The sequence below is a fragment of the Canis lupus genome, chromosome 4 (assembly GCF_003254725.2).
Source record: "Canis lupus dingo isolate Sandy chromosome 4, ASM325472v2, whole genome shotgun sequence".
Lineage (NCBI taxonomy): Eukaryota > Metazoa > Chordata > Mammalia > Carnivora > Canidae > Canis > Canis lupus.
The window spans coordinates 87,042,104-87,594,877 of NC_064246.1; the positions used below are offsets into that span (position 1 = coordinate 87,042,104).

Below are 552,774 nucleotides of genomic sequence, written 5' to 3' on the forward strand. Positions count from 1 at the left end.
GCAGGAACAACCAAAGGTCCGTTGACATATGAATGGAGAAACAGCCGTGTATGTCCGTACAATGAAATATTATTCAGTCATAAAAAGGAATAAAGTTCTGATATATAATATAGCACAGATAAAGCCTTGATAGCATTAACCTAAATGGAAAAAATAAAGGATAGAGATAGAAAGAGACAAACCAAGAAATGGACTCTTAACCATAGAGAACAAACTGTAGGTTTTCAGAGGGAAGAAGGGGCGGGCACGGGGACGGGGGTGAAACAGGTGATGGGGATGAAGGGGGCACATGTTGTGATGAGCACCGGGTGATGTAGAGGAGTGTGCAGTCACTATATTGTGCACCTGAAACACGTATTACACTGTATGTTAACTAACTAGAACTTGAATAAACACCAAAAGGAAAAAAAAATACCTTAGGACAAATAACAAGTGATTTCATTCACGTAAAATATCCAAAACAGGCAAATTCACGGAGACAGAACAGAGCAGAGGTGGCCAGGGGCCGGGGGATGGTGAACGGAGTTCCTGCACAGTGGTTACCTTCTTTCTGTTCGGGGGGATGAAAATATTTTGGAAGCAGATAATGGTGATGATTGTACAATGTTGGGAATGCACTTAACGGCACTGAATTATACACTTGAAATGGTTAAAATGGCAAATGTGTGATGTGTATATTATCAAATGAACTTTTCAAAAATGAATAGGAACCAAAAAAAATCTGATTTTTAAAATGGGCAAAGCGGGGGGACCTGAATGGTTCCGTTGGTTAGTGGCCAACTTCTGATCTCGGCTCACGTCTTGATCTCGGGGTGGTAGGTTTGGGGCTTGTGTCGGGCTCAGCGCTGAGCGTGGAGCCTACTTCAAGAGGCAGGGAAACTGAAGAGATCGTTTTCCAAAGAAGACCTAGAAATGGCCAACGGATATATGAAAAGGTGCTAACATCACTGATCACCAGGGAAATGCAAATCAAACCTCAAGACCTTCCCTTAAGCTCGTCAGAAAGGCTATTATCAAAAAGACAAGAGATGACAAGTGTGGGCGAGGATGCGGAGAAAGGGGAGCCCTCGTGCACTGTGGGTGGGAGCGTGGTGGTGCAGCGCTCTGCAGGACGCTGTGGAGGGTCCTCAAGAAGCTGACGATAGAGCCGTCCTACGACCCGGTCATCCCACTGCTGCGTACTTACCCAAAGGAAACGAAAACACTGTGACAAAGGGACATCTGCACCCCCGTGTTCATTGTCCCAATTATACCTAACTGTCCTTCAGCAGGTGGCTGGATGGAGAAGATGTCACACGCACACCCGGGGATGCCATTCAGTCACAAGAAAGAAGGAAATCCTGCCATTAGCAACAGCCTGGGCAGGCCTTGAGGGCATGATGCTAAGTGAAATAGGATGGACAAGACAAGTACCGCGTGCTACCACTTATATGTGGAATCTTTAAAAAAAAAAAAAAAAAAAGGAAACTTCTAGAAACACAGAGTAGAAAAGTGGTTGCCAGGGACTGGTGGCAGGGAGGAAGGAGGGAGGGAAATAAAGAGAGGTTGGTAAAAGGGCACAAACTTTCAGCTACAAGATGAATAAGGCCCGAGGATCTAAAAGAAAACATGACGGCTCTAGTGGAGAAGACTGTACTGTATAACTGAAATTTGCTTAAAAGGGTAGAACTTAAATGTCTCACCAAAAAAAAAAAAAAAAAAAAAAAAAGATAAATATGTGAGGTGATGGAAATATTAAATAACCAAATGATGGGGACCCTTTCACGGTGTATTGAGTAGACTACCGTCTCTCTCTAATATATAGGTGGGCCGTATCTAATCAGTCGAAGGCCTTAATAGAACAAGCCCTCATCTCCCTGAGAAAGAAGGAATTCTGACAGCAGACAGCCTTTAAATTCAGACTGCAACTCTTCCCTGGGCCCCAGGATATCAGCCCGCCCTGCAGATCCTGGGCTTGCCCAAATCACGTGAGCCAATTAAAAAAAAATGTCTGTGTGGGGCGCCTGGGTGGCTCCATCGGCTAAGCGTCCGACTCTTGATTTCAGTTCAAGTCATGATCTCAGGGTTGTGAGATCGAGCCCCGGGTCGGGGTCCGTGCTCCCAGGGGAGTCTACCTGAGAGAGTCTCTCTCCCTCTCCCTCTGCCCCTCCCCGCCCCATGTGCTCGCTCCCTCTCTCTCTCATATAAACACATCTTTAAAAATCAATTAATAAAAATTACACTTGCATGTCTGCCTATGTGAGTGCGTGCGTGCATCCCGCTGGTTCCAGTTCTCCCCCAGCGCCCTGGACGTACAGAAGAGTGACGCAGTAGACGGGGAGTGGAACGATGCGGCGGGCTGCAGGTGACCCCGCTACCGTGGAAACATCTCGTGAAGGATTCACACGGCCCCGGACCGTAGGAATACATTGTCTCAGTCCCTCTGGGCCCCAGGAGGCGCCGCGGCAGGGAGAGGCCTCAAGCTTACGTCAGTGGGCCCCTTGCTCAGTTCCTATGTGGTCCCCACCCCAAAGCTGGGGGCCCTTTGCTCCCTGAGGCCGTCCTTCCCGGGCAGCGCCCCGTAGGGTCCGGGCCTACCCCCCTCCCCTCTCACCAACGCAAGGACATCTCTCCAGCGACGCTCCCGCCCCTCCCCTCCTCTGCCCTCTCCTCCTCTCCACTGCGCCTCTTCTCCAACCTCAGATAAAACCCATCCTTCGTCTTCGCTTCCCTTCCCACGGTCCCCCGCAGGTGGCTGCTTCCCTTCACACGGAGCCCGCAGCAAGCCTGTCCTCGCCGCCGTCCTGCCCTCTCCCTCCGAGCCCCCCACACCCCCTGCCATCGCCACGGTGGGACCCCAGGGTCTGGAGGCACCTGCGCCGCCAAGCCCCACACCAGCCCCGACGGCCAGCGCCCTGCTGTGACGAGAGGGCAACATCTGGGGCTTCCGTGGGCTCCCCTGCGGCGGCCCCTCAGCCCCGGGCAGCCGAGGACGTGGCGACGAGCGGGAATTCTCACTCGGGTCTGCCTGCACAGGGCTTCACCTGTGCGTGCGCTTAAAAGGAGGGTCCTCCGTGGGTTCTCCCGGCCGCTGGCTGGGGCCGCCACCACGGGCTCCACGAGTGGGGCGGCTCGAACAACGGAAACTCGTTTCTCACGATTCTGGAGGCTCCACGTCCAAGATCGAGGGCCTCTGGGCCTCTGGGCCTCTGGCCCGGCCTTGTGGACGGCCACCTTCCGGCCGTGGCCTCACGCGGATTCATCGGAGGGCACGCACGCTCCCGTGTGCAAATCTCTTCGTCCATAGAGAACACGGTCGTGCTGCATCCGGGCCCGCCCTGACGGCCCCCCAGGTAACCCCCTTCAGAGCCCTGACTCCAGGCACGGTCGTACCCCAAGGTGCTGGAGCTCAGCACTGCAACCTCCCCTGGTAGCACAAGCTGAGAGTCCAAACTAGAGTACGAGTCGCTCGTGTTCGAGTCCTCGGGAGCCTTTCCCCCACCCCCCGCACCAAGGCCTACATGGACACGCTTTCTTGTCAGCATCTCTGACAGCAGCTGCGACTTCTCAGACCCGAGGATCCCCGCGTGACACAAGAGCCTCTGCTGCCACTCAGGGAGGTTGAGGCCTGGCTCCATCCTCCGCCCGGGGAGTCGCCTGCCGTCGCGGTTTTGCCTTCTCTTCCTTCGGGCCTTTGTGGATTCCCCTCACTTTCTGGTGGGCAGACTTATGGATCTTTAAGAAAATACACTTTGGGGAGGGGGGGAATGATTTTAGGTTTACAGGAAGGTTGCAAAGGTAGATGGAGGACCCCTTTCACCTCGTTGGCACCTGAACCGTGGCACTTTGGGAACGAACCAACCAACGCCGGCCCGTTTCCCCTGACTAAACCTCAGACTTTACTCAGATTCCACTAGCTTTTCCCCGAGGGTCCTTCTTCTGTTCCAGGATCCCACAGGACGTGCAGCCATTGTGCCTCCCTCGCCCCCCACTTCCATTTGTGACACTTTCTCAGTCTTCCCTTGTTTTTGAGGATTTTGGCAGTTTGGGGAGCACTAGTCAAGCATTTTTGTAGAGTGTCCCTCACTTGCAATAGACGTGACTTGTACACACTCGGTGTGACCAAAGCGTTTGTGGAGGTACGTGCCACTATTTTTTTTTTTTTAAAGATTTTATTTATTTATTTGAGAGAGAGAGAGGGAGCGCAAGCAGGGTGGGAGGGGCAGGGGGAGAGGCAGAGGCAGCCTCCCCGCTGAGCAGGGAGCACCAAGTGGAGCTGGATCCCGGGGCCCTGAGATCATGACCCCAGTTGAAGGCAGGCGCTCAACTGAGGAGTCCCCCCCACCGCCCGGCGCCCCTTACCTGCTACTACTCAACATGGTGCTGGAAGAGGAAGCCTCGACCCCTCGACTCTACGATCTGTCCAATCTACTGCAAGCAACGTTCTCCTCCTCGAGCCTGGCAGGGTTGGTTTTTATTATTATTAATTCAGCGAGTCCCTTGACTAGCTCATGACCCTGCCACTTGTCCCACCTCCCCCCCACCCCCAAAAGGCTCTCTTCGGGCAACACTAAATTTATTACAGTCTTAATATACTCAGATTCCTGCAAAGCTTCCCCGTTTGCACCATTCCCTGCATTCACTCAGACCCAGGCGCTGCAACCACAGATACTTTTACTTCTTGCCGGGTATTGTTTTCTGTCCCAATTTCTCCTTGTCCTGGGCAGTGATCAGGGCAGGAGGCTGGATATGCAGAGGTGGATGTAGAAGGAGTCGAAACAGGACTCTGTGCCCCAAAAGGGAAGGAGTCAAAGAGGCAGGGAGCGGCCAGGGCCACACAGGAGAAAACTGTGGCCGGTGTCCCAGCGGGTGGGTGCTGTCCCTGCTGTGGAAACACGCACACCAGTGGCTCGCCAGGCGGGAAGGCCGGCCCTACACAGTCCGCCCACTCCCCGCCAGGGGTAAGGGAAACCACACTGCGAAGGAAACCTGTCCTTTCGAGAAGGAAGCTCACCTTTTTGAGTACTCTCTAGGTCTCAGGGGCCACATTATGTGTTTCTCCTTCTTGTTCGATCCTAAACTTTCCTGATAAATAGGTGCGATTTCCCGGCTTCAGACCACCCGCGTTGCCCAGGAAGAAGTCGTAAAGCTCGTAACGTCCAAGGCTGAGCCAAGGTGTTTCCCTGAAGCTCATGGTCTTTCTAGGGGAGGACCGAAGAGAGAGCAGAAGTTGGGGAGACCTCAGGTTACCGTGTGCGGCGGACGACACCGAGAAGATGGGCAAGTGCTGGCGTTCGGAGGCCTCGGTTTCCTTCCACATACAACCCGGAGAAGGAATCGGTGGTGGCCGGGCTGGTGAAGGCGTCGAGCAAGATGCAGGCAAGGTGTTTAGGGCAGCAGCGCCCAGCTCACGGGGCCTCGCTGGGGCCTCGCGCCTTGCTCCCGTCATGGAGCACGTGGCCCTGGGCCTAAGGTGCCAGGATGACCTTGGCCCTTGCTCCCCCCGTGGGGTGCATGGCCAACCTCTGGCCTTGTGCCTGTTGTGGAGCACATGGCCGACCTCAGGCCTTGCCCCCATCGTGGGACACGTGGTGGACCTCGGGCCTTGCTCCCGTCGTGGGGCACGTGGCCGACCGTTTATATGGCCCCGACCCGAGTGGCGACAGGAAAGAGCCGCAGCCCTGCTGTCGGGAGCCTGGCCTCCTCGTAGGGGAAGGGACGCCATAGCCCAGGCCCTCGGGGACCGCGCATCCTCCTGAAGGGGACATGCAGAGGACACGTCAGGCCCCGGGATGTGGCTGCATCTGCCCCGGAGGCCCTCGCGGATCGTCTGAGCAGCCCGGGTGGCTGGTGTCACAGGCCTGCACCTGTACGTTGGGCACCGTGGGGCCTCGGCCCGGGGGCTGCAGCTGGCACCGAGTGCGCACCCGACACACGGCAGGGGGTGGGGGGTGCAGCACCCAGGGGCCGGGTGGCGGGGGCAGGCCCCAGGGACACGGTGCCTCGATGCTGTCTGGGGTGCGCTTTGCTGTGCAGACCCCGGGGGGGCTGTCACTGGAGGATGTGCCTTCCTTGAGAGATTCAAAGGTGGCACTACCAGGGCAGCTGGTCTGCTGGCCAGAAAGTTCTGGAAGGGAAGAAGATGGTGCTGGTGGGGGAGCATGGTGAGGGGAAGGAGAGAGGGAGCTCGGAGAGGACCGGGGTGCCATGGCCTGGTGGGAGCAGGCCGGAATCGTGACGTCAGTGGGTGGAGGTCCGTTGCCTGGTGGCTCCGTATCTCCTCTGTGTGACGCCTTGCCTCTGGTCCCCAAGCATGCCCTGGCCCTGCACCCGCACCCCGAGCACCCACTGCCCTTCCATGCCCCGGCCCCACACCCGCACCCCGAGCACCCACTGCCCTTCCACGCCCCGGCCCTGCACCCGCACCCCGAGCACCCACTGCCCTTCCTCGCCCCATCCCTCCCGCCTGCTGGCTTGCAGTTGCCAGAACCCCTTCATCTCTTAAAGCTGCAGCACTCTGGCCTCCCGATGACAGTTACCTGGTACAGGTATCAGAGCAGGTGCGCACCTCACTGGGTCTCCTGCGGGAGCTCAGCCTGCAGAGGCATCGCATTTGAAATTGCCCTCGTGCGTCCTCCTCCCCAGCTCACCATCTCTTCTCTCCCTGACATCTTCCTTTCTCCTCCTCCTGCCTTCCGGACATGACCCACCGCCTCAGCTAACCCCACCTCCTGTGGGCGGCGTGACGCCTTACTGGGGCCACCGAGATTCTTCCCCCTGCTTCCCACGTTCTCAGCACGTCCCTCAGGTTCACCTGCTCAGGTACATCTACCTGAGTTGCGGCGTTTCACCTACGGAGACCTGACCCCCCACCGCACCCCAGGGGAAGGGCTGTAATCCATGAAATAGCAGCCGTAAACAGGGGCGCGCTCAGCCTGGCTCATGACACCACGGGGCTTCGGACCCGGCTGTGGAACACGGCCATCACTCGACACCACGTTACCTAACCTTGCAATTAAATTGCACGAAAGCCAGACGTAGTAAATACTCGTTACGCGTTTACAGATCATTCTAGTACATGTTTGCTACAACCTAGGCACGGAGGTAGTTCTATCGATTGGGTCTGTGTGGTTGAAACGCTGACGAATGATGTGCCTCTTCTCAGCTCCGTGTTCAGTGAACCGTGCTGAGAGCCTGCAGTCAGCCACGGGGAGAGCGACCGCACCCCAGAAACTGGCAAACGCTGTGCTGTAACTCAGGGCCGCCCGCACCCCCCGACCGCACAAACATTTACCGGCACACTGCCCAGTGTAAAACGACGTAATAGAAGCTCACGGCACCCCCCGCGGATGTGTCTCCCAGAAGCACACGCAGGCACCCACTCCCCGCCCTATAACCCTTGCCCCCATAGGGGCTCCCTTGGCTGAAAATGCTTTTCACACCTCCGGCTGCTTGCACGTGCCCTTTTCCTGGGATATGCTGTCTTCTCTTCTTCACCCAGTAGACTCCTACGCATCCACCGAGCCCCAGGGCAGGTGCAGCTCCCTGGGGATATTTCCTGACTCCCCGTATTCATTGGTTAACACTGACATCACAAAATACCACCGACCGAGTGGCTTAAACAACACAATTTAATTTTTTCCTAATTCTAGGGGCTGGAAGTTCAAGATCAAGGGGTTGGCAGGTTTGGTTTTTCCTGAGGCCTCTGTCCTTGGCTTGCTGTGTCCTCTCCTGGTCTTCCCCTGTGTCTCCTCGCGCATCCAGATTTTCTCCTCTTTTTTCATTTATTTATTCCTGAGACACACAGAGAGAGGCAGAGACACAGGCAGAGGGAGAAGCAGGCTCCCTGCGGGGAACCTGATGGGAGACTCGATCCCAGGACCCGGGGATCACGCCCTGAGCCGAGGGCAGACGCCCAACCGCCGAGCCTCCCAGGCGCCAACCCCACTTTACTTTTCACCGTAATCCTTCCCTTAAAATGTTGTGTGTGCTTCTTCCTACATAAATTTCCACAGTCATTTCAAAATTGTCTTTTAGTGTCTCTCCGCAACTGGGCTATTGATTTCTTTAGAGATCCTGTCCTACTCATCTTTATATCTCCTAATACCCAACATCACAGATACACGCCAATTTTTTTTTTTAATAATCAAAGAAAAAGAAGAGGAAATAAAGTTCTGCTCTTAGGAAATGTGCGTTTTATTTTTGAAAGTAAGAATAACTTTATGATCCCCTGGGTATCGCCAAAACGTCAGGAAATACAGAATAGGGTCAAGAATAATTTGTAAATTGTCCGTGTCCTTGTTATCTAGGGATAACATCTGTTCAGCAATTTGCTTTTTCTTTCGAAGCTCTCCGCACAATTAATTTTATCAGATGAGAAGAGCCAGCAGCTGTTCCCTGGCATCTAGTCTTCCCTGCTTCCAAGTAGCAGTGTTTCGCTGGGTAAATACAAACTCAGAATCAATATTGGGTTTCTCGGTATTCCTTGCAGCTGGCGACTAAGTTCTGGTCGACCCGACACGCCCGGGTGCGCGTGCGACGGTGCCAAGGCACCTGCGCGAGGAAGGGCCGGCGCCGTGTCCCCCTGCAGGCCATCGCCCCTCGGCTCCTGCTGCCCGGGAGCGGGGGTGGCGGGGGTGGCGGGGTGGCGGGGGTGGCTGGCCGCCGGCTCGGAGCCGCGGGGCGCTGGTGCTGCAGAGCGAGCCGCGAGGAGTCGGTGGCCCGGAGACTCCACGGAACATCCCGGCCTCCGGCTCTGTTTACCCGAGGAAGGTAAGCTAGTCCGCCTTCAGCCACGGTCTGTTTTAAATCGTAACATGCACGTGGGACATGTCATTTTGTTACTCGCTCATACTTCCACATCTAGAAATAGGGATGGGACGGGAGACGGGAGACGGCCCCGGAGGACAGCCGGGCCGGGCCTCGCGCCGCTCAACGTGGGATCACCGGGTGAGCCAGCAAGTCCACTCCTGGGCGAGTGGGCTTCTCCAAAAGAATTGCGGACAGGTGCGTGAGCCATCACAGCGGCACGGTTCACTGAGCAAGAAGGAAAATACCCATCCCCTGACACACGGGCCCGCGACATGTGGCTCATCTGAACCACGGATGTCACCCAGTCGGCAAACGGGAATGAGGCAGTGATACTGGTGTCAGCACGGACCAACGCTGCAAACAGTACTCCGGGTGCTACTCCCTGGGCCCGGGTCCCACGGCCCGCTGGCCGGCAGGATGGTCCCGGTGGCCCCCTCCCTGGGCCCGGGGTCTGGCCGTGGTTCCCTCCGGCTTGGACTTCTGGAGGACCCCTGTGCATGGCAGACAGGCCCTGAAAAGGGACAGTGAGGACAAACCCACATGCGGCCGGTTGGGGGCCTTGGTGGCTCCTCTGGATGGACTCCTGGCACCAAATGAGCTCTTCGACCCCTTTGAGAAAGGCGCCCCAAGCACGGGGCCCCACTGGCCTGGGTCTAAGCGCCACACCCCCTCCGGAGGCATCGGCGCCCGGCAGACGGCAAAGCCCACGTCTGTGAATTCAAGCAAGAGATTGATTCAAGGGCTTTGTGAAACTTGCTGTACTGGAGGGGCGGGAGGAGCGGGTTGGGGATTTGTGGAGACAGGTGTCCGAGCCGCAGCTGGGGGGCCTGGTCACCCACCCACCCCCTCGGAACCCTGCGGCCACCCGCTGCCCGACAGCTGACCGCCCGTGCACCCCGCCTCCGCCACCGGTGCCACCTCCTCGACAGGCCGAGCCCCCTGCTTCCCCGGGGGACCTCGAGGGGTGCCCCCAACTGGTAGAAGGGAAGTCACGTGTCCGGAGCAGGAGAAGCCTGCAGATGCTCCGCTGGGTTCAAGGGATTCACGGTGGGAGGCGTTGGCAGCAGGCCGCAGCATCCTGGGCAGGTACGGGGCAGCCCAGAGGGCCCTCGACCCGACACTCGGCCCGGGCATCGAGGCAGGTGGGGGTGACAGGGAGTGAGGGAGGTGAGTCTGGGTGTAGGAAGGAGGAGCAGCAACCTGCCCGCACGGGCCGACGGCTGTGGAAATACACGGCTGGGCTCCCCAGAGCCCGAGTCACGGTCACTTCTGAAGAGACTAGGGACGGGGGCAGCGTGGGGGCCAGCGTCCCGGGGGCGGGGGCGGGGGCGAGAGGAGGAGCCTGTGAAAGTGGCCCCGAAGGAGGCCAGAGCAAGGGAACCGGCAGGGAACTGCCGTCCAAGCTGCAGTGGACGGCGCCCCGCGTGTCGCATCCATCCTAGGGCCCTCCTGGGCTTAGGGCCCCGTGGGGACGCTCTCTGGGGAAGCTGGCCCCAGAGCCAGAGTTCAAGGGCTCCAGGGGAGGCGCCATGTCAACGGGAGGGGGTGAGAACATTCGAGAACAAGCTGTTGGATTTGATCATTTCAGGGCCACGGTGATCTCGAAGACAGCGGAAGTGCGGGCAGATATCTGATGGCAGGGGCCTGAGGCGGGGATGGCTGAGACGCAGGGTAGAGTGTGAGGCGTTAGGGGTTTGAGGAGATGGCCGGGTGCTTCAGGCGGGCACACAGCCCTGGAGGGCACCCAGTGAGCACCCACCCGGAGGGCACCGGGCCCCGGTGAGCACCTACCCAGGTGGGCACCTGGCAACGGGCGGGCACCCAGTCTCGGGGGGCAAACAGCCCTGGGGGGCACCCGGCCCCGGCGAGGACCCACCCTAGCAGGCACCTGGCAACCAGTGGGCACCCAGTCTCGGGGGGCATACAGCCCCAGAGGGCACCTGGTGAGCACCCACCCAGAGGGCACCCAGCCCCAGTGAGCACCCACCCGGGGGGCACCCACCCCAGCGAGCACCCAGTCCCGGTGAGCACCCGGCCGTTCTCAAGCAGGAGACACCCAGCCCCGGCTCGCGGCGTGAATCCCGTGAGCAGGAAAACCGAAGATGCAGGAGGTAAGTAGGGCGCAGCTCGGAGGGGCCGGGCGGGCGGGGGGGAGTCCAGGAGGGCCCGAGAGGTCAGGAGGGACCCGAGCTGCGACTAGGCCCGCCTGGAGGGGTTCAGGGATCGCGGGACATCGATCACGTTCACAGAACCGGGACCAAGCGCTTTAAAAGGAAATGGGTTAATTCCTGAAAACCACCCATGTGTGTGCGTGTGTGCGCGTGTGCGTGTGTGACATCAACCGAGAAAGCATCCCTGCTCTACTTGGAAGTGACGGGACTTAGAATCCACGGTCCCGTCGGAGTGGCCTGCTCCCGGGAGGTCCACTCCATCTGCGCCCTGCGTCAGGGCCGTCAGGAGAAACAAAACAAAAAATGAGCGCCGGCCACTGAGTTTTCGGAGCGTCTTCCCCCTTGCGCCTTATTTCTGTTTATTCTCTTGGACTCGTTCAATTCTATGACAATGGAAAACATTTATCTCCCCCTCCCCCACCCCCGCCATCTTCTTCTTCTTACTATAGAGATTTTGCACAATCATTTTCAATTTCACATGAAAAAAAAATTCCCTTCAGGGTTTTAGAACTGCAAGTTATCAGAAGTAAACAGGCAAACAGAACATTTGTCTAAACGTTTAAAGAACATTCGTAAAAAATTCCCTTCCTTTTTTGTTTGTTCAAAAAGGCAAACACATCTGAATTTTTTTTTTTAAGATTTTATTTATTTACTCATGAGAGACACAGAGAAAGGCAGAGACACAGGAGGAGGGAGAAGCAGGCCCACGCAGGGAGCCCGACGCGGGACTCGATCCCAGGACCCCGGGGTCACGCCCTGGGCCGATGGCACACGCTCAACCTCGGAGCCCCCCCGGGATCCCCTGCATCTGAATTTTTAAACACCCAACCCTGCAAGTCAACCGGAAGGACCACTGCTGTTGGGTGAGCACGGAAAACAGGATTTTAGACTTGGGTCATTTCTTCACTTCTAATTTGTGTGAAAGAACCTTCCTGAACTTTCCCTTTCCATACCTAGTAATTAAACCATTACTCTGACTGGAGCAATTAGAGGTGAGTATTTTGTAAAAACAAAAGTAATGGGAGAGACTTTACACTGGAAGACACAGCAGATTAGGGACTGCCGGCAGCAACCCGTCACCCACAACACAGGACTCCGTGTGAAATCACAAAGGAATTTAAGACAACACACTTCAACTAAAAAGAAACAAACACACGATGGAAAACAAAAGCAGAGGGAGGTTGGATTACTTCTCTCACACATAGTCCCACACAACTCTCCCTTAAACTGGAGAAATGGTCCCATCTGCACCAGAATTAAGTTTTGTCCATCATGGGTTAGACTTGGCAGCTACGTACGAGAAGGTAACCTGAGCTCTTTTGGTGTTTCATCCCGAAAATGAAAAATTAGCATGGCGTCTTTGAGAAATCAGGATAATTTGCCCCAGAGAAGTGTGCCCCTTCTGGCACGAGCATCCTTTGGAGCCTCGACCTGTCACTTCTTAGAGGGCAGGGTTCAACCGCCTCCGCCCAACGAGCTCTGACCAGGGGGGGAGGCACCTTGTTGGAAGGAAGCACGTCACTTCAAACATGGCAACATGAATAGATATTCTTGGAAATCTATTGATTTAAAATGCTTCCCCTTGGGCAGCCCGGGGGGCTCGGCGGTTTAGCCCTGCCTTCAGCCCAGGGCCTGATCCTGGAGACCGAGGATCGAGTCCCACGTCGGGCTCCCTGCATGGAGCCTGCTTCTCCCTCTGCCTGGGTCTCTGCCTCTCTGTCTCTCTGTTTCTCGTGAGCAAATAAATAAAATCTTAAAAAAAAAAAAAATGCTTCCCCTTCTCTGTCCGACTTCGTCTAAGCCCTTGTAAAGTCAACATTGTCCTTTGAAACAACCAATTCAACGGCAAAGACTTGCAAGTTAGATGATACCCTGGGCAGAAGGTTACCTGCATGCAGATACGTATGCAGAGCGTTACCTGTGCAGAAACGCTCATGATTCCAGGCACCTGGCAGGTCAGCAGAGTCTCACTGAGGCTACAGCTCCGCTTCACACCTGTCGGAGAACATGTATTTATACAGAAAATCCGATGAACTGTGACTAAGGAGAGTAGTGATTCTCGAACTCCCAGCTGCCCACTGGGGTGCTTACTAAAATGTCGATGTATTTAGGCACCCAGCCCACCCCTGGGATTGAGCCATATTTTTTCTGCTGTTGTTTTCTTTTTAACAACTGTTTCAGGAGATTTTTGATAAGGTGGTGTAAACTTTTTAAAAGAAATATAATTCAGTAAAACTCAACTTTTATGTATTGGATCTGGCTCACAGTTCTTTATATGAGTCAAGTAGGGGGTAATCATTAACCATATCTTCTTAATCAACAAGGAAGTGACTTTCAAAAAAAAATTAATAGGCTTTGTTTTTGAGCAGTTTTAGGATTACAGGAGGATTGTAGGGGAAGTGTCCCCTCACTGTCTCCCTCTCCCCAGTGTCCTTGAACACCAACCTGCTGTATTAGTGCGGCAGGTTCGTTACAGTTGATGAGCCAGTACTGGAAAGTGACTTTGAAATGACACGGCCGGCCCAGGCCGCACAGAACATTAGTGGCCGGGTTGTGCTGGGAACCAAGCCACACCCACACACTCGCTTGAACAAGCGGCCTGGTGATTTCTCTGGAGAGATGTTCCCTACAGATTAACACCGTAATGACTGTAATTGTTTTTTGCGCCAGTATCTGAGCACCGGTGGCAGCCAGGGCTCAATTGACTAAGCACTTTGGTTGGTGCCAGGGATTGCTGGTCTTTATCCTGGCTCCATCTTAATTTTCCTTGCAACCCTGGGACGCAAGCTTCCACGGCTGAAGCATGTAAACCTGTGAAACCGGGGCCCTGGGATAGCCCACAATCACTAATTTATACTTTGACTCTTTCCAAAGGCAAGTGGGGGTGGGTGTGAGGATATTTATGCTGAAGCACTGCTCTAGATTCAGGTTTTCACATCAGGAATAGCAGAGGACGCTTCATCCATTCATCCTCGGAGACAGGCTGGGGATACAAATTTCAAAGCCCAGTTCAGGGGTGGGACAGCAATAAAAAGACCCTTAAAACATACAGTTTCAACAGTCTTAGGAAGAAGGCACACCCAGTGGTTAGGTGGGGCTGGAAGCTGGATGAGTGGCCTGGCATTTCCGGGAAGGCTTCCCCTGGAAGATGGGCCTTTCTGACTTGAGCTTTAAAGGAGGAGGAGCAGTTGGTAAACCCCCTGGAGAGGGCCTCTCACACCCCTGTGGTGAAGAACCAGTCCTTTCTGTTTCCAATTCTCCAGGTACTGATAGGAGAACCCCGCTGTGCCGGGCATGAGTCACCAGCAAGTCTGACAAACGCCAAGACTGGTTTATACTCGGCTCAGAGTCCACCGATCATTTGCAGGGCTCCCGTGGCATTTTTCAAATTGCTGCAAAAGTTCCTAAACCTTTGCTCTCAGTTTTTTCTACCTGCTGCAGACAGGCTGCGGTTCTCGGGCCGGCACAGGGCCAGGCGCCCTGGAAGCTCGCTGGAAATGCCCGCGCCGAATGCCAGGCCGCACTTTAAGGAGCTTCCCAGGTGATGCCCGGGCGCGCTCAGGTTTGAGCACCTGCCCTAGAGGAAACAGTATCAGGCGGATCTGATCCTTCATCCATCTCACTTGCCTTCGCCTGTTCCATTTGGGTCTGGGGAGAGGCTTACTGCGGAGCATTGGCCTGGCCTCTTCCAGGTTACGAAACCGCATTCCTCCGCCCGCCCCCCGGGGTGCCAGGAAAACGTCCTTTAACGCGACTGCAAGGGAGAAACTCGAGACGGGAAGGCAGCTCCGGGGCCCGGGGCAGCCTCGCTCCTCCGCTTTGATCCCGCGCAGCAGCCGCGCAGCCCCCGCCGCCCGCGCTCCCTCCCCGGGCTCGCGCCTCCGCCCGCCGCGTTCATGGGCTCCGCGCGCAGCCCCCGCCGGGGTCCCGCGAAGATCAAAGGCCCGAAAGGATCCGCAGCCCCCCTCCCCGGCCCCGGCGACTCCTGGGTCTCTACCCCCCGAGGGGAGAGTCCGCCGCCCCGCCCACTGCCGCGCCCGGGAGGAGGCCGGAGGGGGTGCAGCGCGGGCCTCGCCTTCCCCTCCCGCCGCCCGGCCCGAGTCGGCCCCGCGCGGAGTGGGCGGGGCCCCGCGCGGAGTGGGCGGGGCCTGCGGGGCTGCGCTCCTGGAGGGGCGGGGCCAGCGCTCCGGGGGGCGGGGCGAGCCGGGCGGGCGGCCGCTCGGCGGGGAGGGGGCGGGGCCAGTGCTCCTGGAGGGGCGGGGCGAGGCGGACGCGCTGGGAAGGCGGCTGGGTGGTCGGGACTAGACCCTGGGTGGGGCGGGGCGAGGGGCGGGGCGAGGGGCGGAGCGAAGGCGGGGCCAGCGCTCCTGGAGGGGCGGGACGAGGAGGTTGAGCCGGGAAGGGCCCGGGGTGGGCGTGGCGAGGGGCGTGGTCAACGCTCCTGGAGGGGCGTGGCGAGCCGGGACGGCGGCCTGGTGGGCGTGGCCAGGGGCGTGGCCAGGGGCGTGGCCAGCGCTGCGCTCTGCAGGGCTGGGAGCCGCGGAGAGCCGGCCGAGCCCAGGCGCCCGAACCCTCGCGGCGGCCGCGCTCGCGCCGGGAGATCCGCTCCGTCTCGCCTGGCGGCCCCGGTCCCTGTCCCGGCGGCGGGCGCCTCGGGCCGGAGCGCAGACGCGGGGCGCGCCCCCAGACCCCCGGCGCCGCAGCCCCAGCCCCCGCCCCGGCCCCGGCCCCGGCCCCGGCCCCCGCCCCGGCCCGGGAAGCATGTGTCCCGAGCCGCTCCCCGCCGGCGAGCGCTGCGCCCAGGAGTAGGGCACTTGGCGGCCGGGAGACAAAGGCTGCGGCCGGGACGGAGGAGTTAGAGACTCGGGTTCGGGCGAACAAAAGGTGCGGACGCAGGAGGCAGCGGCGATGGCGGCGGGGGCGCCCCGCGGGCTCGGGGCCCTGGGGCGCGCGGCGTGACCGCTCGGGGGCCCGGGGCCGAGCGCCGGCCGCTGGGCGGGCTTCGGCGGGCGGGACGCGGCCCCGCGGGTCGGGAGCGCCCGGAACAATGGACAGCTTCTTCCCCGAGGTGAGTGCGGCCGCGCCGGCCCGCGGGGACCCTGCGCTCGCCCGGGGGCCGCCCCTTCGCCGGGGCGCGGAGGGGGCGCGGGGGGCGCGGGGGGCGCGGGGGGACGTGCCTCCCCGGGGAAGCCCTGGCCCGGCGCTTCCTCTGCGGGACGAGCCGGCTTCCTGCGGGCGGGGCGCGGGCCGACCCCCCAGGCGGGCTCCGTGCGCCCCGGGTCGCCGCCCGGGCCTCGTGCCCTCCGCGGGTTTCCAGCCTGGAGCGCGCGGACGGTGCCCTTTGGGGCCAACGGACGCTTCCTAAAGGTCGGGACCCCCTCCCCTCCCCTCCCCTCCCCTCCCCGGGGACCTGAGGCCCCCGCCCCCACCCTCCGGGACCCGGTCCGGTCCCACTGCTCTCCCGGCCCCCTTCCCTTTCTCGCTTGTGTTTATTTAATGAATTCTGTTTACGCTCGAGGCCTGAAGTGGCCCAGAGCGAACTTGGTTGACTCAGGGGCGCCTGGTGTGACTTTCGTTGAAAGCCCAGGGGAGGGCTCGGGAGCCCAGGCACAGTTTTGGGGAAGGTTCCGGCCAAGTGCGTGGAGAGGGCTGGCCTGGCCCGCGCCCCAGCTCGCGTTATCAGGCTCGAGTGGATGTGCTACCTGCAGCCTGGCTCACCTGCCCGACGCTCCCTTACTGCGCTCAGACCCCTGGTTTTAGTGGCCAAAGTGGTAAGTCTTGAGTCCTAGCAACGTCCCCCCTTTCTCAAAGGGGCATCTCCTCTGTGACACCCACACTTGCGGCCACAGGCAGGCTGGAAAGGAATCCGTCCTCCATGGACTGCTATGTTTTCAAGAAATCTGTGGTTGAGCCTGCCTTCCTTGTTATTTTTCTATTTTATTATTATTATTATTATTATTATTATTATTATTATTATTATTATTATTATTATTGTTTTGCTCCATAGGCCTTTGTCGTCATCAAGGGGAGAAAGCAACCAAAACTTTTTATAGGAGTTGCAGGTTAACCAAGCATGCGGGACCAGTGGGCTGTGTTTTAATTGCTTTCCTCTGGAAGAAGACCTAGGCTCTCCTAATTCGTTTAATTTTCTTTTTTTCACTTTTTTTAGTTCTGTGTCATGGGACCCTTGGGAAAGCTCTTGAGACACAGGATTTGTGTCCAGTTAGTTGGGGTTTCCAGGCCGCCCCCCCCCTCCCCGTGGGCCTGGGGGGGCAGGAAGGGGAGGGCCCCCACCTTGGGGCGAGCTCTGCCCTCTAGTGCAAGTGGGGAAAACTGTAGGGGAGCGTGCTCAGCCACCACCTGCCCTCCCCTCCTCTCCTTGAAATTCCCTCCTTTTCTTGGGGACGCGGGATCTTAGCTCCTTAGCTCGGGGTAAGGAGGCGCGGTGCTTCATTTCTGTGATCGGTATATGATATTGAAGTCGGCCTTTGGTGACCCTCACCCCCTCCCCTATTTCCTAGATGCTTGACTCTTAACCTAAAGATGTTAAGTCACTTGCCCAACCTTGAGCTTTTTTTTCTTTTATAGAATCCGGAGTCTTTTTTCTCTCTTGCTGGCGACTTGAGGTTTTTTTTTTTTTTTTGGGTGGGAGGATGTTCATTTCTTTAAAGTCATACTTTTCATCTTGTGGGGTATTTGCATCCTAATGTTTCTAATCAACCTTCCAAGTTCCATCCCTGACTGTGATCACTTTGAGTGGGAGGCTGTAAGGGCGGAGAGGCCGTACGGTGCTGTTTTAATCGGAGACCAACTCCTAACAAAGATCCCGTCTCCCTCTGTTGATGTCTTGTAACAGACCGTCCTTTTGTTAAGGTTTCATAAATTATCCCAGTGAGGTCAATCATGTGGGAGTAGCCACAGCCAGGGGGGCAGTGCTAGGTTTCCAAGGACCACAAAACTATGGGGATTCAGCCCCAAGTCATGTCCTGGTAACCGGTGTCTTTGCTCACTTTTTCCGTCCTGATTTAGGCATAATGACTTGTTGCTTGTTGGGCAACAGTTTGAAGCTAACACTGGCAACTGGAGCATAAAAAAAAAAAAAAAGTGAACAAGATGTTGCATGATTAGCTTTCTGGTGACTATAGCCAGATAATAACAAAGTGGGAGCTACCTCTGAGTAGCAGCTGCTGTTTAGAGCCAGGCCAGGGTTTCTCAAACTGGGTGCCATTGACATTTTGGGCCAGTTCATTCTTTGGTGTTGGGAGGCCGTCCTGTGCCCGGTAGGATGTTGAGCACCTTCCCTGGCCCCCACCCACTCGGTGCGAGTAGCGCCCCCAACTTGTGACAACTGAAATGTGTGCGGACGTTGCCAAATGAGCCACGGGGAGCAAAATCACTCCCAGTCGAGGACCCTGAGCTAGCCCACCGAGCCTGGCTCGTGGCATTAATTCCTGTGCGTGCTGGAAGCGCCGCGTTCTTGCCTGCGCTTGCCTGCCCTAAATAGCACCAGGCCTTTTACCGCTGGCCACTGAGATGCTTGGGCGGCTTGTTCCATCCGCCCGTGCCCGTTGACTTCCAGACGTTCCCCGGGACTGCAGAGCAGAGGCTGAGGCCCCCCCACCCCCAACTAGAGTTGCAGTTCCTTCATGACCTTACATTTTTATGGCTGCTCTCAATTAAGTTGTGTGCACGCTTCTGGGAACACTTGTGTTTTCGGCATTAGGAGGTAGGTTGTTAAAAAGTTTACTTAGGTGGAAACTAAGTTGAGGTAGGTCCATAACCGGAAGCGATTTTTTTTTTTTTTAAGCAAACAGAAAAGGCTCAACCAAGTGGCAAGACTGTTTTGCAAACATGTTGATATTTTGAAGTGGATGCCCAAGCACAGCACCTAGGGTGCTAGAGGGGCCGGTAAGCACCCGTTGATCACATAAATGAGCTGGACTTTTCTGTCTTCTATTTTAGGAATCGGTGTGGCCTACTGGCTGTTCAGACAAAAGCCCTTTTGAGGATGATTAATGGAACTTACATGAATGCTTCGAGTTTTCAGAATATGCAAAACATACACCAGTACGATCACAAATACAAATATAGAAAGCAGGTCATAACGCTCTTAAGACTGGACTTGCTCCTGAAGACATGCCAGCTGCGCCTGTTTCTTAACGACCTGGTTCACGCTCAGGATGTTAAGTGGAATCACCTTCCTTGCTTCCCCTCCATTTGCGAAAGTGTCTTGGTTTTGGTTGTTAATGAGGAGTTCAAATAGCTTTTAAAGCTGGAAAGGGTTCTTTGAGCCCAATTTTCTCCTCTTTTCATAGTATTTCTGTTTCGTTTTAGATCTTGGTGATAGGTATTGTCTTGTTCTAAAAACAAACAAACAAAAAGATTTAAGACTGTTACTTTTGGGAGCTCCTTCCCTTCTCCCCAAATCCTCTCTCGAGGGCAGGAGGGACGTGCCGAGGAGGACTTCCTTGTTCCATCAGATCCTGAAAGTGATCCCTTGGACAACTGTCAAACACAATCAGACCATTTGCTGGTATCTTCTTTTCTCCCAGGGGAGTTCGAGTGTCTCGCCTTTTCTGCACACTCTATAAAGATTCCTATTGTCAAATACTCATTTTTCGGCCCCTGCCAATTTGGGGACAGCACAGCCCCCCTCCCACCCCCACCCCACCCCGCCCCGGAGCAGCTGCAAGCAGGCCAGTTGTTGTGGGCAGGGAGCCCTGATCTCCGTGGCCTGGCAGGCAAGGGCTGCTCCCTGCTGTCCTCACCTCTCACATCAGGCACAGCCCCGCGTGGGAGGCGGGGCCCTCGGTCTCTAACCAGGGTGGTGGCAGGAGAGAGCCATGTTTGCTTTTCCAGCTCTGCTGGCTTTCCATGGGGTCACCTTGAAGGACAAGACCCTTGAACATGCTCTTCTGTTGAAACTGGCAGGAAATGGGACACTTCTTTTTTTTTTTTTAATTTTTAAGATTTTTTTTATTGAAGTTAAGGTACAGTGTTGTTAGTGTCAGGCATACGATATGATTCAACACTCCTTTGTGTTAGTGCTCATCATGATTAAGTGGGCTCTTAACCCTACTGCTCTCTGTTAAGGATGCCTTATCAGTGGGTTTCAAGGTTGGCATGCAGGGTAACTGCGGCACGAGCTTTTCAAGCCACCTGCGGGGAACATTCAGGAACGAGCAACCGGTGACTCCACGTTCGCTCAGCCGTACTTCCCCACCCCAAAGTGCCCCTGCTGGAATGAAAAGTGCCTCATCCTTAAAAGTAGAGAAGATGTGGCTTTTGGAAACCCGGCTACCCACCCCCCTCGCCTGTGGGATCTTGGGTTTTCTGACCTTGCTGGGCTTTATTTCTGTGGGCACAGGGGTGTCCACCTTGCGTGACTCTTAGAATTTGAGAGATTTCCAGAGCGGTTGGCACGTGGCAGGTGGGTAGTGGCTCAGAGTGAGAGGATGGAACCCCAGGGTTCAGTGGTGAGGGAGGCCGTGGCCTCAGAGCTGGGCCCCAAATCATCCCTTGTGCTACATTGCACGTATGTTTCTCTCCCTTTCGACCTGTAGCCTTCTGGCAGATTTTGCCTTTCCAGAATTTTGTCTGGAGCATGTCCGTATCGCTAGTAAAATCAGGCTCACATTCCTCAGTTGGATTTTCCAGGCCCTCTGATCTGACATCTCTTCACTCCTTTTCTCTCGTGACTTCTTCTCCGGGGAACCCCCAGGCTTCTGTGCCGTCCCCTCTGCGCATCGGGTGCCCTCCCTGGTAGCTGCCTGTTGAGACCAGAGCTGGTGGCTCCAGTTGACCGTGACCCCTACCTCTCCTCCTTCCCTCTGAACGTGGCTCCTCCTCTTTCTATCCTGGTCTGGTTAGGATTTTATCCTGGTTGGATGTCCCCCGCCCTCCCCAAATGAGTAAACAGAGTCCTGGGACCGTAACTATCCCATGTGTAAGTTTTATCACCTCATTTGCACAGAGAGGTCTTACAGGATGGATGGGACTCTCTCCTGGTACAGCCTTCATTTTCTCCTCAAGTACAGATCGTTTCATGGTGGGAGGGGTGATGCCTATGATATTTTTTTTTTCTTGATTGTGAAGCATTTCACAATTCTTCGAGGTCAGCAATCAAAATAGCTCATGTTTATTGGGGGCTCTACGTGCCAGGCATGTTCCTGAGTACCGGGCGTTCAGTAGCAACTTTAATTCATTTCACGGCTCTTGGGTTAAGTCCCCATGGATGAAGAAAGTGAGACGCAGAGAGGTGAAGTAAGTGGCCCAGCATCACCCAGTCAGAGTGGTCGTCGGGATTCGAATGCACACCCGCGTGCAGATCCTCTGTAGTCTTCACTGCCATTCTTCTCTGTCCCGTTGGTGTCCTTTGCCTTATGCTTTTATCATTGTTTCTGGGCTCTTTGAAGCTAGTAGGTAGTTCGTAAATGATTTTTGAGCTAAGCTGTGTGGGAGTTTGGGGAAACATCTACGCTCCAGAGACTTTGAAACCCAGTAGGAAAATATTAACCCTGCTGTTAATTGTTTCTCTGGTTTGCTTTTTATACTTAAGAAAGACATAGCTTCTATTGCCTTGTGAAATGTGGTTTCTAGAGCTGCCGGCCCGACCTCATGACCATGGTAGGACAACGGGTCTAATAAGACGCTTGGGAAACTCGCCTTTTGGGATGTGTTTATTAGGACTCATTTGTCCCCCAGAGCTAGCCATCCCTGATCGTGGGGTTTCTCTTTGGGGTCATCTGACGGCGTCTCCTTTCCCTCAAGATCCTGGCAGCTTTCCCGGAGTTTTTCCACATCGGTTGTGTTTTCGTTGTTAGCGTCTTAGTACCTGTGGCGCGATCACCGGCAGCGGAGCCGAACGTTCCTCCAAGAGCATGGCCTTGATTAAAACATCTTACTGCCTGGCGAAGGGCTTTTTTGGAGAATGTGCCCGCCGGGGGTGACGGAGGAAACCTGAGCCTCAGTTTAAATGTAGCATCTCCTGTCACGTGACCTCCGATCGCCTGACTCTGCCAATCAAGGGGCAGGTGCTGGCGTTGGGTGTCAGAGCCACAGCCCCAGCGAGGGGGGTGACACCGCGGGGCCGTCCATGCAATGCCTCTGCTTTCACCCGAGCGTCGGTATCTGTTCTTCAGGATTAAAAGCTTCTCTGTGTAATGGCATTTTATATGTGAATTTTTTTTTAAGTGAGTTATTAGCAAAGAAAAGGTAGGCAAGGTTGAAATTTTGCACTTTGGGGTAGTCTTGCTTGTCTTTACGACTTGCTGGACCTTGAGAGGTGAAGATAAAAGGTTTGGGGGCTGTTGGAGTAGAATGTAAGCTTTTGTACATGGCCCCACATTGAGTCCACAAAGAATTCCTTAATTGTTTTAAATCTCTCTCTCTCTCCTTTATTTTTTGTCCGTTAATAGCACGTGACTAGTGCCCACTGATGATGATATACATTATGGAGAGAGGTGGACTCATCTCTTTCAGAGTGTGTGTTCGAGAGGCCTACTTTTTCGGTGTTAAAATTCTCTTTGAAAGAAATTTACTGTAGACCACCCGCTCATGTGCGCAGCTACCATTAATAAAATTTTGGTTTTACTCGCTTCATAGATATTTAAATTATGTATAAGGGGATATGTTTAGGATCAGGAATGTTGGTGCTCTAAGACACCTGACGCACATAGGTTTACTCTGGGGCCGGTAATCGACATTACTATGTCAAAGGTCATGTGCTGTTCCCTGTATCATTCTTAAATTCATTTCTCCTTTCTCTTTAATCCTACAAAGAATATGTACTAAATTTACAAAATGCCATAAGCAAGAGACAAAAACAGCCTTGGCACTACTTTCCATGTTTTAGAACTTGTGCTTTCCATGCCTCTGTATCTATGTTTCTATAAAAGCACACCTATCATGTTTTCCATTTAAGAGTTGATTGCAAAAAGCTTTAAATGTCAAGAAGCTCGCATGTGTCATTTTCAAAGTCAGGGACAAGACTACAAATGCAGACCCTGTATCTCATATCTGCATACTTAAAAGTTATAAATCAAGCCTACAAACTGGTAAATAAAATGTCTTTGCCTACCTTGACACATCTACCTTCATTAGGACGCAGTAAAAAAAAAAATGTGTAAAGCTATGGTTTTTATTGCTGAAAGTCAGCAGACTATCAAAGGGAAATGGAGATAATTACAGTTGCACATGCCGGGACATTCTTTGATAGGCCAGTGATGTTTGCATGAGTAATAGATGTGTAGTCCATAATATATTTTCCATAAATCTATTTCTCTTGCCCGTGTTTCTGCAAAATCAATAAATTATATGGTTATAGTCAAGATTTTCACAGTATGTTTTATTGGCAGTAACACCAAAGTCAAAGACCTTTCTTGAGTCCCGGTGGTTCTTTGATTATTTTTTAATCAAGGTCAGTTGGGAGAAGGCCTGCTTCGTAAGGCAGGACAGTCGTTACGGGCATTGCCAACGCCATTCATACGGTGGCATTTACTTATTTCTCTTTTTTGAATGAAGCATAAGTAACCTAGTGTTATTAGTTTTAGGGTTTACAGTGTGATGAATCCCCAACTGTACTGCATTGCGCACTGCTCATCAGGATAAGTGTCCTCTTAATCCCCTCCCTGTCACTCAGACAGCGATATTCAGATTAAGGAAAGAATAGGGTTGCGTGGGTCATTGAATTTACTGAAAGTACTAAATATTTAAGTTCATTATATAAACCATATAATTAGTACTGTGAATTTTCTCTATTGTTCGTTAAACTTTTCAATGCCGCGTATGTTATGAAGAAAACAGCTTCATTGATTAAAGATCTGTTTTCAGAGGAATAAAGTATAATGCATCTTGGCCACAAAATAATCTGCATAAAGATGTGTTTGGTGGTTGTGTGTGTGTGTGTGTGTGTGTGTGTGTGTGACTCTTTTCCTTCCCTATAAGTCGGTCTTATAAGTGTTTTTATTTCCTTATTCTGCTTTACATGTTTTCCTAAAATCTCAGTTTTTTGTATGCTTTGCCTGTTGTTTCTGTTTGAAATTCTTCTCTAAAATTTTAGAACAGAGTTTTTGAATTTTTGGAAGCTTTTTTAAAATTTTTATTTATTATGAGAGAGAGCAAGAGAAAGAAGAACAAGCATGCGGGAGGAGGAGCAGAGGGAGATGGACGAGCGGACTCTGTGGGGCTGCATCTCATGGCCCGTGGGATCATGATTTGAGCCCAAACCAAGAGTCAGATGCTTAACCCACAGAGCCACCCAGGCACCCCTTGTTTTTGGAAATTTTTGCTAAGTATTAATAGTAAAGCAATAGTTTATATCAAATAACAGCCATGACTTCATGTTCAAAATAATATTTTCCACCAAAGACGATGATTCCTTCTTTAAGGAACTTCTGTTTATTTACTGCCCTCCTCCCCCCCGGCCCCGGTCCTTGTGACGTGCAGGGCACACTCTAGAGCCTGCAGCCCAAGGTGGAGTCCTAGGTGTCCGGGTCTAAGAGTGAACATTCCCATTCCTCCTGGGCACGTATCATCATTTATAGGACCACTCTCGGTTGTCTGTAGCTGTTTGCTTTTGTGAAAAACCACCCACGAACGTTCGTATGCCCACATCATTGTGTGCTCGTCTGGTTCCTTCTTGAGGATGAAGTTTCTTGGGAGTGGAGAGATTTGATCAAAGAATTTGCACATCTTAGATGACTTGGCAGTGAAAGTTTTATGAGAGGCGTCCGCACAGCTTACGTACAGCAGGCACAGCCGAGGCGCCCGGTCAGGATGTGTCCCTGACGGCAGGGATCTTGTGACTTCTAGTTAGAGTCTTAATGACGTGCGCTGCTTCACAAAGGACGTTACGGCGGGGTGCTGGACCTGTGTCCCCCGTCGGGGTCTCCTCAGAGCGCAGTGCACAGGGACGGTCTCAGGTGATCACGAGCAGCGGCTGGGGACTCCTGTGGGGCCCTCACAAGATCCCTGTGTGCGTGCTGATGCTCATTTAGGGGTCAGAGTGCACCCAGGAGGCCCGGCCACTGGCCAGGTTTGGGGAACTGTTTATGGGATTTTCTTGTAATTCTCATCCTCCTGTGCTGTGAGAATCCTGGAGTGGGAAGCCTGCCCAGCAGTTACTTGGTGGCGGTGGCCCTAACTGTAGAGATGTAGGTGGCCTCCAGCGCTCGGTGTGTGTTTACTCCAAAGCTTACTTCCCAGCCCCATGGAATCCCTCCCCGGACTTTGAACTAAGTGTCAAGGGCTAGGCGACAATTAACACCGCGCCTTCTGGAGTGCAGACCGTTGTCATTGCTACAGGTCTGCACCTGCTCATGCCCCCGCCGCGTGTGCCCTGATGATGTGAGCTGAGCCCCCTGGGCACGCCGAGGGGCGCCCCGGGGTGTTCCCGCCACCCCGGCATCTCCGCAGGCCTGGGTGGAGGGGCATGTGTCTGGGTGGAGCCGAGGAGAGGGTGCTCGCTGCAGCCCCGGGCTGGGCGGTGAGGGTCTGTCCCCGGGGAGGGAGAGGCGGAGGAGCAGCCCCCAGGCAGGTGCCCCCGGGGAGCCTCGGGGGCCCTGGGACCCTGGATGCGGGCGGGACGCTGGTGCTGAGGTGCCTGTGTGCGGAGCCCAGGCCCCGGGGCTACGGCTGCCCCAGTGGTCCTCCCCGGGCAGGGGCTCCTGGTCCCCTGCTTTGACGACACAATGGCCCGTGGGCGCGGGGACGGGCGAAGGGAGCCCGGTCCTGTGACGAGGGCTGCTCGTGGGCCCAGTAACTCCCCAGGGCCCGGCCTCCACGCCGCCCGCCGCACCCTGGCTCCCCCGGGTGCCCCTTCCCTTGTGGAGCTAGAACCCGAGCGCGGGGCTTCCTGCGTCCCCAAGGCGCCGTGTCCTCCTCGCCCCCGGCTTCTGCAGCAAACGGTTTTGCCACGTACAAAAATTTTTTTTTCTTTATACCTCCTGGGTCTTTTTCTTTTTCTTTTTCTTCTTTTTCTTTTTCTTTTTCTTTTTCCTTTCTTTTTCTTTTTCTTTTTCTTTTTCTTTTTCTTTTTCTTTTTCTTTTTCTTTCCCTCCCTCCCTCCCTCCCTCCTTCTTTCTTTCTTTCTTTCTTTCTTTCTTTCTTTCTTTCTTTCTTTCTTTCTTTCTCTTTCTTTCTTTTTCTTTCTTTTTCTTTCTTTTTACAAAAAATGCTCTTGTTTTCTGCACCAAGAACGTGTAGAGCGTGCGACGGGTGTTGGGGCCGCCAGCGGGTGAGCTGTGGGCCTGAGTGCCAGAGGTGTCTGGCCGAACTGCGTCATAGAGAGGGGCTGGGCCTGTGCACACGGGTGCACCAGTGCTTGCATGTCATGGGCACGCCCGCTGCGCAGGCCTCCATGTAACACGCATGTGCACACGTGTGCACCTATGGCCGTGTTGGGCTTCGCCGGTGGCCCCAGCGGGGGGCAGGCACGCGCTGGGCAGGGCGGGGAGCCACCCGTGGCCTCCAGCGGGCATGTATGTCTGAGCTGTGGCCAGTTTTCCAAGAAGATGAAGATGAGGTCGGGAAAGCAGCCTCCCGCCTCCTGGCACCCCCGCCCTTGGGCCGGCGCCCACCTCCGCCCTGCCCGCCGCGCTCCCCTCCCGGAGCCTTGGGATTTTCACGGTTGGGCATTCCCGTGGGTGCAAGGCCGGGAAGCCTGCCGTGCACGGTCCTGCCGCTCTTTCCCAGACCCCGAGAAGCCCCCGGAGCTCGGCTGTTTGCCCGGGTGCCGTCGCTTCTCGGCTGTGACGGTTTCCTTCCTGCCCTCGGGCAGGCCCGTCGGGTCACGTTGGGTGCGAAAGTCATGTTTGCGGAGCATTGAGCCCGGTGCGTCCCTTCGCTAAATGTCGGTGGAATACAAATAACGTACACGCAAAACAGGTGGAACGTCCTGCCGGTGGCCAGAGTCCAGCAGGGGAGAGCAGCAGATGGAGCGAGCTCCGGCTGCGTGACCCGATGCTGCCGTCCGGTGTCTTGGGCACTAAGCGGGCGAGGCGGGCCTCCTGGTGCGGGGGGCGGTGGGGGGGGAACCCGTGCATCTGGCTTTTCACCACAGTTCTTATGTTCCCGTATTTTACCATCATAAAACATTAAAGCACCAGTCGTCAGCCCTAAAAGTGAAAACAGGGGGCAAAAATAGTTGTAGGTGGGGCTCCCTCGGTGGCCCGTGCGCAGCGTTAGGAAAATGTGCCTCTGAAATTGCAAAACCTCTGGGAGCTCCGAGGGCGGGCACAGTCACTTTGTCCTGCCTCGCCTGGTGTCTCTGTGACAGCAGGTACCTTCCTTCTCCCCCGAGGCAGGAGAGCTGGGTAACTTGACCCAAGGCCTAAACCACCCAACGACGGCGTCAAGCAGGACTCGGGTGTAACACGCGTGTGCACACGTGTGCACCTATGGCCGTGTTGGGCTCTGTCTCGCGGGGCTCTGTCTCGCGACCCTGAGATCACGGCCTGAGCCAAAGTCAGGAGTCCTGCGCTTTTTGCCGCGACGAGAGCAGGCGTCCAGCTCTCCGGAAGCAAAGCAGAAGCGCAGCCTGGCCGTTTTCTGCCGCGGGGCCCCCGGCCGTGGGGCCGCGAGAGCCTTGGGGCCTGCGGTGGGGGAGCGTGTCTGACCCCCGCGTCTGTGCTGCGGCCTGTAGGTTCCTGGGGGTCCGCCCTCTGGGGACAGAGGTCACGCCGACTTTCCGAAATCGGTTTCCTGGGCTTCGGCGCACCCCTGCCCGGCCCCAGGCCTGCGGGGTGCTGCTGTGAGAAGGCGGGTGTGCTGCGGGGTCCTCTGCGGGCTGCGGGTGCGCGTCGGGAGCTCCTTTGGGCACGGGCGTCGCCGGGGCTTCTGCGCCCTGAGCGGCCCGGGCTGTCCAGGGGTGCGGGCCTGCCGTCTCCCTAAGCGTGGGGCCAACTCTTCTTGTCTAGAGACTTTTTTTTTTTTTTTTTTTTTTAGAGCAGCTTTAGGTTCACCGCAAGAGGTAAAATTGTAAGAGACCACGATTTTGGACATTGGCCCTCCTCCTGCCGGGGGATCTCTCCTAGACCATTAAGGGTTTGCATTTAAGTGAACCCTGTAGGGTCGCCCTGGGGCTCAGGGGTGGAGCATCTGCCTTTGCCCCAGGGCATGACCCGGGGGTCCCCGGGATTGAGTCCCGAGTCGGGGTCCCTGCATGGAGCCTGCTTCTCCCTCTGCCTGTGTCTCTGCCTCTCTCTCTGGGTCTCTCATGAATAAATAACTAAAATCTTAAAAAAAAAAATAAGTGAACTTTGTAGAGCCGGAATTCAGGTAAGGTGGTGGTATGTTGGTTGCTCCTGTTTTCTATTCCTCCTGAATACAGATTTTGTAGCTTAAACGTGCTGGCGCGAGAAGGGAAGAGCTAGCACGGCTATGGCGGCAGCTGAGTCCTTGGTCACAGTGCGTAGTCGTGACCGGTGGGGTTTGAATTTTGTATGGAAGAGCGGTTCTGCGCTGGACAGTGTGCCCCCTGCGAGCCCTTAGCGAGGCCTGGTGGTTGCCGGTGATGTAGAGGGTCCCGCTGCGCCGGCGGGTGGAGGGTGACGGAGACCGCTGGGCCTCGGGCCGCGCAGGACAGCTGCTCACGGCGCAGACTGCTTCAGCCCCAGCGACGGTAGTGCCGGGACCGAGAAACCCTCGTAGCGAAGATTGACCTGATTCTGTAAAAGTCTACCCTTTTGTATTTTAGCTTTCTGTTTTCTAAGTGGGATGCTCACTGCTAACGTAATTTCCTGTAACGTAGTTTCAGGGGCTGTGAATGATGCCTTCGTGTGATTTTTTTTTTAATTTTCACATCCAAATTATACTAATTATGGCTTGGTTATGTTATGCATCTAGATTTATAGTTATGTTTATTCCAAAATTGGTTTCTGCGGCATCTGTGAAAAAATAAATAGAATATATCTGTCTGCACATTTGTACAGTGGGCCATGGAGTTGTGTTTTTTTCTGGGCCTTCTTAACTCTGAGCCTCCATTTGTCTTAAAAGGCAAAGGAACGGACAGTAGGACACTTTCCTTCACACGACACCAGGAGACCGACGTGTCGACCTGAGACGGCGGGAAGCTGGAGGGGCCAGCGTTACAGCTCTGCCCTCTGGACCTTCCCACCGCCCGGTGATTTTCGTGCGTGGCCAAGCCCTTGGGCCCTGACCCCGGTGCGGGGGGCAGCCTCGTGCAAGGGCTGAGTGACCCGTCACCAACCAAACTCCACACCTTCCTTTCTTTTCTGCTTCTCTCCCTTTTGATGAGTAAGTGGTGTGTGATCTTTTTTTTTTTCCCCCTTTCGGCTTAGTGTTCACCCAGCCCCAGCTCAGTGTGTTTTGCAAGCCACCGCGATGACTCACTCCGCGCTCGGTACGGGCGGTCGCACCAGCAGGCCAGGCCGTACGGCAAATGGAGGCTCACACCGGGCCTCGAGGCGGCGGGGAGACTAAGTCGGGTTCTGGGTTTCGGGGCCCCTGGCTGGCGCAGGAGAGCATGTGACTTGTGAGCTCAGGGTCATGAGCTCCAGCCCCACGTTGGATGCAGAGCCTAATTAAAAAAAAAAAAAGTTCCTGGATTTAATCTGTGGTTTAGGATGAGTTTTCTTCTTTCTTGCTTTCTTTTTTGTTTTTAATTTCTGCTTTATTGAGGTATAATTGGCATATGATACTATAAGACATTTGGAGGGTGCATCAGGGTAGGACTTCTTCCCGTCTTCCTTCTCACCTTTTCTCCCTCGACTCGCAGGAGGACCAGAGAAATAATCTGATTTTCTCTTGACCTTCTTGCTTTTTCACATGGAAGGCGCCATCAGCAAGACCTCTGTCTAGATGAGCTTATAGTGTCCTCCTACATGTTTTTGTTTGTTGATTGGGAACCATCTGAGTAGAAAGGCTCTCAGGACTCCCAGGGGGGTAGTTGTCTTGCTAGGACAAGAGTCCATACCACTGTCCGTTGACGCAGAGTTCCCTTCCTACGTGGGTAGTTTGTTGGGGCCTCCGCAGACCGTGATGTGGGGTTAAGGACTCTGGACATACAGTTCATGATAGCACCTGGGCCCAAGAGGTCGGTGATGAGGCTTCAGGGATGCCGTTGTCACCGAGCCTTGGACCTACTCCTCAGAGGACCGAGCCATTCGGCTGGGGGTGGGGGGGATCTGTGCCAAGTACTTACTCACCAGCTGGGTTAATTCAGATTAATGATAAGAAACTTGAGTATGGTGGGGATTTCTTTGCCTCCGAGATTACAGCCTGTTAAGGATCAATGTTGATGGAGTTCAGCATGACTCAGCTGTGAGGCTGGGGCAGCTGCAGCTGGCGTCCCGCGGCCAGTGGGAGTCCCACCGCTGCCCTCCTGAGGCCGTGACGCCGGTGGGGGGATGCCCCAGGGGACACCCCAGGGGACACCAGCCAAGTGCAGCTGAGTAGCTGGTGCACCTTGAAAGGTACCGTGGATTCATCTGGAAGCTATAAACCTCTACGACAATGACAGTAATAGGACCTTTATGAGATGCTTCTTGGGTGCCCTGTGCTGTGCTCATCCCTTCATGTCCATCATCTCATCGAATTTTCCACTTGCTGGGAGCTGCGTGAATCCCGTCTAGAGGCGAAGAGCCTGTTGTTCAGAGAAGTGAGAGAACGAGCCAAGTCCTGCAGCTAAGACACGGCGTTCCAGGTCTAGCCTGACTCCGGAGGCCGTGCTCACTTCCCAGTCTCTCAGGAGTTCATCCGTGCTCTCCCGACCCGCTGGGAGGCTGACTGGATCTACCAGATGTCTGGACTATTCCTGGCACCGCGGGATCCCCCACTAGGCAGCCTCTCTCTCTCTCTCTCTCTCTCTCTTTATGTCTACCATGAATAAATAAATAAATCTTAAAAAAAAAAAAGAAATTTTATGTATTTATTCCTGAGAGACCCAGGGAGAGGCAGAGACACAGGCAAAGGGGGAAGCAGGCTCCCTGAAGAGTAGGGAGCCCGACGTGGGACTGGAAACCGACGTCACACCCTGGGCCCAAGGCAGACGCTAACCTGCTGAGCCCCCGGCGCCCCCGCCTGTGTCTTCCCTGCGCTCCTTCCCTGCCCAGGCCCTGCTCCCAGGTGCCTGCTGCTGCTGGGGGGGAGCCAGGCCAGCTGAGTCCGGTGTTGGTCTCTTGCCTGAACCCAACAAGCTAACAGCCCCCCCGCCCCCGCCCTGTGAGCTGCAGAGGGCCAGCCGGGTCCTCTGGCTCTCCCCCTGGTCCTTCACCCTGGTCCTTCAGGCCTCTGCCAGGTCCCACAGCTCCCGCCCCGCACCCCTCCCCCAATGCAGGTCAGGGCTTCGCTTTGCCTGTTGAATTTGGAGCTCTGATCTCGGCCGGGCCTCCTCCCTGAACTTCCAAGTGGTCCCTCGAGTTCTGATCCCAGACCCTGTGGCCCACTGGCCACACCCAAAGCCTGCGTCGCACACCTGCTGCTGCTTTGGCCACCGGCCGCTGCCCAGGGCTGCTCGTGCTTCTGTGCAGAGCTGTCCCCGCGCCGGCCGCCTCCCCAGTCTCGGGCCTGTCCCTCTCCTGGGGCCTCAGTGACGACAGGTCTCGTTTTCCTCCTCCAGCTGGAGGACCCACCCTACACGTGCAGTTTCTTAAGAGGGAACTTCATGCACAGACGTGCGGAGAGGACACTGCGATGCCAGGGGTGAAACTTGCAGTTAACCGTTCAGTCTTGAGTTTCAGCCGGACGTGCCAGGAGAAGCACACGTCACGCTTTGAAATGTTCTCGAGCAATTCATGGCGCAAAGGCCTGGATTCCTTTCCCAGTTACCAAGTGTCAGCTCCCCGCTTCATTGCCAGTCAAAGGACACTTGGTTCTTCCTCAAGGTCTGGGTTTTTAAAATTAGCGCGTTTTGAGAGCCTGTTGATAGCTGCTTGATGCTGCTCTGAGTTTTTAGCACCTTTCGATCCTGAGTATGGAAATTCTTTTACAACTAGAGAAAAGATTTTTGATATTTGTATTAGGATATCAAAAAAAAAAAAAAAGAATGGAAGCACCCTCAGAAATGTAGGCTCCTTTTTGCTAGACTTTATGGAAACCAAAGAGAAGATAGAATCGTTTTTTTTTTATTTTTATTTTATTTTTTTGAGAGAGAAACGATTCCGCGTCCGGGTGTTCCGTGGGCGGTCGGCCAGGAAGCGTGCCTATAGCTCAGGAATCATCCCAAACCAAACTAATGGAAAAAGTCTGACTTGCTGGCAGCTGAAATCCAATATGGGGGCGGTGCCATGGGTGTGTGTGCGTGCTTGTGCATGCACGCTCACTAGTGCTGGAGCGGGATGGCCGTGAAGGCGTTGGAAGCCCTGATCCCCGGCAGCTATAAATAGAACACGGACTTGGGTGGCTAACGTCCATGCTTTTAAAAAAAGGGCTTCATTCTGCCATTTGGTCAGAATTAAGATGTGATTCCCTACGTCATGCCCAGGACGGGCCTGCAAACATACGCATTTTCCTTTTGATTTGAGCCAAGTTTAATTAAAGAACCCTGCTTGACAGGCTCATTCAAGAATCGAAGCCCTTCCCTTCCAAAGCGTACTCTGAATGGAGGCATTATGCACAAAGCGGTGCATTTTTGGAGACCTGCGTGGAGGCCCCGGCTGCGTGACCCCCGGCTTGACAGCGGTGCAGGTAGCGTCCTGTGGGGATCCGCAGGTGAGCAGGATGCGTGGATGAGCCGGGGCGTGTGCCGTCGGGAGTGGAGGGGACCGCGGTGGACCAGGGCTCACGAACCTGGGACAGTGTAAGACTCGCTGCTGCCAGGCTCCCTGGTTTTTTAAAGAGAGGCCACGCGTGTAGATTTCTGTGAATCGTCCTGATCGTAGAATGTGGACAGGTAATGCAGAGCGGTTTGGTTTCTACTGGCCGGGGGAGGTGGGGGGAGGCAAACGAGACCTGACCACGGCTTACGCTCTCTAAGTGGTGAAGAGGCAACGCTTCTTGACTTTGGAGCGGAGGAACGGAACAGAACGGGCTCTTTTCCTTTGGGTGGGTTTTAGCTTCCAAAAAATTGACTTACTAGGTTGTAAAACTGTTTTTTGCGAGGGTGGCGTCTAGGTTAAACTTCCGCGTTTCCAGGACGGGTCCCCATTTTATTCTGTCTCTTTGGCCCCTTCTTTATGTTTTCCTTGGCGAATCCAGGGACAGAAGCTGGATAATTTTGTGTTTTCAAGGGGGGAGAAAAGTCTTATATTCCAATTATATAGGTTTACGTGTTTCTCCGCCCCCGGCCCCGGCCTGTGGGGCGTGGAGGGTCGGATGCCCTACCGGGAGTCCGCCCTCGTTCTCTTGGGCAGGTGGTGTTCGCTCGCCAAGACCGACGCCTCCCTGCGGAGTGTGGGTGCGAGGGCAAGGTCCTGGCGGGCCCGGGGAGGGGGCGGCCTGGGGCCCGTTGCCACGCTCGCTCTTCTGTGTCTCCTGCATCGCATGTGGACAGTGAGTTGGGTCAGTTGAGTCTCCGCTTGGGCTGCACCGCCGGACCCCACAGACTGGGGCGGGTGGGCGGGCGTCCTTAAATAACAGCCATGTGCTTCCTCGGCGTCCCGGGAGCTCGCAGTTGGAGGGTGAGGCGCTGGCAGGCTCGGTTTCCGGTGGGGACTCCTCCCCTGTCCTGCAGAGGGCTGCCCTCCGGTTGCATCCTCACCTGGAAGGCGCTCTGGTGTCCCGGAGTCATAGAGGGACGCTGCTTCTGTGGGAGCAAAGCTTCACTCCTGGGACCTGATATAACCCTGGAATAAAGCCTGAACATTCTCTGTTCACCCCTTGCCCACCCCCTGGCGATCACCAGTAGCTTCACCCCTTCTGGATATTTCATGCGCGTGGAATCGCACAGTCTGAGACCTTTTGAGTCTGGCTCGTGCCACTTGACCTGTTTTTGAGTTTCGTCCGCTTGGTCACGTATGTCAGCCTGACTCCCTCTTTATGGCTGCGTGATGTTCCAGCGCTGGCCCTGATTTTGTAGAAACGTGTATGAAGTAGGTGGTATAAAAATGTCTCTGGATGACTTTTACGAATACAGTGTATGTCTTCCCCTACGTCGATGTGTCCATCAAGAGGCTCACGTTTAGAGGCACTGGAAGGGATGTATCGTGTGTGTCTGTGTGTGTTGGAAGATTTTATTTATCTGAGAGACAGAGGAAGAGAGGGAGGGAGAGGGAAGCTCCCCGATGGACAGGGAGCCCGACATGGGGCTCGACCGCAGGACCCCAGGATCTCGACCTGAGCCCAAGGCAGACATTTCATTGACTGAGCTACCCAGTGCCCTGGGTATATTGTGTTATTTATTTTTTTATTTTTTTAAAGATTTATTTATTTATTTGTTTGTTTATTTATGATAGAGAGAAAGGCAGAGACACAGGCAGAGGGAGAAGCAGGCTCCATGCAGGGAGCCTGACGTGGGACTCGATCCCAGGACCCCAGGATCACACCCTGGGCTGAAGGCGGCGCTAAACCACTGAGCCACCCAGGGATCCCCATATCGTGTTCTTAAATACCATGTCACTGTAGCTTTACCAACCGGTCCTGCTTTGTGCCATGATTTTCAGTTTGTTGAACTAGTGAATTTAAGTGTTTTATCCACACCTCACAAGCCAGAGCTTGAAGCGTCTCCAGAAAACGTAGCTGTTGTTTCGTTCACAGGAGCGTGTGGCTCGTCTCCCATGAGCTCACGTGTGTGATTCAACACACCTGAATACCTGGTTTTAGATGGGTGGCCCAGGGTGTGACCCGCCCTGCAGGGAGCCTGCTTCTCCCTCTGCCTGTGTCTCTGCCTCTCTCTGGGTCTCTCATGAATAAATAAATAAAATCTTTAAAAAAATTAAGTTCTATACATTGCCTTTTTTTTTTTTTTTAAAGACCTAATGGAATCACACATTTAAGGGATCATAGTGTAGTGCAAACGACCCTTCTGTGCACCGGGAAGCAAAGTCCCTTGACTTGCTCGCTTCAGCACAATCCTTAGTTGCGGTGGCCCGGAACCACACCGCGGGATGTCCGTGTGTGCTGCGCCCGTGCTGAGTGGACAGATGTGCAGCGTGCAGATGGGGCCGGCCTGGGGAGGTGGCCAGGCCCTTCCCGAGTGGGCCATTTCGAGGCCCAGGGACCAGGGTGCCCGGGTGGGCTTGGCGCAGGAGCCGGGAGAGGCCCGGGACAGGCTGGGTGCGAATGCGCTCGGGCTGGCTGGGGCCTGAGGAGCGTCCTGGGGAGGCTGGAGGGGAAGCAGGGAGCAGGGCGTGCGTGGCCCGTAGGCCTCGGGAGCGATTCCGTTCAACTGAAGAAGGCTTTGCGTCGGTCGGCAGGGCCACTCTCGCTTCTTGGTGCACATAGATTGGCTGTGGGGACCAGGATGGGGATGGGCCCGGGACGCGGGTGAGAACAGGTGCCCGGTGGCCCTCGGTCCCCACGTTTTGAAAAGCCAACTTGCCTCTCAGCGCTGCTCACCGCCCTGCCGGGTCTTGGGGCGAGTTTTCAAGTTTCTCTGCAGTCTGTCTTCAGATCCCTACACACCAGGCTCCGGGGCGGCCTTTACTGTTGCTCAAGTTCATTACGCTCCACCCCGTAGCTCATGGAAACACCAGTTAACCACATTTGTCTTACACGGCGCTCATGACGTCTGCGGGACGCTCTTGTCCTTTTGTTATCATATTAAAAATATCTGCCCCCAGAGGGCAGCTGGGGGTAAAGGCACATACTTTCTTCTGCTACATGTAGAATTAATTGTCCAGCTTTATTTATTTGGAACTCTAAACCACCAATAACTCAGATAACGCGTTGACGTGTGCAACTAAGAGTTCGAGAGTCTAGAAAACATTGCTGTTGAAATTGCAAGTTTTGTGTTACAGTAAACAGATACATTTTTCTTCCTTTGGTTCAAAAAAAAAGAAAAAAAGAAGTCACAGGGCAATTTATGTACCAAGTTCTCCAGAACTATTTTAATCATACGCTGGGCGTGTAGACTTTACATTCTTAGAGCCGTTTTAATGCATTACACTCTTATTGCAGAAGTAAGGAAAAAGACGGTTTGGCCTCTCTCCAGGTAGCGTTGCACTGCGGTGGGTTCGGGGGGATGGTGGGGGCTGGTGACGGGCCGGTGAGTCACACACACCTTTGTGGGCCGTCGCTGGGGGACATCTGCGTGTTTGCTCCCTAAAAGGAGAAGAAGCAAACGGAAAGAAGACCTGGCTTCCCTGTCTTCGTGTACACAGCACCATCTGAGCTCCAGGATGACGTCTCCAGATTCCAGATCCGTGTTGTCCGGCACTTTGTTGCTTCTAAATATTTTTTAACATTTTATTTATTCGAGAGAGAGCGAGTGAGCATGTGCATGCACAAGCAAGAGGAGGGGAGGGGCAGAGCAAGAAGCAGGGTCCTGGCTGAGCAGGAGCCCGACGTGGGGCTCGATCCCGGGACCCGAGATCATGACCTGAGCCCAAGGTGGACACTTAGCCATCTCCACCCCCACCCCCACCCCCGGGCGCCCCTGTGCTGTCCGGCGCTTGAGCCACTTGCTATAGTCGCCTCGTGAATCGAGATGTGCAGGGAGTGTCAGATACCCACGAGGGTTTGAGAATCAGTATGGAGAAAAGAATGTAAAATACCTTAATACTTTTTTTTATACATATATACTGATTACATGCCAAGGTGATACACTGTTTGCATCTATGGGGTCAAACAACATTATTAAAATTAGTCTTACCTGTCCCTTTTTCACTTAAAAAAAAAAAAAAAAGAACTGTGGTTGTTAGAAAGCGTAAGATTCCACACGTGGCTTGTTGCTGGTTCGGTCGGGGAGCAGCGGTCCGACGTTGCTGTCGCCCAGGAGGCAGGACAGGCTCTTGGAGAGCTGCTAACGTCCCCTCAGAGCCCTTCCCGCCGCCGGTGCCAGTTCCTGCGGCCCTGAGCCCGGGGAGCGCTGCAGGGGACCCCAGGCCGCCTGCTTCTCTCCCGGCCTGGGACGGATGACAGCAAGAGGCATGCATGCTTGTGGGTCAGCTCGCTCTAGCACAAAGGAGCTCCGGGGCCCTTGAGGTGAGGGGCGCCCGCAGGGTGTCAGCGGCAGCCCTCAAGTGCCCGATAGCATTTGGTGGGCTGCCCGTGACTGTTCGGGTTCCTGTGTCAGCCGCCTTGGCACTTTGGTCCCTGCTAGTTTTCTGTGATCCACTGGGATCGTTACTTTATTTTTCTTTATTTAATTTTTTAAAATATTTTATTTATTCATGAGAGAGAGAGAGAGGCAGAGACACAGGCTCCATGCAGGGAGCCCGATGTGGGACTCGAGCCCAGTTCTCCAGGATCACACCCTGGGCTGAAGGCGGCGCTAAACCACTGAGCCCCCCGGGCTGCCCCTTATTTTATTTTTAAAGATTTTATTTACTTTTTGAGAGAGTTCATGGGCAGGGGGAGGGGCTGAAGGAGAGCACAGGCGACAAGCGGCCTCCCTGCTCACTGGGGAGCCCGACCAGGGGCTCAGTCCCGGGATCATGGGACCCAGGTCCCAGGACCCTGAGCCCAAGGCAGACACTTCACCGACGGAGCCACCTGACGCCCTCCACCAGGATTTTAAAACTAAACGTCCTTTGGGAGCTTTTTTTCTGTCGAGGAGGGGGCTTTGGGCCCGTTTGTGTCTCCCTTCTGATGTTGCTGGGTCTTGCAGCTAATGGCAGGATGGCCCCAGGACTCCAGAGGCGCTAAGTTGGGGCATCGGAGCCGAGAGGTGGTTTCTCTAGACTTCCAGGGTCTGCTGACCGACCAGCGCGGCGTCTGTAAGGACAGCAGAGGAGTCTATGCCCCCTGAGCCGCCTTCCAGTTTGCCGGCGTCGGCAGCAGTGACCGTGCCTGGGCACCTGCACGAGTCTCTCAGCGACATCTCCTGCCGTTTGCAAAGCCGAGTTGTGGGCTTAGACACAGATTCACAGGCCTTATCTGGGGAGGCTGGCTTGGTGCACCAGCGGGGCACTTGGCACGCGTTAGGTGTCGGGGCGTCCGTGGGCCGCGGGCTCCCTCCCTCCGTGATGCTCCGAAGGGCGTCTCTCCAGGTGGTGCTCAGCAAGCCAGCCCTGTGGGAGGTAGTTTTGTGGGGGCTTCTAAAATAGCTTGTAAATGATGTGTTTTAAAAAAATAACTGTCCACTCATTTGAAAACAAACCACTTGGGTTGCAGTGAGCATTAATGGTTGAATAAGCGGCTACTGCCGGGGTGTGCGTGGCACCGTGTAGGGAATTATTCAGGAGCGTTGCACTCGATTTGGGGACAGGTTATTCATGTCAACGAACTTCCTCCTTCCCTCCGCCTTTCCTTCCGTCTCTTCTCCTGGTGTGGCTCGGCCCGCATGCTTCCCCTCCAGGGGCAGCTCTTTGGATCCGTGGTTCGAAACCCGGCGCTCTTCTCAGCTGCTTTACTTCGCGCGGGGTGCCGCAGAGCACCAAGCCGTTGGGGCCAGCTTCGAGAATCGCTGAATTGGTGGCCCTGGGAGAGGGGAGGTGAGGGAAGGAGCCCCGTTCGTGTGGACAGGCAGCTGGAAGGCCCCATCCTGCGGAGGACGGGGACGGGGTCGGGCACGGCGCGGGAGCACTTCCCCTCCCCGACGACCCAGAATCCCGGTGGGGCCGCGGAGTGTGCAGGTTGCACGTCTGGAGCTGGTCCCCGGGAGGCGTCCAGGTTTACAAGCTCCCCTGGTGTTTGATCCAGCTGTAGAGTCAGAGAGGAGAACTTCCCGTCTGCACCGTCCCCTGTCTCGTGGGGGTTGGGTGGAGGTTGGCTTGGCCCCCGGGGTCGGCGGCCTCCGACCCGCAAGCTGCCTGTGGCGTGAGCCGGGGCCCGGACACTGGGCTCCGTTCTGCAGGCCCGGAGCACTGCGGGAGGGAGGGGAGGAGAGGGGAGGGCCGGGGGGTCTTGCCCACCTTCCTTTCCCTCTGTTCCACCCGCCCTGTGTGCCCGGAGGAGCCCGTGGCTGAGAGCTCGCGTGGACGGCTCTTGCGGGCGTGCCTTTGCTTGCAGCCAGAGTCCGGCTTTCTGCTGAGCGCGCTCACTGGCCGTGGGGGCTTCCCTCGTGGCCGCAGAGGTTCGGGAAGGACGGAGCGGGATGGGTTTGCCCGACTCCACTCCCAGGAGATGTCCTCTGGCCTCGGGCCGGGAAGCAGCTCCTTTGCTGGGCTGGGCCTGTGCTCACGACGGGTCCCAGGTGGCTGTGGCCGCCGGGGAGTGGGAAGGGCCGCTTAGGGCCTTCGTTCTGGACCAGGGCCGCTTGGGTCTAGACGGGGCCTGGCATCCAGGAGCGGCGGAGAAGCCGGCTGTGGGGAGCTCTCCTTCAGCTTCGGGACTGAGGGCTTTGTGACTCCTGCCCCGACGGCCCCCGGCCAGGTTTGCAGGGCAGGCCCCAGACTTTAGCCCGCCCGGGCCCGGCTCCTTCTCCGCATCCCCCCAGTGGGGTCTTCACGGCAGCCCCTGCTTCTGCCTGCCCGTTGATCCCTCTCAGGGAGGCCCCGAGTGTTTCCAAGGTCCGAGTGGCCACGTCTTTTGAACTGAGAGGGGATTCAGAGTTGATACTTCGAAACGACTTGGCTGCAGGATTGTTTTGTTCCTTGTTTTTATAAGAATGCAGTCGGAAAAAAGTCCGTTGCATTGTAAAACAATGTCATGTGGCCTCCGTTTTATGGGTAAGCGGGGAGGCGGCTTTAGCCCTCGGTGGTTTCTAGAAGCTCGGTGGGGAGAGTCTGAGACTTGTTTCTTCTCGGACTGGACAAAGGTGAATGCCTTCTTTGTTCAGCTGTGTGGGGCTGTTAATAGTTTATGGACGGCGATTACGTAGAGCGGCTGAGCCACTTTCCATTGTGTCCTGGCCTACGCTGGCGCTTGGCTAATTTGCAGAGGACTGACCTTTCGACCCGGTTTCCACCTGCCCTCGGGGAGTCCGTCCACTTCATCCCTCAGGACTGCGCTGGTGGGAGCCCTGCTTCCTCTGTGCACGCCCGCCCGGGTGCAGGCTCTGTGCGGATGCCCCCGAGGGGCCCTTGCGGCTTGGGGCTGACGTTACCTATTTCAACTTTGCACCCCCCGCCCCGGGGGCCGCAGACTTCTTGGAAGTAAGGTCTGCGGTGAATCTTCAGGCTGCGTGTCGGGCACAGCGTCCGTGTGGCCACGTGCGCTCTTCGGGGGTATTCCTGACGCTGCACTCGCCTGTGCTGTCGGCCCGTCTGATCCTCACAGAAACCTGGGGGCGTAGGTGGTATCTGTGTCTCCTCTCTGGATGGTGAAACGGGGACCCGCGGATTCTGGGACAGCAAAAAGGACATAAAGGAAAAACTGGTGGACTCCAAAGGAGGTGTGGAGCCTGATGTAAAGTACCTTTGTCAGTTCCTTAGTTGTGACAGGTGCGTCCCGGCCATGCAAGATGAGGGCAACTGGGGGAACCTGTATGACGGACGTACGGGGACTCTATTTTTAAAACATTTTGATTTAAGTTCAATTAAGTAACATAGAATGTATTATTGGTTTCAGAGGTCGAGGTCAGCGATCATCAGTCTTACGTAGCTCCCAGTGCTCGGCACCTCCCGCGCCCTCCTTGGTGCCCGTCACCCAGTGCCCCTGTCCCTCCTCCCCTCCCCTCTGGAGACCCTCAGTCTATTTCCCGTGATGAAGAGTCTCTCACGGTTTGTCTCCCTCTATGATTTCATCTTGTTTTATTTTTTCCTCTCCTCCCCTATGAGCCTGTTTTGTTTTCTTAAATTCCACGTTTGGGTGAGATCGTATAATAATTACATTTCTCCGATTGACTTATTTCACTCAGCATCATTCCCTCTAGTTCCATCCACATCATTGCAAATGGCAAGATTTCATATTTTTGATGGCTCTGTAATATCCCACTGTATACATAGACCACATCTTCTTTGTCCATCCATCCGTCGGAGGACAGATGCTCCTCCCACAGTGTGGCTGCTGTGGGCACTGCTGCTGTGAACATTGGGGTGCAGGTGTCCCTTCAGGTGGCCACATCGGTATCTTGGGGGTGAATTCCCAGCAGTGCAATTGCTGGGTTGTAGGGTGACCCTGTTTTTAACTTCTTAGGGACCCTCCACACAGTTGTCCAGAGCGGCTGCCCCAGCTTGCGTTCCCACCCACAGTGCAGGACGGTTCATACGGGGATGCTATTATCTTTGCAACTTCTCTGTAAAATCTAAAACGCTCCTGAAATTAAAAGTCTATTTAAAACAACAATAAAAAACCGCCGGCCTCACTCACAGCCCTCCAGAGCCTGTCTGGTAGTCACACTGCCGGTGCTCCTGTGTCCTCGAGTCTGACCGTCTTGTACTCACTGCCGCTGCACGGCCTCACATCCTTGGAAAAGCATCTCCTCCGACTCCCCCTGCGTTTGCAGTAGCATTGCCGTTGGGCTTTTGGACATGCTGCCTTTCTATGGAAAAAAAAAAAAACAAAAACCAAGAGTGTCCTGTTCCTACTCTGTGGCCACCCAAGAGGAGATGGAATATGGAAAGAACTGGAAATGGATTTTGGCGTAGGAGAGAAATAATTCTATTTAGATGAAATCTCAGTAGATAGAACAAACCCAGGGCCTTGGGTGATTTAGAAATGTTTCCATCCTCCTCACCCCTCCACCCCCGCCCCACATCACTTCCCTGGTGGGTGTAGCCTGTAGTTATAAGTCATTCTTAAATCCCTCCCAACTGAAAAGCATCCAGCGCTGTAGTTTCAGAGAAGAGCTTGTTCCCGTGCTGCACTGGGGTTGGCCTGTGCGTTCTCCGATTCCCCGGCGAGGCGTTCAGAGGAGAGTGGTTGAAGCGGCGGGTGCCCGAGGGCCCCCGGGTGCGCCCCGAGGTGCGTGCGGCGGGTGTGCCGAGAGCCCCGGCCCTGGAGCCCTTGGCTGGGCCAGCTCCCATCATCTCTTCGTGCTTGCACGACACACAGGCCACGCGACCCCTCATTTTGTGCAGAGATCTCAGCTCATCCAGTGTGAGCGCGTCCCTTCCAGGGGAGTGGCCCGGGCGGTTCCTAGGACACCTGCCGACACCCGCAGTGGCACTGGTCCCTGCGAGCAGCTCGGTTCTCATCTCTTGCCCGTTGAGCAGGGGTTTGGGATGGAGGTGGGGCTTGAGATTGAGAGAGATTAATTAATTTTTGGCCTTCATCTAGGCCGTCTGGCCTTGTTCCGGGTGCTGGAGGTTCAACGGCATGAAACCAAGCCGTCCCGGCCTCCTGTCATACAGAGGGTGCAGATCCAAGCCTGCGTCAAACAGTCAGAGCACGGAGGGGACTGTGGTTTCGGGGCCCTACGGGAAGCACCTGCAACAGTTTCTGGAGGAGTGAATTGCCTCCTGGTGTCTCCCGAATGTTATGACCTTTGGGTGTTACAAACTACTAACGGACACATCTTTGCTCGTGAATCCTGGAGAGCCCATCAGAAGCAGCGTGACCTGAGAAGGGGACTTTCTGGGTGTATGGAGGAAGGGGGGTCAGGGCGACGGTGGCCCCTGGGATGGCGGGATCCAGCAGGCAACGGGGTCGGGGGTGAGTTTGTCTGTGTGAATGTTGGTCTCTCTTCCTCTCCTCTTTGTTATTTGCAGAGTAATTCGCACAACTGAAAATCCACCCCTTTGACACACACAGTTGGGTGGGTTTCGGAATATTCACTAATTACTAGGACTAGTGTATTAGTACCTGTGAATACTGCTGGAGAGAGACAGTCGTGCAACCATCACCATCTGATTCCAGCAGGTTTTCATCACTCAAAAAAAAAAAAAAAAAAACCCAAAAAAAGCAATGGCAAGAAAGCCCTCCACCGATTAGCAGTCAGTGCCTCCACCCAGCCCCGGGTGCATTTACCTTCTCGACGCGTCGTAGAAACGGAATCAGACCACACGTGGTCCTGTGTGGCGTCTTCCGCTGAGCATAATGTTTTCAGGTCTTACCCACGGTGTCACGTGCGCCGGTTCTTCATCCTTCTTATCACTGAGCGATATGCCGTCGTGTGAACGTGTCACATTCTAGAAGAACCTGTTCATCAGTGGATGGACTGTTGGGGTGATTTCCACTTTTGGGCTTTTGCGAATAACGCTGCTGTGAAGGTTCGTATCCAGGTTTCGATGTGTGGACATGGACTTCCATTTCTCTGGGGTATATCTACCTAAGAAGGGAATTTCTGGGTCGTAGGTGACGCTATGCTTACCCTGTAGAGGAACTGCTGGGCAGCTCCCAGAGCAGCGGTGCCGTGGTACCTCCTGGCAGCGGGGCATACGGGTCCTAGTTTCTCCACATTCTCGCCAACCTGCGGTCTGTCTCTTTGATTGGACTAGATTACTTTTTAAGCTCTTTTTAGTTCAAAAAAGTATAATTTTACGGAACACAACAACTGTTCTTGAAATTTAATAAATAACAATTTTTTAAAAAGATTTTATTTATTTATTCATGAGAGACAGAGAAAGAGGCAGAGACACAGGCAGAGGGAGAAGCAGGCTCCATGCAGGGAGCCCGATGTGGGACTCGATCCCGGGTCTCCAGGATCAGGCCCTGGGCCGAAGGCAGGCGCTAAACCGCTGAGCCACCCGGGGTGCCCAATAATAACAATTTTAATAAAATTCTGCAAAGGAATTCGTAGAGATGCCACAGAAGTGAGAAGTAGCTGAGTTAAGTTTATTTACTGTGTTCTTGGTTCATTTTTAGGGAGTAATGGATGACAAACTCCTGTTCCAAGTAAGTTTATGGGTTTTTTTTTCCCCCTAAAAACATACAGTAGCCGGAACAGGATTTCATTGAGATCATCCTATCAGTTTTTATTTGTAGGGTTGTTTTTTTTATATATATATACAAATTATTCAGATCAAGAATAGGAAAGAACAATAAACTCTAGGAAGTAAGAGGTAAAGAATATCTGGTATTCTCTTCATGAAGAGGGCAAACATCTCATGCTGGTCTTTTACTGCCCCTTCTGTTCCATACCCACTGTTTCCTCTCAAAGGAAGAAAGGGGTACAGTTTTAAGTCGCTTAGGGAGGATTTCTCACTGGTTTTCGAGAGTTGTTAGCATCACAAGAGTTTCATTCATTTTATAAAATCTGCGTGTCCTTTCTTCCATTTACCTACTTGTCTGTCTTGACTTGGTCTCCTCATGGTGCATAATTATTTCCTTGGGAAGAGAGTGGATGGGGAAGGTATCAGGAAAGGCAAACTTTATCTTGGGTATAATGTAAGCTCTTTAAAGCAGCAGCAGTTTTGTGTCCTGCTGAATCTTTCACAGCGTCTGGTACGAAATAGGGAGCTCGAAAGATATTTGTAGGAGGAGTGGGCCGGGGGTGGGTGGATGCCCGGCCTCACCGGGAGTGACTTACAGACGGTGGATGAATTTCAGGTGTGTTGACGGATTCTTTAGCCTCATTTGTTTTCTTTTCAACACATATGTGTTGGCTTGCATGACGATTGGTTGACTAATGGACTCGTCTGATTTTGGTTCCTTGGATTCTCCCTGCTTGAGATTATCTCAGCAGCTTGGGGATGTCTCCTTTCTTTCAGTATTCTTTCTGGGATTATTTCTAGTCAGTAGTTTACAAGAGTAACTAAAAAGCTGTTTTAAGGAATTGTGAGGATGGTAGAAAAAAATTAGAATATGAAATCAGGACTGAATCAGTTGGCAAGTTGGAAGCCCGTAGCAGCCGCGGAGTAAACTCTTTACAGCATCACGGGGTCATAACTGAGGCATCTCGCCATCTAATATAGTTTGTTTGGTTTTGATTTTTGGATCCGGGATCGGGGATGCCGGTGAGTCTTTGTATCTTTATCTGGGGAACAGTGAGCCAAAGGTTAGTTTCTGGTTGGTGATGCTTTTTCTCCTTTTCTTCTTCTTCTTCCCCCTTTATCTCCTACCATTCCTATACTTTTCACGTCCTCTGCATGGAAGCTGCCCTTCCAGGTAGCTTCTAGCGGTACAGAGTTTGACCCTCTGTACAAGAGGACGAGAGGCAAAGATGTGAGTGCTCATGATCCTTCCTGGTGGGGTGGGGGCTGCGGGATCTTTTTTTTTTTTTTAATTTTATTTATTTATGATAGTCACAGAGAGAGAGAGAGAGAGAGAGAGAGAGAGGCAGAGACACAGGCAGAGGGAGAAGCAGGCTCCATGCACCAGGAGCCTGACGTGGGATTCGATCCCGGGTCTCCAGGCTCGCGCCCTGGGCCAAAGGCAGGCGCTAAAGCGCTGCGCCACCCAGGGATCCCGGGGCTGCGGGATCTTAAGGAGCTATGCAAAGACATGGGCAGATTGTCCTGACTATATGATGAGTGCAGCCAGGCCTCCCTTTGCAGCCGTACTGTGTTTTCGGTGTGTTTGAGCTAGTTGTGGGGGACACTACACGTCTACCTGTGGAGATAGTACAACAGATGGTCTGTAGGCCCATAGGCCAGACCAGGAAATGACGTTAATGAAGCTGAGGGTGACCTAGCTGCAAATAGCTGGAATGCATTTCTTCTAAAAATATGCAGCATTTCAACAATACCATCAAGGACTTCTCTAGAGGCCTATCTGGGGAGTTACCTAATGCTGCTGGCATCGTCTTAGGGTGGGGGCAGTTACTCCTGAGAGTCTGCAGCAGAATGTCAGCAACACGTTTTCCTCTGGAATCTAGTGGTGGCGTCCGCTCCGATGGGCATAGGACGGTTGTTGGGGTTGCCTATACAGAAGACCAGGGCTACCCTGTTCCACAGCCAGCAGTAAAATGGGACCAACGGGGGATCCTCAAGCCACACGGTTCTGTCCTCACGGGCTGTCTGTTCATGGCTTTCTCTTGAACCTTCCCTTTCTTAGCTTTCCCTCCTCGGCAGCTGAGGGTGAAGCTCTGGCCTCAGCACCCGGTTGAACTCTGCATCCTCTGAGGCTGGAGCCGCAAGCCACCCAGGGTCCCCTGGGAGTCTAAGGAGCCGTGGGGCTGGGTGAAGCGTTCCACTTTGGCATCTGATACAGTCGTTGAGAAACGATGGGCAGCCTGAGGCCTAGCTCCCTGCAGTCACGAGGTGAGGACATGAGTCTGGGCTCACTCAGCCTTGTGGGCCCCACACCCGGTGCGCTGTGTGGTTGGGGGATGGAAAGACCACCCACGGGTGTGGGGATGCAGGGAGACGGTGGTCCCCGCCCCTTCGCCGCGTTTCCAGGGCCCCTCGAGAGGGGGGTCCGTCTCTCTAGGGGAGAAGTCACGTTTCACCTTCCCTGTTCATTTCTGGGGGAAAAAAATCTGCTGGGTCTGCCCCCAGCCAGCGTCTCTCCTTTGTCCCCCCTGCTCCTGAGCCTGCTGTATTTTTCACACTCATTTTGTGCATGTGCTTCCGCCCCCTCTTCGTTCTCGTGGGCACCATTTCCAGGCTCTCTGATGAGTTTTGTGTTGGGGTTTGTGAGCAGTGGGAGGTTGAAATAGCTCCTGGGGGTGAAGAGCGTAAAGGATAGTTTTTGTCCTTACAGTTCAGTCATCTGTGTAAAAACATTAAAAGTCTGTTCTAATTAACATGAAAAAGAAAACAGACTGGACACAGGAGAAGAGCATCCCTCCCGCACCCTCAAACCATCTGCCTCCTTGACCTTTTTCCCTGTTCGTCAAGCACTTTGAATCCTGTCGCCACCCCCTCCCTTCTGTTTGCACCTGGTTTAATGCCCCCAGAAATTAGATCTGCCCCAGGTAGGCTGCATGTGACTGATCCTACTCTGGGAGGTTGTGGAAATGGAGTCTGCTTTCAGTTAATGAGGTCACTGGCCGTGAGGGGTTTTGAACACCCTGATCTGGCTGTGGCTCTAGAACGTCAAGCTCCGTGGTTCTCAACTAGGACCGTCCCCGCACCCCCAATCAGTAATTACCTCGACCCAAATGTCACTGATACCAGGTTGAGAAACCAGCACGAGAAGTCTGTGTGTTGTAAAAGCCATGTGCCTTTTAAAATGGATTTGAATAAAGATCAGGAAAAAAAAATCAGTTCAGTTGAAAAGATGTTCCTACTCCCAACAGGAAAAAAAAAATGACTATGAAACAGGGGAGATTTCACTTATATGTGGAAGCTAACCCCCACCCTTGGGGAAAAAAAACAAAAACAGCCTTAGATCAGTGTTTGGGGCAGGGGAACGGGCGAAGTAGGTAAAGGGTGTCAACAGGTACAAACGTCCAGTTATAAAGGAGTCCTGGGATGTGATGTACAGCGCGGTGAGCGTAGGTAATAATGCTGTATTGTATCTTTGAAGGTTGCTAAGAAGGTAGATCTTAAAAGTTCCCATCACAAGAAAACCCATTGTTAGTGTGAGTGCTGACGGGTGTTCATTAGACTTACTGTGGTGATCGTCTCAATATATGCAAATGTTAAATCACGTGCACCTGACACTAATATAACGTCATCTATCAGTTGTATCTCAACTTTTAAAAGTGGAGGAAAAAGTGCTATTTAAATCCTTGGTGGTATAATATCCACGTCTCGTTTCTGGATTTCAGTGTGGTCGGAGGCAGGGGCCCGGCCTTCTCCAGTAGAGGTCTCAGAAGATGCCAGGTTAGAAGCCCTTGCAGGCAAGAGAGGAGAACTTTCCTTTGGTGGCTGAATTTACTACAAATTTAATGCATTGTAACTTTTTTTTTTTCATTTTTTTTAACGGATTTTTATACCCCACATGGGGCTTGAACTCACAAACCTGAGATTCAAGAGTCGTGTGCTTTTCCAGCTGCCCCTGCAGATCTGAAGAGTCCTATTAATTTAGCCATTACAAAATTATCTGACCCCTCTGTCTTAAAAAAAAAAGAAAAAAAATTACATTTCCTAACGCGCTGTGACTTTACCGTGTAGGCCGTTAGAGACTCGGGAACGGTGGGACCTAACCCAGGCCGCAGAAGCACTTCAGGGAGGAAAGCAGGTGCGGCGCCAGTTCGGGGTCGAGGCGGAGTTTGTGTCTGGGTGGGAGGAGTGCTCTCTTTTCTGTGAATCCCTAACGACAACATGCTGTCCTCGTTATCTCTCTTTAGGTTCGTTTCCCTGCCGCCTTTTTCAACTTTTTTTGTTTTTTTCCTCCAAAGTTTGGGAGAGACCATCCTTTTTAGAACCAAAGAGAACTACAGTAGTCCTTAGAAGTAGGCTGCCGTCTATGCTGGTGGTTTTATCCTCTTCACCTCCAGTAGGATCAGCGAACCCTGTGTCGAGGGCTGGGGGTGAGCCTTGCAGGCCACTTCACAGTGCGGGGTGCAGGGGGCTGGGGAAGCGCCAGATGCGGTTCTCTACCCCGGAGGAGCCACCGCAAGTCCGCCTTGGCCGGGGTTGTGCTCCTTCTCCAGGGGGAGACCAGGAGACACTGAGTCAGGGGCCACGGCCTCCTCTTTGGATCCTTTGGGCAAGGGTCCCTCGTTGGCACGAGCGGAGAGCAGCGACTTGAATTCAGCCCGGGTCCTCAGAGCTCCCGCTCCGCCCTCACCTGCCCTTTGGGGGTGCAGGCATGTGCGTGCGTGCGGGTGTCTGGGTACGTTTCTTGACCTCTCACCACCCGGTGATAGAGACACATTTGGATGTTTCACATTACGGAATGGGTAAGGGTGTGCAGGTGCAGTTGGGAAGTATGTAGGTTTGGACATCAATTTTTTTTCCCATGATTTGGAAGAGTTCCATTGTGTGGACTTACTACATTTTATTTGTCTCTATGGCAGTGAGCGGTCATTCAAATGATTTTTGGTATTTTGCTATTAATACTCCAAATATTCACATGCAATATATATTTTTAAAGCTTTTACTTATTAGAGAGAGACACACACAGCATGAGCTGGGGTGGGGGGTGTGAAGGGGCAAAGGGAGAAGCAGACGCCCTGCTGATCTGGGACCCCAGGGGGCGATCCCAGGACCCCAGGATTTTGGCCTGAGAGGAAGGCAACGGAGCCTCCCCGGCGCCCCTGCATGCAAGACTTTTTGAGACATTTGAGGACATAGAGCCAATAGTAAGATTGTGTTTAGCTTTTTAAGAAACTGCCAAACTGTTTTCTAACGTGGGTATACCACTTTACATCCTCACCCACAGTTGGTACAGGCTTTTTTTTTTTTTTTTTTCTAATGATATCCAGGAAATCATTTGCTGGTGACGGAAAGTCGAACCCCTGTGAACCTCGCTTCCGGAGAAGGGATGGTATCACTTGCCTCCCTGTCTTACGGGCTTGTTCCTGATCAAAGGAGATGGGAACTTTTGTGCAAGTGCTTTGTGTCGTAAAAATGTTGCTGGCGATTATGCGCAGGAAAGTTTTTGGCTGTTAAATTTAACATCTGTCCGTTTCATAGATTACGATGAAAACTTGCCCAACTTTTTAATACAACGTGTAGGTTCTGAGCAATCTTGTAAGGACGTTTTTAAACTCAAATTGTGCGCGCTCTCCGTAGGCTAGGCTCCCTGAAGTGTGCATTAAATTATCGGCCTTAGTTGACAAGCACAGAACCTAACGGCTTGCGTACGGCGGGCCGCTCTTCCTGCCCACGCAAACTCGGATGGTCTGCTCAGTGTCCGCGTGTGACCTCATGCCCAAATGCCTGCGGGTGGCCTCTCTTCCCGACCTGGGCATGTGCCTTCTATTCGCATAGAATGGACGCAGAACATCTGCGGGGCTCAGAGAAACCACCGGGAAAAACCCATGTACAAATACCCACTTTGGTTTGTGCAGTTCCGATTTCATGGCAATCGCCAGTTTCAACTTTTTCAAGGAACAGAGGAGGGTTTCGAATGCGTCTCCCTGCCTGCCTTGGAGGCCAGCGGCTGTCGGTCTAGTGGGAACCGGCCAATGGGCTTTAGAGCTGCGGCTGGGGCATTTCCTAGGACTCGCTTGTCCGCAGCTCTTCACACCTGATAAAAGACCTTTGGACTGAGGAGGTTGAGCCCTGTGTGCCTTTGATCCTGTAGGACTGTGTCAGCAAAGGGCTTTATGGAACCTTCACAGGAGAAGGTAAAAAGTCACACAACAAAACTCCAGTGAAAGAAACCACATCCCGAGTGGCTTCTGGAAGTCAGGTTGGTGTTAATCCTCGTGACAATTTATACCAATTCAGCAATGTTTCACAATAAAAATATTTGATTCTTACTAAGTAGACGATTTAAAAACATTTTTTAAAGATTTTATTTATTTATGCATGAGGGAAACAGAGGCAGGGACACAGGCAGAGGGAGAAGCCGCCTCCATGCAGGGAGCCTGATGCTGGACTTGATCCCAGAACCCTGGGGTCACGACCTGAGCCAAAGGCAGACACTCAATCCCTGAGTCACCCGGGTGTCCCAGTAGATGATTTTAATAATTGGGAAATACATGAAATCCATTTTGATAATAAAAACTTTTTTTACAAAGAATAGTACAGGTCCAAGTGAACAGTGCTTCAGATTTAGGATTTGGAGGATGGAGGAGCACTGTGGATTATGGTTTCATGATTTTACCTGATGAGTAAAAGTTCTCACCGTGTAGAACTTTGAAAGTTTCCATTTGAGAGAGAAAGAGAGAGAGTGAGCGTGTGCAAGTATCTCAGAGCTTTAAAATGCGCAGTCTCTAATGTGTAAACTAAAAAGAGGATAGAAACGGGGCGCCTGGCGGGCTCAGTCAGTCGATCATGTCACTCTCGATCCCAGAGAGTGGGATCCAGCCCCACGTTGGGTGTAGAGATTACTTAAGTAGATAAAAGTAGTTCAGGCGCTTGGAAGTCGTCTTCTAGGTGATCCGACGATGTGGTCGTGGTGTGGAGTGACGCGTGCGAGAAGAGCCTTAGAGGGTGACGGAAGCCCGTCGTCTTCTTGGAAGCAGCTGTCCGCCGCTCGGTCAGGACGGACAGGCGGTCGCAGGGGGGATTCTGGGGGGTCCCCGAGTCTCAGTCCGAGCTGCCGCCCGGAGGTCCAGGACTCACCTCTGCGGAGACGGGAACTCACCGTCTTGATGTTCTGCGTTCTGTACGTAAGGCGGGCTCCTGGGCTCCTGGACTCCTGGACTCCTGGACTCCTGGGCTCCTGGGCTCCTGGACTCCTGGACTCCTGGGCTCCTGGGCTCCTGGGCTCCTGGGCTCCTGGGCTCCTGGACGAAGGCTTCACACTCCGTCTCTGCCTGTGCCTGTGGAGGATTTCCACCCCTCTTTGGAGGGAAGGTTGAAGAAGTGCGGACCCCCCCCCCCCCCCCGCGTGCGGAGAGAGGGAATGCTGTGGGAGGGCGTCGAGCTCCCCAAGGGAAGTTGGGAGGGATGCTAGGAGAGCCTTGGCACCCCAAGGGAACTCCGGGAGCCGGTCACGTGGACCGGGAGGCTCGCCCCGAGCACGTCAACCAGACTCGGGGTGGACTTGGGATCCCGCGTCCCTGGCTAGTTCTGGTTCTGCTCCAAACAAGGTGGTTAATGGCAACAAGGGAGTCATTTTAAGTCAGTTATTTTTTTTAGGATTTTTTTTTCAGATTTTATTTATTTATTCATGAGAGAGGCAGAGACACAGGCAGAGGGAGAAGCAGGCTCCATGCAGAGAGCCCGATGCGGGACTCGATCCCAGGACCCCAGGATCACGCCCTGGGCCAAAGGCAGGCGCTAAACCCCTGAGCCACCCAGGGATCCCCTTTTTTAAAGATTTTTAAAGAAATTTGTGAATAATCTCTACACCCAGTGTGGGGCAGGAACTCACAGCCCCAACATCAAGTGTCGCCTGCTGCACTGACTGAGCCCTCCGGGGGCCCCAAGTCAGATTTCTGTATCTTCTTTAATTTTCCCTCCGGACAGGTAGGAGGTAACACATGGCTGGGAGTGTGATAGCTGGCCATTACAGTGACCTCTGTGTTGTTATATTTTAGTTGTGCATTGATTTTATTTTTTAAAAAAAGATTTTATATATTTATGTGACAACACAAACAGGGGGAATGGCAGGCAGAGGGAGAAGCAGGCTCCCTGCGGGGAGCCCGGTGCGAGACTCGATCTCAGGACCCTGGGGTCACGCCCTGAAGGCAGATGCTCAGCCACTGAGCCCCCCGGGCGCCCCTAATTCATTTATTTAATTAATGAATTACTCTAAGGGGACAAATAGTACGATGCGTGGGGAGAGCATGGAGGGAATGGAGGGGGTTTGAGACGTGGTCCGTCATGGGCTGTGTGGCGGTGCAGGCAGGGCTGGCTGTTTGCGTCGCCCTGGAGGGGGACAGTGGCCCACTGGGTGAGTGGGGGTAGACCAGGCGTCCTGACGCCCAGCCCCGGCCGTGCCCATCACGGCCCCCGTACTGGAAGTCAGCTACTGGTTTTGCTCTCCATAAACACAGTTCGTCGTAGCGGAAGGTGGGGGCGCCCGAGCGGCTCAGGGCGAAAGCGTCGACTCTTATCAGGGCCCAGGTCACGGTCTCGGGGTTGGGAGCCCCTGTGTTGGGCTCCGCACCGGGCGCGGAACGTCTTACCATTCTCATAAACGACTCCTTCAGAAAATCAGCATAAAGTGATGAATTCCTTCTATATTATTTATCTCCCGCCAACTCTGTGTCAAGAGACTAGTAGCAGCCCCTTCCGTGAGAAGTTGAAGACCCTCTGATCAATAGATTTTAAATATTTCGCATAATATCTGAAATCCAAACACATGAAGTACACCGATAAAATGAGGTTGAAATTCCTGGAGAAAGTTGTCCCGTGTGTCGTTTGAAGTGCTCACTCAGGGGTAGTATTTCCACGTTAATGCACTTGCGACGTGAGGATGCGCTTGTTGGGGGTGATTTTTGTTGGGATTGGTGACACTGAGCAAAGTAGAAATGACTTCATGAGAACTTAAAGCTCAGTGTCCCGCGTATGTCACACGGAGGGATTCTCTGTCATTAGACCCGCGAACACCCGGTCGTCGCTTCAAACCTTTATCACTTGTTCTTGGAAGCAAGTGGTTTTCATTGTTGTGAAATCAAGTAGGAGGCAGCTGATCGCCGAAAAGGCGGATACTGTGCGAGTTTCATTCGCCCGGGGCGGGGGGAGGGGACGCGGATAAAACAGGGAAATAAACCCGACGCCAAAGGTCAGGCGGCAGGTGAAACCCGAGGGGTCTGGAGAGTGCGGCCTCCGGCCACCGTCCTGAGAGCCGGGCGCGGGATGGCGGGACAGGAGGCTGGCGCGCCTCCCAGCTGGGTGCTGGCTGCGACCTGTGCTGAAACTTGTGCCCGCCCGGAGCGCGACCTTGCCGCCCGGGCTCGGGGCCAGCAGGCAGGCGGCACGGGGCGTGCACGGGGCGGGCGGTGGGGCCCGCAGCCGCAGAGCCAGAGGCTCTCCGAGGCCTGCTGCGCCCCAGGGACCTGGTTCATCTGGTTTCGGGAACCCCACTGCCGGGGGGCGTGTTCCTTCCATCTTGTGATGCTCGGCCGGTTGCGGTGCCCCCACGTCCGCCCGGAAGGCCGGGGCAGCGCCGGGCACTGGTGAGCCACCGGAGGTCGTCCGCGACCCCGCTCTGGGGGGGGGTGTCACAGGTTCGCCTCCCCCAGGGCCCTCGGTCGGCCTTCCCCGAGTGGCTCCTGTCGGAGCAAATTACTGGCTTTTTAAAAAGTGTGGTGTTTGGGGGGTTTTTCCCCTTAAAGGAATGGAGCGGCCCGTAATTTGGAGGCGGTGATTGGCCACGGAACGCAATGCAAACTCCCCGTTAAAACGTCTTCTTTCTGTTCGCAGGGGGCGCGGGTCTGGCTGAGAGAAAACGGGCAGCATTTCCCGAGTACCGTGAGCTCCTGCGCCGAGGGCGTCGTGGTCTTCCGGACGGACTACGGCCAGGTGAGCCTGCAGCCCCGCGCACCTGCGCCCGGGCATCTGCTCCGGGGCATCTACGTCCCCCCGCCTCCCCCAGCGCCTTAGCATTTTTTCCTGGGCGGGGAACCAGATCCGGAGAAGACTGTGTCACGTACACCTCCGGGGGTGGAGACGCCATGAGATTCTCCAAATGGATCAGACCAAGTGTTCTGAGCAGCGCGGGGCAGAGGGGCCACGAGGGGCCGCTTCCCTCCTGGGGATCTCGGCAAACACACCCCAATGTGTGGGGCGCGCGCGTGTCCAGGAGGACCTCACAATCGCTGCTCTTTGTGAATTGGGCTCCGTACCGCTTAACATCTGCAGTCTCCCGGTGCGGGGACAGTGTGGGTGGGGGTCCCTGTGAGAGCCAGGTCCGCGGGCCCCCTAGCCGGGCTGTGTGTCCGCCCAGTTGGTCAACTGAGGAGGCTCCTTTGGTAGGGGGATAATCCCCTGGTTCTGGATCCCAGTTCTTTTTTTTTTTTTTTAAGACCTTATTCATGAGGCAGAGATGCAGGCAGAGGGAGAAGCAGTTCCCTGTGGGGACCCGATGCGGGACTCGATCCCAGGACCCCGGGGTCACGCCCTGGGCCGAAGGCGGACGCTCCACCGCGGAGCCACCCAGGTGCCCCCTGGCTCCCGGTTCCTTAATGTACCATAAAAGCTGTGTCACTGAAAATCAAAAAGGTGGATCCAGAAACTAGCTCACTGGTTACATCTGGGCGCTTGTCAAAGGAGGCGGCGTCTCCCTTTGATTAAGGCACCTGATTTTAATGTCACAAACGGGTCCGTTTTTCAGAGGCACGTAGCAACACTTAAGACCCAAAGAGAGGCGATGTCACATGCCCGGATTCAAAGCTCAGGGTCTCCGAACCTGCAGGTTTTGCTGAGAACAGAACCTCCTGGGCGGGTGTCGCGCAGCGTAAGGCACAGGTGCTCCCTGGCTATCAGGCCTCAGCACAGCTCGCCCACTGGGCACCTTTCTCGTTTCTGGGCTCAGGAAACAGCGACGCTCCTGGGCTGTCTGGCCCATGCGGTAATCGTCTTTCTCGGGCCTCGCGCAGCATCACAACCTCTGGTTCCGTCCACGTTGCAAATGGCAAGATCGCTCCTCTCTGGCGGCCGGGCCGAGCTCATGGTGCGCACAGCGCGGCATCTTTCTCCGTCTGCCTGCAGAGAGCGCGGCTCCTGCCCCCGTCTGGCTCTCGTGGGCACTGCCGCTGCGAACACTGGGGTGCAGGTGCCCCTTCGGGTCACTGCTTCTGTATCTTTGGGGTAAATCCCTAGTAGTGCAGTTGCTGGGTCCTGTAGTTGCAGGAAAATAGTATTTAAACAATGGACCCGACTTGTTATGACTTCTGTTCCTGAAAATGTTGTGCCATAGATTTTCAGTGGACTTTTCTTTTTTTTTATTGACTTGTTTTTTAATCCCAAAGATAATTCTTTTTAACTTTCCCTCCACCTCTTTTTAAAAACTACGGTAAAAACGCATGACTTCAAACTTAACCCTTTGTAAGTGTCTATGTAAGTAGCCTTAAGTATCTTCGTACTGCTGTCCCAGGGACCCCTAGACATTTTTCTTTTTCTTTTTTTTTTTTTCTTTTTTTTAGTTTTTTATCTTGTGATCCTGAGACTCTCAACCTACCAAACAGTTCCCCATATCTCCTCCCACCAGTTCTTGGTAACCATTTTTCTACGCTCTGATTTTGATTACTTTAGATACTTTGTGTGCAAGGGAGGGATCACTCACACAGTAGCTGTCCTTTTTTAGTGGTTGGCTTATTTCACTTGACGTATTGTCCTTAAGGGGTTTTTTTTTTTTTCATTTTTATCTTCTTTAAGAATTTATTTATCCATGAGAGACACACAGAGAGAGGCAGAGACCCAGGCAGAGGGAGAAGCAGGCTCCACGCAGGGAGCCCAATGCAGGACTCGATCCCAGGACCCTGGGGTCACGCCCTGGGCCCAAGGCAGATGCTCAACCGCTGAGCCACCCCGGGGCCCCTGTCCTTGAGGTTCTAAGATGCTTTCCATTCTGATCTCACGACGCTTTGCCCGGCAGAGGCTAACGTGGCAGCGCCAGCCCTTGGGTGCTACCGTGTAGGACACGGGGTCTGGACCCTATGCCACGTGAAGCCATTTCCGGCCCCAGCTAACCAACAGCTCCGTGCGCAGAGGTGGAGCGGGGTGGCCAGGGCGGCAGTTGTGCTCGCTGTTGACAGCACGTAGGGATTGCGGGCTGACAGTCAACCGACCCAGAATGACCTGCACTTGAACGTGAAGGCAGGCCCCACTGTGACATCTCCCCTTCCAGCGGTCACCGAATACTTGGTCTTGGGTTGTCCACGCTGTCATCCGGCGTATGATGAGCTTGGAGATTTGTATGGGAATTATAGGGCTGACGGTACAGGAGGAGTGAGACAAGACGGAAAGACTTGGAGTCAGATTTGGCTCAAGAACTGATGGTGGCCGGGGGACTCGAGTGTCCTTCCTCCTTGACCTTCCTCATCTTCTCACATCACAAGCTCACTGCGGAGCCGTGGGGGGCGTTCACAGAGGAGTAGGGGAAGCTCTGGTGCTGGTCCGCAGGACAGGAGCAGCCACTCTGTAATAGGGCAGCAGCAGATTGTAGAAGGAATCGGGGTCAAAGATACCGGAGCATGGCCTTGTCCTCATTAAGCCTCTCTATGGCGACTCTTCAAGGTCTCCTTTGAACTCAGTTTATTAAAGAGCATAAAGAAATCCGTGTGGGAAAGGAGGGGGGAGTGAAGAGGTATTGTTTAATGGGTACAGCTTGGGGACATTTCTGGAGGTGGACGGTGGTAATGGTTGCAGGACAGTGTCCATGTGCTTTAATGCCACTGAACTATATGCTTAAAGTGGCACATTTTTTTTTACCTTTTGTACATTTTACTATGATTAAAAAAAATCAGTGTTTGAGGTCACATGATAACTGGTAAAAGCTGTCAAACGGGTATTTTTTTTGCATTTAAAAAAATAATTCAAGGGACACCCTGGGGGGTTCAGTCATGATCTATGGGGTCCTGGGTTCGAGCCCACGTCGGGCTCTATGCTCAGTGCGGGGCCTGCATCTCCCTCTCCCTCTGCCTGCCGCTCCCCCTGCTTGTGCGCACAGGCTCGCTCTCTGTGTCACATAAAATCTAAAAATAAAAAAAAATTCTGGTGACATTTTTGTTAGGAAAAAGTGACCTCTCAAAGAAACAGAAAAGCTCATGAAACTGTTAGTTTGCCCCCATTTGAGAGCTGCGTGCCCCTAACGTCACATGAGGCCCTGGGGGTCTCGTTCAGGTGCGGATTCGGATTGGCGGGTCTGGGGTGGGGCCTGCGAGTCTGCATTTCCCACGCGCTCCCCGAGAGGTCACAGCCACATCTGGGGCGCGAGGGTGGAGAGGATGCCTGGGAAGCGCCTCGGGTGGTGGTGCCCACAGTAAGAGCCGAGGCCCCCCCGGGACCCCCAGGACCCCCGGTCGCAGGGCTGTGGAGGACGCAGAAGTGGGAGGAGGGCCGGCGGTGACGCTACAGCCTTCCCCGGCCCTCCGAAGCCCTCCGGCCTCCTGCCCTGTGCCCCCCCTTCCTGCACCCACCTCGCGAGTGCGCCTGGGGGCCGCCGCCTGCAGCCGAAGGACGCCCCGTGAGCAGAAAGCAGCATCGATGTCCCGTTTCGGGCTGGAAGCCAAGCAGGGCCGTGTGTAACTCAAATCCTAACGCGGGACCTCAGGGACGCCGGGTGGGCAGGACACAAGTGTGTGTTTTTTGTGAGAGCACCGAAGGGCGCGTTCTCTGATTTCACTCCGGCTCTGAGAATTTTGCGTGTGCACTCAGCTGGGTTGGGGCCTTTTTTTTTTTCTTTCTTTTTTTTTTCTTTGCCAGGGAGATAGTTTTACTGTGAACTTAAAATTCTATTCCGCACTAAAATTCAAACTACCGTAGTTTGGTCCGGGGAATAGAGGACCGAAACGTTCCCATTTGATTTACAACTTGTGCTCTGCTCGCCGTGGAGTATTTGCAGATGGAAAAAGAAGTGTGCAAGAGACACACTAACACAGTTCGTTGAAGACTTGGCGGCCTGCGGAGGACACAGCTCCTGGGCGGGTCCGCGCTTGCCCTGAAAGTTAGTAGGAGACACGTGTTGTTTTATTGCGCTTCATTTTACGGAGCTTTGCAGACACTGCCTTTTGTTTGGTTGGTTTTTGCTTTTTTTTTTTTTTTTTTTTTTTTTTTTAAACAAGAGTTGAAGGTTTGTGACGGGCCTGCTGGAACAAGATGCCGGTGACGTTGTTCCAACAGCATTTGCTCACTTTGTGTCTCTGTGTCACGTGTTGGTAATTCTTGCAGTATTTTCAACTTTTTCATTTTATTTGTTAGGGTGATCGGTGATTATGATTCCTTTGAAAGCTCAGATGGCTGTTAGCCTTTTTTAGCAGTATTTGTTAATCAAGGTACTTGCATTGATTTTTTTTTTTTTAAGTATTATTGTTGCACATTTAATAGATGACAGTGTAAATGTGACTTTTAGATGCACTGGGAAACCCGAAAAAATTGATCTGAGTTGCTTGATTGCGAGGGTGTGCAACAGAAGCTGCAGCTTTTCCGAGGTGCGCCGCCTGTGCATGGGCGTCTCTTGGACACTAAGCTGCAGACCCACGTTGGAGGAGCACCACCGCTCTGCAGGGCACGGTGTGGCTAGGAGAGCGAGCCCTGGGAGTGGAAGACGGGTCCCACGCGAGAACAGAAGTGCAAGATTGGTCTTTTCCAGAACATTCCTGAGGTGCTCGGGCAGTCACGATGGCCCCCGTTGGGAGCCTTGTAAATTGAGTCGTAAGTTCTAAATCAGATTTTTCACGTTGAGAGTGAGCTCTTCTCTTTTCTGAGAGGAGCTTCATTGGATTGCTTGGAGACAGCTTACAGTGGTATCGACTCACCTGTGTTTTAGGGGGTAGTTGGTCAACTTGGCCCAGTAAACTTTTTTTTTAATGTTTTATTTATTTATTCATGAGAGACACACAGAGAGAGGCAGAGATACAGGCGGAGGGAGAAGCAGGCTCCATGCAGGGAGCCTGACATGGGACTTGATCCGGGGACCCCGGGACCAAGTCCTGGGCCAAAGGCAGGCACCAAACCACTGAGCCACCCAGGGATCCCCGGCCCAGTAAACTTAAGTCAGTTACCCTCTGCAGGGATTCTGTAGGGTTTTGCTTGTTTGTTTGCGTGATCTCTCTACGGGGTCTTGAGAAATATTCTCGTGGCTGGGGATTTAATCACCCCAGTTACAAGTACATGCCCTCCTCCTCGCCCTTCTCTGTTTATTTGCTTGCAAAACAAGTGTGATTAGATTTGGGTTTAAAAGTTACTGTTAAAAAAAAGTTAAAAAAAAAAAAGTTACTGTTCTCATTTGGTCGATTCACGAGGAGGCCACTGATTGCTGCTACGGTCAGGCGTCCCCACGCGGCGGGCGAGGCAGGCGCCCTCCAGCCCGGCAGGGGACACGCGGCTTCCTGACAGCCACCCCTCCCGGCTCCAACCTTTATGGTTTGACCTTCCGGTGCTGACTTGTTGGGATTAATAACGTGGGTCCAATTTTGTAAAACTTGAGAATGGATTAGTAGTGATTTGTTGTTGTTGTTGTTGCATTTTGGGGTCATTTTCTCACACTTTCTATGCTGCCCGGCTGTATTTCTTCGTGGCTTTGCCTTCCCTTTGTGCCCGCCCCCCGCCCCCCGCCCCCATGCCGTTCTGTGTCCCTGGCATGTCGTGGGCCGGTCACCGCCACGTGTGTGTCCCCGGGGCTGCCGTGGGCGGCGGGCGCTCTGTGGGCTCGCTCCGGGGCATCGGCTTGGCCCCGCCGTTAGCGGGAAGTGGTGGCTCCGAGCTACTTGATCAGACTTAAAGTTTTTGTCTGAAAGGAAGCTGGGGCGCAGCGGGGTGCAGCGGGCCCCGTGGGCTCGGGAGTGGGCCGTGTCGGGGTTCCATGCCTGCACGCCGGGTCCTGGCGAGACGGGTGTCCCCGCCAGTGCTCCAGGTACGCGGGTCCCCGGGCCGTCGCGGCGTGGGAGGGCGGGGGGAGACCAGCAGGGAGAGATCTTCAGTTTAGGAAGGTGGGGACAGCATTCCCGGTGCCCAGCAGCGTCCCCAAGGCGCCGAGTCTCGGGGCCAGGCTCCAGGACGACAGGACACCTGCTCTCACACAGCTGGCCTGGACGTAATTCCCTGGCCTTTGGGGTTGTTTTTTTTTTCTTTTTTTTCTTTATTTATTCATGAGAAACAGAGAGAGAGAGAGAGAGAGAGAGAGAGAGGGGCAGAGGCATAGGCAGAGGGAGAAGCAGGCTCCATGCTGGGAGCCCGACATGGGACTCGATCCTGGGGCCCCGGGTCACGCCCTGGGCCGAAGGCGGTGCTAAACCGCTGAGCCCCCGGGCTGCCCTGTGTTGTTTATTCTAGCGCATTCTCAGTTTTTTAATTTCCTTTTTTGTAAAGGTGAACATTCTCATTAATGCACACGCATGGGGGCAAATCTTAGTCGTTTAGTCTTCAGAACAAAACAGCCACGGAGCATGTATACTTTCGCCCCCCCAGCGCCTCGGGCCGCAGGCGTCCCTCCAACGGCAACGCTGCCCCAGCCGAGTGACTGCGGGCCTGCGTGCACCTGCCACCTGCGCGACTGCCACCTCTCTAGGCGTCCAGCGCTCGGTCCCACAGTTCCAGATGGTTCCGCCCACGAACGTGCCCCAGCCCCCCGCGGGGCTGTGTTAGTTTACTGATGCGTCTAGGACTTCAAGATAGAGTGAAAGATTGCGTTTTCCACGCGGCTGGGAGGAGCCACCTGGCAGTTTTCCGCGGCCACTGGAGAGGCCGGGCCTGCCCCGAGCCCACCTGGCTCCCCCCGGGCCGGGGCCCTTGTGTGTGCGCGTCTGCCCACAGCTGTGACGGGTCGTGACATTTGCATCCTTTTCGGGGTTTCCGTTTTCTCTGGGTGTCTGGACGATTTGCTGTGCTGGGTCTCTGCGGCGAACGTCCAGGTCTGAGTCGAAAGAGAAATGAATGGATGTACAGGGTTTTGTTGTTGTTGTTTTGTTTTGCTTTTGTTTTTGTGGAACTGGAGTTTGGGTTTTCCTATATCATCCTGTGTGTGTGTGTGTGTGTGTGTGTGTGTTGTAAATACACATAACATGAAATTGACCATTTTAACTATTTTTAAGTCTGTAGTTTAGTGGCATCATTCACTACGTTAACTACGTGTGAGGTTACCACACGTGGATGGTGCTGCCCGGCTCCTCCCCTTCTCAAACGGCAGGTGTGCACACACTCATCCAAAAGTAAGGGGACAGAGCGTCACACTGGGGACAAGTGACAGAGGATTTTGAAAAATCAGACACGTTGGCTTGTTTGGTGGAAGCGCCAGCTCGGGTCCATCTGTGCTTCCTGGAAGCCCCTGTAATCACAGCACAGCAGCTGTATTAGTCAGCCCTGAGCTGGGAAACTCGGCTTTTCCCACATTTTGCTGTTTTATCCTGGAAATACCCCTCTCTGAGTTCCTGAACACCCGTCCACAGGGTTTCTTAGAATTCTGTATCCCGGAGACTGAACACCACTGGGATTTCCATTCCAGGCTTGCTTTGGAGACCAGTTTGTCCAAAGTGCTTGGTTTTGAGTTAGAGGATGTTTTCATGCTCTGAAAGCCACGTGGGTCTTACTCTCTAGACCTCTTCCAGGAATTTGGTTTGGCATCGTGTGGCTCAAAGATGGAAAGTCAGATGTTTCCATTAATTTTCACTCTGAGACTACGGGGGAAGAAAAAATTTAAAAAGTCTGCTTGTCCCTTAGTGTACCTCGCTCCAGAAAGACAACGTGCGTCTCTGCAGCACGGGCGCGTGGTAGATTTTGCTCGCTAGTGTACATTTTCGCGTTTTGGAACCTGAGATGGTCACCCGGCCACTCGGACGTGTACCCGGGGCCGGGAGACGCGTTCTGAGGGCCGTGGGCCGTGTCGGGTGTTGCCGACCTCAGCCTGCAGAGAGTGCGCGCCGCTCCCGGGCACCCACCAGTAAGACGGAGGACCTGCTCCCTGGGGCCCGGCCCCCTGCACCCGGACAGGGCCTGCTCCCTGGGGCCCGCCCCCCTGCACCCGGACAGGACCTGCTCCCTGGGGCCCACCCCCCTGCACCCGGACAGGGCCTGCTCCCTGGGGCCCGCCCCCCTGCACCCGGACAGGGCCTGCTCCCTGGGGCCCGCCCCCCTGCACCCGGACAGGGCCTGCTCCCTGGGGCCCGCCCCCCTGCACCCGGACAGGGCCTGCTCCCTGGGGCCCGCCCCCCTGCACCCGGACAGGACCTGCTCCCTGGGGCCCGGCCCCCTGCACCCGGACAGGACCTGCTCCCTGGGGCCCGGCCCCCTGCACCTGGAGGCGAATCCAGCTGAGGTGGACCTAGAATCCAGTTTACTTCTGACTCTTTGAGACCGCGGCTTCTTCCATAGCCCCTTTGGACTGAACAGCGGGGCCGCACCTCGGCCGGGCCCACCCCTGGCCCAGTAGACAGCTGGCCAGGGGACTGGGTGCTGTTGGCCCCGATTTATTTACCAGCCCCAGCGAGGCTCCAGCTCAACACACTCTCCGCCTGTGAACACTTCTGCAGGAGAAAACACGGAGCTGCGCCGTGGGTCCTGACCTTCTGGCCTGTCCTCCTGTGGGGGCCACATTGTTGGCCTTTGCCTGTCCTCCCCGTGGGCATCCCTCAACTGTGGCCCCTTGGTCCTCGGCATTGAGCCGCCTCTTCCCGCCTGTGGGCTTCGTCTCTGTACCCCCGCCCACCTCTGTGGGCCCGCGGCTCACTCATCCTCAGTAGACTCGGGGATTCCAGGCTCCGCTTCCAGGTGGCACCCTGAGCCTGCGCCGTGCCGTCCCCAGGGCGGGTGTACCGTCCTCCACAGCTGGTGTGCAGGCGGGAGGAGAAGGCTTGCGATTTAGTGCCTTCGATCCCGTCGTTACGTCCGGTCTTGAGGTTAGCTTAGCAAATGGAGCCGTGCATACTCCGAGGTAAGCAGGTGCGATCTTGCATTCTTGCTTCCCGTGAATGCTGCAAATCGTCAACTGATTAATCTTGTGTGCGGAGCTCAGACGAGGTCGCAATTTATGACTGGGAGACGTAAATAGAAAACAGGAAGTCAAAGCTAGATTTTTTTTTTTGAATTTTGGAGGCTTAAATCAATCCTGTGTATCATGATATCGTTTTATGAAAAATGTATGTAAAGATCTTGTTTGGGAACAAAACGATTCGCAAATTATCTACAGGAATTAGACATGACACCACGTAGTGCCGGGTGTAATTTCAGTAGAAAAAGCAGAGGCGGTTTGTTAAAACGAAGCCAGGTGGTTGTCTGTTTGGGACTGAGTTGCATTCCATTCCCAAAATCCATTTACAGGCCTGTTACTTGGAACCAGTTTTCCCAAAGACTCCGTGATCGACGTGGGGGTTGAGTGCCCGATGGTGCATGGAGCCCGGTGCCTGCAGTGCACCGAGATGGGGGCCACACGGAAGCCTGCCGTGGCCCGATCCCCACGGAAGCGTGTTTGCAGCTTTCCAGCCCAGGGTGCTGTGTGCGGGGGTCAGGGCCTCACGTTCTTTCCGTGATCAGCTCCCTGGCGAGTGGTGGAAAGGAGGCACCCGATGTCTGGGCCGTGTCCGCAGTGGGGTTGGCATGAGGGACGGGCAGGCTGCTTCTGACGCATCCTTGTCGACCCTGGCTGCCTCCCCTGACTCCCGGGAAGCCCTCGGCCCTGCCCCTCGGCCACGGCGTCCGGATCCTGGATGGGACTCGGGCCCAGCTACGTTTCTAAAAAGCTGCCCGGGCGCCTTGGCTAACGTGCCGCCGGGGTCAGAGCTGCTTCGTAGAGTCAATGAGCGTCTCTCAAAATATTAAAAATTGTTTAAAAAGGGGGTACCTCGGGGACTCAGGTGGTGATGTGGCCGCCTCTTGATTTTGGCTCAGGTCGTGGTCTTGGGGTCCTGGGATCGAGCCCCGAGTTGGGCTCCACAGTCAGCGGGGATCTGCCTGAGATCCTCGCCCTCTGCTTTTCATCAGTGGTTCTCTGAAACGTCTCTCGTGTCCGTGTTACACCTGCTTAAAGCTCCCTTGCTCGTGGGTGCACACTCTCTCAAATAAACCTTTTTAAACATTTGTTTAAAAAAGCACACCTTTTGCTGGGCGCCTGGGTGGCTCAGTCGGTTAAGAGTCAGACTCTTGATTTCCGCTCAGGTGTGATCTCAGGCCCTGGGATCGAGCCCCGTGTTGGGTTCGTGCAGGGCGTGCAGTCTGCCCCTCCTTGATCGCACATGCTCTCTCTCTAGAAAATAAAAATACCAAAAAAGCCACAGCCTTTTGAAAATGCTAGTAAAAAAAAAAAAAAGAGAGAGAAAATGCTAGTAACCTGTGATTGCTCAGCTTTGGTTTTTCCCACATGCAACTTGGTTCCTGAGCTTCTTTTCCTCGGCGATTCTCTGAAACGTCTGTCGTGTCCGCGTTATATTTGCTTACAGCCCCTTCTGTTTGTCCACCTTTTCTCCCTGTGGGGAGAACCCACCGGCCCTTGCTCTTCCCACCTCTCTCGGCCTCTCACGTTGGACCCTCCATTAGGGTGGGGCTTTCAACGTCCCAAACTCATGAGCAGTGTTCCTCCGTGTGCGGGTCTCTGACGAGCTACTTCACGGTCTTTAGGGCCCTTGTTAACCACGTGGGCTCCCTTCTGTGAAGATGGCCCTGGGATCTGTGGCTCAGTAAGGTTCCCACCTGATTTGATTGGCCTCGACATGAGAGCACCATTGACTCGTGGGCCCGTCGATGTGAGATAAATTGGAGAGGCCTTGTCCTCGCCCTTCTGACCTGGTCTCACTTGCTGTTTGCAAGTGCCCTGTGGGGTCGGGGGCTCCGGGGAGGGGCCGGCCCTCCTGATGGCGTGAACCTCATCTTCCCCTTCTCCCTCACACTCGGTCCCCCCTGCCTTCTGCTTCTGTGTCTGGAACGGAGCCCAGTGTTTGCCGTCCTCTCCCTCCAGCTGCAGATACTGGGAAGGTACTTCTAATTTGTTAGTGGAGAAATCCCAGTGGTAAAGCAGCTTCCTGAAATCCCCTAATCAAGTTTGTGCACAGAGACCCTCAGCAATGGTCTTTGAGTTCAAACAATTCAATTAGGTTGTATTGGTTTTGTTTTTTGTTTTTATTTATTTATTTTTATTTTGTTTGGTTTGGTTGTATTGGTTTCTGAGGAAAACCATACCTGTTCCTCTTTCAAGAGAGAGAGGGCGGTGGGTGAAGGCGGTCTCCCCTGGAAGGGGCTCCTTCCCCCATTTCTCCAGCAGTGCACCTGCCGTCATGCCCGGAAAGACCCCACCTGGGCTGGATGGGGTGGGGGAACAAGGAAAGAAGGGATGGGGAGATCCCAAGCGGCGGCTGCCCCACATTCAGGGGAAGGGGGGCTTTTGCCCAGTGGAGACCTATTCTAGTAACTTCCACGTAAGGAGGGGCTGTTTCCTAAAACAGCAGTGAAAGTGTGAGCTTCCAGCTTCCGCTTCAGGCCGATCGTGCTGCCTCCAGAGGTGAGAAGGCCGACTCCGTGCGCTCCTGAGGGGTCTTGCTGGTGGGGGGACAGCCGTGCCCTTTCTCAGGTACTGGGAATGTTCGGTATGTCCTTGTGGTTCGCCGAGCTGTGTATTTTACTTCGTGCCAAGTAAACCTGAGTTTTTAAAAATAACCCCCAGCCTGTGCGAAGGCAGCTGTTTGTGTTGAAATCCAGCTGTCAACACACGGCGGACCTCAGAGCTGATGGTGTGACTGCAGCGGTGAGCGGCACGGCCCGTGTCTCCCGCCTGGGTGCGTACGGCCTACAAGCTAAGAGGGGCTTTGACATTTTTTTAATGTTTGGAAACCCCAAAGGAAGAGTATTTTATGGCACGTGAAAATGGCGTGAAATTCAAATACGATGGAGCTGTATGGACTGCGTTGACCCACCAGGTAGGACTGCCTCCCCAGGACGCTGCCACGGGACGGGGCGAGAAGCCGGTCGTATTCGCCCTCTGGTCCTTTACAGAAGACATTTGTCGGCCCCCATCTAAGGGACCGTTTTCCCCAGTGACTCCTGCTGGGGGTATTGAGTGCCAAGGGGCTCTCTTGGTTCCCAGCCCCGGCTGGTGGGGTGTGCATGGGACTCACTTGAGGGGCTGCCCGCTGAGATTCCAGGGCCCCCACCCATGCCCGGGGAGGGGGCGGGCTCTCTGGGACGGGGCCCGGGAACCCGGATTTGCAACCAGCCAGCAGGAGGCTGTGTGCTGTGAGCCCCGAGATCCATTAGTGATCAAGCCTCGTGGGGTGGAAACTCCTTGCCCAAGGGGATAGAGGGCATCGTGACAAAACCCGTATTTGCTGCTGCCTGTCGGGCGGGGGCTCTGGGACCTGAACAGCCCCGGAACATCAGACTGTACCCGCCCCCCTCCCCACCGGGGGCTCGTGAAGCCACCGGGTCCTGCCTCCCCGCAGGGCTTCTGGCTCAGCGAGCCTCGAGGGGGGCCTGGGAATCGGCGTTTCTGACGAGCTCCCAGCTGCTGCTGGCGCTGCTCGTCCGGGGCCCCACTTAGAGAACTGGTCTGTAGGGCGTCGGGGCTCTGTGTACACGCTGTTGGGTTTTTTTTAATCCGTGTTCTAAATAAAAGCATCTAATACACAGTCTTCTCCCCAAAACATGTTGTTTAAAAGCACAGATGGTCACTCACACTGCCCAAGTACCTTTTCCGACTGCGGCCTCCATAAAGGAATCCGTGAAAGGTGTCTTGTCAAAAAAACAAGACGAGCTTAGTTTTAAATACCGACACCTGTCAATGGTTCAGTCTGTTCGCGGCTATTTTGGGGTAGAAGGGGGAGCGGTCCCTGGAGAGCCGCCCCCGGGCACGGCATAAATAAGAAAGGCCGAGTGTCGTGGGTTAATTATACCCCAGCACGTGTCCACGGAAGGTACACTCCTGGCAGTTCTGCAGAAAATGAGGGGCTTGTGCTCAGAGGCGACTTTCGGGAGTTACTCTGCAAGTTTTGACACCTGATGCCTGTTTTAATTTTGAAGAACAGTTCACTTGTCAGCTTGCCCTCGGCTGTGCCGGGCAAAGCGGAGCCTGTGTTTGCTACGTGAGGGGCCAGGGCAGGAGGGACAGTGATTCTGTGTTTGGAAGCTGTGGTTAGAACCAAGCTTTTGATAGTCGGCTCTATTTAACGTCCTAATAATCCCACTGTCCACGGCGCCCTGGCCTAGGGAACACGGGGCCGGGGACCAGGGGGGGACCGGGACTAGGATAAGTCCAGCCGGGTGTGTAGGGTGCAAAACGTAAAGAAGGGCTCGGTCGGGCCATGCTGCAGGTGCATGCCCGCCCCACCGGGGTTGGTCTCTAAACGGTTTTGCCCTGGCCCTCGCCCAGCCCTGGCCAGAAGCCGGGCTCCCTAGGACCAGAGGCCCCCTGTAGACCCAGGCTCCCCTCTCCCCTTTCCTTTGCTGGCGTGACTCCGTCTGAACGGTCCTACTTTGATGTGTTTCACTCTCCGTTTCCGTCCGTCCGTCTTAGGGAATGGGTTTAAAATCAAATGACTTGGGCAGCCCCGGTGGTGCAGCGGTTTAGCGCCGCCTGCAGCCCGCGGCGTGATCCTGGAGTCCTGGGATCGAGTCCCACATCAGGCTCCCTGCATGGAGCCTGCTTCTCCCTCTGCCTGTGTCTCTGCCTCTCTCTCTAGCTGTGTCTCTACGAATAAATAAATAAAATCTTTAAAAAAAAATTCTACTCTGCTCTAAAAAAAAAAAAAAATCAAATGACTTCAGCACCCACTGCAGTTGTGTAATAGGATGATAGGATGGATATTTATGAATTTTTGAAAGGGGGAAAAAAACCCACCCCCAAAGGATTTCCTAGATGAAGACTGTATAGCAGGCGTGTGCGGTCTCCCCTAAGACTACAACGTGGCCGTCGCACACGCAGCAGCACGTGGGCTCTATCAAAGCTCCAAGTGCATGGCTTCATCTCAGAGGCTCAAGCTGGTCTTTGATCTGGCTCCTCTTCAGGTATTTGAATAGTTCTCGTAATGATTTTTAAGTGACTTAATGGTATTTTTAAGCCTCGCACGGACGGTGAGTCGCCGGCCCTTGAGGTCTCTAGTGTTTCTGTCTTCTGGAATGCCCTTCTGTTCTGAAATGCATCCACCTTCCTGCCGTGCCGGAGGTCTCAGGGCCGTTTGAGCATCTGTTTTCGTTCTTGCAAAGGCAGCTGATGACAGATGTTTGTGGGGTGACGCTGAGAAACCTCCGCTCTGTGACAAAGGGCTGGAGCATATGCTGTCCCGATCCGGAAGCTTTTGTGACAAAGGACTCCGAAGGGATCAGGCCTCTGGGGAATGTTGCCCGCAGGCCTTTGTAAAGGGCAGAGCCGGTCCCATTAACTAATTTCCCTCCCTGAGCAGTGATAAACCAGGGAGGTGAAGATAGCAGGTTCTTCAACTTTAGCATTTTTTTTTCTGATTTTTAAAAAATGCTCATGATTAAAATTTGAAGGTGGTTCATTTTTAACAGGCTTTATGTGTCGCCCCTACCCCCATCCACACCCCCTTCCTCAAAAGGACTTGCCTTGGCAAACAGTACGGGGGCCTCGTGAACATTAGATGGCAGCACCCGGATCCCCAAACCTGCTTTGGGGGGCTCCTATTTAGGACCTTCTCTGCACCCGTGTAGAGACGTACATAGGCTGGAGAAAAGAATCCCCGCGTGTTGAGGAAAGTCATATACTCCGAAGGATCGTTACTGGCTCGCTTGCTGTCCTCCACGGAGATTTTGCACATGTTCCTTTTAGCTAAAGGAGCAAGAGCGACTGTAGCCGCAGGTTAGCACCTAGGGCAAGGGATGGTTAGTTAATGACCCCCATCCTGCTTTTCCTCCCAGCAGCTGAGTTGCGGTATGAGTCGCCCCCCAAACCATCCACCCGTTTGGAGGGTACTGTTCGGTGGCTTCCGTTACACCCGCAGAGCTGTGCAGCCATCGCCACGGCCCGCTGTGGAACGTTCCGGTTACCCCCCCAAAAGCGGCTGTGCGCCCCCTCCCCAAGGCCCCACCCCTAGGCGGCTGCCTGCTGTCCCGGGGGATCCCTGGAAGCGGAATCACACAACAGGGAATCCTCGGTGACGACTCCGTGCGCTCGGCGTGTGTTCAGCGCCGAGGCGCGTGCCAGCCTCCGCTCGTCTTCACTGCGGGGTAACACCCCACGGTACGCGTGTGCCACGTTTCACGGAACAGGAATAGCCCTTGAAAACTAAGCAGAAGAGACCAACGCAAAAGAGAAAGGACGGCCAGCCTTGTAAAGCCACCTTTCATATGGTTTATAATGGGTCACGCTTGAGATGTTTCCGTGAGTAAGGACGACGTGTGGGCCCGTAAGCTTGGGGTCAGAATATGTAAAAGCAGTGACATAAGTCTTCTAGGCATTAAAAAAAAAAAAAGTTGAGACTTCCTGTCTGATGCTATTTGTAGTAACAGTCTCCTATCTGAAAATAGGTGGTGTTTTTCCAAAGTTGTGGGTGGGATTGAAAGCTCCCTAAGGCCTCGAGGAACGGGTTCTACAGGAGCAGCCCGGGAAGTGGGTTAGGAGCTGGGAGGAGGTCATGGGTTCCTTGAGGCGGATGGGATGCTTGCGTAGATGGTGCGACTAGCTGTCCTTCCCCACGGGGGGAGCCGGTGGCCCAGGGAGGCCACACTGACCTCAGAGCTCCAACGACAGCAGAGCAGCTGACGACTCCGCCTCCGGGAGGAATAGTTGGCCTCCCACCACCTGGAAAAGGAGTAACGCTGTGGATTCTAGAGCCGAGGATTGCCGGGGTCTTCCCCCCCTTCGGTCTAAGCAGGCAATGATGGTCACGAATATTTCCTTGTACGGGTGCGGCGGTTGGCCTCCCTGAGGCACAGGTGAGAGTCACTCCGGACTGCGCGGACATCTGGCGATGCCACAGAAGCGGGGCAGCTTTTAAAGAGACAAGATGTACCCTTAAGAGGTCACCGTTGGCGCTGAGTGTTCTCTAGTGGAAGGCCGAGATTCCCTAAGTGGGGTCCACAGCCCTCGCCCCCCGCGGGGGCAGGTTACCGCCGATCCTTGGCTCTTCTCGACAACTGTGCGGCGGAGGCTTTGGAGGAATTCCTGGAGGAGATGCCAGGGAGGCCCACCGGGGCCTGGTGGGGAGCAGGGCTGCGTGCGTCTCCTCGTTTTGTCGGGTCATTTTGTGTGTGAGTGGCTTGGCCTAGAGGCTTCCATCCAAGTCACGTGAGGGCAAAAGCAGAAGCACCGGGGCCTCATTTGGTCCTGCGCGGCCGCCTCCTGTGGGTGGGCGACCGGCCTGCAGCCTGATAGGAAGGACCCGGAGCAGGTGAGGCCGGGCGGCGAGCGACTCATGGCCAGACTCCCAAAACCTGCTAAGAGATCCCATCAAGGTCAAAAGCCAGGGGCAAAATGGCGAGTTATTTTTGGGTACCTGCTGTCCACCCTCGTGGACCCACACACTTAAGATAAAACTGAAAAGGAGACCCAATGAAGGAGTTGATTTCAGGTCCAAGGAGAGGGAAGCTGTCTCTCTACACCCAGGATTAAGCCCCCGTACGTGATCGTTCACAGCACGTGTGTGACCAGAGGCTGCACTTTCTGTTACTTCGTGACTTTAACTTACGCCTTTTGAACGTGGTTGGTTGTTTAAGACTCGGTTGTGATAGGGCCCGCTCACCCGTCTGTAAGTCCTGCGCCCTCCACCCACCCTAAGCAATGATGACCGAGTCTTCTCTGATTTCATCAACCTGATGAACCAGTAATATCATGTGTTTTGTCTGTTGGTACTTCTATTTTTTTTTCTACGTTTACATTATTTGGTTGGATCTTCCCAATGCACCCAATTCAGCAAATAAGAGAGAAATTGCACTCACTAGTTGTGCAAATCTGAAGAGTCTCCGAGGGTCCCTGCCTCTCGTCCCTGTGAGCGCTGAAACGCGCTGCGGATGTGCTGCATGAGCCTGGCATTTATAGAATTCCCAGTGGTGTGTATTTTCAATGGATTGATCCCATTTTGATCCTATAACAAATGGGACTTCAAATCTCCAATTTCTGAAAAGTCCTTTGTAAAGATCTGCTTGTTACAACTTCTCTGTCGCATAGATGGAAGGGATCTGGGGAGGCTGGCAGTCCCTGGGATCTGACTTCCCGGGGGTAAAACAAAGCTAGGCGGCGGGGGGTGAGATTCTTGGCCTAGAGGCTTCCATCCTTTATGTACAACTTTTTCTTAAAAAGTGTGAAACCGCACAGGGCGGAGAAAAAGGTCCCGGAAAGTAACAGCTGCTTTCTCATTCTCCTCTTGCAAGACTTCCGGTTGGGAAACGTAAAATCGACCCCAAGGCAGATGAAAGCTTTCATACTGGCTACTATTTTAGTTAATTAAAAGCCATTCTGGGGCCCCTGAGTGGCTCAATGGTTGAGCATCTGCCTTTGGCCCTGCATGGAGCCTGCTTCTCCCTCTGCCTGGGTCTCTGCCTCCCTCTCTCTCTCTGTGTGTCTCTCATGAATAAATAAATAAAAATCTTAAAAAAAAAATTCTTACTCGCCTAAAAGCATTCCTCTTCATCTTACAGAAATTCCAGGCTCGAATTTGCCGTGAGGATCAGACTTAGTACGCAGTCCAGAGGGTCCTCCTCTCGGTCACTTTGTGAGAAGAGGGTGTAAGCCACGGGGCGCTGGGTGCCTTCGTCTTGCTGCTCCGCGAGACCGCAGACACGGCTTTTGTGTTTAGGTGAAGGCAGATGTGCGAGCCTGCCGTCTTAATTTCTCCTGCGTGCTTGGCGTATATTTTTTTTAGCTGCTTGGGGATGTTGGGAAGATTTCAGACCACGTTGTGGGAGAACAAAGTAAGTTGGTGGCGTGTTCTTTTTCACCGCTAAGTTGACTAACCCGAGTATTTTGTGAACGAGTGTCCTCTGAAATAAGTACATTTGTTTCACAACATTTGGATGTTTCTCTAAATTTGTTGTTGATCTGGGTTTTTGGAGTGTTTTGTTTTTACTTAGCCAGATGTTTACCTTATGTCTGAATCCTGCAACTGTGATTTGGCTTCAGCACACATAGGAAGAGAATGTCAGACCCTGAAATATTTTGGTGTTAATGTATTATGGAATGGTTTCCCCTCCCAACCATAAAACCGTGCAGTAATCTCTAAATGGGGGACACATGGGTGGCTCCGTGGTTCAGCATCTGCCTTTGGCTCAGGGTGTGATCCTGGAGTCCTGGGATCGAGTGCCGCATCGGGCTCCCTGCATGGAGCCTGCTCCTCCCACTGCCTGGGTCTCTGCCTCTCTGCATCTCTCATGAATAAGTAAATGAAATTTATGTTTCAAAACAAAACAAAACAAAATTTCTAAATGTATCTTCCTAACTAATGTGACTTTTTTTTTTTTTTTTTTTTTTGGTGCTGTGCTTTTATAGCCTACCTTTTATATTCTAGTGGCAGAAAGACCATGGTTAATACAGATTTAGTCATACCTGACTTTTATGTGAATCTATCACTCAAGACGATGCCTAGAAGCTGTCTTTTGAGTGTATTTTTAGTTACCTTTGGAAAAGCCATTACGTTTAAAAAAAACAAAAAACAAAAAAACCACACACACCAGGTGGGGCAGGGGATGAGATGACTGATGGCCGGCAGCAGATTAGGCTGTAGCAATCCATAGATGCGTACAGCAGGCAGATTATGGGCTGCGGCTATTTCTCACTTATCCAAATGACAGGAGAAAAATGCTTTAAACATAATTCAGATAAGACTGTCAGGACTGCTTTTCTAGTTCCTATTATTTTAATCTTTCTGAGTGATACTTGTTTTTCCAAATGTAGCTGAAAATACCCCTAAGGAATGCTGACGCCCTAGGCACAGCTCAAGGGGAGGCGTCGTCCATACCCTCTAGGACTTCTATTTAAGCACCGTGGCCTCCTATGGCAGTTGGCTCCAGTAACGGTGGTGATGCTGCCCGTGTAGACACCAGCCTCTCGGGTTGTGTGGCAGAGGGACCGGCCCTTCTCTCGGTGGCTGGTGGGTGTCAGCCCCAGGTGTGTCACTGGTGGTAGTGTCAGCTACGAGGGCTTCCCAAAGGCTTGACGCCTTCTAAATGATGTTGGGAGCAGCAGGCGGGGGCTTTGGCCGAGTCCAGTTTGGGAAAAGCTCTGTTATTTCTCAGAAATTAAGAGCACACATTGAATCTTAATTTCTACAGTAAAGAAATGTCTCTTTGCTTAATAATATTCCCCAGCAGCAAGAGAAGCCATGGGGCAAATTAATGCCCATTAACAGGCCTTCATTTTAAGAAATGCTGACTCAGATGTTGTGTGTGTGTGTGTGTGTGTGTTTCTTTTGTTTTGTTTTGTTTTTTGTGGTTACCACTTTCATTTGGGTGCTTATCTGCATGAATCACCTAATAGCAGTCTTGTCTTTAGGATAGGAGTCCTCTACAAGTACCGTTTGAGTGTTTTCCTATTTAAAAAAAAAACTTTAGAAGTGTGTTTGATTATTGTCTTTTTCTTGGCCTCTGCGTTCCGTGAGGGTGGAGGCCGTGTTAACTTTGTTCGTCTGTGTCCCCCCAGTACCTCCCAGCATATCACCACCTAACAGGTGTTCAGTAAATATTGAGTGGCTGAGGGAATGAAGATGGGCTGTGTTCTAGGCTGCGTGCATTTCCTATCCTATCACAGCAGAAGGGACTCAGCCGTGTGGAGGGCGGTGATTTATCTTAAGTGGCCTGAAGAGGTGCATCTCAGAGATTAAATAGGACTCTGGTGACCAAGACAGCAGGACCCCAGCTCTCACCGCCGCCGACGGAGTAACTTTGGACAGTTACATAACGTGAACCATCCGTTGTCTCACCTGTGACGTGGCGATGGCGATACTCACCGTTCAGGGTTTGAAGAGGGGGGCACTCGTGGTTAGTGATCTGTCGGCATCGTGTCTATTAGCACCTGTCATGCATTAGGAAGTGTCATCCCAAGGCTGGCCCTGTTGCATAAGCATCTTCCCCACCTCTCAGCCCCAGCTGGCAGGTTACCAAGCTGTCTGGCCATCCAGCTTCTTGTCCTGTTTTAGCTACTCTGACAGCAAAGAAGTGAGATGATGGTTGGCGCTGGCAGGTGGGGGTGAGACCTCTGCTCTTTCAGCATGACCAAAATCCAGAAGAATTTTCTACGGTCATGGATTCTCTGGAGCCCGGTGTTCGCCTTCGTGCTTGGGTGTGGGAAGGGAGGAAGAAAAGGGATCTGGGAGGTTCTAGAACAAACCGTCTCACACCCAGCAGTGACTGTCGCCCTTCAGCGCTTTCGTGCTGGTTTTCGGTGTTGCGAAAAGCTTGGTGTGAACAAACCACCCAAATCCTCTTTGGTTTCATGACACTTAAAGATAGTAATGTTATAATTAGTTCTCCAGGAGCTTGTGTTTCTGTTTGGCCTTGTTTTACTTTGAAAACAAATCACCAGTCCAGTCCACACACGGTTTGCCACAGTCCGTCTGTTTCTGGTGTTTCTCATCAACCTGGCTGCCGTGGCGACGGGATGGTGGTTCCCAGGCCTTGGGACGCCGGCATCCAGAGATTCTAGACCAGCACCGTTATCCCGTCTCTTATATGGTCAGGTAAGGGCATTGGGATAACTCTTGCCATTATTTTAAATCTAAAAGACATTTTTTTTTTTTAAGTGGGCTCTTGGTGTGGACCTGAACACAGGGCTTGAACTCACGACGCTAAGATCGACTCCTGAGCTGAAGTCAGGAGTCAGGCCCCACAATTTTAACACATCGAGAGTGGGGAAGATGTAATCTCAGAATAAAGGACAATTGTTTAAAGGGAAGAAACTAAGCTTTATGAAAACCTGGTTCCATTGTCTTCAATTTCTCACTTGGCTACTGAAAATCTGCAGCCCCAGGTATGAATTTGGAAGTCCCGGGGCACCTGGGTGGTGGCTCATTGGGTTGAACGTCTGCCTTTTGATCTCAGAATCTAAATTCAAGCCCCGTGTTGGGCTCCATGCTGGGCACGGAGCCTACTTTAAAAAATATTAAGAAAATTTAAAAAAAAAATTGGAAGTTCCTACTACAGTTGAATTCAACAATGGGAATCTTTTCCTAACAGAAAATGCAGTCCCTGCTTCCGGCTTATACCTCCTGGACCTGGTCTTCGGGAGAAAGCTGGGTCTGGAGTTGGCATTTTAAATTACTCTCGTTCCTGTTGTTTAAAGATGAGGTTTGATTATTTTTATATGTCTAGTTAAGGCTTCAGTTATATGTTTTGGTGGGATCATTAACACAGTTATATTCCAAAAAAATACATATCTGGAATCCCTCTGCTTCAGACAAGATCTTACTGGAAAGCCTACGGGTTGTACAGACTGTATAAGGAGGGGTGCGCCCAAGTGGCCCCTCCAGTTCTTAGCTGGGGTTTCCCTGAACCTCGGAGTTTTGCAGACCTTGATTTGAGGGCCCTTGAGAAGGAGCGGGTCGACGTAGCGCGTGTTCTTGATGTTGCCGTGATCTTCACCTAACCTCACAGTCGCATGGACCCAGTTGGAAGGACAAAAATTAGAATACACAGAACTTAAATTAGTGGTCGGCTATAGGTTCTTTTCCTTCTCAAAAAAACACCGAGACATTCGGTTCTCGTGGATTAACCTAATGAAAAGATCAACTGAGGTTTTTTTTTTTTTTTTTAATTAAAGATTTTATTTATTCATGAGAGACACAGAGAGGCAGAGACACAGGCAGAGGGAGAAGCAGGCTCCCCGCATGGAGGTTGGTGTGGGACTCGATCCTGGGACCCTGGGGTCACACTGTGGGCCAAAGGCAAACCACTGAGCCTCCAGAGACCCCTGGGCTTGGTCTTTAAACAGTCCCCTTATCATAATTCTTTTTATAACTGTGTATTTGTCCTTTTTGATTGTGGTTATAGAGAGAGTGAAGAGCCCATTAGGCCAGTTTCTGGAGAAAGTGTAGCGGGTCCGTCGTGGCCCCTTGGACATCCCCTTTATTTTCAGGCATCACTGTTGTCTGCTCCCCTCACCTCACCTAGGGGTGCCCTGGAGATGAGAACAGACCGCACGGAAGGGAAAGGTCTGTGTGAAGGTGTGACGTGGGCCCGACCGCATGGAATGCCGCTCCTCTGAGGTTTGTGAGGAGCTCAGAGCCCAGCTGGTCGACCTTGAGTCCGAGCAGGCATTCTCTCATCAAAAAGAAGTGGCTAAAATTGTTTGGAAGCCAATTGCTTCCGGGTAGTAGGATTTGAAGGAGATGCGGGGGAAAATAAGACAGAGAAAGGCCCAGAGCTCCCCAGGCCAGCTGAGGGGAGGGGGCGGTGGGGAGGAAGGGAGTGGGCTCGGCCAGGTGTCCAGGGCTGGCTTAGGAGGGCCCACTTTCCCCCTCTTGTGCGTCTGTCATTCTTGTGTGTTGGGATAGAGTGCTGCAGAGCACCGTGGGTTTGTATTTGAAGCTCTTATGTAACCCTGTAATTATTATTTATTGGTGTCCTCGCTCAGCCTGCCCAGCCTAACCTGTGCAAACCAGTTTTGAGGCTATTAACGAATTCAGGAGACCTACCAGCTTTTTGGTTGAGCATTAACATCCTGGTTTTCGTGTCGGCACTTTTCACCTCCTTTAAAAAACAAAATCTGCCTGTGATTTTACCCATCGCCGTGTGTCTGGTGCGTCAGACGAGAGTCCAGGTGCTTAGCATGGAGGCAGGTTGAAAACACTGCTCATTTTAATTTGATGTGTGGCGATGGGCCGGCAAGGGTGACTTTCCAAAATACCTAAAAAGCCAAAAAATATTTAAAAAGTTAGATAAGGGAGTTTTTAGGACCTTATGCAAACGGATGAGACACCAGGTCTTGAGCCCCGGGAGCATCACACGCACCAGCGGCGCCCAGGCCTGCGCTTCCACCACAGCCCGGCGTGTCCGCGGCAGGCCCTTTGGCAAGGACTGTGTGGCCCTGGTTTTCTCATTATGCATTTAGGATTAGAAGAGCCCCCCGCCCGAGCCCAGGGGCAGGCAGGCCGCGCAGATCCGGATCGCCGCTCGCTGGTTAGCAGTGCTCGGAACAGCAGGCCTGGGGTCTGCTCGTATCACCGAAGTATCGGGGCTGCCGTGGGAGGTGGCTTCCCTGGTGGCCGTGGCCTCCCGCCGCCTGGGGCCCTGCGCCTCTCGTAGGGCATCTCCTGAGGGTGGCCTCAGGGTCACGGCCCGGGTGCCCCGTCCCTCCCTGGGGTGTCTCTGCTCCTTGTCTCCGGTCTCCCTCTGCCCGGGCCCTGGCACCTGCCAGGTGTGGAGTCAGCGCGTGCTGAGCAGGGGGGCTTCAGGCGACAGGCGGCCCGTCTCCGTCACACCTCGGAACAGGCCGCAGTCATCGAAGCGGCGACAGGTGTGCCGACAGGTTGCCTCGAAGTGGCGACAGGTGTGCGGACAGGTTTCCCAAGGCGCGTTACGGGTGAGGGGCTCCGTGCTGGGCGGCGGATGCTGAGGGCCTGGTCCCTCGGAAACCCGGGACATGCTCGCCCGCCGCGAACAGCAGCCACCCCCCCCCAAGAAAAGACGAGGCTCATGGCTTCCGAGATGGGGGGCTCTTCGTGTCCGTACAGATCCCGCGCTGACATGTGCCCGAGCAGCTAAAGCAAAACCACCACCGAGGCCTCTGAGGAGCCCGAGCCTGGAACAATGAGACGGGGACGGAGAGAGCGCGGGCCTTGTTATTAGACACACGGGGAGGCTGGTTAGTGGAAACCAGGCGGGCATGGAAGTCACGCCTAGTGCTGGAGGGTTCCAGGGGGACGTGCTTTGTGGGCGCCCGGGGTCCTCCTGGCGGTCCCCAGCCGCAGCGGCTCCTCCGCTCGGAGGGCTGTGCAGCTCCCCTGACGTAGCCGTAGATCCACACTCTTCAAATGGGAACTGGCCTCCGGCTCTGCTGTTCCAGGCTCGCCCAGGCATAATTTAGAAGGTATTTGGAGGGGGCACCCTCCCCCTGGGGGGCTCAGCAGGTGAGCGTCTGCCTTCAGCCCAGGGCATGACCCCGGGGTCCCAGGATCGAGTCCCGCGTCGGGCTCCCTGCAGGGACCCTGCTTCTCCCTCTGCCTGTGTCTCTGCCTCTCTCTTTGTCTCTCATGAATAAATAAATAAAATCTTAAAAAAAAAAAAAAAGGGACCTGGAGAGAGGCAAAGTTCGGTGTTAGTACAAGGTAAAGACATTTTAAGCTGTTTTTCTAAAATCCGGAAAACCCATCTGACTACTGGGTCCTAGCCTGCTTCCCAGAATTGTTTGCATTGTTAATAAATTTGTCCTGACCTTTTGTACAGAAATACTGTCTCCATTTTAATAGGCTTAGCTCGACCCACACAATGATCACCTGTAATATCTCAGTGCCTCTGACACACGGTGAAAAGACTTCCAGCTGAATTCGCTTGAAAACGGGCATTGATTCTGAATAGACTTTTCTCTGAGTCTGTCTTCGGGGTTATGTGAGCAGCTTCTACACCTTTTAAGTCTCTTTTATTTTCTCAGATACCCTTCCCTGTGTTGAATCTTGTTTTCTGCCCCCATACATTCTTTTTAATTCTATTTGTAGCAGCAGGCATTTTTTTTTAACAGAATAAAAATCTTTATTTTTATTTTTTTACATTTGTTTCTATTTAAATTCGACTTGTCACCATATAGTATAACCCCCAGGGCTCATCCCGTCAAGTGCCCCCCTCAGTGCCTGTCGCCCAGTCACCCCAGCCCCCCGCCCACCTCCCCTTCTGCAGCCCTTTGTGTGTTTCCCAGAGTTAGGAGTCGCTCATGGTTTGTCTCCCTAATTTTTCTCAGTTTCCCTCCTTTCCCCTATAATCCCTTTCACTATTTCTTATATCCCCGTATGAGTGAGACCATGTGATTGTCCTTCTCCGATGGACTGACTTCACTCAGCATCATCCCCTCCAGTTCCATCCACGTCGAAGCACATGGTGGGGATCCGTCCTTTCCGATGGCTGAGTCATATTCCATCGTATACACAGACCACATTTCTTTATCGTTTCTTCTTTCAATGGACCCCGAGGCTCCTTCCACAGTTGGCAGCCAGACACTTCAAATAAGGCCTTGTATGCAACTTTGGCCTCAATAGCACCTTCTCTGAAGACAGGTAAACATTTTCAGCATTTGATTTCGATCCCAGCGTGCGGGTAGCCGCTCGGTTCCTGGGGGTGGTCGGTACTAAATCATTTTTCATGAGGGCTCGAAAGAACAGAAGGAAGGTCACATGTTGCTGGTGAGCCGTGACTCCGAGTCTCGGGGGGCAGGTGTGCGGGAGCCCTTCTGCGTGAGGCTGTCACGCGGCGATGAGAGCGGAAAACCGTCGGCAGGAACCTGGCCAGGGGCGCCCAGGCCTTGCTGCGCTGTGTCCACTCCGTTCCTCTCTTACCTGGCTGCCTCCCTCCCGCGCTCATCCTCCCTTGTGCACTGGCCTTGCAGGTAAAACACGCAGAGAGCCTCTGAGGACCCTGAGGAAGGGGCTTGCGGAGGAGGGGGCGCGGCGGTAGAGGGGGCCTGAGTGCAGGTCCTCCGGAAGGTGTGGGAGGTGAGGGGCTTGCTCAAGCACTGAAGCTGGTGCCGGCCCTCCGGACCCCCTCGTAGCTTTTCTGCGGCCCGACAGGGACTCCTAAGCCAGCCCAGCACACGTCCCGAAGCGGGCGGTGGTTCCCCGGGTGTGCGGGTAGCGTGCTGGGCTGTCGCCGGCCAGGGCTGAGGGTCTCCGGTGCCCTGAGCCGGCCCCCCTCGTGCCCCACGCCACTGCCCTCGCCGATCGCCCCAACCCGGTTTACTGACCCCACCCCACACCTCCACCCAGTCACAGCCACCGCGAGGGGCCCCGGGGCTCGTCCATGGTTCTGCTGGTGGCTCCTCACCCTCGGGCTGGAGGTTGAGTGCCCCCAGCTCTAGCCTCAGCCTGGCACTCGTCCTGGGTCCTCCACGCTGGCCCGGCCCCTCCTTTGGGTGCTGCATGGGGCTCTGCACTCTAACACGAGGTGTTTGGGGAAACTCGGTTCAAAAAGCAAGGTAACGGGGCACCTGGTGGCGTCAGTCCATGGAGCATGTGGCTCTTGACCACAGGGTTGAGTTCAAGGAACCATGTTGGGTGTCGAGATGACTTGAGAGTCTCTATAAAAAGTGGGGACGCCTGGGTGGCTCCCTGGTTGAGTGCCTGCCTTCAGCCCAGGGCGTGACCCCGGGGTCCCGGGATTGAGTCCCACATCGGGCTCCCTGCAGGGAGCCTGCTTCTCCCTCTGCCTGTGTCCCTGCCTCTCTCTCTGTCTCTCATGGATAAATAAATAAAATATTTAAAAAAAAAAAAAAGGTAATTCAGAATTCTGTAATTCTCTGCAAAGTGTAGGAGTTTCTGGAAGCTCTGCTTTTGCCCCGTTTCTGCCTGCGTCAATGCCGTATTTGAGGGATCAGTTGAACAAAGCGCCCCACTGCTTGGTTCATCAGCATTCACGGCCTTCACAGACCCACCGGAGATCCCGCGCAGTCGGAAGTTGTATGGAACGATCTCTCGACCTATTTCTTAAACGCTCAGTTAACTCTATTTAATGACTTTTGGGGGCTTTATCTATTAAGTATTTATCAGTAGTGTGTCTACTAGTTACAGACAGATCTCTCTCAGTCTTAAAATATTCCCATGGATTAAAGAAAATCTCCTGTTCTCGGGTATCTCGCGGGCAGAGAAATTGGAGCTCTTGCGTGGCCCCCTCCGCCGGTCTTCCCGTGGCAGGTGCGTGGAGAGTAAGGCCGTTGGGGAGATTAGAAGGGAGGCCCACAGCAGTGGGCATCGCCCCGTGGTTATGAATACCCACCGTTCTCTGCCACCTGTCCCTTGCTGGCAGGGACCGCGCGTTCAGAATGGGAAGTGGTCGGTGATGCCGTGGCCTCGTGCCCGGGCAACATCAGGGCAGCAGCACCTTGTGCAGATTCGCCCTCGGAGGAGATGCCGGCCTCGATTATTATGAAACCTGATGCTCATGGCAGTTTCCCTCCACTAACCTGGCCCTGTCTTTGGGTTGTGGTTAACCGCTTAGGGTGCGGTGTTTTGAGATGTCTCATCATCTGGAATAACGGTGAACACACCGATGTCAAGAACAGGCCTCTTGTGTCCGCTCTTTAGCGGAGAACATGCACCTGCAGTGGAAGGAGCCCCGCACCCACTGTTGCAGAGGCCGGTTGACCTTGTCCCCGAGCGCGTCAGGTGCTTCTGAGCGTTTATTCTGAGACGGGGCTGTACTCAGTGCCTTACGTGGCTTCGCTCCTAGCGATGGCAGGAGGCAAGCCTCTTGCTTTCTCATTTCTAGTTCTGGAAACTGAGGCATGGGGTGGGAGGGCCTCGTTCTCAAGGCTGCGCAGCCCTGATCGGATGTGCCAGGGATATGAGCGGGCATTAGAGCCGGGATCCCTGGGATGCCAGAGATGGTGATCCCGGTCGTGCTGACTTGTCACAGGGGCCGGATGTTCTACTGATGACGTGCGTGATTACCTGTGACTTCATAAGCTTCTTTTTTTTTTTTTTTTTTTTTTTTTTTTTTTAAATTTTTTTTTATTTATGATAGTCACACACAGAGAGAGAGAGAGAGAGAGGCAGAGACACAGGCAGAGGGAGAAGCAGGCTCCATGCACCGGGAGCCTGACGTGGGATTCGATCCCGGGTCTTCAGGATCGCGCCCTGGGCCAAAGGCAGGCGCCAAACCGCTGCGCCACCCAGGGATCCCACTTCATAAGCTTCTAAGTCTTCGGCCTAAACCCCTGGTGCAGCTGTGGGTGCCTGTATCGGCGTGCTTGGACCACACGGCGGATGCCCGTGCTTGGTGCAGCCCAGTGTCTTCCAGCCAGAGGCGTGAGGGTATTTGAAAACGTGTGGGGTCCTGTCCTGTGGTCACTAAAACAGCCCGGATGCACTGAGGGCCCTAAATACCCACCCGTGAAGAATGGTGGAGCCCTCTCCCGTCCGAATGCCACGAGTGCACTTTGCCTTGGACTGGGCACTCGGGAGAGGCCCCCGGGTAGTGTGGCAGGGTTTTTACACAAGTAGCGTAAGGCGGGAAGGGTTGTGTTGGTGGCAAGATGGTGGACACGTCCCAAGGGAAGAGCCTCTTGTCGACAGGGGCATGAGAAGGGCACACCCAGAGTACAAGTAACGCAGGGGCAGCCACCCGGCTGGCTCGACGTGAGGGGCCATGGGCACCCTCAGCCCGATCCTCTTAGCTCCCCCGTCACCCTCTCCCTGCTCCCGGCCTCTCCTCCCCAGGCTGCCTGGGGTCTGCGTCGTGTCTGTGGTCAGCCCTGGGCTTCTGGGCTTTACAGGGCGGGTCCGCTGGTCGTGGGCAGGCTGACCTTCCTCCTTCTAAAAGTGCTGGTTTTGCCCCATTTCTGCTCATGGCTTCATCATGCCCCTCTGGTCCCTGCCTTGTAATCAGCGGAGCAGCAATCAGCAGGGTGTGGGGGGGCTCCAGGGTGGGAGGTGGGCTCGGCGTGCAGCCAGGGGGAGGCCCGTGCTGTGCCTGCCTGTGCCCCTTCTGGGCCAAGTACCTTATTCAAGTATTTGATAAAAACAAACAAAAACCCCACCATCAGCTTTACTGAGATATAATTCACACCCCATAGATTTACCCATTTAAGGTGCACAGCTCAGTTTTTAGTATATTTGCCGAGTTGTGCAGTCATCACCATGGTCCGTTTTAGAACATTTTTATCACCTCGCATGGATGCCTCGGAGCTGTGGGCAGCCACCCCAGCCGCCCCACCACGGGCCCTGGCAACCACCCATCTGCTGTCTTTGACTTGCTGCTCTGGACGTCTGGTATAAAAGGCGTCCTAGAACACGGGCCCCTTCACCCCTTCACTTGCTCTCGAGGTTCCGCGTGTTGTAGCGTGCCTCGGGACTCCGGCCCCTTGTTCTGGGTGCTCTCCCACCGCGAGTCATACATGTATGCCGCGTGACGTTCATCCCGTCCTCTGTCGGTGGGCATTTGGGTTGCTCCCCCTTTCGGACTAAGAGAAGTCATGCTGCTGTGAACATTTGTGTTCAGCCTTTTGCATGGACACGGTGTGGTCTCACTTGGGTATATACCTAGGAGCGGAATTGCTGGCATCTGTGCTAACTTGGGGGACCTCAGACTCTTCTCCAGAGCAGGTGCGTCATTTGAGTTCCCTCTGGCAGGGGATTCACTCCCATCCTCCTAATGGCAGCGTCTGTAGCCAGCTGTCAAGACGGTAAGATAGCGTTACGTTATTTTAAAATATGGACAGTGATAAAAATAAGGTGGATTGATTCATTCTTAATGCACATCTTGAGAGGGAGTTGACTGCTCTGGGTTTGACGCAGCTTCTCTGGGCGTTCAGAGGTCCACAGGTAGGAGGCCGTCCCTTGGTGCACGTCCATCATTGCGTTCTTCATCGGTTTCCGTCAGCTCAGTCATGTGCGTGGGGTTGCGCGGTTTCTGGTTTCGGCCTTCTCCACGACCTTTGCCCCTGGAAAGCCGTTGGTGGCTGACGCCTGAGAGCCTGTGGGTGTGAGAGTTTGAGTGGAGGTAGGAGGGGGACGTGAGGCTTTCGTGTGTCCGGTCTGCGTCCGGGAGGAGCTGCTGCTCTCTGGTGGGAATAGTGACCATCTGGTGGTGATGGTGACAGTGTAGGGACCCCTTTGTCTTTATGGTTTTTTTAAATATTTTATTTACTCATGAGAGACACAGAGAGAGGCAGAGACCCAGGCAGAGGGAGATAAGCAGGCTCCATGTGGGGAGCCCGATGCGGGACTCGATCCCAGGGCCTTGGGGTCACGCCCTGGGCCGAAGGCAGGCGCTCAACCGCTGAGCCCCCCGGGCGTCCCGACTTTATGTTTTGACTCTGTCACATTCTGAGGGATTTGCAGAGATGCAAGCTTCTGATAAGGATTTCGCTCAGCAGGAAGGAAGGCCCTCCTGATGCCCTCTGGGAACGCTGCGGGGAGGATGATGCTGCTGACAACAGCGCGGCCGCGGTTACCCTCATGCCCGTGGCCCTCAGGATTCAGATTTCAACCCGATTCCCATAAGTTTCTAAACCTCAGGTGGTCTGGCTCTTAGGGCCAGATTTCCCACAGAGGGTGTACAGGGCTTTTATATCCTTCGGGTTCGTAGACCTTGGCGGAGAAACAAGTCCTTGTTGGCACTTTTTGGGGAAAGACACAGGAGCGGGAGAAGCGGGCTCCCTGCAGGGAGCCCGATGCGGGACTGGATCCCGGGACCCCGGGGTCACTCCATGAGCCCAAGGCAGACGCTCCACCCCTGAGCCCCCAGGCGTCCCCTAAATACGCTTCTTTTGAAGAGACCTTTGCCCCATTCACCTAGTGATCTCTTAGTTTTTCCAGTCAACAATCTTTCAGGCCTTCTGCCTCCTTTTCATCTTTCCAGTATTTCCAGTAGTTTGCTGCTGTTTCTAGAGATCTCCCTGGCAGGGCCGTGGGGTTGGCATGCAGGGGAGGTGTGGGAGCTCGTTACTCCGCGCGGGCCTGTGGTGCTTTGTCTCTGGCTTTTCCTTATCTGGGGGCGTGTCTTCTCCTAGTTCTTTTACCCCCAGTTTGAGCCCCGCGGCTCTCGTGCGCCTGTGTAGACGTTCAGCCACAGTCTGAACTTCTGGCTTCGATCCGGAATCATCCCGGTTCTGCTTCCTCACTGGACTACATGCTTTGAGTTGTGTGTCCTCTCACTTGACACTGGGACGTGAGCGGCTGCAAGAAACCTGGAGCTTAAAGCTGGGACTCATAAGATTGTTTCCGCTGTTTCTCGACTCGGGGGCGGACGCGTGCTTGGCTCAAATAGGGCTTTTTCATTTCACTTAAGAGCAGCCAAGGACTTGCTGTCATTCGGCCGAGGCTGTGGCAGAGCAGCCAGTAAAGGACAGGTGTGGATTTCCGGCTCAGGCTTCGGGGCTGGGCTGGGGTGACCGAGGGGCGCCCGCCCAGTGATCTCAGCTCCGTGGCGGGGCGGCTGGCGTGTAAGCAGCCACCCGCGCCGGGCATTTGGCGAGGCAGCGAAGGCTCGGGGTTCCCGGGACGTGCCACCCGGGTCCTCACGACGGCCGCCGTTCGAGGACGGCCACACAGCCCCCCGACGGCGGTGGCATCGCAATTTGGTGCGGCCCCCCTTCCGGCCCCGTGCGGCTCCCCTTCCCGGCAGCGGTGCCCAGGACGTCGGCACTTCCAGCGTCCTCGCGGCGCGGCGCGGGACAGGAGAGGTTCTGGCCGAGGGGCTGCACGAAGAAGGGCACCCGGGCCGAGCTGGGCCAGGCGGGATGGGGGGAGGCCTGGGCGAGGGCGACCTGCAGGAGCCCAGGGCGGGTGACCGGGCAAGGGACACAGGACGGGTGGGCGGGAGGAACACCTCAGCCGGCGTGCTGGGACAGGTGGCAGGAGCCCCTCGGGAAACACGCTGCAGGGAAGCCACACTGAGATGATTCCTCACCTGGAGGTGACCGGGAGCAGAGAGCTGCCATCTGTGCGCGGCCAGTGAGGCCGCTGGTAGCAGCACGGCCACCAGCCCAACGCCGGGGTCCTTGCTGCGCACCAGGACCTGCGCCGAGCCCTTCCCGTGCGTCGTCTCGTTGCCATCTCCCTGCCCCGCGAGTGCAGGTGTGATGACCCTAACCCCACAGTGGGGAGCTGAGGGCGACACGCGCAGCAGCTAGAGGCTAGCGTTGCTTGGCCACTGGGCAGCACGGGGGCTTCAGAGCCACCACCGTCCACGCTGTTCAGACTTGAGCGGCATTTCCCTAAAAGGATCCTAGTTGATCCCATTTGGGGAAACCCCAGCCCAAGGAACCAGAATCTCACCTCTGAAAATTTCTTCCAGTTCGAAGTTACCAGTGCCAAGGAAATTTGAACCAGTGGGGGAAAATACTTTTTTAATCATTAAACTCAAAATTCAGCATCAAAAAACATTCCTCGGACTCTGATTTGAGAATGATCAGGTTCGTGCCATGGGACACGGGGGGCAGAAGCACTAACCAGAGCGCAGTGGTGGGGGTCGGATGAAGACTGCGAGGTGCCGGGGGAGGAAGGCGAGAGCAGATGGAGTCCGGGCGATGTTGGCCATCCAGGGTAGGGCTTGGGAAGGAGACGCGGCCGGCAGCGGGCGGGGGCTTTAGACCGACTCAGACTTCAAGCTTGGGAGCTGGTGATGAGGGTGTCATCCCTGAGAGAGGGGGAGGATGGGGGGAGGCACGGGGTAGGATGTGGAGGTCCAGTGTGTGGGGGGCGGGGGATAAAGATGCTTCTGAAACGTCAAGTTGGTTTGCAGTTACGGGCATGGAGGTCGTACACCGGAGTTCAGGTTCATGCGTCAGGGTCCAGGCTTCCGACTCAGAAGAGACGGATCAGAAAGGAGCCCTTGAACTTAGGACGAGGGCCAGGGCCTTAGGACCGGGAATGAGCAACCTCCGAAGTGAAGACTGGTGAACCAGTTGTCCCAGGCGCAGGGAGCCCGGAATCGGGGCCGTTGGGCTGTTACCCACCCGTGCCTCTTGCTTTGTGCTTTCTCTGGACTGAAGCTTAGCCCGCTCAGTACCAGTAGGTGGGAGGAGAAGCTCTTACTCCTTCCAAAGGCCAGTGACTCTGGGGGCGGGGGCACTATGTCATTTGTTAGTTTGCACAAGTAGCTCTACGACATTTTTTAAAATTAATTGAATCAGTTATTCATAGCCAGGTATGTTCAGTGATAGTGATTTTGATTGGACTGGATTTTTTTTTTTTTTTTAAGGCTAGAAATGTTTTGAAACTTGAGAAAATGGGAAAGGTAGAAAAGTATAAACAAAGAAACCTCTACAAGCATGTGGTCCGTTATTGGAGTTCTGGTATATTTTCTTCCAGACTTTTTTAAAAAATTATTTATTATTTATTTTTTAAAAGATTTTATTTATTTATTCCTGAGAGACGCAGAGAGAGGCAGAGACCCAGGCAGAGGGAGAAGCAGGCTCCCTGCGGGGAGCCCGATGTGGGACTCGATCCCAGGACCCCGGGGTCACCACCTGAGCCGAGGCAGACACTCAACCACTGAGCCACCCAGGCGTCCCAGGGTTTTGTGTGTGTGTGTTTAAGATTTTTATTTATTTACTCCTGACAAAACACACAGAGAGAGGCCTTCCAGGCTTTTCACATGCATTTTTAAAACTTTTGTAATTAAACTTTTTGTCTTGAGATCGTTGTAGTTCTACATGCATTTGAGCAATAATACAGAAGGATTCCATATACCGTTTACCTGCTTTTTCTCAGTGATGACATCTCGCACATCTCAAGCACAATATCACAGCCAGGGTCTTGACACAGAATGGAGACACAGAGCCTTTCCATTATCCCTGGGATCCAGCATGTGGCCCCTTGAAAGCACCTCCATTACCCTCTCACCCCCACGAGCTTCTCAACTTCTGGAAAAACCACCAACCTGCCCTCCATTCTCTATAATTTTGTCATTTCAAGAATCTTATATACATGGGATCATACCCCGTGTAACCTTCTGGGAGTGGCTTTTTCAGCTTTTGCTTTTTACACACAGCGCCGCTATAAATGCGTGTGTGTACATTTTTGTGCGAACGTAAGTTTTCATCTAGGTAGAATGAGTGCTCAAGAGTATAGTTGCTGGTGTGTATCTGTGTGCACACAGTTACTGGGGTGCGTATCTGTGTGCGTGCATTTGAAAAATTAAACATGGGATTATACTATGTGCATAGTATAATGTTACCATGATTTAGCATAACTGTGATGAAAAAATACTTGCATCGTGCTTTTCCTTGACCCTAGATTCTTCAAGGTGCAAAGACGGCCTTAACGCCTTGTGATGTACACGAGAGAGCTTTGCAAGGTGCTTCCTAACGCAGCTGGAGCAATGAGATTTTCTTCGTGCAGATTTTCCTAAAATCTTCTTTTTTTGAATAAAACAGTAGAATAGTCTAACATTTCTCTGCTCCGTCTTCTTTCTGTGGTCTCCTGAGGGAGCAGCAGAAACAGGCCAAGGCAGATATCAGCAAAGTAGGCCGCGTCCTCTTAGACAGCTTGTGCCGGGGACATAGGTCGGCACGGAGAGCCTCGAGTCAGTGGGGCTGGCCGTGGGGAGGCCCGTCTTTGGTTCCCATGACTGCTCATCTCAGCCGTGTGGGGGGACGCAGAAGCCTGAACCTCTGTCTTGGCTCATACTTGCAGTCATGAATTCGTGAGCCAATAAACGAACGAAAGAAGGAAATTAAATTAAGAGAGGCACCCGCCAGGAGCAATGAAAACCTGACGTTTTCGATCCCTTTGCACAGATCCGGCTGGCCTTGTCTGGGTTTTCTCTGGATTCAACACCGCTCCTCAATGTACAGGTTCCAGTGGTCCTAAAAAAACGTAGAACCAACCATCTGCTGATTCCCCCCCTTTGCTGACTCCCGGCATGCAGCTAGTCTCCGGGCTCGTGCCCGGGCTCCTGTGTGTGCAAAGACAATTGGTGTATTTCCTTTTAGAACCTTCTTCATTCTTCCTTGTGTTTTGCCCCTCCTCGTGGGATTAGGCACCTTTTGTTCAGCCCCCATTGGTGCCAATCACTGTGGCTCTTCCCACCATCATTTTCTTTAGCCTCAGTGATAATTCTGAGTTCTTGTTCTTCCCATTCCTATTTTGTAGGTGGAAGAAAAGCGTGGGCCAGAGCAGGTGTAAGTACCGTGCTCATTTTTCCTAAGCTCTCGGAAGCGTAGATCTAGGAGAAATGAACCCAGCCAGATCTGCTTCCGGTACTCTGAGGCCGTGCTGTGGTCATCACCACCGCCCCCCCCACTACCTCTCCATATACATTATGCCCACTTGGAGAGCCAGGACCGTTTGTTCCATGTTTGTTGAGTCTGTATCGTGGGCCAAGACTGGCCCCGGAGAACCGGGTAGGCATGCCTCTTGCCCTTGCAGAACTTTCGAACCACGGTTGGCAACACGTAATGGGTGTGAAATCAGTTCGGAGGCTCACAGCCAGCATTTAAAAGAAGCCGGAGAGAAAATATTGAGATGCGTCAAACGTCGTGACAGGTGTTTTCTGAAACTCTGTGCATAGTGGTTTACGGTATAAAACATTCCTAATGTTTTATATGGTCAAATGAGTTGGTTCCTATGGTTAAAACCATTCCTATGGTTTTATTTTATTTTATTTTTTTAAATTTTTATTTATTTATGATAGTCACACAGAGAGAGGAGAGAGGCTGAGACACAGGTAGAGGGAGAAGCAGGCTCCATGCACCGGGAGCCCGATGTGGGATTCGATCCCAGGTCTCCAGGATTGAGCCCTGGGCCAAAGGCAGGCGCCAAACCGCTGCGCCACCCAGGGATCCCAAAACCATTCCTATGGTTTTAATGGTCAAATGAGTTGAAAGAGACTGGCCTGGGGTCCCAGAGTGGCGGACCTGGACGTGATTTTCACACAAGATGACAGATTAGATGAGCGATTACAGGCTGTCCTGGGAGCTGGGAAGACCGTACACACAACAGAATGAGGAGGAGGAGGAGGCCGGCACCGTGTCCTTCGCCACATTGGCATCTCCTGAGAGGACAACCTCGGGGCCGAGACCTCAAGGGGAGTCGCAGGATGCGTGTGGCCTGGAAGGAGCTGGGCCTTCGCATCCGACCGTAATTCCAGGACGGTGGAAAATAGTAAGGCAGCTATGAGCAAACCCCAATGCCTAGACATCATCCTGGTCCTCGCCACCGTCACCCCCTTAACTTAGGTCAAATAAGGAAGAACCAGAAACCAAATTGCAGAGTATTGTCATGCCAATCTTTGGTTAACCTCTCTTCTATGTTTTTATTTCTTTGTTTCTAAAATATTTTTATACTTCATGAAAGGTCCTGTTTATAGACCTCAGCTTGTCCACATCATTTCTTCCCCTAGTGTCGACGCAGACCTCTGGTTGGTTGGCCTTTCTAGACCACGGCATCTCAACATGACACTCTTGACATTTAAACTGAACGATTCAGTGCTGTTTTGCCGCATTTCTGGCCTTTGGTGACCTGATGCCAGTAGCACCTGTCTCCTTCCCCCGGTTCTGACGACCAGAAATGTTTACAGACGTTGCCACGTGTCCCGGGGGCGGAGGAGGCAGGTGCTGAGTTGAGAACTACTCTCGCAGGAATTCTAGGATACAGTGAGAGGAGGTGGCCCAGACCGAGGATACCCTCCATCGCATCCGTCCATCAAGGGAGGACGTGCCAGGGTTCCTTTCTTTTTCTTTTCTCTTTAATTGGAAAAGTCAAATATTATGACTGGGGCTTCCAATGACTTGTAATAAGAGAAATCATGTGTATAGATTATAGAACCCTGTGTCACAGAGCCTCTTGCCCCCACGTGGTGGGAGCGTCCTTGCAGTGTAGGTGCTGTCCTAAGCTTAAAAGTAAAAGTGGGTTGACAGTGGCTCAGCTATTTTTTTTTAATCTAATTAATTGGCTCCTTTCCTTTAGATTTTTCCTGCAGAAGTGAACCCAGCGTTAGACAAGCCTTCCGAGTAGTTTTTCCGACACTCTTGGTTTCCTTGGTTCTGCTCCCGTGCCTAATCCGGTCTGGTCTTGTGACCGGTGGCGTGTATTTCTGTAACAGGAGCTATTTGTTCTGAGGCTGCATTTTCTCTAAATTGATTTCCTGTCTATTAATCTTCCATATTTTCCCCCACTTCTCAACCTTACCGCCTTTCTCCTAGTACATGCTCCGTTCAGGGAACTCCACGTACTCTGAGTTGGGTTTTTACGGAATACGTTTTGTTACTGTATTTTGGCTGCTGCTCCCCCCAAAAAAATTCCTGTAAAAAGAATTCCGTTCTTTAAACCTAGCGTTTTCCTGCTATTTGGGAATAATCTCCTGTAAGTAATACCCTGTTAATTGTTGCACATACCAATGACTTTTTTTTTTTACATACCAATGACTTTTGACGCTTCAAGGGACTCGCCTGAAAAATTCTTGAATAAGACCGTGGGTCTCATTAATCCTTTGAAATCTTTCTAAATTAAATCAGGTGCTCATTCAGCCAGCCCGCATCAACACGCTGCTGCAGGGGGCTGGATCCACGCCTTCCTCCGTAGGGTCTCTACTGCGTTGTTACCCTGACGGCGAGGCTGGCCTCATTCCTCCTAGAAAGTAACGTCTCTCGGCACTTAGTCCGTTTACCCACATTTATGTTCACAAACATTCATCACCATCTGTGATCGGTGTTTACTTGTGTATTTGGTTTTGTTTCCTTCCCCTCGTTGGAATGTAAGCTCTATTCCCAGTGCGCAGGCCACGCCAGTAAATACTTGGTTGAATGAATGGGTTTCCTTAATTTATGAGACCCTTCCTTCCTTAGCACCTGCCGTGTGCCACGTACCATTCGGAAGATCCTCACCCGTGTCAGCCCGGCTCTGAAGGGCTGGTCACCCCGGCCTTGCCTTCGCCAACACATTCTCTCTACTCTTCTCCTTCTCTGGAGATAATTAGTGTTTTGAGCAGCTGCTGGCCTCCGTCTTGGCATCGTGTTTTTATTGTTTCTGTTCACAGTCTCTTGTTTACGTGACCCTTATCTTCCGTCATGGTTCTGAGTCCTTGAGGGTATGGGAAGGATGGGTTCCAGTTCTCTGGGTTTCCCCCCCCTAGGATGGGCACGTGCCCACGTTTGGCACACCATGTGCCCCTGCAGACCTGAGGCCAGGTGTGCGAAGGTGGGGAGCTGTGTGGTGTGTAGCCGTTTCCTCCAGTGCCCTTGTGCCCCGCTCTGGACTTGAGTCCACATGTGGTCTTGCTATTCCCAGGGCTTTAAAAAAGACACACGTTTATATACAACATCGATATTTCCTTGTGTATGTTATAGGTAGGGGTGTACATAAATAATCTCTTAATGTCTAAGTGTTGTCGTTGTGGACTATCTATGATCATTTCCAAAAGGCACATTCAGGATGAATACAGAAGACCGTCTGCAGAATCTGAATTCTTTCTATCCTCAAATTTGGAATTCTCCATATACTCAGAGACAGTTAGCAGGAGGAGTTGTTTCCACGTGGGGAAGGACTTGCTGATGACGAGTCTTGGGAGGGCTTGGGCAGGAGACAGGGTGCTGGCTTTGCTGCCCTCCTCTTTCCTGCAAGAAGCTTTCCCTGGGAATCGGAGCAACCATTCTGCCCCGGGGTTGGCGGGAGCTCTGAGCAAGCGCGGGGAGATGACGAGCCTCCCGAGTGTGCCAGGAGCAGAGAGGCGGCACGGGATTCTCTGCACTGCTCGGCTGGCCACCCTCACAGCCCCTGCAGGTGTGAGACCCAAGTACCAGCCCAGTTGTTGGTGTTTCCAGGAAGCCTGCTTGGGGCGCCCGGGTAGCTCAGTCGGTTGGGCGTCTGCCTTGGGTTCGGGTCAGGGTCTTGGGGTCCCCGGATCGACCGCCACGTTGGGCCCTCTGCTCAGCGGGGAGTCTGCTTGTCGCTCTGCCTGTCACCCCACTCATGTGCACTCGCACGCGCACTCTCTCAAATAAATAAAGTCTTAAAAAAATAAAGAAAAGAAAACCTGCCTGGATTAGCATTGTTGGCATGTAGCAAGCTGGGGAAGAGTAGAGAATTTTAGCTGTTCCCTTCTGGGCCTTTCCAGATGCCCCAGGACAACTCCGAGCCTTGGTCTGAATCCCTCCCTTTAATTTTCTTCCATGGGGTCTGAGTTAGAGTGGAGGGTCAGTGTCCTAAACGTGCGTCCACACTCTTGAATGTTCCCGAGGGTTGTTTTCTTGAATACTGGTCCTTGGCCATGGCCTGCCCCTCCGTGCACTCCCTGGGCAGCGCCCCGGCCTGTCCTGCCCTCCGGGTGCCTACGTGGCGGGGCTGGCTGGCAGGAGGTGGGCCACTGCGGCCGGCGCGTGTCCTGCGGGAGGTCTGGGCCCCAGGATGCAGCTGGGGACAGCGGCCGGCCTTGACAGGACATGGTCAGGTGTCCGCCCTCGCCTGGAGCAGTTTCTCAGGACTGGTTTCTACCAACTCTTGTGGTTACTGTGGCAGAGATGCCACGGCTGAAGTCTTATTTTTTTCCTCTAGAAACATAAAACATGCCATTTCTCATGGCTTCTGAAAACCATTGGATTGGTACTTTTGCTTTTCTTAGTGGGTCATTCTCGTCTGCAATAACATGCTATTTGTTGCCACGTAGGCAACCGGTCAACGTGTAAAAATAGAATTCCCCAGTCAGGAAGTCCTGCAGATAGTCTCCCAAAGTCATTCTGCGTCTGCGGCGCGAGTGAAGTGTGTGCGCATGCGAACGCGGTACATCTTTCACGTCGTTTAGGCCCCTGCTTTTTCTACCTTCGTGTTTTTTAGGGATGAATGTCACAAAAGTATAAAATGAATAACTGTGGAGTAGACGCCGCCAGATGATTGTTACGTACACGTGTTTGTAGGTGAAGCTGGCCAACTTTTGATCAATAGGTGGAGCTGACTTAATACGGTTAATCCTACACCAAGTCAGCGGTGGTCGAGAAGCGTGGAGTAGATTATGGAAATGCGTGTGAATTCAGGGCTCAGTCTTCTCCCATCCGAGCTCTGGCTTGTGCGTGCCACCGCACGTGTGCAGCACGCATCCGTGATGCTCGGAATTTTAAGGAAGACAGCTGTCAAGGACACCAACCGATTTTAAGTCCAAGAAGGGATTTAAGGACATTTTTAAAATATTCCTGTGATGATGTGTTCCAGCCTCTAAGCAAATACGTGTTTGAACAAATCCGACTGCGTGGTGAATTTATGTGACACTTGCATTGAAGAGCGGTTATCATGAAGTCTTGAAATATATCGTGTGATCCCATGTGAGATGTTACACAGTGAAGCCAAAGTACTTTCAAAAAACTTTGGTTAGGCGGGTTCTCCACCGTTACAGATTGATAGCGCTTGGAGAAACATGCAGAGCAGTGAAGCGTGAGTTTATGATTTGTGCGATTCCCAAGGGGTGGCTGCTGCGGGAACTGCTGTCGTTTAGGAACGTCTATTAGCGCTTGTCCTATGATAGCTTCCTTTAGAAGTAGATGGTGGCACAGAGAATGCAGAGGTTGTCTGCGGTGCGCTTTCTCTTGGCCAACTCAGGGTCTTGTCGCGGAAACTGTACTGAGATTGTACTTCAAAGTGGGGAAATGTCCGGGGACACTGTTCGTTGCTGACCACTAAACAGTGGGATTCCTTCTGCCCGCCAGGTATTCACTTACAAGCAGAGCACGATTACGCAGCAGAAGGTGACCGCTATGCACCCCACGACTGAGGAGGGCGTAGATGACATGGCCACTTTGACGGAACTCCACGGGGGCTCCATCATGCATAACTTACACCAGCGATACAAGAGGGATCAAATATACGTAAGTTCTGCTTTGATTCTCTCTAAAAATCCCTCGTGTGATTGTGAAGTTTTGTTTTCAACGAGTGTTTCCTGCCCTTTGAGACCGTCCACTTAATCTAAGTAAAACTGTGTTTTCAGGTGTTCAGCCCAATTAGAAACGTGGTCCAGGTCCAGTGAATCGTGTTCTTGTGTGTGTTGCCCTGATTTTATTAGAAGGAATTGCTTTATGCGTGGAAGGGTGATTTGACCCCCTGTGAGTGCATTCTGTCTTGGAAGGGTTCTCTTTTACGAAGAAGTCACCAGAGTGCTTGTCTTTCTCAGCTAAGGGCCAGGTGGAAAATGTGGATTTGCAAATAATAGCACCTCAAGCTCCAACTTTTCTCTCCTTTTCTTGATGTTTCTCCTTTTATGGATTTCTCACATTTTTTTTTTTTCTGGCCCTGGAGCCCCTCCAGGGGAATATTTGGATTCAGGGAACCCATCTTTCTTACTTGCAGGGTTGCTGTTTTGAAGGGAGACATGTCCATAAAAAAAAGCAGGCATGCACATGTTTCAACTTTTGTGAAATGTGACTATATCTGTATTATACATGTAATATTTAGAAATCATTAAAAAATCATTTCTATAATATGTCATTACTTTTTGGCACTAAAGTACATACTTGAATTTATCTGTCAAGATTGCCCGGCGGATTTTATCTCTTTCATCTGCCTGCTTCCAAGTCCTCATAGTAAAGGGGTGAACTGCTTACCTATATTTTTTTCTTGTCAGGTTCAAACATATAGGTTTTAAAAAAAAAACCAAAATTTTGATATTGTGAAAACTCTTGATCTTTCAGTAATTTTTGTCCTTCAGCAGTTATGCTGAATTTTGCCAATGCACTGGTGATCCTGATGGGTCATGTCCGCCTTCATGGCAAGCTAGTAGATGCTCATGGAAACTCAAGGCCTGCTTGGTATTCTTGTGTCTCCAGTATATTGACCTTAGACCGGAAGAGGAGAGCTGGGCAATGAGAAATCAGTTGTTTGTGGGTTTACTGCTTAATTTTCCTCTGCTTTTTACACTGTGAAAGTGTCATTTTTGCCAGCTTGACCTAATGCTCGCCACATGTTCTCAAGCAGCCCTATGGAGAGAAACGCAGAGGGATTCCAGTCCTCTGCCGGCTGAGCTTCCTTACAGGGTCTTTAGATTACAGGATTTCCCATATGTTCTTCAGGGGAGGCAGCCTCTGTATGTATTTAGGAAGAAGCGGCCGTCTCTTGTGGGTTGTGCGTGTACTGGCAAAGCTCTGCTGTCTTCCCCTGTCAGAAACACCAGGGTGACCCGGGAACTCCCTGCTTCCCGCGGGGGGGCCAGCAGCGGGTCCCAGTTACTGTACCTGTGTGTGCGGTGTTGTTCGACGCTGCCTTGGTTTACATAGCAGTTTCCTCGCTCAGTTTGCCAAGGACTTATTTTGTCTTTCTTGAGCCAAGGACATTCCCAGGGCCCCTGGCGGCTGTGTAAGAAATGTCTGTAAAACAAAGCCCGTGCATATCAGAAATACCGTTCTAGTTGATGATAAAATGTGAAGCTGGGTTTAAAATTTCTTCATCGGTAGGTGTCTTGTTGGTGAGGATTTCAGGACTCGCCCTCTTCCCTCTTTAGGTGCAAGTTCTTACTCTACATTTATTAGTCAGGGAAATGTCAGTCCATTAAAGGGAAAAAATGACCCAAGCACAGCCTTTTAAAAGTTTTTTTTCAAAAAAATAAAAGTAAAAGTTCTCTCCCGGAGCACCTGGGTGGCCCAGCGGTTGAGCATATGCCTTGGGCCCAGGGCGTGATCCCGAGGTCCCGGGATCGAGTCCCACGTCGGGCTCCCTGCAGGGAGCCTGCTTCTCCCTCTGCCTGGGTCTCTGCCTCTCTCTCTGTGTCTCTCATGAATAAATAGATAAAATCTTTAAAAAAAAAAAAAGTTTTTCTCTCCCTCCTTTTGTGATGACGTTAAACCTGAGAGCTAAGCTGCCCAGTAGAGCCTGTGAATACCGTCTTGTTTCTTCCCCTGGAATGAAGGTCTTTTTCCTCCCCTTTGAGGGAAGAACATAGGATCCTGCACCTCCGGTTGCAGGTCGGCTCAGTACGAGGCCCTTCGCCCCTCTGAGGCGTGGGCGAGGTGTCCCGCGGCCGCCCCTTGGTCGTCCGTCCCCGCGTCGGGCGCGGCCCCTGCGGACAGAGGCCCCGCTGTGGGCAGAGCCGCGGCCGCGCTGCCCTCCCGCTCCGAGCCCGCCTGCCCAGATCTGTGAAGGGGGACACGACGCCGCTTGCTCGGAAGGTGCCGGGTCCGGTTTCCGCCGCGGGCACCGGTCATCGCCGCGGGCTGTGACCGTAGCAGCTTAAGAGGCCCGCTGCCCCCCGGCTCCGTGGAAGCACCGTCTGGGGGCGGGGGCCCACCCGCGCCCTCGGAGGCCGGAGGTCCCGTCGTCTGGCGGGCGGGCCACCGGCTGTTGGCAGGTCCCCACCTTCGGCCCTCAGAGCCAGCAGCGGGGACCGGGGCTCTCGCCGTGGGTCTCTCCTCCCGCCCCGTCGTCCCCTCTGCCGCCAGGACATCCCCCCGCGGTCGGATGGGGCCCGCCGGGCGGGGTACGGGTGCATCCGGCACCTCCGGCCGCGGTCACATCCCCAGAGCTCCCGGCGGCCCGGTCTCGGCGTCTGCGGACTGGCCACGGGGGTCCGGGGGCGCCCTGTCCGCCCCCCGCCCCTGAGGCGGCCCCCGCGGGTCTCCCCCGACGCCCCGGGTCTCGCAGCATTGGGTTTGTGGGCGGGAAACAGGTTGCTGTGAGAAGGCCCGGCCCGGCAGAAGGCCTGCTGGCCTGTGTGAGGGCCCTGGCGCTCTTCCCCTTGGGGACCGGCCTTCCCGGACCCCACGAGCCGTCCCCCGCCATCCCCAGCCGTGAACGGGGGACACAGCCAGGAAGCGCTAAAGCGCTCCGAGGAGACCGGTCCGAGTTGAGCAGGTTTCTCCACTCGCCCGCTCCTGGGCTCGGCGTCAGGAGCCTGTCGGTTTTTTAAGGTTTGTTTTCTAAGAGGGACGGGGCGTCCCTGACTGGGCTGTTCTCGAAGCAGGTGGCGGGCGAAGGCTTCTGGGACCTTTGCAGCTCTCCCCGCGTCCTCCTCGTCTGCACCCAGGTCTGTAGGAAGCTCCGCCGGACACTTGTCCTGAGTCCTCGAGGGCAGAACTGGGCGGCCTTCTCTGTCCGAGTGAGGGCCTGCGTGGCCCCGGCCCCGCTGCAGGTCCTTCTGGGATCGGACCCTGGTGAGAGCAGCTCCGCTCGAGCCACAGCCTCACCCCCTGATGCTGGGGTCCTTTCCTGGGATTTCAGGTTCCTGGCGCCTGAGGCCCCACCTGTCTTTCCCTCTTTGGCGACTCCCCCAGTCGCACCACAGCCCCCAGCCTGGGCCTCACCCCAGACCCCACCCGGAGCCCCCTTTCTCTGGGCTTCCCGCCACAGAGGCCGCTCCCTGGTTGCCTCTCCCTGGGAGAGGGTCTGATGAGGGCCCAGCGATCCCCTCTCCTCCTACCCGTCATGGGACCAGGAGGACAAGTACCCACCCCCGTTAGGTTCCTAGAGACTCAGGGAAGGAGCCCGGCACGTGTTTGTGGGACGACAAGGGGAGACAGAGGGCGAGGTAACCTGCGGGTGGACGAGGCCTGCGCTGCCGTGGGAAGCCCTATGTGGGGGGTGGGGTGGGTACGGCGGTGACGGGAGGGGCAGCAATGACACTTCAGAGGAGTGTACGAGCTGGCTCGGAGAGGCTGGTGGACACTGCACGTGAAGATGGAGCGATGGGAGCGGACTCGGGGTGATGGTCTCCCTGGGTTGAGGGAGTTCCTTTGCTCGTGGATTGTGGTGTGTGTTAGGGTTGAGCCCTCCGACAGGGCGGCCGGCTGTGGTCAGGACAGCCTAAGGCAGCGGTCCTCCACCGGGGGACTGTGCCAGGGGACGGTCGGCACCGCCCGGGGACACTCCTGGTTGCAGGGCCCAGGCTGGGGATGCTGACGTGTCCAGCGGGTGGGGCCAGGGGTGCCCGGGACCACGCAGCAGAGCGGGACCTGGGCTGAACTGTCAGCGGTGGCGAGCTGAGAGGCCAACTGGCTGGACACATGCCCGCACCCCGCACCCCGAGGCCAGACTGGGTTCGCAGCGGCACCGGGCTGGGCGGGAAAGAGCACAGCACCTTTGTTAAGGGTTTTGGGGAGAGGATTTCCCAGAGGTAGAACTTAGATGTTGGTAGGGGTGGAGTGCATGGACCGCAGAGGGCAAGTGGCGCAGAGCGCATGGGGTCTAGCCTGGGCACAGGGGTCGGGAGGAAAGGGGGAGGATGCTGGGGGAGGGCGGGCAGCTCTGGTGGCCACCAGTCTCGGGAAGCCCTAATGGCCGTGAGGACCCGGGCCACGGTCCAGGCAGCTCCTCTGGGAGGGGATGCTGGGGCCGGAGCTGCTTCGGGATGCCCATCTTGCTGTACCCTCAGAGCCTGGGGGGTTCCACGTTATTGGGGGCCCTGCACGTGCACACAGTGGGGACAGGAAAGCGGGGCTTCCACTGTGGAGAGCGCAGGCCCCGTGTCCGCCCCGCAGCCCATGCTGTGGCAGGGTGTCGTCCTCCTCTGGGGGACACGCAGGGTCTCCGTCCTGGGCTGTCACGCACTGAGGCAGGTGCGTGGAGGGCTGTGGACTGGACCCCGGGAGGCCGTGCTCTGGCTGTGGGGTCGGGTCCCAGGGAGGCCGTACTCTGGCCGTGGGGTCAGGTCCCAGGGAGGCCGCGCTGTGGCTGTAGGGTTGGGTCCCAGGGAGGCCGCGCTCTGCTGCGCCGGGACCCTGGCTCTTTTGCTGGTCCTGCCGAACAGTGTGGAGATGAGCAGCTAACGACCCACTTGGAGAAGCGGCCCGACTAAAGACACACGCTGATATCAGCGCCCACAATTCTTCACAGCTAGCGTATTTTTTTTTTTAAGATTTTATTTATTTATTCATGAGAGACGCAGAGAGAGGCAGAGACACAGGCAGAGGGAGCAGCAGGCTCCATGCAGGGAGCCAACGTGGGGCTCGATCCCGGGTCTCCAGGATTAGGCCCTGGGCCGAAGGCAGACGCCAAAGCACTGAGCCACCCAGGGCTTCCCCGCAGCTAGTGTATTTTTAGGTTGTTTCAAAAACCTCCTCCCTGGGCTGGGTGGCCTTGCACCCTGAGTCTGTAAGCGTGCGGGACGATGTTCCCGAGTGACCTGGGAAGCCTCCTCCTTCCTGCGGAGTGATGTGTTGCCAGCAGCCAGCAAGAGACCTGCTCGCGGAGCAGACAGGTGAGCCGCGTTCACCCGCGGGTCCTGGGCCGCCAGCCGGGGAGGCCTGGCCTAGATGGCCGTGACTGCTCCCACGTGCAAATCTAACTCTGAGGGGAGTTTTCCCAGAGTAGACTGTCTCTGGATTCCTTTCCGGCCCCTTCGGAAGCCCATGTCAGGTAGCCGCGTGCCTCTCGGATGCCGGGATGGCCCGGGCGCCGGCGGTTAGCAGCCTCCGCGTGCGCCTCGTGTGGGGAACAGCTGAAGGCTGTGTGGTTTGTCGGGGCCTTTTTTTCACATGAAATCAAGACTGGTGTTGCCAAAAGATGATTGTAACCATCTGTCTGACTATATGTATTTTTAAACTTCACCAAACATTCATACTCTTGAGTGGCCACTTCCACATCAGCACATGATGGTGGCAATTAGGGACGTTATTTTTATGATTTTTTTCTTCCATTCCTGTCTCTTTTGGGTCTTTTTTTGGGTCAGATTCCTTTCAACAAGGAGGAAATTTTAGACAGAAGTTTACTCAAATTAAATGGAAACGTCACTTGTAAGTTTAAGAGCTTGTCTTCAGCAACAACTTGACTTACCTGTTGTAATCTAGTTTTCATCAAACTTGAATGCTTAACAGTCTTGTTCATTGTTCAAAAATGTTTTAAATTTTTAAATTGGATAACAACAGCAGTTTCTCTTATATAGAAGGTACTGGACACAGAGCACTAGAACACAGTGGAAATGTGAATTTATCTGGTAGATTTGTGGTCAAATCATGTGCTCCCAGTATATCTACGTTGATACAGCCCCACCTGTGTGCCAGGCTGGGCGCTAAGCTCTAAGGCTGCAAAATTACTCTTGTTCAGAGTAGTTATTTCTTGGAAGATTGGATAAATGAAAGACTTTGCGCCTCCAAGACCTCATAGTTCACTGGTGAAGACACACAGGCCAACCGTTGACAACTGCCCAGGGTGACACTGAATGTGATAAAAGTACTTGGAACATAATGAATGGGCATCCAAAGGAGGAAAAAAAGGAAGAGGTCAGACCACGATTACCAGCAGAAGCACGAGTCCTGCTGAGTTTTGAAGTATTCATAGGGGACTTTGGCCACGAGGGAGGCTGGCCTATTTCTAGCAGAAGATCAGCGTATTTAAAGACATGAACTAGTACGGCACATTCGTCCAGCTGTAGGACATTCCAGATGCTGAAATGTCGCATGCAGTCATCTGGCAAGGTGGTCAAGAGCAGGTGAGGAAGGGCTCTGTGTACAAGTGAACAAGTTCGAATATATTTGTGAAGGCTGCGTGCGACAGCTTGCACCTGAGTTCCCGGAAAACTCGCTCTGGCTGCAGGGTGACGGATGAGTTCAGCAGACATCCAGTCTAGGACCAACGAGCAGAATGGGAAATGATGGGGTTCCAAACCAGATGGGGGGAGTTTGAGTATGGAGGACACTGAGAGGAAGATTGTAGGGTTTGTGGGGGCAAGTAGGCTGAATTTCTATAGGATGACTCCCAGATTTCTGGATTAACCCTTTGGGTTGACCATGGTGCATTTATCAAGATGCCGCTAAGTGAAGGGAGCCTGGATGGCTCGGTTGGTTAAGTGTCTGATTCTTGACTTTGGCTCAGGTCACAACTTCAGGGTTGTGAGATGGAGCCCCGTGTCAGGCTTCACGCTCAACGTGCAGTTGGCTTGAGATTCTCTCTCCCTCTTCCCTTCCCCTGACTCACGTGTGTGTGCTTGCTTGCACTCTCCCTCTCAGTAAATAGATAACAACTTTTTTAAAAGGTGTCACTAAGTAAAAAGAAACAGGTGTGTTGGGGAGCTCAGCCTTGTCCATGTGAGTCAGAGCTAAGGGTCATCCAGGTGGAGATGTCCAGTGGGCCATTGGGCGTATGGACCTGTGATTTAAAACTGAAGCTGCGTTCAAGATAAAGATAACTGCTGTTGGTAGTTCAGGTGATCAAGACGGAAGGAAAGTAGAGAATGGTGGATGGGAGATGTATTCACGATCGCATGGGGAGAAGCAGTTGTGGTTTTCATTTTCCCTAACGAAAACAATACACAGCTCTGGGTTATGTAGTATTTGCACGTAGCAATCATGTGGGTGGACAGAGGGCGTGTGTTTATGACTGATCACAATCTTAGGCCCAGAGGGGGTTAAGTCATGTTCCAGGGAAGGTGGCTCTGGGCTGAGGAGCCCTTGGGTTCCGATGACCAAACCTTGTTGTATAGACTGTTGGTTCCCATGGTTGAATAGTGTCTTCCTAATGGTAGCACGGATCCCTCGGTGTCTCGGAACAGAGTACGTCTGAGGCCACTGGGTCACCTTTCTTTTTCTGAGTTCTACCTGTTTTTGAAAATCTTGAATTGGTAGACTTTGGGTTGAAGAAATGCAGCGAGTGAGTTTCTTCCAACATTTTTAAGCAATATGTACTGCAGCTGTTCCAGATTATTAAAATGGGCAAGGAAATGTATTTTTTGGTGAGTTATGTGGAACTTTTCTGACTAGGAAGATTTGTTATGTGCTTTCTATTTCTGAAAAGCCATGAAAATGACCAAGCTATTTATCCTGGTGGAAGTTGGAATCCAGTATGAGGAGACCAGTACCTGGTCCCACCCTATGTTTCAGAGCTTCACGTGTCCGGAGTCTGAAGAGGCATAGCATCGTCCTGGCCATTTCTGGAGCCGTAGTCATACCTTTTTATAGAGGGATAAATGGTGAGACGTAACAAATGTGTCTCACAGCTCTTGGGATTTCTTACCACATGTGATCTGTGTTTCACCGGGTAGTTAAGAGGGTCAAAGAAGAGCCTGGTTGTAGATTAACTGGCCAGTCACCATTTTTATTTCTATTTCTATTTGAACTTCACTTACCCAATGCTCTCTTATCCGTGCAGCCTTTGTTTTGGTGATAAAATAACCCATGCAGAGCGGGATGTGTACAGTAGTGGGGGAAAGATAAGATGCCCTTGGCCGTAATTATTTATATTGCTGATAGACCTCTAAGACTTCACCTAATTTGTCGTCCTTTGAATAAGCTCTTAAGAACTACTGCTCTTTTTATTTTTTTTAAGATTTTATTATTTATTCATGAGAGACACAGAGAGAGAGGTAGAGACACAGGCAGAGGGAGAAGCAGGCTTCCCCCAGGGAACCTGATGTGGGACTCGATCCCGGGTCTCCAGGATCACACCCTGGGCTGAAGGCAGGCACTAAACCGCTGAGCCACCTGGGGATCCCAAGAACTACTGCTCTTGTTGCCACGTTGTCTTGTGCTTCTGTTTCGTGGAGGTTCAGAAGGGCCACTTGGCACGAACACGGGCAGGAACAACAAAAACTCAGTAACCGAAGCCCTCGCGCCCCCGCCCGCACAGCTTCTGTAGCTGTAGAGAGAATTCATTAGGAGTCAGGCGACTGTCTCCCCTTTTGGGAGCCACTCAGACTCTCTTCTCTCATATCCCAGGTGGGGGGACCCCGAAGGTGGGGGACTCTGTTGGAGGGTCAGGAGTTCGTGTGTCACGCAGGAGCTTGGATTGAACATGCCAGTCTACGTTGGGAAATCTGAGTGAAGCCAGGGCAGGAGACGGACGGGAAGGAGATGGACCCTGGGGTTTGTTGAAAGACTTACACACGAGGTGTGGAGGCATTGGGCCTGGGTAGAGAGCTGGACGCAGTCTGCAGGGGTTCCCGTCCTGTACGTGGGCAAGCAGCAGAGGCGGCCACCACACACCCGCAGTAGGGCATGCCGGGGACCCGGTTCCTGCCCTTGATCTCACACCCGGGCTCTGCGACTGCAGGGGCAGCATGTAGCCGTCCCTTCCTGTGTCAGAGGAGACCCAGCCGTGGCCTGTGGCCTGCCCACATCTCAAGGATGTGTTGGAGCAAATGAGGGCTGTGAAGACGTGTCTACGTGGGTGGGGCTGTCCTCCGTGTCCCACAACCATGAAATTGTTGCTTTGGAAACATGTAGGCTTGTCATTTAAAATCTGGTGACAAGGGCAGCCCAGGTGGCTCAGCGGTTTAGCGCTGCCTTGGCCCCAGGGCATGATCCTGGAGACCCAGGATCGGGTCCCACGTCAGGCTCCCTACATGGAGCCTGCTTCTCCCTCTGCCTGTGTCTCTGCCTCTCTCTGTCTCTCATGAATAAATAAATAAAATCTTTAAAAATAAATAAATAAATAAAATCTGGTGACAAGACTTTTAAGAAATGTCTGAGGCCGTTAGTGAGAAGGTGAAGTAGTAAAACTTGGGCATGCATGTTGGACGAGCCTGGTTAACCTCCGGTACTAAATGGAGGTACTTAGATTGGACAGGCGTTTTTAAAAATTATTTTTTTTAAGTTTTCACTTAAATTCAAGGTATGCAAGAGGCATTTTTAACTCTGAATGGCACAAAATTGCCCGTAATCTTAAAAAATAAAAATAAGGACACCTGGCTGGTGCAGTCGGGTTAAGCATCTGACTCTTGGTGTTGGCTTCGGTCATGATGTCAGGGTCCGGAGATCCAGCCCTGTGTCGAGCTCTGGCTTCAGTGTGTGGAGTCTGCTTCTCTCTCCAGTGTTCTGCTTCTCCCCCTTGTGTTCTCTCTCTAAAATAAATAAATCTTAAAAAAGAATAATGAAAGAACTTTAAGAAATAAAAGATTGGCTTCTCTATGCATGCCAGCCAGACACACATTTTTATATATTTCTTCTTCTTCTTCTTCTTTCTTCTTTCTTCTTTCTTCCGCCTTCTTCTTCCTTCTTCTTTTTTCTTCTTTCTTCCTCTTCTTCTTTTCAGATTGAGTTTGATTCAAATTAGGCCTAGTCGTTTGCTGGTATGTGGGAGTCCAGCTATTGAATTCACTATCAGCCACAACCTATGTACTTATTAATATTTGAGCTCTGATGAGATTACTTCATCCCTGAAAGTCTAAATGCCTTTTGTCCTCTCCCTTAGTAAACAGTCTGTAATTTGTTGCCAGGATATTTTTGTTTCTCAATTTGGGTTAAAATTGTCTGAAAATGGAGTATGAAGCTTCTTGTTATTTACCCTTAATTCTGTGCTTGTTTTCAGATCTTTCCTTGATCTTACAAAAAAAGAGATTTATGTATTCTATCAGTACCAAAATTCTCAATATATTTTTTAAATATTTTATTTATTCCTGAGAGACTCAGAGAGAGGCAGAGACACAGGCAGAGGGAGAAGCAGGCTCCCTGTGGGGAGCCCGATGCAGGATTCGATCCTGGAACCAGGGATCACTCACTTGGCTGAAGGCCGATGCTCAACCACTGAGCCACCTGAGTGTTCCACAATATTAATCTTTTAAACTTTTAAAATGTTTGTCATCAAACACACACAAACTTTTGTCATCCTAACCATTTTAAAGCATACACTTTGGTAGCGTAGTGTACATTCACACTGTTGTGGATCTTTTAGAATGCTTAAATCTTCAGAACTAGAACTCTGTGCCTGTTAAGCAACTCCCCAGGGCGACTGGACGGCTCATTCAGTTGAGCGTCTTGGTCTTGGTTTTGGCTCATGGGTCGTGGGATCGAGCCCCGTGTCCGCTCTGTGTTCAGCCAGGAGTCTGCTTGAGGATTCTCTGCTTCTGCCCCTCCTCTCATTTACGTGTGCACTTTCTCTCTCTCTCTCTAAAAATTAATCTTTCAGAAGAAAAAAAATTAAAAACAAGTGCCCCATCCCCACTCATGCCAGCCCGCGGCAACTGCCATTCCACTTTTCTTCTATGACTTTGACTGCTGTTGGTCCATCATTTCAGCAGAATCATACACTGTTGTCCCTTGGGGCTGGTTTCTTTCACTTAGCATAATGTCCTTAGGGCTCAGCCACGTTGTGTATGTCAGAATTTCCTTCCTTTTTAAGGCTGAACAACACGCCACTGTATGTGCATTTACTACAGTTTGCTTATCCATTCTTCCATTGGTGGACACGTGGGTTGCTAACGCCTTTTAGCTATTGTGTGATATTCTTTTATAGGCCCCAGAGAATGTCAAGTTTGAAAAGCCATTCTTCACTCAGTAGGAATACAGCGAAGAAAATAAAGTGCTTGGAGAACATTGATTTAAGGAAAACCTTGAACAGATTCAAGACCTGTTATAGGGCACCTGGGTGGTTTAGTCGGTTAGGCGTCTGCCTTCGGCCTGGGTCGTGATCCCACAGTCCTGGGATGGTCTCGCATCAGGCTCCCTGATCCTCGGGCGTCTGTTTCTCCCTCTGCCCCTCACTCGTGCTCTGCTCTCTCACTCTCTCTCATTCTCTGTGTGTCTCTCAAATAAATAAAATATTTAAAATTAAAAAAAAAACAAGACCTGTTAATCTGCTTAGTGTATTTAATATGGTTTAAACTGTAGGGATTTTCTTTCTTTCTTTCTTTCTTTCTTTCTTTCTTTCTTTCTTTCTTTCTTTCTTTCTTTCTTTCTTTCTTCTTCTTTCTTTCTTTCTTCTTTCTTTCTTTCTTTCTTTCTTTCTTTCTTCTTTTTCTTTCTCTCTCTCTCTTTCTTTCCTCCTTTCCTTTCCTTTCCTTTCCTTTCCTTTCCTTTCCTTTCCTTCCTTCTTTTCTTTCTTTCTTTTCTTTCTTTCTCTTCTTTCTTTCTTTTCTTTCTATTTTAGAAAACTCTACCTCTACAGAGTGGAAAGGACCCCAACAGGAGTACCTGCCTTCTTAGAGTCACATCAGAATATAGCCATATACCACTGAATGCCCCGTCTCTCAAAATCCGGTGCAGCTCTTTTATACTTCAGTGCTCTCTCTGCACCCAGCAAGGGTCCTGAGCATTGTGTACACAGAGGACTTCAGCTCGTCGTCTGGCGTAGAGATGCAGACGTGCTCAGGGGGTGCAAAGAGCTGTCCCGTGGCTGACGACAGGCAGCTCCTACCTTCCTATAATGGTGAAGGTGTGAAGCAGTTGAAATGCAGATCACTTGCAACATAGGTCTTCATCTCATGTGTTATGTGGAGTGGGCAACGCAAAGTAAAGTAGAAGCCTGGCTTGGTATCTCCCATTAACCCCACAGCAAAGCGGCCTCTTATCCGCAGGTTCTTCTGGCACCTTCAGCCATTCCTCCAACACAGCAGTCTCAGAAGGAGAAGCCTTCGTCCTTTTATTCCACAGGTCAAAGCCACCGCAAATGTCGCCACTGGGGTGCCTGGCAAGGTGGACAAGCTGCATTTGGAGGAGCATTCGGGAGCTCAGGGTCTGGGGTAGGTGTTAGTGGAGAGGAGAAGACTGTGTCCACCCCCTTCAGGGTGGGCATCATTGTCATAGGCTGAGAGACTGAAGAAGACCAAAAATTGAGCCCCTGGGTAGCTCAGGGGGTGACCCCGGGGTCATGGGATCAAGTCCCGCACTGGGCTCCCTGCAGGGAGCCTGCTTCTCCCTCTGCCTTTGTCTCCATCTCTCTCTCTCTCTGGGTCTCTCATAAGTTAATAAATAACATCTTTAAAAAAAAAAAAAGACCAAATATCGTTGAAAGAGTAAATTTAGGTACACTACCCTGGGTTTGACAGGCTCGTGTTGTCCATTTCCCGTTTTCCATCAAAATGGGGAAAGTCAGGCTTTCTTGCATAAAGTGGGGAAGGTCTGTTTTTAGTGATATTTATATGAAACCGTCCTCTCGACAACGTACGAGGGACCACGCGTTCGTCACGGCAGCCGGCTAGACTGAAAGTCGAGGAATGTATTCTCAGCCTCCTGCTGTGGAGCCACGCGAAGGTCACTGTTGCTGTAGGAAGAGCGGCGACCGCCAGAGCCGTGGCGGTCATTGGGCATGAAGAGTGTCGTCCAGCTGCCCCCGCGTGGCATGCTGGCTTCCCCTCGAATTCTGGGCCTCTCAGGGCTCTTGCTGGGAGTGTCGTGCTTGGCAGCGCGCCTGCTTCTCTTCCCTGCTGAGGTCAGGGTGGTGACTCGCCCGCGGAGGCACGCGGACAGGTGTTGGGAAGGCTCCTCGGAGCCGCCGGTGCCGTGGGACCTCCGTGTGGGGCCAGCTGCGCGGGCACGACTGTTGCGCGGCCTCGGGGGGCCCGGCAGGTGCCACGGGCGGTGCTGCAGCTGCCCCCGAGCTGGACGCCCGCTGTTGGGCATCTGGCTGCCGCCTCCCCAGGCCTGCTGGCAGCGAGCGGGGCCCCTGCGCGCCCCGCCACACTGTCGTCCTGACACCTCGTCCGCCGCTTCCCCGGCCACTGAGCTTCACTTCAGGCAGGCCGAAGATCCGTTTTGGATGCTGGGGCCTCGACTTTGCCAACAGGCTTTTAATGCCCTCGGATTTCCCACCCCCGTGTAGATAGCGTGTCATCGCATGCAAGACACATGACCCCCTGAGCCACGCGGGGTGACCAGTGGGGTTGCCCAGCCCGGCCGGGGGTAGCCTGCCTATGCGGTTTTCACCGAAATCATCGCTTTCAAAGTCAAGGTTTGTGGAAAGGCTGATACTGTTTATGAGTCAATCGATACTTTTTTTTTTTTTTAATTTTTTTTTTATTTATTTATGATAGTCACACAGAGAGAAAGAGAGACGCAGAGACACAGGCAGAGGGAGAAGCAGGCTCCATGCACAGGGAGCCTGACGTGGGATTCGATCCCGGGTCTCCAGGATCGTGCCCTGGGCCAAAGGCAGAGGCCAAACCGCTGCGCCACCCAGGGATCCCCAATCGATACTTTTTTAAAAGAAAGGCTCATCTCCCAAAATTTTATTTTATTTTATTTTTATTTTTTCTCTCCCCAAATTTTATAACAATGACACAAATGTGTTATGACAAGGTGCTCAAAATTGTCAAGACATGCACTGGGCATGTCATTTCTTAATTTTGTTTTTTTGGTTTTTTGGTGTTTTTTTTCTTCTTGACTTTAAGTAGGGTCCACACCTAACCGAGGGCTTGAACTCACAGCCCTGAGGTCAAGAGTTGCATGCTCTCCTGAGCCAGCCAGCCAGGTGCTCTGGGACATATCCTTTTTTTTTTTAAGTGCATTAATCATGGGTTAATATCCTAATATTAATTAAATCTGATACTCAGCTTGATACCGTGTGGCTCTTACATTTTATTTGTAACCGAGAAAGAGGATTGCTGTGTGCCTACCTGGCAGTTTTAAGAGAGAAGGCATTGTCTTAATTTCTGCCAAAGTAGGAAGAAAGTAAGAACCCATTTCAACAGAAAATGACCAGCTTTGGTATTTCTAGAATAAAAATAAAAATCAGGGCAGCTAGCTGGCTCAGTCAGAAGAGCAGGCAGTTCTTGGTCTTGGGGTCATGAGTTCGAGTCCCATGATGGGTATGGAAATCACTTAAACTTTTTAAAAAATCCTTAAAAAAATAATCATACGGCTACCAATCCTCTGCCAAAAGGTAGAAACAGGTCTGAGAGTTTAGACAAAGTTGTGGCAGGTGCAGCCCCCGTGCCCCAGCAATGCCCGCCTGCCTCGCCCCTGCAAACAGCTGACATAAAGGAAGGCCGGGCACCCAAGGTCATAGCGTGGGTGGGGGACGCCCCGGGAGTTGGGTGGCTCTCGGTGGTCCTTCAGAAGTAGGACCGATTCCTTCCGCAGAGGATGAGCAGTTTCCATCTTCCTTCATGGCCACAGCTCTGCCACGGTGCCTGGCTGGGGGAGTGGGGCTTCTGAGGGTTGAGCTTTCCCAGGACCTGCATGGTCACCCAGTAACCCGCTGGATCTTTTCCTGTCGTTTCTTCAAACTGAGCTGAAATGATTGCAACAGAGAGCCCCCTACAGGAAAGGGTCGAATCGGTGTGTGTGGTACACCCACGTGGGGTGCAGCCGGCACCCGGGTCCAGATCCAGAGTGTCTCCATCACCCTGCGTGGAAACCCTGTCAGCCCCCAGCAGCCCCCTGTCCTCTCCCCCTGCCCAGAGTCCCTGCCCCCGTCCGTGTGTCTGTGCGTATTTCTCTTTTCAGACACATGGACTTTGGTGTCTGGCTTCCTGACCTCAGGGTCGTGTCCTCAGAGTCCCCCCCCCCCCCCCCCCCCCCCCCCCCCCCCCCCCCCCCCCCGGCAGCAGTGTGGGCGCCACATTCCTCCGGCGGCTCAGGAGTGCCCCCCTGTGTGGACGCACCCCGTCTCATCTACCCCTGCCCGTCGGATACTCGGTGTTTGGGTTGTTTCCCCCCAGGCTCGTGTGATACGCTGTCCTGGGGGCGCTGCTTGAACTCTTTTGGTTACAGACCTGGGACTGGAACCGTTGGTCATACGGTGATAACTCGTTTACGTTTTTAACCTTTTTGGTTCAAACTTTTTTTTTTAAAGATGTTATTTATTTATTCATGAGACACACAGAAAGAGAGGCAGAGACACAGGCAGAGGGAGATGCAGCTCCCCACCGGGGGCCGATGTGGGACTCGATCCTGGGACACCGGGTCACGCCCTGGGCCAAGGCAGGTGCCCCACCGCTGGGCCCCCGGGCGTCCCGGTGCAGACTGTTTCTCAAGGGCACCACAAAGCGCCCTACCTTTGACGACGGGTCCATGCAGCACATGGCCCTGGCGGGCACGGCTGCGGGAAGCTCGGCTGCCAGCGGCACATTTGACCTTTCTGGCGCTGCCCACTTCCCTCACCCCGTGTGGCCCTGTGGTGCCAAGGAAGCTGGAAGCCTGTAGCCGGGCTGCCCTGCCCACATCCCGCCTCCACCCCTGCCCAGCTCCAGCGGCCCTGTGCCCGCTGCCCAGCCTGGACATCGGGGCCGTGGTCCCGTGAGGCTCCCCGGGCTCTCGTGGGTGTTAAGGGGTCAGGCCGCCTGTGGTGGTCAGCTCGGGACGTCAGGACAGGCTGCGGCTGTTGGGAGGGGACAGAGAGGGGCTTTCGCCCGGGCCCGAGGCCGAGTGTCGGCGGGGATGGCCGCCCCGGAGGCTCCTGGCCTGGCTGTGTCCTCAGGCGGCCTTCACCTGTGCACACACCTGTCCTGCATTTCTTGGAGCGTCCGCCTCTTCTAAATGGATCCTCACCAGCTTGGGTCCGGGCCCACCCGAGCAGACTGATTCTAATGTATTCATATCCTGGGCGCCTGGGTGCTCAGTTGGTGAAGCGTCTGTCTTTGGCCCAGGTCATGGTCTCGGGGTCCCAGGATCAAGCCCCACATCGGGCTCCCAGCTCAGCGAGGAGCCTGTTTCTCCCTCTCCCTCTGCTACTCCCCCTACTTGTGCATGCACTGTCTCTCTCTCTCAAATAAATAAAATCCTTAAAAAAGATGCTAAGGTTAAATAAACACGATCTAACATGTGCCATTTGACTGTTTCCACGTGTACAATCCGGTGCACTCAGTACGTTTGCAGTGCTGCGTAGCTGTGACCACGGTGCATCTCTAGAGCCTTCTGACCGTCCAAGCAGAAACTCCCGATCTGTCCGACAGGGACTGTCCGTCCCTCTCCCACCCCACCCCCCCAGCCCCTGGTGTTGCGCCAATTCTTCCTTTAATCCTGCCGTTTCCTGAGCCACCTGGCGGGGAGCGGACAGTCCTCGGTGCTTGGCGTGGGCTGAGGTCACCGGGGTGGGGACTGGGGCCTGGGCTGCTTCCCCGTCCGTCTCTGGCTTAGCTTTCCCCGCGAGTCCTCTTTGAAATGACTCCATTGCTTGGTGCAGGATGACAAGATTTTGTACCAAAACGGCCCAGGTAAAATGTCTGCGGAGGGCGGCGGCGTCCCTCCCGTGCACCCAGGTGGATGCTGTCAAAACTCCAGGCGGGCGGCTCTGGGGGTGGGCGGGCCCTCCACCTTCTGGAGCCCCTTCCAGACTCTTCTGTCCGGGGTGAGTGCCCCGCCCCCGCTGCCTGCCGGTGCCGCGCATGTGTGACCCGCTCTCCTTCTTCTCCCCGCCCCGTGTGCTCGCAGACCTACATCGGCTCCATCCTTGCCTCCGTGAACCCCTACAAGACCGTCGCCGGCCTGTACGAGCCTGCCACCGTGGAGCGCTACAGCAGGTGCCACCTGGGGGAGCTCCCCCCCCACGTCTTCGCCGTCGCCAACGAGTGTTACCGATGCCTGTGGAAGCGGCACGACAACCAGTGCGTCCTCATCAGGTAACCGGTCCGCGCTGAGGCTGGCAGAGGGCTGGGAGGGGGCCACGCGGGGCGCGGGCGTGCACAACCCGGCCGCGTGGGGCCCCAACCGGCCAGCCCCCAGGACACGACACCTGCCGAGAAGGAAATGAGAACGGTCGGGGTTTTTTGTTTTTTTTTTAATTGGAGTTCAATTTGCCAGCTTACAGCATATCACCCAGTGCTCATCCCGTCAAGAGAACGGTCTTTAATAAGCACCTGGATTTCTCAGGTGGAGTTTTACAGTTTGAATAGCCTGATACCCACAGCTTTCAAAGACCCAAGCTCACTGAGAAAAAAGCAGGATGTACCACATTTGTTGACTCTTGGCCTCACGGAATAATTACTCCATTTTTCTTATTTGTCTTGATTATTCTTTGGTTTATTCCGTTGTGGCGTTGGTCCTTCCGGGGATTAAGGAAAACGTGTAGTTCCTTCAAATTTGAAGTGTCACGTATATTCTAGAGCGAGAATGCTCGTATCTTTGAGCAAGAGATTTTTCTCTCATTCAATAAGGTCACATAGAATTTCCCAAACTGAAGCATTCTAATGATTTTGACTGACTTGGGCGTTCCTGACGTTAGCTACAGAATCAGCGACAGAAAAGGGACGCTCACCACGTGGGCGCCCAGGGAACGCTGGAAGCATGTGTTTATTTCGATCTTTCTGGCAAAAGACGAGGGTCTTGACATCTCTGTTCCAGTGAACTTGTACTTTTATCAAATTAAACTACCAAGGGGGGCGCCTGGGTGGCTGGGTCGGCGAAGCGTCTGCCTTCAGCTCAGGTCATGATCTCAGGGTCCTGGGATTGAGTTCCGCGTCGGGCTCCCTGCTCAGCGGGGCTCTGCTTGTCCTTCTCCCTCTCTGTTCCCTCTGCCTCTTACCCTGCTCATGTTCTCTCTCCCTCTTTCAAATAAATAAACAAATTCTTTAAAATAAAGTACCAGAAGGGGCATCTGGGTGGCTCAGCCGATTGAGCATCTGACTCTTGATTTCAGCTCAGGGTCCTGGGATGGAGGCCGTCATCGGGCTCTGTGGTCAGCGGGGAGGCTGCTTGGGATTCTCTTCTGCTGCTTCTCCCCCAACTTGTGTGTGCTCTCGCTCACGCGCTCGCTCTCACTCTCATTGTCTCTCTAAATAAATTTTTAAAAGCAAAATACCAGGAAACCCACTGTCAAAACCCATCCCTAGGAACCATCTAAAACAAGCAATGGCGTATATTTCTCTAAGAAAAACTTTTAATGGGGTGGCTGGGTGGCTCAGTGGTTAAGCATCAGACTGGATTTTGGCTTAGGTCACGGCCTCAGGGGTGTGAGAAGGAGCCCCGTGTCGGGCTCCACACTGGGTGCAGAGTCTTCTGGAGACGTTCCCCCTCTGCCCTTCTCCCAGCTCATGCTGTCTCTTAAAAAAAAAAATCCTTTTATGAACTACTTTGAATTGGCCTCATCGCTTACCTTCTAGTGACACCCAGCTGGATCTTCTTAATTCTTTATACCAGAACTGTGTTCTGGGGACATTCAGAACACCCCCGGTTAGTACCCAGAGCGAAGTGCAGAGCCTGACCTTCAGCCGGGTTTCCTTGGAATCTGTGGCAAAGGTTTGGACTTCCCTCAGGCGACTTTCAAATCCCAACTTGTGGCAAAATAATTGCATTATTTAAGAGGCAAGGACGAGGCATTTTGGCTTTGGGTGAGATGAGAGGAAGACCCTCCTTTCCCACCCTCCGGATTCCTGATCCAATGAAAAGGAGACAGATGGAGAGCCATATGTTCGCTCCAGACTTCGAGCCAATTGGCCTTGCGAACATCCGAGCCCCAAATTAGACCAAACCACCTGATCCGGATGCAGGCAGGTACGTGGTGGCCACGCTCACCGTGGGGAAACCTATTTCCAGTCCTTCGCCCAGGTCACCTGTCAGGGAAAGGTCCCCCCAGCTCCTGCGGGGAGGCAGGGGCCAGCAGACCGCGGAATCCCAGGGAGGGGATGGCGGGGACGAGACCCCCCGCCCACATGGCACCTGCGTGAAGACGAGCTCGCCAACAGCTCCTGAGGGGTTAGTGGGTTTCGGGCACGGTGCCAGGAGCCTTCAGGCATCAGCTCACTGACATCTTCCAATGGCCCTGCGATGGCCGGGGCTACCACCGAGCGTGCAGGTGCCCCGCGCAGAAAACCATGTCGGGGCCCGTATCCTCCTCCCCGGGGTCTGCGCCCGTTACTTCTCTGCATGGGTCTTGCCTTTGCAACAAACCGGAATGTGATGAACAGCACAGCAGAACCCTGCCTTTCTCCCCCTGCCTGCCTCTGCCACGTTTAGGGGACGCAGGCATCTGAGCAGATGCACCCTCTTTCTTAACCATTTTGCTGGTGCTAATGTCCGGGGCTGTGGAAAGAACTCGGGGCGGGGGGGAGCTACCCACTGGTCTAATCAGGTGACCGTGAATCATGATGACTTGCAGCTCATCAAAATGAAGCTCTTATTTAGTAGCTTTTAAAGCGGGGGTAGCTTTGAAGCGCCCCGTTCCCAAGAGAGAAACTTGCCTTATGACTGGCAGCCCTGTTCGTAGGCTCTTGCAGGCGACCTCCCCAAAGCTCAGAAGTCAGAATATCAGATCCCCGTTGCAGCGTAATACGGAATAGGATGCATTAAGACCAGCGGGAAGAAAGCAAACATAGTCATTTTTAAGAAGATCAAATTGTACCTGAATATTTGCCATTGATCATTGCTTGTGTTCCTTCCCTTCAATGGGAGAAACGAGAGGATGACTCACGTATCACTCGCTAGACAGAGCGGCTGGGGAAGAACGCGGTAAATCAAGTGAGGTCATCGTGCGTAAGTGTGAGGGTGTCTAATAAAACGGGAGGGGGTCAGCATTTTCATGCCAATGAGACCGCAGTATTTAAAAATAAGGTGGGAGGCAGAGGCGGAGGGGGAGTGGATCCCAAATAGAAAGCTCCCATTGTGTGACTCCGGCGTGAACGGAGTAACTGTATTTATCTCAATTAACCCAGGAAACGGCGTCTTTAAGAATAGAGTGCTCAGTAACGTATCTTGTTTCATAGACAGCTTTTTTTTTTTTTTTTTTTAAGTGGAGGCTGGGGCTGCGGGAATCAGAGACCTTGAGTAGAGAAATAGACCTTCCGTCACCGTGTCCCTGTAGCCGGAGCCCGTTTCCTCAGGCGGGACCCGCCCCCTGCTGGATACAACATGTTTCTCTACTTTGAGAACATTTTCTTATGCAAAGACCCTTAGGGCCAGAACCTAGGCCTGCTTGGAATCAGGACTTCAGAGAGCAGTTTCCCCCTGGCTTCACGAGCCTCGGCTCCTTGGCCCAGGTCCCCAGCGTCCTGTGGGCAATGCCAGGTGTCTAGGCTTCCGGTCCAAGCCCCTCGTGTTGGGCTCGCTTTCATGGCTGTCCTCCCTCCTCAGCTCTAATTCTATCTTTTTCTGCACATTTAAGCAAATGCTTACGCTATTATGGTCTTTATATATTTAAGGGTCGCCCGGGTGGCTCAGTGGGTGAGCATCTGCCTTCAGCTCAGGGCGCGACCCCGGGGTCCCGGGATTGAGTCCCACATTGGGCTCCCCACAGGGAGCCTGCTTCTCCCTCTGTCTGTGTTTCTGCCTCTCTCTCTCTCTCTCTCTCTCTCTGTCTCTCATGAATAAATAAGTAAAATCTAAAAAAAAAATGTTTAAAACTCGAGGTGTTTTTCCATCTAACTGGCAAGAGCAGCATTTGATTTTGTTTGATCTGGGACATTTCACATTGACTTGTGCCCCTTGTATGTTGATGGGGCCCACGGGGCTTAGCGTGTTGTGGCCTATCGGTATATGCGGCCTTTTGAGATCCGCAGCGTAGGGCAGGCCTGTGCCTCAGTCCCCGTGGGACCAGGGCAGTGTCGGGGGCCAGCGTTCCCGCCGTCAGTCTCCGCAGAGATACGCGCGGCAGCTGTGCCATCAGGACCTTTGCATGTTTCGGTTTTCCAACACGGGGTGGATTAGGTACCTAATGGATAATCAGGTGTCCAGTCTCTTTTCTGTTTCTAGTAATATGTTCATAAATGGTCGAATTGGCACAATGAACACAGCCTGTGTCCGGGGTCAGCAGGGTGCCAGCCTGAATAAGACGCCGCGGGCTCTGGCTCACGTGACCCAGCAGCTCACGGTGCTAGACTTTAGCGGTCAAAACAGTCACGATGGTAATAAAATCCAGTCGCTGCCTTTAGGACCACCTTGTCCGACGGGAAGAAACCGATGTGACTGATCTCGATAGCACCTGCCAGATGCTGTCACGGAAACATGTACGTGGCTGCTCCGAGAAGGTGGCAGTCGGTCCTCAGGAGGGAATGCAGACAGTACTTAGAGGACGTGAGGTGTGACCAGGAGGCAAAGGCCGTGTGGGGACCTGGCGGGTGTGGAGGGGAGGGGCGGCCACGGAAGCATCTGCAGAAACAGATACTTGGAGAAACAAGGGTAATCCGGGGATGGAAGGTAGCCTGTGGGGCTGTGGGACATGAAGGGGCTAAGGGACATGAAGGGGCTAAGGGACATGAAGGGGAGAGGCAGATTCCCCTGTTAGCAGGGAGCCTGATCCAGGCTTGGATCCCTACACTGTGGGATCATGACCTGAGCTGAAGGCAGGTGCTTAATTGACTGAGCCACCCATGAGCCCCTGCTTTTTGTTTTTTTAAAAAAATATTTTATTTATTTATTTGAGAGAGCATGAGCAGTGGGGACATGAAGGGGTTGGAGAGCAAAGAGAGGGAAGTGACGTCCGTCCACAGAGACTGTGGCGTCCTATGCTCGGACGAGCCCAGGAGGCACTGTCCACGGGGAGCCGAGGCTCGGAGTCGTGTGCGGGGCCCAGGCCTGGGCTCCAGTCCCACTAGGCCCTTTCGGAGTGGCAGCCTCCTTCCGGGGGCCGGCTCACATTTCAGGGCTCTGTCCTGCTGGCTGAGACCCGACGGCCAAATCCCAGGGACTCAAAGCCTTGCCCACGTCTTCAGGCCGCCCAGCAAGTGGCCGATGGAGGTCCCGAGAGTGTCCTGGGAGTTGGGGATTTGACTCCCGTGGGATGACGGAGGCTGGTCCTGGTCAGCAAGCTCGTCTGTGAAGGGCGGGGAGGACGTGTCACGGCCACGCACCTCTGCCCTTGAGCATGGAAACACTCCCAAGCAGTGAGCCAAGCAAAGTCTGGGCCGTGTCCTGATAAAACTTTATAGAAACAGGCGGCAGAGCCGACTTGGGGGTGTGGTCTGTGGACAGCGGCGCAGGCCTGTGGGTGTGCATGAGGGGCCCTGGTCACGTCCGGGCCGTCGTTGACCCTCCTGCCCCTGACTCCTCAGTGTCTTCCTCTCTACTGATCACTGGCATTTCTAGCACGTTCCATCCTTTGAAGAAGATGTGCAGCTGTTCTGCATCCTGATAGACCACGCAGCCCCCCACTGCTGTCCACAGGGCGCCATGCCTCTGGGCGTCCCTCGCTCATCCTCGCCTGCTCGTGCTCCTCCCGGCCTCCCCCTCCACCCCCCACCCGGTCGGGCTCTCCTCTGAGGTCCAGGCGGTGGCCTAGGTGCCCCTGGGGGACCACCGTGGGCATCTCAAGGTGCATCCTGAGCGTCTCCCAGAAATGTGTCCATCTCCTCACATCCCGTTGTCAACAGCGGGCGCTGCATCCTACTAGGTGGCACGCCGAGACCTAGCCATGCCCCTGGGACTGTGAGGCCTTTTCTGTGTGCCCCCCACCCCGGCCTCCATTCAGGAGGAATTCCACACGGTAAAGCACGTGGCCCACGTACGCAGCTCGATGGGCTTGGCGTCATGTGCACCTGTGCACTCGCCCCGGTCAGCCCGCACCCTGCTGGCAGGCCATCGGCGGTCCGTGCCTGTCTCTCCCCTGTCTTTCCCGGGGCCTCTCCCCAAGTCGCTGCTGCCCTGCTCGCTACCCTTCTGCCCTCCCCTCTCCCACCATCCCCCACCTTCAGTCCCCTGCGGACCCCCGCAGACCCCTACCGCGTGTAGCCTTGAACCTAATCCCCACGCTCTCCTGCGGGACAAGGCCTGGTGGTGGATTCGGCCTCCGGAGAGGCCTCAAAGCTCTTAGCAAGGCCTGTGAGGCCGCCGCTCGGTGCTCTGGCTTACGTTCTCTCTCTTTCGTGGTTGTGTTGGTTTGTTTCACCAGTGGACGCCCGCTTGGGTTCATCAAGACGACCCTGGGTGCATGTCTGTGATCACGCCAGCGCCCGGGTGAGGCCTGTGGTTGCCTGGTCTGCTGAGACCAATGTAGGACTGGACACGAGTGGGGCTTGCTGGGGTGATGGCTGTGGGGCCACCGTCCCGCCGCGGCCATGGGGAGGGCACATGGGGAAGGGCGGGCGCAGCCTGCTGGGTGGGCCGGGTGGGAGTGGCGGCCCCTGGACCTGAGCCCAGCACCGGGAACCAGTGGGTAGAAGTCAGCCTGGCCGGCGAGCATTCGGGGGCTGCCCTGTCGTGTTTGCGCTCCCGCGCTTGGCCCTGTGGTTCCATGGGGGTGGCTGCTGTCGTTGTGAGGCCGTCCCCTTGGCACCGGCCCGGAAGTCAACCTGACGCTGTCTGCCCTGGGCTGGTGGGCTCCCTGAGGTGAAGGGCCCGGCTCCAACACCGCTGTCTGCACGCCCCCCTCCTTGGGCGCCTGCTGACGCCCCCACCCCCACCTGCGCATGATGGATGTGCTAAAGGGGCTCATGAGCCCAGGAACCCCTGTGCTTACCAGGCGATTCATGCTATTTAGAAGGTTTACCAGGAAAGGATGTTGCAGGAGGACACAACCACGCAGGGGCCTACCCTGGGAGGGGGCCGTGGGCCCTGCGTCCCTCTGTGTGCCTGACACCAAGCATGGGCCTCCCCATGCCCCTGGAATTGCTGTGCGGGCTTCGCTCCGTAGGCACCGCTGATGAAGTCCCTGGCTCTCGGCCTCGAGTTCAGGTCCCGGCGCTTCCTGACCCAGAGGCCAGCTGCGGGAAGCGACCGAAGCCCCTGCTTCCGACCCTGTGGGTGGTCCCCCTGGAAGCAGCCCCCAGCTTGGGCGCCCTAGCCGCTTTCCAAAAGTCGCCTCCCTACCGTGATGTCTCGGGTCCGATTACTGTCACCGTGGAGCAGCGATGGGGGTGTGAGCCCCTCTGCATCAGAGGGGACTCTGACAAGGCCGAGAGTGTCTTGCTGTAAGCGATCCCACCAGCACATGTGCGTGGCACGTGCATCATGTTCACGGAGCCCCACGGATGGCTCACCTGAGAACGCCGTGACTCCTGGTCCTTGCCACCCTACTGCCCTGTTGGAGAGCACCCGGTCCGGGGCGCGGCCAACTGCCGGTTCCCAGCTCAGGCCGGGGTCTCTGCCGTGCCCTCTGAGGCACTGGGCCCAAGCCCTGCAGGAAGCCCTGTGCTCAGGGGGCGCGGGGCTGCGGGGATCCTCCCACCCCCCTCTGCCCCTCCACACATGCTCTCAGCAATAAACCCTACAAAGAGGTGAAAGCGGATGGCGTCCTGGGCTAGGGGACTGTGCTGAGCCCGTGACCCCCACCGCATCCCCCCTCCTGCCCGGTGCACGTTGCCCCTGTGCGGGTCAGCCCGCCCTCCCCCAGAACCGCCGGGGCCTTCACCTCCACCGGTTTGTGAGCTCTCTGCCCCTGGCATCTGTGTTGCTCTGCTGTGCAGTCCTGTGCTTCTGGATCACAGACACGGAGTCGGTGGTGCAGCCTGACGCGGGCGCCTGCAGACGCTCTGGGAGTGCAGGAATCCCCAGGCACATGCTCCTCCTTCATGGCCTCCAAGACCAGACGGCCTTGACCGTCCGTGGGAGTGTCCGTGCCACAGTGGGCTGGAAGACCAGGGTCACGCGGAAGTGCTGCCTGTAGAGCGCCCGCCGTCACCTTGGCACCTGGGGACACGCGTGTGCTCTGGGTCTTAGCGGCTGTGAGCTGTGTGCTCGTCCTCATCCTGTGCCCTGTCGCTGCAGCATGTCCTGGCCCGTCGGGCCCGATCACCGCTGCTGTGTGGCCTGGGGAAGCTGCTCTCAGCTGCAGTGGTTCCTGCACTGGCCCGTGGGGGGGCCCCTGGGAAACTCCTCGGGGTCCTGACCACTCGGCCCCAGCCCTGTCGGTGCAGCTTAGGGGCAGATTAGGGACCCGCGTGGGCAGATTAGGGGATCCACATGGGCAGCCAAGTGTGAGAACCCTGGCACATCTCCGTTCCAAGTTTTAATTCTGTACCCCCCCCCCCAAATAAATATGTACTTAAAGAAGAGGCTTGGGCAGGGGTTGCTCTGCCTTTGGCTCAGGTCATGACCCCGGGTCCTGGGATCGTCCCAGGGCGGCTCCTTGGAGAGCCTGCTGCTCCCCTGCTTCTTCCTCTGCTGCTCCCCCTGCTTGTGTCTCTTTCTCAAATAAAAAAACATTTTTTTAAGATTCTTTTATTATTTATTTGCTCATGATAGAGAGAGAGGCAGAGACCCAGGCAGAGGGGGAAGCAGGCCCCGTGCAGGGAGCCCGGTGAGGGACTGGATCCGGGACCCCAGGACCGCGCCCGGCCGAAGGGGGGCAGAAGCCGCCGCGCTCCCCGCCTCCCCGGCTCCCCGGCTCCCCGGCTCCCGTCTCTCAAATAAAATCTTTAAAAGCTCCACAGCAAGGGCCTCGGAGGCGATATGGCGGGAGACGAGGCTGCGGGTGGCTCCAGTGGGTGCCCAGGCTGGTGGGTGCGCGGGCCCCGGCTCGCTGGGCCCTGGGCGGGGACGTGCTGGGCGACGGCGTGGGCCGCTGCTCCCCGCTGTGCGGGCCCGACCGCCCCGCCGCCCCCGGCCCCGCCCGCCCCGCCCTGCGGCCTCTGCGGCCTCTGCCCCCCGCGGCGTCTCCGTGCACCCGCAGGGGGGGGGGGGGTCAGGCTGCGGGTCCCGCTTCCGCTTCCGGTGCGGGCGGGTGCGGGCGGCGGGCGGGCGGCCCCCCTCTGTGGGCCGCGGGGGAGCCTGAGCGGCGCCTTGTGTTCCAGCGGCGAGAGCGGCGCGGGCAAGACGGAGAGCACCAAGCTGATCCTCCGGTTCCTGTCGGCCGTCAGCCGGCAGTCGTCGGAGCTGCCCTCCCGGGAGCGGACGTCGAGCGTGGAGCAGGCCATCCTGGGGAGCAGGTACCCGCCGGCCCGCCCCCGCCCCCCCCGCCCCCCCCACCCCCCACCCCCGGCCGGTGACTGACCCCGGGAGTGCCCCGGAGCCCGGGCCGCGGGGCGCCCACTCGCCCTGGAGGCCGCGTCCCGAGCAGAAGCGCCCGCACCGCCGCGTGTCGGACGGAGCGCGGCCCCTCAGGCCCCTCAGGCCCCTCAGGCCCCGGAGGCGGCGGGCGGCGCGGCCCCTCAGGCCCTGACCGGAGGCGCAGCCGCCCGCCCGCCCGCAGCCCGCCCGCAGCCCGCCCGCCGCCGCCAGCCCCGGGACCCGCGGGGAACCGCAGCCCGTTTCTCTCCTGGGCGTTCGCGCTTCCTCCCCCGTGGCCGTCGTCGAACACACGGGACGTGAGACCCGGGCCCGAGCGTGTGGGCCGGTGTCCAGGACCGGCGCCCGTGGAGACGCGGAGACGTGGAGGCGGCCCTCGAGGACTCGGCGCCCGGACGCCGCGGGCCGACTGCAGGCCTCGGGGCGCAGAGCCCGAAATCTCTCTTGGGTCCTTTATAGAAAATGTTGCCGCCCTGGGCCTGCCCGTCCCCGGCTTACATTTGGGGAAGGTCGGCGGAGCTGCCTCCTGAGGGAGCCCCCGGACAGCGCGCCCACGGTGCAGTGCCCCGGACGGGGACTTTGTCGTCCCGAAACCCGGGTGGGATCCTGTGCCGCAGCCCCGGGCTCCAGCGTGGGCCGCAGCCCATTGGCTCGGGGACAAGCGTCCCGGCCCCGGAATCCCCCGCATCCTGCGCTTGCTCCGTGACCTGCCCCAGCTCGGGTCAAAATGCACGTGCCTTGTGACCCCGCGGCAGCAAGTGCGCTGAGATCTGGCTCTTCAGTAAACAAATGCGGTCACCGTGGGCCTTTCCGCTTTCAGATTTTTCCCACAGTGGCGGATTTTGACATTTGTGAGGCCCGCTCCTGCTGTTTTCACCTCTCTCCTAATGAACACTCCACCGTCCTCACTTTTTTTTTGATTATTGATTGAACTACAATGACAAACGGTTTGGTAGGAGCTTCAGGTGTCCGTCCTAGGGATGAGATTTTTGTGCCTTATGAACTGATCCCCCGGTAACTCTGGTTACCATCGGTCACCCCGTGCACAGTGATGACAGTGTTCTTGATAGGTCGCCTATGCTGAAATTACATCTCATGACCTGTGTGTTGTATAACTGGAGGTTGTCCTTACGTCTCTCACAGCCCCATCATGGAAGCTTTCGGCAACGCAAAGACGGTGTACAACAACAACTCCAGTCGCTTTGGGAAGTTCGTTCAGCTGAACATCTGCCAGAAGGGAAATATTCAGGGCGGGAGAATTGTAGATTGTATCCTGTTTCATTTAGGTCCTGTCGTTAGTATTTGACCCTATTAAGTACAAACTTGGTTATCATTAAGGACAGATACCGTGAAACATCACGGTTATTGCTTAATATTCTGTGTGTGACCTATTAATTATTCTTTTGGAAACTTCGGATATCATGTTCATAATCTGGAAACGTGGAGTCATCATGAAGCATCAGGTGTTTGCTGTTTGAAATCGATTCTGTTAGATAGTTTGGCACCTCCTAGGAGGCCCATGTGTCCTGTCAGAAAATGGGTTTATGTGAACTAGTCTGTGCTTTGTTGGCTCATGTTTGGCACTGGAAGTCTCAATGCCAAAGGAGCAGGGATTTGTGATGATTTGGGTGACAAAGGATAGAAAATTAAGGACCAATTGAGCATGCCCTATCCTTGTTTTGTTCCTTGACTGGCCATTGCTTTTCACATGAAGATTTATTAGAAAAAGTAAGTAAACATGATTTAATTCACATTTTCTTCTATTGATAATAATTTCTGGAAATTACTGGTTTGTGTTCATGAAATGGAGGAATCGTCTCTGAGAAGAAATCTGATTTATCCCACAGAACCGAGTAGTAAGACAAAACCCCGGGGAAAGGAATTATCACATATTCTATGCACTGCTGGCAGGGCTACAACATGAACAGAGAGGTAAGTGAGTGTGCGACCGGCAGAGAAATACGGACTAGCAACTTGTTTTCCCTGAAAAGCCATCAGTAAGACATCTACTTGGGCTTTGTTGGTATTCTATCCATTGAAATAAGGTGTACGAGAATACTGAAGATGCTGAGGCCATCTCGTTTTATATTATTTTTTAGAGATTTTATTTATTTTATTTGACAGAGGGAGAGCACAAGTAGGCAGAGCAGCAGAGGGCGGGGAACGTGGGACACCCCCGTGAGCAGGGAGCTGGTGGACTAAGTGGGGCTCCATCCCAAGACCCTGGGATCATGACCTGAGGCCAAGGCTCAACCAACTGAGCCACACAGGTGCCCCACGGAGTCCATTTTACAGCCAAATAATGTAGAGGGAAAATCACCAATAGAGAAATGTTAAATTTTTGTTTTTGGATTCTTGGCACTTTTCTAATTTATAGAATATTAATAAAAAATATATAGTGCATATTTTATCTGGTTTACTCTTAAACCATACTCAAATACAGTTAATTTTTAAAAGTGTGATTTTTAAGAGAAAATAATCAAAACAGGATTCTTATTAGTTTTTCAAGAATATTTGCTATACTTATTTTCTTTCTTTAGAGAGCAAAATCAAACCGACTGAGCCACCCAGGCTCTCTTAATTTAAATCCTTTTTATTTTCTCTAAATGATGACTAAGAACTTTTTTTATGTTAACGGGACTGTTAGCATAGAACTATTTACATACTTTATTTTTTTAAAGTTACAAAGTGAGAATTCTTGGATTGTGTCTTATCCTGGCCAAGTACTGATTTTATGTTTTTCTTTGTCTTTTGTAGAAGAATTTTATTTATCTGTACCAGAAAACTACCACTACTTGAGTCAGTCTGGATGTATAGGAGACAAGACAATCAGTGACCAGGAATCTTTCAGGGAAGTGATTGTAAGTTATTTTCTTATTTTCCCCTTATTAAGAGTGACAACCTCAAAAAAGAAAAGTGGAATTTCATTCCTGTTTCAAAAAAAAATTTTTTTAATGAAAATAGAAGTAATTAAATTTGCACCACTGTATGAGAAAAGGTACTTTCTTCTTGTTCCAAATCATGGTAAAGAATGTTCCAAAAAAAAAAAAAAACAAAAAAGAATGTTCCAGACTGGAAGAGGATCCTCTTTCTCTGGAAGGTAGATGAATATCCGTGGCATTCGGGATAGGTACATGGTGGGTTAACTTGGAACAGTGTATTAAAATATGTGTGTGTGTGTGTGTGTGTGTGTGTATAGATATGTCTATATAGATATATAGATATATCTATATAGACATATCTATATCTATATAGATATATCTTAGGCTTGGCAGTGGAACCTACCAATCTTTCTTTTTTGAACTTTTATGTATATATATATGTACATATGTTTTTATAACAGTTTCTACAGCTAAAAACCTGTCAACCATTAGACCCGGTGACTGTTAGGATCATTCTGACATCCGATTCTGACGACAACAGTAACAGTAGTCACCTTGCAGCTCTGAGCTGTGGATACCTGTGGTCTCTTACAGTTTTCTGATATCACAGGTGTTTGTTCTAAGGAACATTTAGGAAGCCTGGTCATTGAGCGTAACTAACATCCCCCCCATTGGAGGATGGCCAGTAGATTTTGCCAGTGCAATCTCCATTCCTTTGCCAGGATCATTGCTCCAGCATTGGATACGGTGGATCTAGGCTTGATTTCATCATCATACATGACATCGAGCACTTGTTTTATGGACTCAAGTGAGCCACATCTCTTGTTGCTCTTAACCCTGTGAGGGTAAGAACTGTGGCTGTCTTACATTCTACACCTGGAGAGGCTGGTGCCCAGTCTGACCGTACACAGTACCAGACAGAGCCAGTCTAACTCCAGATCCCAGGCTCTAATCCACAAGGCAGGGAGACTGTACCTGCTTCCGGTACAACATCCCAGATTGTCTGTCGAGTTCTTGTCTTCAGAGTTGTCAACAGTTCTGTACTCCACATCCCCATCCATTCTTCTAGATTGTTCAAAAAATGCCTTGTGGAATGATATCAGGGTCTTTTTTTTTTTTTAAGTGAGTATATATCATACATCCTTTTTCCAGGTCTTAAATTGAAAATGAAATTAAGAACAGCATTGGCTAGAACATCCTCTTCCCCTCTGTCTCCCGTTTATCCTGCATTTATAATGCAGAGCAGTTTCTCTTGCCACATCTCTTTTCTTGAAACCGTCAACAAAACAGCCCCCTGCTGACAGCACCTTTTGCCGAGCACCCTGGACTGCATGGGAATTGGCCCCGAGAATTGGATTTTATGAAATGTTTTTTAAGCATTTTAAGTTTTATTTCCCAATTTTATTTTGCCCCTGGATTTCTATCACTACTCAGACTTTCTCTCTTCTCAATTCATTCATTATTGTCTTTACTGTGTGTTAGAATAAATATGAAACTCATTTTTGATGAAAAGGGTAAAGAAAGACAGGAATTTTTTTTTCTTCTTTCTTGAAGCTGGAGAACAATGCTTCATGATAGAAGGAACTTGTTGCAGGAGACAGACTCCTAACTGTCCAAGAAGTAGCAGGTCTCCTACCGATTACCTCACTGGCCACTAGGGTGCACTGGGCATCGGGTCCTCTGCTTACCCTGAAAGCGCCGGAGAAGCGACTCTCTTGGCTTTCCTCCGCTTTCCTCTTGGGACTTCGTTTTCTGATTCAGAATTGTTTATTCCTTTTGTTAGCCTTTGGGTAGACTTTTGGGGTGCACCCTGCTTTCATCGTTTGCTAGCTTTTATTATTGAGTTGAAAGAGTAGGTTTTGGCATTTAAAATCTGATCTTACGATGAAAAGATATCCTCTACAAAGGAAGAAAATTGTGCATGACATTGATATAGATGTACACAACAAGCTTACATGTATTCCATTTATAGATTCTTAACTATTTACCTTCTGATTACTTTTTAGTGTCAACCTATTAGAAATGTCAACAAAAAACTAGTGGCTATTTTTTTAAAATCAGGAACATGTAATTATTATTTAACCTTCTGGAAGGTCTAAGCAGTGCAGTCAGAAAAGAAAAAAGAAATGTGTACCTTTTCAGAAAAGAGGAAAATACTCTTTTCTCTAAAAAGTAGGATTTTTCTGTCTTTATTATTATTTTTTTCCTCCCTTTACTTTAACATGCAAGAATCACAGATTGGGGGAATGGCTTCAATAATTTGTCATATCCAGGGCAGCCCGGGTGGCTCAGCAGTTTAGCACCACCTTCAGCCCAGGGCGTGGTCCTGGAGACCCGCGATCAAGTCCCACATTGGGCTCCCTGCATGGAGCCTGCTTCTCCCTCTGCCTGTCTCTCTCTCTCTCATGAATAAATAAAACCTTTAAAAAATAATGATAATATCCATAAAATAAGGTCCATTACGGCAAGCAAAACATACGCTCCAGTATATTTAATGACATGGAAAAACTTATTTTATAATTGAGGGAGATAAGTTGCAATACTAAATAATCTTTTTATTTAAAAAAGCATTTTATGTATAATTTAGGATATGTGATAAATAGCAAGAATATTCTCTCACGAGGCAGAACTCTAGGATTTTATCATTTTGTGTTATATATTTACAGTGAATATATCAGCTTTAAGGATTACATAACTTTGATTACATTCCTAAAATTGCAATTTCTGTAAAATAAATTTCTAGAATCCTGAATATCCTATCAGTACCAGCCAGCCCATTGTTCTGCCTTGTGCAGTACTCCATAACAGGAGTGACACAGGAATGGCGAAAAAGAAACCCTGAAGTCTTCAGGCTGAGGTTGGTTTTATATAGCAACATGTTTGAGCACCTGCTGTGTGCCCGGCACTGTTCTAGGCAGCAAGGAGACTGCAGTAAATAAGCCACAGATCATCCCGGTATTCTGCTAAAGAAGGAAACATGATTGGACTGTATTGTACTGCTGTTTTTAATGTACTTTGTCTCTCAGTATTTTGGTTCTTTAAAAAAGATTTTATTTATTCATGAGAGAAAGAGAGAGAAAGGCAGTGGGAGAAGCAGGCTCTCCATGGAGCAGGACTCTGGGATCATGACCTGAGTCCAAGGCAGATGCTCAACCAACTGAGCCACCCAGGCACCCCTCTCAGTATTTTCTTCCAAAAGCAAATACCACTTAAATCTGCATCTTCGTATTTCAATTGTGTAAAGCTGCTTTTCCCAGTGGTTTGGAGATCAGAGGAAAGGAGCTATATTCCATTAAGACTGAAGGACATTTGTTTGCAGAATATGTTGAAATATTCATAGAAATTCTTTTTTTTTTAAGATTTTATTTATTTGAGAGAGAGAGAGAGGCAGAGAGAGCACAAGTAGGGTGAGGGGCAGAAGGAAAAGCAGACTCCCTGCTGAGCAGGGGCTCGATTCCAGGCCCCCAGGATCATGACCTGAGCCAAAGGCAGATGCTTAACCGATGGAGCCCCCCAGGTACCCCTCTTGTATACTTCTTTTAAAATTTTTGCTTATTTAATTGAGAATCTGCTTTATGTATTTTTAGAGTTCATCATTGCCACCACTTGGCAGGAATATAAATAAATGCCTGTAAAGTAGCCTGGGTGGCTTTAGGGGACCTGGTTCTTCCTGGTGAATGTATGCTGAGTTTCATAGCCATGTTTTTATGCAGCTATTTCAAGTCAATAGGAGCAACTAATTTATTTTATTGCCTGTATTTGACCCACTAGAATGGTGGCTGATAATATGTGTGTGAAGTAACAGGTGTCTTTGGGTGATAATCTTTTCAGATCTCTTACTCCACAAATGTTGAATGTTTATAGCATGCACGGCTGTGGACCAGGACTGGGGTTTCCGGACGGTATCGGCTTTCCTGGGTATATCGATGGGTTTTTTTTTTTTTTAATTTTTATTTATTTATGATAGTCACAGAGAGAGAAAGAGAGAGAGGCAGAGACATAGGCAGAGGGAGAAGCAGGCTCCATGCACCGGGAGCCCGACGTGGGATTCGATCCCGGGTCTCCAGGATCGCACCCTGGGCCAAAGGCAGGCGCCAAACCGCTGCACCACCCAGGGATCCCTATCGATGGGTTTTTAATGGTGTCAGCCCATGTATATGAATGCAGAAATTCATTCCACATGAGTCAGATTTTATTAAGATTTAAATGGCCATCTTTATACCTCAATTTTGCCAAGATGAAAACATCAATCTTTTTCAGTGGTGGAGAACTTGGGAGCATAAGCAAATCTTATAAAACAACATGCTGTTGCCTAATATAACATTACATGATAAATTATTATCGGTTTGTTTACTTGCAGTTTGCTATGCCCAGAATAGCCTCTTTCCCCCCCATTTCAGTGGCACCATTTGTTCAAGATTCATCTGTGGTTCCTTTGCCTTGAATGGCACCTCCACACCTTACAGCCAACTGCCCAAGACCCTAGATGTACCTTTTGGCAGTAAAGCTCCTGAAATTTATCTCACTTTTCTATTCATTTCTAGTATGATGAGCCTGGCTTCCTTTGATTCTTCATGGCTGAGACCAGATCACATATTGTCACCCCTCCCCTTCTCCCCACCCACTTCCCACGTTCCCAGACACCTATCATTTTTTATGTTGCCTAATGAGTGTATTGAATATATTTTATTTTGTTACAGTTTTATTATAACTGAATTTCTGTTTAGTGCTTCTGAACTATACTGAGAACTTCCCAGCATGCTTTTTAAGTCTTGGAGCCGTATTGTTGAGAAAATAAGACCATGATAATAAGCTTTAAAGTGGTTACTCTTGCCCAAGGGACGGAGATTGCTATTGGAGAGATTGTAAGCAGGACAGTAGGACACAAAAGTAGAGGCTCTTGTTGGCAGTTCCGGCGTGCGTGCCCAGGCTGCTGGTAACCGGGGCGGCCGTTAAATGACCCCGTGGTCTGATGAATGCGATTGCTACTTATCAGCACACTCCTAATTCACTTAGAGCTGAGTTGAAAGTAGTTGTATTTATTAACACAGTAAGCACAGTTCGTTTGCTTTCATATCTCTGTATGTAACTTCGGAATGTGTTTTAAGAACTTAACCAAGAATATTTTCATCAGGCATCTCTTGATATTTTTCATTTGATGGCTTGACGTCTTCTGCTACTGCAAACTTATTTTTTTATCTTACTTCCTTTTAGTGTTCTATAAAGTCCAGGTGGTTGACAAACAGTGAAGACTTTCATTTCTATGCTCATCCTATGATGAGCTAAGAATGTTTATAAGTTAATGTTGAGTATTAGGCTTATAGGAGGACTCTCATCACGGAGAGGGAAAATACTAACTTTTGCACAGTGTTGGTTCTTTACAGTTATTTCACTGTTTCATTTGGTCCTTACCACTGTTTTAAGTCTTGAGAATAAGAAGTTATTCTGTACTTCCTAACCATCTTCCTTTACTTTTAACTTTTGGAATAAGTAAATTTCAGCAGTTTTTCCATATATTGTTTTAATAAGCACTAGACTGTAGTTCTTATTCTTGTGTCTGTTTCTCTTTGCGCCTGTAAAATGAGTCTTCTCACCCCTGATTCAATAATTCATGGTGTTTTTATTATTTGTAATCAGATTTATTGAAATGTAATGTATATATAATAAAATGCTACCATTTGTTTTTTTTTTTTTTTTTTTTTTTTTTTTTTTTAAATTTTTATTTATTCATGATAGTCACAGAGAGAGAAAGAGAGAGAGAGAGGCAGAGACATAGGCAGAGGGAGAAGCAGGCTCCATGCACCGGGAGCCCGACGTGGGATTCGATCCCGGGTCTCCAGGATCGCGCCCTGAGCCAAAGGCAGGCGCCAAACCGCTGCGCCACCCAGGGATCCCAAATGCTACCATTTGAAGTATACATTTGAATGGATTTTGAATTTATTCACCCATGTACCAACAAGCACAATCAAAATAAATAAAATTCAAAAACTTCCTTTGACCCTTCCAAGCCACCCTTCTCCTAGGAAACCACTGATCTGTTTTCAGGCACAAATCAGTAGATTTGTCTTTTCTAGAAGTTCTTGTAAGTGAAATGATACAGAGTGTATTCTCACGTCTAGCTCCCTTACTCATCTACATCATACATGACTCAGTTCATTCCTTTTTCTAATGAGTAGTATTCCATTGAATAGGCAGCAGTTTGTTTATCCATTCACCCATTAGTATCATAAAAATATTGTCGAAATGTTAAAAGACTTGATGGAACATAATGTTTGTGAGCTTGCTAAAACTAACATCGCAGCTATTTCCAGTACAGTATGTTTATTTCCCAGCCTGGTTTTCTTAATGCAGTTCCTGGCTGGCTCCTTTGGTAGAGCATCCGACTGTTAATCTCCAGGTTGTGAGTACGAGTCTCACATTGGGTATAGGGGTTACTTTTTTAAAAAAAAGTCACAAAAATTTTTTAAAAATTTACTGACTTTTTTCTTTTATAGCAATCACTACATCCAACATGGGGTTTGAACCCATGACCTGGAGATTGCTTCCTTGCATTAGCAACCAAACCAGCCAGGCACTCCACAAAAATACAATTTTAAACTTTTATATAAAGCTATCTCATAAGTCATGTTTCTGTATGATCATAATTTCCTTTAAAAAGTATATACTATTCCAAACTATAGAACTGTTTTAAACTATTGCTATATTCGACTTGTCTGATGATAGGTAGAATTTTTTTCTCTGTGAACATGTTGATATAACACTGCAGTGAATATATTATAGAACTTTATTTCCTATTGAGATTTTCCTTAGAATGAATTTCCAGCATTGAAATTATGGAAGATTATACAGGAGATTGCTTTTTTCTTTTTATGTCTTTAGAGAGTAATAGCATTGGCTGGATAAGAAGTTGGTGAAGTTTGGGTTCATTGAGCCTGATTTTGAGTCTTAGCTGTACAACCCCGTGAAAGTTATTTAACGTTTCTGAACATTATACATTTATGTACATATGTGGCCAGCACAATACTGTCATGTCATCTTGTTTTCCGGAAAGATTATATTAATCCATGACACCAATGACCAGTGCATAAATGTCCCAGTTTACCAACTTCAGGTTTATCATTCATGAGGGGTTTTTTGTTTTGTTTTGTTTTGTTTTGTTTTTTGCTAATTTGGTAGAAACGATCTCATATTTTCTTTGATTTGTACACATTTGATTTTTAGGAAGGATTTGCATTTGCTACTATAAGAAATGCCTATTTTATTTTTGATGTTCATGTATCTTTTATTATGGCTAAGCAATTGCTCCTTGCTTCTAATTTTTAAATTGTTTCCCTGCCTATTGTTTTTGCCCTTTGTTTCAACTTTGTTTTTTCCTTGTAAAGAAGTTAAACTTTTCACGTTTTAAATCTCCAGTTGTTTCCTTTTACAATTTCTACGGCTTCAGAGTGTCACATGGTTTCCTTCCTAGTCTCCTAACGTGATTGTCATTGTCACAATTATTACATTGTGGTCCACGTGCTCTTGGTGGGTCATTTTCATCAGTATTGCCAACAATTCTGTCCTTAGTTGGGGGAGAAGGAGGCTTTTTTCTTGACAAGAATGTGGCTTCTAAATCACAATAGAGTGGCACCTGGTGGCTCAAGTTGGTTGAAGTGTAAGCATCCAAGTCTTGATCTTGGCTCTGGTCATGATCTCTCAGGGTCCTGGGATCCAGTCTCCTGTCGGGCTCCATGCTAGGCATGGAGTCTGCTTATGATTCTCTCTTTCCCTCCCCTCCTGACCTCACCCCCCAATCTCTGAAATCAATCAATCAGTCACCATGGAAAATGATCTTAGATGTGATTCAGAAGATCCCTGGCTTCAGTTGTTTAGAGACTTGTATTTGGGAACAAACTTGCTCTCATATAGGTACTTGTTTACTTTTATTTTGCCCTAAACAGCACTTTGGTAACTTCCATTTACTATGGAGAGGAAAAAACAAGATCTTTAAAAATTCTTTGAAGAAATTAAAAGTAGAGATGTGATGCATGTTTAGGGAAGACCGATCTAAATCAATTCATAGATTTTATCAGTATCTATTATAAAAGGAATAGCTCCCATCTACAGAGTTCCTCATGGAGAATCCTTATTCCTCCCACTTGGGTCCCCACTGCATTTAGCCCTTAGGAAGGGCCCTGGAATGTGCACTGGAGCAGTCCCATGAGGCCTTCCCCTTCTCCACCAGCTTATGTGCAAGAAAATAAAGGTTTCTGTTATGCTTCAGTATCTACAGAAAGGGCATTTCTTTACCACCATCCTTACTGTGACTCTCTGACGCAGTTCTCTGGGGGCATAACTGGGAGGCTGGTATGTAATAAGGCAGATATCTCATTTTATTTCATCAACTGGGTGATCTCTCCACATTCGACAGTTCTTTCTGAATATCACCTTCTCTTATGTGTGCCTGTGCCGAGTCTTTATCATTTAAAAGCAAGAGGTCGTGAATCTGTTTTTTGTTTTCTTGCCTTTAGAATAATACCTGACAATTTTATTGAGTAACGGGTTTTTCATTTTCTCTAATATGGAAGGAAAACAACAAAAAATTAAACATAACTTGTTTTCTTTCAGACGGCAATGGAGGTCATGGAGTTCAGCAAGGAAGAAGTCCGGGAGGTCTTGAGGTTGCTTGCTGGTGTCTTACATCTTGGGAACATAGAATTTATCACTGCTGGTGGGGCCCAAGTGTCCTTCAAAACAGGTAAGATGGCTCTCCCCTTTTTCCCTCCTGTGGCTTTGTCCTCATAAGGAACTTAGACCTAAAATGTTTACTCTCTGGCCTCCTATAGAAAGAGCTTTCTGAGTCCTGTATAGAGAAGTATGGAGCTTTGTATTTGATGGGAACTGTCAGATAAGAAAGGATCCGAGCATATGAGGAGTGATTGCTGATTGGGATGGTGGCTGTGTTCTCATTCTCAACCAGGAAAGAGGAGAATAGACCCAATAAAGAAATATGAGCTACAAAGATTAGATGTAGGGAAATGTTGCAGCAGGGAGTTGTGGTGGCGTTGGTGTCCTTTCCCATAGTTCTTGAGTGGTGACCTGGTGTGCTGGGGATGCCCACTGGTTCTCAAGTACAAATGCTTGGTCCATAGTCCAGCTCTGCCACAGGCCGTTGCCTTGAGGTACTGACGATGCCCTACATGAGTGATTTCATATCTATAAAGTCCCTCGGTGATGTGTTGTCAAGATTAAATGAATTAATAATGCACATCGCTATGTCAGTTGTCATTTTCCTGGAATGATTTATGTATTTACTTTTGAAACTTTCTTGATGGAAGCAACATGTGAGGGCATGGAGCCTAGGGTTTGGATATGTTAAAGTTTGAAATGGCTGTAGGTGTGAAGCCAGTGCTGTAGGTCAGTGGTTCTCACATTGGTCCCAGTGCCTCTTAATCATCATAAGACCGTAGAGAACTCCAAAGAGCTTTTGTTTACGGGAGTCATGTCTGTTCATGTTACTGCCTTAGAAATGAAAACTGATTTTGGGGTGCTCGGTGGCTCTGTGGGTTAAGCGACTGCCTTTGGCTCAGGGCATGATCCCAGGGTCCTGGGATGGAGCCCTGGGTCAGGCTCCCCCCTGAGCAGGGCGTCTGCTCCTCCCTCTCCCTCTTCCTGCTCCTCCTCCTGCTTTGTGCTATCACCTAAATAAAATCTTTAAAATCTTTTAAAAAATTTACTAATTAATTTTGAAATGATTATAAAAAACCCATTGTGTGTTTACATAAATATCATATTTTTATTTAAAAGACTGCCCAAATAAAAGAAAATTTGCCAGAAGATTGACAGTTGTCTTACATTTTTGCCAACTTTAAAAATACCTGATGTCAGGGAGGACAGCTGGATTCTCTTATCGCCTTCTGCATTTGGTTTGTTGAGATGCCTCATATCACGTAACCACAGGATAAACTCGTCTGTATCATGATGAGGGGATGAGAGTAAAACAGCAAATAGCATCTTAATGTCATTGGAAATAGTTATGACCTTGCAGAGCTGTGGCAGGGTCTCAGGGACACTCTGCCTTGGAGTCTCAGGACCACACGTGGTCCAAGCATCAGGGTCTCTGCTAATTTTACCTAAGGGTAAGTTTAGGAATGTTTTCTGCTTTAACAAGGCACAGTGTGGAGTAGCTCCGGGTCCCCTGGCCCCTCCCTTCTTGGGTCAGTGTATCTACTATTGCCTTGTTCTTCATTTCCAGCCTTGGGCAGGTCTGCAGAGCTACTTGGGCTGGACTCAGCACAGCTCACTGATGCTCTGACGCAGAGATCCATGTTCCTCAGGGGGGAAGAGATCCTCACTCCTCTCACTGTTCAGCAGGTACGTGCACTTTGCCATCAAAGCTTGTTTTAAAAGACACTCCTGGGGAGGTGCCTGGGGGGCTCAGTCGGGTGTCTCAGTTGGTTAAATATCTGCCTTGGGCTCAGGGCGTGACCCTGGGGTCTGGGATCGAGTCCCACATCCACGTCCCCACAGGGAGCCTGCTTCTCCCTGTGCCTCTGCCTCTGCCTCTGTGTGTGTGTGTGTCTCAGGAATAAATAAATATTTAAAAAAAAAACAACAACAAAAGGACGGGTCTGATGGAGATTTCCTGAGTTTGGGGTCCTGACATACTATTTTCTGTTCTTGGAGGATGCATTCATTTGTGTGTGTTTCCTCCTCTGTAAGACAGGGATGATTATCCTACCTAATTCATAGGATACTTGTGAGGATGATAAATACATGCCGGTGACCTAAGTACTAAAGAAACATGAGATTTAATAATTTATTGTCATTACTATGTATCAGGACTTAGTTTTGCTCCTGCAACTGCCTTGAGCTAATCCTATGTGCCGGCCCACCCAATATCCGTTTCTTGATTCATAAGTAAAAATGCTGACCATGCCACGGGGAAAACTTTTCTGTGTACAAAGTAGATTAAGAGAAGATGATCATGGGAGAACTCAGGCCTTAATTATGGTCTTAAGCCCGACAAAATCGAAGTTGTATGTGTTGGTTCAGATCCTTTCCTGTAACTCAACATAAACACTTGAGTTTGAGAGCTTGATAGTTAAGGGAGCCTTCAGCGCATCCCACCGTGAAGTGAGTGAGCAAGCTCCAGGATACCCGTTCCTGGGACATCTGGGTTTTCTTTTTTTTTTTTTTTTTTTTTTCATCTGGGTTTTCCTAGATGGTCCTGATTAGCTTGATATTGGGTGCACAGGTGTTACTCCTGTTGAGTACCTGGGGGTGGGGGGCAGGGATGGACGTGGCTGCCTGGGTCTGTGGTCAGCGGGACACGGTGGTGGCATCTCCTCTCCCCCAGGCAGAGGACAGCAGAGACTCCCTGGCCATGGCACTTTATGCACGCTGCTTTGAGTGGGTGATTAAGAAGATCAACAGCAGGATCAAAGGCAAAGATGACTTTAAATCTATTGGCATTCTTGACATCTTTGGATTTGAGAACTTCGAGGTATGCTTCTGAGGAGTGGGGTGCATGAGTTCTTTTCTATCCGCTTAACTGGCTCAGCTGAAATCTATTCAAATAAATGTTGATATTTTTCTCCACAGATTTTTTTCTTTTCCTTTTCTTCATCTTCATATGTAGTAGGAAGAGCACTAAAGATACTTGTTGAATGGTTCCCTCCTCCCCCCCTTAGGTTAATCACTTCGAACAGTTCAATATAAACTATGCAAATGAGAAACTTCAGGAATATTTCAACAAACATATTTTTTCTCTGGAGCAACTAGAATATAGCAGGTAAGTGCTCATAGAGTTTCGCCTCTAAATATTTTTTTTTTAATCAGCCACTAAATTAGATAGTTTTAAAGCTCTATTTTATTATAACTCAGACCTTTTAAATCTTGCTACAGGGAGGGATTGGTGTGGGAAGACATTGACTGGATAGACAATGGTGAATGCTTGGACCTGATTGAGAAGGTAACCTTGCTGATGCATCGTGGCCCTGTCCCGAGGCTGTCCCGCTGGGCTGATTCATATTTATGGGAACAAACTAGCTTGTGCAAACATGCACATCAAAGATGTGAATGCGGGGAACACAATGGACCATTTGCAAACATACATGCAAATATGCAAAGTTGAATTTAGATACTTGGCTGCTTCAACTTATTGTTTCATCGGACTCCATATTTTAGAATCAAGTGTGTAAACTGGCTCCACTTAGACTTTAGTCAGCCCTCAGAGCTTTGCCAGCATCACTGGTACACTGGCCGCTTGTGGTTTCGTCCACAAAATTGTGGTGGGTTCCATGTTTCCATGTTTATATGGAGTTTAAATGCGTTGGATGTGTTTATGGTGTCATTCTGAATTTAAACCAAGAAATTGCTATGTCTTTCCCTTTGATGCTTACTTGAGAGAGAGGGAAGGGGGAAGGAGCTCTGAACTATTTTGAGGCATGTGGTCAACTTTTAATTCATTTAACCTCTTTTCTGTCTTTTAGAAACTTGGTCTCCTCGCCCTTATCAATGAAGAAAGCCATTTCCCCCAAGCCACAGACAGCACATTATTGGAGAAGTTGCATAGTCAACATGCTGTACGTCCAAACAGGCCAATTCTTAATGGTGTCTGAGTAGCACATCTGTGGCATCAGATACACCTAAGATCTTTCAGTGCTGATGGCTCTGCTGTGCCTCCCATGTGTAACTTTTTTCTCAAACCAGAGTGCTCTCTTCCAGTTGCTAGAACAAAATTGAAATTAGTGAAAGGCATAGACTTGGGGCTGCTTGTCAGAAGGTGCCCAAGTTTAGTTTATGAGTATAGAGTTCAGCTCACTACTGAGGTGACAAGACAAGACCTACTTGGTTTTGATCAAGCGTATCACGGGCTCTGCCCTAACCCTCTGATGTGTGGCGGGTTTTGAGATTGTTTTCACTATGTGTTGTGGTGAATTCTCTCAGCAAGTCCGTGCAAATCATTAAGTGAAATTAGGTGTTTGTATTTGTTTCTTTATTAGAATAACCACTTTTACGTGAAACCCAGAGTTGCGGTCAACAATTTTGGAGTGAAACACTATGCTGGAGAGGTAACTTCCTAATTAAGATCCTTCCTGGGTGCCCGGGGAGCTCAGTAGTTGAGCGTCTGCCTTCGGCTCAGGGCATGACCCCAGGGTCCTGGGATCGAGTCCCACATCAGGCTCCCTGCATGGAGCCTGCTTCTCCCTCTGCCTATGTCTGTGCCTCTCTCTCTGTGTCTCTCATGAATAAATAAAATCTTTAGAAAAAAATTCCTACTGCTATTTCCCATGTGGTATTTAGAAAAATAGTAATTTCAGAAACCATCCATAAATGTATCAAAATGACTCCTTTTCATGGGTCTGGCTTTTAAAGGAGGTGCTTATGACTAGAACCTATTCTTTTGATCAATTGTACCATTTATCATTTGTCTTTTTTTTTTAAAAAACCAGGTGCAGTATGATGTCCGGGGCATCTTGGAGAAGAACAGAGATACCTTCAGAGATGATCTTCTCAACTTGTTAAGAGAAAGCCGGTATGTCAATCTCCTTTCCAAGATGTCATCAGCAAGCAAAGTGTCATTTGTGCAAATGCTTTTAATTTACAAACATAGAAGAAAATAATACTTTTCATGGGCAATATTTCCTTAATAAAATGACCAAAGTATGGGAAGTAATAAGAGTAGCAGTGACTACCATTTAATGTGGTGCCATAAGAACAGTGTATCCGTGTGTCAGGTATGACTTAGCCTGATGCGCAGATGGAGAGACTCATTTTTGGGGCAGTGACAAGCCTTGGCCAAGGACCCACAGCTAGTTTGGATTTGCTCTGCCTGGCTCCAGAACCCAAGATCTTAACCAGGATGACCTCTTTTCTTCACAACAAGCTTAGAGCTCTGTGTTAGATTGGTTTCAGCCTTGTGTGTGTAGGACGCGTGTGTCTCTAAAGTATGTCAGAAAAAATGAACAGGTGTCAGTTCAGCTAAGATTACAACCTTACATGTTAGTTCATCCATTCGTGAATCATAAATTCACACGGTTAGCTCAGTAGTTGGTCGGTGTCGCTGTTTGCGGGACAGCCCTATTATAAGGTGGGAGACTGACTGTGAGAGAAAGGGAGGGAATAGCCCTTGGGGTAGAACTTTCCATCCATACTTGTTTCAGAACCACTGTGAATCTGTAACAGAAACAAATGTTTATTATCCAGGGAAGGAAAGCAGCACAATGATGAAAAACCCTAAGATTTTTAGGAATGTAAGTGTCTTGTGACCACCTGGTCACACAGCTCTGAATCGGGGTGAAGGAAGCCCACCTACACATCAGCTTAGGACCTTAAAACTGGAAGATATTTAGATTTGTTTTGACTTTCCTGTGTGGAGATTCCCTATTTTACAGCACTGTCAGCTGTTTTTATCTTTAGATGAGTTTTCAGATCTTAAAAACAGGGACGTTCAGGGGCAGCGGGCTGACTCAGTAGAGCATGTGACTCCTGATCTCGGGGTCCTGAGTTCAAGTCCTATGTTGAGGGTAGAGCTTACTTTTAAAAAAAAAAAAGTTCAGAAAATGATAATGGTGATGCTTTAAAAATACCATAGCATGCTCTCTATCAGCAAGTTCTTGGTGGTTAGATTTTAAAGGATAACATTTACAAATGACCTTGATGTTACATGGATGCCTTTCGCAGTGAAGAGAGGACAGGTATGGAGGTCAGCAAGGCGGTCACCTCTGTCATAACATGGGGTGATTTTGTGACTGGAGTGGAGAAGTTTCTGTTTCGGTCCGGGTTTCTCTCTGCAAAAATGTGAGGGGCCTGGGCTGTCGCTTGCTCTGCTCTTTGACCTTTGACATCTGTGACATGTTAATGGAAACAGAGTTTTTCTCCAAAGTGCTCAAAGCACAGTTAGAGAACTTCAGAGGGTGAGCCCGAAACAGCAACCTACAAGGGAAATGGAGGAGGGATGGGGACAGCGAGCGGTAGTGGGGCACCTTGATGGTGCCGCCTCTGGAGGGGCCGATGCCCAGAACTTGTCCCCTCCCTGCCTCACCTGCTCTGGGGCTGGGGGAGCCAGCTGCCCCCTACTTCCCAGCCCATGGCTGTAGCATCTTCCATGCAAGAAACACAGGAAGTTATTGAGAAACTTTTTACTTTTTATTAGTAGTGGCAATTTTTAAAAAAGATTTTATGTATTTGACAGAAGGCACAAGCAGGAAGAGCAGGAGAGGGAGAAGCAGGCTCCCCCTGAGCAGGGAGCCTGATGTGGGGCTCCACCCTAGGACCCCAGGGTCATGACCTGAGCCCAAGGCAGAAGCTTAACTGACTGAGCCTCCCAGGTGCCCCCGTAATCGCAATTTTTTTTTTAAGATTTTATTTATTCATTCATGACAGACACACAGAGAGAGAGGCAGAGACAGACAAAGGGAGAAGCAGGCTCCATGCAGGGAGCCTGATGTGGGACTTGATCCCGGGTCTCCAGGATCACACCCCGGGCTGAAGGCGGCACTAAACCACTGGGCCACTGGGGCTGCCCCGTAATCACAATTTTATAGAACTTTTTAGTAATAACATAAATTCTAAAATTTGAGAAATGAGGCTAAGTCCAGCATCTACCCAAGTCACATAGCTCAGAAGGGATGGAGGCAAGATGAAGCCTAGTGTGCTCTACTGCAGAGGAGCCCCTTTCCCTGTTAACTGGTTGGATCTTTGAGACACTGTGAGGTGTGCAGAACACCCCTGTCCTTCAGGCAAACGTCAAGGCTGCAGGAGCATAGGTGCACTCTGCAAACACTGTGCTCCCAAGGGGCACGTCACCCCAGGGTACACTCACCCCAAGCCACTTCCCTTCTGCGAGACTCCAGTGCTCAGAAGGTGGCCACAGCTTGCTTTTCAGTGCCTAAAGCTCCTTGGCCATGGTGGCTCTGAAATCTTCGGAAGGCGTCTTTGCTCCTCCTGGACTCAGGGTGTTACCTTCAGTGGGAAAATGCTTTCTAATTACAGTAATCCGGCGCCTGGTAATTGGGTGTGCGCCCCTCACGGCCCTCCTGCTCTTTGCTCACACAGATTCGACTTCATCTATGACCTGTTTGAACACGTTTCAAGCCGCAATAACCAGGATACCTTGAAATGTGGCAGCAAACATCGACGGCCCACAGTCAGCTCACAGTTCAAGGTTAGTCTGCGTGGCTGGCGCTCTCATGAATCTACGGTTGCTGTGACTTTAGGAATTGAAAACAGGAACTGGGGGTATGTGAGGTCTGTGAAGGTGTTTATTTTTTTCTCTTTTATGTTACCAGGCAGTGCTTTTATTTTTTTATTTTTTTTTAATTTATTTTTTATTGGTGTTCAATTTACTAACATACAGAATAACCCCCAGTGCCCGTCACCCATTCACTCCCACCCCCCGCCCTCCTCCCCTTCTACCACCCCTAGTTCGTTTCCCAGAGTTAGCAGTCTTTACGTTCTGTCTCCCTTTCTGATATTTCCTACTCATTTCTTCCCCCTTCCCTTATATTCCCTTTCACTATTATTTATATTCCCCAAATGAATGAGAACGTATAATGTTTGTCCTTCTCCGACTGCCTTACTTCACTCAGCATAATACCCTCCAGTTCCATCCACGTTGAAGCAAATGGTGGGTATTTGTCATTTCTAATAGCTGAGTAATATTCCATTGTATACATAAACCACATCTTCTTTATCCATTCATCTTTCGTTGGACACCGAGGCTCCTTCCACAGTTTGGCTATCGTGGCCATTGCTGCTATAAACATCGGGGTGCAGGTGTCCCGGCGTTTCACTGTATCTGAATCTTTGGGGTAAATCCCCAGCAGTGCAATTGCTGGGTCGTAGGGCAGGGCTATTTTTAACTCTTTGAGGAACCTCCACACAGTTTTCCAGAGTGGCTGCACCAGTTCACATTCCCACCAACAGTGTATGAGGGTTCCCTTTTCTCCGCATCCTCTCCAACATTGGTTGTTTCCTGTCTTGTTAATTTTCCCCATTCTCACTGGTGTGAGGTGGTATCTCATTGTGGTTTTGATTTGTATTTCCCTGATGGCAAGTGATGCAGAGCATTTTCTCATGTGCATGTTGGCCATGTCTAGGTCTTCCTCTGTGAGATTTCTGTTCATGTCTTTTGCCCTTTTCATGATTGGATTGTTTGTTTCTTTGGTCCAGGCAGTGCTTTTAAAATACACTTTTTCTGGGTCAGATGAAAATGTGTAGATTTTTTTTTTTTTTTTTTGGTCTTGTTAAAAATAAATAGCTACTTATCTAAGTCGAAGGACTCGTGGGCCATTTGGGATCACTTTGATGTGTATGGTGAGGCTTGTATGAATAGAAGTATATCTCTTCTCATGTTTGGATTTTTGTGTTTTTCCCAGGTATGTTTACAGTATCATAACTGGGAATAATGACTGAATAAGTGCCTATTTAAATAAGAACAGAGTCACTTACCTTGTCCAGATACCTAGAATTCAGGGTAAATCAGGACCCTTTTTATTTGCATTTTAAATATGTAATCATTTTAGAATAGAGGTGGAGCACACAAAAACCATTTTCTGAACCTAATTGTTTTACCCCAAAGTAACAAATGCTAATAGGAAGAGAACTAGAAGCATGTCACTCATAGACATTTATTAAATCTGCCTCCAAGGGGTCTCTGATTTAGTTATTCAGAGCAGGATGCATCTGGCGGGGTGGTGAGGGCCGTCGGTCGTACAGCGTAGCTGGCGATGCACCGGGTATGCGGTGCTGGATCGTGCGACGGGAAGGACAGGTTTGACCCAGAGAGGCTGTAATAAAAATCGCTGCCACTTACTGTGTACTTATTCTGTGCCAGGCATTGGGCTAATCGCTTCACGTACGCTGTCTTGTTCCTTTCTCCCGGAATCTTAGAAGTGCTTATTACGCCCATTATACAGGCGAGGAAACTAAAGTTTAGAGAGATGAAGATTCACGACTGAAGCTAGGACTTGAACGAGCCTGTCTGACTCTAAAGCCTAGATACGGAGTCTTCCAGTTGTTACATTACCTTTTTCTAGGATGGCGGTGCCTGGAATTGCCCCGGAAGGCTTTGTGGATGCTTGAGGATTAAATTGCACTAAGAATCAAGGGAATGGCAGAGAGTGGGCAGGCCTTCCAGGTCGAGAGACCAGGCAGGAGAAGGAGTCCTGAGACAGGAATGTCGGGCCCTGTCTCTGGACGGCTGTGGCCAGGGGGCCCACTGACGGGATGCCTCGTATGGAGTTAGTACCACGATATGTGAAGAGCCTTGCAGACCAGGCCATTCTGTCATCGCTGAGAAGTCCCCAGGCTTCCAAAGCACAGAAGGAACTCATCAGTGCTGTGCTGTAGGCAACCTGGTCCTATGGTGGTTTACAGGAGACTTACAGGCACATCAACTGCAACACGAGAACTTTATTTACATTCTGATTTCCAAGAACAGATCATTTTTTTAATAAAGAGATTTATGTATTAGAGAGAGAGAGAGATTGCGCTCACAGGACGGGGCAGAGGGGAGGGAGGGGGTCCTGCTGAGCGCGGACCCTGTGATCATGACCTGATCCCAAACTGAGAGTTGGACCCTTAGCCCACTGAGCCACCCAGGTGGGCCACTTGAAAAATGATGAAAGAGCACACCACTTGAAAGAGCACGCCACTTGAAAAATGATGAAATTTGAGACACTTGATTTAATTCGAAATCTGAGACAGTTGCTTCTTTTAATATTGGGATTAAGGAATTCCTGTTTAAGCTTTTTGGGGTAATGCTGTAGCGGTGGTCCACACGTCTGAAAGTATAGAGCCTTTAATAACACACTGAAATCTTGAGGGAGGAACTAATACGCTGTCTGGGATTTGCTTTCCTATGAGGGACGGGTGTAGTATGTACACAGACGGGGATGGGATAAGATGAGATTAGCAATGAGCCCAAGCTGGTGATGAGTGCTCCTCATACGCTCTGTCTGCCTGGGGAGATGTTACAAATTCTTCACAACCACCACGACAGCAAATCTTAAAAAATTAAAAAAAAAAAAAAAGCAAGCAGTATCTTAGAAGATTGATCTGCCTGGTGAGGTGAGGGTGAGAGACTGGGGAATACGTTCCATCAAAATGACGGAAATAATGAATTAGAAAAAACTCGCAAGGGGGAGAGTGCAGGTTTTGTGTATGTAACATCAAAATAACCTTGGTTTGTTCTTTTGCTGGTTAACACATGTTTTTGTTTTTAATGACCCTATTTCAAGGAAGTGACAAATGAGCTTCGCATTCTGTGAAATGATTTCAGTGACTACGAATTGTTATGTCTTGGCTTTATTTTATATTAGAACGATGACGGTAAAGATTAAAAAGTCTTACTACTCCTGTAGATTTATATTGGTCTTTATTCCTGTTTCTGATCAGTGCCTAGAATGCTGAGAAATCTAAAGAAGGACACATGGTAAGAGACTAAATCAACATATACTTTTTCCTTTCTAACAGGACTCACTGCATTCCTTAATGGCCACGCTAAGCTCCTCTAATCCTTTCTTTGTTCGCTGTATCAAGCCAAACACGCAGAAGGTAAGATTTGCAGCAGTGTCAGACTGAGGCTGGGTCTTTAGGGATACCACCTCCTGGGGCACTTTCTCTAAAGTCCTTTCATCATAGAGGGTTCGAAGTATATAGGACATTATTATAACCTAACATTAAATGAAAAAAAAATTGCCATTGTCTCTTGGGCCTATTTGTCTGCTTCTGAATGATGCCATTCAGCTTTAGAGAAATCTAATTTAAGAGGAAGTGCTGTGTTTTTTTTTTGTTTGTTTGTTTGTTTTTTTTTTTTAAGGATTTGGTTTGAAGTTCTTGGGCAGGCTTCTATTATGGAAGACATACTTGGTGTATGTTTTGTGGTTGACTTCTTTCTTCATTTTGTTAAACACGACAGAGAGTCTGTACTCTGAATAGCAGTGCTGACGTTTAAGTGCTCTGACCAGGTGGTCATGCCTGATTTGAGAACCCCCGAAAGGCCTTCGTCGTAGTCGTCGTCGTCGTCGTCGTTGTCGTAGGGTAGGCTCTGCGAGTTTAGCTCCTTCATGCCATGGCCCAACTGGAAACAATAGGACTGTTGCAAGACGCTATCTAAACAAAGAATTCAGTACTGAGTGTATGTAGTTGCTGAACCCAAGACTAAATGGGCAGCCTGCCCTCAAATGTTGTTGAGAAATGGAAATTATCTTGATTTGGGACATAGCAGCTCTTAGGAACCTCCCTGAGAATGTCCCTGGCCTCTCATGTCAAAAAACTGCTATCCTCCTAAGCCTTGAGAGGAGGAAACTGTCAGAACCGTTTGCTGTGAGACTTGTGTCGCATTCTGGTAACTTTGCTGAGGCTACATCTTTTATCTTGTTTACTAGTTGCTCGTGACTTTAATACTAGCGATTTCCCATTTTTAGTTTAAACATGCTTCTAAGAAGTGCAATATTGGACTCTGTCTTCTAGCAGGAGGCAAAAGTGGGTGCTTTCTCAAACCAAGGGTAACCTGTGAAGTTTGCTAGCTTACCCTGAGCTCTGATGGTGGGAATTTGGTATTTGTATGGCATAGAGCGGCCGGGATTGGTCCTGTGGAGAAGATCGACGCCTCTGTTCTGGTAGCTTAAAAGAGTAGCTCATCGTTCCATTTCCCAAATTTCCATCCAGATGTCTTAGATTATCACACAAAAAAAAAATGGCAGCATAAACAGTATGTAGTTTTTGGACATAATGTAGGAAAGTACTGGTTAAAGCATGATGATATACCATGTCAGCTGGTTTATGTTTCACGTTATAATCTCAGTGGGCAGTATTTACAGCACAAGTGGGCTTCAAGCTTTGGGTCTACACTCAGAGGAGCTGTTTGGTTACTTTCTCTCAATGGTGTTAATAATATCATATTTCATTCTTCAGACATGCCATTTTTCCCCCCCACATTTTAAGGACTTGGGTATTGGAGGGCATTTTACAGCTTTTGGTGAGCCAGAGTTAACTGAGAGATCTCCTGTCTTAGGGGTGTGTAACCCGATCCTGCAGGTGTAGAGGCACTGGTATCTTAGATTTGGTGAACCGGGGACCTGCCATGCCAGTACTGTTATGGGGATAGGAATCTAAAACTCAGTGCCTCGTGTATTTTTCTTTCTCAGGTGGCATAAGAGTTTTCCCTTTATTTATTTTTAAAAGATTTTATTTATTCATAAGAGACACAGAGAGGCAGAGATACAGGCAGAGGAAGGAGGAGCAGGCTCCCTGCAGGGAGGCTGATGTGGGACTTGATCCCAGGACCCTGGGGTCACGCCCTGAGCCAAAGGCAGGCGCTCAACCACTGAGCCACCCAGGGATCCAAGAGTTTTCCCTTTAAATTGTAATAGCTTCTGAAATTAGGCCTGCTGCAAAGCTCTTCAGCAGGCAGCAGAATCTTGAAGAAATCACCTCTTTTGATGTTTATTTTTTTCCTTACTGGGATGTGACTGGGCCTAATTGCTCTGGTTTTTCCATTTAAAGAAATGAGACAGCCCAACCTCCTAGTTCATATGTACGGCTTACAGTCTCCCCGTGGCCTGACCTATGGCAGACACTAATTACTGATCACCAAGAGAGGGGCCGGCCGTAGGAGACTCTGGAGAAACATCTTGGTACCATTTTAAATGCAGCCAGAAAGTAAAGGCACAGACACGTGAACCCAGTCATCTGAGGCTCAAGATGTGGGTGTGATTTGAAGTGTGAAGATGCTAATTAGAATATGGAAATAGTTAATTATGACTTGCTTAGCATTCATTTGGTTCCACAGAAAACATCAGATGTTACTGGTGATGACGTTCTCTGAAATGTATGTAAACAACACTCCTTTGGAGTTTATTGCAAGTTTTCTTTTGTCCAGCGATCAGTGCTTCTAGAAATTTCACAGGGAAAATCTTACCTGCAGTCACCCCATGGATGAGGAGTGTATACTTCTGGCTCAAAGGGATGACACTGTCTCTCTCTCTCATATCCTTTTCCAGTCATTTGCTCATCAGGGGACCCTGAGAGGTGGTATTCAAACTTGCATGTACATGGGTATTTTGTGCATCGTTCAGGAAGATGGATTGTGGGTTTGGGCAAGTTCTAGAGGTTTTTTGTTTTTTTTGGTTTTTGGTTTTTGTTTTTTTTGACGGTTCTATGACCAGAGGGATAGAAATAGTGGCTTAAAAGCCTGTGGCTTAAAGAAGTGTGGCCTTGGAGAAAGTGAAAAACCAGCTTTGAGCTTTTAGGAGCATGTCCAGCACATCCAAGGCTCCCATGGTGGCTTTGTGAGTGTGAGCACAGCTCAGTGGGCCTCAGCGTGTAGGACAGGCTGCCTCCCTCCTTGGTAAGTGTGTGAAGCTCAGAGCTGGGTGCTTGGGCCTAAAGCATCTAGAAGTCCTTTGTTGGGAATATCACGGGATTTTTGTGTTTTGCTTTGAAAAGCAAGTGCAAGCAGGGAGAATAGAGTGGAAATGCTAGAACCTTCTGGCAACCCAGCTGTAACAATAATGGACTTTTTTTTAGGAACAGCAGGTTGTGGTTTAAAAGGCATTTCACCTGCGTTAAGAAGTTCTGGTGCTAAGTTATGAGGCAAATTTTATTTATTTATTTTTTATTTTTTATTGGTGTTCAATTTGCCAACATTATAGCATAACCCCCAGTGCTCATCCCATCAAGTGCCCCCCTCATGCCCATCACCCAGTCCCCCCCAACCCCCGCCCACATCCCTTTCCACCACCCCTTGTTCATTTCCCAGAGTTAGGAGTCTCTCATGTTCTGTCTCCCTTTCTGATATTTCTCACTCATTTTTTCTATGAGGCAAATTTTAAAGAGCCTGCCTGTCAACACAATGGAATACTACTCAGCCATAAAAAAGATTGAAACCTTGCCATCTGCAAAGACAGGAATGGAGCTGGAAGGTATTAGGCTAAGCGAAGTAAGTCAGTTGGAGAAAGACGAGCACCATGCGATTTCACTCGTGTGTGGAGTCTCATAAGCAAAACCTATGAGCAAAGGTAAGAAAGTGAGAGAGAGGCAAACCAAGAAACAGGCTCTTAGCTTGTGGACAACAGACCGAATGTCGACAGAGGGGAGGGGGGCTGCGCAGGCGGATGTGCCGGGGATGTGCGAAATGCTCCATCACTACACTAGACGCCTGCGGCTAATGCCATGCTGGATGTTAACTAGGCTGGAATTAAAATAAAGGCTTAATAATAGAAAAAGAAATAAAAAAGCCTACGTCTCCATAGGGGCTAGCGTGCGGTCACTTCTTCCCCTTACATGGCACCGCAAGATGGCCTCTTCCTCACCTGAGACTGTTGGAGTTGACAGAGGGCAGACTTCTCCACAAGGTGTAGCCTGTTGGCTTTGTTCTGTCCTGATTTGTTTGGCGGTACTAGCTTGTGGCCTGAAGTGCCTGAGGTGCGGAACCCACCCCAGGAGATGTCCCCAACAAAGGAAACCTGCTTTGCTTCATCAGAATGTCTCCCCAAGGGTGTCCCATGGCCTGTGATCTCTCCCCACCTGGTGTTTTAGCAAATGAGTTCTAGTCAGAAAAGTCTGTCATTAACATTCCTCAGGAACACCCTGAGGATGCTGAGGATGCGCAGGAGGAGGAAACACACTGCTAAACATTGGGAAGGCCTTGGGGCTGTGAGCGCTGGCTGCCTGCAGTTCCCAGCCTCCAGTTCCCAGCCTCCGTGTGGGGAGGGCCAGGCTGCACTCCCCGGACAGGAGCTGGGCCTGGCCGAACCCTCCTCTCTGTCCCTCCCCTCCAGGAGGTTTGATGTGAGGAGCCCTTGGGTGGTGGGGGGGAGGGACACATCCTCAATTCCCACAGCATCCTCTTCAAGCTTTCAGCTCAACCCTACGGTGTCGTGGAAGATTCCTCCTGGAAGATTCCATGGGTCTCCTCCAAGGAGGCAGGCCCTGGGTCACCTGGATCACGCTGAGGCTTTGGGCTGCTGCAGGAGGGCTTCTGGCAGAGGTGCTGCGTGGAGTGACATTTATTGGGGTGGGGTGGGGTGAGGACAGGGATGTCCCGAGGGGGATCCCCCTCCAAGTCTCTGAGCGCCCCTCCCAACCCCCCTCCCCGCCGCACTCATGCTGGCTGGAAACCGGCATACAAAGCAGGAGCCTGGAGCTGGAGCAGGGGTTGGCCCATCTGTGGTGGCCTTGTCCCAAAGCCCCATCTGTGGTCCAGGGACACATCAGCCTTCTCACACGGCGGCCTTTGAAAGACCTGCGCGGATGCCCGGCCTGCCCACCTGTGCCCCCTCCGCCAAGTGTTCACGGTCCACTCACCGTATGATGGACATTTTCTCAAGTCAGATCTCGTCAGAACAGGACTGTTGCTGCTGCGCCCAGCGGCACAGTGCTGACCATGAGGTCTCTGTGGCCCAGGACCCCACGCAAACGATCCCGTTCTCTGTGGGAGAAACACGGAAGGTGTGTGGGAGATGCGAAAGCGAAAGGGTCATAAGCATCAGGGAGCCAAGGATGTCTAGGGCTCTGCGGACTGGCAACCCCTGGCCACCTGCCTGCGTTGGGCTGGTCTCAGTGCCTGGGGAGGTGACCCGTGTGCCCCCCGCTGCTGGAGCGTGCCCAAGGGGCGCCAGGACCTTGTGTGTCGCTTCTTGTCTCATTCATGGCCACCACGCTTCCCTCCTGCGGCGGGAGTGCCCACTGCCTGCACCCTTGACTTCTGAGAGCATCTCACACAGACGCCACAGCCAGGCAGCTTCACCTTTTCAGGAAATCTCAGCCAAGGAAGCATTCCAGCGACCATTCTTCTCCCCAACAACACAATCCCGAAAGAGCCCTCCTGGTCACTTGAAGCCTGTTTACCACGTTGCCACGGCAGCGGCTCTGGATAAAGGGCCCGGAGGGGCCCAGGCAGTGGAGGGGCGCGGTTCCCAGGGCCTGCTTTCCAAGGTCGCAGCTGGTTGCCCCATTCTGTCCCTTGGCTTTTTCATTGTTTAAAGTACTAGGCCATCTTTGAAAGGTGTGTGTGGGGGGGTGCCTGGAGAGGTCTTCACACCCCGGTCGGGGCCGGAGGTGCGTGTGGGCTCCGCCCGTGGGGCTGCCCTCAGCGAGTGCCCCGCCGCCAGGCGTGCGGGGCCGGCCTCCGCTCTGTAGAATGAGTGGGACTCAGGCGGGCAGAGCCCAGGCCCCACGCAGGAGCCCGGGAAGGCCGGCAAGCTGAACAAAGCCCGCGTGGGCACCGTAGCCTTGGACGCCAGACACCAGCAGGCGCGGGCTGCCAGAGAGGCAGCGGCCCGGCGGCGGCAAGCCCAAGGTAGGAGCCTGTCCCCTCGTCGGCAGGTGGCATGGCCTTGGCAGGTCGTTTGGGCAAGCTGTGTGGGGGAAGCGCTGCCAGCCGGCTGCTGCCTCCACCCCCCTGGGCGACAGGGCCCTTCGGGTCCCAGCGGGTGGCGGAGTGCTGCTCGCCTCCACGCCTCCATGGAGGACCTGGTTGGATGCGAGCTTTGGCAGCCACAGGTGGTTTTCATTGGGAATTTGCCTTTTATAGGAAAACTCCTGTTTGGGGTCGGGTGGGCGGGGGCGCGGCTCACGGTGGCCCCTTGAGGCCTTTCCCTTTAGAAGTTGGTGCCGGCCTGCAGCGCTCCCTTGCTCTGCGCTCCGCGTGCGCCTGTGAAGGACCTCTGCCTGACTAGAAGCCCTTCTTTTTAAAAACGTATCATAAACTGGTTCGTCGACCGAGGTGGAGTCGGAGGAGGCCTGGAGCCGCCTGGGCGCCTGTGGCTGGTCACACAGGCGGCCACAGCTCTGCAAGCTGCCGGGAGACCCGACGGCCACGCTTCCTCCAGCTTCTCTCCGCCCCGCCCCGTAGGTGTCCCCACGGGAGGGACGCAGCGACTGAAATGCTAATCTCCGCCTCCACCGCCCCTTGACTGTGTTCCTGATTCCCATTCACTTGCTAAAAGTGCCCTTGAAGGGGGCAGGCTTGCGGGAAGGCGGGCTTTCATATTAAATCGAGCTAGTTTAAAAGAAACGAATAATAATGCGGCTGTCGTCCACTCAGCTCCATCTGCTGTCTGGGACCACGGCTCCCAGTGCTGGGTGGAAGGAAACCCGACGTGAGGGGATGTTTTACCCTCGGGAGGGCAGGTCGGGAGGGCAGCCGCCTGCCGCGGGAAGGAGCCGCCTGTGCCTGCCTCTCTCACAGGTGTCCGCACCCACTCCCCGTGCTGCGGGGTACGCAGGTGCCGGGTGCGCAGCCCCTCGGTGTTGCGAGGTGGCTTGGTGACAGCACCCTAGCCCCGGTGAGTGCTGCTCACCCTCCCGTGGAGGATGTGGATCCGGAGAGGGTCCCCGGAGACCCGCCCGCCCCCTGGCTTCCTGCCGGGAGGCTCCACCTGCTGGACGGGGTAAAGCTGCTCCCGGTGCCCCCCAGCCCCCCAGCTGTGCGTGTTTACAGTGGCTCTTGCTGGTGAACTTCTGGAAATCGCGACCAATCAGAAGAGCAGCCCCGCTCAGCACATGAGCCAATCCCTGGCTCAGGCCTTTTGTCTACCCGATGGTGACTGTGGGGTGATTTCTTTCTTTTGTTTCTGGTCGTTAGCTGAAGTGGCTTGCATCAGCCTTCTCACAGCAGCCCCCGTGACTTTGTTCTGAGAACTCACCCGCTGCCTGCCCAGCAACTTTACGGAGAACCAGCTCCCCGGATAGTGGTTCCCCTTGGATGAGTGTGGGGCAGAGGGCGCAGGTGTGAGCCTGGATGGGGGTGGAGCTGGGGTGGACGGTGGGGCCAGGGCTCCGGACCGGAGGAGGCGACCGCTGCACCCCTAGCTCTGCGGCTCCTGCCCGGCCGGCCTCCGACACACAAACGCTCCAGTGCAGACCAACAGTAAAAACAGCACGATGCTTAGTAACTGGGTTTTGCCTCTCACCCCCCAACATGAGGGCAGTAGTTATTGATCATAAAATCATTGGAAAATATGCAAAACATCAATTTAAGGTAAATTCTTTACACTTTTATTTAGAGTCTGCTCGGGATCCTAGAAGTCCCTTCTTCCTGGCTTACTGTACCTGGAGACCTCCCTGAGCTTTTTCTCGAGGCCACTATGCTTTTCGAATAGGTTCTATTATAGGACTCTTTCCTTTTCCTGTGGTAAACAGTGCTTCGAGGATTCGTGTGTGTTCATACCTGTGCACACTCAGGATTGTTTTTTAAAGGTGAATCATCAGTTTGTTTGCTGAGTCCTAGCATGCACACGGCCAGATTGTTCTTCACTACGGCCCAAAGATATTTTGCAATGTGTGTGACAGTGGATGTGTTGCCCTAAAAAACAGCCAATGTTTTAGTGGAAAAATGAGTAAGACACGTGAGTGAGAAATTCCCAAAAAGTGACACACAAGTGGGAAGTGACCTGACAACTCCAGTAGCGTGATCAAAGAAATAAAACTGAGAATAGCGGGATAAGCTTGCCAGTGGAAGATGGAGTTTGTTGGTCTCACGTTGCTCTGCAGTCACACTCAGGGGCAGTCATGGAAGCGGCTCCCAGTACTGTACTCCGTATTGTGGCGGCCTTTCCCAAAGACAGGCTCCTCCTTTCCTCTTGATTTAATGTCTTCTGGGTGCCCCCGGACTGGATGCCATCGGTTTTTCTCTCCAGATTCCACTCCCTGGCCCACACTCTCCTTTTATTAAATACGTGTAAATATTATTTGATAGAGAAATACCCGCACGAAGGGAGGGAGGTGGGGGTGAGTAGGGGATGCTCCCCTGAGCGGTCTTTTTGCAGCTAAAAGCCTCCAAAGAGAGGCCAGGCGCGTTTCTTCTTCCTAATGCTGTGCCATCAGAGCTGCCCTGCCTCCCCTCCGGCGGGTACCCGGTTCTCTGCCCCGCCCTCACCCCCCACCCTCGCCCCCAAGGCTGTGACCGGCGCCACCGCCTTCCTGGCACCTGTCCGGGCCTCCTCCCCTCCCCCCTCCTCCTGACTGGTTCCCGGCAGGTAGGCCTGGCCGCGGCTCTGCCCTCCTCCTCACCTGCCCGCTCCCGCAGCAGTGCTCACTCCTGTCCTCTGGCCCTCGGTGAGGTGAGTACCTCTGCGCTCTTTCCCCAGCCCGAAACCTTCTAGGCCTCACAGGCTAATTTTGTAACCTAATTTCTTTTTTCTCCCCCCGGGGTTTCCAAAGTTTCTGGCTCTGTGCTGGTCTGCATCACCCGCCTCCCATTTCAGATTAGAGGGTGTGCATCATTAAATTTCACATTCTTTACTCTCCACCTCCTTGTTTATCAGGTTTTTCTTATTCATCGGGTCATTTATCAAGCAGAGCATCCCAGCCTTGGCGCCCTCGACATTCTGCACGGGGCGATCCTTTGCTGTGGGGGCACGTCCTGTGCAGCGTGGGACTCGTCGCGGCCACCCTGCCTTCTACCCATCAGATGCCACTAGCAGCCCCCGTGGGTCTGCTGACATTTCCAACCCCCCCCTCCTCCCCCCCCCCCTCCCCCCCCCCCCCCCCCCGCCCCGGAGGCAGAGTTGCTCTGTTTGGCAACTGGTGGGTTAGGCTGTCCATGCTGGTTTGGGTTTTTATCCTATTTCTTGCTGATTTTTGGTTTTTCTATTTTTCCTTTGCTTTTGGTAAAAATGGCATTTGTGTACAAGTTAATTTTTAAGATGCCAGTTGTTAGAGCTGTGAACTTTGGAGTTTTGCTATTGGATATTTGGTGAAATTGGAAAACAGCTTATGGTTTAACATTTTTCCAGATGTGTCGAGTCACTTGTTAACATGTATTGTTTCCTAGTAAGTAATAGTAGAAAATTTTAAATGGGGGGTGTGTGTGCCCTGAATATCCGTGTGTCTTGCAGGATTACGTAATTGCTCTGTGCTACCCGCTTTCTCAGATGAATGGGTGGCCTAGTTTCAGCCTCTCTGAAAGGATAAAGCAGCTCATTAAAGTGCGCCAGATGCTTCATTTGTCACTGTTTCGCTCAAAAGGGAATACTGTTTAGCTTCAGAATTACACTGTGATGTATACAAAGTATGCCTCTATGAAATGCAAGACAAGAGTCCCCGTGAAAAATATTGCAGCATCCCCCGCTCTATTCTCTCCACGTTTATGACGAAAACGTCACTACCAAACCAATGTCTTTCAAACTGTTAAGTAAAGCTTTAAAAAAAAAAAAAGTCTCTTAGGTGCTACAAGAAAGCGAAGTCTGCAAACGTGTCCTGAGGTTGGATAGCAGATTTCTGCTTTTGAGCCACAAAGAGTTGAAATGGAAGAGGGTTGGGATATGAAGTCATCTTAGTGCTCCTTGCTCTGGACCCCACGGGACAGGTTAATTAAGGTCGTCGCCATACAGAAGGAGAGAACTAAAACTTGGTGGAGTCAGATGAATCTCGCAAGACGGTGAGGGCCGGCTTGGGGCATCATTAATATGTTAATTGTGGCTTGGGAAGTTGCAGAAAGAATTCGTCTGGCTTCTTTTCATTTCTTTCTCTCTTTTTGGGGGTTGGTTGGTTTTCTTATTAACTCTGAAGCGTTGGCCTATATATTTGATTCATCAAAGTCAGCTCCTCCATTCCAATAAAGCTTGGACTATTCGATTATATCGGCCACACTTGCAGCTCCTTGGGGCTTCTGCTCCCAGGTACCGTGTAAATCGGGACCTAAGTCCTCGTGGAGGTGGAAGGGCATTTTGGACTGGCTAGGACGTCGTTTGATTTGGATTTCCAGGATTCCGACACACTTGTGCATACTCAGAGCCAGGTGTGTCCAAGGTGCAGAAAGGTCACAAAACCCCTGCAGAGCGAGGCGTGCCTTGGACCATCATTGCCTGCAGCCCGGGGGCTTCAGCAGGTGGGCCCCCCCTTGGAGGGAGCGCCTGCGGTCTGGAGCTGTGCTGGAGGCCTTCCTGGTCTGCGCAAACTCGGAGCTGTGCCAGCGTCCAGAGTGCGGGCCTCTCTCTTCTCATGCTCCATTAGAAAAGATTAACTACAATACAATCGCCGCTTGTTCTCCATTACTCACCTTGCCGGGTCCCAGCCCGTCCGTGCTCCTTGTTACAACATGTTGACGTATCTGAATGATCGAGGAGGTGGTTTGCGGCTCCTGGGAGGCCGTCAGCCACAGGCTGGATGCACACGGGTTTACTGTCCTCTGTCCCGGTCATTCTGGCAATGAGCCTGGCTCGCAGATGGCATGGGTGCCGTGGGGGCTGGCAAGCGCCAGGGGGCTCTGCTGTAAGGCCAGAAAGGAGGGGACAGTCTCCAGCTGCAGGTCACCTCCACTGAGGACTGGCGCTAAAATCGAGGAAGCGGGGAAGGCATGGACAGGTCGTGGTGCATCATTTCTGTGTCTGTTCGTTATCCCTGAGCAGTCTCAGCAGGGCAGACGGGGAGGCCGACCCAGGAGCAGGTGTCGCGTGCTCCCCATGTCGTCGTCGTGCTTGCGTCTCACGGGTTCCTGCCTGTCTCACAGCTGTAGTGCAGCCCCGGCCGGCCCGGCCCGCTGACTCGCAGCCAGCTGACCTGCACCTGTTTCCTCAGCGTCCTGGGGCGAACGCCACAAGCCTCCCGTGATGTTCTCAGACAACAGGTTGGCTTTGCCTCTGCTTGCTAGCGAAGGGTCTGCCCTTTAGACAGTGGGCGACAGGATGGTAAGACGGGCCACTCCTTACACGTTTTGGGGTTAAAATAATGAATGCAGGTGTATCATGATGGACAGAGCGATGTTTGGAGAGCGTGCTGCTCTCACTGTGTCACCAGCCATGTGTCACTGGTCTCTTAAGTCCTCCATATCCTCGCTGGTGGAGTGAGGACGAAAGTTACCCCTTTTTGGGGGTGGTCATGAGGACTGACTGTGATCACATCTGTAGAGCTCCCAGCTTGGACTGGCGCCCAGTGACCTCTGGTGATAAGGATCCTGTTGAGGGGCACCTGGGGGCTCAGAGGTTGAGCACCTGCCTTGGGCCCAGGGAGTGACCCCAGGGTCCCGGGATTGAGTCCCCTATCAGGCTCCCTGCATGGAGTCTGCTTCTCCCTCTGCCTGTGTCTCTGCCTCTCTCTAGTAAAATCTTTTAAAAAACACTCATGCTCCTGTTGGTCATCATGGAGGGGGTGTAGTCTCGGCAGGGGCCACCGATGGGAAGGGCATGGCTGTCCCCGCAGCAGCGTCCGTTTCCCCTCCTGACCAGTCACTTGTATGTATTCACCACTCACCTGAGGTTGACCCTGTGCCTGCCACCAGCACTTACTAAGGACATATATTCATTTTGCGGTAAATGTAGAAAAGACCAGGTTTGTGGGAAAGGTATCAGCAGAGCCCTGCAGACCATTCTTTACTTCCAGGGACGGGGAATGCGCTCCCAGGAAGGTAGGTGAGTAGAGGAAGTGGATTGGAAGTGTTCCTCTGAGGCCTGGTGAACAGGAGAGAACATTCGCCTGTCACACGTGTCTTCCATCGCTCTGTGTGTCCCGACGGCGGAATGTGTGCGCTCCGCCCCACACGTGGCTCTTGTGTTTTCTTACCACCTTTTGCCTCATCAGTGGAATTGTCTTCAACTACCAGCTCCTGTGTGCTGATTCCCAGGCGTCGTGCCGTGAAGGGAAGCGCCAGGCTGCAGACGTTGGGCCCTGTCCCACGTGGGGGGGCGGGAGGGGCGTCCCCCTGAAGCATCCTGAGTGGAACAGGCCTGAAGCCTGTACCCACTGGCTGCCGAGGCGCCGGGAGCCCCATAGAGGCCCCAGGGATGGGAAGAGCCTGGCCTCTGAGCGCTGCTTGACCTCCTGTTTCCTAGCAACTCCCAAGTGCTCGATGGAATATTTCGTGCTGTTCCTAATTTATACTTAACAGATATTGGCTGCGGTTAAGGCTGGCTAATTTCCCATTATGACTTGCAGACAAGCACTCTGAGACACGAATAAGCAAGAGAAAGGAGCCCTGGGAGGCTGGGCGCCCCGCACCCCCTTCTCTCCAGGCCTTCGTTTTCCTTCCAGAAAGTAGACCTAGCTGAGGCCTTGCATACGCGTGGACGTGTCCCCCTGCACAGGCGGCACCCAGCGCTTCTCAAGTGAAATCCTTGTCTTGCGCATTGGTTTTCTCCTGCTCCCCCAGTGCATATTCATGAGTATTCACAAGTCCGGGCCACCGGTTATCAGGGGCAGCTGCTCCTGGGGCCCCTTGTAAGCAGACACACAGTGGCCCCTCGGCCTCCGTTTCTTCCCGCGGGGATGAGGCAATGGGGTGGAGTGACTCTCAGCCCCTGTGTGTCACGGAGATCCTGTCCTTCCTGATAATCGACATCTCTACTTCGGGGCTCGGATTTTTCCCAGTCGCTGGTTTGATCTTCATCCTTTTCAGAGCAGCTCAGCTCCCAGGTCCTGATCGGCCCTTGTAGCAGTGTCTCTGGACCCCTCTGCCCCGTGTCCTGGCCTCAGCCCCTCGTGGTGAGTGGGCTCACAAGTTTGTCTCTGAAGCTCAACTACCTGAAAGCAAGAAGCCACCAGTCTTTTTTATTTTTTATTTTTTTAGGATTTTATTTATTTATTCCTGAGAGACACAGAGAAAGAGGCAGAGACACAAGCAGAGAGAGAAGTAGCTCCCTGCAGGGAACCCGATGTGGGACTTGATCCCAGGACCTTGGGGTCACTCCCTGAGCCAAGGCAGCCGCTTGGCTGCTGCGCCTCCAGGCGCCCCAGGAAGCCACCAGTGTCTCCGGTCTCCTGACCATCTCTGTGGACTAATGCGGCTCCCACGGTGGATACCCTGGTACCAACACTGTGGAGACACTAACCCACCTGCCAGGTTTCTGGGCTCTGGACACAGAGCATCCGGGGCCCCTGGGCGCACGTCGTTCTCATTTCCCACCGTGTCCCCGGCTTCGCGTGTTGTAGCTCAGCCTCCCTTGGCATCGGCCTCACCTCGCCAGTTGTGTGAGTCGGGCAGGTCCACGGCAATGTTGGCAGTTCGGTGCCCGGCGGGCGCCTCGTTGGCAGCACCTGCAGAGACACAGCTGCTGCCCCCTAACGTGTGTTTCTCAGCGTGAGTGTGAATAAAGGGGCCCCTGATGGGTTCGACATGGTGGCCTGAGGGTTTTGACTAGAACCGTGATGCACAGGAGATGGAGGTTCAGTCTAGCAGGATAAAGGTTTTAGTGACACGCATTCCATGAAGTGGCAACAGATGATACCCAAGAGGGAGGCTGCGTTATGGGGACGTCCCGATGGGGTTTATGCTGAGGATCGGGCCTTCTGTCATCTTCACTGGGGTCTGTGGCCGATTTAGACCGAATCTCTGGTCTTGCACCTGCCCCCCAACCCCCTTTCTCTGGTTTTCCTGAGTCTCTTTCAACACACATTAATTGACCCCAAGATCGATTTATGGATACAGATGTATCGGGAAGTCCCAATGTCTTGATTTCAAATTTACGTGACCTATTCGGGATTCGCATTTCTCCCACTGGCCCACCCTGTGATCCGTCCATTGTTTGAGGGAAACTTACTTTCTTTGCCCAGACAGCCCCGTGGCTTCTAATCTCCCCGTGGACTCACTCTGGAATTTCATATTTTTGCCCCAGTTGGATTCATGGATGGGCCTTACATTTCTCTTTCTTTCCTTTTGGTTTTTGTTTTTTGTTTTTTGATTGGAACGCAACGAACATGTTTTCTCAAGTGCTTGGGTCCTAAGGAACCTGCTTTGATCACTGCGTGAGCCCAGACGTAAAAACGGCAGCCACGGCAGGGAGGGAATTCAGTTAGGACCCTGGGCTCCCTGGCCTCCCTGTGGATGGCCAGCCTCGTCTCGGGTGATGCCCCGTTCTCCTCCCTGATCCCCCTGGGTGGCCGGGGGCCATGGAGAAATGTGCTCTGGTGGCTCCTAGGACGCGCTCGTGCCCACCCTGGAGGAAGAGACCTCCGTCCCACACTCCAGGCCTGATGTCAGCCTTCCTGCTCCAGCAGCTGACGTGGGCTCGTGACCCCTCAGGGGAGGACATCTGTGACCAGCAGGCTCACCGGCCCTCCCACATGATGGCCCGTTTCTCTCTCTGCGACGACCCCCCCCCCACCCCCATGCTGGGTTCCCACTGTGTTTTGTGTATCCTGTTCCTGGAACGACCCTGCCCCAGGCCCTTGTCTGTGTGGCTGCTCCAGATGAGGCCACCCGCTCGAAGTTGTCCCCGTGGCCGCAGGGCGCTCGCTCGGTCCATGTGCTGCGTCTTCCATCCTGACTTCCTGACCTAGATTGGACCTTGTCTGCAGCCTGGCTTTGGCATCCCCAGGTCGTGCTGCCAGTGATGATGACCTCTGCTCCGCTGTGCCTCCGGGGTGTCTTTGGACCTCACCGCGTTAACCTCAACGCGTCTTAAGCTATCCAGCGGCCTTGCATTTCCACTGGGATCTTGGTGTTTCCGGAGCCCGAGCCCAGGCCCCGCTGGAGCCCCTTCCTCCCCAGCACCACGTCCACCTAACCGTAGACGGAGCAGGTGTGTACACACACTGACCCCTCGGTCTCCCTTTGGAAAACCAAAGCCAGACAGAGTAACTCACAGGCGGGGACTGTACGACTTATGAGGGTCCCATTTCATAAGCATTTGTTTAGAGGCTCCACATTGGGCTTCACACGGGGGTGTCTGCGGGTCTCTCGGTCCTTCCTCAAGGCTCCCAAGTGGCAGCCACGGGGCAGCCATCACGTCACCACAGAATACCCTCATTCAGCTAACAGCTCCTGTTTTTTGAGCGTCTGTTGGCCCTTTGGGATGGCCCTGAATCAAGCCAACAAAGACTTTGTCTCTTGGAGTAAAGGCTGATCCGTGCGAGGGGCAGGGCCGGAAGAGCCGCTCTCCTTGTGTTAGGAAGGAAGCGGGATCCCGACCTCTCTGCGTGGCTCGGGGGCCAGACTGGGGGCCTGGGGCTGAGCGCTGTGCGCCGGAAGCTGGGGGGTGAGCAGTTTTGGCAGGTTGGCTCGTGATGGTCGTCATCCAGGATGGCTGCCCCCAGGACAGCGGGTGTCCCCTCGCAAGGGTGGGACTATGGGCCCCGCCAGTGAACAACACTTGAGATGAGGAGACAGGATGAAGCTGGGAAGATGGAAATAACCAGAGTATTTGGAACATACGTATACTTCTGAGAAGTTTCAGGGATGTGATCCTGGATTTTCTGGATGGACGTTTTATACTTGTAACAGTTCTGAGGAAGGAGTTACATAAATGCACTGACCTTTTTTTTTTTTTAATATTTTTATTTATTTGAGCAGGAGAGAGAGCATGAGCAGGGGAAGGGTGGAGGGCAGTGCCGGCTCCCTGCAGAGCCGGGGCCCTGTGATCGGACCTCAGCCCCAGGCAGACACTTGACTGAATGAACCACCCAGGCACCCCTTATTTTTTCAGCTGGATTCGATGTTAAACAATAGAAAGGGAAATAATTCTAGTATTTGATGCAAAATTAATACCGTAATAACAGATTTGTGGAAACATGAGTATCAAGAAATTTCTTAAAAGCATCCCCCAGTGCTGACATTGGTCCCTTGTAGGACAGCACTCATGCTGTATGTGCCGAAAGAGCAGATCTTTTTTGTTTTTGTTTTTGTTTTTTTGTGGTTTTTTTTTGGTAAGGTTTTATTTACTTATGAGAGAGAGAAACACAGGCAGAGGGAGAAGCAGGCTGAAGTGCGGGACTCGATCCCGGGACCCCGGGGTCATGCCCTGAGCCACAGGCAGATGCTCCACCACGGAGCCCCAGGTGTCCTATATCGTGGGCCCTGATGGGTGTCCGTGTTGTGTTCTATTGAAGCTCCTGAGGGCTTGCTCTCCCTTGTGGAGTTTGTCTCCTCACGGACTGGTACCTGCTGCCACCAGCCTGCACCGACTGGCACCCTTCTGGTTTGTGAGGATTCGATAGTGGCTTGACTTTGATTGCGCCGGGTTCCCTTCTAGCAGGAACACGTTGCTTTCCTGGCTTCATGTGAGTGGCACAGGGAGTCCCCAGGAAAGCCCCAGGTTCTCGTGTGCCTCGTCCCCCGAGAGGGTGGGGTGTCCCCTGAGAGGGCCGGGCATCCCCCCAGAGGGCTGGGTGTTCCCTGAGAAGGCCAGGCATCCCCCCGAGAGGGTTGGGCATCCCCCCAAGAGGGCTGGGCATCCCCCGAGAGGGCCAGGCGTCCCCCTAGAGTGCCGGGCGTCCCCCCAGAGGGCCAGGCGTCCCCTGAGAGGGTCAAGTGTCCCCCCCAGAGGGCCGGGCATCCCCCGAGAGGGGTCAGGTGTCCCCCCAGAGGGTCAGGCATGCAGGCATGTCAACTGGGAACTTCCTGCAGGGGTTTCCTGGGGATTCATGGCTTAGAGGGAGGCGGCATTGGGGGTGTCTGTGTCCGGTGTGTGCAGGAAAGGAGGGGAGGAGATGTAGCCGTGTGCAGTACTCTGCACGCATGGCCGTGAGGAGGCATAGAAGTCCGAGCAGCAGGTGCAAGGGCTGTTGTTAAAAGCAGGAAACCGGAAAGGAGTAAGAATAGGAGAAAGAGGCTGTGGAGGAGGAGGGGAGGCCTGCATTCTTGGAGGGCAGGGAAGCATTGGAGCAAACGCTAAATACGTGTGGCTTTCAGGCCTTGGTGGGGCTTGGAAACGAGCCTGTGATGTGAGCACAATGGTAGCTGGGATTCAAACGGGGAAATGTCCCACGGACACAGTTAAAGAGCTTGTTCTGAACCCCGGGAGCTGGCCGTTAGCCATAACCTTTCCAAGCCGTTATTTGCCAGGTGGGGGGAACAAATCGATTGGGGTGCCCCCTTTGTGGCCCGTTCAGGCTAGCTTTATTACAGATTTCCCTGCTGGTGTGCTTTGTCTTGTCACTCCAGATGCTGAAGATGCTGGGCTCCGAGGCCTGTTAAAAACATGGCCAACTGAATGCCCTAGGAAGCTTCTGGAGTCACATCAGAAGCTACATATCAATTTTTCAGGAAAAATGAAACCCACGTGTTTTGTTTGAGAACTGTGTCGATATTTCCCATGTTGTTTGAAATTCATGGAAATTCTTCATGTCTCATTTCTTTAGAATCATCAGCCTCCTGAAACTACTCATGGGGCATCTTTCACATTATTCGCGTGCTTTTCATGTTTGAATAATGGACAGTGTTTTTGTTTGAATCAACATTATTTCATGTTTGAATAATGGACAGTGTTTTTGTTAGAATCAACGTTATTTCATATTTGAATAAAGGACAATGTTTTTGGAGAAAAGTAATATATTTTAGTTTGGTCTTTATATAAGCTTCGTATTAAAATAGTCTGACAGTTCATTTGTATAAAGATGTGCTCCAAGCACCAAAGGCAAATAGAATTATGTGAAGCCTTGCTGTTTCACTCCATGTCCTCCCCGAGCCAGGGGCTCAGCCTAATTTATCAGAGCAGCACAGATTGTCCAGTGGAAATCAAGTGTGAGTCTTATACGTCCTTTAAAATTTTCCCACTCGTCACGTTGGCGTGTAAACAGAAAAATAGTTTTTGCGAAGTTGATTTTAATAATACACATTAGCCCAATATATCCAAAATGTCATTTCAACATGTACTGAATTTCAGAATTATTAATGAGGTCGTCTGCATTCCTTTTCATATTGATTTTTTTTTTTTTATCTGACCTAGACCTGATTCCCTGCTGACTGCGCCAAAGTTTGCACTATTTGATTGCACTATTTACCTGGCTTTTCCACCCTCCAGGGCCGGTCGCATGCTTTTTCTGCAACTAGCAAAATGGTAAATAGTGTAGGCTGTGCCATTGTCCTATGAAAGTGTTCACGGACAATGCAGGGCTGTGTTCCAAGAAGACTGTATTTACAGAAGCAGGTGGGAAGCCGGATGTGGCTCACAGGCTGTAGTTGGCCAAGCCCTGTCCTAACGAAATGTATTGTTTCCTCTGAGTTTTAATCCTCAGAAGCTGACTTCTGTTTTGGTGTAAAGTCTGCTACAACACAGCTATTGTGCTGAATTTCATTCAAGAAAAATATACCAGGAAACAAAGCCCATCGTTAAGTAATGAAAACTTTGGAAGCGCAGGAGCTCCCCATCCCACACCCCCAAACGTGCACCTCAGAGGGCAGACAGGCCAAGCTAGTGGCTCCCAGTGCTGGCTCAGCCCTCCCCGGGCCTGGCTCCGACTTGGACGAGCTCTGTGACCCTTATAAGTTACCCTCTCCGTGCCTCGGATGATGCATCTTTAAAATGGGGGTGATGAGGATCCTTGCCTTACGCAGTTGCTAGAATTTAAGCAGGCATGTGGCTGACTCCATCCATAGGGCGTGCGATGCTTGAGGTCGGGGAGGTAAGTTCGGGTCCTGCTCTGGGTGTAGAGATTACTTAAAAAATAAAACCTCGCAGAGTCCAATAAAAGCGAGCCTTAGCAGGTTGGTGTGCTGCCTGGCACGTGGTGAGCCCCTGGTACGTTAGCCTCTCTTGCGGCTGTTCTTACTGGTGCTGTTGCTGTAGATGGTACTAGTACTACGTGGCCGCACGGATTCCTGGAAACAGAGCAGCACAGAAGCGCCTGAGCTTGCTCAGCCACCCGCAGGGATCAGAGCAGGACGTCATTGCAGAGGCGTGGGCTTGTGGGCGAGGAGAGGACCCACGGTACCCCAGGGACATTTTGGGAGAATCTGCAGGGATTCTGGTCTCAGAAGTGGCACCTGTCCTGCTCCCCGGGGATGTGGCTTCTGTCACTCGTTCTTGGAGCGGGCTGACGGGGACACTGCCAGCCGCCGGCTGCCTCCCAGGGAGGTAGAGGTGAGCGCGTGCAGGCGGCTACGGGAGGGCCTGGCGCGCTGCAAAGTGCTGAGCAGATGTTGGCTCCTCTGCCTTCTATCACACAGGCCACTGGGTCACCGCGGGCTGATGTGATGCACAGGGCGGCTGGAAGGGCGAAGAGCTGTCTGTTGAGCTCGTACTGCGTTGGCGTTCAATGCGCAGTGGCTGCTACTTCTGTTACATTGGTTTAAGTCCCAGCCCTTTATCCTGACCCATCCCTGTGGATTTCTATGCATCGTTTGGACTAGACATACTATCAGATGACCTCGTTATGTGGTGTGACCTACAAACCCCCAAATGTCCACGGTCTGATGCTCTAGAAAATCGGGACACACACAGAATTATGACACACGTCATAGACCATTGACGGAAGGACGTCATCGAGTCTTATCAGTAGTTCGTTCTGCTTGGTTAACACGTGGAACTGACAGGACACTGGGCGAGGGGGAGCCGCGGGGCGCAGGGTGATCTTGGCCTGGAGCAGAGCCCCTCTCGCCCAGGGCGTCTCCAGAATCCCGCTTCCTGGGGCAGGCGGCATTGGGCAGAGACGCGGAGGTTCTGAAGCTTAACCTTCCAGGGGACCGGGGGGCCAGGCTGGAGCTGGGGACCCTGCCCTTCCGCCATTTTAAGTGTCCTTCCATCGGGTAAGATCTGCATGGGATACAGCAAAGAGTAGAAGCAGCGGAAGGGCCTCTGCTGGGAGCTGAGCAAGTCCTCCCAGTGGTGATGCTGCCTGGTGATGCTGCCGTGCAGCCGAGGACGGGAGGTGGGAGCCACCTGTGTGTCCTGACGGGGATTTTGTTAGGGGAGGAGAACAAAAGGTAGGGCATGTTTGCATTCGCTTTTTTTTTTTTTTTAAACAAAGTATGTGTGTCTCCGTGCATGTGCTTGCAGGTGCATACACGATGCACACGCAGATGTATGTTTACACGGGCATAGACTGTGTCCAGCCTGAGACGCGGGAAACTGGCAAGAGCGCTTTTCTCCAGGAGAGCTGTGGGACTTTTTGCTGTTTACATTCTCCATGTTTCTGATTTTATTGTATATTTTAATATTTTATTTTATTTTTTGTATTTATAAAGATTGATCTGTTGATTAGAGAAAGTGCACCTGCACATGAGCAGGGGGAGGGGGAGGGAGAGAAGCAGACTCCACACTGAGTGCAGACATAGGACTCGATTCCAGGACCCGAGATCATGACCTGAACCCAAGGCAGATACTTAACCGACTGAGCCCCCCAGGTGCTCTGATGTTTCTAATTTTTAAAAAACACATAACCTTTGGACGCATTAATCTGTCATTTAATGATACTTTAATGGGGAAAACGAGACTGCTTTTATTTCTCAATTTCTTTTACATTTGTCCTCACACTGTACCCTGAAGAGTTGCTTCCGTGTATTTTGCAGCCAAGCCATTTCCTCTAGAAACAGATCCTGATTAGTCATATAAGTACTTGAAAAGAATAATGGGACATGGAGCCAAGCTTTGGGCGTGTTCTCTGGAAACACGCTTTGGGGACCGCTTGGACCTTGCGGCCGGCATCCTTAGGGTGCCAGGTAAGCTAGCACCAGAACGGAGTCTTTCTGCTCCCGTTTTCGTAAAAGTCAAATCTACTTGGATAGAGTTCATTTTATTAAGGTTTTCTTGCAAAATCCGCACTCCAACAGTGAGAAACCTGGCTCCCACCACATGTCATCATCTGCTTACCATAGAGCCGTGGCAGCGCTGTGAATGGGTCCTTCCCAGGGAAGAGCTCCACCAGCCACAGTGCGGTGCGTACGTCTTCCAGACCTCGTGTCAAAGTTAGGATGGCCCGGCCCCCAGTCCTTCAGTGCAGTGGCTTCATGCCTCTGTGATACTCTGAGATGCTCTTGGGACGATCTACTTCCTGGGATCCTCCAGGGTTCACTCTTGGGCTTTAAAATTCTCTGGATTTGGGCAAATGGATCCATTACAGTATCAGATGAATAGTTCACCTAAAATTTGCCTGTGCTTTACCTGTTCAGCCCTCCGCTCTGCGTCCTGGGAACCGCTGATGTTTATAGCTCTATAAACTGTCTCTATAGCTTCACCTTGTTCAGAGTGCCATATAATTGGGACCAACTAGCAGATACATATGCTCACCTCAGACTGCTTTCGTGTAATGCTATGTATTTAAGGTCCCTCCGTGTTTCAGGGAACATGATAGCTGTTCTTTAAAAATCTCTGAATAGGGGCACCTGGGGGGCTCAGTGGTCGAGCATCTGCCTTCAGCCCAGGGTGTGACCCCAGAGTCCTGGGATCGAGTCCCACATCGGGCTCCCTGCAGGGAGCCAGCTTCTCCCTCTGCCTGTGTCTCTGCCTCTCTGTGTCTCTCGTGAATAAATAAAATCTTTTTTAAAAATTATCTGAGTACTATTCCGTAGTATGGATATACCACAGTCTCTGGCCATTCACCAACTGGACGACCTCTTGATTGCTTCTAGACTTTGACAGCTATGAATGAAGATGTTATGAACATTCACCTGCAGGTTACCGTGTGTTCCGTTCAGTTGGCTAAATCTGGAAACGCGTGCTTGCTGGAACCTATAAAACTGCTGAGCTTTATGAGAAACTGTCTTCCAACTTAGCTGTGTCATTCTGCATCCAACTAGCTGTGAATGAGCCTTCCGTTGCTCCACATCTTCGCCATCATGGAGTATTCTCAGTTTCTGGATTTCCTTGTTCTCACAGGTGCATGGTGGTATCACTGTTTTAACTAGCAATTTCCCAAACCAACTGCTGCCGAGTATCTTCCCACAGGCTTAGTAGCCATCCCTAAATCTTCTTTGATGATGTGTCTAGATCTTTTCCCTGTTTTCTAAATTGGGCGATTATTTTCTTATCGTGGAGTAGTAAGTCTTCTTCTGTATGTTGGATAGTGTTTTTTTGGTTAAGTGTTTTTAAAATATTTTCCCAATGTCTTGTCTTATCATCGTCCTACGAGTGTTCTTCACAGAGACATTAATCCATTTTTCCTTTCATGAACTGTCTTGTGACATTGTTTCTAAGTCCTTGCCGTAGAAGTGCATTGGAAAAGGCTGTGAACAGAACCACAGTTTTGTTTAGGCAGCCCCGGAGTGTACGTGTGTCTGTATCTAGTGTGTCAGGGCCAATGGTAGGCATTTTAGGGACAAATGCATAAAATTCAGACCCTCCTCGAGAGCAGGCATCATTAATGGGGACCTCACACGGATATGCCTAATGGACATGCAATAACACACGACAGGAGAAAGTATGGTCACGGTCACATCCTAGGGCAAGTACAGGTGCGCTACTCTAGGCAGGGGAGGTGACACGTGTGCCCGTCAGAGGCTTCAGGAACACATCTATTTATCGGGAAGGGCGTGTTTGAGACACCCCCGAAGAGACCCGCAAAGCTCAACAGTTTGAGGCGATGGAGAACCTCCGGGTGGTGAGGCTTAGCTCCAGCTGAGGAAGACGGGAAGCCATGGCTTTAGTGCAGACGCACCTGGGGTTCTCGTAACGTTAATGAAACGTAGGGTTCACCTCGCCGTGTGTTGGCTGGAGGGCGGACTGGAGCCGCATTGTGGGGCCTGAATGTGCCACGGAAGCCTCTGTGCTTCAGTGTATGCCGCAGATGTGGGAACGGGGGCGTGGCATGGCCCAAGCCGTGGGCGATTCCGTGGGGCGTGGGGGGCTATGTGGGGCCCGTGTTCCTTGTTCCCGTTCTCTCTCCTGTTGAGTCATCGGGGTTTGCGTGGCTCCGAGGTGAGGACAGCAGCTTGCAGCTGTAGTAGTGCACCGTGCCCCTCCCAGGTAGGGACGGCGCTTGGCCGGGACGGGTAGCGCGCTGTGCCTGGGGAGCCAGAAATCTCTGGGCTCTGCAGTCTGCCTGCCCGACTGCCCCGCAGCTTTTGTCCATCCTGTCACCACGGTGCTCCCCAGTCCTCCCCTGGGAGGAAGGGGCTTGCCTGTCCCTCAGGGGCGCTGAGCTCCTGTCTCCTGGCACAAAATGTGAAGCTTGCAAGTGGCGACAACTGTGTAACGTGTACCAGCCCGGGAGTGAAATGACCGTTCTAAGTGCAAAGAACTTTTGTCGCTCATTTAATCGGCTTCTGTTAAGTGTTCAAGGTCATGAAAGTTATACTGCTGCTTTAGTGACCGTGCTTCAGGAAACTCTTCAAAGCACGATAAACTTCTATTCAATATTTATCACTATTTATGAACTGCTTTTGAGAGTCCGATGTAGCAAATGCAGCAAATAGAGATGGAGAGGCCTTGCATCTTTTTTTAAATGAATTTTTTTGTGAATTAGTCAGGTGAGGACAGAGGTCCCACTGCAAGACTTTGTCAGTCATTACAGGGTGGGATAGTTTATTAGTGTGACATAGCTGATTTGGATAGACTTTGCTGGGACCTTCAATTTTCTAATGTCGAAGAAGGGTTATCAGAGGTGAGATTTCTGGTTGAAGGTGAATACAGCAAAGGAATATCTGATAATGGTAATACAAATACAAATACAGCTAAGATATTAAATCCTCTCTGTAAGGTCAGTCACAGTGCTTTTCCCCACGCCATAGTATCTACTAGCCAAGATAAAGAATCAGATAATCAGCTTGTTTTTATATGTTTTAGGATGCCAGGGACTCATCCAACATAATATGGACTATGACATAAGTCTCTCAGGTGCAGACATAATATCTATATAAATAAAGTTGACTGCATTTCATGTAGAGAAAGTAGGTCAGGATCCACTGCAAAATATGAGGAAAAAGTACAACTCTTTCAGGATGTCCTACTACTCACTCATTCAGAGAAACAGTCTACCAAAGGGGGATGGGTGGGAGATTGAGTCTTTTAAGATAGAAAGTTAAAAATTTTTTTTACTTATTTTTTTTTTAAAGATCTTATTTATTTATTTCTGAGAGACACAGAGAGAGGCAGAGATACAGGCAGAGGGAGAAGCAGGCTCCCTGCAGGGAGCCCGATGTGGGACTCTATCCTGGGACCCCGGGATCACGCTGTGAGCCGAAGGTGTAGACCCTCAACCACTGAGCCACCCAGGCATCCCCCAAAATGCTATTTTTCTATGAAGCCACTAAGGGCAGTAAGGAAGGCAGTTGTCGGTATAACGCTCAGACCTCACGTTTGGTTGTTCTGTGCTCTGAGGACCTGGGCTGTCAGGTGTAGGGCTTGCTGGCACAGTGCCGTCTAAGCAGGTTGGAGCCAGAGAGAAGCCTGCCTTTGTTGAGTCCCCACAGGGACAGGTGCATTTTGTGCTGTTACCCAGAAGGTTGTGCCCCTGCCAAGGACAGAACTTCGGGTTTCCTCATCTACAGAGTGGGATCACCTGCCCTTCCAACCCACCCAGAGTAGAGAAATGCCTTCTCCCTGAAACCCTGGCTGGCGCCCGGCGAGCCCCAGGGGCCTCTGTCTGGCAAGCCCGGTTCCCACTCGTCCCGAGTTCTCAGGGCCCCTCGGCTGGTTCGTAAAGATCTCTCAGATGCTAAGCAGTACTAGAACGTTGAGGGTCCAGAGATAATCAACCAACTGTATTTTTTCCGTAAGCACAGAGTGAATGTCCTTGTACTGTAGACAGGTGGCTGTTCCCAAGTCCGCTGACATACTTCCTGTTATCTCTGTGCAATATGTATGAAATTATGAAAGGCTAGGCAGTGTGCGGGGTCCTCAGACCATTCATGCATAAATGCATTTACTTCCGACCCTTGTTGTGAAGCGCCTCTGCTGTCCTGGTTTCTGTGTGTCAGCATCTCCCTTGCCCTTTAGGTTTGAAGCTGCAGGAGGCAGGGCTTCCTCGTAACTGGATTTTTGTGAGAGGTCTTAGCATGTTCTGTTATCAGTCATTTCTTTTGTCTAGGCATTTTGAAATCTTACTTTTTAAGATTGTAGGGGAAAAGTTTTTCCAATTTTTTTTTTTTTTAAGACTTGAACTACCTGAAACTAAACACATTCACTCCAGTCTCCAAGATCAAGATGGTCTCTCACATCCATTGCTGCTTGTCCATTTTGGTTTTTTAACTTTTATTTATTTATTTTTTAAGATTTGTGTATTTTAGAGAGTATGAGCAGGAGGGGCAGAGGGAGAGGAAAAGAGACTGTGAGGCAGACTGTTGAGCACGGAGCAGAATGTAGGGATCGTGGATCTAGGACCCTGGGATTGTGACCTGAGCCGAAACCAAGAGTCAGGTGCTTAACCAACTGGGCCACCCAGGTGCCCCACTCCTTGTCCATTTTATTTTTATTTTTATTTTTTTAAAATATTTTTATTTATTCATGAGAGACCCAGAGAGAGGCAGAGAGATACAGGCAGAGGGAGAAGCAGGCTCTGTGCAGGGAGTGGGATGTGGGACTTGATCCCGGGGCCCGGGGTCACGCCCTGAGGCACCCACACGACCCTCCTTGTGCATTTTAAATGCCTCCATGTCCATATGGGTTTTAAAATACTTTAAAAAACCAGCTTTATGGAGATAGAATTTGTATGCCATACAGTCAGCTCACTGGAAGTGTACAGTTTGGTGGGGTTTTGTGTGTTCACAGGTGCAACCACCACCACTGTCAGTTTTAGGACTTCATCACCTTGCCAAGGATCCCCCTGCCATTGGCTATCCATCCCCCCTACACACACACACACACACACACACACCCCTGCTTCCCCCAGCCCCAGGCAGCCACGACTCCGTGTCTGCACAGTTCCCTTTCTGGACGTTTCGTATGAGTAGGATCATATAATACGCACATGTGTTTGTGTGTGTTGGGGGGGTGACGGGCTTCCTTCACGTAGTATCTAAGGGTTCACATAGCATAAGTGCCTCATTTCCTTTTTATGACTGATTAATACTCCCAAGGAGTGACTGGATAATCTGTATTTTGTTCATCTATTCATTTGGGGGTTTTGTTTTGTTTTTTTGTTTTGTTTTAATAAGTAATCTACGCCTAGTGTGGGGCTCGAATTCATGACCCCGAGATCAAGAGTTGCATGCTCTACCAACTGAGCCAGCCAGGCACCCCCATCCATTCATTTGTTGATGGACATTTAGGTTGTTTGTACTTGGAAGTATCCTTCCAGGAGCTTCATATTTGGTCTCCATGCTTTTCTTACCCTTCTTTGCTTTCTTCCTTGGAGGACCTCTAGAATCCACTCAATATCCAGGTTTTTACCTTGTAAAAAATGTCATTTATTACACATCTTCAGAGACCTATAGCCATGTAGAGAAACAGTGGGGTTGGATATATGTGATTATCTCCGTCCAGTGCAACCTCTATTTTCATTCCCTTTTCCCCTAGCAGCCTTTCTTCCCGGCATCCGTAACAGCCCCTGCTCAGTAGATACCAAGCATGAGTCTCTCCCTGTGGCCTTCTGCACATGCGGACGGAGACTAAGACAGCACTACCTCAGAGATACTGTGGGTCTGGTTGCAGACCACTGCAATACAGTGAATATCACAAAGAGCAAGTCACATGAATTTTTTGGTTTCCCGGTGCATGTAAAGGTTATTTTTATGCTGTTCTGTAGTCTGTTGCTGTGTAGTAGCATTATATCTTTAAAAAAGTGTACATATCTTAGTTTGAAAATGCCTGTTGCTAAAAAATGCTCAGCATCATCTGAGCTTACGGTGAGTCATTGTCACTGATCACCATGAAAAAACCTGAAATACTGCAAGAATTGCCAAAACGTGACACAGAGACAAAGCTGTTGGAAAAACAGTGCCGACAGATTTGACACGGATTTTCAAATTGTGAAAAACACAATTACCGTGAAGTGTGATAAAGCGAGGAATATTCATGCCCATACCATATATCAGGCAGGGTTTTTTTGTTTTTTAGGGGGGAGTTTTTTTTTTTTGGTGAGGTCATTGTCTTACAAAAATGAGATTGTTATACATACTTTCCTGCGTCCGTTCTCTCCTTGCCAAAGGCCCGAGAGCCAACTGGTGCATCTTTCATTTGGTCTTGTCTTTTTAACGGCTGCATAATATTTTGTGATGTGCATGGTATCAAAACATCCCCGGGTTTTGTTTCCAGTTTGGCGCTGCCAGCAAAGGGATCCTGGCACACGGCAGGTCTGAGCGCCTTCAGCTCTCACTCTAAAGCCTCGTTGGCTGCTTCTCTTGAAAACAGTTGGCATCAGAGTTAGACGCAGAAAGCACAGCAGCCTGGGTCCACTGGACCCCTTCTGTCCCGGAGTGACTCCTGGGCCGTGTTCGCTGACACCCTTCCCTGGAGGCAGTGGATACAGGTTGGAAGAGCGCAAACTTTCAGTCAGACCTGGGTTCAAACATGTGTCACCTGTACCCCCTCATACTCTTCTTACTCCTACATTCTTAAGCAATTTCATTTTAATCTTTGATACGGTTTTGTTTTAGGCTTTCTGCAGGATAAGGAGTGGGGATTGGGACACCTGCCGGCCTTCTAAGTGTGAGGGTCCTGGGAACAGAATGTAGCCCCTGTGATGAGGCTACACACCTGGGGGCAGGGGCCCTAAGTGGAGATTTCTCTACCATCCTCTCTGCCTTGCTGTGAGCCTTACACTGCTTTTTAAAAAATTAAATGTTTAAAAGAAAAAAAAAAAAGCAATAGCAATATGGAGACTGTGGAAAGATTAGTGCTTGGCATGGATTGGGGGAGGAGGAAATGGGTGGGTGGAGCGCAGGGGTCTTCAGGGCCGCAGAACTACTCCGTGGGACTCTCGCACGGTGGGTGTATGTCGTTCTGCATCAAAACCCTTCAGGTGCACAAGCCCGAGCCCTCCAAGCTGGCATCTAGGTGTTTTGGACGCGTGCGTGTGGCTTTGCCAGGTGTAACACATGTGGTGCTCTGGTGGGGGGTGTTGAGTAAACAGAAAAAGAAATCTAGCCCCACTTTTTTTTTAATCCTCCTGGAGCAAGAACCGTGACACCTTGCACGCAGTAAACAGGTGTGTAAGGCCCAGACTCCCCATGCCTAGCTGTGACTTCCAAAGTCCTCAGGTTCGTCGCCATCGGGCTTGGCTGTCCCGACGGTGCAGGTGGGCTCTGTGTGAGTGAGCTCCGTGCAGCCCTGGAAATGGTTCCGGTGGAGACCCGTGCGCCGGGCAAGTGTTGGGGGCAGTTCCTGTAGGCTGCGGCGTGTCCGCCCCGATCCCGGGCATCACTGAACGTCACAGGCACCAGAGGGGGGAGCTGAAGCGAAACAGAGACCCACTGATGGACATACAGCCCCCTGCCCCGTGACTGCTGCGTGGGTTGCCCGTGGCGACAATCTGCCGGTGGGTCCCCCTTCCTGCTTCAATTACTGGAAGGGCCAGAAACACAATGGGGTTGGGAGCCTGGAAGGAGCCTCTGCGCCTGGTGCCCCCCTCCCGGCTGTAGGAAATCCTACAACCACACCACACTAATTAGCCCAAGAAGGGAAGGGGTTGTCATGGCGACCGAGCACTTTTTAAAGCACAGGAATGGTGTTCATTATTGTTCAGTGTCTTTAGCTGTGGCGGAAAGGTCAGCGTGGCAGGCGTTTTCCATATGAATTTTGGCCCAAGAGCCAAGCCGAAGGTGGAATGTTCCACGGAGGGGCCGGAGATGGTGAGTGGGGCTGAACGTTTTTTGGATGGAGCGTCCCTTTTGTAACATTTTTTAGGACATCCTGGGAGCCGGTGCCAAATCCAGAGAACATCGCGCGGACTTTGTTAAGGGAGGATTGGGAGAAAAGACGCCCAGCAGAGCAGCGTGGCTCGGGGAGGGGGCCGGCCCGGGAGAGCTTGAGGAAGGGCTTTTTGGGCATCTGGTGGTGGGATACTCAGTCACCAGCTCTCTGATGACGAACTGAACAGGGTCGAGTGAGTCTGGTGCGTTACTCCGCGTTTGTTCTACGTTAGCTCCCTTTTGCGTTAGTTCTTGGGGTTGCCTCTGCTCGGCTTATAGTCCAGATGATGGATCGGGAGCACGCTAACCAAGTGCCTCTGCAGCTGCTGCCTCGCTTCACTCTTTATAAGGCGGAAACATAACCAAGGGTAATTTTCACCTACTTTTATGTTTGTTTTTTTTTCCTTATTTTTCTAGGGATATTTAAACAGTCAAGGCTAAAAATCAGGGAGCCACAACGTTTTGGACGTTTGCGCTAACTTACTGGCCGTACTCGGGTAGCCTACTGCTGAGTAAAGACAAGTTGACCAGGCTGTTTGCAGAAGAAATTAGATTAAATATAAGAGCAGTCAGCCTGCAGGAGAGGGTGGCAGGCTGTTGCTCCAGCGGAAGCTGTAGGGGAGACGTGCAGAGCATTCTTCAGGTTTCTTCTCTCCGAGTTTGGGAAACTTGTGGGATAACGGCTTTAAGCCCAAATTTGTGTTAATGACTGTGTTTATAAGGACTGCAGATGTAAGACACCGTCTTTGTTTTGGTCTGGTCTGGTTTCCTTGCACTTCTTAACAGCGTCCTTCCATCCTCTCGTACCCCTTTTCAGTCCCCTTATTCACAGTTGTGCAGGATAAAATACAAAGTAGTTCAAGGGAACGGCTATTTGGTGAGAAACAAGTCATTGCCCCAAAAGCTGTAAGTGGGAAACAGCCTACTTTTGAGTTTTACCCTGAAAGACTATTGTCCTGTCAGCAATGCCAGTTTGTTTGGCCACGGCGTGCATGAGAGAATACATTTCAGGACGTGAGTTTTGGTTTGATTTTTGCCTGTCTTTGGTTTGGATTTTCTGGGTGTACTTTGTGATCACGGTAGAAAGCTCTCAATAAATGGAGGATTTGACTGGGTATTGAGAGAACTAAAATTCTTTATTTTCGTTTTTTTTTTTCTCTGCTGGTGTGTTCTCTTCCTCCCCGCTCTCCACGCCAACCTCGCCTACCCCTCCCTGTGTCCCTCGCTGGGTTGCTGTATTCTTTGGCTAAAATTTAAAAATGCCTTCAAATTCCTCGAAATGGAAATTTAAAAAGTAAAGAAAGTGATACCTGGATGACACTTTTTAGGTTCTTTGAAAAACAGCATTAAAAATGGTGGTAGGTTGATGATTGTTCAAACCGTTGGAAATTTGTTTGAACATGGATATAAGTACTAGGGAATCATTGGTATCTTTGAAGATATGCTGATGGTGCCATGTTTGTATTGAGAAATGGTGTTGATCATATTTATGAATGAGATGATGTGACTTCAAAAATTGAAGGGCAGGGAGTAAGAGCTCGTGGATGGCGCAGGATTCATGGGGTGATGGTGGTGCTGTGAAGCCAAGTGATGGGTCCCTGGGGGTGGGGTTCACTTTTTCTTCTGTATTTTTGTGTCGGGTATGCGTGAGAGAGAGAGCGAGAGAGAGAACGAGAATGAGAGGGAGGCCTTGTTAACTTTATCTTCTCACGGTTTCGCGTGTTTTAGATGCCAGACCAGTTTGACCAGGCGGTTGTGCTAAACCAGCTGCGGTACTCCGGGATGCTGGAGACGGTGCGGATCCGAAAGGCTGGGTATGCAGTCCGAAGACCCTTTCAGGATTTTTACAAAAGGCAAGGCGGGGCTGAATAGATGGTCTTTCTTCTCCGAGGGTCTGGCAGAAGAGGAATTGTTAGCAGGTGACGCGGGCGTCTTTATGCTGCAGGTATAAGGTGCTGATGAGGAACGCGGCGGTGCCTGACGACATCAGGGGCAAGTGCACAGCCCTGCTGCAGCTCTATGACTCCTCCAACAGCGAGTGGCAGCTGGGGAAGACCAAGGTAAAACCGCAGGGGAGGAGCGGTCATCCCGTCCAGCTCCTAGAGGTGTTAGGGCCGGTGTCCTGTGCTAGGGCTGATGGATTGTTTTTTGTTTTTGTTTTTTTACCTTGGAAGATAATGGTGTCGTGCCCACCTTAGTCTTTTGTCCTCCAGAAAGTTGATGTTTTATTTGAAGTCCTTGACTTGTCAGGAACTCTGTTTCTGGAAACACCAGACCCTGGGTGTGTATGTGTGTGGTTCCTTGCAGGCTGTCCACCCCTCTTGGCTGGTGGGCAGTTTGGTGCCATGAAGTGCAGGGCGGCCTCTGGCTTCAGAGAAGTGAGAGCCTAGACCCTTCCATCTATTTGTAATTCAAATGCCGAATGCCGGGCAGCCCTGGTGCCTCAGCGGTTTGGCGCTGGCTGCAGCCTAGGGTGTGATCCTGGAGACCCGGGATCGAGTCACACGTCGGCTCCCTGCTTGGAGCCTGCTTCTCCCTCTGCCTGTGTCTCTGCCTTTCAGTCTCTCTCTCTCTCTGAATAAAATAAATACATCTTTAAAAAAAAAAATGCCGAATGCCGTCCCTGCACCACAGGAGCTGTTGTGCGAGAGACCAGCCAACAGCCTGGAATCTCGTAGGTTGACAAAAATCCAGTCGAGAAAACCAAGTGAAGGTCACTTTCGGAACGTGCTGGTGTGGCTGCGATGAGACCTTTACCCTCGATTCCAGACAGTTTGGCCTCAACAGCCAAAATTAGCCAAAAAAAATTGGTTGTGCGACCTTTTCTCCTTGTTATCAGGGAGCGGCCCAAATCCTCCTCTGCCTCTCGCTCTGTCTCTTCCCTCCACTCCCGGGCCTCGTCGCACAGGAACGACCGAAATGTGACTTGGCACAGAAAGCAGGCAGCTGCGGGGGATGTGGGCTGACCTTTGAGTGTGTGGACGTCCTCGAAAGTCAAGTCAGACCTGGGCCTCACGGCTGAACCTCCTGACCCTACAGGTAGCAGTGCAGCTTCAGAAGAGTATTTTGAAGTTTGTACTCATGTTACATTCTTTTTAACCAAAGAGTTTCTTCAAAAAAAAAAAAAGAGAGAGAGAGAGAAAGGGGACACCTGAGTGGCTCAGTCGGTTGAGCATCTCTTGATTTCCACTCCAGTCAGGCTCTCAGGGTCATGATGGAGCCCTGCATTGGGCTCAGCCCCGAGTGTGCAGCCTGATAAGATTCTCTCCCTTTCCCTCAGCCCCTCGCAACTTGAGCTCTCTGTCTTTCAGATAAAAGAAAGGCGTGGGGGAGAAAGGAGAGTGGTTGAGTGTCTCAGTCCATTTGGGCCGCTGCAACAAAATACCACCAACTGAGTGACTTCAAGGACAGACCTATGTTTGTCACAGTCTGGGGGCTGGAGGTGCAGGGTGGGTCCTCTTCTAAGTTCAAGGGTTGAGAGAGTTCTGGGTTCCCTTCCTCCTCTTAGAGGGCACTGATCTCATTGTAGGCCCCCACCCACCTGACCTCATCCAAACCTCCGGACTCTGGAGGTCCTTCATCCAACCATCACCCCGGGGGATGGAGAGGGTGCACAGACATTCAGTCCAGAACCTCAGGGACGAGTATTGAGGCATCATGTGGGGACACTCAGCGAGGGAAATTGGATAATGGACATATTCTCTTAATTATTTTTAAAAATTGATTTATTTTAGAGAAAGAGAGGGGGAGAGGCAGTGGAGGGGCAGGGTTGGGGGAGAGGTGAAGGGGCAGGGGGCTGGGGGGAGGCAGTGGAGGAGCAGGGGAGGGTGGAGGTGGTGGAGGGGGCGAGGGGAGGTGGGGCAGGGGCAGTGGGGAGAGAGAATCTCAACCATTCCCCACTGAGCTCGGGGCTGCATCTTGAGGTCACGACCTGAGCCAAAATCAAGAGTTAGGTGCTCCCAGACTGAGCCTGCGCCCACGCCTGCGCCCTTGCCCCTGAGCGGTCTCACCAGGGATGTAGGGTTCAGCCCTCTGCAGGATGCAGGTGGCCCGCAGAGGTGACAGGTCGCTTACCTGTGCCATGGAACGAGCTACCTGTAGCGTAGCTGCGGCAGTGACACACATTGAGGTGCCCCACCGAGTCCCAGGCGGGGACCCAGGCGTGGCATGGCCGACCCTTCCTCTGCCGGGGTCTCAGGCCTCCTTCCCGCTGGAGCTCGGGGGCCTCTTCAGGCTTCCGCGGTGCCAGAACCTGGGTCTTCACAGTGGGGCCTCAGGTCCCAGTTCTGTTGGCGGCTGCCCCCCAGGGCCATGCTCAGCACCTGCCCCCCGCGTGACGTGTCCGCGACCTGGAGGCTGCAGGAGAGTCCAGCTGTGGTCTCCCCACGTGGGGGCTTTATGATCAGTGCAGTCTCAGAGGTCACAGCCCCTCACGGTTCCACACTGTTGGCTAGAAGTGAGCCAGATCGCACCCACACTTGGGCATGGCTGCTTGTGGGGCCACCTCAGGATGCTCTCCCCCACCCCATCCCCGTTTACCTGACTCACCCTTCCAGTCTCAGCTCAGACAGACTAGGACAGGAATCCTTCCTGACATTCCCCATTGTACCCCACACAACAAATCCCCCCCCCAAGTGAGCCAGGCCCCCTCTGTCGTCTCCATCCGTCCGCCTGTGACACCTAACCCAGCCATCGCCTGTAGACTTTTCTGTCATGCGGGGGCAAGTGTAGACTTAATTGTTCATTCTTGTACATGGTGCACAGAGTTAGGAGCTCACTCCATGTCTGGTAAGCGCTAGAAACCCTACGGAACAGGACCGAGATGTCACCCATTCAGTCCCCAGAGGGAAGCTGCCTAAACACGGGAGCTCTTGACAATACAGCATCGCCTGCTCTGACTTTGTTTTTTAAAGATTTATTTATTTATTCATGAGAGACACGCAGAGAGAGGCAGAGACACAGGCAGAGGGAGAAGCAGGCTCCAGGCAAGGAGCCCGATGCGGGACTTGATCCCAGGACCCTGGGATCACGCCCTGAGCTGAAGGCATGTGCTCACCTGCTGAGCCCCCCAGGTGTCCCCTACTCTGATTTTTTAATCAAAAAGATACTGCATTCTGTGCCAACGGATACGCTCCTGGCACCCGCCACCTCGTCCGTGGAGTGACAGCACAGGTCATGATCTCAGATGACACTCGTGCTCCCTCGAGGCCCTCGAGCACCTGTCCACCTTCACTTACAGTTACGTTATGGAGACGAACCCCAGGCGAGGCTTGGGCCCGGGCATAGCACAGGGGCCACAGACACAGGATGACGCTGCCCTTCAGGCCACCGGGCTCTGGGAGAGAAGACGCCACGCTGCCCATCAATCATTGGGCGCTGTGTCCTCTGGGAGTAAGGACCCCGCCTCCCCAGGAGAGGCCTCACCGTGGATCGAGATGAGATCGTTAGACAGGAGTTAAACCTCAGCTGGTGACAAGTTGGAGGTAGGAGGAGGAAGGACGCTTGGCGGTCCACAGAAACACGGGGAAGAAAATGAACCGTGTCTGCGAAGTAGCTTTGACCCCAACCAGCATTGGACTTTATTACGTCCTGGTGTGTGTTTTGGTCAGTGCTGCTGCCAGCAGGTTCTTTGTATTCGAAACCCTGAAATCTAATGGAGATCTGGATCTCCTGGTGAAGAAATTCCCGTCACGCGTGACGAAGGCCAACGTGGACAGTGTCACGGTCAGCAAGGGTAGCACGGCGCCAGGCCCAAGGGAGTTGGCTCACATACAAACACGTTTTGTGCTTGGAAGGCAGGAGTTCGTGAGCGCTAGGGAACGTTCCTAGGGAAGGCAGGAGTCCTGCCGGGACCTCCGATGAGCGGCCCGTCCAGAAGGTTCCCACGTGTGTCCACCCCGAGAGGTTGGGTGGCCGGTGACCTGCTTCGACTCTTGCGCGGGCTTGTGACGCCAGCGCTTTGGTTTCTTGGAGCACCTGGACTGTGCAGCCGGGCTTGTACCCGCCATTCTGGGGCAGTAAAGACGTTGAACTAGAGCCGCCCTTAGGCCTTGATGAGGCAAAGGCAAGTGAGGTGCTCGCCTCATATGCCGAGCGGGGTTCGGGGGGCGGCCCTTCGAGCGGACACAGCCCTCTCAGCCTGGGCGGCGCCCTTCCCAGCGGCTGGGCCACGCTGACTGCACCATGGCCACGTCCCGGCACCATGGGCACGTGCTCACCGCCGCCAGGCTGGCGGGACAGCGGGTGGCGTTGCGTAAAGTCACGGTTGGGTATCGTTAGGCTGAGTCGGTCCTTGAGAGTGTTTTGCTGTTTCCTGGCCTTCGGGCTGGCGAGAGAGCCCCTAGAGGAAGGGGGGGTACGCTCACCAGGCGGCGCAGGGTGCCTTCGCCCGGCCTGAACCCGGCGCTCACACAGGTGCTCTTGGGTTTCTGGCGCCAGCCAGGTGCCAGCCAGGACTTCCCATAGACTTCCATCGGGGGAGGCCCTCCTCCCTTCATAAAGCTTTCTGTTTGCTCATGGACTAGGTGGATGGTCACTGGAACTGCGATCTGTTTCATTAGAGCCTCGCCACCACCGTGCTTCCCCCAGGGTTTGACCTTCGCACCCATAAATACTCCCCACGGCACCGGCATCAGAGTGGGATCTTTAGGGCTGAAGAAAGTCACAAAGAAGTTTAAAGACTTCTTCAAAGCCCAGCCTTGACGAAAACTGCCTTGAACAGAAATCCATATTACTGAAAACTTGTGATTATCATCAAGTAACAAAGTTTTGTACTTGTAGCTTTGTCCTTTGTTTTTCTCCCCTCCAACCCCCACCTCCCCCCCCCCCCGCAAGAAGCAGTTTTTTCAGGCATCAGGAGGGTATATAATTGCAATTATAGGAAGACAGTTGTATGGAAAACTTTCCTGAGAGGATGATCTGTGGTCGAGTTTTACCAGTGCTCGGGAACCCAGAGCGGGAGCAGGTAAAGCTTCTGTGAGTCACATGGTGGTAGGATTCTTTATGTGCTTTTTCTGCCCAAATGTCTTGGAAGAGACGGAGCAGAGTGTCTGGGAAAATGTGCTATTAAGAAAACATCCTGCATCATTATGGGCCAGAATGAGTCAGAGGCACATAAATCAAAACATCATGAGTGGGAAAGAGTGTCGTTTAGCCTCCCGCCCACCACCAGCAGGATGCTTCCAGGCTGCCCTGAACGTTAACAGAAAAGCATACAAATGTTTGGCACTAGTTCTTCTAGGGAATAGTTCGGAATTTCTTATGCGTGCAGTAAATCCAAAATTATGAAATTAAAAGCTACCGTGGTTGAGGGAGGGTCTTAATGTCTTCACATCTTTTCAAGTATTGGGAATGCTGATACAGAATGCCAATTACCAGATACACTTCACAAACTTAACACGCACAGGATTGAGGTGCCTGTTCCCAGAAACAGGCCAGCAAATTGCTGGGATCGGTTTTGTACCAGTTCTGGTATTCTTGTGAGGATCAGACTGAAATGGAACGGAAACGGTTCAGTTCTAACTTCAGAATTACTTTTTTTTTTTTTAAGGTTTTATTTATTCATGAGAGGCAGAGACACAGGCACAGGGAGAAGCAGGCTCCCTGAGGGGAGCTTGATGCAGGACTCGATCCCAGGACCCCCAGGGTCACACCCTGAGCCCCCTAGGCACCCTTCAGAATTACATTCTTAATGTCAATTTTTTAAATGTGCATTAAAATTTTTTGAGGCCTAGACACTGTGACTGTTGTCACTTGACAGTCCTGCAGAGAGAGTTTCCATGTACTACCAAAGTAAGTTGTGCAAAGTTGTTGGATTTTTTTTCCCTCCCTCCCTTTCTTTCTTTTCTTTTTTTAGCATAGAGCATCTCTGCGTTTCTTGTGATTTACACTTCATGCAGGACTGGTGCTGTTCACGAGCTCGTAGTCCCGCTGAAGGGAGTGTGAGCTTTGATGTCAACCTCACAGTCCTCTAACCAACAAAACGGCCTGGGGGGACTTTATTTGCTGCTTCTTCCTGGTCATATATTTTGACTGTATTTTTCACATGTCTTAGTGCATCACAAGTAGAAAGTTTAAAAAACAAAGCAGCGTTTCCCCACAGGAAGTTGGAGAAGCACCGTTCAGAGCAGACTGTGTGTTTGGAGCACATTTCCCGAGAGTGAAGAAAGCCTTCCCTCCAAAACAGCTGACTCGGCAAGAACCTGCGTTCACCAGCCCTGTTCTTTACTTCTGATGCGTCACTTTGCCTTGGCAGGTCTTCCTCCGAGAATCCCTGGAGCAGAAGCTGGAGAAGCAACGGGAGGAGGAAGTAACGAGGGCGGCCATGGTGATCCGGGCCCACGTCTTGGGCTACTTGGCACGGTAAGAAGCCCAGAGAGGGACGGCGTGGCACGCCAAGGGGAGGCCTCCCCCGGCGCGCATCACCGGGCGGGGGTGGCCCTTGCGTGCTTTTACTTACGAGACACCTGGATGGAGGTCAGCGCCAGGCCATGGGGAGTCTCCGGGTCGCGCTTCCAACTAGCGATGCCCAGTTGGCTTGCCCCGCGCGGAAAGCTGGCCGGGGGCCTTCCGGTGTCTCCATTAGAGCAGTGACAGGAGGGGACGGTGCTGAGACATTTAAATTGTTTACCCCGTCCCTCTGTGCCTCGTACTGGAGGCAGGCCGCCTTGCTGTGGACTCCACTGTTAGCCCATCGGGTCCACGGGCGCCGCTCCCGTGTTTGCCCAGGGGGGCAGCTGCTTGCCTCACGCCCTGAAGTCCTGTCCCCCATGCGGACCTGCAGGCCCCGTGGAACCCCATGTCGCTCCATGCTCTCGGGTGCAGGACCATCGCGCTAGGGCCCTCGCCCTGCCGTGAGAACAGGGACCGCATCAAGTCTCTTCGGGGCTGTTTAGGGCCCAGCGCTATGGGGCTGGGCTGTCACTGCCGGGATGCTTCCAAGTCAGCGTTAGGGGTCATGGGTTTATTTAGCCAAGATAATGATAAGGTCCTTGCTCTTGTTTTGTTTGTTATTATTCTTTTGTTTTTCTTCCGTTTTGTTTGGTCCGAAGGGGCCTCCTGGTCGCTACGGTTCCATAATGAGACTTTCCAGACTCGGCCCTCTTCTTTTGTCTCGTAGCATTAACGCAAACCCATTTGAAGAGCTCAGAGCCTCGTTACCTCAACAGCTCTTCTGTTGTGTGGCTTTTGTCTTCATTTTCAGAAAGCAATACCGAAAGGTCCTTTATTGTGTGGTGATCATACAGAAGAATTACAGAGCGTTCCTTCTGAGGAGGAGATTCTTGCACCTGAGGAAAGCCGCCATAGTTTTCCAGAAGCGACTCAGAGGCCAGATCGCCCGGAGAATTTACAGGCAGCTGCTGGAAGAGAAGCGGGCGGAGGAAGAAAAGAGGAAATGGGAGGAAGAGGAGAGGTATAGTAGCTTTCTTGCTCCGATGAAGCAGAAGGACACTTTCTGAGTTTTAAGGTCAATATGCATTCCTGCAGCAAGAATTCCCAGGGGATGCTGCTGTTTAAAACTACCTCTTGGAGGCCTGGATATAGAATTCCTTGGCAGCATCGAAGACCGAGTTATGTGCATGTTTATTCATGTACAGAATGAGTCATTTACCAAAGGAAGAGGGTTCATCCTTCATCCTTTTTAAGTTGTCTCTAGCAAAGCTGTCTTTAAAAAGGGAGCTCTCTCTGAAAAGTGCTTCTGGGACTTTTTCCCATTGCTTTTGGTTATTATCACCGTCTTTTTTTTTTATTTACTGGTTTTTAGAGAAAGAGAGAGGGCACGAAGAGAGGCTGAGCTCCGCACCCAACAGGTAAAGAATGCCGTGCCCGTGCGTCAGCTTGCTAACCCCTTTCCTTCCCACCTCAAACACTTTGAAAATTCAAGGATTCTAAACTAAAATGAAGTATAAAGATGACAGAGGAATCTGAGAGGAGATGTTTATGATGCAACCTATTGCAACCGAGTACAACTCTGTTGATGTCTAAGGTTTTAAGTGTGGACACTGCGTAATTTCTCTAACGCAGAGTCGCCGCTGTCTTAGTTTGCTAGCGGTGCCGTAGCAAAGTACCACAGCCTGCGTGGATTAAGCAACAGAAATAGTGCTGCAGCTCTGGAGGCCAGACCCCCAAGGTGAAGGTGTCCCGGGTTTCATTTCTCTCAAGGCGCCTCTTCCTTAGCTTGCACATGGCCACCTCCTCGCTGTGTCCTCCTGTGGTCTTGCATGTGAGTGTGTGCATCCCTGGTGTGTGCATGTGTGTGTTCCAATCTCCTGGACCTTCAGGGACACCAGTCAGATGGGGTTACGGCCCACCTCCTGGACTTATTCTAACTTTTTTTTTTTTTGTCCTTATTCTAACTTAATCACATCTTTAAAGCCCCATATCCAGGGGCACCTGGGTGGCTCAGCGGTTGAGATTAGGGTGTAACCCTGGGGTCCTGGGATCGAGTCCCACGTCAGGCTCCCTGCATGGAGCCTGCTTCTCCCTCTGCCTGTGTCTCTGCCTCCCTCTGTGTCTCTCATGAATAAGTAAATGAAATCTTTAAGAAATAACAAAAGCCCCATCTCCAAATACCCATTCCATGGTGCAGGAGATTAGGGCTTCTGCGTACCAATTTGGAGCAGAGGGCATCAGCCCCCAGAAGGCACATCCAGGTGTCCTGGGGCTATCTATGGCCGTGCTCGCCCTGGTTGCAGGGGCCCTCTCTGACCTCTTCCGTCCTCCGCCCAGGAGGAAGCCGCCAGGAGGCAGCAGGAGCTGGAAGCCCTGCAGAAGAGCCAGAGGGCAGCCGAGCTGCACTGCGACCTAGAGAAGCAGAAGGAGAACAAGCAGGTGGAGGAGATCCTCCGCCTGGAAAAGGAGATCGAGGACCTGCAGCGCATGAAGGAGCGGCAGGAGCTGTCCTTGACCGAGGCCTCCCTGCAGAAGCTGCAGCAGCTGCGCGACGAGGAGCTCCGGCGGCTGGAGGACGAGGCGTGCCGCGCTGCGCAGGAGTTCCTGGAGTCGCTCAACTTCGACGAGATCGACGAGTGCGTCCGCCACATCGAGCGCTCCCTGTCGGCGGGCGGCGAGGCCCTGGGCGCAGAGGCCCCAGGCGCAGAGGGTGCAGAGGGCGCGGTCGCCCAGAGGCCCAGCTTCAACTTCAGCCAGCCGTACCCCGAGGAGGAGGTGGACGAGGGCTTCGAGGCCGACGACGACGCCTTCAAGGACTCGCCCAACCCCAGTGAGCACGGCCACTCGGACCAGAGGACCAGTGGCATCCGCACGAGCGACGAATCGTCAGAGGAGGACCCGTACATGAATGACACGGTGGTGCCTGTGAGCCCCAGTGCGGACGGCTCCCTCCTGCTCGGCCCGTCAGAGCCCATCTCGGTGGCTGGGGAGCCCGCCTACTGCATGCCCCAGGGCGGGGGGGCCCTGCCGTCAGCAGACGGCCACTACGACTACGACCGGGACGACTATGAGGACGGCGCCGCCACCTCCGGCAGCAGCGTGACTTTCTCCACCTCCTACGGCAGCCAGTGGTCCCCAGACTACCGCTGCTCCGTGGGCACCTACAATAGCTCTGGGGCCTACCGCTTCAGCTCGGAGGGGGCGCAGTCTTCGGTGAGCCCCCCGGGGGGGTGGGGGTGGACGACAGGGAGGGGGCCTACCACTTCAGCTCTGAGGGGGCACAGTCCTCGTGAGGCCCCCCCCCGCCAGGGGTGCAGGGTGGCGGTGAACGATGGCTCGGGCCAATCACTCCAGCTCCAATGGGGTACAGTCCTTAGTGAGCCCCCCCCCGGGGGGTGGGGGTGCAGGGTGGTGGTGGATGACGGCTCAGGGGCCTACTGCTCCAGCTCCAACAGGGCTCAGTCCTCGGTGAGCTCTGAGGGGGGCGCAGTCCTTGGTGAGCCCCCCCCAGGGGTGCAGGGTGGGGGTGGACGACAGCTTGGGGGCCTACTGCTCCAGCTCCGAGGGGCGCAGTCCTCTGCGCCTTCTCCCAGGGGCGTGGGGTTGGTGCCGTCGTTGTCTGTGTGACCCTCACCCGTGCCCACCCCCCGGGGGTGGACCAGCCTATCTTTCCAAGTCGAGCTCTTGAGGATGGTTGTCCGCCGCTTTCTCCGGCCACCAGCCGTCACTGGTAAATGAACTTTGAGGCAGGTGGTAGGTCGGACACGGAGCCAAGGTATGCGCCCCCCCCCCCCCCAACCCAAGCAAGCTGGCATTTCCCGCGGACACTGGGGTGTGTGTGCGCTGTCCCAGCAGCCCAGCAGGTAGGGAAGGCAGGCCTGCCCTGAATCAGCTGGAATGGCCCTGGGCTTACTGCACAACCAGACTCCCTGGCTCCACGTCCCCTCCCGGGATGTGCTGCCTGGTTCTGGACTCTTCTGTGGCTTACCCATGCCCTTTCCAGCTTATGGGCTTACGTCTGGGGGCGTGCATTAAGTATCCCCTTGATTTTCTAAGACTTGAAGGTATTTTTATCATAGTAATTTAAAGGGAGCTCGCTCTTGTATGGTTTGATGAAAATTATACCCTTGAACAGGGTTTCTAGAAAAGCCTTTGGATCAAGGTATGTCTCACAATGTGTCAATTCCACAGATCATTTGACCTTAATGGTCCCTATTTTGTGATGGATTGATTGATTGGTTGGTTGATTTGATGGCCACCCTGTGTGGTAATGGTACGAGTCCACAGGTTGCTTCTCTTGGGTTTTTATTTTTTTCGGTGATGACAGATGCTGGGCCTTCTTGTGGCTTTTTCTGTTTCTGTTTGGCTCACCACTGGCTCTTTCCTTCTCGTACAGTTTGAAGACAGTGAGGAAGACTTTGACTCTAGATTTGATACAGACGATGAACTTTCCTACCGGCGCGACTCCGTGTACAGCTGCGTCACGCTGCCTTACTTCCACAGCTTCCTGTACATGAAAGGTATGACCTGTCAGGGGCGCTTGGGTTGGGGGTAGTGTGGTGGAAAACTGAGGTTTTGTTTCCATGGAGGCTGATTGTGGGCAGGACCAGGAAGACTCCATTGCCCTCACCTGGTGTCGGGTCCTCTTAGATGCATGGGGGATGCGTGGCTGTCGCGGTCACACCTCCCGGAGGGCTGCCTGGACTGCGCACCGCTGGTGCCTGCTGTAGGGTAGAGTGTGGCCACCATCCCGTCCTCAGCCCCTGGCTCCTCCCTCTTGCCACCCCATCTCATTTCTGTGCTCTGCCCCTCTCTTGCTACATCTCCTCCCCAACAACCCCTCCCCCCACTGTTCCTTTCCCTTTTCCCTTTTCCCTTTTCCCTTTTCCCTTTTCCCTTTTCCCTTTTCCCTTTTTCCTTTTTCCTTTCCTTCCTTTCTCTCTCACACACTCTTGCTGGCATCGGTGTGGCCCCTTCTGTGGCAAACCACACCTTCTCCTGCCACGGGAGTGTTGGAGGACCCCCAGGGTTTCCTCTACAAGAGAAGTAAAGGTCTGAGCCAGGGGTACCCCTCACCTTACTGCTCACCTGCCGTCTACCCCGCACTGCATGAGGAGGATTTGGGTTGTATGCTGTGGCTGCCACTGGACCTAGTGGCCCCTGACCCTGGAAGACTTCAGAGCATGTTCCTTTTGGAAAGGAACTTAATTAGGACCTTGTAGTCCTAATTCATGGTCTCTACTCTGACTTCTATTTTATTTTTTTTAATTTATTTTTTTTTTAATTTGCTTGGGTGGGGGTGGAGAGGAGCAGAGGGAGAGGCAGAGAGCGAGAATCTTCAGCAGGCTCCCCGCCCAGCGCAGAGCCCCATGTGGGACTCCACCTCATGACCCTGAAATCCTGACCTGCCTGAGCCGAAATCAGGAGTTGGACACATTAGCCTACTGAGCCTCCAGGCACCCCTCAACCCTGACCTCTGGGTGGTGGCGGGGCCCAGAGGAGACGCAGTCCTCACCAGGTTTTGGCTGGGCTTTCACACGGGTCCCTGAAAGAAGGGTCAATCCGGCTCCAGGCTAGATGAGAGAACAGGTCCAAACCTGGGGATGGGCAGGGATGACAAGAACCATCACCCCGCTGATGATGCCCCCCTCCTCCCCTCCCCTCCTCATTCTGTCGACAAGTTTGCCTAACTCTTCACTTTTCATTAGCCTTCCTTCTGTTTCCCTCCATGAAGCAGTGTTGACTTCTGTACTCCCTTTCCCTGTTTCTTCTGTTCTTTGCTTTTCTCTCCTAGTGGCATGTTTATCTTTTTTTCATATCACTCTCCTCCTCAGTAGTTTTCCTGTTCTTCTTCACCTAGTTTTTTTGTTTCTATCTTTCTTTCTCTCTCTTTCTTTCTTTCTTTCTTTCTTTCTTTCTTTCTTTCTTTCTTTCTTTCTTTCTTTCTTTCTTTCTTTCTTTCTTTTTCTTCTTCCTCCTTCCTTCCTTCCTTCCTTCCTTCCTTCCTTCCTTCCTTCCTTCCTTCCTTCCCTTCTTTCTTCCCTTCCCTCCCCTCCCCTCCCCTTCCCCTTCTCCTTCCCCTTCCCCTCCCCTTCCCCTCCCCTCCCCTTCTGCCTCCCTCAGTCTTCAACACCAGTCTAGCTCCTAATATCGCTCACGTGCTTTTCAAAGCCCTACTGTTCTCAACCCCAGATCCCAAAATGCTCATGGAAACCCCACCAGGTTTAATTTAGGGGAGATGGGCCTATTGCCTGAAGTCCTTGGTGGGTGGAAATTTTTACAGGAGCAGTGGAATAAAAAAGATTGGAAAATTCTGTGTAATCAAGTGTTCACTGGAATAGTCAAGAAAAGATTCACAGAACAGAGTCTGATATGTATCTAATAGCATTTTAAGATTGTGTTATGCAAAAAAAAAAAAAAGATTGTGTTATGCATTTCTCAGAATAAATATAAGCTTTTTGTTAATAGTATATATTTCCCCTGTCTCTATTTAATTCTAATTCCCTTAAGTTAGCTTTAGAATTCCTTATAAATCACTCTTTATAGGGATATGGCATTGATTATATATGGATATATATAGAATATATGGCATTACCATAAAATTGATTAAAACAAAATAAGTTGAGGAAAAAGTAAAGGTATATTCAGAGCATCAAAATCTTAAGATTAAAGCACAAAGAGTTCAAGAAAGTAAGCAAGTGAATTTTTGGTAAACTTTTAACTAAAACAAGTTGTATAAATGCATCACCTTCTAACCTTTGATACGTTATCGTTTAATTTTTAATAAAGTACTTATGAAGTTGTGACCAAACATTGCAGAGAAACCAATCATAAAATATAATATAACCTGGTGGTTAGATTTTCTTTATGAGTGTAAATGCGTTCTCACCAGCCTCGTGGTCTGCTTAAGGAGTTTGCCGTTAGGAAATTAATAGCACCGATCAAAATCTGTGAAGGACAAAGCATGGAGAGAGCACCCAGGATTGGAGGGGGGCAGCTGGGATGAGTCTCACATGCCGCTTCAGAGCAGCAGAGCCAGTAAACTTGTGCTGATGGCTCTGCTGATGGCTGGTATACTCTGTGTCTTCAGAACAACTGCGGATAACCTTTATCACTTAAAAACATTTTTTTGATCTAAGTACAATTAGCAGTGTCCTCTGCTTCAGCGGTACGGCGCAGTGGGTTAGCGCTTCCGCAGGTTGCTGGTGCCCACCACCAGAAGTCTAGTTCCCATCTGTTCTCCTACGAGAACAGTCATTACCCATTGCCAGTCATTACCCTTTGTCGCCTAAAGACGATAAGATCATAGAATGACTTTGTGCTACAGGTTCCTCTGGGCTTGCTTTGGGAACCCCAGATTAAAGCCACAAATCGGAAAGAAAAAGTTTTATCCTGGTGGCCCCCAGCAGGTTTGTAGCTTGCTGGGAAACCGCTCTGGAGTGTGGCCGCGTGGTCACGGACTTCTCAGCCGGGCGAGCAGGCAAGGGGCTTAAGAAGGGGCAGCAGTGGGTTCAGTGAGAGCAAGTGTCTTTGCGCGCCAGCCAGCATGTCGCGTGGGCCCTGCCTCACCTGTTTCAGTGTGAGGTTTACGTCGCTAGTCACTGAAGAAGTTAATCTGCAGAGGTCTGTCTTCACGCCATCTCCGATCTGTACAAGAAAGCATTTTCTTTATTCGTTCAGTATCCCTGTTCATGTGTGCCTTACTTTTATTACTGGCTGATCGAAAAAAAGTAACTTGTCGCTTTATAATTAACTGCTGAGGTAGATTCCATGTTCTTCAGTGGATTCATTAAGAGATTTTTGATTGATGGTGGTTAAGATGTCATCCTGGAATGTCCTTGGGAAATCGAGAATACCAAGATAAAATGATTCTGCTAGAAAAGCATTAGGAATTTTTAAAAAGATTTTATTTATAAGTAGTCTGTACACCCGGTGTCGGGCTCAGAATCTCGGGATCAAGAGTTGCATGCTCTACTGACAGGGCCAGCCAGGTGCCCCTAGAAATACATATATTTTTTTTAATAGGTGAATACTGAGTTTGTTTTAAGATTTTATTTATTCACGAGACACAGAGAGGGAGGCAGAGACATAGGCAGAGGGAGAAGCAGGCTCCCTGCGGGGAGCCCAATGCGGGACTCAATCCCAAGACTCCAGGGTCACGCCCTGGGCCCAAAGCAGACGCTCCACCGCTGAGCCACCCAGATGTCACAAAATATTTGTTATCTTGTTAAAAGATAAATTAGACTAATTTCTCCTGTCTGGGGCCTTTGGAGACCCACGCGGCCCCTTGGGGAAATGGCCCTCGCCCGCGGCCTGCACCCAGTCCGGGTCGGAGCGTGAGCTGGTGATCTGTGCCTGTGTGGGCATCTTACCAAGACCTCTCAGCTGGGGGGTGGGGGGGCTGCTGTGAGCTGGAAGGCAGGGCAGCATTGGCGTCCTCAGGCCAGCCGGCGTGACACGGTGGGGGCGGCCGAGCCTCGAGGCCTGCTACTGCCACGTGGTCCAGCGGGACTGACCGTGTCCATCCCCTCTGTCCCCGCTCCTGGGGCTGCAGGTGGCTTGATGAACTCCTGGAAGCGCCGCTGGTGCGTCCTCAAGGATGAAACCTTCCTGTGGTTCCGCTCCAAGCAGGAGGCCCTGAAGCAGGGCTGGCTGCATAAGAAGGGCGGCGGCTCATCCACGCTGTCCCGGAGAAACTGGAAAAAGCGCTGGTTTGTCCTCCGCCAGTCAAAGCTGATGTACTTCGAGAACGACAGCGAGGAGAAGCTCAAGGGCACCTTGGAGGTCCGGGCAGCCAGGTATGCAGACAGACCCTGTCAGGGGCGCGGTTGGGGGTGCTCAGGGTTCATGTCTGTGTGCCCCAGTCACTCTATCCAGCTCATGATTCACCGGGGGCTGGGGTCGGCCGGGCGCTGTGGTCCCAGACCTCATCCCGCGTGGGTCAGCGTACATGTGCTGAGAGGACGCCCCGTGCGGCCAGACTGCCGGCCTGCAGGCTCTGCTCCCTGGCCCTGGGGCTGTCACCATGCAGCCTGCGGCCCCGGGGGCTCCACATTCTGGTTCCTGGTTGCAAACCAATGTCCCCGGTGGGTCTGCTTATGCCCGTTGCCACACACGCTTATGCGGTTCTTTTCCGGTGGCAAGGACTCAGGTCTGTTCAGTCCGCAGCTTCCAAGTATGCAGTGCTGTGTCCTTCACTAATTCTCCCGCGTTGTGCGGGGCACCCCCAGGATGGCGTTTGTAACTGGAAGATTGTGACTTTTGACGACCTTCATTTTGGTTTTTTGGTTTTAACGTTTTGGGAGATGTTTCTGGAATGAATCCCTGATCTTTTACTGACGTGGGCTGTGCCGGCCACCTCTGTTCCCAGCAACGAGAGGAACAGAACCAGGCCCGGAATCCCACACAGCCCCTTTCTCTGCTACCCACTTGTAGAACCAAAGCACTGGACTATTGAGGACCCATTAGTTGGGTTAAAAATTAAAGTTTGCAGGAAATTGTTGGGCTTAGCAGCAGCCAGGCACCTCAATGCTACATGTGAAGTGTTTTGGGATAACCCACGGCCACTGCTTCACTTAAAACCAAGCAGTCACCGTAGTTAGAAAATGAGTACAATAAGCTCTGAGAGTGATTCACTCCTGAAGCCTCGAGACCCGAGGACAGCACATTGTTCGTGACCAGCATCGGCAAAGTTAGAGGATTATTTATTGAAAAGCAGGGAGTCAAATGACTATTTATTGAAAAGCGGGGAGTCTACACATTTATTTGATTTTGAGGGCGAATAGTGAAGTGCAGAGAGCAGAGTACTGACTCCTCCATGCTGCCCCCTGGGGTTTGTGAGGAGCCGAGGCTGGGGAATGGAGTCCGTGTGGGGCTGGGATTTTCACAGCTCTGCCTGGGCCTCGGCCCTGCCTGCCTGATGCTCTCACCGACCCCCCAGAAGGTCAGCAAAGCCAGGAGGCTCAGAGGAGGGCGGAAGGGATCTCACAGTGGGGATCCTGGATGAGCCCCTGAACCTCACCCCATGGCCCCTAATAACGCCCTGGTCCCGGGTGCTCTGTGAGTGTCAGGGTCAAGGACACAGCTGTCATTGGGCTGCCTCCGCCCTGTTCGGAGGGAGGGTGTGGAGCTGTCAGGGTTTTACCACATTAAGATTATTTTAATTGACCTGAATTAAAATCATCCCCTTTGTATTTTAAAATGTTTGGTTACAGAAAGTATCTGTGCCCCGCAGAAGTAGGCAGATATAATGAAGTCCCCGTGCTCGCCCCGCACCCCCCCCAGCCATGGCCTCTGTGCCCACCAGGAACCCCAGCCTCCCTACGCCCCTACGCCCTCCGTGTTCTGCACAGCAAGTTCCCGGCAGCAGAGTTCTAGTCCTGAATATTTTACTCTGCACTTAGAATGTAGGAGTCTTAATACGTAATGACATTGTGGCGACAACATTTAAAGAAATAACATTAACTTCTTAGTCCAAACTCTAGTCATGGTTCAAAATTCCTCCCTGGTCTTGCAAACGGAGGCGGTAACACTCTTGTTGGTTCCAGTTGGTTTATTCCAATCAGCATCCAAATAAGGCCTATAATTTTTAATCCATTCATAGATCTCTTGAATCTCTTATAATTTCCACCACCACAACCACCACCACCCCACCCCCGCCATTGTTTTCTTCATCACTTGCTGTCATTGGAGAAGCCGCGGCATGTGTTTCCAGGTGATGTGACGATAGCATCACTCCCCTTCCAGGGAAGGTTTTTACAAGCGCAGGTCCCTGGGCCCTATCCCGAGGGTCCCCGCGCCCCCAGCTGTGTTTTCGGAACATTTCCCAGGATCCACTGGGCCACCGTGGTTCCGAGCCACAGCCTTCCAGCTACATCAGAGCCTCACCGCTCACTTTACATGCGAGGTCGTGGCTGTCCAGGATGACATGGTCTGGACGGTTTCGCTGGGGCCTCGACGCTCAAGAGACTCTGTGACCCGATGCATGGCTGATGATTCCTGGCCCGTCCGTCACCTCTTGCTTCCTGCTCAGACCAGGTGTCACAGGCTGCTCCAGGAATGTGCATCATCTTGATTTTTAAAAACACTCTATCTTGTTTCAGTGATTTTCGCTGTAAGATATTTATTTTTCCCAACTAGTTAGACTGTTTGGTTTGGTAGATGTAAATGTTTTACTAACTCCTGAAAAGTTAGGCAACATCACTTGGCAAAGCAAGCTGGCTTTATCCCCAAGACCCTTCTTCATCAACTGTCTGGTCCTATCCCAACACCCGCTTGTGTTTACCCCGATCTTGTTGACCTGGTCCACTGGTTCTAAACTTCCAGTGTTGTGGATGATGAGAGCAAGGTGGTATGGAGCTCCAGAAACACCCAAGCCCTGCTCTTGCGGTGGAAATAAGGTGCCCCCACCAGGCAGTCTCAGTCCGAGTTGCCAGCCAAGGCCTTAAGCTGTCATGGGAAGCTGCGAGGATGGGGGGGGGGTGCGCAAAGGCAGCCTCATCACCTGGGGGGGCCCTTCCATAGGGCAGTGAGAGGAGCAGGAAGGTGCGGGCCAGAGGGGGGCAGCCGTCCCGAGCCTCGGGGAGGCCGAGTGAGGCGCGAGACTAGAGAAGTCAAGGACCCACCTGCCCTTGCTTCCAGCCCGAGCCTCCCCATCTCGGGAAGGGGGAGGAGCCCAGCTCCCCCGGACACCACAGGCATCTGCATCATTTCTCAAAAAAACAAGGCTGAAGCAGGTGTTTGGCTTTTCGGTTACAGTTTCCAATCCAGTCATTAGTGTGGTGAAGTTGCTTTTCCACTCAGTGTTGAGGACTCTGGTCCTGATGTGGCCTTGGTGCTCTTGCTTTGCAGAGAGATCATAGATAACACCAGCAAGGAGAACGGGATAGACATCATCATGGCCGACAGGACCTTCCACCTCATCGCTGAATCCCCGGAGGATGCCAGGTGAGATGCCGCCAGCGCCCGCCACACTCACTCCTGCTCGGGCCTGGGCGCCTCCCTGCTGGCTCTGGATAGACTGTGCGTGATTTTCTCATTGGGCTTTTCTGTTAGGACGGCTGAAGCATCACGAACTTGACAGACTGGTCCCGGGGGGTGGGGGTGGTATGAGGACCGCACGCCGACCAGGACTTCCAGCCTTGGGTGCTGCTGCATGGGACCCTGTGTTCCCGCGGCTCCGGCTTCGGTTGTCCCGGGCAGCGTGTGCAAACCATGCAACCACCCAGAGCTCAAAGCCCACCTTCTGGAAGTTTGTGAGCTTTGCAAGGGAGGGAACAGCCTGTGTTGGCTGAAAGGTTGGGAGGGCAGGAGCATCAGCCACTAGTTGTTTAAGTAGACGATAGCGCTGCAGCGACAACCAGCACTTAGGTGTTTGTGAAGTCGGTAGGACAGGAGATGGTTGATGCCTAGAGAATTACCGCATTTCAGGCAAAATTCTGAGACGCTTCACGTATATCACCTCATTTAATTCTCACGGCTGCCTACGAGGTAGTAGCACTATTACCACTGTTACCACGCACCGCATCTCACAGAGTAGAGACCCAGGTACGAGGAAGGGTGAAGTCACAGCAGCTCAGTCCTGCTGAACCGAGGCATCACGTTTCTCATGGTTCTTCAAGAACTTAGATTGGTGACCGCACTCAAAGGACAGTGTGCTTGGTGTCCATTGGCCGAACCAAGTAGTCTCATGTTCCTAGTTTCCATTCTAGGGGGGACGTGGAATGAAGTACGAGCGAACTGGTATCAGCTCCCCAGTGTGATAGATCACAGGGTCATGTAGGGGAGGAGACACAGGAGAGCGTCTCTTGGTCTGCTCCTGCTGCTTTGTGAGCCCCAGGGTTGTGTTGGAGGTACCTGTCGTCTCTGAGCAACGCCAGAGAGCATCTTCAGCCTAAAACCCTTACTTTTGACCTTGGGAATCATTAGAATTTTGTCACGAATTCTTGGTGCCTCACTACCCCTCTCTCTGCCCTTTGAACGTTTGAGTTGATACAACACCATGGTAACAGCGTTAAGGGCAAAGAGTAATTCTTCCCATGGGAATGCATGAAAACCCTGCTTAGATCCATAATTGATGACACAGACTGGAAAAACAAGCAAACCTGGAATTATAGCCCATCTGGGCCTCCTGGAGACCACTTGGGGTTGGTTGGGGTCCAGGGAAAGCCCATAGCTTTTCAGTTGAATTATAGGACCAGCGCTTGGTAGCCATCCTCTCTGTTTGATGCCATAATCAACCTGCTAAATTTAACATTTGGGACTTTTTTCAAGCGGGCTCCATACTGGGTGTGGAGTCCAGGCAGGGCCTGAACTCATGACCCCGAGATTAAGATCTGAGCTGAGCTGAGATCAAGAGTTGGACATTTCACTGAGCCACCCAGGTGCCCCCACATCTGGGATGTTTTAGCAGGGGACTTCTTCCCTTCACCAGGAGGACACATTTTTTTAAGACTTCTTCTCAGATGAAGTTAAATTTGACTCAAGAGGAGAAATGTGCAAATTTGAGTGTGCATGCATATGAGAGGGGGAGATCCCATGTGGCCTACCTGCATCTTGAACTCGTGTGCTTTTCAGTGATTTGGGGAATTGTTGAGCTTCATGAAGCAGTGACTCAGGTCTTGCTTTTGAGTTCATCAGAATTGATGAAGCAAATTTACATTGAGACGTCTCCCTTGGGTTCCCAAAGAATCTGTATATGTTGCCTATTTTCAAGCCCCTGGGTCACATTTTTCTCCTTCGGGATCATAGGAGATAGATTTTAGTGCCTTGTTGTGGATACCTGGCATGACTGACATTTCTGTAAAGGCAGGCGCGCATGTTTTGCTCACATCTCCTGCCCTATACCAAGTGCTGTACACGCTGTACCTACTGGTCTTCTTAGCCCCTGCGGGAGAAGGATGTCGTAGCGTCTCACATCTGGTACCTCTCACATTTTAGAGTTGCTTGATAGATGCTGGATGGACAGATGGACGGACGAGTGGATATTTGTGGTCCTTCTCCTCAAGCCTGTATTGTGTTTCTAGTTGCATCACAGCTTTTGTTCAGCTTGACTTTTCTGGGGTGGGCCTGTTTTCCTTTATTGTCTGACTCTAATGGGGCTGCAAGTGAGAAAGCTCATTTCAGGTTAAGATAGAGGAGTTCTCAGGTCAAGATAACTTTGCACTTTCTGCTTCAAGCAATTGTTTCCTGTTTCCAGCTCTCCTCTGTTTTTATTCATACTTACGTAGAAATTGTATCAGGTTAAAAAAAAAAAAAAAGAAAGAAAGAAAGAAAAGAAAAAGAAAACCTGGGGCTCCTGGGTGGCTCGGGTCATGATCCCGGGGTCCTGGGGTCGAGCCCTGCATTGGGCTCCCTGCTTAGCGGGGAGTCTGCTTCTCCCCCTCCCTCTGCCCCTCCCCCTGCTTGTGCTCTCTCTCACTCTGTCAAACAAGTTAAAACATTTAAAAGAAAGAGAAAGAAAGAAGGGAGGGAAGGAAGGATGCATCTATCCTCATCTATCTATCAGGTGGTTGGAAACTGCATCCTGGAGTGAGCGGGGCACGTACCTCAGGGGCCACCTTGAGGAGGTACCCGGACATCACTGGCCTTCTTACCCTGCAATTCACTTTTAAAAAAATGGAAGGCACTTGAATATTCCCGAGGTTATAGGTCACATCTTCAGTAAGGATCCTTGATGTAACTGAGGATCTCCTCCCCGTGCTCATCACCTGCGCAAGGTCTGGGGGTGGCTGGAGGAGAGGGTGTCTCATGGGTCCCAGCCTGCAGCAGGTGGCAGCTACAGGCCCTTGGGCGTTGCCCGCTGCAGGCCGCGTGAAGCCCCCCTTCACCCGTGAGTAGTGTAGGCACGTGAAAAACCAAGTCGCCCAGAGGAAATGTCGTTTTCACAGAGAAGGTGGCAAGAAGGGTGCCAGGTGCTGGTTGCCAGCAGCAGTCAGCCCCCTGACCCACGCTTTCTTCCCTGCAGCCAGTGGTTCAGCGTGCTGAGCCAGGTGCACGCGTCCACCGACCAGGAGATCCGGGAGATGCACGATGAGCAGGCCAACCCGCAAAATGCCGTGGTGCGTGGGCGTTGCGGGGAAGGGGGGTAGGGGAGGGGCGTCCCCGCAGGCGTGGGAGGGCGCTGGGGGTTCTGGGCACTCAACCACAAGAGTAACAATTAAAGAGAAAACCAGGACTATCTTGTTTAAAGATCCTGCAGAAAAGAGAGTAAGTGAAAGAAGATGGTAGTAGTCCTAGGTTCCAGCCCTCCCACTTTAAACATTCCAAGAACCGCCCCCCCAAAAATTCCTGAGTTTTATGAAACCGTGGAAGTACAGCATACATTCCTTCAAGGGACTCAGCGAATTCTGACTCGCATTCTTTCCGTCTTCACTGCATGCTAGATGCACACAGACCGGATGGTCCTATTTTAGAGCAAGGCTGTAATTTCTCCTGAGGGCAACGTACAGAGTTTCTTAGAGTCTGTCTAGAGTTTGGTGACGGACCGTACTGTGAGCCAGAAAACCTGTACGGTTGAAAGAAGTTTATAAACCCTTCTCACCAAAAGTGTTTTAAGCACAAAGATAGATTAATTAAAGTGTTTTAAGTGCTTAAAACACTTAAGCACAAAGATAGATTAATTAATCGACTTTTTTCTCTTAAGCGACTGACCCGCAGACCGTGCCCTGCGTAGGGGCTGGCTGGGCTCAGCAGCAGGATGGGGGCCTCGCTTGTGCAGGGGACTCTCCGCTTGTGCAGTTCACACAGACAGGACGGGGGTTTTCTTGCGTGCCTGTGGACATCGTAGTCTGGGGAGGGACATCATGGCCGCGTGCGCGGAGCTCACACGGGTCTCTTGCCCCGGCTTTGCTCCCTTTCAGGGCACGCTGGACGTGGGGCTGATTGATTCTGTGTGCGCCTCCGACAGCCCCGAGAGGTAAGTTTGGATGTGACTCTAACGAGCAGCCCCCCTGCCCCCATAGGGCTCAGGCTCCTGGGCCGTGAGCCAATTCTGAGCTGCAGGTGGCCTGCTCCATCCCAGGCTGCGTTCCCTGTGGCCAGTTTTGTGTCCTCGGGAAGTTCTCCTCTCTGGGTACCTTCGGGATGTTGGGGAAGGGGACAGTGAGAAACACTCACACCGGAGGAATATTCTCCATCTGGGTACAGGGGTAAACCCAGACTGCCTAGAGGAAGACCACGCCTGCGCAGGAAAACAGTATTCAACATGGGGAGGGTGCCCTTCCCCTTCTAGACTCAGTGATGAACTTGAAGAGGGCTCTGGTGGCAACGTCGACATAGGACACTGATGAACCCACAGACGCTCTTCCCTGACGTCCCCACCTTATCCGTGCCCTTGCACCAGCGTGTTTCGAAGGCAGATGGCCTCAGGAGTCTGTACCACTGACCTTTGTCTTCATCGTCTCTATTTTCCTTTGCTGCTGTTTGAATTCTGAGTAAGAATGAAAATTGGCTGCTGCCTTCAGGAACGCAGCTTTAGAAAGCCAGTGGAGACGTATTCCTACTCACAACGAAAACAGCGCCTAGCAGGCAGAATGACCTGGAGTCTCCATCGGGCCACTGACCAAGGCCCCTCGGAACCCCAGACCCATCGCCTGGTGTCACCCCGCCCCACCCCGCACCTGGTTCGGGGGCCTTGACAAGTGTGTGTTGTCAGTAGTCGTGCAGATGTCATTCTGACAGTCAGGTTCTAGCCATATCGACCTGTGTCTCCCTCAGTCTCCTCTGCTCCGGCAGGCTGGGCACATGAGGATCCACGTGTAGGACCTTCCATCCCCGCCTCGGCCCCTCTCTCCCTCCAGTGGCCGTCCTTCTCCCGTCAGCTTTAGAAAAGTCTCTTACTTCTAAGGAGCACCTGTCTGCCTACTCCAGTCCTGGGAATCTTGCTTTTTCTCGACCTTCTGCAGCACTTAGCTACAGTCAGCAGTCGAGCACCTGCAAGAAATCGTTCACCGTCATTAGTTTGAGTGGTTTGATGCAGGACCGCCCAGGAGCAGGAGCCCAGGACCGATGCAGGGCATTGCCAGGCCAAAGGGAGGAGGGAGAAAGTGCATTTCCATCATTCCCTGATCCCCGACTGGGAAATGAGCCTCTGTGAGACCGCTGTGCAAACACGGCCCAGGGTGGCTTTGGTAGCAGGCGTCAGCCATCGTGTCAGATGTTCCATGCTCCCCCACTGCCAATGTCCTCTTACTGCTGCCCGACGTTGCACGCCCGCCCCTCGGCAGCACCATCCCAGGCAGGACCCAGGGGCAGGAAGAAAGTTACTTTGGAGAGGCGCCCAAAAGGATTTCCCTGCACCGTCTCCTTATTTAGCAACCCCGGCCCTCTCCACCCCCCAAACCCAGTGTCATCCGGAAAGTTTTGCATGAGGCAGTGTTTCCCCTTGGAGGGCCTCCAGAGTGTGTTGCTCCAAGTGTAAGGGTCAGTGATGCATAAAGCAGCTCCTGCGGGAGTGGGCGACATCTGCCTGGGCCTGAGCCGCGAGCGGCACCGCGGTTTTTAACCCCTGTGACCCTTGAGCCAGGAGACCGGCGTCTGGGTCTCAGTTCGAACGGCTGGTGCCGCCAGTCGAGTTAAGGCTGTTTGCTTCCTTCTCGCCCCGTTGCGCAGACCCAACTCGTTTGTGATCATCACGGCCAACCGGGTGCTCCACTGCAACGCTGACACGCCAGAGGAGATGCATCACTGGATAACCCTGCTGCAGAGATCCAAGGGCGACACCAGAGTGGAAGGCCAGGAGTTTATCGTGAGAGGTGACTGCTGCCATGCCTGGCTCAGTCCTGAAGCTCGGTTTCCCTTGGCAGGGACCCTGTGGCGTCTCCCATGGGAGCAGTGTTTGTGAGAATTCGAGACTCCTGAAGTCGCTTTAAAAGAAAAAAAAATCACATGAGACGTGGCGGTGGCCCTTTCTAGCAAATATGTGGCAGCAGGACCCGCCTGTCAGTATCCTGCGGGCTACCTGCTGTTGGGTGTTTCCCTTCGTGGTTCTTATCGGACGCTTGAATCTTTGCAGGCTGGTTACACAAAGAAGGCAAGAACAGCCCGAAGATGTCTTCGCTGAAGCTCAAGAAGCGGTGGTTTGTGCTGACCCACAATTCCCTGGATTACTACAAGAGCTCCGAGAAGAATGCTCTGAAACTGGGCACGTTGGTCCTTAACAGCCTCTGCTCGGTGGTACCCCCGGACGAGAAGATCTTCAAGGAGACAGGTGAGGAGAGCGAGGGAATGAGCGTGCCCCCGCATGCCCCCGCGTGCCCCCCCAGCAGCTCACGTCTCGCCAATGCGCCCTCTGGAGCCCCGCGGGGTAGCTCAGTGCACACGGGCGGACAGCGGGGAACGGAGGGCCTGCCTCCCTGCGCTGCCTGGATGCTCCCAGGACCGTGTCGGCTCTGGGCTCAGGGTTCCCAGCCTGGCACTGGGAGAGCCCTAACGCGGCCCCCAGAAGCTAAACCCTGGGTCCCCGGGGGCTCATGAACCTCGAGCAATGAAGAGCAGTCATGTTAGCGTAGTTTTTTCTTGTCTGAATCATGAAAATATTTCTGGATTGTTTTAGTTTTGTTGCTAGTTGTGATTTTGTGCTTTTTCTTTTTTATTTTTTTTTTAAATATCGCTCCTCTGTTCCAAATGCCCGCTTGTTTGTGGGCACACAGACTGCTTGCTTAGCAAGAGGGCTTCTCACAGGGGCGCTAAGGAAAGGAAATGTGACGGGAAGACAGAGGAACGAACGTCAGGGGCTGAGGCGCTCTCGCTCTGGTTCCAGAGCCGTGAAAGCGACTCTGTCTATGCCTGTTTTTCTTTCAGAGCAAATGGTAGCATTTCATATGTATACATATATGCAGTATATACAGCCACATATAGTTCAGAGCAAAGCAGACCGTTTTCTATGTATAATAAGATTTTATTCATTTATTTGATGAAGAGAGAGAGAGCACAAGCAGGGGGAGCGGCAGGCAGAGCGGGAGGCACGGGGCCTGACGTGGGGGTTCGACCCCAGGACCCGGGGACCCCGGGACCGTGACCTGAGCGGAAAGCAGACGGCTAACCCGGCAAGCCCCCGGCGCCCCCATTTATAGCTCTAAGCCTGGGTTTGCTGTTGGACCTGGTCCCCTCTGAGCTGTGAGCCCTCATGCGGTCGGGCATGTGGGTGCCTGGTGTGCTCAGGGATTGGGCGTGTACTCGTCGCAGAGGGCATGGGGTCCGAGGGTGCTGGGTGCTGGGTTCCTGGGCCGTGAGTGCCGGCCGTCCCCGGGGTTCACACGGCCGTCACACTGTGCCGCAGGCTACTGGAACATCACTGTGTACGGCCGCAAGCACTGCTACCGCCTGTACACCAAGCTGCTCAACGAGGCCACCAGGTGGTCCAGCGCCATCCAGAACGTGACGGACACCAAGGCCCCGATCGACACTCCCACCCAGCAGCTGATTCAGGACATCAAGGTAGGGGCCTGAGTCCCACCCTGGGAATCCAGACGTTGGCCAAGCTCCATTTTTATTCTATAATCAAAACTAACTTTAGATGACGTTCGTGTTGGAACGTCGCTGCTTTTAGAAATCTCATGCTGCAGTTTAGGTGAAGTTTTACAGTAAAGAAACCTCTTTGGGATCCCGGGGTGGCTCAGTGGTTTAGTGCCTGCCTTCGGCTCAGGATGTGACCCTGGGGTCCCGGGATCAAGTCCCACGTTGGGCTCCCTGCATGGAGCCTGCTTCTCCCTCTGCCTGGGTCTCTGCCTCTCTCTCTGTCTCTCAGAATAAATGAAATCTTTAAAAACAAACCTCGCCTCCGTGGGGCATCAAATATTGCTGCCGAGGCAAACCCGAGTGATGGGCCCTGTGGACAGAGGGAAGATGGCCTGAGGTGTGGGGCGTAGGCTCCTCACCTCAGGGTCAGGGTGTGATCTGTGCAGGCCACGACCTGCTGCGTCACACGTTCCCCTTCAGCCCTGGGTCGGGGACCTTCTGGGAACACCAGCAATTCTCTTACTGTACGGCTACTAGAGCACGTAAGTGGATTCGCAGCCTAGACTGTCTAGAGAACTCAACGCCTTTATCAGACACCTCCAAGCTCACAGGAAGCGTCCAAGTCTCTGGACCACCGTCGACCTGAAACTGTGATTTAAACTGTAATTTCCTTTTCATAAACATGAATCGCCCGGTGAGTCTACATTCAAGGAATAACTACACAGCAGCCATGCACGGGGAAGACCGCGCTTATTTTTCAGGAATGGAAACAGAATGCGGAGTATTGTGTTGCGCTGTTCACGCAGCTGGTCAGTCCCTGATGCAGAACCAGGTCATGGGGATCATCTTTACTGCCGTTCCTCTAAGTTACCCATCAGAGATTTTCCCAATACAAGGGAAAGGGCTGGAGCAGTGACAGAAAGGATCTGGGAATGATAGCAAGGCGGCGTTGACTGGTCCTCATCGGGGGCGTTAGCTCATCAGATCCAGGGGAGAGGCCCGACGCTGCTACGGGGGGCAGGCCTCGTAGGTCATTTCTCTCGAATCCGGGTCTGCCCCTTGATTCCAAGGTGGGCTGTGTCCTGGGTGTTTGGAGCTGTTCTACTAGGTCATTTATTCTCCCAAGACTCCGCAGAGCTTTGCACAAGACCCAGGGTGCCGAATGCCAGCAACTTCCTGTCTAGCTCTAAAAAAATTTTTTTGAAGCTTTCTTTTGAGAAAGGAGTGAAAACACATCAGCTGAACTTTCTCTTCAAAGCTACATCTTACCTCTTCTTAGAGTCTCTAATTTGAAATCTGTCGTTAAAAGAGTGATAATATTTTCCAAATATGAAACAATCCTTTTTAAAAAATCAGGTTGCCCTAATTTAGTCCATATAAAATCATTGAAATAATTAAAGTTGAGGGGTTTCCCCCCCCCTTTGGCTTTCAATCAGGTGTTATTAAAGAAGTTTCATAGTGGAAATTACCAGGATAGAATGATTCACTGCCCCTCCTTCAACTTTCCTGTTTATTTAACGTTCTAAAAGGAACTTTGCCTTCCTTGAATCCCAATTTAACATTTTAGGAGCATAAATACATGATGAATTTCCATGAAAGGAGCTCTTAAATTTCCAAAAAGAGAAGGCAGGCATGTTGAACAGTCTCAATAATAACCTATCACCAAGTATAATTTTCAGGTATACAGAGAATACACCTAAAGGACGAAAGCAGAATATATATTTTTATATGAATTACAGATAAAAAAAATACATGGTTTGGTTAAATGTTTGATGGCTAAATAGCAAAAAAAATCTTTAATTTTTTGAAATATATATAATCTCAGGGGGGTATTTTTTTTAATGTGGGAAAATATACGTGAAATGAAGAGGAAGGGTCGTGTGTAAGAAAAATGTGTGATTTGTCTTCAAACGCAGACTGTGGGTATCTTCATGCATGAATTTTTTTTTTTTAGAGAGATTTAAGAGAGGGAGAGAGCAAGAGGGACAGGGGAAGCAGACTCTCTGCTGAGCACAGAGCCCACAACCCTGAGCTCATGACCGGAGATCCAGAGTTGGACACTTCCCTAACCAGCCAGTGCCTGTGCTCACCACAGTCCTGAGGCTTCTGGATGCTTTGGACTCCGGGGAGTGCTCCTGCGTGGGGCGTCTGGGTAGCTCAGGTCACGGTCTCAGGGCTGTGAGCCCCAGCCCCACGGGGGCTCCGTGCGTGGAGCCAGCCTGACCTGCTCTCCCTCTCCCTCTGCCCCTCCCACCCGCTCATGCTCACTCACCTTCTGTCTAAAAAAAAAAAAAGTTTAATTTTAAAAAACTAAAAAAACAAACAAACAAACAAAAAAACCACAAAAAAGAATACAGATGCTTCTGTGCTTGTACACACACGTTTCGGATGAGCTTGCATGCTCATTTGACTGGGTCCTCTGCTTCCAAGGAGAACTGCCTGAACTCCGACGTGGTGGAGCAGATTTACAAGCGGAACCCCATCCTCCGCCACACACACCACCCGCTGCACTCGCCGCTGCTGCCCCTTCCCTACGGAGACATAAACCTGAACCGTGAGTCCCCCGACCCCGTGCTCCCAGCGACGCTCTTCCGTCCTCCTGGTCACTCCTTAGCCGTGTCCCGTTGGCACTTGCTGTGTGCGCTGGTACAGGGATGGTCGAGCGAACAGAGCAATTCTAAAGGGAGTCAGGAAGCACCAGCCCTCCCTGTGAACTCAGAGCCACCTGAACGTACAGAGAGCCAGATGCTGAACACCTGACATTACAGATCTGGAACCTGCTTGGCCACAGACCAGCGCTCGGGTGGTCTGTGGGGTAAAATGGTTCAGTGGTGTACGCTGCCCACCTCTGTGTCCTGATGGTGTTGTTCCCCTGACGCAAAGGTTCGGGGAACGTCACTGTCCCCAGCCCTCCCTTTGTGTGCTGCTTAGTGTCCCCCTTGTGCAGACTTGGGTGTAAACACTTCTGTGTTCTGTCTCTACCCAGTGCTCAAGGACAAGGGCTACACGACCCTTCAGGATGAAGCCATCAAGATATTCAATTCCCTCCAGCAACTGGAATCCATGTCTGACCCCATTCCCATAATCCAAGGCATCCTGCAGACCGGGCATGACCTCCGACCTCTGCGAGACGAGCTGTATTGCCAGCTCATCAAGCAGACCAACAAAGTGCCCCATCCAGGCAGTGTGGGCAACCTGTGCAGCTGGCAGATCCTGACATGTCTCAGCTGCACCTTCCTGCCGAGCCGGGGGATCCTCAAGTACCTCCGCTTCCACCTGAGAAGGTAGGAGGTGGCCCAGGCAGCGCAGTCCCACAGGTGCCGTGGTGGGTCGTGGCTCAGAGGAGAGGCTGTGAGACAGAAGGCACCTGGTGTGGTCAGGGGCTCCAGGTCAGGCTGGTGGGTCCCTGGCACGGGTTACACAGGGGAGGCGTCCTCGTCCCCACGCCGAGCCACATGCAAGGCTGGCACTGGCACTGGGCCCCTGTCAGTGTGGTGTCCTGATGTTGATGACGTTGAGTACACGTAGTTACCGCTGCCTGTATGAGTGGACTGGGGGGACGCCTGGGTATTTTGATTCAGACCAAAACGGGTAGAAACACTGTGATTCAGACTCTGGTGAACTATGGAAAAACTGTTTTCGTCCGACGGAATGAGACGTGACTCCCAGCAGCACTGCGGCGGGGAGCTAGCTGGCATCAAGAGCTGCTCCCTGTTATGGCACTGGCTCTTTGGGAATTTTTTTTTTTGCTTTTAAACAAAACCTGCACAGGAGGGTCAGGCCCACTGGAGAGTGAGTGGTGTTTGCTCCGCGCCACAGGGGGCCTGGGCGGCTGAGGCTGGCAGCTGCCTGAAGCAGCCCAGCTCCCAGACGCCAGCCAGCCACAGTCTAGCAATTAACAGTGAAGTGTTTGTCTCCTAGGATACGGGAACAGTTTCCAGGAACTGAGATGGAAAAATACTCCCTCTTCATTTATGAATCGCTCAAGAAAACCAAATGCAGAGAGTTTGTGCCTTCCCGAGATGAAATAGAAGCCCTGATCCACAGGCAGGAGATGACGTCCACGGTGTACTGCCATGGTGGAGGCTCGTGCAAGATCACCATCAACTCCCACACAACAGCCGGCGAGGTGAGGGACGAGCCCCTGCGTTGCTGGTGCCGTCTGGTACCTAACTGCCAGAGCCTGTAAGTCCCGGAGGTGGCGCGTGGTCGGATGGCGACCGGGCAGCTCTGGGCTGCGTAGTGCAGCCACTCGGTAAACAAGGTGTGACCCACAACCAAACTCAGGTACAAAGAGGTAAAGATATGTATCAAAGATGAGTCGAGGCACAAAAATAAAGCTGGCGCTGAAACATCGGAGACCTAATCCTGCTGATGTGAGGAGCGGCCTTGTGGAGCTCACGTGCACGACACAGGTTTGCTGTAGCATCTCCGTGTTAAGGGGCCTCTGATTGCCATACAAATATCTAGAAGGATGGGCTGGAGGTACACATTTCCTTTTTTTTTTTTTTTTTAAACCTACGTTTAGCATTATAAAACAAATTGGGTAAAAGAAGGACTAAAACCCAGAAAAGCTTCCAGTGCGAAAAGAGGAAACATTGGTTGAAGCCATTGTTTCTTGGAAGTGGATGAATGTACCAGATGAAAGACAGGGCTGCAGTTTCTGTGCACTTTTCCGACTGGTGTGGGTTTGCAAGAAATTTGCCCGGCATCTGTCTCTCCTCCGGTGGGCAAGACGCTCTGTGTTCTTTTTCACAAAGACCAGAGAAATCTGATTTCTCGAGAACACTGAAGAAACAGCCCCTTTGAGGTTCTAGGTGGCCACACAGTTCAAGGGGGCGTTGTGCGCTGTGCCCGCAGCCCTTGGGGTCTGGTGAAGGCACCCAGGACAGCGTGCTGGAAGCTCAAGGCCTCGGGGTGTCTTGCAGGTGGTGGAGAAGCTGATCAGAGGCCTCGCCATGGAGGACAGCAGGAACATGTTCTCCTTGTTTGAGTACAATGGGAGCGTCGATAAAGCCATCGAAAGCAGAACCATCGTAGCCGATGTGTTAGCAAAGTTTGAAAAGTAAGTTCCTTCTCCCTAAAGTGTCAGCAGATAAAATAAGAGCAAGAGTTGAGGATCTGAATTTGCCATCTGTTTTAGCTTCAGTAGGCATTTGAGTTCCTTTAAAAAAAAAAAAAAGAAAAAAGATTTTATTTATTTGAGAGACAGAGAACATGGCAGGGAGCCCCATGTGGGGCTCAATCCCAGGACCCCAGGCCCCTGCCTGACCGTGCCCCCCAGACGTCCTGAGTTCCTGTTAATTTGTCATTGCTCCCTGCTGCTTTTCTTGATTCCTAAGTAAAGCCACGGTCTCAAATAGGCTCTAGCGCCCCATTGTGCTTCCCCACCCCCATTCCGAGGTCCCCGTTGTACACAGTGTCTTGGAATCTCCTGGTTCCAGGCTGCTTACGTGTCATTGGCTTCGAAACAGGGCTAGCCACAAGCAAACTCATACCCTCTTCAAGCTGCAGTTTATAGCTCTCGGACCTGTAATACATGATCCAGGACGTTCCCCTAAGTTCCCCTAAGAACACGAAAGGTATTTCTGTTCCACGTGAGCGCAGCCTCCATACCGATCGTGTCAATTTTTGTAAGTATTTATTTGAGGGCTAGTAGAGGGAAGGAGGACGGAGCCCGTTTGTTCTACTTGGAGGGACTCCGCACGCGCTTCGCCGGGCCCCTCTGGCTGCGCACTTTGCAAATACGCGGTCAGCACAGTTTACCTGAGGGGGCCTGTGTGTTGCCTTAAAGTGGGGCCAGAGTGGAAGCGTGACTTTCATTCTGGCCAAGTGCCCTAGTGAGGAACTCTGGTAGCCAGCTGCACCTTGCTCTGCACCCGCAGCCCCGGGACCTGGGCTCGCACAGACTGCGTCCTTGGAGCGAGCCCCCGGGGTCAGCGCCTCGTGGCACCGAAGGGCCATCCCTCCTCCTGCTTTCTGAGCCCCTCTTGCCTTCCGTCTTAGGCTGGCGGCCACATCGGAGGTGGGGGACCTGCCCTGGAAGTTCTACTTCAAGCTTTACTGCTTCCTGGACACGGACAACGTGCCAAAAGATAGCGTGGAATTTGCCTTTATGTTTGAACAGGTAGGAGGAGCTTTCCAAACGGATTCCTCGGCAGGGGAGCAGGGACAAATGCGCTCATAGGCCTCCTGAGTTGGTGGTTGGTGCCGAGGAGTGGGGCGCGCATGCAGGGGGCGGCTGCACCCAGAACTGCCCTAGCGGGGGTTGGGGAAGAGATTGGGGGGTAACACGTGTGCCAGATGCTCTCTGTGCTGTGGGGAGGTGAAGTCAGGTGAAGGGGGTGAGGGCACAGCAAGTGGGGCTGGGGCGAGTGCGCCCTGACCCTGCGGCCTACCCCATTCAGGCACATGAGGCCGTCATCCGCGGCCACTACCCGGCCCCCGAGGAGAACCTCCAGGTCCTGGCGGCCCTGCGGCTGCAGTACCTGCAGGGCGACTACTCGCCGCACGCCTCGCTGCCGCCCCTCGAGGACGTTTACTCCCTGCAGAGGCTCAAGGCCCGCATCAGCCAGGCCACCAAGACCTTCACCCCCTGTGAGCGGCTGGAGAAGAGGCGGACGAGCTTCCTGGAGGGGACGCTGAGGCGGAGCTTCCGCACGGGCTCCGTCGTCCGGCAGAAGGTAGAGGAGGAGCAGATGCTGGACATGTGGATTAAGGAGGAGGTGTCCTCGGCCCGGGCCAGCATCGTGGACAAATGGAAGAAGCTGCAGGGGGTGGGCCAGGAGCAGGCCATGGCCAAGTACATGGCCTTGATCAAGGAGTGGCCGGGCTACGGGTCAACGCTCTTCGACGTGGAGGTGAGGACCAACCGCCCCTCGCTCCTCCGGTGCACTGGGCTGACTGCGCATGTGCGCGGGGGGGCGGCCCAGGGTGTAGGGCTGGGGGTGGGAGGGCGGCCCAGGGCAGGGAGCAAGGCGGGGCCTAGGTGCTCTTGCCCCTGTGGTCAGAGCCCCCCCCCCCCCCCACCCAGTTTTCCTCCCCCGCAGTGGAGGATTTCATGGTATCAGGAGTGCACGGAAAGTTCAGGGCTCACGGTAACTTCCTTCTTTGGAAGCAACAGGTAGACCCAATCAGAAAGTGCTGGTGAAAATCAGCTTTTAAAATCTAAAAAAATATTTTTGAGCCATGTACATGAAATCAGTGACTCTGGATACCGTTGACCCTTGAACACTGTGAGGGCTGGAAATCTGCGAGTCGGCCGCGACTGCCTGCGGGGTGACTTAGGCCTGCACCGCCCTGCCAGCGACCCATTTAGCCTGTTGCGTGTTCCGTGCTTACTGTAAAGCTGGAGAAGAGAAAATACTGAGAGTCCCAAGGAAGAGGAAATACAGCCTCTACTGTATTTCTAAAAAAAAGACCAACCCGCACGTAAGGGACCCACGGAGTTCGGCCCCAGGGTGTTCACGGGTCCACTGTACCTGGAGTTTACATTTGGTTGTCCCCGTGAATCTCTGTCCGAGGAAGGATTTGTGTCACAAACGGGATTTGGCCACGAGCAGGACCTGCTGTGATGACTCCTCCCCGGGTGTTAAGCAGCCCCTTTACTGACAGCAGGTCCTCCAGCGCTCCTGCCTCTAGATGGAGGCCTGGCAGCGTGCGCCCCGACCCCTGCCGCCTTCACCAGGACGACTTGCTGGAACGCGGCGGCCTTCCTTCCTTCCTTCCTCTGGCTGCTTTCACACAAGAACGGCAGCATTGAGTAGACGGGACAGGGACCACGTGGCCCCCAAAACCTAAACTATGATTCCCTGTCCCTTGACGGGTAGGCTTGCCGGCCCGGCCAGAGGAGCTTCCGGCTGTCTTAGCACAATCCCCTTCAGCATGTTCGGTTCCGATGGCTTTTAGCTGAGCCTCTGTAGAAACCTAACCACTGATGATCACGTATCCCGAGACCCCGTCGTGGCTTCTCATCGGACACTGGTTGCTTGGCGGGTTCAGTGTGGTTTGTTTTGAGGTATAAATGAGACGCTTTGTGCAACACGTCCTGTGTGGTGTCCCTGCCCCTGTCCCTGCCGCCGTACGGGGTGCTCCTCCCCACGTCGGGGCCTTGTTTCCTTTCCAACACCAATCCACACAGGGAAGCCTGTCGCTCCTCCAGGGACTTTCCTCTCCCCTCTGCTCGAGGGAGGTCTCCACGGCCTCTTGTCAAGGAGCCAAACGGCTCAGCATGGAGGGATTTGGAGGATTTTCCTCTGATCCTACCTACATTTTTGTGTTTGGAAAGGATCGGAGGCCGAGCTAGGGAGGGGACGTGGGCTCGGGCTGCCGGGTTTGCTGGGGAGCCGTGGTCACCCTCCCTAGCCCGGCATCTCCGGGAGCTCCCTGGATGATGGGTAGAGGAAGGTCTCCACAGGTGCGATGTTAGGAGTCACCTGCTGGTCGACCCACCTTGGGCGTTAGGGAAACCTAGTCAGAAACCCGCCAGCACATCCCGGGAGGGAGCCCACGCCCTCTATCCGTCCCCGGCACAGGACACACGTGGGTGTGCCTGGCCTTCCGCACAGAGGGCCTGACTCCGCCTCCCTGTTCTCTGCTTCTTGCTGCCCCTGGTGTCCCGCTCATCCCCAGTGCAGGGAAGGCGGCTTCCCCCAGGACCTCTGGCTGGGCGTCAGCGCCGACGCAGTCTCCGTGTACAAGCGTGGGGAGGGCAGGCCGTTAGAGGTCTTCCAGTACGAGCACATCCTGTCTTTCGGGGCGCCGCTGGCAAACACGTACAAGATCGTGGTCGACGAGAGGGAGCTGCTCTTTGAAACCAGTGAGGTAAGGAGCGACCCGAGGGAACCCCCTGTGGCCCTGACAAGGGACCGGAGCGATGCCCCGTTTCTGGGCACCTGTTCTGCTTTAACACACGTGAAAGCTCAGCACGGCGGTCCCTCCCCGCTGAGCCTCCCGAGGCCCAAGCGGGATCACCCCAAGGGTCTTCTCTACTCTTGGGGCCAAGAAGCCTGATTCTCCTTTACCAGCGGGTCTCACTCGTTGGAGGAAGGGAACCGAGGCACACGTGGAAGATGTGTGCAGTGGGGCGAGACAGCCTTGTGCCAGTGAGGGCGCCAGCTGGCAGGAACAGGGGCAGCCACCCTGGGCGCTGCTGACTCTGGCTCACGGAATCACAGCCTCTGGAGGTGTAGGGTGTCCTCGTGATGGCCCATTGGGAAGCCAATTGAGGGCTCCACTCAGGGAGCTGCTGGCAGGCACAGGTGGATGCTGCTGTCATCACGGAGTAGGGCCGCGGCCACTATGCAGGAGGGGTGAGGCTGGCGGGCTGAGCAGTGACAGGCGTCCGGGCCTTGACCGGAGGGTCCCAGGCGCCAGCTGCCAGACTCGGTAGGCACCCGGCGACACGAGGGAGCCACCCTGGGGGTCTTTGGTTGTGCCTGACGGAATGACCGTGACTTTGCCAACAGACGTGGGGTGAGGTCAGGAGGGAGGAGGGACATGGAAGGCAGGGTCCCTGAAGGGGCAGGGGTGCAGGCCCCAGGGAGGGGCAGCGCCGGCGTCCCAGGAGCAGCTGCCCCCGGCGTGTGGACGGTGGGGACCCCGTGTGCACCAGCCAGTATTAAGTGGGGCTGGTGATGGCAGCGCCCGCGATAGGCTGGAGCCCTCGGTCGGGTGCAAGAGCCACCGGGCGTGCACACTGTATTCAGAAAAGCCACGCTTGGAGCAACAGGTGAGGGCCGCCAAGCTCTCGGTCCTGGACTCGGGCAGGCAGGTGGCCCTGGCACGGGGCCCTGGCGGGGACTCCGACCGCGTGCTGACTCTGCTTCCCCGGGCAGGTGGTGGACGTGGCCAAGCTCATGAAAGCCTATATCAGCATGATCGTGAAGAAACGCTACAGCACGTCGCGCTCCGTGAGCAGCCAGGGCAGCTCCAGGTGAAGGCCGCCTCAGCCGCCGTGTCTTCGTGTCTGGATGCGCCGCTCCTGGCTGCCGCCACCGCTGCCTCAGAGCCGGGGCACCTGGAAGCCCCTTGCCCGGGCAGGGGTCTCCGAGGGTCCTTCCGCCCCGTCCGTTTCCATGATCCCGTATTAAGCTGTCAACCTTAACAGCCCAGTTTCGAAAGCTTTACTACTCTTAGATGACACATGCCTTAAAATAGAGAGGACCCCCCCCCACCCCCGCTGCCGCCAAAGCAGCCAGAAGTGCCTTAGCTGTGCTACTGAAGGGAAGCACCCCCGGATGACTCAGGGGACACGTAGCCTGGGAGGGGGGTGTCGACCCCTCGATTCTGCACTAACCTCCCACCCGATTTCCCCGCTTTGAGGAAGGTGAGGGGGCGGCGAGGGGGGGAACAGAGGGAGCACAAGGGGACAGGACAGTTTAGTTGGAGCGCTGCTGGCAGCCTTCCTCGTGGACATATATTAACTTTTTTCTCTGTTTCCTCTTTCACGTCTGTGTGCTTGCCCCGCATGCATGTGTTCAAACTCATCACTTTAATCGTCTCATGAGCATTAAAAGCAAAGGGAAGAGGATGTGCAATGGTGTAAACAGTCTGTCTGTATATTTTAATAGTTGAGAGTTTTGCTCTTTGGTTGTGACTTTGTGAGGGGGTTTATTAACAGACCAGAGTCCTGGCTTTCCCTGTCTTTGCTGTACTTCGGGAACCACAGTTGACCCTGTTTTGTTTTACATGTAGCAAGGTCTGTGCCCTGTGTCTGCTGTATTGTGGACAGACAGGTGGCCCACGCAAGGAATTGTATTTATAACCACTCTGACTCCAACGCCGTCTTTAGAACCATTGGAAGTCATTTTGGAAGCTTTAGTTCCTAAAAGATTTAAGTTAAAAACCGTTTCTTTGAAGGTCAGTTTGTGTCGCTCCAGGTGGCTAATGACCACGTAGCCGTGCTGGGTCGGGTGGGGAAAGCTGCCTTCTCCAGGCGTGTAACGCGCGAGCAAATCTCAACCCTGACCGTATGAATGCCGAGACTTTAAGAAAATACATTTTATCCCAAGGTTATGATGGTAATCTGACGCAGTGCCTGTAAATAAATCGGCGTTTATGACCAGAAGAAAAATAATCTGGTCTTGGACTTTTATTTTTATATGGAAAAGTTGTAAAGACTCAGGCCAACTAAGTCCGCCCACAAAGAAAAAACAATTGCCTTATCTCTCCGGGATCGCCATGAGAAGTCCTTGTTCGCTGGCTCCAGCACAGTCTGACAATAAAGGATCTCAGCCGTCGTGCAGTGTGTTTTCTTGATCGGGGTGATTCGAACACCTCGTGGGGTTTGGGTTTTGTGGTCGGTTTGGTTTTAATGCGTCTACGCTGCGTGTTCCCTAAGCTGACCACCGGGTCTCAGGCGCGCAGACACCTCAACTGCTCGTTCAGACACACAGCAGGACGCCAGGGACGGAGAAGGTGACAGGATCCCGTGGAATCCGGAACGAAGGCCTTGCTGTGTTCAGGTCACATGGTCTCACCCCCAAAATGTCTCCTTGTGGAGTCGGGCCCTACGCGTGCCTGCCCCGTGCTCCCCGTGGAGGATACCCAGGTCGGCGGTGTGGACGGACCGAAGAGCCCGCTGGGCTCGGGCAGGGGTCGCAGCTGGTCCCCGCAGCCCTGGACGGTCGCCCCACTGAGGCCCACGCACCCCTGCCCCTCGGGTCGGAAGGTCCCTGAAGGCAGGTGCCGCCGACCGGGTGTGGCCGCAGGTGAGGCGAGCAGGAAGGCGAGCTGCAGCCCAGGGCCCAGCTGGCGGAGGCCTGCGACCCGCTTGGAGGCCGAGAGGCGCACGCACAGCGTCTCCGCGGCGTCTCCGTGGGTCTGCACACCTGGGCCTTCAGCCGAGGCTTACGCCCTGTTCGAAGGTTTCATGTAGAAATAACCGGGTCAGAGGGGGCGCAGCGGGCGCCGAGAGGAGACCACGTGCCCACCCGGCGCACTGGCCGCAAGTCGCAAGCCGAGCCACCGTCTCCGCTGTCCCTTGTCCTCAGGGCTCTGCGTCCACCTGTTCCACAGGGACCACAGCCCCCACTGCCCTCTGTCCGCGCGGACTGGCCCCGCGCCACCCGTCCCTCCGTCCCTCCCTCCGTCCCTCCCCCGTCCTTCCCTCCGTCCCTCCCTCCGTCCCTCCCTCCGTCCCTCCCTCCGTCCCTCCCCCGTCCTTCCCTCCGTCCTTCCCTCCGTCCCTCCCTCCGTCCCTCCCTCCGTCCCTCCCCCGTCCTTCCCTCCGTCCCTCCCTCCGTCCTTCCCTCCGTCCCTCCCTCCGTCCCTCCCTCCGTCCCTCCCTCCGTCCCTCCCCCGTCCTTCCCTCCGTCCCTCCCTCCGTCCCTCCCTCCGTCCCTCCCTCCGTCCCTCCCTCCGTCCCTCCCCCGTCCTTCCCTCCGTCCTTCCCTCCGTCCCTCCCTCCGTCCCTCCCTCCGTCCCTCCCTCCGTCCCTCCCTCCGTCCCTCCCTCCGTCCCGGACCCAAGGCCGCGCCGGGGCAGACCCCGCCCTCCCGCCGCCGGCGCCAGGACCCCCGCCTCCTGCATCTCCGGCCGGAGCAGGGGCCTGGAGCTGCTCTCGCGGTGTGGCCGGGGCGCGGATCTCCCTGGGCGGGGGGGACAGAAGCGCCGCGTGCACGGGGTGGGGGGGGGACGGTGCTGAGCCGCAGGTGGGGCGCAGGTCAGAGGCCGTGCGGGCCCCGCCCCCCCGCGCTCCCCGCCCGCACCCCTGTGGGTCGGCGCCTCCCGCCGGGTGTCCGCGCTCCCGCCAGGCCGACGTGAAGCCCCCGGTGGCCCCCGGGAGGCCGCAGCCGTGAAGGGCTTCCCAGTGGCGGGCGCGCCGGTGCCCCGCGAGGGCCTGTGCAGGAGGGAGGTCGCCCTGGGGTCGCGGCGCGGCCGGGCCCTGCAGGTGGAGCGGCTCCCCCGGGAGCGTCTGCGGGGCGGGGGCTGGGCTGCAGGGGGCGCCCGACGCCCGCGGGACACGCGGGGAGCCCAGGGCCTGCGGCCGCTCTGGGGCTCGGACGGCGGCCGTCCGGGAGTCCGTGGGTCCGTCAGTCCGTCCGAGAGTCCGTGGGTCCGAGGCTCCATGAGTCCGCGAGTCCGTCCGAGAGTCCAAGAGTCCGTGGGCCCGTGGGTGCCTTTGATGCCGCTGAGGGAACCGAGCAGGCGTCTGCACCCGGGCGAGGTGGCCGCAGCGACCTGCCCAACCCCGAGCGGCCCCGTCGACTTCTTCACTGAACTGTCTGGGTCGGGAGGCCGCGCCCCGGCTCCGCGGGGTTCCAAAGGGACCAGGACCGTGTCGCGCGGCTTGGGGCCTGGCTGGGGGCGCGGTGAGCGGTGGGGCCCCGGGCCTGGGCCCCGCATAGGCGCTGGGGGCGGGGGCCGCGGCGGCGCAGCTGGCGAGCCCGGGCCACAGGCCACAGCCCTGCGCGCTCTTTCTCTGCGACACGTGCCTCTGGAGCCGAAGGACCCCAGCAGCCTGCGCCACCGGCGGGGCCACGTCGGGGGCCACGGGGGGCGGTGGGCGCCGGCACCGTCCCCGGACCGGGACCGTCGGTCCGTCTCGGCCTCGAGATGCGAGATGCGAGATGCGGGCGCCTCCGGAGCACCGGCCCCAGCCCTCTGCAAGCGGCGCCCCCGCCCCAGCCCCCCCGAGTGTCCCGGGGGCCTGGGCCGGGAACTAGTCGTGCAAACCCGCCCGGGTGTCCGTGAGCCTGTTGCGGTGGCTCCGCAAGTCCAGCTCGTTCCTCTGCCTGCGACACGGGCTCCCCGTCCTCCTTGGACGGTCGTGGGGACCGTCGCGCGAAGGGGAACCAGGGCGGGGGGCAGGGGCAGTCCCAGGCCAGCGGCACTTACGGCTCAGGAGGGGGTCCCGGTCGCAGCTCTGCGTCCCGGCTTGGCTGGACTTGAGGAACGGGCGGGGAGGGACGTGGGTCCTCGGGGCCAGGGGTCCCTGTGGTGCCCTCGCCGACCTGCGGATTCCTCGGACACCGTCCCCCGGAGGTGGGGTCCGACGGTGGGGCCCGGGCTGCCGCGGCTCCCCAGGCTTAGTCAGGCACGGGAGGCCCCGGCACCTCTGGGGACCGCAGAGCCACCGCCTCGGAGGCCGGGAGCCACAGGCAGAGGAGCGCCCCAGGGGCCCGGCTGTGCCCCAGACCCGGGGGGAGCCTGCAGGCCGCTCCAGCCCCCAGCCTGCGAGGGGCCCCGCCGGCTGCCACCGACTCACAACGGCCCCTCGGGCGAGGGCACGAGCCGCTGTCGGCGGCCGTGGCCAGCGCTGGGTCAGCGCCGCTCCTGGGCCACCTTCCTGCAGAGCCAGGAGCCGAGGCCGCGGGTCGCCAGCGGGCAGATGCCCTGAGCACCGGCCACAGCCCCGTCCGGCAGCAGCCACCGCGCACAGCGTGAAGACCCGGAAACACGGAGCACCTAAGAGAAAACCTGGAGGCCACTGCAGCGCCCGGGCCAGCTCAGGAGGGTCCCCACGCTGGGTCCCGCTAAGGGGCGGGTGGGCCGCAAAGCCTCGGACTCTAAGCATCGCTCTCGCAGCGGAAAACAGGCTGGGCGGGGGGGGGGGGGGGGGGGGGGGGGGGGGCAGACCTAGGACGCACTAGAGACGCGGGGCTGCGCTCGCTCGGGCCTCTCCTGCGGGAGGCTGGACTCCGAGGACACCGACGTCTAAACTAGAACCCGCCGGTTCACGAGAAAGAGCAAGTCCCACCTGCTGGCCACTGGCCGCAGGCTCGGGAACTTTCTAGCAGTGAATTTCCATGGAGCTGGCACCACAGGGACCCCGCGGGAAGCGCAGCCGCGAACCCAGGCCTCCCTTGGGGTCTGCACGGAGGGGGAGGGGGAGGAGGAGGAGGAGAAGCCCTCGTCACCGCGGCTCAGGCTCACGGTCCGGTCCAGAAAGGCCTCCCCCCAGCATACACGGCACAGCCGCCTCCACCGTCACTTGTCCTGAGCGGCGCTGAGCAGAGCCTGGCTTGTAGGTCGCCGTCAGCGGGGCACCGGGGGCACCTGCGGCTCGCGGTTACGCGTCTGCGCTTGATTCTGGCTCAGGTCCTGCTCTCCCCGGTGGGCTCCACGCTCCGCGCGGCTGCGATCGTCTCTCCCTCTGCCTTCCCCTGCTCCCCTGCTCCCGGCCGTCCATCAATCACTAACACAAAATAAAATCTCTAAAAAAAACTGAAAAAGGTGATCTCTGTGGGAGCAGACGTCGTTTTGTGTTTGTTGTTGTCACTCTACGGCGGAATGTGTCTGAACGCGGTGGATACTCAGGGCAGCCCTCCGGGAGGAGGAGGGACAGATGGCTCCGGCGGCCCTGCGTCCTGTGTCCCCGGTGGACCCGCAGCACGTGGGGACCCGCCGCCCCCGCTGCCGTCTGGCACCTGGGAGCCACCTGGGAGCCACCTGGGAGCCCGTGGGGTGAAGGCTGTGCACATCCTGGGCCCTGGGCCTGTGTCGCCTTGTAGGGCAAAAGAGGCTTTGCAGGTGTGACCCCCCTCTGGTGGCCTTCCGGGGCCTAAGGCCACTATCTCAAAAGTCCTCTCCTTTTATTTTTTATTATTTCTAAGAAGATGTTATTTATTTATTCCTGAGAGATGCAGAGAGAGGCAGAGACACAGGCAGAGGGAGAAGCAGGCTCCCTGCGGGGAGCCCGATGTGGGACTCGATTCCGGGACCCCGGGGTCACGCCCTGAGCCCAAGGCAGGCGCCAAACCGCTGAGCCCCCGGGCGCCCCAAGTCCCCTCTTTTAAACTTCACATCACGATCCCTCCCAGTCCCCCAACTCCTTACCTCCTTGTGAAAATCCAAGGAGCAGCGTTCCTCACATCTTCCACTGTATCCCGTGGGCTCCCCCGGGTCTGTGTCCCTTAGGGGCCTCTGTCCCCAGAGTGTATGGTCCCCGTGGCTGGTTTCCTGCGTGTGTGGGGACCTGCCTCGGGTCCGGCAGAGGATCCCCCAGAGCCCACTCGGCAGCTGTGAGGCGTCGTCGGTCCGGGCATCTGAGCCGTGGCCGCTCCTGCCGGCTGCGCCCCGGGACTTCCAGACCCGCTTGTCCTCCCAGGCCGGCACCCCGGTGCCCGGGGACGAGGCCGCCACCCCTCGTCGGCCTGCTCCCGCCCCGTCTGCGTCGGCATCGGCGCCCAGAAGCGTCTTTTAGCTGAGCCCTGGTGTGGACCTGCCCGGGGTCCACAGCGAGGCCTGCAGCCGCGGGCTCTGCCGCCAGTCCCCGGCCTGCCCGCTCCGGCCCTGAACCGTGGGCGCCGCCGGCTGCCTCGGCTCGGTGACCCCGCTGGGGCTGCCGCCGTGCGGGCCGTGCCCTGGCCTCCGGGGCCTCACCTGGCGGGCGGCCTCCCTGCACCTGCTCTGTGCGGGCCACGCGTCCCCCGGCCTCCGAGCCCGGCCCTCCGTGTGGGTTCGGCTCCTCTGCCCGCCCCGGTAGGTCCCCGCCGGGCGTGGGCACAGGCCCCCAGGGCCGGGGAAACGGCTCGGCAGAGGCCCGCAGTCCGCGTGTGCACCTGCCGGCGGGCCATGGGCCACCCAGGGAGCTGGTGCGCAGCCCGCGGCCTGGACAGCGACCGCCCGACCGGTGGCCGGTGCCGAGCGAGCCCGGCGGCACACGGGGCCCTGACACGGGCCATCCCGGCCTCTCCCCATCGGCCCATGAGCCGCCGGGCTGCCGAGGCTGGGACCGCACGTCCTGCACAGCGGGACATGGGAGGCGGCCGGCCCGAAACTTTGGGTGTGGTTGCCCATCGCTCGCGGTCTGCCGAGCCCTGTAAACGGGAGCTGTGTGACGACGGCATGGTCACCCCGAGCACACTGCGCCCCGGCGCCCCGGCCCGCAGAGGCACCCAGCCCACAGCGGCTGCGTCCCCTGGAACAGCTTTGTCTGGTCCCACGGCGTCCACCCAACTCCCGACGTGTGGCCCGTTGGAGGGCTCCGTCTCCACGGGGTGCCGGGCTGGCCCAGCCCACGGAGCATGTGACTCCTGATCTGAGGATTTTAAGTCCACACCTCACGTTGGGAATAGAGATTACCTAAAAAGAAAATCTTAAAAAAAAAAAAAAAAAAAATTGGTCTCCCGTCTTCCAGTTGACCACTCGATGTGACCAACTGGCATCCAACACCATCTAAATTGATGGGGTCTTTTCCTCTAAATTTGTCCCCAGCTTTTCTCCTCTGTTTCATATTTTAGCAATGACACAATGGGTTGTGATGACACTGAATTTTATGTGTCACTCTGGCTAGGTTAAGGTGCCCATTTTCGGGTTTTTTTTGGGGGGGGCGGGTGGGTCAAATACTCACCTAGATGTTGCCGTGAAGTTATTTTTTAGATGTGATTAACATTTAAATCAGGAGACTGAGCAAAGCACGTTACCCTCCATAGTATGGGTGGGCCTCATCCAATCAGTTGAAGGCTTCTGAAGCCCCTTGAGCGGGGGCAGGAATTGTGTCTCCAGACTCCAAACTTCAACATCAGCTCCTGCCTGGATTTCCAGCCCCTGAGCCAACCCAGGAGGCCTTGGGCTTGCCTGTGTGCACGACGGCAGGAGCCGATTGTTGGAATCAATCCTCCCCAGCTTTAGACAACACACACGCACACATGCACACACACACACGCACAGACACAAGCACACCCCATTGGCTCTGTGTCTCTGGACAGCCCCGATACGGGGTTATCTTTGACGATCCCCCGTCCCCCTTTCCCCAGCATCCATCCAGTCACCAAACGCTGCTGGGGCAGGACATGAAATGCCTGCTGTGCCCCCCCTTTCTCTGCCTCCATGTCCCTTGTGTTGGTGTAGACCTAGCATCTCCCGCCCGGACTATCACAAGGTCTGTGAACCAGTCTCCTGCCGCGTCTCCTCCCACCGCGTGCTCCCGGCCGCCCGGGGGTCCTTTCCAGGAGTCTGACCATGACACCACCCGCCCCCCATCTCCAATCAGCGCAAAAGCCTCAGCATAGCAGGGCAGCTGCTCTCGACAAGCTCCGTCTTCCCAGCTCCAGCTCTCACGCTGCAGCTCCCAGGTTCAGCTCCCCCGAGCACCTGTGCGGCTCCACACACGCTCATTTTGTGCCTTCATGCTTTTGCACGTTTTAAGATCCGTTTTTTTTTTTTTTTTTTTTTTAATTTAAAGCGTGCACGAGCACGAGAGAGCTGGGGGAGTGGGAGTGGGCAGAGGCGGAGGCAGAGGAGAGAATCTTCAGCAGGTTCCATGCTCAGCGCGGCGCCCGACGCGGGGCTCGATCCCACGACCCCGAGATCATGGCCTGAGCCGAAATCAAGAGTCAGAAGCTTCCCTGCCCGAGCCGCCCAGGCGCCTGCTTTTGCACACCGTGTGCTGGTTACTTGGAGTGCCTCTCGGTTTGTCTTGAGAATATTCCAGCCTTTTCTGCAAGCTCGAGGTCAGACAAGCCCCTTGTTCTTCAGCTGTCCCAGGATGTCTGGTCGTAATAGACAATGCTCGAGATCCTTCCATTAGTCTTATTGTCTTGGAACTAATGTGCGTGTGTGTACGTCTCAAAGACAGGCTCTTCGACAGCAGCGACTGTGAACAACAAGGGACACTAGTACACACTGATGACAGTAACTGCAGCCCGAACCCCGGCTTCTGCTTAGCTCATTACCATCACTTAAAAACGTGTGTCTCCTGAGTCGACCTGAGCGTGTCAGAGTTTAAGCCCTTCGAAGGCAGAAATCATACCGCTGTTCATTGTCGTGTCACTCACGGTGCCTCTCCTAGGACGCTGCGCGCAGGACAAGGACCCAGGGCCCAGAATGGGGACCTGGCACCTCGGCTCTTGCTCGACAGGAGAAGACCGAATTAAAGAAGAGCTCAAAAAAAAACAAAAACAAAAACAAAAAATAAAATAAAATAAAATATAAAAATAAATAAATAAATAAATAAATAAATAAATAAATAAATAAATAAATAAATAAAAATAGAATAGAAGAGCTCCGGTTCTCTGGAGGAAACAGGCAGTGCCATCCCGCCGCTGCACCACGCCAGCCGTCCCTGCATTCCCACACTCGGGGTTGCCCCAGTGATTTTAAGTCCGGCAGGACTTGATGGAAGGAACGAATCACTGAAGGTCACAGTCTTGAGGGAAAGGAGGAAGAGGGGATGCTCTTCTTAAAAACAAAAACTATAAGAACTTTCTCGATTTCTTATTTTCTCGGTCTTCTAAAACAGATTTGTTTTTTCTTTTGACAATTTTCAAACCCACAAGAAAGTTGAAAAGTGCAAGGAAAAAAAATTAAAAAAATCAAAGTGCAAGGGACGGCGCCACCGCCCCACTGACGCCCGCCACCTGCCACCTTGCCGCGCGGCTCCCTCCCCGTTTGCCTCTATATGTGCCGACACTTCCTCTTGCTGAGGGCACACGGCTGCGTCGCGGCGTGTCGCCCTCCATACCGCACGTCCCATCGCTCACAAGGAGGGCGTCCTCTTACGTTGTCAGAGCGCCCTGGGCCCCCGATGATGTGAGCGACTGGGCGGCTTGTCCTGCCCACAGGGCTGATGGGGAATCGGGCGTCCCTCTGTCGCCTCCGTCCCCTCCGGGCCAAGAGCCGGGCCAGCCTCCTCCGCGGAGCGCGCTGCCTCTAGGTGCTGGAGGCCAGCAGGGGCCGGGGCCTCCCGGGGAACCCGCCGCAGCAGGGCCACCGCCCCGGCGCGGGGTACACGTGCCTCACGGTTCCTCTGCTGCTTCACGGAACACGCGTCCGAGCAGCTTCCGGTCCCCACGAACACCCCCTGGTGCGCGCTGAACGCCCAGCTGGGCCCACTCGCGCGCGGGCCACAGGGTCCCCATGACCCGGGCCACCTCGCCCACCAGCCTGGCCACGGGGTCGCCAGCGTTCGTGCCTGATTCCTAATGGACTGAAGGTGGTCACAGGTGACGAGCGGAGCACACGTCTTGAAGGCGCATCTGTGGACGTGTCACAGCGTCCCACGGGTCTGGTTCTAGCCCAGAGGACACCCAGGCTGGAGCTCGAGCTCCTACACCCCCCCCCCACGTCCTGGGTCGCTTGCAGGCCACCGCTCGGGCCAGTGCTGGGAACCCACCCCGGCCTCTCGGGTCCCGCCCTCCGCCCAGAATCCGGCTCGCCGGGACCCCACAGACCTGTGCATGGGCAGCCTCCCCGCCCCCCTCAGCTCGCCTCAGTGAACAAGAAGGTGCTGCCCGAGGCCCTGCCCGGCGCTGTCACCCACGGTCCACACAGCTTTCTAAAACCCCCTCGTGCTGCAAGCCCCCCACGGACCCCCAAGCTCAAAGTCCTTAGCAGCACATGGAGGGGGCCCTTCTGAGGGCTGGCCCCACTCTGTCCTCAAGCTTTGGGCCTGTCCCCATTCCCCTCGCCTCCCGCCTCCCCTGGGCCTGCTCCCCTCCCCAGGCCGGGCCTGTCCCCGCTCCCCTCTCTGGGCCGGGCCTGTCCCCAATCCCCTCTCTGGTCCAGGCTGGCTTTCGTCCTCCTCCAGGCTAACCCCAGTCCCCCCACCTCACTTCCTTCGGCTCCCTGCCCGTGACCTGGGCGCCTAGCCCACCTTACTGGGAGCCCACGAGCGGCCTCTAATGAGTGTGTAATGGCCCGTAAACAAAGAAACGAGGAATGAGTGATACAAAATTGCAAAGGGATGGAACCAGGACCAAGGGGCTTGGGGGTGCCAAGTGGGAGGCTGCAGGCCAGGGTGGTGGTTCCCAGCTCTGGGAGCTTCCCAGGTGAACCCTGAACACCCCCGCCCCACAGGGACGGCAAGGACGGGGGAGGAGGCAGGCCGCCCGGTGGCAGGTGGCAGGTGGCAGGTGGCAGGCCGAACACGCAGGAACCTAACCGACGAGGCTTGTCTTGGGCAAGATCCCCACACCTGTCCGCAGAACCTTAAAGGTCATACAGAGGCCGTAAGCAACAGCACCCTTTGGGGCCACGTCCTTGAGACGGCTCCTACCATGGGAAGGCGTGACAAAACCTACCCTCCGAGGACAGGCGGGGGCGGGGGGAGCCCGCATTTGCCCAGGTCTCGCTGTGGGTGCACCTGCAGTCACGTCCTCTGGGTGACCTCCCCCAAGGTAGCACCAGGGCACAGGCTGCCCCACTCAGGTGGCTGCAGGTGCTGGCCCAGTGGGGACGGATGGAGCTTAGGGACCTGGGGCCCCTGCCTGCGGCCCAGGGTGTGACCCCGGGTCCTGGGCTCGAGTCCCTGCGGGGAGCCTGCTTCTCCCTCTGCCTGTGTCTCTGCTTCTCTCTGTGTCTCATGAGTAAATAAAATATTAAAAAAAAAAAAAAGTTAACGCCCCGAGCTGTCCTTGCTGTGCATGCGTGCACGAGGGGACTAGTCCCTTTCCGGGAGACCCTCCAGGTGCAGTAGGACCTCAGGTCACCATCACCACCCTGAGGCCTTAACCACCCCTGTTGTGTGATATCAGCTGAGGTGCACGGTTGCTCGTCGGTGCTGAGCACCCCTGACCCCACGCTCGGCAGGCGCAGGCGACTGTGGGTGGGACGTTCCGACCCTGGGCGCCCACCGCGGACCCAGGGCAGACGCGCCCCTCCCCTCCGGCGAGGCTCGGGGCCCTCCAGGCGTCGCCAACGTTCCTGCTTCTCCGGGCCGCAGTCCGCTCTCCAGTGCTCCTGCCCAGTGGCGGGGAGATGAAGGAAGATGAGGAATAAGGAGTAGAGGCGATGGTGAGAACAGAAGGTGAAACCGTCAGCCCCAAACCTCTATGCGCGCCACTCGACTCGGGTCACGGCCCTACTGCAGGATTAAGACAAAACAGACGCACTGTTGGGGCGCCTCCATGCCATCCAGGGCCGGCCTGACGTCTGTGTGGCCCTCTGGACTGAGAGCCAATCAGTCGTTCCCTTCCCTCCCCTTGCACGCTGCCCAGCTCCTTTAGAAGAGAAGAGCGAGCGGCCCCGCGCGGGCCACCTGCTACGGGTGGGTAGGACGGAGGAGACCACGTCCCCTACAGAGACAAAACCTACTGCACAAAACATGCGCAGTGACAAGTTTAGCCTTTACGTGGCTTCTTGTCCACACCGTCTACCACTTCCACAGACCCCGACGACGGCAATTAGAACTCGGGGAGACGAAGGAATTCGGAGAGTCTTGCAGCCGTGTTTCCAGCAGCACGTCCACGTCCACGTCCACGCTGTTTGGTCGATGGGGATGACCGGGTCCCTGGTCTCTGGTGCCCTCCGGCTGCAGTGTAGGGGAGATGGCAGGATGTCACCACCCGGCCGCGCCCAACCCCCCCAAGGCCAGCTGACACGGGAGCTTGTGCGGCAGGGCCTACATCCCCGCAAAGGCGAGTCTATTTTCTGGAAAAAAATACCTGAATTGTTTCCACGATGCTTTTTCAGGGCGTCCCTGGCCACTTGACTCGGTGGTCAGATTCTCCTCAAGGGCTAGTGGGGCCTGCGGAGCCCCCCCGTGCTTGCAGGAAAGCACCCAGACTGCCCCCCACTAGTGGATCGTCCTTCAAGGCCCCGGTGGGCTGCAACGCCCCCCAGGAACTCTGTACCCGCGGTGCACCTCCTCCTCCTCGTCTCCCGGCAGAAACCACCACCTCGCCTCCCTCCTCCTCGCGATTCAGCTGATGCCATTGTCCCGAATCGGCCCGAAACCCGGCTCTGCCTCTCCTTCCCTAACCTGGGTGATGGGAGTTAAGGCTCTCAGGCCCGGCAGTGGGGGGCACCTGAGCCCCCGCGGCCTGGGGCTTCCTGAGGGCGGAAGCCTTTCCCCGGGGCTCAGCACACCCCAAGTTCCCAAGGGAACTCGAACAGGTCCCCTAAGCCACCAGCGTGGCCGAGGGAGCACCCCCGCAGCGGGCATGCTGGTGCCCTGGGGCGTGTGCGCCGCGAGGTGTGGACAGGCCGTGCAGGCGAGCATCCCCGCGGCCCCCGGGCAGAAGGCGGTCCCCGCCCCGCAGCCAGCCCTGGGCCGCGACACGGGCTCCCGGCGGGTGGACGGGGTGGACACACGGCGCCACGGACGCCCTCGGGGTCAAGGCCGAGGCTGCGCAAAACGCAGTGACGGGGTCAGTGCAGTCCCCGTGGCTCCCCCCGCACTCGCGCAAACTCGGGGCCACGGAGGCCCTGCGCCAGCGGCTTCCCCGTCGCCCCCTCCTCGCTGCTGAGCTTCGGGCCGTGTATGGGCTCCCACGTCCAGGCTCCCAGTGCAGGCCTCCGTCCGGGTCCGGGCCTCCGCATGGGGACCTCCCCATCCAGGCTCCCGTGTCTGGGCCTCCAGGTCCGGGCTCCCAGTCCGGGCCTGCGCATCCGGGTGTGGGCCTCAGCGTCGGGGCCTCCCCGTCCAGCCTCCCGCGTTCGGGCCTCCACATCGGGGTCGGGGCCTCCGGGTCCAGGCTCCGGGGTCCAGGTGCGGGCCTCCGCGTCGGGGCCTCCCCTGCGGGGCCTCGGGCCAGGGCTTCCGCGTCCGGGCGCCACATGCGAGCCGGCCGCCTGACCCCGCCCCCCGCCCAGGGCCCAGGGCCGCCTGTGGCCGCCGCCCCTTGCTCTCCGGACCTCGGCTCTTCCCCCCGGTGCCGGTGCTGGTGCCGGTGCCGGTGCCGCGCCCCCCTCTGCGCTCCCCTGGCTGCGCGGCCCCCCCAGGCAGGACCGCAGGCCCCGCCCCCTCCGCCGACGCCCCGCCTTGGCCACACCCACGTCTCCGGGAGCCCCGCCCCCTTCACCGCCCCGCCCCGGCTTGGCCACACCCACTTCTCCGGGAGCCCCGCCCCATTCGCCGACGCCCCGGCTTGGCCACACCCACGTCTCCGGGAGCCCCGCCCCCCTCGCCGCCCCGCCCCGGCTTGGCCACACCCACTTCTCCGGGAGCCCCGCCCCATTCGTCGCCGCCCCGCCTTGGCCACACCCACGTCTCCGGGAGCCCCGCCCCACGCGGGCTTGGCCACACCCACTTCCCCGGGAGCCCCGCCCCATTCGCCGACGCTCCGGCTTGGCCACACCCACTTCCCGGGAGCGCCCCGCCCGCCCCTCCGCCGCCGCGGGGCTGACGTCACCAGGGCCCCGGCCGCCGGCGCCCCACGGTGCGCGCCCCGCGCGGGGACCCGCCGCCCTCCCGGCGCCGACCGCAGCGCGCGTGCCCGAGCCCGAGCCCGAGCCCGAGCCCGGCCGCCCGCGAAGATGGCGAGCCCGGCGCCCGCGGAGCTCGGCGCGGAGGGATGCCCGGCTCCCGCGGCCGCAGAGCAGGCGCCGCGGGCCCCGCCGCCGCCCCGGGCCGCCCCCGAGGAGCGCGCGGCGGGCGCGGGGCTGCAGGTGCCGGAGGCGGCGGGCGGGGTGGCGGCCGCGGTGAGCTGGCTGCTCGGGGAGCCGGGGCTGTGGCTGGGCGGCCGCGCCGACGAGCTCCTGAGCTGGAAGAGGCCGCGGCGCAGCCTGCTCGGCTTCCTGGCGGCCAACCTGCTGTTCTGGTGAGCGCGGCGGGCGGGCGGGCGGGCGGGCGGTGACCTTGGGGCGCGCGGGGGGCGGCCCCGAGCCCGCGGGCGGCGTCCGCCCGGCCCCGCCTTGGGCCTCCGGGTGCACGGTGGCCCCGTCCCCCCCCGCGCACGGTAGCCCTGTCCCCCCCCCACGGTGCACGGTTGCCCTGTCCCCCCCCCACGGTGCACGGTTGCCCCGTCCCCCCCCCCCCTCGTGCACGGTTGCCCCGTCCCCCCCCCCCGTGCACGGTTGCCGTCCTCCGTGCCCCCCCCCCAGGCCCGCGGGCCCAGGCGCCTGACCTGCAGGTGTGGCCGGCGCGCTCGGGAGCCGGGACGCCGCCCGCTTGCCCACACCGCGCCCGCGAGCCCCGCCGGCCCCTGCACCCCGCTCGCTCCCCGACCCGCTCGCCACACGCTCCGGGGCGCCGCCGTCGTGGGCCGCGGCGTGGGCGCCGCACGGTGCCTTGGCATCCCCCGAGGGCTGGGTTGACGGCTCCTGCGGGCAAACCGAGGCAGACAGGTGGCTTAGGTACAGCGCCCGCGGCCCCCTGCCCCCAGGTGTGTGCTCCGGGCGGAAAGCAGCCTCGCTCGCAGGTGAGGCACGAGATGGGATCCACAGGAACGTGTTCGGAAAAGCCCCTTGATCCACAGGTTTGCCCCTGCACAAAGCGCCCTTCCCCGCGGAGGGCCCGGGAGGGCCGCGGCCTGTCATCAGCTCGAGCCCGCGGGGTGCAGCGAGGCCGCCTTTGTCTGCAGCCGCGGCCTCCGGATGAGCATCAGCCGCCGGCAGGACCTGCGGGGGTTGGCAGGGGACCCCTCGGTCGGTACAGGGCGCAGCTTTATTGACCTTACAGTGAGGAGGTGAAGTGCACAGAACCCGCACGGCTCGCCGTCTTCCAGGGGAACTGGAGCAGCTCGAGATTTTTTTCTGCCGATCTGGGTTAGCCTGGGCCTCCTCTTCAAGTGAGCTGTGTCTTACCACGGTCCCGGAATGGGAGTTCACTTTGGACACCTTAGCTGTGCTTCGAGTGTCTATTCCAGATTTCTTTATCCTGTTCTGAAGTTCTGGGAGCCCCCAAACAGGGAGGACATACCGCATTAGGCGAGCACAGTCCAGTCATCCGACGGCTGTGCTCCCCTCATTTTACCAGCGAGGAACATGTTTTTGAATTCTCTTCTTTTTAAATTGCATTTATATCCTTAACAAACAGTGTAGCCTCAAGAATTCAAACATTTAAAGCTACACAATGATGCACACTTTGAAGATCTCTTTCCCGGGCCGGTCTCCGGCCACCCAGTTTTCTCCCAAAGGCAACCAATGTTACTACTTTCCTCTGTATCTTTCCAGCTTGTGTCTGTTTTCAAAAATAGGCAATATTCTACACACGTTGTGGGATACTCTTTGGGCTATTCCGGTTCTTGTATGTCTTGGCAATTACTTCCTTGTTCTTTTTCAGCTGCATAGAATTCCATCATAAGGATGTCACAAATTAGTGAGCCTTCCTCCTACTGATGCACTAAGATATTTTCCGAACTTCTGCTATTTCAGTGTTACAGTTAATGGCCTTGGACATACATTATCTTGCATATATTAAGCATTTCTGTAGGATAGATTCCCAGAAGTGGGGTTTTTGGGTCCAAGAGAATGTGCACGTGTGATTTTTTTTTTTTTTTTGTGCAATTTATTTATTTGAGAGAGAGAGAGAGAGCATGTGAGCAGGGGAAAGGGCAGAGGGAGAGCGAGACTCCCTGCAGGGAGGCCTCTCCAGCTGGATCCCGGGACCCTGAGACCATGACCTGAGCTGAAATCCAGAGTCGGGTGCTTACCCGACCGAGCCCCCCATGTGCCCCTGTTCATGTGTAATTTTGATGGTTGTCATTATAGGATTTCCTTAGAGTTCCACACACCTGTATTCCAGCCAGCAATGTGTGTGACTGCCTGTTTCTAGACCCCTTGCTAACAGTGTTTTACCAAACTTTCTGATCTTGCATATCAGGTGAAGAAGGGTATCCAAATTTGGTTTTAATTTGCATTTCTCTGGCATTGGACAATTTTTTCTTAGGTTCAAGAGCTGTTATAATTATCTTTTCTTTGGATTATTGTCTATTTATAAATAACTTTGTCCATATTTTTAGTTGTGCCATTGAGCTTTTTTTCCTATTGATTTGTGGGAGCTCTTTTTATATTAACAACTGAAATACTTATTAATTGTCATTTCTGATCCATTAGTTCCATTAAAATGTTAGTTTTTTTTACACCTCCCCCCCCCCCCCGCTTTTGGGATTAAAACAATTTTCAAGGTCATCATTTTCTTTAAATAGTGTGCTTCTTATCAAGTGATCTTAACTTACGTGAAGCTCTAGCATTCTGTGTCCCAGAGACTTTAAAACTCTACCTTTTTTATGAGAATAAAAGATTGTGTTAGAAATATGAGGAACCCAAATCTTGTCTTAGGTAAAAGTGATGATTTTTTTTTTTCTTTAGTTGGTGTGATTGCATTTTTGTGGAAAGTAACTTTTTAAATGTTTTTGAATGATTTAGTGCCTGATACAAGCAGTAGCTTTCAAGATCTTGAGTTGGGGCTCAAAAGCTCTAACGTTTTTTACCTGCCCTTTATCTGTAAGATGTTAGTGCTGTATACTAGCACAAAATCTGAGACGCAGCCGTAGCAAATGGGTATAACAAGGCTGCATGAAGTAAGTGTGGGGGCGGAAACAGAAAGCATCATTCATTTGGTGAGGTTTTGGGGGATTGACAGCATAGTCAATGGAGAAATTGTGGGGCCTTCATAGGGCAATTATGCTTGAACGAGACCCTGATGGACAGGAATGAGTTGGAAAGGTCTGATGGAAGGCCAGCAGCATTCCAGGCATAAGAAATTGTTCATAATATTTTGACCAATATACTTAACAGGTACAATCGGGTAGTGGTTGGTAGAGAAAAGTAGGGAGATGGCACTGGCCGGGTCTCATATTTGAGGGTAGTATGGTCACCTTGAATGTCAGACTGTGTGTTTGGACTTGTTTTTTTTTTTTTAAATAGGCAATGGACCAAAAAAAAGTCCAAGTGTCCATGAATCTTTTAATGGGTGAGTAAATTGTAGTACCTGCATTCCTACCATAAAATTACTATATCACAGTGAAAATAAACTGCAGCTATAGGCAACACCATAGGGGAATTTTACAGACGTAGCTTTGGGCAAAAGAAGCATGCGACATGTGTAGAATGATCCAGTCTTTTAAAAGTTTTAGAATGCGTAAAACTAAACAGTCTTGATTAGGGGTATACACATAGGAGATTAGAAAGACATTTATTTTTTAAGAGACGGAAGGAAAGGTGGGGGAGGGGGCGGAGGGGGAGAGAGAGAGAGAGAATCGTAAGCAGGCTCCACGCTCAGTGCAGAGCCCAACATGGGCCTCGATCCCAAAACCCCGAGATCATGACCTGAGCAGAAATCCAGAGTTGGATGCTTGACTGACTGAGCCACCCAGGTGCCCCTAGAAAGAGATTCTTATCCCTAAAATCAAGAGACTGTTTATCCCTGGAAGGAGTGGGAAAGTATGACCGTAGAGGGGCACGTGGAAAGTTCTGGGGTGCAGTCAGTGTTCTATGTTTTGACTCAGGTGGTAGTTACATGACATTCAAGTTCTGTTTATTATTTTTTAAAGACTTTATTTATTCCTGAAAGACAGATAGAGAGAGGGAGGCAGAGAGAGAGGGAGAAGCAGGCTCCCCGTGGAGCAGGGAGCCCGATGTGACGCTCGATCCCAGGCCCCGGGGGTCAAGACCTGAGCCGGAGGCAGACGCTTAACCGACTGACCCATCCAGGCGTCCTGAGTTCTGATTACTTTAAAACTCTGTGTGCCTGTGTTCTTATCTATGATATATTTTATGAAAAATGCTAGAATACTAAATAATGCTAAAAAAAAAATGGCATCCACGCACAGCTCCAAGGAGTTTGATAAAACACAGACCGCATCTAGTGCTGTCTCAAGAAGCAGGATTTCTACAACCTGAAATAGAATGAGTAATGGCCCGAGAGCCTTAGGGCTGTGTCCTCCTCATCCTAACCAACAAAGTACATGTTTCTAAAATTCTTTTTTCTTATTTTTAAATTTTACTTATTTTAAGAAAACGCTAATGCAGCCTCGCAGTTCAAAAGTTTAAAAGTACAGAATGGTAAACACTTGAAGATCTCTTTCCCACGCCTGTCCCTGGCCACCCAGTCTCCTCTCAGAGGCCGTCAGGGACACCACTTTTAAGCCCAGTATAAAACAGGATGAACCCAGAGAGGCAGACAACGCCCATTTAGTTTTGTTTTTAAGGGATCAGCTTTGTGCAGTATACCTGAGATGCGCACAGTTCCAGTGTACGGCCGAGTGTATATGCCCGGGGAACCGTGCGGCAATCAGGATCTAGAACGCTCCATCACTCCAGAAGATTGGAGTCAGGACCACGTCTGGGGATTGATCCGCTTTACGTCACTATAGATCAGATCTGTCTTCCCCAAGGTTTCATATCAACGACACCATATAATACGCTGTCTTCTGTGTCTGGCTTGGTGCACTGAGCGCCGGGTTTTGAGATCCATCCCTCTTGTGTCCATCCATTACTCCTTTTTGTCGTTATCCAGTACGCCCCTTGGGGGATGTGCCACGACTTGTTTATCCACTTGCGAGGTGACGTTCATCTGGGTTCTTTTCAGGGTTGGCTATGATGAATCAAACTATCAAAAACTCCAGGCACAGGTCTTTGGGTGCAGGGTCTGTTTTTGCCGAGGGTAGGGGCAAGCTGTGACCTGTGTTTCGTCCGGCCACGTGGCAGTCGCCTTGCATAGGCAAGCGATGGAAGCCCCTCCTCTTAGTCTCCTTGCTGGCCAGAACACTGAAATTGGGTGCCACCCTCTTGGGTCAGGCTGCCCTTGCCACCCAGAAAGCGCCTCTCTGGTGATTTGGTTTTGAGCCGGCCACGGGAGACTGTGGCAACAGAACGTCTTTGCACAGGCTGGTCCCTTCAGGGCACGCGGCGTTGCCAGATGGCTATACTCGTCGTTTGTGTAAATAGCAAAAGTGCAAGAAAGTGGTTTGCTCGAGGTGGCTACACAGGGTGTACCTGCCAGGAGACCTGTGGGACTCTGCCTTCTGTGTTTCGTCGGGTTAGACGTCCGTGCGGTCCACGATGCCCGACACACTGGGCGTCCTTGCAGCGCCGCCCTGAAGGCTTGGTTCCGAGAGTAGCAAAGTCCAACTCCCACTTGGTTCCAAGAGCCCCCGCTCCACGGTCACCGATGGGTTGCATTGTAGTCGGGGCCCCCAAAGAGTGGTCTCAGACGGGCACCGTCAAGGGCATCACCCGGACGCTAGTTAGAGGCCAAGACCGTGGGCTCCCCTCCACGCCTACTGGACCAGGAGCCCTGGAGGTGGGACCAAAGCAGCTCAATTTCCTCCAGTTCCCTAGGTGACCTGATGCACAAATATGAGAACCACTGCCTTGGATCCCGCTTTCTGGGAGCACGGGCCCTCTTCTCCATAAGGCGGCATTGCCGTTGGCGACAACTGAATAGTAAATATTTTCCTTAGCATGAATTCAGCCCCCCTCTTGATCATCTCTGCAGCTGCCCAAGATCCACACCCCCTTTCTAAGACAATCCTTTGTTTCAAGATGAATTCTCCTCTTGCTCCTGCTGAGTCCTTTCGCCCCAGCTGAGGAATCCCGGGCTCCTTCCCCCACTGTTTTCCAGACTCCTCTGGACCTGCTTCACCTGATCTGTCTTCCTCCTGAATGCAGCATTCCTGAGATGGCCTGACCCACCCCCACCCTCCTGGGCAGCATTCACCCAGCCTGAGATAGAATTTCTTTATTCTGATTGATAGTAACTCCCTTTGCCCCCATTATTGACGGTTGTTGGACTCTTATTCTGTATTACACGTATGTATAGATGACTACACAATCACAGTGTGTAGAGCTGTACTAAACTAAGGACATTCAGATTTCTCACCTTATCTAAATCTTACAGCAACTTGGAAAGGCAGGTATCGTTCCCGTTTAACACAAGAAGAAACTGAGGCTTGTAGGATAATTGAACGATCAAAGAGTGGCTTTGACCTGCACCGTTCAGTAGAGTATTTGCAGTGATGGAAACATGCTACATTTGTACCGTCTGGTGTAGCCTCTTGTGGCTGTTGAGCATATGAAATGTGGCTAGTTTGACTCAGGAACTGTATTTTAAAATATATTTGAAGTTTAAATAGCCACATGCGGCCAGTGGCTACCGTATTGGGTAGCACAGTGTTAGGCCATGGTCACAGGGCTGGGTCATGAAGCCATGCCCTCTCTCAACGAATTTAGTGGTTTTTGTTTGTTTGCTTTTGCTCTATTGTATCACTCTAAGGAGAAGACAGATTATGAAAGCCAACAACTAGGGGTTACATTTTGCAATATCACGGAATCATGCTTGGTGATTTCAGCCTAGGGCGAAAATAATTATGTTGGAAGAATGTTGCTTCTGTATTGGGAGGGATTTTTTCTTTTCTTTTCTTTTCTTTTTTCTTTTTTTTTTAGCCTGACAGTCTAGGCCACGGTCCTCCGTTATCTCCGCTCCGGCTGGCGCTGGGCAGCTGTGGCGGGGTGCCTGCTCCGGGCCCGCTAGCTGCCGGCCGGGGTGTACCAGAAGCCGGGCTCGGCGCTTGTCCCGGAGGGCGGAGGGCTCTGGGAGGCCGGGCGGGTGCAGTGAACTGCTTGAAACAGGGCGGCACGATTCTGAGTCGCATGCCGCATGCCGCGGTCTCCAGGGCCTTACAGTTTAGGACTAGCGGAGCTCGGGAGGGTGGGAATAGTTACCGAAAGCTCCGTGGCTTACCCTGTAGACCAAGAAGAGAAGATAGACTTGTAAAAGCAAGGTGAACAGTGAGGGACAAGCCCCGGGGTAGATGGGGGGTAAGCACCAGATGTGGTCAGCCCGGGGGGACTCCCCTGCCTACGCTAAGGTACATTCTGGGGAGCGTGGATTTAAAGGATTATTCTTGGATGCCCGGAACCAGCGTGGGCCCCGAAACATTGTTAGATGGCCCACGGGTTCGGTGAACGGAGCTGGACGAGAGGGTATTTCCCCCGCCTGACTCGGTGGGGCCCGCGAAGACCAGTCTTGCAAAACAGAGAGGCAACGGTCACGGGACACGGCGGCTTCCTGAGCTCCCGTGAGGCTCTTGAGCACCTGGTCGTGCACCCAAGGAACACGGCTGTTTTTTTACCCGATTAATACTCATTCTAGAAACCCATCAGGTTTTCTCTCTGATAACCATAAAGCGCATCTTTAGCGATTTTGCACAATCTTATGATGATGCTATTTGAGTAATAACCGTACCTCAGCTTCTTTCCTGTTCTTTTTCTCCCCCTTTATCCCCTGCTGTGCATGACTGTTTTTCAGTCGCTGGACGGATTCAAATGAGTACACGTGAATGAGGTGTACCACGATCACTCGCTGCTGGGAATGCAGTGGTGGACACATCGGACCCCTGGTGGGAGACAGATTCGCAAGCAGATAATCCTGAGGCAAGGCTGCGCCGTGCACACTAAATCGTCACGCACGGGCCAGGAAGAAGCCATAGGATTTCCCCTCGTTGGCAAATAAGGGCTGTGTGGGGACAGGGTGGGCCGCAGGTGAGGTCAGAGGGCGTCCGCAGGCGCTGGGCAGCTGTTAGCAGCTGGGGCCTCTGCTAATTCAGGGGCGCTGGACCCGTGGCGCTCATCGTGCCCCTTCTGCAGGTGGGGGAAGGGAAAGGAAGGAGGCGGAGGAGTTGTTTTATGTGCTCCGGGGTGCAGAGGTGACCCTGGGAGGAGAGACGTTGGGCCAGCTGATGAAGGGGTTACTGTGGGCCGTGCCGGGGAACTCGGACTACGTCGGCAAGAGCGGTTGCCATCTCTTGCTCGGGTATAAATACCATCATGTTAGACCCTTTCTTCCGACACTTCCATTGAAACGAGCGACATTACCGGGTGTCTGCTCTACCGACAGTGCTTTAGGTGCCAGATGTGCAGCAGCGGACACAAAACGTGTGCGTGGAGTCCCCATATTCTCGTGGCACCGGCATTCCGGGGTGGAAATGGCAGAGGGAAGAAGTGAGTGTGCAAGACGCTGGAAGCGGCTGGGCCTACAGAGGAAGCTGAGGCAGGGACAAGGGACAGGAGGGACAGGCCGGTGCTGGCACCTCGGGAAGGACCGGGGTGATCCGGGCAGCTCCCTCGGGGGGGCGGTGTTCCAGAGGAGGTGGTGTGTGCAGAGGCCCCGGGTCGGGTTGGGTGGGCTGGGCTGGGGGCCCAGTGCGCTGCCACTGGGTGACAAGGGGGAGACGCCATCAGTTTAGCCCAGAACTCCACTTTTTGAACTCGGCAGTTGTGCCAGATTCTGCGTTTTAGGCTTTTATGGGTCCCCCTGGATGAAGTAGGGGAGCGAGGGCCTGGGACCACAGCCCAGCGTGGTCCCAGAGGAGGGGGAGCAGGTGGTGGTGGGGAGGAGGAGATGGACTCAGGGGGGCCTCTGCAGGTGATGTCGGGGTGGGGAGAACGAGGTGCAGGACCTAGGAGGAGTGGCTGGCGTGAACCAGCGTGAAGGTCCCTGAGCCTCAGCAGGGTGGGGCCGCGGGGAAGGAGGGGCACCTCCCCAATTTTGGGATGTGGAATTTGATGTGCTTGTGGACACCAAGTGGAGTTGTGCAAGTGAGTCCCTACGGGGTTAGCTCCATGGGCGGATGCTCCAGGGACACATGGTTGCAGTCCAGCTTTGGGGATAACTAGGGGTGCAGGTGGCCTGGGGTTCCCGCAGGAGCACTTCCTGGGGTGCAAGGGTGCTGCGGGGGTCCTGCGGGAGCACTTCCTGGGGTGCAGGGGGTCTGGGGGTTCCCACGGGAGCATTTCCTGGGGTGCAGGGGAGTGGGGGTTCCTGCAGAAGCACTCCCTGGGGTACAGGGAAGCTGTGGGGGTCCTGCGGGAGCACTTCCTGGGGTGCAGGGGGCTGGGATTCCTGCGGGAGCACTTCCTGGGGTGCAGGGGGCTGGGGGGTCCCATGGGAGCATTTCCTGGGGTGCAGGGGAGCTGCGGAGGTCCTTTGGGAGCACTTCCTGGGGTGCAGGGGGCTGCGGGGGTCCCACGGGAGCACTTCCTGGGTAGCTGGAGGAGGGCCTGTCCTCGCCCAGGGGGGTGCCCAGAGGCAGCCCCGGAGCGCTGGGGCGGGGGTCCCGGGGGTGCCGGGCAGCAGGGAGGTCAGGTGCTCTCTCAGGGTGCGGGAGCGCTCCAGGGGCAGGTGCTCCCCGCGCCTCGGGTGCACGCAGCAGGGGCGGATTCTCACCCCGTCCTCCTGGCCCCTCCTGGCTGTGTCCTTTGGGGCGCGGTGTCGACGTGACAGAGAAGGTGACCGGCCTGAGCGGCCCAGCCTGTGGGCATAACCTGAAGGTGGCAGATGCATCCCGGGTCTGCCCGTCCCCTCCGAGCTGTTCTCCGGCTGCCGTGACACCGCGGCGGGGCTCTGAGCGACCCTGGGGCTGGTGGGGCTACAGGCACCAGAGACGGAGGGTGAGGACGTGGGGCAGGAGGGGCCACAGGGACTCTGGGGGAGGCCCCTCCTCCTCAGATACCTGAGGATGTTGGGGAAGGATGGAGTGCCCGGAGGTGGCCGGGAGGTGCCCCGAAGTGGCCGGGAGGTGGCTGGGAGGTGCCCAGGAGGTGGCCCAGAGGTGACCCAGAGGTGGCCTGGAGGTGCCCGAGAGGTGGCCCAGAGGTGGCTGGGAGGTGCCCGGAGGTGGCCGGGGGGTGGCCAGAGGTGGCCGGGAGCCGCGTGTAGTGGCAGCTAGTCTCCGTTTGAAGGAGGAGGAGCAGCCGTGGAAGGCGTTGCGGGACAGAGGGGGTGCAGCTGTCGTGGGGAAGGCTTGCAGGAAACCCCGAATCTTGGGGGCGTCTCGGGCACATTGTTTTCTTGGCTTTATTCACGCGTAGCCGTTTCTTCCGTGGATCCACTTGCGCCAGGCTCCTTCCTGTATTTTCGTCTCTGGCTCCTAAACCAATTTCCGCCGAGGTGTACCCTAGTCTTGGTCCCCCCCCCCACCCATGCTTGTCAGTTTGACAGCGAATGTTTCGAGGGACGGTTCCCATTTGCTTACAGAGGCGAGATCAGATGCGCCCGCGGTGTCCACGGGTCATCACAGGCTTCTAGAAGCTGAACCGCTTCGCTCTTCTCAGAGACGCTTCGGAAATCTCCTCCGTGCTGCTCTGTCCCCTGCAGAGCTCCACTTACGTGCGGGGGATCTTTCCGTGTCCAGAAGGAAGGGGGCGGTGCCGGGGGATCCCGGTGGCGCCCCTTGCCCGGTCCAGACGGGAGGTAGGGGGGCAGGTGCCACCCGAGGGCAGCGGCTGGGCCAGCCCGTCACTGGGAAGGTGCGCGATGAAGCAGGGGGAGCCCCTGGGCTGGTTCACACCGGGCCTCTGGATAACCCGTTTGGCTCCTGTGCAACCAGACGGCTTTCGTGGGACACATGTGGGCGCCCCGTGCCGTAGCCTCGCAGGGTGTCGCTTCACGCTGCCTGCGGTGGCCGCTGGTGTTGACGACGGCCGCGCGCCGCGCTCTGCTGGGTGCAGGCCGCACTTGCCCCCTCCCCCAAGTCTCGTGCCACCCAGCCCGGTGCCGTTGCCCCGGTTCTCAGCGCCGCCGGTGACGGGGCCCCGAGGGCCCTTGCCCCAAGGTGACAGGTTGTCCGGCCAGGCTCCTTGCGTCGTCTTCCCCAAGAAGGGGGCGATGGCCACGTAAAGGGGGCGCGACTGCGTGTGGCTCAGCCTCGGCCTGGCGGGGAAAGCACTTGTCGCAGTACCGGCTGCCGCCCCACAGCCGGATGTGGCCGCGTGAGCCAAGGAAGTCCGTTCATTTTTCCCAGGAAAGTTCCAGCACCACCGGCGGCCTTCACCTGCTGCGCCTCTCTGCGCCCGGGTATCTCAGCTTCGGCGTTGATCGTGCAAACTGCATGTGCGTTTGTCCGAGACGTCACACGGCCCAGCTTCGGGTCCCCTTGGCGCGGCCCTCTGGGCTCGGGGGAGGCTCTGGGTCTGCAGGTGAGATGTCAAGTGGACTCGTGCGTCCGCTCAGGAGGCCACGCCGTGGGGGACGGGGCGACTTGTAACTGCCTGGGAGATGACCTCCTGTGGCCGGGGAGCCCGGTGTCCCGCCCCAGGTGAGGCTGGGCTGACGTGGGGCGCCGCTGCTGGGGCCGGAGGCGGTCAGGAGGGCCCAGGCGCCCCAGCCTCTCCCGCTTCTCCCGCGGCTCGTGTGCGCGGCCCCGAGCTCTGGGGTGGCCCCGGCCCCAGGTGCCCCCGGAGGCTCCAGGCCGCACGGGGACCTCCCGTTGATTCCAGTTGCCGCCCTGCCGGGGGCTTCCGTGCCCCTGTGCACAGTTTGAAAGTATTTTATTTTACTGTGTATTTTTTCTGATTCTTAGCAACGTATTAGAACTTTGTGGAGTTGTACCTGGGTCGAAGAAAAACCCTACAATTACCGAATACGTAGTAAATGATGAGAATCCCACACGTGGAAGTCGACCACTGTGTTGTGTACACACCCAAACGCCCTTCTCTGTCTGATCAATGAATTCCACCAGACTTTTAATAAAACACAGCCGTGTCTCGTCCCGCCTCTCCCCGGGTCCCCGTCCTGTTTCTCAAAGCAACGATTGTTATTTTTTCTGCTTTTTCGGTCTGGTTAGGCTTTTCTAAATAATATCCTTAAAATGCCTTTCCTATTTTATTTTATTTTTTTTTACAATCATAAGCAATTTCTTGAATTTTTTTGAGATATAATTGACATATAATGTATTAGTTTCAGGTAATCCACCTAAAGATTGGATATTTGTGTTTGTTGCAAAGTGATCACTGCTGCACGTCTAGTTAACATCTGTCACCAGACGTATTACAAGGTCTTTTGTTTTTTTGCTTTTTTTTAGATGCCATTTCTTGACTTAGCTACGTTGTTTTTTCCCTCCCAGCCCCCACACAGACACCCTTCCCTCCTCCGTCTGCCGCAGTGATGCCGTAACTTGGGGTTCAGTCGCGGGCCGTGTGAGCCTTATCCATGCGTGAGCTACAGAGAGTGGCCCGGTCACCGTTCCTTTCTAGAATGACTTTATTTTGCTGTTACTCTTAGCGTGTTTGTTCTATTTGATCCTTTTGACTCTCCAACATTTCTAGGAGGCTCCCTCCGGTAGAGGGCAAACCTATCAGGCCGACACCCGAGCCTCCCTCCTTTGTACCTCTCCCTGCAGCCGTCCCTGCCGGAGCGCCCACACTCCTGTTCCAGTCCCGTCTCGTCGTCCCCCGGGCCTCCTGTCCCCGTGGGACATCCACACCGTCGTCACCCGCTGCTCCTCCCATGTGCCGGGGCCTCTGTTACAGGATCCAGGCGGAAAATGGGGTCACGGGAAAGCTAGCGGCCTGCACCGGGGAGCTCCCGTTCCTTCTCCTTGAGAATATTCATGGTGGCTTAAGAGTTTCTCATGTTGATTTGAGTTCTTCTTTTGATTTTTTTTCCTCTGTCGCTAGACTCTTTCTCGGTGAGCTCTTCGTCACGGAGATGGCACCTTCCCTGGCTTTGAGAGAGTCCAAAGCAACCCCGTGTTTTGAGGACTTGTGTGCGGAAAACACCTGGATCCCACTCTTCCCGCTGATTGCTGGGAAGTTGGGCTTGGTCGAGGGTTCTGGGCCGGGGAATGACTCCGCCTCAGAGGTTTTTTTTTTTTTTTAAATTTTTTTTTTTCCGCCTCAGAGTTTTGAAGCATTGCCCTCCGTGTCTGCTTGACTGCTTCCGTGCTTCTCCAGGGCCTGATCTCTCCCAGGTGATCTCCAGTGGCTGCGGCCGCCGGCCATGCCTTCTCGGTATGCAGGGGAGCAGGGCCTGGACCACGTGCTTGAGATCTTCAGGGCACACTCAGAGCGGTCCCTTCTGGCTTTCATGCCGTGTCCCGAAAGGCCTTTCCATGCCTTCATCCCAGTACCTGCGTGCGACATAAAAGCTGCGTCTGGCGCTTGTGGTCTGCTTGCTAGCTGGGGGAGTTGCCACAGGGCGTCTGTGAGCATCCCAAGGGTACTCGCTCGGAAAACAGCAGGCGTGGGGCCCAGGGCTGCCCAGGGAGGCTGTAGGCTGGGCTGAGTGGTGCCCTGGGGGCCCGGGGGCCAGGTCCCACAGCTGGCCTGGCTTTGCGTGAACACAGCAGATCCTAGAAGAGGCTGCGCCTCAACCAGTCCAAAGGCAGAGAGAATTGGTGCCTTGACCTTGTCAGCACAGCACTCAGCTAATACCTTGGCCTGGCCGGACAGGAGGCTGGGAGTTGAGACAGCGTCGGGCCGGTTGACGGTTTAGATTCGGACTGGAGCCTAGGAGTGCTCCGGCTCCGCTGGGCCGTGTGGCCTGAGAGCAGTGCGCGCCCGGAGTAGCGGATTGCAGCCAAGGGCTGAGAGAGCGGATCCACTGAGACCGCCTGGGACCCTGAGTTCCGTGGCCTCTGAAGGCACTAACCGGTTTCGGCCTCCAGAAGATACTTGTGCCTGTGACCAAGCTGAGCTGGCTCTGACCTAGTAAACCGAGGCTAAAGCCTTTCCAAAGAAGGCACCTGTATGATGAACTAGGAAATGGGGAGATCTTTGCTCCGCTTTAACCACCTCATTGACAGATGAAGAAACCGGGTCCCCAGGCTCCGCAGGTTGCTGGCGGCAGCACGACCCACATCCGAGCCTCCTGACCCCTTTTTCTCGAAACCGCATGCCATTCGGTGTTGAAAGAGTGAGCATGACAAACCTAGGAGGCGAAATCCTAACGCTCCCAAGGGCCGGTATCGCCGATGGTGGTTTGCAGGTCGGTGTGCAGATTTTGCTCTGTGGGTCCCACCGTGCCCTGGGGGAGCCCGAGAATCTGGAGCCAGCCTACTGACCGGCCTCCCCACGACTTGCCGACCCTCCAAGCTCCCCGCGGTGGCCTCGGGCATTCGCTGCACGTGTTCACGCTCCCTTTTGTGCCACCATCAAATGAGCCAGTTTGTTAAGCCCCTTCTGCCCTCAGTAGGGAGGGCTCGCATCTGCCTACTTCTGCTCAGGACGAGGTGCTTAACACCCAGCGAAGGGTAACACAACCTTCTTTCAAATGACGACTTGAAGTCCGTCCCAGAAAACCTTTTGTAAGAAGAATTCTTGGCACGGGGCCCCCGGGGGGCTCAGCAGTTGAGAGTCTACACCTTGGGCTCAGGGCATGATTCCGGGGTCCTGGGATCGAGTCCCGCATCAGGCTCCCCGCAGGGAGTCCGCTTCTCCCTCTGCCTGGGTCTCTTCCTCCCTCTCTGGGTGTCTCAGGAATAAATAAATAAGATCTTAAAAAATGTATTTACCATTCAAGGCAGAAACACTTTCAAATGCGCCTGAATTACACATGGTACCCGTGTTTGCTGAAACAACCCCAAGACCTGTCGAGGCGGCCGTGATCTCTTCCGTGCATCTGCGGGTTGTCACAGCTCAAGGCTTCGGTTGTTACCAGGACGATCTCTAACAGAGCTGCTGACCTCTCTCAAGCTCTCCTGGGTGTTCACAGAAAACATGCATGTGCCCAGCGTTTTAAAAAGCTGATGTTTTCGTGGGTAATAAAAGCCAAACATAGAAGTGAAGACAGAGGCTGTCCTTTGGAGGCATGTTGCAGGCAGTGTCTGGGCCTCGGTGGCTCCCAGCGCATGGACCCCAGATCCAGCTTTGGACACGGGGGAGACGGCCGTGAGCTGGAGGGGGACATGCACGAGCTCCTCGCACACTTACGTTCCTGCGCCTCCCGTGCCCGTGTCGCGGGCTCTGCTTCGGCAGGGGAACCGCATTTCATCTACACATGCATCTCTGTGGGAATCTGGTTCCTTGGTCTGCCTTTCGAATTTAGCTCCCAAAAACCTTCTTGTAAATTCAGAACAAAAGCTGCATTGATGTCGTGTGTATGACATCAGAAAGTTTTAGTGAGAGACTTTCAACAGTTCATGAGAAAATGGTGTAGTGAGACTTCCAACTTTTTCTTAAAAATGATATCTAAGTAGTTGAAGATATTTAACAACAAAGTTTCATCTTCAGCTCGAGTTTTATTTATTAGGATAGATTTTAAAATAGACTCCAATGGAAATGGAAAATATGATCTAAAAATTGCTTTCTTTTTTTTTTTCATTCACTGGTGGACACTAGTGAACAGTATTATTGAACAACGGGTTTCCTTTATCAAAATGGATCATTTCTATTGAGTTTTTTACTTTTAATATCACAATATAGCTGAAAAGCTGACGCGTTTGTATATTTTTTAAAGATTTATTTTAGGGAGAGAGAGAGTGTGTGCAAGCACTAGTGGGGGCAGGGGGAGACAGAGAGGGAGAGAATGTCAAGCTGACTCCGTGCTGAACACAGACTCTGATGTGGGGCTCCATCCCCGGACCCTGAGCTCATGACCTGGGCTGAAATCAAGAGTCGGATGCTTAAGGGACTCAGCCACGCAGGCGCCCCCGTGTTTGCATATTAATGCCGTGTACGAGGTGCTGTACGTGTGCCAGCTCTCAGCTCCTTGCTGCCCATAAACCTCTGCTGTATGCAGGGTTACCTGGTGCAGACAGGTGCATGTCCTGAGGCCTGTGGGCCCATGGCTGCCGCGCGCCTATGGCTCAAGAGCATGACTGTTGGCAAAAGAACCATTCCTGGGCTGTAGTCCCTAGATTGTCAATGCCGATCTTCGGCTTCTAGTTAAAACTCCCAGATGCCGGGGCGGCCGGGTGGCTCAGTCAGTTAAGCGTCTGCCTTTGGCTCAGGTCATGACCTCGGGTCCTGGGATCGAGCCTCTCAGTTGGGCTCCCTGCTCAGCAGGGGTCTACTTCTCCTCCCCGCTGCTTGTGCTCTGTCTCAACTACATGAATTCAATCTTTAAAAAACGTTGCAGATGCCTCATAAGAAGCCGGGACCGCTCCTGGGTGTTGGTATGGCTTTCCTCACAAGTGTGTCCGCTGAGGCTTGAGGGAGGTACACGTGCTGCCACTCCTCTGGAGATGAGGATGCAGGAGTTGGCCAGGGCACCATTCTCTTTGTCCTCTTTGACCTGAACAAACACATCATCCCAACAGGCCTTTTGTACAGTGGCATTAGGATGGATTACATTCATCGTGTGCCTAATAACTTAATTATGTTAACTGACTTATTTATTAAATAAATATTGAACGAACAACAATGCAAAAAAGTATTAATTGAGCACCGGCTATCACCAGGTGGTGATCTAGTGCTGGAGCATCACCAGCGAGCCGGAGAGAGTGAGCCCTCCCCTCACGTAACCTGCAGTTTGGTGTCGGGAAGTGCAGGCTGTAAACAAAGGCACCAGCGGATCAGTACACAGGTAGAAAGCGAGATGAGAACCACGAAGAGAAAAGACAACCTGGAAGAGCCTCAGAGTAGACTCTGATTGCAGGCCGCCAAGGAGATGACGTTTCAGCCCCATATTGACTGTGACCACCGTCCACAGGGTGATACCTTGATTCATTCTTGTGCTTTGCCAGGCTTCTGGAAGCAAACACCTTTTGCTAAAGGACGTGTGTTCTCCTTGATGAGCACAGCCAGGCCCTTGTGGGTGTGGCAGGTTGGAGGTTCTGATGTAGCTGACTGCACGGTTGGGGTTGTTTCTAGAAGATGGGTTATTTTATTTTTTTAAGATTTTATTTATTCAATCATGAGACACAGAGAGAGGTAGAGACACAGGAGGAGGGAGAAGCAGGCTCCATGCAGGGAGCCCGACGTGGGACTTAATCCCAGGACTCCAAGATCACGCCCTGGGCCGAAGGCAGACGCTCAACCCCTGGGCCCCCCAGGGATCCCTAGAAGATGGGCTATTGACCAACCAACAGAGGGCATCTCCGCCATTTGTGGGCCTGGGTTACCTGCCATCCAGGGGTCACCTGATTGAAATGCAAGCTCATGACTGAGATGTCGACCATATTCCCCAGGCTCACGGTGCTTGCTGACTCTGTGGTCGAACGAGGTGTTTCCTGTCATTGCTCATGTGTAACGCCAGATGCTATAAACACCGACGCTGCATCGCTCATTGGGGGAGCCTCATGAGAGACTGTCCCCTCTCCCTATTACACATTATTCTGTTCTCCTCCCCTGCGTTGTTTTTCATGGCCACCGTCTATCTTGTTTGGAGAGTTAATAGGGCCCTGGGAATCTCAGGTGGAATTATCAGGAGAGACTTCTGTTTTCCATTAGAGCTTGGTGAGGGCTGCGCTAAGGGTTTGTCTCCCTTGTTTAATTAGAGAAGGTTGTTAAGGTTGTTTCCACCTCCGTGTACCGCCCAGTGTACACGGAGTGGGGAAAGGGAGTGGGCAGGCCTGTAAAGGTAGCACCTTCTAGGTCACTGGTGTGAGGTTGTAAACCGAGTGTGTTGGGGAGGTGGCTCCTGTAATACCACCCATCACTGTTTCTCTTGTCCTTCCTCTTTTATGGCTTCCTTTTGGCAAAGAGTGAAAAGCATTAAAAACAAACAGACGTACCCAGAGACTCACTTTTAATTAGTTGGGATGGTTCAGTTCATTATCGTAGCACGTGGGCTCCCAAAGTGAGCTTGGGGGGTCGTCTGTGATGTTCACTTACTTTACTTACTCACTTGCTGTGTCTTATTGATGGACTCTTTCTGCATTGAGACCTCACCGTGTAGGTCTTCTCTTACTGGGGTAAGAAGAGGGTGCCCTAAGGATGAGGTATTAAGTTCTTACAGTAGGTGATTAGGGTCTGATCAAGGTGCATTCACCCAAAAAGGGATTGGTTGGAACCAGGGAGGGCTTCCCGTGAGGAAGGGGAGGAGAGGGTGCAGGGTAACGATGGGCTGGAGAACGGGGCCAACCCACAGAACAGAACCGAGGCTGGGTGGGTGCCACACGGAGGCATGCAGCTCAAGTCCAGCTATTTGCACCCTTGAGTTTTTGGAGCAAAGGGGATGGAGAAACAAACGGGTCATTTGCAGCTGTGGTAATGTCCTCGGTCTTAGAACTGCTGCAGAATGGCTGGGTTCCTCTTGGGGTGTGGATGGGTGCAGGTACATTGGGGTGGGCTCTTGAGCAGAACGTGGACGTCAGCTGTTGAGTGGTTGACCACGACTGAATGGGCATTTTTTTAAAAGTGTAGGTATATATGTGTGTATGTATGTGATCTCTACACCCAACATGGAGTTCGAGCTCAGGATCGAGAGTCCTGTTCTTCCAGCTGAGCCCGCCAGGGCCCCCTGAATGGGCATTTAAAGGGCAGGAGCCAAAATGACAGTTATTCTTTCAGATCTACTCTCTAGAACATTCTGGAGCTTTAGATCAGTTGGTTAAAGTGAGATGCCGAGGGACTATGAATGGCATGTAAGTAGAACGTTTGAATAGGAGTCAGTAAGACCCAGGTCTTTCACTTACAGGCTGCGTGGTTTTAAACACGTTGCTCCAGCTCCTCTATTTGTGAAGATCTTGTCATATGTCTCACTTCATCGGGTTGTTTCGGAACATTAAATGATCCGGGGAAGTGAAAATATCCAGCACGTGGTAGGTTCTCATGACACATCTCATCTCACCCAGTAGTGTGTGTCCCACTCACTTAGAGCCTTCTTCTAGAAGCAGCTTCAGCACCTGCTCAATGCCTGTATACGGTACATGCATTTATTTATTTATTTATGAAGAAGCCCCAAACTTCACCTTGATGTTTGGGTCAATTACGTGCACAGCCTCTAGGTTTAGAGTGTATGGATTCGGAGAGTGTTGGAATGGATAACACCTTGAGAGATCTTCCCTTCTTCCCTCTTAACCCTCCTGGGCTACACTGCAGTGTGTGATTTTGATCAGCTCTCCCCCTTCTTCTCATAGCTCCTTTCTGTGGCTGAATCTGGTAGTCCGTGCTTAGCCTGTGGCAACCTAGCTGGAGTGGCCTGCAGAAGTTGGCTCACCCACCCTCCTTGAGAGTCTGCTTCTGCTGAGCTGCACTGGGCACCTGGGTAGGTGCAAGGCCCTCTGGATTGGCAGGTACATACACCAGGTAGAGCTAAGGAACCCATTGCATGCCCTCCCCCCACCCCCCACGGTGCACCCTGTTGGATTTGCTCCTGGCTTTTTTCATAATTCCAAAGCAGGAGGAGAGAGGGCAGGCCTGATTTCACTTTGCCTTGAGCTCACATGAATTTGGTTCCACTCCAGCCGTACCCTTGGCCTCTCCCGTTCTCTGGGCTCAAGAACACAAACTCCCTGCTGCTCCACACTGCTGCCCTTGTGTTTCATCACCGTGCCTTGCTGACCTGTGCACATTCCTGGAATTCATTGGATTATCACCACCCTTTTCTACTAGAGACAGCCTGTCTCCCTCCTCCACTGCAGGATGCTCTTTCCGATGGCTATGAACCAATGTTGCCCTGCCTATGGGTGCCTTCCAAAATGTCTCATCTCCCTGTAGAAAGTCTCTCATCCCTTTATTTTCTTTCTTCGTTTTTCTCTTCTCTCTTGCTTCTAATTCACTTTTTTGGTCATCACAACTAAAGAAATACCTTCCTAGAAGAAAAAGTCTTCTGAGTTTTATTCAGTCTTCAATTTGTAATTAATAATCGTGACTTACCTTACTTCACCTTCAAAGAGGGTGATTACCCTCTTTCTTTCCAAATTATTTAAAACTATATATTTTATTGACTTTTAAGAAAATGTATCTCCCTCTCCCCAACCTACAGGCGTGTTTAAACAGATCTGAAATTGGGATGTATTTTCATCTTGCAATTCAGAGAGTCATGGTTATTTGGTAGATTTTTTTTAATCTGCCTAACAGTGCATAATTTAATTTCACAAAGCATCTTCAGACAGTGTTTACATGATCTGTACAAAAGGCCAGGAAAAATGAAAGCCAACTTTGGTTAAGATTCAGAATTTTGTAATTTAGGGAAGATGGCTACCGGTATGCCTAACTCTTGAGAAGATATAGGACTATCTTCCAGCAAAGTGTGATAATGTTCTGAACTTTGAATAAAAATGTTGGATAGGTCATTGTGATTGATTGATTGATTGATTGTGAGACCCTCCTTTTATGATTTGAGCTACGGTAATATTACATAAAGGCAACCATACATAGAGGACTCTGTCTAGGCAAAGTCTATGATTATATATATTTCAGTAAAGGAAAACAGAACCTGCTTTTTGGGTCTCTAGCTTGAAAGAGTTATAAAGCAAATACTACAGATTAATTCCCACCTCATAACTATGGAGGGTCTAGTGTTTTTTTCCATGGATTCCTTTCCCTGAAGACAAAAAATTGTATTTTTGCTGTTAACATTATTTCATAAGGCAAAGTGGGTTATTCTGTACACAGAAGTGGGGGTTAGAGTTTCACATGTGGGACACACTAAATATTATTCTTTATGTTCATAAACCAGAGAATTTTTTAAAAGCTTTATTTATTTATTTGAGGGGCCGCCGAGCAAGAGAGGGAGAGAGACTCTCTAGCAGACTCTCTGCTGAGCACGGAGCTTGACGTGGGGCTCAGTGTCATGACCCCAAGATCAGACCTGAGCTCAAACCAAGAGTCAGACAGTTAACCAGCTATGCTACCTACCCAGGTGCTCCCATAACCAGAGTTTTTTATTTGTCTTGTGAGTTATCCTTTTATTTGCTTTATGACAAATTTAGCCTCTTGAGCCATTTAATTTGACCTTGAACACTCATCATGAAGAAATGGAAAATTTAGCTTTTTGTCTTGTCCAATGGATACACAACTAGCAAAAAAAAATTTGTAGAGATTTGTAATGAGCCGCTGAGCAGAGTCCACAGAACATGGCTCTGGCACCTTCGCGTCCTTCGGCATCATGTCATCCACAGAGCCCCGTGCCAGCCTGGCCACTGTGCTGTAGACTTCCTCCATCGCTAAGGCTGAGGGGGAACCTCCTGGGCCCTGTGTGCAGACCGGTTGCTCGCAGATCCATCCAGGGACGAGGAAGAGCGGTGGCCCTGAATGACCTGTGCGCAGGAAGCTAGAATGGTGGGTGACCCGAGAGTACTTTTGCGCCCAGCCTGTCCTTCTCCTTTGTGGGCATCTCCCTGGAGTACACGACTGTCACGTGACGATGAGCACGAGTGCAGGCTAACTGGCCAGTAGTCAAAGCCCATAATTTGATAGGAACTTTTCTATTTAAAATGGTGGACAAAAAAAATAAAATAAAAATAAAATGGTGGACATATTTTAGAGATTCTACAGCCTCTTCTGTTTCCTTTTTTAACCATTAGACACTTACAATCTTTTAGGCTTTCTCTGGATCTCTGCCTGTTTTCCTTACACTCTCCTTCATCTCTGAACATATGGATTGAGTCTTATTTCTTAGCTGACCCAGATAGCAGAGTGGAGACTAGTCCTAGGAGCAGAACTAGCACCAGATTAAAATTTAAAATGATGTTGCTGAGTCAGAGGGTATAGAAAAAAATGAGAAAATACTAAGGAAAAAAGCAAATAGACAAATGTAGCCAACCGAAAAGTGAATCAGAAATGATGCTCTATGAGTGTAGCTAGCAATCATCCGTGGGCTGTAATAATCATAAGCTACACATGAGTCATCTGGGCAGTGTGGTATTTTTTAAAGCAGTCATCACATTGAGATGTAGAAATTGGACACAGTTTGCTAAAGGAAAAGTGCACGTAGTGATTTGGAGCTCTACTTTTCCAAAGCAGCTAAACCATATAGTATGTCTTCATAGAACAAATGGGGTATTATTATACAAATACAACTTATATATCTATAAGATGTATGTATTTATTTTGATATAAATTTTATAAATATATTTATAAAATTTGTATATAAACATATACACAAATACATATTTATAACATGTATATAATACATACATGTTCTATTCCATGACAGTGGAATTGTCATTTGCAGTGTTTACCTATCGTGATAGGTCTATGTATATTATAGTTGTCATATATGATATTTACTTGCCTTGCTTTACGAAATCTGGAATATCCTTTATCAGAAATTATATCCAATGTCAGCAAAAAGAAGTACCTGTGTCAGACATCATATTTTAATTTTAAAAAGATGTAATTTTTTTTCCTGTTGATGAGGTATAGAAAAGCCCATCCATCTGCAGAAGGATGTTTCTGATAGCCAGAGACTCCGGGATTAGTGGTGCCTTCTCCTTTCTGGATCCACTGATGTCAGCATAGGTTCCCAGGCTAATTTGGATACAGGCAAGGGTTAGTGGCCTTTTTTATTGAAGTAAAAGTTATTTTTAGGAGAAAGCCTTAATCGTTCAGCTGTGGGGATGCCCCTCCGAGGCACAGTGAGGCAGAGCTGGTTAAATGGGCGAGTGGCCTGTACAGTCACCAGAGCCTGGTGTTCAGAAGGCCCCATGGTTGGGGATTACTGCTCCGCGGTTGCTGCCTTGCGGTTCTCTATACTTTCATCTTTGGAGTTCTGTTTTGTAGGTGAAGTCTGATGGGACAGTGAGCAAGCTCTGGGGGTGTGGAGCTTCACCTCGCCTTGAGGGGTTCTTGCTGTCCCCTTGCGCCACTTGTCAGCCATCCTGCCCAGCCGCCCTCCCCCTCCCAGCTGCTCTGCATGACCTCCCTGCAGTGGGCAGGTTGTATCAAGAGGTAGAGGCTTGTGTTCCAGTGTGGCCATCTGCCCCTCACAGCAAGGCCTGGGCACAAGGGTGAGGAGGGTCCTCATCAGGCATGTGCCCCTCAGCCTCGAGATAAGGTGTTCGCTGCCCTTGCCCCAGCTGGTGATGCCAGAGTGCATTCAGGGCTGATGGGTCATGGGCATTGTACCCACTCTGGATCCAGGTCCCAATATGCCCTGGAGTGGGGGTTGAAATATCTTGGGGACCCATTAGTCATGGGTGGGGGTTACAGACTGGTGGGAACGGGGTATTGACTTCTCCACCTCCAGCATTTTCACCTTGCAGTGGACCTGGAAAATCATGTGTGCCCTGAGTGAGGGTGATGTGCATCCACAGACCTCCCTCTTCGAAGTCTGTACTTGATCACTCTGCATCTCATGATTTCTTGGGCATCCTGCATTTTGACCACAACCCATCTCTTAATTACTATTCGACAACATTCAGGAATCGTCTGATCACCCATGTGTGGCCATCTTTCCTTTAAAATTCCACCATGGGGGGATCCCTGGGTGGCGCAGCGGTTTGGTGCCTGCCTTTGGCCCAGGGCGCAATCCTGGAGACCCGGGATCGAATCCCACGTTGGGCTCCCGGTGCATGGAGCCTGCTTCTCCCTCTCCCTCTGCCTGTGTCTCTGCCTCTCTCTCTCTCTGTGTGTGACTGTCATAAATAAATAAAAAAATAAAATAACATAAAATAAAATAAAATAAAATAAAATAAAATTCCACTATGGGTGACATGGTCACCACTTGTGAATTCTGAGTGGGCAGATGAGCAGAGTGCTTGCTCACTCAGCGCTTGCTCACTGGGAAAATCCCTGGCCCTGGCGCTCAGATCAGGACGAGCCCCATGATCCTCTTTGGCAGGTTCTGATGGTGTTTAGTTGTGCAGCTGAGAAGTGCTTCATACCTCAAAGTCATTGTCAGCATCAGTCAAGCAGATCAATACTTACAAACACTTAGACTTCAGGAATGCATTAGGTTTCAGCAACACGTTTAAGGAAATCTATTATTATGCCTTTGTGGATAAGATGGAGTGATATGGACAAGACTGTAGGGGTGGACAGTCTATCATATTCATAAGTGCTGATGAATAAATCTAAGTCACTCTGGAAGCAGTTGCTAATGGAGAGTGACAGGACACCCGCACTGATTGATAACTTTGATCAGGAGTGTGGATGAGGACCGATGACCTGCAGATAGCAAGTGTGTGGGTGCTATGAAGGTGGACAAGAGAACAAATGGGATTGATGACACCATTAAGGTCTGTGGGTTTGACTGATGGGCTCTGTCAAACAGGAACAAATTCAATAGGACATACTTAGATTCAAAAGTTGCATCTGAAAAATAGGATCCATGGAGGTTTTTAACTGCCTATTAATCCAGGATAAGCTGGGATGCTGATGGACCTGTTTAAAAAAAAAAAAAAAAAAAAGAGGCTGTCCCCAAGATTTGAAAACTTGTGACGACACAAAATCCTTCACACAATAGCTATTTTATTCATAATCGCTCCAAATAGGAAGCAACCAAGTTGTCCTTCAGTAGTGAGTGAATTAGCAGCGGTCCATCATATAAGAGAATGTTATTCAGTGTAAGAAATGAGCTGGGGCTCCTGGGGGGCTCCGTCGATGAAGCGTCTGCCTTGGGCTCAGGTCCTGATCTCGGGGTCCTGGGATGGAGCCCTGCATGGGGTGCCCTGCTCAGCGGGGAGCCTGCTTCTTCTCCCTCTGCCTCTGCCCCCCACTTGTGCACACACTCTCTCTTGGTCTCTCTCAAATAAATACATAAAATCCTTAAAAAGTTCGTACCAGAGGACTCAGGATCCTGCCTGAATCGGCACCCACCAGCCAAGATGGGACCCTCGATGATCAGTAGGAATCACACTCCGTGCACCGAAGCACGTCATGTGTTCGTAGCGACAGTAAGGGAAGGAATGAAGAAAACCCATGGAGTTACCCTTGGAGGAGCCTAAGGAGCTGCCTCATTACCTTGACAGCTGGTAGATAAAGAATCAAGGATTAATCCTGGGTCTCTTGTGACCTCCATCTCTCAGGGCACCTTCGTCCATAGGGGAAATTTCTCTCTGTGGGTCTTTGAAGGCCTCCCCTCTGTATAGATCTGATGCAGCAAGAGCGAGGGGTGCTCACTCTTGGGTATCTCCCCAGGGTCATCCTCATCAGTGGCTGCCGATATCACAGAAGCATGGACACCGGACACCCAGACAGCACGTGTCTCCTGGTGGAAGCGCACACCACCAACCTATGACGTAGATTCAACTTTGAACCTAAAGCCGGTCACGGCTCTAGATCCAACTACCAGCTTATATAGTCTGCCCAAGGCATGGAGGAAACTGTTAAACTAAGCCACAGGGTTCAGTGAATGATTCTGAGACTCTGGAAGATTTTACTGGACAGATGAGTCTGTTTCTTCCACAAAGAATTTCAAGCGAGAGAGGGTGGGGGGGAGACAGAGACAGAGAGAGAGAGAGAGTGATGACCGGAGATGGCCGGAGACCTGTATATTATAGGAAACTCAAAACTTGCATCATTAATTTCAATGTATGACTTTTCCCAATATTGTTTCAGTCTTTGTGCATATATACACACGTGTGTGCAAAAGGTGGTTGGGTGAATGTGCACGCTCATGGGATTTAATGTCTAGTGACACTAAAGAATTAGAATAAATTTTAAAGGGGAGATTGTGTTTTTATTGTTAGGTTAAATAGTCCTTTTGGGGAAGATATGTGGCATTATCTGAAAATAAAATTATCTGGTGTTTGGGATTTGCTTCAAATAAATGGGATGGTTGGTGGGGTTGGGAAGGAGAACTTGGTAGGAACATAGAATAGGGGCATGGATGCAAAATTGTTGAGGCTTCTATATTATATTTTGGTCTCTCTTTTTATATGTGTTTGAAATCTACCAAAGTAGTTCTTCAGAAATAACTGTAACAACCCAAGCTCCCCTGAATATTAGGCAATTCCTGGAAAATGAAGAAATTAAACTCATGTGTTCCTAAGATTTTGATTTCAAATCACAAGTCTGCACAGCCACAGACTGTTTAAATTTGGAACCGTGAGATGAATCATCTTAAACAGTATAAATAACTAAAATACCAAACATGCATAGGTTTTTTTTTTTTTTTTAAATACGAATGAGTAATATTAGGGATTCGTTTTGCAAACATTTCTGCACTTAAGTCTTGGGGTTGAGGATGCTAACCTGCGAGGCGGCAATCGTGGAATCTGTACAATCTCAGCATTCCCTTCCTAAGCAGTTGTCGGGATTGCCTTTGCATCAGCCTGAGGATTCTGGTGTGTAAATGAAGTTTATTGGAAGGTGACCTTCCCTGCTTTTATATAATATCTATGCTGCTTTCACAGAGTGACAGAGTTGACAGTTGCCACAGACTATATGACCCATGAAGCTGAAAATGTGTTCTGTCTAGGCCTTTGGGGAAAATGTGCTGACCTGGTTGCAAAATATTATTCCTTTCTCATTCACCTTAACTTGTTTGGCAATAGACCTAGGATTTTCCTTTCTTCCAGGTGGTTACAGATGATCACAGCATCATTTATTAAACAGTCCATCCTTTATGGTTGAGGGTTCTTCATGAACAATGAGACCCTTAGCCACAGTGCCCACTGGACCCTTGCCCAGCACCCCTAAGTGGAATTGCTGTTGCAGTGCCCTCCAGGTGAAGTCTCTCAGGAGCCAGGGCTGAGGGTTACAGCCCTGTCATTACCTGATGTTTCTATTCCTGGAAGATCATAACTTCTAAGAGTAATTAATGACCTCCACTGCTTGGGTTGGTTTTCTTTCTTTATTTTTAAAAAGACATTTAACTGGTTTTCTGGCCAAGGGAAGACCTTTAAACTCGAGGGAACCTTCCTAGGGCTTTGCCTGACTCTGCAAAGCAGGTGATTCTAACAAAACATCCTAATTTAACATCTGTGTAGATTTTCTCTGATGTGGTGAATGAAACTGTGAGTTACAACTCATTTATGAGCTTTGAATCACCTTAGAAATACAGTCTTCATTTAAAAATATGATAGAATTGAATGGAAAATAGCAGAAGGCATTACAAATTATAAGGATGAGTATTATTTGGGGGTGCCTGCTGGCTCAGTCGGTAGAGGGTGCAACTCTTGACTTCAGGGTTGTGTGTTCAAGCCCCACGCTGGGTATAGAGATTACTTTTAAAAATCTTTAAAAAAGGAAAAATTCAGGTGCTTGGGTGGCTCGATTTGTAAAGCATCTGACTCTTGATTTAGGCTCAGGTCATGCTCTCAGGATTGTGAGATCAAGCCCTGCATCAGGCTCTACGCTGAGCACAGAGTCAGCTTGAGATTTGCTCTCTCCCTCTCCCTGTGATCCTGTTTTTTTTTTCTCTCTCTCTCTAAAAAAAAAAGGATAAATTTATTTTTTGAAACTTTGGTTCCATTTGTATGCATTTAGATGTACATGAATTTCTTACTGTGGGTCACCATCAAAAATTTGGTAACTGCCATGGCAGTATCAGGTGGGGAAAACTGAGAGAGCTTGGCACACGGACGTGGCGAGCAGTGATCATGAGCTGATAGGAGGAAGTAAGGAAGAAGAAAACAAATACCCCAAACCAGCCTTGGTTAATACAAACATATATGAGCTCCAAAAATAGAGCCAGAAGCTCCAAAAATAGAGCCAGCTACTCTTCTCAGAGTAGAAGGACAAATCATTATTGCTAAAAAATATAGATGTTGGCCTTATGGATTTTCTTATATGTCTGCCCCTTCCCTCTGTGCTGCTTGTTCACTATTTCCTTCTGGTAGAACAGTGGCTGGCCCAATGTAGACACTTTCCAAATAAGTGTTTGTTGAATACAAATACTAGTAGTTAGAACACCTATTTCAGAGGATCAGGGCGGGGGCCAGCGCGGGGAGGAGCCTGGGGCCTGGGAATTTATATTTTAACAATCTTTCCAGACAGCAGCCTGGGGCTGTGGCAGATCAGTATTTAAGAATCACTGACTCATTTTACCTGGTTATTTTCCTGGCCCAGGTCACACACACAGTTAACATTATAATCAGAACTGGAGCCCGGTTGCCCACCTTCTGCTGGGGAGCTTTTCCCATAAAATCACCAGCAGCATCTCACACCCTCCATGTCTCATCAAACACATTGCACGACCTTCTAATGTACGCCCCGAACACCATGCTTCCTCATCGTCCCCCTCATCCTGTCAGTTGCCCTCAGGCATTTTCCTAAATCACCCATCATTCCATTTTCCTGCCCTATACCTTTGGGTTTCTATTTAGTGCCGGTAACATTGAGACGAGATGCTGTGGCACATCATTCAGGGCCTCCCACAGTGTGCCCCCAGCCTGTCCCCTCAATATCTTCTCTCTCGGCAGTCTGCCAAATCTCTGCTTTATCCAGATCCTTCCGCGGGGACGCCCCGGAACACGCAGCATGCCCCAGGCACACCTGCCCCTTCCCTGACTCTGACCGTCTGTACGCGTTGTATCCTCCAACTGGAACAGTCTCTGTTTTCCTCTGAATTACATCCATCCTGCCAGACCAAGTGCAGGGGCCATTCTGTAAAGTCTTCCCTCATGAGTGAGCTAATCACTCCTCCTCCTTTACCTCTCTTTGTTCTTTGCTCACGTTTGATTGTTAGAGTCCCTCAGACTCATTGTCTTGGATTTTGCTAGCTTGGCCTGCTTGGTCTGTGATGAGGAAGCAAGTTCCTGGAAGACAGGATTCTTTCTTTACAGTATATGTTCTCCTCTGTAAAGCCTACAGTACCTTTCAACTAGTATTAAATGACATATATGTTAATTTTTCGATGATTAGGACTGCATCAGGATTAATCTTAACTGGTAGTTTGGCCAATTAACCTCTATAGAATAGGCTTCATCCTCTACACGAAGCCTCAGAGCTCCTTGTAACCTGTTTGCCATTTTCTTCCTTTATAAGCCCGATCATAAGACGGTACTGCAGTGTCCGCGCGCTGTTCATGATGAAGAATTCCGTGTTTTTCTCTGGAGAGGAAGGGGCCAGATAGACCAAGGGGTAGTGATCGCAAAGGGGGGGGGGGGGCTAGCACCTTGGATCTTTGCTTGCTATTTTCAAGAGAATGAAGGGAGAGGATAGTAGTTAAATAAGTGAATGTGGCGCGAGAGCAGAAGGCCGAGGGCAGGGAGGAAAGGGCATCTGCAGTAGCTACTCCGCATGTCGGGAGACCCCGCGGCGCTCCCCTTCTAGCACCTCATAATTCGGTTGCAGGTCACTTCCATTCTCCATCTGTTAGCAGAGCGATATTTGGGGCACACCCGACATAGCAAATCCTCTGCCCAGATCAGAGGTTACAGCGGAAAGCCTAGCACAAAAGCGTACATGGCTCGAGCGCTTTTATTTTGCTGACTTCGTTGCCGATGAAAATAACTTCGATGTGGTCTCAGTGGGGTGATGCTGAAAACTGAAATTTGGATTGTTTCCATGGTGAAGACTAAACCTGTTTTTTTTTTTTACTTCATTTGAGAGAGAGCTTGCATGAGAGAGACTGTGAGAGCAGGGGAGGGGCAGCGGGTGAGGCAGGGAGGTGAGCAGGGAGCCCGATGTGGTGCCACCCCAGGACCCGGGATCACGACCTGAGCCGAAGGCTCAACCAGCTGAGCCACCCAGGCGCCCCGAGACTAAACCTAATTTTTAAAAAAAAGGATAAAAATTCTAAAATTGATATAATGATTTGTCTGTTTTTGCTGTTGCAGGTTCCTCGCGCTGACTCCGTGGAGAGTGTACCACCTGATTTCTGTCATGATACTTGGGCGTGTTATTATGCAAATAATAAAGGATATGGTTTTGTCTAGAGCTAGAGGTAAGAAAACTGAGAATTCATTTTTATGCTAAATAATTTTCTAGGCCGTGAATGTCTGATTTTCGCGTAGGCATATTAACCAAGTAGTTTTAAAAGGGAACAAAATAACAGATCATGTAGACGTTGACTTTGGTGTTATGTTGATTGAATATTTATTTGGTAAATATTTATTTAATATGTATTATTTACTCACCTGATGTTGTCCCAAGTCATAGCTAGTGCTCCTGGGTGAAAGGTCTGTGGGGGCTGGTTTCGCTCGGGCTCTAAGCACTACGTAAATATCATTTTGATACTCGAGTAGGCTGCAGCAAGGCTGACAGTGAAATCTTTATTACGCCCCGCATGGTGACACTTGGACCGCTGGAAGATGGACTCATTTATGTAAAAATTTTCTCTGCCCCTGTGAAGAAAAAAATTATTCAGGGCTTAAAAACAAGTAATAGTTGGGCGCCTGGCTGGCTCCGTCAGTAGAACATATGACTCTTGATCTCGGGGTTATGAGTTCCAGCCCCACGTTGGAGGTGGAGATTACTTAAGAACAAAACCAGAAGACAAGGAATAGTCAAGTAAATATTAACAAACAAGTTCATAATGATGAAAAACGAGCTGACTGTAAACATCGTTTAGAAGTGAGAAGTTCGAATTACTTTTGAAATTTGCTTAAGGTGTTTCCTGAGTGATTCGTCTATATCACGAATGTGAGTCCAGCTTTCCTGTCCTTGGAGAGGCCCCTCCTCACAAGGTTTGAGTAGTTTCCGTGAATGGGCGAAACACCTTCCTCGGAATAACTGAGTCCTGGATACTAAGTGTGATAAGACTGATTGGATCAAAAAAGTGAACAGGAGGAGGTTATAGTGAGACATTTGAGTCCCTGAGTGATTTATTTATTCTCTGCCCAGTGGAGAACCTGCTTCTCCCTCTCCCTCTGCCTGCTGCTGCTCCTGCTTGTGCTTGCTCGCTCTCGCTCGCTCTCTATCAAAGAATAAATGGGTAAAAAAAAAAAAAAAAAAGGTTTAAAACAAAAGAGATGATTAACTGCCTGAGCCACCCAGGTGCTCCTCCAGGCCCCTAACTTTTAGCCCCTCTCAGGCACCTGCCCCAGGACTTTCTGTTCACCACAGACGAAGGGAGGCCGCCTGGAGGTGGAGCACCTCACTCTGGGGTTTTGCAGGGGGTCGGTCAGATAAGGCACAGCTACGCCCTGTTTTGCCCTGATCCGTAATGGGTAGATGACAGCGCATTTTCCTCCACTGGACTTTTACCCCCTAAAACCTCCCTCAGGGGAATCTTAGAAGAAATCACTGCTTAAAATTTAATCAGCAGCCATTTTAGGTGAGCAACTCAGGAGTTTCAAATTTTTTAAAGGATTTATTTATTTTTTTATTCTTGAGAGACACACACAGAGAGGCAGAGACACAGGCAGGGGGAGAAGCAGGCTCCCCGCGGGGAGCCCGATGCAGGACTTGATCTCGGAGCCCCGGGACCATGCCCTGACGCTCCACTGCTGAGCCACCCAGACGTCCCAACTCAGTAGTTTCAGCGTTGAATCAAATTTGGTCCCGTCTGGGCACAAGTGACAAGGAGCGGACAAGCAGGGACAGAGCTGGAAGGCTTGCGACTGTTCACTTTCTCACTCTCAGCCCCTGGCGCAGAGGCCCTTCTCAGCCGTGGCTCATTGGCTTCATGTTCTTGCAGATACGGGACTTGCATGTTCCCAAGGTGGGGCCACCTCGTGACAAAGGGTCAGGCCTTAAAAAAAAAAAAAGGGTCAGGTCTTTACAAAGCTAGGCTGGTAGGGCTGGGGAATGTGGGCCAGGGTCGGCTCAGGATCCCGCAGTCCCAGCTTTGGGCTTCACCCGAGGCTCAGGTGGCCCGTGACAGTTCGTGGTAGTGGCTGGAGGGGAGACAACAAACACACGGGGATGGGGAAGGAAAGCACCAGGAGGGGGCAAGAGCTGGCTGGCTCCTTCCCAGCCTGATTTAGGGGAAGGAGGTGGTGCCTCTGCACCAACAGGTGGACCCCGCCTTCACCCCTTGGTCGGGGAGGGAGAAAGCGGAGGGCTGTTGCTTCAGCCCCGCTGAGTCTCCAGGGAAAGGGGAAGGCCGGGGTTCCGATGTCCTGAGTCCTGGGACGGGGAAGGGCGGGCTGGCTCGGGTGCAGGGCGGCTGGGAAAACTGGCAAAAAATCTGGAAAAACTGATCTCAAGGGTCTGGCCGTTGAGCCCACTCGCTGCACGTCGCAGCCGCCGAGGGCACCCGTCCCGACTGCGGGAACACGTCCTCGTCCCCGCAGTGGCTCCAAACCACAGAATCTCTGCTCTGTGGGCCACGGTGCAAGGGCAGGGTCATGGGGCCCAGGTCCGGGCGCCGCAGGGCCGTGCCCCCCTCCCTGCGTCTCCAGCCGCCCCGGTTGCGGGGTGTCGGTGGCTGAGCTCACGGCATCCCCTCCTCCCCCAGCCTCTCCCAGGGAGGCCTGGGATTACCTCTGGGGCCCTGGGCCCAGGACAGGCTGCCCGCCGCCTGCTCCTGCCTCCATCGCATAGACCACCTCCCGTTTGCCACGTAAAAGGTTCGGGGAGGGAAGACCTGCCACCTCTGGGTCACGCGGTCCCCTGCACGGCCGGCCTCCTTGCGCCCCGGGACGGCAGAAACCGACCCAGGGCACAGGGTCCTGTGAGGGCCACCGCCGGGTCCCCCGCTCCGCTGCTGCCCGCCTGGCCCTGAGGGGACTCCGCTTGTTGGGCTGCGGGCGGGGGGGATCCAGGGCGTCCACACCCGGGGAGCCGGGGGCTCCGGGGCATCCAGGGCATCCCCACTCAGGGGATCCAGGGCATCTAGGGTGTTGGGGGCGTCCACACACGGGGGTCCAGGGCATCCAGGGCATCCCCACTCAGGGGGATCCAGGACATCTAGGGCGTCGGGGGCATCCACATGCGGGGGTCCAGTGTGTCCAGGGCATCCATACGCGGGGGCTCCAAGGGCTCTGGGAGCTCCGGGGCATCCCCACGCGGCAGCACCGTGGGCGCCGGGGCAGTGAGCGCGGCCGCAGCGCCCCCCTGGGCCCAGTCCCCTTGGCACTTGCTGGCCCGCGGGTCCCGGTGCAGCGGCCTCAGCGGTAGAGCTTGGCCGGGGGTCTTCCCGCTGATGCCCACTGTCCCTTGGCCGCGTCCCCTTCCCTCTCAGGCCGTACTTCCCACCTGGCTCCCCTTCCTGTCCCGTGTTCCAGCAGTGCCCTGTGCGCCAGGGGGACAGCTCAGCAGTTGCCGCACGGACACCTGTGCGGTGTTTATACCTGTCGCCTTTTCATTATTTTTTAAAGATTGTATTTATTTATTCATGAGACACAGAGAGAGGCAGAGATACAGGCAGAGGGAGAAGCAGGGAGCCCGATGCAGACTCGGTCCCAGGTCCCCGGGATCACGCCCTGAGCCGAAGGCCAGCGCTCAGTCACTGAACCCCCACTTCTGCCCCTGGCGCCCCGTCCTTTTCTCTCTTGATGGCCTTGCCTCCTTCACTGCTGCGTCTGGGTACTACTCCCACTGCCAGCTTTAATGACGCGCCACCCTGGGAATGGCCAGGAGGCGGCTTCTGCACCTTCCCATCAAACGAATGCCAGAGACGCCCCTTTTGTCCTGCGGCATCCCCCATCCAAGATCCATGTCATAAATTTTTAAAATTTAGTCCTAGGGGAAAAAGAAGTTTCTCAAAAGTGCTTGCATTCTTTCATCAGACTATTAGAATTGTTCAGTTGATCTAGCTTCCCTTTTTGCCTTGGCTGCCAGTCAGCCCAGGGATGAATCTGTCGCTCAGTTATGGTCACCATATTGGTAGAATCCTGTTCCCCGGGCCCCTGGGGGGGCTCAGCGGTTGAGTGACTGCTTTCGGCCTGGGACGTGATCCTGGGGTCCTGGGATCGAGTCCCACCTCGGGCTCCCTGCAAGGAGCCTGCTTCTCCCTCTGCCTGTGTCTCTGCCTCTCTCTCTGTGTCTCATGAATAAATAAATAAAAAATCTTAAAAACAACAACAACAACAAAGCGAATGATTGCTGTGAGTGAACGTGTTTTCCTGTGGACCTCACGTGAGCCTGCATACGGCTGCAGACACCTAGAGGGCGGTACATAGCAGCCTCCTTCCTCAAAGAACGGTGTCTTGGCTCTCGGGTCAGTGCCAACTCCAGGGCCCACCGTGACGGCCGCCTCTGTTGTCGGCGCTCCGTGGAGCAGCGGCCTTTTCCCGCTTCCCTGAGCCCTTCCCTGTGCCCTGCCCACCTTGATTCCCAGGAGCTCACGCGCGGCACCTGCCCCAGGAGCAGCCCCGTCCCAGGCCGGGCCACGGGTGTAGGGCTCTGTGTCGCACGGCCCCTGCCCAGGGGTCTTGCATGTGGCCGGAGCTCAGGTGGTCACGGGCCGATCCCCCGAACTGATGGTGGTGCCGAGGCGTACCCGGGACAGCTCGGTAGTCTCTAGAGCCTGGAGAGCTGAGCACCTGGTTCAGGTAGCTCAGCGTGCTTCTAAGTGCAGAACTGCCTCCAGAGAAACCACCTCCGGTAGTGTTTCACGCCTTGCCTCTCCTTGCTTGTTGCAGGTGCCCAGCTGTGGAGAAGTCTCAGTGAAAGGTAAGGAACGTTTTTTTTTTTCCCCCCAGTGTTTTCACAAACAGGAGGACAGGTGACTGAGCCTCTGAGATGTCCAGTGGGTCCAGATCCATCAGTTGGTTCTCTCCTTCTTTAAAATTGACTTTAGTTTTTAGAACGGTTGAGATTTACAGAAAACCTAAGAGGCTACTACCAAGTTCCCATATACAGATGGCACATCCCCTGCCTTTCTTCTGTTCTCACAGTGATGTTATGTCATCACGATACACTGGCACAGTGAATGAGCCAATAATCAATACGCTGTTATTGAGTAAAGGTCCGTGCGGTGTGTTTTCCCTGGTTTTTGCCCGAAAAACTGTAGGATCCCATCGAGGATTGTAGGATCCCATCGAGGATCTGTAGGATCCCATCGAGGATTGCACAGTGCAGTTCAGAGACCTGGCTCCATAGGCTCCTCCTGGCGGGGACAGCTTCTAGGCCTTTTCCTGTCTGCATTGGCTCTGACGGTTTCGAGGAGTACTGCCTGGGTGTATGGTCGGAGGTCCCTTTGCTAGAATGTGGTGTTGTTCTTACAAGACTGAGGATTTCCCAGAGGTCCAGCACCATGTCTTCGTGTCTTCGCATCTACCCAGGCTGACCTATCACCCACGGTGTTAACCTCGCCCGCCCGGCCAGAGGAGTGTTTGTCAGGTTCTTCCAAGTCGGTTATTAGGCAGGGAAACCAAATTAAATCAGAAGGCTATTGACAAGAGCAGGATCAGAGAGGGTGATCTGAAGCGTGTTCACGATGGTGCCCTTGCGGCATGCAGGCCACGCAGTACAGGGCGTGGGTTCCAGTCCTGCCCGCTGCACACCCATGGGACCTTCTTGGGTAAGCGTCTACGCTCTCCGTGCAAGGGAAGAAATGAAGCTTGTTCGTTAATTTTGTGTTGGGAGGGAAATTCGACCCGGGAGCTAGTGTAATTTCAAAGGAATTTTAAAAAGCGTTTTGTGATTTACTGGTACTTATTTTGACTGGTGAAGGTGTCAATGGTCTGCTTTTCTAGAGCCTAGGGCTTTCTGATCGATGCACAAGTTGCCTGTCTAGAAGCTGTTTGAGAGTCTGATAACGATTTAGAAAAGATATTTCACAGCAGGACCGAGGAACTCACTTTGCCAATGCTGCGTTTGGCCCGGGAGCGAGTGGCTCCTTATAAGAGGGCTTTTTTTTTTTTAAAGATTTGCAGTATTTCACTACTTTGGGAAAGTGCTCCTGTGGTCCCAGAGAAAGCATGATAGTGGAAATAACCTTTTTAAAAAAGATTTATTGGGCAGCCTGGTGGCTCAGCGGTTTGGCGCTGCCTTCAGCCCAGGGTGTGATCCTGGAGACCCAGGATCGAGTCCCGCGTCGGGCTCCCTGCATGGAGCCTGCTTCTCCCTCTGCCTGTGTCTCTGCCTCTCTCTCTGTGTCTCTCATGAATAAATAAATAAAATCTTTAAAAAGATTTATTTCAGTGAGAGAGTGTGCAGTTGGGAGGCCTAGAAGAAGGAGAGAGACTCTCAAACAGACTCCCACTAGGGAGCTTGGTGCAAGGCTGAGATCAGGACCTGAGCCAGAATCAAGAGTTGGTTGCTGAACCCACTGTGCCACCCAGGTGCCCGGGAACTAACCCTTTTTTTTTTTCTTTTTTTTTTTTTTAAAGATTTTATCCATGAGAGACACACAGAGAGAGTCCCCTGATGTGGGACTCGATCCCAGGACCCTAGGGTCACACCCTGAGCCAAAGGCAGGCGCTCAACTCCTGCACCCCTAGGGGCCCCAGAAGTAACCTCTTTAAGGAAGGGTCTCCTCCGCTGCGCAATACCCTAGATTTATATTCACGTGCAAGCGATCTTGCATCCTGGGCCCAACCCCACGGCTGACGGTCTTGCCGAATTCACTTGTCTCTTGGCCTCAGTTTTCTCATCTGCTGACCCAGGAGATAGGACAGGGAATCATTTCAAATATCCCTTCCAGCCCTAAAAAGTCTGTAATGCAATTGGAGGGATTTGTGTGTTTGAGATGCCGTGATTCATAATAAGAATACAGATTTGGTCGTTGTCCCCATGTTTGTGTCACAGAGTCACTAAAACTTTTGCAATTTCCCAATTGTTGCAAGGAGTTGTCTTTTGTTATGTTACAGGTGGCTTTTCTCCTGCCCAGAAGGATGGGGAGGGCCGGCGGGGGGGGGGGGGGGGCTGGTGTGCAGGGGAGGCAGGGGAGGCGGCCTTGTGATGAGAGGGCTAGAACCTCAGTCCTGCCTCCCTTCTCGGCCTGGCCTGGCAAGGGGCTGGCGGCTGAGTCGGTCACCCGTGGCCAACGATTTACAGTCGTGCCTGTGGAACGAAGCTTCCATACAACCCCCAAAGGACCGTGTTTGGAGGGCTTCCAGGTTGGTGAACACGCGGTTTGTGGGGGGAGCAGCGTGCTCCGGGGGGCACGTGACCTCCCCACGCTTCCCCAAGCCTTGCCCTGTGCTTCTCTTCCAGCGGATGGTCCCGAGGCATTTTTTTGGTAAGAAACCTGTAATCTAGTAAGTAAGCGGTTTCCGCGTTCTGGAGGCCGCTGGGGCGAATGAGTGGAACCCGAGGGAGGCGATTGTTGGAACCGCCAATCTCTAGCAGGCGGGTCAGCACACATGACAACCTGGGTGGCAAGTGGCATCTGATGGGGGGACGGGCCAGTCTTGTAAGACTGCGCCCCAACCTGTGGGGTCTGAGGGCATCTGCTGTAGCTGAGTTGTACACGGCCCAGCCCCAGCGGGGACCAAGAACCGCGAGGCGGGGAGAAGGAGCCTCTCCTAGCCCAGCCCCACGTGGGGAGCTGGTGATCAGAAGGGGGAGCGCGCATTCCTGTTCCTTTCAGTTTGTTCCCTCCTTATGTTTCTGTTCGGCCAGTGACTCTTTCAAAGGGATTCAATCCACAGTAGAAAGGATACTTCCCAGTACTTTTTCACTGTGGCTTCTCCCCCAGCCCCAAATTTTTATTTGTGATAGTGTGATCTTGGTCCCAGGAGTAGAATTGAGTGATTGATCGCTTACCTGTAACGCCGCCGCTTACCTGGCCACTTACCTGTAATGCCGCCGCCCGGGAGCCCATCGCAACAGGTGCCTCCCTAGTACCATCCCCCACTGAGCCCATCCCCCACCCACCTCCCTTAATCCTGCAGCTAAGTCTCTTAGGGTTTGCCTCTCTCCCTCTTTTCTAGTCCCCTTCCCCTTTGTATATTTTGTTTTTTAAATCCCACATTGGGTGAAATCATGATATTTGTCTTATTTTGCTTAATACTCCAGCTCCATCCGCGTCGTTGCAAATGGCAAGGTTTCCTTTTTCTGGTGGCTGAGGTCACCACAGTTCCAACTGCGTGATTGTACTCTGTTCCCTATTCATCGTCAAGACATAAAATTACAATACTTACTCCTCTCATGTCTTTGGTTCAGTATGTGGCTTGCAGTGATTCTTGGGTGTCTGGTACCGGGGAGTGCTTGTGTTTTTCACATCAAAAACTTCAAAACCACTATATGGGAAGGACGAAATACAGTGCTGTGTGAGAGGCTCTTGGGGGCAGAGAGGCGCTCAGGGGGACCCCGTGGGGTGAGGCCTTGGCACTTCCCTGGTTGGTTTGCCCGGCCTCGCATGCAGCCAGTGGTTTGTGCTCAATCTCTGAATGAGCCAGGCCTTCTCTCTCCGGGGCTTTGAGTCTTGGGTTCAGGATCATTACGTTCATTGTAAAAAAGTGAATCAAATAATGGACCACGCTGTCTTCACGGTGCCGTTGTAAAGCTTTTAAGTTACAGAGGAGCTCCTTGGAGAGGGAACCCTTGTGTGCAGTTGGTGGGGGTGGGTGGGAATGTAAATCGGCCCAGCCACTACGCGAAACAGGACCGAGGTCCTAGAAATTAAGGAGGAGAACTCCCCTATGATCCCACACCCCCACTCCTGGGTACGTACCCGAGGGAGAGGAACACATCGTTGCAGAGCGGTGCCCACAGCTGCGTGTCCACGGCCGCGCCAAGACGTGGAAGGGCCTGAGTGTGCTGTGCCGATGGGAGGGTCAACAGGTACACATGTACACTATGGGATATCGCGTAGCCGTACAAAAAGAAGGAAATTCTGCTATTTGTGACACTGTGCGTGAGCCTGGAGGGCGTCCTGCGAAGTCACGTAAGGCAGAGAAGGAGTGTAGGACCTCGCTCCCATGTGGCATCCAGAAAAGCTGCCGGTAAAAACGGAGGGGAGCTGGGGGGCTGCCAGGGGCTGGGGCGGGGAGATGAGACGGGGGCAGAGAGCACGCGCCTGCCGAGATGCGGGCTGACCCCGGGCCCGAGGCGCTGCTGTGCGTGGGACGTGGCCGAGGCTGGGCCTTCGGGGTGGTCGCCAGCAGCAGAGTGAGCTCCGTGCCAGCTGAAGGGGGCTCCCTGTCTGCGTGGCCATCATTTCACGATTCATGCCTGCGTCAAACCTTCGTGTCATAAACAGCGAACTCACGCCACGGTATGTGTCAGCTGTCCCCCAGTAAAGCCTGAAAATAAAGGGGGCCTCCGTCCTTCACAACAGTCTGACAGCTTGACACTCCACAGACCGTTCTCTACCCTTTCGGGGGAACCTGCTTCTATCAGCCTAGCTGGAAGGATTTCCCACAATTTAGCCTGAAGACGGCAATGTCCGTGTGTACCGATGTCCGTGTGTACCGACATCCGTGTGCGGTTGCCCTGGGCACTTGCAGGCCGCTCGTGAGGTCCGCGTGGCTTAGACCTGTCGAGTACGGTGCAGCCAGCACCTGATCTCTGACGTGGCCCCCAGTAATCAAAGCGGAATAACTCTATAATCGGGTGCCACTCATATATAAATTTTTTTTTTTTTGGTACCTGGAAAGTTGACTTTGTGGAACTGCGGTTCACAGTAGGTAGGTTCTGAGAAGGGCTCATGCTTGGCCTGTTTCCTTAGCAAACAGTACGTCACCAACTGCAGCCTGGACAGGTGTGTGCAGAGCAGTCTGCCAACTGAGCCAGGTCCACCTCTGTGGGCTCATCCTCGTATTGCAGAGCAGCTTGACCCCCTAGTGTCCTGAGAGCGTCTTATTCCTTTTTTAAATTTTTTAAAATTTTTATTTATTTATTTATTTATTTATTTATTTATTTATTTATTTATTTATTTATTTATTTATTTATTTTTGAGGTCTTATTCCTGCACGTGACTGTGGCAGCTGACTGAATGGGATCTGGGGTTAACAAAAGAGACGTTGTGCACATTGCCTTTTAGTAACATAAAATAGTTTTCCTTCTGGCCAGTAGAAGTTTGACAGAAATCACTTGTGTATATCCCCATCATCCAAAATTTCTGGACAGACTTCTTTTAATGGTTTGGTAGGTTGTAGCCAGATGAGCTGTTCTCATCAAAAATCTTGTTTTATTGCTCAGTGCCAATTTGAAGAAAATACTTAATTTTTTTTTTTAATAGCAGCTAAACATTTTGAAAATTATGGCTGAGAGCTCTGGGATCTTCCAACAGATGTCTCTGGAATCTTGATGCCTCTCCCAGAATGTCCTACACAGGAGTCGGGGAGTGGCTATCCCGTGACTCGTGAGGACATCAGAGCTACTTTGCTCTACCTGGAGTTGACTCTTCAGAGGCATAGCAGAGAATTAACAGTCCGTGTTTCCAGGGCCTGCAGGGATTAGCAAGAGCTGTGGGCTTTTTGCCTCTATCTTGGTCAAATGGCGGGGGTGTCGGCTTGCCTCCATCTCACCTGCTCTTGGGAGAAACCGTTGCATGGCCCCACTTCATGAGATAAAGTGCCCTTCTGCCTCGTCAGCTTCCTGGTGACTGCCAGTCAGAGCATTCTGGCTGGTTCTGTTTTTTTTTTTTCCCCCGCAGGGTAAAAAGCCAAGAATCTTTGGTTGCGAAACCCAAGTCCTGAGCTTGCCCTAGCTCATTCGCCCAGAACAAATTGGAGCCTTTAAGTAGAGGATGTCTAGTTAATTAAATCCTTGAGCCCGACATTATGTCTCTAGTAAAAGTTAAAAGTCATCTAGCATTTGCTAAATTGTCTCCTCTGAGGAATAGAATTTAGTGTGAAAACTGTGTTTTCAGTATTTACGAATCATTCTTACTCATCAAAATTACAAGCTGAATTACTAAAAGCCTCGAATAGTCATAGGGCTTCTTAAAAAGTGTCCTTTCTTTTTTTTTTTTTAATTTTTTTTTATTTATTCATTCGAGAGAGAGAGAGAGAGAGAGAGAGAGGCAGAGGGAGAAGCAGAGGGAGAAGCAGGCTCCATGCACCGGGAGCCGGACGTGGGATTCGATCCCGGGTCTCCAGGATCGCGCCCTGGGCTGGAGGCAGCGCTAAACCGCTGAGCCAGCCGGGCTGCCCCTGTCCTTTCTTTGCTGTTAGGCATAGAAGCGATTTTGATTTGTGCGTTGAAACTAGTCAATTTTATGGTTTGAGCATTTTTTAATGTGTCCGGCAGTCACCTTGTGCCTTTGTAATAAGGTATTAGGTGTGAAAGCTGTATTTTTTTCAATTTAATTTCAGCCAGAACTTTAGACAGGGAGCCACGTCTCCATGTGTTTTAAAAGAAAATTTTGCTGTGAAGAATACATTTGAGTCAATTCAATGGGGAGATATTATTTACTTTTGGAAAAAATATTCAGTTGAATTCAGAATCTGCTGGATTTTAGCATAGGCATATCTGAATTTGGTTAATTCTTTGGCTAAAGATGTCTGGGCTGGCCTGGGAGCTAAACACTATTCAGATCTGTCTCCTGCCAAAATAAAAATCCAAATAGGCTTTTATTCACTTTCCCCCCCCAAAATAATAATTGAGCACTATTCTGTAGTCCTGTATTGCACAATGGAGAGTCAAAGCCCCTTTCTTCCTCGCTGCTGGGAAAGAACAGCCGCATTCAGTGATTGATGGATGGCGAGCTCTCAGCCAGAGCTGCGGAGCCTGGGTCGGACAGTTTCTAAGTTGACTTCCTCCGGGTTCCCATGGATTGCACTCCTTTTTTAAAGCCATGCTTCGAAAATTCGACCTGTTGGAAGACGAGGATGGCACCCAGGACTATAAGCAGTGGGTAAAGCCGGCTTGCGGGACGGTCTCCTCCTCGCCATTGAGGGTAGACCTCCTAGGAGAAGATTTACGGGTGTTTGAGATGTGCCCTCTGAACATTGAGGGGCCGTTCTTTTCTCTCCGGGTTGTCTGTCAAAGCGAAGTGCCTCCCATGTCAAGGGGCAGGGGCGCCCTGAGATTGCCTCGGACCCTAGGACAGCAGCCGGTGCGTTTCTCGAAGCATTGCAGGTGGGGGCGCACCGGCTTCACCGATGGGGGCGACCAGTGCTTAGACCTGTTCTGGTGGCACATTCCTTTCATGAGTCATCGGTCTCCTCATGGTGAAGCCCATTTACCAAGTCAGAAGCCTGGGCGCTCTGGTCTGGGAGCAGGAGCACTTAGTGAGCCCTCAGTGACTTAACACTCAAGGACCCTTCTTTCTTTCTTTCTTTCTTTTTTTTTTTTAAGATTTTATTTATTTATTCATGAGACAGAGAGAGAGAGAGAGAGAGAGAGAGAGAGAGGTACAGACCCAGGTAGAGGGAGAAGCAGGCTCCATGCAGGGAGCCCGATGCAGGACTTGATCCCGGGTGTCCAGGATCACACCCTGGATCAAAGGCAGGTGCTAAACTGCTGAGCCACCCACGGATCCCCAAGGACCCTTTTTCCTTCTTCCTCCTTCCTTCCTTCCTTCCTTCCTTCCTTCCTTCCTTCCTTCCTTCCTTCCTTCCTTCCTTCCTTCCTCCCTTCCTCCCTCCCTCCCTCCCTCCCTCCCTCCCTTCCTTCCTTCTTTTCTTTCTTTTCTTTCTTTTTAAGATTTTATTTATTTATTCATGAGAGACACAGAGAAAGGCAGAGACACAGGCAGAGGGAGAGGCAGGCTCCCTGGGGGGGAGGGGGCAATGCGGGACTCCATCCCGGACCCCGGGAGACAACCACGGAGCCCCCCAGGGGCCCCAAAACTCAAGGTTCCTTAAGTGAAAAGCACTCAATATTATGTTTTACTATAATTTCTCATTTTTGTGTTTGATAGTTTTTGACATTCCTTTAAATTAACACGACTTAATCTGCTTTGACACGAGTTCCATCACCCCCATTTTAAAAATTATTTAAAAGAGCTACTTCATCTTCGCATAAGTGCACGTAGACCACCATTTCCCACAGCAGCGCCTTGAGCCCCTACAGCCCCTTCCTAACAGATGAAAACTCCCGGTCCAATCATTTTAGTCCATGTTTCAGTTTCTCTGAACTCCGTGCTTGTTAGGTTTGATTCCGTAGTAGATCTGAGTCATCGAGGGTTTGAAGATGTGGTTCACTCATAAATATACTTAAAAAACAAAGTTGGGCTAATTAATGTTACCTAATAGATTCTTGCTTCTTTAAGTCTTAAAAAAACCAAAGGAAGAATGATTAGTGATTAATGTTTGTCTTAACTTACCCTGGCCTGTGTTGTGATTATTTGAATATAGAGAAGACTTCACAGATAGTTGGAGGTTTCTGTCAGCCTCTGTGTCTTTGTTTTTGTCTTTTTTTTTTTTTTTTTCTGTCTCTTGGTCTCTCTCTGCCTCTCTTTTTTGTCTCTTTGGATTTTTTTTCTTTTTTTTTTTTTATCTTTGGTTCTTTCTTTACTGTTCCCAAATAGGGTTAATTTTAGTCCTGTGTGCCTAGTAGCATCTAAAATGTCTGTCCTCCCTCCATGTTAAAAGCATTACATGCTATTGAAAACTGAAAATATAGGAAACCTAAAAGAAAAAACCCCTAAATCCTTATAAATCTATCACCCAGAAATTAAACTCACTTTCAGTTTTGCTCGTTTTCTTCTAGTCTTCATAAAATTGTGTGTGTTCCCTCATCCATCCTTTTCAACAAACATTTAATCAGTGCTTTTATTGCCTGTATTTTAAGGCATTTGTGGATGAAATGGAGTTCATATTGTAGCGAGTAAGCCAGCAAATAAATTGCTAGACTATGTAATGTTACATAGTGAGCCTTGTTTAAGGAAACGAAAGCAGAAGAGGGGATTAGGGGGTGTGAGGGCGGGCAGGGAGGGCCAGGTTGTAATAAAGTGCTCAGGACATACTTCACTGAAGATTTTGAGCAAAGCTTAGGAAGTGAGATTGTGAATCATGTCTGGATAAAGAGCTTCTAGACAGAGGGAGCAGCAAGTGCAAAGGCCCTGAGGCAGGAGCCGTATATGAGGGTGATTTTTAAATTTTATCCCAGTAAGTTTTTTTTGTGTGTGCAGCCATAGTAACTGGAATACATGGAATATTACACAGCTCATTAAGATCATATTATAAAAGAGTTTGTAGCAATGTGAAAATATACCCTTTATTGTTAATTGTGGATTTAAACCCCAAAAAACTATAGATTTAAGTAAGTGCAGGAAGGTCTAATGTACATTATAATCATGTGCTGGTATACATGGGGTATTGCTCGGTGAGGGGAAAACAAGGGGTTTTTATTTTCCTGATTTTATTACATTTCTCTTTCTATAACGAACATGGTAGCTTTTATGATGAAGAGAGGCCGTGAAGGGGGGAGTGTCCCGTCAGGCGGGGGGAGGTCCGTGACTGAGGATGTTGGAGGTGACACACGGAAGTCTGCAGGCACCACTGCTCCAGGCCCTCCACTCACCCAAGTGCCTAGTGGCTCGACCCCAGAGCTGCGTCCAGACACAGGGCTCTGGTTGCGAGGGGGACTGGCATGGCCTCGACACTGGAAACAGAGGTCAGGGCCGAAGTCCAGAGAAGCAGCTGGGCTCTATGAAGGCTGCAGCGTCAGGAAGAAGTCAGAGGCAATACAGGGGGCGGGGGGTGCTGACCAGGCCAAGTGCCGCTTGACACTAAGTCTCATGGGATTGGGGTGAAGAGAAAGTATTAATGGATTATTAAGGAGTAAATTAAAATTATTCATTTCCAAGGTCAGGCGGTGTCGGTGTGAGGGGGGGTTGTGGGGGGTAAAAGTTCTTGATTCTTCCTTTGGGAGCCTCTGCCTCAGGCCCAAGGTTGAGCCTCCACGTGCGGGTGGAGGGCCTGGCTGCATATTCTCATGATCGAGGCGCCGTCCAAGCGTTTTGCGTAAAATTTGGAAACTCATCGTATCACCCGGGCTAGGATTTGTGTCTGCCCGTACGCCCCAAACTACGGTCTTTAGGCAATCAAACGAGAATGGGTCTGAGAAGGCCTCATGTTCTCCTGAACAACCCACCCCTGGGTTCTGTCCACCACTTGGTCTCTGTCCCGCCGTCCCTCGATCAACTACCAATACGTCAGTCGACTTACCTGCACGTATCCTTTAACTCTAGTTTAATGGTAATATTTGATATATTGAAGAATGTAGCAGACCCGTAAGCTGTAGACGTTATGATACAGTGAATATGCCGGAGCTTCCCCCAGCCGGCACCGTCGCCTCCTGTGTCCCTTACCCTCCGGGCCTGCGGCCTCATGCCAACGGCAAGAAGGATCCTCAATTTTGTGGTCTTCGTTCCATTGCTTTTTTTTAAAAAAAAATCATATGTTGTGTGTGTGCGAATATTCATATAAATCACAAATACTTGTGTTCCTAAAACCATTTTCGAGGTCTGTAAAGCGGTGGGATTCTTACATCGTTGGGAAAACGGGGTCTCTCTGTTGGGAAAGACTCCGGCGGGCGGGCGGGCGGGCGTCGCGGTCGTGCGGGTCGTGGCTGCGCGGACCCGCCGCTGACCTCCCGGGTTTACGCGGACGCGTCTTTCGGCCGGACGGGGTGCGTCTTCCTGTCCCGGGGTCCAGGTGGGCTCGCTGCCCGGCGCTGCGCGGGTCCCACGGGCGGGAGGGGCTCCCTGGGTCCGCGCCGACCCTGCCCGAGCCCCGGGATGGCGCCGTCCACGCGGCCCGGCGGCTGCAGGAACGCGGCGCTTTCGGCACGTGCGCGTTTCGGGGCGGAGGCGCCGGAGTCGCTGCAGTTACGGCGGCGGCCCCGGGGCAGGCGTGTCCGGGCCGCCGCCTCCAGGAGGGCGCAGTGGGAGCCGCCCGCGCCGCCGGGACGCTGAGCGCTGGAGCCAGGCCGCGCCGTGGGCCGCCCCTCGCGCGGCCGCGGGGCGGGAGGCTCTTCACGGTGACCCCGGGGCGGGGGGCCCCTCACGAGGCAGGGGACGGGAGGCCCCACAGGAGGCCGCGGGGTGGGAGGCTCTTCACGAGGCCGCGGGGCGGGCGGCTCCTCACGGTGACCCCGGGGCGGGCGGCCCCTCGGCGCGGACACCCCGCTTGCTAGGCAGTGTGGGGGCGGCTGCCGACCTCCACCGCCACCTGCTGAAGAAGCGTCGTGTGGGCGCAGCGTGTGGGGAGAGCGGGGGCCTCGAGGTCCCGGCGGACCGAGCCAGGGAAGGGCAGCAGCCGCCGGGAGGAGCCGGAGCGTTCCCGCCGGTCCGGGGTGCGAGGGCCCGGGCGGCGCGTGGCCGAGACGGCCCTGAGGCTGTGGAGGCGCCGAGGGCCCCGGGCGCGGAAGCGGGGCTCCCGTGGGGCGGTCCCGGCTGCGGCTCCGGCCCCGGCCCCGGCCCACCGCGTGGGGAGGCGGAGCGTTTCGGAGCGAGAGAGCACAGTAAGGGGCTGTGGACGGGCCGGGGGCTGAGAGGGAGGCGGGTGGCGCCAGGCGCGTCCCGGGGAATACTGGGGCGGGGGGCGGGGCGGGCGGCCAGCGCCGGGGCTTCTCGGTGGTTCGGCGTGTGGAGAACGGCCGTAGCGCGGCAGTGACGCGGCCGCCGCGGCGCACCAGGTTTTTAAGGTTCGTGCATCGTGTCGCGCGCTTCACCGCTTCGCCGCCTGTCGGGGCCGGAAACTCCCGCCGCGGGACGGGCCACACCGCGCCGGCCCGGCCACCCGCTGACGGCACGCGGGTTGCTCCGGCCTCGGGCGGCCGTGAAGGGCGAGCCGCCTGCCCGCACCGCGCTGGGCTTCGGTTCCGGAGCGGGGAGACCGGCCCGTGGGGACCGGCCCGTGGGGAGGAGAGGCCCGGCCGGCAGCCCCGCTCTGTGGAGCCCGCGGCGCCTCGACCCGCCCGGTGCCGGGGGCTGCGGGGTCTGTAGGGCGCAGGGCTCCGCCTGCGGGGAGAGGCGCTCGGCCGTCCCGGATCCTACGGGAGCCTGGAAGCGGGTGCTGGTAACTGGGGCGACGCCCAGGTTGCTTCTGAAGGGAGAGCCCGACCGTGCCCTGGGCTTGTCACTTAGTCATGCTTCGTTTCTCCCTTTTTTTTTTTTTCTTTTCCTTTTTAAAGGGAGAAAACTTGCAGGAAGGAGGGAAGCGAGGGGGGCAGTGTTGTTATTTAGAGATATTTGGGAGGAGGAGGCGAAAGTGCATGATATGGTCATCCTTACCGGGTAGATTGCATCGCTCGCGTGCTATTTATTCGTTTTTTTGAAGGCTATTCTTGTGCCTTTTTTTAATACCTGAACAACTGGGAGAGAGAACTTATAATCCTGTAGTCATTTGGCTTGTATTCTTAGAGAGTATTTTTAAACGCTAACTTTGAGAGCCATCGAATGTCATTTAAAACACAAGACGTGCTTCCAGTATTCGTTTCTCTTGACCTGCAGGTTTTTCGATTTTGAGTAGTATTTTTACTTCCACTGAAAACACAGTTCTCCCCCCAGATCTCTTTCTTGATGTTTGCCTAAATTTTTTTGGTCAGTTGTCTATTTTGTCCATCACTCTATTAAAATGAGTGATGATATTTTCAGTTATGACTCAAAAGTCATCTGCTATGGAAAGAAAACTGTCTGAATTCCAAAGCTTATCAAGCTAAACATCCTCAAGTCAGAAAATAGATGTGTATTTTGAATAAATTGCGCATTTAAACTCTTTTCCGGAAGCTAAGTTGGAGTGAAATCATCTTGCCTTTTTAAAGGGCTTTTTGCGGCTGCACCAGGTTTGGAATTTGTAAGGAAGACTCAGTAATTGAGAAAATTTTTAAATGAAGACTCAGTAATTGAAAGAAAAGAATCTTGTATTTTTAAATTGAGAAATTGATCTGGCACTGATCTGAGGTCAAAACAGGAGTGTCCTAATCTAGGTCCTCGTTAAACTGGAATAGAAAACACTGCGCTTCTCCACGTCTCTCCTGCATATACGTAGGTGATCGAGTTGGACCATTTCTACTTGCCTAATGAAAGGGGACAAGGGATCCTGGTGTAAGGACTTTGTGCTTGTGTAGGGCCCCTGGGAAGTTAGAAATTGACTTATAAGTTTGACTTTGTTCCTTGTTCAAGGCACAAAAGTCCTCAAGAGTGAAAGAAAACATGGCTGGTCACCACTTTTCTCATGCTGGTTACAATGAATTGGGTTGATAATTAATAGCAAGAAGGTAGTTAGCTCAAACTTTCAAGAAAACTTTTTCTTTTGGTACTTCCAGCTGATTTCTGCAATAGAAGAAATTTCTGCTTAGCCATTCTCTGCTAAGCAGTTGATTCCAGGAAGTAGAGAGAGTGAAAACTTGACCCTGTTACTTTTACCTGAGACTCCGATGGTACGTCCATGCCTTTGCCTGAGACTCACCACCTAGACTTTGCATGAAGTCTTGGCCTGAGATTCTCTTTCTGCCCCTCTCCCTCATTTTGCCTTTTTGAATTTAACAATGAGGGGAAATAGAGGGTATTAGTTGGCTGATGCAGTCCGTAGGAATGCAGAATTAGAGACTAGGATGAAGCCATGGGTAATCCACGCTTGGAAAAGATCTCGATGAAACAAAATCATAAAAGATAAGCTGCCCAGCACTCAGAGTTCTGAGTCCAGAGGGATTATTTGCTAGTCTCTTTTGGTGAAGTGGTTCTAGCATCTCATGACTCTCCTTTTTAGATACAAAAAGGAAAAGTCCTATGTTGTATTCTTTTTTGGACAGTCCTCCCTGTCTGTCACCATTGTGCTCGGGGACTCCTGAATTACAGTAGTTATTTCAAGGGATGTTGTGAATACTTTGCTGTGGATCATGGAGGACTAAGCTGTTTTCACCCACAAACTACCCTCACTCATATTTTGACACCATTGAAAGAAACCTTGACAGCCACTACCATGGGTCTGACATGGCGGTGAGGCCTAAGTAGGGGTCATATGGTAGGGTCGCCTCACATCAACACAGTAACAAGAGCAGAGTCCTTAACCAATCCTGATCACCCTCCCCTCTCCCAGCTCTTGAGTCTGATAGATCCTGGCTCCTTATCCATGGATAAGGATAGAAGGAGGGAATCCAGACAAAGTATAAAAGTGGATCTATATAAACAATTTCTGTTCAAAAAGTCTTCTCAAGATCTAAAATTTTTATTAATCAGTTCACATGAAGCTAAAAAACAGGATTTTTTTTTTAAAGATTGTATTTATTCATGAGAGACACACAGAGAGAGACAGAGAGAGAGAAGCAGGTTCCATGCAGGGAGCCCGATGTGGGACTCGATCCCAGGACCCTGGGATCACGCCCTGAGCTGAAGGCAGATGCTCAACCCCTGAGCCACCAAGGTGTCCCAAGAAACAGGATTGATAATGAATATGTCATGATTCCCCAATTGCCATACTTGTCTCCTCATTGAGTAAGGACATAGCATAGTCAGGCATTGCTGTGTAACAAGCATACGGATCTCAGTGGCATACAGTCAGCATTTATTTCTTGCTCGTGTATCTGTAGGCCGGCTGGGCTCCAGCTGGTTTGGCTGGACATGGCGCCAAGCTTTGGGTGTCTCTGGGCCCGCTCCTCAGTCTTTCAGCCTTTTTGGACTAGAGGCTATCCAAGGCAAATTGTTCCTATGGACGAAGACTGTAGGAACCTAAAAGGGCAAACCCCATCATTCATGTGCATTTCAGGCTTCTGCCTACCAGTTTCCAGTTGGCCAAAGGAAGTCACGTGAGCAACTCCAGAACCAAAAAGGGGGAAAACACATCCAGTTACCATAGGCCATGGCAAGGGAGTGGAGAATTGGGACTCATAATTTGACCTGGCATTAGGGTTTGTTATTATTAAGTTAGGATATTTTTCATATGGTTATATTGGTTTTTATTCTATGTTCACAGTATTTTTTGATTCTGTGTGTTTTTTCCATTTATGGGATAAAATCTTCTAAGTCCAGTTTTTCTATTTCTGAAGATAGCAACTTTACCTTTTCTTAACCCTTAGTATTTATAGGTGCTTTTTGGAGTTGGGGCCATAATTATTATTTTTATCCAGCACCAATTTTAAGGAATTTACTCAATTCCTTGTTATTCTTCTATCTTTTCCAAACTGAAGCAATTTCACCCACTAATAATTTGAGGATATGAAATTTATTGGCAAATTTGACATTATGGTGGCACATCTGTGTGTGTGTTCATATATTCAGAGCTGAAGGGCTTTCTTTGGTTTTATTTTAGAGAGAACATGCAAGCACATGGGTGTATAAGTAGGGTAGGGAGGGCCAGTGGGAAAGGAGAGAACTATTTATTTATTTATTTATTTATTTATTTATTTAAGGAGAGAACCTTAAACAGGCTCCATGCTCAGTATGGAGACTGACAATGGGGCTCGATCTCCCGACCTTGAGATCAAGACCTGAGCCGAAATCAAGACCACCCAGGCGCCCCTAGAACCAAGGGGCTTTCTAAAAGCTACTGTTACAGGACTGAGCACTGAATGTATTCTGTATCTTTTATTTACAGAAGGGTCTCATTATACATATTGAAAGGGGAACTTAGAAGAAGCAGGTACATTCTTTGACAAAATCCTCCACCTATCTGGAGCCTAAATTAATGTAGGTGGCTTAGAAAGAGTCACTGTTTTCGGATCATGAATTCCTATTGTTGGCAGCACACTCGTGGGTATTCAGCAAAGTTAACAAGGGAACCAACTGTGTGCGAGGCTCTGTGAGAGGATGAAAGTGAAGATATAATTTATTAAAAATGTTCAGGTATTCAGAAGAAACCAAATTCTCCTGTTACCTGTTCAGGAGCTCATTAACCAGCGACGCTTTCTTGCCATAAAATATCTTTTATCCCGGGCCTGACTCTGAAATGCTTCACTTGGACTTCTTACGATATTTGTGAAGGAGTGAAACATTTGACCAATGTCAGTTTTTTGGCTGTGAATAGAGAAGGGGAGGTGACAGTTCCCAGGGCCACCCTATGGAGAGGTTTCTAATAGAGCATTGCTGTTTCGGATTCCCGCTCCAACTTTGGGGTCACTTTCCCTATCAGGGTCTCGAGCATGAGTCAATGGCTCCATTCTTCCAAGACTTAGTTGATGCCTGCTGTGCCTAAGGTGCTCTGCTGGACATCTAGCAGAGGACCTCATATTATGTCAGGGTTTTGTTGTATTTCCCTTGATGTTGTATCAAGGGAGAAGGTCTCTGGTGTCAGAGAGGTGGTAGAAATAACAGGAGACTTGCACATTGTCAGACAGAGTCAAAGCTGTCCATTTGCAAACGATTCTTAAGAGGACTGACCACGTTTGCTGTTTGTTCTACATAAAGAGGGCCTGCGGGCACCAGAATAAAAAGAGCTGCAAGTATTACAGCATCAGAAAAAGTTTTCATTGGTACATCATGCCTTGAGAGGAGGAAGTCCATGATTATATTTAGATTGATTCTGTTTTGCTCATTGAAATGATAATACTAAGACAATAATAAGAAACAGGAAGGGGCGGGCTATTTGAAAGCACACATTAGTTAATATCGCAAAACTGGGGCCTGCTATTTTCATAGATATCAGCACCCTATTTTATGTTTTCCAATCAGCCGTAATAATTATGTCTCATATTTAAACTATAAAAGCATCTTGGAGGTAATGTGTTACACCTGACAGTGGACCTCTTTTCAAAAAGTTGATTGTTTCTTTTATCAAGACTATGAAATTTCAAGATTTGTGCAGTGAAAAAACCAAAGTACCAAAGGAAACTTCAGTGTTTTGTTTTGGTTTACCTTAGGGTTTTGGTCATTGGATCGCATAGCTTTGTTTTTCATGGCTGTGAAGACTGGACTTGGTTTAGATTCTCTCATCACAGGGTACAGGTGTTAGCTCCCTGCCCATGTGATACATTTTGCCCTCACCCAACAGGACACCTGGTCCAGGACCTTCTGCTTGGCCGCCTGCAGTGACTGTGCTCCAGACGACCCTGCGCTAGCACTGTGGACATGGGGATCCACCAGTCTCTAATTTATCTGTCTTTCCAGGGAAGCTTCTATGGTCACAACAGGAACCCCTCAATCTAGCATTAATAAGGAAGGGATTACTTTATTTTGACTCAGAGTATGACATGGACGCTAGGCCCAAGAAATGCAAGGAACTAGAGGCTAGAAAGTTACCAGGAACAGAAGCAGCTTTTGAGGGCTCCCCAGGAATCAGAGGCAGCAGGTGGGGAGCTTGGGGTGCAGTGAAGGGCGGTTGAGGAGGTGGGAGGAGCTTGAATGATGGTGCTGATAACCTGTTAATAACCGCCATCTATTAGCGCGTAATATTGCCCGGCACTGTGCTAAACGCCTTCAGCGTTACCTAATTTATCTTCATGGCCGTTGAGGAGGCAGGAAGTCGTGGCCCCATTTGCAAGACAAGGATGCCAGAACTTGGGTAAGTAGCTTGACCAAAGTGATGGAGGCCACACTTCCATGTCCGTCGCTCCCCAGAGCCAGCGGGCTGGTCTCCATGTTTCAGTGCATCCTCTGTCAACCCGCTTATATTTCCTCTTCTAGAACATAACCTTTTAAACAGTACTCAGGCAAAGAAACGTATAGTTATAATTTAAAATAAGCATTTAAAAGGTTTCATCACGTGCCAATAAAGAGGAAGCAAACAGGACTTTGGTGTCACCGCGGTGCAAGGCTATGAGACGGTTGGAGCCCTATCTCTGACGGTGTGTGGAGGGGACTGTCTTCATGTTGGAGAGACGAGTCATGCTTTTTGTGTCTGACCTATTTCTTTTCTCTTGTTAAAAGTTTGCTTTTAGTATTGTTAAAGCTTGTTTTCATCACAAAGACGAGGCTGTATTTTTAGTAAAAATAGGCTCATCTCTGTCATATCAACTAATTTTTTTCTTGGTGTAGAGTTCCTCCTGACATGTTAAAAGAATTAAATCTTAGGAGATGACAATGGCACTGATGGAAGAAACTTTGGACTTTGAGCAAAGCAGTTCATCTTATAGGCCTGTCTCCTTATGGGCTAAACGAAGTGAGTAGGTTCATTTTAAAGCTGTGCTAATCCCGACGGGATAGTGATAAATCAGCGGGACAGAGTCGAGTCTAGAAATCAGACTCACATATATGTGACAACTAATTTTCAGCAAAGGTTCAGAGGCAGTTCAGAGAGAAGATGGCTTTTTAACAAGTAGCACAGAAAAGTTGAATATCCGTATGCAAAAACATAAACTTAGATCTGTGCCTGGCGTCATGTATAAAAATTAACTCCAAGGGCATTAAAGCAGGCCTAAATGTGAGCTCAAATCTATGAAACTTCTAGAAGAGAACACAGGAGAAGGTCTTCATAACCCCAAGTTAAGGACAGATTTCCTGGATATAATACTATAGGCATCATCCATGAAAGAAAAATCTAACAACTTGGACTTCAAGATTAAAAAAAAAAAACCTAAAATCTTAAAAAAAAAAAAAAAAAAATTGGGAGGATCCCCAGGTGGCTCAGCAGTTTATTCCGGGGCATAATCCTGGAGACCCGGGATCGAGTCCCGCATCGGGCTCCTTGCATGGAGCCTGCTTCTCCCGCTGCCTGGGTCTCTCTCTCTCTCTCTCTCTCTCTCTCTCTCATAAATAAATAAAATCTTAAAAAAAAAAAAGATTAAAAAAAAACCTTTGGTCTATGACAGTATTGAGGAAATGAAAAGTCATGGCACAGGTTGGAAGAAAATACTCACCATGTATCTGAAAAGATCTGTACGCAGAGTATGTAAAGAACTCTTAAAACTTAATAAGAAAACAAGCAACCCAGTTTTTGAAAGTCCAAATGATTTGAACAGATACTTTAACAAAGATGAACACATAAAAAGGTGTCATCCATCATTAGTTGTTGGAACTGCAAATTACAGCCACAGTGAGATACCACTACACGTATTTGGACGGCCAAAATTAATTGATTAATTACTTTGTTTTTAAAAGAGGTTAGTTATTTATTCCTGAGAGACACAGAGAGAGGCAGAGACACAGGCAGAGGGAGAAGCAGGCTCCATGCAGGGAGCCCGATGCGGAACTTGATCCCGGGACCCCGGGGTCATGCCCTGGGCCGAAGGCGGGTGCTCAACTGCTGAGCCACCCGGGGACCCCAGAATGGCCAAAATTTAAAAAGACCATACTGAGTGTTGTGACAACATGGAGCCGTTGCAGTTCTCATATTCTGCTGCTGGGAATGAATGTCAGATGGTTAGAGACGTCTGCTTAGGCAGCCTCGGTCGCTGGTTCTTGGAAAGGTCAACACGCACCTACCATGTGGCTCAGCCGTCCGCTCCTAGGTGTTTACCTGAGAAATGGGCGCTATGTCCGTACAGTCTTGTCTAGGAAGGTTCACAGGAGGGGCGCCTGGGTGGTGCAGGTGGGTAAGCATCTGCCTTGGGCTCAGGTCATGATCCGGGGGCTCCAGGGATCCACCCTGCCTCTTCTCTGCCCCTCACCCCCTCTCAAAATAATTACCCTGAAGTAAAGAAGCCAGACCAAAGTCATGCTGTATGACTCCACTTGTATGAAATTCTTAAAATGCAAACTGCTGTGTCGTTACAGGGAGCAAATCGGTCTTTGCCTTGGAAGGGAGGGGGTGGTGCAGGGAAAGGCAGAAAGGAAGGATCCAGAAGGGCACCAGGAGACTTGAGAAGGCTGATGGCCTTGTTGAGTACGGTGGTTTTGATGGTGTCACGCGTGTACACGCATGTCAAAGGTTATCAAATAATGCACTTTATTTTTTTTTAAAGATTTTATTCATTCATGAGAGACACACAGGGAGAGGCAGAGACACAGGCAGAGGGGGAAGCAGGCTCCATGCAGGGAGCCCGATGCAGAACTCGATCCCAGGACCTGGGATCACGCCCTGAACCGAAGGCAGATGCTCAGCCACTGAGCCCCCCAGGGACCCCTCAAATAATGCTCTTTAAATATGCAATTTATTATACGTCGATTACACGCCAGCACAGCTATTTAAAACAAAGCACAGCGGGTGCAGCCGTCAGCGCTAGTACTTGAATGAGAGTACAGGTGGGCGCGCTCAGGAGACGCCGTGGGGTTTTCTGTGTTCCGCAGCTGCTTCCAGAACTTGTTCTGACACCAGCCCGTGTTGCTGAGGTATGCCTTTCATGTGTGTTGAGCGGGGGTCATTTCTTGGAGTTGGAATAATTAAAAGGTGCTTTGACTTTGAGGAATAATGCATTTCTCATTTTAGTAAAAAGCCGTTAGGGAGGTGCAGTACAAAGGTGGGCAAGTGCGGACCTGACTTCTGAGCTGACTCCCTGTGGGGTGGTTTTGCGCCTTGGTGTTTATACGTCATAAAAGCAGTAAACCAAAGAGGACTGGGTGCTCGGAGGAAGGTGGGCTCCTCTGGCTCTGAGATGAAGGTGTCCGCACCCCGGGTCTGTCCTCTGTCACCTGCCACAGCTGCGTGGAGGTGGGTGACAGGAAGTACACACCCGCTTTAGCACCCCTGCCCGGACGCCTTCGGGTAGGAGTCAGGTGGGCTGTGTCGTTTTCCCCGGGGACCTTTGACTACCCTCTAGTGACAGCAGAGCGCTGGCTGCCCCGGGCTGCGTTGGACTTCAAAGGAGGCGATCCCGTAGGTGGGCAGGTGTTCTCGGGTGGGCGTTGGACATGCTCTGTGTCTTGCTTCTGATGGGGTTTCAAGGGTGCAAACAGCCGCTAAACCTCACCACATTTTTGTGCTTTCAAAACGCGTAGTTTATTCTCGGTAAATCACATCTCAATAAAGCTGCGGTTTTAGAAACTCCACACCTTTCTGCCTTCAGCCCCGAGCCCCCAGCTGCGGAAAGTAATGGCCCCGGGACACACACACCCCGACTGTATCTCAATAAAATAATCGTGTCGTTGCCTCCATGAGTCATTTCTTCTTAGGAAAAACAAGAGCCAACACCTTGCAGCTGCTATCCCAGGCGTAGACCCGTAGATTAGCTTTTATTGTCGAGCTTGGGTGCTGTTGCTTCATGTCTGTGTTTCTAGGGACAAAGTCAAGGCGAAATTGCGGCAGTTGGCTCGAGCTGCTGAGCGACACGGAGCGTGATCGCAGTCCTGTGTGCACACGTGCGAGCGCGGGGCCGCGGCCTCTTCGTCCCAGAATCCCAGGCGCAGGGATGCCGCATCATAAACGCCTGGTTACTTGTCCCTTGACCGAACTGCTGCTCCCCTGCAGCTCTGACTCACCCCTGTCAGATGAGCCCTGCGCTCGGGGATCCCCTGACGGACCCCAGGACGCTGGCCAGCTGTCCTCCCGTGTCCTTTCGTCCTGTGCCCAGAAACATCGTCTTTGGCTCCGTGGAACGTGGGTGAGCCGACAGGTGAGGGTGCCCAGCACCCCTGCTTGTCTGCAACAGGCTCCTACCCTCCTTGTCCCCACCCCCTCATGTGGCCCTCAGTTAGGTCCAAGCTCCGTACTAATGAGCCTGCATCTTCCCCAGGTTTGATCTTCGGTGACGGAGTGACCCCTGCACCAGTGCGCGTGTGGGTTTCCTGAGGGCCTGGACCCGAAGCGGGTGGGCTCCCCACTTTTTAAGATCCTTTCCGTCGTAACTGAGTTCGTGCTAGGGGTGAATCGCGTTCTTCAGGGCTAGCCTGTTTCTGCAGAAGCCCTGTGCTTCCGGGTGCCAGAAACCTCAGTCCTGAGCTCCGAGTCCAGCCTCACCGCCTGCCCTGTGGGGCGGGTACACTCCGTCCTCTCAACTTGGATCAACGTTTGACTTCGTAAGTGACTCTGCTCAGTAAACAAGCATAATGAGCTAATTAACTTGCTGTTGAGAAATGCACAGGTGCCTAAAATGCACCAGCCGGACAGCGACCGTTGCCGTCGGAAGTACAGCTGTCAGTGATTCACTTGGGGGGTCCCGGCCGGAGCGAGAAAGCTGTTCGCTTTGGGTCCCCAGATCTCCACTACAAAGGGCCCCAAAGAACTAGTTTTTGTAAATTTAATTTCTGAATGTCTGTCCTAGCCAAGGAAGCAGTCAAGAATGAATAGGAACGCCCGGTGGCTCAGCGGTGGAGCCTTTAGCTCAGATCTTGACCCCGGGGTCCTGGGATCGAGTCCCACGTCGGGCTCCCTGCATGGAGCCTGCTTCTCCGTCTGCCTGTGTCTCTGCCTCTCTCTCTCTGTGTCTCAGGAATAAGTAAAATCTTAATATATATTTATATATATATGTAAATTATAATGCATTTTTACATCTTAAAAAAAATTTACTTGAATGTGTACCTCCCTTGGGGATAGTTATTATCTGTTCATTTAAAAGTGTCCCACACATTTTCCACCCTGAACAAACATTACTCTAAAAAGTTATTTTAAGACACGCCATTCACTTCAGGCATATTTGATAAGTGGAGAACCTGGTACCAGTAATGACTCGACATCTCAGTGTCTGGTGAATGAAATACTTACTGAATTTTGACAGTTACTCAAAACGTGTTCACGTCCGGGAAGTGATGGGACCTGCCTTTGGTGACAGTGAAGGGACACGATGGAACACAGGTCCCGGGACGGTCGGCTTTCCTGGTGGTGGTTGGGAGGGGACCTGGGGGCCGGGGCCGGGGCCGGGGCAGCAAGCAGGCAGCAGTTAGTGTGGGGACCTGGCGAGCGGGAGGTGAGGCCTGGCGCCGCAGGACCAGGGGCTGCCTTTTGACCTTTCCTGTCTGGCTCACCCAGTCCCAGCCCTGGATTACGAAACATGTTCTGGAAATTATTTCCAGAGGGCACACATCCCTTTGGTGACAGCTTATTTCTGGATTCCTGGTGCAAATGCCTGGGCTCTGAGGACATTCGGGGGTGTGTTTCACGGCCCATCACCTGATTAGTCACTGGGCACTGAGGTCTGTCCCCGCTGGCTTGGGGTCAGGAACAGAGAGACTTGTTGACCCCCCTGGGTTCCGCAGAGAGACTTGTTGACCCCCCCGGGCTCCTGCTAAGAGACCCCGAAGGCCGACCGCCCCCCCCCGCCGTCCTGCCACGTGGCTGTCTGCAGCCCTTCTTTCCGCAGAGGCTCCTCATGGTGAAGTGCCGAGCTGCGTGTCCAAAGAGATGGTTTCAGCCTCCTCTGAAACATCTTGGAACACAGAATGCGCCCGCCACGGGTTCTGACGAACGTCCTCAGCTTTGCTTTGAAGAAGGCTGCTCTCGCTCCTTTTTCAGGTCTGGGGTGAGCTGCTGAGCGAGGGCATCCTGGCCAGACAGCCCGGCTTCACGCCTCTCCCCGCCTGGCCGTGCTCACCTTCGGGGGTGGTCGTCGAGCTCAGTAGGCCTGCGTGAACCCGACCGGGTCTGGCGTTGAGCCCAGCGTGGCACACAGTCGGTGCCCGTTAGCTGTCACTGTCCCTGGAGGCCTGATCTGCAGCCGCTCCCTGCTCAGAGCGAGACTCCCTGGGGGAGCCCGGAGCCTAACCCCCGGCTGCTGGGAGCAGTCACCCGGGCTCCTGGGCCTGGTGGCTTGGCCCTTGGGGAGGGCAGGTGCCACCTGCTTGGTGTTAGGTGTGGGGGTGCTGAGGTTTCGGGGTCACCAGGGCTGGGCCGCGCGGCCCTCGCCCCTCGTGGTGACTCAGGGCTCTGCTGAAGCTCCGTGTCTGACCTCACACATGCAGAAATAGGAGGGGGCCGAGCTGCCCCTGTGCTCTTTTCCAGGAACATCCTGGAATCTACCTGAGAGCTGAATTCTGCTCTGTTCAGGGAATATCCCGAGGCCTGAGGATTTATCCACGTGGCGTGTGCGCCCACAGGTCTGGCCTGCGGTCCTCACCGCACACCGCGCACACCTCGCTCCCGGGCCCGGCCTGTGGCTGCTGCAGGTGGAGCAGCTGGCGGCCTGCTGGCGGCCTGCTGACGGCCTGGACGCCCGGCCCCACAGCTTCGGGCAGAGCAGGGGAGGCATTCCCAGACCTGGCTCTGAAGCTCACTGCGATGCCCTCCACCGGCCCTCTGAGCAGGTGCCTGGGCCCGGGCGAGCTAGGAGATCTGCAGGCCTCATTGCTTTGCTTTTAGTAGGTGGGAAACGCTCTTCGATTTGGATTCCAGCCCGTGAAATCTGCAGGGAGCCTGGCCCCGTAGGGGCTCCTGGAATAGGAGCGCTTCTTGCATTTATATGGCTGAGGCCAGCCAGCCGGTCCCGCTTGGGGTGAACCCTCAGGTGCTGGGTGACGAGACCGGCAGCCTGAGGGTGGCGTGGGGCTGGTCGGAGGAAGAGCGGGGAAGAATCCAGAAGGGCAGTCGGTGGCGATCAGGCCTTCTGCCACTTTGAGTGATGTACTGTGGGCTGAGCTACAGAGGAGAGGCCCTCTTCAGACCGCGGGTTTGCTCTCTCCTGCTGCGAGGGTGCGTGGCCGTGGCCCCAGGCGGGATCTGTCCTCGCAGTCTGCCAGAAGGTTCTCCCAAAGCAAGAGTCCACGAGGAACGTGGAAGCCTGGAGTTACAAGACCGTCCGCCTCAGACATCCTTTTGTTGGTACCTTCCTCGCCGCGCACCGACCCCCAGGCCCCCAGAAGGTGGCTGTCCCGCCGCAGGAGGAGTCATGTGTTTTCCGTGGCGCATGCCCTGACATGTCCATGGGGTTCAAGATTCCCATGGGGACGAGGTAACAAAGGACGTGAGATGGGACACGTGTGTCCTGAGGCCTGGGTGTCCTGCCGGCACTGTGGGAGGGAAGTCGGAGGTGAGTGTGGGTGAGCCCGGGCCCGGGGCGGAGCCAGCTTGGTGACCATGAGGCCATGTCTTAGGCTGATCATCCTTGTCACCCTTGTCACCACCACGTGTAAGCAGATTTCTTCTTATCTGAAGGCGAAAGGAGTGAGTGTGGGATCTGTCAACAGCGTCCAGCCTCGGGGCCTTTAGTGAGAGCTTCTCCCTCCCCCTGAACAGGTGAGTGGCTCGCAGATGTCGAGGCCACGCCTGGGAAGAGAGGTTTCTTCTGGAAAGCTGGCCTGAGAACGTCCACCCGCCCCAGCCGTTGGATGGTCCATCTCGAGCAAGAGAAACGCAGCAGGTGGGAAGCAGCAGCTGGCTCCCAGGTGACACGGCTTTGTCGGAGCGCGTGACGTGGCTGCACACACTCTGATGCTCATTTTCTGTTGGTGCTGCTGCTGTTGCTGGAATGTTCCTGCTGCAAATCGGTGGAGGGAGGGGACCGTGTCCCCCACTCTGGCGGCCCAGACCTTCTGAAGGGCCTTCCTTTGGAGGGGGCTTCGCTGCCTTGGGCGACTGGCCTCCCCGCAGCAGGAGGTGGCGCCCGCCCTCTCAGGCCTCCCTGAAGCTGGGGAACTGCAGACGCCGTGCTGAGCCAGGAGCTGGCGATGAGGAAGGCGGGCTTGAAGGAATCCCTTTAGCGGGGGTGGCATCGACACGTGCCCTCTGCCAGGTTGCAGGGCCCAGAGCTCTAGAGTGTGCCGCGGCCTGTGGGCTGCCCAGCACGTCTGCTGGTGAGTCTGCTGGAGCGGTTCTGTGCTGACGTTTTGGCGGCACTCGCGATGCCACCCTCCTACAGCCTCCCGGGGCTACCCCTTTTGTGGGTGACTTTTCTGTTCCAAGCAGCCAGGGTAAGGCCATCTTGCTCGCCAGCAGGAACTCTGGCTGATCCTGTGGGTCATTCAAGTTCTAGACCCACGAGGGGGTGAAATCTCACCATGACCTCCTCGGCGCCCTGTTGGACCTCCGCTGCTGGCCACAGAGACAGGTCTGCTTCCTCCTGAGCGTCAGTCAAGAAAGGCTTCGACCCGGGGACCTCCAGGCCGGTCCGCCTGTGTGTTAGCTCCTCCCCAGTTGAAATTCAGCACTTGTCCTGGGAGGTAGGGAGGAGCGGGGCAGTGATCGGACTCTTGGGCTGAGCGGTTAAGACTTTGGAGTCCATCTTGTCAACCCGCTAACGGATGCGCTCCATTCCCTTGGACTCTTGAGTCTAGATTCCAGGATGAGGGTCTTCATAACATTCCTTCACCTTTTCTAAGAACTTTCCCAAGCGCCACATGCCGTGACTTCAGATGGCATATGTTTCAATCATGTTTGTGTCTCTGTTGGGACTTGCCATTAATTTTGGGGATGAAATGATTCCACGTTATCTCTCTTCAAAGTCGTCATTGTTTTAAAGCTTACCTCAGTCTTACCCATGAGCTGTGTTACATGAGCTGGAACAGTTTACAAAACAAAGATGCAACCAAGGAAGCCCCCCTTGTAGGTCAAGTCAAGGCCGACTTACCGCGTGGTCGCTCCAACCATGCAGAGAATTCATGCCTTATCTTCATGGTCAGGTAATTCGCAGAAGTTTCTTGAGAAATACGCAGATCATACAAGTGCACTTTGTATATATTTTTAGATTTTTTTTGAAGGTTTTGAGAGAGAGAGAGAGTGTGAGCACACAAGCAGGGAGGGGCAGAGGGGGAGAGAGAAGCAAGGAGCCCGATGCAGGACTCGATCCAGGACCCCGGGGTCATGACCTGAGCCCAAGGCAGACACTTAGCTGACTGAGCCACCCAGGTGCCTTCCAAATTTCACTTTTTAAGATTTTATTTATTTATTTATTTATTTATTTATTTATTTATTTATTTATTTATTTATTTTAGAAAGAGCGAGAGTGTGAGCCTGAGGAGGAGCAGAGCGGGGGGAGAGGGAGAGGGAGAGAATCTCAAGCAGATTCCTGCCACGTGCGGCCCTGAGCTGAAACCAAGAGGTGGATGCTCAACCGACTGAGCCACCCAGACGCCCCTGTAGAAACTGTTTCAAATGATCTCTAGGTCATTGCTCTCATCTTTCCCTTTGTTGTCTTCATGCAGACTCCGCATGAGGAAACAAAAGGAAAACAGTGCCTTTTGATCACTCACAAGGAAACTGAGACGAAACCTCTGATGTTCCAGAAAACTGCATTGCCATCTTGAGAGCGAGAGTTGGGTGACAAGCCAGTGACATTCCACGTCCTGGGGTCTCCACCGGCTGGCAGGCACCCTGCTGGGCCTGTGTCTGCCGTCCTGTGTCCGCTTTTTAAGGGAGATTTCCAAGGCGGAGGGGGACTTGGTCCACTCCCTCCCCCCGCAGCCCGTGCGCCAGAGCAGGGTCTGACACGATCCCTGGGGCCGTCGTGGCCAAGGGCGCTTCCGGGGGGTGGAAGGGGCCTTCCCTGGGGAAGCCTTCCTAGTCGGGTTGCTCCCTGCATGAGGCCCACTGCCTGGCCGGCGAACAGGGACCCTGCTGGGTGCTGGCGATGGAGCTTCCCATTCATGGCCCTGCAGGCCCCGCTGATGGGCATCCGTGGCCATCAGCCCCCAGCCCTGGGCCCGCACCCCAGCACAGCCGGGGGACCCCAGTTGCCAGGGGTGCCGCCCGCCCGCCCCCCGGGCCCGTGGCTCCCGCTCACCTGCTGGGTCCACGTCGCTCTGTGCTCTCCATCCCAGCAGCAGCGACCACCCGCGCCGCGCTGTAACCTCTCGGGGATTTGTCCGCCTGGCCCGTGGGGTGACAGGGACCACTTCTGATCTGCGCCCTCCTAGCGCTTGGCCGGCAGTTGGCCACCAAACTGTGTAATTTATAAGGTCTGTGAGGAGTCTCGAACTGTGGTGGGAGCAACGGGGGGGCCAAGACAGGGAACAGCCCCGGCACAGCCACCGGCAGGCTCACGGCCTGGGCAGGAAGCCGCCTGCACACCTCAGGCCCCGCGTCTCTCTACCTCCTCCCGCATCTTCTGGGTCGTAGGCAACACTGCCCGCAGCTCCTGGCTCATGGAAAACCCTCCTCTGCTGCCGTTACGATCGTTCGCCATCGAAGGGTGGGCTGGCTGGCGGTAACGGGGGGCCCAAAATTGGGGAACGGGAGATCTGGAAGGTTCCTTCCTTCCTTCCTTGTGTCGATAATCTGAATAAATCTGAAAAAGGAAAGACCATTGCGATTGGAGGGAGCAACGTGGAAAAGGTGAGACGGAAACTCTTCCTCTCTTGGGTGTTTTTTTTAAGTGAACCCTTCAGTTCCGCACATGACTGACTACTGTCACCCAGCCTGCGGCGCAGAATCCAGCCACCTCACTGCTGGACACATGCCGTGTCAAGTCCTCCTGATATCCCACTTGACAGAAGAGGAGACGGCCCAGAAACGTCAAGTGACTCGCCCAAGCTTGCCCGGCCAGCCCGCCATCGAGCGGGGCCAGAGCCCGGGCAGGTGGCTCTGGGCTCACAGGCACAGGGGCCCAGCGCAGTGAGGGGACCAGATGCCACTGCTCAGGCGGTGGTCACCAGCGCCCTGTGCTGGGGCCCAGACCCCACAGCGGCGCGGAGGACTGGCTAGGGCGGGTGTCCCAGGAGCGGACTGCGCGGTGGGCCGGGCGTGGAGCCGCTCGTGAGGGTCCCCGGCAGGGCGGCCGAGGCGGGGCGGGCAGAGGGGACGTGCAGCTGCCGGGTGGCCCGGCCTTCTGAGGACGATCGTCCCCGTACACGGCACAGCCCTCGGGACGCAGGCCGAGCCACACAGCCTGTGCTTAGACCACACCGAGGCCAATCGAGTCACAGGTTGAAGATGAACCTGCTGCCGCGCGGGGTGGGCCCGGAGGGGAGCCTGGGGGTGGTTCCGCCCGAAGGACGCCGCAGCTTCTCCGGGTGGACGGGCAGCGTGCCCTGGTGCGCCTACGGGCCTGAGACAGTTCACTAAGGCAGCTGCCGCCGCGGGGACACAAGACATCTGCCCTGAGGTGCGGCCTGCTGCGGCGTGGCCACCCGGAGCCCTCAGCTATCTTGGGTGGGACGGCGACCTCACGGACTCAGGCTGGTACTTGGAAAGGGTGTTTCTGCTTTGTTGACTTGCCTGACAGCAAGGCCCGCTGCTTTGATTTGCACCTGACCCGACCAGAGGCTGATGCTGTGCAGGGTGACCCACGTGGCGGGACGGTCTCGTCCTAGCAACACAATATTTATCCGCACAGCAGACAGTCAAGCTGCTAATTCAAGATGCAATCTTTTCCAGGGACTCAGCCAATGCAGTAAAAAACAACTTTCCCCATTCCTCACACGGGCACCCGCTGGTTCTCGGAAAAACAGCCACAGTTTTATTTCTTGTCAGCCACCGACGTAAAGCTTGTTTACTGATGGCCTTTTTAATGAGTATTTTTATATTAAATAATCAGTTTAAAAAAAAGATCAGTGAGATGACACCCAAGCACAGACTCCCAGAAATCTTGGCTTTCCTTTGTGCACTTTAAAAGTAGAATTTTAGACTTTGCTTCTTTTAATTTGTAGATTTTTACCTGATTACAAAAGGAATACACACATGGGAAAAGTCTTGAAAATACACAAAAGAGTGCAGACAAAAGGAGACAATCATAGAGATAATCACTAGTAATCTGGGGGTAATAGTTCTTTCCACCTGGTTTCCTTTAATCAATCATAAACAGACACACATTCTTTTATAATTCATGGGGGTGTGCATGCGTGTAAAGTACAGGGGTTGGCAAACTACGGCCTGCACGCATCCCTACGTATTGTCTGTGTTAACAGCAGCGGGGTTGAGTGGTTGTGGAGAGACCATACGGCCCACAAACCTGGAAATACTGTCTGGCCATTGACAGAAAGGTCTTCCACCCATTTGGTATGTCAGGCACCCTGTTGCCAGTAGATTTGCTTCAGAATTGAGTGTTCAGGGGGGAATCTGTGGGGAGCTCAGCGGTTTGGCACCTGCCTCCAGCTTAGGTCGTGACCCCAGGGTCCCAGATCGAGTCCCACGTCGGGCTCCCTGCGTGGAGCCTGCTTCTCCCTCTGCCTGTGTCTCTGCCTCTCTCTGTGTGTCTCTCATGAATGAATAAATAACATATTTAAAAAAAAAGAATTGAGTGTTCAAGTGAGTAGATGGGGGTTCTCCTGGCTTCCACTCTGTGTGTCTCTTAAGTTGTGTCCATCAGTAGAACTGCGGGGCTCCCTTCCTGGGGTGCGTCCCCGGCACCCCTTCCCCCAGCATCCTCTCCCTGAGGCCACGCCGGCTCTCGCCCCAGCTGGCCCTGGGCTTCCCTCCATCACCAAGAGCAGGTCCTGCTCAACAGCCACAGCTAGCTGTCCCCCCCCCCCCCCATGACTTTCCCTTCCACTCAGAAAGCGGCGTGTGCCAGCCAGGGGGGACCTTGGCTGTGGGGTACCCTCCCGGCTGCCGGGATCCAAAAAGAGCTTTTGGCCCCCTGGATCTTATGGGCTTCCGGGCATATGAATTTAAAGGGCCCGTTCTACTCGTAGTGATCGTGACCACTGGAAAAACCACTGTTCTCTGATTTAGTTAGGTTCATAATATAAACTCACGTTTACGTCCCATGTTAGCTTGAAAATGCTGCTATTCCTCCCCTCACGTCCATTTTATTTAAACTAGGGCCACTTTCTGAGAGTAACGTATTTGCCAGAATAAATTGTCATCACTCCTGAGATGGTGATGGAGGACTTGAGAAAATCGGTCGCCGGAAGTCACACCAACCAAGCCATAAACAACTGTTTTGATCGGCCCATTTTTTTTGTTTTGTTTTATCTTTTTCCCCAGTCTTACTGAGATATAACTGATGTAGAACGTTGTGTGAGCTTCACATTACGACATAATGGTTCGATATGTATCCTTGCAAAATGATGATCACAGTAAGATTAGTTAACACCCATCATCGCATGTAGTTACAGATTTTTCTTCCATGGGATGAGAAGTCTTCAAATCTCCCCTCCTAACGAATCTAGAGTATTGTTAGCTGCCGTCATCATGCTGCGCTTTGTTCCCGGGACTGCTTTGTCCTGTGACTGGAAGTTTGTGCACTTTGCCTGCCTTCACCCAACCTCTCCACCCCCTGCCTCGGGCAGCCACCGACCTGTCCGCCAGTCTTCATCATGGACAACCACTTACTATATCACTTTCTCAGTAAATTTATTTTTTTTGTATTAGTATAATTCAAGTGTAGTTAACACACAGTGTTACACTAGTCGCAGGTGTAAACGTAGTGATTCCACGCCCGCACACATCGCCTGGTGCTCGCGACAGGTGCCCTCCTTCACCCGCATCCCCTCTTTCCCCCATCCCCCCACTTCTTTTATTTTTTATTTTTTAAAGATTTTATTTATTTACTCATAGAGACAGAGAGAGAGAGAGGCAGAGACACAGGCAGAGGGAGAAGCAGGCTCCATGCAGAGAGCCCGACGTGGGACTCGATCCAAGGTCCCCAGGATCACGCCCTGGGCTGCAGGCGGCGCTAAACTGCTGCGCCACTGGGGCTACCCTCCCCCACCTCTTTTAAAATCAATTTCCGGAAGGCGTATTTACAGTAACCGCCCCTTCAATTGTGAGGTCACACCCCCCAAGTAAGTATGAAATCTGATAAATGCCTTTTTCTTTCTCTTTAATTATGTTACTTGTTATTTTTATTTACCAATTCCATCAGGTAACCTCTATGACATCTAAGAGCTTCCCAGACTCGCATTGATGGGTGTCATTTCTGCCGTTCCTCTTCCCCGGGCACTTTTCTGTTCACAGTAAAGAAACTGAACACACAGGGGCCCCCGGGGGGCTCAGTGGTTGAGCACCTGCCTTCGGCCCAGGGCGTGACCCCGGGGTCCTGGGATTGAGTCCCACATTGGGCTTCCCATAGGGAGCCTGCTTCTCCCTCGGCCTGTGTCTCTGCCTCTCTCTCCAGGTCTCTAATGAATGAATGAATGAATGAATGAATGAATGAATGAATAGAAATTGAATGCACAGCCCGAGTGTATGACCAGCTTAGAGCACAGGCATGTGGCCACATCCTCTTTTTCAGGGATAAGTTCAAGTAAACACAAAGCATGTTTTAAAGGGATGACTGTTACCCGCCAGGTCCCCCTTTGGGAATGAACCCTGATAACAGCCCTCCTGGGAGGAGCCTTGCTTTTGTTCAGGGTCTGTAAATAGTGAAGGGCCTGGGAACACCTCCTTCTCGTCTCGGTGAGACTCCCTGTCCCTCTCCTTACTTGATGGCAGTTGTGTTTTCATGGGACAAGGAGACTCGTCCTCCTGGAAAACCCGCGTACCCACAGTGTCCCCTCTCGCACATCTCTCTGCAGCCGGTGCTTCCTGTCCTGTGTCCCAGCCTCCGACATGGCGTGTCCCTTGCTCTTCACTTGTATTTAGGACTTGAGGTGATTTTGGACTTTAACTGCTCGTGACGGACACGGAAGCTGGATCGGGGGTGGGGGGTCCCAGACGAGTCATTACCCTCTGCTGTTTTCGGTACGACTTGTGATTTCATGGTCTCATTAAGTCACGTTTGATATAAACAATTCTCATTGGGTATAAATAAGTGGATTGAAAGCGGCATCTGGCAGTGTGGATGCGCCACAGAAATTTATGAGGGACCGTGTGTGGCGTTGCCATGGTTTGATGCTAAAAGTAGGTGCAGGTAACCCAGCCAAGTGTCGTTTCCATTTTTAGACCGTGAACTTCCTCTAATACTCACAACAGGAAAGAAACATGAAAGGTAAGGACAAGCAGCACACCCGGAAGGGAAACCTGAGCTTGACTTTGACCCTGGAGGTCTCATCAGGGTGGGGACGAAACAGGGCAGGTCGTGAACGGCTCTCACGGGGACACCCTGGACGAGGCTCGCACGTGCTCTCCGCTCGCCCCGGGGATGCTGCTCACGCCCAGGAGGGGTGCACACCGCGCCGCTGTGCATGCGTCCCTGGACGTGGGCGCTCACTCGGGCCTTTGTTGCTGGGGCCAGGCCACCCGTGACTGCCGGCTCGGGGCCTGGTGTCCCCTCCTGGCCGCTGCTGACGTGGAGTGGGAAGGAGCAGGGAGTGTTGCGGGTCCTGGGGCCGCTGCGGTGGCCCGGGCTCAGCGGACGGTGCAGGCCGGGGCTGGGAAGGTGAGGGGAGTGGTGCCAAGAGGGCGGTGAGGCGGCCTCTCCAGCTCCCGGGGGTTGGGGGGGTCAGCAGAGAGGGCAGGTGGGCGGAAACCCGCATGAGGCTGGAGCCGCGGGGACAGCGTGACCCGTGACAGGGCTGGATCGGTGAGTCCTCGGCGACACGATGGATGGATGGGGTGCGCGGTCGGGGAGGTGACGGAGGTGCTTCGTAGAGAGACTCCAAACCCTGCTGTCCTGCCCCGGGCCTCGCTCCCTCCTGCTTGGCCCGGCCTCAGCCCCCATCCCGCGGCGTGGAGAGGCCAATGGGGACCTCACAGTGCAGAGACCTAGACTCGGCCTCGGCCCCCATCCCGCAGCCTGGAGGGGACCAATGGGGACCTCGCAGTGGAGAGACCTGGACGCTGCCAGAGCCGCGCGAGCCGCTGCCATCACCAGGAAGCAGTCACCTGGACATCATGAGCCCCTGACCTGCCGTGAGGGGAAGGCCCCTTCATGTCCATCGCCTTTTCCCCTAAAGCCCACGATCCCAGTCTAACTATGAGGAAAACCCCAGACCAGCGAATTGAGGGGTGTTCTCCAGAATCCTCTCCAGCCCCACGAAGGTGAGGGACCGGCAGGGCTGAGCAGACCACAGGTGGCCAACTACATGTGACAGCTGAGTGCCACGGGGGGCCCCAGATGCTGAGATGCGGTTCCCGAAGAGAAAAACCAGTGGGCGGGGTTGGTGAGGTGCGAGTGAAGTCTGGAGCTTCATCCGTAGTGACGCCCCGGCGCTGGGGTTTAGTGGTGACAGATGTCCTGGCGTCACAGATGTCCACCCAGGACAAGGAGGCGGGGAGCCCTCTGTATATCTTCGTCCCGCTTCTGCAAATCTCAAATTCTTCCCAAATCTAAACATGTATTAAAACAAGTTTGTGTGTGCTCCCGGGGAGGAGCCCTGGGTGCCAGGACTGGGCGTGAGCAGCGCCAGGGCCTCACTGGAATCCGGGCCTCCCCCGAGGTCCTTAGGGCTCACGGTTGGGCCCGTGTCTAGTTCTGACACCTGCTGCCGTGCTGGTGATCCGACACCCGGGACCCGGGACCCTGCCTGCGGCCGGAGGGAGGCAAACCACGCTCCCCACGCTCCTGAGGGACCAGGTGCATCTTCATCAGCCGGGGGTTGAGGCATACGGAGCCGTGACCCGCGAGGCCGTGGGGCGCCAGGTGCCTGAGGGCTCCCCTCTGTCCCACCCACCGGGACCAGCTGGCTCCAGCTCTCCTTGTTGCTGGTGCTTCTCGGGGGCCTGGCTCCTCCGCAGACACCGAGAGGCTGCAGGATGTTGCCCGACAGCACATTTCCCCAAACCCCATTGCCTGGAGGCGAGGTTCCTCGGTGTCTGGGGAGATCCCTCATCCCTCAGGCTGGGTCTGCAGGGGGAGGTCACCCAGCCAAGGCCACCGGGTGCCACATGGCGCGTGGCGCTAAGGGCCTCGGAGGCGTCCTGGTCACCCACCCGTAACCTCAGAACTCAGATGGAAATGATGATGAGGGCAGCCCAGGTGGCCCAAGCGGGTTAGCGCTGCCTTCGGCCCAGGGCGTGATCCTGGAGTCCCGGGATCGAGTCCCACGTTGGGCTCCCTGCATGGAGCCTGCTTCCCCCTCTGCCTGTGTCTCTGCCTCTCTCTCTCTCTCTCTCTCTCTCTGTGTGTGTCTCTCATTAATAAATAAATAAAATCTTTAAAAAAACAAAGAACAAACGAACTGTCGTAGGGACCGTTAAGCTGAGAAGTGTTGGCTTCAGTGTGGCCTCTCCACACAATACTGGGTGAGTGTATAGCCAGGAGGCATCTTATCAGTTGCTATTTAAGGAATGAAAACTGATTTTTAACACTGACAAAAGCAAAATCTGATAAGGAAGGTCAACACACAACAAAAGTGTCCCGCAAGCCCTAAACGGGTTGTGGTTGCTCCGTCCCCATTAGACTTCTGAGCTCAAGAGAGCAGGTGCCGCTCCTGCGGGGTCCCCCCGGCCTTCCCGTCCACACAGGCCTCCGTGTCTGCAGTTCGTGGCCTTAGAAGTTTTCCATTTCCTGCTCGGGCGCCGGGGCCCGCCAGGGTTCCTGGTCTCCTACGGCTGCGTGCTCTGAGTTTCTTGGAACCAGAGACCCTCGGTGGAGCCCGTTCACCCCGGAGCCGCTCACGAGGACTTGGAGCTGTCAGGAGGCCGGGCGTGTGCCGGGGACCGCGCCTGAACCAAGGAGAGCGGCCGGCTTTGATTTTTACCAGCGTGTGTATTCCTCCTGGAGTTTTATAAAAAGGTTTTTTCTTCTATTTTTTCCTTTTTCTTTCGTGTGTGTGTGTGTGTGTGTGTGTGCGCGCACGCATGTGTAGGGAGGTTGGGGTCGGGTGGGAGAAGGGAGAGAGGACGGAGTCGGCGGGATGCTCCCCAGCTGTTGCGGGGAGGCCTGAGGAGGTGGGGGGACAGGACCCAGTTGCAGGTGCCCCGGGGCCCTCGGAGAGCGGCTCCCACGGAGCGTCTGCGGGGGCCGTGCTCAGGGCAGTGAAGTGGGCCCCAGGAAACGCGGGACGCGGGGCGACGGGACGCCGAGGCCCCGGCACCTGCCCGCCCACCTGGCTTCCGTCCGGGCTTCCTGCTGCTCCCCCACCCGTGTGGGCGGCCACCCCGCTCCTCTGCCCCAGCCGCCTGCCCGGCGTCCTGCTGTGAACCCGCGGCTCCTCCGCAGGCTCCTCTGCAGGGTTCACGCTTTGCTTCTTGGATCCCAGAGGCCGTTAACTCCGAAGTATCACAAATTAAAAATGAACAACAGACAGTTGACCCTCGAACAAAGTGAGCGTTAGGGGCGCCGGTCCCCTACGCAGCTGATAAGTCCAGCTAGAACTTGTAACTCCCTCAAAAACTTTGCTAGTAGCTTACTATGGACCAGAGGCCTCACCGATAACACGAACAGCTGGTTAAAGCGTATGTTGTGTGTTCTATGGGTCATCTGCTGTGATCCTACAACAAAGTGCCAAAGAAAAGAAAATGTCGTTAAGGAAATCATAAGGGGTGGCTGAGGGGCCCAGTCGGCGGTGTCCGACTCTTGATCTCAGCTCAGGTCGTGATCTCGGGGTCGTGGGATCGAGCCCCCATCGGCTCTGCGCCGAGCACGGAGTCTACTTGAGATTCTCTCCCACCCTCTCCCTCTCCCCCACCCCTCCCTCCTATTTACACGGTCTCTCTCTAAAAAGAAAAGAAAATACATTTTCAGTCCTGTACCATATTTGTCGGGAAAAATTTCACATATAAGTGGACCCATGTTGTTCAAGCGTCTACTGCATGATGAACTTTTTTAAAGAAACATTTGATCCGGAAGGCTTTCCGATGCCCCCATAGAGACCAGCTGGTGCAGGACGCCCCTCTCGGAGGCTCTTGACTGAGCTTTACGGTGTTCCTTGTTAGCTTTTCTACCCCACCCCCTCACCCCCTTTCCCCTCCTGCCATTTGCTGACTCTTCCCCCATTTTGCTGTCCTTCCCCTCCTGGCCATCTCCTCTCTTCCAGGCCGGCCGGCTTCTCCAGCATCCCCTGGGCAGCTGCGCTGTGTCATATCTAAACCATCCTTTCCAGGCAGCTTTGCTTCATCACACCACTTTGGAGGTGGGGCCCAGCTCAACCCACGGCAGGGTGAGATGGCGGCTGTAGCACGGACCAGACTGGAAAGGTGTGAGCGGCACCCGCTGGCCAACCTGAGTGTCTGTGGCAAAGCTGGGTCCAGGCGGGGTCCCTATTGAGATGGTAACAAATTATGTGACCCCACAGCACAGATGCACAAAGAGGAAGTCCCAACAAATAGGGCTAAGACATGGTGAGGCAGTGGGTCCTGCAGTTGGTGGCCTGAACGGGTACATTGATGAGCACGAAGGGGTCTGTTACTAATCATACCAGGACACGAGGTGCAGCTGGGGACTGTCCTAGGCCGGGAGATAGGTTGACTGCAGTGATACCCCCAGAAAAGGGTGAAGGTCGAGCAGAAAAGCTGGAGGGCAGGGACTTTGGGGGCTCTGGGTCTTGGTGTGAGAGTGCCAGCTATTTCTGGATGAGAAGAAATTTGAAGAAAACACTCCATGTGCTAAGCTTAAAAAAGTAAAAGGATAAAATGGGTAACTGGGTTGATTCTGTTCTCATTATTATGAAAAGAGACGGAGGAAAAAGGTTCCCACTTTCTCTTTCGGGCTGATGATCTAGGTCACAGCTTTTCCACGGTATCTTGAGCAACTCTGAATTTCCAAGGACGCGATTCAGGGGCTGCCTTTGGGGGGGAGGGATTGAGGTCCTGTGTCCGTGCCCTGCCCGCCCCTTTCAGCCTGAGTAATGCTTTTTGGTTATTGTGTCTTTGATATACTAAAGTCTGTTATAGCATTTGGGGGGGGGGGGGGAGTTTTCATTGCTCTGAAAGTCACCGATCTAGGCCAAGTCTCAGTATGATTCCGCCAACCAGAGAGCAAGAGAGAGGGGACCATCTCTCTCATTAGCGCGTACAGGGCCACCGTTCATCACATTTTCCATCATTGCTGAGTGCTGTGATTCACACCACATACACACAGGGTCACTTGATCCCTTGATTTTTTTTTTCTCTCTCTCTTTTTTTTAATCTAAAGAAAAAAATGTTCTTTTTTAACCTCATTCCAAAAATATACTGGCTTTGATAGTAGTTCCATACCACTAGTCTACTTCTGCAAAGTGCATAATATGTACCCTGAATTTTCATGGCAAACGTTCTCTGTTGGCAACACTGGAAGTCTGGTGGGAGAGGAGGAAGGTGGGGAAAGGGACTCCCTACACTTTTGAGTCACTGGGTGAAGGGAAGGCTCACGTGGGTGTTCTTTTCCTCCTCCTTGCAACCAGCACCTGTCTGCTACCAAAGAGTTAACTCCTCAAAGACCGAGACTGTTAGTGGGTTGGCTCAAGAGCAGATCCGGAGCGGAGAGGTCCGCTGGGGATGTGCTTCGGAAGGCCTTGTTTCCCAGGTGAAAGAGCACAGATTTTTTTTTTTTAAGATACTTTTCATTAATGACAGAAGCCACAGAAAAATTCCGCTTCCATTAAAAAGTCAACTGTTTTTTTTGTATTTAAAATAACTTTTTTTCTTGTAAGAGCAATGTATGCCCTTGTTACTGAAAAACGGAAAACACGGACAAGCAAAAGGAATAAAATGGAAAATATTCATTGTTTCCTTAAACCAGGGGAGAAAAACCATGATTCAGTGTAGATCCTTTGAGATACTTCTCCTTCCTCTTCCCCCCACTCCCCTCTTCTAAGTTTCCCTGTCTTCTTTTTTTCTTTTTTAAGATCTTATTTATTCATGAGAGACACAGAGAGAGAGGCAGAGACACAGGCAGAGGGAGAAGCAGGTTCCATGCAGGGAGCCCGATGTGGGACTCGATCCCGGGACCCCGGGGTCAAGCCCTGGGCTGAGGACAGGTGCTCAACCACTGAGCCACCTGGGTTGCCCCGTTTCCCTGTCTTCCTACATATCTTTCCAGATGTCTTCATCAATCTACAAATGTATATTTTTACATAAATAGGACTAAACACCTTTTGTATTCCATTTTAGCTCACCATATCATGGGAAGATTTTTATGACAACCTCATCTTTTTTAGCAGCAGCATGGAATTTCATTGCACCAAACTTCAGTTAACTGTTTATCGATAGGCCTTTAGGTTGTTGGGGTTTTTGTACTACTAAAGACGCTTATATCTATTTCTCTCTACATTTAGAATTTCTTTGCATGATTTATGAGGTACATAAAATATTTACAAATAACATGGTATTGAAAAATATATATGCTTGGGGGGTGCCCGGGTAGCCCAGTTGGTTGGGTGTCTGACTTTTGGTTTTGGCTTAGGTCATAATCTCGAGGTTGTGGGATCCACCCCCATATCGGGCTCTGTGTTCAGCGTGGAGTCTGCTCAGGATTGTTCCTCTCCCTCCCCCTCTGCTGCTCCCCCAGCTCCTGTGGCACGTACTCTCTGTCTCCCTCTTTCTCCTTAAAATAAATCAATCCTGGGGCGCCTGGGGGGCTCAGATGGTTAAGCATCTGCCTTCAGCTCAGGTCATGATCTCGGGGTCCTGGGGTCGAGCCCCCATTCCTGCTTCCTGCTCAGTGGGGAGTCTGCTGCTGCTTCTCCCTCTGTCTCTCTCTCAAATGAATAAATTAAAAAAAATATTTTAAAAATGTAACAAAAATGCTTATAACAAAAAAAATGCTTGTAACTTGTAATTGCACAGTATCTTTGCAGGGCATGTACTGTTCAGAATATTTGATCACAAGCATTTGGCTGCCCTTAGCCTAGGCAGCAGATGGGAGCAGACTGAACTAATACAAAAAACACAGCGAGCAGAGAACCTCAGGGTGGATTACAAACAGCTCAGTGTTAGAGCTGATGGTGAGAGCCTTCTCTGTGGGTGAGGGAGAGGGAAGAGAGCATACGGCTCCCATTTTTCTGCCCCTGTTGACCATTTGGAACATTTCTTCACTTACATAACTTACATTCACCAATAATAAATCCTAAGAACACTAGCTTGTTCTAGGAGCTGACTCTCCCTTGCTTTGTGCTATCGCTGGGACACGGGAAGGCTCGTTGCCTGCTGTGGGAGGGTCGGATTCAGATAGCAGAGATGTAAGCAGACAGTAAAGTGAGATATTGCTAAATTTTAATGGAGAAAATGCATCAGAATACAGGGGTTGAGAATGATATGAGGGGTTACTTTTCTTAAAAAGGAAAGAAATGGGAGAAGAAATAGAAAAGCTTCAGGGAGGGGCAGGTTGCAGAGATGGTGGGTCCTCTTTGGATCTGCTTTTTGGAGATCCCTGTGGGACCTCCAGGAGTTAAAGGATAAGCCAAGGCACATTATACATTGTAAGAGTTTATGTGCCCCCAAAATCGGTTTGAATCAGGTGGCACCAAGCTGGAAGTGGTTAGGAGCACGCCCCTGACAGAGCCAGGGCAAAGACTCTGGTAGAAGCCAAGCAAGGCAATTATTTGATTGACGATAGGGCAAGTGGTTGCCTTATTTGGGAAGGTCTACTGGCTGCTCGTGATTGGCCATCCTTAGGTCAGCCGTGAGGCACTTAGGCTTGCATTTGGGCAGGATGCTAGAGCGTGAGAACCATCTCGATCTAATGGCCTCCTTGCTTAATGTAGCACAGGTTAAGGTGGTTAGAAATCGGTGGTGTGGGGGTAAATTTTGAACAACTCACGGTGGGTAGTGATGAGATGGCTGATTTGCCAGCGCCCGTGGTGTAAATGCCACCACCGTGACTGACTCAAACTACCTACTTTATATCACTGAACACGGGAGGGAAGGGATAGGAACCGTTGCCATGAGCTAGTTAGAGGCAGCTCCTGTGTGCCACAGCTGGTGGGCGGTAGGACGTGAGCTTGGAATTCTGGGGTGTGTGTGGCACGGAATATGGGTTTGGGCATCGAAGTGGGGGTTAGAATCTGGGAAGAGAGATTTCCTCGGGAGATCGTATAGCAGGAAACGGGAGGGGGCAGTGAGCACGCTGTCCGTGCTCTCAAGGTGTGGGTTCCCCGCCAACAGCATCAGCAGCACCTGGGAGCAGGTTCAAGGGGCAGCCCTGGCCTGCGGATTAGAGGGGCCAAGAGTGGGGCAGCCCTGCCCTCAAGGTCACCAGCGTCGGAGAGCCAGCCAGAAGAGGGCCACCTAGAGAGACCAAGAAGCAACGTTGAGAGAAGCTGGAGTTGGGCACAAAAAGTGGAGCTTAGAGCCGGGCATGGGGTTGGCACCAGGGCAGAGGGAAGTGGGCCGCAGTGAGGTGCCGCCAGGAGGCCTCGTCAGATGAGATGAATAGTAAGCATCAGCTGCATTTGAAGAGCGGTGCCAGGGTCGTGGTGGGGGCAGAAGGTAGGCTGTCACTGGTGAGCAGTGACGACCACAGGCCACGGGTCAGGGCCTTCGGCCGTAAAGGACAGAAGACAGATCAGTAACTAGAAGGAGATGTGTGGTCACTGACGTGGTCTCTGGAAGAGGCCTGGATGTGTTTGTGCCTGAAGGAAAGAGCCAGTAGAATTCGAGAGGGTCCTGAACCAGCAAGGAGATGGGTTGGGGCGCCTGGGTGGCTCAGTCGGTGAAGCGTCTCCCATGAGCTCAGGTCACGATCCCAGGGCCCGGGGGTCGAGCCCCACATCGGGCTCCCGGCTTAATGGGGAGTCTGCTCTCCTGCTCATGCTCTGTCTCAAATAATTAATTAATTAATTTAATTAAGTAAAGAAATAAAATCTTAAAAAAAAAAAAAACGGAGGAGATGGGATAATTGGTGGCACATATTGGAGAAGAGAGCGAAGGGAATGGAGAACTCAGGATGGAGCCTGGCCTTAAAGGAGTTACTTACGGGATCTTGTTCTTGTCCCCAGAGGCTGGAGGGAAGGTGGGATGCAGAAGACAGTAGCATACGGAGCAAATGCTTCAGGGACTCTGCTTAATACCGTCCTAATCGTTGTCTTTTTGCAAATCTCTACCCTTCCCCGCTTTTCCAGGGGACACCTGGGTGGCTCCGTCAGTTGAGCATCCGATCCTGGGTTCGGGCTCAGGTCATGATGTGAGGATCTTGAGGTTGAGCCTTGCCTCGGGCTCCACGCTGGCTGTAGATCCTCCCTCCCTGTCTCTCTCCACCCCCCTCCCTGGCCAAAAACAGCGATTCTGGAAATGTTTCTGAGACAGTTGGTAAGATTGTGTTACCAGCCAGTCGCATCTCACTGTAACTTGTTTTGTGTCTAACTTAAACCAATTCTGGCAGAGAGGTAGAGAATCAAGGCCCTAGAGCTATACAGACCACTAGAAATACAATGCGAGCTACGTACATAATTTAAAATTCCCAGAAGCCACATTAAATTAAAAAAAAAACAGGTGAAATTAATTTTAATATTTTATTTAACTGATACGCCCAAAATATTATCATTTCCACACGTGGTCAATATGAAACTTAGCGATGGGATGTTTCACGTTCTGTTTCTTCTCCCGCGCCTTCAGCGTCTGCACCAGCCACAGGCCTGTGCTCGGCGGCTGCCGTGTTGGATGCTGTGGCTCAGAGGGTCCACTCGCGATGTAGCGGTGAGCGCCGAGAGAAGAAATCCAAATGTGCTTATTCTTAGGAGGTGACAAGACTCGCTCTTCGATCAAATGCTGGTCCGCCTCCTCTGAGCTCTTCGGCTGCTAGGCTATACCCTTGGGCATGTTCTCAGGAACCCAGTTTGGGTTTTTTTTTTTTCTTAAGTGTTTATTGAAGTCATCTCTGCACCCAACCCAGGGCTCGCACTCACAGCCCTGAGATGGAGAGTCACCTGCCAGGTGCCCCCTCGAGAACCCAGTGTTAGCAGGAATCCCGTCAGGTCAGTTTGGCGAGAATCCGTCCCCCTTAGTGTCTGGTCACCCGCCGTCTCTGACCGAATTCCTCCTTACCCGGCACCCCCCGGTGATGTCCCGTCGGCCTGGCCTGCCTTCAGCGAGAATTCTGTTAGGCCAGCTTAGCGACAGGTACCTCTCCTGGCTTAGTCATCATCTTCTGTCCACCAGTGACACCCGCACCCACAACTTGGCCATTTCTGCTGACACTGCCTTGTGGCCTCCAAGAAAGGGAGAGTCCCTCCTAGTGTCTGTGATAGAATGTTCCAGAGCCTTAGCCTAAGCGGTTATAGGAGAGTGGGAAGAAAAAACTCAGACCGGTGATTATGTGAAAAGAAGCAGCAGTTCCAAGAAAGGTCGGTGACCAGCTTTGGAGCGGCAGTGGCTTTCTCAGCTCACAGAGTCTAGGACTAAAGCACAAAACAGGGGAAGTGTCTAGTGTGCGTCGCTAAAAGTGCGAGCGCATCCGGGAGGACGATGCACACAGAGCCTGCGGTGGAAGTGCCTGGGGACCAGTCCCGGGAGCTGTCGCCTGCACGCGTGGCCGTGCTGCATCTTCAGCTGCAGGAGTGCCAAGAACACCGGGCGCTGGGGTGTGTCCCCACCTGTGCTCACCGGTCACCTCACTTTGCGGGCGTCTGAGTGGTGGGCGGCCGGGCCTCGGGGCCCCGCGTGCACGTGCTGAGTCCTCGTGTGGGATGCCCGGGACTGCAGGGCGCCAGTGACCGCGGTGTCACAGCCCCCGCGCGGCCCGAGGGTCCCCTTACCCCGGCCGCCCTTGCTCCCGTCCTCGTCCTCATGAGTCGCAGAACCCAACACACGCCCGCGGACGGGGACCCGGGGGCCCGCGTGGCACCCGTGAGCTAACGCACGCGGCTGTGTTCGCGGGGGGCCCGTCCTGAGTGCCCGTGGGCTGAAGGGCCGTCCGACCATGACAGTGTGGTCACTGCTGCATCCCTCTGGGCCCTGGCCGGCTCCCACACCCCACGGTGGCCTCCCCCGGGGCTGTGTCCCGGGCGGGGGGCCCCTGGGTGGGACCTGGGCCTGCACAGCCGCCCCCTGGGCCCGCGCCGTCAGGGTCTGCCTCCCGGGGTGGAGCACCTGCGCCCACTGGACGTCGGACCCGGGGTCCGGAGCTTTAGGTCTTGAGCGAGGTTGAAGCGAACAGCCACAGTGACCACGTGCACGTGTCACACGGTCTGAAACACGGCAGGGCCCGGGCCGTCTGGCCTTCTTTCCCTTTTTTTTAGCATTCCATCTCAGCTTGCTTTATTTTATTTATTTATTTATTTATTTGTTTATTTATTTATTTATTTATTTAGTATTTATTCTTTTTTTTCTGATTTAAATTCAATTCACCAACATACAGAATGACACCTAGTCAATTCTTCAATGCGCTAGAAATCACACGTGTAAATGTAAGACGTACGCTAAATACGCATTGCTGTGTAGCGATGATGGAACGCATACGTTTTTATTTTTTATTTTATTTTTTTTAAATTTTTATTTATTTATTTATTTATTTATTTATTTATTTATTTATTTATTTATTTATTTATGATAGTCACAGAGAGAGAGAGAGGGGGGCAGAGACACAGGCAGAGGGAGAAGCAGGCTCCCTGCACCGGGAGCCCGACGTGGGATTCGATCCCGGGTCTCCAGGATTGCTCCCTGGGCCAAAGGCAGGCGCCAAACTGCCGCGCCACCCAGGGATCCCAACGCATACGTTTTTAAAAGAAAAGTGTCCTGTTTCCTAATAAATAGATGTTCCTTACGGCTTTACCTGACATTCCCAATCAGGGCAAAAAAAGTCATTTTAACTTGTCATACAAAGCTTTTAGGGTATTTGAAAGAGTCTCAGCCGTATTTGTCTTAGCCTTTTTTTTTTTTTTTTTTTTTTTAATGAGGAAGGTGTACTTTCCTTTTCTTGCTGAGATATAACTAACACCTAGTACATTAGTTTCAGGCACACGGCACAGGGATGTGATACCCGAGTGCGTTGGAAAGTGATCCCCGTAATAACACACGGTAACAATTATTTTCTTGTGATGAGAACTTTTAAGATCATCTTCCTCAGCACCTTTTTTTTAAAGAAAATATTTTATTTATTCATGAGAGACGCAGAGAGAGGCAGAGACCCAGGCAGAGGGAGAAGCAGGCTCCATGCAGGGAGCCCGACGTGGGACCCGATCCCGGGACCCCGGGGTCACGCCCTGAGCCCAAGGCAGACGCTCAACCGCTGAGCCCCCGGGGCCCCGCTCAGCACCTCTGGAATACGAGGTGCGGTGCTGTTGGCCACAGTGACCAAGCCATACATTTTGCATCCCCAGGACAGACTTATTTTCTAACTGGAACTTTGTACCTTTTGACCACCTTCTTGTAGCCTCTTTGGAAGCAAGAAGAGCTGAAGCGATCGTGTCCTGCTCTTAGGAGCTGCAGCCACTGAGGGTACTGGGTGGCTGGTGACTCGTATGTGGTGATGAGCCAGGCTATAAAAATATCCCAGGCACACAGCGCGGCCGCGTGCCAGCGTCAGGCTGCTCCCTGATGACAGAGGGAGGTCCGCGGGAGAAGCCCTGCTGCCCAGCGGAGCACACGGACTCGCCTGTGTGCACACTCACTCCGGGTTGGGAAATCTAGATGACCCACAGAAGGATTTTCTTGCAAAACAGTGTCCCTGAAAACACAGTTGTTTCTTGGCGTGTGTGTTTTTCCTTTTGAGTCAACGATGTTTTGCTGGGTGGCTGAGCACTCTCAGAACAAACAAGGCTCCCAGCCCTGGCACGCACGGCCCGTGTCGCTCCGCCCCAGCCTCCCACTGCGAGTCCGAGATCCGATAGGCCAGGCTGAGGCTGTAGGCCGCCCTTCCGTGGGTGCCTTGTCATGCCAGGGGGGAAGGAGGAAAAAAAAAAGAAGGAAAGAGAAAGAGTGGGCAGGTCTACGTGAAGTCATCCCAATAAAGGTTAATAGCTGGGCGGTGACACCTTCTCACACCACTGGGGAGAAAATGCTTGCTCCCAGCGGCCCTCACGGTCCCGGGAGTAAGAGGTGACCTATTTATTTTTAGAAGGGGACGGTCATAATAACCCGGCGCTCGGCTTCATTCAAGGCAGGCAGGTGCTCTGGAAGTTTGTAAACACCTACTTTCTGAATAAGGGGGGGAGAGCTTTTTGTCCGCAAAGGAGAGGACGTGACGCCCGGGAACCTTCCCTCCTCATTGTTGCTGGCGAGTGAAGTCCCGGTGGCACACGGGTGCCGCAGCCCCGTCCACTCGCTCATTGTTCTTACAGGACAGAAATGCCTGAAGGTGACGACACTGGACCAGGCCAAAGGTAATTCCGATCTATGTTGACTTGTTCTCGAGTCTGTTTTATGGGCTGGTTGTCTTTTTAAAGACCTTATCACTAATTTCGAAAGTAGTTTGAAGTTAAAGAAGGAAGAATGCAACCCCTCATTTCCAGGAAACCGAGTTCTCTTTAGCGTGAAGCGGGAAACGTAAACTTGGCTTAATAGACGCTTAGAAACATACGCAAGTAAGTGTTTTTCTTGAATGAGGAAGGGGGTGGCCTGAGACTTTACCCGTGTTTCCCCGTCTACCGCCTAGAATGTTGGAATAGCGATAATTATAGTGGCGGATGTGAAGTGTGCTCGTGTGTCTACGTCTATTCCTACGGTAAACGGCTACTAGGAGTGGGAGGGATCCTATTAAAGTATAAAATAAGAAGTAGAGTCCTGCGTTTAGTCGTTCAGTTTGATTCAGTTTGAGTCGTTCAGCCTTTGATTTTTGACTTTACGTGACGGTTGCCGGAAATCCACGCTGGGGAACGTTGTGTCAAGTGTTTGAACATGCCGGGTTAGACCGACGTTCCCGTTTTGCCACGGCTCCCCTTGGTCCCGCCACCGCGCTTCTCTTGGGAAATGGGAGGCGTTGGGCCCCCACCTGCAGCGCGTCGGGGCTCCTGAGGGGGAGGACGGAGCCGGAGCCGGCAAGGAAGCGGCAGTGACTCCCGCGCACCCGCACCAGGGGAGGGGCCCCGCGTCGCCCCCTGGCTGTGTCCGCAGCCCTTGTGTGTGGGTCCCGACTGCGCAGCAGGGTCGCCGGGACTCGGTGCGATGGCGGGAGCTGTGGGGACGGGGGCTCAGCGGTGGGTCGTCCGACTCCTGCTCTCGCTCAGGGCGTGGTCTCGGGGTCCTGGGACCAGCGCCTGTGGGCTCCACGCCCCGCGGCACGTCTGCTTGGGATTCTCTCCCCCGCGGCCCCCCGCACGTGCGCACCCATGCGCTCGCATGCTCTCTGCGTCTCTAAGAAGTGGTCTTTAAAAAAAAGTGGGGGGAAGGGGTTAAATGACAATCTTATTGTCAGAAAAAGTACTAACTGGGATTAGGATTACGTTTTCAGGAACAGGAAGGCCCAAGCATTTGTTGTCCTATGCGAGGTCAGCATGTCTGGAAGGCACAGCGCAGGTACCCGGTCCGGGCGTCGTGTGGTGACGGGAGCCGCCCGTGGGTGAGCCGCGGGGCCTCCACGCACTGTGCTGTCCGCCTGACCCCAGCGTCGCGTGGTGTGTCAGCTGCACGCCCACCGGACGAGACTTCCCAGTGGGCATCCTTCCCCGCCACGGCCTGCGGTGCGTGTGCATCCGTGTCTGTGCATGTGCAAGCGTGTTGACCGTGGTCACTCGTACTCGTGACCCTAAAGGACTCTTTTTAGGTTTTTAGTCCTTGTTTTCATCCAGATTCCTTCCTACAACACTAAAGGGGACATTCAGTTGACACTTGATTTAATAATGAAACAACTTTCCCTGTAAAAGCAGACGTCAGGTCAAGGCCTTGAAGATGACGTTTGTAACTGGGCCTACGTTGGGACCACCCGGACTAAGGGGGAAAGGAGACATTTTCAGAGAAATGTAGACGCCAGATTGTGACTTGACGGGCTGACATACCGTTAGCTGTGTTTTCCCCCACGTGGACATCTCCGGAAGCAGGATTTTCTCTTTTTCCCTTGCGTCCCGGCGTCCCCGCCTCCTCTCTGCACAGAATCCTGCACAGCACAAGCGTTTTCATAAGAAACAGTCGTTGAGTGCGATGTATTCATAAAGCCCTCTCGCACCTGCGGTGAATTCCTAGCGCCTGGTGGGCTCAGGGGTTAGCGGGAGACTTCGCAGAAGCTCGCAGACGGCATCGGTGACTTGTAGCGTCATCACAGTTACGGAGCAAGTGGTTTTTGGTGATCATAAATAATTATGAAAGAGCCGTTTTGGATGTAAAAGTCAACACACGTAAGATCTTTTCCTAAGAATGTTTTACTGGTTACAAAGGATAAACCGAGAAAACGAAGAGCCGCAGGATGTGTAAGGGGGTGCGGTGTACGCGCGGCTGCTAATAGGGATTTCCAAGGACGACTGACATATTTTCTGAAAAATGGGGAACTCGCTCTCACTCCTTTGAAGTGTGATGAAGGCCCATCCCTGCCCCCACCTTTTTATTTGCTGAGATAAATACCAGCTTGGAACAGCTGGTGGTTTTCTACGCAACATGCTTTGTTTTGCCTCATACTTTTCTTTTCCCACCATCTGTGCGGAGAGTTAGAAGGGGGACCGCACAGGGGAGGCCTAGGGCCGGGCCAGGAAATAAGCTGTTTCACTTGCGAGGGAACCTTACTCCTGCTAAATGGGAGCTTGGATGCGGTTGGACAAGGCCCCCGGCGCCGCGTCTGCAGGAGGAGCAGCTGTGGCCGTCGCCGGCTGCTGACCGCCCCAGCCCGAGTGCCCCACGCCCCACGCCCCACACCGCAGCTTCTGGTTGAATCTCACATTCAGGCTTCCTTGTGTTACTTTGGTCACGTTTTGCAGCCTGGTGACCGGAAGGGCTCTGTAACAGGTGGGGAGCGAAGTCCGAGTGTAGTCCTGGAAGCCAGGGGAAACTGCAGGCCCAGAAGCCCCGGCACAGCAGGCCTGACTGCGGGTGCACCAGAGCCCCCTCCTCCTCCTCCCCTCCCCCACTTGCTCCCTCTTCCCCCTCCTCCCTCCTTGTCCTCGTCCTCCCCTCCTCCTCCCCATCCTCCTCCTGTCCTCTTCCTCCTCCTCATCCTCCTCCCTCCTCCCTCCCCTTCCTCTTCCTCCACCTCCCTCCTTGTCCTCCTCCTCCGTCTCCCCCTCCTCCTCCTCCCTCTCCTCCCTCCTTCTCCTCCTCCTCCTCCCCTTCCCCTGCTGCCTCCCTCTTCCTCCTCCCCCCTCCTTGTCCTCGTCCTCCCCTCCTCCTCCCCATCCTCCTCCCCCTCCTCCTGTCCTCCTCCGCCTCCTCCTCATCCTCCATCTCCCTCCTCCTCCCTCCCCTTCCTCTTCCCCCTCCTCTCCCCTCCTCCCCTCCCTCCTCCCTCCTTGTCCTCCTCCTCCCCCTCCCCTCTCCCGCTGCCTCCTTTCTACCCCTCCTCCCTCCTTGTCCTCGTCCTCCCCTCCTCCTTCCCATCCTCTCCCCCTCCTCCTGTCCTCCTCTTCCTCCTCATCCTCCTTCTCTTCCTCCTCCCCTCCTCCTCTCCCTCCTCTTGTCCTCCTCTCCTCCTCCTCCTTCCCCTCCTCCCTCCTTGTCCTCATCCTCCCCCTCCTCCCCTTCCTCCCTCCTTGTCCTCCCCCTCATCCCCGTCCTCCTCCCACTCCTCCTGTCCTCCTCCCCCTTCTCCCGCTCCTCCTCCTCCCCCTCCTCCTGCCCTCCTCCCCCTCCTCCTCCTCATCCTCCTCCTCGCTGTTTATCTCGTTGCCAGAAATAGATGCACGTGGTAAGAACTCCCAGAGACTCCATGCCAGCGTCAAGGTCGGGAGCTGAGGGGAGCGGGTGTGAGGGATGCCGTCCTGGACGGGGTAAGGAGGGTGGACCCCCAGGCAGGAAGCGCTGGGTGCTGACAGGAGGGGAGAGTGGGGGCCGGTCCCCAGGGCGAGAGCCGGGTCGAGGAGTGCGGGCTCCCCACGTGGGGCCCGGCCCGCCTCACCTTGCGTGTCCCTGGGGGGCAGCAGGCAGCCCTCGGGTGTGCCGCGTGACAGGCATGGGGGAGGCCCCAGCAGCCGAGGTATGTCCCGCCGCAGGTGCCGGGCAGGGGACCCCGGGCTGCCGCGGCTGAGCTGGGGACGCGTCTTGGGACAGAAGTACTTCCACGGGCCGCCCCTGCGTCCACACGCTCACGGGCCGCTCTGACCCGTTCACCGAGGGTGGCGGCCAAGCCACCTGCTGCGCCGGGCGGCGGGTGAGGCCCCTGCTTTCTTGGCCAAACTGTCTGAACAGTGGAGACAGATGCTTCCTGGGTTACAAAATAAGGCAAGAATTTCATGTTTTTAAGGGAAAAAGTATTTTAGGTAACCAGGCTAAAAGTGTGTTTTAGCCATAATGTGGGGGATATGTGGCACATGTAGGGGGCAGGCCTCTCCGGGGAGGGGTCCTCAGGCTGCGACTTGAAGGAGCCCCCATGTGGGGGTGCGGGGAGAGATGGACAGGGGCAGCGGCCTGCAGGGGGCACCGAGGGGGGAGCACGGTGACGCTGTGGGGAGCACAGACTGGGCCGGGCCACCGCGAAGCCCCGAGGCAGGGGGCTGGCTGTCACTCAGAGCTGCGCACTCAGTAGAGCGGTTGGGGCGGGGGGTCTGGGGGCACAGGGCCACCCGTGTCCCTCAGAGAACTTACAAGCTAATTCACTTCTGTGAGCGGGCCTGAGGACCTCAGACATGACGGGTCCCTACGAGGCACGGGGTCTGCAGCGTGGACATGCGAGCTTTGGAACATTCCAAGTTCCTATGTTGGGGGCTTAGCTGGGCAGGTACGTAGAGGTCAGTGTGAATCCGACACGGGGAAAATCCCAGGGGACAGGCTGGCATGCTGCACACACAGTGCGTGACCCCGGTCAGGTGGTGGGTAGCCGGGTCCCCCACCCGGTGCTACGGGCCCACCCCGGGTGTTCTGATGTCTCGTCGGGAGCCTCACTTCCTCCAGAAGCGCAGCCAACCTCGCACGGAGAGTGTGGCCCGGCCGCGTGGCCCTGGGTGCATGACAGGCTCCAGGGTCGCCTTGTCAGGACAGGTACGTCCTCCATCCATGGCGAGCAAGGGCCGTTTGGTGTCTCGCCAGCCACGGGGTGGGGAGGGGATGCTGGGAGGCGGCCCCCCACCCCGCACGTGCAAGAGGACGATGTGCACGTTTAGCAACGAGGACCCGACGCGTGGGCTGCTACTGCGGGACTCCCTGGCACGTTGCTGTTGGACATCAAGCCACGCAGGTGCGACGTGAAGCTTCGAGTGGCGGAGGCCCCGGAGCTCCTGAAACTGTGGCTGTCATAGCAGTTAGTGTCGTTCTCACGTCTGTCCTCCTGCTCTGTTCTGGGGCGGCCCTCACGGCCTTGAACAGAGGCAGGTGACGGGCTCCGAGCAGTGAGACGTGCCATTAGACGTGGTGACGCCCCCGGTGGGGTCACCGACAGGCAGGGCTGCCCACTGGGCCCTGGGAGGGGGCACGGACGACGACGGGCCTCGTGGGCCCCGTCGGGGACGCCGTGCTGCGAGCCATGACCACCCAATCCCGCGGGCAGGGAACCCTGATTTTTAGCATTTTGTAAAGACTCGTATTTACTGTATTTGCCGTAGAGCCAGAGAGCGCAGACGGCGGGAGGGGCAGAGGCACGCGGGCGGCGAGAGTCTTTAGCAGGTCACGAGCCGAGCAAGGCGCCCGCGGGGCTCGAGCCCACAACCCTGAGAGCAGAACGCGGCTGAAACCCCGAGCCGCCGGGCGGACCGAGCCCCCAGGCGCCCGGATCTTCGGGTCTGCGGATCCCATCCCAGGCCCGCCTGCGAGGTGCCGGCAGGAGCCGGGAGCAGATGCTCCGCCTGGTCCTCGCAAGCCGGGGTGAGGGGGTGCACAGTGTTGGGGGCCGAACGCTCCCGTGCCGCCCACCCTCTGACCCGTCCTGGGAAGGGCGTCTCCGGCGCAGGCAGCGCGTGCGGAAGCCGCGGCCCCACTGGCCAGTGTTTGAGGCTGACGGGACCACGGGGACCCCTGGCTCCCCAGCGCGTGGCTCCGCAGGGCATCTGCTGCTCAGGCTGCGGGGAGGCTGACGCCCTCCTGCACACAGCGGGCCACGCTCCAGGTACCCCAGCCAGGGTAAGGGTCTGTGTGCTCTCGGGCGCCGGACACGGGCCCCGGGGAGGCCTGTCCCTGGGCTGGTGACAACGGCTAGCCGTGGTGTCTGCTGCCCTGCGCCCCGTTCTGCTGTCTGGCCTCCCCCCCACCTCCCGGGCAGATGCAGGCCCCGTGGCAGGTGTGACCTCACACACGCTCGTGCGACAGCCTGCCGCTTGGGGAAATGAAACTAGGAGGGGGGTCGAGGAGTAGAAGGAAGAAAGGACCATCTGTGATCTTAGGACCCTAAAAACAATCCTGTTACATCGTATCTTCTGGTACTTTTTATTTTTTTTAAGATTTTGTACATTGGGGCAGCCCGGGTGGCTCAGCGGTTTGGCACTGCCTTCAGCCCAAGGCGTGACCCCGGGTCCTGGGATCGAGTCCCGTGTCAGGCTCGCTGCGCGGAGCCTGCTTCTCCCTCTGCCTGGGTCTCTGCCCCCCTGTCTCTCTCTCTTTCTATCTCTCATGAATAAATAACATCTTAAAAAAAAAAGAATTTTGTATATTGATGAGAGAGCAAGTGCGAGAGTGAGAGCGCGGGCATGGGCAGGGGAGGGAGCAGCCACTCCCCGCGGGGCAGGGGCCCCATCCCAGGACCCCGTCCCGCCCTGAGCCCCTGGGCGCCCGTCCTCCAGCGCCTTAGTTGGGTTCCTGCCCAGTCGCTGTATATGACACATACAGTTTTCTAGACCGTTCATTTTTTTTTTTCCCCTCGTGAGCATTTTCCTGACGGCAAAGGCACGCTTTGGGCGCGTTGCTTCGTGGCTGCACGATATGCTCATCTTCGGGCTTTCCCACGACTGTTGGACTGTCTGATGGAACGTTGTTCTGTCGTGGAACTGTGAGCGACGGAGGCCGCGGTCGTGTGTCTCACCTGGGGAAGGACTGTCACGAGCTGCCGGGTCCCTGAGGTCGGGCCTGGAACCATTTCCAGCGAGCGACCGAGGCGTCTAGATTTCAAGAGCGGGGAAAATGCCAGCGGGCCTCACTTTTTCTCGGGAAGAATGTCAGAGAATTTAGGGGCTTTATTTCAAAACGTCTCAAAAGAGGAAAGAGGTGTTTGCTGGATATGCATGTTCACGAAACGTTTATCGTTTCTCATTTGAGAAGATATCGGTGGTGAGACTTTTGATCTGGCTCCTTCCGCCCCTCGCAGAATCACAGGGCGCTGGCGTCTCTTGCCGACGGGTGCTGGTGTCTTGGTGGGCACGCCTGTCCCCAAGGATGGCGCTCCGGGCCGCTGCCGCTCCTGGCTTAGGCGTCAACACGGTCTTGTCCGCTCTGCGCAGCACAGCACGGTCGTGGGATTGGGGTTTTCCAGTCCTGGCTGCACGTCCCAGCCTCAGCACCCAGTGGCTCCGTGGCCTCGGGCAGCTTTCTTCGCCTCTCGCTTTGTCAGCGACATGAGGCCAGCAGCGCCGACGCCACGGGTTTGTCTCATAGGTCACGCTGTTTAGCTAATGCTAAACTCTAGGTCTTCAGGAAGCGGTTAACGGGGCACCCGGGGGCTCAGTGGTGGAGCATCTGCCTTGGGCTGCTCAGGGCATGGCCCCAGGGTCCCGGGATCGAGTCCTGCATCGGGCTCCCTGCATGGAGCCTGCTTCTCCCTCTGCCTGGGTCTCTGCCTCTCTCTGGGTCTCTCGTGCATAAATAAAATCTTTTTAAGAAAAAGTGGTCAACAATCACAGTACGCAGGTTAAACCTTGCCTAGAGCAGCCCAGAACGGGTCACTTGTGAGTGAAGGCACCTCCGCCGGGGTGAGCGGATCCCTGTGACTACCCGGGCCGCCGGCATGGCCTGTGAGGTGGGCACGCAGCGGGCTCTGTGGCGGTGGCCTTGGCCAGGGTGGAGAACGGCCCGCCGCCTTCCTGGCCGGGCAGCTCTAGGTGGCCTGTGAGCTCTCCCGGTTTGGATCAGGGCTGTGAGGCTCGTGTGTCAGGCACGGCCCCCTCCCCGGGACTGCTTCAGCCCACGTGAGCGCGGGGATCCTGCCGCAGTCGCTCTGCACCGAGTACAAGTAGCGACGTCTCTGGGGGAAGCGAGGTGTCTGCCCGTGGCTCCTTGCAGTGAGCGGCGTGTCCACAGGAGGAGCTTCGGGTTCAGGACGTGCATGTGCCTCTTGTCCAAGTGGTTTGTTTTAATCTTATGAGCCCCGTGAATCGTGAAACGGTCATACACCCACCTCTGACTCATCCAGTCGGAGGTGAGATTATAGCTCGTCTCCAACAAGTCCGTGGGACCCTCCGGAACGCACTCTCGTACGTTCTTAGCCCCGTTCTGTTTAGGGCCACCCCCGCCCCCGCCCCCGTGGCTGCATAGGCCGGGAGCTAAGGCGTCCAGTGGAGGGAGGCTGTGGGAGCCGGAGTCTGTCCCTGGCTCAGACTGGGCCCTGGGGTGCGGCTCCATGTCCTGGATGACGGTGCACCGTTTTGTTCAAGTGCATCCTTATTTTTCTATGTGCTTTTTGGAAAAAAAAAAACTTTACAATTCATTTATTTACCTAAAGGGACAACATAGGGGGGTGGGGCAGGGGACAGGAAGAGAGTGAAGCTCCAGCAGACTCTGCACTGAGCGTGGAGCCGCGAGGGGCGCGATCCCACGGCCCTGAGGTCGTGGCCTGAGCTGAAATCAGGAGTCGGCCGCCCCTTCCGCGGACCCTCCCAAGTGCCGCGAGGCCTCTGTGGACCGGAGCGAGACACGGCTGTCACCGAGAGTCGCCCCTGCCGCACGCATGTCCAGCACGTGTCTGAAGAAAGAGGAGATCACGAGCTCCATCCACGTCGCTGGTAACTCAGACGGGGGACAAAGAGCTGGTCATTCCCCGAGGAGGCCGGTTCCGCGCAGCCCGGCCCGAGGAAGCGCGGTGCCTCAGCTTCAGGCCTGCGGAGGTGGGCACCAGCCGGCAGTGCTTGAAGAAGGTCGCTGTGAAAACCCGCGATTTCTGCAGCAGGCTTCTCTTTCAACCAGGATCCACACGCGGCGGTGCTCCCGCTCACGGAGCGCTCTGGGGCGGAAGTTGGGAAACGGCGGGGTGGACGCCGACCCCAAGGAGGTGCACGTGAGGGGCGGTCGGCGGGGGGGGGGGGGGGGGGGGACAGCCAGTGCCCTGGGGCGGGGCGCAGATGCACGCACGGCCTTGGAAGGAGGCCGCGTGAGCCTCCAAGCCAGGCCAGGCTCTCTTCTCTACCCCAGCCGCGTCTTTGCCGCGTTGGCCTGCCCTGGGCGTGACGATCATCACCCACGGGGCTAAGGCCTCCAAGCGCGGCTGAGGACCATGCTCTGTGGCTGTGGCAGCATTGGGGGGGGGGGCTTGGCCGACTGTGAACTGCTGCCTCGGAGGGAGGGACTGTGTTGGGATGCCTGGTGGGGGGAGAGGGAAAGGTTGCAGCCCCCGCAAGTCCCCTGCTAACCGGCTGCTGCGCCTCAAGGGAAGAGACGGGTGCTCGGGAGCTGGGCGCCCGCCCGCGTGTGGTGAAGCCCGGGGAGCGTCACACAGTAATTACCCGTGTGATGTGGCCTCCGGGGTAGCTGTAAGCAGAGCCGCTCTGTGACTCAGGACGTGACCTGTCATCGTGCTGCTTTGCTTGGACTGCAGGCGAATGCTTTAATTTTTTTTTTTAAATGAACCCACCTATCAATGGAGCACCTTCAGGTTATGCCTGCCATCGGGGCGCCGGGTGGCTCAGTCAGCTAAGCGTCTGCCTCAGCCCAGGTCATGATCCCGGGTCCTGGGATCGAGTCTCCCACCAGGCCCCCTGCTCGACGGGGAGTCTGCTTCTCCCTCTCCCTCCGCCACCCCTCCTCCCGTTCGTGCTCTCCCACCCGGATAACTTTCCTTCCAAAGCGATTCAGCTGAACACGAATCGTACATATTCACAGGTCCTCCATCGTAAGATAGTCTGGAAACTTCCCTTGAGAGGCACATTCATTTGTGCCCAGGGAGGCTTTGAGATGTGGGCTCCGTTGTACGGGGAACGCACACGTCGACGAACCCCGAGCCCGAGGAGCGGTCTGCGAGCTTGCCGAAGCAAGAGGAGACGTGCTCAGGAGAGTGACACACAGCAAACCTTGGCACGGGCGACGAGAGCGGGAGCTGATAATTCCATCTCGGGCACCACGGGAGGAAGAACCCAGAGCCGCTGCGTCCCTGAGGCTGGGGTTGGGGTTCGGTGGCGCGTGGCTGGATTGTCTCCTGCTGGTCGGTCCTCTGAGCTAGAAATGGTGCCTGGAGCTCTGCTAGGGGTTGGGAGTCCTTGTCAGGAAGGTTCTGGAAGGACCGTTACGACACATCCGTGTGTGTGCCGCGCTCGGGGAGGTCGGGGCGGTTGTGGGCATGAAGCGGGGGAAGATGGCAGTAGGATCGCAGCAAAGATCTTTACTCATTTTGATAAACTTGGAAAGATGTAAAAGCTTTCAAGGCTGCTGATGGCTCCCGGACTTCTTCGTTTCGTTGGTGACCTAAGCTGGAGGCCGCGGCAGCATTACCACAGGAGCGGTCCGAGGGCGGGACGCCTCTGCCGAAACCCGGATGCTCTTCTGGAGTGTGTGTGTTTCGAGGGGAGGAGGAAACCTTCCTCCCTGTGTTACCTTCAGCCGAATCCGGCCCACATCCTACCCCAGCTTCACCAGTCACACGATGAGAAATTGTGTGTTTGGCTTTCGCTTCTTGTTAGCAGTAGGGCGGGCTTTCACCTAAGCCCCGGCCGGGGGCTTGGGGGCTCGGTGCGTTGGCGCCGGCCAACCCTGGGTTTTGATCCTGGAGCTGCCGCTTGGCGGTGTAGGCCTTGTAATCTGGAAAATGAGGACGTTTTACCCACCTTCTCGGCCCGAAGTGAGGATAGTGAGGATTGGAGGGAGTGTAAGGACGCCCCAGGCTCTCTTGCAGCTATGCCTGCCGTGGAACTGGGTTCCAGCCTCGTGTAGGCACGACGGCTGGGAGAGGGGGGCCCTCCGACACGCTCTCCCCTTCCTGTGGCTTCTACGTGGCCGGCACGCGGGGGCTGCAGTAGACGTCTCAGACCACACATACGGGGTGGTCTGGGAGCATCTGAGCAAACAGATACCAAGAGCTTAGGTGTCTCCATCACGGAGATCCTGTGCACGCCCTGGGCCACTATGCTGTGCTGTGCATGCGGCAGAAATGAAGCGGCTCTTGTTTAAACCACCGTCAGTTTGACGTTTGATAGGACAGGTGAGCCTACATCCTGAAGCAGCCTGTGAAAACTGCTGAATGCATTGGAGAAAGGAAGGCGAGATGCTAATACGGCCTTTTTTTTTTAAGTGGGCAAACAGCTAAGAATGTTGGTGGGGGATGATTTAGAATCGGAGCCATCCCGTACGTGAGTTGTTTGATTCGTCCAAGTCTTGCTCTTCTTGAAGTAAATGCAACTAGAAATCCTGGTTAATTCACGGTGGTGTGTAAGGAAGTGTAAGGAAGCTCCTGACGTCTTAGGCAAGAGCGTCAGTCTTTGTCCCAAGCCCTCAGTCACTTGGCAATTGTGTGACTCCCCAAGCACGTACAGGTAGGCTCATAATTACTGGGTTGACTGGAAAGCCCCCAAGAGCTGGAGAGCCCCCAGACCAGACAGTGGGTCTGGTTATAGCCCAAGTCTAAGAATAGTCACGCCAACTTCTCATTAATATGGTCTAGAATTAATAGATCATCTGTATCATCCCAGGGAAGGGGAGGAAGACGTCCTCTAATCCCGAAAGAGCAGCTTAAAAGCAACCACGGTTTGCAATAAATAAGAATGGGGTGCGATAGCCCTTTAGGACCCCACGATGCCCATCTAGGAAAGAAAGATTGAGGCAGTCCCAGGGAGTCAGGCGCTGACGTTGACAGCACCCTGCGATTTGGGCAACTGGGCCTTCACAGCCTACCCCCACCTCTGGGATCGCCAGCAACGCGTTTCAATGAAATCGTAGGTTCCTGCTTGGACCAGACACAGGACTTCTAGTTGTGGGTTTTACTGACTCTGCGAAAGCAAAGGAGAGCCGCAGCGTGTCAGCCACGCTCACAGGCCCAGCTGACAGACCTCCGGAGGGCAGGCGGCAGGGCGTCCGAGCGTCCCTTGTGCAGGAAGGGCAGAGCTCCTCCTGTGGCTTTAAGTTCCTCCGTTGCAAGGCCATAAGCCCGTCACGTACCCTGCCCAGCTCAGAAATGGAAGCCGACGTCATCAGCTTTCTCCGCTTCTTAGAGGCCTGTTTGCTGGGACGCCCTCTGAGGTCCGGCCCCCCGACTAGTGCCTGACGTGTCCCCGAGAGCCGCTGTGTCTTTCCCGTCAGTATCACCAGGGCTGTTTTAAGCGATATTGCCACCTTTGGGGAGTCCTCTCTCAGGTCCACACATGAGAAAGTAAAAGCTGCCTGTTTAGTGGCAGTAGAGGACTTGGGTTCCGGGAAGTCAGCTTTGCAGGTGAACGTGTGCACGGACGGGCGCTTTCTGCAATTCACAGTCCTTGAGCGGAGGGTGTTGATCATCCCACCCAGTGGTACTGCACTCAGGGTCCACAGACCCTCCGTTTTCCCCGGCCGTGTCGAGGCTGGGCACCGCCCAGAAGACATCCCGAGCAGCCCGAGTTCATTCTGTGAAGGGCTCGGCCCTCCCGGGGACCCCTGTGCCCGCTGTGCCGTTGGTCTGCGTCACGTGAAAACCCTCCATTCTTGAGCCACGATTCACTAAAAGAATGTTGACTTGAGGGGCGCCCGGGCGGGGGCTCAGTCGGTTGGCCATCTGCCTTCAGCTCAGGCCACGAGCCCCACGTCGGGGCTCAGCACAGAGTCTGTGCCTCCCTCCGCCCCTCCCCCTGCTCATGCCCTCTCTGTCTCCCTCTCAAATAAATAAAACCTTAAAAAAAAAAAAGAATGTTAACTTCATTTGCTCTTGTGATTCTTTCTTTTTAAATTTCATTTATTTATTTATGAGACACACAGAGACAGAGACAGAGAGAGAGGCAGAGACCCAGGCAGAGGGAGAAGCAGGCTCCATGCAAGGAGCCCGATGTGGGACTCGATCCCGGGACCCCAGGGTCATGCCCTGGGCTGAAGGCGGCGCCAAACCACTGAGCCCCCCCGGGCTGCCCTGCTCTTGTGATTCTGAAGAGCTGGCTCCAACCAGAATTCAGAGTTGGTTCCCTCCTGGCCTTGCGGGGTTTCTATTCATTTTTTATTTTTTTATTTTTTAAAGATTTTACTTATTTATTCATGAGAGACACAGAGAGAGAGAGAGGCAGAGACACAGGCAGAAGGAGAAGCAGGCTCCATGCAGGGAGCCCGACGTGGGATTCGATCCCGGGTCTCCAGGATCACGCCCTGGGCCAAAGGCAGGCGCTAAACCGCTGCGCCACCCAGGGATCCCGGGGTTTCTATTCAAAGTGAACTTCGTTTCTACGGGCACCCACCATATACCCAGCGTCTGAGGTGTCTGGGCCTATGATACGTGGAGGGGTCACTGACCAGGCTGGACCTCGATAGTTTGTTCCAGACGATACAGATCAGAAGGTACAAGGCCTTTCTTGACTATAACATGAGGAACAATGGCATGCATCTTTCTTTAAAAACAATCCGTTTTTGTAGAACCCAACCTCCTGAGGATCCATTTTTTCCCATTTCTTAAAACTGCATTGCGGTCACACGAGCTAGAAAATAAAGAGAAGAACGTGCACCACAGATTCGGTTCTGATGAAAATAGAGAAAGCACAGACTGTCTTTCCAGGCCGTGATTAAAGGCGACCTCTATGTCTGCGTCTCTCTCATTGCGGGTTGGTTCAAAATAGTTTTTGTGTCGTTGGTGGTAACAGGTGATTTTCCTCCGCCGTCTGGCTCCACGGGTTCCGTCGGGGCTGTGGCCACTCCCTGAGGGCTCATTACCTTCATGGCTCTCACCTGAGGTTGTGAGCTCCCAAGCAGGTCGGGATGCAATGTCCGGCACCACTTAATTGATCTCCTTAGCTGGGTGGAGACAACCCTGGAATGTGCAGGCCCAGGTGCGTGCTGTTTCACAGTCGTTCTGTCCCCGTGGTTCTGGAAAGTTCTCCCGTAGGAACGGTAAGTGATTGAGCTTGCTCGAAGAGCTCTCCGTCCCGCCAAAGGATCTTAGCAAGTCTGCCTCACAAACCTACGTTATCAAGTGCAAGCAGAAAATGGAATAATGATAAAAAAGGACATGGAATCATGATCAGTGGTGCAAATCCAGTCAGCAGTGACCCGGAGTGAGACGTGTAAGGGGCGCGGAGGATGTGCGCAGGCTGCGAGCACACACGTCACTTTGCCGTGACGTCTGATGCAGTGAAGAGGATGTCCTGGAAGTGGCGGGAATGTGGGCCGAGCGGGTGATCTCCAGTGTGCGTGCGTGGCCGGTAGCCACACCTGATGCCACCGGTTCTCTTGCCCGAAGCTCCGGCTCTGGGCAGAGAGGAGCACCTGTCGCAGGTGCACATGGAGGAGGTTGGAGCACATGGGGGGCATCTCCCCGGCACCACGAGGTTCCCCCCAGGTTGTTCACATCTCATTTATTTGCACCGAATTGCATGTCATGAGAGGAATGCTCATTTTTAAAAAGAAGGGTTCCTGAGCAGATCGATAGTGTGAATGAAAGTGAAGTCTCGGAGGAGCTCTTTAAGTGATGATTGGTGGGGGAGACTCTTTAAATCTTTCTAAAAGATTCGGAAAAATACACAAGGCTGTTGTGCAAGGACTGTTTGCTAGAAATTCAGAGGCAGCTCCTTCGCAGTTTGTTTGCCGGATTCCTGTGGCTGTTACCGCACATGAAGACACGGGGATGTGCGTGCCTGTGCGAACCCTCTCGAACTGGACAGGTTTGTTTTTTTTTTTTTAAAGATCTTATTTATTTATTCATGAGAGACACAGAGGGAGAGAGGCAGAGACACAGGCAGAGGGAGAAGCAGGCTCCACGCAGGGAGCCCAGTGTGGGACTCGATCCCAGGTCCCCAGGATTAGGCCCTGGGCTGAAGGCAGGTGTCCCACCACTGAGCCACCCGGGCTGCCCTCAGACAGGTTTTATGCTTGTGTTTTCCTAGAGAAGCTATGGGTAGGAGAGGTGGCCTCTTTGGGGCTTGTCCTCACTGCCTGCTGTCAGCCCCTGCCCCCCCCCACCCCTAGGCGATGACGCGGCTCATGCACCAGAGCCACCTCCACTTTCTCTTGCACATCCCTTTGCTTCACAGATGTTCTTTCCAGATCCTGCAGCACGTCAGGAAGGTGACCTCCACCGCCCTCTTTATTTCTTTTCTTAAGGATTTAGAGAGAGCACAAGTGGGGAAAGAGGCGGGTGGGGGGAGCAGCAGACCGCCCCATGAGCAGGGAGCCCGTGCAGGGCTTGATCCCAGGACCCCGCGATCAGGACCTGAGCTGACCTCGAGTCCCACGCCTAGCCGACTGCGCGCCGGGCGGCCCAGCCTCGCCCTGGTTGGGCCCTGCACACCTGCTGCCCGGGCCCTGCGCCGTGCGGATGGACTGTGCGGCCCGCACTGCTCACCCGTAGCTTCTCATCGGAACCTGCTTTGGGGGGAGCGGATGGCAGGTGCAGCGAGCGTTCAGACGTCGTGGCGAGCTTGCTTCTCCCACAGCTGCGGAGGATGATCCGCTTGCTAAGGGCCTGTTCCCCGCCGGAGGCCCTGATGTCACCGGGGGCCAGCTCGTCCGTGAGCGTGGCGGTGGTGCGGCCTGTTCGCGGCCTGGGGCGGGCGTGTGGCCTGTAGCCAGCGGCCCACGCTTGAGGGAGCGTCCCAGTGACGCCCCTGGGGGTTGCCACGTGGCGGGGTGTGCGCTGGGCCGCGGGGCCGGCACGGACCCTCCCGGCAGGTGGGTTTTCCTGGGCCTCATGGTGGGAGCGGCCGGCGGGAACCTGGTCATTCGGGGGTTCGGCCTGTGTGTGCGGATTCAGGCCCCGCGCCCGGGCACAGAATCAGGGGCCGCGCTGCGGGTGACCGTGGTCGCGTGCAGGAAGGAAGCTCTGGGTTGTCACAGGGACGTCGGTGTCCTGTGCCTGGGCCAGAGCCGAAGGGCACGGGGGGACGTGTAGTCTAGACTGCGGCCTCTGTGCTTCTGGGTGGGGTCTGTGGGTGTCGTCGCCGCCACAGGAGGGCCGACCTCCGAATCCTCAAACTTGCCTGCTAGTCACAATTTCCGGTTCCCCCGAGGAACGCTTCTGGACTTCCAGCCGGCCTCCGTCCCATAGGGATGAAAAGACCAGGCCCTTCTTCCGTTGGGGGTCAGGACGGCAGCGATCTTTGTGGTCAGGGCTGGAAGGCGACTCACCTCCCGCCTGTCGCTAGTGGGTGCTTGTTCCACGCTGCTCGTGGGACTCGAGTGCTTCGTGCTCGGGCCGCGGGGTCGACTGTTGAAAAGTTGGCACGAGGGATGCCTGGGTGGCTCAGCGGTTGGGCATCTGCCTTCGGCTCAGGGCATGATCCTGTGGTCCCAGGGTTCGAGTCCCGCATACGGCCTCTCTGCATTGAGCCAACTACTCCCTCTGCTTCTGTCTCTGCCTCTGTGTATCTCATGAATAAGTAAAATCTTTAAAAAGAAAAAAAAAGAAAAGTTGGCACGAGACTGAGAACGCTGAGAACTACACGTCCCACGGGCGCATGTCCACAGACACCAGGATGGCGCAGGAAGGGATCCCCATGGAGAAGTCAAACATTGGGTCCTAAGTCTTGCCAGAAGGAATTTTACTCAAAATACTGATTTTCAGTTTAGAATGTTTCTTGGAATTAATGGGACCTATTTATCATAATTCCCTAATTATGAAGGCAGTTCAACTCTCCATTTGCAAGGAAGAAAGTTGGAGCTATTCCATATATATGAAAGTTGGTCTCCAAATTTTTAGGACTTTTTTTTTTTAAGATTTTATGTATTTATTCATGAGAGACAGGCAGAGACACAGGCAGAGGGAGAAGCAGGCTCCATGCAGGGAGCCCGATGCGGGACTGGATCCCGGGACCCTGGGGGTCATGCCGTGAGCCAAAGGTCACTCAACCACTGAGCCCCCCCAGATGTCCCTGTTTAGGGCTTTTTATCTGTTATTTTGCAGATGTTTATATGTCTGAGGGAATACATGGTGATTATCGCTGATTTGCGACGTCCAGAAACACTTGGATAAGTCAACAAGAATCCTGCAGGTGCCCCTAAATAACCACTAAGCCCCTCAGATGTTTCAGCCTTGAAGGCTCTTCCCGCTGCACGGACTCCGAGCCCCTGCTCCCGGGTCGCGCTCCTGAGCGCCCAGCACCGAGCCTCCCGCCAACGCCTCTAGGAGTCTAGTGGGTCGGCGGCCCTACAGGCCTGAACTCAGTAGTTGGCGGTGGCAGCCCCAAGAGACTGAGGAGGTGCCGAGGCTGCCAGCGGCGGCTCCCGCCACCCCGCCTTCCCTTGGGTGACCCGGAGGTGGCTCGGTCCCTGCCTGGCAGGTGCGGCGCTGACGGGGCAGGTGCACAGGCGCGGGGCTGCGAGCCGGGCCTGGTTGGCACCGCGTGGAGCAGCCGGGGCACAGAGGATGCCAGGCCGCCTGCCTCACTCGCGATCCCCTCCCCTGGAACCCGAGCTGCCCTGTGGGAGGTTTACACCCGCGGTGGGGGGGCACCTGTGGCTTCCACAGCCTCCCTGCCGCTGCACTGCGTGTCCCCGCCCCGGGAGCCCCCCTGAGCCCCTGCCCCGGAGCCCTTGCCCCGGGAGCCCCTCCGTGTGCCCCTGCCCCAAGAGCCCCCTGTGCGCCCTTGCCCCGGGAGCCCTCCTGCGCCCCTGCCCTGGGAGCTGCCCCACCCCCACCCACCCCTGCCCCGGGAGCCCCTCTCCCCCCCCACCACGCGCCCCTGCCCGGGAGCCCGGTGCCTGAAGCACATTCTCTACTCGGTGCCGGTTTATGGACGTGAACGGGAGGGCCGCGGTACAGAGAGGCTACTAGCGCTCTGCCAAGATTCATTTATCCCGCATCATATTTCCTGGTGCTCAAAGACTCTGGGTGAGAGGGACGAGGCCGGCTGCTAGCACGAGCTCTTACTGAATCACCATCTATTTTTAAAGAGCACGGGAGAGTCACATTTCCAGTCTTCCAGAACCCCCTGCGGAGCATACCGTGTGCTGCCTTCTGAAGCTCGCTGCCTTCACACTTCATCTCTGTGGCCGCTGAACTGGACAGAGACAAATTGGACTTTCAATATAAAATTCAGACATTTTTTATTGATATGTTTTGCAAAGAGAGAAGGTACACAATAGTTTTCTTAGGATGTTATGTACTTATTTCTGAGAGACACAGAGAGAGAGGCAGGCTCCCTGCTGGTGACACCGGGCGTCGTTTTCAACCTCGGGGTCCCTCGGATGGCTTGGTCCTGGCCTCGGTCCTGGCCCCGGGTGGAGGCCTGTGCGCTGTGGCCTCGACGGGACGGGTCCCCAGCTCCAGGCTGGCTTCTCTCTGCAGGCTCGGCTCCCGCACGCTCCCCTGCGTCTCCAGCTGCCGTAGCTTCGGTTGGGACCTTGAGTTCTGTGCCCCAGCCCAGGCGGGCCCTGGTGCAGCGAGCTGCCCTCCCTGGGCTGCGGCCTGCACACCGCAGACGACGGGCCCACCGACGCTCCATCTGCCCGGATAAACATCCTTCCTGGCCCAGGATCTTGAAAATCGTTGTTCTGTGTATTCGTCTGCGTTCATGTGTTCGTTCTTTCAGTCTTCCTCTCTCTGTCCCCCCTCTCCCTCCCCCACTCCGTTCCTTCCCATCTTGTTGTTTCCGATGGAGGGCAGATGAATCCCTGATGTATCATCTTCCCTGACGCCGGTTCACCTCTTGTCTCTGTTTTTGAGTCAGGAGCTCTAGCGGCTTCTCCCAGGTGACTCCTTGCAGTGACTCTCTGGGTAAGAAACACCTGCCTCCCAGTCACTTGGGACCGTCACTGAAAGGGCCGGGTGCTGGGCCTTCCCGCCGGCCTCCCCTGTCGGAGTCTGTGGGGTGAGGCCCAGAAGGCTGCAGTTCGAGCACCGGGCGGGGGGTTCACACACACTCGATTCGGGAACGGCCCAACGGGCTGGTTTGGCCAGGTCACCAATGTGTGCACTTAATGGTATTCTAACGGGTAAGGACGCAGGAAGGAGGGAGGTTGGTTTCCAAGCCCACGTGGAAGCCTCGGCTCCCTTCTGTGATAAAGTGAGGCTGCTTGTCTGAGGAACCATCTTCCTCATTTTTATTCCCCTCCGACTGTCACCGGCAGGTGAAACCTCACCTTCTGCAGCTCCTGACAAGGGAATAACTGCTGACCCTGACCATGCAGAGGGTCCCTTGCTAAAAGTCTGTCCCTTAGCTTTTGTTAAGAAGAAGATGGTAACTGAATGGGATCTGCAAGGCCTTAGTTCTGGTGGCTTTTTCTCGAAAGCACCGCACGTGTGCAATCCCGGGGGGAGCCCTTCGGAGAGCCGGGGGGGAGGGGCCGGGAGTCGTGAGCTTGAACTGCATTCACCAGGAGTGTGAGAAGGCGGTGATAACGCTGGGTGGGTCGTGAGGGAGCGACTCTTAACTGGCCCTTACCTGTGGCTGGAGTGCACCGAGGCTCCCTCCTTCGTGAGGGCGAGGGACAGACAAAGCTGGAGCAAAGCCGGGTGCGGGGTAGGGTGGGGACGAGGGACCACAGAACCTCCCCGGAAAACGCACGTTCTCTCTGAGACTGAAGAGGAAGGACATGAACCCTGGAACATTACACTGAAGCCGTCGGGGATTTTCGCCGTCGGACGAGCTTCCATCGTAGAAGACTTACACTCAGACGTCCCGTAAGCCTCCTCTTACATTAGTTGGGCCTCACGGTGCGTGCTGATCCGCGCCAGCGATGCTGGGAGGACGCCACACGCCGTGAGAAAGGCCGGTTTCCCCAGCATCGTGCGGTGTTCACAGGGATCCCGTCTCTGGTTATGCGTTCTCCAGACGGGCCCTCCAGGAAGGCCGAGAGGCCCCCAGCGAGCAGCGCCGTGGCTGTGTGCATGTCACCTGTGCTAAAACCTCAGCCAGCCACGAGGCAGACCTTAGTTTGTGCCGAGTATTCAGATGCTGTGGGCGCAGCCTTTTTTCCTGGGAAGGGTGGGTCCTCATGATGCCACGTTGGTGTTGGTCAGTCACACCTCACTGCTCCCGGCTCTGGAAAGGAGAAGGAACATGGAGCGTTCTTTCTTGTCATAAATTATCTAAAGTCTCATCAAAGGAGCTCATTGGATTTATCCATTCTTTGAAGAGGGCGCGTGTGTTAGACAACAGGATGACTGGAAACCAGGAGTCTTGGCCTCAGGTCTATGAACAAACTTGGGTTTCACTTTCTTCATCTACAAAATAAGACTGAAAAGTTGGTATCAAATGTCGTATTTTATTCCAAAGTCCACAACTGTATTAGATACTATTCAGTTATGTATGCTGCGTGACTCTGTAATGGTAGACTGTATACAGTGGAAGACTGGAGAGCTGTATGTTCTAGGGGGACTCAGAATTAACTCGCTGGACAGGTTAAAATGATCATGAAGCTCCCAGAGAGTGACTCTTCTGTTTCGTGTTTTGATTTTTGATTTTTAAGATTTATTTATTTATTTTAGAGAGAGGCGAGCACATGCAAGAGCATGGGGGGGAGGAGGGAGAGAGAGAATCTCAGGCAGACTCACTCCGAGTGAGACGCTCAACACGGGGCTCGAACTCCCGACCCTGAGTTCACCACCTGAGCTGAAACCAAGAATTTGATGCTTAACCAACTACACCACCCAGATGCCCTGGATCCACGTTTCATTTAAAGAGGTGTAGAGTGGGCTCTCTGCTTTGCTTTAGACTCAGACTTCTTCATATTTCCACTAAATTTATTCAGCACAATGTATGCATTTTTTTCTCAAAAACATTTACTATTCTTTTTAAACATTTGCTATTCTTTCCAAATCTCATTTGGTTAGATATTTTCATGTTCTACACAATGGATTCCTCGTTTCTGTTTGTGGTTGTGACAATAATTCAAATATCAATTAGAATTACTTAAGGTTATGGTGTTAGTATAAGTAACCATAGAAGTTATTGTCCTAAGATACTGTCACATAAGGCTTCTTCTGAAGGGGAGGAATTTAGTATAAATAAGAACGTCCTTGTATGACATGGGAAATATTCACAAGGTGAATATCCTCTTGTTTCTTCTTCCCACCAAGTGGTGGTGTCTGTAGACAGAGAGGGACTGTGCTACAGGTATTCAGTTTGTGCTGGTTTGAAATAACAACAGTAAACACACTGGGTATAATATGAGACACAAAGGGGGAACTTGATGACTTTTTATTGAATAAATGAATAAGGATGGATAGATACTGAGGTTTCTTCATAGCCACTTAATCCCACTATGAAAATAGGTGGTCCTTCAATGTAAAACAAACGTTTTGGTTAATTCATTGTGATATGTATTAAGCACCTTAAATTGTATGAAGACTTCACCATGACGTTATAATTTAGGCAATTTTAGATGATTTAGTATTAGACTAGGCTCCTTGCTGATTTTAGGGCATTTACTTACTAGAATAGTGAAGTATGTATACAAATATGTATAAGTTCTGAGATAGGAATCCTAAAGGTAGTATTAGGACAAGGTTTCAGCATCTCTCTATATGGTATAGCTTATTTTAAAAACTGTGTTTCATGGTTTAGCTCTCAGAAATACTGTTTGCTTCACAAATAAACTGAGGCAAAAAACTTAACATTTGTATATAGAACGTGAAGTGAGATAGACTCATTGAGAATGTTATTAAATGAAAAGCATGATCATACATGTATCATAACAAATTTTTATTTTTATTTTTTTAAACTAAAAATTTATTCATTCATGAGACACAGAGAGAGAGAGGCAGAGACACAGGCAGAGGGAGAAGCAGGCTCCGTAAGGAGAGCCCAATGTGAGACTCGATCCCGGGACCCCGGGGCCATGCCATGGGCAGATGTTCAACTGCTGAGCCACCCAGGCGTCCCAGGAATTTTTATTTTTTATTTAATTGATTTTTAAAAAAGATTTTATTAATTCGAGAGAGGCTGAGAGAATGTGTGGGGAGGGGCAGAAGGAGAAGCGGACTCCCTGCTGAGCAGGGAGCCCCAAGCGGGGCTGAATCCCAGGACCCTGGAATCCTGATTGAGCCGAAAGCAGACGCTCAACCGCCCGAGCTACTGAGGCAGCCCTCAGATGTTTAAATAAAGGCCATATGTGTGTATCCGTGTGTAGCTTTAAGAACAGTAGTAAGTCGGTTTGCACGTGTCCATCATCTAAGTCAAGAGCTAGAACGTGACCAGGACTCAGGAGGCTCCCATAGGCCTCGCTGGTCACATTCCCTACATACCCCCACCCCACCCCTGTCCTGGAGCTTGGTGGTGGTGGTTGGTTTGTTGATGTTGCTTTTTTTGAAATCATTTCCTTGCCTAAACAGTTTGTCGGCTTAGCATGACTTTGAGCTTCATGTAAATGAAGTCATAGTGTCCGTACTCTGTGATCTTTGTCTTTCGGTATTTTGATTCTGAGGGTCACATACAGTCACGGAGTTCATTCATTTCCCCTGCCATTTCATCTTTCATGGCCTGGACACAACTCACTTTATCTGTTCATTGTCCTCTTGAAAATACTCCTAAATTTGTTTCAAAATATGAAATGTTCATTCATTCCATTTGAATCGCTGAGAGAATGATAAAGCATTCCATAGGAAGTTTTTCATTGATTTGTTAGAATTGCATTTGCCAGACTGTTCAACCAAATCCTTAAATATACTATTAAATATGCAGAGAGAGCAGACATTAAAGTCCGTATTTATGTCCACTGTATGGCCCCAGTAAATGAACAGTGGCCTAGCCTAGTCAATTTGCAGTAAGTCCTCAGGAAGGAGGCCACAGGGCTCCCAGGTGGCTCCGTTAGTGAAGTGTCTGCCTTCGGCTCAGGTCATGCTCTCAGGGTCCTGGGATCGAGCTGCATGTGGGGCGCCCCGCTCAGCAGGGAACCCGCTTCTCCTTCTCCCTCTGCCCCTCTCCCCACTTATGCGCACGCTCTTTCTCTCAAATAAATACATTTTTTTAAAGGCTACACTTTAATGATCGTATTATTTCCTTTGCTCCCCTGCGGTTTTCAGCCTCCTGTACAAAATCTTTTCCCATTAAGCAGACATACTGGCGAGATTTTGTTACAGAGAGTGGCTTCTATCCATGCACTTAGTGTTTCCTCTGGTAGGTCTGCAGTCGTTCATAAGGTAGGCAAAAGCTAGTGCTAAATTTGGTCGCCAATGGAAACTGGCTTGCTCAGCGATTCAAGAGAGGGGTAGAGTTCATGGGTACATAAACCACTGTCCGACAGCTAAGCGTCCCCAAAAGTTCATTTCTTAGGATACTCATTCACAAGTGTCTACCTCATGGGATTGCATCTACCTGGAGAACTGGTAGGCCAGTGACTCGGCGAGAGCATTTGACTCTGATAGAATAAAGAGGAAGGAACATGAAATTGTTGTTTTTCCCTTTTTTAATGCTATTGGATTCACTTAAATGTAACTTAAAATTGTATTTAAAAAGGGTATTTAATTATCTAATCTACAAATTGCCTTAGTGTTCAAAGTATATTAGAAAGAAATAGGGGCGCCTGGGTGGCAGAGTCGGTTAAGCATCTGACTTGGTTCGGCCCGTGTTGTGATCTTAGAGTCATGGGATTGAGCCCCACGACGGGCGCTCTGCTCAGTGTGGAGTCGGCCTGCGTTCTCTCTCTCCCCACCCCCACGCTCTCTCAAATAAATCAATTGAAATTTGTAGATTACTTCATTAAATTTCCTTTTTAAATATAATTTTAAGTTATAGTTAAATCTTAAAAAAAAAAAATTCGAACCACGTGTACATAGTCTCTGGGGAGTTGAGCATCTAGGGGTCAAGGTAGCTTTGATTTGTTTTAGGACTACTGGATTTGAATCCAGAGATCATCTCACTCTGATTCCCTTGCAGTTGCAGCTCACTAATGTGAGCTGACAGTTCACTAATAATCTTTGTCTTGTACTGGCAACGTTCATTTATTGCCTTATCCTTAGCTCTATGGCAGTGCCTTCCACATACCACTTATCTATGAAATGAATGGATTTGAGGGCCCTTGACAGAGCTTGTTTCAACTGGTATATTCTGGTGATGAGTTAGTATTGCAAGAGTGGGCTGAACTTGCTGTGATGGTGATTTTAGGGAATGCCCTGTGTCTGCATGTCTTCTTCCTGGAGAGGCTGTTACTGGTTTTAGCTTACTGAGGTTCCTGTGGGAAAATGAGGGCAGGGGCCCAGAGCACATGCCTGACCCACGTATCACATTCAGTGCATTCTATGATGACGGTTGGGAGAGGATCCATTAGAAAAATACGAGGAACTTTGAGACCCTGTTGAGTTTAACAAATAGTTTTCTATTGAGCTAATGGACCATAATGTATATTGAGAAGCATTGCTGTTGATGATGATGACGATTAGAAGATCGGCACCGAGATTCCTCTAAAAGCACTGTGGCTTCCCTATCCTTGAGGTTTCCAACGTTCCTAACAAGTGCCCCCAGGCCCCTATGATTAGGTCCCATCCTACCTTCCAGGCTTTATGCAGCCTTCCTCTTCTGGCCGACTCTGTCCCTGTGGAGCCACATGTGGGGCTCGATTCAGTAGCGCCGGTAGCTCCTTCTGGCCCCAGGCCCTCTGCACATGTTGTACATTGTTCTATGTGGAACTCTTTCAAGCCCTGTGATAGACTGCTGCTAATCCAGAGTTCATCATAAAAGGGGCTTCTTCAGAGATCTCTCAAAGCCCCCACCCTATACTTCACCGTCGTCGTAATGGGGGATTTGTGTAAGAAATTGTTTAGCTTGAATCTCTTCTCTTGGCATATGAGCTTCATTGGGCAGATACCTGGCTTGTTCAATTCTCAGGGCTTTTCCAGAGAGCGTGACCAGTAGCAGGTGCTCAATAAATATTTGCTGAAACAACGAATGTTGAATGAATCATAAAAGGCAGCTAAAATTTCTTGTTTTCTTTTTGTCTCTTTAGCTGGGAAGTTGTCAATTCCAAACCAGATGAAAGACCCAGGTTCAGCCACTGTATTGCAGAATCATGGATGAATTTCAGCCTATTTCTGCAAGAAATGTCTCTTTTTAAACAGCAGAGCCCGGGCAAGGCAAGTTTTCCAGCATGGGAGGATTACTGTGTGTGCTTTAGAACGTGCAATAAATTGGAAACCAATGAGTTAACCTAGTTTATCAGCTTATAAGGGTTCTCCAATACTAGATATAAAATACTAGGAACACTTGCCATAAAAGCTGATATTAGCAAAATTCAGAAATATGAGTGTGTTAGCATTAGAAAATCCTCAAACTTCTTTTTTAAAGTTGTCTTCTGTTTTATACATGTTTATCTAACTCATTAACAAAAATGGTGATTGATCTTATCAGCCAGACTTAGGAGAAAAAATTACTAAGAATTTCAGTTTAAAAACAGACATGTAAATGTAGAGAGCAAACTGGTGGTTGCCAGAGAGAAGAGGGGCAGAGCAATGGGCAAAACTGGCAACAGGGGTTAAGAAGTACAAGCTTCCAGTCATGGAAGTCACCGTTATGTCATACACCTGAAAGTCATGTGATAGGTCAACTGTACTTCAGTTTAAAAAAATAAATAAGTCATTGGGATGTAAGGTCCAACTTAGGGAATGTCATCCATAGTATTGTAGTAAGTACAGAGATGACAGATGGGAACTAGATTTGTCATCATCCATAATGTGTGTAAATGTCAGGCTGCTGTGGGGTACACCCGAAACTCCTATAACAATGTATGTCAATTATAATCCAATAGAAAAAAGAATTTCAGTTTATATCATTTAGGCCGGTTCTGCAGTCGAAGGGAGAGGAGACAGAGTCCTTCTGAGGGTGCCTTTGGAGATAATGGAGTCTTTCAGTCTAGAAAGTAGAGATTCCTATATGATTTATTTAAGAAAGAAAACCTTTGGCAAAGATCCTCACAGTCTTTATATAACTGGAACGAGTGTTTTCCCAGTTAAAATGAAAACCCCTGAGGAGAAGGATCAAATGTGGTTTGGGAGGGATTGCACGGTGCACATCCTTGGAGGACTTGGTGTGCAGAGGCAGCTACAGCTGTGATCGTGAGAACATGGGTTTAAGGGCAGAGCCAGCAACGGACGCTTCCCCTTCCAGTATTGTTGGGTTCAAGATTCTTGAACCTCCGCCTGCAGTTGGAAGGAAGAGCCTAGGAATATCGACATTTAAAATCCCTCTGGTTGTACCATGTACATGTGTCTCTTAACTTCAGTAGTATTGAAAAATAAAACTATGCTTGGGCACATTTTGAGCATTATTAAAGGGGCAACGTTGCATATGTATGGATTTTTTTAAAAAAATCACTGAAGTTAATTCTTAGACTAGATATCCATATGGTGGAGAGGGAGAGTTGCATTTTTGATGCCTATTTTACTGAAATGATCAAAACACATTTTTAGGAGATTCTGAATTTAAAACTTCTGCATTGGATTGCATTAATGTACTCCAGGTCGACTGGCTTAAGGTGATGATGTTACAAATTTAGTGGATAGTATGGAAATCTCTTTGTGAAACTGAATTCTGGACGTTGTAATGCTTTCCTAGACTTATTCTTTCAATGCTTATGGTCTTTCCTCTTCCATTTTGCTATTAGAATTGCATATTCGTCAAGGGCCTCTGCTTTTTCAGAAACAGCTCTTAACTTTGTTCCATAAGTTCATCTGTTCTCCTTTTGATCAGTTAACTTATTAATCCTGTGCCAAAGAATGGAAAACCAAAGTTAATCTGATGGTGTTAATCAGTTACTGATCAGAGTTATATTTTTTTTTTATTTTTTTACTTTTTATTTACTTATGATAGGCACACAGTGAGAGAGAGAGGCAGAGACACAGGCAGAGGGAGAAGCAGGCTCCATGCACCGGGAGCCCGACGTGGGATTCGATCCTGAATCTTCAGGATCGCGCCCTGGGCCAAAGGCAGGCGCCAAACCGCTGCGCCACCCAGGGATCCCTGATCAGAGTTATATATTCTTTTTTCATATGTCTTTTTGAAATTCCCTTAAGGAATAAGGAATTCTCTTTACTTGCCGATTTAATACCATCATATAAAGATAAATCAAAAGAAGAAGGATAGTTTAAGACTGGGGTGTGGAAAACAAGTGAAGGCTTTATGGGAGATTTTTTTGTCATGATGTTTAAATTTGTTGAAACAACCAAGATTTTTTTTTTTTTTTTTTTTTTTTTTTGGTCACAACTGGCAGTAGGAAAATATGCACATTTCACTTTGGGAATTTCATTTCATTTCCAGTTGCTTTCTAAGTGACCTAGAAGTGGGATCAATTTGAGGGATGGATGTGGTTAGGAAGGAGGATAGTAATGGCCAGTGGATTCATCCTAACAGCTTATCAGCTATGCAGATCGCTGTTATATTCATACAAATGCCTCAGATTTTTGCTTTGCTGTGTTTATGAATCTTGATGGGTTTATAGAATTACTTTGAACTTGCAGGTTATTTACCAGGCTGCATTATTTTCAGCAACTGATCCTGAGTAAAAAAAGTTTCTGGGGACATATGACGCTTCAGTTCTCTTGCATCTGGCAGTCATACAGCCACAGGCATGATTAATGGGAGATGTTCTCTGTGCCAGAAATTAGCTTCTGGAACCTTAAAATGATTTTTCATTAAGTGTTAAAGTGGGCTGAGGCCAGCTGAACACAGCAGCCATTAGGACCAAGTACAAAAGAACACTGTTTGAAAAACATTTACCGTAACGTGATAGATCACATATAGACAAAACTTGTGTATCCTGTGCTCAAAAATGTCTTGGGGTTGTAACTGTCACATGTTGTTTCTATTATTTCTAGTTTTGTCTCCTGGTCTGCAGTGTGTGCACATTTTTTACAATCTTGGGAAGTTACATTCCTGGAGTTATACTCAGCTATCTGCTGTGTAAGTATAGTAGAACATTTGGCTAATTTATGTGATGCATATGGTATTGCTTAATGGTCCACAGGACCTTCCGTAGTTTGGAAGAGGAGGGATGAGTTCTTGGTTATAAAACACATTGGTCATCCTTTAATTTCCTGCTGTACAAAGTTTCTCCTTTTCCTAGAGACATGTTTGTATTTTCAAGTTGGAGGAACAGCTGCCAAAAGGCAGGGTGGGTTGGTTATAAGTGTTTTGATTTGATTTTAAATTACGGCAGGAGAACTATAAGTAAGCTATACTTCCCACCCCCACAAACACACTAATACTTTTGCCCTCGTGTGTGTTCTGTGGCTCAAAAAATAATTAAAACTATAATGTGATATCACTGCACTCCCACCAGGATGGCTAAAATTAAGAAATACGGACCATATCAAGTATTAGCAAGGATACAGGGCAACTGGAAATTTCCACATACCGTTGGTAGGTAGGTAGGTAGAATGGTGTAAACACTTTGGATAACAGTTGGGCAGTTTCTTAAAAACGATCTATGACCCGCCTATCCCATGGCTAGTATCTATTTACCCAAGAGAAATGAAAGTATACATCTACACAAACACTTGCATGCAAATGTTCACAGCACCTTTATCTGCAGTAGCCAAACCCAGAACACAATCCATATGTGCACCCATAAATGTACCAGGAAACAAACTCTAGTATATCCATCCATACAGTGACTGCTCAGCACTAAAGAATTGGCGTATGCAACAATCCGGATCAATCTCCAAATAATTAGATCGAGTGGGAAAAGCCAGGTAAAGAAGAGTATAGAGCGTATGATTCCATCTATACATAATTCAGACTCCTCTTGAACCAATGGCAAAGCACACCCATGGTTGCCTAGGGATGAGGTGGGTCGGGGCAGGGGAAGGCAAGAGAGAGATGAATGGGAAGATGGGGAACCTCTCGGGGGTGAGGGCTATGTTCACTACCTTCATTGTGGTAATGGTTTCTTAGTTCTTTGCACATGTCAAAACTTATGAAATTGTAATACTTTAAACGTGTGCAGTTTATTGTATGTCAAATACAGCTCCAAAGTGCCATTCAAAAAAGTACAGCGGGCCAGCTTCTCCTGAAAAACCTGGTCTGCTGCTGCCACCCTGAGGATGGGATGAGACTCAACTAAGGCTCCCATTTCCCTGTGTTTCTGAACACCAGCTTTTAAAATGTACCTATTCTTCCTTGGTTTCTAGTGATATTTGAGTTTGCAGCTCCTATTTAAAAAGCAAATGGGCACCTTTTCTAACAACACCAAAGGAGTAAACAGTAGGGAATACAACGCATTCGCTCTGTCGGTCTTCACTTTACTATTCCCGATGCCTAGCTCCCGTGGCAGATGATCAAAGCGAAAACCCATTCTCCCGGGTGGAACTCACGTAGAGTATCAGCCCTTGATCTGCCTTGTTGGGGAAGTAAAGGAGGAGAGAGCCAGGGAGAGGCCGGCACAGGCCAGGCATTATTCACAGGGTTTGCATTCGCCTCATTTATTCCTCACGAAACCCCGGATATCATAGGATCATCCCAATATTCCTGGTGAGAGGCTAAGAGAGAATAACTTTCCTCTAGTGAAGAGGCTTATTCGACAAACAAGTAGAGTGCGGATTTTAACCCAGGACTGTTGTCAAGCAAGTGTGTAATCTTTGTGTGAGTGTTGACGGGAAAGCATGAAAGGGAGAAAGTTGATTTGGTGGCAGGTCTTTAAAAACAATGACTGGAAGCAGTGCTCTAGCTACGGGAGGAAGAATAGAAATTAGGAACTTATTTCACAGAGGCACCTCTCTAAGAAAGAACTTGTATTTGTCAGTAAGGGAACGGAAATATTTTTTGTGAAATACTCAGAGGCAGCCTTTTGAAAGGAAGGTCCTCTTACCCACACTCCTCCCTTCTTATTTTTGCAGTGCTGTGTGCATTTTTGTGTCCACTGTTTAAGTGTAATGATATCGGACAAAAAATATACAGCAAAATCAAGTCAGTTCTGCTGAAGCTAGACTTTGGAATTGGAGAATATATTAATCAGAAGAAACGTAAGAGATCTGGTAGGTAAAGTTTGAATTTTAAATTCCACGCGTGGAAGGAGACGTCAGCTGGCTCTTTATTATGAAATCACCTTGAATATATCTCAAGGTGATTTTAGGCTTTTATTACATATATAGACACTAATCCCCTGAAAGTAATGTAGCCTTTGCCTATTTAGGATTTTATGCTTTTCTCAAACATATAAGAAATTGACTTTTTAATCCAAATTGTCGGGGGAAGGAGAAAAGGATTCAATAATTTTATACTTGATATCTATGATTTTCTTTGTCTCACTTGTTTTATTTTGGGGTGGACTATTGCAAAAAAAAAAAAAAAACACGAGGCTAAGAGTGTGGGAGCCACATAAGAGGGGATTAAGAGAACAGGGGAAGGAAAAGGAAACAGAGGACAAGCCAAAGTGATCATTTTTCAGTATTTAACTTGGCCTATGACCTTATAGATTCTCACACTATAGCAAGATCAGAATGGCCTGGAGGGATTATTAAGGCATAGAATTCTGGGCCCCAGAGTTTCTGATTCAGTTGGTGTAGGGTAGGGGGTAGGACCTGAGAATTTGCGTTTCTAAAAAGTTCCTATCAGCGGTGCTGATGCTGCTGGTTCCGGGCCCACGCTACTAGAATCAGTGATATGGACCATTTCCCTTGGAAATCAAACGTTTGCAGATATGTGTGGCATTTAGTTAAATGGAAGCACTGGACAGTGTGAGGAATGTGGGGTCAGGATATCACAGTATAATGGATAAAACACACTGTGTCTAAGCTGGCCAGGAAACTGAAAGCCTCTACATTTTTTTCTCAACAGAAGCAGATAAAGAAAAAAGTCACAAAGATGACAGTGAATTAGACCTTTCAGCTCTTTGTCCTAAGGTATTTTTTGTTTCGTTTTCAATTCGTTCCTGTGTGGTTTGACTATAAACTTACTTTCATGTCCTAAAGCTGAGTGATTTTTCCTAATGGACTCCTCCTGCTTCTCGAAGGTGATTGAACAGTTTCAAAAAAAAAAAAAAAAAAAAAAAAAAAAAACAGTTTTGGGGGCATTTATATGGAGCCTGCAAAGGATTTCTGTTAGAAGTTTCAAATGTGCCTCTGCTCTCTCCGTCTCACCACAGATCAGCCTCACGGTTGCCGCCAAAGAGCTGTCTGTGTCGGACACAGACGTATCCGAGGTCTCCTGGACTGACAATGGGACCTTCAACCTTTCGGAAGGATACACTCCACAGACAGACACTTCTGATGGTATGCTCACCTTCCCGCTTACTCTTATTTGTGTTCTTAGGAGTACACGTCAGCTGCTGAATGGAGCAACAAAATCTGGTATATCCATGCCGCGGAATACCACTTGGCTCTAAAAACAAAGTACTGATACATGCCATGACCCGGATGAACCTTGAAAACACTGTGCTAAGTGAAGGAAGCCAAACACAAGTCCACATACTGTATAAGTCCATTTATATGAACACGTGGAATAGGCAAATCCACGTGGGACGGAGGGTAGGTTAGTGGCTGCTAGGGGCTTGGGGGAAGACGAATGGTGAGTGGTAATGAGCGTGGGTTTTTTGTAATGATGAGAATGTTCTGGAAGTAGGTAGTGGCGATGGTTGCCCCAAAGCTTTGTGAATATAGTAAATATATTAAAAACCACTGAATGATAAAGGGCAAATTTTATGGTAGATGAATCATATCTGAAAGGCTATTACTTTTTTAAAAGTATGAGAAAAAGATGTAAGGCAGTCCATATCCAAATCTGCCTTTACTTGGAAAACAAATAAGTAGCTGACAGTGAAAACAATGTCTGAAGTGTCTGGTGGCAAATGTCTATTGTTCATGGCAACGGTGGACGGGATGGGGGAAAGAGAGGCACTCATCCCATATATCCAGGGCTAGTCCTCGTTAAAGAGGATTGAAGTGTGGAGGACAGGTTCCCCAAATCCAAAGCTAACTCCACTCATGTTTTTCTTCAAAGTTGGCTTTTAAAAAAGATTTATTTTTTTAATAATTAGGATAAACATAATTTGAAATAGCAATCTTGTGTAGTAACAACTTTTGCTAGTCTCATTGGATTATTTCAAGTCATTTTAGCCATATACTGAAAATATGAGCTTATAATGGAAGATTATGAATTGTTTTATGTGTGTTTTTACAAGCAAGGACATACGTTCTTCTAGAGGAAGGAGGGAGGCTGTACAATGTTTGAAATAAAACAGGCTTGGAGATTGGGACACCCAAGTGTAGTCTTGCTTTTGTCCTTAGCTAATTGTATGGCCTTGAACAGGTGACATAATTTCTGTGGACCTGTGTCCTCACCTTTAAAATGTATTAGAACATTCACGGAGCAACCTAGTGGCTCAGTTGGCAGAGCATGTGACTCCTGATCATGGGGTTGTGAGTTCAAGCCCCACATTGGGCTTAGAGCCTACTTTAAAAAAAAAAGCACTCAAACTGTACAAGCCCTACATTATCAGGATAAGGATAATAAGCCCTTTGTTCGTAAGCATCCTATCTCAGACTTAGACAACAAAAGGGGCATCAATAATCCAACCCACTTAGAAAGTATTAATTAAATTGAAGAGTTCAAGTCACTGTTTTAAAGAGTTAACTGTTGTACTGAAAGATTTTCTATGGAAAGTGAATAACAATGAAATCAGTCTGCCTGCTAACCTGTCATTGCCTTTAAATGTCCCAAATCTTAAAGTGTTCCTGTATGTATTCTGGACACAAATCTGGTAAACGGGGCATAGTTATTTTCAGCGATATTTATAGGAAGCCAAGTGCTTCTATGAGCTCTTAAGTTGAATGTGGAACAGAAGGAGCAATATTTTCTTTCTTTTTTTTTATGACAGGCAAAGCATTTTATGCACGTGCAAAATATATCTAAAACAAGTTACTTTTTTACAGAACAGTGGTAGTTTCTAACATTTTTTTATGAATTTATTTTTTATTGGTGTTCAATTTGCCAACATATAGAATAACACCCAGTGCTCATCCCATCAAGTGCCCCACTCAGTGAATATTTTCTTTTAATTCCTTGCATTAAACAAACATAGGTTACAGATGCTAAGACATTGCCCTCCATGGAGGAAAATGCTGAGACAGGATAATACCGTTTGTTATACCAGAACCCATGAAAACCTCCAACTGAAATATTTTTAAACTTTTTGATCATACATATCCACACTGGCTTCCAGCTAATACCCTCCCTGGGCCAGGATGAAAGTTTTGTTTACAATGAACATTTAAACCTATTATATATAGGTTTATACACACACACACACACACACACACACACACACACACTGGAATATTACTCAGCCATAAAAAGAATGAAATCTTGCCATTTGCAATGATGTGGATGAAGCTAGAAAGTATTATGCTGATTACCATATGATTTCATCCATCTGTGGAATTTAAGAAGCAAAAAAAAAAATGAGCAAAGGGGAAGAAAGAGAGAGGGAGACCAAGAAACAGACTCTTGAACAGAGAATAGACCCACGGTTTCCAGAGGGGAGGTGGTGGGGCTGGGTGAACTAGGCGACGGGGTGAAGGAGGGCGCGTGTGATGAGCTCGGGGTGTTGTCTGCAAGCGCTGAATCACTAGAGTGAACACCTGAGGCTAACACTCTGTTAACTCACTGGAATTTAAATACAAACTTAGAAAAACTTCAGTCAAGCCTCAAGCTAACGTTAGACAGGTTGGATGTTAAGTCATCACATACCCTGTTTTGTGCTTAAGAGGAAAACTAAAGCCGTAGCGGGGACGTGGGGTCCTGGTGTCCTTGTAGAGAGACGGTGTCCCACATTCGAAAGGGGTCCAGCCTGTGGCGAAGCTGATTTGCTGGGAGGCCAGTGGCCGCCAAGCCTGCCTAGAGGGTTCCGATTACAATCAGAGTTCCTTTCAGACAGTTCTTTTGTTTCAAATTCATCATGGTGCTCAAGCATGAACTTGTGTGATACATTCCACAGATCTCGATCGACCCAGCGAAGAAGTTTTCTCTCGAGACCTTTCCGATTTTCCATCTGTAGAAAATGGCATGGGAACAAATGATGAAGATGAATTCAGCCTTGGCTTGCCCACTGAGCAAAGGAGAAGAAAGGAGCAGCTGGACAGCGGTGTGAGAACGAGCAGAGAGAGGCAGTCGGCGGCTGGTCTCAGCCTTCCTCTGAGCAGTGACCAAACCTTTCACCTGATGCGCAACCTGGCTGGGGACGCCATCACGGCCGCAGTGACAGCTGCCATCAAGGAGCAGTTAGAGGGCGCGCAGCAAGCACTCTCTCAGGCTGCCCCCAGCCCAGGAGACGACACAGACACTGAAGAAGGTGATGACTTTGAACTACTTGACCAGTCAGAGCTTGATCAAATTGAGAGTGAGTTGGGACTCTCACAAGACCAAGAAGCAGAAGCACAGCAAAATAAGAAGTCTTCGGGCTTCCTTTCAAATCTACTCGGAGGCCATTAGTCTGGGAATCAACTTGTTCAACACAGCACAGAGAAAACTACCAAAAAAATTTGAAACAAGCAAAAAAAAAAAAAAAAAAAAAGAAAAAAAAAGAAAAAAAATTTTTTTGAACTGTGAGCTTTACTGATTACTTCAGATTTTTTTCTTATTTTTCCTTCTGCAGTGAATTGATTGGATATATATCAGCTGATACTGATATTTCCTATAGTTATTTTTATGTAATAAGCATGGAAATGAACTTTATATACATACATATATATATATATACATACTGTGGTGTCAGACATGAATATTAGAGGTTGTTTTTAAAGGAAAAACACCAAATTATTGGGATCCTCTTATAAGTACTCCTTATTTTTTCTTTACAATTAATTTTTCAAGCATGCAAACAGTTTATTGTAACTCACTGAAATATTAACCATTAGTTGTGAATACGAAGCAGTATCATCTCCTTTGTTACTGATACTTGGAAACAGTTAAAAAATTCTGGTAGACTCTGATGTAAAAAAAACAAAAATTATCACGGTATCTTTAATCGAAGGACTTGGGAAATATCATCAAAATTAATTTCCTAGGGATAATTTAAAAAATATATTTAAATACTTTGGATAGGCTGATACATTTCCACGTCGTTTCTGCAGTCATAGACTTAGGCCTACCTGTGTAAGTGGCATGCTCCGTGGACGGCAGCTCTGGCCTTGCCCTCGGTGGTGTTACCCCTGGAAGGCAAGTAATGGTGTATCGCACAGACAGGGGTTTTGATGGAAACACAGACTGGGCTGCGTTTGGTTGCTGGGCCGTCAGGTACTTGTCAGAGATGTTGTCAAGTGCAGGTCTGTTCTGCTTGCTCAGACCCAAGTTAAATCGTCATCTCTCCTATTACGTCATGGACAAAGTCTCTTCAAGTTGTGAAACGCGTGCCTGGTATGTTCTGTGAGTGATGTTGTCATCGGCAGTAGAGAAACAGTGACTGCTTCCGTAGTCTGTAGCGCGTCTCCTGTGGGAGAGAAATTTGCTTGGCTTTAAGGCGTCTTTACTTGCTACTAAAGTCTAAAAATAGAACCTGTTTCTGCTGGGAAGCTAGAATATATTTTTCCTTTATTTAAAACTTTTTAGATCACCTTCAAATAACCAAATTGACATAGGCTTTTAACAAAGGATTTCGCAGAAATCAAGCTAAGTTTGTTTTTGTGATGTAAACTTTTAATAGTGTCGAGGGACCATGCCAGCCAACTACCAACAATCCCTTCAATCTTCAGGTACAGCTGGCATTTCTACAGATGCATACAGACGTCTGAGACCCTGAGAAAGGAAAGATAATCCAAGAATATAGGAAAGCTGTTGTCCCTTCCCTTCATTTTATCCCTTTCCTTCTATTCCTAAAGATGATAGGTAATCTGATGTTTTAGTGTAGCATCTCTTATTTATTTTTTCTGAGGTATTAAAATATCTAGACTGAATTTTGCCAAATGTAAAGGGAGATTATTGAGGACTTTCAACACATGCTTTTTGTGACTGACTATGCTTATATGTCATTAGTGCCTCATGACTGTGTTTGATGTCCTTTACTGATACAAAGTGAGCCTGTGCCTTCATTATCTTGCCCATTTTGGTACAAAAACCTGGTGTTAGATCTATGAACTGTGTGGGTTAGGGAGGAATATACCTGAATTCTATTCAATACAAGTTTCTGGACATAAAGAACAATACAGTCACATATTTATAAAATAGTTGTCACCAGGATTCTTTTTTTTTTTTTATGTGTATGTTTCTGTATTTAAAAAATGTTCTTGGCCATGAAGTCAAAAAGTTTTCAGTCTTTTCAATTTCTTCATGGAGGGGAAAACAAGAAGGTGACCCATGTAACTAAAGAATGTGTTAAGAGTCATTAGACAAGCTTACAGAAAGATAAACTCTAGAGTTGATGTTACAAACAATAAAACTAGGGTCAAATATTATGAACTATAAATTAAAAGTGGTTTGGGGATGGCGAGGTAGTTAGGGTAGGAAATTGTGTTATTAACACTTTGGAGGAGACATACCAACTTGCTATGGGTAGTAGCATCATAACCAGACATGTACTTCATTATTTATTCCAGAACATATGTCATTACAGATGTACCCAATGCAGTAACAGTACTCCTAATTCAGACAAAGAGGGGTGCTGTGGGGTTGTGTGTGTGTGTGTGTGTGTGTGTGTGTGTGTGTATGTGAATGTGTTGGTGGATGTACTGTATATAATCCTATTTCTGATTTTAAGGTATAGTAACAGTAAACCCCGATAATTGATCCAGTCCCAGTGGGGACTACTTACCCCTTACTGTGAGAATTTATGCATTCATTAAAGTGTGAAACATGGATTCTTTTTAATTGTAAAGGAGTTGTAGAAAAAATGCTTTGCAAAAGAATGCTGAGCAAAATGAGACAATGGAAATAGCATACATTGATTATGCATTTTGACCTGAAACAATGAAGCAGAGCTCAAGAAGTTCAAGCTTGCTTTGGAAAGTCAATCCAGGCTTACAGCCGTGTTTATATTCTCATTTTGAATCATCATTGCTTTTTCCTTACTCTAAAAAATCTCAGAAGTGATTTTTAAACCACTCCCCCCATGTAATAGATTATTAGGAAAAGAAATATTTATAATTGTAATTGGCAAACACCCTCAACATATTTAAGCGTCTCACTCTTATCTTTGAAATAAGTGCAACTCTTCAGCTTTTAAAAAATAGTAAATGCTAGTATACTGCTGATTTTAGGCAAGAAGCAAATCTACATTTAAGAAAAAAGTGACTTAAACATTTTCCTTTCTGTTTATAATTTAGGTTGATGTAGTTCTTTATACACTGCTTCAGTTATATTAGTTACAAGATAGGAAATTATTCTGAAAACCCTTATTAAACTGTAGTTGTCATAGGTCATTTGTATCATGATGAAGGTAGAAAGTCTCAGAAATAGATTTTTGTGTATTATTCCTCCATTTCCACTGCAGCAGTTAAGTTAGTATGGGATGCCATAAATACCAGTTCTAGTTCTAATGTTAATATTATGACCCCTTAAGGTACAATGTGAAAGCCACATAACATCCTCAAACTACCACTTCGGGTTCCCCAAACAAAAAATAGGGAGCTAATTATTCTCTTACACAAGAATGTTTTTAGAATGAATGGAAAAAAGTATCTGAAGCACTTTCGCGGGGGGAAAGGCTATATATAACTGAGATAGTGATTTTTTTTTTCCTACCTGTGTTTCAACTAAACCACCTTTTCAAACATTAAAACAAAGTCAATCAACAAGTACCTGCTTATAAGAAAACTCTAAAGTTCTTTCAGTAGGAGTAGCAGTATATTGGCCTCATAATCCCGGAAATGCTGTGGAATAAAAAAGATGAAAAGTGTTGCAAAAATGTCTATTTTTTCAGTTGACTCTGGACCACGTGTGAGGTTCTAAACTAGCCATTTTTAATGGATCTAACATTGGCTGGGAGGCTCCAAGTCATTCACATTAGATCTATACCTGTTTCCTTCATCTATAAAATTAAGTTATAGCATCTGCATCCCATAGTGTGTAATTCAGTGTCTAAGACTGGCTTTGGCAAACTATGGCTTACGGGCCAAATCTGGCCTGCGGCTGTTTTTATATGGAATAGCAGCTAAGAATGATTTTTTAAAGGTTTTTAAATAGTTGGAAAAAATCAGAAGAGTTCATGACTTGTGTAAAATATATGAAATTAAAAATTCATCCATAAATAAAGGTTTTTTGGAACATAGACACACTCATTTATGTACTGTCTATGGCTGCTTTTATATTTTCTCTTTTTATATAAAGAGAAAAGTTGAATAATTGTGGCAGGGACCATAGGCCTAACAAAGCCAAAACATTTACTATCATGCCATCTATAGGAAAAGTTTGCCAACTGTTCGTGTAATACATAGAAAATACTCAGTTACAGTTACAATCACGTGTAATCCTGATGACTCTACAATTAAGCAGCAGTAAGAGCATATATCAGAAGGACAGGGTTAAATCAATTTTCCAAAGTCACATAGCTAGTAAGGGGGAAAGCCAGTTTGTCCCCAGAGCATATTCTCTTTCTAGTATATTATGTTATCTAATTTTTTGTTTTTTAGATACATTAAGAATGATCATAATTTTAAATAGTTCAGAAGTTTACTAAATATTAATGACTGAATATTTAGGTTTTTTTTTTTTTTCAAAGAATCCAGAAATCAGCTGATCTATACTATTGTAAATGCTGTGATAACCAGGTATTCTCACTTCTTTGTTCATTTAAGAACAGAAAACTCTGCATATCTAGACACCCAAAAATCAAGAGGTAGTAAAACGTATTACAATTGTCTATTAAAAATCATAATTCTTTACTTAACATTTTTTAATGAACACCAAATTCACAGAACTTGTAAACCATTTACTAAATGTTAGTTTTTATATTATTTGTTATCCCCCAAAAGTAATCCCATCCAACCCTTTTAAGTTTTTCCTTTTAAAAACCAAGTTGCTACTGCAATATAGGTACGTGGAAAGTAGTAAGCCTGTCACAAGAGAACACTACATATCAATGTTAGTATCTCAGCTGACTTGAGGTGAACTTATTTCCTCTTATTTTAAATTTTGTAATTATCAAAAATCAATGTCCCAACATCTGTCAGGATTGAAAAGGAACCACATCGTCATTGATACTATCACTTTTACAGTGTGTAACATAACTTCACTAGTTTGGCAATTAAATGATCTTGAGGGCTGTGTCACAGTATCCAGAAAGAATTTTAATTTTTAAGATTTTCAAATCTAAATTTTTTACATGGGCAGTCTCAGTTTAAATTCTTCAGTAAAACGATTAATTAGGTAAGAAACCTTTTTCATAGTACGGTCAACAGGAATTAGACACATTAACATAATATTCTGAGTATATGGCAGAGAAGTTCAACACAAGGTCCCTTGGTCAAACATCTTGCGTTTACCTAGGAGCTGTTGGCTACAGACCTGCTCCTTTCAAGTATTTTTCCAGTCCATTCCAGGTACTGCTGTTGGATCTCAAGGACCACTTCTGTTCCTGATGCCCATGTAAACTGCAACATTTATTTTGAGTGCCTACTGTTTTAGCAAATGAAGAATGAACAACAAAGTATGGAATTCAATCCTCTACCCAATACCTTAATCCTCTCTAATCCTATTTCCTCTTCTTTACCTGTATCCTATGCTTCAATGCAAACTAGACTAACATTCTTCCTAAATATGTCCCTTAGTTTGGCCCCTTCACAGTATTTCTTCTACTTTCCACCTCCCTTCTCCACTTGCAGATGAAGTCTTCAGTTTCCCCGCTCCTTCAGGACCCATCTGAAATGTCAGCTTTTTTTTTTTTAATTTTTTATTTATTTATGATAGAGAGAGAGAGAGAGAGAGAGGCAGAAACATAGGCAGAGGGAGAAGCAGGCTCCATGCACCAGGAGCCCGACGTGGGATTCGATCCTGGGTCTCCAGGATTTTGCCCTGGGCCAAAGGCAGGCGCTAAACTGCTGCGCCACCAGGGATCCCGAAATGTCAGCTTCTTAATGAAGACTTTTCTGGTCTCTAGTCGGATGAGATTTTTCTATCCTAAATCCCATTGCCCCTTTATGTTTTGTTGTAAGTGACCCAGTCTTTAATGTGTTCATTGTGTATTTCTTATCATCCCTATCAAATTGTAAGAAACTCCTTGAGGGTAAAGATTCCTTAATTTAGAATTAGAAGAGTATTTTAAAGGACAGTGTGATGATGTGATTCATAATAAATATACCTTTGGTCTTTGTCCATTCCTGGCGTAGAGCTCACAAAACCCCTAAGTGTTGAGAGGATGACTATGTTTTTGATTATGACTTTTGGAAAGCCCCTTAGATGGCCTAAGGATGAGAGCTGGTTGCCAGGGGAACCGACCTGTGGGGAGGAGAAAGTAGCTGGAGGCTGAGTTCAATCACCAAAGATTTAATCAGTCATGCCTACCTAAGGAAACCTCCATAAAACCCCACAACGGTGGGGTCAGAGCTTTTCGGTTAGTGAAGCAGAACAAATCCATGTGCCAGGTGGGTGACTGCACCCAAGCTCCACGGGGACAGAAGCTCCTGTATTTAGGACCCTTCTGGACCTCACCCTGTGTTTGTCTTCATCTCTGGCTGTTCATCTGTATCTCTTCATATCCTTTCTAATAAACCAGTCCTCTAGTAAGTCACCGGGTTTCCTGAGTTTCGTGAGCCACTCTGCGAATCAGTCAAACTGCAGGGGGCAGGCGGCTTCGAGGCCGTGGGTCTGCACGGGTGGCCCTGGACCTGCTCCCGGGGTCCACGTGGGCGCAGTCCTGTGGGACGGAGTCCTCAACCTGGGGAGCTGATGCTGTCGCCAGGTCGCCGGTGTCAGAAGAGTCGGGCTGTCGTGCAAGACTTGGCCCGTGTCAGCTGCTGGGGTGTGGCAGGAACACCCCCCGGAGACTGGGCACACGGGGGCAGGGAACGGGAGCTACTGGAAGGCAAAGGAGCCGGAGCTGCATTCTCTGGGCATCAGGCAGCCATCCCCAATGGGGAAAAGTGACCTGTGAGGAAGAAGGGCTTAGGGAAGAGGAGGCCCCGGGGGTGGGGGCGAGCGGGGCCCTGGGGTGTGCAGACCTCGGGCTCCCCGCAGGAGGGAAAGGAAAGGGTGTGGAACTCCCAGGGGTTCAGACGCTGGAGTGGGGGCTCGTGAAAACGGACTGAAGGAGGCAGGAAGGAAATGACACATGAAGAATGACGAGATGCTGGAAGAACCACAGGAGGATAAGAAAAAAGTAAAAGAAACCCAAATCTCCTTACACAGCCATCTTTGGCTTTACTTTTTAGAAAAGCATGAAAATACACATCAGTTTGGTTTCTCCCCGTCGATGGCTAGTCGTCCGTACATTTCTTGAGGTGGCCTCTTCTCCGGCCGGCTGAGCAACTTGAAAAGGTTTTGATGATCTCAAAACCAAGTTTTCTGGAATAAAAATCCCCATCAGATAACTTCTGCGGTAAGAGGTTCGTTTCAAATACTGAACAGTCCGGGCGCCAGCGTCGGGGGCACCTGGGTGATGGGGTGTCCAGCCTGGCGGTAGAAAGGAGATGGTCTGGGGAGCCAGGACGGCGGCTTCCCTGAGATCCAGCACTCCAAGGGGTACGCGGGGACATCAGCTGGGGTGCTTGGGGGGGCCTGGCTGAGGGACACCTGGGTGATGGGGTGCCTGGGTCGGGGGGGGCCTGGGTGATGGGGCGCCTGGGTAGGGGGTGCTTGGGTGATGGGGTGCCTAGGTGATGGGGCACCTGACTGGGGGGCACCTGGCTTCGGGGGTGCCTAGGTGATGGGGCGCCTCGGTGATGGGGCGCCTGGGTGGGGGATCGCCTGGCTTGGGGGGTGCCTGGGTGATGGAGCACCTGGGTGGGGGGTGCTTGGATGATGGGGCACCTGGCTGATGGGGTGCCTGGGTGATGGGGCACCTGACTGGGGGGGCGCCTAGGTGATGGGGCGCCTCGGTGATGGGGCGCCTGGGTGGGGGATCGCCTGGCTTGCGGGGGGTGCCTGGGTGATGGGGCACCTGGGTGCGGGGGCGCCTGGCGGGGCGGTGGCCGGCTGCGGGGGCGCCTGGGTCGGGGGTGGGGGTGGGGGAGCGCGGGGTGGCTCAGTAGGTTCGGGTCCTGAACTCGGGGGGCGGGGCTGCAGTCGGGGGCCACGCCCCCCGTGCCCGCCGCCCCCCGGCCCCCGGCCCCCGCGAGTGAGCGCAGCGTCGGGCTGATCGGCCCCCGCCCCGCCCCCGCCCGCGCCCATCTCAGCCGCGTGTCCGCACCCCCGGAAGCGGGGTGCCCGGGCGGGCGGTAGGGGGCGCAGCGCCGGGGCGGCCGAACTCCTCCTTCCCCCCGACTCGCGCGCGCCCCTCGCGGGGAGGCTGCCCCGGACCCCGCGTCCCTGCGAATTCCCGCAGCCTCCGGCCCGGGTCTCCCTTCCCGGACGTGTCGGCACCGGCTCCGTCCTCCGCGCCCCGGGAGAGCGACCGGCTGGGCGATGCGCGGGGGCCACCCCGAGCCCCGCGGACCCAGTCCCCGCCCCACTCGGCCCAGTCCCCGCCCCCTCGGGCTCAGTCCCCGCCCCCCTAGGCCCAGTCCTCCGCCCCCCTCGGGCTCAGTCTCCGCCCCCTCTGGCCCAGTTCCCGCCCCCCTCGGGCTCAGTCCCCGCCCCCCCGGGCTCAGTCCCCGCCCCCCCCGGGCTCAGTCCCCGCCCCCCTCGGGCTCAGTCCCCGCCCCACTCGGGCCCAGTCCCCGCCCCCCTCGGGCTCAGTCCCCGCCCCACTCGGGCCCAGTCCCCGCCCCCCTCGGGCTCAGTCCCCGCCCACCTCGGGCTGGCCCAATCCCCGCCCACCTCAGGCTCAGTCCCCGCCCACCTCGGGCTGGCCCAGCTGGCCCAATCCCCGCCCCCCTCGGGCTGGCCCGATCCCGCCCACCTCGGGCTGGCCCAATCAACATCCACGTCGGGGTGGCCCCGTCCGCGCCGCCGTCAGGCCGACCCTTGCCGCGCCCTCCCCGTGCCGCCTTAACCTACACCCGCTTCAGGCCGACGGGGCGGGGCCAGGCCAGTCCCGGGCCTGCCCTCGCCTTCCGGCGGCGGCGCCGGCGGCGGGGGCGTGGCTGCGGCTCGGAGGCGGGACTTCCTGCCCCGCTGGCATAACTTCCCTGGCGGGCCGGAAGTCCTCGCAGAGCGCGGCCGGCGCGTGCGGGGCAGGGTCCGCGCGGGCCGGGGGCGGCGGGCTTGCCTGGGTGGCCTGGTCCGTGGGCCCCGCGATGGCGACCTACACGTGCATCACCTGCCGGGTGGCGTTCGGCGACGCGGAGGTGCAGCGGGCGCACTACAAGAGCGACTGGCACCGCTACAACCTGAAGCGCAAGGTGGCGGCCATGGGCCCGGTGAGCGCCGAGGGCTTCCAGGAGCGCGTGCGGGCGCAGCGGGCCGTGGCGGAGCCGGAGAGCAAGGGCGCGGCCACCTACTGCGCCGTGTGCGGCAAGAGGTTCGCGTCCTTCAACGCCTACGAGAACCACCTGCAGTCGCGGCGGCACGCGGAGCTGGAGAGGGCGGCGGTGCGCGCCGTGAGCCGGCAGGTGCAGCTGAGGAACGCCAAGAACCTGGAGAAGGGGCTGGGCGCGGACGGCGTGGACAAGGACGCCCTGAACGCCGCCATCCAGCAGGCCATCAAGGCCCGGCCGGCCGCGTCCCCCGCCAAGGCCCCCGCGGCGCCCGCGCAGCCGCCCCGGAGCCCCGCGCCCGCGGCCCCCGACAGGCCCCCGCGCCTCCAGTGGTTCGAGCAGCGGGCGAGGAGGCTGGCGAGGCGGCGGCCGGCGGAGGGGCACCCGGACGGGCACCCGGACGGGCACCCGGAGGAGGACGACGACGGTAATGCCCTCCCGAGGCCGGCGCGCACTGCGTCCGCGGTTACCTGTCGCGCACTCGGGCCCGGGCGGCTGGGACACGTTCCCCGACAGGCCCCGGGGACTCCACGGCTCCGGTCGCCCCCGTTTTATTTAACGCTTCACCGTTTTGCCGTCGTTGTCATCGCCGATCCCGGATGTCCGTGCGGGAGTCCATGGAGAGGTCGATAGGTCATGACTGAATAGTTGGAGCTGCTGCTGCTTTCTTTTTCTTTTTCTTTTGATATTTAAGTCCAGTTAACCTATAAGGCATTGCTGGTTCCAGAGGTGGAGGTCAGTGATTCAGGGCCCGTCGCATCGCCCAGGAGCCCTGCCCCCCCACCCTCCTGGGGGCCCTCAGTTCGTTCCCCATGATCAGGGTCTCTTGGGGTTTGTCTCCCTCTCCGATTTCATCTTGTTTTATTTCTTCCTCTAGGAACTTCTGCCTTGTTTATTAAATTCCACGTGAGTGAGGTCATATGATAATTGGCTTTCTCCGAGTTATATTCACTTAGCATGAAACCCTCTGCTTTTAAGGATGTTATTTATTCATGAGAGAGACAGAGAAGTAGAGACACAGGCAGAGGGAGAAGCTGGCCCCCTGCAGGGACACGATCCCAGGACCCCGGCCGGGGTCACGCCCTGAGCCAAAGGCAGATGCTCCACTGCTGAGCCCTCCAGGCGTCCCTCTGTAGGGTTTGGGTTTTTGTTGTTGTTGTTGTTTGTTTTTGGTTTTGGGGGGCGGCTGAATAGCCCATGGTATATATAGAGAGACCGCATCATCTGTCGCTGGGCTTCCAGGTGGTTTTCCCTAGTTTGGCTGTTGTGGACATTGCTGCTGTGAACACTGGGATGTAGGTGCCCCTTTGGACCACTGCATGTGTATCTTTGGGGTAAATACCTAATTAGAGCAATTGCTGGGTCATCGGATAGCTCGATTTTCAGCTTTTTGAGGACCCTTCACTGTTTTCCTCGGTGGCTGCACCAGTTCACATTCCCATCAGTGGTGTATTAAGGGGGTTCCCCTTTCTCCACAGGCTCACCAACATCTGTCATTTCCTGACTTGTTAACTTTAGCCATTCTGACTGGTGGGATCTCGTTGTGGTGCTGATTTGTATTTCCCTGGTGCCGAGGGATGTGGAGCGTTTTCTCACATGTCTGTTGGCCACGTCTGTGTCTTTGAAGAGATGTCTGTTCGTGTCCTCCGCCTGTTTCTTGATTGGATGCTTTGGGTGTTGTTGATGACTTCTGTATTGAATGAGGAGGCATTTGACGTTCGCATAGGAGGGCATGATACCGCCTGCACCAACGAATGTAGGACTTGGGATTCTACTGGGTTTCTAGGTAGGATGGCTCTGCGTCTGATTTAGTTGCTTAAAACAACAAAACGGGGGCTTCAGAATCAACTAGCTAACCTGAAATGTGGAGGTGGAGCCAGCAACCAAGCCTCCTCTTTTTTATGAGCTATTTATTCCCTCCTGCTCTCATCCCACATCCCATTAATATGGATTGTATGTGTTCATATAGGCTTAGGAAGGAAGTACAGACTCCTTCAAGTAGTTTACTGTATGCTGGAAAAGAAAGATTAAGGAGTCTTTAGCGGTACAAGCTCGTCTGTGTGAAGGGACCAGCTAAACTTGAGATCTTAAAAGAGGGTCTGTCCTTGGATGTAGTTAGCATTCTGTCTCCCCAGATGTAAGACTGTACCATCCCTATTTATGAATCATTATGGTTTTTTCGATTGTAGTTACCACTTTCTTAAACTGTTTTTTTTTTTTTAAATCTCTGGCTTGAAGATTGGGAAGATATTGATTCTGATGAAGAGTTGGAATGTGAGGATGCTGACGCCGTGGATGACGTGGAGGAGCAGGACGTAGAGGAGGAGGAGGCTGCGGGAGGCCCCCTCATTGGTGCCATCCCCATAACAGACTGCTTATTTTGTCCCCATCACTCAAGCTCTCTGATGAAGAATGTGGCTCATATGACTAAAGTCCACAGCTTCTTTATTCCCGATATAGAATATCTTTCAGATCTTAAGGGACTGATTAAATATCTGGGTGAGTACAATAATTTTCCTTTTAATGAGGAAATACCACATTATTGGGGGGACAGATTTTAAGGGAACATTCATTTTTTGTTTCTCGTCAGTCTTTTATTGAATTATCTGCTATTTCGTAAAGATAAAGAAATGATGCATGTTTTTTGAATCTTGGAGATAAATTGTGAGCTTTAACCTGGCGGCAGAAAGCTCCTCTTATGTTTTGTCTTCAAATTATTTTTCCAGGAGAGAAAGTTGGTGTTGGGAAGATTTGCTTGTGGTGCAATGAGAAGGGGAAATCCTTCTACTCCACGGAAGCTGTACAGGCACACATGAATGACAAAAGCCACTGTAAGCTCTTCACAGATGGCAATGCTGCTTTGGAATTTGCAGACTTCTATGATTTTAGGTAAGTCTGTGGTTTGTAAGCACAGTGAGGTCATTGTATTTGCATTGATCTTAGGTGTGCCAGTGCTTACCACGTGTCTGGCACAGTACAGTATGTGCTTTATAATTTATAACTCTTCCATATGGGTGATTGTTCCCTCTTGGTTTGTAGATAAGAAACTGACTATGAGAGTTGAACATACACATTTAATATAAGAGATCTGATAGAGAGACGATCTCAGGCCCAAAGTGAAGTTTGTCCGACTTGAAAAACCTTGAAAACGGTTTTTCTTCTTTTGTTGTTTAAAGGGTTAGGAGCTCAGTTTTGCCAGTTACCTTGCAAACAGAGGGACTGAGGTTAGATTTCATCCTTTGGTTTCCCTAAGAGTCCTTGAATCACAAGCAGTCTCCTAAGGTTGGTTGCTGAACGAGGCCCGACCCAGGCATTTGATGGTGACATTATCCCATAGGTGGTTCACCCTTAACTAGAAAGTTGAATAATTCGTCCATGATGCGAGGGATCTGTGCCAGGCACTTTTGAACAGCTAGTTCCCAGTGTCACAGTACCTAGCACAGGTGTCCTGACCTAGCACGGGTGTGCTACACAAGCAGTTGTGTGTAGTTACCATGCCAAGCATGCACAGTCCCCAGATACATGTGTTCAGAAAAGTCCTGGTCTCTTAAATCATCCTTCTGCGTTTTCCTCCTGATTTCTCATTCTTCTTTTGCATTGAACAAAAGGTTTTATTTTAGCCATTTTGGTGGCTGGGTAGTGGTATCCCATTGTGGTTTTAATTTGCATCTCCCTGATAATAATGAATGTAGTTGAGAACCTTTTTATATTAATTGGTCATTTGGATATCTCTGCTGAGGTGTCTGATCAAGTCTTGTCTGTTTCTCTATTGGGATTGGGTTATCTGTCTTAACTTTTAACATTTTGACGTGTAATTCTCCAATTATTTGACGTGTAACTCTCCAATTATTCTCCAATTATCTCCAATTATATACTTGAGAACATTTCTAGGAACACAGAGGTTTTTTTAGAATTGTAGTGTCCAATACGGTAATTACTAGGTATATGCATATGGCTATTTAAGTTAATTAGAAATTAAGTTAAAAATTTAAAAATTAATTTTTTAGTTGCATTACCTAGATTTCAAAGCTCAGTGCTTAAAAGCACATGTGACTCGTAGCTCCTAGCTCCTATATTGGACACACAGGCCTAGAAAGAACTGTGATCACAGAATTCTATTGGAATTCTATTCTAGAACTTGTTCTTAGAATGGTTAAATTGAGGAGAGCTGCATCTCCAGCTCTACATTCTCTTCTGTCTAGCTGGCAACCATCTTAGGAAGAAACAAATAGGTGAAAGAAAGAATTCAGTTATAGATTATTTTCCCAGTCTCTCTTTTTTTTCTTAAGGGTAATTTGATGTTAATAGGAAATTTGAGCAGAAAGCACAGAGATCTCCCATGTAATCTTTGCTCCCCACAACCACACGAGCATGGTAACCTCCCTGGTTATGGACATCCTTCACTAGTGACACATCTGTTGTAGTTGATGAACTCACGCTAGCACCTCCTCATCACCAAGTACATAGCTTACATCGGGGCTCCACTGTTAATGTTGTACATTTTCTAAGTCTGGACATAGGTGCGATGGCGTGTATCTGCCATTACAGTAGCTTACAGCGTCGTGTCACTGCCCTGAAAATCATCTGGAGTCCACCTATTCTTCCTCCTTGTCTTTTCAGACTGGCTTCTTTCACTTAGTAATACACATTTAAGTTTTCTCTGTGTCTTTTCATGGTTCACTAGTTCATTTCTTTTTAGTACCGAATACTATTCCATTGTCTGTCTGGATGTACCACCATTTATCCACTCACCTACTGAAGGATGTTTTGGTTGCTTCTGAGTTTGGGCGATTATGGATAAAGCTGCCGTAGCCATCAGTGTGCAGGTTTTTGTGTTGACATGTTTCCAGGTCCTTTGGATAAATACTAAACAACACAATTGCTGTATCCTGTGGTAAAGAGTATGTTTGATTTTGCACAACCACCAAACTGTCTTGCAAAATGGCTGCATCATTTTGTGTTCCCGCCACCCGTGAATGAGAGTTGTTGCTGCTCCACTTTCTCACCTGTGCTTAGTGTTGTCATATTCTGGATTTTGGCCATTTGAATATACGTGTAGTGTTATCTCATTTGATTTTGCATTTTTCTGGTGACACGCTGTGAAGCATCATTGTCTGCAATCTGTGTTTCTTAGTGAGGTGGCCAGTAAGGTCTTTGCCCCATTTTTAAATCTGATTTGTATTCCCGTTGTTGAGTTTTTTGTGTATTTTGAATAATGGTCCTTTATCAGATATGTCTTCTGCAAATATTTTTTCTCAATCTAACGGCTTGTGTTTGAATTGCCTTGACATTGTCTTCCCCAGAGCAGAAGTTTTTCATTTTAACAAAGTGTCCAACTTACCAACTATTCCTTCCATGGATCGTGCCTTTGGTGGTGTATGTAAAAAGTCCTCATCAAACCCTAAGCCATTTGGATTTTTTTCCCATGTTCTGTTCTAAGCATTCTTACAGTTCTGCGTTTTGCATTTAGGTCTGTGATCCATCTTGAGTTTATAGGTCACTTGCGTGCTTTTTATTACAGAGGATGCACCCAGGTTGGTTCTTCTACTAAACCTTTCAGCTTGCCATGCCTGTAGCTGTATATCCCCTGCTTTGAGGTAGCTAGTGGGTTTGCCATTTTGCAAATACAATTTATCTTTTAACTAAATCTGGGGTGTTAGTCTTTGTATTAATGCCATTATTAATGCCATCATTACAGGAGTAGCTATCCGGATTACAAGGAAGGGGACCACCCTGATGAGACTGAGGAATTGCCTTCAGAAAAGACAGTAGAATATGATGATGAAACCATGGAGTTGATTCTACCTTCTGGTAAGTGCACTTGTCAAAGATAAATAGCTTATTTATTAGGCATGTCACATCAGTCCCCTTCCATACTGAGGAAGATAGTTACTAAACTTTTTAAATTCTATGTTCTCAGACACATAGTAAATTCTGCAGGTTGCCACTTAGCTCTGTGTTGGCTGTTTCATTGAAATTAGATCAATGTTTTTCCTTACTTCTGTTACGATTCCAAGTGCTTTGATCAGTCATTTCCTTTCAAATACATAGACATTTTGCATTTGGTTCTTTATTATTATTATTATTATTGGCTCCTTTAGGTTTTTCTTGTAAGTCATGGCCCCGCTCTTATTCTTTGAACTGGTTCCTGTTTCCTCGTGTTGCTCAGACTTCCAGCTGGTAGTCTGTCCCAGGCGTACCTAACGACAGTGCCCAGTTGCCTCTGTATTCTGATTCTGGTAGGGAGGCAGGGAGTTTGAATTGTGCCTGCTACTTGAGGGAACAAGATTTGACTGAAATGGTGGGTATGAAAAGGTGGGGGGACAAAAGCTATGGGTCTGACCAGCATCCACTATTGCTTCCAGTGTTAGGATTAGCTGATGAGAATGGGAGAAGCTACAGAAGCACCTGTGAGAAGGGACTGGCATGGAGCCATGGAGATAGTAAAGTCCTAATAATACTATTTAGTGAAAGGTGGCTTGATACGTGGGTATATTATTTCATCTTTACAAGCGGGTTAGAGTCCATTAGCCTTATTTGACCTGTGAGCCTGCTGCAATTTAAGTAGGGTGAAGAGTTGACCCAAGACCCTAGTCAGTGAAGCCTTTTTCACGTCTTCCCTACCTGGCTTTGGGAGGTGTGCAGCAACGGTGGGGGCAGGAGCAGCTATCCTGCTCGTGGAGCTGACTGCTCAAGAAACCGTCTTGTATCACGGCTCTTCACGTAGAATAGCACTGCTTAGGTACAGACAGCTCCTTAACTCGGAGTAATCACCTTTGAGGCCAAGGGCAGCTTTAGAGTGTGACGTAGGAGGAAGGGGCGGGCGGAGCCTGACTCTACTCTCCTTGTAATGATGAGGGCGCTGTCAGGCGTGGCATTGTGGCCTGTGCAAGACACAGGAGCAAAAATACATTACAGAAAACCTCTTGTAGTCTTCCTCTGGTGGAAATGTCAGTACACTATAGCAGAAATAAGCTGAATAACTTAATTTCCAGGGCGGGCTCCTTTAGCCCCTTACCTCATGAGCATCCACGTCCTTGACTGGAGAGTGCGATGACCCGGACTGTGCCCGAGTTGACTAAGATGATCCCTGTAGCGTCTGGCGTGTCATTATGAACGGGGGCTTCGTTTTGTGTTGACTCCAGCGTATTCTATACCAGACTGTGCACAATGAGCATATCCTATTTAAGAGATACAGTCTATTTGAGAGAAATTTTCATTTAAACATAAAAGTTTTGCAACTTTACTTAGGGGTCTTTTTTTTGGGGGGGGGTCTAGAAAACACCTTTTCCTAGGATGATTGAGCTAAGATTAGCCAAAGCCCCAAATGGGCGTCTTGTCAGGATACTCTCCTCTCCCACATAGAAATGGTTACTAAGTGCAAATCCTATACAGCCTTTGAATATTTTTTCCTTTGTTTTCTCTTGAACGCTTGTCTATGTCATCATTACTGCTTCCTATGTGTCCATCTCCACTCTGGTGTCCTCTCTACCACCCAGAGCGTACTTCCCAGAACAGACGCCAGTCTGTTTCCTTTTCCTCTGGAATTCCTCCAGGGGGAGCCATTGTTCTTCCGGTAAGTTAGTTTTTCCAGGTGCGACCCCCACCAGGTATCCTGTTCTATCCCTTTACCTGCCCAATGGCAGTTTCCCTCCTCTGGGACTTTGCATGGCTGGTGCTTCTGTCTTACTGCTGCTAAGACTTGGGTTCGCCCCTCCATCAGCTTTTGTGAACTCAGCCCCTGCCCTGAGTGTGGGGAGTCTCCTCTGCTCCTGGGACACTTGCCTATCTGTCGGAACAGTCTTCTCCTTTGTAATTGTTGGCTTGCTTGCCTCTCTTCCCCCTTTACTTTTTTTAAAAGGTCGCTGCTTTCGTCTCAGCACCGGGTCTCAGGCACACGAGAGCCAGATAAATGTTTGTTGACTGAGTAATTGAGGGGTTGGAGGTGACTTTAAAAGGAAAGTAAGGTTGACTGTCTTGGGCCTGACACAGACCAGGAGAAGCAGAGCAGAGGGAACCATTGTGGGCTAAGGGGCCTCGGGCTTGGAATCAGTCAGTGGCCTGCAGCACCGTGCAGCAGATTGCTTGTCTCTACATCCTCATGTAGTCGAAGAAGACAGTGGCATGAGATTAATTTGAAGGTCCAGTTTCCCTGGTTTTTAAAGCCTGGATTCCTTGCTCACTGCTGCTGGCCACCTACTATTAGATAATAAGCCTCAGGACAGGGAGTAGTGAAGAATAGTAAGTGGTTTGGTACCGCCCTTGTAGACACTCCGGCCCTACAAGAGGTACCGCCCTTGTAGACACTCGGGAGAGACGTGAGCAGCAGTACCGCGCAGGCTCCTAACCAGGCCGTCCGCGTTGCTTCGTCTGAATGTGCCGTTTCCTGGGGAAAGGCCATCGTGCTTAGTCCCCTGTGTGGGGTGGCCCAGTTACCTAGGTGTCTGCCTTCAGCTCAGGTCATGGTCTTGAGGTCGTGCGATAGAGTGCTTGCATCAGGGCGCCCTGCTCATCAGAGAGTCAGCTTCACCCTCTGGCCCTCCCCCTGCTCCTGAGCTGCAAGCACACACACTCGCCTTCTCAAAAAAATGAGTGAAATTTTTAATATCACCTGTGTGGCCATGCATGTTTGTTTTTTTAACTGGATGGATGGGCAGGTACATTTTTTCTGTGGAGATACTGTAGTTTTTTAAAAACACCTGTGACCTGGAGAAGAATGAGAGCCACTAATAAAAACAATCTAAGTCCTTCACTAGCTTAGTGGGTCTTCACAGATGATTGGTGAGGCCTTATTAAAGAATTTGTTTAGGGACGCCTGGGTGGCTCAGTGGTTGAGCATCTGTCTGCAGCTCAGGGTGATCCTGGGGTCCGAGTCCCACGTCGGGCTCCCTGTGAAGAGCCTGCTTCTCCCTCTGCCTGTGTCTCTGCCTGTCTCTGTCTCTCATGAATAAATAAATAAAATCTTAAAAAAAGAAAGAATTTGTTTAATAAATAACTTTCTTCATGAATCAGTTTGCTAGTATTCTGAAATTTCTTCCAGGTGGACTGATACCTTGCTTTTCATGTCACCTGTAGTTCCACCGTCTTCTGTTAAAAACTCGCCATCCTTCTGTCCATCTTGATCACAGTGAGACATGATGGTTTCTAGTCCATTGACTTGCCCTCATGTCTCAGTCCTGGTTTAGGAAGTTCTCTAATGAGCCGGGAGAGTGGGAGATCTCTGAGTAGGCCCCGTAACCGAGGAGCAGTATTACAGCAGGATGTCCAGTCCCCTGTTTATGTCTTTGAACGAATCTACCAATCAGAAACCTTTTCAGTTACTCGACTGAGTTAGTATGGATGTTAGCATGAAGCTGATTTGAGAAGGAATCTACTGTGGAAACCTTGGTGACATTTAATCGACCACACTTAGTAGGGTCCACTTTCAGCCGGTTTCAGAAGCGGTCGTTCGGCCATCCTAGATCTAGTCACCAAGGAGTAGGTGATCGGAGAGCCAGTGACAAAGAGCACCCGCAGGGGGCACTGTGAGCATGTATGCGAAGCCTGAGGCCTGGCTCCTCGCTTCCTGGAGTTTACTTCCCTGCTCCTCAGCTCCTGTGGATAAGTTGTTGTGAAAGACGCAGGCAGTGAGCAGCTGGGCAGCCGGATGAAACTGGTGGTGGATCCACGAGAAGATGTAATTAATCTTGGGAAAATTACAGCTGGAGGTCATTTCTTTTCCACTGTCTCTTTGTTAAGTAGGAGCAGACAGTTTTAAAGTGGTTATTGCGATGGTGAAAGGTCGATGGACAGAGTGTGGCTTTGCCATCACTAGGGCATAACCCGTCTCCTGTTTATTGGGCAGTCACACTGTGTTCTAAAAATAATTTTCCGGGACGCCTGGGTGGCTCAGCGGTTGAGCGTCTGCCTTGGGCTCAGGGCTGGATCCCAGGATCCAGGATCAAGTCGCATGTCGGGCTCCCTGCAAGGAGCCGGCTTTTCCCTCTGCCTGTGTCTCTGCCTCTCTCTCTCTCTCTGTCTCTCATGAATAAATAAATAAAAATCTTTAAAAAAATAAAAATAAAAATAATTTTCCTAGATGAGGGCCTTCAAGTTGAGCTGTTCCTGGCACGTTATTCATGGGGCTTCCTGTCATTGACAGGAACTGTGTTTTCAGTTCCCCTGCTGGGGGCACAAACCTTGGCGTTGAGTAATGAACTCAACCCTGAACCCTGAATTTTCAGGGGTGTTCTTCAAAGATGCATATGTCCAAAGTCTGCTTACCATTATACATTGTTTTACTTTGTCCCAGTGACCCAGCATTACCATTACCATTACCAATGATTTTGAGCGTGGCAAACCTAGAGCGTCCTGACCTATTACTATAAATAGAAAATGATAGTGGTGCTGGGGTCTCCTGTAGCAGCCTTCTTTTAAGCTGGAGTCTCGTGTGTCAGCTGCATCGTATCCTTTCCTTGTGGTCTAGAAGCTTTGTTAACTCTTAGGGTGGCTTCCAGAAGATACAGGTTCAAGGGGACAGGTTCATCTCTGCTGGTATCCAACAACCAACTCATCTTTGAATTGAAAGGGTCTTTTTTGGGGGGGAGTCATCTCTTGCATCCTATGAAAGTAAGTACTTTCCCATGTTCGTGTAGCAAGCAAACCTTTCCAGGTGGCTTGCCCCAGCTATCGGGACTTAAAATAACCTGACAGAATTTTTTCATGTAAGTGAAAGGTCTAGATCCTAAAGGCAAATACAGCCATCTGGAGTATTTATAGTCTCCTGTTCATGGTCTTTCTACACAAAAGATTGTGAAAGACCTGGTCTGATATAAGTAAATGTAAGACTCTCCTGGAAGCTGTGCACGTGGTTCGCTGCCGCCACGTGTCCTTCACCCCTTTGCAGCGGGAATGGCAGTTCTGTGCCCGGTGGACACGTGCTGTCGTGGAATTGCTCCCTGTTTGTCTGGGAAGGTACCTGATTATTGTTGCTGTGAGAGAACCACACTTAGTGTCAGATTCGATTGCCCTGGGGTGAGGCTGATACCGCTGTGCCAGGACCACCTTGTGAGAGCCCCTGCTGCGAGGGCGCCCGAGTCAGGGAGCCGCTCTGCCCCCTTCGCTTTCCTGCTGTGCAGCTGAGGCTGGGTACATGCTTCCTGGAACGGGCCGGGGAATCCACAGTGACTCGTCTCTGAAAGCATGGTGGGCCTGCAGAGTTTTACTAGATTCTGCTAATAAGCAAAAGCTGTAGAGGGAATGCAGTTTAATCATCCTTTAGAATTCTGGCTCCCAGGTGATTTCTGTCACATAGAAAACAACAGGGCAGGGTTTCTAAGCGTGGGACCTTTTAGGCCACATGACTGTTGTGGAGGACTGTCCTGTGCACTGCAGGATGTTTAGCAGAACCCTTGACCTCTGTCTGCTAGCCGCTAGCCCGCCTCCTCCAGGTATAACCACCAGCAGTGTCTCCAGATGTCCCTGGAGGTAAAGAAATCAGCAGCTTGAGAACTACCACTACGGAGAATTTAGGCAGAAGAAAGGTGGATTGGTTTTTTTGTTCTAGACCCAGACTGTGACTTTTAGGTTTTGAACATCAGGGTTATTATGTGCTTTATCTTTGTATTAAAAAGTTTCTGGCCCTATTATCCATATTAGCAGGTGTTGCTGTGTTAATCGGTAGAGAAGCATACACAGCAGATGCTGAGTGTTTCAAGTAACAGTGACTTGCCATTCTCTTTTTTTAAAAGTCCCTCTCTTTTTTGGTGGGCACTTGATGGGATGAGCACTGGGTGTTATTTTGTATGTTGGCAAATTGAACACCAATAAAAAATAAATTCATTATTAAAAAAGTAAAAAATAAAAAAATTAAAATCCCCCTATTTTTTGATTTTCCGTGTCTCATTTTCTAATATGCTACTTCATTTTTATTTTTTAGCGGATAGAACTTTGTTTCTTCTGGCTGTCCATTTTCCAGCTAGAAACCCTTGAAAGTCTGATTTAGAAAGTCCTTGCTCTACCTTGAAATATTATCCAGTTCAGCATCTCCATCTTGCTTCTTTGAAAAACAGGTGCCAGAGTGGGTCACCGCTCCTTGATGAGATACTACAAACAGCGATTTGGCTTGTCACGGGCTGTGGCAGTTGCTAAGAATCAGAAGGCCGTGGGCCGGATACTGCAGCAGTACAGAGCCCTGGGATGGACCGGCAGCACAGGTGTGTGGGTACCACCGTGGACCAGCCCAGGGCCTCCTAGGACCCGAGGGGCTTGGATGGAGTCCTTTCCATTGATGTCCTTATGGGTCCTCCCTAAAGGAAACGGAACTTCTTGGCTCTGGGGCCTTATGTTACTACTTGATATGTTTATGGCAATAAACCCAAAGCTCTATTACTTAAAAACTTCATATTTCTGGCACGGTAACTTTCTAAAATGGCATATAATAGTAGTTACAGAAATAAGTACTTGGTAGTCAACAAAGGTGGAAATTATCCTGGAGGTTATACGGAGGACTTAACTAGTGTCCTTGGGGCAAACAGCTCGAGTTACGGAGTCAGACTCGACTTACCTGATTTACTAGGTGGTTCTTACATGAGGAACATGAGTAATTTAAGTGACCAAAGCCTCTGTTTCCTCATTTATAAAATGGGGGCAAGAACAGGACCCCCTGGCAGATCTGTGGGTTGCCTGTCCTAACGCATGTGCTACAGCAGCTCAGTGCTTAGATCTTCGGGGAGACCATCAGCTCACTGGGGCCTGGAGCAGACGGGGGGAGCTCCCTGAGGTGGGCATGGAAAGTCCTAGATGGATAAGCTCCGTGTGCAGTGCCTCTGTGCTTAGTTACACTGGCTTCCTGGCCCGCGGCTGCCACTTAGGTCTAGCAGACGCTGACTTCATCTTACTCTTGTCAGGAACTGTCACCTGACTCAGTTTATAGTGTCTGCCTTTCTCTGTCACCTTTGATGAGTGGGGCATTACCTCTGGGGCTTACAGACCCGTCCAGGTGACGGGAACTAGTGAGGCTTGTCCCAGAGACACGTGTGCGAGTACAGGTGGTTGTAGCTCTGGGCACGTATAACCCCCACGCGCTACGTGGAGACCCCAGGTCAGCGCCCTTCTTCACAGTAAGAACCTGGTTACCACGCCCCCCATCCTCCAGTTAGATCTGAGAGTCTCTCTCACGATTGGGGTTTTTTCCTGATCACAAATAACAAACCTTTGCCCCATTTCTTGTCCCCTCTGCAACCCCAGGAGCAGCTCTTCTGCATGAGCGGGACATGCAGTACGTCCAGAGGATGAAATCGAAGTGGATGCTGAAGACCGGAATGAAGAACAATGCCACCAAGCAGATGCACTTCAGGCCCCAAGTGAGGTTCTGAGGGTCCCCGAGGATTGAGTGGTGTGTGTCCTGCGCAGGTGCGCTTCCTGAGGCCCGGACACAGCCGGATTAGATGACAGGCCCTTTTTGCTGCTACTTGTCCCTGTTCTTTATCTGTTCTTACCTAAGAATAAAAGTCAGAATCCTGTCGGCTTTTAGCTGTCATTTTTGGACAGGGGTTAAAGGTGATGTTTTCACAAAGTGCGGGCCGTGCCTGCTGGGCTCTGGGAGCCAGACTGCTGCCTAGCGGAAGCTTTCCAGCCTCAGCTTTTGATTCCTGGCTGTCAGAATGACATGGGAGAGCAGGAGTGACTTGTCCTCTCCACACGTGTGGTTGGACTTTGGGAGGAGTAACTCCACCTTGCCCTGGCACCGGAACCCCCAGAAGGGGGCTGGGAAGCTACGAGGAAGGCGAATGTCCTCGTTTGAGCGTGTTACGGCTCGTGACGTGGCGCAGGTCACTCTCCTTGAGTTCGGGCGGGTTGGCGTGTCGTCGGCCGGCCGTAAAGGTTCTTTACTTGTAGATGTGAATGCGCAAAGGTGCCCTGCTGCGCCCTCAGGCTCGGTTTCCAGACCTACCTTTACTCGAGCAGTTAGTTGAGGAAGAAAATAACGTAAAATGTTTAGACCTCACTTTTGGAACAAAAGCCGGCCTCAGGGCTCAGCACGAGGGGGCTCCCTGTCCGGGTGGCTCAGGGGAGTCTCGGCAGAGATGGGCTTCGCCGCGGAGCTCAAACCCCTCGAGCTATCCCGTGACTCGGGAAGAGCGACTTGGTTTTTCCGTGTGTGCAAGGGGGTGTTCGTTCCCTCCCTGGAGGGGAGGTAAAGAGGGGCTGAAGGGGAGGGGGCTGAAGAGGTAAGTGTTAAGGTTCTTCTCCCTTAGAGAGCAAGCCTGCTCCAGCAAGGACGTGGCGCTGCCGCGGGAGCGGTGTGTCTGCGGAGCGGCCGCCGGGGAGCGCTGGCCCTTACCACGTGCCCACTGGCCCTCTCAGCAGACCTAGGGCTTCTGTAAACCTCGGGTGCAGAGTGCAGTTAATTGTGTTTCCTCGGTGCACAGGTTCGCTCTCACTAACCACGGAGGGCTCCCTGGCCGTAAAGATCTTCCTTCATCCTGTTTTCCGACATTGTTCTCACACAGCGACCTGTTCCCCGGTGTTTGACACGTCTCTAAATCTACGTCCTGGGAAAAGGATGTCCTGCTCCACAGGTGCTGTGTTTCTAAGCTACACTTCACTGAACGTACATGACACCGCGCCGTAGCTTTTGTCGTCTTTGTTTCCCATTCAACATTTTGTCACTCGGCGCGACATGCAGAGATGATTGCCGCGGACACCTGCTGTCTCCAGCCCCCGTTACCAGCCCGGCACAGTCTGTGTGCCTTGTCTGTATACACACCCCTTAACTTTGGGGTGTCCTTACCTGGGGAGAGTAATGACGGTGTTGGCCGACCAGTAAAGTACTCCCTGCACTTAGCACGCAATTTCATCTCACTTCTCTCCACATCATAATTTTATAAAACACAGGTTCTTTGCCTTTGGGAAGGAGGGCACAGAAAAAATACACATCATCCATGCAGTCCTAAAAGTTTTTTCTTAACGATGAGGACTTTTAAGATTACTTTTCTGAGCCACTTTCAAATAGGCGATACAGTATTCTCCGCTACGTTCCCCATGCTCACCCCGTGACTTACGAAGGTTTCCACTCTGACCCCCTGCACCCATGCATTTCCTTGTGATCGAATCCAGAATGAATCCAAATTAACCCGAAAGTGAATCTTGAGTAAATCAGATTCCTGTAGCTGTTTCCCCTCAGTGCCTGTTCCTTTAAGTCCGTCGCCCGAGCTTGCAGTGGGCAGCAGATCCTATCAGGCCTTCCTCCGCGCCAAGGCTGCTGCGGCTGCTGTGACTCGCATGGAGCCGCCTCCCGGGAGCGCACCCAGGACCAGATGGCCCCGGCAAGGGGGTTCGTCTGGCGTTAGCCCGAGACCTCAAGGCTGGGATCAGCAGTGGGAGAGCATTGCCTTGTCCGTGTGCATGAAACCACGGCCCTGGCGGCCCCCGCACCTCCTCTGCAGGCTAGCCACAGGCTCGATGTGCTCTTTCTGCTTTGCCGAGTGTGGATTTGTTCCAGGGAGTGGAAAGGGCCGTCACGCGCCACCTTGCCTCTCAGCTGAGAGGTGTAGGGGCTGCTGCTTCACAGCTGAGGGAACAGACTCCAGGAGGTTGGGTGACTTGTTCAGGGAGGCTCAGGGAACCAGACCGGGTGAAGCCTGGCGCAGCACTCTCAGCATCGCGGCACTGCGGCAGCAGCGTCCCGTCTGGGGAGCGCTCTGGGGGGCCACGGGCCTTTACACAAGCCTGTTAAACCCGCAGCAAACCCCGAAAAGGGTCTTGGTCTAAATCTAGAAAGACCTGGAATTTAACGCCCTGCATATGATGCAAGCACAAGTAACATAAATATCAGCACGCGCCAAGGAAAAGACCTTTTCTTTCCTAGATTGTGAACATATTTTGCCCCCAACCTCTTTCCCTATTTGTGGACTCCTACTTCCGCTGTTTTCCCCCACCTTAGTCATTTCTAAACTGTTGAGATCCCGTTGGGTAGTGTTAATTTGGAATCCGCAATAATCCGTTTGCAGGGGACCAGGTGAGAGCTGTGCCGCTGGCCCTGCGTGTGCGACATCCTCGCGAGGGAGGTGCTGCTAGTCCTGGCGAGCTCGAAAAGTGCTCAGAGGAAGGCGACGTGCTTAGGCTCATCGGCGACGGCACCAAGTCATGACGCGGAGATGAGGGCGATTGGGTCAGCTTGTGTATCCCACAGACCTTTGAGTTTTCCAATACAACGTACTGACGATCACCTGTGGGGCCGCCTGGGGCAGCCCGTGTTGCCAAATCCGTCTTCCCTCTTCCCGGCCACACACTGTTACCCAGGGTCCCGGGAGGCGGGCTCTGCTCGCGTGGCTGGATGGGGGTCCACGGGTGGGAGCAGGGGTGACGGGCGCGAGGCGAGCGCCATCCCCTCCACCGCGAGACCTGCTGCATGTTAGAATCCGCCCGTCTCCTCCGCGGCTGGACGTGAGGGGCCGGGGACGGGTGGCGCGGGAGGAAGCCGGTCCCCAGGAGGCTCGGGGACCTTGCCCAGGTCCCCACACACTCCCCGGGCCGTGGGGCAGGACCGCCGTTCCTTATGTTCCGGGGGGCCTGCCCTCAGCCGGGCGCAGGGGAAGGGCCTCCAGGTGGTTCGGGATCTTGTCGATACTTTCCACGTCCTCTCTCCCGTATTCTTTTGGAGACCGTACAGACTGGAAGCTACCGTTTTAGGTGGCAGCTTCACGACGTGCTGCTAACCACTTGCCCGTCGTCTCCCTCCTTGAGGCCGGGTTGGCCTCCGCGACTCCATCGTTACCAGTAAAATGCAGAAGAGACGCTGCTGACTCGAGAAGCCGCAGAAGGCAGTCGGCTCCCGCCTGGCCTCCTTGCACACCCGACCACCTAGAGTCCTGAGCTCCGCCGAGGGCACGCTGTATAAAAGCCCAGGCCACGGCGGAAGTCCCTGGAAGAGCCGCAGTCGGTTGGCTGAACCTGCCGAGCCCCAGGCAGCACGGGCACCGCGGCCGGCGTCTACGGGCACCGTCGGTCAAACCCGGTGCGGTCCAGCCTCGACCCTGGCAGGACCTGCCGTCATCTGATGGCAAGCACACGACACATCCTAAGCGAGGCCCACCCAGGGGAGACCTTCCAAGACCCCCACCCCACAGAACCATGAGCTTAATAGTCATTTCACAGCAGCGGTAGTAACCGGGCACCTCACCGTGACACTGTCACACGGTCTACATGACTTTGATTTCCATGTATCACCCGATGGTGTTTTCCTGTCAATATGCTTTTAAGGGCACGGACTTTACGTGCATCGTATTCCCTGATTATTCCAGCACCCACAAGAGGTAGATACGTTATTCCCGTTTCACGGCTGAAGGATCTGGGGCATAAAAGCCCAAGGTCATGCTGCTCTTAATCGCTCGATGGTCTGTGCTGAAAAATGAAAGGCTGCCTGACTCCTGGAGTTTCACCCTTTGGTGACACATTGAGGTGACCTCAGTAGCCCCACCACCCCACCTCTTCCCTCGCTCTAGCGGCCAAGAGCCTGGATGCTCGTGGTGGTCTAAGGCTGACCCACCTTGAAAGCACGGAAATGCCCGTTTCCCCACGTTGTCTGTGCTGTCCCCATGGCACTCCCCAAAGTCCGACTTTTTCAGCTCCTTCAAAACATAATAAACTTCTAATATGAACTGTTTGCCGAGTAAACACGTGCGTCTCTTTAGAGGGGAAGAATGCATCTATATTTAGTGTGTGCCTGAATCTATATTAGAAGCATTAAAACTACTCCCAAAGCCTCACATTTATGTTTTCTTAAAGAAATCTATAATTTCGGTTTCATCGAGTAAGACCTGTAAATCCTAGATCCGAGGCGTTTGTTCGGATACCGCGTCCTCGTGTTTTGTTCTTGCCCCACTTGGTACCCATCCTCGGGGCCGACCTCGCCGGGGCTGCTGGGCCCCGGACGTGTCACCCGGCCCACGATTACCCGCCCTATAGACCTAGCATCCGCAGACGTAGAAAATGGGCTGTATTTGTGAAAGCGAGGTGTTTTCGTTTTCCTGAAGAGGTTTTTGTGGGCCGGGTGCCGCCGGATGAGAACGTCACCCTGGCAGTCAGTGGAAGCTACTGTGACGTCTGCTGGGACCCAGACCCTCCCCACAAAATCTCTCTCCTGTCCCTCCTCCAAGTGAATGAAGTGTATCTGGATGACTTGGTAATGCAGTCTTTCATCTTTATTTCCTGGAAAGAAACGCAAAAACTGGTGAGAATTCGTTAGGAACAACAGCTGGAACAAAGGACTTACCAAGTGGCAGGGTCTTCAGGACGTGCTTTCCGTCGTATGAATTCGGTGCGTCCCCACGACGGTGTCGCCTCTGGGATTGGAAGCAGTGGCCTCCAGGTGGGCACCTGAGGCAGGAAGACGCCTCCTTGGCTACGACGCGGCCAGGCTGGCCCGTGACCCAGCAGGGAGGGCTCCAGGTGCGGTGCTTGTTCACCCCGGCGCCCTCGGCCCCAGGACCCGTTTCCACTTCTGAGGAGTATCGATGACCTGCAGAGCTTTAGTGTTTGTTGGCTGCGTCCCCCGGTGGGCGCCCTGTTAGGAGTGAACACGGGGAGACCGCAAGGTGTCCGCAAGGTGTCCGCTAGCCTAGTGTAAGATAACGGGATCCTTCCCTGTTAACCTGCCGTCTGCTCGTGAAGGATAACCGTGCTTCCCTAGAACAGCCGTGGTGGGAAGGGTGGTCCGGTCCAGATTTTCTGCAAACACCTCCCACGTCCAGTGGAACAGCAGGCGTCCGACTGTCAATCCGCTCCTGTGTTCTGTGTGTGCTGCACGTGCATCATGTGCTCCTGGACACCCCGCTGAGGCCTAGTGAGACACCAGGGGTGCGAAAGGCAAGCACCACCCACTTACACTCTCCTAGAAGCGGCTTCCACCTCGCCTGGCCGCTGCAGAGGCCCCGCACCTCACTTTGAGTAGCCCTGCTCTGTGCCACCCCAGCCTCCCCGGCCTCCCCAGGCCTCCCCAGCACAGGGGCGGTCTGACGGTGAGCACTCCTTAAGGAGCACCGAGGCCTTGGCCCGCAGGCTGCTCTGCAGGGGCTGGGGTGCACGGAGGCCGAGGGGTGCCCTGGCCCTGCCTTGGTCGCCCACACCCTGTGTCGCTCCCTTGGGGGCCTCCGCCTCCAGCTGCTTTCGGGGGGCTGCAGGGATGGAGCAGGCATGCAGACCTCGGCGCCAGGTGTCAGGGCGCCCGGAGCAGGGAGCCAGGCAGCAGGGCTTCTGTCCCCACGGCCGGCAGGGAGCAGGGAGTGGAGGGGACGGGAGGGGACAGGAAGGGAGCCCCGCAGCAGACACGTGCCTCCCCGTGTGCACCAGGCCAGGCTGCAAGTCCGGTCAGGAGGCCACGCCCCGGGTTCCAGGGAGCCTCTGGGGCCAGGAGACCGTGAGGATGGCGGCCACGCTCCCCAGGGACAGCAGCACCCCATTTGCCCTGCGCCTTGGAAGTGGCCCCAAGTCACAAAGCCCCTTTCAGGAGTGCCTGGGGGCCCAGGCTGACTTGAGCTCGGGGGGACCCCGGGTGGGGATGGAGCCCTGGGCCGCCCTGTGCTCAGGATGCCAGCCTGGGAGCCCCCCCGCAGCTCCCCCTCCCTCTCTCTCACATAAACGAATCTTAAAAAATAAAGAAAGAAATCCATGCTGAGAGCCCCGGGGACCTGTGGCCTGAGAGCTCCGGGGTCCCGGGGTCTGCAGGTGGGGACCTGGGGTCTGAGAGCTCCAGGCCTGGGGTCTACAGGTGGGGACCTGGGGTCTGCAGGTGAGCCCTGGGGGCGGCCGAGTGCCGCTGCCCGGCGCCAAGCTCGGGCCGAGTCCGTGCCCTTTCGTGCCATTCTTTTGACGTCACGAGCAAGCAGCAGACATGTCCATATCCAGAAAGCTCTGTACGGCTTCCTGCCTCCCAGCCAGCGTGATGGGAGCCGGGGGTTGGGGCGGGGGCCCTCAGGGTCGTGGGCAGACGCCGTCACCGAGGGCGGGGTGGGGTCACCCACGGGCCGGCGTGTCACATTCTCGATTTTGTTTCGACAAATGTCTTGATGAGCGTGTAGAAGGTCGGTACGTGGTCTGGAGGACCCCCCCCCCGCCCAGGACCCTAACCTGAATAGTGAAGATGGGGGAGCCCGCAGTTCGGATGACGACGCGGCCCGAGGGGGTCGGCGCTGAACACGCGGTCCCGGGGGAGCCTCCGCGTGGGGCCTGCACCGAAGCTGCGTGGCCCCCAGGTCCGACCTCCACAATCTCCAAGACGCGTGTCGTTTAAGGATAAGATCCTGTGAGTCGATGCCCAACGACACGGGAGGATCTCGGCTCCCCGCAAGCAACATCTGAAGAATTTATCAGAATTTGAAATCACACGAGTTTCTGATGAGGCTCGAGGCTCTAGAGAAACCGTTTCAATCTCCGGCTTTTCTGGGATTTTATAATAATCTGTAGCTTCAAAGATAAAAAATAATAATAATAATGATTTTTTTTTCAGCCTCCACCGATATTGTCAGCCTGAGTCCAGCGGGAGAGGTGTCACGTTGACCTGGACATCACACTTAACACGAATTGGTAGGCACTTTATTCGTTGATTCCAAGTTGAGGACGTATAATGGATGATGGCAACAGGCCGGTCGGGTCGCCGGTGTCCGGGTTACAACGTCCCCTCCCTGGCCGGGCCAGTAATGTCTGCTCGTCTGCTCGGAGGAGACGGGCAAGTAGAAAGGTCACCTCTCTGTGCCGCTGACCTCAGTTACCTCGGTGGCTCACGGCTTCTCTCCTGTTCTCTGTCTCCCTCCACCTCCCTCCCCTGCTTCCCTCCCTCCTGTTGTCCCACCTGCCGTGGCTCCTTCTCCGCTTTCATTCTCTAGGATCCATTTAGGAAAAGTAATTACAATCGCACCAGTCGCTGGAGCCAGGGCTTCTCCGAGATCCCCGGACCACGGTGTGAGGACCACGCAGACGGGGCCCCTGGGGCCTCTGGTCTTCACGGGGACGGACTGCAGCAGGCGCTGGTAGCGGGTGCAAATCCCGAGCGTCTGGCCGGCCTCCGGCTGGAGGTGCTCACCTCCCCCCCCCACTGCAGGACTGCTGACCTTCGGGGGCTCCCCGGGGTCTGCTGGAGGATGGCCATGAGGGGAGGGAGCTGGCCGGCCCGCCGCCCTCTGCACTGGGGCTCACCCTGTGGCTCCATGGGACGAGGCCGAGGGCGCCCCCGGCTGCGGAGCCGTCGGGCCTGGCCTGAGGCCCTTACCCCGGGTGCACGTGGGTCCCCCCTGCCCCCCCACTCCCTCCTCTACTTCCTTAGGGGCAGAGCCTGGCCTGATGTCTGGGGAAGCAGCAGAATTGCTGCGGCCGGCCAGGAAGGCCCGAGGTGAGCTCCTGGGGCCGGGCGGGCAGCGGGGCAGCACCTGAGCCGGCGGACAAGCCACGGCGGTCACCGGGCGGCAGCTGGGCCCCACGGGGGGCGGGTGCTGATGTGGTGGACTTGGGGGTTTGCTGCTCCTGCCGTGAAGGGACGTGGAGACAGGCTGCGCCACCCGTCAGCACCCCAAGCCTGCCGGTGAAGGCCCAGGGCCTCGTGGGCTTCCTCCGCCCCCGCAGCCAGAGGCCGGGAAAAGCCAGGGCCCAGCCTGCGACGTTCTTACAAGACCTGCGCAGCGGGAGGGACACGTCGGCTTTGTCACGGTCAGGGCGCCGGGGCACTGATGTCGTGTCTGGGGCTCACAAGTCCCGGAGCCACACAGACCCCTGAGCCCCCGAGCCTAGGGAGCCCACTGCTCCCTAGGAAGCTAGTGCGGCGCCCCCGAGGCTGATGCGGGACCGCACCATCAGGCTGTGCCCCCTGACACCAGGCCTGCTGCGAGAGAGCGCCAGCAGCGACACCCCACGGGCCAGATGGACCCCACTCAGGTCCCACTCACGTCGGCTGCACAGTTGCGGCAGGGCCCGCATGGCTCGTGAAGCCCGCCGTGGGTTTCCTTCGGCTCTTTCCATGAAAAGTCTGCTGACCTCTGAACTGGAGTCAAATCCTCACAAAACCCAGCGGGAAGAGCGCCAGTCCCGAGGGGGGAAGGCGGGGAATGTACTACACCAGAAAGGTGGGGGGCCTGGCCGCGAGCAGGGGCAGGAGCACGGGGAGCACGGAGGGTGCGGGCCTGACTTCCGAGCATCTGACGATTAAGGGGAGGGAATCCAGTTGGATACGGGACAGTTTTCGGGCCCGCGAGCGCTCTCCTCTCAGATACGGGATTTAGCACTCCTGGTGGGCTCTTGGAGCCTAGGGGAGCAGTGCCCAGTAAGCGGAGGAGCTAAGTGGGCAAGGCTTTGGCAGACGGTGGAGAAAAAGATCAAAGGCTCAAGGAAATGGGCCTGCTAGGGAGGATGCACTCTGGAGACCTGTGGACTATGCCAGGTCCCTAAGCTCAGAGGCGTCCAGAGGATACCGCTTACCCGGGATGTGAGGAATGAGCCGGTGACAGGGTAAGCCTCACAGAGCAACTCAGGGCAGGGCTGAAATGATAAAAGATGGCATTCTAGGACGAGGCTCCCTGAAAGCAGGGATAAGATCTCAGAGTGACCGAGCCCAGGTGGCAAAACTGGGACATCAGGAGCGAGGAGGATGCTGTTGTCATGAGGGGCAAGAGGCCCTTGGGCATGGAGAGCAACAGAGAGAATGGAGACGACGTGGTGTCCTTAGAGGCCGGATAGAGGGGTGGCCAACAGGGAAACACTAACAAACACCCCACTGAAAGGTAAGGCCAGTTTCCAGACCTGAGCCTGTCCTTTGACCCAGAACCTGTTGCCTGAAGGAAAGGCTGGTTGGAGGAAGGGTTCTGCTACACAGTGGCAGGTGCGAGTGGTAATAATGTCCTAGCTTTTGCCCTGCGGGGTCTGTGGCCATTTCCTTTAGTAACTAATGGGGGAAAAGGCAATTCCAGGTATTTCAAGGACTCTTGGGCATGGTAATCTCCACTGATACTCAAGGATTTTTATTTTATGTTTCATCACGGCCCTTTGCTCAAGTGGGGGCCTCCGGGAGGTAGGTAATAAGAAACCCAAGCCCCGTCTAGTTTACAGTGGGTTCTTGGGATGCACAGATCCCCTGTGTGATTGCTCAATCTCTTAATTGAAGTGGATGTCTTTAGTAGTGGTCACAATCCCCTTCTTGGTTCACAGAGTAAGATGCTGCAGTGAAGAAGGCCACACGGAAGCCTCTGAAGCTTTCCCATTGTGATCAAGAGGGTAGATGGAAAACAACACCACATCTTAACCCTGCAAGGGTCGTGGTCTCCATCACGTCCTCATCTAATTCGCCATTCTTCCTTGGTCAAAACCAGAGATCCTGGTTATCGAGAGTGGACCAACCACCATCAGGTCAGCTAATTATCTGACGCTCCTACCGCCGCTACTGAGCATCTGAACTTGTAGCAAGAGAAATCAAGACCGAGGCCTCAATACAACACCCTTCCCTGCAGAGACCAACTAGTTACTTGTCAGCAACTTGACTACCGGGATCCTTTTGGATGTGAAAAGTGACACTGATGTATCTTGGCCGGAACTGGGACCTATTCGAGAAATGACTTTCCCTCTTCTGCCCACAGGGAGTTCGCCAGCACGACCCTCTATGAGTTTATGAGATTATGTGATAAACGGATGTGCAGTCCTGAATAATGTTACCCTGGACCAAGTATCCCAGTGGATAGCAAGAGAGGAGCTACGGTGGGCCCAAGTCCTTCAGTTAATGCAAATGCTTTATACTTTAGTGCGGTACCAGTAGTTTGTTTTTGCTTTTGTTTTGCTTGCCTGAGAAGACGCATCTGGAAAAATGTTTCTATGGCTGATGTCAAAGAAATTACTGCCTAGGTTTCCTTCTAGGGGTTTTCCTCGGGCGTGGGGGTGGGGGTGGGGTGGGGTTCACAATTAGATCTTTAATCAATTTTGAGTTCATTTTTGTATATGGTATAAGAGAGTGGTCAAGTTTCACTCTTTTACATGTAGCTGTCCAGTTTTCCCAGCACCGTTTGTTGAAGAGACTTTTTCCTATTATATATTCTCACCTCCTTCATCATAGATTAATTGACCATCTAAGTATGGGTTTATTTGTGTGCAGTCTATTCTGTTCCACGGACCTATGTGTCTATTTTGTGTCAGTACCATACTGTTTTGTTTAATTAAAAAATGGGCAGAAGACCCCGATAGACATTTTTCCCAAAGAAGGCATACAGACGGCCAACGAGCACATGAAAAGATGCTCAGCATCACTCACCATCAGGGAAATGCAAATTAAAACTGCAGTGAGATACCACTTGATACCTGGCAGGGTGGCTAGAGTAAAAAAGACAAGAAATAACAAGTATCGGTGAGCGCATGGTGCACTGTGGATAAAAACACAAGTTAGTACAGCCACTATGGAAAACACTATGGAGGCTTCTCAAAAAAAAATAAATATAAGAGGGACGCCTGGGGGGCTCAGTGGCTTAGCACCTGCCTTTAGCCCAGGGCGTGACCCCGGGGTCCTGGGATCGAGTCCCACATCGGGCTCCCTGCATGGAGCCTGCTTCTCCCTCTGCCTGTGTCTCTGCCTCTCTGTGTGTGTGTCTCATGAATAAATAAATAAAATCTTAAAAAAATATATATAAGTATATACCTTGTCACCCAGTAATTCCACTACTGGGTATTTACCCAAAGAAAATAAAACATTTATTCAAAAAGCTACATGCACCCTCTGTTTACCGCAGCGTTATTTCCAATAGCCGAGCTGTGGAAGCAGCCCAAGTGTCCATCACAGATGAATGGATAAAGAAGAGGTGGTGTATACACGATGGAGTATTAGCCATAAAAATGAGATCTTGCCATTTGTAACAACCATGGATGGACCTAGAACGTATAATGCCGAGTGAAATAAGTCGGAGAAAAAAAAAAGACAAATACCATATGCTTTCACCCCTATACGGAATCTTAAAAAACAAAATGAATAAACAAGCAAAGAAGGAAAAAGACAACCAACAACAAAAAACCAGACTGTTAAGTACAGAGAACCAACGGGTGGCTGCCAGGCGGAAGGTGGGGGGTGAGAGATGGGGTGAAATAAAGGGGATTAAGAGGTACAAAATTCCCGTTACAAAATAAATAAGTCACAGAGATGAAAACTGTAGCATAGGGAATACAGTCAATAAGATCGTAGTAACACTGTTTGGTGACAGGTCCCTTGGCTCATGGTCGTGAGTGCTGGGTAATGTATGGAATCGTTGAATTACTATGTTGTACACCTAAAACTAATATGACACTGCGTGTTAATTATACTTCAATTTTTAAAAAACTGCTAATCAATTATCCTTCCAGTCAAGGTACATTGAATGGAATCATCACATACATATAAAAAAAAAAAAAGGAATCATCACACATAACACTTTGACAAAACATGTCATTAATGAAGTGGTTTTCCAGAAAAAAAAAACCCCAGGGATTAAGAGTAAATAATCTTTCTCTTACAAATTGAAAATTAAAATATTCAGTAGTTTGTCATTCAGTGGCAAACACTTTGCTGAACACAAAGGGCTTTGTTTCTAGGAGAAGTCCTCTCTGCGCGGAATTTTTCCTTCAGTGAGCTTCGGGTGTTTCAATTATTTATTTTTTAATCAAGTTCTAATCCGTTGTTTGGATAGATGTTTCTGAAGTATTTTTAAAATGTACTATGTTTTTAAAATTAGATCTCCATCTGTCATTATAGGGAATGTGTGTGGGCAGATGGTGAATGGACTTATTTTTAACCCCTGAAAGCTATCAGCTTGCTTGACTGTATCCCGGGGAGGAAGGGCCATGAGGAGCGCTTCTGGCCTCCTCCTCAAAACCCGTCTCACTCCACTTCGAGACCCGAGCATCAGCTTTTTGAAACAAACAAATCATTACCTTGACCTCTTTCGAGAGGGTCCCGGACGCGAGGTCTGCGGAACCAAGAACCCGGGCTTTCTTTCCGTCTCCAAATTATGTCTTTGCAACAAGAAAGACTTGTTCACTGAAAGAGAACATGGGAAGTGATTAATCTTTTTCATTTCTCCACTTTTTGGTGTCCTCGTAAACATCGTTTCTTAGGATTAAATTTTTTCCAATATGAAATTTTCCAAACATACACACGATGGTATGGAGAGCGGTTCGAAGAGTTTCCGTTTACCCATTGCTCAGCTCCGACGATTATCAACACGTCATAAATCTTGTTTCATTTAGCGATGGCTGCCTCTGCCCCTTCCCACAACACACAATCACGTACGCGTGCGTGTGCGAGTGTGTGCACGTGCACACACACACACACACACACACACAATATCTTCCTGGAATATTTGAAGAAATGCCAGACATTGCATCATTTTCCTCCCAAAGTACTATATATGCATTTAAACATATAAAGTGAGACTTATTAAAAAAAATAGCTGTCCGGGTATTGTCATACTCCAACACAGCAATATCCTGAATATCCTAATACCCAACCCATATTCAAATTTCCCCAACTGTCGCAAGGTCACTCTTTCACAGTCAGCCTATTCAAATACCGGGAAACAGCCAAGTCCATCAACTGCACGGTCACCATCTCTCTCAAGTATTTCATCCACATAATCCCTTCTCCCTCTCACGCCTTTGCCTTTGTTCGAGAAATCAATTTATCCTTTATGCTCCAGGTTCTAGAACTGCACCAGTGCTTCCCTGTGATGTTTCCACCTTGTTCCCCTGTCTCTGTGCTCCCTATAAACTGGTAGACCCGAGACTTGATTAAAGTCCGGTGATTTTTTTAGGCTGTAATATTCCTTATCCTGTGAACGTCCGGTGGAATCGCAGCCGAGCTCACGATGCCGGTGGCTCACGTTCAGTGCTGCCAATCATCAGCCCCGACGTCCTCTGGAGCTCGGCCGGCAGTCCCCGGGGCACTCCCCAGCCGCCACTGCCACTGCTCCACTGGGGCTCCAGATGGCAATTTTCCTACCGTCATCCGTCCTACCCCGTGAGCCCCACTTCTGCACGGAAGACTTTGTCCTCATCAGTTCTATGGCCGCCCTGAAAGGCCGCATACACGGGAAGGGCCGGGCAAATTCTCGATTCTTTCTGCATATTTATCAATGATCAGAGTAATGAACTGGCGCCCTTATAACCTCCAATGGCTGCTAGTAAGTCTTTTAGAAAGTCTCATTATGAACTCATGGATTTCTACATATTTAATATGTTAATTGAACTTAACTACTCTTTTCAGTAGTCGTACTGCGCCATCGTGGCGCATGGGGGCCCCATTCAAGTTAGCTTTGCTGTCATGTGACCCATTTGGTCTTTGATAGTTTCTTGCTTTTCTGCATTTCAAGCTGTCCCAGGCTTATCTCGAACGTTTCAGGTTCCATATAGATTCCCAAAGGTGGTTTACTGGGACAAGAGGAAGTGACTGTTTTTTTTAAAAGATTGATTTTAGATAAAGAGGAGCTAGAGGATGAGCGGGAGGGGCAGGGGAGAGGGAGAGAATCTGAAGCCGACTGCATGCTGAGTGCAGAGCCCAACACGGGCCTTGGTCTCGGGACCCTGGGATCACGACCTGAGCCTAAACCGAGGGCCGAGCTGGTCAACTGACTAGGCCACCAAAGCGCCCCGGGACTTGACTATTTTTAAGGTGTTCTGACATAGTGGGAAGAGTCTGGGATCTGGAGCTGCGTAGATCTGGGTTAGAATCCTTGTTCCATCGCTTGCCCGTTCTGGACTCTTAAAAAGGCTTTGTCTCACAAAATGAGGCTAAGAAGAGCCTCTATACGGAAGAGGACGTTACAATAACAGAGAAAATCATTTTATCATGACGTTAAGTGGAAAAAGCAGGATTCACACTTGTATACGAAATGCACAGGGAAGCCACCATGATCAAACACGCTTCTGTGTGGATAGTGGTATCTTTTCATGGGGGGACGACGGGTCGAGAGCGTCTTCTTTACGCCTCGTACTAGAATTTCCCACGTAACCTAGAATGGGAATAAACAATATGACTTTATTAAAAGAAAAATAAGCCTCTACCACAAATCCTATAGTGTTGATTAAAATTCATCTGGGATGGGAATCACTGCATACTCTTTTTTTGGGTATCTCTCACGGTCAATTGAATCTACTTGTCCTTTAACAGAATTTAATGCAAATTGTATAATAAAGAAACATATCGATGGAAGTATAGGCTGCCATCTGCTTCCTTGCTCTGTGCCGTGTCGTATTGATTTCAATAGACCAGGTCAAAGCTGTTTCCTGCTTTCAAGGATGACCTCTGCAGGCCTCATACTACCTTGCCTTCTGGCTCCCGGAGGAGAGCCTCTAATTTCTGGATTGGCAGCTGAAGGCAGAGCAGTAAAAACAGGAAGTAAACTAAAAATCTCCGTTTGACATGCTTATAAATCAATGTTCCTATGGGACAGAGTTGTTGGTGTTGGTGCTCATTGAAAATAGTCTTATCGATCAGAAACCGAAACCGGTTGGTTTTCTCATTCGCCTGAGGACTCAGATTGATTTAGGTCGACTTGTAAAACACGATTCCATCTGTAATCCTTTAAAACTATGACAAATAATAAAAACTTCTGTGGATGATACCTGCAGAGGTCTCTAATCTAGGATTCAATCTGATTTTTCAGGAATGAGATTTTCGTGTTGGAGTCAAGGGTCATCGTCTCCTCTTTTTAAAATGTGCGGTGAAATTCTATAGACATTTGGGGTCTAAGGGAAAGTGAGGATCACCGGTAACATTCTTCGCATGTTTTTTTTTTTTCCTATTTAAATAGATCTTATTTCAAAAGAGAGTTCTTGATTTTAATACTGAAAGAGCGGAGGCAAAAAAAAAAAAAAAAAGAGAGTGGAGGCTAAGAACTGCACGGGGTAAACGTGACCACGGTGGCCTGTCCCGATCAATGCCGAACCATGAGTTGCCTTTGATACATCTTCAGGTGGCTGCGTAAAAAGAAACGTGTAAAATCAAGTGTCCTGGTAAGTGCAGACACGTGGTGAGGCCTGTTGTCTCCTTCACTCTTGTTTCTTATTTCTCCTCGGCGATGAGCTGATTCGGATGCTGATCTATAGAAGAGCCGAACCCAAGCATCCGGGCTCAGGACCACTGTCCCTAAGAGCGCCGCCCCACGCAGCGCGTCCTCGGTGACCCTCGCTCCAGCTGTGGCTTCCCTGTTGCACGAGAGGAACACGCCGGTGGTGCGGCCGGTGCTGCTCACAGAGGCCCTCCAGCCCCGGCGGCCGGGCTGTGCGTGCGCGGGCGGGACAGGACACATCCACGGGGCACATGCCAAGTGTAGTGTGTGACCTACGGCGACGGGAGCCCCTCGGCCAGGGGTCTCCAGAGAGACAGAACCAACAGCATCTCTCTCTGTCTCTCTCGCTCGCTCGCTCGCTCGCCATTTGCAGGAATTGGCCCAGGCAATTGCGCGCAGCTGGAGTCTGGGATGGATGGAGCAGGCGGGCCGGGCCGGGGGCCGCGGAGGAGATGCCGTTGAGTCCGTGATCCGAGGCGGCTCTGGGGCCCAGGTCTCTTCGCCCTGGGGCCTCTCAGTCTCTGTCTGGTAAGTAAGGCCCCGCTGACGGGCTGAGGCTCACCGGGGGGCCCCTCGGGAACAAGCTCTAGATGCCAACGGCCGTGCGGTGGGAGCCAGCGGCCCTCCTGCTCTGGGCCTCAGCCGCCTTGCGTCCTTCCCCGCCGCAGCCGCGAGAAGCACGCCCGTGGCTGCCCTGTAGACCTGGTCTGCACACGCGGGGGCGGTGGGGGTGCACACGTCCACAAAGGTCCCGAAACCAGCATATTGCTTGTTTTGCCGGTGACACAACGTCTTGGAGACGTGAATTAAGTTGAACCCAGCCCAGGCTGCCGTGTGCTGTACGGCCGCGGGCGTGTGTTGTACGAACGCACCGTCGCCCACTTGGTTCTTGTCTTGCTTGTTCCCAGTCTCATGTAGTGAAGGCAACGTGGTCACAGATACCCCCGCACGCACAGCTTCCCTCTGTCTTTCCTTCCTCCTCTCTCTCTCTCTCTCTCTCCCTTTCTTTCCCTCCCTCCCTCCCTCCCTCTTTCTTTCTGATTTTATTTGTTCACAGAGAGAGTGTTGAGCGGGGAAGGGCAGAGGGAGAGAGAGCTCCGGGCTCAGCTCAGCTCAGCGACCCGGGGCCATCTCCCAACCCCGAGGTCGGGACCTGAGCCGAAGCCAAGGTCGGCGCCCAACGCCTGAGCCACCAGGTGTGCCCCCTGCCCTTCCTTGGGAAAAGCTCTGGGAGGTGGAATTGTGAGGTCGAAGGCCCGGGTGTGGAGGTGCCGACCCGCTGGCCCGCTCTCCTCTGTGGGGACACGCCAGGCGGCCACCCCCAACTGTCGGCTCGGGTCACCAGCGTGTGGACGGGCGGTGCCGCAGATCCCTTCCCGTCACACACATGGGGTCCAGGGACCGAGCCGGCGGGTCCTTCTCCACCTTTGCCTCATTGCTGCGTGCCGGCCCCGCAAGTCCAGGAGGGGCGACGAGGCAGAGGGGGGCACCCGTGCAGGGAGCCACCCCCGGCCCCACCTGCTCCTGCTTGGCCAGGATCGAGTTCCGAGGTATGGTCTCCTGGGCCCCCAGGTCACACGGTTCTTAGGGCGCAGGATGTGCCCTGGCTCTCGGCGAGCTGGCTCTGGTGCGGCTGCAGCAGTAGGGCCTGGCGAGCTCTGCCCACCACCGTCCTTCGGGTGCTCTCGGGCGGTGCGCACTGCAGGGGCCCGGAGGCGTTGGGAGTCACGGGGCTGGAGGCACACCCCCAGGGAGGCTGGCTGGGGACACCCCCACCCTGGCCTCCAGCCTGGGGCTCAGGCCCGGTGGCTACAGGACAGCAGGCAGGGGACACAGCTCCCCTCCCATGGCGAGGGGCACCCTGGGCTGCGGCGGGACCTGGAGTGGGGCAGTGGGGACCACAAAGACATGTGGGACAGCCCCGTGCCAGGTACCCCAGCAGGTCCCCGCAGCCAGGTCCCTGCACCAGCTCCCTGCAGCCAGGTCCCCACGGCCAGGTCCCCACGGCCAGGTCCCCATGGTCAGGTCCCCGCGGCCAGGTCCCCGTGGCCAGGTCCCCGTGGACAGGTCCCCATGGCACATCCCCGCAGCCAGGTCCCCATGGCCAGGTCCTCATGCCACATCCCCGCGGCTGCCTTCAGCAGGGCCTACAAGGCTCGGCAACTCACAGGACGACTGGGGCATGACAGTGAGCGGCTTTTGTTTGCGGGCACGGAGCAGGCCGCAGCACAGAGCAGGTCTCTCCGGGTGGTGGGTGGTGGGTGGTGGGTGGTGTGGGCCCAGGGTGGGCCTGGTGGTGCCCAGGCCTGTTCCCCGGGTCAGGACGGCTGGCTCCGCCCCGTTGGTGCCCCCCTGCCTGCACCCCTACGCCCAGACGGATCCTGGGGTCCCGCGCTGGTGCCTGGTGGGCACCTTTGACGCACCTGATGGGAGATCCAGCCTCCAGGGGAAGCAGCAGGTGTCTGGCTGCTGCTGCTGCTGCTGCTGCTGCTTCTTTTTAAAAGTTTTTATTTATTATGAGACCCAGAGAGAGGCAGAGACACAGGTAGAGGGAGATGCAGGCTCCATGCAGGGAGCCCGATGTGGGACTTGATCCTGGGACCTGGGGTCATGCCCTGGGCTCTCCAGGCGCCCCCGGCTGCTGCTTCCTAGCAGTGAACGCACCCTCCCCTTCCACACGCGACACCCCCCAGTGCACCCAATGCCCCCCTCCCCATGCTCCAGGTCGGAGCCAGAGAGCAGGTGTCCGCCCCGGGGCTCAGGGAAGGTCGTGGCCCCTCTGAGTGTGGCCGAACTGTGTGGCTGGAGGCGCTTATCATAAGGGCCTGAGCCCCTTGATCTACGCCGGGCAGTTGGGTGATGGGGCCACGGGCGTCCGCCGCGGCGTGGGCATCGGGCTGCTGTGCACGCGGGGCCATGGAGCATGGGCGTCAGGACCCGACCACCGGGGGTGCCCGGGGGGAGGCTCGCACACCCTGCGGCCCCAGCCCTGCTGTGCCTGCTCCCCTGAGCCGGGAGGTGGGCTCGCCTCCCCGGAGCCACCCCACAGGCACGGGGTCCCCGCCTGGGAGCCGCAGGCCCTTTCCCCTTAGTGCAGGCCTCGCATGCACGACTGGGCTGTGGCCGCGGCGTCGCTGGGTAGCAGGAGGAAGGACCGGCCTGACACGCGGCTTCGCTCTTCCTCGTGGCTGTTCCCGGGCTCCGGGAGCCTGAGCGGCCTCCTCTCCCTGCGGCCTCTGCTCCCTATGGCCTCTGCTCCCTGCAGTTTCCATTTCCTATGGCCTCTGCTTCCTGAGGCCTCTCTCTCTGCTCCCTGCGGCCTCTGTTCCTTATGGCCTCCACTCCCTGTGACCTCCATTCCCTGTAGCCTCCGCTCCCTGTGGCCTCTGTTTCCTGAGGCCTCTCTGCTCCCTGCGGCCTCTGCCCCCTGCAGTCTCCACTCCCTGCGGCCTCCACTCCCCGCAGCCTCCACTCCAAGCTCCCCACCAGCCCGCCCTCCCTCAGCCCCTGGGTTTCTGGGACAGTTGAGGCACAGCTGTAGGCCTCAGGAAGCACGGCGGCCCGTGTGTCTGAGGCGGTGTTTCTCCGCGGCTGGGAGTCGGGTGATCCCTGTTGTATCCGGGGCCCCGCTGTTCCGTGTGTCTTTGGGGGAGCCTCTCCCCTTCCCGTGGCCCGGCTTCCATGTGGATGGTAATCGTAGCTGCCCCACGGGCTCGCTGTGGAAGTTGGACCAGGTGAGGTCATGAGAGCGGCCTCCCGTCCTGCAGGGGGGCCGCGGGCGGGACGGAGCGGGACCCGCCACGGGGCCCTTCATCTCTCGGCCTTTGTGCGAGCAACTCCCCTCGCCTCCCTCTGCCGCAGGAGAACGTCAGGCCCCCACGTGTGTCAGCACCGGACCCGGATGCCCCCGGGGTCACTGCCCCCCGCAGACCGCAGCTGTGAGCCCAGCCTGGCCTTGCCTGGCGCCTGGGGGCCGGCCCTGGGCTCCTCGGTGGCCTCCGCGGCCTGCTGTGCGCACCCTGATGCTCGGCCGCCTGGAGTCCGGCACGGCCATCCCTGCCACGGTCGCCCGAAGGACCCCTGGGCTTTGGGTAGAGGCAGGTGCTTGTCAACTTCCTTGTCCCCAGATTCGTTTTCCGCTGCACGTTGTCGCTCCCCGACCCTCCCAGCTGGAGAGTCTAGGTGGACTCCCCTCACCACCGGGCGGCTCTCTCCGCCCCCGGGTCCTGTCCCTGTGCCGCCATAAAGCCACCTTTTTGCACCTAAGACGCCTTGGAAGTTCCTTCTTGGCCATCGGCGCCGAACGCCAACAGCTTCCCTCCAGCAATAAGTGAAATTAGTTTTGCGTGATGTCAGTTATAAGGATTTACCTGTTTATTAAGCATCGCGCTTCTTCTTCCCTAATAAGGGACCAGGGGAGGCGCAACAAGGGAACGACCGAATGGCCACGGCTGAGAGCCCCGTGGCTGCCTGGGGCCCCTTGACCGTGGGTCTTGATCTGGGAAACTGAGGCATTTCCAGCCTCCGTCCTTGGTTGGCCCGCGGAGGCCGCGGCGGTGCCCAAGCCGCCCCAGCCCAGCGGCCCCCTCGTTTAGTAGGTAGAGCAGGAGGCAGTTGGAGGACTTTGCTCAGCAAAAACGAGGGTCGCTCATTTCATTACCTACAGTTCTTTTAAAAAATGAAAATAGGGCAGCCCTGGTGGCTTAGCGGTTTGGCGCCACCTTCAGCCCCTGGCGTGACCCTGGAGACCCGGGATCAAGTCCCACATCAGGGTCCCTGCATGGAGCCTGCTTCTCCCTCTGCCTGTGTCTCTGCCTCTCTCTCTGTGTCTCTCATGAATAAATAAATAAAATTAAAAAAAATAAAATAAAAAATGAAAATACTTTAAAAAGAAGTTCATGGGGCACCCGGATGGCAGAGTCAGCAAGATTTCCTGCTCTTAATCTGGGCTCGGGTCGTGATCTCTGGGGCCTGGGATGGAGCCCCCGGCGGGCTCCGTGCCCCATGCGGAGTCTCCTTGGGGAGTCCCTCTCTCTCTCCCTCTGCCCCTCCTCCTACGGGCGTGCATGGTCTCTCTCTGTCTCTGTCTCTCTGTCTCTGTCTCTCTGAACAAAAAGTTCGTTGATGGGCTACACTCCGTATAAGCGGAGCACAGCACCACTGTAAGGGGGCGAATCCCACGACCTGTTTCTCGGTCTCACGTGCCTGTGGCCGGTTGTGTCCACCTGCAGCTGGTTGTGGCAGAGGAGGTCGCTCCAGTGGCGACAGGCCGCAGAGCCCATGTGCTCACCCTGAGCCCCGCATCCGTCGTCTTCAGAGGGAGGAAAGCCAGCCCTCCCTGAGGCACCCCTCGCACCCTGCAGCCCACCCCGAGGGGCTGGCATCCTCCCTGCAAGGAATCCAGCAGAGGCCAGGCACCTGCACACAGACGCGATGCCGTGGTGGGCGCAGCTAAGGCCCGTGGGATCGGGGTGGGCCGTGAGGATCTGCCCCCGGGGGTGCCCAGACCTGCAAACCCGGAGGGGCGGCCCCAGGCCTGCGTTTGGAGTCGCCCCTACCGGGGCCCGGGGATGAAAGGTCAGGTTGGGCAGGACAGGCGGGGGCTCGCTGGCTGCAGGTGCTGGTGGCGCCAGGGTCACCTCTGCAGCCCTGGTGCCACCCGCCGCCACCACTGGGTTGAGTCTTCATTTCCATAGACAGTTATCATTTGATTTCTTTGCATCCGTGCTGTCTCGGGAATAAAGTGCAATGTGGTGGCCGCGGCCAGGCCTGCAGCAGCCACTGCCCTGCACTCCCCACAGCTCGTCTCGCTGGGCCCGGGCAGCCAGGGAAGCACTCACCGGGGGCGGCATTGTTACTGGGGCTTTGAGTCAATTTGTGAGATAGGTATTTTGTTTTTGTTTTTGTTTTTAAAGATTTTATTTATTTATGCATGAGAGATAGAGGCAGAAGGAGAAGCAGGCTCCATGCCGGGAGCCTGATGCAGGACTCGATCCCGGGACTCCAGGATCACTCCCTGGACCAAAGGCAGGTGCTAAACCGCTGAGCCACCCAGGGATCCCCTGTTTTGTTTTGTTTTGTTTTTGTTTTTTTTTTTAAGATTGTTTTGGTAAGATTTACTTATTTTACAGAGAGAGAGAGAGAGAGAGGGAGGGAGCACAGCAGGTGGAGGGCAGAGGTGGAGGGGGAGGCAGGCTCCTCATGGAGCAGGGAGCCCGACGGGGGGCTCGACCCCAGGACCCCGGGATCACACCCTGAGCCCAAGGCAGCCACTTCAGCGATGGAGCCCCCCCCCCCCCCCCAGGGCCCTGGTGCAGGTATTTACAAAATACCAATCTAGTTAATTCATACAACCTACGAGATAGGTCCTTCACGATTGCCTTCTAAGAGATTAGAAAATGAAGATAAAGTGATCTGCTCGACGTCACAGCTAGAGTATGGCCAAGCTGAGCTTCCAACTCCCTCTCGAAACCACCCTCTTTTTTTTTTTTTTTAAGACTTACATATTTATTTTAGAGTCCAACATGGGGCTCGAACTCACAACCCTAAGATGGTGACCCTAAGATCGTGGCCTGAGCCAAAACCAAGAGCCTGACATGTAACCGAGTGAACCCCCCGCGATTACGATTCAATCTCGATCATGAGCCTCATTTAGAAAGAAGTCCGACCTTTGATGTGATATGTCTTTCAGTAATTTGGGATAATATAATCTTGAGGCGTATTTCAGTTAATGCCCCGTAAGCACATTCCCATGGCTTTAAAATCCACCCCTGGGTGTAGCTGAAGGACGCCTATCATGGCATTGGAAGGGTTTGCTGCCATCAGCGTGAACTATGATCGACGTCGGGAGTCCTGGCGGCCAGAGCACCAGCGGGGGAGGAGGGAGGGACTTGGGGATGAGGGGGGAAGAGGACGAGGGGCGGCCCTGTGGGTAGTGCGGGGGGGGGGGGGTCAGCTTGCTCCGGCAGGCAGTGTCGTCGTCACTTACAGAGTAGGGGAGGTGGCGGGACATGTGGCGACAGGCGACAGGTGGGCGTTGGAAGGCCATTTAACTCACTCAAAGAGGAGACCTGTGCAAACCAGGACGGTGGGCGGGGGCACCGTCGGGTGGCTGTCACCATGCCGCCGTGTTCAGCCGCGACGTCTGCCGTGGGCAGCTGGTGTGGGCTGCAGTCACAGCCTTGCCCATGGGTCCCAGGCCGGGGACGGCCCAGGTGGCAGCCCTAGGAGGCGGCGGCTCCCAGGAAAGCTCTGAGGTGTGCGCTGACCTCGCCTTGTGTTCACGGGAGGATTTGGAAGCGGGTGGCCATCGGCCTTCCCCGAATGTCACCTGGTTCCACTCCCACAGGCCACACGTCTCTGGTCAGTCGTGGGCCTTGTCCATCCCCGTCCCGCCCAGTACATGACCCAGAAACAGCAGGGACGGGCCCTGTCCGTGGATTTCGTCTGCAGACGGTGAGGAGGGAGCCCCACGAGGGGGCCGTGGCGCCCCCCTAATCCCGGGCTGCCGTCCCTGAGCTCCAGGAGCAGGAGCCGTGGCCCAGCACCTGCCGGTGCCAAGGACAGGACCCCGGCGGCCTCCGTGCGGTGAGGAAAGGGCGCCCGGCAAGCTCAGTGACCGGGCCACCGTCAGGTGTGACACTTCAGAACACCCGGATCAGCAGGCCCATCGCCCCTGAGATTTGTTCCAAGATTTTATTTATCTGAGATGAGCTGAGAGCGGGAGGGAGGGGGAGAAGCAGGCTCCCCTTGGGCCAGGGATGGGGCTCTTCACCTCCCCCCTCCCTTCCCTCTCTCTCCCTCCCCCCTCCTCTCTCCCTCCCTCCTCCCTCTTCCTCCCCTCCCCTCTCCCTCTCCCTCTCCTCCTCTCTCCCTTTCTCCCCTCTTTCCCCCTCCCTCCCTCTGTCCCTCCCCCCTCCCCCTCTCCCTTCCACTTCCCCTCCTCCCTCCCTCCTCCTCCTTCCCTCCTCCTTCCCCCCTCCCCCCTCTCTCCTCCCTCCCCCCTCTCCTCCTCCCTCCTCCCTCCTCCACCGCCCGAGGGCACAGCGAGAACAGGGCGTCTGTGAAGGTGGAAGGTGCTTGTGGTCAGAACAGACCCTGGGTGCCCCGAGCTGGGGCTTCCCAGGCCGCCCAGGGTGAGGAGCCGGCCTGTGGCCCCGGTGCAGCAGCGCCCTGAGGACAGGCCGGGCGGGGCTCTGCCTCTGTGGCGTCCTGGCCTCTGGGTCTCCCCTCGCCTGCCTCCCGCCCCCGGATCCTTCTTTACTGGCCGACACTGGTGGCCCCCGAGCATCCGGCCTTTGCCAGTGAGGTCGGCCCAGAGGCAGCAAAGCAGGGATTTCCAGAGAAGCACCAAGGGGGTCCCCCAGGGTTCAGACAGGCAGTGCTCGCCCTGCGCCCCCCCAGTCCCGAGCCCCTGGGACGGAGAACGCAGGCTGCCAGTTCCCCGGCCAGGCTCTCCCCACCTGCGCACCGTCCTCCTTTCCCGGCAGGCCCACGCGGCCTCCACACCCGGGGCTGCTCCTGGACTGTCCGACTCTCTCCCGGAGGTGGTCCCGCTGCCGCAGGCACGTGGGGGGATCTCAGCAAACATCGGGTCGCTAATAAGGGAGGCTCACAGAGGAGGCAGCCGCGTTTCTCCGTGAATGCTGCTGCGGCCCGATGTACGACGGCTGGACCCCGGCAGCCGCCCTGGGGCCCTGAGGCAGCAGCAGCCGGTGAGGGCCGAGCAAGGGGGGGCGGCGCCCAATGACCGCAGCGGCTGGACGCATCCTCTCTGCCCGCTCCACGGGGGAGACAGAAACGCTTCACTTGTCTCGGCTGCCTTTGCTTGAAGACTTGGGGCCTGTGGCAGAAAACGTACCACCGCCCTGCTGCGCCATCCCTTGCACACTCGTCCCCCGAGCTGGGCCCAGCTCCCCGGTCACAGACATGCCCTGGTTGAGGCTCCCACCGGGCGACACTGAGGGCCCTGACTCGCCCGAGGGGAAGTGAGGGGGTGCTGGGAATTGGTGAGGAGCAGGGCGGGGGGCCCGGCAAGGGGACAAGTGTGCTCTGGGGATGACAGGCTAGGCGGCGAGCCGCGTGTCACCAACAGGCCCCCCGAGGGACGGCACATGGGCCACCATGAGGGGCGTGATTTACACCCGACAGGTCACGGGGCTCGGCCCAAGGGCGCACCTCCAGGGCGTGTGGGCCCTGGGACAGGCCAGCTTGTTCCTTGCCAGGGACCGCGGCCCCGACGTCAAGGAAGGAGGACGTCCTGGAGCTCTCCAGCCAGCAGCGGGGGCGAGGCTCCTTTGGCTTCTGCAGTAGAGACTTGGGGCATCGGTGCATGAGGCCTCGAGTGACAATAGCAATTAAAACATTATGCACATTATTTATAACATCGTAATCTGTGGTAAAGCAGCTTAGTTTCTTCTGCGCTGGGTTTAAGGAGTCTCAGCAGAGCCGAGGCGCCCGCGGCGAGGGGCCGTGTTGCTCTCCTCGGGCCACGCGGCTCTCAGCAGCCGCCCGCAGGTTGGTCCCTGACGCGCGTTTAACGCACGTAACTGAGTAGATAAGAGGGATCCCCCCCTCTAAGTTTCCAGTAGGGGGAAACCACGGACTTTTTCCATTTTGAATTAAAGGCTTTCTACAAACTGGGTTTTCACTAAGCCTCCGCGTGGATGGTGAAATCCGATTATGTACCAAACTCCCGTAGGCTGAAGCCCACGCTGATGCTTCTCCCTCCGGCTTTTGGGTCGGAATTCCGACAAACGTCCCGAGAACAAGACTCGAATATGACCGATGCCCTGGGCGGGTGCCGAGAGGCCCAGGCCTCACACGTAGGGGATCATGAGCTTTGCTGGATGCGAGAAGGTCATATGCTGGGCTTTTTTTTTTTTTTTTTTTAATCTATTGATGTATGAGAGCGAGCGAGCGAGCGAGCAGGGGACGGGGCAGAGGGTGAAGGCGAAGCCGGCGCCGTGCTGAGCAGAGGCCCTGCCGTGGGCTCCATCCCAGGACCCCGAGGTCACGGCCTGAAGCCCAGGCACACACCTAATGCCTGGGCCCGGGTGCCCCCCGCGTGCCCTGTGTCTCATCGGAAGCGCTGAGCAGAGATCTCCCCGCTAAGCACGCGTGCCGTGCGCCCGTTTGCCAGCCGTGCACGGCCTCAGGCCTCGGACCCCGGGTGTCCCTGTTCGCACCTGGAGGAGGGCAAGGTGCTCGGGCCCAGCAGGCCTTCCCACCTCCCCGGGCTGAGAGCTGGCGTCCCGCGGCCGGGGTCGGGCCGTGCAGCTGCCCCCTGGCAACACCGCACCGTCGGCTTGGGGTTCAGCCTCGCTGAGGCAGCCGCGGAGAACGTCAGGATGGCCAAGAGCTCCCGGACGACCAGGCTGTGGCCCCCCGCAATTCTGAACCTTTGCATCTGATGGCAAAGAAATGGAAGTTCAAGAAAGTTCCCTCCGGGAGAGACCGGGCACGGCGCCCAATGGGACTTACAGAAAGACAAACATTTCCTTGAAGTCTCTTGTTTGATCTTAAAAATACACGTGAGTGTGCATTCTAAGCCTTAATGGACCTATTTGCTATAATAAAATAAAACCAAGTAAGCAAAGCAGAAGCTTCCTGACTGTGTTTAGTTAATGCTGAATTGAGTATAATTTCTGGAAAAGTAGCCTGAGTTGGAAAGAGCTGACGTTGAATATCACATTCCGAACCCATTAATGCTCTGCTCGGACTTGGTTTACAGGATTTCGGAAACAGGCTCGAGCCACCTCTGGGTACTCAGGGTGCCCGGGGCCCAGGAAGCAGCCACGCAGCCGGCGCGGGGCCATGATTTCAGGCGCGGTTTGTCCAACGTTGGGGAAGCGTCCCTTACTGAGAGGTCACGCCACTTGCATCGCGTGATGATCGATTTCTTAAGTTAACGCGCCAAGTCGTGGTACCCAGATGTTTCTTCAAACATTAATCTAGATATTTCTGGGAATTTTTTTTTAAGAGATTAACATTTAAACTGATAGACTCCACGATGCCAGTGGATGGGTCTCATCCAATTAGTCGGAGGCCGTCTCCCCTGCGGAAGAGGGAATTCTCCTAGCAGGCTGCCGGGTGCACACTCCTCTCCTCCCTGGGTCTCCAGCCTGCCTGCGCGCCCCACAGACCTCAGACGTCCCAGCCTCCAGGACGGAGTAAGCAAATTCCTTAAAAATCAATCTCTTTCTCTTTCTCTCTCCCCTCCTGCCCACTGACACACACACACACACACACACACCCTATGGGTTGTGTTTCTCTGGAGAGCCCTGACTCATACAGGCCGTGCAGTGGGATTCCGTGGGCTGAACGGGCAACTGATCCATTGGTCACCAAGAAAATAGTCATAAAGGAATTTTTTCAGAGAGGAAAAATGGCTGACACTGCTATTAATTTATGCCATTAACGCTGGCATGTTCGACACACGCATGTGAACCAAGTCACAGAAGTCTCATCCCCTCCGTCATGATGAACTCCTTGTCCAACTTGCAACCACATCTTCATCACACCTTCGCCTTGAACTAGATGTTTGAGAGAAGGCATTGCAGACGACCTACCAAGAGAGCCAGAAGAAACACTGAATAAATTGAACAAATCCAGGTTTTTACCTTTTGTAGAGATGCCCTTTGTTTTCACCTCAAGAGGAGAAGCTATCAGTTCCTAAATTTTTTTTTTGTTTTATAAATTTATTTTTTATTGGTGTTCAATTTGCCAACATATAGAATAACACCCAGTGCTCATCCCGTCAAGTGCCCCCCTCAGCGTCCGTCACCCAGTCACCCCCACCCCCCACCCACCTCCCCTTCCACCACCCCAGTTCCTAAATTCTGATCTACACCTCCCAGGATGACACCCATCTGGGTTTTCCTGGGAGTGGGATTTTCTAGAATATGGGCCTTTCTGTGCTGGATCCTGGAGAGTCTCATGCCAACTGAGGCTCCATCAGTTGACGTCTCTTCAGAGCAGGCCATGGTCTCCAAGCCCTTTCCTTTTCCTTAGAGAGCAGTCTGAAGTACTGAGTCTCCAAGTCAACAGTACCGGTTCTCTTTTGGTCACGTCACTGAATGTGGAAAAAACCTGACACAGCAGGCACTCACTCACGGAGGTCTCGGACACAGATGCAGCAGCTGCCGGCTTTGGGGACCGGGATGGCACGCCCACGTTCTTACTGCTCAGATGAGTCTCGGGCTCTCCTATCCCTTTACTTTGTTTTTCTGGCTGACAAAGCATGAGTGATGACTCGCTTTTTTCTGTGACTATATAATAAGAAGTACCAAGAACTAAGTTTCTCTCAAGTGACATAACTGTGAGCTCTTGCACGCTGAGCCACACTGGACCTGGCTTCCAAGTGGGCCAGCACCAGCCCCGTGTTCCAGGTACCTTCGCATAATCCATTCCCTCCCCAGGGTGTCTCCCAAAACGAGAATAATCTCAGCCAGGTCCCGGGTAATGGGAAGGGACCAAATGACCGAACCACTCTCCGCGTACTACAGTGTTTGAATCCCACCTCCAGGAAAACATAATGTACTTTCCAATACGGAAAAGTGAGATTCTTCCCATTTTGTTTGTCTGTGGTGTCACAATGCCTTTTGAAGGCAAAATTTCAAAGTTTACCTTAAATTGTTGGCAAAAATCAGTGTCCCTGGAAATGTGTAGCAGACTTAAGGAGGTGGGGAGAGCATTTAGGGTGGTCCTCAGGGACAGTGGCCTTTGCTCTCTGTCCTGCTACCCTCAAGGTTAGGGATGGGATGAAACAAAATATTTTTTGAAGTGGGATTCAAAAGTGGCTATATTTGTGGCTAAGATTTATGAAGTGGGTAGAAGCGTAGTACATCAGTGGGACCGGTTAATTAAAGGGCTAAAGGTTAGAGAGAAAATAGAGGATTAATAATACTGCCTGTTGGTCTCCACAAACATAATGAAGATTTCAAATAGTCACGATTGCAACCAATGGGATTAATTGATTGTGTAGACTCTAGACTGCAGGGTTCCTGTTTACACTTCTTTATACGCCCCCCGGCTCCTCACCCAGTGCCCTGTACAAGAAGATGATCAATAATACCAGCTGACGTACTGCCAACAGCTTTAATTGGTACAAATTAATGAAAAGAAATGTGAAGTCTGTTGTCACAGTTCCCTCGTGTGTGCGGTAGGGACCCGAGAGAGGGAGGCTCCTGCGATATCAACATCCCAGAAACGTATTTCAAGGAACACAAAAGTTATCTTAATGCTCAGGCTGTTCTTTGACGAGATAAAACCATAGCAAAGATTCATTTAATTAGCAAAAGGTAAAGAAGAAAAACTGAGCTGGTGAAGAGGGCGAATAACAATAAACTGGAAGAGGTAATGGGGGTGGGCACGCGAAATGGAGCCGTGGAAGCGTCTGTTGGAGGAAGGAGATACGTTTCCACCACCAAGGCAAGGTTGGGCAGCCAATAGCACTTGGAAGGAAGGGCAAGTAGGAGTCTGGTGTAAAACCAGCATTTTAAGCAACGATATCCCTTAATCCAGTGTGGAGTGAGAGAGTAGGAAGCGCAGCCAGAGGGCTTCGGCCACTTGGAAATACTCTATTTCCTTGACTGTTTATGGACCTGTTATGAACCTTGACTGTTTATGGTAGTATTACTCGTTAAATAATAAATATAATAGATCTAAATCATAGTATTTATGCTATTTACCATCACGTGGTATATTTTGTAATTCTAAGATGTTTTAAGATTCTACATAGAAATATCCACCCAAACATTAATTAATGCTTCTAACCACAATATATTGTGAGCACATGTTAGTGGAGGAGGCACCGGGCTGCTGGTTTGGACAGTTGGCATTGTTTTTGAGGAGCTCAGCACCTGGTGCCAGAATTCTTGTCATTAAGGGTCTGGGCTCTGCTTCATAAAACAGGATTTTCTTAGGCTGTAATAGCATCCAAATGCATGGTGGGGTGCGGCTCCTAGGATTAAACTTTGGCCCAGACCAGAGCTTTCCTTTACTCACTGTGACTGCCTGGAGTGCCTCGGCGTTGCCTGGCACACAGTAGGTGCTTAATGATATTCACTGAAGGAGGGGAGCGAGGGGAAGGAGGGTGGGCGGCACACACATTGGGAACCGCAGAAGTGCCTGCGCCTGGGCAGGATGTCCCTGGGGGCCCAAGTCGCTGGCAGCAGCTGGGGCTCCCTCTGTCCCGGCACACTCTTCCTTGCTTTCTTATTTCCTCACCGTTGACATCCGTGAGGGCCCGGTTCTTCCAGTCGGTAGCTCTCCGGGGCCGGTCGTGCCTGCAGAAGGAACAGGGACTTTCTCCTGCGAGACCCTCCTGAGAAGCACGGACTCTTTTTCCCTTCCTGGCTCTGTCCTCACCCAATGTTTTCTTCCCCAAATCCTCTTCTGTTCTCCATATCCCTGTGCACTTTGTTTGCTCTGACCCCTCTCTTCTTTCTTTCTTTTTTTTTTTTTTTAAGATTTTATTTATTTATTCATGAGAGACACAGAGACAGAGAGAGAGGCAGAGACACAGGCAGAGGGAGAAGCAGGCTCCATGCAGGGAGCCCAACGCGGGACTCGATCCTGGGACCCCGGGGTCACGCCCTGGGCCAAAGGCAGGTGCTCAACTGCTGAGCCACCAGGTGTCCCCCCCTTCTTTCTTAGGGTGTTGCAGCTAATAATCACATTTAGAAATCAGCCAGAGAGTGCAAATGTTTGACAAACAACGGGTACGGGCTTCATCTTAACAGTTCCCTGTGCCCAAAATACGAACTTGGACTTCTAGGTCCATATTTGAATTCATCTAATTCAAGTATTCAAAATGTTTTTGAGTCATGTTGCTGAATTAGGGGAAGGAAGTCTGCTCCTTACGTCAAGAGGACCCAGTAACTAAATGGGTCTTGGATGACATACACTAGATGGCAGGTTAGGTCATGTGTCCTTGGTGTCCGTCTGGTGGTGACGTAATCCTGATGTGAAACAAGGTTAGAAATATTGGAGCTTTTCCAGCCACTTGGAAAATATGCTTATGATCCAGCAGGCTTTTGGACTTCAAGTTCCCATTCACTTGATTTTTACTTGTATCCGTAGCCAAGTAAGGAATAGCTTAAGCAAGAAATTTAGAGGGCGTGATTTTATCCCTAATGAGCTACATTCTGCCTCAAGGGGCAGTTGTCAATAGCTTCATTTTAGGGTTCCTGAAGCCAATTTCCAATTTCCTCTATACACGACACCAAGAAATTCTTGGACATCAGCAAAGTGTCCAAGAATTCAACTCAATTCTAGTAGTATCTACCCTCAGGCAGCATTAGGTTCCACAGGTTAAGGGCTCAGTCCTTGAGGACTCCTCACCCCAACCCCACTTCAGATGCCAATCCCAAGCCCGGGCTGCTACCTGTGCTTCTGGCCAACCAGCTACAGATTGGAGGTTCCAATAACTTCTTCCTTTGGTTTGATTAATTAGAGTGACTCATGGAACTTGGGGAAATACTTACATTCACCTGTTTATTAAAGGATATAATAAAGGTTATGAATCAATAGCCCAATGAAGACATGCATGGGGAAAGGACAGGAGCGTCCTTGCTCTCCTTGCTCTCTCCAAGGCACCACAGTCCCCACATCTCTGTGTTTACCAACCTGAAAGCTCTCCAGACCCATCTTTTGGATTTTTATGGAGGCGTCATTGCACCGTGATTCACTAAGTCATTGACCATTGGTGACTAATTCAACCACCAGCCTCTCTCCCCTCGCTGAAAAGTTCCAACCCTCTAGTCACATGCTTGGTCCCCCTGACAACCAGCCCTCATGCTTAGGTGGGGTCCAAAAGTCACCTTGTTAACAAGGAACACCTTATTACTGAACACTTAGGAAATTCCAAGGGTTTTGGAAGCCGTGAGCCAAGAACTGTGGAGGAGACCAAATACGCATCTCTTACAAATCACAATATCTCAGGCTTAGGTCTTTCTGACCTGTTCTAAGCACTTGGCTTATTTGAGAACACATCTCAACACTTAAAAATCCTTTCTTTTCCTCCTTTCTTGAAGGGGTGGCCTTTTTCCTCTCTCTTCTACTTTGTTCAAATAGTGAAATTGGCAGGACACGTTTATTTGCGTGGAATCCAACTGCTTTACTGAGGGGCCACACCACCTGCTGCCTTCAGCAAAAGAAGTTTCCATGGCATGTGCACTGAACACATCACCATCGTTCTTTCTTTTTAGTGATTCTATTACCCAAGGATGTGTTTTCTCAAATTAATTATTAAAATATTTATTGAATTCAAGAAAATATTGAGTTCTCTCTGTGCCAGATACTATAGTAGGGTTTTATGCATATATTTAATCTTCAAATATATCCTGCAATGTATTATTTACTGTTTTGAGAGAATGAAACAGGAACTGAGAGAGCTGGAATACCTTGCCCAAAGTCATGTTGCTGTGAGGTGCTCTGACCGGTCCTCAAGCCTAGTTTCTGAACGCACAGACTCCACTCAGTCTTCACCATCCTGGTGGCCAATCAACCGCTTCCTCATTCATTTGGCCTCCTTCCTGGTCTGATCTCAAAACAGGTCCACCCTGGCTCATGCAATCTAGCCGAGTTGGGGTGACACCAGCTCTGATCACTTGAGGGGCGCAGCCAGCAGTATTGAGCCTCTCTATGTACTGGGCACTGTGTGTGCGTTTACACCAGTTCTCACAATTCAGTGACACACATGCAGGAGGGCGGAGGGGAATAGTAATAAAAGAAGTTTCCAGAAATAGTAAGACCAACTTTTAACAGCGGGTAGATAGGGAATAAAAAAACGTTTTAAAATTGTCAAACCATTTCCTTTCTATTTCTCAACGTAGGGCATTGCCGGGAGGGGCACGGATCTAAGAACAAAGTCCAGGCCTGCCTCGTTGGTGTCGGAGTACAGCCCTAGAAAACAACGTGACTCTGGGGATGTACGTCAGGGATCCGGTACTGATCTTTAAACAGGAACCCGATGCGCTCCGGAATATTCATTTCCTTCCTGACCACTTTCAGTTAATAGAGTGAAAGTTAAAAGCATCAAACTCATGCAAAACTTTTATGGAAGTGAATGTATCCAACAAATGGATCTTTAAACACATCCGAGAGTTGATGCACACTAGTAATAGTAGCTCCAATTATATTTAGCCTTTTTCAAATAAAGCCCTTGCACATAGATAAGAGAGGACAGGACGGCTTCCATTTCTGCTTCTCACCCCACGGAAACCTCCCTCTACGCAGTGACTCATGGCTCAGCCTGCGGCCCAAACAGCAAGTCAGGAGCTCAACAAACGGCCAGAAGGGAGACGGTGCCTCTCTCCCTTTCTGGCAAATTTCGTTCTTTCATACTTATTGTCTTCGTCTCCCAGATGTCATTCAATTAAATAAAAATAAATGTTAGCACCATGAGGAGGCTGCGGTGACTCCAAGGCGCATACTAATTCACCCCGGTCTGTCTGCAGTGTGTTTTCAGATGCCAAGCCTAGCTCATTCCGTTTCTGGATCTCTAGAAACACTATTTATAACCTGAGCTGTCACCCCATTGGAGACGCGTTCTGTAAGTGATAACGAACCTTGCCGTGTTTCTTAGTAAATCACCGCCCCCCCCCCCATGCCATTAGCGTCATCAAGCCAGCCTGGAGTACCTGCAGACGGGGTGGGAGCAGCAAAAAACAGTTTGCAGATGTCTGATAGCTAACCACAGAGGCTTCATAGGTTTGTTTTGTTTCCTTCTAGAATGAATCACTTGTCAAAGGAAATTAGGTTGATAACTTCCGTGCAGTTACGTTGATAAAAATTAACACTCGCAGCCACTGTGGGCATTACCTTGTGGTGATGTAAGCGCATTTCCCTACTGCTCCTTGCTATCCGTCTGAGCAATAACAGCCTCCATCACTGAGCAGAAACAATAGGGAGGCCTCTCTCACCCATCTGGACATCGACACTTTAATTTCCCTGTTTTCCATTTCTGTTCCCATCCTGAGACGGCCGGTTACAACGCCTCATAGCCGTTGATGACATTGCTACTGGTTACAGCTCAGTGATTCCCCGAGGGCCCGATGTGGTTTACCTGGGGTCCAGAGCTGCAGCAGGAGGCACACAGAAGCTGTCGCCGCTGCAAATGGCAGGCCCACAGCCACCTCTCCTGGAAGGCCGGGGCGGGGCACAGAGTGGCAATTCAAGCCCTGCATATGGAGGGACCTATCATGTTCTAGAATGAATTGGCAGTCAAGTCAGTAAAACAACTGGCCTGATGAACGTTACAGTTTGCATCGGCTGATCTGATCGACTGAATCTGCAAATCGCCAAGCTCATTCTTTACGTCACCACAAACCCAAGACATTTTTCCAGTGATGTCTGTATCAGTTTGGCTTTACGTACAAACCAGGATGACAGTTACTTTGACAGCTGTAAACTCAAATGAACAGGCTGGACAACGAAACCCTGTCTTTTCAGTCGCTCTATTCATAAATCTGCAATCAGCACTCGGGCAGTCGTGGTATGCACGTAAAACCAAACTGTACTCTCCAGAATATTCCTAGTTAACAGTCAAACTCCACGCTCGGCCCCCCTCTCCTCCCTCCATGACTCCATGCAGGATGCAGGCAAGGCTATCTAGAAAATATTTAAAAATATTAAAAAATATTAAAAAAATATTTAAAAATATTTAAAAATAAAATATTTAGAAAATATTTTTAGATTCTTCACATACCTGAACAACCTCATAGCAGAAAATGTTATTTGAGGCAATTTAATATCACCTTAGCTAACTTGGAGGGGAGTTTTTTGTCTTTATTTTTGTCTCTTAGTTTTGTGGAGTTTGGGTCTTCGTGGAAAAAAGCCAACAAAGCCTGGCACATACCTAATGAATTAACATATTGAGTTAAGCTAAGTCATAGTTTAGCAACATCCAGAAGATAACCCACAGACTAAGGAGTTGGTTCAGTTCCTGGAAGATGATTTATCGTTTCTGAGGCAGTGCTTTGGGGGGGTGGTGAGAGCAAGGACGGACAACGGGACAAAGGGTGTCCGAGAATTTCGTTGCCTGGTGTAATAAATACAGAATTTATGATCATTCAGTTAAGAAACAGGGCTCAGTTTATCGCCACATACTAATCAGGAAGTATTTGAGATAGAAAACAACATGAAACTAGGGGTGGTAGAAGGGGAGGAGGGCGGGGGGTGGGAGTGAATGGGTGACGGGCACTGGGGGTTATTCTGTATGTTAGTAAATTGAACACCAATAAAAAATAAATAAAAAAAAATAAAATAAAAAAAATAAATAAAAAATAATAAAAAAATAAAAAAAAGAAACTAAGCTGTTAAAATTAAACATCTTCAATCAGTCGTTACACATAAATACTTCATTTGTCCTAATTATACGTGACTCTAAAGTAGCCGTTAACGCGAGCCACCTGGACGTGCCCTGGCCAGTGTCCTGTTAGGCGGAACTTCCCGCCTGTGCCTCAAACATGGAAACGGGGCTTCGGAAGCCTCCCAAAATCCAAACTTACTTTTCTCCCCATTCAGGTGTGTTATTTTTTTTTAAAAAGATTTATTTATTTATTTGAGAGAGAGGGCAGGCGAGCGAGCAGGGGGCACATAGATGTGCTCCCCTTGCTTCTTTCCTGCCTCTTTTCAAACCAGGCTTTTGTTCCAGCTGTCTCCACCGCCCCCTGAAATAGCCCTTTCTGGCAGCCCTTAAAAACGTTTATCCAACCCCCTCCCACGCCTAGTAAAGGGGTTAGGGCATCCAAGGAGACAAAGTCTGGGTCAGATGTGATCATTCCAATTAATTCAGTGAACGGTTGCCCGACACATAAAATAGCATACACTCGTCTGCTCTAACCTGGTCTAATGGATGGGATGAGGCTAAGTGAATGATTTTAGCTTCTCGGAGTTATCCATGTGTTGACTAGACACCTCGCATTGCTGTCACTCATAACAGAGGATGACACTGTTTTCCTACTTTGGAGGCAAAGTGAGTTATCCGTAGTTAATATCTAAAATCAATCATCCAAGATTATGGTCAGAATAACATTGTGTTCTCGCTGAACAAACTTTTTTTTTTTTTTAAATAATAAAAATACACAATTAAGTGCATTGACTAAGCAGCAACCATGCTTTGATCTTAGGGCCAGAGCATAAAGTAAGTGGGCGGGAAATGTTAGTCACTATTATCACTTTGCATTCATTGGTTAATTTTATCCTCACAACTACTGTGGATTCAAAATCATCACATTTAGCAGATATATTAGTTTTAAAAAAATTTAAAAATTGTTTTACATTTAAAATAATTTAAATTATTTTGAATTTTATTAATATTAACTTTATTTTTTTATTATTTTTTTAAGATTTTATTTATTTATTCATGAGAGACACAGAGAGGCAAAGGGAGAAGCAGACTCCATGCAGGAAACCCGACGTGGGACTCAATCCTGGGCCCCCGGGATCCCGGAGCCAAAAGTTGACGCCCAACCATTGAGTCACCCCGGTGTCTCTACTATTAATTTTAATATCTGAAAATTCTATTTTAGTCATCTTAAAAATGAAATTATTTAGTTGACATACAATATTATATTAATTTCAGGTGTACTGCATTCGTTGCCATTTGCATACACTACACGGTGCTCACCGTGATGAGTGTACCCAACATCTGCCACCTTACAAAGTTATTACAATATTATTGACTATGCTCCCTATGTTGTACTTTTCATTCCTGTGACTTATTTTTTTAATAACTGGAAGTTTGTACCTCTTAATTCCTTTCACCTATTTTGCCCATCCGCCTCTGACACCCCTACCTGCCTCTCCTTTGGCAACCACCAGTTTATTCTCTGTATTTATGAGTCAAATATATTCATTTTCTAGTTTATTAAATGTTATGCATAACATTTTTTACTTCATACTTTAAAAATCTTCTGGGATGCACATCTTCTTCCTTCCTTTGCTACACAGACTTTGTGCTAATGACTGAAATCTTATTTTGTGACTAGGGGACTTTGTTTTATGATTTGTGAGCAAAGTGAGTTTTCTGGGTATTACTTTAAATCATGCAATGATATTGCAGAAGATGAGAGACTGAGTCAACCCAACGGCATAACATTTTCTTGCCATTGCCTCTTTCTTGTAAAATGAATGAATATGTACATACACATGTGTGATTAATTGAGGCTGTTGGTAACTCCAATTTGATCTAAAAATAGAGATTGTGTTGAGACTTCGTTCTCATTTTTGCAAATTTTTTCTGTTTTCTTTTTTTTTTTGCAAATTATTGCCTATTTTTCTTGATGACATTTTCTTTTGCCAACAAAAAATTCCCATTTTCCCAGAAAAAGACTGTACTATAGCCATAGTGACAAGTAGCCGCCAAAATTCAAACTGCTTGATAAAAGCAAGAGAGAGAATTCTATAGCCATGAAGCTATCAGAACTAGTTTTAAACCTATTTAATCAGCCAGCAACTGACCCCAGTGGCTGTGGTTCTTAAAAGCCAACAATCAGCATTAGCCTTTCACTTTGGGAAGTTAGCCAACAGGGACTACTGGGTTTGCTCCAGTGACCGGGCTCTGAAAGTGGATCCATCACCACATCTCTCCTGTGTAACTATGTTTCTCCAGTTGGCGTCACCCAACTCCTGCCTCTGATAGTCCCTCCATCCCCCAAGCCCATGCTTCTTGAATACCCTGCATCAGATCGGTTGCCTACTTTTTCAGAGACTGTGCCCATCCAGCATGACTGTCTCCTATTTAAGGGAGTAATAAATTCAGCTTTGTGGTTTGTTGTTTGTTTATTGAAGATTCGACATTTTATTGCTTCCTAATAACACTAAATTGTTGACTTGTCTCAAGACCTTTGGGCTTTCCTTTGTGTCCCTTTGTGGTAGACCATGTGGAACAAATGACAACTTGACCTTCTTAACTCCTTTAATTCCAACGGTCTTCTTCCTTAATTGATCATCTCAAGCATAAGCCATAAGTAAATGATTTATCTTCCTTGGGGCATTATCCACAGGACCATAGCTATTCCAATTTCCACATAATGGCAGTTTAGACGTTCAGAGAGACCTCTCCCAGTACAGCACACCTAAAAGTGCTCTAACAAAACTCAACCTCTCACATCTTTAATAATGCATGGGTAAGCTGGGAGAAGTAAAAGAATTTCTCAGAGTCTTTCTAGAAACCTTGTGAAAGTACAAACCCAAAGAGCAAGGCAGTGCTAGAGTGTTTACCTTGTGGGTATCTGATAAAACCTGGTACCAATTTCCTGGGTTTTAATGGGACCAATGCACAGGAACAGGAGACACAGCCTGAGCCCCAAGCAGGGAAAGGGGGTTAGGTCAAGTCAGGGTTCATGCATAAATCTAAAGTAGAGGAAATTTTTCCTGCGAATGAAGATGTTAGCCACACATACTGGAGATACGGCCTTCCTCCACCTTGGCTTTCAGTGAATTGGAGGAAATTTCCACTTATAATTTCCAACCACAAGCCTGCTATTCACAAGAGTTGGGGAGCAAATTCCTTCTGCTTGTTGATCCTGGAAAATATAGTCATCTTGGTTTGGTAGTGCCCCCCGGAGGCTGGCAGATGCCAATGCAAATACTCTCTAGAGTAACCGTTGAAACTGTGGCCGCAGAAAGTCCCATAGGTAGGTAGACCCAGAAACAATCCATTATAAACCAAAGTCGGCAGCAAGAAGCAAAGCAGAGAATTAGATGTGCAAAGCCAACGGACATGAAAATGATCAGAAACAGGATAGGAACCCCATCTCCTTGATGTTCTAATGAAAGAAAGTGCTGAGGATAGAATGCGAAATAAGGGATCCAAATTTACCAGGTAGATCTGAAAAGAACCAAGTAGAACCTCCTGATATGAAAAACACAATAACTAAAAAAGAAGAGAGAAAGAAAGAAAGAAAGAAAGAAAGAAAGAAAGAAAGAAAGAAAGAAAAATACAGTGTGCTCAGAGGAGGTGTTGAGGGTCCCTCTGTACCTGAAAGCATGGCAGGTGCCCCCGTGCACGCCTATAAAGCTGCCTTCACCTCGGGGACAGGAGGAAAGTCAGGGACGCTGACACCGAAGGAAGGCTTCAGTCTCTGTGGCATCTGAGGTGACCCAATATTTGACTTCTGCTTCCCAGCCTGGAGAGAGAAGACAAAGTAAGATGACACGTGGGAGCCAGTACATCACCCCTTTAGCTGATGAGATGGTTTTGGAGAATGAGGCTTTCGTTTGTGAGCAGGCTGACCTCCTCGTCCAGGACTTCAGAATGAGGCCGGCTGTCACCCCGCGGGGGCAGGACAGCGCGGGGCTGCTGCTCCCGGGCACGCCCAACAGGACCGGTCTTCCCCCCAGACCACCTGCCCCGAGGCACAGTGAGTGCCACGGTGGCCACGAGAGGCAGAGCGTGTGCCTGGGACATCCCATCTGCACGACAGCAAACTTTCGGGGCAGAAGAGGAGCATGTGGCCTTGGAGTCCACTCGAGGGGAGGTCATTCCCCACCCGAGAGGAGATGAGCAGGCTCTCGGCAGGAAGAGCCCTACTGCCACCCTCCTGGCCCTGCTCCCAATGGGCTCCCCCTGGGATTTCCCAGGCCCTGCAGATTTTGCTCCAGAACCCTCTGGAATGAGCTAGAGAGACGTATGAATGAAATGACAGCCAAGGCTACCCTGAACCGCAGGCTGAGAGTGCAATCCTTCCATTTCCATTCCAAATTCTCATCAGCTACGCTCGTTCTGGTGTCTCTACCTCAGAGATGCTGGGACGAAGTTCCAGGGCAACATCACGGACAAAGCATGACAATCCAGCGCAGCGACACAGACGCCCCGATTCTGGCTCCGAACCTCCTAGTCTGAGCTTCCCCGCAGGAAATCGGAGCCCGGAGATTAAATCCCCTTGTAGGTTAAAGTTCAAATTAACTTAATTAAAGCTGAAGTTAATTGATTAATTAAGTTTGAATTAACATCTGAAAGTTTTCTGTGTGAGTCAAAAATGGAAAGATATTACGGTCCCCTCATGTCTCAATTTCTTATTCTCACCGCGTTAGCCAGAGGGGTCTTACTGGCTGCGTCAGTGGTTTTCAAGTTTCTCATCTCAATGAGATTGTTAAGAACACCAAAGTACTTACCGAAGTTTATTATATTAGAAAGGAAAACCGAGATATTTAAGAATACCTATGAATTTGTTTAAACATAACAAAATAAACCCATTACAATTTCACAGTTAACATATTTATTTAAAATAACTCTATTTTCTTTCCTTCTTTCCTTCCTTCCTTCCTTCCTTCCTTCCTTCCTTCCTTCCTTCCTTCCTGTTTCTTTCTCTCTTCTTTCTTTCTTTCAAAAGATTTTTATTTTATTTATTCATAAGAGACCCAGAGAGAGGCAGAGACCCAGGCAGAGGGAGAAGCAGGATCCCTGCAGGGAGTCCCCTGCAGGACTCGATCCCAGGACCATGGGGTCATGACCTGAGCCAAAGGCTCAATTGCTGAGCCACCCAGGTGTCCTAATAACTCTATTTTCTAAAACAAAAAATAGAGTGAAAAAGAGTGACTTTTTTTTTACATGTTTGCAGATTTTTTAAAAATGTTTGGTTTAATAGGAGACATCTGGGTTCTTATCTCCACTCTGTTGCAATATGTTTTTTTGGTTGAAAAATCTGGGGGACTCCAGCCTGATACAGACACCTAGTTGGAGGAGACAGGTGTATTTTTCATACCTGTTTCAGATAATTGTGGATTTTCTTCTTTGGTGTTACACTAATGCTTGGTAGGCGCCAGTTTCTTAAAGGTCAGTTTCGGTGTGGAATCTGGATCCTTATCCTTGCACTTTTCATACTTTTGTTACATTAAAATCCATGGGACTCTCTTGAGTTTGAAAAGAATCCTTTTTCACCCCTGTGTAATTTTGTTAAAGTCATATTTTGGTCATTTGGAAAATATTGGTTCATTGTATTAGCCAGATCTCCTGGATGTTGACATATTTCATTATTTGGTGTAAAAAAAAATCATATTTACCAGGCACCAGCTGGCTCAGTCGAAGGAGCCTATGACTCTTGGTCTCAGGGTTGAAAGTTCAAGCCCTCATGTTAGGTGCAGAGGTTACTTAATAAGTAAGTAAGGTTTAAAAAAGAAACCACATTCATTATTACCACCATCTCATCAGAGAAATCATTTAAGTTTTAGCTCATGGAGGTAGATACACATTTTTAAAAATTCTTATTTTTGCTGATAGCTCAACTTTTATCATCGGTGGCAATTACTGTCAGCTGTTTTCCTTGAACTGACAATCTCTTTTCTCATTTTTGAGCAAATAGTTGCCAAATACCCATTTTAATAACCACAGTAGTTCCTTTCAATAAAAAAAGATGTTTATTTATTTTTCTTTAAAAGGCTAGGGGTACCTGGGTGGCTCAGTCGGTTAAGAGTCTGCTCAGGTCATGTTCTCAAAGTCGTGGGAGCGAGCCCCAGGTCGAGCTCTGCCCTCAGTGCAGAGTCTGCTTGAGATTCTCTCTCTCTCTCCCTCTCTCTGCCCCTACCTCCTCAAATAAGTAAATAAATAAAATCTTAAAAAGAGAGAGAGAGAGAATTCAGCTCTGAATTCAGACAACTGCACATGTGCTTGCCCTCCAGACAACCTTCCCATCTTGGTACATAGCGCAGGAATTGCATGTGGCTTTTGCATTTTGTCAAATAGAATAGGAAAAGGATGTGTACTCAAGGGATAGGATTTAATACAGTTAATTCTTGTGGTTTTGCCAAGGACATTCTCTTTCTTTCTTCTCTTTTCTTTCTTCTTTCTTTCTTTCTTTCTTTCTTTCTTTCTTTCTTTCTTTCTTTCTTTCTTTCTTTCTTTCCTCTTCTTTCTTTATCTCTCTCTCTTTCTCTTTCTCTTTCTCTTTCTCTTTCTCTTTCTCTTTCTTTCTTTCGAGAGGGAGCAGTGGAGGAGGGGAGAGGAAGAAAAAGACTCCCAAGCAGACTCTGCGCGGCGCAGAGTTCATGTTCACAACCTGAGACCATGACTTGAGCCAAAATCAAGGGTCGGACGCCTAATGGTGGGGGCACCCGTGCGCCCCTGGCACCCCTGTGGCACACAGGGACGTTCGTAAGGGAAGGCCCACCTTACCCTCACTGAGAAAATAGGTTCATGAAAGAAAAGAAATGAAAGGACTGTGACCTGGCAGAGGCCCTGGGGGTGCGGGGGCCCATCGTCTAGGTCCGGGCCTGGGGCGCGCCTGGGCCGCATCTGCCAGAGCGTCGGAAGTAGTAGTCGCTCACTGAGCAGCCGAGTCCCTGTCCTTTGAAAGGGTTCAACGAGGTCATAGCCCCCTCACCGCCAGGGTCTCCGCCCTGACCGCAGCCCCCCCCCCCCCCCCCGCGTGGACAGCAGCCCAGCTCTGAGGCCTCTTGCAGCCCATGGGCTTTCGGGGCCCGGGGAGGAGTGGCCGCAGCAAGCAGCGGGGACCGGGCCTAACCTGCGGGCGGCTGTGCTGGCTTCCCTCTTCTGGACCGTGCTCCTTACCTGAAACCCATGAGCATATATTTGACTCCTCCAGATTTCTCTCCTTGTCTTCTTCCTGAGTTAAGGGGCTCATCGCGCCAGATGTCGGGGTTCAGTGGTCACGTCCCCCCAGCCACGATCCCTCACTTTGGCTGCAGGAGCTGCATCCACTTCCCCAGCCACGCGGCTCGAGGAGCCGGGAGGCCTGGAGGGGGTAGGACGGGGACAGAAGACACGAGCGCGTCCCGATTCTCCTTCCCAGCTGAAGCATCGCACTGAGCTGCCCCCCACTCCCCCGAGGAAGAAGTCGAGGCAGCCGGGCCTGGAATGTTGGATGGAGTTCCCTCCCTTTGACGGAAAGCGTCAGGAGAGCGTGAACGCATTACCTTGCACGCAGCATCTTGGCTTCGCTTCTTACTATTTGTTATCCCTACTTGATTTTTTTAAAGCTCTTATTTATTAGAGAGCGAGAGAGCGAGCGAGAGTGAGAGCGAGAGCACACAGCGGGGGGAGTAGCAGGGGTCAGGGAGAAGCAGGCTCTCACAGGGCAGGGAGCCCAGCGCGTGGGACTCAACCCCGGGGCTCTGGGATCCAGACCGGAGCTGGAGGGCAGATGCTTAAACACCTGAGCCACCCAGGTGCCCCTGTGGTTGCTACTTTAACTTCTATAAACTACAGTTTTCTGGTTTTTAAGAACGGAGACCGTGATAGCTGCATGGAGGGATCGTTGCATGGGCGAGGGCTGCCATGGGCGGGGCTGGTCCGGGCAGCCACAGCCGGCGCCGAGGGAGGGAAACGGGCACGACGGGGTGCACGGCAGGAGGGGCGTGTGATGCAGGCGACAGTAAAGGAGGAATCCAGTGCTCTGAAGACCCCGGCAAATACGATTTCACTCTTACCTGAGCTTGGTGGGAGGATGATTTCGGGAGTGGATGGCTCTGGAGCTGCGCTTTAAGATTCCTGCGAGTCTCTCTACCATGCAGTTCACTTGGTGAGCACGTGGTCTCGGTCATCTATCCCCTTAGAGGCCCTCGGAGAGCAGAGATAGCCCCGTGCGCCACGGGAGGCCTGAATCTGTAAACCCAGATGGAGGAACATCACACACACACACACACACACACGCACACACGCACGTGCACACACGACCCAGACGCAAGAGAAATGTGGAGGACGCATCTGCGAGCCAAGTGGTGACTCCCGGCAGCGGAGCGTCGTACCTGCAGGAGGGACGGGTCCAGAGGCGCCCACCTGAGATGCTCTCCTGGAAGCTGGAAGCGTTAGGGATGAAAATAAACAAGAGACAGGAGAACGGGAGCCCGGCGACTTAAGGCCTGCGCTCAAGGAGGGAGAGCACTTCTGTGACCAGAGGAAAGGAGGCGTATTGGAGACCCTCCTGCCCAGGTGGGGGCCAGGGGCCGGTGCCCGAGGTGGGCTGAAGAGTTTCCAGGGCGACCAGGGGGCAAAAGGAAGCGACTGGTTTAGGAGCCTCCGCGCAGCCCTGCGTTTCTGGTCAGGATATTCCTTTTTGTATCTTTTGTGCCCGAGGTGTAAGGCCGTGTTGTAATCGCGTTAGGTCCGCTTGGAAAGCCTGCCAAGGGTGCGGGACCCACCTGGCCTCAGGCTGGCAAGGGACTGTGACGTGGCGCTCCCACAACACACCAGGCGTGTTCGCGCGGGGACGTGTTTTGCAGTTAAACTGAAGCTGGTTGAAGGAGACCAGTCGTATGGTCGTGAGCCTTGGGCCGCGGAGAGACGGGCGGCGAAGGGACCGGAATCCCCGGCCTCCGTCCCGGGTGGAGGGTGGAGGGTGGAGGCCTAGCTCACGGCCCACGGCCGGCCTCCCCGGGCTCCTCGTCTGGAGGGAAGTAAAGCGTGACAGTGGTCTGGCCACGCACGGCGGAGCTGGTGGCCGCGCGGCGCCCACGGAGGTGACTGAGCGCTCCAGGCCCCGCGCTCCCCGAGGCATCTTCAAGGTACGAATCAGGAGGGAAGTGGGGGGTAGGTGTGGGGTCAGGAGGGGACTCCGGAGGACGCCGCTGGGTAAGGCAGCCGGCCAGCCAAGCTTCCCTGCCCGGGGAGCCCCAAACACTGTGCTCCTGGCACACAGCGACACTGATGCCCCTGGGCCCCTGGCGTTTGGGAAGCAGGGCCTTGGGGCTTCTTTTGGCCACTTTTTTTTTTTTTTTTTTTTATCATTCCCTTTTGCAACGAAAAGGGACGTTTGCAGATAATTGACTGTGGTGTGGCCTCTGCTCTCGCCCTTTACTGGCCTCCTGGAGAGTCCACTCTGAGAGTCTTTTCTCTCTCTCTTTTTTTAAGATTTTATTTATTTATTCATGAGAGAGGCAGGGACACAGGCAGAGGGAGAAGCAGGCCCTGCGGGGAGCCCGATGCGGGACTCGATCCCGGGACTCTGGGGTCACGCCCTGGGCCGAAGGCAGATGCTCAACCCCTGAGCCCCCCAGGAGCTACTCGCAGAGATTCTTGGGTGGGATCCAAATCGGCTAAACCAGATTCATTGCATTTCGTTCCCTGAAAGTAGCCTCGGCCTGGGAGCGCTTCCATTGCTCAGCTCGGCTCCGGGGCCCCCAGACAGGTCCCGCTGGGCGCTCTAATCGCTGCCTGCTCGGCTCCATGGTCTTGTGGCAACCTCCGTGGGTGTCCTGTTGGAGCGTAAAGCATGCTGGAAAATGCACACTCCTCTCTGTTTTTTTTATTAAATGATGCATTAGGAACATGCTCCTCATAATCCTGATTTGAGTGCAAATTGCTCTGTTCAGTTAATTATCCTCTCTGCATCCCCAGTCGCCCTTCCACCTCCTGCGCCCGTCCCCCCATCAAGTGGCAGACACTGTGCCCTGTGACAGATAACAAGTTGATAGGCATTTGGCTAATTGGGTGTCTGGGGCAGCCTCATGTCCACAGACCAATTCTCGCTCACTCGGGAAATTATACCGTGAAGCAAATTGGTGGTTAAAGTGACCACAGCATCCGTAGATGACCTCGTGTTCTAGTTGTTTCCATGAGGCTGACATGCAACCCGAGCTCCCAAGGAGACAACAGAGTCCATTTGGCCCAATTCCTCCCCTAGGGGCGAATTCTTCCTGGGGGGGAGGGCAAGGTGATGACAGGGTCAGAGCACCCAACGGGAGCCCTGCTGGCTGAGAGCGTCCTTTCACGAGGCACCAGGCGGTGGGGGCGCCGTGGGCGCTGGGGCTCTGAGGCTCGGGATCGCAGAGGCTTCCGTGAGCCCGGGTGTCACCAGGTGTGGTCGGGGAGGGCTCCTAGCCAGGGCGTGGGGTGTGGGGGCGCCGCTGGCCCTGCGAGTCCTCCTTGCATCTGCTGGATGCAGCAGCGTGGGCTCGTGTCCCCGGGGAGCAGGAGGCCAGCGGACAGCGGGCCAGGCTCCACCTGTGGGTGGTAGCTGTACCTGCAGACAAGGAGCTGCACCTGCGGACGTGAGCTGCACATGTGGACAGTGAACTGCACCCGCAGATGGTGAGCTGCACCTGCGGACGGTGAGCTGCGCAGAGGTGGGCTGTACCTGTGCACCGGCATGGGCAGGCTGCCTGGCTCCTGAGAAGTGAGCTCTGACTGGGTCGCGGCCCCTCCACAGAGGCAGGAAGAGGTGGGAGGAGGCCCAGCCGCGGCAGCCGGTCGAGAACCCACGGGTCAGTGAGGAGGCCGCGGCGCTCTGCTCAGCGTCCCCACGGAGCCGCGTTCCAGGCGCTGCGGAGGCTGCGGAGACGACCTGGTCCTCACCGCAGGCCAGCACCGTCTGCACCTGGGGTGGGGAGGTGGCCTGGCGGCAGGGCATGCATAGGGTGACGGTGAGTGAAGCCTGTTTTAGAACAGGTGCCGGCCCAGCTGCAGCGTCACCGTCGCTGTCACCACCAGCCTGTGCCGGGCGTGTCTCCACGGCTAAGGTCTGGCCGGCTCTGGTCCGGACTCGGGGGGCTGGAGGGGCTGAGGGGCTGGAGGGACTGGGGGGACTGAGGGACTGGAGGGGCTGGAGGGGAGGCCTAGGGGCCGGCACAGAGGAAGCGAGGCTGCTGCGCATTGCTCAGCACCACTGTCAGGTGGGCTTTCTGGCTCCCAGGGGGTCAGGATTATTATAAAGCAAACCAGCCAGAGGCCAGTGTGGCTGCGGTGAGCCAACGGGGCGTGTGACCATGAAGAGGGCAGTGGAGGTGGGTCCCCAGGGCTCAGCAGGTCACTGTGAAGGCAAATACACGGAAGGATCTCGTGGCCTCAGTAACCTGATGGCTTTCTCGGCCTGGAGGTCAGTGTCGAGGACAATTGGGGGGTTTGTGCTTAGAGTCCTGGGGACACACTTAGAACTTGGTCCTCTACCCGCTTACTATTTGGTTCACTATTCTGTGACCGATGGGGTAAGTCCTGGGGGTCCTCCTGAGTCTGTTCTTGTTTGTTTGTTTTGTGAGCCAACAATACTTTAACACCAATAAAGGGAAAAATGAAAGGAAAACATGGTCCGTGATCCACCACCCGAGCGAAATGATGACCTTGATTTTAGCACAGTTTACCCTGGAAGCTCTTAAGTGGAATGGGGGCAAGAGTGTCTCCTTGCAGGGCTGCTGGTAACACCGAGTCCCTTTGGCTGGGGTGGGGGGCTCCTGGCTATAGAGCCCCTCTGGACCCGCCGCAGAGGCTGGTGACACCCGTGTGGGAGGACAGGCGAGGTCCGCGGCTGGTTCTGGGGATAAGCAGGTGCGGCTGTGACAGGCCAGGAAGGCCCAGGGCAGCCAGGTTGCTGGGCGGAGGACAAGCCACCAAAGGGGAAACACGTCAGCATAAGGTCGGGGGAAAACTGGGGATCCCTAGTTGGTGAGGGAGCAAGCCAGGATTGTGCCTGTGGCCCCAACATTGTCCCCCACTCCCCTCTTTGAGGTCCCCTCCACCAGAGAACATGCAAGGAGAGGTGGCTGGGCGCCGGGGACGACTCAGGACGGCGGAGGACAGAGAAGTGGAGTCAGCCTCCCAGGGGCGGTCCCTGTGTCTCCAGGGCCACTAGGGGCCATCCCAGCCCAGGATGCCTTGTGCAGACCCGACCCCAGGGACGCCCCCGAGCCCCGGGGCACTGGAAGGCCTGTGAGGCGTACTTGGCTGCAACCTCGGGAGTCCCGTTAAATGATGAGTCAAGGTGACCCACACCACTGGGCCTGGCACACAAAGGACACTCAGGAAAACGGACATCCCTATTCTTCTCCCCATGTTTGCTTCTTCTATTTGAAATTAAACAGAAGCCAGTGCCATTGCCCAGGCGGTCCCTGACTGTGAGGGACAATTCTGTGACAAAAGGAAAGTGCAGGCAGAGGACTATGGGGGGATCCAAGAGCATGTGATCACGTGATCGTATGGCCCCATGATGAGGCTAAGCTTCTCGGGTGATGATATGGTCGCGGGGTCAGGGTGGGCTTCACGGGGGAGGATGGGGCCTGAAGGTAGGAATAGGGTTTCAACACATTGGGACGTTGGGAAGCCCATTGCAGGTGGCAGACCCGAAGGGAAGGCGTGAACCCTCTCGGGAGACTGCAGGGAGGAAATCCTGGGGGTCCTGCTGGGACAAAGGCGGAGTTCGAACAGAACTTAATGGGAAACTATGTTTGTTTTTAGAGACGAGGAGTTAGATTAATGCAGACGACTCCAGGAAAAAAAAAAAAAAACATGGAGCAGAAATGCGTCTGGTGTAGAGTGTGGGGAGGCCCAAGAGGCGGGCGAAGCTGTTTGGAGCCCACGCATGAGCGTGAAAAGTAACATCCAGCGGGGCATCCACTGGGTGCCAGGTTCCCTCATCCCTGCCGATAGGGTAAGTAATTCAGTCGAGGTCACGGAGCTGGCTGGCAAAGGGGCATTGCTGGGATGACAGGTGATGGCGGCTTCGCTTCTAGAAGCTGCGAGAACATCCGCTCTGTGCCGCTACTGGTGGAAGCGACGACGGCCCACATTCAGGGGCAACAGAAGAGATGGCGGGCAGGGAAAGGGTTGGAGAAAATGCATGAAGTCGAAGCTTCACGATTTGGCAAACAATTGCCCAAAGGAGGGTGGGAGAAGTCCAGGGGAACGCCAAGGTTCCCAGTATGGGCAACTGGGAAATAGTGGACCTACCGCAGAAACAAGGCAATCACAGCAAATCTGATTTTGGGGGAAAGATGTTGGACATGTGGAGCTGAAGAGAGTAAGCAGTGTGTGTTAGCTCTGGCGGGACACTGGACTCCCCTGGGTGGTTACTGGGCGTGTGGATCCCGGTAGACTGGCGACTCAGACTCCTCAGGGGAGACAGCACCCTGGCATTTCCCAGGTGCTGGCGGGGCTGAGAACCCCTTCACTGCGAGAAATCTTAGGTTCTGATGCTCCCAAGAAATTTAAGAGCTGGAGAGAAATATCTGGAAGCCAGTTGCACAGAAGCGAGAATTGAAGTCATGGGATTGGGCAAGAGCACTCAGGGAGAGTAAAGAAGAAATCGATAGAGGCCTGTCATTGTCTCCAAGGGAACTGGGGCAAACAGTATGAAAGGATCTTGACAAATCCTTCACCAGTTGTAGGGGAGCCGCTCAGAACCTGAGCCATGTTCACAAGGGGAATAAAGGAAGAAATGAAGGATCAGGTTTTGGGAAATCTGGATCTTACCGTTGATACTACCTGGTGGTGTGGCCCTAACTATTCACTCATTCGACAAACTATTACTGGGCACCTGTTACGGGCCAGGCGTTGACCCCGGGAGTGGGACCGTAGCAGTGAAGGGACTGGAAGTCCTTGCCTTCCTTGAGTTTACATATTAGTTAAAGATCGGACTAGATCGATTCTCAGATGTCTTCTTCCCTATGGAGAGTGGGGAAGTGGGGGTGCAACAACTCTTGATCTCAGGGTTGTGAGTTTGAACCCCGTGTTGGTTGGGTGTAGAAATTACTTAAGCGCGTGCGCACACACAAGAATGGGGAGGTGTCAACCTCCAGCACGCCCAGGAAGAGTGGTAATAGAGGTAATGGGGATGCAAGTAACCACCTGGGCATGTTCTAGGCTCATGCCCCCCTTCTCCACCCTGCTCTGGGCCCTGGTAGGTGATCTGAGTGGGACGCATTGACGAGGTTCTTGTCCTCCGGAGTTGAGGTGACTTTGACCAGTAGGAGTGGGCATTGCTGGGAGATGGAGAGTGGGAGGTCCGGGCCCTCACTGCTTCAGCTCTCCCCCCACGAAGTCACCACGGATTTGCTGTGTCCCTCTCCTAAAGGCTATCAGCCCAGCGGGTGGTGGCTCTCACGTCCTGTCGGGACCTCGTAACTGCTTCTTCCCCTTGCCCAGGTAAGTCTTAGTATGTGATACGACCCTGGTCCTCGTGGACTCCCCCGTGGACTCTGCCCTGGGGACTCTGCCCACATCTTTGCCAGCACAGCCTTGCTGAGTCCTCCATGTCACCCGTGTGGGTGCGCCATTTGTTTCCATGTGAGTTTTAATACAACCCTCTGTGCTGACTGTCAGAGCTCATGGATGGCCAATACAACTTTTTTTTAAAGATTTTATGTATTTGAGAGAGAGAAAGAGCACACGTGAGGGGAAGAGAAGAGGGAGATAAACAAGCGGACTCCACACTGAGTGTTGAGCCTGACACGGGGCTCAATCCCAAGACCTTGAGGCCATGACTGGAGCCACAATCAAGATCATGTGCTTAACCGACTGTGCCCCCAGGAGCCCCCCAGTCCAACTTTTGAACTACTATGATGTATAATTCTTTTCACCAGTGGAGATGCCTTTCATTTATTTACTGGGTCCTTACGAACAGCATTTGGAAAATTCTCCAAATACTCTAGCTTTGCCACTAGGAATCCTTTCCAATTTCAGACCTGAATGTACTTAGAATCAATTAAGTTTTCTCTCCCTTTTGCTCACTTATAGAACCAGACTTTCAGCAGTCTCTGGCTTGACTCTCCCTGCAGAAAAAAATCAAAGAGGGAAAAATATCCTGGAGCTTGATGATGGTGGAATGAGGAGCACGGACACTTAAGGAAGAAGTGAGGAGCATCCCTCCCTGGTTGCAGAGGAGAGGAACTTCTGGCCTCATCTCTGTGCATCTCAAACACGGCCTCACCTCGGGGGCACTTGGTACATGAGTCCCCCCACCAGAGATCCTGGTGTGGCTGGTCTGGGGGTTTGACTGAGCAACCCTCCAGCAACGTTCCCTGAGCTGTGTCTAAGGAGAAGTCAAGATTTAAAAAAAAAAAAAAAAAAAAAAAAAAAAAAAGGCAAGCCCTGCTAGCAACATTAAACGCTGGTGGATTCCCAAATTTACCATCTTGCTCCACGTCTTTGCTTATGTTACTCCTGGATGTTCATTTCAATGCGTCTTCCCCTTGGAAGCCTTCCCTGATTTCCTTGGCCAGGGCCTCTCCTTTGCTATTATAGCATCGTCTGCTTTGTTCTGGATGGGTCTAGAGATGTGTCTACATCCAGACAGGGCATGTTTATCCTTTAAAAATACATATATCTATTTTTGCTTGGCAGCATCTAGTCCCCTTGTCTAGGGGGAATCCTCCACCGTACGTTAGAGGAGGCCTCAGGGGCAGATCCTCGCTAGCTGGGACTTGGCACTTTTAATCTCGGGAGCCTGACAAAACCCCGGTGAGAACTCAGTGCTCTCACTGTCCGGTGGTGGTGACGGTGGAGGTGAGCCTTCAGCGGCGCCCCAGGGCATGCTGTCACACGCCTGACCCGGCCGCAGTGCTTTTCAACACGCTTTCGGCAGCGGTAGCCTCTCTTGGTTCCACTCTGGGTGTTCAGCTCTTCTGCTGATTCCTTGAGCCACTCAGTACCCTTTTTTAAAAAAATATCCTCTTTCAGGTCGCCTGGGTGGCTCAGCGGTTGGGCACCTGTGTGGCCCCGGGACCCTAAGATTGAGTCCCGCGTCAGGGTCCCTGCATGGAGCCTGCTTCTCCTTCTTCCTGTGTCTCTGCCTCTCTCTGTGTGTCTCTCATGAATTAATAGGATATATTTTTTTAAAGATTTTTTTTATTTATTTATTTATTTATTTATTTATTTATTTATTTATTTATTGTTAAAAATAGCCACAGTGGTTTCTGTCACTGGCAACGGGGAAGACTAGGCAATATTCTTCCCAACTAGAATCCTCAGCTTCTCAAGGCTGTGGGCACGTCTTGGTCTTTAGTAGCAGGGTCTGGAGCTTGATGCACTCACCACCCACATTGGACACCTGGACAACGGACACATTTCATAGCCGTGCGAGAAACCATTACGTTGGGGGAAGAAGATTCTCTCCTGCTCCTAAATCTTGATATAAAAAGGACAAACTAGGGGGATCCCTGGGTGGCTCAGAGGTTTAGCGCCTGCCTTTGGCCCAGGGCGTGATCCTGGAGTCCCGGGATCAAGTCCCGCGTCGAGCTCCCTGCATGGAGCCTGCTTCTCCCTCTGCCTGGGTCTCTGCCTCTCTCTCTCTCTCTCTCTCTCTCTCTCTCTATGTCTATCATGAATAAATAAAAAATTAAAAAAAAAAAAACAAACGACAAACTATCAGACTACCCCAGATGCTCTGTTTTCCAAAGATCTGTAACATGTCTCTCATTTTACACCGTGCCACTCTGTCACACAGGATACGTTAGTTATACCATCAGCATAATTTTTGTGGGTGTAGTCTTTAATCTTTTAAAGGTGCTGAATTAAAAATCTCTGGAGTCTGGTGTCATTACTCCCGGACCAAGGTGGGATGCACAGAGCCTTTGCAGATGCTTGTCACAGGCAAAGACACACTGTCCGCCCTCGGCCTCTTGACTTCTCTCTCTCTCCATCGCCCTCCCTCCTCCTGTCCCCCCTCCTCCACTTGCCGTGACAGATTGCGGACTTCACAGCTGCCACTGCGGAGTCCCAGACTCCTGGCTCCCTGAAGGCACCACATCCTGCTAGACTGCACACTCATTACAGGATGTGCTGAGTCCAGACATCCACCGTCAACACCAAAGCTTTATCTTATGCCCACAAGACCCACAGTGCACATCATCTCGACGAAAAGTTCTCAGCCTGGGAACAAGGGGAGGCAGAGAAAATAAATGCATGACGATCACTCTCTGCTCTTAACTGCATTTCTGTTTCCACCAGACAGTGCTCACCTCTCTCTCTCTCTCTCTCTCTGTCTCCCTCCCTCTGGTCTTCCAGGTCTGTTTCAGATGGGGAGGCGGGGGGAGTAGCCATTGGTGGGTAGCACTAAGGAAACAGGCGAGGGGTGGGGGGATGGGGTGGAGGGAGAGAGGCGAAGATGAAAAGTGGCAAGAAGGAAAGCAAAGCGAAGCCTACCCACTAGGTTAAGACGTTAGACGTCAAGGGAAAGGCCTGAAGTCTGCCAGGATCTGCGGTCAAGGAACAAGGGAGCGACTGGAGGAATCTTTTTAAGGGAATTCCTTGATGAGCAAAGCACAACGTTTATATTCCACTTGATTTTCTTCTCATCCTCCTCCAGCCCTGAGCAAGCGGAGCAGTGACCTGCGCACATCATGACACCAGCAACTGGTGCGATCTTGCTCTTCCGTCCTAAGCGTTGATCTTCACCCAACGCTACAAGGAGGTTTCTCAAACCCTCACTTACAGAAGCAGTTGGATTACGTTGGGGGAAGAAGACTCTCTCCTGCTCCTAAATCTTGATATAAACACAGACAAACTATTAGAGCCGACAGGCCATAAAATCACTTGATTCTACTCTTCCCTTTACAGATAAAGAAATGAGACGCAGACATTTTGAGTACACAGCTGTTTGGCAGAAGAGCTCAGAATAGAGATGTTTCTACTGAGTCATGCTAAGAGCGGAGAGGAGCCTTTAGTCAAAGAGGAAGAGAAGATGATTAGGTTGGGGAAGCTCGTGTTAATAATTTATTCTGTATTTGTGTTGTTCAGAATTTGAGGATGCTTTTCGATAAATTATTCATGGTGGAAGAAGGTAAAGAAAGCATCAGATGCCCTAGTACGTCTGATCTGACCCTTTGGGGAAGAACCGTTTCCTTGGCCCCGAGTAGTACAATGAAACGGGTCCATCAAGGGGCTTTGGATGTGCCCAGGGAGCACCTGCTGCAGATGTGCTGAGGCGCACATCTGGGAAATAAAGGAGCATGGAGGATGGTGGACTCTGCTTGGGAGTGAAACAGTCCACCTCACGTTCTGTCCGATTCTACGTCCGTATGTAGCCCGGGCACTACTCGGCTAAGGTTCACAATTGACCACAGGGCCATGGAAACATGGATTACAACCTTGAAAACAAGTTATAAGTCTTTTGAGAAACAGTGGGTTTTTTTAAATAAAAGAATGGAAATTGATTGAACATGGGCAGCTGGTCGGGCATAATGTCGAAAATCATGATGTGAATATATATTTTCTTTCTGCCTTTTATGAGATGTACTCTTCAGTTTGCCCAAACTAAAGGCAGAAATTCCAGGGCGGCATTTGTGGATTTCTGCTTACGTAGGTGCCCAAGGTTCTGGAATGAGAGAATGGCACGAAATCTTGGGGTTGGGTGAATTATATATACATAATATATATTTGGAAGGGAATAGACAAATGTCTATATATAATAATACCACTAAGCTAGTAGAGTTTCTCTCTTTAAAATGGAAAATGGGCAGCGGGGTGGTAGTGCCATTTCTGAAAGTGAGCTATAATTATATTTTATTTGTAGGTCTGCACGACGAATGCAAGTAGTAATTCAGCTGGTTTGCTCCGGCCTCTGTGTCCACCCAGCCCCCCGTTGTACCCGACCCTCCTCCCTCACTCCCCCAACCAGATCAATGAATTTGTGAATACTGAGGTGGAATTCAGCCAGGAATATCTGAAAATGCCGTCTCACATTGCCTGAATCTATAAGGAGGAAATTATTCAGACGATTGATGCTCCTTAGGGCAGAACATTAAATTGATCCTTTGGCAAGGAGTAGCTCATGCAACTTAACACAGCAATTCCCATAAATACCCGTGTGATTATCAACCAGAAGTAAGGTTTACCTATTTCTCAAAACTAGACAAGAAGCAGTTGTGTGTACATTTTTGTGTAGTTGTTACGTTCAATATGTGTGTATCTTGACCCGCTCAGACCAACCACCACATAAATCACGCTAAATGAAAGCGCTTTGTCAAGCATGCGCTGGGCGTGATGAACGCTTCCATTGTAAGTCTTTGTTTTCAAGTATGTACCTTTCAAGTAAAATTATCCTCTAGACTGACATTTCTTTTTTTCTTTTTCTTGGCTAAGTGGAATTCTTTTTTCAACAGAAAGTTTTATTATATTCCCCTCTGTGACATGACTGTATTTTAACAGTTTAAGCTTGAGGAAAGTGTATTTTCAACTATCGCTTTCTTATTTTGAACCTAACGTATTTGTAAAACTTTTCTCTCCCAGTATGGCATTTCTGGCATTAATTTGTTTATTCATACATTCATCTATTCATGCCTTCAGGAGATACTTGGCTGCCTGCCTTGTGTCAGACCCAGTGTTCTAAGTAGTAGGCGTTCACTAGTAAGCCAAGCGAACACGGTCTCAGGTATTGATAAAGAAAAATTAAAGCCCCAACTCAGGCTCCACGCTCAGTGGGGAGTCTGCTTCTCCCTTTTCCTCTGACTCTCTCCTCTCCTCTCTCTTTCTTGAATAAATATGTGAAATCTTTAAAAAAAAATTAAAAAGATGGGATGCCTGGGTGGCTCATTTGGTTAAACATCTGGCTTTTGACCTCAGCTTACGTCTTGATCTCAGGGTCATGAGTGTCAGCCCCACGTTTGGCTCCGTGTTGGGCGTACAGCCTACTTAAAAAAAAAAAAAAAAAAAAAGAGTAATTCAACAGGTAAGCGAGGCATTGGGTAAGAGCGGCATTTTAGGGTTGTCGGGGCAGACTTCCCTGGGGATGTAACATTTGAGCAGACACCAGAATGAAGTAAGAGAGGAGCCAAGCCGATGTCTGAGGGGCAGACAACATGTGCAAAGACCTTGAAGAGAGAACGTGCTGGGCACTTCCACATAATATGTGCATGGTCTCCTCTTTACCTTTCGAAAATGTCTTCTTTCAAAACTAACTCTGAGTTACCGGCCTTGTGGAATTAATTGCTCCCTGATTTTGAATATTATGCCTGTTCCGCTGACCATTAGGTTCAGTACACGTGGCTGTTGTACCATGTGAGAAACAGATATTCCGAATTTAGAGAAAGAACGTTGGCATGGGCTTGCCCTGGCAGGGCTGGTAACCGAAACGAAGAGATGAATAATTTAAGCCTTTGTGGCAACAATTGCAGAAGGTTTCTGAAAATGTTTCATATGAAAAGAGTTAAAATAACACTTTCTTCCAATCATTGTCGAGCATTTAAAGATCTGGCTGTGAAAGGCTTCGCTGGGTTTGGGGAAAGACAGCTCCCCCCTTCCCTCCCCACCCCAATAACAAATGAGCTAGCTGTTCATGTTACTCCACGGATTTCTTTTTTTTTTAAATATATTTTTTATTTATTTATGATAGTCATACAGAGAGAGAGAGAGAGAGGCAGAGACACAGGCAGAGGGAGAAGCAGGCTCCATGCACCAGGAGCCCGACGTGGGATTCGATCCCGGGTCTCCAGGATCGCGCCCTGGGCCAAAGGCAGGCGCCAAACCGCTGCGCCACCCAGGGATCCCTACTCCACGGATTTCTAGGTGTTTGTGAATGAAATAGAAGACGCTCAGAATTGTACGGGCTTTAGTGGCTCTCTACTAGATACGCCACAGGGAAGAGGGCTTGACGGGCTCAGATCGTTCTATCCTCGAGACCAAGTTCATAGGATGGGACAGCCGGCAGCGATGTGACCAAATCAAGCCATTGGGTTTGTTAGATCTTACCTATTCTTTGGTTGCGCGTGCAGCTGTTGAGCCATCTAGCTGTCATCCTCTTGGGGCCAGTACCTCTGCCCCCGCACCCATCACAGCAGTCACGTCTCCCCCTTCCCTAAAGATCTTAGCTCCTGACTCACTCCCACCATGAGGACTCCAGGCTCCATTCTTGGGGATTTCAGTGCCAACAGAGCCTCTCAGTTCCTCGACTTTCATGAGCTAATGGTCTCGTCTTCCCCTATCTCAGGGCCCCTCAACTCCTTCCTTGTCTTTCACTTATCAATGCTGCACCTGTCCCACATCCTACCTTTGTAACGCTCTCCCTCTAGGACTCTGATCCCTACAACCCAACAACGCTGCTACCCTCAAGGCTTCTACCATCTTGTCATGGTCCCTTGGCTCCCTCGTGTCCTAACTTTGCTCCTTCACTTCCAGGACCTGTCATTAAAATCATCCCTTGCCTGACTCTTCCGCTCCTTTGTCCTTCTCTAAAGTAATAGCATTTCCTTGTCTCCCTGAGCAGAGCTAGAGCGATTGGTGGCACTCTGGATTCGTGTTTGCTGACATCAAGTAGTCCGTGTATGCTTGTTGGCAACCCGGCTGCTTCCCCCGGTCACCCACCCTACTCTTTAGGTGAAAATCTCAACCCTTCTCCTCTCTTCTTGGACCTCTACATCTCAGCTGATGTATTACCTTCCTGAATTTCCTTGACAAGACTGAAGTAACCAAAGGAGAACCACCGTAGCTCTCATCACCTCCCATCTCCCCAAGCGTGCACCCATGTAATCTTATTTCTCTTCTCCTATTATGGATGGGCCAACTCTCTGCGAATATCTCAGTCACTGGAGCACACTTGTGGACATTGCTCCAGCAATTTTAAGTCCTCTCTAATACGCCAGCAATTTCCCCCGGTCTACTGGGACATGACCATCCACACACAGGCATGCTCCTATTTCTCTATTCTTAGAAAAAAGGAAAAAGAAATCCCTTGAGCCTATTTCACCTTCCAGCTACTGCTCTATTTCTCTCCTTTCCTTTACAGGAAAACTTCTAAGGAGTCTAACTCTTGGTTTCAGCTCAGGTCCTGATCTCATGGGTCAGGGGATTGAGCCTTACGTCAGACTTCACGCAAGGACTCTGCTTGAAAATTATCTCCCTCTGCCATTCCTGCATGCACTCCTTCTCCAATTTTTCTCCTCCAATTGAATGGACTTTAGCCATATTTTCATCCCTTTGAAGGCCCCAAAATTACTCTTACCAAGATCATCACCGAGGGCAACATTGCCAAGTCCAATGGTCTTTTCCTTGGTGTTTTTCTACCTTGACTGTTTTCTACCTTGACTGCTATACCTTGTATAGCATTTGATGCAGTTGCTCTCTCACTCCTCTCTTTTCTTTTCTTTCTCAGCAATCTTTACTCAGTTCTGAGGAGAATGCCTCCCTTCCCATGCTCCTGTCCCTCCTGCCCCTACCACCCCAGAGCTCAGTGGGATTCAGTGTCTTCCCTTGTTGAGGGTAGGTTCTGGGGCTGAGGCTTGGTCTGGAGAATACACAGGACATCTGGTCCCTTAGTGGGGATGCTGGTCTTCTCTGTTGTGGGGAAGGAGGGTGGGTGGAAACACTGCCCACCAGCGCTCAGAGCTCCATTACCTTCCCAGCTTGGGTTGTAGGGTAGTGAGAGGTAGGGGAATCCTCTAGTCTCAGCAGCCAGAGGGCCTTGGGGATCAGGTTCCCAGGGTAGCACCAGAGAAGCAGCTCAGAGCAAGAGTTCCTAAGTGGGTCAGAGAATGGGGGCGGGGGGAAGCCATAGGAGGGGGCTGCAGTAAGGGTGGTCATTGTGCAGGCTAAGTCAGGGGGAAGTGGGTGGCCGTTCTCTTCAGAAACTGTTCGGGCAAGGGCTCCGTCCTGCCCTGGCTCAGCGTGTCCTCAACATGGCCCATGAGTCACATTGGGTCTGACCCAGGGGCCCTCGATCTAGGGGTTGCTGCCGGATCATTTGGGTTTGGTCCTGTAGACAGAGGGTGGGATCCAGGCGACCTTTCTCTGTCCTCTTGAATCACTTTCTACACTTGGCTTCCGGGACACTCCCTTTGCCTGGTTTCCTACTTCTTAGTCTCCCTTTTAGGTTTTTTCTCATGTCCCATCTTCAATATTGAAGGTCCCTCAGACTCATTTCAATTTGTATTAGACGTCCATAGCTAGTGGGGTGAGAGGCTGCTGTACTGAGCAGCACAAATCTAGAGGGAACATTCGATGATTAGTGTCATGATTAAGTAGGCTCTGGGTCAAATTGCTTGGATTTGGACTTCGATCACGTCCCCCAGCGACACACACGTACACCTCCTAGCTGTTTTCTCACTCCCCGTCAGCAGGAAGTCATGTTAGCACCTATTTCATGGCGATGTTTTTAGCAGCAATGTAGGCAAGGAGGCTAACACGTAGTAAAAACTCAATAAACATAACCTATGATAAAAATGGCTGAAATGGTGGGTTTTTCAATCTCTTACACCACTGGAGCTTCAAGTGAGACTTAGGAGACCATATACCTTGTCTACCTTTATATTCTATGATAATAAAACACTTGCAACTCAAACCCCTTGTTAGAATTAACGCAAGAAAGTACCACTTCTGATGAGAAGCAAGTGGAGGTGATTGAATATTAAAATTGATGGTCAATATTATTGAAAACTCCAAATGCAAGTGTGGATAAACATGAATGCTGTAAAAGATTGTTCTAGTGACCTGAAAGGTCCTCTTGGTCCTGACTGCTCACTGTTCCCTGGGTGGCAACAGGAGAAACTCAAGCTTCTCACATGACCACCTGCTCTGGGTTCCAGCGAACGCTTGCTCACGACTGAGCCAGCTAGAAGGACGTATCCCAAGGGGTATTTTGCCAAAGAGCATGTCTGCGGTATCTGCGGGAGTTCCACCGTCGAATACAAGTTTGGCAAATTCTGGACAGAGATTGCTTTTACATGGCAGGACTTCTGGAAGCCTCCTCCATTCTCATCTGCATGGTAGTCTTCATACAGATGTCTTTTCATTGGGGTTTCCCAAACCAAATACTATGGGGGATTTTAACTTTCTTAAAAGAAATACCTTTGTATTATGTTCCTCAGAACACTTTTTGGGATAGAGCATACCACAACTTAGATTCTGTCCCATTTGCTTGACCATTTGCTCTTTGGGGCCTCGCCTAGTATGTGACACGTGATAGGGGTTTAATAAATATTTGCTAAAGGAACGAAACGTAAGCAAATGCCTGCTGATCTTTAAAGACGGATGCTGAGCACTACGTCATTTGCAACTATTCATGATACAATCCCTGGTCTTGGATAGTCACCATATAGGCAACTCCTCTTGTCCCAAATCTAAGCTGCACATTCTGAACTGACCCCTGCAGAAGGATTCAATATTTCAAGATAGGAGGAAAGAGATTTTAGCCATCAGTTTGTGTTTGAAAACTAAGTTTACGGATCATATACATGCATAATTTCACTTTAAATAAGTGGCTTTGAAGAAGTGAGTTTTTCGTCCTCAGAAGGTTTAGAGCACAGGGTCATGAAGGGGATCGTGTACTTCGCACCTCCTGCGTGCCGGGCACGATCTCAAGGCGTGGTAATTGGGGTGAGCGCCGAGCTGGGAGGCCGCCTTGTCAGGTGGCTCACGTTCTACTGGGGAAACGGGCCGAAGCTGTGACTTAAAAAGTGAACAGATTTAAAAGCGAATTAGTTACAGCCTGAGATACATACTGTTAAGGCGGCAACAATGAAGTTAAGTGGAGGAGAGCCGGGGGGGGGTGGGCAGGAAGCCACCAGGTGTGGCAGGAAACACAGGGACAGGGACGGAGCGCAGGCCGGACGCGCGAGCGGGGATGACGTGGAAGGCCGGGTGTCGCAGGCCCGCGGGGCCGCAGAGGGACTGCAGGGCCATGGGTGGTCACATCTCCCCTCCCCGGCTCCCGTGGCTCCCGTGGCCAGAACCTGGGAGGCAGCGGGGCTGAGGTGGGCCTCACCTGCGGGACGGAGGCCCACAGGTGGCTCCCTCTGGGTCCCGGGCCCGGCCCCAGGTGTGGACACGCTTCACCGTGGGCTGGGAGCTGTTCGCTCAACGGCCCGGCAGCCCAAACCCCGTATTTTGCACATCCCATTGTTTTAAACGTCCCCCAAATAAGCAGAGTGTTTTGCCCTGTAGAGCCTGGCTTGTTTGCACACTTGGTGCTACCCGACATCTCCTGCCAAATAGGAGCTGAGTCCAGGGCCCTAAAGACCCCAGGTTCCTGCCGCTGCCCATTGGGAGCCCTCAGACCCCTGCTGGCCTGCAGAGTGACGTCACCTGGGTGTGTGGGGCCCTCTCTGCCCGCCGCCCTCTCCCCTGGGGGTGCCCTGCCCTCCTCCTCTTCTCCTGGATGGTGGCCCCATGCGCTAGTCTCTGGACGGGCTCTGGCCGGGGGCGCTACCCCGACCAGCGGGTTCCCCAGTGCGGCCCCCCAACAAAGCTCGTGTGTGCCGCGGCCCCCTGCATCCTTGACGGGACCCCAAGGGCCTCCTATTCCCGGCCGGCGGCCCCCAGCGTCCGCGGCTCGGCTGCAACCGGAGGAGGAGGTGTCTCTGTCAGAGAGGCCTGGAACCAGAGGAGCAGGGCCCGGCCCCAGCCCCGTCCCTGGCCCCAGCCCGTCCCTGTCCCTGGCCCCGTCCCCGTTCCCACCCCCGGCCCCAGCCCAGTCCCAGTCCCCAGCCGGTCCCTGTCCCCAGCCCCTGCCCACGTGGTCCCTGGGGGGCGGCTGCAGAAGCTCTAGCTCAGAAGGCAGTTTCCACTTCCAATTCGGGGACGAGCGCGGCGGCCTCGGAGAAACTGCCACGCAGGTGAGTTTAGACCCTCGGGTGTCAGGAAGCAAGTCCTCCCCGTCGCGCTCGGCTCCACCCGGCCCGTCCGGCCGCCAGTCCCAGGCGCGGCGCAGGTGCCCGCAGGCTGCGTGGGACCCTGGGCCCTTGGCCGCTGTGCTGGGTCCTCGAGCCTCGCCAGGTGGGGCGACTCAGTCAAAGGGCATGGGGGGGGCCTGGCTCTCCTCTCCCGGGGCCAGAGCAGCGCCCAGAGCGCTCCCAGCGGGCTCCAAGGCAGCCCCCCCAGGGCAGGACCCCCCTGGGGCAGGCTCCTCCCCACAGGTGCCCGGGCTCCAGCACACGACCCCGGGCCAGGCTCCTCCCAGGTCAGGTCCCCCCCAAGCCAGGTCCCCCCCAGACCAGGCTCCCCCAGAGCAGGTCCCCCCAGGGCAGCCCCCCCCCAGGGCAGTCCCCCAGGGCAGCCCACCCAGGTGAGGCCCCCCCAGGGCAGGCCCCCCCGCCCTGGGGCCCCATGAACACGCGTCCCCGCGGCCAGCTCTCCGCTGGAGCCACGGCGAGGTCGGGGAGTGCAGGGACAGCGCAGAGGCGGGAACGCCGGGCAGCTGGGCCCTGCCTACTGGGTTCAGGAAAAGGAACCTGAGACACCCCGGTGTCCTCCCCCAGCCCCCCTTGGCCCAGGCCAGTCGCATCCCCGCTGTCACCTTCCTCGGAGCCCCACTCCACCTCTGGGGATGCCTCCTGGCTGAGGCGACCTTGCACCGCAGGGAACAGGGCCCGGGTCGTGGGCTGGAGCGCGGGCACCTGTGCCAGGGGCCCGCGGGGGTTCTGGCCCGTCCCCCCCCAAGCCCCTGCGCGCTCTCCAAAGGAAAACAATCCGGGAGCCTGGAGGGTTTGACAAATGTCCTGTGTCCTCCCCCGCCGGGCCCTGGCTTGGCCGCTCCCCCCACCCCCACCCCACCTGCAGGCCCCGCCGCCGCTCCCCCTGCCACTTAGGAAACCGCTCAACCCTGGCCCATGGAGATTCTAATTGTTTTCTTATTTTTTACTCCCCCTGCTTTCGAGTTACTATGGTGCTTGTCTGCTGCCTTTGGGGGCCAGGCCATTCCGGGGCGTCCCCCCAGGCCTCAAAGCCACAGGATAGCACCCCGAGCCTCTCTTGGGGGCCCGGAGCATCTGGTAAGGCTGGGCCCCAGGCTCCAGGCCGCGCACCTGACCTGCGGGCACCCGGTGACCCCGTGACCGTGACCGTGACCGTGACTGTGACCGTGAGCGCGGCGCCAGGAGTTCCTGGGAAGCGCGGGGCAGCATCTGGGGTCCACGGCACTGGAGCTTGCTCACGGGGAAAACTGAGTAGTAACAGCTTGCCAAGGACCTCCCTTGTGCGGCCAGCGGGGGACAAGGGGTGCTCGGGGCTCTGGGGCCAAGCAGCTCGGCCGCTTTGGAGGGCTGTGCAGCTTCCTGACTCGATGGGCCTTACCCAGGGGCCCACGAGGACCCGGGACCTCAGGCGGGCTCTCCTCTGCCCCCAGCGGGCCCGTGGCTCTCCGGGCGACTCCCCGGGCCTGCGGCTTTCTTTTCGTTTTCACATCTATCACCATTTTCTCTAATGCAATGTCACCCCGGAGTAGCAAAACTGCAAAACGTGTGTGTGTGTGTGTGTGTGTGTGTGTGTGTGTACATACATATGTCAGTGCACTTTCTATGCACAGAGCCTAAAATTTATCATATGTATATACTTGTGTGATTTATAATATGAAAATGTATGCCTATATATAATACATAGCATATTTATATTTATATGATTTAGAATATTTTATGCACATACTACATAATTTCTCTTGTCATAGGAGTGTGTATATATATATATGATGGGCACACTAAATATTGGTATGTCTGTGATCCAGCTACATCAATTGCTTGTTCCAAAATTACAATATACAGGCTGATTCAATTTTCTTTTTTAAGATTTTATTTACTTATTCATGAGACACAGAGAGAGAGGGAGGCAGAGACACAGGCAGAGGGAGAAGCAAGCTCCACGCAGGGAGCCTGATGTGGGACTCTATCCTGGGACTCTGGGGTCATGCCCTGAGCCAAAGGCAGATGCTCAACCACTGAGTCCCCCGGGCACCCCTGATAGAACTTTTTAACATTAATTTCTAAAAATAAAGATTCATGGGTTTTTTTTTGCAGAAGACCTTGGAAACAAAATAAGGAAAAAGGACAAAATTCATGAAATCGCTGTTGATGTCTTGATGTAAGTACCATATTTTTTTTAAATTTTTATTTATTTATGATAGGCACACAGTGAGAGAGAGAGAGGCAGAGACACAGGTAGAGGGAGAAGCAGGCTCCATGCACTGGGAGCCCGACGTGGGATTCGATCCCGGGCCTCCAGGATCGCGCCCTGGGCCAAAGGCAGGCACCAAACTGAGCCACCCAGGGATCCCTTTTTTTTTTTTTAATTTTAAGTACCATATTTTATATAACTTATGAAGTCATTGGTTACCACTAAGAAAGATTTTTTAAGAAACAAGGTGAGGAATTTAATGAAATAATAGGAACTCCTGCTCCTCAGCTTCCAAGTAAGTCTGAGACACAAAAGGTACAACAGGCCAAATAGAAAGAACAGAAAGAAACTTTAATTCTTAGTACTGGGCAGAGGAAAGGAAAAATTCTCCCTTAAATAATTTGAATTACAAGTTGCTACATACATGCAGGCTTGTGGTTTACAGCCACAGCTCCCATGCGGTTCAAAACTCCCAAAGAAGAGAATTTAATTTAATTTAAAAACCGGCAGAAGCAATTCCAAGTTCTCTCTGGAAGAATTCTGTTGGCAATTATAAGACACAACTGATTCTAAGGTGCAACCGGGTGGTAAAAGAAGAACGCATCATACAATAGATAAAATAGTTTATTCTGAATATATATTTGCGATTTTCTTTTCTTAAAACAAAAAAAACGAGATCATATTCTGTATGCTTTTTCTATACAGTGAGTTACGACATGAGTTTTAGAGTCAGACAAACCTGTACTCCAACCACAGCTTTTCTACTTCCTGGCTCTGTAAGGTCCTCACCTAAGTACTAAGCTTTAGCAAGTAGTTTCACCTAAGCGTTCAAGTGAGGTGAGGAAGTACCTACACCAAGTCCATAACTGCTTCTAAGCTCATTCCCTGAGGTGCGATCAAGGAGCAGTAACAGCACCCCAAGGGCTGAGCTTAATGTCAGGTGAGCACAGAAACTAGCAGGTAGCAGGTACTCATGCGCTAAAAAAATACATTATCATTAAAAAAATATATATTGTCATCTGGTTTCTCACTGGGCAGTCGCTCACAGCATCTCTCCGTTCTAGGAAACGTAGATCTACACTTTTGTCTTTGAGAGCTGCCTAATAAGTTGAGAGGGACAACGGGAGGCAACATTTAGATTTTTCCAATTTTTCTATGTGTAATCAAAGCTGAAACAGAAATCTGTATACACATATTTTGACATATTGTTACTTTTTATTTTTTATTTTTATTTTTTAAATTTTATTTATTTATTCATGAGACACACAGAGAGAGAGAGAGAGAGAGAGGCAGAGACACAGGCAGAGGGAGAAGCAGGCTCCATGCAGGGAGCCCGACGCGGGACTCGATCCCGGGTCTCCAGGATCACGCCCTGGACTGAAGGCAGCGCTAAACCGCTGAGCCACCCGGGCTGCCCATATTGTTACTTTTTAAGATAAATTGCTAATAGAATGCTTATTTAAAAAGACTTCCTTCCTTTCTTTCTTTTCTTTTTTTTCTTTTTTTCTTTCTCTCTCTTCTTTCTTTCTTTTTCTTTTTCTCTCTTTCTTTCTTTCTTTCTTTCTTTCTTCCTTCCTTCCTTCCTTCCTTCCTTCCTTCCTTCCTTCCTTCCTTCCTTCTTCCTTCCTTCCTTCCTTCCTTCCTTCCTTCCTTCCTTCCTTCCTTCTTTCTTTCTTTCTTTCTTTCTTTCTTTCTTTCTTTCTTTCTTTCTTTCTTTCTTCTTTCTTTTCTTTCTTTCTTTCTTTTCTTTCTTTCTTCTTTCTTTCTTCTTCCCTACTTCCTTTTTCAGCAGTAGGCTCCATGTGCAACATGGGGCTTGAACTCACAGCCCTGACATCAAGAGGCACACGCTGCACCAACTGAGCCAGCAGGATCCCTCCCCCCCCAAGATTTTATTTCTTTAGAGCAGTTTAAGCTTCACAGCAAAATTGAGAGGAAGGCATAGAGTTTGTCAGTACGTGCCCTGCTCCCCCGCATGCATAGCCACCCCCGTCATCAACATCCCCTAGATCCCCTACCACAGTGGGAAATTTGTGACCACTGATGGACTGACACAGACACATCCTAATCACCCAGAGTCCATAGTTCACATTAGGGCTCACTCTTGGTGTTGCGTGTTCTACGGGTCTGGACAGATGTATGATGTATCCACCATTATAGTATCATACGGAGCAGTTTCACTGCCCTAAAAATCCTGTCGGCTTCAGCTATTCTTCTCTCCTTCTCTTTTCAGACGGCCTTCTTTCCCTTAAGTCGTATGCATTTTAAATTTCCTCATGTCTTTTCATGGCTCGATAGTTCATTTCTTTTTAGCACTGAATAATATTCCGTTGTCTGGATGTACCGCCGTGTGTGTATCCACTCACCGACTGAAGGACGTTTTGGCTGTCTCCAAGTTTGGGCAATTATGGATAAAGCTGCTATGAACATCCCCGTGGATGTAAGTATATACGAAGCAGCACAATTGCTGGATCCTATGGCAAGAGCATGTTTGGTTTTGCAAGAAACTGCCAATCGGCCTTCCAGAGAGGCTGTGCCATTTTGTGCTCCCACCAGCAAGGAAGGAGAGTTCCTGTTGCTCCAAAGCCTCATCCACGTTTGGTGTCATCCGTGTTCTTCATTCTGGCCATCCTAATAGGTATGTAGGGGTATCTCGTTGTTTTAACTGTTCATTTTTAATTTTTATTTATTTAGCCAAAATCCAGTAGTGAATAATTGCTCACCTTTTAAATAATCTTTTAAATTACCTTTGTCATCAGATACTTGACCTGGTCTGCTTTTAAAATTGCTTCTCATCTCCTTCTATGATAAAGGGCTCCTCTATTTGGCCCTTTATCTGACTTCTTAGAGACCTTCTCTCTGGCTTCCTTTGGACTCAGAGGCTACATTAAGTTATCTTCAAAATGTTTTGATGGGACTCCATCCAATGCTTTCTTTTATTTGCAGATCTTTGTTTTATCCTTCCTGGTTTTGATTTGCTAGTTCTACCTTCCCAGCATTCTTCTCTAGTAGACAGGATCTGCTACTGGTTCCTCTACACGTGACCTTCTTCTTTGCAGTTGGAGCTCCTTTAACAAAAGAATCTTAAATGGAGCTTTGTAGCCTCCAGAGGCTCTATTTGGGAAGGACAGTCGATTTTCACTGAGTCCAGGTCATTAATCATGAGTCAAGTTTTGTAAGAGACCCTGATGTCCACGTTACCATGACTGGGACGCAAGCTGTGTGTGGTATAGTGACAACGGCCCGAATCCTGTAATGATTCGTGAGGTCACCGTTCTTCTCCAACTTGCTGACACTGCAAGCTACCAAGTATCAAAACAAATGCTAATGTTACAATTAAAATAATAAATTATGTGGGACATAAAACTAGTTGCACAGGAGGTTCAACTAACATATCACACGTTGATGAAAACGGTCAAACGAGACACACGGGTGACAATTGCTGGAAGAACGGTGGAATCGGGCTCATAGAATTTCAAGCACCATAAAGTGACACAGCTAACAGTGCACCAGATAACACACATAACACACATAACACACCAGATAACACAGAGCATAGAGTGACCCCAAGTAAATGTCCGTTGCTAATTAACGGATGCCGTACCAGCATACGGAAAACAACCTGGTTCAGGAAAGACAAACAAGGTCATTGTACTAAAAAGAGACAACACTGTGTTCTAAACTCTGTGTTTTAAACTCTGTGTTGAACGAACCCAACTGAAACAGTCTAACAACAGAAACTGAAAACATTATTTAAAGACAGTTGCCAGGGATCCCTGGGTGGCGCAGCGGTTTGGCGCCTGCCTTTGGCCCAGGGCGCGATCCTGGAGATCCGGGATCGAATCCCATGTCAGGCTCCCGGTGCATGGAGCCTGCTTCTCCCTCTGCCTGTGTCTCTGCCTCTCTCTCTCTCTCTCTCTGTGACTATCATGAATAAATAAAAATTAAAAAAAAAAAAAAGAATAAAGACAGTTGCCATGACGTAGGGTAAATGGGTGTATTCATTTTTGTTTTTTTTTAAATAGATTCTATTTTTAAGTAGTTTCTACACCCAACATGGGGCTCAAACTCAACCTCAAGATCAAGAGTCATGTGCTCCACTGACTGAGCCAACCGGGTGCCCCTGTATTCATTCTTTTATGCTAGGGTAACAGATTACTACAAATTCAGTGGTTTAAAACAACACTCCTATATTAATTCACAGTTTATGAATTCACAGAAGTTTTAGTGGATTTGGCTGATTTCTCTGCTCCAGGATCTCACAAGGGTAAAATCAATGTTAGCACAGAGATATGTGTTTTGTTGTGTTTTGTTTTGTGTTTTTCTGGAGCCTCTGGGGAAGAATCCACTTTCAAGCTGATTCAGGTTGTTCACAGAATCAAGCTCCTTACAGTTGTAGGACTGAGGTCCCCATTTCCTTGCTGGCTTTCTATCCCCTTTATGTGGCCTCCTCCATCTTCAGCCAGCAATGGCATGAAGAGTCCTTCTCTGGCTGCAAATCTCTCTGACTTCTCCTGTCTTCTTCTCCTACCTCATTGTCATGCCAGCGGCAGAAGTTCTCTGCTTTTAAGACCTACTGTGATCAGATTAGGTCCACCCAGGTGATCTCACCTGTTTGAGGTCAGTTGTGCTACATAACATAACATAATCATAGGAGTGATATCTCCATTAATTCACAGGTTTTGGAAATATATTATGGAACGTTGGGGTCCATTCCTGGAAATTCTACCCACTGCCATGGGGTGCTAAAGACACACAGAAATCTCCAGCCTCATTGACACAAAAATTAGAGACTCTTATAAAAACACATTCACGGAGAGCTTTGGTTGTCGAGCTTCTGTTTGAAGAGTAGTTCTGATTGCATGATGGCTTCGCTTCAAGCTTCTACCTTATTTTAGCATTTTTAAGTTTTTTTTTTTTCCTCCTCGCCCTGAGTAATTAGACACTGGACTTTGTAGACAAATATTTTTTTATGTCAAGGTGATCATGAACCCAAAAAACAAGTAGCTAAGCTTTTAATGGTACAAATTTTATATGTTGTAAAAGCTTGTAAAGAATACACATACATGCAGTAATTATTTGAATGAGCTATGCCTTTATACTCTTTTGGTTTGGAGATAACATCTCCTTACGAGGTAGCATGTTCTACTAAAGTTTTCTTTTGTCAGCTTTTGTAGAAGTCAGATTAGGAATTAGGTCTGGGGACAGTCTAAATCCATGAAATGTTGTGACTAGGGCTAATTCTATAACTATGGGATTTTATTATTTACCCTTTCTGGAAAGCAATGAAAGCTGGTCTCTCACTGGCTTTCATCTCTTGTCATAAATACTCTTTATTCTTTTTTCTCTTTGGCTCATATCTTCTCCTGACATATCATATATTTCTCTCTTTACTGTATATCTGTCCCCCTAAGTAGAATGTAAGTCTATGAAGGAAGAACCTCTAGGTTGCTGTTTCAGTAATCCCTGTGCCTGAATGGTGCCTGGCATATGCAGTAAGTGCCCAACACTATACGTTGGATGAACAAGTGCATAAAAATTTGGCGGGACGTCAATTTTCCTAGCATATGAGTTCAAGCATATGAGACTTTATGCCTTTATTTTATTAGAAGCTATTGTCAGGAGAAGTGAGATATTTCAGATGGTTTATATGCCAAACGTAGATGTATGTGAATTTTGACTCTTGGTCACAGAGATGAGAGTCACCTCTTTGAAGTAGTTCAGCAAAAGAGGCAGGTGGATTTGCAGGGAATTGTGACTTCAGGTCAATCTGTGGTGCAGACAGAGGTGGGAGTCACCTGGCCACCAGAACTCATTACCTGTGCCATTTTTCTGAGTTTGTGACCCAGAGACATAGTTGAGAATCAGAATTAAGCTAGAATCAGCCTGGATTCAAGGGCAGTACACTGAGCCTCCAGCAGTTCACCAGTGACACTTCTGGTTTTCCTGCCCTAGCCCTGGCTCCCAGGTGGTCTCTGCTCCAGTGGATCATCATTCTGGGTCTGCCTGTCTCTCCAATTTGGGGTAAAGGCGGGTGAGGTGGGGCTGCGAGTCCTGTGACTGGACTCCTCCAGCAGATTTAAAAATAAGTTGTTTTTTTTTTTTTCTCGCTCATAATTTTTTTGCGGGAAGAGTTTCTGACAGTTGGTCAAAACTGATATTTCAGTTGGCTTTTTACTTCTTGTTAGGATGGTGTAGCAGCTGCAGCAATTTCTGATCCCCTCACATGCTGACATAGAAACCCAAGGTCCTTTGAGTTTACTTTTTGGTATTCTGATAATTATATTTCAGTATTACTGCTTACTTGCCTCTCTAACACTGTTTGTTGTATTTTATGATTAAAAAAAACCCTAGGAGGGCAGCCCGGGTGGCTCAGAGGTTTAGCGCCGCCTTCAGCCCAGGGCGTGATCCTGGAGACCAGGGATCGAGTCCCACGTCGGGCTCCCTGCATGGAGCCTGCTTCTCCCTCTGCCTGTGTCTCTGCCTCTCTCTCTCTCTCTCTCTCTCTCTTTCTCTCTGTGTCTCTCATGAATAAATAAACAAAACAAACAAACAAAAACCCTATTATTCTGAGTCCCTAGACTTTACAAAAATGCCAAGAGAATCCATGGCACACACAAAGAATTTTAAAACCCCTGATCTAATTGGATTGGGAACCAAAAGATTGGTGTTTGAATGCATTTTGTTGGACAGTCTGGTCTTCCAAGTTTGATAAAATTTCATGGAGCTTTAGGGCAGTGAGTGATAATTATATAAGGCAGCTTCTCAAAGCAAGTTAATCCCATGGCACCAGGCGTTCACCAAGCGGTTGCGGGCCTAGAACCTATGGCCGCTTCTGCCCAGGTCTGGCTCGGGGCGCTGCAGCCTGGCCACGGCTGCTCTTAGGTAACGACTGGAACGTCGGTGAGAGTAAGAAGGGACATTGTGCAAGAAGCCAAGTGTGCTGACGCCCGTCAAAGAGGACACTCTGCTGTCGGGCCCAGGTCTGTAGCGGGTCAGCCAGGGTCTGGGAATGAGGAGTCGGCCTGGGGGCCGCACCTGCCTGCGGAGGCCAGGGAGGCTCAGGGATAGTTGTGTCCCCTGCAGTGTGTCATCTAGAGCGGTCCTGAGAGCCTCACGGCCAGGTGAGCTTCGGCGGGGCTGGCGGCCCGTCCCTCTGCCAGCAGCTGCTCGGGCTGTGGAAGGGGGGGCAGCCGGGGACCTGGCAGGCCCAGGCCAGGAGCCGCGGGCAGGGCGTGGGCCGGGGAAGCCGGGCAGGGGGTTTGCCTCGGTGCCCGCTGCTGCCCTGGTGCCCCACGGCCCCCGCAACCTCGCTGTCCCCTGGGCGGGACCCGGGACGGCTGAGGCCTCCGGCGGGAGGCAGGTATATGTGACCCAGAGACAGGACGGCAGAGCGCAGTTTTCAAAGTGAAAACTGAAGCTGTGCCTTTGCAGGATCATAGAGGCGGATCCCTGGAGGCAGGTGCAGCCTAAAGGGAAAGAAGTAATAGAAGGGCCCTGTTTCCTGCTTCAGCTCCGCTACTTCGAAAAGGACTAATCCAAGAATCCAGTCTAAGGGGATGGCTTGGTGCCCACGGTAGGCAGCGGCGACGCTTGCATCCTCTTTCCAAAAGAAGGCACCAGAGTTCCATTTCTGTATTCAAATTATCTTCTCATAAGATAGTTGGGTAGAAGAAGAATTTTTGAGGGTTTTTTTTTAATGGACAACTTAAATAATCCTTAATGATTTTCCAGCTCTTCTTTCCAATTTACCAAACCCCGATTATTCATCTAGAATTTCACGGCAAACAGAGCCCCCAATTTCTGAATCATTCTCAGATCTTCTAGCAAATTCTCACTCTATCATAAAAAAATGTTTCATAAATAAGCCTGCATGGGCTATAGGAGAAAAAAGAGAAGAACTGAAGTGAAGTGGAAATTTATGCAGGACTAAGGAATTGGGATGGTCTAGCAGTAATAGCAATTTTGTTTTTTAAAAACGTATTTTATTTAAATTCAATTTACCAACATATAGTATAACCCCCAGTGTTCATCCCATCATGTGCCCTCCTCAGTGCCCGTCACCCAGTCCCCCCGTCCCCCCGCCCACCTCCCCTTCCACAGCCCTTTGTGTGTTTCCCAGAGTTAGGAGTCGCTCATGGTTTGTCTCCCTCTCTAATGTTTTCACATGTCAGCTTGTGAGGGGATTAGAGTTAGGATCCTACTTAGGATCGTGTTTCAACTTTCAGGAGTATGACTTAAGGACCTTAAGGAAAGTTGAGGAAGGAAAGACCAAACAGTCCTGATAAACACAGACTAATGCCTCAGTTTATTTATTGACTCCTCAACTCAGAAACTACCACAGAGAAGTAGAAACTGAAGGGAAAGACATAGAGCTTTGAGAACTCACTAGCTTTATTTTCCTCTTGTCTATTAAATACTAAGGTATTTTACTTATTGTTACCAGTTTGGGGAAAAGGCCATATAAAATTATTTTCTGATATTCTGATAATTGTATTTATGGAGGATGTTCATTTTCAAAACTTTTGGGCAGGTAGGAGGATTCTATGGAAGAGAAGGGAGATTTATCTGCAACAAATCTGCAGATTGTTAAAAAAAATAATAAAAAAAAGGAGCCAGAATAAAGAAAGAATGTGGCCTATACTGTGGGCATAACACACTTCAAACTGATTTCATCAGGGTTTCTTTATCTGGTGTCCATGTACTTTTGTATTTGGGGAGGCTGCAAACATGGATGGGAAAAATTATATTCTTATTTTTTAAGATTTTAACTGAAATTGAGCACTTCCTTCAATTATGAGCATAGATTTTATTAGACTGTCAAAGGGATTCATGCCCGGCACATACACACAAAAAAGGTTAAAGCTTCTCAAATAGCAGTATTTTCACCAATACTTGGGAGAATAAAAATTTCTCATGTTTGAGCCAAAATATCAGTGCTTTCAACTCGTAAATATATGAATCTGGTAATAAATGTTTTAGGCCAGGGGACACTGATAATATTATCCACCACACTCTACATATATATCATCTCAATCTCTACAACTGATATTCTCCGTTCAATTCTGTTTTTCGAGCACTATGAACAGATACTATCAAGACTCTGGGAGCTCTAGTAATTGCAAAAGCTTCCAGTGTTTTGAAGCTTCTAGGTACATGGTGACTATAATAAAAGGAATGTGTGATTTTTTTTTTTGAGAGATAAGAAGCAATTATTTAATACCTTCCTTGAAAAAAAAAAATAATACCTTCCTTGGACTGTGTGTCTTGGAGGAGCTTAGGTCCTCATAGTATTGATTGCCTTCTTACATTCTTCCATTGACCCAGTTTTTTGAGCATCCACCTTGTACAATGCATGAAGCCAAAGTGGGGGGGGGGTAGTGTTTTGTCAGGCCTTTGGAGGCATCCATTCATTCATCCACACAGAATATACTCTTCCTGGACATCTCATGCAACTTAGACCAGATGAGGTCATTTCTACCTCCCTAACCTCCCATCCAATTCTCCAGGTCACTAAGACCAATGAACAAAAAATATACAGAGAGATTGTCACAAACTAATTCATTCTAGACCACAAATGAAAGCTTGTTTCCCAACAGTGGTGCCCTAGAAGTATCATTCGGGTCTTCAGTATATGCCGCTTGGGAATACCAAGGCTTTATCAGGTTTGAGTAAAGTCGGCTTATTTGATTTGTGTTCCGTATACAAAACTAAGATAATTGATGAAACGATATTGGACATTTCTGTTGAAATGCTGAGTCTCCTGATTTAATGCTGAGGAACGTAATTTTCAAAAGAAATTATAAAGATTGGCTCTTTTGAGTGTCAGTTTAACTCTAACAATATCTTAAGAATAATCAGCTGAGGCAATAGAAAACTAAGATCAAATGTCATTTCAGTGCTTTGTAAAGAATGCTAATTTCATGCCTGTTTGTCACCAAGTGGAATATATTTTTAAAATAGTTTTTAAGGTATTTGTCACTTAGCATCTTTTGTCCATGTGAGGATGTACATCTCTGTCCACTTCCATGAGGAAGATCTCCAAGCCCTGGTCCTCACATTCTTTCTCAAGCCAAGAGATGGAACCAACGAAATAGGACTCTCTCCATTTTTGGTGTTGTGCTGATTCTTAGGCAAGTAGTTCTGTACATGTGCCAGATCTCAGGCAAGCTAATTTACCAAATCCCAGTGTCTGGGATGCCAACTCTGCAAAATAGGCATAAAATAATAATATCTACTTCGCAGGGTGTTAAGGAGATCAAGTGAGATAATTCTGGTGAAATGCTGAGCAGAATATCTTGTACACGGTGGCACCGAATACATGTTTATCACTCTTATCATCGTCGTATTGTTATTATGCACTCCCAAAATAAAGCCATTGACATGTACTTCACCAACTTCCCGTCTCTTCTCCCTCTATAAATTTACTTTCTCCATCCCATCCTTAGTTTTGACCCAGAACGAGGTGTGCTTCCTCTCGCTAAGATTCCATTCTCCATTTGTATAGTTGGCCTGATTTTTTCACAACACTTTCTTGATCTTCAATCTCTTCTTCCCTTTGGTTTTTTTGTTAGGTCTTTAAATGTGGGAGAACTCATTCTAATCTGAACAAAAAAGACAAATGCACCCCTTCTGACCCTATAGACTGTACAAACCCCCTCAACTGCCCCATCCCTCTCCTGTTTTCATACAAAGTTCTTAACCTAGGGACCTGCAATCACGTCTTAACCATTTCCATCCCCTACTTTGCACTCTGAGTGCACTATTCGTTTCTAGCTCCACTCCCCCACCCACCACCCCTCCAGCAACCCTCAGTTTGTTTTCTATAGTTAAGAGTCTCTTATGCTTTGTCTCCCTTTCTGATTCCATCTTGTTTTATTTCCCCTCCCTTCCCCTGTGTCCCTCTGTTTTATTTCTTAAATTCCACGTATGAATGAAATCATATAATAATTGTCTTTCTCTGATTGATTTATTTTGCTTAGCATAATGCCATCTAGTTCTATCCATCTGCTAAGTTCTTGATCTTAGGGTCATGAGTTCAAGCCCCATGTTAAGCTCCAAGTTAGGCATGGAGCCTACTTAAATTAAAAAAAAATTCCAATTGTCCATAATAGAACAGCATTGTTATTAATACAGACACAATTGTTATTCGCAAATAATTTATAATCTAATAACTTATATTTGGCTAATTCTTTCCATCACCACAATGAAATGATAAAAAGACTTGCCATTAATCTCTGTTTATATTAACAGTCATTAATATTCATTAACAATATTTATTTTTATTAATAAGCATCAATATCTGTTCATATTAATATTTCCAAGATCATTTAAGTCCAGCCTTTTGTATGTCAGAGGCATTTATGGCTATAGATTTATTTCCAGGCCCAATCCTTCTTTTTTTCATTTCACTATGAATAAATACCTTGAACACTTTATTATGTCTCGCAACTTAGGTTAGAATTGAATTTAACACTCAATTTACAATTGCAAGTGGCTGTTTTTATCTCATTTTACCCTCAAATTTCAGATGAGGTTCCTTGGTGAGTGTGGTAGATATGGATGGCTGCTTAGCCAACAGCCTTCTCCCTTCTTTCTTCCGTCTTGTTTATGGAATACCAATTGCGTTCAGGAACCTGACAAGGGTGGTTTACTAGTCTCTTCCCCAGGAGACGAATCTCAATTGTTCTAAGCCAATCAAAGCAACGGCAATGATTGATTTAGGGGTTGGCGTGTGGTCCACATCTGGCTCACGAAGTCTGAGAAGTCTGTTGTGGAGGAATAAAGGATGTTCTGGGAAAGATTTTCTTCCCAGATAAACAGAAATAGACATGCAAGAAGAAGCCTTCTTTCTTCCAGCTTTTAGATATTGTTACGAGAGGACGTGTTGGTTGGCACTGTGGCCAGCTGTCTTCAGACCATGGAGGAAGAGTCAGGAGACCTATTGAAAAGGTGACACCCATAAACTTCTGAATTAACTGACCCTGCAACTGCTCACTCATCGTTAGAAAAGTAAAAAAAAGACAGGCTAACGTATGAAAGATAATACTTCCAACAAAAAATGGAGAGTTCTTAAAAATCAGTGAGAAAAAAGGGACAAAAACATTGGTAGACTTGAATTGGCACTTTGCACAGAACATATGCAAATCATTGAATAATGTGTGAAATCATGGTTAACATCATTCGTCTTCGGTAAAATGCAAGTTAAAGCCACAAGATAGCACTGTATACTCACCAGAATCGGTACAATAAAAAAGACTGACAAGCCGAGTGGTGGTGAAGATAGGGGGAAACTAGGATTCTCAGGTTACCGTTGGAAGGGTAAATTGGTACAAGTATGCTGGGAAACTTGTCAAGAATATCTAGTAAAACGATTTATGCATACCTGCTGAACCGGCAATTCTACTCCTAGGTGTTGCCCAAAGGAAACATGGGTATATGTTTACCAAAAATACTCATAGCAGCACTGTTTTGAACACCCCCAAATTGGAAATGGCCCAAATATCCATCAGTGTACACTGGATACATACATTATGGCATATTTACACAATCAGATACCAAAGAACAATATGAACAGGGGCACCTATTTATAGTCGGTTAAGCAGCCCACTCTTGATTTCAGGTAGGTCCTGATCTAAGGGTTGTGGGATCAGCCCCACATGGGGCTCCAGCTCCGGTTCAGATTCTCTCCCTCCCTCCCCCTTTGCCCCTCCCCCATACTCTCTTTTCTCTCCAATAAATGGAATCCTTAAAAAATAAAGAACAATATAAATATGTAAACTACTACCACACACAATAACAGATATATATATATATATATATATATATATATATATATATAAAAGATTTATTTTATATTTGAGGAGAGGGTGAGGGGAGGGGCAGAGGGAGAGGGAGAGAGAATCCCAAGCAGACACCCACTGAGCTGGACCTGGGGCTCATCTCCCCACCCAGGGATCATGACCTCAGGGGACCCCGACAGATGCTCAGGCCTGTACCACCCAAGCACCCCAACACAAATACATAGTTTTGAGCAAAGGAAGCAGCAGGCAGGTATGACTCCACTTGCATAAAGTTCAAAAACGAGCAAAACTAATTTCTGTTCTTAGAAGTCGAGGCGGTGATGGGGAGGGGGCCACAAAAGGATTTCTCCGTCGCTGGCAATGCTCTGCTTCTTGATAATGGGCTTTGACTACATGTCTGTTCACTTTGAGACTCCTCGCGTTAGATGTTAGAACCTGTCTGCAGTTGCCCCTTGGACGACACAGGTATGAGCCGCATCGGCCACTTATGCATGAGTTTGGGTTCAGGGGGTTTGCTCCATGGCTCGACGGCTTGCATTTGGTCCAGACTGGGGGTGCTCCAGGGCGCCCTCAAAGCCGGCAGCAGCCCGGGCACTGGGCTCTGAGGGCCCCGGCTGTGCTGCATGTGAGCCCCTACCGGGGACGCCCGCTGCCGCAGCAGGTGCAGGTGTAGGGCAGGTCTGCATCTCACCTGCGCCTCCGGAAGCCGCTCCCCAGGTGTGCCCCACAGGGCCCAGGGCCCCACACTCCAGAAGGGTCTGCCCCGGATTCCTCGCCAGGATCCCGGCGGCTTCGTGCTCAGGGTTTTGCCCCCTGCGTCTTGGGGCAGCTCCTGCACCGCCCGTAGCCTGCCCGGCGTCCTCTGCCTTGCATCCTTGTATCTTGAGCACTTGCCGCTGCTTTGCATCCTTGCATCTTCAGCACGTGCCGCTGCCTTGCTTCCTTGCATCTTGAGCAGATCCGCTGCCTTGCATCATTGCATCTTGAGCAGGTGCCACTGCCTTGCATCCTTGCATCTTGAGCAGGTGCCGCTGCCTTGCATCCTTGCATCTTGAGCAGGTGCCACTGCCCCCATGCCCCAGGAGACAGGAAGCAGGAGGGAGGTGGTGCAGGAGGCCCCAGAGGCTGGGTGACCAGGCAGCTGAAGACGGTTCCCCTGTGCAGGAGGGGACTGAGGAGACAATTCTGGAGGCGCATCTGGAGAAGAGGCTGGAGGGCAGTTGGAGGCTGGAAGGAGGGACATCTCTGGGTTTGTTCCTGCAAACACTGTAGAAGGAAGGGACAGGTCTGCTGGATTGCTGGGGGTACTGCCTGGAGATATCCTATTTTTTTTTTTTACAGGACTGTAAATGTATTTTCTTTCCTAATAGCATTTTCTTTTCTCTGGATACTTTATTGCAAGAATACCATATTAGTGCATATAACATAAAAAAATATGTGTTAATTCACTGCTTATGTTATGCGTAAGGCTCTGGGGCAACTAGGCTATTAGTAGTTAAGTTTGTCGTAGATAAGTCAGTTCTACTTCGATTTTCTACAGTGGGAGGGCCAGCACCCCTAAGCCCCATGTTGTCAAGGGTCAACTGTACTTCTTCCGAATATGTGTTTGCTTCAGTGAAAAGGCCATTTAAAAAATAATTGAAAGAGAAGAAAAATAAGGTGAGAAGAAATAAAAGGGAACAGAAGGTAGAGAAAGAGGGTAAAGGGAAAACAGCGTTTGCCAGGGGCACCTGCAATCCCAAGCAAGGCCGGTGGGGTTCAGCAGTTATTGCTTCATGATTCTATGAGCCTTTTGTGTGTTAAATTGCTGCCAGAGTCTTCAATCTAGACTGTGGCTGTCTCTTGCTGTTTTTGAAGATAAAAAGTAACTTGATTTTCTCTGGAAAATTAGAATTCACTGTTTGGAGCTACTCATCTGCTAGAAGGAGTCAGATCCTTGTGATTCTGATTCTTGAATGATTTCATAGTTATGAGTCCATTTCTATTTCTGGGTAGCACAAAATCTTAGATGCATAAATTTTATTTGCACTACCTACACTAATTTGCTAGCAATTGCATTTCCTATAAGGAAATATAAGATACAGTGTGTATAATCAGCTTCGAGTTTAGGTAAAGACTTAATAATCAACAATTTTTTGAAATGTTGCCAGACCTTGATAATTTGCTTCTATTTAGAACTCCTCCCACATTAGCCTCTGATCCATATTGTTGAACATTAAGTTCTATTCTGCCTTGGGTTGTTGGCAGGTCTTGTTTGTTTGTTTGTTTTATTTTTCCCTCCACGTATGCTAGTTTTGGTCCCCTGCATAGACCGTATGCCATTTGAAGGTTGGATCCATGTCTTACAATCTTTCAAAAATTTCTTTAACCTTTGGACTTTATTCATAGTAAATACTAAGTTTTTCCTGAATAAGTGCTGGTCACTGTCATGCTTAGGTTGGATAAGGAAAGGCCATGCTTGTGGACAATTGGCAGGGAATTTTTCTTGGCAGCATTGAAGGATAGCATAGGCATTCTTTGGCTTGTAGTGTTACAGAACTCAAAGAAATGGGCTAGGAACAGTCCTATGGCCTATGCATGTGACAGATATAACAAGCAAGTTATTGTTTGGCTTACCTAGTACCAAACAACTCAGTTGACTTCTTTTTTTTTTTTTTGACAGAATTGACTAAATTACCCGATTGTTTTGTCTTTGTGTAGACAGAGCCTAGGATTCTATTGATGAAACCATATTTCATGCTCATGCTCTGCAACAGCTGTAGTTCACCGAATTGAAATAACTTAATGAGGTATTGATTTTGCTGCTCAGCATGCTCTGAAATAACTACCAAAATTGTGGGAGGCAACATCATAAGGAAGAGGGAGAAAGAAAGGTGAATTTCTAATGAATACACTAGATGAGTTCCTGTCAACTTGATTATTTGAATTGGATGCTTTAGAATTAGAGAAATGAATTATTTAATTGGAGATGAAAAATATGAGTTCATTTTGCTCATTTGGAATTTGGAATTGGAACTGAATCACATGCACTTCAGGAAACATAAAAGTTAAAAAAAAAAACAATCCTAGCTCAGAGATAAATTATAGTGGTAAGTTATTTTTCAAGCCAATTTTTAGTTGTTCAAACTAGAAGAAATGGAGAAAGCCTTAGAGTGGAAATAAGACTCTAGGGAAAGGAAATAAAGGAACTGTTCCTTTTGCATGTTTCCTAAATACTCCCTGGTGGCTCTTAATGAGCTGCATTATTGCGTTTTGGCTCTGGAGTTGGATGGAGCTCTGCCATAAATTAGCAAGATGGAGAGAATTTGAATGAGGGTACTGCACAGACAGGAATACAGGAAACCTCTTCTTCATATTCCATTTGGCTAGATTCTGATTTTGTGGATAAATGGTTGGCATCCTGAGGTCCATCTCAAAGTTACCTAACTTTGCAAAGAACTTTCTAGAATCACTAGGTCAACAGCTGTGCTACTCAGGTGAATCTATATGGACCAGGCATGTGGTCCTAAGCCGCTTCTATACTCTCTTCCCCGTTGTCCCATCTCTTTTCATTAAGAAAACCCACTGATTATTTGTCTGAATGAAATAAATTTAGTGTTCCCCAAGAACATGGAGTGCTTCTGTGACCAAGCAGATCAGAACCAGAAAGGATGGCACAGTGTACCAGAAGAGGAAATGGCCATGGAGCAAAGCAGAGGAGGTTGGGGGTGAGGTGGGCTTGGGTCAAAACGAAGAATCCCAGTGAAATGCGTTTGGAGAGGCTGCCTGGGTCAAGGAAGTCATTGGGAGGAAAATCAGCAGCCTCCTACTGAAGGGCCTCTTAGGGCCCTTACACTCTCAGATGCTGTCTTCAAGTTTAAATTTGATTTGGCTTCTGGATTTCAAGCAGATTCCTTTAAAGTAGTGGTTCTCAGCTGGAGACCAGGGTGACTTTGCTACCCCAGGGACATCTGGAGATGTCTGGAGACATTCCGGTTGTCACAGCTGGGGCGGAGGGAGGTACCACTGACATCTAGCAGGTAGAGGCCAGGGATGCTGAGAAATATTATGTTAGAATGCACAGGACGGCCCCTTGCCTCCGCCTTTGCTCTGTGTGACAGAGATTGATCTGGCCCCAAATGTCAAGAATGACAAGGTTGGGAAATCCTGAAAGGAAGGACCAATTTCTATAGCCATGGAAGAGGGAGGGACTAATAAAACTTGGAAGGACTCACGTTCCACCGAGTAAAGGAGAGACATAGCGGCAGAGACAGGACGAGGTGATTAGGCGCTCCTGTCAGGTGTCGGGAGCGTGACTGCCATGTCTGGGCTGCGGCTTGGGTCACTTGGGCTACTTGTCCTGAGCCGCGGGGTTTTGCATTATATTTGCATTATATGCAAATCAGTTTGCATATAATGATTTGTTTGCATATAATGATGTGTTTACATAAAATGTAGTTATAATAAATACGAGCAACTGTGGGTGGTTTCTCTTCAGTGTATCTGCTCCATTGCCAGATAATGATCATTCATTAGGCATCCGCTAGGTCCTGGCACTGTGTTCAGGGTGTATTTTTAAAGGTGTTCACATTTAGTTTCCTTTGTTTTAAAACAGCAACTTCCATCAGCTATCCCAGGAGGATCGTTTAATTGTTCCAGATATAGAAGGATCTTCTTTTGAGTCTCTTGCTTTTCCACATGTAGAAGAAGTTAGTACAGAGAAAACATATAGCTTTGGGATGGAAGGACTTTCAGGGTTTCTGCACAAGGAAAAATAGTGCTCATGTGCTTGAAATATTAACAATCCTAAGGAGCTTAAAGGGATTTTGTATGTCGCAACCTTTCCTGGGTCTCATATGAGAAGTTGGCTCTGATGAGCTCTAAAGTCTTTTTCCACGAAGAGTCTAGGATTCTGTTCTTCTCTGCCAGCCAGTTAGAAGTGAGACATTTGGGTCCTGCGCTCATCTGGGCAGGCTGCAGGATTTATAACCACTGATTTCAAGGGCCTCAGAAATCTGGTAAAATTGGATGCCAAACTTTTTGAATACGTGCATTTTCCTGGGGTGAGTTTCCATATTTATACAATAATCTAAGTAGTCTGTGATTCTAAAAAATTAAGACCTACTGCCGTATGACGTGATGCTAATGAAGTCAGGATTATATATGCTTCCACTCTCGTGGCTATTAATAGAGGAAGCTCTATCCTGTAGCCCAGGACCTCACCACTGATCCTGAGGATCTACATGCAAACGTGTGCTATTAGTCACAGGGGCACAAGAGAAAACAGCGAGGTGGGTGGGGGGACACGGCAACGGGGTGACGGGCACTGAGGAGGGCACTTGATGAGATGAGCACTGAGTGTTATATGTTGGCAAATTGAATTTAAGTAAAATTTGTGAAAAAAGTAAACAATACATATTGGTCAGGGCCCCCCTGTGGCCTCTACTCAACACAGTGTTCCGGAAAACAAAGAGCTGCTATGAAATCTCATCAATCAGAGCTACATGTGGGATTTTGGAGGACCAGTAAATGACACTTCTCTTTCTCTCCAGATTGCGGAGCCAGTAGAGAGACAGGCTAGAGAAGACAGACAGATGGGGAGTAAAAAGAAAGTTGGCTTTATTATTGATTAAGTTGATGGGAAAACATGGCTTTAAATTTGGGCCAAATAGGCTTCCTAATACTCCCTCTGAATTTAGAAGACTTCTTGCAGCTGTCCCTGGCCCAGCCAGTCAGGGCAGGTGAGCTCTTTTCCTGCAGCTGAACAGAATGTCTGATCCGCAGATGGCCACCGGCTCTCTGAGCGGGCGCTGCTCAGCTCCTCACTGACCTCAATCTGCTACGTCCCTCCTCCCCAGAAGAGCAACGAATAACGGAGGAGAGCAGCTCTCCCCAATAATTTTCCCTTCTCGGATGCTGGAGGCATATTATCTGCTCTCTTCAGAACATCACGAGTTAGGAATAAATTTTTCCCCCCAGTTTTAAGTGCCTCTCTGAATCAATTGCAGATTGAAATACAATATTGTTGGGGAGATGGCGTAAGTGACTTGCTTTTAAAAATGGAACTACAAACCCTTCCAGGCCATCAAGAGCAGGAAAAGCATTGATCAGAGAGTTTTCTGAGACACTGCCCAACATCTCTTGAGGCCAGGTGATGCGTTAGAATTGTCGAGGAGAACTAAAATATCCTGGGAGGAAGTGCTTCGGGGCAAGGGATATGGGTGTGGACATCAGAGGAGTGAGCCTCTAGATGAACCATGGACTGAAGATGTGTCACGTTCTGGGACAGACTTTTCTGTTTTCCTCATCTAACTTTACCTTCCTTGGCTCTAAAAAAGGGTTTCTGACGTTTTATCAAACATTCTATAACCTTTAAATGCTTTCAGGTTGTCACTCTTCTGAAATAACAACAGCAGCTATCTTTTGAGAAATGCCTTTGTGGGGGAGGCAGGTGTTCTTAAGCGACTTTTGGGTTCTTAATCGGTATAGTGACCCAATGCCCCTTTTTGTCTCATGGGTCTCACTTTATACCTGAAGTCCTGGTATAACTACTAAATGAACTTCCACTCACCCTTCGAAATGTCCCAATTTGGGTAATAAATTATATGTTCACTCCTTTTCTTTAATGTTTACTTTTTGCCTTTTTAAAAGAGGAGTGGATTTATTGCTACTTGTGTAATTAAAATTAGTATTAAAAAAGAAAATATTATGATTTCTGCCTTTAAGGAGAGCTAATTGATTATAATAATGAAGCAGGCATTGATATGGTACTTTGCACCTTACAGAACTCTTTAACAGATTTGTTTAAAGGATTGAATGGTAGGGGGTCAGTATATTTTGAGTAGATGGGTGAGTAGGTGAAGGTAGACGGATGGGTGCAGCAGGCATTGCTCTATTAGTCACACATAAATTATCAACATCATCTCACACTTTTGTGTAGTTTTGTAGTGACTATTGTGTGAAACCTTTTTCTTTCTTGCCTTTTTTCTCAGTGATACTTGGAATTGTGTTGATCTGTCAAAGAACTGTCATTTCTTACCTACTTTCTTTTACGTCTACATACTTTTATCTCTTACATACTTTCTTTTACCTCTGATTAGAACTCTTTATTTTTCCAGCCTCCATCAAGATGCCGGTTTTTGTACACGTTATTGTATAAAGTGAGATAAAACTGGTAAGTGGGTGAGCATCACTGGCCTCAAAACAAACCCCTGAGGGGCATGGTTTTTTAGAGTCTTCTGTTTGGGATGGAGTCATCGAAACCCTCTTTGTATATGACCCTGCACCCAGATTTTCTCCACCATGTTGTGAAACCCAGTCTGTCCGTCCTTCCTTCCTTCCTTCCTTCCTTCCTTCCTCCTCCCCCTTCCCTCTTTCCTTCTTTCAAGTAGGCTCCACACCTGGAATGGAGCCCAACGTGGGCCTTGAACTCACAACCCTGAGATTAAGACCTGAGTTGAGATTAAGAGTCAGATGTTTGGGGCACCCAGAGTGGCTCAATGGTTGAGCACCTGCCTTCGGCTCAGGGTGTGACCTTGGGGTCCTGGGATTGAGTCCCACATCGGGCTCCCCGCAGGGAGCCTGCTTCTCCCTCTCTGCCTCTCTGTGTCTCTCATGAATAAATAAATACAATCTTAAAAATAAGAGAGATGCTTAACTCACTGAGCCACCCAGTCACCCTGTATCTCCATTTATTAATGGCTGTCATGTAGAAGAGAATGGAGACCCTCTATAAATCAAGATGGATTGCCTCTCTCTTTTCTTTCCCTTCAAACTCACTGTCGAGGGGAAGGTTGTTGCAGTGGAATTGTCGGTATCCGGAGTCACACTAGTGATTATGCCCGGGACTGAGAGCTAACCTGGAGGACCTAGTATGGTAGCACTGCTAGTTAAAATAGGAAAATATTTCTGAAGCATTTGGCAGCAAGCCAGCTCCAAGGGCTCCTTCTAAGTTGTCCTGCCCCCACTTTCCTTGACTGTCCCCTCCGGTACCGCTGGATGTCCCCAGATCCAGCAAACAAGGGTCAACACCTGGCATAGCAAGGGGCTATTGGACTCTTGCTCCAACCCATCCTGATCAGGTGGTGCCTGTGCTGCATCAGGTTGTTGAATAACCACCCCTGGTTGTTCTCTGGGACCTCTTCTTTGAAGTGCTTAAATGTGAATTTGATAGGACTTTCCAGAATTTTAAAAATGGAAATCAAACTAGCACTTTGGGATTGGGTTTAGTTCTTTCTCTGTGTGTGTGTTCACGCGCACAGGTGTGTGAATGAGTGTAGGAGAACGTGTGTATGCATGTGCGCGTGGCAATGGATTTGATGCATTTTCTGTTTTTTTAGGGTGTCTCCAATTAACATTTCTGTTCAACAATTGGGCTGTTTGTCTAAACACCCTTTAGACATATTCTCTTCAAACAAAATATGGAAATTTCTTTTAGTACCTGTCAGATGGTCATCCAGGTTTTGGTTAACTTTGGTAATGGAGAGTTCACTCCCCAGAAGTCATTTTCCCTTCCAAAATAAATTACGTGGGATGATCTACACTCATTTCTCAGAAATTTTCTTTATCACAAAGAACCATATCTGATAGTCAGCAACAGGATTCATCTCTTTGTGTAAAAACGTTTCTCCGGATAATCTTCCCTTAGCCATCCTCTCCATATGCATATTCATGAACAGTTTATAACATTTGAGAAATATCACAAACCCAAAGAGACCACATGATCCTGATTCCTATTTTTTGGTTCAGAAATATGCTTTGTACATTTAGGGAATCAGTCCTTAGGTAATCAATTGTTTCTATCAAAGGAATGAGTGCATGAAAAATGAAGGACCCCAGGCAGAAAATATTTTTTTAGCCTTTATAGAAAATTCCCCCAGGATATAAACTTCAGGAATCTGATTGGCCTGTTTCAATATTTAATCATAGCAAAGATCAAGAATTTCCCCTTATGCCCAGATGAAATCTCTCTACCTTTAATTAAAGCTAATTTCTTCTTTACTACTCTGGGTGGGTTTCCTTTGTCTGGCTGCATTCCCAGATCATCCTTCTTGTTGACAGCGTAGATGGAGGAGGGAGAAAGACTAAATGTGTATTATAGGACTCTGGTATTCTAGAGAACTCTATTACCAAATTCACTACCCCATAGAGTAATGGGGAACATTTTCCTTCATCATTCTAGATATCTGATTATGTTAAAAAGTAAAAAAAAATGCTATCCACTTTGCAATAGCAAGTGAGGCCACCTCTTTTTGTATATCAGGTCATGTATGGATATTTAGAGAGGAGAAAAAGGCTGTCATTGTAAACATGTAGGAGAAAACACTTACCTTTTTTTTTTTTAAAGATTTTATTTATTTACTCATGAGAGACACACACAGAGAGAGAGAGAGAGAGGCAGAGACACAGGCAGAGGGAGAAGCAGGCTCCGTGCAGGGAGCCCGATGTAGGACTCGATCCCAGAACCCGGGGTCACGCCCTGGGCCGAAGGCAGGCACCAAATGGCTGAGCCACCCAGGGATCCCCTTACCTTTTTTTTTATTTTTTAAAGAAAAACTATTTATTGTGATCTATACTCAAATATAAATGTAAGAATTATGTATTTTGCCTCTTGAGCTTGACCTTATAACTTCTAATTAGGCCAATTAACATATCCTCACTGACTTTCCCAGAGTGTCATCAGGAAAGCACAGAAAGAAGTTGTACCATGGCACTCTTCCTTCTAGGGCCTTAGTTTGGGTTATGTATAGAAACATATCAAGATCCTTTAATGGCAAAACTCATGACTTGATTTGACTTTTAGTTTCCATGATTTTGAAAGGCTACTAAGGGCAGCCCGGCTGGCTCAGTGGTTTAGCACTGCCTTCGGCCTAGGATGTGATCCTGGAGACCCGGGATCGAGTCCCATGTCACGTTCCCTGCATGGAGCCTGCTTCTCCCTCTGCCTGTCTTTCTCTCTCTCTCTCTCTCTGTCTCTCTGTGTGTGTCTCTTATGAATAAATAAATAAAATCTTAAAAAAAAAAGGTTACTAAATCTGAAAGAGACTTTAGGGAGACTATAGTTTAATCTCCTTTAGAGAAGAGGAAATTGTGGCTCATGCATTGACCATAAAAATATTCTTCCTTGAAGGCTTGGGCATTGAAAAGGAATACTGAACAACATTGAATAACAGTCTTTACCTCTTTGGAGAAATCCGGATCATTACACCTCACCATCAAGGTGCCCATCAGTTAGAAACATGTAGAAAGGAGGAATACAGTGTCTCCAATGTCCCTGGCTTGGTGGATGTGTCTTTTAGGACGTTTAATCTTTTAAAAATTAATTCTGTGGGACACCTGGGTGACTCAGTGGTTGAGCGTCTTTGGCTCAGATCATGATCCTGGGGTCCTCGGATCAAGTCTCCCATTGGGCTCCCCGCAGGGAGCCTGCTTCTCCCTCTATCTGTGTCTCTGCCTCTCTCTGTGTCTCTCATGAATAAGTACATAAAATCTTAAAAATAAATAAATAAAATAAAAATTCTGTGATTAGGAATAAGCTTTTGATATCTGAACATGCTCCTGTATTATGAGGGAGAGTCCTGCACAGATAACACATGTGGGTTGTTCTCCCGATGTAAAATATAAATAAATCATCGCCATTCTGATTTTAAAATGTTTCCTATAATTTTTATTGTTTTGAGGTTTTTTTTCTTTCTTTCTTTCTTTCTTTTTTTTTTTTCTTTTTCAGAGCTCTGTGTGGGCTTGAATTTCCTTGCTGTATTCTTTTAAGCAAACGTGTTGAGTGACTACCATTCATTTATTTATTCAACAAGAATGTATTTAGTGTTCGTTTTTTTCCGAACTGCTCTGGGTGCTGGGGATATAGTAGAAATAAAAGAAATTCTTACGCTCACAGAGCTTTTGATCTCATTACATATACAAGCAAATAAGATGAATCCTGTCCTGGCTTCCCTGAGCACGGAGCTTAGCAGGAAAGACAAAATCTAAATTGATTGCTACAATTAGTATGATGAATATTCATTACAGGGGTAGCAGAAGGTATAGAGTACCTAATGACTGATTGCCTACATATGTACAGAAAACAGGGGAGTGAGACCAAGTTCTGGGGTCAAGGGAGGTTCCTTAAAAAGGGGGGAGAGAGAGAGAGACATTTAAGCTGGTGTCTAAAAGGTGAGTCGGAGTTCAGTGATTTGTGGGTTGGGAGAGAGGATGATTCATCAGAGGCAATAACGTGCATGAGTTTGGGAACTGAGAGAAAGAATGGCACGTTTGTAAAACGGGAATGTGCTTGGTTTGGCTAGAGCAGAGAGTCTGTGGGAATCTGCGGGGAGGGAAGGTATGAAATGAGGTCCCACCACTGAGGGCTTTGCAAACCCTCTTGAGGAAACTGTACTGTATTTGAAGGGCAGTGGGAGCCACTGGGTTTTAAAGCCTGTCACTTTTATTTAAGGATCCCACTTCTAGCCATACGGGTAAGAGGACGGGAGGACAAACACTAGGTGGAAGTATGACCAGGTGTTGGCATAATTTAGGTAGGAGACGCTGGCAAAGGAGATGGAATGAAATGCAGGGATTTGAGTAACACTTGGAAGTAGAATGACTAGACGCAAGTCAGAGCCGCTGATGAGAAAGATCACGTGTGCGTAAGAAGGACAATTCAAGGATGACTTCTAGAATTTTGGTTCTGGGTTCAGAGAGCTACAGATCTGACCGCCAGACCCCAGATCTGTGTAATCTCCCGTCTTTCGGTTTCGCTTCCTTTATGTGAGGATGCCCCTGTAGATCCGGCTCGCCAGCTGCCTCTTCAGGCCTCAGACCCAGGGGAGCCTCAGACCCCCGTGTTACGGGCGAACCTGGTTTCAGGGAGAACGTGGTATATAAAGTCACTGAGGCTCCTGGCTAGGTTTTCAGGGGACTGACCCTCTTCTGAATTCTGTTCGACAGTGTCCATCGCTAAACGGAACATCTACAATGATTGTGCGAGGACTAGCCAAGGCGCTGTCTGCATCGTGCTACCAAGTGACCATCAACTTCCTCAACTGCTCCCCTCAGAAAGCAGACGTGAGATCCTGTTTTCCTTTTCTGAATTGACTGTTGCTCAAGGCTGATTGCACACTACCCGTTGCTTTCGTACTGTGGAAACTCAATATATCTCCTCCCCCTCCGAGTCAGAAGGGGAATCATTTGGATTAATATTTTATTATTTTAAAATGCCTCCAAGATGCTATCCGATTCATTCCCATAACAATTTTGGGAGACAGGAAGGAAGCAGGTAAACACGCACTTCGCATAGTTTTTACTTAATGGCAAATTTAGTGCTGTTTGGTCAAAGATGAAAAATGAAGAAATTATTCATGTGGAATCTAATTTAAGATCATCATTCTTGGTGACATTTATGACTTGCTTCTGGCAGGGATTTTGTTTGTTGTAGTAATATGAGGAATGTTCTACTCTTTGTATTTGAAGGTGACACCACTATCCCTCCATTAGTCGTACATGTGCTTTGAGATGTTTTTCTAATGGAAAGGACAGATTTTCATTAAGCCATTTGCACTTTCTCTTGACATTGTGACAATTGACACACATTTCTGATGCCTGACTTGGGATAGGTATTACAGCCGTAACCACCAGCAGAGAAAAACAAATTGCCTGCCTGGGGATTTGAACTTTTGCCACCAGCCTCATTAGCACAGTGTGCTAACCAACTAGGGTAGCCACGGGCATGCAATTATAGAACAGCATGAATCAAACCTGGTCTAGGGCCCTGAAATTTAACCTTTGACTATATCCATCAGCCTTGACACATCTCCATGAAAGAACGTGGCCTTTCTCTAGAGGCGTATACTACAGAACGGTTCACTGTTATCTTTCATGGAGATTTATTTCTCAAATTTAATAAAGATAGAAACATCAGTGGATCTTGAAATAAAATTTAGTGTTTCTATAAGGCGAGGTGTTTATTTTTGAGTGATATTTATAAATACGATCATTCATCTGTGACAATTGTTTTTAATAACTTCTTTTTCGCATTGAGGGCACGCTTGAACCACATCTGAATTTATGTCTGTCCACATGTGGGAGGGAATAGCGTTTGAGGATTGGAGCACAAATGTCAGAACACCCTTCAAAGCGAGAGCTTCACAGTAATGCCAGAGAGCGGACAGGAAGCCACGAAGGCATTGTGTAAATGAAAGGAAAAATGCAAATTTGTTGCAGTCAACATATTCTTGCCAACTATTTTGAAAGTGGAACACTTAATTACATTGTAATTATTAATGATTTCAAACCAATGGCAGTTATATGAATATGAAACCGGTCCAGGGAGGGAGGAGGATGGTATGGATATGGATGTTATATTTATAAACTGTGTTAGTGTGCTTGGGCTGACAAAACAAGAAAACCGCAGAATCGGTGGCTCACGGTTTTGTAGGGGGTGGGGGTGGAGTCCGAGATCAAGACTGGACCTAGGTTTGGCTCCCGGTGAGCTTCTCTTCTTGGCCTCCAGCCCACTGTCTCCTTGCTGTGTTTTCACATGGTGCAGACACAGGGTGCTCTGCTCTCCTCTTCCTGCAGGGACCCTCATCCAGCCGTGGGTACTCCATCCTCAGGCCTTCATCTACCACTTAGGTACCAGCCAAAGGCCCTCCCTCCAAATACTGTCACTTTGGGCCTTAGGGCTTCTGCATATGGACGTTAGGGGGCATGAACATTCATTCATAACAAAAGCTGAGAGCAACTTGACTATTTTTATGGTAAACAAGTTTTTCTATCTCCCTCACTTCCTTCCTCAGCCGGCCTTCACGTCCTGCTGATTCTGCTGTCCGTCTTTCCATCATCCAGACCTCATGCGAGGGCGCCCGAGCTGATCCAGACCTCCTCATTTCTCAAGTGGACAGGACCAGCAGCTCCCACCTGTCTGCTGTCTCCAATCCTGCCTCCCTTTAATTCATTTTTTTATAGTTTATAACATGCAAATGAGATCCTGTTACTTGCTTCAGTTCTTTCCAAGGATTGCCATTACTCTTGTGATGAAATCCCCAATCCTCACCATTCCTTATATGGAAGACTTTGTGAGTGGGCATGGAGTGGCACGGGGAGCGTGTGTGTGTGTGTGTGTGCGCGCGCGTGCACTCACATGCACATGTGCAGAAGTGTTCTGGGACAGTGGATCTCACACAGTTAGAAGCCCACAAATTTACACCTTTCGCTTTATGTCCTCATGAGGTTATTTACAGTGTTTGAAGTTTATATATTTGTGTTGAAGCATTAAGTGCAAACATCTAAAAATACCTAAGTTTTATAATCCCCTTCTATCGTTTCTTTATTGTTTTTAGTTCACTGGGAGCCTAGGGTAAAACAAATTGAATTGGCCTTGATGTCTGTCAGTTTAGAGGCCCTGCCCACAAGGAGCTGCCCAGCGCCCCCGGCCTCCAGACTCTTCTCTCTGCCTCCACACACCACTGCATACCCTAAGCTCTACCTGCATGAATGTTTTTCACTTTCTTAACTCTTGATGTTCTCTCCTCTACGGAACGTCTCATCTAGTGTTCTCACTTCTGTTTCATCTTCCTTGACAAAATTTTACTCCTGTCTTGATCTTTTAGGTCTTAGTTCAAACATCACTTCTTGATTCTGCAACTTCCCTCGATAAGGCCAGGTACTCCCATCACATGCCTTTCATTCAAGCTTTTTTTTTTTTTTTTTTCTAAAGATTTCAAGATCTAAAGATTTGAGAGAGGGTGCACACATGTGCACAAGCAGGGAAAGGGGCAGAGGAAGGGATAGGATCCCAAGTAGACTTCCCGGTGAGCATGTAGTGCAATCCCAGAACCCCTGAGATCATGACCTGAGTCGAAATTAAGAGCTGACCACTTAACCGAAAGTGTCACCCAGGCGCCCGGTGCCCGTCATTCAAGCTTTAAAATCGTCTTCCCTACCTTCCTAGGACAGCAGATTGTCACTGCTGATTCACTTGTGCCTCTTCCTTGAGGATAGGGAATCTTTTTTTTAAAAAAAATATTTTATTTATTTATTTGAGAGAGAGAGCACACACATGAGTGGGGGAAAGGGGCAGAGGGAGGGAGAAGCAGGCTTCCTGCTGAGCAAGGAACCCAATGCGGGACTCAATCTCAGGACACTGGGATCATGACCTGAACAGAAGGCAGACACTCAGCTGACTGAGCCACCCAAGTGCCTTAGCATAGGGATCTTGATGGAATCCTTGGAATCCAGCAGAGAACGAACGAAGCATAGCAAAGCACTGAATATGTTTGTTACGTTTGTTCAATAGCAGCTCCATGGAGACAGGAACTCCATTCAGTCCTTTGATGGATTCACTGCTATACTCCCGAGTACAGTAACAATGCCTGCACATAGTAAGTGCTCAGTAAATATACGTGTGTGTATAATACTAACACATACTAAGTTTTCTTTATACACATAGGCATGGATATGGATATATGTGTATCAATAGGAAATGGGTTTCTTAAAAGACTATTTGTTTAAGAGCAGTTTTAGGTTCGCAGCAACACTAAGAGGAAGGTACAAAGACTTTTCATATACCCTTTGCCCCCACACATGCGTAGCTTTCTCCATTATTAACATTTCCCACCAGAGGGGTACAGTCTTTAGAATCAATAAAGCTACATGGATATAATCATCCAAGTCCATAAGGGCTCCCTCTTGGTATTATACATTCTCTGGATTTGGACAAAAGTATAATGATGTGTATCTATCATTATAGTACCATGTGGAGTCTTTTCATTGCTCTAAAAATCCTTTATACTCTATTTATCCCACCCCTAATCTTTTTACTGTCTCCACAGTTTTGCTTTTTCTGGGATGGTATGTAATTGGAATGATACAGTATGGAGCTGTTTCAGACTGGCTTCTCTTACTTAGTAATATGCATTTAAGGTTCCTCTATGTCTTTTCATGGCTTGATAGCTCCTTTCTCCTTAGTGCTGAATAATATTCCATCGTTCATGTATACCACAGTTTATTTATGCATTCACCTACTAAAGGATGTTTTGGTGGCTTCCGGGTTTCAGCAATTATAAATAAAGCTTCTATTAACATCCACGTGTAGGTTTTGTGTGGACATCAACTTCCAGCTCCTCTGGGTGAATAACAAGCAGCACAAATACAGGATCATTTGGTGAGAGGATGTTTAGTGTTGCAAGGAACTGCCACACTGTCTTGCAAAGTGGCTGTACCATTTTGTGTTCCCACCAACAAAGGAGAATTCCCATAACTCTCCATTTTCACCAGCATTTGGTTTTCTTAGTGTTTCAGATTTTGGACATTCTAAGAAGTCATATTATAGTTTTAGTTTTACACGGTTTTAGTTTTATATAGTTTATAGTTTTATATACTTATAGTTTTCAATACATTTTTAAAAAGACTTTATTTATTTATTCATGAGAGAATTCACAGAGAGAAGCAGAGACATAGACAGAGGGAGAAACAGGCTCCCTGCGGGGAGCCCAATGTGGGACTCAATCCCGGGACCCTGGGATCACACCCTGAGTCAAAAGCAGATGCTCAACTGTTGAGTCACCCAGGTGTCTCAGTTTTCAATACATTTTATGAAAGAACCTCACCTATATCATGGGACTGGTATGGCACCCTGAAGGAGCTGATGTCCTTGGGTGCTAGAACTATACATTATTTATGTCAAGAATCAGGTGTCACGCCTTTGAAAACACGGACCCATCAAGGGACTAGCCTACCATTTCTCTGCTCTAGCTCTATGGCTCATCAGTGGTCTGTCTTTAGAGAACAGGAGCCATGCATGGCTTGGCTACCAATTTTTTTTAATGATTTTTTTCCCCTTTTTAATGATTTTCCAGTAACTTGCTTCAGTAGGAAGAAAATAATTGATGGCAATTATTTAAAAAAAGATTGTCTTAAAAAAATAAAAAAAGATTGTCTTTAACTTTGTCTAATGAAAACTTAGCTGCATTTTTGCCTGTATACAAGAAGCTCAAATTATTGAAAAGAGTACTGACTCTAATGAGCTAAGAAAAATACCAGTCAAATTTCATGTTGAAATTCTTATACCAGGAGTGCATAAATATGGAAAGTGGAAAGGCTAACCACATGGTTTTTAAATCCATCAAAAATTCAAATAATACTTAAATGTCTAAAATGTTTTATAAGGTTCAGTTTTCTAAGATCTGTATTCATGATCTATAATATTAGGAAATAAATTGAGTTAGTTGTCCATAAAAAAGTAGCAAATAAGCTTTCAATAAAGGCTGACCAGATTTTTACAAGTTTAGATCCTTTTATTATTGAGTACATACTTAATAGGAATAACAATTTATAATAACTACTAATAACTGCATCTCTTTGCAATTAATTGTTACCTTTATATACAAAAATATAATTTCAGCTCTTCATGCTCTTTCTGTGAGCCAAGTATAATTATTTCAATCTTGCAGAAAAGGGGATTAAGGATCAGAACAGTTAAGTGGCTTGTCTAAAAGCACAGAGGATGAGATTTTAGTGGAGTACAATGTTTCCTGCCTGGGTGAACCCCTTCCTCTGAGCATGTCTTGGACTCTAGTTAATGACTCTCCATCGAGCTGTCTAAATTAATGTTGTTTAAATGTTATTTTGCTGCATCTGATATTCCTGGAAATCAGTTTGCTGTCAGGGGAGATTTCTTAAAGAGTAGTCTATATTCTGGGCTCCTGGGTGGCTCAGTGGGTTAAGTGTCCTTGGTTTTGGCTCAAATCCTGATCTCATGGCTTGTGGGTTAGAGCCCCGGAGCCAGTTCCATGCTCAGTTGGATTATCCTGTTGTCCACCCTAGCTGTTCCCTATGTCAGTACCGGGGAGCATAGCACCCTTACACCCCCACCCTCTGCCAAGTCCCCACTCTGACCTCTGGGCGCACCTCTCCCCCAGGGTGAATTAGCAGCAGCACTGAGGAGACATGCCCACCTGGAGTCCCCCGTGGGCCCTGGGATCCTGAGACGCCCTGTCCCACTGGCCCCCAGGCTGCCTCCAAGGCCTTCACCACCTCCTTGTCACTGGTCTGAGGGCGGAGAGCTGGGCAGGGGAGCTGACCCTCAGGTACAAGGCATACCTTGAGTGGGTTCTCAACGAAAGCTCTACACTGGGTCCTGAAGGCAGTTTTCGAAGCCCTGGACAGAGTGGGTCTAGTGGTCCTGATGTGTCAATATATTGACAGAAGAGAGGAGTTGTATGATGTTCCAACTTCGTTCTGACTCCAAAATCCCTACTGGACCTCACCTAGGCCTAGAAGTAACTGACTTTTCTGTAAATTCTCCAGGTTTTTCCTTTTCTTAGAAAGTTGAAAAATAAGAGAGCATTACACATAAATATTTTAAAGCCCAATCATACCTACTCCCAACACCCACAATTAACCCTGCCAACATTTTGACATCTTTGCTTCTCGTCTTTTTTTTTTTTTCTATGTAGATACTAAACACAATGATGCTGGTGATACATGCATATGTTACCGTTTCTTTGTAAAGTTTTTGACATAATTTCAAACTTAAAGAAAAGTTGGAAGAATAATACAAAGCCATGTCTTTTACCCAGATAAGCTGTTTGCCCACATTTTACCACCTTTGCTCTATTTTTCTCTTTTTCTTTTCTTCCTTCTCTCTTCGTCCCTTTCTTTATAGGGTTCTCTCTCCCTGCAGTCATTTGTCTGCATCAGAGGGTAAGTTTTAGTATTTCGTTTACTGCAAAATATTTTGTGTGTGTTCGCTACAAACAAGGACACTGAACATTGATTATAACACTGTTATTTCAGTCACAGCCCAAAGTTGTTCAACTGTCCCAATAATGTCATTCTAGCTATTTTTGAGTTTGGCTCAGAATCTAGTCTGGGATCAGGCATTGCACCTAGCTGTCAGCTCTCTTTAGTCAGTTCCTCAGGTTCTTTTGTCTTCCATGACCTTGACATCGTGGAAGGATGTAGGCCAGGTATTTTGTAGAATTTTCCTACACTTGGCTTTTCCTGCTGTTTTCTTGTGATTAGATTCAGTGTATTTATTTTTGGCAGGGACACAAGAGATGTGGTGCTGCTTACTTCCCAGAAATAATAAAGTTAATAAAGTTTGGAAACCTCCAGGAAGGCTCCTCTGACCATTCCGATTGCTATTCCTGGCTTCTAAGTCTCTTGTACCTCCTATCCCAAGTTGGAGATAACCACTCTTAACTGTGCATCCTCCCGACCTTTAAAAATATATTTACAAACCTATGTGTGTATTAGGAGACAATCTATACTATTAATTTTATACTTTATAGTTATACAAGTAGCTATATATACAAAACATTTGTATGTGTTTGTACTCCATCCTTGATGATGGATATGGACCTGTGTGATTCCTTTTAAAATTCAGATTCTCCAGTCTAATGTGGGCCAAGGAATTTCTCCCGGCGGCTGTAATATGGATTCCACAAGATTATGTCTGTCTTGTTATTGACTGTGTCCCCAGGCCAGGGTCTTTCTATCCTAAGTGCTCAACTAATTTCTGCTGGATGGACTGAGAGATCTTCAGGGTTGGAGGAATCTTCCAAGCCAGCATACCTGGTTCTATCAGCACCGGGAGAGCTTACTGATCCCCCAAATTGTGATGTTAGATCCTGGGTCAGAAAGTTCTGATGCATGAAATCTCACCATTCTGCAAGTTTTCTTAAAAATTTGCTTTTGAATTCATGTTAAGAGAGAGGAACTAGTAATCAAGATTGATGTTAGCATATACTTTCTTACTGTCATAAAAGAACATTATTAGTATTTGAGAACAGCAAGTCTCCATATATTGCTGCTATTAAAACTTCAACACAAAGCTCTTTCAGGATGTTTTAATGATCAGTGAATGACTTAATGAATGTTGAGCTGCAGGCTATTAACCCTGACTCTGACCTCTATTAGCTATGAATTAAGGCAGAAATGTAGGCTGCTAAGAAGGGATCAGAATAAATGTGGGGCGTAATTAGGCTTCAGTGGGTCCCTCGATTTTTGCATTTCCCATTGTAAGCTGTGTAATTGCCCAAAGAGTTAATTAATCTGAACCTTAAAAACAAAAAGATTTCTTATTATTTGATTCTGAGTTTGTATAAAGATGAAATGGTTTGCATTCTTCTTTCTCGCTTTGAAGAGTAGTGGAAAAAAAGAGAGACTCCAGTATAAGTAAAATTGATGATAGAGGAAACCAACTGCCACGCTTTTGACCAAGTAATATGATTGTCTGGGGGAAATGGCTTAGTATTCATGTTTCTACCAAAAGAGACTTCTGCAATTGGCCAAGTGCAAACACAGAGGCTTTTACCTTCTCATAAGAATCAAGCAAAGCCCATTTCTTCTAATCAACAGGATATCTGATTAACTAGTATGTTGTATGACTTTGGTATATCAAATTCAGTGTTGTTCTTTCAATATTTATGAAGCATAAGGAATTCAGGCGGTCAATATATTTACCCTGTAAGATTTTACATTTGTTTTTTATTTGTAGCTTTTGGGCAAAACAAAAATCATTCCTTGAAGACATATTTTCCTGTTATATAATCCAAATTGGGTCAAAATAGATTTCCTCATTTTAAATCAGGTTTTCTGATACAGAACTTTAAAATTCTGGAGACTTTTAATTCCATTTTTCATTGGAAAGGAAGAAAGATAATAAGGAAAGAAGGAAGATAAAATGGAAGGGAGAAAGAAAGAAAGAAAATAGACCTTTCATAAAATTAATTCCTCCTTTGAAGAGTTACGTAGAGGCACAGAGAATCCCCTAAGTCTCCCTGAATGACGGATGTAGAAAGTCATGTGTGTGGCCCATTGATAGTGATCAAGGGAGCCCCTAACCAGGAATAGGGGACCCTATGACCAAATGGCCAATGTGTAGAACATACGACAATACCTAACTCTTGGACTTAAACTCCAATATGCATCCCTTGTAAAAATTAATGGTAAGGGATTATAAGGGAGGCCACAGTTCTTTGGTATGCCTGAAGATTCCATCTCTTCTCTGCTCCTACCAGGAAGTAGAAGGATCTCTCCCAAAATATGTGTCATCTGAAAACGGTCCTTGACGAAGCAAAAGAGAAGAGAGATGGAATACATGTATATTTACATATCTCTGCCGTATGTGTATGTGTGCATGTACACATATGCACACGCATATTTTAAAACCTGGGATAAGGGCTGAATTAATTAATGACAATACCAGCCTTCTTTGGGATCCCTGGGTGGCGCAGCGGTTTGGCGCCTGCCTTTGGCTCAGGGCGCGATCCTGGAGACCCGGGATCGAATCCCACGTCGGGCTCCCTGTGCATGGAGCCTGCTTCTCTCTCTGCCTGTGTCCCTGCCTCTCTCTCTCTCTCTCTCTCTCTCTCTGTGACTATCGTAAAAAAAAAAAAAAAAAAAAAAAAAAAACAGCCTTCTTAAAGACTGTGAAATTGTTTGTTTATTCTTCTTGAGGAAGCAGGGTCACTCCACTATGTTCAACCCCATTAAATCGGGCAGAATGATGGCTCCCGAGATGGCTCCAGAATGTGGATTCTGGAACCTGTGAATACATCATCTCCTTTAGAAGAAGGGATTTTGCGGACGTGATTAAGACAGGGATCTTAAGACACAGAGGTTATCCTTGATTACCCAGGTGGGCTGTGTAATCACAGGGTTCTTAAAAGATTGAAGAAGGAGGCAGAAGAGAAAGAGGAGAAGTGGCAAGAGGAGCAGGGCCTAGAGTCAGGAGGAGGCTTTGAGGAGTCCCTGCCTCTGGACTTGGAGATGGAGGGAAGGGCCACAAGCCAAGGAATGTACGCAGTCTCTAGGAGCTAGAAAACATATGGATTCTTCCTGAGAGGCTCTGGGGGGACGCCGTTGTGTTGACCCGGTGGTTGTAGTCTGCTAAGACCCATTTCGGACCTCGGATGGACGTCTAGAACAGTAAGATCATAAATCTGTGTTGTCTTAAGTCCCTGAGTTTGTGGTAGTTTGTCCTTATTGCAGCAATAAGGAACCTGAGGCACCGAAGCATTGATTTCCAGATGAGACTCACTAATGCTCTCTAGTGCGGCACTGACTGTGAAGGTCTTGTGTTCTAGATGGCTCTGCCACAGGACGGAGGAGCCTCCGTATGCCCAGGTCTCTGAATTGCCACATTACTGCTTAGACTGGTAGCAGACTCTGCTCAAATGAGAAATGAGCTCTGTTCTGATAAGACCTGGAGGTTTTAGGATTGTTGGGTTCCGCTGGGTACCCTGGCCTTTCCCCATGAGTACCCACGCCCTGCCTGATGAACTCAGGTCTTCACAAATGAGGTTATGACTGTGGTATGCTGATAAATGGTTAACAGCCGGTTCTCAGAAAAGAAAAATAAACAAAACAACCAACCCTGATTTGTAGTGTTGCTGATTTCTATGGTATAGATATTCCCACCACGGCTAAGTTCATTCTCCCTATGATTTCACTGAACGAAAAGCAAGGTGCACAATGAGCTTTTGTGAGTCTGTGTGACCTGTTCTAGCACCTTCCAGGCGAACCTTCATTGATCTCAAAGATGAGATAGAGTCTGCCTATTTTATAGATTTAAGAGCCCTGTATCTATAGAGGATACAGCCTGTTTGTGGTAATAATAAATTGGAAAGGCTGTATTTAGTAATAACTTGTATTAAGACTTTCAAGCCAGGAATTAGAAGGTTGAAATTGTACATGTTCAAATAAATTCTAGCACTTAAATATTCAGATCCATTTAATATACCCAGTCAAGACAAATCATTTGGAAGATTATTTTGAGAGTTCTGTTTCTTTTTTTTAATTTTTATTTATTCATGATAGGCACACAGTGAGAGAGAGAGAGGCAGAGACACAGGCAGAGGGAGAAGCAGGCTCCATGCACCGGGAGCCTGACATGGGATTCGATCCCGGATCTCCAGGATCGCGCCCTGGGCCAAAGGCAGGCGCCAAACCGCTGTGCCACCCAGGGATCCTGAGAGTTTTGGTTTTAAATGATGGCTGTATATCTTATTTTTGTGGAAAGAGCAAGTTACTGCTATAGTAAAATAAAGGAAAATGAAAACAGAATGTCTTGGATTTTTTTTGTACAAAGACAAAAATAAAATAAAATGAACCTGCCTCTCCCCCAGCTAACGTTCACTCTCTAAATAGATAAATAAAATCCTTAAAAATAATATAAAACAAAATCTTCTAAGGAATTAAATGGGACCATACAACTGCCTGTGCTACGAGATGGTCAACTACCACAAGATAATTATGGCTATATGCAGTATTAAGCATGTTCATCTTAAAAATAAAAACTTGTGTTTAACAAAGGAGTGGGAAAAAACACAAAGACTGAAAAAAAGGGGGGTGAGGATATACTTATATTGACACTAAACACGGGAAAGGCAAACTTGCAGTTTTGCGGAGGCTGAGGGACCCAGGAGATGTGGCTCCCTGCGTGAATCGAAGCCCTGACCTCATTGGTGGAGCAGATGGGTCCTGTCACCTGGACTCGCCAGGAGGCTGCTCCCAGTCTGTGCCGTCTGTCGTCAGCAGGAGGGAAAGGAAAGCTCTTTGCCTTCTGTATATTCTGACCCAACAGCAAAGCGTGTTGACCTCGGTCTAGCCTGCAGCGTCCTTCTCTGGGTCTGTTAGCCTGCGCGTTGCCTGTAGACAATCGTGAAGTTGTCGGTCCTGGCACCGCTGTCGTGCAATGGTTAGCCTCGTGGGAAGCCTGGCCTGCAATGTGGTGAGGCCTCCTTCTCAAGCTCCACCTTTGCTTTCCTACCTGCCGATCAATCCGTCTCCTCCGAAGGCCTTTCAGATGCTGCCCTTCTTCACAACCAGCCCTCAATGCTGTGGACACACGTGTGTGTGAGCACACACACCCATGTTCACACGCTTACACAGTGCACAATACACACTCAGACACACTCAAGCATACACACACGTGTGCACATGCCGACCTATGTGTGTGTGTGTGTGCGCACGCACACACGAGGTTGGGAGACTTGCAGCACACGCGCACACATGGCATGCACACATGCACAATTTGTAGGCTCATAAGAAGAGCTTTGAATCATTGAATTATTTGGGGGCTTTCCAGACAGCCACTTGGCACCACTCTCCTCTCGCTCTTGTACTTCATGGCTTGGCGCACAGACACGGAGTGGGGTAGGTGAGGGAAGTAACGTCTCTTCCAGTGATTTACATGCTCTTCCGGTGTGGCTCTATAGTACTACCAAAGCCATCCTGCAAAGCAGGGGTGCGTTTGTGCAAAGCTGCGATGACAAAGAGAGAAGCTTATTCTTCCCATTGGGAGCCGTTTGTGAACATTCAGGTTCATTTTATTTATATGGAAGAGATGCTGCGCATACGAGTATATCCTAGTAATTGTATACGTATTCCTAGGACAGCAGAAGTGCACACCTGTGCAAAGGTGACAGGACTCATTTATTTCAAAGATAAGATCAGTGTTTTAGAATAGAGTGATCCAGGAGCTACATAATGATTCAGACAGGCAGGAAGGCCAATGGGATCTTCACTCTAACACAAAACTAAGGGCTTCTAAAATGCTTAATTTCCAAATTTGGATTATTCTATTAGACCAGTAAGAATATTTGCTTATTCCACAGGTCACATTGTGAAAGAAATGGTGAAGCCCTTATGGACTGAAAATGCTTTGAATGTTCACATCATCTAGAATCAGAGGCAGGGAAACATTGACATTTTGATGAAAAAAAGGGTAGCCAAGTTTTGGGCAGAGAGTCAAGGTGGTCAGGTGCCATTTATCACAAAATCTATAGCAAATGGAATAGCGGGACTGTGTTTGAGCCTGTGTTCCTTGAAAGCAGAGATCAGGACAAGGTTCATAGTGTCCAGATATTTTCCTTAGGATTGTGATTCCAGGGAGCAGGAATGCAGGAGACGGGGAATGAAACAAAAAAGAGGAAGCCAAGATTGAGATGCATTATCGAGTTGGCCAATGCTTTGGATAGCCAGTGCTCTGTTCTGCTGGAACTGCCAAGGAGCCTTATGAAAAGTGCCTCAGGAGTGACTCCATGAGGGGACCTGGGTGGCTTAGTCAGCTGAGCGTCAACTCTGTTTCGGTCCAGGTCATAGTGGCAGGGTCATGGATAGAGCCCCACGTTGGCTCCGGGCTCAGCAGGAATCTGCTTGAGATTCTCTCCCTCCGCGCCCCACCCCCACCCTGGCCAATGCATGAGCACTTGTGTGTGCGATTTCTCTCTCTCTCTCTCTCTCATGTAGAGATAAATCTTTGAAAAAAAAAAAAGACATGACTACATGACAGACAAAAGGAGGAATAATCTTTCATTGACTCCAGTTTACCATTTATTAAGGGTAGCGTCATGGGTGGTAACACCTCCTCATACTTTTAAGTTCCCAAAGCAGTAATCAAAAGATGTGTGCACAGGTCCAAACAAGGTACTGTCAGATTGAACTTGTGGGGAGCTGCTAAGAATGTGGGCAGAACAGGTAGCCGGAGCGAAGGCCAGAATGAGGCAGTGGCCAGTGGGCGAAAGGAATGTATAAGAAGCATGTGATACAGACTAATTATGGTAGTGGTTTTCACTAGGTGTGCTGCGGTAGCCAATAGCTCAGAAATCCCAGTTATTTCTTGGGCTTTCAGACAGAAGGAGAAGCCTATATTTAGCACATTCCATTTTCATGACAGAGAGAAAAGGGCAGAAGCATATAATGACTCTTACGGTGTTTACTCTGACATAACGCATAACACTTCTCTTCATGTTCCATTGGCCAAAGCAAGCCATACGGCCCAGGAGCGCAGACTGGAAAATAAACTCCACAGGGAAGCATTACAGGCCACAGGGCAGCAGGCAGGACTGTATCGTGCGCCCACTAAGAGGGCAGAGAATGAGCAGGAGCCATAACCTAACACAGGGAATCTCCCCGTGGGAAGTGTTTATAGGAAGGCCTATGAGGCTTCTTATTACTCCCCCGGCGGTCAACTAGGTGATTCACGTAACCAATGTAATTATTACAAAGCGCTGATAATATGTGATGAAGTATTCCATTCACAGATATGAGAAGCCCTCTTCGCTGAGCCTGACACATGTGATAAGAGGGAAATCACAAAAACTGAATTCACATCCAGATTCATCAAAGACGTTGACACCAGTGACAGTGTGACACCACTGCCACCTGTGTTGCTGTCAAGATAAAGCCTTCCCATTCTCATACATGCCTCTTACAATAAGACAATATTGGCCACATTAAACACATACACACACACACCCTTACACCTCTTTTTCTGAGATGCAAGAGCCAAAAATAGAAACATTTGACTTGAGCTTCAGAAAGGTGATGGATGTCCACAGGAGCTCTTGAGTGTCTTGAGATGATCTGCTTCCAGCTCTTAGACCGTGGCCTGTGCTAAGTAAAATTCAACTTAAGTTTCGGAATTAGCTGAGTACCGTTGAGATCTCCTCCCAGTGGGCTCTGCACTATATATTTAAGATGTTCGAGGAAATCTCACAGAAAACTGCCTTCTTTATAGAGAAGAGATTTTAGTTTTTCATCGGCGTGCTGTCTTAGTCTATTTGGGGTGTTGTGACTCAATAACGTAGGCTGGTGTAAACACAGCAGAAGTTTACTTCTCAGGGTTTGGAGGCTGGAGGTCCAAGATCAGGGTGCCAACATAGTCCTGTTGTGGTGAGAGCTCTCTCCTGGCCCATAGCTGGCACCTTCTCACTCTGTCCTCACGCGGTGGAAGAGGCAAGGGATTTCAATGGAGCCTCTTTTATAAGAGGACTAATTCCATCAGAAATTAATCACCTTCCATAGGCTCTACCTCCTAATACCATCAACTTTGGGGGTTAGGGCTTCAATATTTAAATATTGAGGAGACCCAGCCATTCAAACCATAGCACATACTAATTTCCTACCAAGTTAAGTGGAAATTTTCAACCAACTTGAGGTTTTGGCTACCTTCCAAGTTTCAAGGCACACACTTTCAAGGCAGATATAGTATTACTTTTATAGCTCAGCTGAGGTATAATTAGTATACAGAAAGCTGCACATAATTAATGTGTACAATTTGGTGAGTTTGGACATCTGTATATACTCATGTTACTGTCATCACAGTCTCCAAAGGGCAGATTCTGGATCGTTTGTCTCTTTTCTGCCAAAAACTGTTGTAACCATTTTCTCATTAAAAAGCGAGGGCTTGGAACTGCAGTTCTTCCTAACCAGTTATTTTACTATCAGAATATATCAGGACAGCTGAGGTGCAGATACAGGAATTCTAAATGGCATAACCACCTAAAAGTAACTGTTTAAATAAAGCCAGAGGCTGAAAACCATTTAGGAGAATAAAATGTCATTCTGTATGCAATCGCTGTAATAAATCCTTTTGGTGTATATATTATAATGGAAACTGTCATTGAAACTGAACTTCAGGGATTATCATGCCCTATGGAATGTAGCTTTTAATCTCTAAACCCTTTTTTAATGCTAATTGGTCATCATTGGTAACAATATTTACATTAATGTCTGTAATTTCATTTTTTCACTTTTGAAGATTTATTTGAGAGAAAGAGCTAGAGAGAGAGAGAGAGAGAGAGAACGAGTGCAGGGAGGCGCAGAGGGGGAGAATCTCAAGCAGATGCCCCCTGAGTGTGGAGCCCACTGCAGGGCTTGACCTCATGACCGACGAGATCAAGACCCAAATCACAAGTTGGCTGCTTAACTGACTGAGCCACCCAGGTGCCCCTTAATGCCTGTAATTTTAGCAGGCATATAAATAGATTTGCTTCACTTTCCAGAAAAGCTTTGGATTTTACTTATTCCACCTCCATGAGTAAAGGATAAGTATAGTGATGACCCCTTATGGTAGAACAATTCAAATAACTGGCTGATTATTGTCACATGACTGAGAAGAGCCTTCAGTGTTGTGCTAATGAGGTAGGATAAGATAAATAATGTAAAAAGAGCTATAATTAAAAAGCAAAATAGTCTTAGAGGTAACAAAGTGATGTAGTAACAACAGAACGATACCAGTAAAGGCGATGGGGGTCTGAGGGAAGTTGACTGTAGTTGGTTTTGTTTTGGGGGCACGTGGAACATGTGTCAAATGCCTCTCCTTTTATATGATCAGTGGGATTATATAAGGACTCAACATCCCATGACATGTCTTGGTTTTCGTTGAATGTGACATGGATAGGAATAATGATGCTGAATTTTCCTTATGATTTAGGGAAGGAAGGCTGGATAATTGTCACAGCCATTTCTAGATGCATTTGACAGAGCAGCGTGTGGCCCTGTAGCTGGTCAGTCTGTTGACCTTAAGTATTGTTTTTCTTTGTCCATGTAAAAGTAATTGCTCAAAGAGCAAAAATTTAGTACCAGATTATGCATGAATTTCAATAAACTAAGGATAAATTATTAGACATATCAATTAAAGTCTCTAGGGATAATGTAATGTTATGATCAGGAATTAATTTTTTTCCCTGTCATATTGGGTCTTTAAAAGGTAAGGGAGTACTTCAGTAGCAATGAGTCCACCTAGCACCCAGATCTTGGGTTTTAATAATATTCTCAAATCAAAGGAACCAGAGCTTTGAAGAAATGACTTATTCTGGGGCTGAGGCAAGAAATACAAAAGATCAGTCTAGAGTATCTAATAGCATCAGAAAGTAAGGAAGCGTACCTCTCCCCATTGAACTCCACAATAATAGGTCTGTCAAAGGAGCACAGGAGCTAACTGAAAGATTTCCCAATAGCCAAAGCTGGAACAATTTGAGCAGTAAAATAGATAAAGTAGTATTGGGTTATAATCCAAGGAATTAATAAGCATCCATGTGTCCATACTGATATAAATAAGTGAGTAAATTAACAGATTCAAGAGAAGAGGCACATCTGTACAGGAGAATTCCAAAATATTTATATAGATACTCTAAACTGCAGAGGGAGAACATAATTCCCCATTCTGTAGGTGTGGGCTGCAAACAGTGAATTCATTCAAGCGTGGAAAGGAATACAGAAAAAAAAAGAATAAATTTGCAGAGAGAAATATGACAAACACTGCCATGACTAGGTGGTCAAGGTCCATATCAAGAGTCATAAATCAAGGTGATGGTATATACCCAAGGTATGATGTAATGAAAATGGCATGTTAACCTCTGTGGTCTTCCTCTCAACAACGTGTAACCCCAATCTTATCCTGAAAAAAAATAATATTCCAGTAGTGGGTCATTCTACAAAATACCTGACCATTTTCTCGAAACTGTCAGGGTCATAAAAAACAAGGAACATCTGATACATGGCCACAGCCAAGAGAAGCCTAAAGAGACGAGATGACTAAATGTAGTATCTTGTCCTGGATAGGATCCTGGAACAGAAGAAAGACATGAGGTCAAAACTAAGGAAATCTGAATAAACCATGGACGTTAGTTAATAAGAATGTATGAATACTGGTTCATATCATAATAAATGTACCATACTTATTTGCAGGTGACATGATATTATATATATGGAAAACCCAAAGGATTCCACCAAAAAACTACTAGAACTGATAAATGGATTCAGTAAAATCACAGTATATAATATCAATGCACAGAAATCTGTTGTATTTCTATACACTAATAATGAAGCAGCAGGAAGAGAAATTAAGAAAACAATCCCATTTACAATTACACTAAAAATAATAAGATACCTTGGAATAAACCTAACCAAAGAGGTGAAGGACCTGTACTCTGTAAACTATAAAACAGTAATGAAAGTAATTGAAGATGACACAAAGACATGGAAAGACACTCCATGCTCATGATTTTGGAAGAATAAATGTTGTTAAAAATGTCTATATGACCCAAAGCCATCTATAGACTTGATGCAGTCCCTATTAAAATATCAACAGCATTTTTCACAGAACTAGGACAAACAATACTAAAATTTATATGGAACCACAAAAGTCCCTGAATAGCTTAAACAGTCTTGAAAAATCAAAGCAAAGAAAAGCTGGAAATATCCCAATTGTAGACTTCAAGCTATATTACAAATCTGTGGTCATCAAAACAGATGGTACGATCACAAAAATAGACCAGGGATCAGTAGAACCAAATGGAAATCCCTGAAGGAAACGCAAATTGTATGGTCAATCTTCAACAAAGGAGGAAAGAATATCTAACAGGAAAAAGTCTCTTCAACAAATGTTGCTGGGAAACCTGGAGAGCCACTTGCAAAAGAATGGAAGTTGACCACCTTCTTACACAAAAATAAACTCAAAATGGATTAAAGACCTAAATGTGAGACCTGAAACAACAAAAACCCTAGAAGACAGGCAGTAGTGTCTGTGACATCAGCCTCATAGCACATAGATCCACCTCCTGAGGCAAGGGAAACACACGCAAAAATAAACCAGTGGGACTTCATCAAAATAGAAAGCTTCTGCACAGCGAAGGAAACAATGAACAAAACTAAAAGGCCGCCTATGGAATGGGAGAGTGTCACACTAAGGGAAGTGTAGAGAAAGACAAATACTGTATGATCCACCTGCATGTGGAATCTAAAAAACAGAACCTAAATAAGCCAGAAACAGACTCTTAAATATAGAGAACAAAGTGGTGGCTGCTAAGGAGAGGGAGGTGAGGGGACGAGCAAACCAGGTGAAAGCGATTAAGAGGGACAAACTTCGAGTCACAAAATAAGTCTCAGAAGTAAAACGTACAACATAGGGATAGTCAGTGACATCGTAATGACGCTGTACGATGACAGATGAGGACTACGTTCATGGGGTAAGCACTGTGTGATTTATAGACTTGCTGAGCCACCCTGTGGTACGCCTGAAACCAATATAACATCGTGGGTCAACTCTATTTATATAATAAAATATATAAACTATATTTAGATAATAAAAAACCTTTAAAATAGTCTCAAAGGAAAAGTTTAATAAGTTAATAAGTTTAATAATATTTCACTGAATTACTTTTCAAAGGCAAAATGAATGTAGAAAACCCAGGATGAATCAAATATCAAAATTGTCTTCGTTTTTATTTATTTTTAATTTTAATTCCAATGTAGTTAACAGACGGTGCTATTATTAGTTTCAGGTGTTCAGTGCAGCGATTCAGCACCTCCATACAACACCCGGTGCTCATCACGACAGGTCCACCCCGTCCTCCCCGTCGCCTATCTCGCCCTTCCCCACTCACCTCCCCTCTCGTAACCATCAGTTTGTTCTCTGTAATTAGGAGTCTGTTTCTTGGTTTCCCCCTTTGCTTGTTTGTTTTGTTTCTAAAATTCCAAATATGAGTAAGATCATATGGAATTTGTCTTTCTCTGACTGACTTATTTCACTTAGCATGATACTCTCTAGCTCCATCTATGTTTTTGAAAATGACAAGATTTCATTCTTTTTTATGGCTAGTTTTCCATTATATGTATTATATATCGCATCTTCTTTATCCACTTATCTTCACATAGTACAATTTTTAAAAAAAGATTTTATTTATTTGAAAGAGAGAAGGAGAGCAAGCATGAGCAGGATGAGAGGCAGAGGGAGAGGGAGAAGCAGGCTCCCTGCTCAGTGAGGAGCCTGACGCAAGGCTTGACCCCAGGAGCCTGAGGTCATGACCTGAGCTGAAGTCAGATGCCCAATCCGATGAGCCACCCAGGTACCCCCACATATCACAATTTTTAAAAAAGACGGGATCAGTGCCAGTGCCAGGTGACTCACAGTGGGGGTTCTGAGGCAAAAGGTAAAATCAGTAAATTATATCAGTGATCCTATCTTCATTTACATTTTTGATGTTTTGTTCATCAAGGATTTTTTGGTATTCATTTGATTTTTAAAGGATATTACTGTAAACTGTTATTTTCTTGAGTACTGAGTTTTTGGTGCTTCTCAGTTTTGTGCTCAAGGCCTCACCCAAGACTTGGTCTTGGATGTCTGCTCAGATTCCCTCTTCTTCCTCTTTTTCCTTGTCCCCATGTTCTAGCCACAATGGTTGCCCTCTACTCCCTGGAACATTCTAGACAAGTTCCCACATTCGGGCTTCTACACTGGAGTCACCTCTTCCGCAAATGCTTTTACAACTGGAAAAGTACATAGTTTGGTTCCTCAGCTAGGCTTTCTTTGCACAAACCATACTTTTTTTCTGAAAGGTCTACCCTGGCTACTGTACCTAAATAAATCTAAAATCTGTTCTCCTCCTCCTGCAGCTTTCGATTTTCCTTTTCAGCCCTATTTTAAAACAAAAACAAAAACAAAAACACCTCCATGGTACTTCTCATTTCCTTTACCAGATAGTTTCCTAAAGGCAGAGATTTTTTGTGTGTGTGTTTATTTTGGTCACTGCCTAGTGCATAATAATTGTTCAGCAAATATTTGTTGAATAAATAAATGGTTTAACCACTCCAACATCTACTGAGCCTTTGGAAGAGTCACCGATTCATATGATTCAGATAGACATCGACTGTAAAGTGTTTAAGAAGTAGAATAGACTCAGTCTGAAAGGCTAATCGAAGTTAAGGAAAGTTTCTGCAAAATGGTATTGGGCATGGTCATTGGTTGGTTTTTCTCTGTGTGTGTGTGTGTGTGTGTGTGTGTGTGTGTGTTTGAAAATCTGCATTTATCCCAATCTTCTGCAAGAAGATATTATCTGAACAGGATGCTCCCAAAATGACTTGGAAAAATATGCCAAAACCTGTATTATAAAATTCCAAAAAGTACACTTAACTACTTGTAAATGAGGAAAATGTTGACTTTTATTGTGGCTCATGCTGTCCTTGATTTTGCAGAATTTTTCTGGCAAGGGCAACATAGCCCATATTGTAATCTGAAATTTGAAAGTTTCTGATTTTGCTGACTCAAAAAATTGAAGTATTTCATTGATTATCTTTGTTTCTCCCCCCACCCAAAATGAATATTTCAAATCACGTGTGCTTTCATATAACCAACACTCAGATTTTCACCAAATTGTCAAATTGTACTACTTTTCCCTCTTTGCTCAAATTTTCCTTTCCTTTTTCCTCCTAAGAAATAAAACCTGATAGATAGGATAGACAATATATGCCTCCTCTTTCCCATGGTCCTTCCTCCCTCTCCAGTTAAGTACTCTCCTAAATTTGTTGTTTATCGTTCACATGCATGTTTTTATACTTTCATTAATATGTATGTATCCATAAACAATTTATAGTTGCTTTGCAGATTTTTAAAACCTTATATAAATTTTGTCCTACTGTATATATCCATCTGAAGCGTTTTTTTTTCTGTTGTTGAAGATTATGTTTTTAAGATTCATGCATGTCGGTGCATGTAGCTTTGGCTGCTGCACTATCACACTGTATAAATGGGCCTGCGCACCGTTGTAAACAACACTGACCGCATCAATCATCGTGTTTATCTCCTTGGAACGCAGCCGGGCACTGTCCAGGATCGCAGCCGGGGATACACAGGTGTGCGCATCTACAACTTTACTAGAAGCTGACTGGCTGTTTCAAAGTAATTCTGCCGGGGCACCTGGGGCGCTCAGTCGGTTAAGCCTCCTCCTCTGGATTTGGGTTCAGGTCATGATCTCAGGGTCGTGACATTGAGCCCCATCCAGCTCTGCACTGGTGAAGGGGGGTGAAGCCTGTGAGAGAGATCCTCTCTTCCTCTCCCTCTGCCCCCACCCCACTGCTGCTCGTGCATGTGTGCTCTCTCGCAAAAAAAGGAATTATGCCAGTTATGGGCATTTTTCATTATATCATGGCATATTTTATGGCAATCCGTTTTTTTTTTTGTACAAAAATGATATCACCTGATCTAATCACTCCTCAAACTCCATTGTTCTTCCTAAGTGACTTCTATTTCTTTTCAAGATTCTTTTTTTTTAATTTATTCATTCATGCGAGAGAGAGAGAGAGAGAGAGAGAGAGAGAGAGAGGCGGAGACACAGGCAGAGGGAGAAGCAGGCTCCCCACAAGGAACCTGATACGGGACTTGATCCCAGACCCCGGAGTCACACCCTGAGCCAAAGGCAGATGCTCAACCACTGAGCCACCCAGGCGTCCTGTGACTTCTAGTTTCATCCAGAAAGCTCATCCATACCCAAAGGCTAAATTTCTGTCACCACTGAAAGGTTTCTAAAGAATTAATATAGGATTTAAAAGCAATTTTAAAATTTTAAAAGGATCCTTAACATTTTTTAAGCAATAGTATCATCACTGGAATCCTCTTCTGCAGCTCACAACTCTTCAGGACTGTCTCTCATGTTAATGTGTAAATGCGTTGTTTAAAAAAACATTGTTTAATAGACATATTAGTAGAGAAAGGTACAGGAAAAAATTTTGGAACAGAAGAGTGATGAAAGTACTATGAAATCGATTTATTTTTATGATCCAATTTATTTATTTTGAAAATTTTATTATATTTAAATTCAACTAATTAACATACAGTGTAAGATTAAGAGTTAGAGTTCAGCGATTCATCTGTTGTGTGTACACCGGTGCTCATCCCATCACGCATCCTCCTCAATGCCCATCACCCTGTTACCCCATCCCTCCACCCCCCTCCCCTCCAGCAACCTTCAGCTTGTCTCACATGGTTTGTCTCCCTCTCTGATTGTAATTTAATCAGCATTGGCTTTGGATCTTTCTGTCTACCCAATGATCATGAACCTGAAAAGGGGAGGAAGAGGATCCGTACTGTTCCTGTCAGAGCCAGGGTTATTGGGAGCAGTCTTGGGAGGGTTGACAGAGCGAAGCGTCCATCACACGGCTCTCTGCATACTTCCTGCTCTCGAAGCTTCTCTGGTTGCCTGTATGCCAAAATCTGAGGTGCAGATGGGGAGGGGAAAAGAAAACTCTGCACTATTTTTTTTTTTTTTGGCAACTTTAATTATATTGCTTTACTCTCAGCAAAAGTAAACCTCAGCCCTTCATTTTCTGCTCCTGTTGATCTATGGTCATATCGCTTTTCCCTTCTTTTTCATTTTCCTTTCTGTCCTAAGTGAAAGATACCAGATATAGGATGACAGGTAGGGACACACTAGAATGAAAAGACTGTATCCAGGCTCATGCTTGGGTGAAGCTGGGGGAAGGACAGGTAGCAGCTTTTCCTTCACCCCAATTTCTACACCCCTTCCAACCAGCACTGAAACATTCTTTGTGTCCTTTTAATGGTTCTGCTTTATCTTCCCCAAAGCATTTTTGTGTTAAACAGTGACTGATCATCTCCAGGTCTCCTCTCTCCACCTACAACAATGTGTTCTATTTCCTTTTGTGCCTTTCTGCAGTGGGGAGAGAACCTGGTTAGACAGCTGATAGGGAAAAAAAAATCTTCTAAATAATTTGTCCGTAACATTAAAGTCCCATTAGTGAACAACATCATTTTGGCAAAAAAGCACCACTTTAATTCAAGAGAACATAGTCCAGCTGTCAGCCTACAACTGCTGCCATTTCCCAACCAGAAAGTAAGATTCAGGAGGTCATTTGGTAGAAAATGGCTTTGTCAATACCAAGCTTAATGCCACTACTAAGGCTGTGTTCCACTCTCCCATTCTAAAGTACAAATGGGACTTTGTGAAAATGCTTGGGTGGATGAAGGTTAACATTTTTCAGGACTTTAATAGAATTCCTGAACTTGCTTTTCTCAAGGTAATGAGGGACTTGGCCTCAATGGAACAGCCATTTAGAAAAAGCATATGCAGGATTCCAACTTTACAAACACTAAATGGGAGAAATGGGGGTGAATTACGGGATTTATCATCACGTGTTCAGGTGGTTGAAACAATGTTGCTCAATTTTTATGTCTTTTGCATGATGTCCAGTGAAGTAGGGAAATGGCTGTAAGTGGCTTCCGGAACTTTTCTCTGTAATAGTTGAGGGGTCTGAGAAACTTTGCACACATAGACTTGAGAAGTGGTTGGGTTAATTCAAAAGACATTTATTAACCACTGATGACGTGCCATCATGTCATGGGTGATTCTCAGAAACCCTAGTCCCTTTCCCGAGTAAGCTTATTGCCAACTGTATTAGTTTCCTAGCATGGGAGTAACAGATTAGCACAAACTGTGGTTTAGAACAAAAGAAATTCATTCCCTCATAGCTTAGGAGGCCAGAAGTCCAAGATCATGATATCAGTAGGGTTGGTTCTTCCTGGTATATCTGAGGGAGAAACACCTCACGCCTCTCTTTTAGCTTCTGGTGGCCGCCAACCATCCTCAGTGCTCCTTAGGAGGTAGATACAGTCTGGATGTATTCCGATCTCGGCCTCCATCTTCACATTGCCTTCTTCTCTTTGTGTCTCTCCTCCTCTTATCAGAATGCTAATCTTTGGGTATAAGTCCCATCTAGATTTCTATGTAATTGCCACCCACCATTCTTTGAACTGCTTGTGTTCATGGTAAGAACACACCGTGATGCCCGCCGCACAATGATGCCACTTTTATTACTCAAGAGTGCTGGGAGACTGACTCTAAGAGAGAGCTGAGAGGTGAACCACATCATCCGTATACTTTATGTAAGCATCAGGTCTAATTATCATGCTTTCCAAGTCACTAGAGATCCAAGTTTTCTGGGTTATCCATCCTTACCAGGATACTATTTCCCATACCTCCCCAAATCCAACCAGTCACATAGTTCTCTGAATCTTCCTCCCACTGGCAATAATGAATTGTCTGCCATTACTAAAATCCCGTGTCTTTAACAGGTTCTCTGCACAACCCCTCTCCTCAAAAATCCCCAAATCTCTCATCGGAACCCACCACCTGCTAATTTTCCTAGTGGTAGTCATTGACCAACATCCCAGTTACATCATCATTCATTCAGGTTTTTATTCCCTGGTCCATGGTCTTTCTCTCCAAAAGTTGGCACCTTATTACATTTACCTTCCTTCTAGAGGTCTTTTCCCAGCCCCCAACACAACCACTCCTCTAGAACAGTGGAGTCCAAGGAAATAAAATCTGAGCCACATGTGTGAACCAATTTTCAATGTTACAGTAGCCACATTATAAAAGTTAAAAAAGTGAAATTAATTTTCATGATATATTTTATTGACCCAATATTCAAATATTACCATCTCAGTTTATGATAAACATAAAAATATTAACGATATGTTTTATGTTTTTATACCAAGTCATTGAAACTTAATGTGTGCTTTATACTTGCAGCCTATTTTAATTTGAATGAACCGTCAAGTATCAATCTTTAGTGGCCACACACGGCTAAGGCTGCCATACTGAATAGCTCACTCAGCACTAGAGAATGGTTATTCCAGGTTTTGTCATAACTAGTAACTGAAGCACCACAAACATCCTGATCTTGAGGCTTCACTTCTTGAGTCATTGACCCTAGAACTCCCTGTCCAAGAACCTTCCACTCTAAGAAGGCCTCTAATCAACTGACCTACCTCTTCTTTACTGTCCCTCTAATGTCCATACTTTCCTTCTTATGCAGCTAAGCTACTACATTCTACCCACTGTAGTGACTCCCGTACAAGTACTCCCAGTCCCTAGCTCCCTCCTTTGTACTTGACTAGTGAAACTCCAAGTCTAGTTAAGCTCAGCTCTCGACACCTGTTCCACACCTGCACCAGAACAGCTGACTGTGCCTGGAGAAAACACATGATCGTAAGAATCTCAAGTGGGACCTCAGAAAAAATGCTGTATGTCCTCAACCAGTGAAGTCTCTCATTCTCTGAGAAACCTCTCATTCTCAACAGTTTAACATTTTCTCCTCTCTTCCCAAAGTCATTATCTCACTCCTCATTTCATTTAGAAAACAGAAGCAAGCAGAAGAGAACAATCTCATTTTGTTCCATCAAATCTATTGACCCAGAAGTGCCTAAATCCTTCCATTCTGCCTGTTATCCTGGTGACATGATGGAGGGTGAATGCTGCTGTCTTAGGCCAACCTCTCTTCCAGCACTTGGATCCCAGCCTGGCTCACTACTCAAGGACATTGCTCCTGTACCTATTGCTTCACTTTCCAACATCATCAACTGCTACCCCTCAAAGGGACACATCTCATCCTTATACAGAAAGGCTGTATATAGAAAATATATCACATGTTACCAACACTGCCACGCCCCCCCCCCCCCCCCGCCCTTGATCTTCCAATGTCCTCCAGGAACTGCCCCACATATCTCTTTGCCTTTAAGCAAATTCCTTGCAGGAGTTGCCTATCTTTTCCCTCTCTAATTTCTTCCCTCGAATTTTCTTTTTAATCCTCTCTATTTAGGCTTTTGTCCCTATTCAGTCACCCCACCCCCCTGAAAGTTCTCTTGTCAAAGTCACCGTTGACTTTCAATTTGCTGGATCCAACATAAGTTTCTCAATACTCATTTTATTTAAACTTTGAGCACATTCGACAGCCACTCTATACTTCTTAAAGCACTTTGCTTTCTATGACTCAACTTCTTTTCCATTTACCTCATTGTCTTCTTCCCCTTCACTCTCTTGATGAATCTATTATCTCTCCCTTTCTTTTCATGTTGGAATGTCCCACAGCTTACTTCTCAAAATTATTCCCTGTGACTGATGTCATCACATCAAATCTCATAGCTTTAAATACCCCTACATGATGATTTCCTCAACATTTTTTCCTCTCTCAGTGAGCTCTCTCTTGAGCTCCAGACTCTTATAATTGACTGCATTATCAAAATCTTCTTCTAGAGGGCTTCACATTATTTCAAATATTATATTTCCATCTCAAAATTGATTCCTCCCTTGCCAGACCACTCTTCCTCCAGTTATTCATGCCAGAAATCTAAGATTTGAGTCCTGATTCTTTATTTTCCTTCATATGTCATTTCTAATCCATCAGCAAGGCCTGATTGGCCTACTTTTAAAAATACACATGAATCTAATCCAAATTCTTGTCACTTCTCCCTCCAATACTTGAGCCCAAGGCACCATCGTCTCTCTGCTCCAGCATCAAAACTCCCACAGAGTGAACCATTCAAATGTAAGTCAGTTTACTTCCAGCAGAATCCACAGCTTCTGTCACACATAGAACAAAATCCAAGCACCTTAAGATGGCTTAAAACCCCTACACGATCTGGCCCCCACCCACCCCAGTGATCTCATTGCCTGTCATCTTTCTCTTTTGCTGATTCCACTCTGTCTACATTGGCATTCTTGCCTATCTCTGCATATACCAAGATCATTTCTGGCCCAAGCGTTTGTACTTTTTAGTCCCTCACTGGAACACTCTTTTAAAAGGGCTTTAAAGAGCTTGTTCTTGTAGATTTTTCAGGTCTTTTCTCTGGTGTACACACTAAAAAGTATAAACAATGCCACCACCACCAATAAAACATATCCAGGATTTAAGCCTGGTTTTCATAATACCCCAAATTAATAAACAAACATAAAAAAATAGGATCTCCAAAATTAAAAAAAAAAAAAAAGCCAACAAAGTCCTCTGTGAAGTTGTTTTCCTCAGTCTCCACTTCCAGAGGATGTCAATCAATGTCTGAGAAGCCCAGGAGAAAAGAAGGACCTTCAATATTAATTGAGGAGAAGAAGGAGGAGGAATGGGCCTTAGACTCTACTCAATGTCTAAACAACCCGCCCGCCCAGAAACATTTTGGCACATGTGTTTCACTGGGAGGATAGATTCCATTTTTTTTTTTTTTTGAATGGCTCTACTAGTTGAGATTTCTGTTTAAGTGGCTCGGATCCAAAATAGCAATATCTTAGACAAGATGGTTTATTTTTCTTTCATTTAGAAGTCTGGGCTGGTATCATGATTCTGCTCGGCAAAGTCTCTAGGGGCCCAGGCTCCTTCTATTTTGTTGATCTGCCATCCCTAGACTACCCACTGGCTGCTCCAAGATGGTCCCCCTCCAACAAGGAAGGAGGAAGGGAGAGGTAGAGGAAACCCTTTGCCTTTAAGGTACTAACCCAAAGTGACACACATTATCTCCACCAATACACTGTTGGCCAGGATCTGGTTACGTGAGCATGTCTAGCAAGCTGTGTGGGAGATGGAGAAATTTGTCCTTATTCTCTGTGGTCATGTACTACCTACTGGATGAATAAAGGGGTTTTATTGTTATAGTAAGAGAGGTGAAATGCTATTAGGTAATGACGGGAAACTTGAATAGCATACATTGGTACAAAATAACCACAAAAGAAATTATAGAATGACTACATTATGATGAGCTGGCTATTATGTGCACGTGTGTGTATTTGTATGTGCATAAGTATTTGTGTGCATTTAAGAGAGAGATAAACTCTAGAAAGATTGATAAGCTCTCCCTACAGAGGAGTTCAGGGAGGTTGGGGAAGAATCATGGAGTAAGTCTACAGCCTCCTAGGGCAATGACTTTAGAGAGGGCATCAATAATTTGAGTTCTTAACGCCTGCTGTGTTTGTACTTCATACAAATGCATGAGGATGAACCTCAGACTCTGTGTATCAGGAGCATGACATGATTTATACCTGCATAACCAGATATGTGGTGTAACAAAGAACTTTTTAATTTCCTCATTAGAATAAGTAATCATGACTGTAAACAGCTATCAGTATGATTATAGGGTTTAGTAATACCTATGGATAATGCAAGTCTGATTTTAGGTGTAATGGTCTCTCCCTCCTTCCCCCCCTTTAGCTTTGCCTCAACTGCTGTTAAATGCTATCCTTTTAATCAGTCTTGATTGCTTTGCTTTGCTTTGCGACTTGCTTAGAGACTCCTCAGAGGCACATTGTTTCATGGGAGACAGCTGTTCTTTCCTAGCTCACACTGACTGCGGTTATATATAGTGGCGGTAATAATTGTCTGCACATACGCGCACAGCACATGGGGACCCACTGATGAAAATTAGTGTTTTGTGCGTATGTAGTGCTTTCCTTTGATTGCATTTACAAACATCTCGCCTCACTTCTCCCCTCCAGCTGCTGCAGTGTGCCTCCTTAGCTCACAGAGGGGTCGAAAGTTGCCCCCTCAATCTCCAAGACTCCTTCATAACTTTATAATTAACACTCTGTTTAGGTTTCCCCTTCCAGGTTCTATTTTGATAAAAAAAATTTCAGATCTCTAGGCTTTCATTCTTTGAATTTCACTCTGTGTGTAAAGCTTTTATTTGGTGCATATAAAGTGATTTCCAGATAAATTACACTTTAAAAACTGCAGTTGATATATCTGTAACATTGAGCTATACCTCCACTTCCCATGAGGCATCAGTGACTGTAAAAAAATGGCTTAAAAATATTGATTACCATTGGGAGGAAAAGTGGAACTAGATCCTTCTTAATGTGTTTGATAATACTTCTTTGTTTAAAATGTCAGCCCAAGTTTCTTCACCGATCATCTGGAATTTAAAATAAGCATATCCTTAAAACAGAGAGCATCTATTTGAAATAACAAGCTGTGTCATTACAGAGCACCCTCCTATGCACAGTGTGTTTTTGTTTGTGGTGTCAGCCTAATCAGATCTCATGCACACAGTGACAAAGGACCCCTCTCATTGCCAGATGGGACATCTCTAAAGCACAAAATATGGTTGTTCACTACACTGGCCTTTCAATAAAAATCTGTTTTGAAGCTGGTAGTTGTATTGAAGGGCATGATACTTACATTAGGGTGCACGTTCTTCAGAGTCTTTAGTTTTTATTGACTTCAGGTCTTCATATTAACTCTTTTTTCCCCTAGTTTTGCATATCCTCATGTTAACTTTTCATTGTCATGGAAAATCCCATTATGGTTTGTTTCTTTTTTCTCATTTAAGACAGTATCTTCTTCCCACGTTTCTGCAGCAGCATAAATTTCCCTATGTACTGTTTGAATTGCATCGGAACAATAGTAGGGTGAACTAGATGGTTTTTCCCCAAAAGAGAGACCCCTGGGAGAGGGCACATTGTGTCTGAAGTCACAGATAACCCCACTGGCCACGTTGCATGTGGTACCCAAGGACGATGTAGTCATAATTATGGAGGAGGTGGCCCCTTCCATTTAGAGCCTCCTGGCTTTTCTTCCAGGCTGGCTTCCCTCTTGCCGCCTCCAGACTTTCCTGGGGCTTATGTTCTGTGGGTGCAGTATGCAACAGATGGCACTGGGCACGCCTTCTGCTCTGGGCTCTATTTCTTCGCAGGTCAGTTTTGATATGATAGATGGCCCCTCTAAGCCTATGTACTTATGTTTACGAGGAATGGCGTAATGGAGAGAACTTGAGAGAGGTTGACTCACATTTAATTTTAGTTTCTCTATCACTGACTATGTGACATTGAGCACCTTCCCTCCTCTCAGGGATTTGAACACATGAGAAGGGTCTGCCTTGTGTGGAATGTTTATCGTTCTCTGCTTTCTTGTTCTACTGGCCTCCACCACTTTTGCGAGAGTCTGGTGAGATAAAATGAGAGGACACACTTTGAATATTGCCTAGGAGCGTTCATGTGGTTTTCAGTTGTGGAAAGCATGATCAGATGGTACATTTAGGTCAGACAATCATTACTGGAGAGAATGGTTGAGAACATGCACACCCTGGCTTGTCCCAGTGACTTTGAAAGTGATCACATGTGGGTCAAGTCCTCATGTGCATTTTCTATTTTTTAATAATCTTGAATACTGTGTGAATTTCACAGTTTGAAATTAAACTTGAGGGACTCAAAATTATGCCACTTTAATCAGCTTCAATTGCAGATGTGAAGGGTTCCAAAATATCCCTGTACACAAATGCTACAAATGATGCCCATACACAGCCAATAAAATGGAAGCCAGTTGGGCTTCATAGTTTCTGCCAACAAGCTAATTCAGTATGCTATTTGTGCTGGCTGGACTCGGCTCCCGAGGCCCCCTCAAATTTACTCTCTAGTCTTGTTTGTCCTGCTCTTTGCCCTAGATGGCTGGTACCGTGGATGCAAACCCTGGAATCCTGGTGCTCCTTCACCCTTCCAGTTGAGTTTGGCCATAGAGAAGTGCTAGCAGGGGCTCGGAGGATGGGAGGAGAGAAAGGTCAGAGTTTCTCTGACTCGATTCCTCATTTGCCTGTCTCTTTCAGGAGCCTATTCCTTTGATGACCACAGCCTTGGTCTCTCTTCCAAAGCTCCAGTTCTCACTGGGCTTCTTTCACCAATTCTTGTCCTTGCCCCTTCAGTTTTAGGATTGAAAAACTTCCAACCATCGCTGCTTAATGAAAAATGTTTTCTACATAGAAGTTAATTTGGAGAATTCACAAGGATACAGTCAGCCTGCATCACAGACAGAGTCAGCTATTCACATTTCTTTTGGAGTAAAGCTTCGGGGGGCACGTGGGTGGCTCAGCTGTTAAGCATCTGCCTTAGGCTCAGGTCATGATCTCAGGGTCCTGCGATGGAGTCCTGCCTTGGGCTCCCTGCTCAGGGGGGAGCCTACTTCTCCTTCTCACTCTGCTCCTCCCACTGCTTGTTTTTTTTTTTCTCTCTCTCTCTCTTAAATAAATAGAACATTTTTTTTTTTTTTTAAGAGTAAAGCATAAGAATTGCTTGAGCTCCGGGTTCATTCGTGCAAGGCGTGTGTCTTCCATCCCTCGATACTAGATATTTCTGTGTTTAAAGAGCAGGTTCAAAGTAAACAGTGATAGCACTCTGCCTCCCTAATGTGGCCACTGGAGTTTTTATTTGTAAGTTTTTTTGAACAGGAAATTTTAAAAGCTGCTAGAAAGGGGAGCAAAGATGGATAGTATTGTGGTTTCTGGAATTTATTGCAAAATAGAATTTTTATGGTTCTCGACCAAACTTATTCTTGTTGTTTAAGACTTTTTCTAACTTTGTAGGTCTGCAGCTTAATGTGAAAGAAACTTGTCTAAAATAAAGTGAATAAAAAGTATGATTCAATCCACTGTGATTGAGACTGGGCGGACAAATCTCATTATGTCGTGCATTGTTGAACATGAATATAGGAGGATCAATGTTAATGAAATCATTGGCAAGTTTGCAAAGACTTGAAAACAGAAGCTGTTACACTATTCTCCATTACTGTAATAAATCAATATGTATGGATCAATTGATCTTTTTAAATATATGCATTTTCTGTAATAAAAAGTCCTGATCCATTACTGTATTAGTTTCCTACCATGAACTGGGGGGCTTAAACAATAGCAATTTATTTTCTCATAGTTCTGGGGGCCAGAAAACTGAAATCAAGGTGTGGGAAGGGTTGTTTTTTTTCTGGAGGCTCTGAGACAGCATCTGGTTCACGTTGTCTCTCCTAGACTCTGTGGCTGAGGGCACTCTCCCATCTCTGCCTCTGTCTTCTCATAAGGGTTTTCCCCTGTGTCTCTGTTTTTCTTCTCCTTTTTTTTCCTTTTTAAATATTTATTTATTTGAGAGAGAGAGAAAGAACACGAACTGGGGGAAGGGCAGAGGCAAAGGGAGAGAGAGGAGACTGTGATGAGCAGGGATCCTGATGCAGGATCCCAGGACCCTGAGCTTGTAACTTGAGCTGAAGGCAGAAGCTTAATTGACTTAGCCACCCAGGAGACCCTTTCTCCTCCTCTTATAAGGACACTTATCATTGGGTATACAGATCACCCAGTTACTCTTGAGATCCTCCATTTAATTACATCCTCAAATACTCTGGTGCCAGGGGTTAGGACTTGGACATATCTTTGGGGGAACCACAATTCAACCCAATACAGTGACCTTTTTCCTATTTTTACTGCAATATTTATTTTATCTTTTAATATTTTAATTTTTTGGAATGATTTTATATGTAAAGCTTCATAAAAGAAAATTTTCACCGTCTCTTTTTCTTTTGTGGCCATTATTATTATTAATTTCACTTTATGAGTATCACTAAAGGCACTAAAAATGATTATGATTTATGGAGGAGAGGGGCGTTAAAAATGATCCATTCCAAGTGTCAAATAGCTAGATATGGATTGCTTCTGGGCTTTTTCAAAGGACCAAAAAAGAAAGTGGAGTACAGGCTGGAAAAGAGGAAAGTGGGAGAAGAATCTAAGAACTCATCAGGATGGTGATCTCAGCATGTAGAGCTTAACAGCATGAGGTTCTGAGTTTGACATTCGGGATCCATCACCCCAACCTGTTGCCCTTACGGTGATATCTGACCTTAGCATGACTTCACCAAGTGCAGAGGCTCTTCACAAGAGGCTGCAGGAAAGGCAACTCCTAATCATTTTTCATTTGTTGTGCACAGAGGGGTGCAAATGGAGGAGAGCTGGCAAGGGTGAAGCAAATCCGGGCAGGTCAGGCCCCGATGGTAGAGGAGTGGCTCTCTGGACGCATAGAAGAGAACTCGAGGGCAGAGGGACTGGGAGAGAAGGAGCCGCCCCGCTGTGCTTACTTCAGTGCTTCTTCCTTCATCTTTAATGGAAAAATGGGGGATGAAGCAGACGACTGAGCTACACAATAGTAGGCCAGGACATACCAGTGCTAAATGGGCCTTTAGAGAAAAAACCATCGAAGCTCCTCCATTTTCAAAGAGGGAATGTGAAGTCCATAGAGGTCGGATGTATTATCTAAGACAACTCATCGTGTCGGTGTGGAAGCCACTGCTTCACGATGCAGGAAATGTATGGGCAGCCTTTGTAGTAAGTTGTCATCACCTGACAAGGAAACTCCTTTGAGCACTCGACTACGTGTTTATACAGGATAACTGGTGCCAAGCAAATGCACCTATGCAAGGATTGCAATTACAACCTCAAATTTATTACAGAAAGAAAATAAAAATAAAGCAAAAAAACAAAATTAAAAACTGAGTCAAATAATACACCTCACTTAGTAATACCTTGTATAAATTTAGTCTCAGATATGTTAAATGACAACCACTTAGAAATGCATTACAGAATTCCTTTAATAAAATGTAAAATCCTGAGTTAATAGCTATATATATATTTTAATGACACACATTTATTGCTACACATAATTCATTGCATACATTAAGTATGAAATTTCCTGTGGGCAATAATAAATGTGATTTATAACTCACAAATTTGTGGGAAGTCTATTTCTTATTCTCTTGAGGACAGTTCCAAAAACCATTAAAAAATAGAAAAAATTTTAAAACAATTGGAGATTTATTTGCTTGTGGAATCATCTTTGTTTCAGTTCATTCTACAAATATATATTAAAATACAACTAACTTATTTATATTGTTATCACAAAAATTATACAGAAATTAAAAGATGGAATCTTAGGATTTTCTTATTTTAATCACTCAAGGGACATACAATTTTTCAAGATTTTGAGTAAATAATTTTCTTCTACATCTTTTAAAATAAAAGTGAACTACTGCAAAATTAGTGAAATCACTTGTAAAAATTTTTAAAATAACAATTAAAAAATGAAAACAAGGCAACCTACTGAATGGGAGAAGGTATTTGCAAGTGATATTTTCTTATAAGGGGTTAATATCCAGCACATATTAAGAAATTATACTAGAAAAAAACAAATAATCCCATTAAAAATGGGCAGAGAGCCTGAACAGACATCTTTCCAAGAAAGACAGACAGATGGCCAACGGACACATGAAGGATGCTCAACAGCACTAATCATCAGGGAGATACAAATCAAAACCACAATTATATGTCACCTCATACCTGTCAGAATGGCTAATATCAAAACGACAAGAAATAACAAGTGTTTGCAAGGAACTGGATAAAAAGGAGCCTTCACGCACTGTTGGTAATAACGTAAATTGATGCAGCAAATGTGGAATATGGTATGGAGGTTTTTCAAAAACTTAAAAAGAAGAATGCCAGTTTATTCCATAAGTGGTCTATAGTTTTCAGAGTACAGCTGTTTTACCTCTTTAGTTAGGTTTATCACTAGGTATCATATTGGTTTTGGTGCAATTGCAAATGGGATCAATTCCTTTATTTCTTTTTCTGCTGCTTTGTTATTGGTGTATAGAAATGTGACAGATTTCAGCCCTTTGATTTTATATCCTTCAACTTTGCTGAATTCATGTATTATTTTTAGCAATTTTTTGGTGGAGTCTTTCCATTTTTTTACACAGTGTATCATGTCATCTGTAAATAGTGAAAGTGACTTCTTCCTTGCCAATTTTAGTGCCTTTTGTTTCTTTTTGTTGTCTAATTGCTAAGGCTAGGCCTTCCAGGACTATGCTAAATAGTAATGGTGAGAGTGGACATCCTTGTCTTGCTCCTAATATAGGGGAAAGGCTCTCAGCTCAGGGATTGGAAGAACAAACATTGTTGAAATGTCTACGTGACCCAAATCAATCTATGAATTTAATGCACTCCCTATCAAAATACCACCAGCATTTTTCACAGAGCTAGAACAAAAAATCCTAAAATTTGTATGGAACCACAAAAGAACCCTACAGCTAAAGCAATTCTGAAAAAGAAAAACAAAACTGGAGGAATCACAATTCCAGATTTCAAGCTATATTACAAAGCTGTGGTAATCAAGACAGAATGGCACTGGCACAAAAACAGATACATGGATCAATGGAACAGAACAGAAAACACAGAAATGGACCCACAACTATATGGTCAATTAATCTTCAACAAAGCAGGAAGGAATATCCAATGGAAAAAAGACAGTCTCTTCAACAAATGGTGTTGGAAAAACTGGACTGTGACATGCAGAAGAAGGAAACTGGACCACTTTCTTAGACCATACACAAAAGTAAATTCAAAATAGATGAAAGACCTAAATGTGAGACAGGAATCCATCAAAACCCTAGAGGAGAACACAGGCAGAAATCTCTTTGACTTCGGCTGTAGTGACTTCTCGCTAGACACATCACTGGAGGCAAGGGGGGAAAAAAAGCAGAAATCAACTACTGGGATAACATCAAAATAAAAAGTTTCTGGGAAGTAGAGGAAATAATCAACAAAACTAAAAGGCAACCTTCAGAATGGGAGAGGATTTCTGGAAATGACATATTTAACAAAGGGTTATTATCTCTAATATATAAAGAACTTATTAAACTCAACACCCAAAAAACAAATAATCTAGTTAAGAAATGGGCAGAAGACATGAATATACATATTTCAAAAGAAGACATCCAGATAGCTAACAGATACATGAAAAAGATGCTCAACATCACTCAGCATCAGAGGAGAATGAGGGACAGCCTAGGTGGGTGATAGGTATTAAAGAGAGCACTTGAGATGAGCACTGGGTTTGTATGTAAGTGATGAATCACTGAATTCTACTCCAGAAACCAATATTGCACTATATGTTAACTAAAATTCAAATGAGGGTATCCCTGGGTGGCTCAGTGGTTTAGTGCCTGCCTTTGGCCCAGAGCACGATCCTGGAGTCCCGGGATCGAGTCCCACATCAGGCTCCTGGCATGGAGCCTGCTTCTCTCTCTCTCTCTCTATGTCTATCATGAATAAATAAATAAATCTTAAAAAAAAAGTTTAAAATTCAAATGAAATAAACAAAAAACCAAATAAACAGAAAAAGAATATAATATGATCCTGTATTTTCACCACTATTTATCAAGAGAAAATGAATACACTAACTTGAAGTGATATATGCCCCCCTATATTTATCACATTATTTATAATAGCCAAGGTATAGAAGCAACCCAAGTATCTATCAATAGATTAATGGATAAAGAAGATATGGTGTGTTTGTGTGTGTGTGTGTAACACTGGAATATTCCATACATACATACATATTATTCCATACATACATACGTACATACATATATTCCATACATACATATTACTCAGCCATAAGAAGCAATGAAATCTTGCCATTTACAACACCATGGTTGTATCTAGAGGGTATAATGTCCAGTGAAATGAATCAATCAGAGAAAGACAAATACCATATGGTTTCCCTCATATGTGGAATTTAAGAAACAAAACAAATGGACAAAAAAAAAATGAACAAAAACCAGACTCTTAAGATAGAGACAACCTGATGGTTACCAGAGGAGAAGTGGGTGAGAGGATGGGTGAAATAGATGATGGGGATTGAGGGTACATTTATCATGGTGAACCATGAGTAATGTATAGAATGATTGAATCACTCTATTGTACATCTGAAACTAATATAACACTGTGTGTTAATTATACTTGAATTTGAAAAAAAAAAGAAGATGTGGTATAAATATACAATAGAATATTAGCCACAAAAAAGAATGAGATCTTGCTATTTGCAACAACATGGATGGACCTAGAGGGTATATGCTAAGTGAAATAAGGCAGGCAGAGAAAGACAAATACCATATGATTTTAGTCATATGTGGAATCTAAAAGTCAAATTAAATGAAAAACAAACAAAAAAAAGCCCAAACAGATTCATGAATACAGAGAACAAACTGGTGGTTACTAGTGGGGAGTGGAGGCAGGCAAAAATGGGTGGAGGGGAGTGGGAGAGACAGGCTTCCAGTTATGGAGTGAATAAGTCACAGGGATGAAAGGTACAGCATAGGGCACTGTGATAGCATTGCCTGGTGACAGACGGTAGCTACACTTGTCGCACAGCATAATGTATAGAATTGTTGAGTAAAATAGACATATTTCAAAAGAAGACATCCAGATAGCTAACAGATACATGAAAAAGATGCTCAACATCACTCAGCATCAGAGGTGAGTGAGGGACAGCCTAGATGGGTGATAGGTATTAAAGAGAACTGCTGTACACGTGAAACCAATGTACTGTTGTGTATATTAACTATGCTTTGATAAAAAAGATTAAAATACATTCCCAACACTCGTAGCACTTTATTGAATATCGCTGTACATTTGTATACATATGCATTTTTAAACCAATGAAATAGGTGTAGTGAGTGATCTGTTTTTTGTTAGTTAACATTTTCTATTTTTCCATGTAAATGAAACTATCTCAACTAGTATCCAAATCATATTAAATTGCCCCAATTATGACCAAAATGTCTTTATAGCGGTTTGTCCCAAGAAGAATCTGAATCAGGACTTTCTATTGCATCCTGTGGTTATATTAAGTCTGTAATCTAGAACAAGGACTGCTAGCCAAATCCATCAGGCTGCTGGTTTTTGTAAATAATGTTTTATGGGAACACAGGCACTCATTTATTTAGGCATTGCTCATGGCAGCTTTCACTCTGTAAGGGAAGAGCTGAGTTGTTGAGTAATTGTAACAGAGGCCATGTAGCCCACAAAGTCGAAGATATTTCTATCTGGCCCTTTTCAAAAAAGATTCACTTACCCCCAATCTACAATAAGTAGTCTTCTTTTTTAATGACACTGAGTTGTTGATGTGATTGAGCCAGTCGTCCTCCAGAATGTCACACTTTCTGGATTTATCTGGTTGCTTCTTAGAGTATCTCAGCTTATTCTTCTTAATGGGATTTTTTCCCCATTTCATTACAATAATCTCAATTACCTTAGTGACAGTATGACCAAGCTTTCGTACAGACTAAAAGGACACATTAAATGAAATGAATGAAGGGAATTCTCTGATCCTGCCAACATTTTCCTAGTTTTTTTTTTTTTCTGAAATTCCTTTAACTGAGGATAAGTCCTTTCATTATATCAATAAGAAAAAAAGATTTCAAATGAAAATATCTTAGGATAAAGTATAATGGAGGACCAGCACAGCTAATGACTAGATTTTTAAGGCAGGTGCTGAGGTGAAGTAGGGAGGATAAAGCGCTATTGGAAACCCAGTCATACCAAAGTGTGAGCGACTACAAGGTCTAGGCTTATGAGACATAGGAGCACAAGGCGTACAGGAAAGCTTTGTGTTCCTCAAAGTGTGGAGGGAAGAAAAACCATAAAGAGAAAATTGAAATTTCAAAGATAAACAATTCTAAAATTTTGTCTGGAGCCAATTCTGAGCAGTAAGCATTGCATGGGTAGGATGGAGTGTCCAACCATTTCAAACCCAATGATGTTTCCATCTTCTGTATGGGAGGCATGGCATGGTCATACAGAGGCATAAGGAAGACATACCACTTGCCCAGAATTGTTCTGATCACATTTCTGTAACATTGTCATCTATACCTTCCAAACATCCTTTAGTGGCCTAACCATATCCTTTCACATGCAATATTCAGTATCAACCAATGAGTTACAACAGAATAATTTGAAATCTAACAACAGAATAACTTGAAAACTATCATAAAGCTTGATACAAAACTAGCTTCTTAAGTACTAGATGATTCTTTTGTGATCATTGATTATAACTTGTTAATTGGCATCTGCCCAAAGACCAGGTGATTAAGCAAAGCTAAAGTTACTAAACTTCCCGCAGCAAAGGGGATGGTCACCTTATCTTAAAGGGAAGAAGTTAGGGAAGAATTTCTTTTAGAAGGATTTTGAGGTCTGGGATTTTTGGTCTTTCAAAGCAGCGACTGAGTGGGTCTGGTGACCATGGCAAAGCAAAGTTCTGATGAGCAAATTCTTCGAGTAGGTGAACAAATCTTTGTTTTGACAGGAGAGCTGTTTACCCAGATGAGCAAACTGCCTTGATAAATTGGCTTGTAAGCATTTCTTGAAGCAAATGGTGAAGTTAAGTTTTGGTTTCCAGCCTTATCTTCCAGGGCATGAATAACCTGGGACAATCAGGTCATATTAACTTAGGTGGTCTCAGTTTTCAGTCTCAATGGCTAAACTATGTTGATGCAGATGGTCTCATGCCTCAAGAACCTGGTGGAAATTAAAAGGAAACTAGGACATAAAGTATTGCCTTAATTATTTTTGTATATTAATCAGACATATTTGTTATACAAAGTTATATTGGAAATTTTCCTATCTGCTTTCAATGAATACTTAATTATTTTGATCATTTATTTTGAGTGACCCAATTATTTATGAGAACAAATATTAAAAGTATGGTCTTAAACATACTGGACCTTTTTTCTTAGTGATAATTGTAGCTGCCTAGACAATAAAATTAAAAGAATATGTCAAAGCTAACATGCTAATTTACGTCTGAAGTGTAGTTTCTAATAAATTATGAGGATGGAATCTATGTGTTTAAATAGATATGAAAGAACAATTTTGCCAATTAAAAAGATTTCTTAAGATACTTTATGTAAAAAAGAGTATTTCATTTATACTTCCCCTTGCACTTGGCAGATATTTATTGGGCATCCCCAGTTGCAAGACACCATATAAAATCTCTAGAGAATTCAAAGGTGAATTTTTCTAAGACCCTGACCTCCAAGAGCTAATACCTTGATGAGATGGATGGCAGAGAAAACTAAAAGTGAGGGAGATTTTATGCAAATTAAAAGGAATCATATAAAGTACCTCCAAATGATAGTGTTAAAGTATAATTTTTAAAAAGTTAAAAACATGATTCTCATGCAAATATAGAATGACATGAGTCAGAGTTTTATTAACTCATTAGTGAGGGAACCATTAAAATGATAAAGCTGGGCCAAAGATCATTTTGAGGAACTGGGTATTTATTGGCACTTTGAGAAAAGAATGTTAAAATGTGATGGGTAGGTTAGATGTAAAATTAGTTAATGTCCTACAGGGCAGGAAAATTATAACCTTGAGAATTAGGTTTTCTTGCAGAATAAAATCTACAAGTAAATATGCACTTTCACACAGTCTAAGGTCTTAATTAATAGTAAGCACCAAACTCAAATGCAAGCATTCCCTGAGATGATTAAATAATCTTAATAGGAGCCTACTATACATGACATTGAAAGTAGTGTTTGTTTTCATATGGGAATTCCTAAGCTACATTTCTTGGGGATGCTATTCTAAATCCTGAATTCCAAGAAAAATCAGTTGAGAAAATGGGAAACAGGAAAACATTTTAAAATTCTCCTATGAGAATTGAAGCTTATCAATGTAGAGGCATTATTAGCTCAAAGGAATACATGGACACCAAGGAGGAAGCAAGGACAGTGAATGCTTATACACAGAGTAGAAGGTTAAGTTCGATGTTTCTAGGAATGTTTCTAGGTAAAGTTTTAGACAATTTTTCTTAACAGACATAAGAAGGATCAGAAAACACTTTTAGAGAAAGCTGTGGACAAGGCATCATTTAAACATGTGAAAACACAGATGGGGTGTGGGTAGGAGGAAAGAGGGGCTTTCTAAGCAAAGGGAGCTCTGTGAACAGAAGTAGAAGATTTGGAAAGTGTGAGGAATCTAAAAACCTATAAACAAAAGAAGATGAAGGTTGGACCAGATGGTAGAAGGTCTTGAGGTTCCAAGATAGGATTTGAGTTTTAGTCTGTGAGCAGAGTAGTTATGTGATCATAGATGGGTTTTATGTACATAATTAAGGCAGTAGCTTGTTGGGAATGGAGAGAGGGAAGAGCTAGGTTGAAGGAGTGATGACACTGGAGCCAGGCAGATGGGTTAGGACAATACCACGGTAGAGGTTAGATGTAACTCTGTCCTCAACTGATTTGGCAGCCGTAGGAGTGGAGAGCAAAGGGGGAAAACAGGAGAGCTACTATCTTGGTAGTACATTCCAAAGGGCAGGTCAAATGCTTGGACGTGTGTATTAGGGGATGGGGAGAGGCTAATAGGAATGCAAGAAGAGTTAAAAAATAAGTGTGAGACTGGAATACTCAAATAGGAAATATGGAAAAAGTACCAGGTATTTTTGGCTTTGCCATTAAAATGTCTTAGTATGATGATTATCTTACTATTACTACTATTGATGATTATCAATAAATTTGAATACTTATCAAAAGAAGGGTTTTCTATAAATTATCTCATTTGAAATAAATTTTGTTTCTGTGTCAAAGTTATGGAAACATTCAACATTTTTTTCCCAAAAAAATGTATCTTCTTTTCAAGAGGTCATTTAGACAATAGCCAACATATTATAAGGTCAGTTAAGACAACCCTGATAGCAAGGGTCTAGATAGGGCCTCAACAATTGAGTACTGTGAACTTGGGTTTTCTTGAGTCTGTGTCTCAGTATCTACTGGCCATTGGCATTATGAATGGATAGTGAGAAAAACAAGGGAAAGTGTTTTAGAAATAGGAACGGAATGGGTTGGGGAGAGAAAGAGTCTCAGCAGAATAATTCTGCTCCACTCCATCTTTCTCTTAGAAGAAAGAGAACAAACTCTAGCCAGGAGAAAATGGAACATTAAAATCAAAACTAACATTATTGACTCATCAATTCATTCAGTCCAATGTAATTAATTTTTATTCTGATGATCTTGGGTTAGCCATTTGCTTTCATGAAGACCCCTGCATCTGCCCTAAAGAGAGTCCTGGATATCCTAACTCAGTTCACTTTTGATCTTGGTTTTTCTAAACTATAGAATGGCTATATTTTTGGGAAGCCTTGATCATATATATATATGATATATATAATAGGATGTATGTATTCAGCATATATGTGTATATATATAAAGCTTAGTTACCTATGTTTCAGTATTTTATTTCAGACAGAAATTATCTTGATATACAAAGATTCTCCATTAATTGACTTAGTTTAATTGGAGTCTAGGGTGTAAAATTACTTAAGCACCATGGAAATTATTTTCAAGCTGACATACTACAAAACATAATTACTGTTATAAAAGTGTTAGAATCATGTTTCAGATTAGTTGAACACATAATTTTATGTTTTTTACATTCCTAAGCATTTTATAGATGTTAGTTATCTGATCAATAAACTGATATAAATCACTTAAGAAGTCAGGTTAACTAGGCTCTTAAAAAAAACAAATTAAAAAATGCAATCCAATTTGTTTGCATTATGTGCCTCACTGATAGCACTGATACTATCAAGGAAAAGCCATATAATTGGTATTATTTTTAAAAATAAAAATTATTAAGTAAGTCTGACTTGTCCAAAGATTCACTTTAAATATGGGAATTTGAATTCCTTTTTAAAAGAAGTTTGTGAGCCAGTGTTTCTTTTTGTTGTTGTTGTTCTGTTTTACTTAAAAGGCTAGCATAATAAAAGTAGTAGAAACTCAGTTCCTTTGTTTTCTGGAAACTTTGACAAATGATTTTTATCAGGGACATATAAGTACACATTTATTTCTGTAAACCAATCAGACAGAAATTCTTTAATTTAAGAGTGTTTTTATCTAATAGTAACCCCTGGTGGTAGGAGAATATTTAGGAGAAGTGGAGGCCTTTTTCAGGTTGAGAAACACAGGTATCCAAAGGACATGTAATTCTAGGTCTCACAGGTCAGATTGAACACAGACATGATACCACAACTGTCTAGCTCTCAAATAACTGTCCTTCATCTGAGGTCTCATACAGGCAAGAGGAAAAGAAAAGACTAACAAACTGGATACTCTGTTGTCTTCACCATCTCAACTGACACAGCTCGCCAAGTGGTCAAGCCATTAAACCAGATTCCCATCCATCATTCTCCTAATGCTCCTGCTGCTGCTGCTAGCCTATCAGCTACATTCAAGCTCATAACCACTTGGACAGGAGCTTGTAGCTTCCCACACAAACCAGAAACAGAACCAAATTTGGCCAGGATCCAAAAGCACAAGAAAGGACTCGGCATCAAGTTAAGGAGAAAAAGAGAAGAAACAGAGTTAACAAAAGTAAAAATTGTAACGTGCTAAAGATCCCTCTGGGGGCCTAGAAAAGATAAGCCCATTGAGAAGCACTTCTTGGACAACACAGTTTAATTTGTTCTGGCACCTACTTGGACATGTTTGACCATCTCCAAACAAAGTCTGATTTTTGGACAGTTAAAAATATTATTCTCATTCATATACAGAAAGAGCACATGTCAAAAATTTTATTCTTGTTAATTAATGAACTGGAAGGATCATAATATTGATTGGAAAAAGATATCGTGGTACAGAGATTTATATAACCTGAAAGTCAAAGGAGTGCAGAAGTAAAGTTTCTAATGGATGCAAAACTGGTTAGTGTCGTGTGGGACCCTGTATGTATGATAATTGGAGTTTTTGTTTCTACTGAACTGAAGTGTACAAGTAAACGTTTAACTTGATAATGTCTGTGCTTTAATCAAATATAGTTAACAGTAAAGTCTTGTACAGGTGCATTTGTCTAAATAATTAATTATGACATGTGGGATCTTGAAGGCTTTGAATAGACTTTGGATTTCACCCAAAGAGCAATGTTTTCAGCAGAGTGATGATGGTGGCTTGGATTAGGGAATTGGCAAGGGAAACCAAGAGTGCTCTGTGGATTTGGGATATATTTTAAGGAGAAAGATATCCAGGATGATTATCAGATTACTGACATGCGCAACTGGGGATTTTTGGGTGGCATTTACTGAGACACAGAGAACTGAAGGGAGAGCAGATGAGAGTGGAGATGGGGATATTAACTTGGGAACCACGAGGTTAGAGATGTCTGTGAGATAACTAGAGGTGATTGGAAGTAGACAGGTGGGTGGTGGGTCTGGGGCTCAGCAGAGACGTTAGGATAAGAGATAATTGGCCATGAGGGGCTGCAAAGTGCTGGGCATGGATGGTTTCCATGAGGAGAGATTGCATAGCAAGATGTGAGCTCAGAGCCAGGGGCCTTGGCACCCACCAGAGTGGTCAGGTACCAGAGAAGGGGCCAGCAAAAGAGACAGACTGAGAGTCCAGTGAGGTAGGAGGACCTGGAGAATCAAGAGAAGAGAATGGGTTTTCAGAGTTTATCAAAGAAAACCATGTCACTGTGTCCCTATTTGGGTTCACTTGTGTCCTCTGAAAAATGTATGTTGAAGTCCTAACCCCGAGTACTTCAGAATAGGATTTTATCTGGAAAAAGAGTCATTGCAGATTAAGATGAGTTCATACTGGAGTAGAGGGTGCCCTTAATCCAATACGGCTGGTGTCCATTTGATTCATAAAGTGCTGAGCACTGGTGCCTTGAGGAAGCGTGGCTTTGTTGAGGATAAATCAGAGCCAGACTGCAGTGGGGGGTAGAGCGACGAGAGGTGGAGGCAGCTTGCCGAGAGCTGTGATGCCCAAACGTGCTTACAGAAACTCTATACCAAGTTTGGGGAAATGTGTACCTCTGTCACAGTTGTATGTTGACAGCCTTTCACATCATAATTTTAAATAATTTCTATCATCTATCTATCTATCTATCTATCTATCTATCTATCTATCTATCCATCTATCATCTCTCTATCTCTATGCATTCTTTTGGGTCCTATGATCCAATTCTGACACCACTTACCTGGATATAGCATCGTATTCCACAGGTTAGGGGCTCAGTCCTACAAGAATCTCTCCTTGCCCCCACCTCTACTTCAGATGCCAATCACAAGCCTAGGTGTCACTTGTGCTTCTGACCGACTGGCTATAAATCAGAGGTTCCCACAACCCCTGCTTTGTTTGAATTAATTTGCTAGAGCAGCTCACAGGGATCAGAGAAGGATTTTACTAATTAGATCACCAGTTTATTCTATAAGGATATAACTCAGGAAAAGCCAGATGGACAAGCTATACAGGGCAAGGTATGTAGAAAGGGCTCAGAGCTTCCATGCCCTCCCGGATGACATTCTCCCTAAATCTCCACATGTTCACCGACCATCAAGATCTTTGAACCCTGTCCTTCTGGGGTCTTAATAGAGGCCATATTACATGGGCATGATTGATTAAGTCATTGGCCATTGGTGACTGAACTCAATCTCTAATTTCTCTCCTCTCCCTGGAGGTTAGGGATCATGCATGGGATTGAAATTTCCAACCTTCTGTTCACATGGTTCTCCTAGCAACCAGTGCTCATTCTTACTGGGTTCCCAAAGCCACCTCATTAACTCTCTCACGTAGGAAATCCCAAGAGTTTTAGGAGCTGTGTGCCAGAAATGGTGACAAATACCAAATATAGATTTCTTAATATAAACCATACTACCACAGGCATATTGTAATTATTGAAATTTTAAGATAAAACTATTGTGTGATCCTTTAAAATATACTTAGTGGAATCAGTATGCAATCACAATTTGATATTTAGCAATTCACTTAAAATATTCATGAACATGTTGGAAATTTTATGTTGTTCTTTCCCCCATATAATCTTCTTTTCATTTGATTTCTTCTACAGAATTTTATCATAATATATCTTTATATTTTGCAATTTTTTTTAGCAGTCTTTGCAATAAAATATAGACATTAAAATTAAATTTTAAAAAGTCCTGTGACCATAAACTTTGAAGTATTAAATATTTTTCTTCTGGATTGATTTCTTTTTATGATTAACATTTGCATATAATTGGTCAAAACAATATACCACATTATAAAATTCAATAAATAATTGTTAAACATATAAAAGTTACTGGAAATTTATCTGTTAATGAGACAGATGCTGAGTTTTTTTCTAGGTACTTTAAGTATCTGTGGCTCAGTATTTTTTTGTGAGAATGAGACCAAGTTCTGCATCAATACTTTTCCCATTTTTTACTTTCATTGATATAATCCCTGAGAAACATTTTCACAGAAATAAGACAAGAATGGAAGGACTTTGTTCTAGTAATACCACTAAATTCTTGAAATGCTGTCTGAGTTATATGGTAAAAATCAGATTATGTGTATCTAACATCATCTTAAATAATCTCTTACTTGATAAAAAGATTAGTTTTTCCTTCAGTTATGTTGAAAGCAAGAATTGGAAAGGGATCTTTCACCCGGTTCCCACAGCAGTTCACTTTCTCAACACCTCCACCGACATTTTGAACTGCCCCTTTGTTTGGAATTCGAGGGAGGGTGTTGCATCTGAAGGTAATGAAATTAATGAGGTTTAAGCTTCCAGAACCTTCACTTGTAATGGCCCCAGCAAATGCTAAGAGTTAGGAGCCTTGCTACTTGAAGTGTAGTTTGTGGCCAGACCAGATTCATATCACCTGGCCCTGCCTTTGGGGATTATCAGATATGTAGAGTCTCAGAGCCCATCCAGACCCCCTGAATCAAGATCTACATTTGACCAAGTTCCCCAGACGTCTGTAGGTTCTTTAAGGTTTGAGAAACACTGCTGTTGGGTATTTCAGGTTAGGAAGATAAATCACGTTGCAGTCAGTTAGCATTTCTGCTAAACTGTGTAAAGAGATCGCAAAAGAAAAAGGACCTGGGGCAGCCCGGGTGGCTCAGCAGTTGAGTGTCTGCCTTAGGCCCAGGGCGTGACCCCGGGGCTCTGGGATTGAGTCCCACGTCGGGCTCCCTGCATGGAGCCTGCTCCTCCATCTGCCTGAGTCTCTACCTCTCTCTCTCTCTCTCTCTCTGTGTGTCTCATGAGTAAATAAATTTAAAAAGTCTTAAAAAAGAAAAGAAAAGAAAAGAAAAGTAAAAGGACCCCTAGTCTGCAGTAGTTGATGTGCTTTCTTTGCTCATTTGAAATGAATATTTACTTTCATACTGAATTTTATGTTTGTAATTTTTTTTCTTAAAAGGAACTCCCAATACTGTATAACCTTCAGTGCTGACAAAACCTGCTGGTGTCCTGGCCAGGGGTGGGCACTGAGAGCAGAGAGCAGAGGGGAAGGTGAGGAAAGCTGCAAAGGGAGAATGAGCATCGTGGGGAAAGCAGGAAGGTGAAGTGTCAATGATGAGAGTGTACTTGAGGTTGGCGATACCAGTTTGGCCATGTGACCTCTTTTTCGCAGCTCCTGGTGAAGGGGAGATGGTGGGTAGGTGTACTCTTTCTGCATAGGTTTGTGGGGTAGATTCAAGAAAGAGAGGCGGGGGGACGAGAAGATGGAAGTTTCTTGTGTCTCCTTTTATCTTCCTGACAACCTTATAACATGTGACGATGAATATATGATCAACATTTTAGAGTTGAAGCTGAGCCTTAAGTCAGGTATTTTTCTAAAATGACACGTTGTCCCTGACCCCGTTTATCACCTCCCCAGATTCACTTAGCTTTTCCTGCCCCCTGCAACTTAGCTGTTTCATTAGTGGAGAGGGTTCAGTGACCCTCTAAGCCCAGAGAGGTGGGTGCTCTGGGGGTCTTGGTCTTTGGCATGGGCTCCATGATGACTGGAAGAGCTGCTCCTGTACCAAAGCTCAACTCAGCTTAGCCATTGGTTGTACCTCCTCCCAGTACTTCTGGGCTCGGGTGAGCACTGTGCCATAGGCGATGCGGGTGGGGCAGCTCCGGCAGCTGCCTAGCAGGGCCAGGTGACACCACCAGGTGTGTGGGACTCAGTGCCCCACGGGGAAAATTGAGAGAGGAGACACAGGTAGGAAGTGGAAAACAAGCTCTCTCCCCTGGTACATGCTCCTGAGGCTCAGGTCTTCTACATGGCTCATCTGGACGGCGTCCCTCGCTGGGAACCACCTGTGTCTTTCTTAGCAGCTGTTGCTGGCTCAGTAGCATATGTCCTGCCTTCAGTTTGCTTTCTTCAATTTTCTCTTTAATTCTGAAGGTCATGGGGTTATCCCTCCTAAGAAAGCCCCAGCACACAGCTCTGCCTCAGCTTTTGCTTCCAAAGGTGCACAGGACCCGGAGGCACTTATCTAAGAGGCCTCAGAGCCAACAATAGAAGTTGTCGCCTTTTGAAGTGCTCCTCTGTGCCAGGCACTAAGCTGAGTTCTAGAAATGCAAAGTAAAACAAGAAAGATGTGATCCCTTCCTTCAGGGTGGGGGAGTACAAATCCAGCCTTCCTATCTCCTGGCCCCATGTTCTTTCTAGAAGCATAGCGATTACAGTGGATGAGTCATCTCTAACAAAAATGGATGGAAACTCACCAGATGAATCCTACTGCAGAAAGTTAAATCCCTCCTGTCACACTGCTCAGAATTCATCAATTTTGTTTTCTGAGTGGATTTTATGTAAAAGTAAAGCTTGCCCTTTCTGTGTAAATAAAATAGAAAGCATCAAACAATGTGTCCCACAAAAATAACGTGCCTCAAATGGTAGGCTTTTCATTTACGCTGTTGAATCTGACACATCTTGTGGTAATCTAGGTATCTAGGTTATTAGCCATTTTTTAAAAGATTTTATTTATTTGTTTTATTTATTTATTTATTATTTATATTTTTTATATTTATTTTTTATTTTATTATTATTATTGTATTTATTTGTTTTAGAGAGGGATAGAAAAGGAGCATGAGCAGGGGGAGGGGCAGAGGGAGGGAGAGATTCCCAAGCAGACTCCGCACTGAGCATGGAGCCTGATGTGGGGCTTGATCCCTAGACCTGAGATCATGATCTGAGCCGAAATCAAGAGTCAGATGCTCAACCAACTGAGTCAGCCAGGTGCCCCTAGGGTATTAGCCATTCTAACAATGAGTGAATACATATCCAGCCTTCTCATTCCCTTGTCTCATACTTCATTCATTCATTCATTTCTTCACTCACAGAGAGAAGGTTGTTGTACTGAATATAACAAAATAAAAAATTGACTTCTGATGTAATCTTAGCCATTGTTGAAGAACCAGCAGCCTGCTTTGAGCCATGAAGCTGGATGTTTGGGAGGTTTCAAAGCTGGCGTAGTCTGGCCATAGGGATATGAGTCCCTGGGAGGGTAGAGGGATTCCCCAGCATTTGTTAGTGATAGAGCTGGGACTTACGCATAATCATGCTCTCTTACCATCATGATGTTTGGAAATTATTTTCTTTATCAGAAAAAAATAATTTTTATTTTGATATTCAAGTTTCATCCCCCTACTGCAATCCTCTCTTAAGAGTGAACAACTGGGATGAAGTCTACTTCTCAAAGAAGGGGCCATAACCTTAGAGTTAAATATTTATGAGGAAAGCATTCCTATTTGCAACTGCCACATAAGAATTTGGGAACAGCTGCAGTGCAATGCCAGAGTATAGTATAATGCCTCATCCTCTACTCCAGTGGCAAAGACAAGATTATCTCTGCTAAATTTTCTAGGTGATTTCCCCTGCTTTACATTTTGTCCAGATTAAAAATGTCCAGAACACCCTACATGCAATTGTGCAGAATTGACAGTATTTAATGATGCTAACATCTTGGTAATCATTACTTTGAAAATGTGCACCTAGCTTGGCCTGAGTAAGGGAAAACGTTTGCCTCATCAGGCTGTTTAGTGGATTTTAAAATGGATCGATCCACTGGGAAAGAGTTTATATGAGATTGTTCTAGTTTTTTTTTTTCTTTAAGTTAATTTTTTTGAAATTTGCTGCATAAGAATAATGAAATGAACTCCAATGAGATTAATTTAGTATAATGCTTTCTATAATTAAATCCCAACTTAAGTTTAGTACTGCAAATATGAGTAAGCACCTAAATTAAATATGTTTTAACTAGGCTCTAATATTCTAATAGAAAATATATGCTTGGAACCAAGATACTAAATGGACATCTCTCATATGATATCAAGCTGTAACATGGATATCTTTGGTAAAGTTTTGATAAAAACCTAAATGCTTTGCCCCCTTATATTTTGAACATACTACCTGCCTGCCCCCTGCAATCTTAAATATTTGCTATTTTAGCTTGAAAACTGGGGGAAATGGCTCCATGGTTAAAAATGGAATAGTTAATGTAGCCCTACCTTTTGATTAAAGGGATTTAGGTTCTACTCCCAATTCTACAACAGAACACCTTCTTGACGAAACCACTTCGTCTCATGTTCGTGATCTGTCAGCTGAGAGATTTCGTTTATGAGAGAATCTCTGTCTTTCTTGCCACGTTCGGTGACTCTAATCAGTCATTGATTAAACTGATCAGTCTTTGCTCCAGTTTTATTTTATTTTATTATTTTATTTTATTTATTTATTTTAAAGATTTTATTTATTTATTCATGAGAGACACACACAGAGAGAGAGAGAGAGAGAGGCAGAGACCCAGGCAGAGGGAGAAGCAGGCTCCCTGCTGGGAGCCCAATGTGGGACTCGATCCCAGGACCCCTGGGATCACAACCTGGGCCGAAGGAAGGTGCGCTCAACTGCTGAGCCACCCAGGCGTCCCATGCTCTAGTTTTAAATGTCCATTTTGCCCTTGCTGTGATTTGTGTTATCATACGTTTGGAGATACTGGGTCAAGTAACTTTGAGAAATAATATTATACAAGGAAATAATTTTGTGGATACTCATATCCGGGAATCAATAGTGGTTCTTAAAATCACTCAATGTCAGTCAGATTTTAAACCCTTCAGGAACATCATATTCTCAAATTATGCTAATACATATCTTTCCAGGAGACGTTTTCTAAATGGAAGGACATTTTGAGTGTATATAATCATTTCCAATTAGTGAAGAAAGACATCAGGCCTCTTGTGGTTATAACACTCAAGTGAAATGCTTCGTTGGATAGATTGTTTATTTGGAATATACATCAGGACATAGTTTTCTAAGTGAAGGTATTCAGCCAAAAATTTTGCAGTCAAAGACTCCCAGTACCAGATATCTCCCTGTCAAATAAAACAATCGGTCATTTACCGGTTGCATGAATTAGACAGGAAGCATTTTTTTTAAAGATTTATTTATTTATTTTAGAGAGAATGTGTATGTGAGAGAGAGTCGGGGGCGGGGGGCAGAAGGAGAGGGAGAGAGAGTCTCAAGCAGAGTCCCTGCTGAGCATGGAGGCTCCCTCCTAGGACCCCAAGATCGTGACCTGAGCCACAACCAAGAGCTGGCCTCTCAACCAACTGAGCCACCCAGGTACCCTAGGATGTGTGCTTATATTCTAATTTTACAGAAAAAAACCCTGACCTTCAGGGAGTCTAAGCACCGTGGCCAATCTTACACAGCTCTTCCACTGGGACCAAAATCCAAGTCTTTCATTTAATTACTCTCTTCACTACATCACAGTTTCCTCTGAATTGTCTAAAATGAGAAAAAAGAAATTGTACATGGAAGGTAAGAAATGCCACTTTAAATGGATAAAGAGGGAAACAAACAAACGCAAACTGCTCGAAGAATCCCAGAGGAATTTGAAAATGCTCTAGTCAGATAATTCCTCTCACATATAATTGCTCTTGCTTCTCTCTGCCCCTTGTTAGAGATGGGATTTAACTGTTGAAAATATTGAAAAAATAGTTTTCACAAGGAATGTTAAGGCTTGGACTCGGGAATGGCAGTTTATAAAAGCTCACCTTTTGAGGGAGATACTTCTTCATGTCTAGAATGTCCGGCAAGAGACAACACACCGTGGGGCTGGTGGCCCTTGGTGAAGGCTCAAAGGACAATTGAAAAAAACGTGAATAGGAAATAATTCGATTCAAACTTATGTAGATTACAACAAACAGAGAGTTGCTAGATATTAATTATGTATTCCAAGTCAGAAAAATTATCAAGAACTGATTGCAGAATATAAATAGTCTGTTGTATTAAGATTTTTCCAGATAAAAAAAAATAACTTTCTTTGTATGAATAAATGGTCGTAATACTTGGCACATTTGAATCTTCAGTGAACTGATGATTTAAAAAGAAATGCAAAGACTCCATTTCTTTGTCTTGGTATTTTGCCTTTGGAGAATGTATTTTTGGAATTGTCAACTCTGTATAAAAATTTAGGAAATGTTAACTAACAGAGGTAGTGTAAGGCAATGATTCTCAACCCAGATGCCCATTGGGCTATTCAAAAGGGTGGCCACAACGGAGAGGTCCTGCTGTTGTGAAAAGGCCATGGGCCTTGATATCAGAAGACCCGAGTGGGAGGCCCAGTTCCTGTATTTATTAATTTTATTTAATGAATTTAAAAATATTGGATTGATTTGATTCATTCATTCATTCTGTAACATTTGGCTTTTTGTCCTTATCCAGGGGTGGTACAAGTGTGCTGCAGCTCATATAGTTTGGAGACCGTTTTCAGAAAAAGAATATAAAGATATCTTACCTTTGCTAATATTAGAAAACCATCCAACCAAATGAATACAAGGCAAGTGTCAATAGCTTCACAGTAAATCCCATTCTGACTTTATTATCAGACTATTGACGTGTCATGTTGAAGAGTGGATGTAAATTTGCATTACAGCTTTAAAGAACTTTGTGAGGTATCACTATGATAGTGGAAAAGGGGAAGGATGAAGTGTTGGGAGTGGTATTTGTAGAGGAGAAGGTGTCTACTGTAAAAGTCAAGGACCGAAGGAGAATTGATCCTCGCCCAAGTACAGTGCCACCATTATTAGCACACCTACACTGAATGTTTTTCCTCAGTATTTTATAATCTAGAAATAATCACTGTGAGTTTCTTTTTATTGTTGTTCAAATAGTTTCCTTTGTTATCAAAAGAAGTCAGCCTTGAAATTACCGTCAGAAGTTAGGAATGTACATGTTGGATCTGGAATAAGGAAGGTTGTTTGCTTACATAGAAACAATGAATTCATAAATATAAAATGAAAATCCTACTTGGACCCTTTTTAGATAATGTCCTGTTCTATATCCTTGGGGTCTCATCTATTCATGAGGCTTCCACAGCCACACGAACCTTTTTTTCTCATTTTATGTATGCCATGGGTGCACTTGAATTCCTCTGTTGATCAAACCCAAATACCAGCACCCAGTCTTCTTTCCTGAGTGCAAGATACATACGTGTGCCTACCAGACCCTCCACATTTTATCTCAAACTTCATCAGTTCACAAGTGCAAGCATAGTAGCTGCTCTGTCTCCTACCAGGACCCCTGTGTTAGAGAATGACCTACTATCTACACAGCCACGAAACGGAAGGCCTTGGAATCAGCTAGACTCCTTCCTCTTCCTACTCCTGACATCCCATCCATCATGGCGTCCCATGGATTCTGTTCCTGTACCAAATATCACCTTCTCTGTGTTTCTACTGTCTCTAGTTTGCATTAGGCCCTCATCATCTTGCACTGAACCCATGATATTTGAGGAACAGGTCTACTCCCCTTCCAGTGCACTCTTTAGAGTATTCTTTCTATAGTGCAAAATTGACCATATTTGCAATCCTTCAAATGCTTCCTACTTTTGAGGATAAAAGCCTCAAGAGAATGTCACATTCGGGATGTGCCTCTGACTTACTACTCTTACTGGTTTTTGGTCCAATACAGAGGCACCTCTTACAGTTAAAGGTGTTTTACATGTTAAAGAACATGTCAGTTTTCTCATTTTGGTCACTGGCCACACTGCCTTTCTAGCTTTTTTGCCTGCTTCTTCTGCATAGAACACATGTACATCCTACAGGGTTCATCACAGGCATCACCTCTTCACAGGAACTTCCTTGGCTCCCCCTGACATCCAGACTGAGTTAGATGCCTCTGCTGGGAATGAGAGTAGAGAAAGTAGAGGCAGCAAGTTTAGATAACTCATAGGAAAGAGAATAAAAAAAATGGGTTGGTAACTAGGGTTGAGTAGCTTCAACTCTACATAGAATGACTGTGACCAAGCACAGTAAACCCTATCTGAACTCTCCAATATGATGGCTTTAGCACTCCCCAGCTCAGAGAAGAATCCAAGCATTGGTACTTTTGAATTAGATTTCTTGTTTTGATTTAGTTCTAGGTCCTCAACCCAATTTTTAATAAATTTTTTAATGATAGTTATACCATTTAGATATTGGGCCAATCTCTAAAACTAGTGCTCTCTTAAAAACCAAGAAGTAGGGGATCCCTGGGTGGCTGAATGGTTTGGCACCTGCCTTCTGCCCAGGGCATGATCCTGGAGTCCAGGATCGAGTCCCACATCAGGCTACCTGCATGGAGCCTCTGCCTGTGTCTCTGCCTCTCTTTGTGTCTCTCATGAATAAATAAATAGAATCTTAAAAAAAATCAAGAAGTAAAGACAAGAACCATATCTTGAGTTCTAATACATTTTGCAAAATTGATATTATTTATTCTTTAATTGTTTGTTAGAATCCATGAGTGAAGCCATCTGGGCCTAAAGTTTTCTTTGGGAAGATTTTTGAATAAAAATATGTATCTTTAATTATTGTAAGGCTATTCATATTTTCTATTACTTCTATGTCAGTTTTAGTGATTTGTGGCTTTCAAGTACTTTACCTTTGATCCAAATTGTTAGATTTATTGATATAAAGTGGTTCATGTACTTTCTTTAGCATTCCTTTAATGTCTATAGATCATTACTGATATCCTGTCTTCCATCTTGTTATTGATAATTTGTGTTTTCTTTGTTCTTATCTTGATCAATCTAATTAAGGTGTTTCCCTAGATTCTCAGGGGGGAAAGCAAATACCGTTGCTTTTAGTATTTTCCTCTTTTTTATATAATCAAGGAATATAATTAGGAATATATAATTCTTCCCGAATACTGCACCCCACAAATTTGGATATGTGGTATTTTCATTAACGTTCATTTAAAAATATTTTCTACTTCTTCCTTGACCCAAGTCTTATGACATAGGTTCCTTAATTTCCAAATCTTTGGGGATTTTCTGATATCTATTTTTAAATCATTTTATAATTACTTTGCTATCAGAGAATATACCCTGTATGGTTTCAATTATTTAGATTTATTGTAGCTTGTTTTATGGCACAGCATATGGTCTTTTATTGGTAGATGCTCCATGATCATTTGGGGAAAAAATATGTATTGTGCCAGTCAGGCTAGCCGACTGTGTGGTTTAAAGCTACTACATCCACAGAGTGTTTTGTATACTTGTTCTGTCTTCTCTTGAGAAAGGAGTCTTGAACTCTAAAACTGAAGTATGGAATTTCCAATTTTCCCTTCTCTTCCATCAAGTTTTTCATTGCATATATTGAATTTCTGTGTTTAGCAGTGTACGTGCTTATGATTTTAATGGCTTCTTGATAAAGTGATCATGTTTCCATTATGCAGTTTCCCTCTTTATCTCTGATAGTATTTTTTTGTCCTGAAGTCTGATTTGTCTAATATTAGCAGAGCAGCCCAGCATTCTTATGATGAATACTTGAGTGAAATTCCTTCTTCCATCCTTTTCTTTCTTGTAAGAAGCCATATCTTTCTTTCTTAAATCCAGTCTAATAATCTTTTCCTTTAACTCAAGTCAGTCCCATTTAATGTAATTATCAAATAATATGGTTGTGTTTAAATGTGTCATCTTGTATTTGCTCTTTTTTGTTGTTGTTGTTCCACTAGATCTTTCTTCTTTTTTCTTTTTTTCCTGCTTTCTTTTGGATCAAGTTTTATTTAGGATTCTATTTTATGTCATCTACAAGTTTTTTAGCTTTGCTTCTTTTATTTATTTTTTAAAACTAGCTGCCCTTCAGTTTACTATACATCCGTGACATACCACAGTCTATAGAAATATAAATAAATATACATATATGTTATATTTAAACATATTATATATGTAAGTACATATATATTTACAATAGTGTATGTCCATCTTTCTGGAATCAAGCAATAAGAAAATAACCAGGGATATCTTGGGATCACAAGTTCAAGCCCCATTTTGGGTATAGAGATTACTAAAAATAAACTTTTTTAAAAAAGAAAATAATCATTTATATTTATTTACATATTTACTGTTTTTGGAATTCTCCATTTCTTTGTGTAGACTGAATTTCCATCTAATATCATTTTCTTTTTTTTTTAAATGTATTTATTCATGATAGTCACACAGAGAGAGAGAGAGAGGCAGAGACACAGGCAGAGGGAGAAGCAGGCTCCATGCACCGGGATCCCGATGTGGGATTCGATCCCGGGTCTCCAGGATCGCGCCCTGGGCCAAAGGCAGGCGCCAAACCGGGCGCCACCCAGGGATCCCTAATATCATTTTCTTTTGGTCTGAGAACTTTCCTTAATATATCTTGTAGTTCTTATCTGTTGTTTGCAGTCTCTTTTGGAATATGTTTGTCTAAAAGTTATTTTTCCTTCAGTTTTGAAAGATGTTTTCATAAGATTTTAGAGTTTATTTTTTCTTTTGTTTTTGTTTTTCCTTTTAGTACTTTAAAGTTGCCAATCAAATGTAGTCTGTTATTTTTTCCCCTCACTTCTTTTAAGATTTTCTCTTTATGACTTTATGTATTTTAGAAAATAATCCTTCCCCAAAAATGTATACTTACTAAACATTCAAAGATTGAGATTCGGCCCATGTTTCTAAAACTGGACTATTTATACTTTGTATTGACCAACTTTTCTTTTGATTTTGCATCACACTTTGCTGCTTCTTTACAATGTCTAGCAAGTTTTATTATATGTTAGATACTACGGATGCTGTGTTGCTGAATAGATGTCTTTTATATTGTTTTTAATAGAATACTGAGTTTTGTTCTAGTAGTTAATTAAAACTGACACTTTCAAGGATTATTGTTAATATTTGTTAAAATTTTAGAGTACCTTTTACTGTGGAACTAGATTAGTTCGCATGACTTTCCCTGGGTCTCTGTTGAATGTCAGGGTTATTTTATGAGGTGTCTCCACTCCCACTGGTCATGACTTAAATCTCTCCAGTCTGAGTGAGTTGTTCAACTCATATTTCCCTAGTAATTTTTCTTTCTTCAGTATTTGATTCTTTGCTCCATATTCTAGATTATTGACCCATGCACACACAGTTTTGTATTGGGCCAAAGACTAAGGGGGACTATATGCAGAATTCCGGAGTTTCTTTTCTGCATGACTCCCTTCTCTCCATTCCTGCCCCACTGTCTGTGTCCACCTCAGTAGCCCAAAGTGATGATATCTGTCTCCTCAGCCCAGTCGGACTGCTGCACTCCCTTTGACTCCTTCCCCCTGCGCTACCATTTGCAGAGTGCCTCCAGGCAGAAAGCTGGTATAACTGTGATGTTCATCTTATGTTTCTTTTTCTCAGGGATCACAGATCAGAGTTGCCTATTGTCCAACATCTCAAAATAATAATTTCCTGTATTTCATCCAGCTTTATAGTTGTCTCCAGTGAGAAGAGGAGTCTGTTCACAAGTTACTTTGTGACGGCCACTAGCAGAAGACCTCTAACATGTTTTGAAATATACTTTGTGAAGTTATAACTGAGCCATCTTTGCAAGTTTTAAAAATTCATTTGTCTTATGAATATTACATGAAGAACAGGGTTTTTTTTTTTTCCTATTTTGAAAATATTGGCTAGACTTTCCTAAGTCCCAAGAAGTAAAATTTTCACTGTATAAACCTTGGATAACTTCCCATGGATTGCTGTTTCAAAACTTAAATGGCAAAAAGAAAAAAGTAAACAAAATCCTACAAGAAATTTTAAACTCTGGACATCTCAAGTGCAGTCCTAATGCTGTTCTACAAAAAACAAAGGGAGATTTATTTTTTGAGTTTGGAATGGTTGCCAAGTTTCAAAAAGCACCAGATTAAAATATCAAAAATATTGAATTTTGTTCCTCTTCTGTCACATCATAATCATATGATATTGGATAAAGGTGACAGTTTCCTCATCTGTGAAATTATGTCTGGTTTTTTGACCTCATGAGATTAACATGTGGTTTATATATAGTTAAACAGATCAGAAAGGACATTACTCCTCATAGCTTGAGAAATATAAGGCAAATTTATGAGTAAAGATGATAATTTTAAGCATGAAACTTTCAGAGTAAGAAGAATGTCAGTAATGGGATGAAAATAAGAACTTCCTAGAGGCATAGCTCATTTTTTATTTGTAACAAAGTAATTAAATATCATTTTTTTCTTTTTTTAAGTTTTTATTTAAATTATAATTAGTTAACATACAGTGTACAATTAGCTTCAGGTGTACAATTCAACACTCCCAGTGCTCCCACAACAAGTATACTCCTTAATCCCCATCATCTCTTTCACCCATCCTCCTTCCCTCTGGTAACCATTAGTCTGTTCTGTAGAGTTAAGACTGTTTCTTAGTTTGCCTCTCTCTCTCTCTCTCTCTCTCTCTCTCTGTTTTTTCCTTTGCTCTTTTGGTTTGGTTCTTAAATTCCACATATGAGTGAAATCATATGGTATTTGTCTTTTTTTCTGACTTTTTGCTTTGCATAATACTCTCCAGTTCAATCCATATCAATTTTTTTATGGCTGAGTAATATTCAAGTGTGTGTATGCGTGTGCCTGTGTCTGTATACCATATCTTATTTATCTACTCGTCAGTCGATGGACACTAGGGCTGTTTCCATAATTCGGCTATTGCAGATAATGTTGCTTTAAACATCAGGATGCATGTATTCCTTTGAATTGGGTACATGCCTAATTTTATATTCTTTGGGTACATACCATAGTGCAATTCCTGGATCATAGGGTAGTTCTATTTTTAACTTCTGAGGAGTTATATGAGTTGGGGCAGCTGAATTGAATCCATAGTGTTTTTCAGAGTGACTTCACCAGTTTATATAATTAAAAGTCATTTAACTTGTTTTTAGAAGCAAAGCAAATTTCACTCAACTTAGTCAAAATATATTTAAATGTGGTATGATCAATTGATTTTTTTAGTATTTTAATCACATCTTAGTTTTAATTATTTAGCTTAAATAATTGAAAATACTTATTATACTGATAAAATTTCATTGAAGAAAGGAAGTAGCTATAATTTATTCCAGTAGTTCCGTATAATCATAGATGCTATGCGTTCAAAATTTGACCCAAATTCAAAGGAATACATTGCTGTTCTTAAATAGTCTTTTCCAAAGAGAAAATCATGCCTTGGAAAACTTCAAAGATTGTAATTTATCCTATTTTGCTAAAAATAAGCTATTTACATTTTTTGAACCAATTACTTCAGGATATCATCAGGGACCTCACCTTCCATTACCCAATTAATGGGTTTATTTATGTCAAAATGAACTTGCTTCTCTCAGTAATCTTATAATCACAAAATCATAAGACATGAGATCCAGAAGACACTATGGACCTGATATGAGCCAAGATTTCATTTTAGAAAATTAAACACTCTGATGGTGACCAATTCTGGGGAGTCCATGTGCACTGCAGACAAAAAAGAGACTGTATGCAGAATGGAAAAATGAATTAATGCCCTGTTCATCCACAACAATAGAAAATATCACTGCTTTCAGGAGTTAATCTATTAATATATATATGTTTTTATTTTTTTTAAGTTTTTTTTAATTTTTATTTATTTATGATAGTCACACACAGAGAGAGAGAGAGAGACAGAGGCAGAGACATAGGCAGAGGGAGAAGCAGGCTCCATGCACCGGGAGCCCGACGTGGGATTCGATTCCGGGTCTCCAGGATTGCGCCCTGGGCCAAAGGCAGGCGCTAAACCGATGCGCCACCCAAGGATCCCAATCTATTAATATTTTTAATGCTTCTGTCATCACTAGTGGAAAGGTCTGTACTTGGTATTTTGAAAAGGTACAAAGGAAGTGAACAATAGAGGTTCTTCTCTATCTTCTGCTGAGATGAGAAAGAAAGCCCAGCGCAAGGAGATAGCTTTCTTTCTGTTTATATGAGTTGGGGCAGCTGAATTGAACTTAGTTTCCTGAGGGCTTATCATGTACCAGGTCGCTGTAATTGCAATGAGTACAAAAATGAGGAAGAGAAGGTCCTTGTCTTCTTGTACCTTAACATTTATTAGTGATGGAAGAAATATGAACAAAAAATGTGCATTAACATAAGTGGGTCCTGGATTGATAAATAATGAGACAAAAGGGAAATGGTAGGAAATGAAACCACAGGGGGAAGGCAGTGGCAGTAGAGATGAAAGGAGGGTGAAAAAAAAAAAAAAAAAGAAAGGAGGGTGGAAATTTGTGAGACGTGTTAAAAGGTGACAAGAGGAATTTGCAACTAGATGTAGAAGGAAGAAGGAGGCACCTGAGATGATAGTGGTTTGTTTGTTTGGGTGAATGGTTCTGGGGTACTACCACCAAACAACAGAGAAAATACTAGAGAGCTGGAAAATGAGTGACATTAGGGACAGAAACAGTGATTTCTTTCTCTTTCCTTTTTTTTTAAAAAAAGATTTTATTTATTTATTTATTTATTTATTTATTTATTTATTTATTTGAGAGAGCACAGGCAGGTAAGGGGCAGTGGGAGAAGGAGAAGCAGACTCCTGGCTGAGCAGGGAACCCAATGCAGGGCTTGATCTCAGGACCTCAGGATCGTGACCTGAGCTGAAGACAGATGCTTAATCAGCTGAACCACCCAGGTGCCCTAATGGTTTCTTTTTTTAACATGTTGACTTTGAGATGTCTGTGGCAAATCCTGGTGGACACGCCAGGAAGACCTTTGGATATGTATGACCTTAGTCAAGAGAGGAGATCTAGACTAGAGGAAAGGATTTGAGGGTTTATAATATTTAAGGCCTAATGCCAACAGTGGGGATAAATGAGATTATCTGGCACAAGAGTGTACAGAGAATAGTAGTCCAAGGAAGAAGTCCTGGAGAAGAACAGAACTTCAGGGGCTAATTGAAGTAAGAGGACATTACGAGGAAGACCAAGAGCATATAGTGAGGAAGATGGGAGTGAGCTGTGTCACCTCCATTGTGTCAGGAAAATGGATAGTGAGTAAGCTGAGCCAATCGTGGAAATTTGCCTTTGCCAGTGGCAGGATTTTCCATGAGCATGTGAGATAGTGCTGGCCAGGAAGAAATAGGGATGTCTGAGGGCTGCTATTGCTTTTCTTGCTAAAAAAAAAATAAAAATAAAAAATAATAATAAAAAAAAAAGCTCAGCACATAGATTTGTTTGTTTTCAACCTCTCAAGGAAGACTTCTGAGGATGAGTTCATTATAACTGTAGCATCCATCCTGGGTTGTGAAATAACAGGTGTGAGAAAGCAAAAGCCAACAAACAACTCACCAAGGACAGCAGAGGTGATAGGTGGCGTTGGAGGGATTTTGCTATAAGCAAATATGGAACGGTGTGCATCTTCCTACTTTCTATGTGACAAATTATATGTTTATGGACTAAACTGTTCCCTCCTCCCCTCTGTTCATATGTTGAAGCCCTAAGTTCCAATGTAACCTTATTTGGAGATAGGATATGTAGGAGGTAGCTAAGGTTAAGTGAGGTCATAAGTGAGGGGCCTTAATCTAATAGGACTGACGGCCTTATGGGAAGACGATGAGAGTTCTCTTCTGTGTGAGGACAGAACAGAAAGGTGTCCACTTTCAAGCCAGGAGAACCCTCACCAGGAACTGAATCAACTGGTATCTTGATCTGGGAACGGTGACAAAATACGTTTCGATTATAAGCCACCCAGTCCATGATAGTCTGTATGGCAGCTTGAACTGACTGATATGAGACCCTGCATGTTGTTGAGAGAAAGAAGGAAGAAAGGTAGGAAAGGAGAGAAGTCCAATTAGGAGAGAGTGATATGGGAACCAGGGAAGATAGGCTATTTCCAAAGGATGGAATGGTGGAAAGTCTCTAAAGACACAAGGATCAAGTTCAGAAAGACTGGAAATAATTTCAGAAGGTCTTTGGTGAACCTAACAATTCAAATAATGTCAATATCCAGATGAGACCAGAACAAGGAATAGGAATTGAGCAAGGGAAAACAAATCCTGACAACAATTTCAAGAAGGTTGGCTGAAAAAAAGAAGATAGGGAGCCATCTAAAGGAATGTGAGCACAGGGAAGACTTAATCTCTAGAATAGCAAAGTTTTTAAATTTTGTAAGCAAAGGGCCAAGAGTCAGAAGAGAGGGAGAAGCTGAAGATACCAGAGAGGATTATTTATGAGAAGTGTCTCTGAGAAAGTGGGAAAGGGTGGGCTTAAGAAGAGAGAGGGACTCCTGGGGGGCTCAGGGGTTGAGCATCTGCCTTCGGCCCAGGGTGTGGTCCCGGGGTCCTGGGATCGAGTCCCGCATCCGGCTCCCCGCATGAAGCCTCTTCTCCCTCTGCCTGTGTCTCTGCCTCTCTCTGTGTCTTTCATGAATAAATAAATAAAATCTTAAAAAGAAAGAGATGAAGATTTGGGCCTCTAATAGAAAGGATACCCCCTTCTCAAACTGAGTGAGAGGAAGGAATTAGCAGCAGAAGCCAACAAGGTGATATTACGCTTTGCCCTAAAGTGGGAGAGGAATTTGTTTGCAGAGAATGAAAAGGACCGGTGTCGGCTGGAGGCAGGAGTGGCCGCATTCTATGCCTTCGACAAGCTCCCGCAGCTGCCTGTTGTCAGACTGGGGAGCAGCATTAGCCCAAGAATGCGATCTGTTAAGTCATGCATTTCATTGCATCCAAGTGAATGATAGGTCACTGGAATTGCTGCTATATTAGGTTAAGGTACATGCCACAGGGCCTTATCGAGATTGGGAGTGATCCCAGGAGATACTTGACTGCATCAGTAAAAAAAAAAAAAAAGTAAACGATGAATCAATATGTTAAAAATAAGGAGGTAATTTTTGCAAGGTTACTCTTTTTTTTTTTTTTTAAGATTTTATTTATTCATTCATGAGAAACATAGAGAAAGAGGCAGAGACCCAGGCAGAGGGAGAAGCAGGCTCCATGTGGGGAGCCCGATGTGGGACTTGATCCTGGGACCCCGGGGTCACACCCTGGGCCGAAGGCAGACGCTCAACCGCTGAGCCCCCCGGGGCGCTCCCGCAAAGTTACTCTTAAAAATGAATGGGACATCCCTCCAATATTGGAGGGATGAGCAATACTTTTTATTTTTATTTTTAAAAATATTTTATTTTTAAGTAATCTCCACACCCAGCCTGGAGCTTGAACTTACAACACCGAGGTCAACAATCCCAGGTTGAACTGATTGAGCCAGCCAGGTGCCCTTTGTTTTTTATTTTTATTTTTATTTATTTTTATTTTTATTTATTTATTTTTTGTTTTTTATTTAAATTAAATTAAATACATGGATAGTAATTTGAGCATAATGTGTATTATCCCAGCCACTGGCTTATGTAGGTCATCTGCTGTGGGGAAAACAGAAACCTGTCAATCCTGGTAGCACACTGCAGAAAGGTGGGCGATAAGGTGATCCGTAAAAGAGATCATGGTCCATTTGATCAGAATATTAAAAAGTGAACATAAGAACTAGGTATGATATTATTAGCTATTATTTTCTACTGGTTTATTAAATAACAACAACCACCCACCTGGGCTTCTCTATTTATTGCCATATAAGGAATTGCATCAAAACAACAGAAATCCTTTTATTGCTTTCTTCCCCCCGCTGCCAAGATTTTATTTATTTATGTATTTGAGAAAGAGAAAAGAGAGCGAGACTATGAGGGAGGGAGGGGCAGAGGGAGAAGCAGACTTCATCCCCGCTGAGCAGGGAGCCCGATGCAAGACTTTATCCCTGGACCCTGGGGTGACAGCCTGAGCCGAGGACAGACACTTAACCAGCTGAGCCACCCAGGCACCCCCTTTATTATTTTCTCTCACTATTCTGGGTGTTGACCGGGCTTGGGTCGGCAGGTTTTGCTTGGGGTCTCCTGCCATTAGAGCATGGTGTTTGGGGCTGGGGTCATCTTGGGCTCACCTACCATGTCAGGAGACTAATGCTGGCTATTGGCTGGGACCTCAATGGGAACCTCAGCCAGAAAGTTACACTTGGCCTCCACGTGGTCTCGCTGCTTTCTCACGGCCCGTGGCTAAGTTCCAGAATGAGAGTCCCAAGAGGACTAGATGAACTCCGTATGGCCTTTCATATCCCAGCCTTGGAAACTCCATGGCATCACAGAGCATCACAGTTCCCTGCCAAGATTCAAGGGGAGAAACAAAACCTCGTACTCCGTGGAGGAACGTCAGCATCACACGGGAAGGGCCGTGTTGGGTGGGGAGTCCTGCTGCGGCCGTCTGGGAAGGTACAGTGTGCATACTGCCTGGCCGCAGAGAGGCACCCGGTCTAGACCATCGTCTTAAGGCAAACTTCTTACATCTCCTCCAACCATACTCTCCTTTTGGAAATTTTGTCTTTGTGGTCCCATTAATGGTACCTGGCCAGACCTTCAATGGCATCTATATGCCACCTGACATGCACACAAGCCTGGGGTTATTCCTTGTCAGAGACTCTAAAAAAAAAAAAGAATTTAATTTTCAGAGCAATGGTAGGTTCACAGCAAAATTGAACAGAGAACTCAGAGATTTCCCACATACCCCTTCCCTCCCACCGGCACAGCCTCCTTCACTATCAAGGGCTGCGCCAGAATGATATATTTGTTGCAGTTGATAAACCTACACTGACGTGTCATGAGCACCCGAAGTCCCGGGTTTACTTTAGGGTTTATCCTTGGTGTTGCACATTCCATGGGTTTTGAAAAGTGCAGGAGACATGTTTACCGTTACGATGCCATATGGAGTAGTTCCGCTACTGTGCTCTCCCCATTCACCGCTCCCTCCTCTCAAACGTCTAGTGGTCACTGAGACTTTTTAACTAAAGCCCACTGGTTTTTCTGCTTTCTGTCTTTATTGCACATTATTATCATAATTATATTCCTTAAGAAATTCTGAGCACATCTTTCCTCTGTTCAAAAATCCACAAGGATTCCCCATTGTATATAAAGTTAAAATGCTTCATTTTTTGGTTCCTATGTTACAATAACTAAAGGAAAATCAGTAGATTGATAAATCATAGGCATTCAATAACTAGGTTTGGAGATTACGAATACAATAAAAAGGTATTTTTCTTCCTCTCTCATCTTCTCACTCCTGGCTGACCTCCTTCCTGGTACACAGTATACAGCTCATTATATTCTCCAGCCCTGGCCCAAAGGCGCTACAGTAGCAGAAAGATGTCTTTGGTAAAACTAGAAAAAAGAGAGAGAGATCAAGCACAAAAACACCCTACAGAAATGCTAAAAAGTTTGTCTTCTAGATCCTTCATCTTGAGAGTTAGATAAGAAAACACCAGTTTCTTTTCATTTTTGCTTCCAAAATTAAATCCTTCCCTAGATCCCTCAAGGTGGGACAATCTGCTGGTTTCAAATAACTAGTAGTCCAGACTGGAGACAGAGAATAGAAACAACTATGATTCTTTGGAGAAGACAGAGGAGTTGAGACTGGTAACAGGGATCCCTGAAGCACAGCTAGCGGTCCAAATTTGGTCTTATGTCTGCTTTTATTTATAAGTAAATAAAGTTTTACTGGAACATAGCCACGCTGATCATTCATGTATTGTCCATGGCTGCTTTCGTGCTACAATAGCAGCATTGAGTAGTTGTGACAAAGACTGTTTGGCCTGTGAAACCTTAAATATTTACTATCTGACCCTTTTTAGAAAAGGTTTGCTAGCCCCCCATCTAGAAAACCATGGTGAGGAGAAGGAATACCAGGAGCTCTAGAGAGGAGATTGGCTTAGGACCCCCTGAGATGGACTCACTACGGGATGAGGTGCTATCAGGGGGAAACGAGTGGACCTTTTAGCATCAACTTTTGGATTCTGGGTAGTGTTACGATAGTATGACACGTTCTGGGAATGGACTGTGTGTTTATGCCCCTCCAAATAGTAATGACAAAAAGAGTCACAAAGAAATTAGAAAAGCCTTCCATCCTTTCTCAGTTTTATCTCCCACTTCATCCCACTGCATCCTCACAGTGTAGCCTGCTTCCCAGCATGGTATCTGAGATCTCAAGCTGCTGGGACTTTGTGCAAGTTCCTTCTTGGGTCTGTAATTCTCTTCCACCTTGTTGCAGACTTCGAAGCTTTAACAGAATTGCCAGTTCTCCAGAAAACTTTCCCAGATACCCACAACTCTATCAGCCTCTAAGAGCTGGAGCTTCCCTCATACTTAGCACAGCTCAGCTTACACCAGATTGTTAAGGGCATGTCTTTCTCCCCCACCAGGTATCAGCAACTGGAAGGCAGAAATGTGGCATTTTGTCTTTCTGTTTCAGTTGGACCCTCTCAACCCCTCTAATCTCTATCTTCTCCTTAGTTCAGAACCTTATAAACTTTAAGTATTTATTGACTTGAACATGAGGGTTTTGAAAACAAAAGGTTTATAGTTCCATTCCTCTCTTGTAGAAATCTAAAGAAAAAGTACTTTGGTTCAAGAAGATGTTGTGTAGCTGTTCTTGAAGAGTAGATATCTATTGACTTGGTCATGAGAGTTTTGAAAACAAAAGCTTTGTGGTGCCATTCTTCTTCTCGTGGAAATCTAAAGAAAGAGTACTTTGGCTCAAAAATACTTTGAGTAGCTGTTCTTGAAACTGGAAATTCTTCTCTGACAAATACTCCAGATGCCTAGAGTTTGTCATCAGATGACGAAATGGGACCCATTAAAGCAATAGGTGAATGGAGATCGTGTTGGGTGGAGGAAGCTCCTATAGAAGTTGTCCTTTCTCTTCTAAAACGAGAGGAGACTAGAGGCTCCTCCTTTACTGACAGCTACCCTGATTCTCCCCTTTACCCAAGATTAAATTAGATGGGAGGCTGAATCCAGGAAGCTTGAATGAAAATTTTTTTTTTATTCCAGCAAGTACATTTTGTGCTAAGAGGGCAAGGAGTACTGATTTGGTACTTGAAAAAAAAAATGAATCCCATTCAAATAAAAATTAATTTCGCCTCTTCAAAGGTGGTTGCCATCATCTCCAAACTAATATCATCATTATGGTTATTATAGTCATTTGACTGACATGGGAGGAACTGACTAAATTAACTATATAAAATATTTTTTAAAAATTATTTTAGACCTGGACAAATGATATCAAGTTTCAATCCAGGACTATTTTTCTTAATGAAACTAATCAAAACTAAGGAGAATTTTATCACCAAATGTGTTTCTACTGACTGGTATAATCTCTGTTGTTCTAAATGTCATATAGCTAATTTTTATTCCTGGAGTTTGTCTAATATCGACTAAGTCAATAAGGACGAAAATGTTAGCATGCAGAAGGATGAAATTAGAGATGGTTGCAGTGAAAGTAGTTGCAGTAGTAACAGCAAGTGCATTTTACATTGTTCTGTTTTTTAAAAATTGAGTAAATAGATTTTAGAGAGGTTTAATATTTAATATGAAATTCACTTAAAAGTTTTGGGATAGCGTTTCTTTAATAAAACACATTTTTGTTCTTAGGAGGCTACTATTTCAACATTGTTTATTCCCTTCGTTGATTTAGTCTTAGAATATGTTCTATTATTATTCTCACAAAGAATTGTAATGCTCATTTTGATATGAATAAAAGGAAAAAAGAACATATGGCATGCGAAAATAAATCCCTGAATAAGGCTCCATTGAAGACCATCCTGTTGATGCATAAATCAGTGTTTTCCTGGCTTAGCTCAATGAAGGTAAAGCTCAGTGTCTGGGACACAGCCAAATGCTCTTTAAAGCCATGAAGTACAGACACTAAATTTCCTTTTACTCAAATATAAACCTATTGCCTAATGCTAAGCAATCTTCATTGAATTGATGGTCTTTCTCTCAACTTATTTTACTTAATCATATTTATTAGGGAAGCTTTGAACATCAAAAGCACATTTAAAAATAATCCCATTATTAACCTCAGGGCAAAAAGTTAATGCAATGTATATTGCCATGTTTATTAACTATCTTCCTGATGAGCTAACAGCTGTGTGATGAAGACAGTAGCCATCAATTAGATGAACAGTGGTCTCGAGACCAGAGTTTTCAGCATGGAATAGTCAGCTCAGTTATAGGCATTGAGAGGCAACCACTGGATGGGTGTATTTTCAAGGACTTCTCAGTTCTATACCTTAGGGATAGTGTTTGTGAATAGCCTGGGCATATTGGTCAACTTGGAAGGCATATGTGGTTTGGGAGGATTTTAACAAAAAGTGATCTTTAGAATAACATTTAACAAATCATATAATTACATATTCATTCAAAGGTTATTTTTTATTTAAGGTATTAACAGGTATACATAATAAGAAGTATAAACCATTGAGCTTGCAATTGTCCTTACTCCTTTGCAGAAAAATGTCATTAAATAGAAATATAATTTAAAAGCGATAGCTAATGCTCAAATAGCTGGTATTTTTTTTTTTTTTTGATGAAACAGACACTTCTTTGAGGGACAAGAGTTAACTAATATCTCAAAGTAAGAAAGAAATGCTTGAGTCTTATGCTCAATTAAGTAAGGCATATTATAACATAGTTGCTCTAGGGCTGGGGTAAAAGAGAACTTATGTACCTTGTAGGTCAAAGTACTCTCTTTTCTTGTGGAGTTTGCAGAGGATCGGGAGAGAATTGTTCAAATTGCAAAGAGTATATTCCTGGAGGTCACAGACACTTGCACAAAGACAGTGGAAGATTCTTCTGGTCATTATGCTTAGAATAACCCAAGAGTTGGTCCACATGAAGCAGTTAGCCCACAACCTGACACAAAGCAAGTGCTCAAGACATTTAGCTGTTGTTATTACTCCAAAAATAATTGCATAAAAGCTTTAGGTTGTTGATTCCCACCTAAAGATATGGTCCCTTTAATGATATTGATTTACTATAACATTAAACTGTGATGAGAAGGAAAATCAAAGGTATAACTAGAATGCTCTCCCTTGACTTTGCCTAGGGACAATAAAATTCTGTTTATTAAAATTACGAACTTTCTTTATTTTTTAAATTTTTATTTATTTATGATAGTCACACACACAGAGAGAGAGAGGCAGAGACATAGGCAGAGGGAGAAGCAGGCTCCATGCACCGGGAGCCCGATGTGGGATTCGATCCCGGGTCTCCAGGATCGCACCCTGGGCCAAAGGCAGGCGCCAAACCGCTGCGCCACCCAGGGATCCCAAAATTACGAACTTACATTAAACCTGAGGTCATTTTATCAAAAACAAAAAACAAAATGTTATGGGAGTCAGAATACTGATTTTATATCAAACTTCCACTGAGTAATAATTATCTTTATTATTGTAGAGAAAAAAAGGAATGAAATGGATGTTCCAAAAATGCTACTGTACCATGAAACCTTGGATAGATATAAAGACATCTGTGTCCATGAGCCACTGTGTCTGGGAGCTGGCTTTGAACATGGGAGAATTGAGCTAGGTGTTATTTATTCACAGAGAGTTATGGAATCTACAGAGAATAAGGAAGCCAAGTTCCTTTCCAGTGGGGAGCTTATGTTCCAATGGGGAGGGGGAAATTAAGGACAGACAGTGTAAAAATAAATAATAAACAATAGATAATAAATAATGACAAAATACAATAAACAGAGAATAAGAAATAAAGAAAATGAACCAGATTGATACTAGGGTTATGTGAGAATTAGTGAGGGAATTAGTGGAATTAGTGGAATTAGTGGAATTAGTGATGGCCTTGGTGATGATGGTCAGTGATGATGTTTGAGCTGAGAACTGGATGGTGGCAAGGAGGCCACGAGCATTCTGGGCAAAGAGGTCAGTTTGATAAACAGTCTCCAAGGATGGTTGGTCTTCACCAACCTTTCTCTTCCCGCATGGACATGCCTCTCCATGCATCTCCTCCTATCGAGAGGCCGAGCCTGTTTGCCTTCCCTTGAATCTGGGCTGGCCCAGTGACCTGCTTTGGCAGGTGTAGAACTGTACCCGTTCCAGGCCTTCAGCTCTGAAGAGGCTGGCAGCTTCCACTTCCCTCTCTGAAGCCACTGCCTCTGTGTAAGTTCAACTACTCTGAAGCGGCCATGCTGTCGGGAAGCCCAAGCTGCAGGGAGGGGCTCCACGGAGCTGCATCTGGGAGCTGGGCTCGTGCGTAAAGGCTCCATCAGCCTTCCACACCACTGCAGCTGCACAGCCAAGTGACAATCACACTCCACTCGGAAGAAGAGAGCCACCCACAGAACTCTGAGAAAGAATAACTTGTTATTTTAAGTCCCTGCTTTTGGGGATCGTTTGTCGTACAGCCGTGAGTGACTGAAGCAATTGGAAAGGAACAGCCTAAGGAATCAGGCCTTTCTTTTTTAGGGTGACTAAATTCTCAAACCTGAGAGTAGTGAGTGATAGAGTCTCCTCCAGTTCTACAGCCCAGTGCTAGAAACATCCTCCATGGGACTTACGGGGAGGTAGGCCTGCTGCTGATACAGGCCTGCGTATAAGGAACTGCTGCACAGTCAATGAGTGCGGTGTGCCTCAAGTGTTTGTAGAGAAGAAAGTGCCACTGGCATGTCTTTTTCCTTTTTCTGTGCGGGGAAGGGATCAGTCCCGGTCCCGCCTCTAAGTTGTGTATAGGAAGCAGGAATTGACCACTTTGGGGCGGGGGGGAGATGTTTGCAAGAAGGGGAAACTGGACTCCTATTCCCTCTCTCAGAACTTGTTTGCAGAAGCTCAGGGATCCTCCTGCTGCCATCAGAGAAATGTGAAGGGGTTCCTAGAGAGTCTGGGATTTGGGCTGCAAAGGGTCTGTTGCCCAAACTTTGGTTGGAGAAGTGTGAAGACTGGGAGCTGGCTGGGGAGGCTGGCAGTGGTAAAGTGAAGGGGACCATGGCAGGGAAGGGTGCTGGGGGGGGTGCCCGTGTGAGAAGGTACTCAAGGACCACGTGGGCCCTGGGGAGGCGGCACAGCCCGAGACTGCGTGAGAGCTTCACCTGGAGGCAGTCTGCTGAGAGCCGGGGTCCCGGGTGGCCGGGGCGTGGCAGGTCCGGATCGTCATCAGGCCGAGAATGTGTTGCTCACACGAGGGGCCGGTGCGTAGGGTGCTCCTGGTGGCGGCAGTGGTGTCTCTCAAGAGCATGTGGCGCGTGTTACGTGGAGGAGCTCACATGTCGGGGTCAGCTGTGACAGAGGGCACTGGGAAGCAAGAGGCGGTTCAAGTTAGGGCAGCACGGGTATGTCAGTCAGCCAGCACATCTTTTTTTTGCCAATCTCTCCTCACTTTGTCCCCACGCAGGGGAGCCAGGTGGTAGGTGAGAGGAGAGAGCACGAAGAAGAGGGGGGATGAGGACACCCCAGCGGCCTCCTCCTGCCAGATCTGAGCACAGGGCCAGACCTGAGCAATGGACAGGTGACCAGCATTACACTGGGGGTGAGGGGACATTTTCTTTTTAATTTAGAAAGTGAGCAGAAAGCTAAGAGCCCTGTCTGACACGACTTGAGGGGGAAGGGGGAAGCGTGCTTTAATCGAATGAATTTGGCCTGTGCCATTGTGCAAACTCAAGGTGCACAACGTGCTGCTCTGTCGCACTTACGGATTGCAGTATGATTGCCTTCGTGGCGATGGTGACATTTGTCACCCTACGGGATTACTGCCCGGCACATTACCGTCGGACTCATCGCACTGTGCGTTAGGCCCTGGGGCCCAGTTACTCCTCGCGGCGGCAGGTCACAGAGTGTTTCCCAGAGTACTGGTGGGAGAAGAACAAAGCTGTTCTGGTTGACCTTCCCGGGTGTAGCCCATTCGGTTCAGAGTTCAGCAGCCCTAAGGGAGAAGCAGGTTTATCAGGGGCGATGATCTGAACGAAGGGATCCGTGGCAGCAGACGGGGACCTGCGGAAACCAAGGGCAGAGTGATGGAAACCGAGGCTGGAGAGGGGAGGCGGGCAGACGGTGCAGCCTGGGTGCTTTGCAGCCCAAGAGAAGTATCTGAATTTTATTGAATGTTTCAGAAAGCCATGGGAGAGTTTAGGCAGGAAAATAATACGGTCTTATTTTCATTTTTCAGAAATCTCTGGCCACTCTTTGGGGAATTGGGTAGGAGGAGGAGAAGGGCTGGAGCGAGGAGGCCCCGAGGAAGCTGCTGGAGGTGTGGAGGCCAGAGAGGAGAGGCGTTGATGGAAAGGGCCCCATCCTTCAAAGCACGGTGGTAACTGGCTGAGATATATATGATTTTGTTATTTGATAAATTAAAGGCCATCTAGACAGTTAGAGGTTGGGCCAGTGGTATTTTTCAGTGCTTTGGACTGAATATATAAGCAGTTCTCAGGCTCCATTGTGCATACAGATCACCTGGGAGGTGGTTAACATGCAAATCCTTGGGTCTCTCCTTAGCTCTTCTGATAGATCATCAATGGTGTGGAGCCCTGGAACCTGCCTTGTATAATTTCTTTGACATCAGCTGTAGAAATATTTTTCTCGATATATCTCCCCTGGCAAGGGAAACAAAAGCAAAGCAAAATTACATTATTGGAACTACACCAAAATAAAAAGTGCTTCACAGTGAAGGAAACCATCAGCAAAACAAAAGGGCAACCTACTGAATGGGAGAAGGTATTTGCAAACGATATATCTGATAGGGATTATTAATATCCAAAATATATAAAGAACTTGTACCACCCAGCACCAAAAAACAAAACAAAACAAACAAACAAAAAAACCAAATAATTCGGTTAAAAAATGAACAGAGGACCTGAATAGACATTTTTCAATAGAAAACATACAGATGACAAACAAACCCACGGAAAGATGCTCTACATCACTAGTCATCAGGTAAATGCAAATTAAAACCACAGCGCGACATCACAGTACACCTGTCAGATGGCTAAAGTAAAAAACACAAGAAATAAGTGTTGGCAAGGATGTGGAGAAAAAGGAACCCTTGTGCACTCTGGTAAACAGTACGGAGGCGCCTCAAAAAATTAAAAATAGAAATGCCATAGGATCCAGTAATTCCACTACCAAGTATTTACCCAAAGAAGACAAAAGCACTAACTTGAAAAGATACATGCGCCCCGATGATAATCGCAGCATTATTTACTATAGTCAAGATACGGAAGCAGGCAAGTGTCCACGGCAGATGAGTGGATGAAGAAGAGGAATGCCACCCAGCCGTGAAAAAGAATGAAATCTTGCCATTTGTGACAGCATGGATGGGCCTAGAGGGTATAATGCTCAGCGACATAAGTCCATCAGAGAAAGGCAAATACCGTATGATTCACTCATATGCAAATTGAAGAAACACATGAATAAAGAAAAAAGGAGACAAACAAACCAATAAAAACCCCAGACTCTTAATACAGAGAACAAACTGGTGGTTGCCAGAGGGCTGGGTGGGGGTGGGGAGACATGGGTGAGATAGGTGATTAGGGGATCGAGAGCAGACTTCTTTAGGGCACGGAGAAATGTACAGAATTACTGAGTCACTAGATGGTACACCTGACACTATATGTTAATTATACTTGAATGTAAACAAATAAATAAATAGAGTTATAAAAGTGTCTGCATTCTCTTGCAGATGGTTCTGGAACACCGAAAACCTCTAGTCCTTGCTCTGAAAGAGGCTCCAGTTCCCTGTGATTGTGGCACAGATGAGCAGCTACCTGCACTCTGAATTTCAACACTTATCAAACATTGTTTTTCATTGTTTTCTTTGTCTACATTTCATATGTTTCTTCCCCCCAAACCTTGAACTTTTAAACACTTTGAAAACTACTTTTTCTTTTTTTCTCTCCCCTTCTCTCTCATTTTTAATTTCCCTCCTAAAGGAACAGAATTCCAAGTGCGTAAGTACTTCTTCACTGTTTTTAAAGCAACACAGCACTCATGGTGTAAAAACCTTTAGAAGACAACGTATCAATTACTAGCAGAACAATTTAGAGACAGAAGTGGCTTAATGATATAAATAAAGGACTCATTTTCTCTAGGAAGTAACAGAGACGCGGTCTCCAAATTTTTCCCTCCTATAACCAAAGACATTTTGGGAGAATAGACTTCCAACTCACAGGCAATAAATGGCAAATGAAAGTATATAAATGTCTTTATCAGGCATTTTAATCGAAAAAGCCAAAAACACCCCTAAGGTAGCAGACTTTTAATGCTGCGCTATCAGACCCATGTAGGGCAGCTTGCTTTTACCTACAACAAAATGGAATTTGCTCCATCCGGATAACCTTGATGTAGCAGGAAATGTATGATTTAATCACACGGGGCATAATAACTCATATTGGTACAAGCCAGAGTTCATAAACGTTCCAAACTCTCCCCAACAAGATCGATCACCCGAAGGCAGATGAAGGGGGGGGAGACGTCACACCTCGATGCTGACGGGGGCCGGAAGTCATTCGAGTCATTGATGAGACAGAAGCAAAACTTGGGTGTTACAGGAGGTCTTCTATTTTCTTCCAAGTAAACAGCTTTTTTTGTTGTTGTTGTTTTTCCCATCCAAGAAAATGCAAGTGACACTTTAGGAACGAAATAGTTTTCTTTTTCCTCAGAGTATTTTTCTAATAAAATTCGTGTATGAAAAAAGTCAAGAACTACTTTTACCTACTCAAAGCACTTGGTAAAAAAGACAGACACGAACCTCAGGAACGCACTGTAAGTGAAAAATGAATTTTTATTCTTTCTGATTGCTTTTCTAAGCCCAGAGAAACCGCTAGTCAATGCAGACAAGTTGTCCAAGAAAACTTGTTTACCCCAAACTGAGAGGCCAGATCAACATGATGCGACTAACCCAAATATGGTATTTGCCATACCTGGAGAGCAGGGGGTGGGGGGTACCTTATAAAACCCACAGGAGGGGGCACCATGGTTAAGCGCCCGACTCTTGGTTCTGGCTCAGGTCGTGATCTCGGGGTCGTGGGATCGAGCCCTGCGTCGGGCTCCTGCTCCGCGCGGAGATGGGATGCGTGTAAACTGCGTGTCCCCAGCCCAGGACGATTCCGTAGGCCTGTGTGGTTGTCACCCGGAGCAGACGAGTGGGAAGCCAGTCGGCATCCGGTCATTTCTGTTTCAATAAGCTACAAAAACGTCTCAAACGGAGCCTACAGGAAGTTCCCTCTCAGTTGCAGGCCAAGAGCTGCGTGGCTGATCAGTACATGTCTGGAATACATGAGCAGCTTTTATGTTGGGAAAAACATGTCCCTAAACAACGAGGTGTTCTTAATGCGACTGAATTCCCAAGTAGAAGAGGGTATCTTCTGATGTTTGTATTTCCAGAGCAGGAGCATGGTTTTTCTCCTTTCTTGAGGGAGACCCCTCCTTGAATATCTGATAAAAAGCATAAATGTGAAAACATCATCGCCGTCTCTGGTGTTGTACAGAGACACACAACAGGGGGAAAGGGACACGTTTGTTGAGCTAATGCATTTTTTTTTTTAAAAAAACTCTAAATTTAATAATTCTTCATAAAAAATAGTTTAGTGTCTCAGTGGGAATAGCCGAAAGTATAGGAAATTGTTTAAATGGCATTAAAATCCAAGAGGACACAGAAAGGTTTGAGATGATTGATCCATTATCCTGAGGTAATGTCTCTGCCAGAATCGACTTGATAGTTTTTATGGACTCTTCAAAAAATGTCCAATTTTGGAAAAGAAATCGACATGTCTGGACTATGTATAGAAGTATTATGTCATTCACTGCTTTTCTCAGAAGAAAATGTTTGAGACCAGAATGTTTCTTTTTCTTTTTTTCTTCTCTTCTTTTTTCTTTTCTTTTCTTTCTTTTCTTTTCTTTTCTTTTCTTTTCTTTTCTTTTCTTTTCTTTTCTTTTCTTTTTTTTTTTTTCTTTTCTTTTCTTTTCTTTCTTTCTTTCTTTCTTTCTTTCTTTCTTTCTTTCTTTCTTTCTTTCTTTTTTTAGTGTTATCAGATTGATCAAGTCATTGGAGCACAAATCTTCGACTGAAAAAGGAATGAACTGGTCTTGCTAACTAATACAGTAGGCTCTAGATCCCAAAGGGCACACCAGGCTCCAACCCCAGGAAAGGACCTTTGTGGGAGCGCGCCTCATCATTGCGCGTGTCTGCGAAGGCTGTGGGTCACCATGCAGATGTCAAGGGGGCAGCTCTAGAGCCTGGTCATTTACATAATTGTGTATCAGCATGTGCTGTCCATCTCCCCTTGGTTCATGCGAAATTTTCTTCAAGCATTTATCTTTTTCAGAATAATCTCTCCCATTTGCCCTTCAACTTAGAACCACAGAAAATGCCTGATTGGTGCAGGCAGTAAGAAACAACCACCTGAGATTCTGAAATGGCTCAAGCAAACTACGCTTTCTTTGATGACCTGTAGTTTGGTGCTACTTGATGCGCAGATGGAAATTTTTCGTCATCGGATAGAGTTCAAGGAGATATCTGGCCAGGGAAGCCAATGTATAAAAAAGAGAAACCACTATTTAATTTTGTTTGTTTTTGTAGCTAAAAAAAGTGATTGTCCTAGATATGCTCAAATTTACCATCTGGTTCTCATTCCGTATTCTCGTGGTTTAAAAAATCACTAGATCCAGGACTGCCTATTAGGGTTATTCTGATTAAGAAGGGATGGGAGGACAGATGGTAAAATTATGTGGCAGAGAAAGTGATGGAGGACAGTGAACTACTTAAAATGAATAGTTTGCCAGCATAGGGGCTGTGAGATGTCGGCTAGAGACTCTGTGCTGAATGTCAGGTCTAGAAAATTCACACGCACAAATCATCCCTCACTGAAGGTGAGGACTTTTGACTAAGGTGTTCGCACGTTACTATAAAAACCCTAGTTATGTGTGGATCATCATCATTATTATTGTTTGTTGTCGTTAGCGCCTACTGAGAATTTATATATCAGACATTGTACTAATTTCTGTTTTTTAATTGAAGAACCACGGGTATGTGATACTGTACTAGGCGCAGGTGCGCACACAGGGACTCGGCATCCACGCGCTATGGGGCAGTCACCGCAATAAGTCTACTTACCATCTGCCACCGTACGAAGTCCTCACGATATTGTCGACGTCATTCCTATGCCACACGTTGCATCCCTGTGTCTCATTTGTTTCATATCTGGGATCCTGCACCTCCGAATCCCGCTCCCCCGCTTGCTGCATCCCCCTCCCAGGGGCCCTCCTTCCCTCTGGCGAACCATTTGTTTGCTGTGTCTGATTCTGTTTCTGGTTCGGTTTTTGTTTGCTTGTTTTCCCATTTCACGTATAAGTGGAATCGTCCGGTGTCTGCCTTCGCCCGTCTGAAGCTTCCGCTCTGCAGGAAGGCTCCAGGCCCATCGGCCCATCCGCCCATCCGTGTTGCTGCAAGAGGCGAGATTTCAATCCTTCTTGGGGCCTGGCTTGTACCAACGTCTGCCGCTCACTCTCTCATTCTTTCTTCAAACAACCCTGAGAATCGAGTGTTCCTCCTACTTCATTTTTTTTCAGGCCCAGAAGCTGAGGCTTGAAGGGTTTCACCTTTGCCCAAGGTCAACCAGGAAGCGGCCCAACGAGAGCCTCCAAGCCAGGGTGATTTTGAAGGCCTTGCCTACGAAGCCACACCGCTCTCTGGAACCTGAGTAGTTGCGAGTGTGGCCCCTGGCGCTTCTCCCCTTTAGTCCTCCACGCCCCTTGATCTGCCCACCGTCCGCCGCCCCCCACGCCCCCGTGAACCCGGCCTGGAGCACCACGCGCGCCGCCCCACTCTAGGAGGCTCGGGCCGCTGGCCTCTCCCTTCCTGGCTGGGAAAGCAGCGCCCGTCACGATTAGCTCGGCCCGGTCCCGCCCTGCGTGGCCTTCCCCGTGGCCCTCAGGCCTTTCAGGACACTCCCGTTAGACGGACTTCACTCCCCCGGGGACAGTCCGGGTTTGGGACTTGTCCCTGGGTCTCCAGGGAGCCCGGAGCGACTTGCCAGGTTGAATTCTGTTGGCTGCGTGGTTTCCTTCTGGGGGAGCCCCTCCGCCCTTGCAGCGGCCCCCTGTTCAGCATCGGGCCCCTGACTGCGGATTTTCACTTGGGCCCAGGCTGGCGATGGAGACGGCAAAGCCAGAGACACCTGCCGAGGCCGCCTCGTTCCCACTGCTGCTTCCTCGGGGGGGCCACCCAGGAGGAGCTGAAGGTGCGGACCGACCGTGAGGTCACGTCGCCTGCACCTCCCAACTTGTTCCCTGGGGTCAGAATAACCCCCCACGTGGCAGCCACGTGGACGGGCCTTGGGCCGGCGACGCGGTGCCTTTGGGGAGACCAGAAACCACAGGCAAGGGGCGGCAACAGCCTTGGTTCTTGTTGCTGCAGGGAGCGTCAGGAGCCAGGTCTGTAGTGCCCAGAACATTGCTACGAGTTTTTAAAAGACAAATCATGTTTTCCCAGAAATGGCTAATATCATTTACTCTCACAGCAGTTTTGTGTTTCGTCTCTTCAATACCAGCATCCCAGAGGGCTGACGAAGGTGGATGGGGAAGCACACGGTGACCCAACAAGGCCACTTTCCCTTTGACATCAGACCAAAGTCCACTAATCTCCACTGAACCTTGAAAGGCAAGTTGCACTTAGCAAAACTAGTCAATTCTACACGATAAACACGTTTTAAAAAATCCTTTATAATCAGGTCGGAAGCTCTGCCATGAAGGTTTAAGAAATGTGTTTCTAGAAGATAGAACCGTACCCTGGTTCCCTCCGCCCTCCTGTATGTCTGTGGGGCCGTTTGATTCCTAGAGAGGCCCGAAATAAGACTTGCTCCGTGAGTTTGCTCGAGAGAGAGCGTTTCTCGAGGACAGCCCTGCCGCCCCGCCCTCGCTGCTCTACGGGGTTGTACAGTGTCCCTGCAATCCCCCTCCACCCAGAAGCTGTCAATATGACCTTGTTCAGAAATAGGGTTTTCGCAGAGGTCGTCAAGCTAAGATGGAGATGGGGCACCTGGGGGCTCAGCGGTGGAGCGTCTGCCTTGGGCCCAGGGCGTGACCTCGGGGTCCCGGGATCGAGTCCCACCCACGTCGGGCTCCCTGCATGGAGGCTGCTTCTCCCACTGCCTGTGTCTCTGCCTCTCTCTGTGTCTCTCATGAATAAATAAATAAAGTCTTTAAAGAAAAAAGTTGAGATGGGGTCATGCTGGACAAGGATGGGCCCTAAGTCCCATGAGCGGGGTCATCGTGAGGAGAGGGGGACGCGGACACACAGAGCGAAGGCAGCGTGAGAAGACAGAGGCAGGACATCAGGCGATGCCGCCCCAGGCCGAGGACTGCTGGCAGCCACCAGCCGAAGGCTTGTGATTCCTGCTTTTCCTTCCATGTGGCCCGTCCCGGGGATGCTGCTGACATGTGCCCTGGCCCGGGCACTGCTGGCTGTCACTGTGGCTGTCGAGTCCTCGAGGGCGAGGTCCACGATCACTCACTGTGGGCGTTTGTCCGTCTGCTTCTTTCTGACCCTCATCGTCCACCTGTGCTTGGGGCCCGTGTGACCTGGAAGCACCAGGCCGATCTCCCCCCTTCTAGGCCCTGCTACGGCCTTCCTGCTCGCGCGGGCCACTTGCCGGGCCATGGCCTCCATGGGGTCCCCCCAGCACTCCGGCCACAGTGCCTCTGTGTCCGCGACCCCGAGGTGCCCTGCTGGGGATGCACCTCCTCTCCCGGGCCCCCTGGGGCGCTGCTGGCTGCCCTGCACGCGCACTTGCTTACTCTAAACATCACCCTCCTGGAGCGACCTCCTGGCTGGCACGATTAGGGCCATCCCCGGCCTTGGCCTAGCACGTGGGGTCCCCATGAGCACCGCGTCTCCAGCTGATATTCCCCCTTGGGAGTTCGTGGCTTGCCTTCCCCTCGCCTGGAACGCAAAGTCCACAAGGGCAGGCCCCTTTCCTGCCTTGTTCACCGCAGGAAACCAACCGTGGCATGAATGTGGCTTGACACGGGGTGGCTGCTCGGGAAGTATTTATGGGGTGAATGAACGGAGGGAGGCTGACGAGACAGATCACTGCCGTGATTGTGCTCGCAGGGGCTTCCCGGGATCACGGATGGCAGAGAACCCCCTTCCCTTCTTTCCCGGGAAGAGGGCCGCTAGCCCTCCCCTTTGCCCACGCCCATTACACTACCCAGTTTTGCAACCAACATGTGTCTTTTATCACCTTGCGTGTTCATCTCACTTATTTCACCCTAAAAGGAGTAAGTCATCAAGTTATATATATATATTTGCCCGTTTCAAGAGATAAGAGAGTCAAAAATCTGCAGGATACACAAGTGGTGGTTCCCATGGGCTTGGGTGAAAAGTGTTTGTTGACCGCACAGTGATGCCTGCAATTCCTCCACCGAGGCCAAGCTCTTCATCCTAAATCAGAGGGGAGGCTTAGAGACCTCAGCGAGCGCCCACTGGCACCTGGACAGGGAGATGGGACAACCACCTGGGCGGGCAAGAGTTCAAGATCAGTCTCTGCAGGTGGCACCCTTCGCGGTCTCCGTCCCGTTGTCGACGGGAAGAGCTGTGTCACAGGAGCTGTGTCACAGGAGCTGGGTCAGCCAGCCTCGTCGGCGACCGATGTGGGTGTTCCATGACGCAGCCTCTCTGCCCCAGAGCCCCTTCCTTTCCTTGTTTGGCCAGTTTTCACGGTCCCCTTGCCCATACACAGTCTTTACCTCGTTTTGTCCAGATCTTGATATTCCCCTTCTCCCTACAAATGTCCTAAGGCGGTTCCTTCCGTATGGAAAACATATTTCTCTTAGGCTTTTCTCGGCAGATCCATCTCTTGCAAATTTGTCTTCAGAATTTTGTCTCCAGAGTCTTGTGCACCCAGTCCTCGAGTAACATTCTCTCCCTAGGAGGAGAGAAACAAGCTTGAGAGCCAGTAACTCCTGACCCGAGGAGCCCGCTGCCTTCTTGCCGCTTGTTCCTGACTCTTCTTGGTCTGTGCCCTGCTTTGCCCCCCAACTGCCCACCCGGGGGCCGGCTGTCCCCTCCTCCTGGTTCTCAAAAGCATGCCATAAATTACAAAAGCACCTGTTTTGTAGTAGTTTTCTAATTTTATCTGAATTGCTTACCTTATGCATATTCTTCTTCACGATGATAAATATCCACGCTGTCCGGAGTCAACATCTATTTTCTTGGGTTTTTTTTTTTTAATTTTTATTTATTTATGATAGTCACAGAGAGAGAGAGAGAGAGAGAGAGAGAGAGGCAGAGACACAGGCAGAGGGAGAAGCAGGCTCCATGTACTGGGAGCCCGACGTGGGATTCGATCCTGGGTCTCCAGGATCGCGCCCTGGGCCAAAGGCAGGCGCCAAACCGCTGCACCACCCAGGGATCCCTCAACATCTATTTTCAATGAGAGACACAGTTGATGTTAATTCAGGTGTTGGGAGCACAGAGCACAAAGCCCAAGATATGGATCTAAATGTAGTCGTCGTGCATCCTTACTCTGCACTTGAAATTGGAATTCAGGCCATATTTTATCAGAGAAGGTCTATTTCATATTGTAAGGAAAGGGGAAAAACGCAAGGTGAGAGTCGTGTTGGGCTCTAAAATAAAAATAAGTGTTAGTAGATTCAAATAAGATAAGGCACATTGTAAAATATACTTGTATACAAATATAAAGCAATAATGTATTATACAAACAGTTGGAGGGTGTTTTCACCTTCAGACTAGATGAGCAATTTAATCTTTCATTGAGAAATCCTTTGAATATCCTCCTGAGTGGAAGAGGGTGGAAGGTAATAAAAAGCCAGGCAAGATTCTGGATGTCCTGTTCTGTTCTCAGAAAAGAAAGGGAATGTGTCATTAATAGTCAGATGTTATTCATTAAAATGATAAAAACTAATTTATGTTGTCAAAAGTCACTCAATATTTGAATAGTTTAACATCTTTGTTGTCCTTATCTTGGATAAATTTCGCCATCTCTGAGAAGAAAGAAGGCGGGGGGGGGGTGTCATAGTGTCATACCCCCTTTAGGGACAGGCAGACTGGGGGCCAGAGAAATCCACAACCAGGATTACCAGCAGTAATGTGCTGCTGTTTAAGAACCGACTGTCTCGGGGGGGGGACCCCCAAACCCTGATTGGTAGCATTTACCAGTTCTTGTGGTGTCAGTGCTCCCAATGTGGCGGACTTCCAGCTGCCTGTGTGGAGCCACTGGAGGTGTAGCTGGAAGAGATGCAGCCGATGACTGAATCACCAATGTCCAGGAGGTCGAAAAGGAAGCCGGGAAGGGAAGCCCAAGTCATGTAAGTCCAGAAATGAAAGTTTTGTTTTTGTTTTTGTTTTTTAATCAATGGGAAGCACCGTAGACCTCTTACCTGCTCCATGGTCACAAACCACCACAGAAGAGCAATCACCTGATGGTGGTGGGGGGATGGGGGGTGGGGATGGGACGTGTCCGTTGTGGGTTGTGCTTTATTATTTATTTTGTCATTGTTGACTATGGTTTTGTTTTTCCTTGGCAGTTGTGAAAGAGCGTGAGTTCTGGGATCATGGAGAGCTTCTCTAGGCATTTACCGCCGTGCTCTTTCAGGTCCCTGCGGCTTCTGCGTATCTAACTACTTTAACTCAGTGTTTCTCAAGGAGTGTTATCAGCATCTTGGATGGCACATTTCTTTATGATAGAGGTTTCAAGTCTTGGCTTCTACCTGAAGAATGCCTGCGGTGCTCCTAGTATAATGAGAACTCAAAAAACTCCCCAAACATTTCCAAATATCTCTTCTGTCAGGTGGTATCCTCACTGGATGAAGACCCCGATTCTCAATGATATTTTGGGGTTGAGGATCTTGGGTTCTCACAGGTAGTTTGAATTTGGATTTACCTTCTCACAGGGACCAACTGGTAGCTCCAAATTCTTAGGGCTTTTTTCCCTGATCTGCTCAGAGCTGAGGGTTGAGACCATTCCTGTTCCCTGCAGTACCTTGGACTCAGGGGGAGGGGTCTTGCTTTCCAGACTTCCCCCACATTAGGGTGTAACTCTTTGGAATCTCCTCTTCATCTAGACCATCACCTGTTGGGACTCCTACTTGGGCTAACCATGGACCTTATTATCTTCTGTCCCCTGTGTCTGCTGAGTCTGTAAAAATAAAAAGCCTAGGGCATCTCTTTGGCCAAAGGATCTGAGAACAAAAGGTGGACTGAGTGCTCTTCTGACCTGCCCTCTTGGCCTGAGAATTGATTTCTTGTTTTTTTGTACTTTATCTAAGATTTCTAATCCTTTTCAAAAGCTGGAGTGGTCCAACAATCTCACCTACTGTATGGAAATTTTTGAAAGGAATCAGTAGTTACAAATTTCATGGCTTCATTAGGAAGAATATGTTATAGAAATAAGTACCTTTTTGAGAAAGGTGAAACCGTGAGATTCAGGAGTAGCACTAATCATGTGGTCTGATGAAAGCTGAGAGAGTGGGAGCCAGACAGATTAGGGCCTGAATCCCTGCTGTACCACCTACTATCTGTGAGGCTTGGAGCAAACATCTTTAAACCTTAGTTTCTTCCTTTGTAAAGTGGGGGAAAAAATAACACCTTTCAAGGCAGTAAAGAGGATTAAAAACATTGTATATTTTCAGCCCTGCCCCTTCTGCTCCACTTCATCTGTGGGGACTTTCAAATCCTATTCACATTACGTTTCTTTTAAAAAATTCTTGTCCATCTTTTGTCTTTGCAGTGGACCTCTCAGTGAGAGCTGAGCACAGCTAGATGCCAGATGAAGTTTTAATTAAATTTGTAGAAGCTCAGTTAGGGAGCAAATTAAAGACTATCCTCAGAGCTAGAACTTAAAATCTCTTAAAAGAAGCCCCTGTTGTAAGTGAACAGACCACTTCCCATACCCCAAATACCCAGCATATCTCCTCAGGTGTATGCCATAGTGGGTGCCATTACCTCTGAGAAAACGGACTGGGTCCTGAATATACAACCCCAGAGAATGTCACCAGAACTCTCTTCTGTGTTCATTAAAAACTGGAAGAAATAGACACACCCAGTTTGTTCTTATATGACCAGGGTACAGAGAACTCAGAACTCCAGAAAAGAAATCACACTGTGATGATCAGAAATGGGAAACTGTTGGAAGGGGGTGAGTAGATAAGCTCTTGATTATAGTTGGTTCTGTAATACGCTATTGAGAACAGTAAAGAAAACTCCCAGTATAGACACAAAATATGTGCATTTGACTTTTATGAATCATCTCAGAGAGGGAGAGAGAAGGGATAGAGAGAGAAAGAATAGTATGATGGTTCTGCTCCCTATTCCATCAAAGACCATGTACCTTCAACGAGAATGAAAAGGAAAATGGATCTGTTGTTGGTCCTGGGGGCCTGGTTGCATGAACATCTCACGCTGCTGAAAATGGTTCTTCTTTTGCAGACAGATGTTATTCATACAAAATGGCTTTTACATGCAAGTCAGGAGCTTTATTTGGTGTGGAACTGATGAAACAGCAGTCTGTGGTAACGTGAGAGAAATTTGGGGGCCTGGGATTGGCAGAGAAAGAATATGTCTACCTCTGTTTGGTGATTGTCAAGGGTAAGTTTTTTTTTTTTTTTTTTCCACATGATTTTTGCCAAATCATGTTGACTGACTTTAGAATCTAATCTGGTAGAGTGTGACTCTACTGTGATTGGAATTTATATCCTCTCCATGATAATCAATATGTTGGGTTAACATTTGGATTAGTAAAAGCAAACATGTTTTTATGCACCTTAGAAATTATTAAAAATTAAACATAATTTGGATGGAATTAGCCAACGGCTGAAGCAATCTACTCTCAAAATCATATAAAAACCCTCTTTTCTTCCCAAATCTCAATTTAGGTGTAAGGGTGTTTATAATGTTAAAAAAGTTTGTTATAGCTACTGTAAGATAAATGTTGATACATACAATTTTAGTAGGTAAGGGGTAATATTCCAAAAGATGTGAAATCTCACAAGAAGAGATTCAGAGTGAGAATTTTTCAGGACTAAGTAAACACTGTCCAGGAAGCAGACCAGGAAATCTCCTACTTTCTGTAGTCCAACAAATTAATAATGCATAGGCTTGGTGAACATGCAACGGCAGCAAAGGGAGTTGACTCATTCTGTAGGCCATTTTATCCAGGTTGTGGTAGGTTGGACATTCCGGCTGTAGAGAATTATCCTTCTAGGAGGTTCTGATTAAAGATAATGAGCACCTTTGCACAAAATCCTAACAGAAACAATGCTGACTATTAGATATGGCCTAGATGCCAAAAGCCCTACAACAATTTGTTGTTTGAAAGAATGTATTTCACATAATTATAAAAGTTGCAACTAACCATCTGTTTCAATATCATGGCATCATGCTGTTGGTCAGCATTGTAAAAATGAGCATCTTGTTGTTTTTGATGAACTCCATTTAGGTTTACCTGAGCATATGAAACACTAATGGTAATATAACTCAGCATGTATTGTGTGTCTAGAATGTGAACAGCATGGTAGTAGGCAGTAGGAGAGATTAGCAAGATAGAACTCCTTTTCTCAAATGTTTACGGAGGATGAAATCTTACTATTTACCCTGATGTGTGTGGAACTGGAGGTTATTGTGCTGAATGAAATAAGTCAGAGAAAGACAACCATCATACGGTTTCACTCATATGTGAATATAAGAAACAGTGTAGAGGATCATAGGGGAAGGGAGGGAAGACTGGGAAGAAATCAGAAAGGGAGATAAACCGTGAGAGACTCTTAACTCTAGGAAACAAACCAAGGGTTGCTGGAGGGGAGGAGGCAGGAGGATGAGGTAATTGCATTATGAGCGTTAAGGTATGTGATGAGCACTGGGTGTTCTATGCAACTGATGATTACGGAATTCTACCTCTGCAACTAATGATGTACTATATGTTGGCTAATTTGAATTTAAATAAAAAAAAAAAGCATGTTTGCAGGCCAGCGAAATGAGACAATGCGTGTGGATTGCTCTCCTAGAAGGGGCAACAGGGTTAATTGCTTTAGACATGTTTTGCGCATCTACTATATGCCTGGCACTATGCTTAAAGTTGCAAATAGAGACATAAGAGACAGTCCTTGCTCTCAAGGAGGTGACAATAAGGTCACAGGGGCAGCAGGAAGAGACAGGGCTATGGAAAGTCACAACATGCTGTTCAGCACGCTGTGATAGAGAGAAGCCAAGGGTATGTTGGGTCACAGGAGAAGATGCTCCCATACGTCCTCCTCTGAGGACATCAGGGGAGGATACCCAAAGACTACAGGGCTGAGTTCTTTAAGATTGAGTATTATTCACTGTCCTATTTGACACAGAGGGATTGACTCCCACCCTCTTTCTGGGCACTGCTCTAGGCCTCTGGGATCTACAGCAACAACACACCTGAGATCTCTGGAGCTTTTTTTTTTTTTTTTTGTAGGGAGAAAGAATAAGTGAGTAGATGAATAAGCTAATATCAGCTGCTGAACTTGCTTTGAAACTTTAAATATGTGGGAACCAAAATGATAAATATATTTTAACACCAAATCACCTTAACAAATTCTAATATTTTCATTGCTTCGTTAGATTACAAACACATCTCCTAAATGCAGCAATAATCTGTTAATAGTTGTGGAATCTAACTAGTTTAATTATAGCCAACTAAGAAGGGGGTAAGATAGAAGAAGGATATACCAGAAAGAAAAACAGCACTAAAAATAGCACATTGACAAGTCATAGACATGGAAGAGGGTGATGTCTTCACAGACCTGTAAACATACCTCGTGTGGCCAGTGTGTAGGGGATGATGCAGCAAGAGGTCAGGTGGGAAAAGTGAACAGTGACCAGATCACGAAGCCCTGTCTGCCAGACTGAGGAACTTGCACTTTCTTGTCAAGGGAGATTTTCATCATGTTATCCAGATGATCAAATGTTTGTATTAGAAAGATGAATTTGGCAGCAGAGTAGGGAATGGTTAGGAGGGAGGGCAAAGTTGGAGATTGGGGTTAATTATAAGGCGGGTACAACTGTCCAGGACAGAAATTGTGTGGATCTGAGCTGAGGCAGAGTCATTGTTAATGGACATGAGCTAAATTAAGGAAGGCCGAATCCTTAGGGTCTAATAATTGGTAGGGGATGGTGGCTCTGTCAGATGCTCCCGTGAGAGTGGTGCTATTCCCCTAGGTGGAGACCTTGGCGGGGGGCGGGGGGAGGGCATATTTAAACAGGTAAATAATGAATTTGGTCTTAAACTTAGGGCATTTGAGATATGTCAGGGACAATTAAGTGGGCATGCTCAGGAGGCAGCTGAGTCCCAGTTTAGGGCTCAGCAGAATGGTTGGGACTGGAAATCACTGAATCAGGGGCTGTCTGGGTGACTGAAGAAGCTACAGGAATATCTGAGAGCATGAGGAGGGAAGCAAGAGAGAATATTAATGCTGATGTGCAGACAGAGAAGAGCCCCCTCTAGAAAAGACCAAGACAGAGTTGTGGGAATAAAGAGAGAACAGTGTCCTGGAACGCCAATGGGTTTGTGAGTGGGAGGAAGTGGGCAGCAGTTGATGACAGCAGAGTTTTGTGATATGGAGCCTGGAACAGTGAGGTGTGTGGCCATCCTCAGAGAAGTTTTAGAGTGTGTGTGGGATGGGGATGAGGATGAGGATGAGGACTGTGTATACGGATGAGGAGGCAGGATGTTGTAACAGGTTAAAGAAGACATAAGGGATTAAAAAGTGGAGAAAGTAACCGGAGAGAATTCTCAAGAATGTGGATTATGACAAGAAGGAAAGTGAATACAACTAGAGATAGAACCAGGAAAGCATCGTCCCCTTTGCAAGTGGCAGAGGCTTCTGGTGATTATTTTAAGCTGAAGCTAATGGGAAAGAAACAAGAACAGAGACAGAGAGAAATATTTCAGAGAAAAAGGGACTCTGGCTCCCAGAGACACCGAGAGATATGGGTCCAGGGCAGAGATGAGAGTGGCTTTCAATGGAAGACAGAACAGCTTGTTCAATGAAAATGGAGCCAAGGAGGTGGGATTGTTAATAATTCTACGTGTCGGGACATCTGGGTGGCTCAGTGGTTCAGCATCTACCTGGATGGCTCAGGTCATGATCCCAGGGTTCTGGGATCGAGTCCTGCATCGACTCCCTTCATGGAGCCTGCTTTTCCCTCTGCCTGTGTCTCTGCCTCTCTCTCTGTGTGTGTCTCATGAATAAATACATAAAAAATCTTAAAAATAATAATTTTGTGTGGTCAACTTGAGTAGGGTGAAGGGTGCCCAGATAGTTGGTCAAACATTGTTTCTGAGTGTCTCCAGGAGAGGGATTGGCATTTGAGTCAGTAGACTAAGAAAACTGCCTTCACTAACGTGGGGTGAGGGAATAGGCGGGTATCATCCAACCCACTCAGGACCTGCCTAGAACACAAAGGCACAGGAAAGTCGAATTCAATATCTTTTTGCTGGGGCTGCGACATCTATCTTTTGCCCTTGGACATTGGTGCCTCTGGTTCTCAGGATTTTGGACTCGGACTGGGACTTACACCATCAGCCTGATTCTCGGGCCTTTAGACTTGGACTGGATTACAAGCTGGCTTTCCTGGCAGCCTTCATCTTGCAGAGGGCAGATTGTAACTGCTCAGCCTCCATAGCCTTGTGAGCCAGTTCCTCTACGGAATCTCCTCCTGTCTGTATCTCTGCAGCTGTGTCTCTAGCTCTCTCTCTCCTGCTGCTGCTATTTCCCTGGAGAACCCTAATACAGGAGGTATGGCTGTCTTGCTTGCATCATAGATGCAGATGTGTTTGGGGGCTCTGAAAGCTAGAAGCCAACAGAGTTCAGTGCTTGTGGGTTCTGCTTTCTCTTTGAAGCAGGAGGAAAGGCCAGATACCAGGTAAGGATGATAATATATATTACTTGGAGTGCAAGGAGAAGAGGAAAAATGTGAAAGACCAAAAAAAGAGGTAGAAATCATTTTGACTAATGCATAGGACAAGCTTTTGTGGAGGAGGTGGATTGGCCGTAATGTGGACAAGATGGAGGAAAAGGAGGAAGAAGAGTAAGTTCCAGGAAGGGGACTAGAATGAGAAGAAGAAAGAAACCCAAGAGTGAAGGTCCTTTCAAGGTCCCTAATTCATAAAACCAAGAATGTCAGATGGATAGCAAGAAATTATACTGGAGACAGAAATTATACAGCTGTAACAATTACAAAAAGTTATGTTTATTTATACACCTCTGGATCCAAACTGGTTCCTGGCACAAAGAGGGGTCCTCAATAAATATATGAAACGAGTGAGAGCAACTTCATTTTCTGTACAGCAAATTAGAAAAATTAGAAGAAGCATCCACGGACAACCAATGGATACTGATTTTTTTTTAAATAGCAAAGTAATATTATATTTCACGCCATCTATATGGGTGCTGTAGTCACTATTGCTACGTAACTATCCCAGCACAGTAGGTGAAAACAGCAGCCTTTCGAAGGGTAAACGTCGCAGATTCTGCAGGCAGGGAATGCAGGCAGGGCTCAGCTGGGTGATTCTTGCGCTTCTGGTGGACCTTGAGATTACTTAGCGGCACTCAGTCAGCAGGTGGGTTAGTCTGAGGGTTCACAATGCTAAACATCCAGTAATGCGCAAGACAACCCCCACCCACTCTTCCTCACAGAGGATTATTCAGCCCGAAATGTCCATAGTGCTGATACTGAGAGATTCTGTAGTAGATCCAAGGACCCAAGAGAAACAGCAGCTGTTGTAAGGCCTTCTGAAGCCACACAGGGTCACTTCTCCCCCGTTGCTTACAGGAGGTTCACAAAGCCGGTCTAGGGACAGGGACTGGACTCCACCTGTTGATGGGGGGTTGGCAAGTCACTTTGCGCAAGAGATGTGGACAGCACAATTTTGGAAATCACAATTTACTCAGACAGAGATGGAAACATAAAACAGATGTGGGAGGGGAGCAGTTAGTGCCAGAAACGTTGGGATCCAGAATATATATAAAATGCAGTTGGGGAAGGGAATGGACCCAGTCGATGTGCTTTATTGAAAAAGCCAGGAGGGAAGACTACCTCCCCCCATCTCTGGTATGATTGATGCAACAAACCAGTGACAGGGGTGCCTGTTGGGAAGACCTGGCCTTCCCCTCCTGCTGGTTCCTTGGAACACTGATGCTGAGGTCACTGACCTTAGGCCACCAATATTCTCACCAGAGGTACTCACTCTCTGAGCCCTTGGTACCCAGGGAGGTTATGGGGAACAGTTGTTAGGCTTGTGTTCATTCTTGTGTTGCCTTCCCCTTAGGGCCGATCTCCTGTGAGGCCAAACCGCTGAGCCTCCACTCTGCCTTCTGTCAACATGAGTTCTTTTCCGAGAGGCTCCTTGGGCCTCTGTGTAAGTCACCAACCAGTCAAATTTGATTTGCAGTTGTATTTTGCTTATTTTAAAAAAGTATTTATTACAAATCTTTAAAAGACATTGAAACAAGTTGTCAATATCTATAAATTAGAAATTTCACACAAAATTAAAAAAAAAAAAGACTTTCTTGCTTCCTTTGAAAGCCTAGGAGATCTAGCTATACTGGGTCCACATCTTGACAGCAACAATTGTCAGAATTGGGTAGCATCAAAAAAGTCTGTGAAATACTAGAGAGAGTCCCCATTTAGGGATCCCCATAGCACACTGGCATATTAAACTCCCTGGCATGCCCTGAATCATGCTGGCAATAATGATAACAATCACTGTGTAATTTTATTTAAGGCAATGTTTCTGATGGGCAAGAAAACTTTCCTTTAAAAAAATAGACTTTGAAAAAAAATAGACTTTGAGACATGTAGAAGCAAAATGTAAGGAGGCCCTCGTGAGAGCCTGTGCTTTGCACTTGCATGAAAATGCCTAAATCTAGGATCTTTGGTATTTTATGATCATATATATATATGATCATAAAATATCATCATAAAATATATGCTTGAACCCAGTCAATGTGCTTTGTAGAAAAAATGTGATATATGATATCATATATATTATATAATAATATTTATATCATGCTTTATATCTGTATACATATATATTTTGCAGAAATAGGTACAACAATTTTCCTGTTTGTGTTCATGCCTTTGTTCAGTCGCCTTTCTTAGTGACTTTGACTTGTTTGGCTAATAGAAGAATAACAAATATGACACAGGCATAGATTTAAAATTCCTCTGTCTTGCCTCTCACTTGCTGGGCTTAGAATTCTGAGAGCTGAGCTGCCTGCTGGAGAGGCCAGGTGGTGAGGACTGAGGTGTCCCAGCCTCCAGCCCCGCCAACGGGCACACTTGGGAAGGGGCTCTCTGGTACCAACCAGCCTATAGGCGATTTTCCAACTAACTGCAAGTAAATACACGAACCCAGCTGACGTGGTTTGGAACAGTTTGGACTGTTCCTAGCTGAGCCCAGCCCAAATTGCCAGTGCCCGGAATCATAAGAAAATAAGTGGTTGCCATGTTATGTTACTAAACTTTGGGGTTGAACGGCGATGGGAGACAGACAGCTATCACCAGCTGAAATTACGTATGAAGATTTCCTTAGTCACTGTCCTCCTTTCTAGGATTTAGACTCATGAAGGCAGGAGCTTCTTGTCTACACTGTGGTTGGCAAGCTTAGAGCAGAGTCTGGAAGCCACCCACGGAAAGCTTCAGGAAATATATGTTGAATGAATGAGATCGTCCTGGGAATCTCTCATGGAGCAGCCTCACCTGCTCCTCCTGCTTCCTGGAGAAAGGGACGAGGAGGAGGCATCAGGAGAAGTGAGGGGACTACAAATCTAGGTGACCTGGGGTAAACAACGCTTGACACTTTTTTAAGAGTGGAAGATTTCAATCCGCACAGGGGTAGAGGGACTGGTTGAATGCCCTCCTCCTGAACTTGAATTCCTTCTTCAACAATTATAAATTTATGACCCATACTGTTTCACTTATTCCGAGTGAAAACATTTCTCAACCATCTGAACTTGGCCACCCCATTAGACACAAGGTGTGCCTGCCTGTTTTTCAACTCGGTTGATTCTTGGTCTGTTAGAGAGAAAAATGATTTGAAGGCCTTTTAATTTTTTCCTGAATGTAATATTACAAATGAAGCAGCCACGCTTACTCATAAAATTCCAATTCTCTCAAAATCTTGGTGTACCATTTTAAAGACTGCTCTAGATAACCGCACACTGTGAACTCAGTCCAGAAATCTGAATAAAGAGAAAATTCCTATTTGGATGGGGGAAAAAAAAAAAGGCAATTAATTTTAACTGGTAAAGAGGAAGAAAAGAAAGAAAATGCAAGATTAAGACCAAGATTATTTTTTTCATGTGAAATCATCAACCCAGGTGAAATTATTTCAGAGGAAAGATCAAAGGCCTGATATCTTGTGAGGAAGCCAAAGAATGTACCATATGTGCTCTGTGGGTCCACACATATGGAGGCCTGGGCTTATATCCTCTTGATTGAACAGACTCTTTTAATGGAATCGGTTCAAGTTCTAAATGAAGTTTAATTTCAAAGGACCACCATTGAGCATCAGCCCTTTATTACTCGGAACTATTTTACTACCCAATGACTTTACTGTCAAGTTACCTCTGCAGACACTGTTGCTTCCATATTTTTTTTGTTTAAATAGACTTTCTTCGGTTTACAAAATTACCTGAGAATCTCAGGATCAAGACCTGTGAGACTGTAAAGGCCATATTATTCCTGCCTCAATTTTTACCGTTAAAATAGGCAAGCAAAACAGTTGAAACAAAACTTGGGCATAAAAAATAGGTAACTGTATCACGTACCCTCATCAAAACTGTAATTATTATATTTTTGAAATTATGCATATGGTCAAACATCAAATGTTACAAAGGATATATAGAGAAAAGGAGCCCTATATTGTACTTTGCCCACCGGTCCCACAGGGCTTTTTCTCAGAGTTAACAATCTGAGTTGTTTCTTGTCCCTCTGTAGAGATCCTCAAGGCACACACGAGCGTCAGGTAGGTGCCTCTGTTTTCTTCCTCTCGTTCGGGCGATAACATGATACACACGCTCTCAAGCACCCTCTTTCCTTTTCCCACCGTATCCAGCGTACGCTGGCCATCGTTCTATGTTACAATGCCTGGCACTTCCTCATTGTTTTCAACATTGCCTAGGATTCCATTATAAGATGTTTTATCATTTTCTTATTGACGGATGTTTAAGTTTTAATCTTTAGCTACCATAGAACGTGCCACAATTAGTAGTCGACCACACTGTCTAGGCACAGGCGTACCTGTAGGATAAAAACACTCGAACAGAATTGCGGAGATACACACATTTTGAATTTTAATATCTACTGATAAATTTTATAGAGATCATAAAAAAATTGTACCACCGATAACAATGTATCATGTGCTTATTTTTCCAATAAGCTCAGTGTCTTACAGAATCTTGCCAATACGATAGGTGAGAAATGGTATCTTACTGTAGTTTTCATTTGCAAGTGTCTTATTTTGGGGTCACTATCTTTTCCTAAGTATAAAGATATTCCTATTTCTTTTCTGAGAATTTACCTATTCATGAACTTTTTCTGTGTGCCTAGGATTATTGTTTTGTTATTAAAAATTTATAATAAATCAATAATATTTATAGTAACCATCATATATCTATTTATATAGTTAGAGACATTAACTTTTACATGAATATGGCCAATATTTTTTTGCAGTTTCCTATTTATCGGTTGACTTTGATCATGTTGTGGTGGAATTTTTTTATATCATTGATTTATTTTTTAAATGATTTTATTTATTTGACAGAGAGAGAGAAAGAGAGAGAAACCACAAGCAGGGGAAGGAAAAGCAGGAGAGGGAGAAGCCCGACGTGGGGCTGGATCCCAGAACCCTGGGATCATGACCTGAGCCAAAGGCAGGCGCTAACCTGACTGAGACACCCAGGTGCCCCCATTAATTTATTTTATAAGCAACCTGTTCTACCTTTGATGTTCCCTGTCTGGGAGTCAACACTATTTTGTTCTGAGAGTTTTGATTTAATCTGAATTTTTAAAACTGTCTGCTGGGAACCGTGCGTGCCAGCATGCTTCCTGGGTGAAATCCAAGAAGATTCTAGCAGCGGCCAGTGGGCATGAGCACACTCAAGTAGAATCTGACCACAAAGAGTTGATCTCTGAGAAAGTTCTACTGACATTTTAGAGGATAAAGAACAGAGCACTTAAGACACAGGAAATGAGTCTCTATTTGAAAATATTTACTGTGGAGCACCTGGTGACTCCATCAGTTGAGCGTCGGACTCTGGGTTTCAGCTCAGGCCATGACCTCAGGGTCACGAGATCCAGCCCTGCGTCGGCCTCCAGGCTCCGGTGAGAGGTCCCCTGGAGCCTCTCTCTCCCTCTCCCTTTGCTCCTCCCCCTTCTCTCGAGTGTTCTCTCTCTCTCTCTCTGAAATAAGTAGAATCTTTTAAAAAATATTTACTGTGAAAAACAGAGATTACCTTGGGGAAACATTTGCTTCCATGCCCAATAAAGTGCGGCAGCACGTGAATGCTGTGAAATAAGAGACTGATGACAAGATGAAAGTCCCAGTGCTAAAAAATATAAATAAATAAATAAATAAATAAATAAATAAATAAATAATAAATAAATAAAAGAAAGAAAGAAGAAAGTCCCAGCGTTGTCCGGGTAGGCATGTACCCGAGAGGTGGGTGGAAATAAAAGATAACTGGATGCGGTGGGGAGGAATGAACACGATGCCAAGATGAAATTATGGAGGTAAGAGCGTCGTTGGAAGACTAATTGCTGCTGCAGACAAACACCAGTGAGAGAGAACACAAATACCTCGGAATACGCAGGGAGAGGACAGAAGTACAGTACGAGGGGCGCGGGGAACCGCGAGGAGAGGTGGCTGCGCAGAGGCCGCAGGCCGCCCGCGATGGGGACAGCGGTGGCCGCGGACAGCAAGGCCCAGGGCCGTCTAGGCCTCGACGCGGCAACTGCGAGCTCTGGGGCCCCAGGAGCCCCGGGCGGAGGCTGAGCTCGGGCACCTCCGCGGAGGCCCCGCTGGGCGCAGAGGCCTGGTGGCCGGGTCGGCCCAGAGCTCGCGGCCTGGGCCCGGGGACTGGGTGCGGCCCGGAGCGGGGCCTCGGGGTGCCTGTGCGCCTCGGCCTGTACGGGGGCACCGGCTTGGCCAAAGGAGAACCTTCATCACTAAAAACAGGAAACACCTTGGAGTGCGGGCTGGACTTCGAGACGTGTTTCTCATAAATAGGACACGATAAAAGTGAAGGCCTAGCCCTACGTCGCCCAGGTCCCAAAGGCCGACTGGCTGCTTGTTGGACCCGGCCGCCCGGCGCTTGTCCCCTGCTCACTTAGGGACCCAGGCTATCGGGCCAAGCTGCCCCCCCACCCCGAGGAACAGGAGGCATCTCAGGCCAGGAGCTGAGTCCCTCTCGGTTCCACATCCGGTGGAAACGTGGACCCCTGCCCATGGCCCCTGCCCGGGGCTTGCAGGCAGATCCTGCCCCACCTGAACCTGGAGGGAGCTCCCAGCTCGCTGACACCTTGACTGCGTCCTGGGAGATGGGCTGAGCCTGAGCGCGGCTGGGCCACCCCGGGGGTTCCCGACCCACGGAGATGGTGACATAGGCCGAGCTGTTCGAATCTGCTCGGTTTTACAGAACTTGTTATGAAGCGATGGAAAACCAAGTCAAAAACGGACCAAACTACTTCTTAATGAGTCTTAGGTGCAGAGGTAACCAAGACTAAGACTATTGATTCCTTGTGGGGCGGGGGGGGGGGGGGGGCAATGAAAGGAAAATCACACGTCAAAACATACAGGTGAGCTGTTACTTCTGACCTCAGAGGTAGAGTTTGTGGCCGAGCGGTCCCCGGCGGGAGCGGCCACAGCTGGTTGCAGCGAAGAAGAGGGGCTGTTTGAAGGACTCAGCGGCCGTGGAAGCGGCTTGGAAGGAAGGGGCCAAGCTCCTGGAGAGAGACCAACGTATTGACCTGGATTTCTGCCCAGGCTGGGAGCTGAGGGGCTAATATCCCAGAGTAGGAAGGAGAAGCTGGAAGCTGGTAGAGAAACTGTTTCCCTCTCCTCGCCCTTCCCTCCCCTGGAAAGACCAGGTGGGTGCAGCTTGCCCACGTGCAGGCAGCCGCTTCCGCAGCCTCGGCCGGCGGCCCTGGGCCTCACCCCAACTCCTGGGAATGCTAATTCCTAATAAACTAGCAGCTCCCGACACCTCTGCCTGACGCTCTGCTCAGTGCGGACACTTGATGCAAAATAAATGAACAGAAACTAAAACATTTTTAAGACACCAACAATAGCTAATTTAGGAGACCTAAGTGGGAAATGCACCCCAGAAATTTTCTTAGGTTGTGTTTTCATTACCAGTTAAGAATAATTTCTAGTTGCCATTTGTGATTTCTCCTCCAGAACCATAAATCGATATACGTGAAGGGCTAAAATAGGTACCTACGGGGTAAGCACTGTGTAAGTTCTCGCTCTCATCGAAAAGCGTAAAGATACATGAACATGCTCCTATATTTACACACGTACAAGCAGACGGTATAACAAGAAAAACTTACAGTACGTATGACAAACAGAACAATAACAGCTGGCGTTTCCGGGGTGTCCTAGATGTCTCTATGACACGACCCTGTACTTTTATCCACATTTTACAGATGAGGAAACTAAGGCCCAGGATTTTGTCCAGGTCGTCCAGCTGCTAAGTGACAGAGCCCAAATCTGAACAGAGGCAAACTTCTTTTTATATAAAGAGCTTTTGAATTCTGGTCCAGTTTATAAATGACAAGGAGTGGCCTAATAAAGACTTTCTCTTTTCCAACCCTATAAAAACGTAGCAAATATGCAAGCAAACTCATGCGACACTGGAAGGCCCGTGGGGGTGCCCGCGGCGTAACAGGACAGGGAATTCTGGAACGTGAGTGCTGACAGAGCTGAGAACGCCCAACCCACACCTTCCCGCACTGGAACTTGAGCTCCAAGAGGTCAGCGGGCACAGGAGGAAGCAGGGGCGGTGGTGGCGTGCCAGGTGACACACGGCAGCAGCCGGACAGGAGCACTCTTGTCCCTACTCAGAGAGACAAGCCGCCCTGGAACACATTCTCAGGCTGCTGGTGTAGGTGGGAGCTCTGGGGCTGGGCCGTCGGCGCGGAGCTCCGAAGCATCCAAGGTGCCCCAGGAGCCCACGTCTCCAAGACCCCCTGAGGGACGTGGAGAGCTCACATCCACGCACGTGGAGAGCCGGTCCAGCCCTGTGTCTGTGGGTCTGTCTGTCCGCATGCCTCTCCTCTCCACCTTGCCTGCCTCCCCTCCCTCCAGCCCTCACCCTCCCTCTACTCCGTTCAGCACCAACTACTGTGTTGAATGGAAAACATGAACCAAACAAAGATCCTTCCAGACTAAATTAGGCAACAGAAAGAGCTAAATTATTATTATAATTATATTACATAATGTGTGCATGTTTATGTAAACATTACATAAATATCTGTTATATTAAACGATATAAAACTTTAAAAATAAAATATAAATGTATATCATATAAACATAATAATGAAAAAGCTCAATAAATAATCATCAGCATGTTCAGAGAGTTTCAATATAAAACTAAATGAATACAAATCCAACAGACTTACTGGGGGATTTTCAGAGCTATCTTGAAAATCAGCATGTCAAGTAGAGAACAATTGTCAGCATATACATGACTTTGTACCAAACAAAATAAAAACTTGAAATCTTTTCAAGCACTTATGGAAAAATTACAAATGTTCACCACAAGTACCGGGTTACAAAGAAAATCTTAAGTCTTCCAAAGCAAAGAAACCACGTCCTCAGTCCACAATGATATAAAAGCAAAAATAAATCATAAAAAGGTATGCTCTTCTCTTAAATATATGGTCTTTGAAAATTTTTGAACTATTAAAAAATACTATCTAAGTGAAATAAAAAAATAAAACAGAAATTACATTGTAGAATTGAATGAAAGCAGTGGATTTCTGCTATGGCAATACTTTCAAAAATTATTTATAGTTTTCGAAATACAGCAACAACCACAAAAATAAAGTTAATTGAATCAAAACTTCAGTTTTTGAGAAGTCACAAGTGAGACAGCACAAATAAACTATTAGGCTTAAGGACATAATTATAAATATTTTACAAATAAAATGTGAAACTCTGCATCATTATCTTTGAAAATCTATACGAAAAAGGGTTTTCTAAGGAAATACAAGATGAGGGAAGAAACCTCAAATAATAGAGGCTAACAACGTAAGGGGGGAAAGCTCACAAAGAGAGAGCAAAAAAATATTTGCTACGCATGTAGCGTTAGGGATTAGTGACCAACGTATACAAATTACCCTTAAAAGACACCTATAAGAAAACTAAACATTTTTAAAAATATTCAAAAGATATAAGTAGGCTATTCACAGAAAAGGAGAAAAATGAATAATAAACAGAAAGTAACACAATGCCACTGGTCATCAGGAAAATGCAGATAAAAACCAGAAGACTGGTTAGGTGCTCTCTCTGTCCACATTATAATTTCAAATATTCAAGAGCTGGATTAGGTCCTCTTCTTTGTGAGGTGAAGGAAAACAGGTGGAAGATAAATTAATGAACCAGTTTGCAATGTATTGGGGCAGCACCTATCAAAATTTAAACCGTGCCATCTATTTTTTATTTTAGATTTCTACTTCCAGAGACCTTCTGTATGGAAATATTCAAACAAAATGTGTTAGTAGAAGCCTCCTATGGAAAACAATGGACACCTAAACAATAATAAATTAAGCACATTCAAAATAGGAATTAACGCCTACGGTTTTAAAAAGAATTATATCCAAGGTATTTTGGAAAGAGACGTTTAATGTAATTTTAGGTCTCCTTCTAGAACGCCATTTGGCTATGGTACCAAAAGTTGTGTCCATAAGCCTTGGCACTCTTCCTGCTGCCATCCTGGGTCTGTAGTCTCCCCCCCCCCGCCCAACACTGTCCCCATCCCAGAGCCAACGGTTGCCACGGCGCCAGCCTGCAGGGTAAGATCAGCATCTGACATGGGTGAAGCAGTATCAGCGGAGGAGAAACAGGACCCCTACAGGCAAGCACATCGCAGGCCTGGCGGGGACTAGCACCTGAAATGGAGGAACCTGCCAGGAAAAGGAGAGCAACGAAGTCAGGGTGAAAAGAAGTCAGCGGAAGGCCATTTCCAAACTAAGTCCGCAACGGTTTACACAGGTTGCTAGAGTCACCATCCAGAAGTCTTAGAACGTTCTCTTGGTCATCACAAGGCCGCATGTCTACAGGAGCCCAGCTTTAGACACCTACATAATTTGGGGGGAAGAAGCCAGGGTCAGAAAGCGCATCTAGCAGCGGCTGAGAATTTCAAAGTTCAAGGTGAAGCTGCCTAGAACAGTCCAGAAAAGTAGAGACTCCAACTGCATAAGAGGAGGATGCAGAAAAGGAAGTTAAGGCAAACGATGTGAACGCTCAGGACGTGGAACTGATCACGTCATGAGCAAATGTGTCAAGCGCAAAGGCAGCTGAAGCGCTGCAGAGCAACGGCAATGGCACCGTAACTGCTGTTACGGAATTAACAGTGTGACCCTCCCAAAGTTAGGACTCTTACTTATTTTGCTGTTTCAAAAGAGTGACTGTAGCTTGGTTTTACGTTTGTACTGTCTCCATCATTAATACAAGAGCGGCTTCTGTTCCATGTTGCTTGGCCTGTTGGTTCTCATATAGTGATTCTTCTTTAGGAAATAATCAGAAAACACAAAGAAAAATTATTTTTCTATTTGCTTTTCTAGCAAAAATCTCTATTTTTGCTCATACAACTATTATTGAAGTATAAAAACCCAAATAAACAACAATGACAAACACAGAAAAAAATGAGAAGAATGAACAATACTCTAAATGTCCTTGGAGAAAATAAATGGGACCTCCACATGGTTTAGTGTCATCTTGATGATGTGGGGTCGTCGGGTGCAACGGTCAAGAAGGAATCCTTGAGATGGTTTATGAGGAAAAATGGTGCTTTTACTACAGCACAGGGACAGGACCCGTGGGCCGAAAGAATGGTGCTGGTATCGTGAGGAGTGACTGATTATATAGGGTTTTCTAGCCTATGGAGGGGAACTTGATTTTAGGGCTCCAGGAAGTTGAGTCTCTAGGTTCCTGGAGGTCCGGCTATTATTAAGCTTGTGTTTTACTTGTAAATCATTAAGACAGTTACAAACTGTGGTGGAGTTTCGTGTCCTGAGGACTGTGATCTTTATCAGTTGACCATTTGTTTCTTCCCTGCCCTTTGTTCTTGGGCAGTCACCAGTGCCTGAGGAATGTGCCTCGTTACTGCACCTGTGGCGGGAGCTGGGTGGTATGTGGGCTGTCCCCTTGCCTTTTGCACTCTCATCAATCTCACCCTCAATCTCACCTCATATCTTAGAGGAATATGAGGAAATGATCAAAATATACTGTCTGTAGAGTAGACTTCCCTTGGCTGAGCCATAATGTTTGGGAGGACGACAGAGCCTAGTTGATTCACTAAAGGAAATCTTTCTGATGAGTACGCATTCCCCAAGACCAGCCCGTGGAGATTTCATATTCTGCTAATAGGTGTTCCTATTATGAACGCCCGGTGTCTGGTCCTCACCCCTCCACCCCTGCCCCACACCGAAATCCCTCTTTGTCTTTCTTTCCCAAGGGTGTTGGGGAAGAGCTCTGATGCCTTCCAGCCCTTCAGGGAGAAGCACTGATGAAACAAAAAAGAAGTGTTTATTTGCATACCCTAACTTTTCTCCCTTAGCAGGGACCCCTCTTTGGGGGACCCCTCTTTGACTCCCACCCCCTCCCGCATTGTTCCTACAGTGGAGAGTTTGCCTCTTTTCCTGCTCCTACCGAACGCCTCTCCTGGGAAGGGGTTTCTGGGGTGGACAGAAAAGCTCTAACACTGCAAAGGCATGTTTATTAAGCCTGAGTAATAGAAGCAGCCATCACATCACTGTTTTTTCTATTTTATTTTCTGTATTTTTCAAAATTTCAACAAATAACATATGTAGGGAAGGAAAGATAAATTTCCCTCTGCTCTTCTAGGTTCTTGGCTGAGAACCTCCCCCCTCCCTGTAATAAAAGCGTAACAGGAGAAAAACAAACAGAAGGTTAATCCTGTAGATACATGGGAGACACCTCCCTCCCCTAAAACATCACCTGAAAGCTAAAGACAGAATGATGCTGGGGGGAGGTGCCCAGGGAAAGCTCGGGAAATACGGTGAGGTTTGTTATGTTCATCTAAACTGAAGCCTTCTCCATTGACGAGATTCTCCATGGGCTTTAGAGTCATCCTCCTGGTACCAGAGGGAAACACCCTTACGCCTGCAGATTTCCCTCTGAAATATAAAGGCCCCTAAATGAGGGTAACCTCTTTATTTTCCAGGGCTTTTGCTGTGGCTGCTTTTTCTTTTTAAAAATAATCAGTTCAAAATAATCTTTAGGCCAAAGAGGCATATGTTTTGGGGTGGCATGTTTGTCTTCCCTTCTTATAGAAAATCTGAAAAAAATATTATCAATGTTATTAAGTTTTTTTTCTTTTTGTCTTAAGAGTTACTAATATGACATCTGGAGATTAGGGATTTCTTTCTAAGTGTTTTTGTTCCTAAACCCACCCTATGAGGATTACATTTTCCTCTACCAGTCACATTTTTCCTTTTCATCACTATTGCCTCTCTTAGAAATGCAGGTGTCATTCCCATCGCTTTCATCAAAATACTTACTGTTTAGTACATGAATTTCAGGATGAATTAGAGAAGCATATCTTTCTATTTTCGGAGTTTTGAAGTCTATATTATTGTGAGTTCATAATTCTTCACATCTAATTCTTAGCTTCCATGAAGCTAATGTCAGAACCAAAATAGTCTTTGAAATCGGTGGGAAGTTTGTTCACTGAGCACTGGAAAAGATGAAACATTAAGCCAAAAGTGACTTTCAACAGTTTGTGAGGAGTTACCTTTCACCCATGCATTACTTTCAATCTATTTTAAATTAGCTCTTTAAGCCTGTGTTCTTGTATTATGCAAAGGCTAATGTCTTTGGACCCTGTCCTTCTTTCGTAATTGTTTCTACTTCTTTCAGAATTAAAAAAAGAAGGAACTTTAATACTTAACTACTCATTTTTTTTTTACTTCTAAAACTTTTCATAATATCCTTGTTTGAATAGTTTATAATTTCCTTTTCAGTGCTGCTTTTTAAAAATTTTAACTATTTCTCCTATACTCATACTTCCAGAAGAGTTTTGCAGTTATTTGGGATGGGACCTTGGCATTATTGACGTCTGGCGCCAGATAGGTTTTTTTGAGGGAGCTATTCTGTGTATGGTAGGCAATTCAGCAGCACCGTGGTTCGCAGCCCAACTCCTCTCCAGAAGCACTGCCCACTGATTGGGACACCCTCATCTCATCTCTGTGGGGTGATCAGACAGGGGCCTGCAAGTGTGTGGAGACCCAGAAGGTTGGAAGCCTGCAGCAAGGGTGGTGAAAGGATTCAGCAGAGGCAGGACAAAGGAGATAGACGTTCACGGAGCACACCACAAGGGGGCAGTGGGCAGGCCAGCAGAGCAGAGGAGAGGCTCGATGGATGGATGGATGTGCTTATCTTTAAAGATTTGATTTTTTTATTCAGGAGAGACAGAGAGAGGGAGGCAGAGACACAGGCAGAGGGAGAAGCAGGCTCCCTGCAGGGAGCCCAATGCGGGACTCGATCCCAGGACCCTGGAATCAAGACTTGAGTCAAAGAAAGACACTCAGTCACTGAGCGACCCAGGTGCCCAGAGAGGCTGTATTTAAAGCAGAAAGGTCAAGAGGAATGAGAATGCAGTTTGCTTTTTTTGGTGGTTGTGCCTGGTTGTAAGTAACCCATTATTTAGTCAAGGCCTGTGGGTATCTTGGGTGGGTTGCCTGATGGGCTGTCTGTATTCAGCTCAGGGATCGCTGTGGGCCCTTTTGCCTGGAGCAAGTTGCCATTGCTCAACCTGGTTGCCTGAAAGCCGGCTCTAGAGTCTCCAGAATGGACAAGTATCCCCTGGGATGGGAGGAGACACAAGTGGGCAAAGTCGCTCCTGGTGGAGATCCACAGAATTAGGGTGGGTTTTAGGCTTGTGCCGCCATTTCTCAGTCATGATTTATAAATGAATTATTCTCTGAAACGTGAAAGTGAACCAGCCTTTTACACCTGGATATTTGTTTAAGGGGGTACACAGCTGAGAGCCTAGGAGGGTGTCATACTTACTCAACTCAATGACCCTTCACTTCTGTTATTTTCTCCCTGCCACTGGTCGTCAAAACACAACTTTGAAAGAGTATGGCCCTGATACTTCAGGTTTTCAATCTCCAAAGGTCGGGCCCATAATACTCCTACCTCCCCGGTGCCCTGTCCTCACCCCCTGCTACTCAGGAGCAGAGACGTGAAAGCGTGGAATACCCATCATTTGCTTCAACGTGGATGGAACTGGAGGGTATTATGCTGAGGGAAGTAAGTCATTCGGAGAAGGACAAACATTATATGTTCTCATTCATTTGGGGAATATAAATAATAGTGAAAGGGAATATAAGGGAAGGGAGAAGAAATGTGTGGGAAATATCAGAAAGGGAGACAGAACATGAAGACTCCTGACTCTGGGAAACGAACTAGGGGTGATGGAAGGGGAGGAGGGCGGGGGGTGGGGGTGACTGGGTGATGGGCACTGAGGGGGCACTTGATGGGATGAGCACTGGGTGTTATTCTGTATGTTGGCAAATTGAACACCAATAAAAAATAAATTTATTTAAAAAAAAAGAAAGTCAAGTTTACCTCTATCAGAAACAAGACATCAGGCCCCCAGTGGGGACTCCTCTGCTAACCACCACATTACCAATCCAAGACTTAATTATGGTTTCTGTTCTCCCAGAAGTGGAATCTGAACCTGTCAGTCAGGAGTCTCCCGACCAGCACCAGTC

The 552,774-nt window shown here is 49.9% G+C and overlaps 4 protein-coding genes, 2 long non-coding RNA genes and 1 pseudogene across 15 annotated transcripts; 3 read left to right on the plus strand and 4 right to left on the minus strand.

Moving 5' to 3' along the window:
* Positions 1-15,493: 15,493 nt before the first annotated feature.
* MYO10 (myosin X) lies at positions 15,494-211,102 on the plus strand. Of its 5 annotated transcripts, none has more exons than XM_025436397.3 (41): positions 15,494-16,029; positions 53,600-53,698; positions 94,035-94,193; positions 111,327-111,514; positions 120,551-120,685; positions 121,908-122,032; positions 122,479-122,492; positions 122,612-122,696; positions 123,522-123,625; positions 132,254-132,383; positions 133,881-133,999; positions 134,985-135,131; positions 135,319-135,419; positions 135,533-135,599; positions 136,120-136,212; positions 136,633-136,701; positions 137,083-137,165; positions 139,688-139,796; positions 143,108-143,188; positions 173,742-173,866; positions 173,959-174,073; positions 180,268-180,374; positions 181,216-181,425; positions 181,777-181,822; positions 182,742-183,617; positions 184,801-184,924; positions 188,959-189,202; positions 192,255-192,350; positions 195,370-195,463; positions 196,265-196,320; positions 198,015-198,157; positions 198,418-198,612; positions 199,684-199,841; positions 202,293-202,416; positions 202,849-203,146; positions 203,784-203,991; positions 204,791-204,927; positions 205,869-205,989; positions 206,270-206,722; positions 208,494-208,685; positions 209,699-211,102. In XM_025436397.3, exons 1-41 carry the CDS (start codon positions 16,009-16,011, stop codon positions 209,798-209,800), a joined length of 6,153 nt encoding a protein of 2,050 aa, XP_025292182.1. In that variant the 5' UTR covers positions 15,494-16,008; the 3' UTR covers positions 209,801-211,102. The 5 variants fall into 5 exon arrangements, with proteins under 5 accessions (XP_025292182.1, XP_048965379.1, XP_048965380.1 ...); XM_049109422.1 differs by lacking the exon at positions 15,494-16,029 and adding an exon at positions 32,505-32,630; XM_049109423.1 differs by lacking the exons at positions 15,494-16,029; positions 143,108-143,188 and adding an exon at positions 32,505-32,630.
* A 226-nt stretch (positions 211,103-211,328) lies between these two features.
* On the minus strand, positions 211,329-214,380 carry LOC125755019 (collagen alpha-1(II) chain-like). The gene is made up of 3 exons (XM_049109441.1): positions 213,702-214,380; positions 212,329-213,467; positions 211,329-211,685 (listed from the first exon to the last, which is right to left on the minus strand). Exons 1-3 carry the CDS (start codon positions 214,378-214,380, stop codon positions 211,329-211,331), a joined length of 2,175 nt encoding a protein of 724 aa, XP_048965398.1.
* Positions 214,381-216,462: 2,082 nt separating this feature from the next.
* Positions 216,463-223,272, minus strand: LOC125755014 (uncharacterized). The gene is made up of 3 exons (XR_007410456.1): positions 222,191-223,272; positions 218,483-222,057; positions 216,463-218,403 (listed from the first exon to the last, which is right to left on the minus strand). It is a non-coding gene; the product is annotated as an uncharacterized LOC125755014 (long non-coding RNA).
* A 716-nt stretch (positions 223,273-223,988) lies between these two features.
* On the plus strand, positions 223,989-344,809 carry RETREG1 (reticulophagy regulator 1). 6 transcript variants are annotated; one of them, XM_025436385.3, is made up of 9 exons: positions 223,989-224,287; positions 253,745-253,851; positions 258,437-258,467; positions 329,111-329,237; positions 331,974-332,058; positions 333,993-334,130; positions 334,933-334,997; positions 335,240-335,366; positions 338,090-344,809. In XM_025436385.3, the coding sequence occupies exons 1-9, from the start codon at positions 224,004-224,006 to the stop codon at positions 338,581-338,583; spliced, it is 1,458 nt and encodes a 485-aa protein (XP_025292170.1). In that variant the 5' UTR covers positions 223,989-224,003; the 3' UTR covers positions 338,584-344,809. The 6 variants fall into 6 exon arrangements, with proteins under 6 accessions (XP_025292170.1, XP_048965384.1, XP_048965385.1 ...); XM_049109427.1 differs by lacking the exon at positions 223,989-224,287 and adding an exon at positions 242,691-242,716; XM_049109428.1 differs by lacking the exons at positions 223,989-224,287; positions 253,745-253,851; positions 258,437-258,467 and adding an exon at positions 270,183-270,284.
* LOC112652773 (uncharacterized) lies at positions 344,550-346,201 on the minus strand. The gene is made up of 2 exons (XR_007410455.1): positions 345,423-346,201; positions 344,550-345,096 (listed from the first exon to the last, which is right to left on the minus strand). It is a non-coding gene; the product is annotated as an uncharacterized LOC112652773 (long non-coding RNA).
* Positions 346,202-347,312: 1,111 nt separating this feature from the next.
* On the plus strand, positions 347,313-361,096 carry ZNF622 (zinc finger protein 622). The gene is made up of 6 exons (XM_025436388.3): positions 347,313-348,021; positions 349,833-350,093; positions 350,321-350,483; positions 353,293-353,405; positions 359,645-359,788; positions 360,822-361,096. The coding sequence occupies exons 1-6, from the start codon at positions 347,415-347,417 to the stop codon at positions 360,947-360,949; spliced, it is 1,416 nt and encodes a 471-aa protein (XP_025292173.1). The 5' UTR covers positions 347,313-347,414; the 3' UTR covers positions 360,950-361,096.
* Positions 361,097-418,616: 57,520 nt separating this feature from the next.
* On the minus strand, positions 418,617-418,921 carry LOC112652713 (host cell factor C1 regulator 1-like; annotated as a pseudogene).
* Positions 418,922-552,774: the final 133,853 nt, after the last annotated feature.

Coding starts and splice junctions, on each gene's coding strand:
- MYO10 (XM_049109422.1), top strand. CDS start 32,520: ATGGAGGCATTATGCACAAAGCGGTGCATTTTTGGAGACCTGCGTGGA. Junction 189,203..192,254: donor TTGGAGGTCCGGGCAGCCAG/GTATGCAGACAG, acceptor CTTGCTTTGCAG/AGAGATCATAGATAACACCA. Junction 203,147..203,783: donor CTCCGCTTCCACCTGAGAAG/GTAGGAGGTGGC, acceptor TTTGTCTCCTAG/GATACGGGAACAGTTTCCAG.
- LOC125755019 (XM_049109441.1), bottom strand. CDS start 214,380: ATGCTTAGAGTCCGAGGCTTTGCGGCCCACCCGCCCCTTAGCGGGACC. Junction 213,468..213,701: donor CCGGGACCCCCTCCTGAGCC/GTAAGTGCCGCT, acceptor CGCCGCTTGCAG/AGGGCTGGGGCCGGTGCTCC. Junction 211,686..212,328: donor CTGCCCCGGCGCGGCCTTGG/GTCCGGGACGGA, acceptor CCAGGTGTGCAG/ACCCACGGAGACGCCGCGGA.
- RETREG1 (XM_025436385.3), top strand. CDS start 224,004: ATGGCGAGCCCGGCGCCCGCGGAGCTCGGCGCGGAGGGATGCCCGGCT. Junction 334,998..335,239: donor TTTCAGCTCTTTGTCCTAAG/GTATTTTTTGTT, acceptor GTCTCACCACAG/ATCAGCCTCACGGTTGCCGC. Junction 335,367..338,089: donor ACAGACAGACACTTCTGATG/GTATGCTCACCT, acceptor TACATTCCACAG/ATCTCGATCGACCCAGCGAA.
- ZNF622 (XM_025436388.3), top strand. CDS start 347,415: ATGGCGACCTACACGTGCATCACCTGCCGGGTGGCGTTCGGCGACGCG. Junction 348,022..349,832: donor CCCGGAGGAGGACGACGACG/GTAATGCCCTCC, acceptor TCTGGCTTGAAG/ATTGGGAAGATATTGATTCT. Junction 353,406..359,644: donor GGAGTTGATTCTACCTTCTG/GTAAGTGCACTT, acceptor TTTGAAAAACAG/GTGCCAGAGTGGGTCACCGC.